This window comes from Calliphora vicina, chromosome 4 (genome assembly GCF_958450345.1).
Source record: "Calliphora vicina chromosome 4, idCalVici1.1, whole genome shotgun sequence".
Taxonomy (NCBI): Eukaryota; Metazoa; Arthropoda; class Insecta; order Diptera; family Calliphoridae; genus Calliphora; species Calliphora vicina.
The window spans coordinates 19,329,098-19,905,813 of record NC_088783.1 but is presented as its reverse complement, the minus strand read 5'-3'; the positions used below and the strand labels follow the sequence as shown (position 1 = coordinate 19,905,813).

General features: G+C 31.0%; 3 protein-coding genes across 6 annotated transcripts; all 3 read right to left on the bottom strand.

Annotated features, from left to right (window-relative positions):
• Positions 1–144,928: 144,928 nt before the first annotated feature.
• On the bottom strand, positions 144,929–153,069 carry Ocrl (Oculocerebrorenal syndrome of Lowe). Its single transcript, XM_065508230.1, has 10 exons — positions 152,250–153,069; positions 151,984–152,170; positions 149,030–149,306; positions 148,802–148,975; positions 148,397–148,735; positions 146,377–147,017; positions 146,065–146,318; positions 145,682–145,874; positions 145,394–145,618; positions 144,929–145,326 (listed from the first exon to the last, which is right to left on the bottom strand). Exons 1-10 carry the CDS (start codon positions 152,436–152,438, stop codon positions 145,061–145,063), a joined length of 2,745 nt encoding a protein of 914 aa, XP_065364302.1. The 5' UTR covers positions 152,439–153,069; the 3' UTR covers positions 144,929–145,060.
• A 264,980-nt stretch (positions 153,070–418,049) lies between these two features.
• On the bottom strand, positions 418,050–421,029 carry run (segmentation protein runt). Of its 2 annotated transcripts, none has more exons than XM_065509140.1 (2): positions 420,078–421,029; positions 418,050–419,872 (listed from the first exon to the last, which is right to left on the bottom strand). In XM_065509140.1, exons 1-2 carry the CDS (start codon positions 420,628–420,630, stop codon positions 418,923–418,925), a joined length of 1,503 nt encoding a protein of 500 aa, XP_065365212.1. In that variant the 5' UTR covers positions 420,631–421,029; the 3' UTR covers positions 418,050–418,922. The 2 variants fall into 2 exon arrangements, with proteins under 2 accessions (XP_065365212.1, XP_065365211.1); XM_065509139.1 differs by having other exon boundaries at positions 418,055–419,872; positions 420,069–421,026.
• A 106,429-nt stretch (positions 421,030–527,458) lies between these two features.
• On the bottom strand, positions 527,459–532,673 carry LOC135956547 (probable cytochrome P450 6v1). 3 transcript variants are annotated; one of them, XM_065507080.1, is made up of 4 exons: positions 532,526–532,673; positions 531,811–532,363; positions 528,034–528,852; positions 527,459–527,924 (listed from the first exon to the last, which is right to left on the bottom strand). In XM_065507080.1, exons 2-4 carry the CDS (start codon positions 532,276–532,278, stop codon positions 527,649–527,651), a joined length of 1,563 nt encoding a protein of 520 aa, XP_065363152.1. In that variant the 5' UTR covers positions 532,279–532,363; positions 532,526–532,673; the 3' UTR covers positions 527,459–527,648. The 3 variants fall into 3 exon arrangements, with proteins under 3 accessions (XP_065363152.1, XP_065363153.1, XP_065363151.1); XM_065507081.1 differs by lacking the exon at positions 532,526–532,673 and having other exon boundaries at positions 527,459–527,585; positions 527,704–527,924; positions 531,811–532,402; XM_065507079.1 differs by lacking the exon at positions 532,526–532,673 and having other exon boundaries at positions 531,811–532,402.
• Positions 532,674–576,716: the final 44,043 nt, after the last annotated feature.

Sequence of the window (576,716 nt, the reverse complement as noted above, 5' to 3'; positions counted from 1 at the left end):
TTGAGTAGTTAGAGTTTTTCTCGCGATTGATTGAATTTTGAAAATATTTTTCCCATGCTATGTGCAAATTTTCACTTATATATTGCGTTTCAATCATCTCAGTTGTTTCGGAGTTATAATAACATATTGAAGCAAAAAATATAATTTTTAGGTGGAAATAGCAAATATTTTTGTTTTAAAAAAATCATGAAAAATTGAAAACGGCAGAAATTTTTCATATTTATTGCTATATCGCAGTGCCACATATAATAGCAACAAAATGAGATCTCGATCATGAAAATCGATTGATTTTTTTTCGAATTTATTCACAATTAATTGAATTCGCTCATTTTCACAAAATTTAAAATTTTAACCATATTTGTATTACTGGAACCACAATACATAAAAATTGTGTAATGGTTTAAAAAGCCTCTAAAATTTTTTCGATTTTGTTGCCCTGTGTAGTCTTTACAACTTGGCATCTATAGGCTGAAGCAATTACATTTTTTTAAGTCATGGCTTATGTTTTTTTGAAACACATTGCCGGGTGCTCTGGTTCTCTAAGAGACATTCAGTAAAAAATGCACAGACTGTTTATTTTTCATCGAATGCAGTGTTACTTTGGTTTTTGGTTTATTTGTTCAGAAAATTTTGTCAAAATTATTGGATTTCCCAAAAAAAAATTATACGCTACAAAAATTGATATTAAATTGATATTAAAACTTTGTTTAATAAACTAACCATGGTGCGGTTTTTTATGTTTTGATTTAATTTATCTTATTTTTTATAATAAATTAACCTTGATTAAAGTAAAAATGCAATTGTTTTGATTTTAAACTTAAACACAAAAAACCGTGACTGAAAGAGTTAAACGCATTAACTTCGTGATGTCTCAAAAGAAGACATAGCTATTATGGGAAAAATTTAGATATATTGCAAAGAGTTTCAAACAAATATTAATCCAATTTTGTGACCCGAACAAGTTCGTCTGGCTTAACTCCATAAACTGTCGAAAAGTTTCATCGTCTTAGGTACAGATCTCTTTCATATAAAGTGTTAGAACTAGAACCTGATCCCTACCCCAAGGAACGAATCACGAGTCAAGTTATGTGCTGGTTTCCGTTCTCACTATTCTCAGAACTAATTTCTGAAAGTATTTTACAATAAATTTGTGTTATGAAATCACGAAGAAATCATATATATGTATATTAAAATAAATGGCTGTTTTAAATATTTCCAAATATTTATTTCAAACTCCTATCGAAAATTCTTTTTTATTTCTTTCAACGACCTCATACGATGTGAAGGATTCCATCTCAATTAAAATTAATGTTTACATGTGGTATATGACCGTTTGTACCAGTATATGTGTATGAATGAGTATTAGGTATGTGTATGAATGAGTAATTGCACTTTTTGCGAACTTTTGTTGGGATTACCGCATAATCAACATATTTATGACTCCTCAAATAGTATTGCGGGCAACATTTGTATGGGGGCTAGGGGAAATAATGGTCCGATATTGCTAATTTTCAATACCAAACAAACCTCATCCGCAGAGAGTATTTCCGGACCCTATCTTGTTTTCAACAGACAGACAAACGAACGGGCGGGCATAGCTAGATCGTCTTAGAATCTTATGAGGACCCTGGATATATATATTTGTTGTTCAACGACCAATATTTCGATTGACTAAAACCATATTTTTGATGATGTTTATAAAAATTGCAAAAGTAAGTCCCATCCTAATGTGTATACGTGCATGCGAGGTGATAACTTAAATGAATGCATTGTGGTTTTTGCATGTCGACTTACGTTGCGTGTTTCTATTAAAAAATGACACCAAACCGTAACGTTTAATATTCCATACAAAAACACACAGTCAGAGACAGGCAGACTTTGGGTGCATGATAACATTACAGCTGAAAAAAAACTAGCAAATGTACAGACATCAAGAACACGCAACACCAAAAAAAAAGACCTCAAATGTAAATGTATTTTAGTGTTAGTAAACTAAATGAAATAACAGATATTTACATACCTAGTAAACATTTTGTCATGATCGGATATCGGTCAGTAGAAAGTCTGCAAAATTATCCTTTCTCCTAGCCCACATAGATTTTCTAGATTTTGAAAGTCTGACGTTGAGCATTATCAATTGTCATTGCAAATGCTAAGCAAATAGGAAACTGCAATCGCTTAAAATCAAATGGCATTTCCATGGATTTTAAGACGATCTAGATATGTTCGTCCATCAGTCTGTCTGTTGAAAACACGATAGGGGGCAAACAAAAGTAGCTGGCTACCATGCCTAGAAAATTCGAAACCATAGCTGACAACTAAATAGGTAAATGGGTGTCGCAAACCGAATTTATGATATCATACCAGCTAGTATGACATTCCTATAAACTTTATGATCACAACAAGAAATCTTCCTATAATCGATACCGTAATTATTATAAGATGTAATGTTCTTGGGCTGTGAAATTTAAATTTCTGAACAATAGAGTCAGAATCATCAAAACCTTTACAATGTAAATTGTTAAACTTTACCAACGCTTCAACGGATGTTTATGGACCAAACCTGGACACGAAATGTTTCCTAAACGAAAGTTCAACAACAGCAACAGAGAATCAATGGAACAGTGGATAGAAAAAGCGGTAGCGCAACATATTCTCCTAAACTGGAGGATTGGGCAGGAGTCTAATTAATATCAACATCTAAATATCAAAAGAGGTTTAGAGTACCCATCTGTGATTATCAAAAAACAAATGCATCCTCAACGTATCATTGATTGGTGAAAATCTGGAGGCATCATTAAAACATACTTATTCGAAAAAAATTAAGCAGTAAATGTTACTGGTGCTACTAGATATTACGACATTTCTGCCTAAATTTAATGCTATTGAAGTGGACGATATGTGGTTTTACAACCCGTTAACAAATTTAGTTACTTTATGAGCAACTGTTCGTGTACTTTGTCGTTTCGGTAATCAGAATTGGCACAGAAGATCATGTGTTATTTAAAATCAGAGTTATATGCCAACAAGCGCACAAACAGTTGTGCCAGCCATTTTATGTGTTTCATCTAGCTTAAGCTGTTTCGCTTAGCTATCCCTATAGTAGTGAAATAAAAAAAATTTAAAGGATTTTATAAAAAAAAAATAAATGAATGGAACTATGTAATTCAATACCGGCCATTTGACCAAGTGAAGAATCTTGCAATTATAGTTCTCAAGATATTTAGAAATAACTATTTTCTTTGTATGGTAGGCGACTCACCCCCTTTTCCAACCCTTCAAATTTATGCTTAATTAAACCTTATGCTGTGATAAGAAATTGAATCGTGTTAAGTTTAAAGACTTGCACAATTATAATTCTCAAGATAATCGAAATTAACTATTTACTTTGTATGTAAGGTGCCACACCCACTAATCCAATCCAGACCATTTTCAGGAAAACTATGTAAAATGATAAGAGTCACAGACAAACAAATAAATAAACAAAGTATAGTCGGACAAGTCCGACCATATAATACCCTACTCTGAGAATATGAGTGTTTACGCCAAAAACAACACTTAGCGATTTTCCTAATTTCCCTGCAATTCCTATTTTCCTCAATATATACTAATGTGTTGTTACTATGTGTTGCTGTATAATTCCACTTGTCATTACGTACTAAATTAAACGTCAAGGGTCATAAATACATCTTTTTGCGAGAGATACAAATCTAACTCTGAACTGTGCACTTCGCTAATCCTATTGTTCCTTATTGGTAAGAATCCATATTCCAAATAATTGAATAAATAATTAGAAAAAATCCTAATTATTTTGTTTTATTTCTTTCATTCCTTTTTTCATATTTATTTGTCCAATTATTCTGAGTACAAAATCTAAACGATTTTGTTTCGGCTCAGAGAGTTTGAACAACTTCCAATTCATTCAGCCCTTTCCCCCTTCACCCAGCTTCTCAACTCAACAATGAGCAAATCATTATTCTATAAAAAATTTTAATAATTTTTTGTTCGTGAGTGATTTTCGAAAGTAAGCCTTATATAAGAGCTATGACCAATTATGTATCGATCGCCCTACAATTTCGGAAATGGGCCTTAAATGGGAACTATGGCCAATTATGAATCGATGGTCATCAAATTAGGTCGTGTGATTTATATATATTGAAACTTATTTCTATTGAATTTTATATGGATACCTTCATTTTAAAGAGGTTTATGCTAGTTGAAGTGATTTTTGAAACTGGGCCTTATACGGGAGATTTGGATTTCCTATTATAATAAACTTATTTGTGGAAGAGTTTGTGCGGATACCTAAAATTAGACATTTATAATAAAGAAGTCTAATTTGTATGTGGTTTATGTGACCGAATTGGACCGATATCTGCCATTTCAATGGGCTTGGTCTCTGGGTCCAAAAAGATATATGGCAAAATTTTGCACACAAGGTTTACATTTACAGCCAGCCAGACGGATGAACATAGTTTAATCGACTCAAAAAAACAGTCTGAGATGATCGGGTGATGGACTAAAGTGGGTGGTGGACTAATATTTGTAGGGCATAAAAATAACAATATAAAAAAATTTTGTATTTCATATGGGAGCTATGATTAATTCAAATCTTCCGTTAATTTTTGGACACGCTTTATTTTTATAGAATGTGTGGGATAAAATCAACATTCCGAAGCAAATTTGGCCTAGTTTATAATAATAAATTTTCCCAATTTTTTTTTTAAAACATTATTTTAAACATATATTTTTTTTTAAATTTGTTATAAGTCGTTAGAAAAGTCTTCGAAACAACTTTAGTTTAACTCTTTCAGCCACGCTTTTTTGTGTATAAGTCATAAATATAAATAAGTCTAAATCAAAACAATTGCATTTTTAATTTAATCAAGGTTAGTTTATTATAAAAAGTAAGAAAAAATTAATCAAAATATGAAAAAACCACCCATTTCAAGGTTTTTTGTGGAGTGAAGTGGTTAGTTTACTAACCACCATGGCGGTTGGCATTAAAAATAACTATGATAAAATTTAACACCCACCCTAAAGTATACCGATCGACTTAGAATCACTTTCTGAGTCGATTTTACCTAGCCCCCATACAAATGTCCTCCAGAAATTGGACTTTATCGCTCGTAAATGGTTAATTTATATAGGTATCTACACAAATTCCGCTCTAAATAAGTTTTATATTTACAAAATTCATGTCACCTAATTTTATTACGATCGGTCCATAATTAGTCATAGCTCCCATATAGACCAGCTTCCGAAAATCACTTTAACGTGCATAAATCGCTTAAAAATGTTGGTATACTCACAAAATTCAACATAGTTAACTTTAATATAGACATAAATCACACGACCTAATTTATGGTGATCGGTCCATAATTGATCATAGCTCCCATATAAGGCCCACTTCCAAAAATCACTCAAAAATATAAATTATTGATATTTTAAAAGAAAAATGTTTTTGCTCTTTTACTTAGTGTAGGGTATTATATGGTCGGGCTTGACCGACCATACTTTCTTACTTGTTTTTATTGAATGCATGAAAGTCTCTTGAAAAAACAGATTTTTACAATATTTTCAAATTAATATATTTATCTAACCAGAGCATCCTGACGGCAAAGTTTTGCAAAAAAATCATAAACGATGACTTCAAAAAATATAATTGTTTTTGCAAATTAGATGCCAATAAACTATGTTTTAAAGACTATATATAATGTGGTTAGTAAACTATTATTCCGAAAACGAGAAACAAATATTTCTAAATTTAATGACACGAACGTAGACCTTGCTGATAAATTTTATTGCCATTATCGCAAAATTATATAATGAAAATTTTTACCGTTTGGAAGAGATAGCTAGAATATTTGGGTCTTCGGAAAACTAATTTTCTAAAGCCAGACCATATTTTTTTAGTTATTACGCAAATGAGCGATATATTTTATGGGGTAGCAAATGAAAATTGTAGAAATTACAAGCTACTGTTCTATTCTGTTGAATACCTGAAATATCTATAGAAAAGATGAAAGGCTTCTGCCGCAAAACTTATGAAATCTATACTATTAACCTCATATATTCTAAGATAGACCCAAACATATTTCCAAATTAAAAGCCACGCCCACTCGAAAGTGGGCTATAAATGGTTTTATACTCAGAATTACATATAAATATTTAAGCTAATAAAGATAAAAGTAAAATTTTAAACTTATCCTCCTCAAACTAACCCACAAAATCTAAGACAGGTATTTGGTAAAGGAGGCATGTTGCATGAAATTGCTCCCTGGGTACTTACATAATCATATGTGCTTGTGTATGTAAGTAAAATTTATATAACACAAATACTATTCCATAGATAAAAGTAGAGGAAAAAAACTTGCTCAGAAAGCACACCCAGTAACACACAAATATTTACTAGTATTTACTTTTTAGCCTTCGCTTGTGTTTGGTAATTGTCAATTTCATATGTGTGTGTGTATGTGGAGTAGGTGTGTGTGATGTACATGTGTTTGTGAGTGTATTTTTGACTCTGTCATGGCAACAAATTAAGATGAATCCTTAATAAATTGCCAACGTTGACAACTCACCTCATCTCATGTCTGTCAATTTGCTTGGAGTTGTAATTTTTGTTTAGACATGTATGTATGTAGTATGTTGTCGTATTGCTGTAGTAGCAGCAGTAGTAATATTAGTCAAAATTGTAGTTGTAGTTGTTGCAGGCGTAGGAGTACAAAGTCAGTAGTGCGTTTACTTACTCATATATCATCACAAACTGTTGTTGCCACATAAAACTTGCAGGAAAATAGTTGTTTTCTGTTTGGTACATAGAATGTTCTATTTTTATGGCGCCCCATTCATTTAATGGAAATGAAGGTCTAATTAATTGTAGTATTTTTAAAAGAAATGAATTATGGTGTATTATAAATTTCATATAGTCTTTGGTAAACAAAATGGAAAATTTTTTTAGAACTTACTTAGAAAGTCACTGCAGCAGGAAATAATATTGCATTTAATGGTAGAGTGTAGTAAGCAAAAACATGATAAGCCACAGATTTTATGTGTTCATACCAAAGTTGGCTACCAATTCAAAATGGTAAAAAGGTAAGGGTAACGGTAACGGTAACGGTAACGCAGTTATTTCGGTAATGGTAGTTTAGCGGTAACGGTAGCCAACCTTGGCTAATTCTATTATTTTATTTTAAAATTTATTTAAAAAACTGGAAACAAAGTTTCTATATGAAAGAAGAACCTGTATAGTTATTAAATCTGATCACTATACATTGCAGGTGCAATTTCTAGTTTTTCTTATAGTTTTTACTAAAAACGAACTTTATTTTTTAAAAACACCCAAAAACCCTTGACTGTTTATATAAATATAGTATTCCAAAATAAAAGTAGTAATAAAAACTTTTTAAGTTAAAGCTCCCACGATTTGCTTACAGAAATTTTCTTTTCTATTTTCCTTTTTTTATTTTTTTGTTAAAACAACACCAACGCTGCAGAAAAATGTGCTGCCATTACAGTAAATCCCTTGCCATAAATTTGTTAAACCCTTTCATTTTTTTTGATTTTTCATTTTTACGCCCCATAGTTTATTCATTGGTTCTATAATGGCTGCTCTGCTTTTTTTTCTATTTATTTTATTGTTGCGTTTGTCTTCCTCTGCAATTTGGTGTGTATGTGAAATTTACGAAAATTGTCTTTGCAATAAAATAAAATCATAAATTTTCTATTCGCTAAAAAAAACTTCCACACAAGATTTTAAGGAAGAAGAGAACATAACGCACAGAATTTACAATATAGTACACACTATTAAAGGAAGAACACGAAAATATGTTAAAATTTGTGGCATATTATAGAGTCTGGTATATAGATTTCAAAGTCCCATTAAATTCTACAATCCAGAAGTTAACTAACAGTTAAGGTTGTATGACTTAAAAATTCGGGATTTTCAATAGATGGCGGATCTTTTTTGTTTTTAATAACTTATATGTCATTTTGAAGAGTACATATTTGGCATTTATTCTCTCTTAGTTATTGAATATTTTAGTATAAACAACAACGCTTTTTTCTGCTTCGAAAATGTCGAATTTTGTACGAATATTCGGCTGCGCCGAATCTACCATTCACCAGATTTATTGTAAAAAAAATAATATTTTTAGGTGAACAAAATTTAATTTATTAAATTATTATTAATTTAAAAAAAAAACTCTTTTTCGAAAAAATTTTAAAACCAATTTTTTTTTTTTTTTTTTGAAAAAAAAAATTTGGGATAAAAAATATTTTTTCCGATTTCGACCCATTATTTTTTTTTCATCATTTATTTATTGTATCTTCATTATTAACAACAAGTGGTTCAAATCTTATATCTAATTATTATTTAATTAGTCCAGCCAGTGCCGGACGAACAAATTTTGTATTCATGGTTGTTTTGGTTAAATTGGCATTCTTCCTTCTAGATTAGGTCTGCTGTGTCTAGTGTTTATAAACCGGTTAACCGAAAAACCGGTTTTTCTTCGAAATCTCGGTTTTTTGCGAACCGGTTAATTTAAAATGTTGATTTTCGGTTAACCGGTTTATCCGGTTTTTATCACTCGGTTAACCGGTTTTTAAAATTTGGGACTAAAATTAGTAAATCTCATGTTTTTGTGAATTTTTTATATTCATTTTGTTGTCATTATTGGTCTGATTTGAAACCTAAACTGCTGATTAACAATACAAACCTCTTTATATTGATATCTTTAAGAATTGGAATGATTCGAAATAGTAGAGGACGATGAGTTTACTTAAAAACTTGCACATAATGAAACTATTAAAAATTATAATTAAATTCCGCATAATTCTATAAGTTTAGGCTAAATAAAATACTAATGATTCATTAAAAATTTAATGATGATTTTACCAAACGTTAAATTGAATTCGATGTACATACCTTCTTTCAATAAATTTGACTTCATTAGTGTGTTTTGTTCTTAAAATTTTAATTTATTAATCATTTCGTTAGCTTTTCAGAAATATTACAGGAGATACAAAAACCTTTCTAAAATCCATGATTTGAAATATTTATACCCTACACCACCATAGTGGGGAGGGTATAATTTTGAAATCTGATAATGGAGTTTTATTAATTGTTTGGTATGATTTATAATGAAAATAATCACAGCTAAGAAGAAGTGCATTTGCATTTTATAGGTCCTTTTTTGGGACTTGTAACATTTTCTGTTTCATATCAGAAAGTCGAGGTGATAATAAATTTCTAAATTATCAAATATTTAATTATAAAATTGATTTACATTTTCGGTTCAAATTTAATGAATAAACCAATAATTAAAACAAGTATTATATATTTAGTAACATATTTATACTCAATTCCATTTGAATGAGACAATAAATATAAAATTTTTACAAAATAAAATGGACTTAGCACTTTTGTATATTTATAGTTATTTAATATTAACCATTTCTGACTACTAAAAACTACAAATTTTAAAGCTGTATATACTTTATTGGACATTTTATGTATTCTAAACATATATGACGGTTAACCGGTTTAACCGGTTTTTTCGAAGTTGGTTAACCGAAAAACCGGTTTTTTAAAAAAGGCCAATTTTCGATTAACCGACAAACCGGTTTTTTAAAAAGTCGGTTTTCTATAAACACTAGCTGTGTCCCTCCTTCTTAATAGAGTGTGGCCACGGTTATCTAATATGTTGCCGGCCAGCGGGTTTGGGTGAACTTCAAGTTTTTTTTTTAAATATTTTTGTATATTTTTCGAGATTTCAGTTTTTACAATGGGCACGTTTAGATCTTTGTGTATATTCGTGTTTTTGATATACCAGGGGCAACTGTGATCATTCTTAGAAACTTGTTTTGGCGTCTTTGGATCTTTTCTACATTTGGAGCTAAGGTCGTGCCCCATAACTGTATGCCATAACACCATATCGGTTTTATGATCATGTTATAAAGTAGAAGTTTACAATCTAAACTAAGCGTGGAGTTTCTGCCAATAAGCCAATTAATTTGAATTAATTTCAATTTCATTTGAGTCAACTTTGCATCTATATGACTTTTCCATGTAAGGCGACGATCGAGATGTATTCCGAGGTATTTCACTTCCGATTGTTGAATTATTGTATGGTTATTGATATGAATAGGGGGCATGATTCTCTACGCAATGTAAATGTTATGTGTGTACATTTTTGCTCGTTGACTTTAATTTTCCATTGTTTTAACCATTTTTCTAATTCAAATATGTGATTTTGTAAGTAACGAGACGCTTCTTGAGGGTTTTCATGAATGCTTAGAATACAATTCTAGGTCCGATATTACGCCGTTGCAAATGTCTTTAAAATATCTATTATTGGATATCCATATTGTCTATATTGTTACGTTTTAACCTTTTCAAAACGCTGGTTTATTTCCTTTAAATAAACCGGATACTTTTGATTGCAAATAAAAGCCGTTTAGTAGTTTGAAAATTGTAACAACTCTTTATTTATTTAAAATGTACAACAACCACAGAATTAAATAGTCACTCAATGTTTTTTTTTTATACACGTTTATAAATTCTCAGAAATACAGACACTTTATAATGTACACGAATTCACTTGAAAAATACAGCACACATTAAGGCACTCAGTTGATTCGAATAGCGCCTCTGATAAAACTGACTAACGACTGCAACCTCTGCCACTATTTATAACACTGCCATCTGTTCTCTAGATTGCTCTTTAACTGTCTAGAGCTTTCTAATACATACGCCATCTGTGGTGTACTTTCTACAATGTTCTTTAACTGAATATTCGAATATACGGTCGCAGCAAACAGCGTTGCCAACTTACTATCAATGGTCAACTGAAAGCTTTTATTCAATGTTAATAATGCCCACAGATATGTTACAGTTTGCTATTACAGCACTGCTATTTGAAAGCATTATGCTATTTTTAAATCAGCCGTGTTAAAATCGTTATGTCAGTATGATTTTATGTCAGTATGTAGTTCGACCCCAATAAGCATTTTTACTGGAATTCAAGTTGAATACAAGTGTAATTCAAGCCTTGAATTATAGTCAAGCAATTGAATTACAGTTGCATTACACTTTATTTCAATAGTATTCTCCAGTAAAAAGGAAACATAAATTCATATGGCTTGAATTTATGTTTTTTATTTTTTTATTTGAAAACTATTTAATTTTTCAAGTTTAAAACATAATTACACAATTTTGCATTCAATTCAATTTCCAACAAAATTTTCAAGGGCTTCAATTTTTGGTGCTTTGGTGCTTATTGGTACTGAACAAATTCATCCCCATTGTATCAACCCTCTATAGATCCGTTAGGACGTCCAGAAATTGAATGGCAACGACGGATAATGTGTTCCAACGTTACTCCTCGTCTTTATCTTGAAAACATTAGATGGAAGATCCTCATATGTCCAACTTTAACACAGTGTGCTGTCAATACTGCTACCAAAACTGGTAGCCGAATTCGACTTATGGCCGCCATATAGGAGCCATGATTGCTTTGGTGTATGGCAGATCTCCTGGTCTGAGCAGAGCGATATAGTCCCCGCTGTTTCAATATGCGAGAGATTTTTTGTGGTGATTTTGATACGGAAGACAAAAATCGTCCAGGCCAAAAAAGTTTGAAGACCAATAATTGGAGTCTCAATATGAGTTTGCAAAATAATTGCTAAGCGAAGCGTAAGAGATCGTGAAGCCCGGCCAACCAGCCGAATAGACACCAAAATCAAATATCCATGGTGCTACACAGAAAAAACTATTTCTTAAACCGTTTCAATTCAAATATTTGTCATATATTAAACTGGTTTCAATTATTTCATAATTAAATCATGTATTCATTTGCTCAAAAACAAAATTTCTTGATATTTTCTATTGAATTTTGAGTTTTGAATTTGATTATTTTGACAATTGAATATACAATTTTCGTTATTGGTTGAATTTCAAATACAAAAATTATTGAATAGATAATTTTCGTAATTGAAAACACATTTTTGTCATTTACGAAAATTATCTATTCAATAATTTTTGTATTTGAAATTCAACCAGTAACGAAAATTGTATATTCAATTGTCAAAATAATCAAATTCTAAACTCAAAATTCAATAGAAAATATCAAGAAATTTTGTTTTTGATTTAATTATGAAATAATTGAAACCAGTTCAATATGGTATAAATGTTTGAATTGAAATATAATTTTTTCTGTGTAAGGTAATTCTCTGTATTTGGTAGGACCAAAACGTCTTATCTATTATGAGCCGCTGAAATCTGGCCAGGCCATCATAGGGAACCTTTACCGAACACAACTGATTCATTTGAATAGAGCATTTTCCGAAAAACGTCCAGAATATTCGGCCAGACATGAAACTGTAATATTCCATAATGACAATGCTCGGCCACATGTTGCAATACCTGTTAAAAAGTATTTAGAATGAAGTGGTAAGGAAGTTTAGCCTCACCCGCCTTATAGCCCAGACCTTGCCCCGTCCAAATACTATTTGTTTCTCTCTTTGATACGCTTCACTTTGAGCAGAGTATCCGATATTGGCTTAATTCGTTGTTGGCTTCAAGAGATGAGTAGTTTTTTGGCTCGGAATCCATATTTTTCCAGAAAGATGGGAAAAGCTCAGTTGCCAATACTTTCAACGAATTTTATGAGGAGCAATATGGAAATTACAAATAGAATGCCTGACTTATATATACCCTTACCACTGATGGTGAAGAATATAAAAATAGTGTTTGAATGTTACTTCACATTTCTGTGAATATTTTCCGTGTACTCCCTTTACGCCGACCTAAAAATATATGTTTCTCTAGAGTGAACAATAAACAGCAAAACATTTAAAACATTCTAAACTTTGAGGTTTGATAATGAAAACTTAGAATCTAGGAAAAATGTTGAAAAGATTTAAAATAAACAAACACACTCGCACACATTAGAAGTTGCTACGAAAAAACTCTAACTTTAAGAATTGGGTTTTTGAAAATTTCCTTCTTTCTACTTCTTTTTTCACCATTTTGCACATTAGTATGTTAGTGAAGCATAAAACAACGCGTTGAAAATTTCAAGTGATTTTTCTTTAGTAGGGTTAGAAATACAATATTTACCCCAACCTCTCATCTTTAACACACACTCTAAACGCCCCAAACAAAAAGATGCTGTTTCAACTAGAGCATCAACAAAAAATTGTGCGTTTGAGAATTTTTTTTTATAAAGAATAGAAGATTTGTGTTTATATGTGTAATTTTGTGTATGTGTGTGTGAATTTTATTGATACAGCCTTTTCTTTGTTAGAGGTCGTTTGTTGGGTGTCTTTGGAGAATTTAAAACAATTTTGTGGGAATTTTCTGCTTGACTTAGAATTTTTCTTTTCTGGTTTGAAATAATTTTTCGTATTTGTTTTGAGATTTATTTTATTTCTCCTTTATATTTTTGCAAATAATGTAGGAATTCCTTTTTTTTTGGTTAACTATATACATTGTTAAAACAAATTAATGATTAGTCAACAAAATATTTGAATATTTGTGGTATAAATTAGAATTAATCAAATGACTTGGCATAATGTGTATAAGGGATAAAAAGGAGTTTATTTTCTATTTTTAAATAGGAGATTTAAGAAAAGGGAATATTTAAGCATTGGAAATTTCTTTTATTCTTAAAAAGCAATTTTAATATATAACAACTAAAGGTTTTAAAATGAAGAATTAAAGTATGTACTAGGGTATTCAAATTATTAGATTTTTCTCTTGTTCGAAATAAACGTATAATTCGAATAAGAGATTATAACTTGTTCGAATAATTGTTTGTTTAAAATTATTTAGAAATATTCGAATAATTTAATTTTTTTTTAAACAAGTATAGAATGAAGTTTTGATGTAGGTTTTTTAATATTTTATTTTTAAAGGAAAACAAAAAATAACATTAAAGTTAAAAATTCAAGTATTGATAATGTTAAAAAATATTGGAAAACAATTTGAAGTACAATATGAACTTATCAAGAACTTTTTATGCTTTTTTTATACTAAATAACAAATATTTTATTTTGTTTTCATTGGTTCAAGTCCTAAATTAAACATTCTGAAAGACTTGTTTTTAGAATTGTAACTTCTTGCAGTAATATTTATATATCTATAGAAGAAGCTATCGGACCACTCATCTACAGTGATGGAAATACTCCCTTTATCTTTAGTTATTTGTCGAATTTCAGAAACAATACAATTTTTATACCCTCCACCACCATTAGTGGTGAATGAAGGTATATATAAGTTCGTCATTTCGTGTGTAACATTGAGAAATATTCATCTGAGACCCAACAAAATATATATTTTCTTGATCCTTATTAAATTCTAAGTCGATTGAGCCATGTCCGTCTGTCTGTCCGTCTGTGTGTCTGTGTATGTCGATTATTCTACATAAAATTGTTCGAATTATTCGTTATTCGAAAATGGTAATTTTTAAATTGTTCGAATAATTATTCATAAGAAATTATTCGATTAATTGAACGATCATTACTCGAATGAATACCCTAGTATGTACATTAAGTTGACTCTTATTTTACACTTCTTGAATTTCGCAAATTTGAGCAAAATCGGACAACGTTTAAGTTATTATTATACAAATTAATCGAATAATCAAGGAACAAAATTAATTTGTAAATGACTAAAATTTTTCAGTTTATAATAAAAAACAAGTAATAAAGTATGGTCGGTCAAGCCCAACCATATAATATCCTACACAAAAGAGCAAAAACATTTTTCTTTTAAAATTTCAATAATTTATATTTTTGAGTGATTTTCGGAAGTGGGGTTATATGGGAGCTATGACCAATTATGGACCGATCACCATGAAATTAGGTCGTGTAATTTGTGTCTATATGAAAGTTAATTATGTTGAATTTTGTGTGTATACCAACATTTTTAAGCGATTTATTCACGTTAAAGTTATTTTCGGAAGCGGGTCTCTATGGGAGCTATGACTAATTATGGACCGATCGTAATAAAATTTTGTGACATGAATTTATAAAACTTATTTATGACCGATAAAGTCCAATTTCGGGAGGACATTTGTATGGGGGCTAGGAGAAATAATGCACCGATTTCAGCCAGTTTCAATAGGCTTGGTCCTTGAGCCGAAAAAATAATATGTACCAAATTTCATCGAAATATCTTCAAAATTGCGACCTGTACTCTGCGCACAAGGTTTACATGGGCGGCCAGCCAGCCAGCCGACCATACGGACGGACGGACATCGTTTAATCGACTCAGGTGGGTGTTAGACTAATATTTTTGGGCGTTACAAACATCTGCACAAACGCATTATACTCTCCCCACTATGGTGGTGTAGAGTATAAAAACTCTAATATTGGGTGTATGACTTAAAAATGCGAGATTTTTTTAAATGTTTAGCTATTATTTTCAAACATTTGTACAATATAAATCTATTCAAGGAATTGGCCATTGTTATCTATGATATTTTCCCATGTTTCTGGCAATATATCGATTCCAAGCCAAAATAACTGCTCATCTTTTGAGGTCAAGAACGAATAAAGCCAATATCGATCGGATACTCTGTGAAACGTACAATATGAAACGTATCCCAGCGAGAGCATCCTGCATCGATCAAAAACATAGTATTCGGACGGGGCACGGTCTGGACTAAAAATCGGGTGAAGCAAAGCTTCCCAACAACTTGTTTCTAAATAGTGAAAAGGCATTGCAATATAAGTACATATGCCCGAGCGTTGCCATGATGGAATATTACGGCCATGCATGACCGCATATTCTAGTCGTTTTTAGGCCAATGCACGCTTTAAACGAATCAGTTGGGTATGGTAAATGTTGCCTATGATTGTCTGGCCAGATTTCTGCAGCTCATAGCATCCAATCACCTTTTGGATGAAGCCTGCTGCTTGCAGACATTTTAACATTGCTGATATAGCGACTTCCAATGATTTTGCAAGCTCTTATTAGGTTTGACAACAATCTTTATGGAGTAGTGCCTCCATTTCATGATATTCAAACTTATTTGGCGCGCCTTGGCGATCTTTGACTTCTGTGTCCAAATCACTACTTCTGTTGAAATGGAGCTTTGTTGAGCAATCGGTGTGCTTCAGCAACACTTTTTTCAAATTAAAAAAGTAAAGCAAAACTTCCCGCATATGATACCTTGTTGGTACAAAATTCGACATTTCCGAAGCAAAAAAAATGTTGTTCAATAACTAAGTGAGAATATATGACTTAGTGTTTATAAAAAACCGGTTTGTCGGTTAACCGAAAATTGGCCTTTAACCGACATCGAAAAAACCGGTTAAACAGGTTAACCGTCATATATGTAATAATAAAATAAAATTTTAAGAACAAAACAATGAAGTCAAATATATTGTACATCAAATTCAATTTAACGTTTAAAATAAGGACAAAAAAGACCCATGCCTTGAGGAGTTATAGGGTTAACATATTCTACAAAAATGTTCAACGTAACATTTTGCATAAATTTGCTGAACACATTTTATACCTAAAATGTTCTTTAAAATAAAATTCTTAATAAATGCGAAATTAACCCTCGGGTCTCTTTCGTTATGTCTAATTTCTGACTTTCTGGTTGAATTTTCCGTTTTGGTGTATTTTGGGACTTATAGTAAAATTTTACGGATAATATTTTTGCGGAACATTTTAACCCCTAAATCCCTGTTGTAATGGTGTTTTTTGCTCATTTTTAAAAGAAGGACAAAAAACCCATGCCTTGAGGATTTAGAGGGTTAAAACATTCTACAAAAATGTTCTCCGTAACATTTTACATAACTTTGCTGAACACATTTTATACCTAAAATGTAAGGATCGCATGGTTTCTTATTACGATTAACAATAACAATGTGCCAGAGTTGGGAAACTGTAACCCCCCCTTAAATGAAATTCAGATGTAAACTTTCAAAACGCCGATACACGTGTCTTCTTTTTTTGTCTCCTCTATCAAAATTTATTGGTCGGACCTCGTAATTTTTTTGGTGTTGTATAGTGTAATCTTACTTTAATTTTTTTTATTTGTTTGTTTTGTTTTCGGGCAAAATTTGAAGAATTTTACTTATTATTCTACATAGTTTGTTAATTTATCACTGTACGCAGTTTGGCTGATTGGAGTATTGTATTAGTGGGCATGGTATCATAGAAGGCAAATAGTTATTTTCGAAAATCTGGAGTACTATAATTGTGAATATATGAATCAATTTCATATCACGGCATGATGTTTAACCAAAAATGGGAAGGATTGGAACAGGGGATGTAAATTGATTCTTCAAACTTTGTCCGAATAGTTTATCATTTTACATAGTTTGGCTGAAAATGAGCCAAAGTAAATTATTATTTTCGAATGTACATATGTAGTACTATAATTGTGAAAGTTTTCAAACTTTACACTATTCAATGACTTATCACTGAATGAGGTTTAACAAAAAATTGGAGGGTTCGGAACAGGGGGTGAGTCACATACCATACAAGAAAAGTACTTATTTCTATATATCTTTAGATCAACAATTGCAGGACTATTCAAACAATTAAAAACTAATAAAAAATCCGGTATTAAATATATTAATTTCAATTTTTATCCTCTCTAATTTTTTTATTTTACTACGATAATGGTAGCAAAAAGCAACGGGTTAAGCTGGTAGGAAATAAAAATGTCCAAGGTCTCTAATTTATGTTGAATTGAATCTGTAAGTTAAAAACTGTCAGTTAAATATGAAATTAAGGAAAAATCTGTAGTCAAATTATTTTTGAATTTTTGACTTTTAAAAAATTGTTTAGTAACTTAAAAATTTCGCACCCATAGGTTTTATTGGTATGGTCTACCGATATATGTATGACACTAATGATTTTGAATTTGAAACACTAATGAAATTCAAGTCATCTGAATTCAGTTTCAACGATTCTCTCAAATTTTTGTTTTTTCTAATATGTATCTCTAATGAAAGTTGTTAAATCAAGTTTCAAAATACATAAAGCGTATTTAGAATTCCGAATTGAAATAGTTTAATTGCCTTCTAAAATTCCATACAACATCTATTTATCTTTTTCAAAATGAAAAAATAAATATTTCTTTATTCAAACTACCACAAGAGAAATGCCCAAAAAAATATTTCCCTTTTATGTTTTTTATAAGCCCATATTATGGTTATAAAAAATTGTTTTAACCTTAACAACTACAACAGCAGCAAAAAAAAAGTTAATTCAAAAACTTTTAAACAAAGAACAATAAGAAACATTCAACAAATTGATCCTCATTATCTGACAAATAAGAAATTCCTACTTTTACTTCTTAAATAAATTACAAACAACTTATTAATAAAAAAAAAGGGCAGAAGAAGAAAAATACCACTTCTACAAAGTAAATAATTTTCTCTAACAAGATTACAACAATGTTAACAATTTCCTTTAAAAAACCAACAACAACAACAACTTTAACAATCAAGGGCACATGCTACACTCTCAAGAAGAATGTGAATGTGCCACAATTTCCACTTACTCATCTCCTATAATAAAGAAAAAAAAACATGAAAACAACAACACTACAACATCAAATTATTCAATAACTGAAGCCAAAGGAAGTCCTTACAAATAAATACACACATACAATTATGCATCAATAAACACTAGGGTGGCGCTTATTTTAAACTTTTTGGATTTTAAATGCTAGTAAGGTCGATGTAGCCAAGTCCGTCTATCTGTTGAAATTCGCACAATTTGAACTTTTTGAGCATTGGACACCGAGTACTATATGCGTTTCATATCGAAACAATCATTTGAATTGAAAGAAGAACATTAACTCTACTCAATTTTATATATATATAAAATTGAGTAGAGTTAATGTTCTTCTTATATATCAAAGAAAAAACTAAAATTTTGTGAAAATGAGCGAATTCACTTAATTGTGAATAAATTCGAAAATAATCAATCGATTTTCATGATCGATATACCATTTCGTTTCTATTAATTTGCCGTTTTCGATTTTTTATGATTTTTTTAAAACAACAAAAAATTGCTATTTTCATATAAAAAATATATTTTGGCTTCAATTTGTTATTATAACTCCGAAAGTACTGAACCGATTGAAACGCAATATATATATGAAAATTTGTTCATAGCATGGGGAAAATGTTTTCAAAATTCAATCAATCGAAAGAAGTACACTAACTACTCAATTTTATATATATCAAACAAAAGACTAAAATTTTGTGAAAATGAGAAAATTCACTTAATTGAGGAGAAATTCAAAAAAGATCAATTGATTTTTATGATCGATATATCTGTTTGTTTCTATTACACGTGGCTTTGCGATATAGTAATAAATCTAAACAATTTTTTCCGTTTTCGATTTTTCATGATTTTTTTAAAACAAACAAATTTGCTATTTTCACTTAAAGAATATATTTTTTGCTTCAATTTGTTAATATAACTCCGAAACTACGAAACCGATTGATACGCAACATATGTAAGGATTAAAGGCTATGTAAATTTCAATTCTTCAAAGTTTATTTTAATAATATTGCATTAATCCTTCTTGAGTTGTCATTAATTATGTGGAGAAACTTCTAACAAAAATTATAATTTTACTTAAAAATCTTTTAAAAAAATCTCTTCCTGGAATTGAAATATTTGACCATTTTTGTACATGATGCATCAAATCTATGTATGTAGTGGTTAGTTATTCAAGCCTTTTATTATATTATTTTTTTTGTTGACTTGTGTTATTAATATATCTGCTATAGTCCAACTTAGATTTCTATTTAAAATCGAGAAAAGAAATTTCTTAATTGACATTTTTTTCAAGCTTTAAGCTTTTTTGAAATTATTGTTACCAACCTAATACCCACACTCACAACCACAATAGATTGTTATATTCTCATTGTTAGAATGTAAGAATGACTGTGAATGAGTGCCTTTGTATGAGTATGGTTTTCTATCCCTATTTTTTAAAACTTTGTATCAGCAAAAAAAAATTTCTTAGTTGTTTGTTCTATTTTTGTTTTTCTTTCTTTTTCTAATAAAACTATAAAATATAACATAACACTCATATATACCAACTTATGATTACATCCCAAATACTTTTCACCCACTCAACTGAACAAGTTTTGAATTGTATAGAATTTATATGATGATTTTAGTATCACTTTAAAAATCATTTCATTCATTTTTTTTTTTTTTTGAAAATTCTCGATTATGTGGAAAAATATTTAACAACTATATGACTCTTTCGAAGATAGTCAGTCTGCCAGTTGGTTGGTTAGCTATTTGTTTGGTCCATCTTTTCTTTCACTTTCAATGTATTTTTCGATTTAACCTCAATGAACCCTGTTTGAAATGGAATTATAAATAAGAAAAAGGAAAACTTCAAAAAAAGCTTTAAACTTACAAATACTTGGACTAATAGATACTTGTAAATTAAACCGGCTCAATCTTCATACAAAATATAAAAAAAACACAGCCCCTGAAAATTAAATATGGGGTATAAGATGTATCAGGAAATTAAAAATGAGCAAAATCACCAACATGTTTGAATTTTATAGGAGACACATCTTCGAAACTAATGAGTGATTTTACATTTCTCATATAAAATTCAATATTTGCCTTCTTATTACTGATCTAGGAGTTATTGTAGATTTTCCATATAAAAATAGATACTTTGTGGGAAATATAAGTGATCACAGATTATTTTACTTTTGCTTCTAAGACCTCTTATTAACGATCTGTGACTGATTTTGGATTTTTTATATAAAAATCAATATTTGGAAGGAAATACGAGTGATAACAGATTATTGTCGTTTTTCTTCTAGGACCTCTTATTAAGAATCTATGAGAGATTTTAGATTTTTCATATAAAAATCGATATTTGTTGGGAAATACGAGTGATCACAGATTTTTGCTCTAGGACTTCTTATTAAGGATCTATGAGAGATTTTCGATTTTCATATAAAAGTCGATATTTGGTGGGAAATACGAGTGATCACAGATTATTGTCGTTTTTCCTCTAGGACCTCTTATTATGGATGTATGAGTGATTTTAGATTTTTCATATAAAAATCGATATTTGGTGGAAAATAAGAGTGATCACAGATTTTTGCTCTTTTTGCTCTAGGACCTCTTATTATGGATCTACGAGAGATTTTAGATTTTTCATATAAAAATCGATATTTGGTGGGAAATATGAGTGATCACAGATCATTGTCCTTTTTCTCTAGGACCACTTATTACTGATCTAGGAGTGATTATAGATTTTCCATATAAAAATATATATTTGGTGGGAAATATAAGTGATTACGGATTAATTTACTTTTGCTTCTAAGACCTCTTATTAACGATCTGTGACTGATTTTCGATTTTTTTATATAAAAACCAAAATTTGGAAGGAAATACGAGTGATCACAGATTATTGTACTTTTTCCTCTAGGACCTCTTATTAATGACCTACGAGTGATTTTTAGATTTTTCATATAAAAATCGATATTTGGTGAGAAATATGAGTGATCACAGATTATTGTACTTTTTCCTCTAGGACTTCTTATTAACGATCTACGAGGGATTTTAGATTTTTCATAAAAAAATCGATATTTGGTGGGAAATACGAGTGATCACAGATTATTGTCGTTTTTGCTCTAGGACCTCTTATTAAGGATATATGAGTGATTTTAGATTTTTCATATAAAAATCGATATTCGGTGGGAAATATGGGTCATCACTGGTTATTGTACTTTTTCCTCTAGGACCTCTTATTAAGGATCTATGAGAGATTTTGGATTTTTCAGATAAAAATCGATATTTAGTGGGAAATATGAGTGATTATTGTCGTTTTTCTCTAGGACCTCTTATTACTGATCTAGGAGTGATTGTAGATTTTCCATATAAAAATATATATTTGGTGGGAAATATAAGTGATTACAGATTAATTTACTTTTGCTTCAATATTTTAAAGGAAATACGAGTGATCACAGATTATTGTCGTTTTTCCTCTAGGACTTCTTATTAACGATCTATGAGTGATTTTAGAATTTTCATATAAAATTCGATATTTGGTGGGAAATAGGAGTGATCACAGATTATTGTCGTTTTTCCTCTAGGACCTCTTATTAAGGATCTATGAGTGATTTTAGATTTTTCATATAAAAATCGATATTTGGTGGGAAATATGAGTGATCACAGATTATTGTACTTTTTCCTCTAGGACCTCTTATTATTGACCTACGCGTGATTTTAAATTTTTCATATAAAAATCGATATTTGGTGAGAAATATGAGTGATCGCAGATTGTTGTCGTTTTTGCTCTAGGACCTCTTATTAATGATCTACCAGTGATTTTAGATTTTTCATAAAAAAATCGATATTTGGTGGGAAATATGAGTGATCACCAATAATTGTTGTTTTTCCTCTAGGACCTCTTATTAATAACCTACGAGTGATTTTAGATTTTTCATATAAAAATCGATATTTGGTGAGAAATATGAGTGATCACAGATTTTTGTCGTTTTTCCTCTAAGACCTCTTATTAAAGTTCTATGAGAGATTTTAGAGTTTTCATATAAAAATCAATATTTGGTGGAAAATACGAGTGATCACAGATTATTGTCGTTTTTGCTCTAGGTCCTCTTATTAACGATCTACCAGTGATTTTAGATTTTTCATAAAAAAATCGATATTTGGTGGGAAATATGAGTGATCACAGATTATTGTCGTTTTTCCTCTAGGACCTCTTATTAAGAATCTATGAGCGATTTTAAATTTTTCATATAAAAATCGATATTTGGTGGAAAATACGAGTGATCACAGATTATTGTCGTTTTTGCTCTAGGACCACTTATTAATGATCTATGAGTGATTTTAGATTTTTCATATAAAAATCGATATTTGGTGGAAATACGAGTGATCACAGATTATTGTTGTTTTGCCTCAAGGTCCTCTTATTAATGATCACGACTGATTTTAGATATTTCATATAAAAATCGATATTTCGTGGGAAATATGAGTGATAACAAATTATTGTTGTTTTGCCTCTAGGCCTCTTATTAAATATCTATATGCGATTCTAGATTTTTATTAATAAATATTTCAAAAGTTTGACATCCTGCATTAACAGTACAAGATATGAATATGTGACCTTCTATAAATCTAAATATAAAATCTAAGTATAATTATTTTTTTTAAAATGTGCTACTTTAAAATTTTGAAGCAAATTTGCTTCATTCAATCTCTATTTTCAAACTTATATCATCTGGTTCGTGTCTAATTTTGAGTGTTGGACGGTGTTATCATACACAGTTATTAAAAAATGTAAAAAAAAAACAAAATAAATATTGGTAGTCTTTATTCTGCAATATATAAATAATTCTTGTAATTTAAAATAATTACACTCCCTATTTTGCTAAATTTTTTTAGCAACTGTAACTAAATAGGAAAACTTTTTTAACTTAACACTCACTAAGAGTGTAATTTAATTATAATTAAGTAGCTTTGCAGTTTTCCTTTATTTCTCTATAAAAATAATAATAAAAAACTATTATAAAAAAACAAAAGACTTTAAACACTCTTACACTTTTACACAGAATATAGTATCAGTTTGTATGTATTACAAACACAATTCCTATGTAAACTTACCAGCAACATTTTAAAAAGCAGCATCATTATTATCATCATCAGCACAGTCATCAACCTCATTGTTGCCACCACCATCATCATCATCATCTTCATCGTCACAGCCATCATCATCGTCATTATTGTAATGGTGATATTGTGGCATTGTATGGCTGGTGGTAGTCATTGTCTCCTGGAAATAGTAAAAGTGTACGAGTGAGTGTATCATTGTTGTAGCTGTAGTTTATTGTAACCGCCATTGTAATATTTAAATGGTGTGTAAATTGTTAAGTATTTTAGTATTGCACAGTTTAATAACAATGAAATAGTTTGGCTTTGAAATGAAATGAGAAAAAAATTACTTAATATTTAAAGGCAAAAGTTTTAATTTATACTCTCACTCGCTCTCTCTTTCATTTTAAAGACAGAGGAAAGTTTATAAATAATGTCAGCAGAGCATCACTTTAGAACAGTGGCCGGCATAAAGAGAACGTTGAAAAGGTGTTACATTTGCAAATTGTGCACTTTCATTCTCTGTTGATGTCTTATCAGCTAATTAGGGAGATTTTTATTTTTTATTTGATATTTTGTGGTGTCTATGAGTGCCGACCACTGCTTTAGAGGTAGCCAGAAACAATAGAAGTAGTTGTTGTGGTGAAGGTAGGGAGGAAAGAATTTTTGTTGTTATTAATCAGTGGTTTTTTTCTGATTGTTTGTCTATTTATATTCATTGATAAATAATCGTGGTTAAAGTTTTGTTGTATGACACTATTATTGCAAGTGAAAGTTATTGGAAAACTTAAGTTAATGTATTAGTTGAAGGTCAAGGGCAGTAGTTGATTAATTATGCACAAAGTCCATTTTGTGGCACGCAAACTTGCTAAATAAATCATTCAAATGGAATTTGGTATAACTCCGTTATTAAATATAAAATAGTGCCAAACTTGTTTTAATTACATTCTCCAACAGCATTTTTGGAACACAATAGCGACTCTATAATTTTGAAAGGACATGTTGAGTAGATCAATTTTGTTGAATAAACTTATAGTTCACCTGGTCTGAGGTTTTTGTTACAGTGGGTTTTAATTGTTTGATCGTAGGCAGCATTATACTAAATGACAAAAAATATTGTAAGTTAATGTCTGAGAGAATTCTTATTGTCAGAGTTATATTGTGGAATTATATGGGGATCATTTTGGTGGAAGATTTTAACCCTATAGCTTCTCTCTTTAGAAGTCAATTTGACCATATTTTTCGAGAAAATCATAAAAAGAAAATAAAGCTCTTTACGCTTAATTAGCAAAATTAGGGAGGATAGAGGGAGTAGTGTTTGTGGACATTTGATTTGAATTTTCCTATATTGAAAGTGACAGGAAAGACTTCAGGAGGATGCTTATTTCACATATGGACAATACGCTTAAAGAACGAATTTTCCATGTAATGTGTGTGCGATCCACTGCCCAGTCAACAACGAATTGCTGAGCCCATGACGAAGAACGTGTGTTGCCTAAAAAGCTACGGATTTTTTGAACAAGTTCCATAATTTCAACACATCCCATACTGCGACGATGTTCCAGAGAGTCAGTAGAACTACCGATAAGCATATTCGCCCTCTCCTGTACGCTGTCGAGTAACTCCAAAATAGATTTCGAAGAACCGGCCGGAAGTGGTGTAAATAGTAAGGAGATCACATGGGATGAATGCTTTTTTAGACAGTTGAAAAATGTGTTTTGTCCAGCGGTCATCGCAATGAATACTCATGCTTAGAACAAACGCTTCTGATTCCTTAATAAAAAACAGATGGAGTAACATGATATGTTGTGCGTTTGTGTATTAACATACAACATTGAGTCTTCCGTGCATTAAAATCGACTATATTCTCACAATCCCATTCAGAGATTTTCACAAGATCTTGGTTAAGCGTAACATTCATGTTTTGCCTCATTACCGCAATCTCCTACAGGCTTGATCTATAATTGAATGAATATGAATTGCAAATGTAGCTGTCATCTGCCAAACAGTAGATAGGGATCGAAGTTTCATGTAGAAGGTCGTTTAGAAAGATAATAAATAGAGTAGGATAGAGCACGAAGCCTTGCGATATCACAGGATTGATCTTGAACTTTGATGAGATCCCATCTAAAAGCAATAAGATTTGATAAAAGCGCACCATGCTACACTCTATCGAACGCCTTAGAGATATCGTCAAAACGTTGAATAGAACGACACAATTTTTCTGAAAGGAAGGCTAGCAAATCTCCCGTAGAGCATCCTCTACGAAAGCCATTCTGCCGGTCGCTGAATAAATTGTTAGACTCTAATTATTTAACCAGATGGTAGTTAACCATACTCTCCATAACTTTGGAAAGTGGGTAACAAATCGCTATTGGGAGATTATTCTCAGGGTTGTTAGCTTCTCCCTTTTTCGGAATTGGCGTTACATAACAGTTTCAGCATTTTTGCTACAAAAAAGTATATATAGAAAGGAAAGCGAATCCTTTCCGAGGTAACCTAAGTCAACTTAGGTCTCCTCTTTCTAAAACTCGCAAAAAAAGCTAATAATAAGGGTCTGAAAATACTGTAACTTTCACTAGTCAGCTAACTAACCTCGGAACTAATGTAGAAACCTTCAAAAAGAAAGGTAATCAGATCTTGCAGGATTCAAATTTATTAAAATTGCTCACTTCTATATTAAAAAGGATTACTACCAATGACGGATAAACAAAAATTATGCAAAAATAACATAATTATCCGATAACTGGATACCATACGCATGACTAAGAAAATCACACTTCAATATCATTGGAAGGACATGAGAAGAAGCATAGCTAAATATGCAAAAAGCTGAACATCAGAAAGAAGAATAAAACTGTTGTCATCAAAGGAAAAGAACCTTCTGTTATACACCTAACTCGAAATTGTCATAATCGACACCATCTGACCGCTATCAAGATCTCCCGGGGGAGTTTTTTCCCTTTTCTCATTTTTCCTATTCAATGGGAAAAATCTCCCTGGGAACAAACTCCCAGGGAATTTTTTATTCATAATGGGGCTGAATACGAATTGATGATAATTTGCTATTAAACTAAATATTTAGTTACTATTTTTGTACAAAACAAGTCAGCCAAAATTGTAGCGAAAGCTATTTTGGAAGATTTCATTCTGAAATAGGATCATGACCAAAATAGTCACTCACATGAATCAAACATTACAATAATTATGCTCACTTAGAATTAACAAAGCTGCACAGTGGAGCAGAATCGAATTTTTTTGGAAATAAATCTGGCATTTCTAAACGACTAGTCCCATTGAGATAAAATTTCGATTTTAAAGTATTAAAATGGGCCATACAAATAATCCAGGGGCGGCGCTATGGGGGCTCAATAAATTTTCTTAATATTTTATTCAACACAAGTCATTGGTTCTGACTCAGTCACATTAAGAAAATTTATACAAATTTTTTAGTATGAAAAAGTGCAATATTTTTGAAGGACGGAGTTTTAAAGTGGCATATTTTTTAATCTAATTGAGATATTACCTTGAAATTTTGTTTGTAAGACAAAAATTAACTTATCTAAACAAAAAAATATAGCTCGGAATGAAAGTGGATCAAATTGTTCCTAATATTTGCAATCCTATTAAAATTTTGATATAAATTTTAGTTTTAGAAATCCAAAGAATATGTAATATGTATTAAAATCTTTATTTATTAACGAAACTCAATAAAATTTTTAAAGTTTTTTAAGTTTGTCATTCTAAATAATAAGGTGTAAAAGAACTTATCAAAAGGTCAAAGGCAATCCCGCAATTCCTAAAAATTGCAGCGAAAATAACAAAAATGGTATTTTTACAATTTTGCCTATAGGGTCCAGATTTCCTTCGGGGCTAGGAAAATACTTTGTCGATAAATAGGGAACACATCAAGGTTTCCAAAGCTGCTTTTTGCTTTCTAATCCCAGCTTTGAGATTTTTAGAACATGTGCCCCAAAGTTGAATTTTTGATAAAAAAAAATAGGTCAAATTCCGAAGGGCGTAGAGGCGACATCTTCGAAGAATAGGACATGTTTTTTGTATTAAAATGTTCTCTGTAAAGATATCTTTCAGATAAATATAAAATTGTTATATGTTCTTAAAGAAAGTTTTTTTTTAATTAAAAAAGAGTTAAGTCACCTTTTCGCCCAAAAAACAGCAAAAATCAACTATTTTTTGAATATTTAAATTGAAAATCGTTTATTTTTGGATCCATAATAGATATTGACCTCAAATCTTTGTATATTATTGCTAATTTAGTTGTCTAATTAATAAAAAAATTCGAGTCCAATCGATCCAAAATTACGCCCTATATTTTTAAAATAGCGGGGCAAGGTATGTCCAAAGTTTAAAATTTCAATTTTTAAATGCCTATAACTCATGTATGTTTTTGAAGACCTAGCCGAGCGCTTTGCAAACATATTAAAATCTTTGAAATCGGATGGGAAACAAAAAAAATGGCACGTGTTTAAATTTAATTTTACATGCCCCCATATCGACGTCCCTGGAGAATCTGTATAGCCCATTTTAATAACTTAAACTCAAATCCTCTTTGGCTATGCCCACGGACCAGGCGTTTAGAAATGCCCGATTTATTTCCAAAAAATTTCGATTCTGCCCCACTGTGAGCTGCAAGGACAATGAGAGGGCAAATCCACAAACTATATCCCTCAATGATCTCGTTCTAGTCCTCAATGAAGCGTTGTGTATTATTACAACTTAAGCTTCCACACTTGTACTTTTAAGTTTAATTATTACTGTTTAAGTTCTACTTTAAGAAACAGTATTCATACAGTTCTTAATAATAAACAAGAAATACAAGTGATTTTAAACATTACATTTCTATTATTTTTCAGCTTATTTTGTAGGTAAAGTTTTTGCTGGTTATGTAACTAATTGTTTTCTTTTCGAAACAAATACAAGCTATCTGCACTCAGTTTTAACGATTCACCAACAATTTTTATTTTCCTACCTACTTTGTATTTTAATTCCTTATTTTATCAATTCTCTCAAAAAAGCAATCAATATTTCAATGCCAATCCGTGAAATTTATTTGAAAGTGATTAATAACAGATTTTAATCATTATCAATCATAAGCACCAAAAACAACTTGATTATATCTGCTATGCTTTCACTATGTAATTCAAAAAAACAATCTAAAATTTTATTTTCATCATTATAAACACACACAGATAGATATAGCTTTACAATATTCCCATTCAGTATGTTTTTTAATCTCATCTTTTTTTATTAAAAATAAAAAAAAACAAACGCCATAATAAATGAAAAAGGGCAACGAAGCGCATAACAAAATTTTTTAGCTTTGTAAAGAAAACACACAAAAAACAAACGTTTTACACTTGATTGAGCTGGTAAATCGGAAAAATTTTCTTTAAACATTATAAAGTACCTACGACTACTTTTACCATTCTTTCTTGATGTTAAATACAACATTCAAACACAATTGAAAGCTGGAAAAAAAACAAATGAATAAGACATTTAGTTTTAAAATATTCCATAATTTTTATTCAAAAAAAAAATTAAAATGAAACGATTCCTATAAAAATGGAGTGTTTATATTCTAACAAAAGACTATTTGTCATAAATTTAACCCGGGGGGAGTTGAAAAGTTAAAATGGCAAAAAAATATTGCCAGCAATTTGTTGCTGCTTATGGCAGGGGCTGGGATAAATAAATGGATGACTGAATGAAGCAGAAAGTATAAAAATAAAATAATGAATGAAGTTTAAATTAATGAAAATGTCTACAAAGTTTAAATAAAAATGATTAAAAATGAATTTGTTAACCAAAAGTGAAAGTTCATAAAAACACAGAGAGAGGACAAAACAAAGAGGATTTGTAAAATAAAAATTGCTAAGTGGGAATGATTTATTCAGATATAACGAATTTTAAATACCCTGCACCTAAAGAATGACTGAAAATTAAACATGATTTGAATTAAATAGTAAACACAGCTTTGTTCCTTTAAATTCATATTTTCTTATTGAACCATGAAGTCCTCAGAAAAGAGTTATATATGGAATATCACATCACTCATTTGGTATCCACGGTTTTGCAGACACCTACAAATTTACATGACCAATTTTGCATAAATGTGACCGAATTTCATTGACACAATTTTTAATTTCCTCCTTCAATTTGCGGTTGGTTGTGAACATATTGGCATTAACCTTTCGCTTTGTTAAATCACACAATCTAGGGGACCAATTCTGATCAAGGAAACCAAACAGTAAAAAACCAATATGGTCCAATTATGTTCCCAGCCAGGAATATGCCCTAAACAGTTAAACGATGTGCATGCATTTGTCTTCTGGGATTTCTGAACCATTTTTAAAAATGAACACACTTCATTTTTAATAACACTAAACTGTTAGCTGTCAAACTGTTTTTAATTTTGAATTATCGCTATATATATGTAAATTTATATGTAAATATCTGTCATTTACCCCCTGTCTATACCTGATAAATTTGTATCATGATAAACGTCAAAATGGTTGTCAAGATAAAAAATTATCAGGTATAGTCTCAATTAGTATTGCTTCGTTATGACATTGTTAGTGCTTTTGCTTAGAAAACTTTGTCTTGACAACAAACGTCATTTATTGTTATGATAAATATTTGTCAAGTATAGACACTTAGTTATTGAACATGATATTGTAAACAAAATAAATTAGTTTTTAGCTTCGAAAATGGAAGTTGGAAGTTTTGCTTTGCTTCTTTAATTTGAAAAAAGTGCCGCTGAAGCACACCGATTGCTCGCCAAAGCTTATGGTGAATGTGTTCCATCAGTTTCAGCGTGCGAGAGATAGTTTGATAGTGATGATTTTGACACGGAAGACAAGAACTGAAGACCCAGAATTGGAGGCATTACTCATTGACGATTGTTGTAAAACTCAACAAGAGCTTGTATAATCTTTGGGAGCTACTCAAGCAGCAATTTCAAAACGTTTGCGAATAGCTGGGTTTATCAAAAAGTAGAGAAATTTGGTACCGTCTTTCAGCCGAGAGACGTTTTAAGGCGATTTCGCATGTCCGACATTATGCTTTTACGCTATAAAAGAAAATCATTTCTGCGCCGAAGTATTACTTACGATTAAAAATGGATCCATTACAATAACCGGAAGCGTAAGGGCACTGCTACACATTCAATATATATTGACCGCGATCCAATATCGCGATATTTATTGAACGTGTAGCATACAGTATTGATGGATCGCGATCCAAATCACAGAATAACCTAATTTTGAGTGGTCCATTACAATGGATCGCGATCCAAATATCACAATATATACTGAACGTGTAGCAGTGCCCTAAGAGATCGTATGTGAAGCCGGCCAACCAGCTCAATCGACATCAAAGTCAAATATCCAGGGCGCTAAGGTAAGTTTCTGTATTTGGTAAAAGCAAATGCAGAAGTCTGACCAGGCCATCACAGAAAACCTCTACCAAACGCAACTGATTCGTTTAAAGCAAGCATTGAAACCGTAATACTCCATCATGGCAAAGTTCAGCCACATGTTGCAATACCTGTTAAAAAGTATTTAGAATGAAGTGGTTGGGAAGTTTGGACTCACCGTTTTATAGTCCAGACCATGCCCCGTCCGACCATTATTTGTTTCGATCGATGAAGAACGCTCTCTCTGGGATACGCTTCACTTTGGAACAGAGTATTCGATATTGTCTTGATTCGTTCTTGGCCTCAAAAGATGAGCAGTTCTTTTGGATCGGAATCTATATGTTGCTAGAAAGCTCATAGCTAGCAATAGTCAATACTTTGAATAAATTTATATTGTACAAATGTTTCAAAATAAAAGCTACAAATTAGATAATTGTATGACATCTCGGGCATGTGGCCACCACAGCTAGCGCATACATAGGGCAACCTGGAAGTCTAATTTTCACACACCCATCACAGTAAATCATGCTGTATTTCGGCAATAATGCATCGAATATTCACTTACAAGTGCTCGATTGTTTCTGGTTTATCTACATAGAAAATAATCTAATGACGTATGAACGTAGTGGCCAGTTAACAGGTTAATTTCCTAAATAATTCGTTCGCCAAATGTTTCTCTCAGAAAATGACTTTCAAAATAAACGCTGCTCTAGCATGAGTCTATTCATATTAAATTGACAAACCGAACTATCCTAAAAACAACCGAGCACTTTCAAATCAGGTACCACAGAAAACAGTGCAGCCAATTTAATGTTATTCTTCTCTCAAAAAACACACTTGTTATGAATTTTTGCTACCTTTCTACTCAACCGATTTAGCTGATTTTCAATATCAAATCACCTATAAGAATGACAAACATTGTGATGAAATCTCGTATATTTCAATATTTAACTATCGCCGTGATTGTGTTTTCAACACAAAAATACTAAATTAAATTAAGTTAAATTGATTTAGGATTTTAATAACATTTAACACAACTGCTGATAAAAGGTATAAAAATCATTAAAAGATAACTTCGATATTTGCTATAGTAAGTATAGCCTTTGTTGGTTGCAATCGTGGGAACAATCATACGCAAAGAAAACTGATTCATATTAGCAACCGAATTTGTAGCAAATATAATTATTCTAGTTTAGTGGCCGAATTCGACATTTGTATCTTCGAAATTTGGTTGCTTCAAGCGAAATTCTTCTTTATCAACTAACGTTTTTTTGACAGAACCGAAAAACTCTTTGTGCGCAACCAAACCATTCGATTGGCAACAAATTCGGTTACTACTACGAATCTATGTGTACACAAATTGTTATAAATATGTGACTTTTAAAAAGATAAACAATATAAATAAATGCTTTTTCGATTTTGTCTTGCATTTAGGATTGTTTATGTGTTTCTAATCAACCAATTTTGATAATTTTCAATACCAATTTACCTATACGAACCATAGAGAATAGTGTGATTATTTTGAGTAATTTTTTTGTTTAAGTTTTTTTCTAGTTTCCGCTCTATGTTTCTCTATGATACGAACGACAAATATAGCCCCGGCTTCTCCCGGTAGCATTTACTAATGTTAGTTCTTCAAGTTTCTCCAACCCACAGAAACCTGCCTGTTCTTATTTATTTGCAAATAAAATATATAAATTTCTACTGCATACTTTATGGAGCTATATTTATTAAAAAATATATTCAAAAAAAAAATTTCCGAGTTTTACCCGGAATTTTTGATTTTTTTTTTTTACAAACCATCTCCTGAAAATTTCGAATCGAATAAAAAAAATCAGCCAAATTGCTCCAACCGCTCTCACGTGATGACATTACATACATGGACCATTTCATTTTTATATATATAGATCAGTCATGGGCAAACACATACCACCATGTGTATATTTGTGTGCGTTAAGCAGCAGAGAGATGACTGCACGTTATAACAAAATGGTGGTACACTGAGAAAAGTTTTGAAATTTGTTTTCTATTGCAAATACTTTTTACGACGAGAAAAACTCATGAACTTTTGGGCATTTTAAACAAAAATGGAATAAAGGGAAAAAGTTTTTCATTTAAGAAAAGTAGTAGTATTTTTAAAAAGTAGTATTAAATAAAACTACTGAAATATCATTAAGAAAATCACGACTTTCTATTCGATTTCGAACTTTTAAGGGATATTACCGAGATATTAACTGAACTTAATTTAAAGTTCAACTAATCTATCCAAATCAATGTTTCCTTTATATTCCTTAATACGCAATAAGTCACCAATGTGTTGATCGGTTAACCTATTCCGCAATTTACTTAAAATCAGTTTCATACTTGAGAATGCCACCTCACAGTTATATGTGGTGCCAAACATGGAATATAGCTTATATATTTCGTTTTTTAAATTGAAATATTTTGTATCATCTATCTTTTGCCAAAATTTTTCCCCAGATTCCATAGGAACTTCAAAATCATTACGTATTTTATGCAATTCTTCGTGAAGAAAAGCATCTTGCTCTTCTATTTCATATCTAAGGGGATTATCATGTATTTCTATTGTTTTTTTATAAATTTTAAGTCTTGAAATCTGTCATTGTAATTCTTTTTTATGGACTCAACTATTTTGGCGTATTTCTGAATACAATCAAACGTATTAAAATTAAATTCTATGAATATTGATGAAGTTTTCTTAAGATTTGATATACTATTACTTTTTAATTGATTTATTAAGAGATCTAATTTTGTACTAAATTGGTGAATAATTCTATTCAAATGAAATATTTTTATATTTTTACCTTGCAGGCATAAATTAAGGTCATTTAATATCTCGGTAATATCACATAAAAATGCGAAATCTAATAGAAAGTCGGGATTTTCAAGACAATTAGTAAGGTGTTTTGTATCTTTATTGGATAAAGTTTTTAAAAATTCGAGTACTTCTTTTCTTAAATGGAAAAGTCTTTCCAAACTTTTGCCTCGACTTAGCCAACGGACTTCGGTATATAAAAGTAAATCTCCATAATCCGAATTAAGGTTTTCTAGAAAATCTTTAAATTATCTGTGTGTCAGAGAATTGTGCCCCCCTCTTATTATATTTATTATTTTTACAACAACATCCATTGTATTTTTCATACCCAACTCTTTGGAGAAAAGAGCTTGTTGGTGTATGACACAATGGAATGCTGGGCAATTTATTCCATTTTTGTTTAAAATGCCCAAAAGTCCTTTATTTTTGCCTCTCATTACCTTTGCTCCATCCGAACATATTGAGGCTAATTTATTTTTGTCAGCAAATGCAAAAACATTAACATCTAATGCATCATACAGAACTTGTCCTGTTACATGACCATGAAGTGAAACCACTTCAAACATTTCTTCGAAGCACTCTAAATTTGCATTAACTGTTTTAATACAAATAATTAACTGGCAAATATTATTGATATCCGTACTCTCATCTAGAGAAATCGAAAAATATTTGCAATTAATTAATCTTTCTTTTGCTGACATTTTAATAAATTTGCTTATATCTTCCGTTCTTCTTGTTATAGTACGACGAGATAATGGTATATCCTGGCAGAGTTTCATAGTTTCATGGCATTTTTCTCCAAAACAACTCAAAATATCTGTAGTTAAATTTAAGAAAAAAATGCCATCCTCAAATGGGCGACATTGTTTTGCTAACGATAAAGCAACTACATAAGATGCCTTTTTATGAGGCAATGATTTTTTTTGGCTATTTAAAGGAAGATTGTTGCAATTATTTGCTGTTGTTTCATTAATTATAAATTTTAAGAAAAACTCTGCTTTTAATTGCAACAACTTTACTTTTCTGTCATGTCCCCTAAGGTCATTTAAGGGTCCATGGCAAGTTTCATAATGCCTTTTCAAAAAAAATAAAGCTTTTCTACATATAATTTTATAACATACGACGCATTGTGCCTCACCGTCCATGTTTTCTATAAAAAAGAAATCATTTTCCCAATTTATATCAAACATTTTGCTAGGTGTAATAAAAGAGAAAAAATCATAAGCATAAAAAAATCCGCAACGTGATCTTGCTTCTACAAAAGCTGAACAGCAACTGATTTGATTTTGATCTCTGAGATCGTAACAAAGCAACAAACAAGTGGTCATTTTAGTAAAACACAGACACACTAATACACACAAGCTTATAGTGTAGGTGTGTAAACAAAGCGTCAGCAGAATTTCTTGGCCTATGCACGCGTGCATTAGAATTTCAGTTTTGCTCGTGACTGATATAGATAGATAAATCTTGTATATTTTAATAAAGTACGTTTACCATGAGCACGTTTTCAACACACACACGGACGTAGATAAATTGGTTTAGGAGTTTAATAAGATTCCAGAATATATAAACTTTTTGGGATACAAGATGACAATTTATAAACGTTACACATAGAATGATAAACTAAGCTTTACCACAAGTGCTGATGAAGGGTATAAATACATTAAAAAGCAACTTTATTTATGTGATAAGGCGTATGATTAATATTTTGTATTTTTCATAGTAAGTATACGCTTTGGTGGTTAATTAATATGTGTATTGTTGAAGGACATACAATTTTAATAAATATGCATACTCTTAAGATTAATTAATTTTAAAGGACTCTAATAGAATCCAGGGAGAACAACACGAGTATAAAAAGATGAAAAAAGTCTTATCTGTGAAAAAAAATAAAAAAAAATATTTTTGTTTTCTCTCACCTTCCATTCCAAATACAAATACATTTATTATTACATTATTTCCCTCTACAAAATATTTGTCACATTTATAAATTATTATCTGCCATAGCTATTCTCATCAATTTTATACATTTTATTTTGTTTAAAACCAAAAACTATGCAACTAAAACCAACAAAATTTACAACAAAACCTACACACAACAATACATACCAAAAAAACCATAAAATATTTTAATTATTTACTCTTCATTGTTGTGTGAAAATAGGGAAAATGAATCTAAACAACAATAATAACAACAAATTTAAAAATGTGGTAGAGTAAAACTTTATTCAATAAATCAATAATGGCTGCAGTTACAGCAACATGTGAACAATTAGACCAGCTAGATCTTCAAATAAAATAGAATAATTTTTTCTGGCACCTCGTCAAAATGAAAATTGCATAATTTCAATTTTATTTTAAAAATATGTAACAGATTTTTAATTCAAGGTATATCTTTAGAGTTTTTTATTTAATTTTTAAAATTTGTATAAAGTTTTTATAAAATTTGTATAAAAGAGTTTTTAAAAATATCTCCTAATAAACCAAACTATATTTTTAGGGGATGATGTTGGTATTTTTCTATACACATAATGTTCTCATGTATGATTACTTTTTTCTGTGTCAGTGTACATTTATACCAGAGTTTGAGTTTGAATGTATAGAAAATGCATTTAAATAATTTCCAATTAAATACACACCAATGAATATTTGAAAATTATAACAGCATTACAAATATTTGCAACTAAAATAAAAACAAATAAATGAAATATTAAAATAAATATGAAATTCAATAATATGGACTGAAGTTTATAAGTATGTTAGGTATTAGTAAATACTACTAAATATTAAGTAAAAATCATCACAATATTTTATTTAAAATCTAAAACAAAATACACTTAGAGAAATATAGAAAAGTTTAAAATATACTACTAATTAATTGCGGATAAGCATGATAAATATTTTGAACTAAGTTTTATTTGACTGTCCATGATTTATACGAGCTGATTAGTAAAAGTCATTCAAGGGATGCTCAAAACTTTACGTAAGATTTAATTAAATAGAAACACAGTTTGGTATATTGGGTTAGTTTGTTCAAAAATATTGTCCCAACACACACCTTAAAGTATACCAATCTGCTTTCTGAGTCGATAAGCCATGTCCTTGTAATCAAAATTTGGTACAAGCCCATGGACAACACTTATTGAATTTGGGTAGAAATGGTAAACTATTTCTCCTAGATCCTAAACGATTGCCCTATCTAAATTTAGTTTTTCTTAAATATAAAGTAAAGTTATATACATATCCAAACAGAATTAAGCAAAAATTAATTTTATATAAGCCGAACTCGCACCACCAAATTCTGATGATCGGTCCATAATTAGTATGGTATTCAATTAATCTGGTTTCTGGTTTAATCGGTTAAGCGAGCAAATAATTAATCGGTTTTTTAATCGGTTTAATTTTAAATTAAAAATACAATAACGAATTTTGTGTACAAAAACATAAAAAACAGCAAATAAGGTATTTGAGATAATTTTTGTAAACATATCGCCTATTTGCTGCAACAACGTCATAAATCAAAATCCATATTTTTTGAACTGAGTAACATAACCTTTAATATAGTTTTATTAGTTTTTAAAAAAGTCAATTATTTTTTGTGTGAGAGTGTTTTTTTGTTGTCAACATCAAAACTAAAATTCATGTTTTCTCGTATATTTGATAAGTAAAAATTTGGGTTAAATACAGATTAGAAAGATATTAACATCTACTATTTATATTTCTGAAATCGCATGATTTCTTGAAAGTTTATTTAAGAAATAGTAAAATGTCATAAAACATTCAAAGACGTTTTTCTCGAAACGACTTTTTTTGAATTATGACGCAAATGAGCAAATGAGTTGTTTAGGTTTTTAGTGAGATCTTCTGAAATAATTTTTTCATAAAAAGAATATAATTTAAACGATTTTTTTCTTTAGATTTAATAAAACTTTTCTTGGAAAAAACTCTTTCGCTGATTGTATATGTTGGAGAAATCAAAAGCATGATAAAGAATATTCCCTTTTGGATTGTTTTAGATATTGATTAATTTATGAATTAATTTAGATATGATAAAAGACTCGTTTCAAAAAAAAAGTTTCGTCTATACATATAAATACAAACAAAGTTTCAAAGACGTAAATTAAATGTGTCAGTTGTTATATCAAAATTAATAGGTTAACCGATTAACGGTTAATCGATTGAATACCTTAATAATTAATCATTACTCCCATATAAGGCCCACTCCGAAAATCACTTTAAGTAGTACAAATTTCTTAAAAATGTTAGTATTCAAATAAGTTTCATATATACAGAAGTCATGCCACCTAATTTAATGGTGATCGGTCCATAATTAGTCATAGCTTCCATATAAGACCAACTTCCGAAAATAAATGATTGAAATTAAAAAAATAAGTTTTTGAACATTTATTCAGTGTAGGGTATGGTCGGTCAAGCCCGACTTAAGTGAATTCGCTCATTTTCAGAAAATTGTATGTGCTTACAAGCGTGTACTTTGAGTGGAAATTTTACATGTGATTGGTTTTAGTTATAATAACAAAATAAGCACATAAAATTTTGTGAAAATGAGCGAATTCACTTAATTGTGAACAAATACGAAACGAATCCATCGATTTTTGTGATCGATTATTCATTTTGTTCCTATTTCATGTGGCTTCCGATAAAGCAATAAATCTGAACAATTTTTGTCGTTTTCGATTTTTCATGATTTTCTTAAAACAAAAATATTTGCTATTTTCATATAAAAAATATATTTTTTGCTTAAATTATTTATTATAACTCCGAAAATACTGAGCCAATTGAAACGCAATATATATATGAAAATATGTACATGGGGAAAATGTTTACAAAATTCAATCAATCGAAAGAATAACAATAACTCTTCAATTTTATGTATGTATATCAAACAAAAAACCAAAATTTTGTGAAAGTCCGCAAATTCACTTAATTGTGGATAAATTCGAAAAAAAATCAACAGATTTTTACGATCCATATATATTTTGTGATAACGTAATAAATTTGAACATATTCCGTTCTTATCGATTTTTCATTATATTTTTAAAACAAAAAAATAGCTATTTTCCGTTAAAAATATATTTTTTGCTTCAATTGCTTATATGTAATTCCGAAACAACTGAACCGAAAGAAACGCAATATATATTTGAAAATTTCTTCATAACATGAGGAAAATGTTTTCATAACATGAGCAATTTTAGCCGTTTTAAATTTTTCATGATTTTTTTAAAACAAAAAAATTAGTTTTTTTCACATAAAAAAAATAATTTTTTGCTTCAATTTGTTATTATAACTCCGAAACACTTAGCCGATTGAATCGCAACATATATGTGAAAATTTATACATAGCATTGGGAAAATGTTTTCAAAATTCAATCATTCGAAAGAAGAATTTATGTACATATATCAATTTTATGTATATCAAATAAAAAACTAAAATTTTTTGAAAATAAACGAATTCACTTAATTGTGAATAAATTCGAAAAGAATCTATGGATTTTTATGATCGATATTTCACTTTGTTGCCATTATGTGGCTTTGCGATAAAGCAATACACCTGATCAATTTCTGCCGTTTTTGATTTTTCATGATTTTTTTAAAACAAAAAATTAGATATTTTCACTCAAAATAATATATTTTTTGCTTCAATTTGTTATTATAACTCCAAAACTACTGAGCAGATTAAAGCGTAATATATATAAAGGTTATATAAAAATTTTCAATTTTTCTAAGTTTACTTTTATAATATCGAACTAACCGTTTTTGAGTAATCATTAATTATGTGGAGAGACGTCTAAAAAAATTCACCATTTTACTTAAAAAACTCTCCATAGAATTTAAAATTTGGTCCATATTTGTACTACTGGAACCACAAAAGCCTCTAAAATATTTTCGATTTAAAATTAAAATTAGTTGATTTGAACTCAAAGTCTTTAACCCTCCGTTAGTCGCAATCATTTTCAATCGAGACTAGTCACAATGTATCAAATTGATATCAATAAAAAGGCGCTTTTGAAAATAATCTCTTCACTTTTTATTTCGAAAACATAAAAACAATATTAAATACAATTAGACTCGCAAACTTGAATTTATTGTGCATTTGATGAATCAGCTGCTTTTGTTTACTTTTATTTATAAGAAATAAAAATCAAATAAAATATAAAAATTTTGTGCATGTTAAAATTGTGTAACTTTGGAACAGAATGATTGTATTAAATGACATTGTGTATGAAAACATTAACCAACAGCTAGAACATAAACAAAGTCCTCCAAACTATGTATACCACCGTTTGTTCCAAAGATTTAACTTTCATTCAACATTTTAAAATTAAAATTTATACAATTTGAAAAAAAATTATTAAAGCTTTTGTTGAATTTATGTATTTTTATTTGACAAATATAAATTTTCTGTATAAACTTGCACAAAATTGAAAAGGTGGGTTCATGAAACATGTCGCGCAAATTTGCCCATTTGCACAAATTGGAAACTTAAGCGTTTAAATGAGTACCCTTAATGTATTTAAAACAGTAATACAAAAAAAATTGCAGTAAAAATATAATTTTATCAAAAAATAGCTTAAAATTTAGGGTGATTAAAAAAATTTACAATAAAAAAATGTTTGCCTGTATCAACCAGATCAGTTGCGAGTAACGAAGGGTTAATAACTCTAATATAAGATCTAGTGAACCCAGCAACCCAAGTTTCCAACGAATGTGAGTTTAAAAGGTTGTTCTATTTATTGAATTAAAAAACCCATTCTTAGTATAATTAAAAAAGAAGTGTCATACTATTTATAAATGGTCATCACTCTTGCTGGATTAAATACTGTTGGGTAAATGCAAATTTAATCGTAACCTCTATGTATGCATTTTGTACAAGTATTATTTAACTACAATGGGTCAATGTGAAAATGTTCATACTCAATACACTCAAGTTAACACTGATGACCATCTGCACATATTATCAGTAAATGTTATAGTTGTTTTTAACTTAAACCACAGAACGAATTAACTTGTTCCCAAAACCAGGTAGAACAAAGCCCTTTGTTTGTTATTCAATCTTCTCTTATGGTTCTCAAAAAATGACATCAGTTTCTATAATTTTATATTGAAAAATTAAAATTTGAAATAAATTTTGAATATTCTTCAAAAAAATCTCTTTCGTTATTATGAAAGAGTGCCATTATATTTGTTTTTGCTTTGGTTTGCTTTGCTTTAAAATATGTATGTTAACCATAGTGCTTATAAGCATTTATGCATTTTAAATAACCAAGAAATTTTGTAATACAATTTTTTGAAATAAAAAAATATCCATATTTTTATTGTAACATCCCAATATAAAAATATTTATATTAGAAATATATCAGTTTTATTTGCAACCTTATTTTTGTTCGTCAATAGACCTACTAAATGAATGTATCGACTGTTATCTTAGCATGTAGCTATGTATGTACATTAGGGAGGCTTCAATAAAAAGTTTCTAATTTAAATGAAAGTAAACATTCTAAGATACAATTTCTCAAAATTGTTGTTCAATAATAGGAAGGAAAACAAGCTTTTTAGGAACATCATTAAAATATCTATGCACCATACAAATGGTGGCACCCTAATTTATAGGTATCCATTCAGCTATCCCTCTTTATATCTGTGTGTAAATAAATGAAATCAAAATATTTGAAATAAAAATCAAATCAAGCGATACCAATGTAAGCAATTAAATATAGTTTTTTTTTGTTCTCTCTTCCTGACCACCTCTCTATATAGTTGCATATTCATCAGGCGACCAGGTACTAAATGAATTCCATACACTATGTTCGATTTTATTTATGGCGCAAATGAAAAAAAATCTATAAAATTCTCACTCACTCATCTCTTTGCCTCCATGACTTAGTGATTAGATTGGAAATATGTGTGTGTTTTGTGGAAATATCATAAAATGTGTTAGGTTTTTAAAAGCAGTTAGCAAAACAATATAAATAAAATTCATATTTGCATAGTATTGCAAAAAAAAAAAACAAGATTTATCTGTTGTCAGTAACGGAAAAGAATAATGCATTTGTTATTTCATTATTTTATTATGAAATATTGAAAGGTTTTTGTAAGAGAAAACTTTAGTCGAAGGTTGAAAAAAAGCTTGATTGCATTTTTAAATATTCATAAATATTTGTTTAGTATGAGAGTTCAGAGAAGTGAATTTGTGAAATTTATTGCAGAATTAGCATTTAATAGAGAAAGTATTTGTACAAGGTTTTAGTTCTAGCAATGGAATCAATATATTTTTTTAACATTGATGGCCATTCTTAGAACCACCCATTCACAGTATATTGTTGTTGTTGTTGTTTTATACTTTCTTCGAAGAAATAAATACAAAATTAAACTTATTTACACATTACAATAACAATCAGAACATCGCTATCAATATTGAAAATAATTTTGATAAATTATCAAAATTTCTAAAGGTTGTCTTATATTTTGGTTTATAAAAATTATTCTACTAAGTGAATTCTGCTGGGGAGATATCCTATCTCCTCAATGTAGTTCCACTAAGAAGGGATTTTAGAAAATTCCAATGTTTCGGGGGGAACTTTTTATCTAAACTAATACAAATACAAACAAAATTTGAAATGCATTTTCCTCAACATAAAAAAATGTGGTGAGGTACTTTTTTGAAATACGAATACGGGTAAAAACTATATTTTGGTACTTTTTTGTAACCATATATACCTTTAGAACCAATAAACATAGAAATTAATCGAATCGTATACATACTTTATCTCTCAAAAGATACTAAATGAATTTGGTACTTTTTGGAAATTCGAACTCTTAAGGGGTAAAAATTTTAATTAATTTTTGGTACTGTTTTTTGGGCCGAAAAAATAATATGTACCAAATTCGATCGAAATATCTTAAAAATTTCAACCTGTGCTCTGTGCACAAGGTTTACATGGACAGCCAGTCAGACGGACAGACCGACAGACCGACGGACGGACGGACATCGTTTAATCGACTCAGAAAGTGATTCTAAGTCGATCGGTATACTTTAAGGTGGGTGTTATACTAATATTTTTGGGCATTACACACATCTGCACAAACGTATTATACCCTCCCACTATGGTGGTGTAGGGTATAATAAATGACAGATATGTACCCTTCAAAATGACCTAATGGACACTTTTCTAACCGAGAAACATGAAATTTTGTGTATATGAATCGGGAACTTTTTCTTACACCTAATGGAACTTTTTGAATTTTCTATTCTATAAATTTATGAATTAGTGGTACTTTTAGTTTATTCTAATATGTAATACTTTTTTAATTCTGTACCACTATTATCCAACCCATAGCCACGTTTATGTTTCAATTAATTATACCCTACACCACCATAGTGGGGAGGGTATAATGTATTTGTGCAGATGTGTGTAACGCCCAAAAATATTGGTCTAACACCCTTAAAGTATACCGATCGACTTAGAATCACTTTCTGAGTCTATTAAACGATGTCCGCCTGGCTGGCTGGCTGTCCATGTAAACCTTGTGCGCAGAGTACAGGTCGCAATTTTGAAGATATTTCGATAAAATTTTGTACATATAATTTTTTCGGCCCAAGGACGAAGCCTGTTGAAACTGGCTGAAATCGGTCCATTATTTCACCTAGCCCCCATATAAATGTCCTCTCGAAATTGGACTTTATGGGTCATAAATGTTTAATTTATATATGTATCTACACAAATTTCGCTCCAAATAAGTTTTATATATACAAAATACATGTCACCAAATTTTGTTACGATCGGTTCATAATTAGTCATAGCTCCCATATAGACCCTCTTCCGAAAATCACTTTAAAAATGTTGGTATATACAGAAAATTCAACATAAATAACTTTCATACAGACATAAATCACTCGACCTAATTTCATGGTGATCGGTCCATAATTGGTCATAGCTCCCATATAAGGTCCACTTCAGAAAATCACTCACGAATATAAATTATTGATATTTTAAAGGAAAAATATTTTTACTCATTTACTTGGTGTAGGGTATTATATGGTCGGGCTTGACCTACCATACTTTCTTACTTGTTTTAATTTTCTATATGAATTGTCCTGGAAACATGAAGTTAAGCATATCTGGTACTTGTAATTTATAATAATGGTAATTTTTGAATAATTTATTAAGTCATAATCCAAGTTTTAATAATGCGGATTTTTTTAAATTTTTAGCTGTTATTTTGAAAAATTTGTAAAATATGAATTTATTCAAAGTACTGGTCATTGTTAACTATGATCTTTTCCAATCTTTCAGGTAGCATAAGTATTCCGAACCAAAAGAACAGCTCATCTTTTGAGGCCAAGATCGAACCAAGCCAATTCCGGATACTCTGTTCTCAAGTGAAGCGTATCCCAGAGAGAGCGTTCTGCATCGATCGACTGGACTATAAAGCAAAACTTCCCATCCACTTCATTTTAACTTTTTAACTGGTATTGCAAAATGTGGGCGAGCGTTGTCATGCTGGAATATTACGGTTTCATGTCTGGCCACCTATTCTAGGCAATTTTCATCCAATGCTTGGTTCAAACGAATCAATTGTATTCGGTACAGGTTCCCTGTCTGGTCAGATTTCAGCAGCTCATAATAGATAGGAACCTTTTGCTCCCACCAAATACAAAACATTACCTTACCGCCATCGTATTTGGCTGTGCTGTCGATTCGGCTGGTTGGCCGAGTAATCACTTATTTTCTTTTATAGCGTTGAAGCATCATTTCGAACATGCAAAATCGTCTTTAAAGGTCTCTCGTCTTCAATTCGTATGGTACCCAATTTCCCTGCTTTTGAATTAATCCTGCTGCTCGCAAATGTTTTGAAATTGCTGCTTGAGTAGCTCCCAATGAATTTGCAAGTTCTTGCTGAGTTTTACAACAATATTCATGGTCATCCATTCTGGGTCAACAAACTTTTTTGGCTGGCTTGGGCGATCTTTGTCTTCCGTGTCAAAATCACAATTCCTGCACATTGAATACGATGAAACACATTCACCATAGGCTTCGGTGAGCAATCAATATTTTCAAATTAAAGAACTAAAGCAAAACTTCCCGCATATGATGCTTTGTTGGTACAAAAGTCGACATTTTCGAAGCAAAAAAAACTTTGTTGTTTGCACTATAATGTTCTATAATTAAGAGAAAATATATGACTGATATGTACCCTTCAAAATGACCTTATGGACACTTTTCTAACCGAGAAACATCAAATTTTATGCATATGAATCGGGAATTTTTTGAATTTTCTATTCTATAAATTTATGAATTAGTGGTACTTTTACTTTATTCTAATATGTACTACTTTTTTAATTCTGTATATTCACAAAATCATTATTTTTCCATTTGTACCACTATTATCCGACCCATAGCCACGTTTATGTTTCAATTAATTTTAATATGAAAATAAATGTTTGGTTGAAAATAAAGTGATCACGGATTATAATTCTTTTTCCATTTGGACCTCCATTTACCAAATTATAGATACGTTTGTGTTTCATTTGATTTTCGTATAAAAAATCGATGTTTGGTTGAAAATAAAGTGATCATAGATTATTGTCCTTCTTTCATTTGGATCACTATTTAACGCCTTAGAAGTTTATGTTTGAGTTCACTTTAATATTACCACGATTGGGCGGCAAAAATTACCGGGAAAGCTAGTATTTAATAAGGACATTAGTAAAATTATTTTTTGTGACTGAGTTAATGAAACCGGAACATAAAAGTATATATGACATAAACTACCAAGTTAATGTTGCAAATAAATACATTTATTTATTAAAAACTGTTGCCTTTTTGAACTCTCTCCCCTTTCAAATCATTAAACACTACATTTCAATAAATATTCTTTTAATAATTCTTTTCATCTTTTGTTTGAAAAGCAAAAAACGAAGGACGAAATCCCCCTCATTGTAATGTATTTTTATGTGCTCAACAAATCCTTCAAGGGTCAGAAGTCAAAAACAGGAACCATGTAGTCAACATGCAACCAACTCACATGCACATACACAACGTTCAACAGTGTTGAGTCGGCTGCAACAACAGCACTGTTTGAATGCAGCCAGAGTTCAAAATCCTATTAGTTTTACATACTTTATGGTTTTTAATATTTATGTGGTGGTTTTACTTACAACAAATGTTTTACAAGACCTCAGCAAAAAAAAATCTATGGAAATTGCAAATATGGGTGGGTGGTATGAGTTTCCAGAATGGCTCTTATTGTGCATCTTTGTATGGAATGTGTGTTGGCACATGAGTTTTACAAATTTATTTAAATACTAGCATGTAAGTATATTTTTTATTATTTGCTTATGGGAAAAATATTATAGGATTTGTTTAAAAAAAAAAAACAGGGATAAAAAATAATAGAAAGATTTATTGTATGGCCTAACCAAGGATGTTGAAAAGTAATGCGGTAAATTAAAATATCGAATTTATTTTAATTAAATTTAGTTCAGCTATAAAAAATAGTTAAAGCTAAATATTATAATGCCTTCAATACTAAAAGAAAAATAAGTGGTAGGTATTTTTTTAAGAATATTTTGAAAAGTGCAGATACAAATTAGTATGACACTTGATATAGAATCAAGCTCTTTAAATTTGAGTCATAGATAATGGCTTTGGAGTTTGAAATTAAAAAAAGGCTAAAAAAAGCCACGAAGCTAAAACCAAAATTTCGAGGCTGAAGGGTAAATAGAAGGGCAAAATTTAGCCTTAACAAGGCTAAACTGCCAACACTGCTTATTACCTATTGTTCTTAGCAAAATGTGTCCCAAATAGTTTAGATAGCTATTTAATCAATCTTTAAAAAAAAAATTAATTTTTTTCCAAAATCAAAATTTTATTTGACTTTTTTTCAAAATGGGCTCTTTTTTCTCAAAAGAAAGCTCAAATATTTTCCTTGAAGTCCTACTTGGCTTACTGGGATACAATTTGGATATCTATCAAAATAAATGTTTGGAAACTAAAAATTTTTTTACATTTTTTGCAAAATCAAAAACTTTGTTGACTTTTTTTAAAAAAAAGGACCCATTTTTTAATTTATTTTTTTACTCGTGGGTTAGTGGGATGCGAGTGTGATATCTATCAAAATAAATGTTTTGTAACTCAAGAAATACTCAAAATCGAAAATTGGACCTTTTTATACCCTTCACATTCGTGAGAAGGGTCTGTCTGTCCGTCTGTAAATCAATTTTCTGAAGGCCCCAGATATGTCCGGGATCCAAATCTTCAACAATTCTGTCAGACATACTTTCGAGAATTTTGCTATTTAAAATCAGAAAAATCCGTCCATAAATAACGGAGATATGAGCAAAAATCCGAGACTACCTCTGAAAATGCTTTGACAAAAAAGCAACAAAACGTATGTTTGGATGTGCATGCTTTGCGTATTTTGTTTCTTTTGGCGTTGTTGTTGTTTTTTATACAATTAAACGTATGTTTGGATGTGTGTTGGTTTCATTGCCTTGCGTATTTTGTTTTTTCTTTTGGTGTTTTTTTTCGTATGGCGTTGTTGTTGTTTTTTGGTGGTTGGTTTCGTTTGTAACTCTACAATTTTTAAAAGTGTTCTTCGTAAATTTAGAATGCTGTACGCTGCAAGTGGGCAATGTACATACATACATATATACTAATTATAAAAAATAATAATGCATCCACAACAAAGGTGAAGGGTATACATATAAGATTCGGCATAGCCCAATATATATCTAGAGTTTGACCTTGAGTTTAACCTTGAGTTTAACCTTGAGTTTGACCTTGAGTTTGACCTTGAGTTTGACCTTGAGTTTGCTCTTGAGTTTGCTCTTGAGTTTAACCTTGAGTTTAACCTTGAGTTTGACCTTGAGTTTGACCTTGAGTTTGACCTTGAGTTTGACCTTGAGTTTGACCTTGATTTTGACCTTGAGTTTGACCTTGAGTTTGAACTTGAGTTTGACCTTGAGTTTGACCTTGAGTTTGACCTTGAATTTGAGCTTGAGTTTGACCTTGAGTTTGACCTTGAGTTTGACCTTGAGTTTGACCTTGAGTTTGACCTTGCGTTTGACCTTGAGTTCGACCTTGAGTTTGACCTTGAGTTTGCCCTTGAGTTTGACCTTGAGTTTAACCTTGAGTTTAACCTTGAGTTTGACCTTGAGTTTGACCTTGAGTTTGACCTTGAGTTTGACCTTGAGTTTGACCTTGAGTTTGACCTTGAGTTTGACCTTGAGTTTGACCTTGAGTTTGACCTTGAGTTTGACCTTGAGTTTAACCTTGAGTTTGACCTTGAGTTTAACCTTGAGATTGACCTTGAGTTTGACCTTGAGTTTGACCATGAGTTTGACCTTGAGTTTGACCTTGAGTTTGACCTTGAGTTTGACCTTGAGTTTGACCTTGAGTTTGACCTTGAGTTCGACCTTGAGTTTGACCTTGAGTTTGACCTTGAGTTTGACCTTGAGTTTAACCTTGAGTTTGACCTTGAGTTTGACCTTGCGTTTGACCTTGCGTTTGACCTTGAGTTTGACCTTGAGTTTGCCCTTGAGTTTGCCCTTGAGTTTGACCTTGAGTTTGACCTTGAGTTTGACCTTGAGTTTGACCTTGAGTTTGACATTGAGTTCGACCTTGAGTTTGACCTTGAGTTTGACCTTGAGTTTGACCTTGAGTTTGACCTTGAGTTTAACCTTGAGTTTGACATTGAGTTCGACCTTGAGTTCGACCTTGAGTTTGACCTTGAGTTTGACCTTGAGTTTGACCTTGAGTTTGACCTTGAGTTTAACCTTGAGTTCGACCTTGAGTTTGACCTTGAGTTTAACCTTGAGTTTGATATGCTTCTGAGTAAAGAAAGAATCAAGGATAGATGGCTTAATGATATTGAGGTAACAAAAACTATTAGTTTCGAATGATCCAGAATCCACATTTCAATGAACCAATAAACAAGAATCTAGAGACATGTTATCCTGAATTAGTATTAATTCAGAAAGGGAGACTTAATAGTACTACTTCTTCATTCTAATTGGGGTAGCAAAGCGCATCGGGTCAGCATATACTTTTATCGGATATTTGAAAATAACTAAAGGTCTTAATCATAAACAATTTTAAAATTTATCAAAGGTTTATAAATCAAATTTTGTATTAAAAAGAATGAATATTTTTACAACGATTTGTTTTTAGAGACTTTTGCCCAATTCACAATTGGTGTCGTAGCGTTGTATCGATGTATGTCGTAATTTTTTTTTATTAATCTTTTGTTTTTGTTTCGAAAAATTTGTTTGAAAAATATTTATGACATACAATGCTACAACACTACGACATCTATTGTGAATTGGGCAATTGGATGAACAAGTTTGTTTTTCATTTCTAAATTTTGAATTTTTCAAATGAAAATAGATTTCAAGTTAAAACCGAAGAATAATTGTCGTTTTCGGTTTAAGATCTTGAAAAACAGCGGTTTCAGTTTTTGTTAAAACCGCACAGTCATGGTTGTAATTTTCGTGGAATTGCCCATACACTATGTGTAATTCAGCATATTTATTATCACTCATTTTTAAAAGCATTTTTTCGAAAAAGTTGTTATCTCTTTAATATTTTCTTAGTAATCATTGTTATTAAAGCTACTTTTTAAAACCAAAAAAAAGTCACTCTTTCTGCTGATGGTTACCACAAATTTAAATTTAGCCACTGTGCCCCTTAAGTCTCAACATACATTGTTGTTCATTATTATTTTAATAGCTATTTTTTTTTGAACTCAACCATACAATGATATCCCTGAGTCCTGTAATTTACATTTTTCTCTATTCATGTTTTTTTTTTCTTCTATTTTGGGATGTTGTTAATGCGTTGTTTTGTTCTTTATTTGTTGTAGTTGTATCTGATGTCATTTGCTAAAGTTTTTTTCCACAATACATTTTTGAAATAGACAAGATTTATAATGGTTGGTTTTTTTTTTGTTTATTTGCTGATTTTTATTTTTTTGGTATAATAGTAACTAACACATTTATACAAGCACATAAACCACTCACGGATATAGAACATACATAGATACATAAATACATGCATGTTTTATGTTTGTATATGTTGACATTTGTTGTTACAGCTGCTATTGTTTGCTGATTGTTATTGTTATTATTGTTGTCGCTGTTGTGCTTATATATATAAATTTATATGCAAGTGTTTGCATGATGTTTGTTTGCTTGTATGCTTTCAGTGGATATGTTAAGGTGCCAGTCAAAATTATAAGGTCACATAATTTTACCCTTCACCTTCGTGAGAAGGGTATATATAAGTTTGTCATTCCGTTCGTAATTTCCACAACATAATTTTCCGACTCTATAAAGTATATATACTCTGGATCCGTCTGTCTGTCTGTTGAAAACAACTTTCCGAAGCCCCCAAATAACTTACATACACGATTCATAAATCAATATCTCCGGAATTCAATCGGTCCACAAATAGCTGAGACATAAGGAAAACACCAGGACAACCTCGATTTTTGACCTACAGTGACGGACAATACAATAAAATCGCTACATATGAATTCGATTAAAGCGGTAAAACTACAAAATTTGATTTCAAAATTTAAAATTTGTTCATTATATATTAATGCTCATAACGTAAACAATAAATAGAAAAAAATAAAAGAAAAAAATAACACATTCTTATGTTAAAAACGATGTCAAATCTAAAAGACTAAATAAAATATGCGACATTCAAATAGAATCAATCAGTCTTAAAATGATTAAAAATAAAAAATCATCATAAGAATTCGCTGTTTTCTTAATATTTTGTTGCATATCAATTATTTCTAATAACAGCATCAAATCTTTTGGGTATTGAATTTAACAAACTTTCACATGTAGATCGGGAAATTGCATACCATATTTCCTGAATTTTCTGCCAAAGTTCTTCCTTGTTTTTCAATTTTTCAGGTCCGAGTTTGTCTTTTACTATTTTCCATAGGATTTAAGTCTGGTTATTGAGACGGCCATTCCATAACATGAATTTTGTTATATAAAAACCATTTTTTGGCAAGACCTGACGTGTGCTTTGGGTCATTATCTTGCTGGAAGAGCCATTTTAAGGGCATATTCCATTCTGCATGTGGCTTTATAACATTCTCCAAAATATTTACATACAAGTGCTTATCCATATTTTCTTTAATCCAATAAATTGGACCAATGCAATACCAAGAAAAGCATCCCCATATAATAATATTTCCCCAACCATGTTTAATCGTTTTTGGTTTTTGTCATTTTTTGGACGTCTAACCCATGTCTTATCATTACTACCAATTAAATTAATGGTCGTTTCTTCCGTCCACTACACATTTTGCCACTTTTTTGTATTTTCTGGCACACACCAATCCTTATGATTGCTCCTGGTTTTAAATGAAATATTGGTAGTGATTCTATTGTAATGTCCGTCACTGTATATCAGGATTACTAAGTCATTAATATAGACAATATGGATATCTAATGATAGATATTTCAAAGACCTTTGCAACGACGTATATAAGACCATAGTAAGTCGGACCTACAGTGGAACAATATCGGTGTTTAGGTTGCATCCTACTATTTTTAACAACGTTAGAATCTATTGTTGCTTCCATTTTTATGCAACTTTGCTGGAAGTATTTTACTAGATTCTAGCGAGTAAACCGTTAACGGGTTCTTAAATATTGTTTGCCACCAAGTTATGCTTGTTATTTTATCATTAAAAAGCACTTGTCAAATTGTCTTCGACATAAGCACTACGTGCATTTTACTAAAAAAAGCTAAATATTCCTTCTACGAGGTAATATTTATTTACAATAAAAAGAGATCTTCGTCTCTAATTTAAACATGAAATTTGTTTGTTTTATTTTTATAACAATTTTGGAAAACTTGGATTGATGCCAAACAATCGGAAATATTATTTTTTAACCCGAATTTTTGTTCGCTAAATATTAAAATACAAAAAAATAAGTTAAAATTTAAAAAAATAATTTTAAATTTAAAAAAACAAATTCTTTTTTCAGAAAGGAAAAAAAACTAAAAAAATAAATTTTGTTTACCTAAAAATATTTAAAATTTGTATTTTAAAGTATAATTTGGTGAAGGGTATATAAGAATGGGTACAGCCGAATATAGCTATCTTACTTGTTTTTGTTCCGTTTATCCAAAAATACAAATATTATTGATTGGTACTACATATTGGATAAAATGCAAGCTAAACCGCTACCGAAATTTCTCTACTGACCTTATAATTTTTACGCACCCTTTTTTGATATTACAGTTAATAAATATAACTAACAATCAACAGAGATCCCAGATATACTGGACGATAGAGTGCCAGAAACACTGGGAGTTTCAGCAGACAAGCAAAATGCTTCGCAGTTTTTGTTTGTTTAAACAACAATTATTCTTATTCTATCTAAGTTTGTGCTCCAAGTGTTTTAGCTTATATTACAGTAAATTCTATTTGTATTTTAGAATAACCAGAAGGAAAAGTATGTAACCATATCATTTCGCCGGGCATATTATGTATCTAGTATGTGATTTGTTTGTCTGTGTGGTAAGAAGAGCAATTACAAAAATTCATTCGGTTTTATAAATGCAACTGTTAGTTTTTATGACGTGTTGCAATTTATTTTGATTACAATACTTGAGATAAAATTTTAATTTATGATGATACAAATAAAAAAAAAAAAAAAATTTATATTTTACGTGTGTGTGTAATTGTATTTATTTAAATTTATGTGAGAAAATGTGTATATGTATGTATGTGTCTAACTAAATAAATTAATTTATATTCATAAAATATAACTACTTTTCCTGTACTAAGTATTATTTATTTTAGTGTGGGTAGTGTTTCCTTTGATAATTATGGTCTTTTGTGGTTTAAGATAATTTTAGGTTTTCAAGTTTGCAAAGCACATGATAGTTTTCGTTGAATATTAACTACGAGGATTGTTTAATAACACAGTACAACACTTTTCAGTCCATTGTTTTGGGACTCAATTCTGACAATTGCACGTGAAAGTAGCCCCAAAAATAAGAACTTCTGTATCATTAGTTTTGTCAAGTTGGCTGCCATAATAATTTAATGGCCATACGAACTTTTTTCCTCAAGGTGGATTTTTATCACTTTTTCTATATTTTAGCACGGTTATATCTCGTATACCGTACGGAATCTCTTTTGTGGCTGAAGAAAAGTTGTAGATATTGAATAGTAGAAGAAAAGTACGGAACATACCCACCCGAAAAAGTTGCATCCAGTGCCTTAAAAATCGCAAAAATGCCAATTTTTTTTAAAATTTTTTACCAATTTTTCACCTTTTTTGCTCAATAACTAGATTACAAATCCAATTATGGACCGAACACCATGAAATTAGGTCGTGTGATTTGTGTTTATATGAAAGTTATTTATCATGAATTTTGCTTGTATACCATCATTTTTAACAGATTTATTCACTTTAAGGTGATTTTCGGAAGCGGGTCTTATATGGGAGCTATGTATAATTATGGACCGATTATAAAAAAATTTGGTACATATAATTTGCTCGGCACAAGGACGAAGCCTGTTGAAATTGGCTGAAATCGGTTCATTATTTCACATAGCCCACATACAAATGTCCTCCCGAAATTGGACTTTATCGGTCATAAATGTTTAATTTATATATGTATCTACATAAATTTCGCTTCAAATAAGTTTTATAAGGAGTGAGATCGAAAAATTCTTAACATACATATATGTTTATAAAAAAGAAACCACTAAACTTACAGCTTTAATTTTTTTTTTATTTGATTGAAATTATTATTACAATTTACAAAAAAAATTATTTTTATAGTTTTAATCACTAGTGATGAAATTTTGAACCTTTTTCGGAAACCCTTCCATTAACGTTTTTATAGTGCTTTCTGTCACTTTGCTCGAACATGTAGTCCATCTCCGTTTAAAATCTACCACACTTTTGGACACCTTTTTTGTACTCTTCAATTCTCTTTTAACAAGAGCCCAATATCTCTCCACTGGCCTTAGCTCCGGGCAGTTTGGAGGATTTGCCTCTCTTGGTACAAATACCACATTATTGTTCTTGTACCACTCAAGGGCTTGTTTGCCATAGTGACAGGATGCCAAGTCAGGCCAAAAATAAGTGGACACATTATGAAGTCTTATGAATGGAAGCAGCCTTTTTTGTAAACATTCCTTGATGTAAATTTCGGTATTTATAGAGCCCGTTGTAACAAATGAGTGGCTTCTTTTGCCGCAACTGCATATTGCTTGCCATACCAAGAACTTTCTGGGAAATTTTGTCTGCTTTTGGGTCCTAAACTTTTCTTCAACATTCCCTCGAGCATCAGCAACATAAAATTTTTGACCTGGAAGTTGCGAAAAATCTGCCAGAACATACGTTTCGTCATCCATTATGCAGCAAGAATATTTTTTTATAAAACTTGACTTCAATTTCCGTGCTCTGTTTTTGGCCTCTAAATTTTTAGTAGCGTTCCTGTCACGAACTTTTTGAGCCTTGTATGTTTTTAAACCTGCATTAGCTTTAACTTTTCGTACCAAATAGTCCGAGCACTGAGCTAACCGGGCTGCTTTCCTACCGGATGTGTTGGGAGCTCTTTTGAAAATGCGTTCTATTTTTTTGGCTTTAGAAACATCATGTGGACCATTCCTTCTACCTGAACCAGGTTTTCTATCAACTGACAAGTTCTCCCGGTACTGTTTAATAACATTGGAAACAGTTTGACGGCAGACCTTTGTATGCTTGGCCAACTTTTTGTAAGACCAAGTTGGGTTTTGTTGAAAATATTTAATAATTTCAGTACGCACTTTTTTCTGGTCACTCATTTTAATCAGATTAACAAAAAAATTAATATAATTGACATTACACATAATAACTGACATGTTTTTCAAAGGTAACTTGATCAAAAAAAAATTCAAATAATACTTGGGTTAAAAAATGTAATGAAAAACGTGTGTTAAGAATTTTTCGATCTCACTCCTTATATACAAAATTCATAATTATTCATAGCTCCCATATAAGACCCGCATCCGAAAATCACTGTAAAGTGAATAAATCTGTTAAAAATGATGGTATAATTCATATAATTCATGATAAATAACTTTCATATAAACACAAATCACACGACCTAATTTCAAATCCATAATTGGATTTGTAATCTAGTTATTGAGCAAAAAGGTGAAAAATTGGTAAAAAAAATTAAAAAAATGTGCATTTTTGCGATTTTTAAGGCACTGGATGCAACTTTTTCGGGTGGGTATGTTCCGTACTTTTCATCTACTATTCAATATCTACAACTTTTCTTCAGCCACAAAAGAGATATTCCGTGCTAAAATATAGAAAAGTGATAAAAATCCATCTTGAGGAAAAAAAATTCGTATGGCCATTAAATTATTACGGCAGCCAAATTGACAAAACTAATGATGCATAAGTTCTTATTTTTGGGGCTACTTTCACGTGCAATTGTTAGAATTGAGTCCCAAAATCATGTGTTGTACTGTGTAATTTGAAATAATAAAAAATATATATTTATTAAAAAAAACAAGTAAGAAAGCATGATCGCTCAAGAACGACCATATAATAAACCTCACTGATCAAAGACAATGCAATAATTTATTTTCATGAACGATTTTAGGAAGTTGGCCTTTATTGGAGCTATGACTAAGTATAGACCGATCGCCTGTATTGTACGATTTTATCAAATTTGAAATATAAAATAATTTTTCAGCAAAAATAGACCTTTTCTCTAAAACCTACATTTGTTTTGTTTTCTGCAGAGGTAAATCTATTCAAAAAACATTACCAAACTTTATTTTACTCAAGAATATTTTCATGTATTAACATATATTTTAAGATGCATTTATTAAACATTTAGATATTGTTAAAATTTATATATTAGATTTAGTATTTTTATATTAAAATTTCTTTAAATGATATTTGTTACATTTTTTTTGCTTAAGTATATACATTATTTACATTGTTTACGTTTTAATAATTGCATGGTGTAAACGTTAGTCGATGATAGCCATATAGGGTAACACTACAACAAAGCAACTCGAATATCGACTAATCGAGTATTAGTAATCGATTGAATATAATTACCCATACAATCAACGTTTGGTTTTTTTCCACTCATGATTACTGCGTTCTTTTTACTTTGAGATTTTGAACAAGAAACACCACTTACAGTAAAGTATCAAAAAACTAAATTATAAAATATAAATTTCTAAAGTGAGTTTGTGAAACAATATTATAGTGCAACGTGAAACATAAATTGCTTAAAGTGCTATATTGTTTTAAGAATAGTTTAAACTACCAACTTTAGATTTCCGATAAAGGTAAATTTTTCAATTAGTTCTATTTGAAGAATTTGAGTATAATAAAATATAAATCCATATAGGAAATTCTCCATTCTTCGAACTCACGTGGTAGCCATTTTGTTTTTAATATATATCGCGCGATTTCCATAACCTCACTTTGGATTCACTAATTTGCTCACACCAAATCCCTTCATACACATTCTGGGAATATATTTCTAAATTCCGTTTGTGGTTGGAGAAGCTGATTCTTGAAATCAGGAGAAGATACCCAAAGAATCCCTGGCTAGAAATCTGCACAAACTATTTCCAGAACGAGTCTTTATTTTGATCACCACTGTGTCTAAGAAAAATCTCAAACGTTTACAAAAGGGCACCGAAAAGAAGATTGAATAAATTGCAATTGACTGGGAATCTTCCATTCAGTTTGTGACGTCATGTTTGTTATACATTGTTCGTAAACAACCCATAGAAGCAACAAAGAACTTAATTAGTATCAACAGTGATAGACAAATTCAACCAAATCAGCATTCTCTACCTGAACAATTAAACATCGGGTAGACATGGACATGTATTAATCACCTACCCACTTTGTCCGAACAACCTCACCACCGATGATGAAACGTAGTGTTGTCTAAATAAATCCGAACATCATGCAATTACAATCTAAGTATAAACTGATTAAATTAAAAATATTATATTCATGCTAACCTATGTCTAAAAGAATTTTCTATATTATTCTATATTTTAAATAACCTTTTCATTTTTCATAAGAATTACATAAAATAACTAATTTGATGAATTCCAATTACAACAATTATAAATATGTTCTAAAACTAACATAAAACTATTTATAAATCTTTAATTTAACTTATCAAATGTATAACTATTAAAATTCGAATTTAACCTAATTCTAAACATGTATAAGTAAGGTCTGTATGTTAAATATTCTCATTAGTATTAGTTTTAATAACCTATAAATTTACCTTGTCTAGAAAATATGCAACAACAAATTTAACATCCCTAATAACGTCGTTTAGTATGCCGAATGTTCGAAGAGGCCTCCGAGACATCATACTCAACATTTAACATCATGGTAATCAATTAAGTTTGGTGAGTGATCAAACATTTTTTTTATTTTCTATCTTGTTTGCATATTTTTTACAAATAAATAACAGAAGCAACAACAACCTTAATGAAAAGATCATAAAGAGAATTAATTGTCTCTTAAATGTGTAGCAACATTTTGTGTATTGTTTTTGCTTCTTATTATTCTACTTTGTTATAGATTGTTGAATGATTATATTGTTATTTATTTAAATGGGAAGTAGTCCCAATCAAAACAAGTCAGGTTAATATCTTTTAATAATTTTTGATATCATTTTCAAATAAAATTAATAATCTGATTTTGTCAGTAATTACCATAGACTAGTTCTAAGCTATAATTTGAATAATTCTTGTATTTCGGTTTTATTAAAACCAAAATGAATATTTTGAAATGAATAAATTTTGTAATATTATAATGGAAATGTAAAGTTTAAACTTTTTCTTACGGATGTAATATGAAGTAGGATGAAATCATTTGTGGGTTTCAGCAAAATATGCGCCGCTGAAACATTAGGTAGGGAGGGTTAAGAGGCGTTGGCCCCAAAATCCATCTTGGGTGCCCTATAATCAGCAATTTTGATGTGACAATAGAAATTACTTTTTTTTCCTATTTCGATTAGTTTCAGATTTGTACATCAGTTTAATTTATATTAGTTTTGACTTGCATAATATTAAATTTGATGTTTTTTATAATTATGCTTTTGTTTTGATTGTGATTTTATTTTTCTTGATTAGATTATTTCTGATTTAGTTTTTTTTATTCTGATTTAGTTTGTATTGATCATTTAGTTTTGATTTTTATTTAGTTTTTCCCCTATAACAGAGGCAAGGGAGTTTTAAATTATTGTGTATACAAGTACAAGTAAGGTTATATGCGATAAAATGGTATTAGCAGACAAGAACTCACCATAAGCAGACTGTTAGCTAGCAGATCAATAACTCCCAATCGTCTTAGCTACATATCTCTTGAAAATCTTTTATTTTTATTAGAAAACTTGTGCATATATTCTTCCACCAAAAGTCAAGTTTACTCCTGACTTTAAGCAATGCTCTAGAAGTAGAAATGTTTGTCCACTTGTACATTACACGCCATGAAATTTTCTCGTGTGATTCAAGTCTATATGAAACTTGTTTCTGTAGAATTTGAACCGATCATCATCAAATTAAGTTAAGTTATAACGTCCGCATTAGAGTGTCCAAAAAACCGGCAAATTTAAAAAACCGGTTTCCGCTTTAATCGAAAAAGTTTGCTTTTGAAAAAACCAGTTAAGCCGTTTCGGTTTTTGTCGTCAAAAATACTGATTAACCGATTTATATTAAATTTTGTATTTAATGGAAATTTAGCATTTTTGAATTCTTTATGCAATTATTTTATATCTTTCACGAAATGTTGTCAAATGCTAAAATTTTCTATAAAATAAATCAATATTTTTAAAAATGGTATCAAAGTTTTTCATAAATATGTTTGAAAGAGCTTTAGAAAATATATTTCATTAAAACCGGCTAACCGTCTTACAAAAACTAGTTTGTCAAAACACCGAAAAGTTAAAAAAACGGAAACCCGTTGAGTTTACAAAGATGAAAAAACCGGTTGACCGGTTTTCGGTTACGGTTTTGGATACTCTAGTCCGCATATATGAGCAGTGAGAACGAAAAAACCTTTAAAAAAAAGTTGTCGGATAATTTTTTTTAGGCTAATTATGACCGAATAAACTCATAACAGACATCAAAAACTAATTTGCAAGTTACGTTTAGGAACCAGGTGCAAAAGGATGAAGAGCCCTCAGGGCATTTTCAAAGGGTACTATTTTGAAAATTTTAAAATTTAGGGAAATTGGTTTTTCTATTGAGATTTCAACCCAAATGTTATAAAAATACAAAGAAATCTATTTTTAAAAAAATCGAAAAAGTACCTTTTGTTGGACTCCTCATACCTGCTGCATAATGGATGACCAAACGTATGTTCTGCAACATTTTTTGAAGCTTCGGGTCAATCTTTTTATGTTGCTGATGCTCGAGTGAATGTTGAAAAGTTTAAGACACAAAAGCAGAAAATTTTCCCAAAATCAATATGCAGTTGCGGCAAAAGAAGCCAACGATATATGACAATGGATGCTTCCATTCATAAGACTTTTTAATGTGGCGATTTATGATAAACAAGGTCTTTAGTGATACAAGAACAATAATGTGGTATTTGTATCAAGAGAGGCAAATCCTCCAAACTGTCTGGAGCTAAGGCCAGTTGAGAGATATTGGCACACAAAAGGTGACAGATGCAATATAAAAAACTTAACGGAAGGTTCATAAATTCATCACTATTGATTAGAACTATAAAAATAATATTTTTCGTAAGTTGTAATAATAATTTCAATCAAAGAAAAAAAACAAAACTGTAGGTTTAGTGATTTTTTTTTATTAATGTTAAGATTTTTTCGATCACACTGCTTAAAAATTTGTGTGAAATTTTATCGCATCATCGACTTGTACGTTGTGCACAAGGGTTACATGGACAGCCAGATGGACGTACGGACGGACGGACATCGTTTAATCTAGCCAACATCGAGTACTCTGTTCCAAAGTGAGGCGTATCCTAGAGAGATCGTTCTGAAACAAATAGTAGTCGGACGGGGCAAGGTCTGGACTATAATGCCTCACCCGCATTATAGTCCAGACCTTGCCCGTCCGAATTGCCAACCACTTCATTTTAAAAAGGTTTGAAGAGATATTACAATATGTGGTCGTATATTGTCATGATGGAATATTACAGTTTCATATCAATGCTGGTATCAAACGAATCAGTTGCATTCGGTACAGGTTCCTTGTGATGGTCTACTCATACTTCAGCAGCTCATGATAGATAGGACCCTTTTGATACCACCAATCTTATGCTTCGGGTTATGGATACATTTTTATCTCAAGTAATGATTCGGTGCAAAAATGATTTTCTTTTATAAGGTTGAATCATCATTTCGGACATGCAAAATCATCTTTCAAGGTCTCTCGGCTTCAATTCGTATGATACCCAATTTCTCTGCTTTTGGAGAGTAGCTAGAGTAGCTCCCAATTATTTTGCAAACTCTTGTTGAATTTGACAACAATCTTGATGGAGTAATGCCTCCAATTCTTGATCTTCAAACTTTTTTGGCTGGTCAGGGCGATATTAGTCTTCCATCTCAAAATCACCACTTCTGAACTAGCACGTTGAATCTAATGGAACACATTCACCATACGCATTCGTGAGCGGCACTTTTTTTTCAAATTAAAGAAATAAAGCAAAACTTCCCGCACATGACGGTTTGTTGGCACAAAATTCGACATTTTCGAAGCAAAAAAAAACTTTGTTGTTTACACAACAATGTTTAATATCTAAGTGAGAATAAATGACAATTATTTAATTAAAACTGCGTTCAAAAGGTACGCTATCTATAGTAAATCCCGCATTTTTAAAAAATTTAAATTTTTCAAAACTTTATTATTTTCACACCCCTAATATTTTAAATTGCAAATGATTTCTATAAAACACTGCCTTACTTTTAAATGGAAAACATTCAAATCAAATTTCCCTCAAATTTCATACTTTTATTATCAAATTATGTTTTTAAATCAAAAACATCTAAAACTATAAATTACTGTTTTTCCAAGAGAGCTCATCATTGCGTATGATTTATTTAAATTAGCCCTGCAAAAAAAAAACTGAACCAAACATATCACTCATACGGCTGGTAGACTCTTGCTAAAATCAAAATTGTGTGATTTAAATGCAAAGAGCATGGTGCTAATAATAAAAATAAATAATAACAATAAATACTAAAAATAATAATAATAATAACATTTGTTTATTAATTGAAAATGAAATATTAAAATAACAACAGTTAGAGAGAGCAGTTGGAAAAATCAGAAATCCGTAAAATTATTTATTTAAACAAAATAAATTATCTATCTAAATAGATTTCTACTGCGTGTGTTGAATGGAATTGTTATTTTAAAATAATCTCTAAAACTAACAACAATTCCAGCAGCTGCAATGTCACCACCCACAACTACAATAAAAACATAAAATTTTAAAATAAATATTTGCATTTCAAATGTAATTTACGTTAAATAAATTCAACAATCAAACATACAACAACACATACATACATAACGAACAACTAAACAAACATTTGGTAAATAAATGATTTACACAAAACAGTAACAAAAACCTAAATGTTAAACAATAACACAAATATGAAATGAAAAAAAATACAGAAATTTTGTAAAAATAGGACAACAATATACAGAAAAAAGCCTATGCATGCATGCACAGGCATGCTGCATGCATGACTGCACAAAATTTACACTAAACAATCAGAAACTCTTGCATGTATTCACACACTTAAACATTTGTTGTGTATATAATCGGAAGACATACAATATACAGAGATGGATCTGAGAGTAAACATGATTATTTAAATATACTTGGTCAAGAATGATCATGAGATGATATTGAAGATCGTTGTGTATAGCCCTGAATTGTTAGAGCTTGCGGTATAGACTTTTGACTTCAATCGAAATCGAATCTAGGGGGCAAAATCTGATGACATATATAATAGAGTGCTCGAAATTTCTCATGCAGTAATAGAATACCCAGTACTGCACTATGGTAAATAAACTTGGCACAGTAAACAATATACAATGAAAGTAAAATCCCTTATTACTTACTCACTTACACATAAATGTTTCAAAATACATATTTATTTATATGTATGTGTACAATAGGGTGGACCTCATTCTATACTTTTGTGATTTTCAATGATCCCAAAATTTTTCTCCTTCATCTAAAAATCAAATGCTGAAAATGTTACCAAAATCGAAGTTTCGAATTTTCGTCCAATATTTTCAAAATAATTTCTAAAATTAAATAGTTTTTTCATTTAATTTATTCATTGACGTTTAAATATAAAACAAAAATAACAATAGGCTGGATCTTATGGCAACATCTTACATGTTTGCTTGGACCCGCTACAGCAGACCAATCACCTACTTAGCAGGAACAACAACCGTTTAACGAAACTGATACAAAAATAACAACAGTCTGGTTATAATGGCAACATCGTACATGAAGACGCAGGATACTCCAATAAAAAATAGTGCAATCTTACATGGGAAATATGCGAAAAACAACTGCAAATAAATCGTATAAGATGGAAGATGCTTTGTGGAAGCCAAATGCTCCCAAGAGGAGTAATGGAGAAAAAAAATAACCCATTATAATTTGATACCAAAAAAAATTCAGCAACAAAATCAAATTTTTTCCAAAATTACAAGGTCCAACCAATAAATTTTGATAGAGGAGACGTGAAATTTCACGGATAGTATTTTTGCGGAACATTTCACATTTAATGGTGGTTTTTGAAATTTTTTAAAAGAAGCACAAAAAAGACCCATGCCTTGAGGATTTAGAGGGTTAACATATTGTACAAAAATGTTCTCCGTAACATTTTACATAACTTTACTGAACACATTTTATACCTAAAATGTAAGGATCACATGGTTTCTTGTGCCGATTAACTATAAGAATGTGCCAGAGCACGGTGGTAAATTCAGGCCAAAAAATTTTTGTTTTTGTTTTATTAATTTTTATCAAATTTTGATGGTAAATTTTTCTTCACACTTCAGAATATACAGTATCATCATTATTTTGACTATAAAGTAACTATATGGTTATTTATAGTGCTGTAAAGTCAAAGATTTTTTCTTGTCATTTTAATATTAGAAAAATGTGATTGTTTTACTTTTGAATCGAAGTAGCCTTTGCCTTTTTCTTTAAAGTTTTTTTTTGCAAATTAGCACATGTTTTTAAAAAACAGTTAGCAGTTAACCATTCCACGTAGTTACTAAGGAGTTTTTGCGTGTTCTTTTTATATAAAACTGAAGTGATTAGGAACTAGTTTTAAATCTATTGAAACTAAATTAAAAAAAAGTTTAAAAGGCCAGAACAAATTAAAAGGGGTTAAGTGTAAATTACATCTAATACTGGTTATTGGAATACTGCCATTCCAATAACCAGAACGATTTCAGTGCGTTCATATTTTACACATTTTTTTCGAATTTTTTTGGTCAATTCCAAAAATTATGTAAGTTTGAGAGTTATTTATGTCTATGCTGATTTGGCCAAACCATGTATTTGTATGTCGAAATTTTTTCAATGGATCATTTATGTTATTTCAAATTATAAACCTAATTGAAGCCACTTACAAAAATTACATACTTTTTTCGATACTTTTATAACGTCAATGTTTATTTGGCCAACTCCTGTATGCAATTTCTAATATCGTGTTTTTCTTAAATGTAAACCAAATTTCAGGCACTTACATGAATAACCTAACTTTTCCGATAATTTCAAAACGTCCATTATTGTTGGCCAATTTTGACTATTTTTTCCAATCACTTATGCTATTCTTCATTGTTGGACTAAATTTCTGGAATTTTAGTCCAATTATGAATAACCTAATTTTTTCGATGCTTTTAAAACGTCAATGATTGTTTGGAAAAATCCTGCATATGGGCAAATCCTGCGTGTCGAACGTTTCATTCGTACACGTTTTCATATTTAAATATGAACATTTTTTGGTTTTTCAAATAAGATACTTCCAACGTATACTATACGCTATAGTGAGATTTAAGTGCAATTCCAAATGGCATAAGACATTTCCTTTTAATTGCCATTTCTTGCGAAATAATTGATCGCAAAATTTTGTGACGCACGTTACAAAATATATATATGGGGGATTTCATGTCAAGTGAACCAACTTTTGAAATCGATGTCTTCCGATCGGGATGAAATTTGCACCAAGGTTAGCTCTATTGGATAGTAACTCAGACACAATTTTTCAACAACATCGGTCGAGAACTCTCTGAGTTATAGGGGGTAAAATTTTGACAATTTGGTCAAACAGGGGTTTTTTCTTATCCATGTAACTTATTACCTATTGTTCTTAGCAAAATGTGTTCCAAATAGTATAGATAGCTATTTCTTCGATCTTTCGAAAAAAAATATTTAAAAAAAAAAATAAAAAATTTTTAATATTTTTTTTCCGAAATCAAAAACTTTTTTGACTTTTTTTTAAAATACGCTATTTTTTTTTATTTTTTTTTTTTTCTTAAAATAAAGTTTAGATATTTTCCTTGAACACCTACTTGGTCGCTTAGTGGGATGCGAGTGGGATATCTATCAAAATAAATATTTTGTAACTCAAAACATAAAATTTTTGACTTTTTTTGCAAAATCAAAAACTTTGTTGACTTTTTTTTTTCAAAATGGACCCTTTTTTAATCTTTTTTTTTAGGTCAAACAAAAGCTTAGATATTATCCTTGAAGACCCTTTTGGTCGCTTAGTGGGATGCGAGTGGGATATCTATCAAAATAAATATTTTTTAACTCAAGACTTACAATTTTTGACTTTTTTTTTTGCAAATACGATTTTTTTTCCAAATGGGCCCTTTTTTTAAAATTTTTTTTGTAGTCAAAAGAAAGCTTAGGTCCATTCCTTTAAGATATTTTTAGTCCCTTAGTGGGATGCGAGTAGGATATCTATCAAAATAAATATTTTGTAACGCAAGACATACAATTTTTTAATTTTTTTTTGCAAAATCAAAATTTTTTTCCAATATGGGCCCTTTTTTAATTTTTTTTTTTTGCTCAAAAGAAAGCCTAGGTCTATTCCTTTAAGATATTTTTAGTCCCTTAGTGGGATGCGAGTGGGATATCTATCAAAATAAATATTTTGTAACGCAAGACATACAATTTTTTAATTTTTTTTTGCAAAATCGAAATTTTTTTCCAATATGGGACTTTTTTTTAAAAATTTTTTTTGCTCAAAAGAAAGCTTAGGTCTTTTCCTTTAAGACCTATTTTGTCACTTAGGAAGATGTGAGTAGGATATCTATTAAAATAAAAATGTTGTAACTCAAGACATTCAATTATTGACTTTTTTTTGGCAAATTCGAATTTTTTTTCAAAATGGGCCCTTTTTTAAAAATTTTTTTTTAGTCAAAAGAAAGCTTAGGTCCATTCCTTTAAGATATTTTAGGTCCCTTAGTGGGATACGAGTGGGATATCTATCAAAATAAATATTTTGTAACTCAAGATATACAATTTTTGATTTTTTGGCGAAATCAAAAACTTTTTTGACTTTTTTTTAAAATGGGCCCTTTTTGTAATTTTTTTTTTTTGCTATAAAGAAAGCTTAGGCCTATTCCTTTAAGATGGTTTTGATCGCTTAGTGGGATGCGAGTGGGATATATATCAAAATAAATGTTTTGTAACTCAAGACATACAATTTTTGTGTTAAAACATTTATTTTGATAGATATCCCACTCGCATCCCACTAAGGGACTAAAAATATCTTAAAGGAATGGACCTAGGCTTTCTTTTGAGCAAAAAAAAAAATTAAAAAAGGGCCCATATTGGAAAAAAATTTTGATTTTGCAAAAAAAAATTAAAAAATTGTATGTATTGTGTTACAAAATATTTATTTTGATAGATATCCTACTCGCATCCCACTAAGGGACTAAAAATATCTTAAAGGAATGGACCTAAGCTTTCTTTTGACTACAAAAAAAATTTTAAAAAAAGGGCCCATTTGGAAAAAAAATCGTATTTGCAAAAAAAAAAGTCAAAAATTGTAAGTCTTGAGTTAAAAAATATTTATTTTGATAGATATCCCACTCGCATCCCACTAAGCGACCAAAAGGGTCTTCAAGGATAATATCTAAGCTTTTGTTTGACCTAAAAAAAAAGATTAAAAAAGGGTCCATTTTGAAAAAAAAAAGTCAACAAAGTTTTTGATTTTGCAAAAAAAGTCAAAAATTTTATGTTTTGAGTTACAAAATATTTATTTTGATAGATATCCCACTCGCATCCCACTAAGCGACCAAGTAGGTGTTCAAGGAAAATATCTAAACTTTATTTTAAGAAAAAAAAAAAATAAAAAAAAATAGCGTATTTTAAAAAAAAGTCAAAAAAGTTTTTGATTTCGGGAAAAAAATATTAAAAATTTTTTATTTTTTTTTTTAAATATTTTTTTTCGAAAGATCGAAGAAATAGCTATCTATACTATTTGGAACACATTTTGCTAAGAACAATAGGTAATAAGTTACATGGATAAGAAAAAACCCCTGTTTGACCAAATTGTCAAAATTTTACCCCCTATAACTCAGAGAGTTCTCGACCGATGTTGTTGAAAAATTGTGTCTGAGTTACTATCCAATAGAGCTAACCTTGGTGCAAATTTCATCCCGATCGGAAGACATCGATTTCAAAAGTTGGTTCACTTGACATGAAATCCCCCATATATATAACTTATTTGCATGAAAAAACATTTGCCGTTTTCATAAAAAGCCGAGAACATTTTGTGACGCACGTTACGTGACGATCGTTACAAATTATCCAGATGCTAGAAAATGATCTCCTTTTCCATGAGAAAAATTCCATTCAAAGTGAAATTACTCAAAATTAATTTGTATTTAAATTGAATGGTCAAAAATATAACTGTCAATCGAACCATCTTGTTAACATTTAAGTAATGATAAAAACACATTAAAAAATTTAAATTTTTTAATGTAATATTAAGATATCTGAGCTAGTGTTGGATTTGGTAATCATTTTTATATGAATGACCATCGAAATACATTTTGTATATATATAAAATGTAATCCGAAATTTGAATGACCATTTTTTTTTTCAAAATATGTAAAATTTTATTCTTTATTTTTTTACTAAATTTCAGCAACTTACATGCAATTTTTTTGATACTTTTAGAACGTCCTTGCATTTTTCGATCGGTTGGTTATGTTATTCTTAATACAAATACCAAATTTCAAACATTTGTATGAAGAAATAAAGAAGTTATGGATTGAACACCGTGAAGAGTTGGGAAACTTTAACCCTCCCTCAAATGATATTCAGATGTAAACTTTTAAAACGCTGATACACGTGTCTTTGTATTTTGTCTCCGCTATCAAAATTTATTAATCGGACCTTGTGTTTTGTACAAATCTCAAATTTTACATTTTTTAAAGTTTTTTTCTATTTCAAAAAATAAAACAATTTTTATTGTTTCTACTAAACTCAAATTTTAAAAGTTGAACGAATCCTGGATCATTCTCTGAGTCGATTAATATATGTCCGCCCGTCCGTATATTTAAATACTTTTACGATTAGAGTTCTTCAGATATTCGAAATTAAGGATTTACATTGTGTGGGAGGTGCCACGCCCACTAATACAATACAGTCCTTTTTCAGGCAAACTATGTACAATAATAAGGGAGATATTCGGACAAAATTTTAAGACTTTCACAACTATAGTTCTTCAGTTATTCGAAAATAACTATTTACTTTGTAGGGAAGCTCTACATTCCCTTTTTCCGATTCTTTCCATTTTTAGTAAAACTTCATGCACTGATAAGAAATTGATTCGTATAAACTTTTAAATATTGGTGCCACTCCCATTTTTCCAATTCCGCTCATTTTCGACCAAGAAGCGCACAATTTTCGAAAGTTTTGCGGCTTTCACAATTATATTTCACTAGATCCATCAGATATCCTATAAATACTATTTACTTTTTATGGGAAGTGCCACGCCCAAATGAAAATACAGTTAAAATGTCATGATTGGTCCAGTGGTTTCTAAAAAAATAAATAAACAGACATATATAAATTTATATACAGTGAGCCTCAAAAGTGAGTATACACCAAAAATTATTTGATTTTTTTTAAGATAATGAAAATCCTAAAATTTATCCATCGATTACAATTTTTAAGTTTGGGTTTGTTGGAGATTGGGTTGAATAATATATTCGGTTGTGAAAAAAAAAGATTTAAGTCGGACTAATGATTTTCATGATCTTAAAAAAATCAAAAAATTCCCAGGTGTTTACTCACTTTTGAGGCTGTGTGTATATGGCGGGTTTCATGTCATGTGAACCAAATTTTAAAACCGATGTCTTCCGATGGGGATGAAATTTGCACCAAGGTTAAGCCTATTGCATAATAATTCAGACACAATTTTTCAAACAAGATGGGTCAAGAAGTCTCTGAGTTAGGGGGGTCAAAATGTGACATTTTGGCCAAACATGTGTTTTTTCTCATCAATGTAACTTATTACCAATTGTTCTTAGCAAAATTAAAAAAATTGTGATTTTTTTTCCGAAATCAACAACTTTTTTGACTTTTTTAAAATGGCCCCTTTTTATTCTCAAAAGAAAGTTTAGATATTTTCTTTGAAGACCTATTTGGTCGCTCAGTGGGAGTTCGATATCTATCAAAATAAATGTTTTGTAATTGAAAACAAAAAATTTTTTTGGAAAATCAAAAACATTGTTGACTTTTTTCGCTCAAAATAAAGCTTAGGTCTTTTCCTTGAAGACTCTTTTGATCCACTGCCCACAACTCCGGTCTATGGAAAGGTATTGGGCTCTTGTAAAAAAAGAACGCAGGAAAGGTCCATAAAGCAACTACAAAATCTTTAATGGGAAAATTTCCGGAAAAAGTGGATAAATTTAATATTTTAATGTTTAATGAATTCGTACAATATTTGAATAAATTTATGTATTTTTGAGAACTTTTATATTGAACGGTTTAAGGTTTATTTAACTTTATACAAGTATAAGTTTTTTTTTTGGCTCACTCTTTATATTGATATATTTTATATCAAAACATCTGAATGAAATAAAAAATTGTTTTACAACAGTTAAATATTTTTCAAAATTTAGTATTTTAATTTTGTTTTTAAAATATTGCTGCTATGACCCAAACGTTATTCGATTTTGATCAAATTAACAATATTTAATTTTTAGATGACAAAAAACTATTTTAGGCCTTGGGAGCACCCAAAATCACAAAATTTGCAAAATAAATGCCTCCCTAACGTATATTATGTAACGGTAATAGTGCCTAGTTTTAGTTTATATAAAAACATAAATGCATATTCATCTTTGTTGTTACATTTACTAAAAACTCAAAAGATTCTTTAAAAACAAAAAAATAAAATTGTTTATAAAAAAAAACATATAAAAACAACATGAAAAGTTAAAACTAAAAAGTACATGAGAGCACTTGCATAAATATTTCTAAATGGTTGAATATATTCTATTATAATAAACAAGATAGAAACAACAAAAGAATGTAAATGTTTGTGTATATACGAATTTAGGAAATTTTAATTAAACAGGACAAGGTTCCTATTAAGTCCTACAAGAATACTTGTACTTTTTATATAGAGTTTAAATATTTAAGCAAATATTTATATTGTTTTCAATATTTTTTAGTCATCTAATCTACACCTTATTCATCATTATGAATGAGGTGGTATATATGTAAATATTACCTTATTCATAATAAAATTTATATTTTATCAAAAGTTAATAACAAAAATTGTTTGTACAAATTTTGTTTTATGAACTTCTATTCACATAAATATTTTATTATGAATAAGAACAATAAAACAATACAGGAACATTTATGAGTAAGTCAGATAAAATATAATAAAAATCATTCCAGAATATTTTCAATATTTTTACATAAATTTATTTAGACTGTCAAAGGCTTCAGATAACCTAATGTTGCTAACACCGTCCAACACTCAAAATTAGACACGAACCAGATGATATATGTCTGAAAATAGAGATTGAATGAAGCATAACTGTGTTCACAGTTTTTTTATTTCGTGATCCTGTTTCCTTGTAAAAGGACTTCAAAATTTTAAAGTAGCACATTTTTAAAAAAATGTTTTAAAATACTTCTGCTTACCCTATCATGCCAAGTTTGATGTCAAATGACCAAGAAGAGTTGTAAAATATTTTGTATTATTTTTTATATATTTAGAAATATCTAGTCGACTCTAGAATCTACAAAAAACATGGTAGTACATAATATATGTACTAAATATTTAATTTTTCGATGAAATTTTAAAATAAAATTTAAAAAATAAAAATAATGCAAAATTAAACACTTAACTAGTGAAGCTAGAAGGACGAAATTTCGGTATGTGGTATTTCATAATTGGATCTTTGATGCACTATTTTCTTAAAAAAATAATATTGAAAACCTAAATAGATACTAAAGGATACAAATTTTAAAGGACATTTTTGACATCTTTTTACCCCGACAATATAAAATAAAAATAATACAAAATATTTGAAATCATTTGACATTAAATTTAACATTGTTTGATGTACTTGTTTAAAACTTTGAATTCCTTAAAAAAGGACACAGGATCACGAAATGAAAAACTGAAAACACAACTTTTCTCCATTAAATATATAGTTTCAGACGTATATCATCCGGTTCGTGTCTAAAGAATTTTTTTTCTATTTGTCGGACGGTGTTATAGTTGTCTACCCCTCAAAAAAATGGGGTATAGTGATTTTGTCATTCCGTTTGTAACACCTCAAAGTATTTGTCGCACACCCACAATAGTATATATATTCTGGGTCCTCATAAGATTCTAAGACGATCTATCTGTGTCCATCCGTCTGTATGTTAACTATTTCACAAACGGTTTCAAAAAAACAATTGCATTTTTACTTTAATTATGTTTAATTTATTATGAAAAATAGGAACAAATAAAACTACAGCTAAAGGTTTTTATGGAATATTCATTTGCTCAAAAACAAAATGTCTTGATATTTTCTATTGAATTTTGAGTTTTGAATTTGATTATTTTGACAATTGAATATACAATTTTCGTTATTGGATGAATTTCAAATACAAAAATTATTGAATAGATAATTTTCGTAATTGAAAATACATTTTTGTTATTTTTTGTTTTTTCAATTACAAAAATTATCTCTCCAATAATTTTTGTATTTGAAATTCAACCAATAATGAAAATTGTATATTCAATTGTAAAAATAATCAAATTCAAAACTCAAAATTCAATAGAAAATATCAAGAAATTTTGTTTTTGAGCAAATGAATACTTGATTTAATTATGAAATAATTGAAACCAGTTCAATATGGGATAAATGTTTGAATTGAAATATAATTTTTTCTGTGTACGGGATTTTCAATAGATGGCGTATCTTTTGAATGCGGTTTTTGTTTCCAAAAATGTTTTGGACACCAATAATTGTAGGCATTACTCCATGAAGATTGTTGTAAAACCCAACAAGAGCTTGCAGTAAGAGGTAGCAGTAATTTCAAAGCGTTTGAGAGCAGCAGGATTCATCCGAATGTAAGGAAATTGTGAAACATAGGAATTGATTCCGAGAGACCTAGAAAGACGATCTTGCATGTTCGAAATGATGCTTGAATGCTATAAAACAAAATAATTTTTGAAACGAATCATTATTTGCTAAGAAAAATGGATCCATTACGAGAACCCGAAGCGCAAGAGATCGAATATGAAGCCTGGTCAACCAGCCGAATCTAAGGCACTACTGTAATGCTCTGTATTTGATGGGATACAAAGTCCCCAATCTATTATGAGCTGGCCAGACTATCACAGGGAACCTGTACCGAACGCAACTGATTCGTTCGAATCAGCATTGGCCAAAATACTCCCAGAATATGCGGCCAGACATGAAACCGTAATATTCGATCATAACACCGCTCGGCCATACCTGTTGCCTATTTGTTTCGATCGAATCAGAACGCTCTCCCTAAGCGCTTCACTTTCGAACAGAGTATCCGAAATTGCATTGATTAATTCTTGGCTTCAAAAGATGAGCAGTTCTTTTGGCTCGGAATCCATAGTTTGGCAGAAAGATGGGAAAAGATCATAGTTAACAATGACCAATACTTTGAATAAATTCATATTGTACAAATGTTTCAAAATAAAAGCTAAAAATTTAAAAAAAATCCCGAATTTTTATACAACCAATAATTTTTACTTTTTTACAGATTTAAGACCTTTTTACATCCCATAATAATTACACTCTGCTACAAAATGACACTTTTTGTCAGAACTTGAAAAGCCACCTAGTGGAGGTTGTAGGCCTAGGTGAGGACAACATACTAAAACCGTTTTCAAAGATTTTGAAACACCCTCAAAATTTTTAGTTATTTTGAAAAAACTGTTTTAGGGTAGGTCGTAGTACTTTAGTACTTCTAACTCACACATTTTTAGACCGATTTCAAAATTTTAAACAACTATAGTTAGATAAAGAATTAAGCTTTCATAAAATGTATGTATAAGATCTATATTCCTAGAAATTGTGTAAGATTTTATAAATAGTTTGGCTATTTAAAAACGAGATATTAGTTGTTAAAATCGGTTTATACTTGCAAAAGTTATTAAACTTTTTCGAAAAAAGTTCCACAAAATTTACCTTGTAAATTAAAAATTGTAGAAAAATTTTTTTTTTATACTTTTTTGATTTTTGTTTTTCATTTATTCATATGGGCTGGGGGCGAAAATACTAAAAAAAAGGTGTTAATGAAAAGTTGAATAACTTTTACAATTTTCATCGGATTTGAATTATTAAAACGATGGTTTGTTAAGAACTAAATTTCTTTAATACATTGGTATAAATTTAAATAAGCTTCCATATCAAAATAAGCAATGAAAAGCGATTAAAATCAAAAAAGTTGATAAATTTTGTTTTTCTTTTAGATATTCTTAACAAAAACTATACTTATAAGTAACAAATGTATAAAAAAAATGCACGTCATTTTAAAGCGTAATCAGTTTTCTTTTTAAGCCCGTTAAAAAATTTAAAGTCGGACAGAGACTGACTAAGTTACAGATCGATAAGTTCACGAACATAACTGAAAACGGTTTTTTCAGAATAACTTCTGAAATTTGGAAATTTTTTGACACAATTTCTAATGTAATCAACAAGCCCTATAACCTACGCTAGATCGTTTTTTCCATCATCAAAAGCCAAAAAGTCCTACATAGCTAAATTACAATTTATTAATTGACTTTTTAATTGTTGGGTTGAAATAAATGTGAAAATATTAAAAAACGAAAACTGGGATCCTTTAGTCTAGCTAAAAACATTGTAAATTATATTTTAAAATTAATGTGTTTTTTGTGCAATTTTATTTTTTTTGCCATTTATTCATTTGTATGTAAATTTTTAAACAAATACACATTAGTGTGTCCCAAAAAAAATTTTTTGTAAGCATATTTTGAAAGCTTATGGGGTAAAGTATTTTTGAGATTTTTTTCAGATTTTTTGGAAAATTGTTGTCTCTAAATTATTAGGAATTAATTGATCTTTCAAACTGCATTGTTAGTATTTTTCTTTTTCATAAAAGTTTTAAAAGTTATAAAGCGTTATTTACAAAATGTATGGAAAAATTACGAAAAATTGTAATGTGGGGCACCTTAGTGAGGCAATTCATTGCAAAAACTAATAGTTTTTGCACACAAAAATAAAGCTTGGACATTCTTCTTTTAAAACGCTTCCTCAAAAGTAAAGAAAATAGTGGTTTTTGACAAAGTTATGAAGAAAAATAAAAAAAAATGCCGACAAACCCGATTTTTGGAAAAAACTTGACTTTACCCTATAAGCTATTAAATTATGTTTGAGCACCCATGAAAATAAAAAAAAACTAATACACATGCCTTCACTTAATATTAAATATGTATCAAAACATGTAGTTGTTCAGTCAATTAGCTACACAACTCATTACTACATTTTGTACATTAATGTAAATTAGCTAATAACTATACGCAAGTAGGTTTTAGTACATTTTCTATATTTTTTTTCAAAATATTACATCTAAAATATGCCATTATATTATTTATTTATTTGTGTGTAAATGTAGGTATTTTTCTACCCCTACTCACAAAACCCATACTATTTGTTCCAGCACGCACCACAACACTTAACATTAACACTTGTTTTAATAAACATTTTCACACCTTTTTAGTAAACTGAAATAAAAAATAATAATAATAGTAATAGTAACGACTCTCATATACAAACTAATACATTTGAAATTTATAACACACACCTCCACAGGCAAACCTATAAATGTATCACACATATACATACATTAATAAAACTTTACATTAGGGTGACGTTTATTTTCCACATGCTCCATACTACCAAGTTTTAAAAATTAAGGTATAGTAAATAATCATGCTCAAGAAACAATCTGAAATTAAATATTAGAAAATAATGTGTGTGAAGATAAATTTAAATATTTGATCCTAATCTTAAGATCGGTTCAAATATCCCTATATTATTTAAAGTAAAAAATATTTTTAATTTTTAGTTTATTACAATGGAAGTAATCTTTAAAGTAATCTTTACATAAACAGTGATCTGTTAACTGCAAAATGGGCTGTGCTAAAAAATATGGTTTTTGTCCGTGCTACATAAATTTATTTTCACACACATTAGAAAATGTTTTAAGAAATAATTTTGTCAAATTTGTGACCAAAATCTGAATTTCCAATTTGAAATCGGTCTCCACGATAAATTTGGTTTTTATATAACGGAGAACAATTTAACAGCTTGGGAGTATCGCAAATCCAAAAAGTGCAAAGTATACATTAGGGTGGGCCGATTTGTAAGGACAAAAATTTGTCAATATTGTAACATCGATTTTTCGATAGCATTTGGAATGAGAAAGAATATCAAAAAAATAATTTTTTGTCTTTTTCTTAACATGTATTTTTAAACGATGGATAGAAAAAGGTGTGAAATAAATCTATAACTTCTAAACCCTTAGTCCGATTTGAATGACTAAGAAGTATTGCTAAGTTTATGTAGCTATCAATTACCTCTTATAACTTAGGAGATATTCGCATATGAAAATGAAATTTTCAACATTTTTACACACTGTTTTGAACCGCTGTTGTCAAAAATGTGGAGAAGGACATTTTAGACAACAGCGGTTCCAAATATTACTTTTTCTTTATATGTAAGTTACCTATTTCTAAATTTCTAAGAAGATGTATTAGGACTTTATATTTTTTGATAAGCTAGCTTTATACTAAATATTTTAAATGAATACAATTTTAAAACTTATTGATACCGAAATTCAAATTTAGGGCAAAAATTTTCAATTCGCATAGTCGATATTAAAATATAGTAACCTATTTTAGATGGCCTAATATGTTCTTAATTATTTTGTAAAGGATTCCAATAACTCCGCCTCTAGCATGGATATTAGAACCAAAAAATCCCATTTTTGGGATTTTTCAACACTTTTTTCGGAATTGTGAGATTCCTGATGAAAAATTTAATAATTGATTAATATGATTAAAAATGAAAAGCATTTTTTGTCATATTTTTCAAAAAAGAATTCATGTTAATTTTAATTGTCAAAAGTTGCGAATTTTAGTTCAGTGGGGCAGAATCAAAATTTTTTGGAAATAAATCTGGCATTTCTAAACGGCTGGTACGATCGGTATAAAATTTGACGTGGGCATAGCCAAGGATTATTATTCGAGTTTAAGATATTAAAATGGGAACTTCGACATGCAAAATTTTTAAAAACGTGCAATTTTTTTGATTCCTATCCGATTTCAAATATTTTTATATTTTTGGAAAGCGATTGGCTAGGTCTTGAAAAAACATGCTTGCGTGTGCTATTTATCTCTTATACTTTTCGAGTTATAGGCATTTCAAAATTTCAATGGATCCAAAAATAAACGATTTTCAAATTAAATATTCAAAAAATAGTTGATTTTTGATGTTTTTTGGGCGAAAAGGTGACTACTTAACACTTTTTTAATTAAAAAAAAACTTTTGTTAAGAACATATAACAATTTAACGTTTTTCTGAAAGATATCTATACGGAGAAGATTCTGATATAAAATCCATGTCCTATTCTTAGAATATGTCGCCCCTATGCCGTTCGGAATTTGACCTATTCTTTATCAAAAATTCAACTTTGGGTCACATGTTCTAAAATAACAAAGCTCGGATCAGAAAACAAAAAGCAGCATTGGAAACCTTGATGTGTTCCCTATTTATGGACAAAGTATTTTCCTAGGCAAAATTGTAAAAAAAAATTGGCATTTTCGCTTCAATTTTTAGGAATTGCGGGATTGTCTTTGACAAGTTTTTTTACACCTTGTTATTTAGAATGACAAACATAAAAAACGTTAAAAATTTAATTGAGTTTCGTTAATAAATAAAGATTTTATTACATATTCATTGAGTTTCTAAAACTAAAATTTATATCAAAATTTTAATAGGATTGCAAATATTAGGAACAAAACAATATATGTCGGAAAAAATGTGGATCAAACATTTATTCCGAGCTATATTGTTTTGTTTAGATAAGTTAATTTTTGGTCTTACAATTACAAATTTCAAGTCAATATCTCAATTAGATTCAAAAATATGCCACTTTAAAACTCCGTCCATCAAAAATATTGCACTTTTTCATAAGCTTGTTTTCCAAAGTGCTAGCCGCTTTCCAAAAATATAAAAATCTTTGAAATCGGATGGGAAACAAAAAAATGGCACGTGTTTAAAAATATTACATGTCGAAGGTACCCTACTTTGAGCCCCCATATCGACGCCCCTGGGGCATTTGTATGGCCCATTTTAATAACTTAAACTCGAATGCTCCTTGGATAAGCCCACGTAAAATTTAGAAATGCCAAATTTATTTCCAAAAAATTTCGATTCTGGCCCACTGTGTAATGGAGAAAATACATAAAAATAACAAAAAAGAGTAAAAAAGAGTAAAAAATAAAACAAAAAAGTTTTTTCGAAAAAAATATTTCGCCATCGTTTTAAGCGTACAATTTTACTTTGGAAAGTAATATTTTATAAAAAATTTAATTAGCCGATATTTTGTATTATGTACCTACTAAAAACCTTAAAAATTAAAGTAATTTTTTTACTTTTTCTGATAATTAGGTGCCTCGATATGTCGCACAAAGGGATTTTGATGTCAAAAAGTCAATTTTTCAAACACTCAATTTTAATAAAATGAAAGGTGGGAGTGTCTTGTTTCGATTAAAAAAAATAGTTTTCGGAACAGGATGAAAACTTAAAATTTTTTGTGGAATAATAAACGAAATATCAAAAAATTCTTATCTATGTATGGGTTTTGTGGGCGGTGGGCGTGACTGATTTTATTGAAACTCGGCATGCGTTCTTATTTTGTTTCAGAAAATATATGTACCAAATTTCTGGACTTTTACTTGGATAGGAAAAATTGTATGCGAAAAAATCTATTTGGATTGTATGGGCAGTGGGCGTTGGGTATGGTCGATTTTGATAAAATTAAATTTTTTTCTTAATTTAGTCCATTCTCGGTGCCAAATTTCAATGCTCTACGACCACTCCTTATAATTTTTGCACAAAAATGTATTGCATTTGGATTACATGGGCGGTTGCGATGGGCGGTTGCGGTGGACATGGCCGAAAATATATGTGCCAAATTTCTAGACTTTTACTTGGATAGGAAAAAATTCATGCGAAAAAATCTATTTGGATTGTATGGGCAGTGGCTGATTTTGATAAAATTTTATTTTTTTCTTAGTTTGGTCCATAAATTCTAGTTGCCAAATTACAGCGTTCTACGACCACCCCTTATCATTTTTCTTTGTGTGTCGTAGTGGAAATTTTGTTTCCTCATTGCAAAAGCTATCCAAAAATCGATTGCACAATATCGAAAAATGTTTGTCCATACAAATCGGTCCACCCTATTGTATATACCTGCAAATGTACGTATGTATGGTAAATTTTAACGTACTGCAGATATGACTTGTATTTATTTATTTTTTTTCCTCTGCGGTCATTCATTTGTTGAGTGTTAAAAACTAATTAGAGTTTTTAAAATTTTTTGCAAATTTTGTTTTTAGACTGATAAAAACCACACGACAACTGTCAATAAATATTGTTGGTGTAAAATAATAAACAAAAACAATATACAGCAGCAGCTTGCATAAAATATATTGACTTGCAATATTAAATTAAAATATAATTTTTATAGTATGTACATTTATATTTTATTTTAGAAAATTTGTTTTTATTTATTATTTAATTAAATTTGTTTTAAAATTCAATAACTTTTTGAAATGAAACTTAATTGATTTTTAATAAACATTTATAAATAAATTTTTAAGTGTGTGATATGATATGTGAGCATAATAAATCAAATATTTTCAATGAAATTTGTGGTTATATTGATTGTATATACTTTGTATGTCTCAAAAAGTAGTACATATTATAAAAACTAAAAAGTACCAATAGGTCAGGCCCCAATTCTACCTTTATACTTTTAGGCTGTACGATATCTCTGTCAGAATTTTCATATTTGAATAGCTTTTAAATATATCACTTAAAGTATATTCATGCATTTTAATAACTTTCAAACCATTAAATTTATTTTTCATTTAATTTGTATTTATTTCTTTTACTCCCGCACAATAAATAAATATTTACCAATAACTCTAGACAAAGTATACAACCACTTAAATAATTTCCTTATCCTTCTTTTCTATGGTAATAAATAAGAGATGAAAAACAAACTACAAATCCAAGATAACACTTTGCCATTTCCTCAACAGCGTAACCAACGAAATTCAATATGTTTTTCTCAACTCAACTCATCTTATTTTTGTGCTTTTTTTGCCAAAATGAAAAAAAAATCCTCTTGAAAAACAAACAGAATATACTTTTGTACTCTCTAATGCCAACACACACCAACAAATTTTTAGGCTACACAGATACTTACTAACACACTTTTAATATAAAATGTCTTTTAAAATTTTCAAGTGTTCGAAAATGATTTCCAAACACTGTTTAGACATTTATTTATATATGAGAAAATCAAAAAAAATAATAATAAGAAAAAAAATGTAAAAGAAACAACAAATAAAATAACAAAAAGAGGGAGAGAGAGAGAGAAAAGCGTAAAGTAGAAAAGAACACCATGACAGCACATTGAGAAAGTACAATGATGAGGATGATGAAATACAACCAGTATGAGATGTTTTGGGTATAAAGTGTCTTAACATGAACAGGCTCTTAAAAAAATACTTATATATATTAGATGCTCATATATGACTGGTGAGACAGTAGTAAAGAGGAATAAATTCTTAATTTCTAAAGGATATTTTGTTCATTCCTGCAAGCAGAAAAAAACACGTTTGAGATAAACATTTTCTGATCATTATTAGTACCATAAAATATCATTTTATGACCAAATATAGTCATAGTGTCATGATCATAATATGTTCAGAAGTAATCATATTATGATCCAATCATATTATCATTAAAAGTAATTTTTGAGAATAAAAAACTTAATTTTAATATGTCTGGCATAACCCAATTTATGAGTACATTCCTTTAAAATTCCTGAATTTCTCAAATCATATACACACTTGTATCTGTTCGATTTATGTAGTTGTTAAGTGAACAAATAATGCATAGTATATGTATTACTATACTATAGATACATATGCCTAAAGCCAGAGAAATCTAATTTCCACCAAGTAGATCCTTTAAGTATAAATTTTTGAAAATTTGTCTCTCTTCAGGGATAAAAGCAGATAAACTGACATCCTTGGTATTTTCAAAAGAACAAAATATTAAGACAGATTTTTAAACATAGTTATTATAGGCAGCAAATATTTTGTAAAGTATAAAATGTTGTTCAAACTTTCTTTTGTCTTTAAAACTAACAACATCACTGTATAATTTTAATCAAAAATAAACTGATAGCAATGATGGATTGCCACATATATTTAATTACTACAACCATATATATGATTCCAGTGGTCATTTGGATGGTTACAGGTAACATAACATTGCAGTGGCCATAATGTTATTGAAAATCTTGTGATCATGTTATATGAAGCCTCTCATCATATATTGGTGATCCATATATTGGACTTTTTCGATATACAAAATTATTCTGTGTTATCTAAAAACCAAATGACACAAAATTTAGCAAAATCCGATATCGTTTAGAGGTGGCACATTTTTTTGAAGTTTCTAGTTTTGGCTTAAAGTAGCAATATTTTCAAAAATTTAAAATGTTGAAAAAAAAATAATTCAATTAAAATTAATAATTTATATTTAACTAGTTGACCTTCAACCGGTAGAATTTACTAATGTTAGTTCGTCAAGATTCTCCAGCCCTGCCTGTTGTTTTAAATAAAATATGCAAATAAAATATCTAAATTTGTACTGCATACTTTAGGGACAATTTTTTTTCTTTACAAACCACCTCCTGAAAATTTCGAATCGAATAAAAAAAAAAATCAGCCAAATCGGCCCAGCCGTTCTCACGTGATGACATTACATACATGGACCATTTCATTTTTATATATACCCAGCGGCGAAAAGAAGTAGTAAGCAGGCCTTCTGGAAGGCCTTATTTATCAGACACAAGGGCCCCATTCCATACTCATGCATTTTTTACACACGATGTCCTAGCCAGCCAAGACCTTCTGATTTACCTTCTTCAACAGGCCTGTTGTTGGAATATTGTTAAATAAATTTTGTCTTTGATTAAGCCTAAACTATGTTTAAAATTTAATAAGTTACCCTCCCTAAGCGATCATCTATTTATTTTAATTTTTTTATAATAAAAACATGAATAATTTAAAAAATTTACACAACGCACAGTGGTATGAGAATAAAAAAAGATGGAAATAAATCTGTAACTTCTAAACCCTTACGCCGATTTGAATGAAATTTCACATGCGCAAAGAGGTAGTGTAGTCGAATTTAAGTTTTGAATTTGGACCTCATGAGGCCACCAGGGGTTCCCAAAGTAGGACACCTCGGGTATGTTCAATTTTTAAAATGATCCTATTTCTTCGTTTGTGTTCACATTTAGAATCTCCTCGTCGAGCACTACATAAAACCTCGCCGTAGCTATCAATTATCTCATATAGCTTAGGAGATATTCGCATTTGAAAATTTAATTTTCAACATTTTTACCCACCCTACTCCAGTTTTTGGTGACCGCGGTTCCAAATATTCCCCGATTTTATCCATTTTTCTTTTATAGAATTAACAATAGATCTATATATCAAATAAAGAAAGAAGTGTTTAAAAATCATAGCTGAGTCCAAAGTTATATTCATTTGAATTTAAAAAAAATTAAAAAAGGCGATTTTTCGCAATTTTTTTTTTTTGGGAAAAAAGTACTTTTATTCTTTTTAAGGTATCTAAAAAATTTCTAAGAGGATGTATAACGAATTTGTACTTTTTGAAAAGCTAAATTTACGCCAAATATTTTAAATGTAAAAAACATTTATAATTTTTGATACCGACGGGATCAGGTCCATTCAAGAAATGCCTATTTTTTATGTAAAATTCAACATTAGGGCAAAAATTCTCAAATCGCATACTCGATATAAAAATATAGTAACCTATTTTAGATGGCCCAATAAGTTCTTAATTATTTTGTAAAGGGTTCCGATAACCCCGTCCCTGGTATGGATATGGTAGCCAAAAAACGAAAAAATCCCATTTTTGGGATTTTTCAAGATTTTTTGGGGAATTGCGGAATACTTGATAACAAATTTCAAAATTTGTTTTTATTTTTCCATTTTGAATAGAAAAATCTACATAACTGTGAAATTTCATTAAAAAATATTCATAAATAAAAATTTTATTTCAATTTGAAAAATTTGTATCTATGCAAAATTCAATAAAAAGCATTTTTTGCCATATTTTTCAAAAAAAGTATTCCATGAATTTTTTAATTGTCAAAAGTTATATACATTTTTGAAAAATAGACAAAATCCTCTATCCATTGGTATATAACATGTCTACCTTATGTTTTTTACGTGTCAAATAAATTAGGGAAAACTAAACAACTCGCTGAGAATTTACCTAGCACTGTTATTTACATTCATAAAAATGTTAGGCAACATGCTTTTTTATGAATTTCTATGCTCTAAAAAGAAGAAAATAAACTTTAAATTAAATTAAAATATTTGGTGTATGACTTAAAAATAAAGGATTTGCAATAGATGACATATCTTTTGAACTCGGTTTTTGAAACTTTGCAGTTTCACAGCAAAGTTTTTTTGCTTCGAAAATGTCGAATCTTGTAGCAACAAAGCGTCATAAGCGGGAAGTTTTGCTTTACTTCTTTAATTTGAAAAAAAACTACCGCTGAAGCACACCGATTGCTCACCAAAGCTTATGGTGAATGTGTTCCATCGGTTTCAATGTGCGAGAGATGCTTTGTGCGGTTCAGAAGTGGTGATTTTGACACCGAAGACAAAGATTGCCTAGGCCAGCCATAAAGAGCAACAAGAGCTTGCAAAATCATTTGGAGCAGGTAAAGCAGGGAAATTAGGTACCATATGAATTGAAGCCGAGAGACCTTGAAAGACGATTTTGCACGTTTTCTAAACGCTGTTGAAGAAAATAATTTTTGTATCGACAGCAGAACCAAATATCTGACCAGACTATCACATGGAACCTGTACCGAACGCAACAGAACCGTTTGAAGCGATCAGAAGTCTAAAACCCCCAGAATATTCGGCCAGACATGAAACCGTAATATTCCATCATAACAACGCTCGGTCACATGTTGCAATACCTGTTAAAAAGTGTTTAGAATGAAGTGTTTGGGAAGTTTTGCATCACCCGCCTTATAGACCTCAAATTGCCCCGTCCGACTACTATTTGTTTCGATCGATGTAGAACGCTCTCTCTAGGATACGCTTTACTTTGGAGCAGAATATCCGATATTCGCATGATTTGTGTATGGCCTCAAAAGAAGACCAGTTCTCTTGGCTTGGAATCCATATGTTGCCAGAAAGATGGGGAAAAGTTCATAGCTAACAATGGCCAATACTTTGAACAAATTTTAAGTCATACACCCAATATTTATTACATTACACAATTTGTATGAGATAAAAGCTTGTCGTGAAAGGCCCATCATACTACAATCATAACCATAATAGGGATAATATAAAAATTGTCGGACCTTACAAGTTCCTTATGGCCATAAACGAAATATAGAATATTCACAAAAAATGTTAATATAATTTTTTAAATACGAGTATATTACTAAATATTAATTATCTCAAGAGTCCTCATTGTTTGGAGGATTTTTATTTTGTGACTTTAATCGAGCAATGTTCATAGTTGAGAAAAATCTTTGGGAAATGGAAGATATCATATTTGACATATCCTTTGATTTTCTATGATATATTTTGTGTTGATGACCATCGAATTTCTAGAAAAAATCTTTAAAATCTACTATTTAAATATTAAATTTAATATGAGATCAAAAATTATAAAACCTGAACCATATAAAAACCAAACTAAAACGAATTTTGAAATTCTGGAGAACATTCAATTTTGTATGCCAATGGAAACGTAAAGTTCAAAAATTAATTTTTTTATCGAAATTTTTCCTTTAGTCCCAATATTATGTTAGTTTTCATCATGGATATTACTACCACAAGTGTTTACTTGATTGATACAAACATATATTGAAACATGAATGAGTCATAATATTTTTGAATAACTTGTAATCATTGTAAGTCATTTAAGGTTATCAGAAATTAATCGCTATATAGAATTCTGTACAGTTTGGACCATAAACTATATTAATGAAGGGCTATATAAGATTCGGCACAGTCGAATTTGTTGGCAAATATTAGTCATTATGTGAGATTTTAGGAGACATGTTACAGTCCAACTATAATTTATTCTAACTCCTTTTTCTACATTTCACAATTCCAAGTTCTGATGCTGTTCTGTTTTAAGCTCACTATAGCTACTCATCCAGTCGGTCTTTACCAAACATTTGCTGCTACCGTAAAAAACAAAAATTATTTTCTTCATACTTGTTCACTTATGTTCAAGTACAGTACATATGAGTCTCAAATATTGCATTCTTATTAGGAGTGACATTTCCCTGTTGTTGTGCTGTTTCTTTTCCCCAAAAACTAAAAGGAATTATATTAAATATTATTTGTTTGTACTTATGTTGTTGAGTGTTTAGGTGTACGAACACACTTATATTTAAGTGTTTTAGACATATCTCATGTGTAAATAATGCCGTTTTTGGCTTTTCCTAAAATATAATGTTAAATGGCACTATACAAAAGAGCACTACACAAAAAACACTTTAAACTGACAACCCAAATTATGTTTGTTAACAAAACAAGAATATGTTTGAAATAAATACAATTATCTTTGTAGGATGTTAAATGTCATTGGATTAAATGTTTGAATCATAGAAAAACATAGAGCGGAAACATGAAAAAACTCAAGCAAAAAAATTACTCAAACTAATCACACATACGAGTGTTGTTTTTGTTTTCACATTGTTTTTTCTACTAAAACATTCTCAGCATTTAGATTCTGACAACTGAGTTAGGTCTTTGACAGAAGAGTTTCCGCTCTATGTCTATTATTTATGGTTTGAATGTTTCAATATTTGTATAGCCTTCTTCATGATAATAAGTTCGTAACTCATCTTATACGATCCACAGCAATCCACTTTCTGATGATAAGTATTTGAAGACCTCGGTTATCGTTAGTGTAGTATATAAAACTTGTTATTTATTATCATCATGATTTTTTGTATTTAAAGCATTTAAATGAATATAATATATATTAATTTATCTGTGCATCCGCTTGACTAGTCATAAAGACAAATCAAATTTAATGTATAAGAATTAATACCTACATAAATATAATAAATAAATAAATAATCATAAATAAATCAATTTTCATTGAACAGAAATCTCAACATACGAAAAGGGAGACAAAATCACATGTCTTTCAAATTCCATCAAATATTTTAGTTCTAAAACTTCTTTAGTTTTCAAATAAATTTTTATTTATTTAAATGAAATCAAACTATTTTCCAAGAATTTGTCATAAAATGATGCCTATAAATTCTTAATATTTGTCTTATTGAAATATTTATCGAAGATTTGTTTTCTTCTACTTTTCAAAGTATTACAAACAGTTTAATGTCATGTCAGAAACAAGAACCTTTTACACAAAACTATAATCAATAGGCTTATGACAGTTGAAGCTCCTTGATAGATACAGCACAGCAATAACAACAGCACTAGCAAAGAGAAAACTAGAAAAGTATAAACTGACAATAAATGTCATATGACAAAAAAAAAATATATTTTAAAATAAAAAAAAACTCAGTATAGAAACAAGAGAAGACATAGACGAATTAAAAATATCATACAAATTTAGCTAAATACAAAAATGACAAAACCGAAGTATGCTGTCAAAAACCTAATTCAGGAGAAAGTTTTTCTCTCTCCTTCCATTATATGTATTTGTTCTATGATACGTAGATTAATACACCATTGTACTAAACTCAAACTTGAAAACCAAACAACACGAAAAAATATAACCATATACGGACACCACTACGTGATAAAAGATCAAAAAAAGACCCGTGTCTCCCAGTTTTGCCCCCAAAGATTTGGGGCCTCATTTAATTTTTTCCAAAAAAAATGATAATTTTCTTAGGCTCATATCATGCAAAGTTGCAGCCCTTGTCATAAAGAACAAAAATTGTCAACATATGAAATCAAGAAAACTTCATCTTCAAGATCAATTAAATTTTACTATTTCCAACTTAAAGGCAAGTTGTAATGATGTCCCTTACCCCCAGTAACACGAAGTCTGGTTATGTTTTAACTAATAGTTATACTGACAGTTTTCATACAAAAATAATTTTAACCGACAGTATAACTATTAGTTAAGGCATAACCAGACTTCGTGTTAATGGGGGTTAGAAATAAATTTTTTTAAGCTGCCTAAAAGTATGCTTTAGTTTATAATAATTTAATAGTTTATGGCCCAATTCCTTTAGTTTTTTCTTACTTACTTATACTAGGAAGTTCATATGTTCTAAAAAAAATGTTTATTGAGATCTTAGGAACAATTTTGTAGTTGATTGTTTCCTTGAAGTATGAACGTTTTGCTACCTATGGATATGAACAGGGGAAAAATATAGAATTTTTTAAAGTTTTTTGCGATTTTGTTCTTGAAGATGAAGTTTTTTTTAATTTTATATGTTCACAATTTTTGTTCTTTATGACAAGGGCTACAACTTAGCATCAGAGAGTAAATCAAAATTCCGAAATGTTTGCAAAATATGAGTTTGAGAAATTTCTCACTTTTTTGCAAAAATGATACCGGGGCCCATAAAAAAAAATGCATAACTTTGGACAAAACTGGGAGACACAGATCTTTTTTTTTGTTCTTTTATCACGTACTGGTGTCCGTATATGGTTATATTTCATTAACTTAAAAAATTACACACAGTGTAACCTAACTACTGATGGAGTTATTTCAGGAATAATATAGGTGGTCTAACGAAAACAGTTGCTAGATTTAGCTAAATTCAGCCGAGCCAAAATTACCTTTGCATTACCAGCATCAACAAATACATATTGGGGTTAAATTAATGTTTTCATTCCATTTGTAACACATCAGAATATTTGTCGCAGAACCACATTAAATTGTATATATATTCTGGGCTAATATAAGATTCTAACACGATCCAGCTATCTCCGTCCGTCTGTCTGTCTGTTGAAAACACGATAAGGCCCAAACGAAAGCAGCTAGCTGGCTGAACTTTTCTACAAATACTGTCAGTTGATAAGGATAGCAGGCAACATTTGTCCCTGGTACCCACACAAGGTCTGCCTTAAAAAATGACCCGAACATTCATAATTGAATTGTTTATTTCAAAAACCAGTCAAGTAACAAAAAATCCAAAATTGTGTTATTGGGCCATTACTGTTTTCTATAGGTAAATGCATCATTTAATGCAAAAAAAAGTAAATACTGCTCCCTATTATGGTGAGGCAATGCTCAGAAATCCGTGGTTAGTGCAGAAAGTAGACAAGTGACAGCGCTTAACTGGTTTTATACTATGTAATACTAGGCCCTCATCTACTTTGTTCATATACATATGTTGTAGGTGTGATAAATAAAAGATGAATGTGAAAAAATAACAGATTTACAAGCTCTAAAACTCCATTTGGTTGGAAATGAAGATTTTTATGGGATTATTTGTCAATGGCCTACCACGCAAGCGGAATGTACTATATAGGAAACGTGTGATGACGAATAGTTATTTAAGAACGATTAGATAACTTTCATAGGAAACAAATTAAATTTTGTAAAGTATTTTTTAGGTTTCTACTCAATTACTTAATTTCAGTAATTTGTTGCTTGACTGGTTTTTGAAATAAATAATGCAATTGTTTTATATCGTAATGAAATTGGACATAAACAATTTGAAAAATAATTCATAATAATAATTGTAGCCCCCATATAACCGCTATATCACAAACATATTTTATTTTCACATATTGATGAAATTTTTAACACCCCCTGAATACCTAAAAATCGTTAAGTGTAGGGTATAATTAGTTTTGTAAGTGAAACGGCATAAAAGTCTACCCATAAAATGAAAATCAAACTTTGTTACCTCAGTAAAATACACACATAAGAATAACTATATATCCGTATAATAACTTTTGACAAGTTTTTTATTTGAACCGAAAAATCTCCAAGAAGAAATTACTACACCTGCATGAACACACATAGAAACAGCTACATATACATATATGTTTGTTAGATTGTATATATTTGTGTAGATATTTTGTAAAAAAGTTAGTCAGTCTGATATACAACACACTATTCTTCGTATTCGTATATTTTATAAGTTAAATGTAGTATAAAAACATATAACCTACAAAGGCAGACAATTCAAGCGTAAAGAAAAATGCCATAACTATAGACATAAAATAAATATAAATAAATAAACAACCAACAAATATGTATTACAAAAAAATATACCCGATAGTTCGCAGAACTAGTGGTTACACTAAGCACTAGTAGTTAGTTCCTTTTTACAATGCAGAAATTAAAAGGCAGACATTTTTCTCATTCTCTTTTGAACTAACCTAAACCTATGTAATACACACTTTACCTCTTGAACCCCTCGCCCTCAAACTTCGTCTGTCTGCCTTTCAATTTCTACATTGTAAAAGAGGACTTACCCTAGTTGATAGTAATTGATACAATTGAGATGTTTAACTAGTTTTAGCTGTTAGTCAATTCCATAGTCACTAAATTACCATAAAAATTATCCATCCAAAGAAATCTATCAACTTTACGGCCACAATTCCAAATTCAACAGTATGTTAATTCAAATAACTTAATTCAAATATCTTTATATTTTTTTTATTATTAATAAGAGATGAGACATCCCAATCCGGATAGCTGTTGGATTTGTCATCTACGATTTTAACGATATATACTACAGATATTATGTATTAAAAGTGTTTATCAAATCAAGGACATCTTTACTATATGTAATTTCGATCCAAAAATATGACGTCTTGAAAATTAAAAAAAAAATATTAAAATTTTCCAATGAGAAAAATGTACACTATAAGGCTGGTGAGGCAAAACTTCCCAACCATTTAATTCTATTAGAAGTTCCAAGCAAATTAGAAAATTATTGCTTTTGTTTCCCTAACAAGAATACGAACTGGTTAAAGTATAAAATGTATGTTAGCTCACACTTGCCACAGAACATTTTATTGAAAAATTAATATGAAATACAATCCACTGTCAAGATATTTAAAGATATTTTAACAAACGCTGTTAGAATTTTTTTATTTAAAGATATTTTAACAAACGCTGTTAAAATATCTACGCCCTCAGTCATCTTGGGGAATTACAGACAATCAAAATGCCCTAGATTGAGTCTTTTGTCAAAGAAAAGAGAACACTCAGATGTCAATGGCAACAATCGTTAAATATGAACCCAACATAAAATTAAAGTCAGTTCAATTGCGCTGGCTAATTGGCCCAAGGTCCTAGAGCAAACCTTGTACAGAATACAAAACAGTTATAAAACCGATATGGCTTTACAGCTTTATTCAGCTGGTTGGCCGGGCTTCACATTAGGGTTCTGTAGCTGAAACAAAAAGTCGACCTTTCGGCTTTTTCGAAAAAAGTCGACTTTTCGAACTATCGACTTTAGTTAATCGACTTTTTCGACTTTTTTCGACTATTTTCAACTTTCCGAATATTTTCGACTTTTTTCAAGTATTTGGCATTTCTTGTAAAAAATACATGGTTTCTACATTTATTGATGCGCCTTTTGTAATGTTTAGAAATAAAAATTAAATTTAACACGGCGATAATAGATAGAAGAATGTTGTAGGAATTTTGTGTAGAAAAAAGCTTTATTTTATAAACATTTATTTATTATTTACATATATTAGCATACACTACAAAAAATGCAAGTGCAATATTTTTTTTAACAATCCAAAAAGTCGACTTTTTTCGACTATTTTCGACTTTTATTGACTATTCGACTTTTGAGATAACATAATCGATTGTTCGACTTTTTTCCGACCAAAAAGTCGATATCGACTTTTCGACTTTTTTTAGGAAAAAGTCGATTGTTCGAACAATCGAACAATCGATTTGATCCACTTCAATCGGCTTATTGAAGTGGATCCAATTTTTATCGCAAGTAATGATTCGGTGCAAAAACTATATTCCTTTATATCGCTGAAGCAGCATTTCAGACATAGAAACACATATTTCAAGGTTTCTCTGCTTCAATTCGTATGGTATCCAACATCCCTGCTTTTGGAAGAATCCTGCTGCTTGCAGATTGTGTAGCTTTCAATGATTTTTCAACTCTTGTTGAGTTTGAAAACAATCTTCATGGAGTAATGCCTCCAATTCTGAATCTTCAAACATTTTTGGGTGGTCCTAGCAAAATATTTTTTAAAAATATAAATTTTTTTGGATGTTGTCTCACATTTTGCTCCATAACTCTGACTCTGCCTGATCGATTTTGCCCATTTTAAACCCTGAACCTTTTTGACCAACAAAGAATATTTTAAAGAAATTTGATCCCCCTATGTACTTCCCCGTAGGCCCTATCGTGCCTTCAACATAGAGACAACGACCCAGAATATGTTACAAACCACTTTTTGGTGGAGGGTAAAAAATAATATGTTATTGACTAAATCTACTTGTACATTTGTAAATATTTTTAAAGTGGGCACTTTTTTACAAATCTTCAAACATTTTTTTAACTTACGCGATAATTTTAGACACGTTCTTGAAAGCAGCTTTGAAACACCTTTCACATGATACCAATATTCTTGCGAGAAATATCATTTTCGATAAATAGAAAAGAGAGACGGTATCTTAGAAAGAATTAAACTTACATTTTAGTTGGGAACACTAAAAAGTTTTTTTGGGGCCTCCATAGTATAAAGTACTAAAAAGGGGTTATTGCCACATACAGAACTAGCGGGTACAATTACTACATACATGTGCGAGTATTCTCTTACACCGAACCAGAAGAAGAGTAGCAGTGAAGTGTTACAAAACGTGAGAATGAAAGCTAGTGTTCTGTGCTTACTATCTTAGTTGTAAGTTTTCCCTAAATATCGCCTGTTTATTAAAGTATTTACTGTTATTTTTTATAAAGTTTTTTTAAAGAGTGAGTAAGAGGGGGAGGGCGCAGAGTATATAAATATGAAAAAGATTTATAGAAGATTGTCATATAGAAAAAAAACAACATATCCTTACATATACACATATGTACCTACATCTGCACAGATATTTTGTAAACAAACAAACAAATAACTTTTAACTAGATTAAGTTTATGTATCTATGTATGTCTGCTATTTGTTAGTGCTTGTACACCTTCTTTTCAATAGGTCTTTTGGTACTCTCCCCCCACCCCATATTTTTCCATATGGAAGGAGTCCTACATAGTTTTCAAGATGCTGGTATTTTTATATTTATTTACTTAATGTTAGCATGAATGTTTAGGAATGTTTGTTCCTGTTTGTGTGTATTTATTTATCAGTATTTTGTTGTTATTCATTACTTTGGCTTGTTAGTTTTGATTGTTGTAGTTGATGGTTGCTTGGGTTGGTTGTAGTAAATATAGTTCCTTGTGCTGGTTGTAACTTGCCAGTCACCATGAGTGGTAAGGGTGAGTAAGTTCAATTGCGTCCATGTAGCTAAGTCCGTCTGTATGTTGAAATCAATTTTCCGAGGGCCCCAAATATCATACGTACATGATTCATACATCAATATATCCGTTATAGTACCGGTTTGATTACTATTTAAATACCAGAAAATCGGACAACAAATGTCTGAGATATAAACAAAAAACCACCACTACCTCAGAAAAAATTTATATGGTAAAACATTTTTTTACCGAAAAATATTTTCAATCGTTATTGTAAAGTATACTTTGGTGAAGGGTATATTACATTCGGTACAGCCGAATATATCATGTTTATAGACTAGTTTTTGTTTTGTTTTATATGTATTTATTATTCTATTGTATTCTTCACTGAACTTTGATTGTTGTGAAATATTTAGATAAATATTTAGCAACAATTTTATGTTTATGACATCACATTAGATGTTTGAAGAATAAGAACAAATTTGTAGATTAAAATATAAAACAAAAACTTGTACTAAATATTGAATAATTATACCTATAAATATGAGGAATATCAAAAATGTTGAAGAATCGTTGAAACTGAATTCAGTTGTTTTGTATTTCTTATGTGTTTCAAAATAAAAACAAGTAAGAGAGCTATATTCGTCTGTGCTGAATCTTATATACCCTTCGCCAAATTATACTTTAAAATAAAATTTTCAAAATATTTTTAGGTAAACAAAAATTTTTTTTTTTTTTCAAAAAAGTTTTTAAAATTTTTTTTTTATTTTCGAAACTGCTTTTTTAATTAGTTTTAAAAAAGTTGTTTCCAAATATTTTTAAAATTTTTTTTTTAAATTTATTGAAAAAAAATTTATTACAAACTAAATTTTTTGGTGAAAAAATAAAAATTCTGGTTAAAAAATATTTTTCCCGATTTTGATCCATTGTAGGTCCAACTTACTTATAGCCTTATATACATCGTAGCAATGGACTTTGAAATATCTGTCATTGGTCATCCATATTGTCTATATTAATGAATTAGTAATCCAGATATAGAGCAAAAATAGGCCAAAAATTGAAGTTATCCCGGTGTTTTCCTTATATCTCAGCCATTTAGGGACCGATTTTATCGATTTTAAATAGTAACCGAGTCGGAAGAATTCCCGATATATTGATGTATAAGTAATGTATATAAGTTATTTGAGGTCTACGGAAAGTTGATTTCAACGATCCAGAATATATATACTTTGTGGGGTCGCAAATGAAAAATGTTGAAATTACAAACTATATATACCCTTGCCACTGATGTTGAAGCGTATACAAATCAGTGACGTACGGGGCAGTTCATGACACGAGTCACAACCTCGACTGAATAATATTTTTCTCCTGTGTAGATAACCAGCTTGCCACTAAAAAATATTTTATACACTCTAGAAAAAGTGGTTAGAAAAGTGACCACTAAACTGAAAAGAGTTAAAAATTTTTCAAAATTATAAAATTTGTTTAACAATTTTTTTAATTCAAATAAGTAAGAGAGCTATATTTGGCTGTGCCGAATTTTATAAAATAAAATTTTTAAATATTTTTAGGTAAAAAAAAAATGCGTATTAAATTTTTTATTGAGTTTTTGCAAAGATATAAATTTTTCAAATTGAAATTAAATTTTCATTTATGATTATTTTTTAATGAAATTTTATATTTTATTATATAGATTTGTCTATTGATCAGGAATCCCGCAATTCCCAAAAAAGTGTTGAAAAACCCAAAAAAAGGATTTTTTAGATTTTTGGCTATACTATCCATACCAGGGGCGAGGTTATCGGAACCCTTTACAAAATAATTAAGAACATATTTGGCCATCTAAAATGGATTACTATATTTTGATATCGACTATGCGATGAGAATTTTTGCTCTAAAATTGAATTTTACATAAAAAATATACGTTTTTTAGATGGACCCGGTCTCCTGGGTAACAAAAATTTTCAATTTTGTTTGCATTTAAAATATTTTATGTAAAGTTAGCTTTTTAGAAAGTATAAATTCCTTATACATCTTCTTAGAAATTTGTTAGATAATTTAATATGAAGAAAAGTATCCTTTTTCCAAGAAAACTAGGGAAAAATCGAATTTTTTAAATTTTTTAAATTAAAATGCATATTACTTTGAAGTCGGTTTTGATTATTAAACAATTCTTTTTTTGTCTGACATATACATTTGTTGTTAGTCTCAAAAAGGAAAAATGGAAAAAATCGAGAAATATTTGGAAATAGTAGGGTGGGTAAATATGCTGAAAATTTAATTATACCCTACACCAACATAGTGGGGAGGGTATTATGCGTTTGTGCAGATGTTTGTAATGCCCAAAAATATTAGTCTAACACCCACCTTAATGTATACCAATCGACTTAGAATCACTTTCTGAGTCGATTAAGCGATGTCCGTCCGTCTGGTCGGCTGGCTGGCTGTCCATGTAAACCTTGTGCGCAGAGTACAGGACGCAATTTTGAAGATATTTCGATCAAATTTGGTACATATTATTTTTTCGGCCCAAGGACCAAGCCTATTGAAACTGGCTGAAATCAGTCCATTATTTCACCTAGCCCCCATACAAAGTCCTTCCGAAATTGGACTTTATCGGTCATAAATGTTAAATTTATATATGTATCTCCACAAATTCCGCTCCAAATATGTTTTATATATACAAAATTCATGTCACCAAATTTTGTTACGATCGGTCCATAATTAGTCATAGCTCCCATATAGACCCGCTTCCGAAAATCACTTTAACGTGCATAAATCGCTTAAAAATATTGGTATACGCACAAAATTCAACATAGTTTCCTTTAATATAGATATAAATCACACGACCTAATTTCATGTTGATCGGTCCATAATTGGTCATAGCTCCCATATTAGGCCCACTTCCGAAAATCACTCAAAAATATATATTATTGAAATTTTAAAAGAAAAATGTTTTTGCTCTTTTACTTAGTGTAGGGTATTATATGGTCGGGCTTGACCGACCATACTTTCTTACTTGTTTTAAAATGTGAATATCTCCTAAGTTATCAATGACGAGGTTTTCTATAGTGCTCGACAAGGAGAATTTTTATATGTAATTTTTTTTGAAATCGGAACCCAAACAAAGAAATATGATCTTTTTAAAAATGTAATATAAACGAGATGTCCTAATTTGTGGACCCCTGGCCACATAGCTGGTGGGCCCATGAGGTACAAACCCAAAATTTAAACTTGACAGCACTTCCTCTTTTCGAATGTCAAATTTCTGATTTATTTCCCTCTATTTTTTTATACCACTGTGTGACGTTTGTGTCATTCTCAAAATCTTCAAAAAATTTAATTTTCCTCATATGCATTTAAGCAAAGTTGATTATTGCATAATAAACATGTTGAATTGAACATTATGTTTATTGTATAATTTGCATAATGTTTTGAAATAGTCTTAAGAGAATATGGAATAAATAAAAATGCTTCCAAGACATTTTACAAAAATGTTTGGTAATTCAGCTAGAATTTAATTAAACTAAAAACAATAACATTTGGAAGTTTGAAATAAAAAAATCTGTTTCATAAATAAAATTATAAACTAGACCTAAGATACAAATTGTGTAATGAACCAAACTCCGTAGCAGCGTGAGTCTGTCTGGAGTAATATTTGTTTCTATAACAAGGCCTAAATTGAAATTTACAATGGTTTTATAATACTTAAATCACACAGCTAAATTAACATAACAAACTTCTGATAAAGATTTTGAAACCAATTCCTATTTAAAATTTAACTAAAACTGATTTTGAATTTCCATTTTGTAGATAGTTATTCGATATTACTAGTTTCTTTTTTTTTTTTGTTCCTATCTACATATTTCTGCCATCAACAACAATGTACCATATTTATTACACAAAATTCAAGTGAATACCAGAGAAAACTCGAAATGCAAAAAACCAAACAACAATGTTCAAAGAAGAAAAAAATGCCAAACATAAAAGTAAAAATCACACAAATCGTGGATAATTTTTGAAAGAGCAACCAATGACCCAATTCCTTACTGACAGTTTTGTTGGCTACCAATATCAATAAAAAAAACACACACATACCCATATATTCACTCTCTAAAAGACTTTTTGTAGTTTTGCCAGAAATAACAAAAATAAAAATAAAATAGAAAATAAATGAGAGAGAAAACAGTTGTTGGTAGCAACCAGTACACTACGACTTCAGCATCCAATAAAAAAACAACTTTATTGAAAATTTCTTTATCCAATTTTTGGCAATAAGCCACCTGCAATTTTCTATTAATACTCACTCGTTCCAATTCGTACATTTTCACATGTTTTTTTTTCATATTTCGAAGACTTAACAATTTGGCTATTTCATTTAAATGGAATTTAATTTATTGTAGTCAAATCACAAAAATATTTAAGTTTTTACTTTTTTCTCTCACAATGTGTAACATTTTATGAAAATTGCCAGTAATTTATTTGTTTTTATTGCTGACATTTTCGATCTACTTCTTTATCTATTAAACTCTAGAGATTTAAATAAAATTAATTCAGTAAATTAAATGGCACTTTAACACACAAAAAAAACATAAATTAAATTAATTAATAACGAAATTAACAAGTACTTAAATTGCATTCATAAAAAACACCATCACACATATATAAATATATGTATCTGAACATATGTGTGAAATTATATGCATTAATATGAGTGAATAATTTGCATTTGTATGCCAGCAGTGGGTGTGTTTGTGTGCTTATGAAAAACAATAATAAAAAAATTTAAATCAACATGAAATCATTTTAATTTGGTTTATTATAAACAAATTTGTTACACATCCTGAAAATTAATTTGTTTTCGCTGTTGATGATTTGTATGGCAAATTTGAGAGAGAGAGAGAATTGAAAAGTGAGTGAAATTAAGAAATTTAATATTTATGACACTACACAAGTAGTAATCATTACAAAGTATTCCAATGCAAAAATGTCTCCCATGATCAGTCACTGAAGCAAGAACTGAACTAGAACTGAACTAGAACTGAACTAGAACTGAACTAGAACTGAACTAGAACTAGAACTGAACTAGAACTGAACTAGAACTGAACTAGAACTGAACTAGAACTGAACTAGAACTGAACTAGAACTGAACTAGAACTGAACTAGAACTGAACTAGAACTGAACTAGAACTGAACTAGAACTGAACTAGAACTGAACTAGAACTGAACTAGAACTGAACTAGAACTGAACTAGAACTGAACTAGAACTGAACTAGAACTGAACTAGAACTGAACTAGAACTGAACTAGAACTGAACTAGAACTGAACTAGAACTGAACTAGAACTGAATTCCTTAACAAATTATTGGATGTAGTTTTAAATATCCAAGACATTTTTTGCAAAAATATTTAATTCATTCGTAATAATTTAGTTTACTGAGTTTTATGTATTTTATGGAGGCGGTATATTCGAAAAACAAATAGTTAAAAAGAATAATAAACATATATTTATATAGGGTGTATGACTAAAAAGGATTTACAATAGATGGCCTATATTTTAAATTCTGTTTTAAATAACTTATATGTAATTTTGAAGGGTACATATCTGTCATTTATTTTCACTTAGTTTTTGAATTCATAGTGTAAACAACTAAGTTTTTTTCGGCGAGCATTGTCCAAAAAACGACCAGAATATGCGGCCAGATATGAAACCGTAATATTCCATGATGACAATGCTAGGCCACATGTTGTAGTACCTGTTAAAAACTATTTCAGAAGAAGTGGTTGGTAAATTTTGCCTCATCCGCCTTATAGACCAGAAATCGTCCCATCCGACAAATATTTGTTTCGATCGATGCAGAAGATTTCATTTCTGGACTTGCTTTCGGACTTTTTCTGTTTTTTCATAGGCAATGCTCATACATACATTTCTATCAAACAAATAAAACTGTTATATAACTAAAAAGAAGTGATCAAGAAAAACTATTAGTATTTCTCTATGGACTTTCGTAAATATCACAGAAAATTCACAATACTTCTAGGCAAACATGAGGAGCCGCGGAACAAAAGGTACTTTTTCGAATTTTTTTACAAATTGATTTTTTGCTATTTTTTATTTATTTGGGTTGAAATCTTTTAGAAAAAATCAATTTCTTCAATTTTTAAATTTTCAAAAAAGTACCTTTTGTTCTGCGGCTCCTCTCAATGAAAAATTCCAAATATTGAAAAATTTGACCTTTGACCTTCACGATTTAAGGGTTAACATTTTCCGATTTTAGTAAAAGTTTCAGAGTATATTTAGAATTATCTGGACTATAATATTCTGTATAAGTTTTGCTTAAAATTCATAAGGGTAAGGAAATAGAGCTCATTCGCCAAAAAATTGCAAAATAATTGGTTTTTCTCGAAAATTTCAAAATTTAAATAGCAGGTACGGAAAAACTGCAAGAGATATTTTCATAATTTTTCACATTTTTATTTCCTATTTTATTCTTAATAAATCCCAATGAGATGATCAAAAATATCTGAAAATTTTTTAACAAAATTTTTAAAAATTTGAAAATGGAGTTTTGAAACTGCCGTTAAAAATTTTTTATTTTTTTGTTCATACCTAAGAATAGGTTAACGGTATCCTACGAAGACAAAAACTCATACTCAAGTAAATATTGACATATTGTAAGTAAAAATGAGCTTTTATTTTAATATTTATCAAAATATGTTTATTTTGTTTCTACCTTTCTTGTTCTAGTTGCCTGAGACATGTTAATGGCCTGGCGAAATTTTTAAAAACTTTAACATTTTTTGACCAATTTCTATTTTTTATGTCTCATTAGAACGACAATTACGTACACATTTCGATTCTTTTAAATTAAATTACAAAGGTAATTTTTTAATGGCAAAATTTTTACAAAAACTAAAAAAAATGCATTTTTTCCCCTTGTAAATGCATCTCAAAACTTCAGAGGGCTTGCGGCACGTCTTAACCCCAACTGATTTACCTAAAAAATTTTCAGGATGATTTTTTTACTAATGTTCACCAAACTGGGGGGTGAGAATGGCCAAAATCCAACTTTCGTTTATTAAGGGCCACCCTAGTATACATAATAATTGGTATGTTCAATAACACAAAACTATTACGAATTATTGCAAATTTTCACACAAAAATTTTAAATTTGTATTGAAAAGCTAGAAAATTTATAAACAACTTGTGATATTTCGTAATAGTTTTTTGTTATTGAACAGGCCAAATATGTGTAATAAATAATTTAGCTTTTATATAGGTTATAGGTCATTCTGAGAACATTACAAATTGTGTCTAAAAATTTCAGAAACACACCCAAATTCAGAAGTTATTCTAAAAAAAACCGTTTTCAGTGATGTTCGTCAACTTATCGACCTGTAACTCAGTCAGTTTTTGACCCAATTTAAATGCTTTAACTAGTTTGGAAAGAAAACTGATTACGCTTTAAAATGACGTGCATTTTTTGATATTGATGTTCTTGTTAAGAATATCTAAAAGAAAAACAAAATTTATAAACTTTTTTGATTTTAGTGAAAAGTTGAAAAGTTCATCCGATTTGAAAAATTTGAAATGAGCTTTTCATTGCTTATTTTGATATGAAAGCTTATAAAAATTTATACCAATAATTTTTCAAATCGGATGAAAATTGTAAAACTTATTCAACTTTTCATTAACACCTTTTTTAGTATTTTCTCACTCAGCGCATATAAATAAAAAAAAAACTATACAAGAAAAAATTTTTTTACAATTTTGAATTTCCAAGGAAAACTTGTTATTAAACTTTTTCGAAAAAGTTTAATAACTTTTGCAAAAATGAACCGATTTCAAAAGGTAATATTTAATTTTTGTCTATATAATATTTTCTTTAAAACACTGTGCAAAAATTAATAGGTTTTCATAGAAATAAATTAAAATAACTATTGTTGAATTTGAAAAATTACGAAAAAAAATAAAAAGTAAAGCGAAACTTTTTATAAAAACATACACAACTTTTTGGAGTATACATTTTATGCATACATTTTATGTAATCTTAATTCCTTGCCTTTCCATAAGTGTTTAAAATTTTGAAATCCGTATAAAAATATATGAGTTAGAGATAATAAAGTACTACGACCTACCCTAAAACTGTTTTTTCAAAATAACTCAAAATTTTGAGGGTGTTTCAAAATCTTGAAAACGGTTTTAGTATGTGCTCACCTACCTCTGCAAGTTCTGACAAAAAGTGTTATTTTGTAGCAGAGTGCAATTAATCTGTACTTATATCAAGGATTATTTTGTATACCCTACACCACCATAGTGGGGAGATTTTTAACCCGAATTTTTTTTTTTACCAAAAAAAAATTAAATAAATAAAATAAAAAAAAATAAATTAAATTAAAAAAAAAATTAGCATACAATTTTTTCGCTAAAAAATAAAAAAAAATATATTATTTTGAAATGAAAATTAAAAAAGAAAATTTTAAAAAAATTGTTTTCTTTTTCCAGCTGACTCATATTTGAAATAGCACACTATCTTATGAGGGTTACTCACAACAGTCATATTTTTTTGTGTTATTATTTTATGACATACAACTTTATGACTATCTTGTGAATACCCTAATTGTATATAAAAACTTGTTGTATTTCCATTTTTTATGCGCATTAATTAACAGTTAAATTCTACCAATATTGTTTTTATATTTTATTAATATTATGTAATTATTATTTTTTTTTATAGTTGTTATTTTTTTAAATAAATATTTATAAAATTTTTTAAAAAACAGATAATAAAGTCTCGTAATAAGCGCATTATATAGCAGTTTATGTTTTTATCAAAGTGCATTGTCATTTAAAAGTAGGAGTGCAATTTAATTTTAATTAGGTACTTTATTGCTTAAAACACTGATAGTATTATTATTGTATTATATTATTTTTGTTTTGTAATGTTAGTATGTAGTAGGGAATAAAACATAGAAATCGTAAAATATATTATAAAATTTATAACGATGTTAAAAACACGTTTATATTTAATTACATTTTTATTCCACAATAAAAGTAACAAATAGATATTTTATAATGCATTAAACATGTTTCCAAAAAAAAAGCAAACTAATCTTTCACTTTGTGTTAATATTTCTAACAATGAGACATATGAGTAATATAATTGAATTGAATATTTCTCATACGCTTTACATATTTATTTGTGTTATTTGTAGCAATAATAAGCAATATATAAATATTTTAAATCCTTTCAATTAAATATTCTCTTTCAATTTCCCTTTTAAAATAATTATTTTGTGTTTGCACTTTAATGCTATTGTTGTTGCCTCTTTACACAAAAAAATATAAATGAAAAAATAATAACACTTCATCCTTAATTAACCCATTTAGTCTTTATCTCAATATTTAACTTAAAATTTTATGTTTAAAAACATTTTCATAACGATTTTCTCATTACACAGTACAACACATGATTTTGGGACTCAATTCTGACAATTGCACGTGAAAGTAGCCCCAAAAATAAGAACTTCTGCATCATTAGTTTTGTCAAGTTGGCTGCCGTAATAATTTAATGACCATACGAATTTTTTTTCCTCAAGGTGGATTTTTATCACTTTTTCTATATTTTAGCACGGTTATATCTCGTATACCGTACGGAATATCTCTTTTGTGGCTGAAGCAAAGTTGTAGATATTGAATAGTAGGAAAAAAGTACGGAACATACCTACCCGAAAAAGGTGCACCCAGTGCCTTAAAAATCGCAAAAATGCCCATTTTTTAACCAATTTTCCACCTTTTTTGCTCAATAACTGGATTACAAATCCAATTATGGACCGATCACCATGAAATTAGGTCATGTGATTTGTAACTATATGAAAGTTATTAATCATGAATTTTGTATGTATACCATCATTTTTAACAGATTTATTCACTTTAAAGTGATTTTCGGAAGCGGGTCTTATATGGGAGCTATGAATAATTATTGACCGATCATAATAAAATTTTTTGACATGAATTTTATATATATAAAACGTATTTTGAGCGAAATTTGTGTAGATACATATATAAATTAAACATTTATGACCGATAAAGTCCAATTTCGGGAGGGCATTTGTATGGGGGCTAAGTGAAATAATGAACCGATTTCAGCCAATTTCAACAGGCTTCATCCTTGTGCCGAACAAATTATATGTACCAAATTCTTTTATGATCGGTCCATAATTTGTCATAGCTCCCATATAAGACCCGCTTCCGAAAATCACTTTAAAGTGAATAAATCTGTTAAAAATGATGGTATACATACAAAATTCATGATTAATAACTTTCATATAGTTACAAATCACATGACCTAATTTCATGGTGATCGGTCCATAATTGGATTTGTAATCCAGTTATTGAGCAAAAAAGGTGAAAAATTGGTTAAAAAATGGGCATTTTTGCGATTTTTAAGGCACTGGGTGCACCTTTTTTGGGTCGGTATGTTCCGTACTTTTTTTCTACTATTCAATATCTACAACTTTGCTTCAGCCACAAAAGAGATATTCCGTACGGTATACGAGATATAACCGTGCTAAAATATAGAAAAAGTGATAAAAATCCACCTTGAGGAAAAAAAATTCGTATGGTCATTAAATTATTATGGCAGCCAACTTGACAAAACTAATGACGCAGAAGTTCTTATTCTTGGGGCTACTTTCACGTGCAATTGTCAGAATTGAGTCCCAAAGCAATGAACTGAAAAATGTTGTACTGTGTTATTTTTTATTATTTTTTTTTTTAATTTTTGTTTACAACAATTATCATCTTGATGTAGAAATTTTGTGTCAACTTCATCAAGTTTATTAAAAATTAATTTTGTAATTTCCTGCCTTAACGCTTTTAGCAGCAGAGTTATACAAAAAAATTAAATAAACATTAAGGGCATTATATAAAAGCACATAAACTTATACTCGTGTATAGAAACACGGGCTGGTTTAAGTTTGCATTTGTTTGAATATGTATGTGTATTAGGATAGCGCTTATTTTGCAGTTTATGCATTTTTCAAAATGACATATTTGTTATTCAAGACAAAAACTTCGTTCAAAAGCTACGCCATTTGTTAAACACCCAACCAAATTTCAGATATCCTGGACATTTTGCAATTTGTATGGTAACCAATTTCAGAAAATTTACATATTTACATCTTTAAAAAAACTATTTTTAAATTGTAATTTTTTCAAAATGCTGCACCTTGGGATCGCCGAAAATTTTAAAAATTTCAATATAAATGCCACCCTAATATATATAAATGCACTCATACCAACAACAGCCAACAATTTAAAGGAGGAATATCAAGCATCGACTCTCTCATACTTGCACTATTATAACTGAAACTGAACTAAAGAACAAACAAACAAACATACTTATAGTTTCGTGTTTACTACACCAACAACTGACTATAGATGTCTTCATTTATTAAAGATGCTTCATTAGGTATATTTAGTTTTGTTGTGGACTTGTAACACAAAAATCTTTAAAGGGCTTCAAATTGGAACCAATAGAATATCTAATAAACGGACTCAAATCAGAGGAATGTAAAAATAAGAACGATTTATTTTATATCAGATGATTAGGAAATTGTGAATATTTTTCAAAAATTTATAAAAAATTATGGGTTTGAGATCTGTATACAGAGAAAAAATATAATTGGGCATGGTTACTGTAACCATTTAAATAGTGTTACAAGATTTTTAACAATATTATAGTCACAGTAACCGTTTACATGATTGTGGTAACCATAATATGGTTAATTTACGATTCACATGATTGTATCAACCATATATATGGTTACTGTAAACATGTATATGTTTGTGACAACATGATGATTAATTTTATCATAATATGTTGTTCTCAGATTATGATAAGCCTTAAGCCGAGAGCACCATAATATGATAAGTTCTTCATCATATGAATGGTTGTCACAAACATATATTTGTTTACTGTAACCATATATATGGTTACCACAATCATGTAAATGGTTACTGTGACTATAATATAGTTAAAAAACTTGTAACAATGTTGAAATGGTTACAGTAACCATGCCCAACTATATTTTTTCTCTACGTGTGGCAATTCAAAACATGTATCTCATTGAATTTTTACCGATCGGTTAGAATTCTAGAGGGGTGATTGGTGTCATTGTCGTGCTGGAATCTCCAAACAAGAGGCATATTTTCCTCAGCGTATGGATTCATAACTGTAATGGATCTTAGAGTCATAGTTTTTTTTTGGATCCGGATTGGACCCATCCTTGCTCTGTCTTATTTGTGTACTTGGGGTCAAGTATCTTTCCATTCGGACGATTTACAAATGTACTTAAATTGTACTTCGATACATTCGAAAACGGTTTTCAAAAAGTGCGGTTTTTTAGAAATAAGAGGGATTTTCGAGGGGCGATAGTAACCATGACCAGCCCCATACGTAGTGTGGCTATTTTTGAAAGTTTCTTAAATTCTCAAGCTATTAAATTATCTTGTATTTGAGGTATTTCTCCCAAATATTAAGTTTTTACAGAAACTGTCTCACGAAATTTTTTATAATTACACTATACAGTAAAATCAAATTTTTTCCAAAATTACAAGGTCAGACCAATAAATTTTGATAGAGATGAAACGTTGTGAAAGTTTACATCTAAATTTCATTTGAGGGGGGGTTAAAGTTTCCCAACTCTGGCACATTCTTAATGTTAATCGGCATAAGAAACCATGTGATCCTTACATTTTAGGTATAAAATGTGTTCAGCAAATTTATGTAAAATGTACAAACTTTTTAGTATAAAAAAGTGCAATATTTTTGAAGGACGGAGTTTTAAAGTGGCATATTTTTGAATCTAATTGATATATTGACTTGAAATTTTTAAGTAAGACCAAAAATTAACTTATCTAAACAAAATACTATAGGTTCCATGGGCTGCTGCTCCTCAAGCAGCTCACTTGGGTCCATTCAAATATGATCCCATTGTGATATAAAAATACTATAGCTCGGAATAAATGTGGATCAAATGGTTCCTAATATTTGCAATCCTATTAAAATTTTGATATAAATTTTAGTTTTAGAAACTCAATGAATATTTAATAAAATCTTTATTTATTAACGAAACTCAATGACATTTTCAACGTTTTTTAAGTCTGTCATTCTAAATAATAAGGTGTAAGAGAACTTGTCAAAAGGTCAAATTGGAGCAAAAATCCCAAAAATGCTATTTTTAAAATTTTTCCTATAGGGTTCAATTTCCTTCGGGGCTGGGAAAATATTTTGGCGGTAAATAGGGAACACATCAAGGTTTCTAAAGCCGCTTTTTGTTTTTGATCCCAGCTTTGGGATTTTAGAACATGTGGCCCAAATACTAATTTTTGATAAAAAAAAAATAGGTCAAATTCGAGAATAGGGCATGTCTTTTATATCAAAATGTTCTCCGTAAAGATATCTTTCAGATAATCATAAAATTGTTATATGTCCTTAAAGAAAGGTTTTTTTTAATTAAACAAGAGTCACCTTTTCGCCGAAAAAAAAAGCAAAAATCAACTACTTTTTGAATATTTAAATTGAAAATCGTTTATTTTTGGATCCATGATTGATATTGCTCTGAAATCTTCTGTATATTATTTGTAATTTATTTGTCTAACTAAAAAAAAATTCGAGTCTATTCGGTCCAAAAAATCGACCCATATTTTTGAAAAAGTGGACCAAGGTGTGGAAAAATTTTAAAATTTCAATTTTGAAATGCCTATAACTCGGAAAGTATAAGAGATAAATAGCATACGCAAGCATGTTTTTTGAAGACCTAGCCGAGCGCTTTTTAAAAGTATAATCTAAAAAGTAAAAAGTAAAATCTTTGAAATCGGGTGGGAAACAAAAAAATTGCACGTGTTTAAATATTTTACATGTCGAATGTACCCTAATTTGAGCCCCCATAGCGCCGCCCCTGCATCATTTGTATGGCCCATTTTAATATATTAAACTCGAATGCTACTTGGCTACGACCACGTCAAATTTTATCCCGATCGTACTAGCCGTTTAGAAATGCCAGATTTATTTCCAAAAAATTTTGATTCTGCCAGACTGTGTATTGGTAAAATTTATTAAAAATTATCATGGTATAATGAAAAAGTTGAGTGCAAGACTAGAAGCTACTATTTTTAGACTTTTATTATGCAAACGTTGAAGAGATTTGAGTTCACTAGACTTTTTATAGCATTCTTGCATTGTCCTGCTGAAAAATAACTTTTTTCTTGCCCAAATGCGGTTGTTTTTCTTTTCAAATCCCCATTAAATCTACACTATAAGTTGACATGATATTCACCATTGATTTTTTTACCCTTTTGATGATGACAAACCCACCTTGGCCTTCTTTGGAGCCGATACACTCCGAGAAACCCACTATTTTTACTGCTGTTTGATCTCTGCTGCATTGCGAAGGATCCACGTTTACGAAACGGTTCAAAAACTCCTGCGAAGTTGCCACACTATTGCGTTTGTGGTTGATTGTGAGCAAACGCGGCACCCATCTTACGGAAAGCTTTCTCATTCAAAATTGAAACCACTGAGCCATGTGAGATGCCTATGGCTTCCACAATCTCTCGGACTTTCAATCTCCGATTGGCCAACACCATATTGTGATTTTTTTCAATTGTTTCGGGTGTAGAGACCTTAATTGGGCATCCAGGATGTTCGGAAACTTCCTTGCTTATACAACGAAATTCAGTGAACCACTTTTTTACCATTGAAATTGATGGTGCAGAGTTCCCAAAGTATTTACCAAGCTTAGCCTTGATTTGAGGGATGGTTTTTCAGAAAAAAATAATGCTTAAAGATCACACGAAATTCACTTTCGAGGTAGTCTGCTATCAATGACTGTCAAACATGCACTAAATGACGCAGCTTATTAAAACTTTGACAGGAGTCATTCTGATCAACCCTGTACAAATGTATTTTGTTAAACTTGAATTCTTAAAAATGCTGAGATTTACTATATTTTAATATGTAGAAGACCTAATAAATTTGAATTTACCTAACAAAATTTCATTTATATTATTATAAGGTCATGTTTTATACAACTGTAATTAGACCCCTTTCACACTAGACAAATTAGTTGCGCAAGTCTCTTGCCCAACAACAAAACAGCATGCAAAATTTTCGTCTCCTTAACCCGACATTACCTCTGGCATCAACAAACACAAGAGACTTGCGCAACTAAATTGCCTAGTGTGAAAGGGGTCTTACGGAATATAGTTTTCAATAAAAGTTGTCACTCACTGTCATGTTATAGACAATTATAAGATACATTTATTTCTAAAAAAACAGGATATTTTAAATTAGGACTTAAAAAAGTCGTCAACTATTTCCTTTATTATTTTTCATTAAAGACCGAACAACAACTATAACTACGAAGGAGGCAGTTACTGGTAGTGATTTTTTTGTTGTGTACTAAATTGCGTTGATTACAACAACAACAAACAAAAGAGGAAGTAGCAACAACATGTACACCAGTCTAGTACAGCTACTTGGGGCAACTTATATGCAAGTATGAGCAGCTACTAGTAGCTACTACAACTTTTACTACCAAATACTACTAAAACAACTACTTTGACTTGAACTACTATTACTACAACTACAACAACATACCAAAATGAATTTAAATGAGTCTTGCAACTGGAAAAAAAATATCAGAAACTCGGTTATGTCAACATGATAAAAATAACTGAAAATAGAAAACAAAAACGCAGCAGAAATGAAGAGGAAAAAATGTATAGAAAAAATAGCAGTCTTTAAACAAAAATATCACAATGAAGAATAAAAAAATAAATAAAAACTAGCGCCCTGAAACTTTTGTTGGCTTCATATTTATTTGTTGGTCTTTAATGAAAGTTTGAGTAGGAAAAATGTTGTTGCATATTTTACTGCACTTCCACATATTTTTTTAGCGCGTTCTGGTAACATTATTTCTTGGCTTTAGTTTTAGAGAATGTGAGGAGAGAGGTTAAGGCGATGTTTAAAAATATATAGGATAAAGTATTTGCGTTTTCTGTGGAGCAACAAAAAAAAATTAACTCAAAGAATTTTTTTATGTTTTTTTCTTTTCACACTAGCAAACTTGTTGGCTGAAAAAACATACTGTTAAGAAGATTTATGAAGGAACAGTGGTTAAAGAGAAAAGGCTATGCAATTAGATAGCAATTTTTGTAGTATATTAATATGTATTAAGAAAAAAGACAATCGCAAATAAGATCAATGATCATGATCACAATATGATCACTCATTCTTTATGCCAAAAATTTTTTTTAGTATTAAAAACTCAAATCGTAAATATTGCGACTTTAGGGAAAATAAGCTCACTCTTATTTTATACCAAAAACCGTAAATACTTAGATTTTAAGGAAAATAAGCTGAATATGTGATCACTCATATTTTATAAAAAAAAAATTTAATATAAAGTATGGTCGGTCAAGACCAACCATATAATACCCTACACTAAGTAAAAGAGCAAAAACATTTTTCTTTTAAAATTTCAATAATTTATATTCGTGAGAGATTTTCGGAAGTGGACCTTATATGGGGGCTATGACCAATTATGGACCGATCACCATGAAATTAGGTCTTGTGATTTACGTCTATATTAAAGTTAACTATGTTGAATTTTGTGTGTATACCAAAATTTTTAAGCGATTTATGCACGTTAAAGTGATTTTCGGAAGCGGGTCTATATGGGAGCTATGACTAATTATGGACCGATCGTAACAAAATTTGGTGACATGAATTTTGTATATATAAAACTTATTTGGAGCGGAATTTGTGGAGATACATTTATAAATTAAACCTTTATGACCGATTAAGTCCAATTTTGGAAGGACATTTGTATGGGGGCTAGGTGAAACAATGAACCGATTTCAGCCAGTTGCAATAGGCTTGGTCCTTGGGCCGAACAAATAATATGTACCAAATTTTATCGAAATATCTTCAACATTGCGACCTGTACTCTGCGCACAACGTTTACATGGACAGCCAGCCAGCCAGCCAACCAGACGGTCGGACATAGTTTAATCGACTCAGAAAGTGATTCCAGGTCGATCGGTATACTTTAAGCTGGGTGTTAGACTAATATTTTTGGGCGTTACAAACATCTGCACAAACGCATAATACCCTCCCTATGGTGGTGTAGGGTATAAATACTCAAATATCTTGAATCGTTAATAACTTCCTAAATACTGCGATTTTATTTAAAATAAGCGCAATCTGTGATCACTCATATTTGGTACAAAAAATTGATTTTTAGTATAAACAACTCAACTTTCCAAAAACTGCATATATAAAGAACACTTATATTTTATACCAAAAATCGATTTTTAGTATAAAAAAACTTTAATATATTGAATCGTTAATAACTTGGCAAATATTGCGATTATAGAAAAAATAAGCTTAATCGGTGATCACTCATATTTTATACCAAAACTCGGTTTTTAATATAAAAAAACTTAAATATTTTAAATCGTTAATAACTTCGATTTTAAAGAAAATAAGCTCAATCTGTTATCACTCATATTTTATATCAAAATTCGTAAAAGTAAATACAGCGATTTTAGTGAAAATAAGTTCAATCTATGACCACATACATTGTATATCAAAAATCGATTTTTAGTATAAAACCACTCAAATATCTTGAATCGTTAATAACTTTGCAAATTCTGCGAATTTAAAAAAAAACAAGTTCAATATGTCTTGTGATGTGATCATATGTGATCACTTCAATTTTATACCAAAAATCGATTTTTTAGTATAAAAAATCGAAAATATCTTAAATTGTTAATAACTTCGTAAATACTGCGATTTTATAGAAAATAAGCTCAATCTGTGATGACTTAAATTTTATGCCAAAAATCGATTTTTTTTTGTACCGCAGAGACATCACACATACAGACGGCGAATTGAAGCATATGCCGCTCATAAAATTCCATTTGGATATTGCTACCGAGCTTTTGAACGCAATTCAAACTACAGTTGTCGCAAACAAGAAAGGTCGTCCATTATCACTCCTTTTGACAATGATTTCAGGAACTTCAGCACCTTCTCCATCGACTCCGTCATAACCAGCTCTATCATCACCAACTCCTTCTACGGGTTCTGAATCAAACCCATATAAAAGAGCATATTGTTACGTTTTAACCTTTTCAAAACGTTGGTTTATTTCCTTTAAATAAACCGGATACTTTTGATTGCAAATAAAAGCCGTTTAGTAGTTTAAAAATTGTTACAACTCTTTATTTATTTAAAATGTACAACAACCACAGAATTAAAAAGCCACTCAATGTTTTTTATACACGTTTATAAATTTATATTATACAGACACAATTTATAATGTACACGAATTTACTTGAAAAACACAACACACTTTAAGGCACTCAGTTGATGTTTATTCGAAAAGCGTCTCTGATAAACTGACTAACGACTGCAACCTCTGCATCTATTTATAACACTGCCATCTGCACTCTAGATTGCTCTTTAACTGTCAAAGTTCAAATATTCTAGATCTTACTAATACATACGCCATCTGTGGTGTACTTTCTACAATGTTCCTTAACTGAATATTCGAATTCAAACAGCGTTGCCAACTTACGATCAATGGTCAACTGAAAGCTTTTATTTAATAATGCCCACAGATATGTTACAGTTTGCTATTACAACACTGTTATTTGATAATGCTTTCACTGTTATTTGATAATGCTACTTTTAAATCAGCCCTTAAAATCGTTATATTTGAATTCAAGTACAATTTCGTAACCAGGACTCCTAGGACATTGAACTTTTTCAGTTGATATTGAGGTTAAAAAATTTTAGCCCCGCCCATTTCAATTCGGACAAGAGAGGGTTAAAAATCCATTTTTTGAACGAAATTTTTTTGTTTTTCTTGCTTAAAATATTTCAATCTTAGAACCTTTAATCTTAAATTGTAAATTAATCAATTTACTTATGTCTATTAACCTCTAATATCCTTTCAAAACCCCACTGTCTTTCCTTGCAACTAGTTTATTCACATGTCATTCAGACTCGCTGCAGACTGTTGTTGTTTGTGGGTGTGGTATGTTTGAAATGCTTGACATGAATATAAATATAGAGTTTTTTTTAAATTTTTTGCTTTAAATTATTTATCAGACACATGCAATTAAAGTATATTTTTTGCCATCAACTTTTGCAAAAAAAAAGTTTTAAAGCGTTTGTTGTAGTTTTGTGATGCAATTGTATTTGCATAATAAGTTAATTTTCTACAATTTTTTCTCCACTCAACTTTCATAACAAATTATATTACAGAGCTTTATGTTTTTAAGCAGTAATTTAAATTATTCACATTACTAGGATAAAGCAAACAAATAAAAACTAATAGTTGAATGACTTCATTAAAAAAAGAAATATTTTATTTAAAGTAACAATAAAGTTGGCAATATACCCTATATACAGATACAGAATAGAGCACGAACATAAATCGGTTATAGTAGAGGATTCTGAGGGGAAGAAACTTGGCTTTAAAGTTGAATGAATGATGAATTTATTAAATTAAGCTGCTAGAGATGTTGTTGATTTTGAAATTTATGTTTGTAAATGCAAGTAATTTACATATATAAGCCCTTCATTAACATGATTTCTTCATACAGAAATGTTAACCCCTACTCCTTGATAAGACTAGGAAATTAATTTTATATACATTTCATTATAACTCATGGTATTACCACATAATTTTTGAAGACCTGTGTAGAAACAGATGTAAACTAGTTTAAAATAAAAATCACTCTTCATCTCTGCCCAAATTATGATTTTCATATTCTGCTTTACATTTAAAAGTTTCCACAATTTCTTCTGTTGCATTTTGATTGCAACAATGGCAAAAGTTCTGATGCAAACAAAAAAACTATAATAATAAAGTTAATATTGTCATATCATGCAAAAAATAACAACTCGAAAGGGCGTTATAGCAAATTTGAAATTACTTTTTTGTTACAGGAAAGCAAATAAAACAAAAGATAATCTTCAAATAATGCATGACAATAAAAAAAAACAGTATTAACAAATCTGTTTTATTAGGAAATTAAAATAGCATGCTGTGATGCAATTCAATACTTTTGAATTGAGTTCAATATTTTAGCGAGTTTAGACCAAATAGAGTTCTTAAATTAATCAAATTTTCCAGATGTTGACGATTTATGTGATTTTCAATACCAAACTGCTTCAGACCAAATAGCTTCATGCATTCTGGATGTAAGTATTTTCCTTAGATAGCAGGCTATAATACATCTTATACTTTACAGGGTCTTAGGTTGGGACAGGTAGAGTACAAGAAGTACACTTCTACTCGTAGAATCTAAAGATCCATTTCGATTCTCTTAAGAAGTGATAAACGAAAAGATAATCGAATTTATGGGAGTATTGGCCATTGTTAGCTATGACATTTTCCCATCTTTCTGACACCATATGGATTCAGCGCCAAAAGAACTGTCCATCTTCTGAGGCCAAGAACGAATCAAGCCAATTCTCGATACCCTATTTTGAAGTGAAGCATATCCCAGTTACAGCGTTCTGCATCGATCGAAGCAAATAGTAGTCGGATGGAGCACAGGTTGGACAAGACTGGTGAGGCAAAATTTCCCAACCACTTCGTTCTAAATACTTTTTAACTGGTACTGCATCATGTGCCGAGCGTTGTCATGATGTAATATTACGGTTTTATATCTGGCCGCATATTCCGGCCGTTTTTCGGCCAATGCTCGTTTCAAACGAATCAGTTTATTTCGGTATGGGATCTCTGTGTTGGTCTGGCCAGATTTCAACAGCTAATATTAGATAGGACCCTTTTGTCCCCAACAAATACAGAGAATTACCTTAGCGCCATGGATATTTGGACTTCACATTTCTCGTCGCAAGTAATCATTTGGTGCAAAAACTATTTTCTTTTATAGCTTTTTTTACGTCTTTCAAGGTCTCTCAGCTTCATTTCGTACGGTACTCAATTTCTCTAAATTTTGGATGAATCCTGCTTGTTGCAAATGTTTTGCTGCGAAATTGCTGTTTGAGTAGCTCAATGATTTTGCAAACTCTTGTTGAGTTTGACAACAATCTTCATGGAGTAATGCCTACAATTCTTGGACTTCAAGCGTTTTTGGCTGGCCTGGGCGATCTTTGTCTTTCTTGTCAAAATTATCACTTCTGAACCGCACAAACAATCTCTCCCATGTTGAAACCGATGAAACTCGCGGGTGTCTCATTTGGTGATCATTAATCATATCAAAAAATGAATTGTGATCAAAGACTGCTCCTGTCCAACCAACCCGAGTAACAGTTTCATTTCTGCCTTGTGTTGATTGTAATGCTCCTGATTTTCTAGGCAATTATTATCTAAGATTCGCTCACTTAGTACCCTATAGTATTAACTGTTCGTTGATTTCACTCCTTCTGGACCGCCTGAATCACAGCCTGGAAGACACTGCATTAGCCGATATATCTGTATGATATCCCATTGTCAGGCCGTTCTATTAAGACAACAGCTTCCATGTATATCTACACCTTCATACAGCCTATCGGATATATGACAGTTATGGCTACTTGTCGCCGCTCAACTCCCAAGTCCCCAAATTGGGCTACCTCGTATATATAAATTATAAAAATCGGACTATCCATTAAGAAGTTATAGATTTATTTCCATTTTTTTATTAGTTCCCCACTGTTCATTGCTATCTGCTTACTTTCTTCTGACCTATTGCTTCAAGCTTATTTATGATACCGTTGATCGATAACAGACTCAGTAAACATAGTGATAAAACTCCACCTTATACATTTCTCCGCTACGCTCGACTTGATAATTCTGTCACTAATCACGCTAAGTATCAAAACTTGAATCATCAGTTCCGCCAATGAAGCCCTGATTGCCTATATCTTAATATCCAAACCTCTTTTGAGAGTTCCATCAGGGATATTCCATAGCATTGTCGGGAAAACACCATCCAGACTCGGTTATTCATATATGACTCGAGATCGTTGTCAAAGTACCAAGTCCCCTGCAATTTTGCCAGTCTCTCTACATACACAGAAAAAATTATATTTCAATTCAAACATTTATCCCATATTGAACTGGTTTCAATTATTTCATAATTAAATTAAGTATTCATTTGCTCAAAAACAAAATTTCTTGATATTTTCTATTGAATTTTGAGTTTTGAATTTGATTATTTTGACAATTGAATATACAATTTTCGTTATTGGTTGAATTTCAAATACAAAAATGATTGAATAGATAATTCCCGTAATTGAAAACACATTTTTTTTATTTTTTGTGTTTCAATTACGAAAATTATAATTTTATTATTGAATAGATAATTAATGAAAATCGTATATTCAATTGTCAAAATAATCAAATTCAAAACTCAAAATTCAATAGAAAATATCAAGAAATTTAGTTTTTGAGCAAATGAATACTTGATTTAATTATGAAATAATTGAAACCAATTCAATATGTGACAAATATTTGAATTGAAACGGTTTAAGAAATAGTTTTTTCTGTGTACCAACAATTATATTTCCACGGTCTTAGATGAATATTTAAACAATATTCATTTAAAGTACTCAATATTAAAATACCAGTTTGAATTTATAAAATTCAAAGAAAATTAATTTTAACTCGTATTCTTTGAATGCAAAAAAGGAATATTAAATACGCATTATAATCACAAAAGCGTTGCTAATTATATTCTTTCATATATGTATGTTATTAATAACTAAATGTGAACTAAATCAACAATATATAACAATTTATTTTTCATTTTACTATTTTAATATCCATTTCCTAAATAATTACAGTAATAACTCGAATAATAACAATTATATATATAAAATGAGCAAAATATAGACATTGTAATATTTCATCACAAATAGTTGCTAATGAATAGTTAAAAGAAAAACTAATTTGTTCTTCCCTTCATTTAAAGTAATTTTCCAGTATTGTGTATGTGATGTGGTAATATATAGTATATTTTTTTTTTGTTTGTCGATGTTTCCTAGTGTGAACAAAAATATGAATATTCATTTAAAATAAGCTACACATAGATACATGAACATAAACTCATATTTGTAGAAGAAAAAAAGTACGCATACATGAACATTAGGAGGAGACTGTTTGTGGGGGAGTTAAAAATATAGTAAAACCAAAAATAGGATAACTGTAAAACTAGGTGTTATACTAATGAAGGTTGTTTGACTTTCTTTTCAGTATACTTTGGAAAATCACCTTCAAAATATATACACCAGAACAACGTCTACGAATCGTGGATTTTTATTTTCAAAATTTGCGCTCTATTCACCAAACTTATAGAGCACTTCGTCAAATCATCTTCAGCGATTAGGATCATTTCTGGCTCAACGGGTATTTTAACAAGCAGAACTATAGTTTACCATCCCGAAAAAATCACCTTTTTGTTCGGTTTACATGCCGAAGGCGTTATCGGCCCATTTGTCTTTAAATCCTAAACCGTTGTCAACATTACCGTGAATGGCGAACGCTACATGCAACAGGAGAAATGGTTCCAACAAGACGGCGCAGTATCACGTTAGGCTCAAACGAAAAATACGACAAAAATTTATTTTTATTGATTTTTTGCAAAGATTCAAATCTTTCAAATTTAAATTTTTATTTATGTATATTTTTTAATAAAATTTTACAGTTATATAGATTTTGCTATTGAAAATAGAAAACTTGAAACAAATTTTGAAATTTGTAATCAGGAATCCTGCAATTCCTAAAAAAATTTTGAAAAATCCCAACATTTTTTTTTAGCATTTTGCCAATAATATCCATACCAAAGGTGGGGTTATCGGAACCCTTTACAAAACAATTAAGAACTTATTGGGCCATCTAAAATGGGTTACTAAACTTCTAAGTTATAAGAGAGTTATCTGAACACAGATAAAGAATGGGATCGTTTTAAAAATTGAACATACCCGAGGTGTCCTACTTTGGGGAACCCTGGCCGCTCCCCCTGTGAGCCCATGGGTTCAAAATTCAAAACTTAAATTCGACAACACTTTTTCTTTGCGCAAATTTCATTCAAATCGGACTAAGGGTTTAGAAGTTACAGATTTATTTCCCTCTTTTTTTGGTGACCGAATTATATCAAGAAATTAATCTTTGAATTGGCCACCTCGTTCGTGTGATTTCACAACTTTGGACTACTACTTTTTGTGTGGGTACGTTAAATCTCTGTTCTATATTGATAAACCATCAACGATGGGTACCGGGTATGCTCGAAAAAGTGGTGCAAAATTGGCGTTCGTAATGCGCAGATGCGGAGGCCATATGCCAGAAATAATTTTTAAACATTAAGTACCATGAAATTTGTGAGCTATAAAGCCAAAATTTTGGTCATTCTATTTGTTGTGTTTCCCATTTTCTGCCCTCTTCTTCCGAAAAGGATTATAATAGGCAAAGTAATGGTCGTTTATTATTTATCCTCTAACGTATGAAGTTAAAGGTTATTGCGTAAATCTATCACAATAATTAGAGAAAATGAAGAAACTGTTTCAAAATATCACTGAAAATTCATACATTCAAAGTATTCATACTCTATTGGAAAGGTCCTTTAAATGCTTGTAATTTGGTACCAAATTCTATTTATTACAATAGAAAAATTACGATTTTACGAACATGGGACCGAAAAAGGTATAATTTATTTATTTGCTTTTATATTGTTCCTTTTGATCAAATAGCAGCAAATATTTACCAATTTTATCTTAAAACAAAGTCAAAATTAGCTTTAGCTGGGAACATCAAGAACTTTTTAAGAGGGGCCATCCTAATATTCTTGAATGCAGAAAAAGATTGAAAGAGAGAAAAAAAATATATACCACATAAATATGACAACATCCTGCTGTTAAAAATTGTATTCCATATTCAAATACATCCTGGCTTTAGCATGCAGATACACACCAAAATACACATACAGTGTCTCACATAAATATTTCATTTTCTCCATTTAGATACCGAAATTCCAAAAACTACGCTCTGAATATGTAAATTTCCATTAATGATTTAAGAGTTACTTAATTATGTTAAAAATAAAATGTTTCTAAACCACTGTTACACATAACAATGTAGGAATTTGTTTTGGAAAAGTACATATAATTTCCATGCATATAATAGGGCCAAAACTTATTTTCTATTGATTCGATTTGGCTCATTTTCAACACCGAACTGCTTAGGACAATGATAAATTTTATTGGATGAATCTCATTAACTCAGGCTATGTATTTGAGACGTGAACGTGTTTTACACAGACATATCGAGCCCTTAGCTTCAAATTATCGTAAGCGACATTTTTAAAATTTTTGTTTTATTGTAGAAATTAAAATTTTATGGACCGACTGATGTTTTAGCGTTCTCAGAATATCAAAATTGTTAATAACATCAAAAATATAGGGGGTAAGATGTTATCGTAAACAAATTTTATCGTAAGCGACACACAGTGGTATAGAAAAAAAAGAGGGAAATAAATCTGTAACTTCTAAATGGTTAGATTGGTTTGAAAGAAATTTCACATGCGCAAAGAAGAAGTGCTGTCGAACGTGGACCTCATGGGCCCACCAGGGGCGCGACCAATGGCCCTCAAATTATGACACCTCGGGTATGTTACATTTTTAAAGCAATATTATTTCTTGGTTTGAAATCCGATTTCAATTATACATATAGAATCTTCTCATCGAGCACTACAAAAAACATCGTCGTAGCTATTAATTATCTATTATAGCTTAGGAGACATATATATATATATGTTTACTGTAACCATATACATGGTTGATACAATCATGTGAATCATAAATTAACCATATTATGGTTACCACAATCCTGTAAATGGTTACTGTGACTATAATATAGTTAAAAATCTTGTAACACTATTCAAATGGTTACAGTAACCATGCCCAATTATATTTTTTCTCTGCGTGTAGTGATTCTACCTTCTACAATTATTGTATCATTGCCTGAACGAAATTATATTATATCGCATCATAACATTTTTAATTCTATGTATAAATTTCAAAATAATCAAAAAAACCTTCTCCTGTAAAATAAAAAACACATATTTTACAGGAGAAGGTTTTTTTTATTATTACGATAATTTGGCGCTAAGGGCTCGATATAGATAAATCAACTTAAAATTTCATTTTGTTGCTTATATATTTACGTTGATGGGTTTTAAATGAATATTTCAAAGAAAAATTTTAAATCCTGATTCATCAAGTAGTAGTGGTGAAGGGTACCTTGTCAGGAAATTGCAGTTTAATATGTATTTTTCCCTATATTGTCCTCTACCAATGTATCACATTTGTTTTTCACTGTATAGATTTTCATATTTAATACATTCGACATGTTTTTCTATTGCCAATGAATGTCGCTGTTGTAGTTGCTGTTTTTGGGTTGAAATTGGTAGTGTTTGAATTTTTAATTTTTATGCAGCGACAAGCAACAGTACCCAGCAGCAGTTGTACAAATTTCATATCAAGCTAAATAACAAACGAAGGCAAACGTCAGTAGCAACAAAAATAATAACAAAAGGCAGCAACATCAGCAACAGCTACAAAAACAGGAAACTGGATAGTAACCCAACTGTTTGTTGTTGCTGCTGTTAGTTATTTTCTATTTTGTTCTGTTTTATTAACAGCAGGTGAATTTCAAAATAAGTTTTTCGCCTCAATCTGAATGAATGAATGTATTTTGTAGTATTTTTATTTTATTTTTCATTTTTATTTTCGTTTTCATTTCGTAACTATTAAAGGAAACTCTATATGATTTTGAATGTAGTATGTTTGTTAGTTGTTTGTTGTAGTACAAGAATGTGGCATATCACTATATCGATGTTTGTATGTACGAGTACATAGGAATATCAGCATGTGTGCCTGTTAGCTTGTAACGGAAATGTTGTAATATATCCGGTATACATATGTATGTATGTGTTAGTGACATAACTACATAACGAAACTAGAGTAATTTTACAACTATATACAACTGCCACAACACTGCAACTTGTACAACAGGCAGGCATCCGTTACAATTTTATCTTTTATATAATTTTTGCGTACATATCTGTGTTTATATATCCATATACTATTTAATATTCCTCGAAATTGCTATTTAGAATTGTTGGTGGGGCGAAAAAATTAATTCTGGTGCAAAAAATACCTAATAAGATTAATGATTAAACAACATGGCTACAACAACAAACTAATAGAACTGATAAACATAGGATTTGTATACTATACTAGCAGTTCTAGTGTCTGTCTGTCTGTCTGTATTTTTTTAAACGGGTTTTGTTTTTACTGTTTAAGTAAATGAAATAAATGTATTTTTGTTGATTTTTTTATGCGATTTTGCTTTGGTATTTTAATTAAAATTTGAATTTATGCGGTTTTTCATAATTTTTTGAACGAATCATTAGTTTTTATATGAAGCTAGAGTATTGTTTTATGCGAATTCAATTTATGCGATTTTTTCTGGACCGCATCTATAGCATAAAACGAGACCTGAGTGTATAAGGAAAAAACCTCGATTTGTAGCCTATTTTTGATCTATTACTAAGTCATTAATTGGACCTACAATGGGTCAAAATCGGGAAAAAAAATGTTAACCTTAATTTTCTTTTGTCATAAATACTTTTTCCAAAAAATTTAAAAAAAAAATTAGTTCAAAAAAATTTGGAAAAAAAAATTTTTTTAAAAAAATTAAAAAAATATTTTAAAAAAAAAAAATTAAAAAATAAATAAATTTTGTTTAAATAAAAATATTTTTAAGTATAATTTGGTGAAGGGTATATAAGATTCGGCACAGCCGAATATATGTAGCTCTTTTAATTGTTTTTTTTATTCAATTTGATTTCAATTTCCGTGCTCTGTCTTTGGCTTTTAAATTTTTAGCAGAGTTCCTGCCAGGAACTTTTTGAGCCTTTTATGTTTTTAAACCAGCATTGGCTTAAACTTTTCGTACCAAATAGTCCGAGTACTCAAATGAGTTTTTTTATGACGGCTAATAAAACTCTCTTTTTAACAGTTTCATCTCAACATTAATTTTTATGTTCAAAAATATCTGTTAACTGTGGAGTTGAGATCGTTTTCTCGTTTCACCGTTGACTCTAACATGCAGAGTTTTTGAGTTAAAATTTTCTGGTTAAGTGCAGAATAAAATAAACTTTCAAAGTTACTACACTCTATGTTACTTAAAGTTACTAAAGTGACAATTGGCTATACGCAAGGTTCCATAGGATGTCAGTATATTAACCAAAAATAAAATAAACTTTATGAGAATTATGTCAACCTAATTTGTATTACGAATTACTGCAGTACAAAAAACGTTTACAGTGACATTTATCTTCACTCTGGATTGCCTTTGATGTATAAAGAAACCAATTGACTTTTCTCAGTTCTACAAATGGAACATACGTATCAAATGACCCAAAATATATAAATTGGAGTCAGCTAAGTGATCAAACAATAGTGAGAATTACTATCTATAAGGGATACATTGACAACTTGCTTAACTGCTGGGTATCTACACGAACTTATTCACACACAAAGGTGTCGTTCCACATCTTTCTCAATTGAGGATATTCAGTTTATTAAGGGTCTTAATTGAGATCAAATAACCAAGGCTAAGTCTGATAGATATAATGGAAGGACCTTAGATGAATATTTTTTAGCATTACACCAGGAAAGGCAAATTGGTGTTATCAGAGTTTTTCCCTAGATTTCCCCAAATTATTGACAATTAAAGAATTTCTTTAGAATTTTAATTTTTAGTCAGAAATATAATTGTTAACAGCTTAACACCCTATTCTCGTTTTAACACTTATTCCGGTAACAATATAACGAAATTACTTTCCACCCATAACCTCTAATTATTTTTGCTGTATACTCACTCACTCGTTCGAATTTCTACACAGTATGTAAAGTAAAGCTTGTGATTCTGTATTTATACTTATATTTTCTGTGAATTTAACTTCTACATTTATATAATATTGCATATTTAACTAGATTGTTGCACCACATTAGACAAACTTCTAAACATCCATGTATGTATAGTTATGGGTGTGTATTTTGGAAACAACCATGCTGTATAATCTAACATGTGTAATATTAAAATCTCTTGTGGTACGTTTTTAAAAATGGTTACCAGCTGAAAAGAGAAATATCAAAAATAACCAAATAACAACTATTCTATTTAATGCGCTACACCATAGAAAAGGTACGTATAAACATGGCATTCTATATATAACATTAAGATACCACATGCTAAATACAAAACAGAAGTTAATGAGATTCTTCTAAAATGTTTATCATTGTCTTGAGACGATTGCTATTGAAACTAGGCAAATTGGATTTAGTAGAAAAAAAGTTATGGATCGAAATGAAAAACAATCTAGAAGAACAAATTCATCAATGCTGAGATGATTGCCAGCAGTTATGCAATTAGTCAATGTATCCTTTGTAGGCAGTAATTGTCACTAATGTCTGATAATGTTCTTATGTGTTCTTTGTAGTGCGAAAATAAGTCAATTTGTTACTTTATGCATTCCATATAATCTAGAGTGGAGACACTTGCCACTTAAGTGTCCCTTAGTAATCTAGAGTGTATCTTGTGTCACTTTAAATGTTTATGTTGTATTGCACTTTTTTTGAGAGTAATTTCCACAATCTGGTTTCATATAAATTGTGTTGATATAATTCTCATACAGTTTATTGGCTTTTTGTTTGAGTTTACTGACTTCCCATATAATCAAGCGTGAAGTCAATTGTCACTTTAGTGTCTCTAGGAAACCTAGAGTGTAGTCACTTTAACGTTTATTTTGTAATGAACTTAAGAAAGCAGTTATCTTACTCACAAAAAGTTATCAATTGGAGAGTTATCGGAGAAATGTTTGTTATCGGTTACTGTACTGTCTGTATGATGTCAATTCCCACACGTACCTGTTAAAATAACTAGTTATGAAGCTGATCAAGTAACCAGTTAGGTAGCTACTAGGGTATTCATTCGACTAATGATGGTTCGATTAATCGAATAATTTCTTACGAATAATTTTTCGAACAATTTAAAAATAGCCATTTTCGAATAACGAATAATTCGAACAATTTTATGTAGAATAATCGAATAAAACGAATAAATGTTCATATATAAAATTGCTAAAAAATGTTCAAATTTTAATAAGTAATAATGACTCACAAAAATTGTATTGTTTCTGAAATTCGATAAATAAGTAAAGACAAAGGGACTTTCGATCACAGTAGATGAGTGTTCCGATAGCTCCTTCTATAAGTATATAAATATTACTGCAAGAAGTTACAATTCTAAAAGCAAGTCTTTCAAAATTTTTAACTTAGGACTTGAACCAATGAAAATAAAAGGTACGGAATAAAATATTTGTTATTTAGCTGGCAAAATATTGGAAGAATCGCAATTAATAATTAAAATATTAGCTTAGATTAAAGTGGAGTTGAATGTGATGGAGAATGTGATTTTGAAACGGTCGTCGAAAGTGATATTGAGGATGACATTTATAATGATTACATTGAAATAGATGAAGGCCATGATCTTAAAATATATGTATATAAGTGATGTTATTAACCGCATACGTAAGTGTTGCAAAATATTTAATAAATCGGATGATAAACACAAATATTGCAAACTAACGTTTTGTTGCAAGAAAAACATGGAGTTCGTCTTATACATGATTTTGAACATCGTTGAACATCTTTGTCTAACATGGTAATAAACTTTTTGCGTATTTGTAAATGCGTCAATCATGAACTGCCTGACTTCAAATTAGCCACCTCCACTGACAATGATATCAAAATTTGGACAGATTCCCTTTACTGTGTAATTCCCCAATACCACTTTATTAAGCAAAGATTAGGCAACCTTGATAGAGCTTGATGTATAATAAAATTTGTTATAAATAATTTAGAAATAGTGAATAATTAATTTACTAAAGAATTAGTTACTCAATTTAAACCCCGAATTAATGAACGACATAAAAAAGTTCTTAATACGTTTATATTGTATTTGAATTTAGGATCTACTAGCTCAAAATTTTTAAAGCTTAGCTCCAAAACGGAAACTAAAGGGTTCGCTAGTCAATTGTTTTGTAGATTGTTTGGGAGTTAATCTGATCAGAATATTTCTGTTGAAAATTTAATAATGGACTTCGTTTTCGAATGTTTTTTAACATTATCAATACTTGAATTGTTAACTTTAACGTTATTTTTTTGTTTCCTTTAACAATAAAATTATAATAAAAAACCAACATCAAAACTTCATTCTTTACTTTTTAAAAAAAAAATAAATTATTCAAATAATTCGATTAATTTTAAACGTATGATCGAATTATTCGAACAAGTTAAAATCTCTTATTCGAATTATTAGTTTTATTCGAACAAGAGAAAAATCGAATAATTCGAATACCCTAGTAGCTACTGATTCTATGATGGTATGTGAAACCAATGCGTTGACTACTTTGGACCAGCTATCGGACTGCCGCATTGTAATCTAAAAGTGTAAATTTAACCCCTGTTTAGGACGTAGCAAGTTATATAACTAGTTATCACCCTAACTGATAGGTAAAATCACTAGTTCGCGACTGCCTCCTAAAACGGCTGGGGAATGTATTTCATTATGCTAAATACATATGTATATACAATCATAGTTTTAAGTGGTGGGTATTTAAGATTCGATGCAGCCGAATATAGCATTCAGACATGTTTTTGGTAAAAAACCCAGCAAAATTATAAACTTTAATCTTTGTTAGCTTTAAAACTATTTCAACAATTAAAATACATTTCCTCATCTTATGTCAATAAATAGATTTTAAATATTTCAGAAGTTTTGTGAAAATTTTATTAAATTTTTAAATTGACCAACTAAATTTTTCAACGCCCGAATATAATAAATGCGGAAAAAAAATGCAACAAAACAGAAAACTAACGCTAAACCATAAAAATGTCTGGCTTTTGGATACAAAATTATATTATTTTTCAATATAGTCTTCTTTGAGCTCTATAAACTTTGTCTAATGTTTCTCCAATTTGTCTAACCCTTAAACAAAATAAGTTTTGTCGAGATCATCAAACAGGTATTTGTTTGAGATTTCATCGTCAAATCTCTTTCTGCCCAGCCATTTCATCAATTATGGAAACAAGAAATAGTCACTCGGGGCTAGATCAAGTGAATTGGGCGTATGACGGAGCAATGATAAAATCCTGAGATGCCTATGGCTTCTACAATCTTTCGCACTGTCAATTTCCGATCGGCCAACACCATATTATGAATTTGTTCAATTGTTTCGGCTGTAGAAATCTGAACTTGGCGTCCACAAAGTTTGGCCAGAATTGGTATGATTAACACCATTCGATTTATTTTCATAAGCCTATTTTAAGACAAAGGTATATGACAACAAACCCACAACCTGCATTTAAGGTGGAAATTCAACGTTACAACAAATTAACGTAAATTTGTTCAAAGTATTGGCCATTGTTAGCTATGACCTAGCCAAATGAACTGCTAATTTTTTGAGACCAATAATGAATCAAACCAATATCGGATACTTTGTTCCAAAATGAAGCGTATCCAAGAGACAGCGTTCTGCATCGATCGAAACTAATAGTAGTCGGACTCGGCATGGTCTAGGTCATAGCAAAGAGAGGCATTCAATTTGTGTGCATGTATGGGTAAACAATAAAATATTCGCAACAACATCAAACAACTGATTAAAGTATTTGTATTTTTACTCTCTATTGTTTACATTCGGGTTGTGTACGTGTAAGTTGATGCAAATCTTCATATTCTGGACAATACTATCGAGGAACTATGGTCTAGGTAAAGCAAAACTTCCCAACCACTTCATTCTAAATACATACAATCAGGTATTGCAACATGTAGCCAAGCATTGTCATGATGAAGTATTACGGTTTCATGTCTGGCCACATATTCTCTGCGTTTTTCGGCCAATGAGCGATCTAAACGAATCAATTGCCTTTTGGTCCCACCAAATACAGAGAATTGCGTTAGCACCATGGATATTTGGCTTTGGTGTCGATTAGGCGGGGTGGCCGGTCTTCACATACGATCTCTTACGCTTCGGGTTATCGTAATGGATCCATTTTTCATCGCAAGTAATGATTCTTTTAAAACATTATTTCCTTTTATAGCGTGAAGCAGCATTTCAGACATTCAGCTTTAATTCAAATGCTACCCAATTTCCCTGCTTTTGGATGAATCCGGATGCTATCAAATGTTTTGAAATTGATGATTGAATAGCTCTCAATGATTTTGCAAACTCTTGTTGAGTTTGACAACAATCTTCATTTAATACCTCCAATTCTTGTTCTTCAAACATTTTTGGCTGCTCCGTGTCTACGTCAACTTCTGAATCGGATAAACCATCCCTCTTACGTTGAAACCGATGGAACAGATTCACCATAAGCTTTGATTCCATCTCAATCATAATATAATTATTATTAAACCTATTCGATGACATGATCATATTATTAGGTAATGGTAATCATGTCATGATTATAAATATATTCTAGAATATACACAATTATAAAATGTTAACCAAAACATAATTGATAAAATAATGTTATTAGTGAAATAATATGTATTTAAGAATATAATAATCTGACGAAAACCATATTGTAACCATGTCTTTTCTCTCTGTGTATGTTTTCTATTTAATTAAAATCTTGCGAAAATTTTGTGTCTTCCTTTAAGTACTTGAAAAACACTTTATATTTATAATAAAACTATTTGTCCTTCATCCTTAAAGTTAAAATCTCTTTCTTTTAGAAAAGTTTACTCATAGTTTATAGCTTAAACAAAAACTGAAGCTTATATCCACTACTATAAAAGTCTTTATCAATCATAAATGGCTTCTTCATAAATCAATCAAAATCGTCTGCAATTGTCCAAAACATAAAGCCAATTCCCAAAAATCAATGACATACAAAAAAGCCACAAATTGTGCAATAGTTTTGCTGGGAATTGAAGGCAAAGAAGTACGATAAATGCAGTTTTAGTCAAAAAATAAAAGTAGAAATTTTAGAAATCATAGAACTGGAAAATATGTGTATTAAAGCTACATAAATACATACGTTTGTACATACGAATCTGCAATAAATGTTGCAAAATTGCAAAGCAAAGGTTAAGGTAACTACGTCAGCATTTTATGTAATCAAAAATAAATATGAAAAAATACAAATAGCTTTTTTTTCTATTAAAATAATAATTAACCAAATTTCCTTAATATTAACTTGCAGCCAGTTATTTATCCTTGCAGATTAAATTAAATACTTAATACGAAAATATACACCCAGATACTTTTAATTTATTTCCATCTTTTGTAGGAATTTTCAAATTAATCTTGTACTCATCCTGGTTCAGCATTTACTTACTCTTCGTTACACAATTTTCAAACGACTGCAATAATACCGGATGTTTCCTGTACATTTTCTTCCTTTTTTTAAGTTTTTGTTGATTTTTTTTTCTTATTTTTTTTTTTGGTATTTGCTTATATTAACAACTCTGACAAGTCGTTACTTTTGCCAACTTGCTGCAAAAATACTGACATGCATACTTTAAGCAATGTTGGCAACATCTACAGCCCATCTTCATTCAATCCTACCCGTATATGTGCATGTTGAAGTATAATTATGCAACGCGCCTGTGGTGTAATTATGTGACAGAAACTTGCCAATTTTCAACCTCAAGGCAACAAAAATGTATATATATGTTTGTATATATAACAAATTTTGTACGTTGTTGATATCATCATGTTCGGTGTTTATTTAATGTAACAACAGGTTTATATAACTTATTACCAAGCCAAGGAAATCTATATCATTAAAAGAGGAAAACAAAAAAAAGTTTTACTACACATTTTCTTTAAACTATTTGTTTGTTATTTTGGGCTATGAAAATGGGGTGTCGAGAAGAACAGTGGTTTAAAGTGATAGAGATTTGGCAAATTATGACAGAATGCTTCCAGCATCTTCTGCACATAGGCAGCTTAATTTAAAAATATGGCTCTACGAAAAGATATTTCATACTAATGAAAAACTTACTTTGCAGAGATTCAGAAATTTAATCTTTCCAGTTGTTTTTTTATCTTCTTGGACCAGCACTTAGGGGATCACACCTACTCACGCAAAGCGTTGTGTTGGAACTAGGAAAATAGGTTATGGGAGGGAGGAAAGAGGGAGTAGTGTTTGTGGATATTCGATTTGAACTTTCCTATATTGAAAATTACATGAAAAACTTCAACGGGAAGTTTGTTCCACATATGGACAGTACGACTAAAGAATGTATTTTCCACTGGCCAATCGACCACAAAAGGATGTTTTCTTGATGAAAAAGATGTATTACGTCAAAATCTGCGGCTTTCAGGAACAAGTTCCCCAATTTCATCAGAACATATTACATTGTAGTACCGATAGAACAGTGAAACCGATCCAACATTGCGTCGGTGCTCCAGCGAATCAATAGAGTTGGATACCCTACTGTCACCAATAATAACCTTCGCTCGCCCTCTCTTGTACGCGGTCGAGATGTCCCAAAATAGTCTTTGAAAACCCGGGAGTTGTATTCCATTTTCTGTCTGATATACGCTGGTGTAAATAATGTGGAGATGGACCTAAGAGAAGGAGGGTGAAGTAATTCCTACACTGTTTTAGAAAACCGAGAAACTTGAGTGCTTCTTTCGACACGTGAAAAATGTGTTTGGACCAGCTGACATCACATTGTATTTTCATGCCCATAATATCAAGAGCGTCTGATTCCACAAATATTTACACCACCCATAAATACAAATGAAGCGATTAAATGGTTATCTCAATGAAATCCACAATTTCTTCACTGCACGTAACCTGCAGTTATCACCAACGAAGTCATCGACAATACTCTTCATCACCTGGAAGAAGAAGGTAAAACTCAATTTAGGCATCAGTGTCGGCAGTGTACCACCCGAAAATCTTTGGTGTCACTTTTGATAGCCTTTTTACCTGCTCAGCACACGCCAATGCAATCACGCATAACTGCGAAAGGTCCTCAAAGCAATAGACAGTACTTGGGGTATGGACAATGAAACCTTTCTAGTTACCTACAAGACAATTGGTCGGTCAGTGGTCAAATATGCTGTTCCAGTGTGATCGCCTTCGCTGAGTGATACTCAGTGGAGAAATATTCAAAGCTGTCAAAACGCAGTCTTAACGATCGTCACAGGCTGCCTTCAAAGTACCTCCGAACACCACCTTCACGAGGAAACGAAAGTTGTATCGGTCAAGGAACACAGCGTCATGTTGACGCAACAATTCCTTCTGGGATATCACCGAATGAGTCATCCAAACTTCAGGAGAGCATGACAGTTTTGAACGACATTCACAGAAACGCCATCAATTCCGCGGTAATAGGATACCGAATGAATGTCGTACTTTGAGGTCACCCACCGCCGATAGCAGACGCCTAGAAGATTCTGCCACGTAAAACAAGAGTCGTTCTGGCACAACTTAGATCAGGATGGAGCAACAGGCTTAGTGCCTTTTGGTCCCGCATAAACCGTGCCGTCCTCAACTTATGCCCAGCATGTGGTCAGGGTCCTCATAATACCCTCCAAATACTCTACTGTTCAGCCAACCCTACTGCACTACGTCCTATGGATTTATGGACTCACCATATTGAAGTAGCACAATTTATTGAACTTGAACAACATGCAGAACCCCCATAACACCCTGATTGAATATTGTAAAATTGTTGTTGCTACAACAACAACAGCAGATGAAGCGACATGGTGTGTCCTTCGTTTATGTATCAACATGCAACACTAAGTCTTGCGATCCCATTCAGAAATTGGCAGAAGGTCCCGATTAAGGGAGTCATTCATGTTTTGCCTCCAACAGGCTTGGTGAGTAACTGAATGAATATGAATGGCAAACGTTCATCTGCAAAAGAATAGATAGGATTGTAAGTTTGACGTAGAAGGTTGTAAAATAAAAAATAGAATAGGAGAAAAGACAAGATCTACAGAAACTGGTATAGTACGATTTCTGAGAAAGCTCCATATAAATCAAAAGTTTTGAAAATATCTAGAGCCATCACTCTACTTTCACCAAAACGGTGAATGGAACAACACCATTTTTCCGATAGGAAGTCTAGTAAGTTTCCCTTAGAGTGTTCTCTACTCCATACTGGCGTTTTTGAACTCCAAATATTTAACCAGATGGTAGTTTACCATACTTTCCATAACTTTGTAAACTGCAGACCAACTTGTTATTGGACGGTAATTTTCAGAGGCTCATAACTCTTCCTTTTTAGGAATAAGCTACCTTCTATAGCTTTTTCTGCATTACTCCATAAGTTTCTTTGGCAACTGTATCAAACTGGAACTTGAAAACATTAAATGGTGTGCTGCCATTAAAACTAAGAGCCTTTATTCTACTAGATGCTTCTGGAATAATTCGCACCGGTCCATCTTGGCATTGAAGATTATTTAATTGTATTTCTAGATCATGTAGTTTTCTATCGATACCAATTTCTAAATCGGACAGTTTTGTGTCGACTTGTATATCTATACCTTTCGCTAATTCAAATGGTTTTTTTTTATTGATGTCATTGGCTTGTATTTCTAGGCAGCTCTCTAAATCGTAAATCGGAAGTGCTGAAAAGGTTAACTAATAGACGAGCTAATGTCGAAGAGCACTACTTCAAAACCAGCGTTGGTATGCCATCTCATCCAGGAGTCTTATTTATGTTTAGATCCGATAAAACTCTTTTTACAGCACGATCTGGAAAGAATGTAATTGGCTAGTCACTAATACTCCTTAGAGTTCGGGCAGTGAATTCAATGATGTTCAAAATTCTAATTACTTATTTTTAAAAACCTCATCAACACTGCCTTGCATCAACCACTGTCTCTTTAGTAGACGAGTTAAGGAAATACGAATAGGATGTTTGCAAATAAAGTGTAAATTCTACCTAACGAAAATAAATATGAATGAAAACAACAAAAAAACATTGAGGAAACGAAAGAACGCAGTAAAGTTATATTAAAAAACCTAAAGGAATATTATAACGTTGACGTTCGTTCTACTTATTCATATAGCTTATGCATACACACACATCCAGAGATTTGAACAATCCTGTGCACTACCCAGCAGTTCTGCATTAACTACTTTAGTTCCTATTAGGCAGCAATTTTCACTATCGCCTAATTACTATATAGTTTATAAATACATAACTGCTGTTTGTAATGCAAAAAGGAGTCAATTAGTTACTATATACATCCCAGGTAAACTACCATGAAGTTAATTGCCACTTTAGTGTCTCTTAGTAATCTAGTGAGTAGACACTTGAATTTTTTGTGTCTCTAGCTCTTTCGAATATAGTTTTTTTACCAACCAAATCTAATCTTTTGGATGGTCTATTGTCACAAAATGTCCTTTTGTAATCCGGAATTTAGTCTTTGTAATCTATGTAGGCTTAACTGACTTCATCATAGGACACGAACTTGCTTAAATAACTGTAGGTAAAATCACTTCTTCGGGACACTTTCTCGGAAATGCTGGGATACAGGATTTCAACAATCCTGTGCACTACACACAGCTACTCTGACATTAAGTTGTGGAATGTACATATGTATGTATAGTGGAGTATAGTAGAGTAGAGTAACAAGTTACAATTTTCTTATGCCTTGTACTTTGGCAATTCATACAGGAAAGTAGCAAAAACAACTACAACAACAACAGAAACGACAAAGAAAAATAAAACTCAATCTTGAATCCTTAACAATATTTGCATAGCACACGTACACCGTCAGTAAGATGAAGGTAAATAATACGTTTCAAGAGTATGTTTGCGTGTGTTGGTGTTAGAGCAATAAATGTACTAGTTCAGGCTGAAAAGTAGTTTTCTAATAGTTGAATAAAGTTTCGAACAAAATCATCCTAAGAAATGAAACACATTTTCAGAGAACCCTCAAATGATTGTCGAAAATTAAAGTCATCCTCAATGTGTCCTGTTTGGTGCTTCTTCGAAAATGAGACTGATCAAACTATTAGCAGTGATCGATATTTAGACATGATAACACAGTTCTTTATTCCTAAATTAGATGATATTGATATATACGATATGTATTTTCAACAAGACGTTGCCACATGCAATTAGATTTCCACGTGTTGATTACATTTTAGTAACACTGTATTATATGAAAAGGTGCCTAACCAAATATATTTTCATTTTGGAATCCTTGTCCCATCCAATAGAGTTTTTCACTGCGCACACATGCAGTAACGTATCATCTACATTTTTTTTAACGAAAGTATTGGGTGTATGATTTCAATCTGTGAGATTTACAATTTATAGCGTAGCTTTTGAAAGTGGTTTTTGTTTTTAATAACTTATATGTCAATTTGAAGGGTACATATCTGTCATTTATTCTCAGTTAGTTATTGAACATTATAGTGTAAACAGCAACGTTTGAAAGACGATTTTTCATGTCTGAAATGACGATGTTTGAACGCTATAAAAGAAAATCTTTTTTGCACCGAATCATTACTTTCGATGAAAAATGGATCCATTACGATAACCCGAAGCATAATAGATCGTACGTGCAACCAGCCGAATTGACACCAAAGCCAAAAATCCACGGCGCTAAGGTAATGCTCTGAATTTGGTGAGAACAAAAGGGTCCTATTTATTATGAGCTGCTGAAATCTGGCCAGATCATCCCATGGAATCTGTACCGAACGCAACGGATTCGTTTGAAGCAAGCATTTGTCGAAAATGCCCAGAATATACTGCAAAACATGAAACCGTAAAATTTCATCAAGACAACACTCGGCCACATGTTACAATACCTGTTAAAAACTATTTAGAAAGAAGTGGTTGGGAAGTTTTGCCTACCCGCCTTATAGTCCAGACTTTGCCCCGTCCGACTACTATTTGATTAGATCGATGCAGAACGGTCTCTCTGCACTCATAGAAAAATTCATCTTCATATTGATGATGCCCTATCACCAGAATTTTGACATCAATATTATGACAAATGGCATCAATGAAACGAAAAGAGACATCAATACAATGACGAACGTCATCATTGAATTTTGTCAAATTTTGCGTGTCATCTATGCAATGATTTCAGTGACATCAAATGGCCAATACTTTGATTAAATGTATGTATGTACAAATGTTTCAAAATAAAAGCTTACAATTTAAAAAATCCCGCATTTATAAGTCATACATCCAATAGCATAGGGTAACATAGAGACCAGACGTAATTGTCTAAAACCTAAGTCTGTTGTCAAAAACCTATATCTCGCAACAACAATATACATGCTATTCAATGTATTTTGTTGTTGTATCAAACATATTTTTTGTTGTATTTTTGTTTGACAAATAATAGTGTCTCGTCTCTATGTATAATTCTCTATGTCCAATAACATAATCTGGCTTTATGTTGATATTTAATTTACATTCGTTTTTTACAACCTTTAGTGTGATTTAACACGTGACATATTTTCCCGTCACGTTTGTAATAATTATTATTTCAAGTAATTTCGAAAAAATCTTAGCTCTGTAGTACTTTTTCTGCCTTCTTTACGGTTTTATCCAAATTTTCCTTTTCAGGTATATAAGGCTCAAACTTTTTCTTTTTGCAATATTCTTTATACTTTAGTGGATCTCTTGTAATTTTCCCTAAATAAGCATTTTAAAATAATAAAAACATTTGCTTTTGAAAAATGATACTCTTACGATAGCGAACGTGACACTCTTTCAAAATCAAAATAAAATGTTTAGTGTGATTATTATATTCAGTAACTGTTGAATCTAAATTAAAATGTTCAGGCACTTGATTATAACGATCGCGAAATACTGATAACAAATGATAATTTAGGGACTAAAACGTGACATTGGAACATTGATAGACAGCTTTCATGCAATCATGATATACTTAAAGCCCTATATTTAAGATATTGAAAGTACTTCTCAGATTATCTATGAATATAAATACAGGAGTATAATATTTGTTAACGAGTATGTGTATGTCTTTACTTATTCTATGTATATTTTCACATAAATATATAAGTGAATGTGCAACAAGAGTGTATATATTGTTGCTAGTATATAAATATATTTTTGCAAGTCTTCATCGTCATCGTTCTTGTCGCCTTTAGCTTGAATTATATGTATATTGTGCGAGTCGAAGAACTCGTACTTACAATGTTTGTATCAGGTAAACGAATTTGTTGAAAATTAAGTCTATTTTTGTAAAGAGTTCTGCTGATGAAAAACTTTAAATTAACTTTAAGAAACAAAATAAATAAAACGAAACAACATCAACAGCAACAACGGCAGCAACAGCAGCAACGAAAAACAAAATGATAAAGTTTTACCTCAAGATTTCGCTTTGTAGTATACGTTTTTAAGTGATATGATTTCTTTACACCTATTAAAGGAGTTATAAAACAAAAGTGTTCACCGAGAGTTGAGTAGAGTAATAAATCAAAATGATATATGAAGTTGCATTTAATGTTTTATAGTGTTGAAAATAGAGCAATACAAATTTAATAAACACATATGTATGTATATATTTTAAAGTTAATACTTAAGTAGAGAATTTAATTTGTGGTTTGTTTAAAAAGTTTAAGTTTAAAGGAATTTATAATTTGTAATCATATTAAGTGATGATGTAAAGGATTAGAAAAATTCACAAAAAAGAACTTTAAAAATTATTTGGAATCCAAAAAGTATTGCAGTGCGTGCAACTATTAAAATCAAGCATGATGCATATCAAATATGTATAGAGCAATACAAATAAGACTCTGTGCTTTAGGGATTAGCGCATTTGACTATAAAACGAGAGGTTATGAGTTCAACTCCGCTCTCTGACAAATTTATTATTACTCACTAGTAGTAGTTGTTAGTGGCTTACTAATTCGTCGTGGCGGAACTAGTTCATTATTATTAGCACCTCTGGCTAATAATAATGATCGTTCAAAATCGTTTGCGGTATTTCCAAAGACAAGACTTGTCAGCACCGAACAGATAAACCATTTATTGCCAAGTCTTCACAGAATTATGGTAAAGAAATAAATCTGTAACTTCTAAACGAATAGACCGAAATCATTTTTAGTTTTTGATATACCCGAGGTGCCCCACTTTGGGGCATTGTGGCTCGGCGCCCCTAAGTGTTATAAGCCCCAATTCAAAACTTAAACTTATCAACACCTCCTCTATAGGCATGAGAATTTTTATTAAAATCGGTCTATTCGTTTAGATTTATTTCCACTTTTATCTCAGATCCCCCACTGTGCGTCAATCGTTATTTTCGTATTTTCGGTTGTAGCAACAGAAAGTCAACTGACAGATGAATTTCGATTAATTGTGTCATCTCATCTAAAAATTTGCAACCAATTTAATAATAAATTGCACCAAAATCACAGACGCACTGTGGAACCGATCGCAAAAAATTGGTATTTAATTTGTATGTACAAGGTGGCGCAAAAGTAAACTTCCGATGTTTTTTGGCTGTAATTAAAAAAAAATTAAAAACTATGATTCTTCTTGTGGATTATTTTTATTTGGTCTTTTAATTTTTTTTACATCAAGTCGAGAATATGATGTCATGTAAATGGCCGCCGCCACAGTTGATTTTCATTTGAGCCCTTTTTAAGGCATTTTCCATCACTTTGGCCAAAACTTCCGGCGATAGGTCCTCACATTCTTGACGGATATTGTCTTTAAGAGCTGCAAGAGTCTGAGTCTTGTTGACATAAACCCGCGACTTCAAAAAGCCCCACAAAAAGAAGCGGAGCGGTCAAATCTGGCGATCTTGCTGGCCAGTGCAAATCGCCAAAACGGGAAATTAGGCGCCCGGGAAATGCATCCTTCAGCATATCGGTAGTGGCACGTACAGTGTGTGCCGTTGCACCGTCCTGTTGAAACCACATGTTTTCACAATCCGAATTCATCAAGTTGCGGCAAAAATAACTCGTTGATCATTGCTCTGTAGCGCTCACCATTTTGGCCCGCGACGTCTTCGAAGAAAAAAGGTCCGATGTGACTTTGAGCGGGTGTAATGGCTCTTCGTGGGTTACACGCGGATTTTCAGTGCCCCAGAAGCGTAAATTTTGCATATTTACGTACCCGCTAAGATGGAAATGGGAACATCAGTCATGATTATTTTTGATGAAAAATCATCTTATTATTGGTCAAATAAATAGTCAGCAATATTCCGCGTTCTGGAGCAGTATAGCGTAACATTGTTTATTAACGTGTATTTCGCATGTGTTTACTACACAAATGTCAAAACAGAACTGACATTAGGGGCCAATCGCAAAATTTATAGCATTTTCTGATAGGAGGATTACTTTTGCGCCACCTTGTATATTCTAAAATGTAGGTTTAATTGCAAAATTGTGTACCAAAGAATGCTGGAGGAGGACATAAGCTTTCAAAGAATTTAAATTGTGATCAACCTGTTAGAATACAAGGTGAGATACAGGGTGTCAACGTCGACACCTCTTGTTTGCAAAACCTTATGGAGTTCGTTACTTGTACAAATACCAATATGGGCAGATTTCAATGAATTTTACTTTGCAAATAGGAAAATAAAGAAAATCCAGTTTATTGCTCAATTTTGAAATTCTTATTTTGAACTTTGATGCTGAACTGTCAAATTCTACTTTTTGTTTTTGATAAATATGGAATCAACTTGCTATTATATATTGAGTGAATTATTTTTTTCCACAAACATTTAGCTAAGACACAATAAACATGTAAGCGAAGACACAATACAGTGTTGCATACACAATTTTCATCCTGATATGCAATGCAAGTCGTTTAACCCTCCGTTAGTCGCAATCATTTTCAATCGAGACTAGTCGCAATGTATTAAATTGATATCAATAAAAACAAGTAAGAGAGCTATATTCGGCTGTACCGAATCTTATATACCCTTCATCAAATTATACATCAAAATAAAAATTTTAAATATTTTTAGGTGAACAAAATTTATTTTTTTTTGCATTTTTTGGAAAAAAAATTTTCGAATTGAATTTTTAAAATTTTTTTGTTTTTTAATTTTTTTTTTTGTGAAAAATAAAATTCGGTTTAAAAAATATCTTTCCCGATTTTGACCCATTGTAGGTCCGACTTACTATGGTCTTATATACGTCGTTGCAAAGTCTTTGGAATATCTATCATTAGATATCCATATTGTCCATATTAATGACTGAGTAATACAGATATAGGTCAAAAATCTACGTTGTCCTGGTTTTTTCCTCATATCTCATCCATTTGTGGACCGATTTTGCTGATTTTAAATAGCAAACTTCTCGAAAGCATGTCTGACAGAATTATTGAATTATCCCGAAGATATCAGGGGTCTTCAGAATATTGATTTCAACAAACAGACAGACAGACGAACATAATAGCTGAATCGACTCCGCGATCTATAAGGATCCAGAATATATATAGGGTCGGAAATGAAAAATGTAGAAATTACAAACGGAATGACAAACTTATATATACCCTTCTCACGGCGCGTTTGAAAATAAACTCTTTACTTTTTATTTCGAAACCATAAAAACAATATTAAATTGAATGTATTTAAAAGAGTAATAAAAATAAAATTGAAGTAAAAATATATTTTTATCAAAAAATTGCTTAAAATTTAGGGTGCTTAGAAAAATTTACAATAAAATTTTGTTTGCCTGTATCAACCAGATCAGTTGCGACTAACGGACGGTTAAAGTTTTATGATCGTGTGTATGAACAATGATGAACCTAATCACAAGATTTGAGCAATTAAAGTTTTCGATTCAAATCATGTAAGTGGAAACTACCAAATGTTTCGGCATGATTTCCCTAAAGGAACTAAGTAAGTTTTCAAATTTATAAGATATTCACAATACGATTTTTTTAGAATACAAATTCGCACAATATTCCTTTCGAAACTCCCGATTCAGAACAATATTTAAATAATATTTAGAAAATTAAAAAAATTCTTATAAACTTAGCAATTTAAATTCCAATATTTTTAGTTAAACTCAGACTTGAACATCCCTGAAATGATGAATGAATATGTTTATGATTTATTTTAAAGAAATTCTCTTAGTCTCAACTAAATTCTTATAAATTTAATTTTAATATTTATTTAATGAGCTTATACTTTATAAGTCCTAAGACTTATTGAATTATTATCGTTTATTAATCACTTTAAATTATTATAACTAACTACATAAATCCTATTTAATAAAACCTTAACAAATAAAGATTATTTAAATGATAAGATTACTTAAACAAAATACCAAAATTGTATTAAATTAATACTTTCATTAAATAAAAACTCAAATGTTTAGACTTCATTAGCATGCAAGTACATAGTAATTAGCGTTCTTCTTTGTAATTTATCATTAATTTTCATTTTAACATTGAGTTATTAAAAATTCTCTGATTATTAAAATTTAACATGTTAATAATGCGTTAAATCTAAAATTTAAAATTAAACATTTTAATTTTCAATGTACGAACTCAAACGAATGGATGGATGAATAGATGTTGTTTGTACTTGAGCTTATGAAAACTGTGCAAATAAATACATCCTCATACTCATAAACAGTGCTGGCTAAGAGAAATATAACATATTATAATATCAATAATAAAAACTAAATTTATTAATTCTTTTTTGGGGAAATAAAAACTCATTATAAAACCAAAAATGTAAAAAAAATTTAATTGCTTAATTTAATAAATCATCTTGACAGTTTTAAAACAGTTTCTAGTTGTAACTATTTTACCTCTCACTGTATGTACACAACTTGGCAAAAGTCCCTAAAGTGTTAATATGCTTCTTGAGTTTTGTTGCTACCCTTGTTACTTCTTTTGTAACAAGAAGAAGAATAAGAAACTCTGCTGGAAAATGATGCAGTAAAGAGGCCTTCCTAAGGGCCTTGTTATGCATGCACAAGGACGCACAGAAAAATTTTGGTTTCAAAAAGTCTATTTTTCAAACACTCAATTTCAAAAATCCATAAATAAAAAAAAATTATGAAGATATCATAAACCGTTAAGAAGATATGCCCAAATCTATAAGTCCCTAAAAATTATTTTATTTTTGATTTTCCATGGAAAAAAAAATGTAGCCCCACTTTCCCCCAAGCTGTTTCTTTAATAAAATGAAAGTTGGGAGTGTCTTGTTTCGATTTAAAAAAAATAGTTTTCGGAACAGGATGAAAACTTAACATTTTTTGTCGAATAATAAACGAAATATCAAAAAAAATTCTTATCTATGTATGGGTTTCGTGGGCGGTGGGCGTGACCGATTTTATTGAAACTCGGCATGCGTTCTTCTTTTGTTTCAAAAAACATATATGTACCAAATTTCTAGACTATTACTTGCATAAGAAACATTTTATGCGAAAAAACCTATTTGGATTGTATGGGCAGTGGGCGTGGTCGATTTTGATAAAAATTTATTTTTTTCTTAGTTTGGTCCAATTAATTCTCGGTGCCAAATTTCAATGCTCTAAGACCACTCCTTATAAATTTTGCACACAAATGTATTGCATTTGGATTGCATGGGCGGTATGTGGAAGGCATGGCCGATTTTATTGAAACTCGGAATACGTTCTTCTTTTGTTTCAGAAAATAAATGTACCAAATCTCTAGACTTTTACTTGGATAGGAAAAATTTTATGCGAAAAAATCTATTTGGATTGTATGGGCAGTGGGCGTTGGGCGTGGTCGATTTTGATAAAATTTTATTTTTTTCTTAGTTTGGTCAATATTATGATCACTCCTTATAATTTTTGCCAAAAAATGTATGAAGCCATCCATCCCTCTGTGGGACGCCCAGCCTAAATAATTTCGACCTAACAAATAAAGCCTATTTGAAGGTCTGCTGAAGCAGGGAATATATTCAGCATAAAACATAAAGAATTTACTTTACGTGTGTAGTTTTATATATAAAACACTAGCTTTGTCCGTCCATCTGTTGAAGACAAGATATGGACCAGAAAAGCTTGGTATTGAAAATGTGCAAAATCTGTCAAGTGGAAACTTAAAATTTATTGCAAATAATATATTGAAATTTTGCACATGATATTCCTATGATGAAAGAACAATGTCTAATGTCGAAATATGCCTTTTAGAAGGCCTAAAAAGCAAAGACCTAGCAATTTTCCGCGCTGATAAGGTCTACTAAATATGTCTGAATGAATATTTTTGCATTTGTTTGAGTGTGAATGTGCTACAGTTTGGAAAAGTGAAAATTAGCTAAATGATTTGATGAAAATTAAAGCCAAGTGTTTCCTACGTATGTATAAGTGTGTTGTATGTGTGGAGACGGATAAATCTCTAAAGAATATATGGAGCATAAAATAAGAAACAGCAGAAAGACCTTGAAGATTTTCTATGCATGTAATGAACAAATAAGAAATTAAAAATTAAATTTAAATTTTAGCATAAAGAAATAAAAAGAAAATTGCTGTAAACATGTTAGGACTGTAATTAAGACTGTAACATGGAGTACTATTTAAAAATGCTTGCTTTATATTATTTATAATTATAATAACATGTCTTACATATTAAGATTTGTTTAAAAAACATTTTCTTTAAAAATCACTTTATTAAGACAAAACTACCAAAATAACTACATAAATATATAAAACAGTTTTGAAAATGCCTGGCCGGATATTAAACTCAATAGATTATTGAATACCATTAATAAAATGTTACTAAATCACAATAGAGTGCAATTGCTTATTTGATTTATTCACAATAATGTTAAAGTTGCAATGGAAAGTAAATAAGAAATACGTTAAAATGTAGTTTCGAAGCAATATTAAGTTTTATAATAGACATATATTTCTGTTCGTGTGGATAATTTAAATGGAAATTTGTACAATAGAAACTCTATTTGCCATGAAATCTTGAGAGCCAATTTAATTGTAGCCCAAAAAGATTTATTGAAGTGCTGTAAATGGATGATTCATATTTGATTTTTAATTTACCATGAGTTAAAAAATAATTTGAATCATCATGAATTAAAATTATTGAACACATACTGTTACGTTTTAACCTTTTCAAAACGTTTGGTTTATTTCCTTTAAATAAACCGGATACTTTTGATTGCAAATAAAAGCCGTTCAGTAGTTTGAAAATTGTAACAACTCTTTATTTATTCAAAATGTACAACAACCACAGAATTAAATAGCCACTCAATGTTGTACACGAATTTACTTGAAAAACACAACACACTTTAAGGCACTAAGTTGATGTTTATTCGAAAAGCGTCTCTGATAAACTCACTAACGACTGCAACCTCTGCCCAAAGTATATTAATAAAGTAGCGACAGTACTACAACAAATTCAACATTTACAAAAACAACAAACAATTTTGTTTTTGGTTTAAGGTCTGAGCTGTCAAAGTTGCCTGTTGTTGGTTTTGCTTTTGGGCTTGTTGTATTTTTCGCCACAACAACCACAAGTGAATTGACAGTTCAGACCAAAGTAAAAAAAATAGTCAGCTGTTCTACTGAGTCTACTTTATTAATTTGCTTTGCCTCTGCCACTATTTATAACACTGCCATCTGCACTCTAGATTGCTCTTTAACTGTTAAAGTTCGAATATTCTAGATCATTCGCCATCTGTGGTGTACTTTCCACAATGTTCTTTAACTGAATATTCGAATTCAAACAGCGTTGCCAACTTACGATTAATGGTCAACTGAAAGCTTTTATTTAATAATACCCACAGATATGTTACAGTTTGCTATTACAGCAATGTTATTTGAAAGCATTATGCTACTTTTAAATCAGCCCTTAAAATCGTTATATTTGAATTCAAGTACAATTTCGTAACAATACGTTTCATCAAAAAAAAAAATTGAATTAAAATTTGAAAGAATTCATCCACGATTAAAAGGAATTTTAATTCACTCCATTGAATATTTTAATTATAATAAATATGACAAGAAAAAATCTTTTTTTTCGACAAACCCTTTTGAGATTTAAATATAGCTTGATTACGAAATAGCTTAGAATAGCGATGAAACCCATTTTATTAAAGAAACAAAGTTTATTTTTTGTCATTTTTATCTGAACTGAAAAGAGAATTAAAAAATGATTTAGAATGAAAGTGAATAGCTAATGAATTCATTTAAATTTTAATTCAGTCCTATTTTTGGATGAAATAATTTTAATACATTCAATAATTTTAATTCATGATGAATTCATTAACATTAAGTTACGACTTAAAAAAAAAAAAATTTTAAAAATACTTTCGACTTTTTTAAATGTTTGAATAGTCGACTCTTGGTAATTTATGAAAAGTCGATTTTTCGACTTTTTTTCAACTTTTTACCATGGTTTTACATGGTTTCTAAAATTATTGATGCCCATTTTTCAATATTTAGCAATAAAAATTAAATGTATCATAACATTATCACTTTTGTTTCTAATATTTAGATTTAAATTTATAAAATTGTAGACAAATTTACATTACTAATATGACATGTTTATTATCACGCACTTTTCTAAAAGTTTGTTATTGTGTGTACATTAGTTTTAGTATACTGTTGCAATAAAATATTTTTTTAACAATCTAAAAAAAGACGACTTTTTTCTACTACATATTAAATTTTTTTAGTTAATCGACTTTTTTGGGACCAAGCATTCGATTTTTAGTCAAATTCTTCAACAAAGAATATTAACAAGAAGTGATACGCTGTCAAAAAAAACCTAAGTCGGTTGTCATAAAAAACCTAACTCTTTGAATGTATTGGTAACATTTTGTTTAAATGTATTTGTTGTTGTAGAAAAATTGAGAGGCTTCCCTTGTTATTCTTTGTTCTTCAAAATATATTTTCAAACGGCTTGCAAACATTTGTTTGTTATTGAAAATTTTCAGAATTTTTAATAGATTGAACACATAAACAATGGAGGAAATGATAATTTTACTAAATAATTCGTTATTTTAAAAAAAAAAAGTTCCAAAAACTGATAAAGACAAACTTACCGTTTTAAAGCTGCTAAATGTTTATTTTCGTATTTAATTATTTGATTTGTATATTATTTTATATTTGATTTTATTTCTTATTTAAGAATTCAATAATTATTTTATTCATATTGTATTAAATGACAATACATAACATTAAAAATGCTATTTTAAAAGTTCTGTTTATTATTTCAATTATTTGCCCACTGTTGGCCATAACTTTCAAACAACAACATCAATTTGTTTACATTTTCCTTTCGTAGAGATTTATTAGCCACTTGCACTTGTTGCTTTTGTTTATTTATTCTTCCACACACACCAACCCACACACGCACTTGAATTTTGTTCGTTACTAACTTCGCGGTTATTTCGCGACAGCCGGCTTCAAAGCATTGCAATTTGCTAATTGTTTACATTACACGACGAATTTCACTGATTTATTTAATACTTAGCATTTTTATTTCTATTGCTTTTTATTCAATACATATTGATTTATATTTTTATGCCTTTTTATTAAATTAAACACAATTATTTCCTCTTTTATTCACATTTTTATCACCCATACCAAATTTTCAATGCAGTTGTAGAGTAAAAGATCACGATTAACTAAATGAAATACTTATTGGGATGATTCACAATAGTGTAGGATGAGAAATGTCAGATGAAGGAAATTCAATTATGCTAAATGGAATGAAGGGGGATATTAAAATAAAGGAAATTAAAGGAAAATTAAAATTTATAATACATCCAAAAAAATCTTGGGATGTAACTTTAAATATTTGTATCTTTTTCGTATCGGATTTAATTGATTTAAGATGCGTTGAAAAGATAATTATGTGATATATGTATGTATCATAGTTGGGGGTAGTGCACTAAATGTTGATTGAAATCAGCATTGCACTATCACTCACTAAAATTGCAAAAAATTTAGTTTGCACTATTTTTTATCAGCTTTAGTGATAATGCTTATTTCTTAACTAGCACTAAAAAAAATAGTGATAGTGATCATTTTTTAACTATCACTAAACGAAGATTTAGTGCACTACAATTAATTAGTGCAAAATTTTAACCTGCAATCAAAAAAAGGCTGCATTGAACATGCTATCACTAAATTTTCAAAAATGAGTAGTCATGAAATTGTTGAAACCAAATTCGAAAAACAAAAATTTTAAATATTTTTTGTTATTTTTAATGAAATATTAGTCTTAAGTTTTAAATTAGTGTACAGGAATAAACTTCAACCATTTTGAACTTAAAAATTTAGTGCACAATTTGAAGTTGCAATCAAATTAGTGTATACAAAAAAGTTGCAATAAACTGATGATTGCATTTTTTTAAATCAACTAATTTAATTTTGAGTGCAAAATTTTTTAACTCACTATCACTAATGTATAGTGAGACTGCTAATTTTCAACTCAGCACTAAATATGAACAAAATGATTGCACTAATTTTGCACTATCATTATTAGTGCAAACTGCTAAATTAGTGCACTACCCGCATCTATGGTATGTATGTATATAAATTTTATATACATACATACATTATATTATAAAATATACAGGCCTGTCACACATTTTGTTAGGAATGGTTTAAGTTCCGTAGTTTTTATATCGATCGATTTCGTTTTAAGTCCTTCAGATTCCGTGTAACTTGTTAATTCAAAATATATTTAATAATTCTATATTTCTAATTTTAATTTGACAACGTTTTTAATATTTAAACAAAAGTGAAGTTTTGTGTGAAAGAAATTGACTAAAATTTTTAGAAAAACAAATAAATACAAGGAAATATCAATTTCACTTTGAAAACTGAAAGTGGTTTCATTCCGAAACAAATTTTCTTTTTACTTTTTCTGAAGAAGCAAAATGCGGAATTAATTTCACTTTCTATCGGAATGGAATTCTGTGACAGGCCTGATAATTTAAAAATATTTGTTAAAAAGTGATAAATTACTTTGGTTTTTTATATAAAGAGAACAAACTATTTTTTATGTTTGTCTTTTAACACCTTCAAAACCCTTTTTTTAAAAAAAAAAAATCAAACAATTTCCATTTCAAGATTATTTTAAATAATTTTATTTATTTTATTAAATTATGAAAGCAATTTATGATGTTTTAACATCTTATTTTAATTCTAGAAAACTTATGGTTAATTTTTCTTTTTTTACAGCAAAACAATTATTATGAATTTGTTAACAAATATAACTTATAGGTAAATACATATAAATAAATACAACGTCAGAGGCACCTCACAGAACACAAACCGACAACAATTTTTAGAACCACCTATAACATAAGTAAATATGTATCATTATTTGTTTGATATATATTTTTTTAATACAAACACTAAAAGCAGAACTAATGTGAAAAATAAAGCAAATAATTGAACTTAATTATAAAATTATAAAGAAAACTACTCGTTGTTATGGAAATAATAAGATAAATTAATGGAAAATCATGTTATTTTTTTTGATCATTCAAATAATAAAGTTTACCATTTTTATAAATATTACATTATTTAGAAAAATAGTAAATATTTAAACGAGCAATTAGTTGATGTAAAACGATGCGTAAATATAAATTATATGCAATTAAATTGTACTAACGATGTATAAACATGATTTCACAATTTTCAGTTTAACAGAAAAACCGAACTCAATTTGTTGTATAAAATAATTAAATTTTGAATAAAACTGGTATTCAAAACGAATTGATTGAACTATAAATTAACTAGAACCCAACTAGAACTGAATTAAAACTGGGGGGTTATTATATAATTCGTTTCGAAACGCTTTCGAAATACATTATATAAAGCATACAAATTCGAACGAATTTCTTTTCGAAAGTATTTACATAATAACTGAACTAGAACTGAACTAGAACTGAACTAGAACTGAACTAGAACTGAACTAGAACTGAACTAGAACTGAACTAGAACTGAACTAGAACTGAACTAGAACTGAACTAGAACTGAACTAGAACTGAACTAGAACTGAACTAGAACTGAACTAGAACTGAACTAGAACTGAACTAGAACTGAACTAGAACTGAACTAGAACTGAACTAGAACTGAACTAGAACTGAACTAGAACTGAACTAGAACTGAACTAGAACTGAACTAGAACTGAACTAGAACTGAACTAGAACTGAACTAGAACTGAACTAGAACTGAACTAGAACTGAACTAGAACTGAACTAGAACTGAACTAGAACTGAACTAGAACTGAACTAGAACTGAACTAGAACTGAACTAGAACTGAACTAGAACTGAACTAGAACTGAACTAGAACTGAACTAGAACTGAACTAGAACTGAACTAGAACTGAACTAGAACTGAACTAGAACTGAACTAGAACTGAACTAGAACTGAACTAGAACTGAACTAGAACTGAACTAGAACTGAACTAGAACTGAACTAGAACTGAACTAGAACTGAACTAGAACTGAACTAGAACTGAACTAGAACTGAACTAGAACTGAACTAGAACTGAACTAGAACTGAACTAGAATGTGTTAAACCCAAAACTGTTAGGAAATCTCTTTAAAAATGCTACTATCCGATGAAAAAAAAACCAATAACTTAAACATAAAATATTGCTTTTGAAAGAAAAAAGTGAACGAACAAAATAATAAATATTAAATATTTCTTAAAGAAAACAAAACTTAAACTTAAGAAAAACCTTAGAAAAACAATAAAAAATTAAGTCATTTCCACTATATTGCTCTTTGAAGCAGATGCCGTATTAGAATGCGATGAGGCAGCAGGAGTTGTAGGCGTTTTTGCAAGGCCACCAGCAGCTGCAGTTGATGATGATGTGGACGAATTGGAGGAGGTGGATGAGGACAATGTACCCATTTCACTGCCAGTTGTAACAAAACGTTGCATAAATTCACGACAACGTGTATCACGATAATAATCTACCGATTTGGTAGTGCTACGCAATAAAACGCGACCAAATATGGTGGCTTTATATGGGAAAGAAATAGCGTCAGTTTATTTTTAATAAAATTAAATGTAAATGTGTGTACTTACCCACATGCATGGGATTGTAGTATTTGCGTTCAATGCCCTCTCTCAAAAACATACATAAATGTACAAACACATTACGTTTGGGTGAACTCAGTTGGGCTACCAATTCCATGGCCTCGGCGGTGGTATTGGTTTTTATGAGATCATCTACATAGGGATCAAGTAAAGGCTTCTCGGGTAAGTTTAGTAGCATAAGTAAAGCTTCTGCCGCAGCATGGGGTGTATTAGCTAATAATTAAATAAAATAAATATTAAAAGTACTAGTTTTTTAGTTGTATTTAACAAACTTACGGAATTCATTACTGGACCAAGAGTCCAACCAATCCCTGATGCAATTAAATTTAACATCCTTGGCATGTTTAAACTCCAAAGAACTTAATGAAAAAGCTCCCTCAACTTTGGGACCTTGTTTATGCAAATAATCGATTAATAAAAAGAATTCTCTGGGCATGGTGACACGAAATTCTGGAGAATCATCATTCATCTTAATAAAAAATATACAAATTTAATTTAAAAAAGACTACTTAAAAGAATATCAGCCCAATTATGAATAAAAAATTCCGCGGGAGTTTGTTCCCCGGGAGTTTTTTCTCATTGAAATTGAATAGGAAAAATGAGAAAAGGGAAAAAACTCCCGCGGATTTTTTATTCATAATTGGGCTGTATATATTTACCAATTCTTTAATTTGCTGCTGATTATATTCACACAAGGGACGATCTGTACGACATAAAGTTTCCATAGATAAACCAAAGCAACTAGGCTTATATTCGCCTGTTACAGTTATAAAAATGTGAGGGCCATTTTTCACTTGCAGTATCAAGATATCAAAATCAAATTTCCAATTGCCAGTAGTGCGTAATTTATGCAGCAAGCCCGTAATAGAATCAGCATTTGCCATTAATTTAACACGTATACTTTTGGTGGAATCTGTATTTAAGCTATTAATAAAACAAATCGAAATATTTCTAAAGAACAACAAACTTGCCAATCATTAACATTTCTGCTCTGGGCTCCACCCTTAACCATTTCTCACAAATATCATTCAAAGGGGCGTCTTTACGTTTAAATTCAAAATCAACGGGAATGGGACAAGCATTCGAAACCGTAAAATCACTAACCGCCTGCTCATTAAATCTCACCATACCAAAATCGATTATAGTCTTCTCTACCGTAATCTGAGGTTGACTCTCATTCTCTCGCTTATCCAGCAACTTTAATACCTCTTCGTGTACCCTCTTGTACAGGTGGTCGTCACGTGTCTTTATATTGACACGAAATACCGCATAGACTGGTTTATGATCACTTTGCCTTATGTCCATAACACTGTCATAAGCCAATTGCTGTATACGTGACCCCTTCCACAATATGCGATCACAATAGGCCGGCGCTCTTTGCTTTTCACTGCTATCGAAGTTATCAGTACCGGGATCATATTTGTAGGTCGGACGGAATTTTATGGGGCCCTCAGTATAGCCCTCGAAACAGTTGCCTTTACGCATCTCTTGACGCAGTTGGTCGTAGGGTAAAAGCATTTCGGCAGCATTGACAGCCGAACGAGACATGGGTAATTGTAGGCCGGGTGGCTCTTCAATGCGATAGTTTAAGTCACCAATCCAGAAAATGTGGCTGAGTGGAGGGATGATGATATACATTGTAAGTTTTTATATTAAAAATATTCAAATTTTTATTTTCAATTTCAAATAGAAATTATCAATTTATAATTTGTAAATTTCGAGTAGAAATTCGAATAATATTTACAATTTCGAATAGAAATTTAAAAATCGAATAGAAATTTTCGATTTCGACATTTTCATTTCGGAAAGAAATTTTCAATTTCGAATAAAAATCTATAATTTTTAAACTTCGAGTAGAAATTTGAATAGAAATTTACAACTTCCAATAAAACGTATCAATTTCGAATAAAAATTTTAAATTTCGATTAGAAGTTTTCAATTTCGAATAGAAATTTACAATTTCGAATAGAAATTTAAAATATTGAATAAAAATTTTAATTTCGAATCGAAATTTTAATTTTCGAATTTATAATTTTGAATAAAAATCTATAATTTTTAAACTTCGAGTAGAAATTCGAATAGGAATTTTCAACTTCGAATAAAAAGTTTCAATTTCGAATAAAAATTTTAAATTTCGAATAGAAGTTTTCAATTTCGAATAGAAATTTACAATTTCGAATATAAATTTATAATTTCAAATAAAAATTTTAATTTCAAATAGAAATTTTAATTTTCGAATTTATAATTTCGAATAAAAATCTATAATTTTTAACTTCGAGTAAAAAATTTTCAACTTGAAATAACAATTTTCAATTTCGAATAAAAATTTTCAATTTCGAATAGAAGTTTTCAATTTCGAATAAAAATTTTCAATTTCGAATAAAAATTTACAATTTCGAATAGAAATTATCAATTTCCAAAAGAAATATTCATTTTCGAATAAAATTTTTCAATTTCGAATAAAAAATAACAATTTCGAATAAAAATTTTCAATTTCGAAAATAAATTTTTTATTTCGAATAGAAATTTACAATTTCGAATAGAAAGTTACAAATTTGAATAGAAATTTTCAGTTTCGAAAAGAAATTTTTAATTTGAATAGAATTTTCAATTTGGATTAGAAATTTTCAATTTCGAATACAAATTTTCAATTTCGAATAGAAGTTTTCAATTTCGAATACAAATTTTCAATTTCGAATAGAAATTTACATTTTCGAATAGAAATTTCAATTTCGAAATGTATTATTCAATACAAAATTGATACGAATCTGAGAAATACAATAAGGAATAAAGATTTTCTTGAAATTGAAAACTAACATTGAAATTTCTGTACGAATATTGAATTTTAAAATTGTATATTTTCAAAACTAAATTGAGAATTATTAAAAAATTTGTATTCCAAATTGAAAATGTTATTTAAATTTTTTAAAGAAATTTCGAAATTTTTTTTTCAAAATTTGGAAATTTATTAATTTACATTCCCACACTTACTCATGATCATTAATAGTCCGCCGCAGTTCATCGTCAAACACCAAACCCTTTACAATGCCAGCATAATCCTCATTGCGTGCTTCAACAAAACCCATATGAGCAGCCAAATGTGAATTAACAAAACACAAATTGGCCTCATTCAGCTGCAAACTAACGGCCACGCCACCCTTATTGCCCAAAGCATTTAGAATGCCACGAGCTATAGACTTGACGTTGTAGCGAGTAATAGAAGAACGTATCTGGCGTTTAACAATAACGGTCAACATCATGCCAACCAAACGCACCGAGGTAAGTTCTTCATATTCGCCCTTGTCATGGACACTTTCCAGCATTTTGTTGCTAGAAATTAAAAATAATTAATGTAAAATGATAAATATTTCATATTGTTTATAATTTAGTATTTACATCCAAAAAGCATCCGGACGATTTTCACTAAATGTTATAGCCTTAGCTGAAGTATCCAATTCCTGCAAAGCAATAGCATAAATGTCTGGTGGCTGTTCACTGGCTGCCAGCCATAAGTGTAAAGGTGAATCACAATATGATTTATTATTTACATTGTAAGTGGCACAGTAGATTCTAAAAAAAGAAGATTATTTTTACGATTTTTTTTAATAATATATGAAGACTTACGTAAAATCTTTATATTTAATATATTCATTTTCTCTACGCTTCATTTCCTGTTTAACCTCGCCTATCTGGCGATAGTCATTAATCCATGAAAAACTCAGCGCATTCATTTCGTTCGTTGTATGCAACATGGACATTTTAGCTGAGATTACTTGCGCTTGAAATGTATTGAAATCCGAAGAATCTTCATCGGTTATAATGGGATAGTAATAGTATTTTGAGGGTGTTTCATCGGCATTTCTTAAGGTAAATGACAATTGGGAAATGGCACCCTTTTTTTCTGAGAAAAAAATTAAATAACAATTGAATATATGAAATAGTGTAATAAGATAAAATAAAACAAGACTATTTTGAAAATATTCTTTGTAAAGACAAGAAACTAGTTAATATAAAAAACATTCGTGCTCGTAGTAGCTGGCTGATATTGCGCCAGTTCATATTTCGTTCAATTATCTATACAATTCTTATTTAATAGAATTTTATAGACATTTTCTTTGTTTTTTGCTGATAAGAGTCTAAAATACCTGTGACTATTGCTATGAAAATTTTTTTTTCTATTTTTATAAAATTTGTATTTTTAAATGTACATATATAAATTTTATATTTCTTTCTAAAGCTTATTTTGCATATTTTTGAGAAAATAAATAAATGATCAAATTGATAATTAGATGACAGGCAACATATTTTAGCTTTAGGCAAATTACCTCATCAAATTAAAAAAAAAAATGCACAAAATTGTGTGCGTGCAAGTGGAATTAGAAAATAAGTAAAAGTAGAAAACATTCTGCTACACAGAAAACTATAGATTTTTTAATTATTATTTACCAAGATGAAAATTAATCTAACAACAATTCCCAAGTAAAACCTTTGTTTTCGTAATAAATAAATAAATTAAGGAATTACGAATAAAAATTGGGACTTGGAATTGAAAGAATAAAAATTTGTAAGTTTCAATATTTTTATTTTGAAATATCGAACTAATATTGAAAAAATCTTATTTTTTAAGCAATTTCCAAATGCTTGTAACTTAAATACGAAAAATAAGTTTTGAATCTCAAACAAAAATTCTAAATTTCGAAAAAAATAAATCCAAAAAATTATCCGAAGAGAAATTTTTAATAGAAATTTTCGAATAAAAATTTTAGTTTTAAAATACAAAATTTTTCAATTTCAAGGAAAATATTTGGTTTCAATTTAATACCGAATAATAATTATTAGTAAAAGTTTCTCAATTTAGAATAAAATGGTCATTTTGAAATCAAATATTAAGTTACAATTTTTTATTTTCAAATGAAAATTATTGTTGTCAATTTGCGATTTTAAACAGAAATTTTCAATTTTGAATAGAAATTTTCAATTTCAAATAGAAATGTCTATTTTCGAATAAAAATTTTAGATTTCAAATAAATATTTTCGATCAGTAAATAGAAATTTTAAATTTTTAATATAAATTTCATATATCGAAAATAAATTTTGAACTTCAAAAAATAAATTTTGAATTTCGAAAATAAATTTTCCATTTTGATTAAACATTTTCATTTTTTGATAGACATTTTTCAAATTCAGAAATTTCTAAAAATTTTAGAATGGAAATTTGAATATCGAATATTTACATTTTCGAATAGAAATTTACAATTTCGAATAGAAATTTTCATTTTCGAATAGAAATTTTCATTTTCGAATAGAAATTTACAATTTCGAATAGAAATTTACAATTTCGAATAGAAATTTACAATTTCGAATAGAAATTTACAATTTCGAACAGAAATTTACAATTTCGAATAGAAATACACAATTTCGAATGGAAATTTTGCAATTTCGAATAAAAATATTCAATTTTGAATACAATTTTTCAATATCTAATATAAATTACCAATTTCGAATAAAAATTTTCCATTTTAAATATAAATTTTGCATCAGCGAATAAAAATAAAATTTTGAAAGAAATTTTCAATTCGAAATTTTATTTTCGAATAGAAATTTTAAGTATGGAATAGAAATTATTTATTTGGAATAAAAATTTTTAATTTTAAAAATATTTCTTCAATCAGCGAATAAATAATAATAAATTTCGAATAGACATTTTAAATTTTGGATAATAATTTTCCATTTCAGAAATAAATTTTGAAATAAAAAATGTCAATTTCGAATAAAACATACCAATTTTAAATAAAATTTTGAAAACAAATATTTAAGTTGCAAGAGTTTTTTTGTTCAATATTGAATGAACTTTTTTGTAATTCTTAGTAAATTATAGTTTAAGAAATTGTAATTTGTTCAAAATACATATTTATTTCTCATTTTGAATAATAATCGAATAAAAATTTTCAAATTTCTAATAGAATATAGAAATAATAAAAAGATTATTTTAATTTTGTATTAGATTATGTAAATTTCCAATTAAATTTAAATTATTTTACAGTTTCACGGACTTTTTCGAAATAAAACAAACGTTTTCACTTGAATAAAAGTGATCAAAATCGGAATTAAAAATTAAAATGTCAACCAATCAATCTTTTTTTATAAACACGTTTAATTTAGAATTTAAATGAAAATATTTGATGTTAATTATCGATTTTGAATTGAAGTTTTTGATTTCGTATAGAAATATTTTAAGATGTGCCAATTTTTTAATAAAAATTTTCAAATCGAAAGCGAAATTTTAAATTTCGAATAAAACAAATTATTTCCAAAAGAAAAACTTTCTAATCGTGATATTAAAATTTTTTATTAATAATTTTTAATAAAAATTTCAACTTTTGATTAGAGATTTTCGGTCATCAATAGAAATTCACTAACAACGCTTTAAAAATATTAGTTAAAGCGATTTATTCAGGCGCTTAATTCCATAATCTTTAAACAATACTGCATTAATCTTGTCTGAACAAATAAACTCTCCTACATAGGTATACCCTATATTCTAACTAAAAATATATTTATTACAACATTCATCTTACCATAACCAATTTGAAAAGTTTCATTTAAAGGAAAAACTTTGTCAATGGTGAGATCGCTACTGTTCCTAGGCGGCAAACGGGTAGCAGTCATAGAAAAGACCGCATATGTGCCACCCGCAACGGATACCACCAAACTCAATACACGACTAGTATGTTGTTGGCCTACAATTTGATATGCTTCAAAGATCTACAACAAAGCCAACAAATGTATTATATTAGAATAATCAATAAAACCACATATAAATAAAATATTTTAATAACATTACCGATAACACATTTTCGTTCTCTTTTAGTTTTTGCTGTATAAAATCTTTTGTTGACATATGTTGTTGTTGCTTTTCATTGTTAGAATTTAACGCATCATTAGAATTGTTTCGTGATGACTTTGATGATAAGCTGGTTGTGGAAACAGCAGCTGATATGGTGGGTATGGTTGCTCCCCCTAAAGACGTCATAGTTTCGCTGTTTTTTTTTATATTATGTATTTAGCTTTATATATTATTTATTTCAAAAGTATATATTTTTGCTGTTGTTATTTGCTAACTTAACAACAACAAAATTATAAAAACCATTTACTATTTATGTGAATTTCTTTCTGCCTCAAACACTTGAGTAATCACTTTCTATTGTTTAAAAAAAGTCAATGTTTGTTATTGTTGTTGTTGTGCTTCTTATAAATGTTGCTTTCTTTTGATACTTAGTATTCACCATATAACAATTATTCTTCACAATATCTGAGTTGTTTATCTATTTTTAGTAGATGGATGTACTGCTTTTAACTATTATTAAAAATTGTTGTTATTGTTTTATTATTTTCCCGTAGTTGTGTTGTTTATTTTTTCACTTCTCTCTTGTTCCAAACGATTATTAATAGAGAGTGGGTGTAGTTTTCATATTTCATTGCCAATGTTATACGACACTTGAAAATTTAACTTTTAAGGTTTCTTTATAATTTAATTGCTTTTCAGATACTGTTTATTTAATTATACAAATTTTATTTGCTCATTTTGCAGTTTATTCGCTTGAAATTTCTTAATTATTTACTTAAAATGTGTGAATAATTAAACATTTTGCAATAAGAGTGCTACTTATTTTTTCACTTGCTGTCACTTGTCTGTGGCTGTCAATCGCTTTATTTGTATTTGACAGCTATTTATTCACAATGGCCACAATTGGCTTTTTCTTCTTTTCGTAGAAGCTATTCACTGAGAAATGATGACATGGTATTTAGGGGATGAATGAAAAATACGTTGTTTTATTTGAATTAAATGAAATGGTTAATTAATTGGAAATAGCCAAAGGAAGTAAAATAAATATAGATTTTAATTTTAAATTATAGAATGTCAAATAAATTTTGTTTCGTATGCTATGTTCAGATAGACGTGTTTTTTTTAAACACAATTTTATGAATTTAAATTTTTATAAAAAAACTTCTTAATTTGAGGTATTTAATAATTAAATACTTTAACATTAAATGTTTTTGTTTAAACATGGATGATTTTATATACTTTTCTTTAATGAACACAACCATGAACGAACAGCAATTTAAACATTATAAAAAACATAACAAATCTTGTAAATTATTATTTCATTTACATTAAATTTCTAATAAATATATTAATTTTTTTAAAAACAATGTTTAAAAAGGTCGCGCCAGTATTTATTTTTAATTTTAGGGAACTCTCAATTTATTAATTGTTAATATTTTTCAAAGTCATCAGCTAAGTAGAAAATAATTCCAAAGAATTTTTTTGGGACTGAAAAAAGTGTCCGTTTATGGGAGGTGTCCGCTTTAGAGAGGTGTCCGCAAAGAGATAGTACACTGTACACATTTTTCACAGGGTTCAACCCTTATTTTTTCTTGGTGACAAACTTATTTTATATTATTGAAAGGATTTTATAAAAATACAAGTAAGAGACCTATATTCGGCAGTGCCGAATCTTATATACCCTTCACCAAATTATACTTCAAAATAAAAATTTTAAATATTTTTTTTCCAAAGTTTTTATTTTCGAATTGTTTTTTTTAGATTTTTTAAATTTTAAATTAATTTTTTTAATATTTAGGGAAAAAAAACTTTTGATTGAAAAATATTTTTTCTGATTTTGAGTCATTGTAGGTCCAACTTACTATGGTCTCTTATTCATCGTTGCAAAGGTTTTTCAAAGGTGAAAATATCTATCATTAGATATCCATATTATCTATATTAATGACTTAGTAATCCAGATATAGGTAAAAAATCGAGATTGTCCTGGTTTTTTCCTTATATCTCAGTCATTTGTGGGCCGATTTTCTCGATTTTAAATAGTAACCTAGCCGGAAGAATTCCGGAGATATTGATGTATGTAAGTTATTTGGGGGCTTCGGAAAGTTAATTTCAAGAGACAGGCGGACATGGCTTAATCGACTCCGTTATCTACAAGGATTCAGAATATATGTATATACTTAATAGGGTCGGTAAACAGAATGACAAACTTATATATAGCAGTGTTGTTAGCTCTTCAAGTTTTTCCAAAAAATGTCTCGTATTAAGAAAAATGAGAAGTGAAAAGGAGACAATAACATTTAGTGCTTTGAATTTTCCAAACAAAATCAGATCTCTAAAGTATTTTCATACAGACCCCCATTTTCTCAATCTCTGGTTATTTTTTATCGTGACGATATACTGACACATCTCATACAAAAAATATGTTAATTGGAAGTACATATATCGTTATGAAAAACGATAACCAGATATTGAGAAAATTGGAGAGCGACTTTAATAATTATATTCAAATTTACATTTTTACAAAGTTTTAAAAATTGTAATTGTTTTCCTGCTTCCAGCAGGTCATTAATATTTTTTTTATAGCAAATTTCTTTATATTTCATAAAAGAAGAACCTCAATAAATATTTTATGTAATGGAACTTTTATAAAAAAATATATAATTACATGTCCATATCCATTTTAGGTGATATACGTATGTTCACTATTGAAGAATTATTATTTCACAAAATGGTTGGCGTATGTGTTTTACGACTACGACAGTTTCGTACTAGATTAAAGATAAAATGTAACCTGTTTCTTTAATCTAGTACGAAACTGTCACAGGCGTAAAACACATACGCTAACCACGATGAGGGTGATTATTAAAATAAAAATGGAACTTAAGTCAGACTAAAGGTACCTCATATAATTTATAAAATTAATCAGTTCGAAGAAAATTTGAAATATGAATTATGAAAAATCTTAAAGGTTTTATGTGAATCAGGGAGTTCAATGACTCTGAAATATAAAAAAACATTCATGTTGTCGGAAAAATACAGAATTATGCTGAAAATAAAATTTATTAAGCGTTAAATAATTTAGCTAAAAATACTGTGTACTTTTCAAATTCAATTTAAATATTCTTAATCCATTCGCTTTGTCAAGAAATCTGTTTTGAAAAATACGTTTCTTGTTTTACACGGTAGTATGTACTAGTATAACACTTTTTGAAACATTAGTTTTAATTAATACGAGTATCATTTAAACAATTATTTATTGGGAACATAATTTCTTTATTATTTCTTTTATAAATATGTACTTAAATTATATTTACTCTATTCAATTATTATTTTTTATATCAGCTTTAATTATTTTCGTTACTAATTTTTAAACTAATAAAATAGTTACATTCTCTATTTGAGCAACACTTCCCTTCTACTATTGTGAATTAATCTAATTAGAATGACAATTCACTGTGAATAACACAACCAACAGACATTTAGTCTATCGTGATCAATTTGTCCAACTGCTTGCAAATACATTGATTTTTTATTAATTAAATAATTAAGTAAATAATAGTGTTTCAATAAATAAAAGTTGATAATAATATAGTTAAACGTGTAGTTAATATAAGTAAATAGAAATAAAAGTGTAATCTATGAAATTAATATGAAAAATCGTGCTCGAAAAATATAGTTGCAATGCAGGTCTTGTTTAAGCGGGAATGTGTCGTTAGTATTTCGTTAGTTAGTATAGGTATATTAGTGTGTGATAAATTGGAACAATTGAAGTTAACAAAGTGTAGTTACAATAATTAGAGGAAATGAAATGTAAATAATGATTGTGAATCGTAGAATTTGAATTATGTATTTAGTTAAATAGAAGTGGCATTATAAAGTTGTATATTGGAAATATGTATGTAAAAGTTAAAATGTGTTTTTGTAATAGCAAGATGTTTTCAAAAAGATTATTAAAATAAAAAAAAAAGTTGAAGTAAAACAAAAATTATGTAAGTGAAAATAATAATATATCAAAAGTAATGAAATTTATTAAACAAAAATATAAATTAAAAAAAAAGTTATTAATAAATAAAATAATTTTTTTAATGTTAAACCACTTGGTAAAAGAAGTGGTCATCAAATTTTGGTAAGTTCCTAAATCAGATGTTTATTTATTATTTTAATATAGACTAGTCAGAAATTTGTTCACACAGCGAACAATTTCTTGTCTGCACATGAAGGAACAAATCAAGATCCCCGCAACAGTTTATATTTTTATAATTTTTTTTTGTTAATATTCATATTTTCCGTATTGCCGGCCTTCGGCCGGGCGAAGGGACTTTAAACTCTGGGGTGTATCGATCACCGGCTTCGCTAAAATCACTTTTTCTGTATATCAAAATTTTCTGAAGTACTGTCATAAAAATTCAAAAAGTAATTTTTGGTTCAAAATATTAATAAACAGTTCCATATTATATATCATATTAAAGGTATTTTGAAGCACTATTCAATGATAGCCATTATGATCAGATTATATTCCAAATACATGAGAAATTTACTATTATATATGTATATTGACTTTAAATGCATATAACTATTAAACTAATAGAGAGCAGACAAAAATTTTAACATTTTTGTGCTTATCAGTATGAGAGCTATAAACACCAAAAAAATTATTCAAATGCAAGCTGTTTCGATGATCTTGATTTATGCCCACATGAATTTGTCTCGTGAAGACAACTCTTATCGATGTTCGTGTTCGAACAACATTGTCAGAACAATCGTTCTCACAAAGAAAAGGCACAGAAAAACATGGACAAATTTGTGTTTTTAATTATGTTTCTATAATTTAGATTTCATGGGTAGGAGTAGAGTTGTCAAATATTCGACATATTCTAAAAACCGGTTTTCGAATAATTCGAAAAAGCGTAATTTTTAAAAACAGGTTTTCGGTTTTTTCTATCAAAAACCGGTTCGAATAACCGAGTTTTAGCCTTTGTTGTCGAATAATTCGAAAACCGGTTTGACAACACTAGGTAGGTGTAACGTTTAGATAAATCCACTAAATAATTAGAACTGCACTATCATAAGTAGATAGTAGTGTTTATAACATCATTGCCAAATCAACATTGTTTTCTGAAGTTTAATGGTGTGTGGCTTTGCTATACTAGATAACTGTGACTTCGCTAAAATTTATGGGTCTGGTAATTCTTTGCTTAAGATTGGTAACGCGTAAACAGTGTGTAAATTTACCGCTAATAATGATGGCGCTGTTACCAACTTTAGAAGCTAAAAAGTTTTTTGTTTGTTTTGTTAGTAATTTTTAAGTAATGTTTATTTAACTAGTTAAAAGGTCATTTTATAATCGAAAAATTAAATGTTTAATTATTATCAAGATTTCAAATAGTTAAAACATTAACACTATTTTTCACTGAAAATAAAAATAATTAAATTACGGAAATGTTTTCAGTGCAAAAATGCGGCCAGACATGATATTCCATCATGAAAACGCTCGGCCACATGTTGCAATACCTGATAAAAAGTATTTAGAATGGAGTGGTTGGGAAGTTTTGGCCCACAATTTTAATACTCTAGACGTGCCCCTTCCGTCTTCTGCTTGTTTCGGATGCATAACACTCTCTCTGCCTCAGAATTTTTAAAAACATAATTAAGATTTAATTGACACAAAAATCCACACATGTATTTTTCTTCATGAAATTAAAAAAAAAAAAAAAATGTCTTATACTTAAAAAATGTCTTTTTCATTATAATCATGTTTCTTCATGAAATAAAAAAAAAAAAACAATAAAAAAGTTTCTTATACTTAAAAAATGTCTCTTTCATTATAATCATGTTTCCTGCTTCAACCATTGAAATGCAAATTTTGGCCACAATGTGGCTCACCATGTACGTTCATACAAGTTTTTCATTGAATTTTGTAACACTAAATCAAAATCTCTAGTAATGAGCGTGCATAATTTTTATGAATTCAGCTGAATGGCAAAAGCAAAAGTAAAAAAAAGTCACAGCGGTTGTTAATCACAAAAATAAACGATTTCAAAGGCGTTATACGCCTCACTCACTCTCTCTCTGTGACACAGTATGATCATTATATGACCAGTTGCCTTTTGTTAAGCACATGAAAACCTAAAAGTAACAACTTTATTAAATGAATAAATTCTATTTAGGGTGCTGACATTGCAACACAATGGGTGATTTATAAAGGTGTATTGAGACAGTTTTTTTTATAGAGATAAAAGTAGGCTTTTAGTTCTCTATAAAGTAGTTTTGAAAACATTTATTTTCGTAACTTATAAAACTAATCCGTTGCCTATTAAAAGCAAGCACGTTGCAGATCAATTTGGTCAGTTTTGCTATATAGGTTAGAATAAGAAAATCAGGCTTGTTATACAATATATTGAGAGAACACCCATTAAGGATACACTCCTTTTTAATAATTTAACTAACGTTTGACCATTGTTGATTGCAGGGTAGTAGTTTTACACTCATTATTGGTCATCTCGGTTTTTTCATAGCAGAATGCACTCCCTGTATTCTTGTGTTAAATTTTCATACTGACCATGACCAATGCCGCTATTGTTTTGTTAGACTCCAAGTGTTTTTTGTTCTTTTGATAAAAGAATCGTTAATTTCATACTAGAGTTGTTGATTTTTGTTTTTGCACATTGTTATCTTTTATTAGGTGCGCGTGTTGTATAATGATCTCTTTAAGATTGATATTGTTGCAGTTGCAAAATTGCAGAACGTTTGTGTTACGGAAATTAGTTAGTTCAGTGTTTTGCAGGTGGTGTTAAGTTGTCAAAACTACCGACTTTGAGTTTCGGGGTTTTCCTTACAGTTTAAAATTGGATAGAGAATCTTTTTTTTGGGAAACAGCTTGAGATCTGTAAAGAAAAATATTAAAGAAATCAGTTTTTGAAACAGTCTTCCTTGAATAGGTGTTAAATATGAGTAAATAGTTAATTTAAGGTTTGTCAATGTGAAAATTAAATGTTATTTAGTCACAAATTTTGAAAATGTTTCTGCTAAAAAATTAATATAAATTTTCATATTTTGTTTGGATTGGAAAACTCATACCCGTTTAAGATATTAAAATTCGATCGTAATACAATTTAGAACAACTTTCCGTAGCCCCCAAATAACTTACATATTTATATGATTCATACATCAATATATCCGCCATAGTCCCGGTCCGGTTACTATTTAAAATCGAAAATTCAGCTGTTCTGAATTTTTTTTTTACAGTGGGTCAAAGTTTTCATTTTTTGATCGAAGGGAGCAGTATAATAACTGCAAAAAAATGTAAGTTAACGTCTAAGAGAATTCTTATTGTTAGAGTTATATTGTTGAATTTTATGGGGATCATTTTTGTGGAAGATCTTAACCCTATAGCTCCTCTCCTTAGGGTTCAATTTGACCCTTTTTCGAGAAAATGAAAAAAGTTCTTTCAAAAAGGACATTTAAGGATTAAAATATTCGACGAAAATTTTTGCCGGAAAATTTCAGTGGGGGTCACCAAAGATACCAAAGATGTAGATAAAGCACTTTACGCTTAATTAGCAAAGTTGCACGCCACCTTGGGTATCACATTTTTTTTTAAAAAATCGCCAAAAATCTATTTATAATCCGAATGAGCTGATAGTTAAAATATAAATAGCCCTAGAGAAGATCTACATAAATATATTCACACCCTGTTATTATCTTGTATTCTAACAGAATTTCATTTACATACATCATTTTGCAATCGGAACAGTAGTGAAATCTAGATTTGGATGTGTCAAAAGCTAAAAGGCCTAACTCCACTTTTCGAAAATTTCTCAATTTTGTTATATTATTATCTAATTAGTTGTGAACTCTTTGAAAATTATTTTGTTCTTCTATTATTTAATTTAATTTATGAGGAGTAACCATTTGCTCCGTTTTATCATTTTCATAAATTTTCTAATTTTTATTTTGTGAAGTTAGGCGTTTTAGCTTCTGACGCATCCATTTGTTACCACTATTTCCATTGACTCCACTAAGGGTTTATTTAAAAAACTTTTCAATTCTAGATTAAAGACATACCTTATAGGTTATAGACACTCAATTTGACCACGACGTTTGGAAGGAATAAACAATGTTTCCTAACACGTTTACTAAAAAATAAAGATAGAAAAAATATTAACACATGTTTTCCCTTAACTTCATTAGGAGCACAATACCTCTATAAGCATTTTTTTCAGGATTATCTATCGTTAACAATTACGTTTATCTCACTCTAGTTTTTTTTTGGAATCATTTTCTATTGCTACCTTGACAATTCCAGTCTAAGATTTGGCACCAAATTTCTTCGGGGTCTTTTCTTATCGTATGACCGATCCATTTATTGGGTGAATGAGTTAAAAATGCGGTATTTTTTCAAATTTTGGCCATTGTTAACCTTGACCTTTCAATCTTTCTGGCAACATATGAATTTCTAACCAAATAATTGGTCTTCTTTTGAGGTCATACACGAATCAAGCCAATTTCGGATACTCTGTTCTGAATTGAAGCGTATTCCAGAGAGAGCGTTCTGCACTTCATTCTAAATACTTTTTAACAGGTATTGTACATGATGGTCTGATGGAATATTACGGTGATGATCTGGCCAGATTTCAAAACCTTTTGCACCCACCAAATACAGAGCATTACCTTAGCGCCATGGATATTTGACTTTGGTGTCGATTCGGCTGGTTGGCCGGTCTTCACATACGATCTCTTATGTTTCGGGGTTCCAGCTTGCATCGCTAGTAATGATTCGGTCCGAAAATTATTTTCTTTTATAACATCCAAGCATCATTTCGGGCATGCAGAATCGTCTTTCAAGGTATCTCGGCTTCCATTCGAATGATATCCTGCTGCTTTTTTAGCTGGGCGATATTTCCAATGTTTCTGGAAACTTATGAATTCCGAGCCAAAAGAACTGGTCATCTTTTGAGACCATGAACGAATCATGCCAATATCGGAAACTCTAGTTTGAAATGTAGCGTATCCCAGAGAGAGCGTTCTGTATCGATCGAAACAAATAGTAGTCGGATGGGCCACGGTCTGGACTATAAATCGGGTGAGGCAAAACTTCCCAACCACTTCATTTTAAATACTTTTTAACAGACGAAAATGATTTTCTTTTATAGCGTTCAAACATCATTTCGGACATGCAAAATCGTCTCTCAAGGTCTCTCACCTTCAATTTGTATGGTAGCCAATATTCCTGATTTTGGTTGAATCCTGCTTCTCGAAAACATTTTAAAATTGCTGCTTGATTAGCTCCCAATTATTTTCGTAAGCTCTTGTTGAGTTTGACAACAATCTTCATGCAATAATGCCTTCACTTCCTGGTCTTCAAACTTTTTTTTGGCTGGCCTGTGCAATCTTTATCTTCCGTGTCAAAATCATCACTTCTGAACTGCACAAACCATCTCTCTCACGTTAAAATGGAACACATTCACCATAAGCTTTGGTGAGGAATCGGTGAGATTCAGCGGCACTTGTTTTACAAATTAAAGAAGTAAAACAAAACTTCCCGCATATAACGCTTTGCTGGAACAAAATTCAACATTTTCGAGGCAAAAAAAACTTTGTTGGTTACATTAATGTTCAATAACTAAGTGAGAATAAATGACAGATATGCCATCTACTGTAAATCCCGGATTTTTAAGTCATACAGCCAATACATTTTCTTCTCTTTATGGAGTTTGTGATGGCATGAATAAGAACAAGGATACTGATATCGGGATTTTAAATAGATTGGGTTGGTTCAATTTGCAGTTGTGGCAATAGAAGCCAACTGAATTTAGCAATATATTAAGAAATATCGAAGTGAATCGGTGACAATACTTTACTTTTTGGAAGATTCCGTAAGGTTAAAGAAATCTCTTAATTTAAAGTCTTTAACTTATTAAAACTTAAAAACGAATAGTTTTACTATGTATATGTCATCCTGACTGGTCAATACAATTATTATACATATAATAAAAAAGAATAAAATAAAATTCATATAAATATTCTCACAACAATAAAAAATATCTGCTAACTCCTTCCACGAATGGTGTTAAATTGTTAAGATGAAAAACTCTACCGGCGCCAGTAGCCACTTAAACATGACCAAATTGTCTCCCAAAGTGAATGAACAACAAACTTTTGATGATTTATGTCAAGTAACTAAATATGAGGTCACTATTATGGATAAAAACAGCAGTTGTTCAATCTTACACAACAATTCAAAAGAACAAGTATATAAGTAGTTAAACAGAAACTAAGTCAGAAACTCTTCTTAAATAAGATGTCACATTACAAATTCCAAACTATTTTTTTTCTCACTTGCGAAAGTACTCAAAATGTTGAAGCCACATTTCAAGTGTTACTGCTAGGTACTTGTAAGATTTAATAAATATTCCTATGTACAGAACAGAGCACTATCAGATTTTTACATAATCCCAATTTCTTATTAACTACATAACAATAAGAAATTTGATAATGTTTAGCAATAGATCCTTGTTACTGGGAAACAAAAAAAAAACCCAAATCCTTTACTCATTTTTCTTGTTGTTGAAAATTATTTTACTTATTGAATAAATGTTTGCATCATGTTTTGACACTGGGCGTAAGCACCTACGCCATCCTGACAAACCCCTTAAAAAAAAAAACACACAAACACAAACCAGCAGTTGCAGTCTGCTACTTAATGAATTCATAAAAATTACTACTGAATTGTTGCCTGGTAGAATTTACACCTTATAATTATCCAGTGTAATTGGATCTAGATTTTTTAGTTCAATTTCACTATTTTGTTTTCCTACTGTTCAAGAATTAGTTATAATTTTGTCTGCTGTTGCAGTTTGGTGTTAAGAAAAAATATAATTTGAATTATTTTTCTTCTTCAACACTGAGATGTTTATCGTCGCGCCAAGTGTGTTGATCCTTAAAATAAGGGATCATGTTGCTTTCTTTGTGCTCTCTAATTTAAATGTTGTTTACACAAAATAAGGTTTCAGTTTTTCATTGTTGCTCATTGTGTATGAATAATTTATAATATTCGGATCAATTGTTGTGCTCATTAATAATGCACATGGAATTGATTTTGTTTTTGTAGATAGTTTGGAATTAGTTTTGTAAAAGAGTTTGGATGTGGGGTAATACTCTTGTGGAAATAATGTCAATTTATAATACCTTATTTTGTTCAGAAGCTATACCAATGTTCATCAAATTCCCAAAAAGGATACACAGAGAAAACAGATTCGTAATAGCAACCGAATTTGTTGCCACTCGAATGATTCGGTAGCACACACAGAATAATTTCGCTTGAAGCAACAAAATTTTTGTTACCATATCTATAATTTCGTAACCATAACCGTAAAATTCGGTGACAAAGGCAGAATCATTCGATTGGCAACAAATTCGGTTACTACTACGAATCTGTTTTACCTGTGTAGCAATATTCCGAAATGTTGGAAATTATGTTGAACTGTATTGAATCAAGTAGATTATTTGAAGGTAAACAGTATGGAGTTCGCAGTATTTATATCGCTGACACAATCCCTGGATGAGAGATAGGTAGTTGGTTTGGGTATTTCTAGGGCGATTAACTTACATATAATTTAATGCTAATCTTGCATCTTTTTTTATGCGGTTGATCGCAAAATTCATCACCAGTACTATTTTTACGGCATACGAAGGTAGACTTTTGAGAATGAATATGAAGGAATCACTAGATTGTGCAATCTTAACGATATGCATGATATGATGATTTTAAGACCAAGAATTGGAGGCATCACTCCATGAAAATTGTTGTCAAACTCAACAAAAATATGCAAAATCATTGGGATCTACTCAAGCAGCAATTTCAAAACATTTGCGAGCAGCAGGATTCAGGGAAATTGGGTATCATACGAATTGAAGCTGAGAGACCTTGAAAGATGATTTTGCATATCTGAAGTGATTCATGAACTCTCTTAAAGAAAATTATTTTTGCACCGAATCATTAATTGCGATGAAAAATTGATCCATTAAGATAACCCGAAGCGTAAGAGATCGTATGTGAAGGCCGACCAACCAGCCGAATCGACACCAAAGCCAAATATCCATGGCGCTAATGTAATGCTCTGTATTTGGTGGGAGCAAAATGGTCTTATCTATTATCAGCTACTGAAATCTGACCAGACCATTACAGGGAACCTATACCGAAAGCAACTGATTCGTTTGAAGAGAGTATTGGCCGACAACCGTAAAGAATATGCGGCCAGAAATGAAACCGTAATATTCCATCATGACAACGCAAAGCCACATGTTGCAAACCTGTCAAAAAGTATTCAGAATTTTTGCTTTATAGTCTAGGCCATGCCCTGTCCGACTACTACACTGTACGACACTCAATATTAGACACGAACCAGATGATATACGTCTGAAACTATAAATTGAATGGAGAAAAACTCAATAACAGGCTGTAAGTCATTTACTTCCCATCTGACCTACTTCATATAAACAATACCGATATTCAACACAAAGGATCTCATAGCGGATTAAGTTAATTTCGGGTCTACTGATTCATTGTTTTCTTGTTTTTATACCCTTCACCTTTCGTGAGAAGGGTGTATATTAGTTTGTCATTCCGTTTGTAATTTTCACAATATGATTTTCCGACCCTATAAAGTATATATATTCTGGATCCTTATAGAGTCGATTAAGCCATGTCCGTCTGTCTGTCTGTTTGTCTGTTTGTCTGTCTGTTGAAATAAATTTTCTGAAGACCCCAGATATCTTCGGGATCCAAATCTTCAATAATTCTGTCAGACATGCTTTCGAAAAGTTTGCTATTTAAAATCAGCAAAATCGGTCCACAAATGGCTGAGATATGAGGAAAAAACCAGGATAATCTCGATTTTTGACCTACATATATCTGGATTACTAAGTCATTAATATAGACAATATGGATATCTAACGATAGATATTTCAAAGAACTTTGCAACGACATATATAAGACCATAGTAAGTTGGACCTACAATGGGTCAAAATCGGAAAAAATATTTTTTAACCCGAATTTTTTTTCACGAAAAAAATTTAAAAAAAATTTCAAAATTTAAGAAAAATAATTTAAAAAAAAAAAATTTTAAAATAACAATTTGTTTTCCAAAAAATGAAAAAACTACTTTGGAAAAAAAAAATAACATTTGTTTACCTAAAAATATTTAAAATTTGTATTTTGAAGTATAATTTGGTGAAGGGTATATAAGATTCGGCACAGCCGAATATAGCTCTCTTACTTGATCTTTCTTCGGACTATTGTTTTAGATTTAGGGCACATCTGTAAAATATGTCACTGATGCCAAAATTAATATGACAAATAATTTGTTTATCTCAACATTTTAAAGCAAAATTTAGAGCAAAGTTCGAAAAAGTGGGTACAGACAACATCTTTTCCTTTCATCAAGACTACGATCCCAAGCTCACATCAGGTGGTGCAAATCTTTGGTTGATCCATAACTGTCCCAAACTTATAGAAACTCCTGCGCAGATCCCAGACTTTAATGCAATTGAGCATCTTTGGGAATAAAAATAAATAAAATTTAACACGTTAGTTTAGATAAAAGAGTCCTTACTGGAAGCATGGACTTCAAGAGAGCCAAAAGTATGCCAAAACTTGGTAAAATCGATTCAAAAGCGATTACAGGTCATTCGAGACAACAAAGGATATGCAACTAAATATTTATCGCCCACTTTTGAATACCTATTTTACTCTGTCCGATTTTGTGTTTCATTCAAAAAATTGAGTTATTTTGGTTTTTATGCAAAAGTTTACAGTTTCAGTTATGCAAATTTTAGTTTTTGTTATTTTTTAGAGATATAGGTATGTGGAGTGTAAATAGAAGCGAAAAAAACTATTTTTTTGGTACATCCTTTTATGTTTTAAGCACTTTTATATCAGACAAACTCTTGTCCGATTTTGCGTTTGAGTCACTGTGTAGAGGTATCCCCTGACAGTTTTTTAAAGAAGAAAATTAATAATTATCAGGGTAAGAACTGGAAATGTAAAAGCATGTAAATGATTCTTAATAAGTGTTATATTTTCAAAAATCTTCTATCGACTGCCTCTGAGTGAAATGGCAGGATGTTTAACGGCCTCCCTTATAGCAGTTCGCAGACAATACGTTCTAAATTGGATCTTCGATACCGAACTGTCCTAGTTACACTCGGGTAAAGATTTTCATCTGAACGATGGATCTATCAATATGAATTTTGTTTCTTAGTGAAGAATTTTCGCTAACAGGAGTCCTGTTATAAAAAGAAACTGTTGAATTAGTGGCCATGTGCATATTCTTGCTGATGATACAATAACGATGAAGAGTAGGATACTACGAAATTCGGTTGGGGAGTTTTCTTACAGGATTTTTAACTACACGATTTCTCTATGAACTGAGAATATGAGTGTAATTCAATAAGATTTGAACTGACTGTTCCAAACTTTTACAAGAAGTCTGAAATAAATATGTACTACAAAATATCTCTAAGGCGTCTTGGTATTACAAATACACCTTCACTTTTTTCTTTCCGCCAATTTTTAATTCAAAATATTTAAATAAAGACCTTATAAACATAGTAGCCAAGATTTATGGCAACATTTTTTTAAACTTGAAACAAAATTAGATCAGAGATAATAACAGTTTTTCATAAGGCCAGCTGTTATACAAACAAACAGCAAAATGTATCCTGTTGAGCACGAGACTATCCTTCATTGACACATTGATATCAGTTACTGTTTATATGTAACTATTAAATGGAAATTAAAATTAAAAAAAAAGACTACTTACATATGTTGTTATAAACAAACCTAAAACTAAACTCAACAAATTAAAACAATTTCATTTAGAAATTCCAACATCTTACTCCATATACATAAAATGTTTAAAGTTGGCAAAATTTGTTTCATCTATTGCTAAACCATACAAAGAGCAACCGCTGGAACCATAATTATCTTTAGTCCTGTCAGTCAGTAGTTAAGATATTCCTTTTAACTACATTTCATCACGTCTGCTACTTTCTTATCACGTTTTCAAAAATATTTTTTCCATTGTATGAATTTCAAAATGAAACGGATTTCATAAGGTCCTATAACTCAATAACAGCATCACGGCACCTCGTGCCGTTTTTGTAGTTTTATCTTAAATGTTATACGATTTGACATTAGACAATAAATACCGACAAATGTTACTCTAATTGCCACACTTAGCAGGACATTTTACGTTAATGTTCATTTTCTATTTAGTCTATAATATTTGCTGTGCCATCTATTTCCTTGTTTCTTTTTTTGGCTCGTTGTAAAAATAATATTGTTGTTATCAATTGTTAAAAGTGTCCTGTTGATTTAAAACCTTATTGTGTTATAATAGATTTTGCATCTGCTTAAATTTGTTACTTTATCTAATAGTGTTTTTTTGTTTTACCGATATGGTTTCTCTTTCTCTGTCTCGGTTGGTGAAAACTTGAAAAGGGATTTTTCTGTCTATTTTGCAAAATAAACAGCTTTTTCTGGCCAACAATTAAAGGTTAGGAAATTGAAAACATTTCATAGGGTTTTTGTTTGGGAAGCCATTATTCATTATTAGTTTGGTGAAATTGGTTTAGGATAGTAGAGTAAATTGAAAAGGTTGGTGAAGTGATAATTTAATTTATTTTAATTATAATTTCGATAGTTTAACACATAGATGTTTTAAATTTGTGTCATTAACATATGTGTTAAAATTCGTCTATAACTGTTAAAGAATATTTGTGTGAAATATGAGAAAAAATCATTAAATCCTAAATATTAGACTAGCTTGGAATATAAATGCATTAGACAGTTTTTAAGCGACCCAAAAAGTTCGCATTGAAATATTTTCACATCTAGCTTGCATGTAAATTCCTGGTGGTATGTACGCTAAGCAGATCAATGATACTGTGAAAATTTCGTTGGATTCAATATATTTCCGATGCCGTGAAATAGTCTTTAAGTGGTTGGATTTCTAAAGAATTCCATCTTAAATGGAATGTTGGTGATATCTCCAAGTCAATATATTATTAGCATGATCGTGGGAACGTGGCTTGTTTATCCGTGTTTTATATGTATTTTCATGCGATATGTTCAACAGAGATATGTGTCCTTAAACTTAGTTCGTGTTTGAAACCATCCTGACGAATTTAATTATATCCATCAGCAACACACCCCTAAGACAGTCCATGATATCTTAGTCTGCGCTCATGAAGGAAGGTGTTGCACCCGATTCTTCCTCCTTTTCATTGAAACAGATTCTGCAGTAGTTATCACGTGAGTAACCCATATTTTTCCACATAAGTTCAATCATATATTGCCCAGTAAGAATTCCTGGAGCCTTAAGATGGTATCTCAAAGTTTATTTATTATTAGGAAAATCGTGGGAACATGACCTATTTATCGTTGTTTTACTATTTTCATATGTTCAATGTGGCATTAAACCTATTACATGTGTGTAACCATCCGGTGCTCCTGACTAATTTGATTATATCCATCAGCGACACATGCCTTAGACAGTACTTGATATCTTAGTCTGCCAAGATATTTCAGCCTGCGCTCATGAAGGAAGCTGTTCCAACGATTATTTCTCCTTTCGATTGAAACAGATTCTGCAGTAGTTATCAGTTGTGTAAGTCGACATAAGATCAATCATATATTGCTCAATAAGAAGTCTAATTGAATCCCTGCTAGTAGCCAAAAGAGTATTGAACCAAAAATTTTCTCATGGATGTTTTCATGTCCCGGAACCCATCTTACCTCAACATGATGTTGTCTACCCCTCGACAGGACAGAGTTTGCAGTTAATTCCTGGCTTTAAATGCTTTATAAGAAATCCATTTGCCTGACCTTTCGAGTCTTTGATCAGAAGTGTATCCGATGAAAATTTCAAGGACGAAGTATGTCTAGCATCTGTATTAATTGATCATTCAGCGATCATGTTCAATATCGCTAACAAAGAATCCTGGTTTTTTTGCACATTCGCAAGAATTTTCATTCCCATGGATGTTTTCATGTTCAATTTGGGTTAGGGAATGTATAAAATCCAACTGACATTTCGACTTCAAAACATTCGAACTGAGAGCATAACCCTGAAATTGAGGTCGCAGAACTCGGAAGGACAGAGTTTGCAGCTAATGATACCTGGCATCAAATGTTTTATAAGAAATCCATCCGTCTGAAATTTCGAGTCTTAGAACAGAAGTGTTTCTGATGAAAATTTCAAGGTGAACTGTGTCTAGCATCCTCTCTAGGCAGGCTTGAGGAGTAATGTACTGCACAGAGAACACAGATTGGTAATAACAACCGAATTTGTTGTTAATCGAATGATTCTGCCTTGGTGACCGAATTTTACAGTTTTGGCTACAAAATTTTATAAGAGATAACCAAAATTTGGTTGCTTCAACCGAAATTCTTCCCTAGTAACTGATTTTCTGTTGCTAGAACCGACAAATTCTATGTGTGCAACCGAATCATTCGATTGGCTACAAGTTCGGTTGCCACTACGAATCTGTTTTCTCTGTGTGGTATTGAGAGTTCATCGTATCCAAAGGTCTTCTTATTAATGTAAAAGGAACAAAGGGCATTCCAAATATTGTTATTTTGTACTACGTATTCACGAAAGTTTTGAATTTAAAACTGCACCAAGATCCTTGACTGCCTTTCAGAATTCCAGAGAAAGGAGACCTAAAAGATTGAATTTTATATTTCCTGTTAAAAATTGCCAGTTCAATCTTCCTCAGATTAACGTTCATATTAGCCATCTATGAAATAATCTCTTTATTGAAGCAAAAATTTGTAAGCAGCATCATTTCTCGTAATTTCGAAATCAATTGCTCTTCAAGATCCTATTATTTAACAACTTTGAACTTCTCCCTTTGGAGTTATCATAAGGATAAGATATGTGATCATACAAATTTAAATGCTTTTGATGAGATATTTGAGAGATCAGTGCAGTAAAGTTTTGACGAACGTTTGGAGGAGTGACTCGGAAACCAATTTCTGTTAAAAAGTTCCACTTCAATCTTCGTCAGATTGACGTTTATATCAATTGATAACTTCAAAATCAATTGCTCTCCAAAATCGTATTATTTAACGACTTTGGACTTCTTCATTTGGAGTTATCATAAGAACAAGATCTGTGACAATACAAATAAAAATGCTTAAGAATGAGATATTTGAGAGATCAGTGCAGTAATGTTTTGACAAACATTTGGAGGAGTGACTCGGTAACCAATTCATGTTACAAAGTACCAGTTCAATATTTCATCATCCTTCCACGAAATTATCTTTTGGATAAAAAATTTGCGGAAATCAATTGTTCTCCAAGACTTTTGACATCCTCCTTTGGAGTTATTATAAGGATAAGGACAAATGCTTAGGGAGGAGATATTTGAGACATATTTGAAAGATCTGTGCAGTAAAGTTTTGACGAACATTTGGAGGAGTGACTCGGAAACTAATGGGAGTATTTTAGTTAAATCTTCGTCAAATTGACGTTCATATCATCCATCCATGAAGTAGTCTTTTTATTGAATGAAACATTTGCAGACAGCATCATATCTCGCAACTGCGAAATCAATTGCTCTCCAAGATCCTGTTATTTAACTACTTTGGACTTCTTCCTTTGTAGTTATCCTAAGATCTGTGGCAATACAAATGTAAATGCTTAAGGATGAGATATTAGAGAAATATTTGAGAGATCAGTGCTGTAAAGTTTTGACGAACGTTTGGAGGAGTGACTCTTTTATACAGAATTAATATGGTCAGAATATCAAAATATCCTTTCGATGTAAAAACAAAATGTACTTACAACTAAATGTCTTTAGTTTCTGCTGAAGTATGTTTTACTTTCTTATAAATTCTTACATATTCGTTTTGAAAACACTTCAAGTTTTCCCAACTCTTATGCCACAAGTTCACATTCGATGGCCATTTTAACACTTCACTTATTTCACTGGAAGTGGCTACATACCGTGCCAATTCCAAAACACTTATAGTTTCTAAAAGATTTCAGTTGAAAACAATTTATTTCTAAGTAAAGACATGAATTGTAAGAGTTACAAAAAAACTGAAAGGATATCTTATCCTTAATGGCTTTTTGATTAACACGTGGAGTATAAACAAACTGAATTAAAAAAATCAACAGTTGCTCAACAAAGGTGTTGAGTTAAAGAACTATAATAATACTATAAATTAGAACAGCTGTTAGGTTATTATAGTAAATAAGCTGAAGATGTTGTTATTTAAAGATGTTTTGATATCTTGAAAACAAAATAAAATTATGAAATTGCTAAGCTGACGTGATGTTTATATGATTTTGCTTTTTTTAACGGATGTAAATAAAAAGGATTTATAGCTTCTTAAGTTAATAAAATTACAAATATAAAAACTTAAAAAATAACTAGTTAGTCTTTCTTTAGAAAGTAAACGTTTGCCGTAAAACTCGTAACTCTCGCGCTGTCATAGTTTGACACTTTAATTAAAGCAATGCATGTGCGTCCGTTACTCTCTTATTTCTTATTGTCAACGGATTATCCGTTGGATTTGTTGCTATTAGAAGAGAATTAAAATAAAATATACTCATTTTACCTTTACAGTTTTTAAGGTTAACAGGCAGGACCTTTTTTAAATGTGCAGTATTCATATTAAAGGGCTGTTAGCGAAGCGTAAAATGTTTTGATACAATTCCATTTACTACAACCTTTTAAAAAGAAACACCAGCCGTGTTTGCCAGTATAGAGTCAATGAGTTTGTATGTCTCTACAGGGTATGATGGTGTCATTTATTCAATCAACCAAACATGCGTAACATAATTTTATTTGAATTAATTTATATTTCTTTACATTTTTGTTTTCACTTTTGTATTTTTGCAACTATTAAAATTGCAAACACTCGTCGTTCAACACTCTTTTTTTATTATTATGTAGTATTTCCACTGCACACATCATGAGGCAAGGTATTGTTGTATCGAATTCATATAAGAGTTATCAAGTGTCCTTTGTTTTTGTGTTGTAGTTGTTGTTATATTTGTAGTATTTCGGGGTTGCTTTTGGTAGCCCAATATTGCGGCCGGGGTCACAAGCCCACAATGACGCGGCTGCTTTGGTTTCCTTTTTATTTTGTAGCATGTAGTACAAGCAGTTTTTGCTAAAGACTTTATGCAGCTGAGGAAAAAGGAGGTATATTAAGTTGTGCTTCTGATTTGAGTTTAATGAAAATTAAATTAGATACTATTGCTTAAAGTGTGATCTTTTTGAACATTATCTTCAAGCTACTACGATCTGTCCAAAAAGATTTTAATCGAATCTTAGTTATAACAGGCAGCTAGCGATAATAATACTAAGGAGTCATGCCTGATTATCACGAAGGATAATTTTTTGTTTGATAAATGGCCTCTCATATGTAAGCCTCCATTAAGAAACTCAAGTGAAGGTTGGTTAAGAAATTATGCTGAAAATGAGAATATGTTTGTTAATTTTTTGGAAAATGTATTTACCTCGAACACATCAATTGAACAAATTGCGTTGTGACCTATTGCACCTATAACTGTAGCCACATTTCATTGAGAAGCATTGATTTTAATACTAGGCTAGGTTCTTCCTATCTTTAACATCCATTTTGGTTCAAATGTCTTCCCATTTTTGGTTCGGAGTCAAACTTTTGTTAAATTTATTTTGATAAAACAAATGTGATAGTTCTTCTTCAAATCTTCGTTTCAACGGTGCGATCTTTTGGTAAATACTAAAAGGGCCAAAAAGTCCATTAATTTTTGAATGAAACACAGGTTTTTGGATAAAATAATCATTTGAATTTTCAATACAGTCTCCTTTGAGCTTTTAACACTTTGTACAACGTTTCTCCAATTTTGTTATCCCTTCCAAAAAAGTAAGATTTGTCGATGTCATCAAAATAGGTATTTGTCTGTGAGATGATTTCATCGTTGAAATCAAATCTGTTTCCGTCGAGCCATTTCTTCAAGTTTGGAAACAAGAAATAGTCACTCAGGGCTAAATCCAAAGAATAGGGCGGAAGAGGGAACACTTCGTAGCCTAATTCATGGATTTTTTCCATGTAAACTAACATGTGTGTACCGTTGTATTGTCCTGAAAGAACTTGTTCTTGGCCAAATACGGTCGCTTTTTTCAAATTCTCGTTAAATCGACGCAATAAGTTGGCATAATATTCGCCATTGATTGTTTTATCCTTTTGAAGGTATTCAAAGTACATTCCAAAAACGGTCGCCTTGACAAACCCATCTTGGCCTTCTTTGGCGCCGAATCACCCAGGGAAGTTAAATGTTTTGACTGCTGTTTGGTCTTTGGTGTGTTGTGGTGGATCACGTTTCGTCCACGGTTATGAAATGGCGCAAAAATGCATCCATATTGCTGTTGAACAGCGTCAAACACTCCTGCGAAGTTGTCACACGATTGCGTTTGTGATCGATTGTGAGCAAACTTTCTCATACCCAAGTAATCACTCAAAATTTAAACCACCGAGCCATGTGAGATCTCAATCTCAATCAATCTCCGATCGGTTGTTTCGGGTGTAGAGACCTCAACTGGGCGGTCAGAACGTTCGGCATCTTCCGTGCTTGTACGAACACAACGAAATTCAGTGAACCGCTTTTTTATCATTGAAATTGATTGTGCAGAGTTCCTATTTATTTGAGTGATGGTTTTTTCCTTCACAAGTCACTAGGTAGTCTGCTATCAATGGCTGTCAAACACAAACTAAATGACGCAGCTTGTTCAAATTTTGACAGGAGTCAACTGACAGATACCTTTTGACAGGAGCAGTCTTGCACTTTCAGTTAAGAGGCAGGATATTCAAAAAGTTACCGACTTATTGACCCGCCCTCATATAATTACATCTTTGATTAATTGAGAGGACTGAGAGTGATTCGCAAGACTCGCAATGATTGCAAAAGTCAAACTTTCTCAAAACTTTTTCATATAATAAAACACCATATCTTCGACTCATTAAACGATTGCTCTCTGTTCATTTCCGACTCAACTATTATTTATGGAGGAGCTAATAGACGGTAAGACTGATTCTATATGAATGCTTTTGTGTAGAAGAAAGATACGTTTTTTCGGTCTGGAACTTCTGAGTTCAGATGATATTTAGCGGGCTTTTCTAACGTCTGTACTACCCTTTATAAAGAACACTGCAGTATCAGTTGTTGTACTAGACCCTTTTGGATATTTTCTATATAATATAGGTATTTCTTAAAGAAAAAATTACCGTATTTTGATGCAACGGTTAAACACATAAAGATTTTTGTTCTATAAGGAAAATGACAACATTTATTTTAAGAATAAAGTTCATTATTGTTCATGGGTGTTCAGAGTTGAGCATACAGGGTAACTGAACTGATCATCTTTAACTTGGAAAAGTCCACAACCAATTCTTGTCCTTGTAACCAACTAAGAAGACTCAGGGCAGGTGGACACCGGGCAATGATATTATAACACCCGTTATGATATTAGATAGTGTGAGCAACGTTATATCTGTTTGAGCCAACCTCACTTATTCGGGAAATAGGATCAATCAGATTATAGCGCTATTATGGCAGGATAGTGCAAAAGAGATGGTAGCGGATGAACCTTTAAACGGTAGCGCCCATAAGCTTCCAGGATGCCTACGCCTGTGCTTAGTCAAACAAGGAGTGTTAGGCTCCACTAAGGTCTTCTTTTTCCTTACAAGCATTGAAGGAATCCTGACAAATCAGTCAAACAAATGACAAGAATAAAACGTCAATACAGAAGATAAGTCTTCCAGGAGGGAGCAATTCATGACAGCACTTTAGAAATCTCTACATTGAACAGGTCCTATGCTCCACAGGGAGTTAAGCGGACAGAAGAATAAAAAGATTTGCAAGAATGTTTTCTTAATAAAATTATAAAATTTAAATTTGACTCTCCAATTGAGCAGGGTATTTACAATTCGTCTATATTTCCACTTCATCGAATATAAAATTATCCAAAATGAATTCATAATTTCTTCAAGCAACTGAAAACAAATGAAATAAAAAATTACTTTTATTGAATATTCAACAAAAGGATAACACGCTGTGCTCCTTCGGCACAACAATTTGAAATTGTAAAAATTTAATTGAATCGTATGTTACTTTTTTACTTCAATAATTTTGTTTTCTATTTTAAAAAACTTGCTGTGATTATTTAGTCCTTAAAGCCCTTTCCACCAAAAGCAAAAAAACAAAATCTGAAACGATGTCGTTTTGATTTGTGTTTTGTCAACATTTTATATTGACACAGCATGTATTCATTAGCATTGAGTGTAAAAAAAAATCACAAAAAACGCGAGTTTCGATGTGTGAAAAGTTTAAATAATATAAAAATAAATATAATTTTAAGACCTTGTTAGGTAATATACTTGTGCTGAGTAAATATATGTATTTCTGATACATCCCTAATAATAAGGGTTAAATGTCAACTGTATAGGTTTTAAAGAGTCCTTTAGAGTTTGTAGTTGTGTGTGTTAGAATATGTTGACATTTGATTGTTGTTTAAAATAATATTGATTATTTTTTTGCCTTCGTTATTGTTGTACTGTGTAAATAATGACCTTTTGTTTGTTAATTATATGTAATTACAAACTAAGAGTTAGGGCCAAGTCAGTTGTTGTGGAGTCTACTACATTTTTATTTTTACTTTTTTTTTGGTAGTAACAATTAGCCTTTCAATTGAAACCCTTTTTTTGGGCTTTTGCATAAACATGAACCTTATTTGTGAACAATGACATTTATGTACTGTCAATTTAGTTATACGAGGCGCGTTTGTCTTCATAATAACTCAAGCTGAAAGTTCTGGAATTAGCGCTCAATCTAAATATATCTAAATCCATGAACTGGTACTATTCACTAAGTGATAAAAGATCCCAAAGTTAAATGGAATAACCTTCGCGCCATTCGATCATGTTCTATCAACTGTATTATTGGGGATATGACTTAAAAATGTTTTTGTTTTTAATATCTTATATGTCATTTTGAAGGGTACATATCTGTCATTTATTCTCACTTAGTTATTGAACAGTGTAAACAACGAAGTTTCGTTTTTGTTTCGAAAATGTCTAATTTTGTACCAACGTATCGTCATATGAGGGAAGTTTTGCTTTACTTCTTTAATTTGGAAAAAAGTGCCGCAGAAGCACACCGATTGCTCACCAAAGCTTATGGTGAATGTGTTCCATTGGTTGCAACGTGCGAGAGATGGCATGGAAGATGAAGGAGGAATTACTCCATGAAGATTGTTGTAAAACTCAACAAGAGCTTGTAAAATCATTGGCAGCTACTCAATCAGCAATTTCAAAATGTTTGCGAGCTGCAGGATTTATCCAAAAGCGGAGAAATTGGGTACCATACGAATTGAAGCTGAGAGACCTTGAAAGAAGATTTTGCATTGCCGAAATGATGCTTGAACGCTATAAAATAAAATCAATTTTGCACCGAATCATTACTTGAGTTAAGCCCGTCCAACCAGCTGAATCGGCTCCAGAGCCAAATATCCATGACGCTAAGTTAATTCTCTGTATTTGTTGGGAGTAGAATGTTCCTATCAATTATGAGCTGCTAAAATCTGACCAGACCATCACAGGGAAGCTGTACCGAACGCAAGTGATTTGTTTAAGGCGACCATTGGCCGTAATAAGCTAGGAATATGCGACCGTACATGAAACCGTAATATTCCATCATGACAACTCTCGACCACAAGTTGCAATACCTGTTAAAAACTATTTAGAATTTAGTGGTTGGTAAGTTTTGTCTCATCCGCCTTATACTCCAAACATTGCCCCGTCAGACTACCATTTGTTTTGATCGCTGTAGAACGCTTGCTCTTGAAAATGGCTCAATTCGTTCTTGGCCTCATAAGATGAGCTGTTCTTTTGGCGCGGAATCCATATGTTGCCAGAATGATGGGAAGATTGCCTAAAAACTCTCACGAGAATGATGGCGATTATGAAATGGGATACCTAAGGACATGATGTCACTGTTTTCAGCAATCCACTAGATTATTGAAACTCAGGTATTTTGGACATGTTCAAACTGAATAGATCGGAGTAGACTAATGGCAAACACATTACGGTGAATGTCATCCAAATGTTTACCGACATCTCTAGATCACAGGGTAGAATTAGACGTTGGATTTACTCAGGATAACTGTAGTATACACGCCAAAATAAGGTTAGTAGTTCCACATGCTCAGTATCAAGGGATATTCCCATATTTGCACATTGTAAGAAAGCCATTAGATTCCAAGATCTCACTCAGACCATTTTTATATTACCATCCGTAGAAAAGCAAACTCTACTGCAAGCTGTTTCAACATTGCGTGAAAACACGTCTGCAAGTTTCAATTTGAATGGAAACGTTTCAGCAAATACTTGCATAAGTTATTCCCCAAGTGACTTGCTAGTGGACACACGGCTTAAGATTATATCAACTCCTTACCTCTTGCATTACTTAGTAAGCATAATCCCCAATGGCTCTTTTTTTTTAAACCCTTCGCCGTGAGTGGCAAGGGTATATAAGTTTGTAATTTCTACATTTTTCATTTGCGACCCCACAAAGTATTTATATTCTGGATCGTTATAGATAGCGAAGTCGATATAGCCATGTCCGTCTGTCCGCCTGTATATTGAAATCAAATTTCCGTAGCCCCCATACATCAGTATATCGGAAATTGTTCCGGCTCGGTTGCTTAAAATCGGCCCACAAATGGCTGAGATATAAGGAAATAACCGTGACAACCTCGGTTTTTTGCCTATTTTTTATCTATATCTGGATAACTAAGTCATTAATATAGACAATATGGATATCTAATGATAGATATTTCAAAGTCCATTGCAACGATGTATATTAGGCTATAGTAAGTTGGACCTACAATGGGTCAAAATAAGGAAAAATATTTTTCCAAAAAAAAAAAAAAATTTAAAATTCCAAAACAAATTGGAAAAAACTTTTTAAAAAAAATTTGGAAAAAACTTTTTTAAAAAAATTTAAAAAAAAAACTTTTTTAAACAAATTGAAAAAAAAATAATTTTGTTTAAATGAAAATATTAAAAAAAAAATATTTTTAAGTATAATTTGGTGAAGGGTATATAAGTGTTAAAATGTTTGCAAATGGAAATAATTTAATAATGCCTTAGCAAAACTTCTCCAACATACCTCGTTCTAGCTAATTTGTATACAAATTTTACATTTCAATAATTTTTTGCGTATTATTTAAGGTGTTACACGATATTGTTAAACAAATAACAATTTCAACAACCTACAAATGACAATAAACACAAAATACTCCCCAAAAATACCGTTTCAATGAAATTGAATAATAAAACAGCAATAAAGCATTTGTTCAGTGTGTGTGCTCAATGTTTACTTGACTTTTACATCGTTTTTAACAGAACAGAAATTAGCCCTTTCTTGACATTTGTAGACTTGTAATTTTACAATTGATTACAACATGAAAAATAATACCAGTAAATACACTTTCACTTATAGACATAGTTTTTTGTTTGCAAATTCAGCTGTATATGTATAACGGACTAATTTAGGACTAGAGGGGTCAAGGAAACCTTTTAAGGAATATGGTTTATGGGGCTTCCTCTCGGTAACTAACACAACTTTAAATGTTTCTACGAGTATTTAAAAAATTGTAAAAAAGTGTAATTTGTGTTGTTTTATTGTGCCTAGATTATCTAACTTCCTGTCACAAATCCCAAATAGAAAACACACCAATGACATTAACACAACACAGCTCTAAGGATTTAAATTTGTTTGAGTTGTACGAGTATTTAATGTTTGTTTTTTAAACGTCTAGCATTACTGTGTTATCTGATTTGCACTGTTTCAAACAAAAACTGCTATTTTCTGTCAAATATATAGGGTGTTATACTTTTTTAACTGCATAAAGTAGAGAAAGATCCTATTTAATATCATTATCGCAATACATCTACAAAATGTACAAATAAAACAAGCCAGTACAATTTTGAAGCTCTTCCTCCTCTCTGCGCTCATTTCCCTCACTCACTCACTCACCTATTAAATACAGTGTGAATTTTGTAAACATCATTCATTTGTGTGTTATCTTAAAATTCGGATCTTTTGGTGATTTTTGCTTTCTGTCACATGATATCCTTGCACAGTATTATGTGCATCATAGCCTTGTGTGTGTTGTAAAGGATACTCACACAATACATTGAGAAACCTTTGACATTTATTTAATCAAACTAATTATTGCACATGTAAATCGTATCAAGATTTTACAAAAATGATTTGTTTGTTCCTGTAGAGATGGCGATATTAAACAAAGTATTGGTAACAGGATGTTCTAATCGTTTTGTTTTTGCTGCTCTGCTGCCAGTATCTATCTACATGTAGTAACAATTGCAACATTATTTTTCTTTGAAATAATACGTTCTCTTTAAATATTAGTATTGGATTTCAGCTTTTATTTGTGACACTTTGTACTTTAAGATGTGTAAATGATCTTAATTTGTTATTAGTATTTTGGAGTTTCTCAAAGGATCATCATCTTGATTAAGGTGATGATAGCCTTTTTTGATTTCTCTTTTAAATTCACTTGATAAAAATTTAGTTGTTTCATAACTTTGAGTTCTTAGGCAGAGTATAGCAAGTATTTCCGGTATTTGAAATTTCATAAATTTTATAAGGATTACGAACATAATATCACTTGTCGTTATATTTAGGAAAAGTACCAAATTTCTTAATTTTATAGAAAACAGCGTCAAACTCAAAGGAGTTCAACTCAGAATTATGTGGGAAAAAAGGTTGGCTACCGACTCAAAACGTTTAAGATAATTTGGGATTCGATTATACAATAATAAAATTAAGTACTTTACCTCAAATGTCTACACATAGATAGTTAAAGTTACGACAATAATAACTCATTTATTGTAAGGATTTACAGGAAGTTTTGACACCTTCTGAAAGGAGTTGTTGCGACATACTGACATTCAGGAACGATCCCTATCACCAGAAACCTATGAAGGGACCAGTTATATATCGGTTCTCTCCTTTATATTATTTATTCCGAAAATTCCATCAGGATCTTAAGCTGTGACTTGAAATTTCCAGGTTCTAAGTTTGATAAACGAGTCTTTGGTCTTCCTCGAGCATTGAGGGTTTCAGGGAAAATTTCGTGTGGTTTCCTTAATGTGTGTCCCATCCATTTAAGAAGATAATATCACTTGATATTGCTATATGTTTACCGTTTAAAAACGGTAGATTATTTCCTTTAAATAAACCGGATACTTTTGATTGCAAACAAAAGCAGTTTAGTGGTTTGAAATTGTAACAACTGTTTATTTATTCAAATTTACACAACAACATACTTAAATTACACTTTATAATGTACAATAATGCAGTTGATTTTAAATCTAACACCGCCTATAATAAACTGAATAACGACTTCCACTATACACAGCGCCATTTTCTTTCGAGTATCATCATGATTGTTCTTAACGGACAAAACTAGAATATTCGAATTCTAGAGCTTTCAATGTTAATAACTGCATGCTATCAACATTGTTGATAAGTAGAAGCTTCTACTGATGGACATGTTTATAAACATGATGAATGTTGCATGTAGTCGTTACAGACCGTTAAATTCAAATCGCTAATGCAAATTCGTATCAATATTATCTTTATTCGCAATTTGAGGAAGCTTTTTATTGCTGAATAATCTAGGCTATCATATTTTTAATCTGTTGGTAAATTAATGAAGTTTGATCATAGTTTTGGAAGCATAAAGCAGAATGCTAGATTTTGATTTGGAACCACAGTGCATTTTTTAAACTTTGTACTATGAATTTCATATTTTATTTTGATCGATAGCATCATGATAGATAGAATGATTTTTCGAAATCGACAAATATATGATAAAGTGTTGAGTTGTATTCATTACATTGTTCAGTTACAAGGCGAATGCTGTTTATTCTAGGCATAAGCGGTTGGTCCTTTTTGTAATTGTTCATCTAGGAAGTAGAGTATTTGGCTAAGTATTCTCTTTTTTAAAATTGTACACACGGCGGGAGTGAGGCCGATATCTCCCCAGTAACTACAAAGTTTTAGGTCCCAGTTTAAAGAATTTTTATTATAAGGCTCTCCTTCCTTTATTTTATTTGCAATCGTTTCCTTGGTCTACATTTGCTCAAAAAGTGGTTGAAGTACGGTTGCAGATATTTGCCAACCACATAAATAATTCAGCTTATAGATTATCGACACCAGGAGCTTTGTTGTTTTTGAGTTGACTAATAGCGATTATAATTTCGACGAAGTCTGGAAATTCGATGTTAATTGAATTTATTGGGCTATTCAATTATACTGGTTAGTCTGTAGCTGGTGCATTTCCCGACCATTGTGATTGAGAAGTTCTTGAAAGTGTTCTCTCCACCTATTTAGCTGATCCTCTACGATGTTATGTAAAGGGTCTTTCATTTAGCGTTTCTTATCTTTAAATTTAAACAAAGTGTGTGTAAGATATTATCGAAATTTTGTATACGTTTGAAAGGGATTTTATACGATGCTGTTTTGCTGGTTGGCGTGCATACGAAATGTCCCATTTTCCATGAATCTTTCATATAAATCAGGGTGAATTTGACCGTAGCATGGATTACGTTGGCTTTGAGGATAGACCTGTGACTTAAGAAAATCCTACAAGAAAAAGTCTAACGGGGTCAAATCGCACGATCTCGGAGGCTAGAACACATGACCATGAGCGCCGTTCTGTTTAAACCACATGTGGTTTGTGTCTATATCATCCAATTCAGGCTAAAACAAGTTAGTAATAATTATTGTATTCAATTAATCGGGTTTCAGGTTTAATCGATTAATCGAGCAAATAATTAATCGGGGTTTAGATTTATTCGGTTAATAATCGGTTAATTTAAAATTATTCGATTAACCGAATAATTTCTATTTTAATTTGTGTACAAAAACATAAAAATAAACAAAAAATAACAATTCAACCAAAAAACAAGTAAGAGAGCTATATTCGGCTATGCCGAATCTTATATACCCTTCACCAAATTATAATTTAAAATAAAATTTTTAAGTAAACAAAGTTAAAATTTGTTTCGGTTAATAATCGGTTAATTTAAAATTATTTTTTAATTTGTTCGGAACAATTTTTTTCGAATTGTTTTTTTAAAATTTGAATTTTTTTTTTTTAAATTTAAAAATTTTTTTTTAGTTTTTTAATTTTTTTTTAATATTTAGCGAAAAAAACTTTTGGTGAAAAAAATGTTGACCCATTGTAGGTCCAACTTACTATAGTCTTATATACGTCATTGCAAAGGTCTTTGAAATATCTATCATTAGATATCCATATTGTCTATATTAATGACAGTAATCCAGATATTGGTAAAAAATAGGTCAAAAAAGAAGAAGAATTACGGAGATATTGATGTATTAATAGTGTATGTAAGTTATTCGGGGGTTTCGGAAAGTTGATTTCAACAGCCAGACAGACATGGCTTAATCGCTATATATAAGGATCCAGAATATATATACTTTATAGGGTCGGAAATGAAAAATGTAGAAATTACAAACGGAATGACAAACTTATATATACAGGTGAAGGGTACAAAAACAATGGTTAAAAATAAACATAAGTTTCCATTGTTTTGTATAATACCATAATAATCGGAAAAAATATAATATAATAAATAATAATAACCCGATTTTTTTTCACCAAAAGGTTTTTTTCGCTAAATATTAAAAAACAAAAAAAAAGTTTTTAAATTTAAAAAAAAATTTTATTTTATTTGATTTGACCTTAAAAATTTTAAATTTAAATTTAACAAGTAAGAGAGCTATATTCGGCTGTGCCGAATCTTATATACCCTTCACCAAATTATACTTAAAAATATTTTTATTTAAACAAAATCAAAATTTTTTTTTCCAAATTGTGTTTTAATTTTTTTTAAGAAAAGTTTTTTCAATTTTTTTTTTTTAAATTTCTTTAATTATTTTTTTTGGAAAAAGAATTTATGACAAAAAAAAATTTTTTGATGAAAAAAAAATTAGGGTTAAAAAATATTGTCCAACTTACTATGGTCTTATATACGTCGTTGCAAAGGTCTTTGAAATATCTATCATTAGATATCCATATTGTCTATATTAATGACTTAGTAATCCAGATATAGGTCAAAAATAGATAAAACATCGAGGTTGTCCTAGTTTTTCCTTATATCTCAGCCATTTGTCGACCGAGCCGGAAGAATTTCGGAGATATTGATGTATGAATCTTGTATTTAAGTTATTTGGGGGCTTCGGAAAGTTGATTTCAATACACAGACGGACATGGCTATATCGATTTCGCTATCTATAACGATCCAGAATATATATACTTTATGGGGTCGCAAATGAAAAATGTGGAAATTACAAACGAAATGACAAACTTATATATACCCTTGCCACTCATGGTGAAGGGTATAATAATAGCAAATATGGTATTTGAGATCCTTTTTGTATACACATGTGAGTTATTTTAGGGAGTTCATGAGGTCTTCTGATGTACTCTTTTAAAAAAAATATAATTTAAATGTTTTCCTTTTAATCGAAAAAACTTTCTCGCTGATTGTAGATATTGAAGAAATAGAAATCATTAGAAAGAATATCCAATATCTCATTTCATTTTTTAGTTTTTTCTAAGCATATAAAATCCTTTGTATACCATTGGAGTCCTTTTACTTTTAATAGTTTCGTTAAGTTCTGATAAAAGACTCGTTTCAAAAAAAGTTTCGTCTATACATGTAAATACAAACAAAGTTTCAAATGCATGTAAATTAAATATAATAAAATTATAGCGTTCAAACATCATTTCGGACATGAAAAATCATTCTTCAAGGTCTCTCGGCTTCAATTCGTATGGTACCCAATTTCCCTGCTTTGAGATTAATCCTGCTGCTTGCACAGGATTTGAAATTGCTGCTAGATTAGCTCCAAATGATTTTGTAAGCTCTTGTTGAGTTTGACAACAATCATAATGATAGTCAGTTGTTATACTCACTAATCATGATTCCTGGATGTTCAAAAAAATATGTAATTTTTTTAATTTGTATTTGAATTGTAATTGAAAAACAAAAAATATGTTAAAGTGCAAAAAAAAGGAATTTCGGTTAATCGTTTAATCGACACCAATTATTCGGTTTATTTGTTATTTGAAAATCGGCAATATTAAATTATTCGAACAGTTAACCGTCCAAAATTAATCGGTTAACCGATTAAAAGTTAATCGATTGAATACCCTAGTAATAATCGAACTATAGCGGTTGCCGTGATGGCCTGGCCAACGTCCACACCAGACAGTGACTTTTTCGGGATGAATTGGAATATATTGGATCTAATGTGGATTTATATTGTTTCAATTTAGACAATTTTGATTGATGACGTACCCATTCATCTAGGAATGGGCTTAATCGCTGAAGATAATTTTTTTATGAAAAGCGCTCTGTATATTGTCCGAACTGAACACTCATTATGAACAAATGACAGCCCATTCGACATATGAGCTTCAAAAATATGACTGCTATCAATTGACAAGTCCTTATTGGAAGACCTTTTATAATCTGTTCATTCAAATTTGTTAACAAAGTCTATCTACGGGGATGTATTAGGTAGTTTAAATTAAAGATATTTTCTTCTCATTAGCCTAATTAAAAAGATTTCTTAATAATTTCCATTTAAGAATAAATTGCTTCTTACAAGTAATTTTTAAAGGACATTCATTCCAATTTATTGTGTCTTCATATCATTGATGAAACAGATTCAATAAGAACTCTTCATGCTAAAACACTTCAACAGTGGCGCCGCAATTCGTGGGAATTTGTTGTAGCAATTATAAAAGAATTTACATCATATTTATGTTTTTCTGTTTATTCTTAACAGCAAAAAGAAAGAAAAAAACGTCATGTTTATATACAAGTGTCAAAATTAACGCAACACTCATTAAATACTTGTTAACAATAAGAGTTGCTGCTACATGCGAGTGTTAACTAACTACAGGCATTCAAACACACTCAGAACCGAGTGTGTTTGAATTTTTTTATGAAAATTAAAATTTGTTCTCATTTATTTGTAAAACGTTTTGGCTTAAGTGGTGCAGCAGTCATCATGTAAAACTTTATTTTTTTCCAAATTGTCGCTAATTACTTTTGCTGCATGTTATGTGGGCATACGTATGCACGTTTTGTAAACTAATGTAAGACCATGTGTGTAACATGAAACCACAATTATCACCAGTAGAAGGGAAACTAACTAGAGGGAGAATGATTGCTAAAGTAAGGGTAGTTAGATTACAAATAAGTTTAAGTAGTTAATTGAAATAAATAGCCTAGTGATAACGAAAAATGTTGTTATTTTCATAAAATTTTTAAATGAAATGGTAGATGATTGGTTTAACAAATTTCTATTGATTGATTTAATATTCTCCTTCAAACTGCTAACAAATTCGTTACACTTTCTTCAATAAATCCCTCAAAATTTATACGCTTGTCAGCCACCCATCAGCCAGAGAGTATTAAATGTTTTGTTTAAATTTGTGTTATTTCGTCTTTATTTTATTTGTGCAAAATTATGTATAAAATTTGTTGTTTTATACCTTAAAAATTGTGTATTAAAAGAGACAATCTCATACATAATTGATCGATTAGTTGTGTAGTGTTAAGAAGCACCCTACTGTCAATTGTGTGTTTGTATATGAATGTGGTAGACCTTATAAACCAGTGGTGGAACAAATTGATTTTTTACATTCGAGTAGTTGCAACAAAAAATTGGTCAATTTGTAGGCACATGATGTTGGAATTTTTGGCGCAAACTATTTATTGTCATGGTGCAAATTTGTGTTTCAATTTTAGGACAATAACGATGTAATAATGTTCAATAATTTAGCTTGAAATTATAATTTCACACTTAGCAACACATGCCAAAGTGATAAAGTTCTTCTCTTTTTTTGGGACAAATTTAACACAGATTTTACAAAAAATTGTAGAGTTTTTTGTTCTTTTTTTGTTGGTTGGTTGGTTGATAATAATGTCATCGTTTTAACGCTTATTTGAATTGAAAACCGTAGAAAATTTTAAAATTCTTTTGAAGTATTCATGATTGTTGTTTTTAAATTGCAAGAAAGAAAATATATTGGATGTATGACTTAAAAATGCGGGATTTTTTCAAATTTTTAACTTTTATTTTGTAATATTTGTACAATAAAAATTTATTCAAAGTATTGGGCATTGTTAGCTATGAACTGCACATATTTTGAGGCCAAGAACGAATCAAGACAATTTCGGATACTCTGTTCTGAAGTGAAGCGTATCCCATCGTGAATATGTTCGCCACTTTAGCCAGCATATGCAGAGAGTGTTCTGTATCGATCGAAACAAATAGTAGTCGGACGGGGCAAGATTTGGACTATAAGGCGATTGAGGCTAAACTTCCCAAATACTTATTTCTAAATAGTTTTTAACAGGTATTGCCACATGTGGTCGAGCGGTCTCATGTTGGAATATTACTGTTTCATGTCTGGCCGCTGTTGGATCGGCCATACTATCAGAAAGAATCCTGGCAGTATAACAAGGATGGCGCTAGAACCCTTAAGGTTCAAGAAACCGTGGTCGGCCAAAGAATACATGGAGACGCACGATACTCCAAGATCTATGACAGTGCAATCTTATATGGGAAGATGCGAAAACAACTGCAACAAATCGTGTAAGATGGAGATGCTTTGTGGAAGCCATATCATCCCAAAAGAAGTAATGGAGAAAAAAAGGAATGTCTGGCCGCATATTGTGGGTTTTTTCGGCAAATGCTCACTTGAAACGAATCAGTAGCTTTTTTTACAGGTTCTCTGTGATGGTCTGGTCGGATTTCAGCAGCTGATAGTAGAAAGGATATTTTTGATCCCACCAAATACAGAGCATTACCTTAGCGCCATGGATATTTAGTTTTGGTGTCGATTCGGCTGGTTGGCTCGGCTACACGTACGATCTCTTACGCTTCGGGTTATCGTAATGGATTAATTTTTCATCGCAAGTAATGATACGCTTCAAAAATGATTTTCTTTTATAGAATTAAACCATAATTCGTACGTGAAAAATCGTCTTTCAATGTCAATCGGCTCAATTTCTATAGTATCCAATTTCAATTTCAATTCAATTTATTTATTGATAATCTGTAAGCCAAGAATGGCCAAATTGATTACAAAGTGATTATATATGGCACTTATATTTTACATTATTATTTATATTAATTTATTATTAAATAATTTGTATATTATATATTTTTAACTTAAATCTAAATAAAAATATCATGGACGTGAATAGTTTTCTCTAAAAAAAAAAATCATAAAAAGCAAAGAAATTAAAAATAATATCATATTACCACCTTCACCAAAAAGATTCAAAATATTAAAGATTTGACTTAATCTTGCTTTTAAATTCGGAAATAGAGTGACCGAAGTGCCTGTCACTGTATGGTAAAACAGAATTCCAGATACGACAAACTCTTACTACAAACGAACGTTGCATTATCAATGAGGAAAAACGAGGACAAATTAAGGTATGTGATCTGGAAGAATTTCCAAATTCAAAACGAGATAAAATATAATTTGGTGTATCATTTTTAAAAACCTTATAGAATAACGTCATTAATTTTACCTTCAAAAAGTCCTTAAATGTGCAACCTAAAAAGTCTATTACATGAGAGGATACGTGATCCCCTGACCGAAGCCTATATACATATCTTATAATTCTATTAAAATATTTTTTCAGCCGGCATAAGTTATTATCCGTAGTTCCAGAATATATTTCCAGGCCATATAGTAGTATTGGCATTAATGTAGCATGGGCCACTAGTTTCCGAACATGCAATGGTAATGAACAATTAATACTATATAGTTTACGTAATGCAAAAGATAATCTCGAAAATACATAGTTTAAATGATAATCAAAACTGAGTTTGTGATCTATATAAATTCCCAGAGTTTTCAAATAGTGTACATATTCCATTTCCTCGTTGTTAATATAGATTCGTGGCATATTAATTCCCTCAGCATTGAAAGCAATAGCTCTGGATTTTGCCAAATTAAGGACAATAAAATTTGCATTACACCATTCCTCAATTCTTTTCAAATTACTTCCAATATTAGACATTAGCAAATTAACATTATTTTCTTTTGTTGAGAAAAGCAATTGAAGGTCATCTGCATATAGGTGATTAACAATATTAGATAAATTATTAAAAATGTCATTGATGTATATTATAAAAAACAATGGTCCTAATATTGATCCCTGTGGGACACCACGAATTACGTCTTTCGTTATAGAAATACGCCCCTTATGTTGAACAAACTGAGTGCGCCCAAATAAAAACGATTCAATTAATAAGCATGCTGTCCTAGAAAATGAAAAAAATGAAAATAGTTTATTAAGTAAAACTTCATGACAGATCGACTCAAAAGCTCTACTTAGATCTAAGCTAACTAAGACCGAAATATTTGTACTGTCAATCTTGGATCGAATTTCATCCACCAAATTTGTTACCAGTGTTGTAGTATTGTGATGTTTTCTAAATCCAGATTGAAAGTCAGAAATACGAGATGAAAAATTCAAACTTTCTGTGATTTGATCACTAAATAAAATTTCTAATAACTTTGAGCAAATCGACAAGATGCTGATAGGTCTAAAATCTGCAAGATGTTTTGCATTCTTCACCTTTGGTATCGGAACCACTCTTGCTATCTTCCAACAATCAGGATATCTCGATGACGTTATAATGTTATTGTAAATATATACTAAATGTCTAGAGACTAAAGGGAAAATTAACTTCAAGAATTTTAAAGATACCCCATCTGGACCAATAGCGCCCGATCGAATCCTCTGTATCGCATTCCATATTTCAAGTTCATCTACTGTACGAAAAGAAAATCCTTCTAAATTTCCCTGCTTTGGAGTTGCTCCCAATGATTTTGCAAGCTCTTGTTGAGTTTCACAACAATCTTCATGGAGTAATTCTTGGTCCTCAAAATCGTTTGGCTAGCCGGGACGATTTTTGTCTTGCGTGTCAAAATCACCACTTCTGAACCGCACAAACCATCTCTCACACATTGAAACATATGGATTCTTGGACTCAAAAGAACTGCTCATCTTTTGAGTCCAAGAACGAATCAAGTCAATTTCGGATACTCTGTTCCCAACCGAAGCGTATCCCAGAGAGAGTTTTCTGCATCGATCGAAAGAAATGGAAGTCGGACGGGCAGGGTCTAGACTATAAGAATGGTGAGGCAAAACTTTCCAACTACTTTTTTCTAAATACTTTTTGGCAGGTATTGCAACATGTTGTCATGATGGAATATAATTCGGTTTCATGTCTGGAAGTTTTTCGGCCAATGCTCGCTTCAAACGAATCACTTGCATTCGGTACAGGTTCCCTGTGATGGTCTGGCCAGATTTCAGCAGCTCATAGTAGATATGACCCTTTTGGTCCCACCAAATACAGAGAATTACCTTAGCGCCATGGATATTTGGCTTTGGTGTCGATTTGCCTTGTTGACCAGGCTTCACGTACGATCTCGGGTTATCGTAATGGATCCAATTTTTATCGCAAATAATGATTCGCTGCGAAAATGAGTTTCTTTTATACCGTTGAAACAGCATTTTGGTCATGCAAAATCGTCTTTCAAGGTCTCTCGGCTGCAATTCGTATGGTACGTAATTTTCCTGCTTTTGAATACCGCTGCTTGCAAACGTTTTGAAATTGCTGCTTGAGTAGCTCCCACTGATTTTGCAAGCTCTTGTTGAGTTTGGTCTTCAAACTCTTTTGGGTGGCCTGGCCGATCTTTTTCTCCCTTGACAATATCACCACTTCTGAACCGCACAAACCATCTCTCGCACGTTGAAACTTATGAAACACATTCACCATAAACTTCGATGAGCAGTCGGTGTGCTTCAGCGGCACTTGTTTTCACATATGACGCTTTGTTGGCACAAAATTCGTCATTTTTGAAGCAAAAAACAAATAGTTTTTTACAAAATGATCAATGATTAATTGAGAATAAATTACAGTTATGTATGTACCCTTCAAAATGACATATAAGTTTTTAAAAACAAAAACCGCATTAAAAAGATACGTAATCTATTGTAAATCCCCACTATGCTATATTTTAGTTAAAATGTTCCTTTGCTTTTGGAAAATTAGCAAAACAAAATCTTTTAAAAATCCTGTTTGATTTAAAAAATAAATAAATTCTATTAAACTTATACACTATCCTTGTCATAAAGCCATCTCCTAACATGTATTGACATATTGGGAATCTTATTAATAGATATGTTTAAATCTAAACCCCTTTCCTAAGTAAAGCCATAAACTAGCAGCAAATAAAACAGTTTACAAGGCCTCCTTAAATACAGCTGTGCTTGTCTTTTTCTGTTATTGTCAAATAGCCAGCAAGAAATTGTACTTGATAACAAACTACTAACGATGAAAAAAATGAAACGTCCACACATTGAAAAGGGTCTATTATAAGATACAATTGGTTACACATTTAACCAGCTTCCTTTAGCTTTTCCTAACCCCCAAAAACACTACACAAATATTTACAATGTGGCTTATTTACACCATAGCATGGGTTTCCAAAAAAAAAAAATAAACCTAAGATAAAATGGAAGTTAATTTGAAAGAGAAAATGAAAAAAAAAGAAATATATAAATTGACCAAGTAGTCAACCATAATCAACCTCAGTGGCCAGAAATCACATTTGACCAAGTCAATAAGTTTAAAAGCAAATATTTTATATATAAACGAGTATGTAAAGAAATTCACGTATGTGCACATATTTGATTGTAAAACCCAAGGAAATGGACAAAGATGGAGGAGAAGAATTTAACAAAAAAGGATTTCCTTTAATCATATATGATGAGGAGATATGGTAACCCAAACGAACTGAAATATGTTTACAAAAGGTGGCAAAATTTTTGTGATTTTTAATGTAACATATGCTAGACTAAAGGTTACTTCCGGTCAATTTGTTACAATTGTTACGGGAAAATGAAATACATTCTATATATGTATGAATGTGTTTCTATTGTATATAATAAATTTAAAGAAATATTTTATAAAAATTCTGCACGTTTCAAAATAATTTAGTTTTGAAATAAATTGTCTTGTATTAAATAAATGTGATATAATAGGAGAGAAGGAAAGAATTGTTTCTTTATTAAATTTAGTTGTTTTGTAAATTAAATAATATTATTTAAATTATCGCAAATTGTTGCAATACTCTTGAATTGATATTAGTAAAATCGCTTTATACTTGTGTGTTAGAAAAATAGGTTGATATGGTTTCATTTCACCCTCTCTCAGAATCTATAAATGAATGTTGATACAATAGTTGCAGATTTTTTTCCGAATTTTTCTTCTGCGATCTTATAAAGTATATATTCTGGATCATTATATTTAGCGGAGTCGATGTCCGTCTGTATGTTGAATAACTTATAAACTTGACTCCTAATAACTAACACGGCATTACTCTGCTATGCGTAATTAATAAGGCAATTGCCAAAAAATTGCCGACTGTGTAACTTCAATTTTAAGGCAGGAACAAGCTGGAACAAGCCCATAAGTCCCATACGAACAGCCTACGTGTTATTGTGGAACAATCTGTAGAGTGTTGCTCACCACTGTGTCTATGTTTCATAGGCTTCGAGAAGCCATTCGATAAACTAAACCACCAAGTGATTTGGAGTTCATTTGCATGTAGGAGAATACCTCTCAAACTCATAGGCCTTATAAAAAGCCTATACCGTAATGACTCTTGTAGGATAAAACAGGGTAAATTGCTGAGTGAAACGGTGAGAGTTGGCATTTGTGTCCGACAGGGATGTGTCCTATCACCACATTTGGACACGATCCTTGGAAGAGCCTTTGATTACGGCAAGGGGATAGTGTGGGGATTGCAGAGTCCCCTCAACGATCTTGATTATGCACACGATATTTGTCTACTGGTTATATTATTGTCTGCTTCTCAGATATCGCGGCGAAGTTACGAAGCCTAACGCTGGCAGTGGAATCAGCAGGTTTGAAAATAAATGTCATGAAGACAAAATCTTTACTTATTAATGCAACCACCCGTGATTTATTTGCAATTGATGCAAGCGAAAGAGAAGAGAAGTCAACCAAGTCTATCTTGGGAGCATTATATCTACGCACGTCAAATATATGACAACCTAAAACCTATTTGGAAATCACCCTCTTTATCTCTGCGTACAAAAATTGCAATCTTCAATGCCAATGTAAAACTTTCCTCTTCTGTACGGCTGCGAAACTAGGAACGCTTCCACTCGTGATATACGAAAAATACAAGTATTCGCGAACCGCAATCTTCGCAAGATCCTGTATTATGGCCGAGAACCATACCTAATCATACGCTCTGGGAAAGAGCAAGTCAACAAATCCTGTCCATTGAAAATATCGTTGGATCGGTCACAGAAGGCAGATTAACGACATCACTGGAACTGCCATAGACTGGAAACTGCAAGGAAACAAAAGAAGGTGATGCCCAGCTCATACATGTCAGAGATTGTTCTTTTGGGTTATAATAAAGATTTCGACATCCAATTCTATTTTAAGCTTTTTATTTAAAATTTAAAGAAACGCCCCTAAGATCTCAGAGCCTACACCGCACAGTGGGGGATCTGAAAAAAAGTGGAAATAAATCTGTAACTTCTAAACGAATTGCCCGATTGCCCCGTGGCTATAGAGGAGGTGTTGATAAATTTAAGTTTTGAATTTGGGCTTATAACACCAAATTTTTGTTTGCGATCCGATTTGAAAGATTTTTATATATATGGAATCTACTAGACGAGATCTACAAAAATTGCTTTAGCCATATATTATCTCTTATAGTTTACGAGTTCGCATTTGAAAGTAAAATTTTATTTTATTTACCTACCTTGGTCTGGTTTTTTGCTAATAACGGATCCAATTCTTTCCCGATTTTCTTGAAATATAATTTTTTGAATTAACAAGACATGTATTAATAATAGTACGAAAAAAGTACTTACATTAATTTTAAATTATACAGAAAATAAGAAAAAGATAAATAGTGTATTTATATTTTTCTGAAAGACAACATTTCATGAAAGATTATAAAAGCAAAATAATATCAAAATTCGTATTATTACGTGGTCCAGAGCCTTCCGAAGTAGACCTATTTTTTATATAAATTTCAACTTTAGACAACATTTTCTCAAATCACATAGCCGCTTTCAAAAAATTTAGACCTGTTTTGTGTGTCCCAATATGTTGTTCAATATTGTGCAAAGGGATTTCATAGCCCCGAGCTTGGTGCCTTCAATAAATCAAAAAATCTAAAAAATCCCAATTTTGGGATTTTTAGAAAGTTTTTTGGGAATTGTGGGATTGTCATTAACAATTCACAAATATCTTTTTCACTTTTGGATTTGGATAGAAAGTTTCTGTATAAGTGTAAAATTTCATTAAAAACGATTCATAAACAAAACTTTTATTGCATTTTAAAAATAAAATTTTTTGAAAAAAGTCTTCTATAATTTTTTTAATTCTTTAAATTCTTATCTTTTCTTTTCCCGTAGCATAATTAATGGCTTTCAAATCAACAAACTGCCGTTTTCGATTTTTCATGAGTTTTTTAAAATACAAAAATGTTCACGTAAAAAATATATTTTTTCTTCAATTTGTTATTATAACTCCGAAACTACAGAGCCGATTAAAACGCAATATATAAACAGATTAAAGGTTATGTAAATTGGAACTTTTTAAGTTTACTTCAATAATATCGGACAACCCTTTTTATACCCTTCACCTTCGTGAGAAGGGTATATATAAGTTTGTCATTCCGTTTGTAATTTCTACATTTTTCATTTCCGACCCTATAAAGTATATATATTCTGGATCCTTATAGATAGCGGAGTCGATTAAGCCATGTCCGTCTGTATGTCCGTCTGTCTGTTGAAATCAATTTTCTGAAGACCTCAGATATCTTCGGGATCCAAATCTTCAATAATTCTGTCAGACATGCTTTCGAGAAGTTTTCCATTTAAAATCAGCAAAATCGGCGCACAAATGGCTGAGATATGAGGAAAAACACAGACCAACCTCTATTTTTTACCTATATCTGGATTACTAAGACATTAACATAGACAATATGGATATCTAATGATAGATATTTCGAAGACATTTGCAAATTTCATCAAATTTGTTAAATTTCATCAAAATCGGTCCAAAAATATACAACATTTCGAAATCTTTCCAAGAGAAATTCCAAATATTGAAAAATTTGACATTTGACCTTCACGATTTAAGGGTTAACGTTTTCCGATTTTAGTAAAAGTTTCAGAGTATATTTAGAATTATCTGGACTATAATATTCTCAATAGGTTTTACTTAAAATTCATAAGAGTAAGGAAATAAAAATTGCCAAATAATTGGTTTTTCTCGAAAATTTCAAAATTTAAATCGCAGGTACGGAAAAACTATAAGAGATATTTTCATAATTTTTTCACATTTTTATACCCTATTATATTCTCAATAAATCTCAATGAGATGATCAACAAATTCTGAAATTTGTTTAACAAAATTTTTAAAAATTTGAAAATGGAGTTTTGAAACTGCCGTTAAAAAAATTTTATTTTGTTGGTCATACCTGCGAATAGGTTAACGGTATCCTACGAAGACAAAAACTCATATATCAGTAAATATGGATATATTATAAGTAAAAATGAGCTTTTATTTTAATATTTATCAAAATATGTTAATTTTGTTCCTACATTTCTTGTTCTATTTGCCTGAGACATATTAATGGCCTGGCGAATTTTTAATAACTTTAAAATTTTTTGACCAATTTCTGTTTTTTATGTCTCATTAGAACGACAATTACGTACACATTTCGATTCTTTCAAATTAAATTGCAAAAGTAATTTTTTAATGGCAAAATTTTTACAAAAACTGAAAAAATGCATTTTTTCCTCTTGTAAATGCATCTCAAAACTTCAGAGGGCTTGCGGCACGTCTTAACCCCAACCGATTTACCTAAAATTTTTTCAGGATGATTTTTTTACTAATGTTCACCAAACTGGGGATGAGAATGGCCAAAATCCAACTTTCGTTTATTATATAAAATCTATATTCTTCTGTAATATTACAGGCAAGTATGTACGCAATATGGTAACAGTTAGGCCTTTCATACCATTTTAAAACATTTCACTATATAAATTATATGTCACATTTCTACATTTTCCTGTCTTTTTTTTGTTAGTTTTACAAAATTTCAGAATTTATAGTTAATTTTCTTTAAAAAACCAAATCCATGTGGCCAAAAGGTTTTTTGTTTGTGTTGCAAACTTTTAAAATTCCCCCAAAAAAAAAACAGAATGAAAATGTATCCCCAATATAAATTGTCCGCGAAAATTGTTAAAAACATTTTTCACTTTTTTCCAAACATAAATTTACGTTAACAATTTCAGTTTAAAATGCCAGAACAACAGCAACAACTTCAGATTTGTTGCTGCTACTGCTCTTGTTGTAGTTGTTAGTTTTCACAAGTTTATCGATGAAATTTATTACATTGTTAGACGAGAGTTATATGGAATCATACTCCGTAACTATTTTTTTTGTTGTTTTACAAATCTAAACACAATGGTCGGGGTGGCTAACGGGAGATATTGAGGGAAACACTCGTTATACGACTCATATGTCAAGTATTTCTAAACTTTTCTGTTTTTGTTAATTTTTTGTTTTTATTTTATACTGACTGAACAGTTGTAGTTTTTTAAGCAAAAAATCATTATTGTGATGTTGTTTCTGCTGTAGTTTTAGTGCCATTGTCGTTGAAGTTTTAGTAGTTGGTCTCTACATTTTATGTTAGTTTTTGTTGTCACTGTCAGTCACTTTTACCTCTAACATGTATAGTACTTTGTTTTTACATGGCCTCACACTCGGAAGCTCAACAGTGGCATCATCCTTCACATGCTCCGCATCACTTTCAACCCATCAACATATCCAGTGGTGTGCTCATCACTTTATATGTGACATGTTAGTCTATCTCCTCCTCCTTTTCCTATCCATGCAGGCTCTATAGTTTGTTGCAGCTACTTTTTTAATTGTTACAACTCTTTTTTCCAAAAGTTTTTTAACTCTCCTCTTGAAATTTTATTTTCGTTTGTTTTTTAGTTTTACATTAAACTGATTGCATGACATTGTTTAGCCGAGCAAGTGGTTTAGAAGTGATGGTTAAAGTTTAGTTTTATTTTTTCTATATTTCTCTATATTTTTGTGTTGTTGTTTTTCTTGTTGCATAGTTATATAGTCGTATGTTGGTGTCATTTATTTACTATGTTTCCGCTAAAGTGGTTCCACTTTGTGCTATTTAATCCTTCTCACAACAAAATGGAAAATAGCAAAAAAAAACCTTCAACTGGCAAATATTTTTAGTTAGATATTTTTGCTATATTGATTTTATGTTTTTTTTGTAAAATGTTTAGCTTTTTTGTCAAGGTTTTTAAATCTGTATGGAATTTAAGTAGAAAATTGTAAATTTGATAGAAAAATCAGCGAAATAGTGATTTGTATAAGCAGCCTACCAAGTTATTAACAAGTTGCTCGTACCGAAAGTGTTTCTCTGGCTAATGAGACTCTTGAAACTTTTTGGAACTTCCTAGCAACTTAAAACTATATTAGGGCCTAGTATTGCATAGGCAGAAAACACTGAAGCGCTATCACTTGACTTCTTTCTGCACTAAACACGGATTTCTCGGCTTTGCTTACTACAATAGGTGACAGAATTTAATTTTTGTTTTCATTAAACGATGCATTTACCATTACAAAACTGTAATCTCCCAATAATTCAATTTTGAATTTTTTGTCGCTTGACTGGTTTTTGAAATAAATGATTTATTTAATATGACGTCGACTTAACGTGATTTCACAATGTCCATAAACGCTATGGCACTTTGGAACTAGTTACATATCCATGATTATTGGGAAACTTTCAACAAAGATTAATATTATATTTTATACGATTTTCAGGTTCTAACCATGGTTTTAGATGAATTTCGTCTTTGTATAAAATAGTACCTTGCATAGCCGGACTTCATTAGAACTTGACGGTTTAAATTTTTGGTGTGTTATAATGTCGTTGGTCTTCAGGATACTGCCGTGAGGGACTTCAATGGGTTTCAGGGGACTAAAAAAGTTCGACCATAACTTCCAATAGCTTATGTGTGTTTGGGGGTAAATTTTGACTCAATTTGTCATTTCGTATAAAATATATTTTTGTGGAACTTTCGGTAATAACTTTCGATTTATTTCGATCTCTAGAAAGTCTGATAAGCTAACCGCGTATAGCAGTATGCATCAAATACATAGGAAAATTGTCCACTGTCCGGATGAGGATACGCTTTAGGAATTCCAAATTTTGGTGACGAGTAGTGCATACTAATCATAGATGAAAGGTGCATTCTAGAACCACTTCTGATGCTTATCAAGATGACATAGCGTAGATTCTGTCATTTTGTTTGTTGAAAGTCTCCTCCAGTAGGAAAATGTTCTTATTTGAAACTAATAATAAATGTTTTGTAAAGAATCATATATAAAAACAGTTCACAAATTTGACAGATTCTGCGCATGGACAAGCATTGCCATACAATAATGAACTTGCGACATTGCCACAACAAAATCTATTGCGTTTATGAACACTATGCATTGCTGTGTTGCTTTGCAAAATGCGTTTATGAAGTCAGCCTATCTCTTAGGTATAGACCGGTTTTTAAAGGTCTATCTTGAAACTTCTCCACCGAGTGCTGGAAAGGGCAAAAGTTCTTATCGATTTTACATTGAATCATCGTCTTATTATGAGTTGTATTGCTCTTCTATCGATACTAAAATTTAATGTTTTATAATGAAATTGAGGAACTTAATTCCGACAAATGGTCATCCTTTTGAGGCTGAATGGCTAGTGATTCGCAATGAAATTCGTTCTTTAGATGATGCCGATATCTTTGCTCTCATTTACGATATAGGAACAACAAAATTCAATGCCTATCTTCACTATCCTCAACTTATTTTACCAAATTAATGGACTGCATTAATGGTCCACTATTAAAGATGACATTTTGGTAAGATCCAAATGCAAGGAAATTCATTTGAAGAAGATACCTCTGAAACAAAGTCTGCCGATATGCAAAGGCTATACTCTAATAGAATGAAGCCTACAGCTTAATGTCAAGATAATTTTCGTTAGAAGATAGATTGAAATTGCTAAATCAATGAAGTACCTTCTTGTAAAGAACACAAATAAGCAAGAAGTGACAGAGCAAATATTAAGATTTAAATGATATTATTTTTAAGTTGTTGGATTTATACAAGACAACAATTTTAAACTTTGCCAAAATCCGGTAGTATTTTCGACCAAGCTATTGCAAATTAAAATCCACAAATGTAAACGAGATTCTTCAGTAATAAGAAGCTTAACAGAATTTATAACTTAACAAAGTTTTTATTTGCTTCGAAAATGTCGAATTTTGTACCAACAAAGCGTCATATGCGGGAAGCTTGGCTTTACTTCTTTAATTGAAAAAAGTGCCGCTGAAGCACACTGAAGCTTATGGTGAATGTGTTCCATCGATGTTAATGTGCGAGATATGGTTTATGCGGTTCAGAAGTGGTGATTTTGACACCGAAGACTACGATCGCCCAAGCCACCCAATAAAGTTTGTAGAAAACTCAACAAGAGTGTGCAAAATCATTGGGAGCTACTCAAGAAGAAATTTCAAAACTTTAACAGGATTCATCCAAAGCAGGGAAATGATGCTTGAACGCTATAAAGGAAAATCATTTTTCGAATCATTACTTGCGATGAAAAATGGATCCGTAACGATAACCTGGTGCATAAGAGATCGTAAATATCCATGGCGCTAAGGTAATTATCTGTATTTGGTGGGAGCAAGAGGGTCCTATATATTATAAGCTGCTGAAATCTGACCAGACCATTACAGAGAACCTGTACCGAACACAACTGATTATTTTGAAGCCGAATAATGCCCGGAATATGTGGCTAGGCATTAAACCGTAATATTCCATCAGGACAACACATGTTGCAATACCCGGTAAAAAGAATTTAGAATGAAATGGTTGCGAAGTTTTGCCTCTCCTGCTTTATAGTTCAGACCATTCCCCGTTCGACTACAATTTGTTTCGATCGTTGTAAAACGCTCCCTCTGGGATACGCTTCACTTCAGAACAGAGTATCAGATATTGGCTTGATTCGTTCTTGGCCTCAAAAGATAAGCAATTATTTTGGCTCGGAATCCATATGTGGCCAGAAATGTGGAAAAAGCATAGCTAACAATGGCCAATACTTTGACTAAATTTATTTGTACAAATGTTTCAAAATTAAAGCTAAAAATTTTAAAATAATCCCACATTTTTAAGTTATACACCCAATAGTTTACATATATTGTAGTTACCTGATTGAGACAATTTCTTTCTTCTGATTGCAGGCTTAGTTAATATGCCCTCAAAAAAATCCATTGATCTCAAGGGATTGTGTTAATTAGCAATAAACCGTAGTAATCAATTGAGAGCCGCAAAATATTTCATCGGATTAAATCTGCAAGTCGTTAGTCAACCGATAGCCGGTTTTTTAATCTTTGCATATTAACCGTAGTTTTCCGATTGAGAGTTAATAGTCTCCGTAGCATAGCCCTAGTAATATGTTTGATAAAAGCCCAATTGTATCCTGAAGATACAAGGCAGATTTGTGGTAAGGTAGATTTACATACCTTTGAAGAACCTGACGGACTAAGTTTACCCCGGAAGGAAACAAAAAGTATTTCACAATTATTCTAATTAAAAAAATGGCTTATCTATCTGGTGATTTTGATAGTTATATGTAATTGTAAAAAGCAATATTCATTCCAGTGTATTAAAAAGTGTTATTTAACAAATACATGTGTTCTACACTTCTTAAACATTTGGAATTTTTTAATATTTAATCTTGTTTATTTAAAAAATTTATATTTACGATTTTCTAACTACATTATGGACAACGTCCACACATCAAACTAATAACTATGTACATATGCATAAAATCAAATGATGTTGAATAAATATTTCTCTCATTTTTATTTGAATATTTTAGTAAAACTACAATTTAACACCCTTTGTGAGTGTGTAAATGTATTGATATTTTACAATTTTTACAAAACATGTAAAATATTTTTCTTTTTTTTAAATTTTTTTTAAAATATTTTATTTATTTTTCTTCTATTTTACTAAACAACAACATGCAATCTGAGCTCCAAAATAGTTTTCTGTTTTCTAATCAGTACAGCTTCCGGTAATCACTCCATGTTACATGAATTTTCATCAAATATATGAGAGAATGAGAGTAAGTGTTTGTAGGGATTTGTCAACTAGCGGATGTATAAATATTCATAGAGATAGACGGACGTAAAGGACAGACATATAAGTATAAATATTTGATAAATTTATGGGGGCACAAGTAGAGCAGTAGGAGCATGAGTGTTGTCATGTCCAGAATGTTATTCATATTTGTTGTAGTGTGTTGTTGTTTGTATTATGTTGCAGGTTCCTACAACAATTTTACACTTGCATCACAATTATCTGTATGACATAAAATCCAGTTGCCAATACAAATAGAGAGTTAGAGGAAAGTAACATGATATTGAACTAGATGCTTAGTCTTTATATACATACATATGTATGTATGTTTGAGTATTTGTTTTTTATGTTTTGAGTATTTGTTTAGATTTTGTCTAAATGATAGTACATAATATACTAAATACTTTGTTGTTATTCTTTTTATGTGTTTTCCGTTTTAGTTTTTTTCAAAAGATAGAGATAAAATTGTTGAAATATTTTTAAAGGGATTTGCAGGTGTAATGATAGATAACACTTTAGCATTTTATTTTATGACATAAAAACTAGCATAAAAATTAAAATATTTTTCATAGAATGTTCAACTTATTTGTAATTTATTTTCATATCCATATAATATATGGAATTTTGACAAAACAACTTAAGTGGAATTTTCAAATTATTCAGGAGATCGTAAAAACTGTTGAATTGACCGATCATTATTTTACTATTTGTCTTTAAAGAATTTCGAAAGCTTTGTATTATTCTTTGAGACAAATAATAAAGTTCTTTCAAGGCAAATAATAAAATAATTATCGATCAATTCAACAGTTTTTACGCTCTCCTGAAAAATTTGAAAATTCCACTTAAGTTCTTTTGTCAAAAGTCCACAGATCTATATTGGATATTAAAAATAAATGTCTTTGTAAGTTTGTTCGTCTATCAGAACGTAACTGCTGAACTGATTTGATTAAAATTTCTAACACAAATAGTGAGTCAAAAAAAAAAACTTATATACACTATTCCAGCCAAAACTTATCCTTGGTCGAACAAATTATTATTTTTTTAAATACTTTAGCTTTTAAAAATATGTCAAATTGTCTTTCTTAAATCGTTAGTTTTCAACTGTTATTTTACCCAAAAACAGTACGTGAAAAATAATTAAAACTTTTCAAAAAAAAACAATATGGGCTTTCCAAAAAGTAGAAACAATTTTAGGGTTCATCGTCACACTGTTTCAAAAGATTAAATAAAATAAGGAAGATTTGAAGATTCTGGATCAGGAAGAAAAAGGTCTAACAGATATTGGTGAGGCCAAAGAAGTCGAACAACTCTTTCGAAAGGCACCTATCAGAAAAGCAGCTCGTAAAGTTAAATGCCCTGATTGTTTTGGGCACAGAGCCAAAGCTGATACTGGGTTCAAGACGTATAAAGTTCAGAAAGTTTCAGATCCCAATTCGGTAACAAACAGAGAAGCAAAATAACGAGTGAAAAAAATGAAGTAAAATTCTACCAAAAAAATATACCTGTTGTGTGATGGATGATGAAACTTATGGACTGGCAGACTTTTAACAAGTTCCTGGTCAATGGATGCTCAAGAACAATACCGAACAAAAAACAAACAAAATTCTCCAAGAAGTTTCTTGGGCGGAAAGCCATTTTCAGTTTTGGCAAATGAAGAAAATCCAATTATTTGTGACATCAGGCACAATAAACACAAAAATATATATTAAGGAGTCTCTGCAAAAACGCATTTTACATTTCTTAAACCAGGACAGAGTGCCTTCATATTTCTGCCACGATTTGGCATCATGTCACTATGGAAAAAAGGCTCTTGAGTGGTACTCCAACAATAACACGGGAGGCTAATCTATCCAACTGTCTAGAACTTCGGTCCGAGTAAAGTTATTGGGCTTTTGTAAAAAAAGAATTAAAGAACACAGAAAAGGTATTCCAGGATATGTCCGATTTTAAGCGTAAGTGGACCACCTCGATTAAAAATGTAACGGAAGTCACAATAAAATCTTTAATGGGAGGATTTTTGGAAAAAGTTGATAAATTTATAAATACCAAGTAATATGCCAATATTTTTGATTTAACTTAATAAAATATAAAATTTTTTGGGTCAATTTTTAGGTAAATTACTATTGTGTATGGCTTAAAAATGCGGGATTTTTCTAACTTTTAGCTTTTTTTTTAAAACATTTATTCAAATTATTAGCCATTGTTACACAGAGAAAACAGATTCATGATAGCAACCGAATATGTTGCCAATCGATTGATTCGGTTGCACACATATAATTTTTCGATTCTATCAACAGAAAGTTAGTTGATAAAGAAGAATTTCGGTTGAAGCAACCAAACTCTACTATCACTTCTAAAATTCTGTAACCACAACTGTAAAATTCGGTTACTAAGGTAAAATCATTCGATTTGGTTGATATCACGAATCTGTTTTCTCTGTGTAGCTGTAAACTTTTCCAACCTTTCTGGCAACATATGGATTCCGAACCAAAATAACTGATCATATTTTGAGCCAAAGAACGAATCAAGCCAAAATCGGATATGCTTTTCCAGAGAGAGCGTTCTGCATCCATCGAAACATTTAGTAGTCGGAAGGGGCAGGGTATGGTCTTTAAAGTGGGTGAGGCAAAACTTCCCAACCAATTAGGATAGGTTATCAGGCAGCCGCATAGAGGAGACAGGAAAGATAGCAGCTCACTTGGGTCCAGGAATTAGGTCCCTTTGTGTTACCTGAAAATAAACATAGAAAAGAGGGACAAATGGAAATGAAAAGAGAAGGGGACAGTCAGATGTAATGAAGAAGTAGAAGAGGAAGGAGTCCCAAAAAAGTGAGGAGAGGAGAATATTATTAAGCACCAATCAATTGACGGATATCAGGACTCTCCGTGGAGATTCCTGTGACTGTCCTGATTACCCAATTGCTATTCCTGATAAACCAATTGCTGCACACTAGCTTTATGCGCGAAAGCTCAGAAAGTCTTTTAAGGACTGATCTAATGATGGAAAATGACAAAGATGATAAAAAATGGTCTCACCAACTCTCTTCATTTTGAAAACTTCTACATAAATCGTTATAGATCAGGCTAAGTCTCCTCGCATGGTTGCCAAATGTGTAGTGTCCGGTTATCATTGTCAAACCACTTCATTCTAAATACTTTTCAACTGGTATTTCAACATGTGGCCGAGCGTTGTCATGTCTGACAGCATATTCTGTGCGTTTTTCGGCCAATGTTCGTTTGAAACGAATCAGTTGCATTCAGTATAGGTTCCCTGTGATGGTCTGGTCAGATTTCATCAACTTATAATAGAAAGGACCCGTTTGCTCCCACCAAATACAGAGAATTACCCTAGCGCCATGGATATTTGGATTTGGTGTCCATTCGTCTCTCTGGCCGGAGTTCACATAGAGATCGTACACTTCGGATTACTGTAATGGTTCCATTTTTCATCTTAAGTAATGATTTCTTTTTATAGCCTTCAACCACCATTTCAGAAATGCAAAATCATTTTTCAATTCGGCTTGAATTCGTATGGTACACAATTTCTCTGTTTTGGATGAATGCTGCTGCTCGAAAATGTTTTGAAATTGCTGCTTGTGTAGCTCCTAATGATTTTGCAAGCTTTTGTTTAGTTTTCTTACAATCTTCATGGAGTAATGCCTCCATTCTAGGTCTTCAAACTTTTTTGGCTAGCCTGGGCGATTTTTGTCTTCCGTGTCAAAATCAACACTTCTGAACCGAACAAACCATCTCTCGCACGTTGAAACTGATGGAACATATTCACCATAAGCTTTGATGAGCAATCGATGTGCTTCAGCGGAATTTTTTTCAGAAGCAAAACTTCCCGCATATGACGATTTTCGAAGCAAAAAAAAAAATTTGTTGTTCACACTATAATGTTCAATAACCAAGTGAGAATAAATGACAGATATGTTGCAAGTTAAAAAGATACGCCATCTATTGTGAATCCAGTCATACGCCCAATAATTGAAAATCGTCAGAAGGCTCTATTTTTATACCCTTCATATGTATGTATATGTATGTTTGACATTCCATTTGTAATTTCTACATTTTTCATTTGCGACCTCACAAAGTATAGCGGAGTCGATCTAGCCAAGTCCGTCTTTATGTTGAAATCAACTTTCCGTAGCCCCAAATAACTTACTAACATGATTGATATATCAATATATCGGGAATTCAATCGGCCCACAAATAGCTGAGATATAAGATTTTTATCTATTTTTGATATTTGGTGGGCCAAATCAGCCATCAGGGGACAAAATCAGCCATCAGGGGACGAACTTAATCGGTTATTTAACTGTAAACATCATAATAGACAATTAACAACTAGAAAATATTTTTTTTTTATCAATTTGAACCAGAAAGTGTTAAAAAGCACGTGTTGTTGAACTCTACATCCGACCAAGATGATTTGGCAAAACAAACATATGTACCTGCCAATTGACATATGTATCTTCAGCAATATGGCCACTAACAGCTGTCAAAGTTCGGAAGTCCTTATTGAAAGGCGTTTTACAACACGTTCGGGAAATTTAAGAATAAAGCAGTTAAAATTAATAAAAACTAATAGTTTCAATACTTTTTTATAACACTTGTTATATGAAACTATCGGTGCAAAAGTGGTGTAACCCCAAACTATTTATTTAGTGGTATATTCAACTTACACCACTTTATTATAATATGCTCTGTGCAAACACGATTTTTTTCAGCTCCATATGTATTGATATTGTTAATGTAACACCAGAACAGCAACCAAAAAAAAATTGTGCGTTACACTACTTTTGCGCTGATGGCATCATATAGCTTTGTAAAATCGCAAATATATTTATAATTTATTTAAAAGAAATTATTTTTATATTTTAAGACAATTAATGGTACCCGTGCAAAGCCGGGTACAAAAATCTGGTTATGTAATAAAAACTAACAGTTTCTATTTGATGGATTTGCATCATGTTTGTTTAATATTTTTTTTTTAATTTCTGCAATCGATAAACTTTTATTGTGTATAATAAAATATTAAAAGTTCAATGTTATTACTTGTTACAATACTAAGTATATATTAGATAAGTGAAGAAGATGTTTCATATTGGTAAATCCTGCCATTAAATTGGTAACAATCGTTTATATTTGTGTCCTATTTCAATTACTTTTCTCTCCCATCAACATTTCTGTATTTATATTTACAATAATTCCATAAAGGACAACAATTTGCCTTCTGTATTTTCATTGGACCACGATAAAAGTTTCGTTGCTTTTGTTGGCCTTGTTGTTGCTGGTTTTATTAAAGAAAACATGAAAATCAATGGCATGTGGCAAATAAACAAGAGAACAATTATAAAAATATGTCCACAGGCCATTGAGTTGATAACGCAAATGAGGCCGCAATAAAATAAATAAATGAAGAGGAACCAAAATGAAACAAGAAATGTTCATGTCCACAACAAAAGCTTGTGGAGGACACCCTCCATAAAAATACAAAAGTTTTTTGTTTTCATATAACATTTTGTAATAATAAAAATAACAACACAAAAGAAAATCACAAAATTTTTTGTTGATTTTCATCATAAAACAAATGTAGCGTAACCAAATGCGTTCTGGTTGTTGATTTGCGTTTATCGTGGTCGCCATGTTGTTTTCTATTGTAACGTTTTACCGTTTATTTTTTAAAAAAACCTTAAACATGCCACCATATTGTTAGTTAGTAATTTTCATTTTCCTCCTCATTTTACATTTGATTAATAAAAATTGTAGCTACAAGAAAAAAAAAAAGAAGAAAAAATTCTTGTGTTCATCTCTGCAGAAGCTAACAAAATTAAAAATCATACTGGTGTAAATTTGTTCAAGGAGATTTTAAGAATTTGTGAAAGTCTGGGGAGGTAGTTTTAGTTTGTCAATCATTTTGATGTATGTTCAAGTAGTAGTAGTTTTTTTTCTTAAAAAATTTAAAGTAAAATTATAAATTTTTTTAGACGTTCCTCCACATAATTCATGATAACTCAAAAAGGTTTAGTCCAAAATTATTAAAATAAACTTAGAAAATTTGAGATTTACATAATCTTTAATCAGTTTATATATTGCGTTTCAATAAACTCAGTAGTTTTGGAGTTATAATAACAAATTGAAACAAAAAATATATTTTTTTCGTGAAAATAGCAAATTTTGTTTTAAAAAAATCATGAAAATTCGAAAACGGCTGAAATTGTTCAAATTTATTACCCTATCGCAAAACCACATGTAGTGGGAACAAAATGAGATATCAATCATTAAAATCGATGTATTCTTTACGAATTTATTCACAATTACGTGAATTCGCCCATTTTCACAACATTTTAGTTTTTTGTTTGATATGCATAAAATTGAGTAGTTTATGTTCTTGTTTTGAATGATCGAATTTTGAAAACGTTTTGCCCATGCTATGTACAAATTTTCTCGTATATATTGCATTTCAATCGTCTTAGCAGTTTCGGATTTATAATAACAAATTGAAGCAAAAATTCTGTTTTATGTGAAAATTTCTTACTTTTTTTGTTTTAAAAAATCATGAAATTGTTCAGTTTTGTTGATTTATAGCAAAGCCATATGCAATAGGAATAACATGAGGTATCGATCACAGAAATCTATGGATTCCTTTCGAATTTATTCACAATTACGTGAATTCGCCCATTTTCACAAAATTTTTGTTTTTTGTTTGATATACATAAAATTGAATAGATAGTGTTCTTCATTCGATTGATTGAATATTGAAAACATTTTCCCCATGCTATGTACAAATTTTCATATATATATTGCGTTTCAATCGGCTCAGTAGTTTCGGAGTTATAATAACAAATTGAAGCAAAAAATATATTTTTTACTTGAAAATATAATTTTTTTTTGTTTTAAAAAAATCATGAAAAATCGAAAACGGCAAATATTGTTCAGATTTATTGCTTTATTGCAAAGCCACATGTAATAGCAACAAAATGAGATATCGATGATAAAAATCAATTGATTCTTTCCGAATTTATTCACAATTAAGTGAATTTGCTCAATTTAAAAATAATTTTGGTTTTTATTTGATATGCATAAAATTGATAGTTTATGTTCTTGTTTTGAATGATCGAATTTTGAAAACGTTTTTCCCATGTTATATACAAATTTTCTCGTATATATTGCATTTCAATTGTCTTGGCAGTTTCGGATTTATAATAACAAATTGAAGCAAAAAATATATTTTTTATTTGAAAATATAAAATTTTTTGGTTTTTAAAAAATCATAAAAAATCGAAAGTAGCAGAAATTGTTCAGATTTATAGCTTTTTCGAAAAGCCACATGTAATATAAAAAAAATGAGATATCGTCCATAAAAATCAATGGAGTCTTTTCGAATTTATTCACAATGAATTCGCTCATTTTCACAAAATGTTTTTTGTTTGATATACAAAAAATTGAGTAGTTAATGTTGAAAACAACTATTTTCTTGCTATGAAGGGCACTCCAAAATTCGTTGTCCTCTCCCTACACTACACTTTCTTGTCATTTAATTTTTGGTTTATTGTAACAACATTTTGTGCAGTCAGTCCTGCTTCTTGAAGTCTATAAACTTTACTAACACTACAAAAACACTTACACAAATACCTACATACAAGCAAAGCTGCTAAAGTGGCAGTTAAGTTTAAAGGACATTTTATTATTTAAAAAACTAGAACGAAAAGGAAAAAAATATAAAGAAAAAAATGAAACAAAATTAAACACTTGTTTTCCCAGTTAGGATAAATTTGTGACGCCGCCTTGTGCTATTATTCCGTGACATTTGACATTGATGAGTGCTCTAAAGCTTAAACAGTGATATTTGTAGTAGATTTCTTTCTTTTTTGTTGTTGTTGTTGTTCTTGTTGTTGACGACTAGTGTTTTGTTATGTCATGACACTTATTTGGAAAGATTTAACGTATCAGTACAACTCTTAGTACGTACCATGTTCTGGCTCATTGGCATTGTCATTGTCATTTGAGAAATGTTTTGGAATGTTAAATTGGTGTTGATTCTTATGATGATGTACTTAATTGAAAAGAGAATAGCAATACAGAAAAATGAATAAGAGACAATTTTAAACAATGGAAAAAATTAAAAGCATAATGACATTTAAAATTAAGGACACGTGATATTTGTTAATAAGAGAACATGTGATTTATAAGTGGATTTTTTTTAGATTTTCTTTTGTTATGTATATTTGCATTGATTTTTTTAAAGAAATAAATACTAATTTAAGGAATATTTAATTAATTTTAGGACAAAAATAGGATGTTATGATACATCAAAATTTTTTTTATGCCCTTTTTTATACATTTTTCATTTGTAATCTATCAATGTATCCGCTGTATACCCCGTTCGGTTGCTATTTAAAATCGAGACAAATGGCTGAGATACAAGAAAAAAATAAGGACAACTTCGATTTTTTGCCTATTTTTGATTACTAAGTCATTAATATAGAGAATATGGATATTTAATGATAGGTTTTTATAAAGACATTTGCAACTAGAGTTGCTAATCGGTACTGATTTTTAAAAATCTCGGGGTTCGGGATTTGGTAAAGAATCCCGAAATCCCGACCCGGGATTAATATAGACAATATGGATATGTACATATATAAGACCATAGTAAGTTGGACCTACAATGGGTCAAAATCGATAAAAATATTTTTTAACCCGAATTTTTTTTTCACCAAAATTTTTTTTCACTAAATATTAAAAAAAAAATTTAAAAACTAAAAAATTTTTTTTTTAAATTAAAAAAAAAATTATTAAATTTTAAAAAACAATTGGAAAAAAAATTAAATTTTGTTTACCTAAAAATATTTAAAATTTCTATTTTAAAGTATATTTTGGTGAAGGGTATATAAAATTCGGCACAGCCGAATATAGATCTCTTACTTGTTTTTTTAATAGTTTTTTTTTATTGGATAAAAGTCGAAATGCGAAAAATAAGATTTGATTTTAGACCTATGGTTTCTTGGGGAAAATTTCTTAGAATTTTCCGTAGAATGCGTTTCTGCTAATGTACATACTGATAAAAAACAGTACCTTAGTAAAAAAATAGTGTTTATTTTAAATAGCTTCTTAAGAATACTATAGCATCTATGGTTTCATTTGCCATTCTGGAACGAATTTTGTTTCCGACATATGCTGCTGCCAAAAAACATCTTTCACATTCCATCTTTCTCATTGGCAAACCCGTTTGCAAATACTTGTAACAAATCTGCAAGTATTTCCCTCATGTTCCTTCAGAAATAAAATGATCTATATCTTTTGCAAGTTGCAAATCTACATTATAATTTGGTTTCGTTATTGTTATTTGGGTTTTTTACATTTATTAATAATATCTTTTAGCCTTTTAGCAATCGAAATATTTTCATTTTGTTCGAGCTCCTCTTCTGAGATACAATCAATTTCATTTGAAGAGGATTTAAATTGAGTTTTGTTAGATAACTTACAAAAAAAGAGTGGATTTTATAGAGCCCCACTCAACGAAAAACCAAAAATACCGATTTCCTTTATTAACTATATTGTAGCAGGACTTGAGCTTAACAACTTTGCTGAACATCACTTTGCGATATTCGGGCATGTAGAATGTCAAAATGAATGAAAAAGGCAAACAAAAATTACAATTTCCCCTATTTATTATATAAAAACCCGAAAACCCCGGGATTTAAAATTAAAAAATCAAAAATCCCGGGCTTCGGGATTTAGGAATTCCTGGAAACCCCGGGATTTTCGGGAACGGTATTCCACGTTTGGCATCTCTATTTGCAACGACGTATATAAGACCATAGCAAGTTGGACGTACAATGGGTCAAAATCAAAAAAAAATATTTTTTAACTAGAGTTTTGATCAACAAATTAATTTTTTTCTATAAAATTTGTTTCACTAAAAAATTTAAGAAACAATATTTTTATACCCCATTCCTTTTGTAACATATAGAAATATTAGTTGAAGAACTAAAAAGATATCATGGAATTTTTCACACTTGTTTGTTTTGATAAAAAGACAAGCAATGACAATAATCGGTTTATGAATGCTCCCAGTCCTCATACAAATTTCTTCTCTGAATATAGTAGTATCTATACAAATGGGGTCTTTCGTAGAGGTGGAAAGCTCTCTGATTGCTATCCACTTGGCGATAGCCAGAAGTGATACCTTTACTGAATTTCCCAAGCAGCTTACTAATTCCTGTCATTGCTTAAATTTTCGCTGGTAATGTCACCCAGGTTACCCAATCTCACGACAGCTAGAGTGAGAAGGCGTTCGATTTATTGAGTAACCTGAATGGCACGTCGCAAGAGTTAGATTTTTGAAAATTATGTCTCGTCTCCATGTTAGCTATTGTTAGCTATGATCTTTTCCCATCTTTCTGTCAACATATAGATGACGAGCCAAAAGAACTTTTGAGGCCAAGAACGAATCAAACCAATATCGGATACTCTGTTCCAAAGTGAAGCGTATCCGAGAGAGCATTCTGCATCGATAGAAACATATAGTAGTTGGAGGCAAAACTCTACAACCACTTCATTCCAAATACTTATTAACAGGTATTGCAACATGTGGCCGAGCGTTGTCATTATGAATTAAGTACTACGGTTTCATGTCTGGCCACATAATCTTGTCGTTTTTCGGCCACTGCTCGCTTCAAACGAATCAGTTGCATTCGGTACAGGTTATTTGTGAAGGTTTGTTCAGATTTCAGCACCTCACCTTAGTGCTATAGATATTTGGCTTTGGTATCGATTCGTCTGGTTGGCTGGACTTCACATACGATCTCTTACGCTTCGGTTATTATAATGGATCTATTTTTCATAGCAAGTAATGATTCGATGCAAAAATTATTTTATTTTAAAGGTCTCTCGGCTTCAATTCGTATGGTTCCAAATTTCCTTGCCTTTGGATGAATCCTTCATATCGCTAACATTTTGAAACTGATGCTAGAGTACAATGATTTAGCAATCACTTGTTGAGTTGGACAACAATCTTCATAGAGTAATGCCTCCAATTCTTGGTCTTCAAACGTGTTTGGCTGGTCTGGGCTATCTTTGTCTTCCGTGTCAAAATTATCACTTATGAACTACACGTTGAAACCGATGAAACTCATTCACCATAAGCTTTGGTCAGCAGTCGGTGTGCTTCAGCGACACTTTTTTTTACAAATTAAAGAAGTAAAGAAAAACTTCCCGCAAGCTTTGATATTTTTACAATTATCACATATTGCTGGTGGATATAGATACAAGATTCGTCATAGCTGAATATAATTTTTAAATATTTTCCCCATATTCAGTTGTATTTTAAACCATATTAAAATAAGTTTGTCTTAACCTCATCTCCCAAAAGACCAGTAGTAAGTAATCTTTCTTAAGTTTCAAATTCCATTTTAAGAAACCTTAAGCTGGCGCTTTGGAACATTGTTCAGCAATTTAGTAGAACAATATCAACCACTTGAAATATACAATAAAAGCCATATTACTATTGTGTAACCATTATTTAGTTTTAGTTTAAAACAAATACTCTATTCTTTAAATAAATTGAAACAAAGAACATACAATGGAAACCCAATTTCTTTATACTCCCACAATAAAAGAAACTTTATTTATTTTTTCAAAAGGATTTTCTGTAAATAAAACCAACATTTTTAAAGATGTTCTTCTTTAGTTTCAGTTAGACTTTAAGTCTTCTGCTAAAGTAAACCAAAGACAAAGAGCCGCCTAAAACAACCAACCTGTTCTGGTGTTTAGAACAAAACAAAAGACCAACTGCTTTAAGCAGCAGGATAAATTGTAGGAATGTAATGTGAATCTATCGGATTATCCTTTAGCTCGAACAAGTGTTTACTGCTTTAAGCCGGTCCTAGTTTAAAAATATGCAAATATTTGCAAGTAAAAAAGTATTGTGTAATTTCTTTATTTTTAATTTCTATTGAAGAAATTTTTGCTAGAACATGTGTAGTTGCAAGCAGGGTTTACACTTGCTGTAATCTTAGGGCCTGGCGCTTAAGACCAACGGATTAATGCCACAGATATAAATTGTGTGCATATGTGTAGTTTGTTTTGAAATATAAGCTACAACTTAGCAGTACTTATGTTTATTTTGGTTTATTTTTATATTTTTTTTGTGGATTCCTTGTTTATTTAGCAAATTTTCTTTGCTAAATTGATCTACTCAAGATAAATTAGCATACAATTTATGTATTTACCTACTCTTAAGATATTCCTTTGTAAAACCACTTACTGTTAAACACAAAGAATCTATTGTGGCAGACACAATGTCTTCCGGTATTTAAAACTAAACAAGATCTTGTTTAACAAAATCTGCTCTACATTAAAAACTCTGAAAAAAACATACAAAAACCTACTAAAGAAAACAATACTCCCTCACTCCTTCTGGTAAAATTATATCTAGTTAAAAATCCAATAAGTTTTTCCTAAAAAAATACTGTGTAAGAGAATCATACTAAGAAGTAAGAACTTTGTACTTTGCTTTTATATTGCCAAAGGTATTCCTATCTTAATGCTCCATAAACACTTTGTGTACAGATTTACCAAACGATACTTTTCTCCTTTCGCAAGTTGTAAAACTTTTTTTTTTGCTATTGTATGCAAATCGGCCTGCAATGCAATAAAAAGTGGGCTTACAAAAAACGTATAAACGAAATGGTGGCAATCAACAATTGACAGTTACAAATACGTTGCAAATTAAAAGTAGAAAAAATATGGCATAAATGAAAATGGTTCCATGAAAGAAGGGGCTACAAAAAAGTAAAGTAAAACCAGCTGATGTTTTAAACAAAAAAAAAAAATAACATTACAAGTACTTCACAACAACAAACACGACAATGACGTTTGGTAAAAACGTAAAAGAATGCCAAAGAAACGGATACGAAATCGCATAAAGTACTGGCTTTAGGGAGTTTATAAGCAGGGGACTGTTGGTTGAATGTTGGGATACCCTTCATTAGATGTTATGTTGTTTGGTAGGGTAAATTTAGAATGTTTTCTTTGCTTTGAAGTAAATTTACCATATTTATTTTATAATAAAAGATGGATGAAATCCGACAACTACAATTCAAGGAGATAAATGCTTCGGCTTTTAGATGGCTAATTATTGGTCTCGGTTAAGGTAAAAATTTTGTCTTAGTCGGGTTTTGCTTTGTTTTCAGGTTTTTCAATTCTTGCTTCTTCTAAACATCTCATCTTGATTTCTTTTACTTAAATGTATATAAACTAATTGAGAATTATAACGAATTCAAATAGTTGACGCTAATATTGCTCAAATGTTCTTCACTACTTTGACGACACAACCCAAAGCAATAGTCAAATACTTGATTTCCAATCAGCATTATTGCTCCTCGATCTCGGCATTATACCTTACTATTTCATACAACCGAATTTGTTGCTAATCGAATGATTCGGTTGCACACATCGAATTTTTCGATTCTATTAACAGAAAGTCAGTTGATAAAAAAGAATTTCGGTTGGAGTAATCAAACTTTTGTTACCCCTTAACAAATTTTGTAGCCACAACTGTAAAATTCGGTCACTAAGGTAGAATCATTCGATAGGCAACGAATTCGGTTGCTATCACGAATCTGTTTTCTCTGTGTACTTCTCGAATTAAGTTGTTGTTGGTCTAAAACAGGGAAAGGCAACCTATACTATTGCATTTTACGATTGTATTAGTTATACACTCTCTCCGCTCTCACCACTAATCGGTGTTGCCAGTAAACTTTCGTCGCTTTTCCCCAATTAAAAATGTAAAATCTCATATTGTTCATCATACATCTTTAAATGTTGGGACATATTTTTTTTCCCTGGCAACGCTGATTCTTAAATTGTGCGATAAAAAACGATACACAACCTGCTTATTTGAGTTCTCAAGCTAGACTGATTAAAAGTTGTTTATTTCTCTACAATGCGTGTGCACACGTACGTAAGAGAAGAGTAAATGAAAAAAGCGGCGCCCATGTTTTGCCTTTCCCTGGTCTAAAAGCACCTAACCTAAAAGCAAAGGCCCAAAGCCGTAAGATCACATACAACATTTTGGTGGGAAATTGACTTTGCATTTTCTAAAGAATGTCCCAAAATTTACTTAAGCTTTCAATTAAATATAAGGAGTGAGATCGAAAAATTCTTAACACACGTTTTTCATTACATTTTTTAACCCAAGTATTATTTGAATTTTTTTTTGATCAAGTTACCTTTGAAAAACATGTCAGTTATTATGTGTAATGTCAATTATATTAATTTTTTTGTTAATCTGATTAAAATGAGTGACCAGAAAAAAGTGCGTACTGAAATTATTAAATATTTTCAACAAAACCCAACTTGGTCTTACAAAAAGTTGGCCAAGCATACAAAGGTCTGCCGTCAAACTGTTTCCAATGTTATTAAACAGTACCGGGAGAACTTGTCAGTTGATAGAAAACCTGGTTCAGGTAGAAGGAATGGTCCACATGATGTTTCTAAAGCCAAAAAAATAGAACGCATTTTCAAAAGAGCTCCCAACACATCCGGTAGGAAAGCAGCCCGGTTAGCTCAGTGCTCGGACTATTTGGTACGAAAAGTTAAAGCTAATGCAGGTTTAAAAACATACAAGGCTCAAAAAGTTCCTGACAGGAACGCTACTAAAAATTTAGAGGCCAAAAACAGAGCACGGAAATTGAAGTCAAGTTTTATAAAAAAATATTCTTGCTGCATAATGGATGACGAAACGTATGTTCTGGCAGATTTTTCGCAACTTCCAGGTCAAAAATTTTATGTTGCTGATGCTCGAGGGAATGTTGAAGAAAAGTTTAGGACCCAAAAGCAGACAAAATTTCCCAGAAAGTTCTTGGTATGGCAAGCAATATGCAGTTGCGGCAAAAGAAGCCACTCATTTGTTACAACGGGCTCTATAAATACCGAAATTTACATCAAGGAATGTTTACAAAAAAGGCTGCTTCCATTCATAAGACTTCATAATGTGTCCACTTATTTTTGGCCTGACTTGGCATCCTGTCACTATGGCAAACAAGCCCTTGAGTGGTACAAGAACAATAATGTGGTATTTGTACCAAGAGAGGCAAATCCTCCAAACTGCCCGGAGCTAAGGCCAGTGGAGAGATATTGGGCTCTTGTTAAAAGAGAATTGAAGAGTACAAAAAAGGTGTCCAAAAGTGTGGTAGATTTTAAACGGAGATGGACTACATGTTCGAGCAAAGTGACAGAAAGCACTATAAAAACGTTAATGGAAGGGTTTCCGAAAAAGGTTCAAAATTTCATCACTAGTGATTAAAACTATAAAAATAATTTTTTTTGTAAATTGTAATAATAATTTCAATCAAATAAAAAAAAAATTAAAGCTGTAAGTTTAGTGGTTTCTTTTTTATAAACATATATGTATGTTAAGAATTTTTCGATCTCACTCCTTAATACACAGTTTTTTGTTTGAATTGCTATTTTGCAATGAATCGTGAATATAACAGGATAGACTTATGTACACTCTTTCGTCTGGGCCTAATGTCTTCTATCGTATACCAACTTTCAATATTTACTCAATATTTGTATATGACACCAGGACATAAACAGACAGTTCTAAAATGAGCTGTGGTGTTGGTTCTGGTGTTTTCTGTAACGAACTTGGGATAGGCATCTCATACCGTCTTCCGAATGAATGTAGTGTTCTTCAGGCTGAAATTTTTGCGATTATGATAGCTTGCGAAAATATTGCTATTTTAGTTGACAGTCAGAATGTCTATACAACTTCATTTTCATTAGTCAGGCAATGTAAGAATATTCTGTCAAGGCTAGGTCATCTATCTGATATTAATTTAGTCAGAATGGCATCTACTTTGGATATCTCCAATGCGGTTTCAGTAGCAATTCCACTGGGGACTATCAAAAGTATCATCTTCAGACACTTTCTTATAAAGGCTCAATTTAGATACATATAGGGCCTTTTTTAAAGAAAAACAATCTGTGCAACTGATAAACCGTAATACTTAGATGGGATATTAATGTGGTGATGTAGCTGGGTCTAAACTTAATGAACTACTGAGATAACTCAGGCTACTGGTTGGGACTAATAACATTGGCATTTTAATATATTTTTCATAAACATTTTGCATCAATGTGGCTGTATTTTTTCCTTAAATGCATTGATGGTTTTGGGCTTGTTGGCACAGACTTTAGACACGAAATATCCCTAGACTATATGGGAGGCCAATTCTGTTCAGAGAAACGAGAGAGTAAACGATCAGGAAATTTCTTATGAAGTAATTGAACTGTTTCACGGACTGTAATGATAGGTTCTATAAGATGTGGAAAGTAGTACAGGCACGACACTTGCTGATACTAAGGAGTGAGATCGAAAAAACCTTAACACACGTTTTTCCTTAAAACTTTTAACCCAAGAATTATTTTAATTTTTTTTTATGTTTAATCTCTATTATGTTAATTTGTTGTTAATCTGATTAAAATGAGTGTCGAGTAAAAGTGCGTAATAAGTTGGCCAAACAATCAAAGGTCTACCATCAAACTGATTCCAATGTTATTAAACAGTATCGGGAGAAATTGTCCGTTGATAGAAAACCTGGTCCAGGTATAAGGAATGGGCCACATGATGTTTCTAAAGCCAATAAATAAAAAGTATTTTCATAAGAGCTCCCAAAACATCCGGTAGGAAAGCCGTCCGGTTAGCTCAGAACTCGGACTATTTCGTATGAAAAGTTAAAGCCAATGGTGGTTTAAAAGCATACAAGGCTCAAAAAGTTTCTGACAGGAACTCTGAAAAAAATTTAGAGGCCATAGACAGAGAACAAAAATTTAAGTCAAATTTTATTCTGGAAAATTTTTTTGTTCTGAAAATTTTTTCCCAGGGATTGTTTTAGAAAAGTTTAAGACCCAAAAGCAGAAAATTTTCCCAAAAAGTTCTTTGTGTGGCAAGCAATATGCAGTTGCGGCAAAATAAGCAAAACATTTGTTACAAATGGCTCTATAAATATCGAAATTTACATCAAGGAATGTTTAGATGATTCTTCCATTCAGTGGACACTTAATGTGTCCACTTATTTTTGGCCTGATTTGGCATCCCGTCACTATGGCAAGCAAGGTATTGAGGGGTACAAGAACAATAATGTGGTATTTGTATCAAGAGAGGCAAATCCTCAAAGAAAAACACAAAAACGGTGTCCAAAAGTGTGATAGATTTTAAACGAAGATGGACAATCTGTTCGAACAAAGTGACAGATAGCACTATAAAAACCTTAATGGAAGGGTTTCCGGAAAAAGATCATAAATTCATCACTATTGATTAGAACTATAAAAATAATATTTTTTGTAAATTGTAATAATCGTCTTCACAAGATCAATTATCTTTGAACAACTGTCTGACGTAAGGGACACTAAATTGAATCATATTTACAGCATCATAATGAGTTTGAATCGTATTTTAGCCTTGACTTCGACAACCACTCTTCGTATCCAATTCCTACTAAATCACTAGATTGCTATTAACTGTTAGAATAGTTAAAGTTTCTAACCAGAGTAAACACTAATATTAAAATCAATATGTTTGGATATCTTATATTTTAATGGGAGTATCTGAGCTATAGTGCAGCTGCCTCAAATAACTTTAAAAACTTTATACACCTATTCTACTTACATACAGCTAAACGGGGTAAAATGAAAAAGAAACCTGCTCACAGAAAAAAATAAAAATATAAGCAAAGAACAAACGAACAAAACAAAAGCATAACAACATTTGCAAACGATATCGTAAAACTGTAAAGCTTAAAACTTAAAACGCAATGCAATAACATACAATTCCTTTGGCTACAAATGCAAAAGGGCACGGAAATCCCAATGCATAAAAACATAAACATGCACTCCCATTCTCACACACTCCTACACAAAAGCACCCATACTCAGACACTTTCATGTTCATACATATGTTTGTGTTTGTGTATTTGTATCATTCCTTCATTTTCTTTATGGAGTAGTGCAGTATCATCGTCATCATCATCATCGTAGTCGGTAACGTCGTCATGTTCGAGTATTGCTAGAAATCAATATAACACGCAAACCCATGTAAAGAACCATGAATACACAAACACAACGGGTAAACCGAGTTAGTGCGGATACGTATTCTACCAATAATAAACAGGAAACGATAAAGGTTTAAGCGGGTGGCATCAACAATATCTCCACCATCATCACCATCATCATCGTCATCTTCACAAACATTCTAGTTACGAACTATGCAATACAAAAGATACCAGAGGAAAGTAAAGTTGTTTAAAGAATGCTGCTGGTATTAGGGGAACTTCTAGGAACCCTATGTTATGGAATTCTGTAATTTTTATATCATAAAGTTCTTTCCAAATACAATATAGTGATGTGATCTCATCACGTCGACAAAATATCCGCTGGTGTACCCTAAGAAAAGTGTTATGATACCTCATTGACTGACAAATCCATCGACAGTATCCGAACAACCCCAATCTCATATCACAAAGTTTTAACTTCAAATAATTGAACAATTCAGGAAAATTGGATTAATTGATGATGTTAAGCACACTGGTCCTCCAAAAGCAAGTGATTTAAATATGAATATCGAAGCAGAGCTTGAAAGGGTTGGTGAAAGTCCAGGAACTTTAATTCGTCCTGAAAAAGAGAAGGTGTCTACAAAGTATACCCACTGAAGATCTAGATGCTGATCATGCTTTCAAAGTTCAGTTGACGCAGGAGCTGAAGCCTAATGATCTTGTACAGCGAAGAGAGTTCGATGAATGGATTATATTGATATTGATTTGGACGGTATGTTGTTTCCACAAGACGGTGCCAAATCCCATACAACCTTTTCGGGTTAAGGTATTCAATTACTGCATAAGACATTTCCTGGTCGTTTATTCTATCATTTTGGGTCAATATTGTGATTTAGCACTATTGGATTTTTTGTTTAAGGTTATTTAAAGTCAAAGCAGTATGCCAACAATCCCGTAATTACCCGGGTATTTAAGGGCGAAGTTCAAAGCTCATGTTAACTTCAACTGTGAGGATAGTAATTGAAAAATTTGGTGATGCTAAACGCACTAGTCGCCCAAAAATAAACGGTTAAAATTACAATATCGAAGCAGTGTGTGAGAATACTAGTGAAATTCAAGGAAAATTAATTCGTCCTGGAAAAGAATTGAACATTTCAAGAAGCTCTCTTTATTAATATCTGGGTTCTTAAATTCCCGGGTATTTAAGTAGAAACTTCAGTAAGCAGGTTCATCATTCATTCATTTAACTGTGAGGATAACAATTGAAAAAATCAGGAAAATTAGATAAATTGGTGATGCTAAACGCACTGATCGTTCCAAAATAAGCTGCTAAAATTACATTATCAAAGCAGTGCATGAGAATGCTGGTGAGAGATCAGGAACATCAATTTGTCGATGAAAAGAATTGCAAACTTCAAGGAGCTCTCTATAAAGTATGCCCACTGAAAAACTTCGTCTCCGTCTATACAAAGTTCTATTGACAAAATAATTGAAGCCTATTGTAGAAAAACAAATGCATCCGGATGGTGAGAATTTTGTGTTGGACTATACAACTTCATAAATGAGGCAGGTCAATCATTGCTAGTTACTGCTGCTCAATATTGCAACATGATACCTGTGTTTTTTCTGTCTATACTGTTGTGGACGGTGCTACATACCATGTTGTTTTTTCTTGGGAGCATACAGCTTCCGCAAAGCATATCCATCTTACTCTGTTTGCTGCTGTTGTTTACGCGTCATTTAAGATTGAATTGTCATAGTTCTTAGAGTATCTTGCATTTCCAGGTGTTCTTGGGTCGACTACGGCTTTTTGAGCCTTGAGGATTCCTCACAAGGGCCGTCCTTGTAATACTATCGGGCATCATACTATCATGTGATGCTTAACATAATGGTCGTCCAAAAATAAGCAGTTAAATTTACAATATCGAAGCAGTGCGTGGGAATGCTGGTGAAATACCAGGAATATCAGTTCGTCCTGGAAAAGAATTGAAAATTTAAGAAGCTCTCCATAAAATATGCCAACTGATGCATATTGACAGTGCGGATTGATGCCAAATTTGGTAATTGTCGAATAACAAATGCATCAGGATGGTGAGAATTTTATGTTTGAAGAATCATTGAACCATACAACTTCATAAATGAGAAAATATCATTATTGCAACAGGATAACAGAGTTTTTTCTATCTATATTTTATAATACTGTTGCGGATGACACCTAGTTTCTGTAAGTCGGTGCTACATACCATGTTTGTTTCTCCATTACCCCTCTTGGGAGCATACAGCTTCCACAAAGCATATCCATCTTACTCTGTTTGCTGCTGTTGTATTTTCCAGGTGTTCTTGGGTCCACCACGGCTTTTTGAGCCTTGAGGATTCCTCACAAGGGCCGTCCTTGTAATACTATCGGGCATCATACTATCATGTGATGCTTAACATTACAATATTGAAGCAGTGCATGGGAAGTCCAGGAATATCAATTCGTCCTGGAAAAGAATTGAAAATTTAAGAAGCTCTCCATAAAATATGCCCACTGAAAACCTTCGTCGGTGCTACATACCATGTTTTTTTCTCCATTACCCCTCTTGGGAGCATATGGCTTCCACAAAGCATCTCCATCTTACTCAATTTGCTGCTGTTGTCTTCCCGCCTTCCCACTTAAGACAGCATTATCTTAGTTCTTGGAGTATTTTGCATTCTCAAGTGTTCTTGGGTCAACCACGGATTTTTTAGCATTGAGCCTTTTTGATTCCTCTCTAGCGCCATCCTTGTAATACTATCGCGCATTTTCCTGAGAGTATGGTGATACTAAACGCACTGGACGTTCCAAAATAAGCAGTTAAGTTCACAATATCGAAGCAGTGCGTGAATGTTAGTGAAAGTCCAGGAATATCAATTCGTTCTGGAAAAGACTTGCAAATTTCAGGAAGGTCTCTATAATGTATGTATACTGAAAAACTTCGTAACCATGCATACAAATTCAATTGACAAAAGAACTTAAGCTTAGTGACAGTGCAGAGGGATGTCGCATTTGGTAATTGTCGATAAAGAAAAGCATACGGATGGTGCGAATTTTGTGTTGGAAGCATCATTGGACCCTACTACTTCATAAGTGAGGCAGTTCAATCATTGAGTTACTGCTTCTCAATATCGCGACATAATAACGGAGTTTTTTCTGTCCCCTCTTTGGAGCATATGGCTTCCACAAAGCATCTCCATCTTACTTGGTTTGCTGCTGTTGTTTTCGCGCCTTTCTATGTAAGATTACATTGTGTTAGTTCTTGTAGTATCTTGCATTTTCAGATGGTCGACCATGGCTTCTTAAACGCCATTATTGTAATACTATCGGTCACTTTTCTGATAGTATGGCCGATCCACCTCCATTTTCTGCTTTTGATTTATTTCAGTATGGGTTCCTCATTATTTAAGTTCCAGACATACGCTGATGGTGTTGGGCCAGAATATCCTGCATATGATTCTGAGCAACAGACCATACAAGCCGTGAAACTATTCTTACTGCTTGCGATATTTCTTGGTCGTATATTCTTTGATTTCAGTGATAAGACTTGGCCCTAAGATCGTGTGATTTTCCTTCAAAGGATTTTATTTTCGGTCAAACGTCTATGCCATCAATCCCATAACCGCCCGAGCACTGAAGACTATGCAAAATTTTGACAAGCAAAGTCGTGGTGGCCATTTTCTGATGTGATATTCCAAATATAACATTATCCTGTGTATTCTAAGATTTAATAAACAAATAATTATCCAAAAAAAGCTGTATATTCTATTCAATTTAAAACTATCCTTAATTTCCTTTACATTTTGGAAATACTTTCGAATACTATTGAAGTTTGTTTAAAAATGTTTATCTCTTTTTCGATCAGGTGTAGGGTACTCATACACTCGTTTGTTATATGAACGAGTACAGAAGTATGTTTGCAACTAGAAAATACCTTTGCATCGTAGCTTGTATTGGAACTAGATCAACATCAATATTAAAAACTGAAATCGTGTTTTTTCTCCATTTTTTACGCATAGTTCTTTTTTGATTTAGCAGTTTATTTAGTTTCGAAAATTTTTTCCTCTTCCTGTTCTAATGATAAAAAATATAGTACAAGACTGCTTTAAACGGGTGTTCGTTCTATACTCCGGGTTTTCTTTTCCCTTTGTATCTGTGTATTGGAACATTTTACATGTTTACCAGTGTCAATATCAAATCACTTCATATCCTAAAGAAAACAACACAAGTGCGAAAAAAATGGAAACATTTTCATGGGAGTGTAAGGATTTATATAGATATATGGGTGTATGGATGGATGTGAAAAGTAAAGTAAAGTACAAGGATTGTGTACTTATTGCATATTGGTATGGCTTTGATGTATGATATCCAGTGATTTCTTTGAGTGAGTGAATCTATCATCGTTATGCTTGATTTAAACACAAGTGGGATTTTAGTAGTAGGAATTGTTATATTTTTCTTGGTTGTTTTTGGTTGTACTTCTTATGCATCTATGTAAAGTAGATGGTATTTTGGAATGTTTTAAATGTAAAAGAGTTAAAATGGAGAGTTTTTTAAAGCTTGAAAGTAAAATTTTTAATTAAATTATAAAAATGTAATAGAAAAATATTTAATATTTTAATTAAAGAAATACCCCTCTTTTCTCAAGAGTTTTAAGTTGAACTTTTTTTTTTAAACAAACACAAACTGCTAAGTGTTTTGCTTGTCTGCAGATACATCCAGAGTCTTTGGCGGGAATCGAACCCCCAACCCTCTGATTGATAGTCCAGTACCCTATCGTCTAGCATATCAGGTCACCCTAACTGAACTGAAATTAAGCCATAAAATTTGTCCATATTATATAATTATCGCAGGTTATTTGTAAATATTAAATCATCCTAAATAACTACTTTGAAATTCTGCCATAAATTATACTCCAACATTCCCAACTACACAAACTAAGCTTCAAAACTTCCTCTTAAATCATGTACATCTACAACTGCCTCTCTACTCCTAGCATTTCAACCATGTTCATGTTCTTGCAAATGTTCAACTTTTATACGAACATGCATAATTAAATTTCTTACAACAATAAACCAATATTAATTATTTAATGTCTGTCACCCAGTGGCTAACACCATAAAATGAAAATGTAAAATTGGTATTGTCACTCTGACAAGATGTGATTAATAAACAGCAGAATCTGAAGCAGCATCACAGAGCCAGCAGCAGCCAGGAATTGTTCATAGTACTTGAATATAGTATTATTCAAACTCTTTCTTTTTTTTTTTTGTTAAACCAAGAACAAACAACTTGTTAGCCAGTTGAATACGACTATAATATTTTTCTCTTCCATTTTTTTTTGTAATTTTTGCTGTGTTCAGTTCAGTTGTTTTTCGAACTACAACATGGCATGAATTAACTCGTCAAAATTGTAAATTATAAAGATGGCTGTTGGCAACTGTAACAGATAGAGAGGCTGCCGAGGAGCAGCAAGAAACATTAAAGTGCTAAAATAAAAATACGTTTCACGCCAGTAGAGACAACAACAGCAGTAATATGGTATATGTATAATGCCACGAGTTATAATGCCATGAAGAACAAAATTTAAAATAAAAAAAAATAAAAAAACTCTAAAAATTGTCACATAGAAAATGTGTTATATAGTGAGCGGCAAAAAATAAGTACCTATAAATTAGAGTCTTGGTTTTTGTTAGATTTACGATTTAGATCATATTCACTGCATATTTCCAAATTTAGTGAAGAAAATGTCACTACTAGTCCTACATTAGTTCTCTTTCCTATACCATTCCAGTTTTTTAACTAATGATGACCAAAACTATTGCACAAAATCGTTCGAGTTTCTTTGGTTCATCTTGGAATAGTTTGTTTTACTCCACTTGTAAACATTGCTACTTTTTGGTAATTTAGAAATATTCTTATTTACAAATATTTGTCTTTTATTCGACGACAGACCATGTCGCTTCATCTGTATTTATGGGTGGAGTAAATTAGACGCTCTTGATGTTCTGGGCATGATAATACAATGTGATGTCCGCTGGTCATCCCAGTGTCGAAAATGGTATTTTGGAGCTTCTCGATCGTGTACAGGAGAGGGTGAAAGTGATTATTGGTGACAATAGGGTATCCAACTCTGTTGATTAGTTAGAGCAATGTACTATTATACAATGGAATGTGTTCTTATGAAATTCGGGAACTTGTTGCTGATACCCGCAGATTTTTACGTAATACACATTTTTAATCAATAACGCATCCCTTGTATTTCTTTTATTTTAAAACATTTGTACAATTTATTTATTCAAAGTATTGGCTATTGGTAGCTATGAACTTTTCCTATCTTTCTGGCAACATATGGATTCCGAGCAAAAAGAATTGATAATCTATTGAGGCCTAGAACGAATCAAGCCAATATCGGATAGTCTTTTCCAAAGTGAAGCATATCCCATAGAGAGCGTTTTGCATCGATAGTTAGACGGGGCACGGTCTGCACTATAATGCGGAAGAGGAAAAACTTCCCAACCACTGCATTCTAAATATTTTTTAATAGGTATTGCAACATGTGGCCGAGCTTTGTCATGATGAAATATTACGGTTTCATGTCTGGCTGCATATTCTGGAGTTTTTCGGCCAATGCTCACTTCAAAGGAATCAGTTGCATTCCGTACAGGTTCCCTGTTATGGTCTGGTCAGATTTCTGCAGCTCATATGTCTGGCTGCATACTCTGGGAGATTTTCGGTAAATGCTCGCTTCAAATGAATCATTCGGTACAGGTTTCCTGGTCAGATTTCAGCAGATAGGACTCTTTTGCTCCCATTAAATCCCAGAGAATTCCTTAGCGCCATGGATATTTGGCTTTGGTATCGATTCGGCTGGTTGGCCGGTCTTCAAATTCGATATCTTACGCTTCGGGTTATCGTAATGGATTAATTTTTCATCGCAAGGAATGAATCGGTGCAAAAATGATTTTTTTTTTATAACGTTCAAGCAGCATTTCGAACATGCAAGATCGTCTTTCAAGGTCTCTCCAATTTCCTTGCTTTTGAATGAATCATGCTGCTTGCATACTTTTTGAAATTGCTGCTTGAGGAGCTCCCAATTATTTTACAAGCTCTTGTCCTCCAATTTTTGGTCTACAAACTTTTTTTGTTTGGTCTTTGCGAACCAAACAAACCATCTCTCGGACGTTGAAACCGATGGACGTTGAAACCGATGGAACACATTCACCATAAGCTTTGGTGAGCAATCGATGTGCTTTAGCGGTACTTTTTTTTCAAATTAATGAAGTAAAGCAAAACTTCCCGCATATGACGCTATGGTGTTACAAAATTAGACATTTTCAATGTTCAACAACTAAGTAAAAATAAATGACAAATATGTACCCTTAAAAATGACATATAAGTTATTAAAAACAAAAGCCGCGTTCAAAAGATACGCCATCTATTGTAAATCCCACATTTTTAAGTCATGCACCCAATATATTTATTGAGCTTGTATAGTATTAAATCAGAAGAGGTCACCTGAATAAAGTTATTGGAAATTTAATGGATAATATATTAGTGAATTTGCGAGAGGTCCAAGAAAGATTATTACACCCAGCGAAAAAATGAACACATCCGTGTACGGTTTGACACCATTCGGTGTCAATAGTGTATCAACCCCGTATGTGTACAAGTTGTACACGAACGGTGACAATTTAACAACGAATAAATGACACCATTCCGTTGCTGAATTGACACCATCCGTTGTCGATTTGATACCGTTCGTGTACGATTTGGTAATTAAAATAAATAATAATTTCTTTATTTTTTGCATTTATTTTTAAATACAATAAGAATAAATACTTAAATATAAAATACATATCGTCGCCTTAATTAAACAATAGTGTATAATATATTTGCCATTTCGAAATAATTGAGTTTAAATTTTTTTGTATTAGTAGACATCTAGTACATAAGTAATATTTCAATTGATATTTTGACTCACTTTGTGGAAGTAGAATTTCACCAAATTTTGACCACATATAGAATCAGTTATGTAGATTCTTATTATGATATATATGCTTATACACTATTGTTTTATTGAGGGGACGATATGTACATATAACAGATTCCATGTTTAAATGTGGCAAAACACTGGGGTCAATTGTCGGAGTTCCTGTATGTGAAATTTTAAATAGCGTCCCTAATGGTGGCACCGCTTCCCTTATGTCCTCTTTCTAAAAAATAAAACAAGTTCTTATTATATTCTACATCGCTGTTAATTATCATTATATATATAATTCTTCTGTACGTGTGTTAGTAACTGTACTCCTCCTTAACGGCTGGGCCGATTTCGTTGGGTCTCTGGATAGTTTAGATTCACAATTGACCTATATAGGTACAATGAGCATGGCACCTCCTATACAAAGTAAAAATGTATTATTGCATATATGTAGTACTGTTATAGTGGGAGTCTTCAAACTGCGTGAGATATGGCAGAACAACGTTTGTCGGGACAGCTAGTATATGTATATATAGCTCTACATACCTTTTAAATGTACAAAAACTGAAGGCATGTTTATTGTTTCCAGGAATTTTTGGAGTTGTATGTCGGTGTTAAAATGAAACAAACCGTTGTCGATTTTGCAACGTCGTCTTTCCCTCAGTGTAGTCTGTTTTTTAGTAGGTCAAAGATATTTTTGTATTTCGAATCATATATTGACTTTAAACTACTCAGCCATTTCCATCGCATAATATTCTATCAGACTAGTGATATGGTTACGACTTTTTAACTTTCTTGGTGGAGTTTATATGGCAGGAACTTTGAGTTCAATTGTTGCTGACTTCCACCTTTAACTAACATAACCAATTGTGAGAAGGTATTATTACTGAAAAAAAGGCTGTGTCAATATTAGAAATACAAAGAATCTTAGTTTTTTTAAGTTTCGAATTTCGACAAAAATAAGAAATTCAGCTTTTGACAAAGAAGAGGGAGCAGTTTTCGTTTACCTCATAGTAATAAACATTACTACACTTGTGTGTAAACAAGAAAGCACCTAATTTTTTGTCACCAGCTGTACAAGGAACGAACATACCGTATTAAAGTCGTTGTTATATATCTTTGATGATGACCACACCCACTCATCTTTGTCTACATATACGGCTGCAGTATGTGAAACTTTGTTTTAGTTGTTGGCTTAGTTCATTGTTTGTTGTTGTACCTCTCTCATATCTAATGCTGACCTTATACTCACTTGTATGCACACACATACATAAATAGTATATCCTCCCAAACAACTGACCGACCATGTATGGGGTCCTTAAAAGCAGCCATATGCATACGTGCATATCACTACGTTCAACAAAGGAGATGGAACAGAAAACAAAACTGGGGAAAAAAAATTAGCAAACAAGTCCTTGTGTCCCTATGCATATGGATATGTAGTGAATGTATGTATGAACTTATTCTATGAATTCTATGAAAACAGCATAAAAAATCTTTCATACTTTATGTGATGCTAGTGTTTTGTTGATACTTATCCTGAGAAAAAATGTTACACAAATAAACACAAACTTGCATATTGTGCATAGAGGATACTTTTACTGTGTCTGTGTGTGTTTGGCAGAGAAGAGTCACTTGGAAGGATTTAGTTTATCCTATGATTGCACGGTTGGGTGGTTTAGCTCGGTTGGTTTAGTCAGACTAACTAAGTAACTGTCGTTTGTTTGTTGTCGATGTTGGCATACTATCTGGGGTTTGTATCAAGCATCCCACATAAGCAAGGCCACAATGGCAATAGCACTGAGGACAACCAGGCATTGTGCTGGAAAAAAAAAACTAAAAAAAAATTTAGAAAAATATAAAACACAAAAAAAATTCTACTTGATACCTAGAATTCTCTACAATATTTAGTATGTATATATTGCAGTTAAGCTTCACAGAGTTAGAAAGCAGAAAAGAACTGAGGAAAAAAGAAGCCAACAAGAGGGAAATTGTACCGATGATACTTGTGATGAAAAAGTATAACACAACTTGGAAATGAGATATTTAGTAGCAGCAGCAGCTGTAGTACGAGTTAGCAGGCTGACTGAATAATGTTACTGGAGTAACATAATAAAATGCCAGTATTTTGAAATCCATTTTAAAGCCTGATATACCCTGAAGGCTTTATTATGGCCAGCCAGTGCTACTACTGCTGCTTTAGCTTTTATGAGTCGACCCAACCATGTTGTTAAATCTCATAAATATAAAGTAAATAAAATTTTTAGAGTTTATGAAAAAAAAAGCAAAAGATGCTCTGAAAAATGTATATAAATTCTAAAGTTAAATTTGTAAAAGGATTTACATATTGTGGTAAATTGTTATATTATTAACATAAATTCTAAAGTACTAGGCACTTGTTGAATACAATGAAGTATAAATTAAGAGACAATTATTTTTAGTTAAATCAAATGATATATTTAAATTAAAGGAGACTTGTGTTTGCATAATGAGCTTAAAGATTTGAGAGAAGGATAAATGCTGAATATAAATAAGGTTATTTTGGGCTTATTAGAGTAAGTTCGGGGAAAATGGTATAGGCGGGTAATGTGGTATAGCTACTTTTCTCTAAAACTAAGAGCATAGGGGTAAAGGTACCAAGCTTAAGGGTTTCATGATCTCAGAAAATTAACAATGTGTAAGTGTACTTCATTTTTACAGGTCATGAAAATAGTCAGTTGTAAAAAATTTTTTGAATTTTTTTGTGATCTGTTAAAAATTAATTTTTTTCTAAAATCACGTGTTTTAAACAATATAGCATATTTAGTGTATATGTTTAATTTTATAATAATTTCAATAAACCACGTGGTCGGCTAATGTGGTATAGCTAAAGAATTTCAAACAAATAATATTCCAAAGAAAGGTGCAGTAATGAAATGGGCAGTTGAATAAATCTATCTGAGCTGTTAGAACAATGAGATGGATATTATTTTCGCATCAGTCATTCAATGTCTCCTACGAAGCGAAGAATGTATTGAGGAGCTTCTGGTAAGCTCTCCAACTTTAACCGCATCCATTGAAAATGGTTTAAATAAAACGCAACTCATTTATAAAATAAATTCTATGCATCATTTATGTGGTTTAGTATACAATATTAAAAGAATATGGTACCATATTACCCGCAAATTTTTTCAATGGCTTGTTTATGGGTTTTTCCCAAATTTCTCTGAAACTTGAACTTAAAAGACTTTTTTACTTTCATGGATGTAAACCTAATACTTGTAGTAGAACACCAGCTGAGAACTGTTCCAATCGAATTAAGATTCTAAAAATTATAGTCCAATAAAAACTAGGTATACCACATTACCCGAACTTACTCTACCTTACAACACTATGATATCTTTTTATAATCATTATTTTAAATATTGTGGATCATGGGAAATAGTATTTCTAATGTGCTTATAGGTATGAATGAGGAGAATATCGATAACATTTTCTTGGATCGTTATTATTAAAGGATCTGTTTAATTTATCTAATGCATATATTGAAAATATTAGAAAATTTATTAGAATCTTAGGCTATCTATCTCCCATGATATCATAATGAGTCATTGAATTGTATATCTAAAAAGATGTGCATATTGAGTGTATTTATGGACTTCTTAAGAGTCAGGAAAAAAAAATTCGTTGGAGAATTGGCGAGAGTTCCAAGGAAGACTACGTTGTAGTTATATGTTAGGTTTTCGTATTTAAAATCATATTAGTGAGTATCGATTTTGCAATCATAACAAGCTGGCATATACTGTGATATCTTCTTATAATTTTGTCAAAAACTAATGGGGGAAAATCGTCTGGAGGTCAACCTGGAAAAATACCAAATTATACAAACTCCCGGAATTTCGATCAACTCATTGGGATGGTAGCATTCTGGAATTATCGTCAGAACCCTGGACTCTAAGCTTTAGTAAAAACGTAATGTAGTTGCTCTTGTCTGGTGGGGAGCGGTGGATACTAAAACATATATCTACGTTCTCTACAAGGTAGAGAGACTAACCAGTTCATGAGTTCCTTTTCTCAGACCGGTCTGGAGATTATGCTGGACATACCTCTCTCTGTATGTCTACATTAAACACATCTCTGCAAAGTCGGCTCTGAGTCAGGGTACCATTCGAAATAAAGTAGGCAGGCCTATGGCGGCGCATACATAGTTCCTATACTAAGCATTGACGAGTTCTCAATCTGCACTGACGGCTCAAAGTTGGAAACGGGCACTGACTCTGGAATTTTTTCTGATAAACTTTGGCTCTTGTTTTCCAGGCGGAAATTTACTCCATCGATAAAACAACGTGAAGAATTCAAGAAATATATATCGAGATGTCGACCATTGATACCTATGTAGAGACGCTTAACAATTGTGGGCTTCCGGAGAAATGAAATTGCTGACGAACTTGCCACAAATTGTTCGTTGAAAGAGATGGAACTCAGGTGTTCTACTATTACCACTTGTATAATAACCAGAATAGGCTGCATGTGAACCTACATAGCTTTCTATTTAAGGTCCAAACCATCTCGGAATCATAAAGAACGAAAGCAATGCTAAACCCTTCCTGAAGTTCAAAAACGAACACATTCAATGAAGACATAATGAGCATATCAGACAAATCCATGCCATTTAAGTATATGGCATCCATAATTTGGGTAGACCAGTATTGAGAATAATTATCAGAGTCCTTATTATTCATACTGAATTCACACCCGGTTTTTGGATCGTTTAGTCTGCTTGGCATGAGGGGAGAATGATGAAACTTTAGAACAATACTGCTTGAACGCTATAAAAGAAAATCATTTTTGCACCGAATCATTATTTGTGAAAAATGGATGCATTACGATAAGCGTAAGAGATCGTATCTGAAGCCCGACAAACCAGTGAATCGACACCAAAGCCAAATACTCATGGCACTAAGATAATTCTCTGTATTTGGTGGGAGCGAAAGGGTCATATCTATTATGAGCTTCTGAAATCTGACCAGACCATCACATGGAATCTGGACCAAACGCAACTGATTCGTTTGAAGCGAACATTGCACGAAAAAAGCCCATAATATAGTCCAGACCGTGCCCCGTTCGAATACTGTTTGTTTCGATCGATGCAGAAGATTTTTATAAAAGTTCATAAAAATAACTTCTTAAAAAAGACAAATAAGGACCAAGTGAAATAAAATTCAAGGCAATTAAACACTTCTTAGTTAAAACCAAATTTCACAGAACTGCAAAGTAATTAAAAACCATAACGACCAAGAGAAAGTTGAAAACAACATGTTTTGAGAAAACATCACATTATAACGATTTACATCTCAGATTCAGCCACTTAATTTTTGGTTTAAATTTCTTTCAACAAAAGTGTTGTAGTTCTCAACAAACCCATAAACATAAATTTCACAGATTAGCACAGACTCTCGTGTTGCTCCTAAGAAAAAAATCAAAAAACTGAAATTGTTACACTAAACCCTAAAACAAAAAAACCTTTAAGTATTAAAACCACAATAACCGCCCGAAAACTATCTGTGTCTACTGATAACAGCAGTAAAACGACATTTATTTGTAGCTTCTAAAATGGAAATTATTACAAATCAAAACAGCAGACACCTTTGGATGTGGACAAATAAGCCGACAAATTCTGAGAATTTTAATTGAGCCATCATTTCATTTCGAAAGTGTATCCTTTTTTGTATAATATTCCCTATCTGGCAGACATGTCATCATGTGTCACCTGAAGATATTATTTGGGTAACACAAATAAATTTCAACAAAAAATAAAAATAATGCGTGATCTTAGGCAAATCTTCAATATAAACTCGACAGAATAAAAAAACCTTTAAATTAAAAGAGAAAAAACCGACAACAAAAATTTAGTTGTTGTCGTTTATTAGAAATTAATACAACAAGTTCAAAACACACAAACAACAGCAAAAAGGCCAACAATACTTATTAGGAGCAACAAGAACAAATGTCATGCAGACTTTAGATTTCCATAAAAATAAGAGAAGAAAAACATAAAATGAAAGTAGAGAGCAGACTTGACATTAATGTCCTGTTGTGTTTTGGACGCTTCAAATGTAAGATCATTTAACTGGCATTTAAACTCTTAAAAAATATTATTTTTTTTTGGAAGAAAAACTGTTGTGTGTTGTGATAAATTTAATTTTGTTTTTGCTGTTACACAAACTGTTTTTGGAATGTCCTGGCAAATGTCTCAATTATTTTGTAACTCTGGTGATAATGCACAATTTAATTACCATAGAGTTTTTGTTTTATTGGTTTTTCAATTGTCAGACAATGTACAACATTTACACAATAGGGAGTCAACTAGTAAAATACTTAAAATGTTTTACATTTTTTTAAGGAATCCTAGAATCCTTTGGCATATATTTATTTTTAATTTTGAAGAAATTTGTTTAAGTAACAATTTTGTAGTTAGTGAGACATCCAGCCGAGTTTTGGTTTTGCAATTATAACCATCTTTTTGCAATTGTTTAACAGGAATTTTTAGAATAAATATTTAAATAAAGTGTAGTTCTTTGGAATAGTTATACTTTATATATATATTTTTGTTCCTGTTGGGCATAGGGACACAACTGCCCAGCAAGAACTTTAATTTATATGTAACTATTGGGTGTATGACTTAAAAATTCGTGATTTTTTTTAAAAATTTTATCTTTTATTTTGAAACATTTGTACAATATAAATTTATTCAAAGTATTGACCACCATTAGCTATGAGCTTTTCCCATCATTCTGGCAACATATGGATGCTGAGTTGATAGAATTGCTCATCTTTTGAGGACAAGAACGAATCAAGCCAATATCAGATACTCTGTTCCAAAGAGAAGCGTATCCCAGAGAGAGTGTTCTGTATCGATCGAAACAAGTAATGGTCCGACGGAGCAAGGTCTGGACTGTTAGGCGGGTGAGGTAAAACTTCCCAACCACTTCATTCTAAATAGTTTTTAAGAGATATTGCATATTGTGGACGAGCGTTGTCATGATGGAATGTTACGGCTTCATTACGGTGGCCCTTAATAAACGAAAGTTGGATTTTGGCCATTCTCACCCTCCAGTTTGGTGAACATTAGTAAAAAAATCATCAACATTTTAGGTAAATAGGTTGTGGATAAGACGTGCCGCAAGCCCTCTGAAGTTTTGAGATGCATTTACAAGGGGAAAAAATGCATTTTTTCAGTTTTTGTAAAAATTTTGCCATTAAAAAATTACTTTTGCAATTTAATTTAAAAGAATCGAAATGTGTACGTAATTGTCGTCCTAATGAGACTTAAAAAAAACAGAAATTGGTCAAAAAATTTAAAAGTTATTAAAAATTCGCCAGGCCATTAACGTGTCTCAGGCAACTAGAACAAGAAAGTTAGGAACAAAATTAACATATTTTGATAAATATTAAAAAAAGCTCATTTTAACTTAAAATATGTCCATATTTACTTGTATATGAGTTTTTGTCTTCGTAGGTATGACCAAAAAAATAAAATTTTTTTAACGGCTGTTTCAAATCTCCATTTTCAAATTTTTAAAAATTTTGTTAAACAAATTTCAAAATTTTTTTGATCATCTAATTTGGATTTATTAAGAATATAATAGGGAATAAAAATGTGAAAAAATTTTGAAAATATCTCTTATGGTTTTTCCGTACCTGCGATTTAAATTTTGAAATTTTCGAGAAAAACCAATTATTTGGCAATTTTTTGGCGAATGAGCTCTATTTCCTTAAATTTTGAAATTTTCTGGCGAATGAGCTCTATTTCCTTTTACGAATTTTAAGCAAAACTTATTCAGGATATTATAGTCCAGATAATTCTAAATATAGTCTGAAACTTTTACTAAAATCGGAAAACGTTAAGCCTTAAATCGTGAAGGTCAAAGGTAAAATTTTTCAATATTTGGAATTTTTCATAGAACGACAATTGCGTACACATTTCTAATCTTTTAAATTAAATTGTAAAAGTAATTTTTTAATGGCAAAATTTTTACAAAAACTGAAAAAAATTAATTTTTTCCTCTTGTAGATGCATCTCAAAATTTCAAAGGGTTTGCGGCACGTCTCATAGTGGTTCAGAAACGTAGTTTTTTGGCAATAATTCGGTATCTCGGGAACTATTAGAGATATTATTACGAAATTTCACATGATTGGAGCTGAGGTGTTTTCGAGTTGATTTGCAGTTGTTCAGCTTCCTAGGGGTTATGAGGGCCAGTACGTGGCCCCTCAAATTTGGTCACCTCGGGTCTTAAATTTTTAAAAAATCGCCAAAAATCCATTTATGATCCGAATGAGCTGAAATTTAAAATATAAATAGTCCTTGAGAAGATCTACTAAAAATACGCTTACATATGTAGGTTATCTCTACTAGTTGAAGAGATATTTAGGTTGATTGATTTATTTATTTTATTTTGCTCGATCTTTTTTTGGTTTTTTAGATATGGCGGGCCAACGGAGGTTCTAAATTTTTTTTTACAAAATCAGCTATATTGGCGATAAAATTTTAAATAAAATACAAACAACTTGCTAAGAGTCATGTCGTCCCTATAAAAACTTACACTCATCCAAATTTGGAACATGTAAAAATTCCGTATTTTTTACGTTTTTTTACCAAAAAAGTGCCTATATTTTTTCTTTTGTAGAAAAAAATTTTCTTCGGAACTATATACAATTTTTATATGATTCGGAAAGATAACTTAGTAGAAAAGCGTGTAAACTAAAATTTGGCTCACTTAAGCGGACATAACACTCCCTAGAACTATCCAAACTTGGCCAATTTAAAAAAAAAAAAAATTTGGTTTGAGTAAAAAAATTTAAAAAGGCAAAGCATCGATCCTCGAAATAGCCCCCTATTTGTATAGCCCTATATGTTTCTTAAATACTTGCAAAGTTTTTTTTACTATCACATGGTAAATAACGTCACAGTAGGCAGTTTTCTAAAAAAAACTGACTTTTTTGGAACACATTTTCCACGTTTCAGGAATTTCGGTATTTGAAAATAAAAAAATGTCAAAAATTATAATGCCATTGATTTAAGGACATTTGAGTCTATATCAGTTCCAAATTTTGTTATGATATCTTTAACCGTTTAAATTTTACATTAATTCAAATTTTATATTTTTCTTCATGGAAAATCACCATATTATAATTTTTTTTTTAGTTTTTACATTTTCTAACTTTGGATGCATGTAACTTTTTATAGGGATGACATAACTGTCTCCAATTTGTTTCTATTTTATTTAGAATTTTATCGCCAATATGGCTGACGCTGTTAAAAAAAATTTCGACCCTCCGTTGGCCCGCCATATCTAAAAAACCAAAACAAGATCGAGCAAAATTAAAAAAATAAATCAATAAACCTAAATATCTCTTCAACTAATATAGATAACCTACAAGTCTAAGCGTATTTTTAGTAGATCTTCTCAAGTACTATTTATATTTTAAATTTCAGCTTATTCGGATCATAAATGGATTTTTGGCGATTTTTTAAAAAAATTTGAAACCCGAGGTGACCAAATTTGAGGGGCCACGTACTGGCCCCCATTACCCGTAGGAAGCTGAACAACTACGAATCGACTCGAAAACACCTCAGCTCCAACCATGTGAAATTAATATCTCCAATAATTCCCGAGATACCGAATTATTTTTTAAAAAAAAAGCTGTTATTGCATGCGCAATAACATGCTTGTGAAGCAAATTTTTCCTACCTTTTTTTGTTTTTTGTACCGGAATTGCTTAGGGGCAAAAACGGGCAGCTAAATTTTTAATAAATCGTTAGCTGAGACTTCAGGCTTTAATTCGATATAAGTCTCGGGCTAGAGGTCGTTGGAGATCAATAGGTACAATCCATAGAATTTGGAGAAAATAAATATTTTTGGACAATTTATAGTAGTCAATTTTTTTTTTTTTAATTTTCAAAAATTTTTTTATTTGCATATATATCATTTATAACATCCAATTCTTTAAAAAAAAATCATTATAGTTTCATTACAAGAATATTTTAACAGCATGAAGCGATAAAAGGTAGCATATATAATACGGTCATTTCTAACGCATTCACTTAGGTCACCTTTGAATGTATGTGGACAAAAAAGTAATAAAGATATAAGCCTAATATTTTTGGTACATAATAATTAGATTGTTTATTACAAACTGTGAAAAAATCAGGAAGATCAGAAGACATGAAAAAAATTAATTAATGCCGCCCTTGAACCAGTGTGCGTCTTAACCCCAACCGATTTACCTAAAATTTTTTCAGGATGATTTTTTTACTATTGTTCACCAAACTGGGGGGTGAGATTGGCCAAAATCCAACTTTCGTTTATTAAGGGCCACCCTAAGCTTCATGTCTGGGCGCATATTCTGAGCATTTTTCAAATGTTGCATGTGATGGTCTAGCCAGATTTCAGCTCATAATAGATAGGACCATTTTGGTCCCACCAAATGCATGGATATTTGGCTTTGGTGTTGATTCGGCTGATTATTCGGGCTTCACGTATGCTCTCTTACGCTTCAGGTTATCGCAAGTAATTATTTTGTGCAGAAATTATTATCTTTTATAGCGTTCAAACATCATTACGTCCTTACAAAGTCATCTTTCAAGGTCTCTCGGCTTCAGTTCGAATGTTACCCAATTTCGATCAATCCTAATGCTTGCAAACGTTTCGAAATCGCTGATTGAGTAGTAGCTTTCAATGATTTTGCAAGCTCTTGTTGATTATTACAACAATATTCATAGAATAATGCCTCCAATTCTTGGTCTTCAAACTGGGCGATCTTTGTCTTCCGTGTCAAAATCACCACTTCTAAACCTCACACATCATCTCTCACACGCTGAAAACGATGGAACACATTCCCCATAAGCTTTGGTGAGCTATCGGTGTGCTTCAGCGGCACTTTTTTTTAAATTGTCGAAGTAAAGCAAAACTTCCCGCATATGACGTTTTGTTGGTACAAAATTCGATATTTTCGAAGCAACAAAAACTTGGTTATTTACAGTATTGAAAATCCCGTATTTTTAAGTCATACACCCAACAAACTTTGCGGTTTGGTGGTTAGTTTACTAACCACATTTAATATAGTCTTTAAAACATAGTTTATTGGCATATATTGCCATTTTGCTTAACAATTATATTTCAATAAAATTTCAATAAAAAAAGCACAGAATGTTTATTGTCCATCGAATTCAGTGTTACTTTGATATTTCGGTTGTTTGTTCAGAAATTTTGTCAAAAATATTCGATTTTAAAAAATGTATACGAAACAAAAATTTTTATCATAGTTATTTTTAATGCCAATGGTGGTTAGTAAACTAACCTCTTCACTCCACAAAAAACCTTGGAATGGGATGTTTTTTCATGCTTTGATTAATTTTTTCTTACTTTTTATAATAAACTAACCTTGATTAAAGTAAACATCCAATTGTTTTGACTTTAAACTTATACACAAAAATGCGTGAGTGAAAGAGTTAATTGAGAAATGAGTGAGAAGATTTTAAGTTTTTGTGAACCAACTATTTTAGAGCAATTTGTTTCACTGATGACATAATTTAAATAACTTGTTTCTAAATCTAAGATTTATTTAAGCAAAAATCTAATAAAATACCCCAAACTCTGCTACTCACATTCTACTTAGCTACAATGTCCCAAAAGTGTGCTCAAATATTCCTTAACAACCCTTTTTATATATGGCCCATAAAAATATTTCCAACAATTGACCAAAACGATAAAAAAAAATAGCAGAGAGCATAAGAAAAAAAAACTGAAATTCATATAATTTCTTTGATGAAAACATAAAAATAAATGCGCAACAATAAAAATAACGATGAAATCGTATAGAAAATCATTTAAAGCAAAACAAAAATCGTTATCGAAATCATATATGAAAAGAAACGTTTGAATGTGCGTACAACTGTATAAACGAATTGGCTTTGGTAGGTCAGTCATTTAGCCTGTGATTTCAGTTTAAATGTTTATTTTATTGTCAAGAAAATGACGCCAAAGTGGCCGAAAATAAAAGAAACAACAACAACAATACAAATGCCAGCTAAAGTACCTTTTCACAAAACAATTTGGCCAATGGTCAGTTGGTTGGGGTGAGAGAAAAAGTATTATTACTCAAAGTTGTAATTCCACATTTATGTTTCTCATATGGGAAATAACACAACAAAACTTTTAATAGCTTAAGGACATCATATATTCAATTCATACTTAGAAGTAGAAATCAGTAAAAGAATTGTAGCAGACATAAATACGTAATAAAATTCAAATGTATTTTGTGATAAAAATCAAATGTTGGCAAAAAATAAGAATGACGCAAAAAATCTAAAAGAAAATCAAAATAAAATTAGATGTTAAATAAACTTTAGTTTGTTTCGTAATTTCTTTGTTTGGTTATAAAAAAAAAACTTTTTGAAGCAGTGCTCGGAAATGGGGACAAAAAGCACTTGTAGTTAAATCTTGAGTAGATGTTTGAAAATATATACAAAACTTTGACTAACGTTTTCCTGTAAATGTGGCTTTCAACACAAATACACCCTTGTGGCCGGCCATTATGGTTAAATAAGGCAGGGGACTCAAAAATATAAATAAAAATAAAAAGGAATGTATGAAAATAAAAAGGGGTTTTGCGAACTTTATTTACATTTCATTGGAAAATTTGCACAAATTTGAATTTTATTTAAATCGATTGAAGGATTTTGATGAAATCTGTGTTAGTAGTAAATGGATGAAGACATATTATAAGAAGAAATAATGTAACTTTCATATAAATTTTTTTTTTTAGAATTTAGAAACACAAAATAATTACAATTGGGGGATTCAAACGGTCTGCTATTAATTTATATTGTCATAATATCCTAATATATTATGATAGTTAAAACAAATTACTATTGTGCTTCAAACTAAAAAGTGCTAAATTAATAAGACTTTTTGAACTATGTATGTTTATTAATTTATTATAAAAACTACAATTTGTGACAATATGACTTTTTTGCTATAAAGTTTGAATCCCCCAATTGTAATTATTTTGTGTTTCTAAATCGCAGTATTTATAAAGTAACTAACATTTAAAGTTCTATAACTTTATCATGCAAAAAAATAAATTTTTAACAGAATTTAGATTTATCAATATTTGAAAATTTTATCATTTACTGACTTTGAAATGAAAATAAAAATTATATGATAGAATTTCGAAGTGATCAAGGAATGTGCTTATTATCACTAAAATCGCAGTATTTACAGAAGTTTTATAACTTGAATGGCTTTGTCATGCATAAAGTAAATTTTTTATGGATTATGCATTTTTTACAAAATAAAGCAGAATTCACAGATTTACATATTTTAAATTGTATTGACTTTTTCATGCAAAAAATTAACTTTTGATAGAAAGTCATGGTGGTCATGGATTGAGCGTATTATTTCTAAAAACTCTGTATTTACACAAAATTGGTGAAAAGAAATATTTTTTGTGAAAAAATCGGGTTAAAATTATTTATCTTGATTTTTATCCATTCTCGATCATTAACTATTGTTAATGACTTAGCAATGCTGACATAATCAAAAATATATATAAAAAATCGGGGTAGTCTTGGTTTGTTTTTAGAATTTAAATAGCAACCGGACCAGGACTATAGCGGATATAAAAAGTGAGATCGAAAAAACCTTAACACACGTTTTTCCTTAAACTTATTGTGAACAACAAGAACGTCTACTTGTCTTTTGTATGTTTTCAATCCAAAGTATTTTTTTTTCAAACAATGGTATATTTTTTTTAGCTCAAAATAAAATTGGCCGGATAGAGGGTTAAAACTTTTAACCCAAGTATTATTTGATTTTTTTTTTTGATAAAGTTACCTTTGAAAAATATGTCAGTTATTATGTTTAATGTCAATTTGTTGTTAATATGATTAAAATGAGTGTTAAAGGTTGTTAATATGAAAAAAAGTACTATTAAATATTTTCAACAAAACCCAATTTGATCCTACATAAAGTTGGTTCCAATATTATTAAACAGTATCGGGAGAACTTGTCCGTTGATAGAGAACCTAGTTTAGGTAGAAGGAATGGTCCACATGATGCTTCTAAAGCCAATAAATAGAAAGCTTTTTCAAAAGAGCTCCCAACAGATTCGGTAGGAAAGCAGACCGGTTAGCACAGTGCTCGGACTATTTGGTACGAAAAGTTAAAGCCAATGCAGGTTTAAAAATATACAAGTATCAAAAACTTCCTGACAGGAACTCTGCTAAATATTTACTGCTTTTTAATATTTACCCTACACTAATGTGCTGTTTTTCTATAGCGAATGAGCGTTTTGAGTGGACGTTTTACATGTATTTTGTTTTTGTTACAATAACAAAACACATGTTAAATTTACACTCAAAGTACTCGTTCGCTATAGAAAAACAGCACATAAGTAAATGAGCAAAACCATTTTTCTTTTAAAATTTCAATTATTTATATTCGTGAGTGATATCCGAAATCGGTCGTATATGGGAGCTATGACCAATTATGGACCGATCACCATGAAATGAGGTCGTGTGATTTATGTCCATATGAAAGTTATTTATGTTGAATTTTATGTGTATACCAACATTTTTAGGAAATTGATGCATGTTAAAGTGATTTTCGGAAGTGGGTTTTATATGGGAGCTATGACCAATTATGGACCGATCACAATAAAATTTGGTGTCATGAATTTTGTATATATAAAACTTATTTGCAGCTAAATTTGTATAGATACCTATATAAATTAAGCATTTATGACCGATAAAGTTCAATTTAGGGAGTACATTTGTATGTGGGCTGAAATGGGGGTGAAATAATGGACCGATTACAGCCATTTTCAATATATATATAAAAAATTATATGTACCAAATTTTATCGAAATATATTCAAAATGGCGACCTGTACTCTCGCACAAGTTTTACATGGACAGCCAGACGGACGGACATCGTTTAATCGACGCAGAAAGTGATTCAAAGTCGATCGGTATACTTTAAGCTGAAACTAATATTTTTGGGCGTTACAAACATCTGCACAAACGCATAATACCCTCCACACTATGGTGGTGTAGGGAATAAAAATATACATGCTGCAAATGGATGACGGGGGCTGATGCTCGAGGGAATGTTGTAGAAAAGTTTAGGACCCAAAAACAGAAAATTTCCCAAAAAGTTCTTGGTATGGCAAGCAATATGCAGTTGCGCCAAAAAAAAGCCAAACATTTATTACAAATGGCTCTATAAATACCGAAATATACATCAAGGAATGTTTACAAAAGAGGATGCTTCCATTCATAAGACTTCATAATGTGTCCACTTATTTTTGGACTGATTTTTCATGCTGTCGCTATGGTAATCAAGGTCTTAAGTGGCACAAGAACAATAATGTGGTATTTTTTCCAAGAGAGGTAAATCCTCCAAACTGCCTGGAGCTAAGGCCAGTGGAGAGATATTAGGATCTTGTTAAAAGAGAATTGAAGAGCAAGTTCATATATTCATCACTATTAGGGTTTTTATCCCGGGAATTCCCGGTACAAATTTCCCTGGAATTTTGCCAATCTTTCACTACCCGATTCCCGGGATTTTTAGTCGGGAATCCCGGAAATTAAAAACTGACGAAAATACATAGAAAACAAGTTAGAGCTGTATTTTTTTTCCCCAAAAAACAGTGAAAAGTTTTTTACAGTTTTTTCTTATATCTTGGCAATAATAGACCGGGATTTTTCGTATGAAAATTTAAAAAGAGAATTATTATTTATAGAATTTGTTTCTTATTGAATCATTCTAATTTCTTTAAATTTCTTCTTCAAATCCATAACAAAATAGCTTCAAAAATTTATTAAATAATTAAATTTTTCTTCAATTAAAATCTAGTACAAAAAAGTTTAAGACAATGTTTTCAATGAATTTTGTAAATGATTTGATTTAACAAAAATTTAATTATTCATAGTTTGAATAAATTCTTTTATTAATTAACTTTAAAATTGATTCAGTTTAAACAAAGACTTTGGAATGAATCTAAAAAATTAAATATTATGAAGGGATTTATGGAATGAAAGGCTGACATTTTTTAATTAGGGATTAAGATTTTAGTGAATTAAGTTAAAATTTTATTAATTAATTCGAAGCTCTGATATTTAATAATTATAACACTATAATTATAACATATGAAATTTGGCTATAATATTCCTAATTTACAGTATCATTATATATTTCGGGAACACCCGGGTACCCGGGAATGTAGAAAAAATTTCCCGATTCCCGGGAATCAAAAAAGGTCGGGAAATTAAAAACCCTAATCACTATTGATTAGAACTATAAAAATATTTTTTGAAAGTTGTAATAATAATTTCAATCAAATAAAAAAATTATTAAAACTGTAAGTTTAGTGGTTTCATTTTTATTAACACATAGTATGTATGTTAAGATTTTCTTTATTTCACTTTTATTGATATACCAATGATGTATGTAAGTTAACTTTCAAATAACTTTCATAAATGATTGAATTATAAATATATAGCTGATTGGGTTGCTATTAAAAATCCAGAAAATCGGCCCACAAATAGTTGAGATATAAGCAAATATTTTCACCAAAAATTTTTTCTCTAAACATTTTTTAGAAACGATTTTCTTAGTTCGAGACGTTTTTCTTCGTTCCAGATTTTGACAGAATTGAGCTAATTTTCTCTAAGTTTGATTGTGATATTCATGCGAAAAATCAGTTTTAGATTGAATTTCCAGGTGTATATTACATATAAAATCACGAAGTGATTATGGAATATGCTTAGTTTTCTTAAAATCACAATATTTACAGAGTTACGAGGATGGGTCCTTGCATTTTTTGAATGAAACTCGGGTTTTTGGATTAAAAATTATTTTATTTTCCAACATAGTCTCCTTTGAGCTCTATGCATTTTGTCCAAAGTTTTTTTAAATTTTTGTATCCCTTCCAAAAATTAAGATTTGTCGAGGTCTTCAAAATATGTACTTTTTGTGAGATGATATCGCCGTTGGAGTTAAATCTCTTTTCGCAGAGACATTTCTTCATGTTTGGAAACAAGAAATAGTCACTCGGGGCTATATCCTAAATCACTTTTTTACCATTTAAATTGATGGTGCAGATTTCCATAGTATTTATCAAACTTAAACTTGGTTTGTGTGATGGGTTTTTCCGCAAAAAATAATGCTTAGTGAGCAGGCGAAATTCACCATTTTCTCCACTAGTCACGAGGTCATCTGCTATCAATTGATGTCAAACACAAACTAAATGACTTAGCTTGATCAACTTTTGACAGGAGTCAACTGACAGATTGCTGTTGACAGGAGCAGTGTTGCGGACTTGTTTAGTTGTGAAAGAAGATTAAGTGAAAACTAATACAGTTTTAAAATGTATCTAGTTAATAACATCGATTCCAAACAGGAAAAGGAAATTACACATTAGAACATATGCCCCTCATCCTAATAATTATTGTGTTCTCTCGGAAAAATCTCATTCTCTTTAACCAATAAAATGTTATTCTACATTAAATGCAATGACATCATCATTACCCAGCCGGGGCAGTTGTAAAGTGGAGACAATGATTGTCATTGTTGAAGTTAAAAAGAAGGCCACACATTGAAAGGAATACTAAAGGAAGTTGCAGCCAGCTACTTGGGTAGTTAGTTGGCTAAAAAGAGTTTTTTCTAACAAGCAGCCAACCACACACATACAACATAATACAATTGTTGCTTAAATGGGTTGTTCGTATTGGTTCTTCTTTCGTTGTATGGCAGCCAACACAATGTGGCAATTTATTTTTTTTTGGCCAAAAAAAAAAAAAAAACACAGCACAGACATAGAATCCTTAAGACAATGACAGTGACAATAAAATTTACTTTTTGGTTTTATTGTCTAAAACTTTGCTTTGTTTTTGGTTTTAGTTTAAGCGAATCTTTTCATTGCTAGAGTTCTTGCGAGAACTAGATTACTATTGCTATGACTACTTATAAGGAATGAATTATGACGGTCATTTATAGTGACTGTGACAACAATTACGAAAGGAAAACATAATTCTAAATGTTCTTTTATACTTTATTTACTATAAGAATTTTATTATTTTCTATTTATTTTTGTTTTCTTTATTTATTTATAATAATGATGATGTTGATGACGATATAAATATTTGCCACTATTTAAGTAGCATTTGTTTAGTTTAAGTAGCAGTTTTGTTGAGTGTTTGTGTGTGGCAGACATATGAATGAAATGAGTTGCAACACGCAGTTTTATTTAGTAATAATATTTTTGTTTGATTTATATTGCGGATATGGATGGCAGTTTTGTTAAAAACACTATAAAATATTTTTATTGTAAGATAAATTTTCTTTAAAATAGTGTGATTATTTTATATAGAACCCATTTTGATATACATATGATAAATATTGTCAGGGACAGATGAAGTTAAAGATTAATCGTTGGAATTGCTAAGATGATACTCTTTGCTAAAAACTATTTAAAGTAAAAAATTATATAATACAATTTTAGAGGCTTTTTAAGCCACTACACAATTTTGTGATATTGTGGTTCAAGTAGCACAATTATGGTCAAAATTTTAAATTCTATGGAGAAGTCTTTTTTTAATTTTTAAGTAAAATTGTGAATATTTTAGATATTTATCTACATAATTAATGATTAACGGTTTGGTGGTTAGTTTACTAACCACATTTTCTATAGTCTTTAAAACCTAGTTTATTGGCATCTATTGCCATTTTGCTAAACAATTATATTTTTTAAAGTCATCATTTATCATTTTTTGCCAACCGCCACGGTGGTTAGTAAACTAACCACTTCACTCCACAAAAAACCTTGGAATGGGGTGGTTTTTTCAAGTTTTGATACATTTTTTCTTACTTTTTATAATAAACTAACCTTCATTAAAGTAAAAATGCAATTGTTTTGATTTTAAACTTATACACAAAAAGCGTGGCTGAAAGAGTTAATTCGTTTATATATTTTGTGAAAATGAGCGAATACACTTAATTGTGAATAAATTCAAAAAGAATATTTAGATTTTTATGTTCGATATCTCATTTTGTTCCTATTACATGTGGCTTTGCGATAAAATAATAAATCTGAACAATTTCTGCCGTTTTCGATTTTTCATGATTTTTTTTTAAAACAAAAAAATTTGATATTTTCACCTAAAATATATATTTTTTGCTTCAATTTGTTATTATGACTCCGAAACTACTGAGCCGAAAAAATAACATTAGCTACTCAATTTTATGCATATCAAACAAAAAACTAAAATTTTGCAAAAATAAGTGAATTCACTTAATTGTGAATAAATTCGGAAAGAACAAATCGATTTTTATGATCGATATCTCATTTTGTTGCTATTATATTTGCTTTGCGATAAAGCAATAAATCTATACAATTTCCTCCTTTTAAAATTTTTCATGACTTTTTTAAAACAAAAAAATTTGATATTTTCACCTAAAAAATATACTTTTTGCTTCAATTTGTTATTATAACTCCGAAACTACTGAGCCGATTAAAATATTGGCAATATATAGACAGATAAAAAATTATGTAAATTTAAACTTTTTTAAGTTTATTTTAATAACATCAGACTAACTCCTTTTGAGTGGTGAAACGTCTAACAAAATTTATAATTTTACTTAATTTTTTTTTAAATCTCTCTATAGAGTTGAAAAATTTTACCATTTTTATACTTTTTTTTCCCGTTGACCTGAGTTATTTATTTATCGCCTTATTTCTATCTTTATAAAATTTATTTGTGTTAAATTTTATTTTGATACCGAAATTTTTGTTCTTTAAAGTAATTTTCGGAAGTGGGCCTTATATGGGAGCTATGAACAATTATAGGTTGATCTTCACAAAATTTAAATCTACTTTTTGGGTAGAAAAGTCAAGAAACTATAAATTCTAATTTTTTTTCGATGTTGATCGATTGTGTTTCTTTTCAATACCAAACATACTAGTACAAGGATAATTAATCTAGGTCAATCTTATCAACCTTGATTTTGTATTTTGAGCGTAATCGTGTTTTACACACACTAAATTGACTAATTTTGTAAGGATCTAGATGTAAAATATATAAACAAGCAATCTTAGATTAATATTTTTGAAATGTGTGTTAACATTATTATCGAAAAACTCCTTATATCTGGCAACTATTTGATGAAAATATGTTCAAAATTGAGACTTGTAATTATATACCAAGACAAATTACACGGTGCTACGATGGAAAAAAACTTGGAAAACGACCTAACGTGGGTTATAGGTCTTGCACATTACAAATTGTGCCGAAAAATTTCAGAAACACCATCAAATTCAGAAGTTATTGTAAAAAAACCGTTTTCAGTGATGTTCGTCAACTTATCGACCTATAACTCAGTCAGTTTTTGTCCGATTTTAAATTTTGTAACTTTGTTGTAAAGAAAACTGATTACGCTTAAAAACTACACGCATTAATTATAGTTATATACGTTATAGGTATTGTTTTTGTTAAAAATATCTGAAAACAAAATAAAATTTATCAACTTTTTTAATTTTAGTCGCTTTTCAATGATGATTTTGATATGAAAGCTTATAAAAATGTATATCAGTGTATTTTGTTCTTAACAAGACATGGTTTTAATTTTTCAAATCGCATGAAAACTGTAAAAGTTATTCAACTTTTCATTAATACGTTTTTTAGTATTTTCTCCCCCAGCGCATATGAATAAAAAAACAAGTAAGGAAGTATGATCGGTCAAGCCCGACCATATAATACCCTACACTAAGTAAAAGAGCAAAAACATTTTTCTTTTAAAATTTCAATAATTTATATTTTTGAGTGATTTTCGGAAGTGGGCCTTATATGGGGGCTATGACCAATTATGGACCGATCACCATGAAATTAGGTGGTGTGATTTATGTCTATATATTACTATGTTGAATTTTGTGAGTATACCAAATTTTTTCAGCGATTTATGCACGTTAAAGTGATTTTAGGAAGCGGGTCTATATGGGAGCTATGACTAATTATGGACCCATCGTAACAAAATTTGGTGACATGAATTTTGTATATATAAAACTTATTTGGAGCGCAATTTGTGAAGATACATTTATAAATTAAACATTTATGACCGATAAAGTCCAATTTCGGAAGGACATTTGTATTGGGGCTAGGTGAAATAATGGACCGATTTCAGCCAGTTTCAATAGGCTTTGTCCTTGGGCCGAAAGAATAATATGTACCGAATTTGATCGAAATATCTTCAAAATTGCGACCTGTACTCTGCCAACCAGACGGACGCACTGTGGGAGAAATCAACAATTTAGTGGCGCAAAATAAAAAAAAAAAACATTCGCATATTTGATTTATTGTTATGTAGTTTCAATCTATAGTTGTTGCTGTACTTAAAAATATTAAACATTTATTAATAACTTCAGTGGTTTGGTATTGACAAATATTTAAATGTAAAAAATTTTTTAGAAATTTTTTTTATGAAGAATTGTTTTCAAAGTTGTTATTAAGCAGGATTGTACAAGGTTTTCTTTAAGTTGTATTTTTACTTTTTTTTGTAGATGGAATATGAGGCTTGGTAAATCAGAAAAATTAAAATATATTTTCCGATATTTGTGATAACCAATGGCCATATTCTTATAGATTTTTTTTTTTTACTTTTTGAGTTTTCGGAAGGTTGCCAGTTACTAATGCTGTGAGATGCAGTCCTAATTTTTTTACCAATATCAATGATATATTATAGACTACATATGGTGAAAAATTTGGCCCACAGCATTTCATTTTCTGGGGAGAGTAAGTTATTCTACGCATTCAAAACTGCAGAAGTAACAGCATTCCAAGCATTATTAATTGACAACAGTGCTTTCTTGATGTTGAACGCTTTCTTAAATTCTTATCTATTGATTGACATGAATAGTTTTTGCACTATAGTTTTCCGATAATGACATTTAAAGCTCCATATTGCACCCTGAGTTTTTCTATTCTATTGATATGAATTGTGGCAGCTATATAATCAGCTGAAGATTTTTGTCCTAAGTTTGTGAATTCCATGTCGCTTTTTTGTTTAATTTTGAGTGGAATATTTTAGCCTTTTCATTCACTATTAATCCAGAACTTTTGGTTCTTCAGCAGTCTTTAAATATTTTCAGTTTCGAATGGGGAATTCCTCTTTTTCGTTTTATTCACATCGTGTTTGTTGTTCAAAAATAATTGAAAAATTGCTTATAATCCCGGATAATTGAGGTAATACGGTTAATCGATGCAAAAAAAGTTGATATCGATCCAAAATTTGTTTCTTTTTCTTTCACGGATAATTGATGTTGCCGGATAATCGAATCACGGATAATCGAGTCCTCACTGTACTTACAAGTTGCTAAAAACAAATGCCCATATACTAAATTTGACATCAAATTATGAGTCCTTTTAAATATGGTAGTGCTTTATTTAGATTAAAAATATAACATTTGCAAAGCCTTTTATGTCAATATTAATATATTTGTTTTAACGCTGTGTTATATCCACATTGTCCAGAACTTCATCTGCAAGCTATAAAAAAGTGGAACCGTTATCGAAAGATGTTAGGCAACTTTTGTTGGATTTATTACTTCCTCGTGATTCATCAGACTCTGAAGACGACTAATTTAAATAAACTTTAAAAATCTCATAACAAAAATTCACAAAATTGTAACAAGTGTTAGTTAGCTTAATTACTCTTTATTTCATTGTTTAATTATAACTCATTTCATAACTAATAATTGTTATTCGTTTTTAAAAATAAACTTATTAATAAAACTAAAAAAAGTTTAATTTTATATGAATATTTCTACCTATTCCGGCAATAGGGTAAATGTCCAAAATCTATAGATTTAAATAGTTACTTGCTATAAATAAAATTACTTATAAAATTTAAATTTTTTGAAAGATATATTAAAATAATTTCTTACAATTGAAAATGGTATAGAATTTCTTCCAAGGTAGTGTAGTTTAGCAGCCTCTCCCGCTTATTCTACTGAAGTAGCAGTACACATTTTGCATTACTTTATTAGCTTACCTCCTTGCCTGCAATATTTCCATATAAATGAAATTAATTTGGCCAAGCGTTTAGACGATACGAATTAAATTCCACTAAATTAGGGTTTTCTCCCACTGTGGGACGGACAGAAGTGATTCTAAGTCGATCGGTATACTTTAAGGTGGGTGTCAGACTAATATTTTTGGGCGTTACAAACATCTGCACAAACGCATAATACCCTCCCCACTATGGTGGTATAGGGTATAATATTATTTGTAAAATTTTTAATTTACAAGGAACATTTTTTGAACATTTTTCGAAAAAGTTTAATAACTTTTGCAAATATAAACCGATTTTAATAAGTAATGTCACGTTTTTGTGTAAATAAAATTGTCTAAAAACGATATGCAAAAAAAATTTAGTTTTCATAGAAAAAATTTAAAATAACTATTGCTGAATTTGAATAATTACAAAAAAATAAAAAAAAAAATTAACTTTTTATAAAAACTGAAACAATTTCTTGGAATATACATTTTATGCCCAAATCTTTGTCTGTCCATAGTTGTTTAAAATTTTTAAATCGGTCTAAAAATGTGTGAGTTAGAGGTACTAAAGTACTACGACCTACCCTAAAACAGTTTTTTCAAAATAACTCAACATTTTGAGGGTGTTTCAAAATCTTGGAAAACGGTTTTATTATGTCCTCACTTAGGCCTATAACCCCCATTAGGTCACTTTTCAAGTTCTGACAAAAAGTGTCATTTTGTAGCAGAGTGTTATTAAGAAAAATTGTGTTACCATTTTTATCGACTTACTCCTTACATGATGCAAAACAAGCTAATTAATGGATTACAATTTCTTTAAAATTGAGACCAGTAATTTGACCACTAGGTTGAAATTGACTGATGATATGTTTTATACTTGTGCCAAAGCCAAATTAATCAATTAAACTGTACTATTTGAAATTTCATTACAGATTGAAAACCAACATCAACCATTTTTCATATTCCAACAACTAAGGTAAGTCTGAAAACATAACTAAAATCTGTATAATATATTTGATTTACACAATAAAGATTTCTAAACAATTTCTCATAAAAAAAGTTGACTTTTAACCAGACACATACATTTTTTTGCAAAATCCATTGTTAAATTTTATCCTTTTTTTGCAAAACAAAAGTCAAGGTTATCAGTAATAGTTTTTTTTACACGCTAATTAAGAAGTCAAAAAGGCGTAAATTTAAGTAATAAAGGATTACAGCAAAATACGTAAAACATTACTTTTTTATTGCGAAATTTCCAAGATTTTCCACTAAAAAAATGCAAGAGTTTTTAAGGGTTACACAATGCAGTTACTGGGAAAATTGCATAGTTTTAGCTAAAATATTATTTCTATTTGATAATGTATAGATAGATGCCTTTTTTCGTGTAGGGTTAAGTTAAAGGATAAATAAGGGTTTTTTTTTGTCGGTTTATCTAATGTATGTAATGGGTTGTTGTTACCTGCTAATTATGTCATTTGTTAATATTAATATGTCTGTTTTTTTGAGGAAAAAAAAACTAGCTACTAAAAAAGTAAAAGTTAATGGTTTTTTCTATTGTTTATGTTTATTTTAGAGGGTTGTTTGGTGGCTTTGAAGTCAAGGTTTGGTTGACAAAATTATTAGCAATTTTTCTTAAGATATTTTGAGGCTAAATTTGTTGGTTTTATTATAAAATCGTTAATATTTTTTCTATTAATATAAAAAATTTCACACCCTGTGTAACACCCCTTTTTGGTGGCTCTGCTTTTCGTTTTGTATATTAAACCCTTTTTGAGTTTTTATGATTTTTTTTTGTTCGCTTTGTTACCCTTTTTTGTGGGAGTTGTAAAAAATAAATGCTTTTCTTTTTGTAGGCTGCGGCACAATATTGATATGACATGTGAAAAATATATGAAATTGTATAAAATATAATATTTAATTTATTGTTTATGGTGTGTAAAGGAGCTACTAAAAAGTGGAGAATGTGTTGAGTTGGTTAGAATTGTTGTAACGTTCTTTTATTACAGGGACTCTTTAAAATCATTTGTTCTAAAGTTGTTTGTATCAAAAAACATTGGTCCTACATAAACAGTTTTAAATAATTTGAAATTGGTAAAAAGAGGTCTATGAATTCACATAGTCCCCCAAACATGTCCTTTCAAAAAAGGGTTTTGTACTCCAAATAAGTTTAATGTAACTAGAATTCGTACAAATTGTCGGAGTAGTTTCTATCTGTTTATCCCTATTAGATTCTATCTGTTTAAGGTTTTGAAAAAATCACTGTTACAAAATGTTCAAACAGCTATATAAACCAACATTGCCGATTGTACCAAAATTTGAAAATCTACTCCTTTTCCTCTAGAGACTCCTTTTTACAAATAAATTATTGTTCTCAATATGTGTCTCTGATTTTGCCATACTTGTTACGGTTATTTGCGATTTGTGCAATTTTTTAGCATTGCTTTACAACCTCCAAAATTGTTGGTCCTTCGGCTTTCTTTATATTTGTTAATGGGGTGGTGGTGGTGGTCATAAAAATCCTTTTTGTTTCACTGTTTTGTTTTTTTTTACTACCCATGATTGTGGTGCATTGTTTGTGAGCCCATCATAGAAAAAAGGGTTTAAAACACAACTTTTTGTTTTTATTAATAGTCTGATTTGCTGCCGACTCATATGGCTTTCAGTGCGTATGTGTCGTCATGCTGCTGCTTTCCTTTTTGCCAGACTAATTTTTATAAAATAAAAATTTTGATTTATAAATTTTATGTTTTTTTATATATTTTATTTATTCGTAATACAAAAAAAAATCAATTTCATTTAACTTTATTCCTAAACTCAAATACAATATTTTGACAAGTGTGTTTTAAACCTATTGTGCAAATGTGTAGTGTGTGCTTTGGGTATAATTTTCAAATCCATAAAAAAATAAATTTTATAAAATTGATTTTAAATTTAGAGGGTGTTGCGAGTTAAACATTTTCAGTTTAATACATTATTTTTATTGTTTTGCTAAATTTAAATTTAATTTGATGGGAATTTTGAAGTGATCGTCATAAAGTTTGATGTATTTATTGGCAGACGTGAGCAGATTTTTCATTATGCGAAGCTATTTAGGATTTTACAGACTAGAAAAATATATCACAAACATGATCTATGACGTGTACCAACATAACAAAAAAGTGAAAAATTCATCTTAAGCAAACATTTTTTAAGTATTTTAATAAGAACTTTTCAGATTTTATTGGATTTTCGATGTGAAATAATTCAAAAAATGTGCGATTTTCCAAATTCTGAACTGATCGTATATTATGATCATCACTTTCATTAATATTGCTAATTATGTTCCTGATTACGTTTTCAAAAAAAATAAATATTAATTTTCTAAAAAAAAACTTCAAACATTAATTCTAAGAATTATTCTCCCTACGAAATTAATCTCTCTAGCTATGACCATTTCTCATCTTTCTGGCATTATATGGATTCCGAGACAAGAGAACTGCACATATTTTGACGGCAAGAACGAATCAAGCGTATCCCATAGAGAGCGTTCTGCATCGATCGAAATAAATAGTAGTCGAACAAGGCAAAGTCTGGGCAATAATGAGGCATAACTTCCCAATACTGGTTTGGTCAGATTTCAGTAGCTCATGAGAACTCTTTTGATCCCACCAAATACAGAGCACTACATTAGCGTCATGGATATTTGGAGTTGGTGTTGATTCGACTGGTTGGTCGTGTTTCACGTACAATCTCTTACGCTTCGAGTTATCGTAACGGATCCTACAGTTAGTTTGGAAGAATGCAAAACCATTTGATTGTCTGGAATTTTTGTAGAAATAAGGATAAGCAAGTGCTAATTTCGTATCATTCTCCGAAATATCCTAGCTGTCATAACTCGCCGGAAACAGTAGTCATAGTTCGTCACTTAAAGATGTAAAGTTCATCATGGTTTAATTGATTTGTTGACTATATGGTAATTGATTATTTGGTATTGCCCAAATTACGTATGTCACTGCAACACTGTATTGTGTCTTCGCTAACTTACTAGTGTGTCATGGCTAAATCTTTTTGAAAATATAATGGTATTCAACAAGTTGCTATCACTAGTACTTTACAAGAATTCAGGTATAAAAAAGCAACATGCTGAATTTGACAGTTAAGTGTCAGTTTAAGAAACTAAATATTAGATAAGCATTTAACTGTATGAGTTCGAACCATAAAGAAATAAACACAGATGGCGACATGGCTCTCTTAAAAAATTCTCTTAAGCTCAGTGACGTCAACAGTGCCCTAAACTGATTGTAATATATGAAAATTGTATGTGATTTAGAATGGAAAAGTCAATAATTATGTTTAAAAGTTATTTATGTTTAATAAAATAAAATGTATTTTAGGTTTTATGTTATTAGACATATTTTACTTTATTAATTTGCAATATTTTTGCTATATTTTAGTTCACGATTTTGATTTTTTATTATTATCTTATATATAAATAGGCCACACGTTTTTTTGTGGTACACTTTTAAGTATGTTATTGTCCACCAATATTAATGAAACATATATGGTTTAAAAGGTTATTTTCATTTTTTTAAAAAATTATTTTCATAAAACTGGTAAAAAGGGCGATCCTAGTTATAATTATTATTGCAATTTTTTATTTATTTTTCACTATTTGTTTTGAAATTTCATATAAAAAGTAAGTATTTTACATTCAAAACATAAGAAAGGGGGCACTGTTGACCTCACGAAAAAGGTCGATGGCTCAATCTTGTTTATTTCATTCCTGAGTTCGAACAGCCAAATTCGATTCAAAGTTAATGCTCAGATGGTAGGTCGTATTCATAGTGTCATAGTACCCAAAGTATTTAACTTTGGGGCGTCCCACATTCAGATGCTGGAAGAAACAAGAGCCAAAACAATTAAGTCTAGTTAATGATTGTGTAAGGTATTGGAAGAAAATGTAGTTGGTATCCACCACTTGCTCGACATATAATTTACGAATATAATCTATAAAAGGTTGTAATTTATTTATGATCTAACTTTAATTAAGTATATTGAATGTTATCAGTTTATACTTTTGTTTGGATACATTAACATAGGGTCTCGAGATACATAATCAAGGCCTGGTTATATATTTTCATATGCTTAAGTATATGCATTGAGAACCCTAAGCTCTTTTTGACCACATAATTCCATAATATACTCCAATGCCTCTTTGCTAAACTTCAATTCCATCTTGTTACCTTTTTTAACATTTTTGTTTGGACAAGGAGATTAGTCCCAATTAATTTGCCCAGTCATATATTCGGTTCTAATGTTTGTGCCTAATATAATGTAGCATTGAGTGACCAGTACATCTACTGCTGAGTCGATAAATTTTTTTAAACTAAATTATCTTCTTAGAGCCTCTAACAATTCGATTTCCGTTCAGCTTAAGCTATTCCAACTCTATCATTCAGATTAGAAATCCGATTACAATCAGATATTATGTCCAGAAAATTGATTGATCATTAGGGCTATAACCAAATTTTGGGACTAGCACCATTTTAGTATAAAATGACGATTTTTAATTCGTTTCGTTTATTGAGTTTCGTTAAAAAATAAAGATTTTATTACATATTTATTGAGTGTCAAAAACTAAAATTTATATCAACATTTTAATAGGATTGCAAATATTAGGAACAATTAGATCCACATTTATTCCGAGCTATATTTTTTTGTTTAGATAAGTTAAACAAAACAAAAAAAATTCAAGTCAATATATCAATTAGAGTCAAAAGTATGCCACTTTTAAAGCTCCAAAAATGTTGCACTTTTTCATACTAAAAAATTTGTATAAATTTTCTTAATGTGAATGAGTCAGAACCAATGACTTGTGTTGAATAAAATATTAAGAAAATATATACAAATTTTTTAAATTGGATTGGAAATAAAATAATGGCACATGTTTAAAAATTTTACATGTCGAAGGTACCCTACTTTGAGCACCCATATCGACGCCCCTTTATCATTTGTATGGCTCATTTTAATAACTTAAACTCGTATGCTCCTTGGCTACGCCCACGTAATTTTATCCTGCTCGATCCAGGCATTTAGAAATGCCAGATTTATTTCCAACAAATTTCGATTCTGCCCCACTGTGCTATGCTAGGGCCATTTTGATGTTTGTAATAAATACAAAAAACTTATAGAGCTATTGATCATATTTACCTTTCACTTCTAATACTACATCAAGAGCATATACTACTCCAATTGCAAACCTCTTGAGTTCTAAAATATTTTCATTTAGTACTAGGGTCAAGAATGTTGGTGAAAATACGTCTTCTTGAGAATGGCTCATTACTGAAACAGCATTGTATTTGCTTTTGAGTATGTATCTTTATGAATCATGCATTCACAAATTGAGAATTGCCGGGTGTGCTTAGATTTCTTCCAGTTGTATCGGACTTAATGTCGTTAAAAGAGTACAATGAGTAGAGCCTTGGTACATGAATAGCTCTAAATTTTTCGTCATATCATGCATTACTGTTTCTACCAATGGACGTTAAATGATCAGATCGTTGATCAGAACCTCAATGTATCTGCAGATCATTTTGAAATTGGAGGGAATTTGTTGTAACAAAAAAATAAGTCAGAAGAATCAATTTGTAGTCTTTTGCCTCCGAGAGAAATTTGTGTCGCTCATTTCGAACTAAAATTTTCTTTGATTTAATGTAAAGGATGCCAATTTAGCTCATCTATGTCGTTCCTATGTAGAAGTAGAAGCGGTCGTTTTGCTTTTCACTAGAGATATTCTACCAACCTTTGGTATAAATAACAATTTGACTTTAACTTCTGTATTCTAAACTTTGAGACAGTGACAAAATTGCATATCAGATTTAGTATTTTAACTCATTACTGGGTAATGAACATTTCTGCTAAGACGTTGAATATTATTTATTGAAATTATTTGTCAATTTACTCATCACTATTAAAATAAGTGTGCAAGGATTGTTAAAAGAACATTACTACAAGCTACCTGCTTCACAAGGTTACCTATACTCAAGAATATTACAAGAGAGGCAACAACAAAACTGCAAGATAAACATTTGTTGCAACAATTTATGCAACCAAAAATACTCAAAGACTTGCAGAATTTTATGCAATAGACATATTGCAGGGCTCAAGGTTTTTCGTGGGTTGCCTGTTTATTGAGGATGAGGCCGCAGTTTTAAGGGCAATAAAATCAAAACACAAAAACCCTAAAAGGGATACACTAAACAGAGAGAGTTAGTTAAAGTGAAAGAGCTAGAGGAAAAGGACAAATGATGACAAGCCAGGAACAAATATGTTTTAAATATGAAAGTACAGAGAGCGGGTATTTGGTTAGAGGTATTGAAAATTATTAAATGCTAAACTGATTACAAGAAAGTCTACATATATTAGAAGTATATACGTTTTTCCTTAGCTTGTAATGAGGAATACAACATTTAAAAATGTTGTAATGCTAGACAGACGTTTCTATTTATTGCCCCACTAACTCAGCGGTTGGTCAGTGGCTTTGTGTAAAAATTCCACAAAAAATATTTATGATGAAGTTTTTCCTCTTCATCCTTTAACAATTCAGGGACATGTTCATGTAACACTTTAAAGATGTTAAAGAAGAGTTGTTAATGAAAGATTGAAATTATTTCACCTTGGTTGGTTGGTCAAGCAAGCGGTTGAGCCAAAAACTAACAAACAACCGAATTTACTCTTTACTTTTCTTTTTCCAGCCAGTAAGTTGCGATTTTTTTATTCTTTTTTATGACAGAATACCTCACGTTCTGTCATAAAAATACCAAAGAAAGAAAACAAAACTAAAAAGAATTTCTTTGTAAAAATGGCAAGATGCGTGTGTCCTTTTTCTCCCTTTTTTGTTTGTTAACGGGTTGGCGAAAGAGTAAGAGAGTGTTGGTTGTTTTTATCCTTTTTTACGGTGTTCCTTGCTAATGGTGTGAGTTTATAATTTTTGACATTTTCACAGGAATTTGTTGTGTGTTTGTGTTTTTTTTATTTTGTTAAAGTTGTATTTTTTTAGCGTGATTGTTGTAAAATAAACACTGTTTTTTTGTTTGTTTATTTTGAGTTGTATGACGAGAAGATGTTGCTGTTTAAAGGAAGGAAAGGATTTTATTATTCGGGGTTTTGTGTTGGGTGAGTGTGCAACTCTGTCTATATTTGATTTTGTTAGTTTATTTGTATGTACGAGTATTTTGTTATGAAAGGAGTGATTTACACGTTGTTTTTTCGTGTGATATTTTGTTTTGTATGCTAGTCGTGTGGGAGAAGGTAAGGAATAAAGTTATTTCGTTATAAATGGCTTTAATTATTGGGTATAACTTAAAAATGTGGGAAGTTTTGTTTTACTTCTTTAATTTTAATAAAAGTGCCTCAGAAAGCAAACCAATTGCTCACCAAAGTTTATGGTGAATGTGTTCCATCAATTTCAACGCGCGAGAGATGGATTGTTCGGTTCAAAAGTAGTGATTTTGACACGAAAGACAAAGATCGGCCAGGATGAAGACCAAGAATTGGAAGCATTACTCCATGAATATTGGTTTCAAACATAAGAAGAGCTTGCAAAATCATTGAGAGCTACTCAAGCAGTAATTTCAAAATGTTTGCGAGCAGCAGGATTTAACCAAAACCAGGAAATTTGGGTACCATACGAAGTGAAGCCGAGAGAACTTGAAAGACGATTTTGCTTGCCCGAAATGATACTTGAACGCTATAAAAGAAATTCATTTTTACTCGAATCATTATTAACCGACCAAAATGAATCGGTTAATCGATTGACGGTTAATCGATTAAATACCTAGTACGTACAAAATTAAGTGTTTTGAACCTAACACTGCTGAATTACCATCGACGATCTTTCTACGATCATATTCTAATTAAAATGGAATCTTGAAATGGTCTTTTAAAAATAGCAAATTTCATTGAAACTAATAGAATTCAATTGTGTCTTAATCCTTTTTATAGTTAGTCTACCTCAAGCAAAAATCCAATATTCGTAGCTGTCGAATGACTTATTCCTTCACCTAATATACAAATACTTGCTTTTAAGTATATCTGCCTGCTTGTATTTATAAGTAAATAGGCAAAATTCTTGTGTGTTTGACTATTTTTTTTTAATTTTTGTTATTTTCTCTGTTTTTATTCGTTAACATTTATTTATATTTGTTGAACAAAAAAAAAACACACAAAAAATTCTCAAAATTTACCTCTTTTTTTCCTGTCGACGTCATTCGTTGTCGCTGTAAATATGGTTGATTGTTGTTGTCAGTTGACAAATATTTAGTCAACAATTTAACAACAAAAATAGAAGAAAAAAAAAGAGAAACATTCGTTAGTTGCCAACGTTTTCTTTGGGTGGAAGGAATCATCTGCACTTGTTGGGAGAGGTAATTTGCCAGTTTGATTATTTGACATTTCGCTGATTTTTTCCATCTATGCTTTTATTAAATTCATTTAGCATGGTTTTTCAGGTGTAATTGACTTTATTTAAGGAGTTAAACTCGTTTGAAACACTAAATGTTAATTTTATTTGTTAAAAAGTTGAAGATTTTCATTTGATCATAAGCAGGCAAGACAATAATCTATAATATTATAATAATAATTCCTCATAGATCTTTAATAAGAGGTCCTAGAGAAAAACGTCAATAATCTGTGATCACTCATATTTTCAACCAAATATCCATTTTTATATGAAAAATCTAAATCACTCATAGATCGTTAATAAGAGGTCCTAGAGGAAAATCGGCAATAATCGGTGATCACTAATTTTTCCCACCAAATATAGATTTTTATATGAAAAATCTAAAATCGCTCATAGATCGTTAATAAGAGGTCCTAGAGGAAAATGGGCAAAAATCTGTGATCACTCATATTTCCCACCAAATATCGATTTTTATATGAAAAATCTAAAATCACTCATAGATCCTTAATAAGAGGTCCTAGAGGAAAATCGACAATAATCTGTGATCACCCTTATTTCCCACCAAATATCGATTTTTGAATGAAAAATCTAAAATCACTCATAGATCGTTAATAAGAGGTCCTAGAGCAAAAACGACAATAATCTGTGATCACTAATATTTCCCAACAAATATCGATTTTTATATGATAAATCTAAAATCGCCCATAGATCTTTAAGAAGAGGTCCTAGAGGAAAAACAACAAAAATCTGTGATCACTTATATTTCCAAACAAATATCGAGTTTTTTATTTGAAAAATCTAAAATCACTCATAGATCATTAATAAGAGGTCCTAGAGGAAAATGGACAATAATCTGTGATCACTCGTATTTCCCACAAATGTCGATTTTTATATGAAAAACCTAAAATCACTCATAGATCTTTAAGAAGAGGTCCTAGTGGAAAAACAACAAAAATCTGTGATCACTCATATTTTCAACCAAATATCGATTTTTATATGATAAATTTAAAATCACTCATAGATCGTTAATAAGAGGTCCTAGAGGAAAAACGACAATAATCTGTGATCACACATATTTCTCACCAAATATCGATTTTTATATTCAAAATCTAAAATCACTCATAGATCGTTAACAAAAGGTCCTAGAGGAAAAACGACAATAATCTGTGATCACACATATTTCCAAACAAATATCGATTTTTATATGAAAAATCTAAAATCACTCATAGATCCTTAATAAGATGTCCTAGAGGAAAAACAATAAAAATCTGTTATCACTCGTATTTCCCACCAAATATCGATTTTTATATGATAAATCTAAAATCACTCATAGATCGTTAATAAGAGGTCCTAGAGGAAAAACGACAATAATCTGTGATCACTCATATTTCCCACCAAATATCGATTTTTATATGAAAAATCTAAAATCACTCATAGATCGTTAATAATAGGTCCTAGAGGAAAAACGACAATAATCTGTGATCACTCATATTTCCCACCAAATATCGATTTTTGTATGCAAAATCTAAAATCTCTCATAGATCGTTAATAAGAGGTCCTAGAGGAAAATGGACAATAATCTGTGATCACTCATATTTCCCACCAAATATCGATTTTTATATGAAAAATCTAAAATCACTCATAGGTCGTTAATAAGAGGTCCTAGAGGAAAAACGACAATAATCTGTGATCACTTATATTTTCAAACAAATATCGATTTTTATATGAAAAATCTAAAATCACTCATAGATCGTTAATAAGAGGTCCTAGAGGAAAAAGGACAATAATCTGTGATCACTCATATTTCCCACCAAATATCGATTTTTATATGAAAAATCTAAAATCACTCATAGATCGTTAATAAGAGGTCCTATAGGAAAAACGACAATAATCTGTGATCCCTCATATTTCCAACCAAATATCGATTTTTATATGCAAAATCTAAAATCACTCATAGATCGTTAATAAGAGGTCCTAGATGAATAACGACAATAATGTGTAATCCCTTATATTCCCAACCAAATATCGATTTTTATATTCAAAATCTAAAATCACTGATAGATTCTTAATTAGAGGTCCTAGAGGAAAATGGACAATAATCTGTGATCACACATATTTCCCACCAAATATCGATTTTTATATGGAAAATCTAAAATCACTCATAGATCCTTAATAAGAGGTCCTAGAGGAAAAACGAAAATAATCTGTGATCACTCATATTTCCCACCAAATATCGATTTTTATATGAAAAATCTAAAATCACTCATAGATCGTTAATAAGAGGTCCTAGAGGAAAAAAGACAATAATCTGTGATCCCTCATATTTCCCACCAAATATCGATTTTTATATGAAAAATCTAAAATCACTCATAGATCCTTAATAAGAGGTCCTAGAGGAAAATGGGCAATAATCTGTGATCCCTCATATTTCGAACCAATTATCGATTTTTATATGAAAAATCTAAAATCAGTCATAGATCGTTAATAAGAGGTCCTAGAGGAAAATGGGCAATCTCTAATTTTTCCCACCAAATATAGATTTTTATACGAAAAATATAAAATCACTCATAGATCCTTAATAAGAGGTCCTAGAATATAATGGGCAATAATCTGTGATCACTTATATTTCCCAAGAAATATCGACTTTTATATGAAAAATCTAAAATCACTCATAGATCGTTAATAAGAAATATGGAAAATCATAAATCACTTACAGATCGTTAACAAGAGGTCCTAGAGGAAAATGGACAATAATCTGTGATCACTCATATTTCCCAAGAAATATCGACTTTTATATGAAAAATCTAAAATCACTCATAGATCGTTAATAAGAGGTCCTAGAGGGAAAACGACAATAATCTGTGATCACTCATATTTCCAACCAAATATCGATTTTTATATGAAAAATCTAAAATCACTCATAGATCGTTAATAAGAGGTCCTAGCGGAAAAACGACAATAATCTGTGATCACTCATATTTCCAACCAAATATCGATTTTTATATGAAAAATTTAAAATCCCTCATGATCGTTAATATGAGGTCCTAGCGGAAAAACGACAATAATCTGTGATCACTCATATTTCCCACGAAATATCGATTTTTATATGAAAAATCTAAAATCACTCATAGATCGTTAATAAGAGGTCCTAGAGGGAAATGGGCAATAATCTGTGATCACTCATATTTCCCACCAAATATCGATTTTTATATGAAAAATCTAAAATCACTCATAGATCCGTAATAAGAGGTCCTAGAGGAAAATGCGCAATAATCTGTGATCACTCGTATTTCCAACCGAATATCGATTTTTATATGAAAAATCTAAAATCACTCATAGATCCGTAATAAGAGGTCCTAGAGGAAAAACAACAAAAATCTGTGATCACTGATATTTCCCATCAAATATCGAGTTTTATATGAAAAATCTAAAATCACTCATAGATCCTCAATAAGAGGTCCTAGAGGAAAAACGACAATAATCCGTGATCAGTCATATTTCCAACCAAATATCGATTTTTGAATGAAAAATCTAAAATCACTCATAGATCGTTAATAAGATTTCCTAGAGGAAAAACGACAATAATATGTGATCACTCATATTTTCAACCAAATATCGATTTTTATATGAAAAATCTAAAATCACTCATAGATTATTAAAAAGACTTCAACTAGCATAAAACTCTTAAAAATGGAGTAGAAACAGGTAGCAACACAAGTATTTAATTATATTTCTTAAATTATCTTAAAATCTACTGTATTTTGTCGAAACAAATTGTCAATACAATTTAATTTTTTTAACAAAGCATTGCAATAATTTCTTTTAGTTCCAATCTAAATTTCTCAAAATCAATAATTTGGCAATCACTCCTTTTAACCAAACAATTGCAACTTCGAAACTTCATAAGAATTTAAAAACTGTTGCAGAGATTCTACAATTCTTATTAAATCTAACAAATTAATAGAATCACCTTATAAATATTGAAAAACAGGAGTAGCCTGCAGTAATTCCAACTAAAATGTCTTTCAAATTAGCTTCTGAATAACTCAGCTATTCTAACGTTCACACTAACTATGAATTTGGCTAATTGAATTGCAACACAAAAATATATTTGGTTTTATTTATATTTTTGCACAATGAATGGAACTGAAAAGACAAACAAAAAATAACACCTTTTTTGCACAGCAACCACAACACAAAAATTGGCAAAATACTTGGAAAGTGAAATGAAAACAAAATGACTTTTAGAAATTGGAACAAAAAATTCAACAATAGAAGAGGTGGGACAAAGGATTTTTAAAACAATTACTAAATAATTTGTAAAGACCAATAGGACAACTAAATTAGAAAACAAAAAACGAAGTGAAAGAAATTTTAGAATTAAATTTCAAAGTTAAACTGAAAATTTAGTGAACAATTCAGAGAGCGTGGGAGAATCACAACTCATTTCAAATCAGTAGTAAAATTAGATTTCTAGAATTGGAAAATCAATTTTTAATATTGACGTTGTCAGTATACTCAATATACTTATCAACAAAAAGTTAATAATAAAGAAGTTATCACAATACTCCTTAACAAAATAAAAACATTTAAATTAAACCTTTAATCCCAATAATAAAAAATACGATAAATGTAGCATTTTCTTCCCTTTAATAAAAAAGAAAAGAAAAAATCCGGGTTCGTTTTGAAAACCTCAGCGGAAACCACAATATTTTTGAACAATTAAGGCCACCAATAAACCTTGGCATCCCTTTATATCATTTACTAAATACAACATTTATTTATAATGATTTAATTTACTTACATGTCTTCTTAAACTCGCGGGTGTTCCTAGAATTCCCTTAAGAAAGGCTTTGTTTGAACAATCTTTTAACCAGGTTGTAGCTTTATGGTTTATTTGAAACTACATTTTTCATTCATTTATATGATTTTTCCTTTTGTTTATGTAATTTTTTTAATTCCCCTCAGAAACCTTCATATATATTTTTTTATGGCCTTACTACTATTTACAAAACTATAAATGACTTTTTTAACTTCATACCAAAATATGGACAAGATTGAAAAATAAATAAAAATGAAAAACAAAACACACAGGACAATAGAAATACCATCTAAACACCACATGTGTTTGTTTTTTTATTTAAAATTTTTTGGTAGTTTTTATTGCAGCAGTTGATTTTATAGATCACAACTCTATCACTATTTGAGTACGCTACATTACATGCTACTAGTGATAAGTGTGTCGATCATGTAGCATAAAGTAGTTAAGAGATTTGGTTCCATGATTGACTTACTCAGACAATTATCATGACATGAAATTAAGTCTATTTGATTAACTTACAACAGACAATTCGAAAACTAACTCTACACAGAGAAAACAGATTCGTGATATCAACCGAATTTGTTGCCAATCGAATGATTCGGTTACCCACATAGAATTTTTCAGTTCTATTAACAGAAAGTAAGTTCATAAAGAAGAATTTCGGTTGAGGCAACCAAACTTTAGTTGCCCCTTCCAAAATTTTATAGCCACAACTGTAAAATTCGGTCACTAAGATAGAATCATTCGATTGGCAACAAATTTGGTTGCTATCACGAATCTGTTTTCTTTGTGTAGGTTTTATTTCCCTGAATTCTTTGGATACTTTGAAAAGTGGAGTCACTTCTCATTTATTAGTTTAGGTTATGTGGGTTGCTCTCAAGTTAGCGAGTTAGCGAGTGGCCCATTGTGGTGCCCTTACTATTCCCTTATGGTGAGAATTCGTACATAAAGGGAGAATAGTTTCCCTCCCTAATTTCGTTGACTATGTGATTCCTGTGGCCCCGTGAGAATCAGCCGGTACTTCTAATAAATCTAATCATATTTACTAGTGACACATCTCTGTGTCAGTCCAAATCATGGAAAAGAACTCTACCAAGATATAGTAGTCTATGCTATTGTTGTTGTTGTAGCAGCATAAACAATTTTACAATTATCAATCTGGGTGTTCTGGGGTTCTGCATTTTGTTCAAGTCTTAGAAATTGTGCTACTTCAACAGGATGAGTCCATAAATCCATAGGACGTATGGTTGGCTGAACAGTTAAATATGTGGAGGGTGTCATGAGGACCCTGACCACAAGCTGGGCATAAGTTTAGGACGGCACGGTCTATGCGGGACCAAAAGGCAGTAAGTCTGTTGATCCATCCTGATCTAAGTTGTGCCAGAACAACTATTATTTTACGCGGCAGAATCTTCTCAGCGTCTGCTGTCGGTGGTGGGCGACCTCCAAGTACGACATTCATACGGTATCCTGCTACCGCGGAATTGATGGCGTCTCTATGAATGTCGTTCAAAGCAGTCATATACGAGCGGCGATCAAATGGATCCTGCACATACCTCTGTATGTTCTCCTCGTATTTCCGTAGGTCCTGTCTGACATGCCTCGGGGGAGACTCCAACTGTGTGATGTTGAAGTTTGGATGACTCCTGCGGTGACATCCCAGAAGGAACTGCGTCAACATGACGTTGTGTTCCCTGACCGGTAGAACCTTGGTTTCCTCCTGTAGGTGGTGTTCTGAAGTTATTTGAAGGCAGCCTGTGATGGTCCTTAAGTCTGCATTTTGACAGCTTTGAATATTTTTCCACTGGGTATCACTCAACGAAGGCTATGTTATTGTAAGGTTGGGCAGTGACATAGAAGGTGTTGTTCTGATTCCTCCTCATCCAAACAACTTCTACAATAGCTATAACGTGGGTAATCCAAACGTTCCGACATGAAAGAAGCCTAATCGAATTCCTACTAAAAGACAAAAGAGTCCTGGTCCTATCCTCTGTCAGAGTGGGCCAGCGCAATCTGGATATTCTACAAGTGATGATATTTGAGCACCTGAGTTCCGTCTCACTCAAAGACCATTCATCTATAAATTTGGTACGGTCACCAAGGATGTGCAAGAGTTACGACCCGTTGGTTGCGCATTTTGAGTAGACATTTCGACTTAAGAACGTTGCAGTTAAGAGCCTTGATTGATGCAAGGCTGTCCAAGTATATATGTAGGCGCGGATCCAGGTCAACCATTTGGGGGGGAACAAATTAAAATTTGTTCTACATTTTTCTTTCTATTCCTTTTTTTATATGAAAACTTTTCGGTTTTGGGGGGGGGGTATTTCCTACTTTATCCCCTCTTGATCCGCGCCTGATATATATATAGTCGAATTTTCGAAATTCAGTTCCCGGATTCTTCTAGCGGCTGTATGGATGACATATATCTGCCTGGAAATCGAAGAGACCGCAAATGGTCCAGTTCATCGGAGTTATTCCCTAGCCCGTGCCTTTTTCTGTCTTTGAGCCATCAGTGTAGATTGCGATCAAGTCCTAATCATCCCTTATCGGTATTCTGTTCCTAAAAGTCCTATCTCGCCGCATGATTGGCCTGCCTATCTTTTGTAGGATGGTGCCGTGACCAATACGAACAGTCCGCTCGACTGTTTAAGTCTTAGAGCAGACTTAGCAGAAATGCATTCGATATATATGTCAAGGAAAGTTATATTTAGCATTGTCTCAAGACTGGCCTGAGGGGTGGAATTCATAAAGCTAGTAATTGCAAGACATGCTAGTCTTTGTACCTTGTTTAGAATAGAAAGGTGAGTCTTGATGTCCACCGCACTCCTCCATAAGTCAAAATAGGTCTTATGACCGCTGTATACATCCAGTGTACAATATATGGTTTAAGACCCCATCTCTTCCCAAAGGTTGTCTTACATATATCGAAGGCAGATACTGCCGATTCTCTGGAATCAGACGCATACAATGGTGCCGCTCAATGTGAGTCAGATGCATCTTGGATTATCGCATTATCGGATTTTTTTACCAAAAACATTCGGACTGACAGATTGTACTTTTCAGCCGCCCTTAACATAGGGAGCAGACGCTAGAAGGTACTAATATGCTGCCTAGGTAACCCAAACCACAGTCTCGGACCAACATCAAAAAATGAAGAGAGAGAGAGGGATTTGGTAGCCGCCCTAACTAAGGGACAGACACTATCAAGTCGTGATCGCTAGGCGATCGAAGATGGTCATTTACCCCACAGCAGCTCTTAATATATTGAACAGACGCTGTGAGATATGGGGGAGGGTAGTTCTTAGTTTACATCCTTATAATGCTTAAGCCCTGCACCGTGCCCGAAAATTCAACGTGACTACCCGCAGAAGGGAAAGAAACTTAACATGTAGGGTATCAACAAGTTCCTCGAGACCGTATATAACTACATATAAAACCTATGACTTGTTTTCTTATACAGACTTACATGTATCTATTTTCCACATGTTTGTATTGATTTTTGAAAAGCCACAATTACAAAAATTCAACAATCAAAATTGGTTGAGAATTTTTTATTGTAAATGTATTTCCAATGAAATTCAACATCATAAATCATGTGTCATGGCATTGTATTACCAAACAAATAAAGTAAGTTATAAAAAAATAAACAAAATATTTTTACAAAAATACCAATAACAACAACAACAACAATCTAACTTGCCACAATATCAATTGATGCTGGCTGACTGTTTTTTTTTTTTTTTGGTAGCCAAGATCAACGTCAGTATGTCTGGCTTGTTTTTCTATTCTTTGGTTAGAAAACACCCAAAAGTAAAAACCATATCCCAAAAATAAACTAAAAACTCAATAAAAAGTGAAAATTCTATACAATTTGAAAGCATCCACAAAACAATTATAAAACCAAATAAAAGAAATTGAGAAGTTATAAAAAAATAGTAGACAAAACACTTGTTCGTTAATAAAGAGTTTGTTTTTTTGTTGGCAGAGTTTAGATTTAACAACCATAATTTTTGGTTAATAATAGTTTCATTCATAAATTCTAGAGCAGGAATATGGGGGGATCATTTAATGATTTTATTATGTGATTTGAGTTTAGGTACCAGTATTTTTTTTATTGACTATTTGGAAATTGTCTTTATTTGTCGAAGGGGTTTTTTGATTAATGATTTATTTTTGTTTATTTTTTTTGTGTACAACATGTTTAAATTAGTTTATTAGATGTGTGTGTCAGATATAATTAAAACATTTGAAAACTGCTTGCTGTAACAAAATGAAAACCGGTTAGTATATCAGATCCTTGTTAACAAAATAACCGACAATTTGATTATTTAAAAGAATATATTTGGTTTGTGTAAGATTTGAATAATAGTGAGATGTAATTAATCAAGAAGTTTACAACTGGTTTTATTTTGTGTAACTGAAACCATTAGTTTCTAGTGACTTCCCTTTGGAACATGAAATACTGCTAGTTAAATCATGGTAGCATCAAGCTTTAACAGATTTATATACTTCGTTATGACTACTACATACCCTTTGGATTACTTAGAAATAGTTTAGAAATGGGTCTCTTTTAATAATGACAGACGGACATGGCTATGTCGTCTCCGCTATCTATAACAATCCAGAATATACTTTATGGGATCGGAAACCAACTAGAGCTTTTTCACAAACTAAACTTTATACACATAGGTTTCCGGTAGCCGGTACTTGACAAACACAATGCCCTCTTAACCTCTCACAAATCATTAAAAAATCTATAAAACAAAATAAATTGATCTGCAAAAAAAGCAATACAACCATCACAAGTTATAAAACAAAAACAGATGCAAAAATTATTAAGTTTTAATGAAAAGGCTGCAACAAAAACAAAGCAAAGGAACAATATAGCAACTAACTAAAGGCAACGAAAACACCCTCAACAGCGAAGGCTTTCAATAATGATGATGATGACGAGACGATGAAAAAAAGAAAAATGAAAACAAATGAAAATATAAATGAGGCACAAATGTTGGCAACATCTAAACAATAACACCACCCCATCCTTCGCAGCTTACAACGACTTGACGCGCGGCTCACATACAGTGAGGGAACGCAAGGAGATTTGTTAACAAGGGTCAAATGGATTCAACACCCCTCTGTTCTAATTCAATGTGTGTGTTTGTGTGTAGAGGAAATAAGGACAAAATTGTTGAAATATTTTCGCTGCTGCTTTTATTATTGTTGTTGTTGCTCTTGTTGTACTTGAATAATTGGAACACATTGATTAGCTGTAAATCAACGTATAAAATGTCTATCAATACTCGCACAACATCAACAACAGCAGACATCATTTCAAAATATTGATGAATAAAAATGATGCTTGTTGCTGAAATGGTAGTTTTGTTACAAGGAGGCTGTTGTAATATTGTTTAGAAGGACTTTGTAGTTGATATTGCCGGGATTCGGCTCGTCCTAGTTGGCGTAGTCTTTATTGTTGCGTTCTTGCTGTTAAGCCAAAGTCATTGACGGTCTTGTCTTCTTAATGTCATGTCAATAAGGAGTGTAATGAACAACAACAACTACAACAAAAAAATCCAACAAAACAAGTGGTGGTTTGAATTGTTTTGGGTTCAGTTCGGTTGGGTGCCCTGTAATTTAAGTTGAATATTTCGCTGCTTTTGTTTGTTTTTATTAAAAACTCCGGGCTTTTGTTCGTCACTCATTGCAGTCAGTTGTGCCGGAAGTGGCCATTTTTGCGTTTTAAATTAAATTTTTTTTATTATTTTTTTTTCGCGAGTTGATGTTTTTTATTTTAATTTTGTTTAACATTTTTATATATATTTTCTATTCGGTGGCGTTACTAATCAGCGGAAATTTGTGTAATTTTTTTGGTTGCAAGTTTATGGCTGTTTAACAAAAAGGAAGAATAAAAATCCTGTTTTTTATAAAAACATTTTTACATGATTTCGTTAAAAAAAACACTTGTTCTGTTGCTGTTGTAGTTATTTTTAATATTATTAAGGCCACCCTTTTATGAGTTGTACGCTTTTGAGGTTATGTTTTCTCTAGCGTTTGGCTTTTGTTAATGAAAAGAATGCAGTTAAGTGGAAATTAGAAATTTAATTAAAATTATAAAAACCTTTAGAGTGCTTACAGAAAAAAAAACCTCGAGGATGTTAATAAAGGCAAAACAATTATGCATCATATAAAATTATTAGCTTAGTCAGGTTGCACAAACTAGATAAGGGCATTTTTTTTAGTTGAAAAGCTCATCTGCGGCAAACATGTATTTGAACATCAAAAATATTCGTATCCTTGTAGCAATTTTACCTATTATTTTATTACTGATAATATCATTGGAAGTAACTACTTAACATGCATAATAGATGAAATGTTGTCGGGTCATTAAAGTGCGTATAACCGACAGTTATGGGTATAACATTGGTCCTTCAGGGGTCAATTACGCTGCTCAAGTGTAATAACCAGCGTTGAGTGGTACCCAGTTGTCAGTCGAATAAAAATTATTCGAACAATCGAATAACCGAATAAATTAATTTTCAAGTTTAAATTTAAAAAAAAATGTTTTATAATAACAAATTCTTGGATAAAAATATGCCAATGAAACAAGATCAATAGTTAGATTAACACACTCAGTTCAGAACATTATGAAACATAACTTTAAAATGAAAACTTTGTGAACATTAAAAAACTAGGAAAGATTAGAGTAACTGTATCAATAGAGTAAAAATGATTTAATAAATAATATATGCAGATACAATTACACAAGTCTACATTTGACATCCTGACTTAACCTGATTTTTCAATGCCACGTTTAGATTTTAAGAAAGTGCAGAGGTAAAAAAGATAAAGATACATTATTTTACAGGTTAGAAGCTTCTCTTTTAAATTTGATATTATAGAGGTTCTTAAAACACTCCCCTGGGATACTGCAACAGTATATGTTCATTCCAGCGACCTCCATCACTTTCAAATCTTTATGGAAATGTTCTCCTTGATCTTCGTTCGATTTTATTAACTTGTCTAAATGACTATGCAGATAGTATAATAAGAGGGTAGGTCTCAAAGTCCGTGCCTTTTCGAATGCAACACAGGTTTTTGGATACAAAATTATTTTATTTTTCAACATAGTCGCCTTTGAACTCTATGCACTTTATCCAACGTTTCTCCAATTTGTTTATCCCTTCCAAAAAATAATATCAAAATAAGTATTTTTTGTGAGAAAATTTGGAAACAAGTAAAAGTCACTCGGAGTTAAATCCGGAGAATAGTATGGAAGAGGGAGCATTTCGTATCCTAATTCATGGATTTTTGTCGTGGCAACTGTACATTAGACATGCCCTTAAAAAATAGATTTGCTTTGGATGGGTCTTATTTTGTTCGTTATTAGCTAAAACTAACTACTGCAAAATTTAAGTGAAAACGGATAACTAGAACACGTGCCGGAAATCGATTGAAAGTTGTAAAATTGGGTAAATAATGGTACTTTTTCCGATATCTTAAAAAAATTCCATATTTGAATACGCTTTTTAAACATTTGCAATAAACCTAAGCTTCTAGAGAAAATTATCTTTCTAAAATTTGACTAAAATATAGAACCTGAGAAAAAAATGTAAAACACAGCAGGTATAAACGGTACAGTGACACATTATACCAGTTCTTAAAGACTATTATCCTACCAACATAACAAACAAAAATCATCCAATTATCGATAATAGTTTGTGAATAATTTACAAAAATCACTTTTTTTATAAAATAACATAAAATATTTGACTTCAACAGCATTCCACGCCCACAATTGCCCATATTATTATCTAATTTTTTGGCTGCCTTAGTTTAAATTTTTTTACCATTGAAATTGATGGTGCAGAATTTCCAATCTTACCCCCATTTTCTCAATATCTGGTTATCGTTTTCGTAACGATAATCCTCCAATTAACATTTTTTTGTATGAGAACTGTCAGTATATCGTCACGATAAAAAATAAACAGAGATTGAGAAAATGGGGGTTAATCTTTATTTAATTGATGTCTTCTTTCCTCAAAAAAGAATGCTTAATGAGCAGACTAAATTAACTTTTCTCCAATTTCTCCCCAAGTCACTAGGTAGCCTACTATCAATGGCTGTCAAACACAAACTAAATAGCGCAGCTTGCTCAAATTTTGGCAGAAGTCAACTGATTTAAGAGGCGGTAAAATCAAAAAGTCGCGGACTTTTTAACCCACCTTCGTATATTCGGCTGTGTCGAATCTTATATACACTTCACCAAAGTATAATTTTTAATATATTTATTTTTGGTGAAAAAAATTTGTGTGAAAAACGTTCAACATTCAAATGCCGCCAAACTTCTCCTATCGAAATTTCCTTGAAGTATCGGAAATCACTTCATAAAGACAGATAATCTAATGCTAGGTCATTCTCAAAATGCCGACCTCCTCCTCTACCAGGATATGTTAGGGACGAGTAAAAAAACATCTGGGGTTAAATGAGTCGATCCCAAGGAATACGATAACACGAGTGTGCCAACCAAGCTTTGCCAATGATATTCTTCCAAGGCTTCTACCAAGATATTTTGGGGAAGAAGGTGCTTAACAGTATTCAGGGCTAATGTAGGATAGGTATTCATGGTCCCAGTAACATAAACAAAAATTATATACTTTATGAAGCAAAGAAGAATGGAATAGGTAAATTTGGTAAGATTACGGTGGTAAAAGTCAACCTGTACTTTTTCCCAAATTGCAACTATTTGGTATAAATTGAACCAATAGAGTTATTGGCAGCATAGGACATATTATTGTCGAGAAAAACAGTTGACTCGTCGGTACAATAATCATTTTATTATGATTCATTCGTCGTTTCCTCGCTGGATTCGTAGATTAGATCCAAAGCTTGCTGCATTCTTGTGCATATCGTCACAACTTCTTATGCAGTTATATTTGACCAGATCGTGCATGTAACCGTATGAGCGGATGTCTCACTTCCTTTACTGTTGTGTCGTTATGTTAATGTTTTGCATTACAATGGAAGTGCTGGCGTTATTTATATTGCTTCCTCATTAGTTTTTTTGAAGCTGATATGCAGTTTATAAACCCCACTATTTCGCCACTATAAAAGAAAATTTCTCATACGACTATATTCAAGAGAAATGCCCATAGAGTACGAAACATTAATATAGATTGTAACATGTATAGATGACTGAGTATCTGTAAATGTTGCAGAACTGGTTTCAATAGTTCAAATATTACGCTGTAAGTATAACAAAGCTTATTTTATGTCAAAACTCTACAACTCAGGGAACTACTTCAGTTTTGTATATTTTTCAGCTCTGAAAGCCACCACTAGTGACCCACCAACCTACTTACAAGTGTTCTGACAAGTGAACTTGATATGTTCGTTCGATGGTTCAACTGACATCCTCAGCATAACCATTTACAGAGCGGTTGGTGGAGCATAAATATCTGTTTAGAATTAATGTTTCTTAAATGTTTTGTATTAACTTTTTAATTGAATATTCTTTTCCTACTAAGAATTCTAAGAATGAATAAGAAATAACGAATTTTATATAGTTCAACTAATATATTGCTACCTAGAATATTATGTCATTTGGTTCGAACTAACGAATTTATTGGTGAATGGTAATGCAAAGGTAACCAATTGACAATGTTTATAATAATACTGGATAACAGATAAAAGTAATATTAAATAACATAGTAATTTTTATGAAAAAGACTCAAGTCCTGAATAAAAAAACAAGTAATAAAATATGGTTGGTCAAGCCCGACCATATAATACCCTACACTAAGTAAAACAGCAAATACATTTTTCTTTTAAAATTTCAATAATTTATATTTTTAGTGATTTTCAGAAGTGTGTCTTATATGGGGGCTATGACCAATTATGGACCGATCACTATGAAATTAGGTCGTATGAGTTATGTCTATATGAAAGTTTACTATGTTGAATTTTGTGAGTATACCAAAATTTTTAAGAGATTTATGCACGTTAAAGTGATTTTCGGAAGCGGGTCTATATGGGAGCTATGACTAATTATGGACCGATCGTGAAAAAATTTGGTGACACGAATTTTGTATATATAAAACTTATTTGGAGCAGAATTTGTGGACATACATATGTAAATTAAACATTTATGACCGATAAAGTCCAATTTCGGAAGGATATTGGTATGGGGGCTAGGTGAAATAATGAACGGATTTCAGCCAGTTTCAATAGGCTTGGTCCTTGGGCCGAAAAAATAATATGTACCAAATTTTATCGAAATATCTTAAAAATTGTGACCTGTACTCTGCGCACAAGGTTTAAATGGACAGCCAGCCAGACGGACGGACATCGTTTAGTCGACTCAGAAAGTGATTCTAAGTCGATCGGTATACTTTAAGGTGGGACTAGTATTTTTGGGCGTTACAAACATCTGCACAAACGCATTATACCCTCCCCACTATGTTGGTGTAAGGTATAAATAGTGTAAGTGAAAATATCAGTGACAGTGTTTTAAACTGGAGAATGCTAAACAACACATTATTAAAAAGTGAACCTTGAAATATCCAGGAAAACTCCGGCCCCAACAAAGGACTTTGCGACATTTAAATAATAAAGTGAAAATTAATTTGGAAGACAATTTGATTCAATTATTTAATGATGTCCAGTTGTTGTTTAAACGTTTAACCATTATATTGTTACATCTTAACAAAACTGTGGGAATATTATAAAATCTATTGAATGTTCAAAAGTCAGTTTAAAATCATGTGTGAGAAAATAATTCTCAACTTTTGAATGCATATTTAGATAAATAGGAAGATTTCCTAATATTATTATTGTATAAACAAAGTGGGCGTAATATTATACTCCACATTAAACAACCTCTACTTCCGTTTTATTTATTATTCTTTAGCAAAAACTGTATTATTAATTAACAAAACCAATAGAATAGCATTTGTTGGAAACCATCCATCATTAGCCATTTAGCAAATAATATTTAACTAAAAATATTATTAAGAAATCATATACACAAACAATCATTCTAAACTACATACTTGGAAAACAGGTAATGAAAACCACCTCCTTTTTTTGGGAATTAAATCATCAAAAAAATATATTTCTTTAATTTGGTCAATTAGACAATAAAACCAGGGACAACAATCGAGGTTTGTTGGAAAGAAACCAGAAAACAAATGATTTTCTATGACCAATATAAAGGATTTTTCTTTACAAATTTATAAGCCATTGAATGGCCATATTAAGAAATTAAACCAAACAGGGGTTAAGAATCTCAATAGAAATTTCACTTGTTTTAGAGTGAAGTAAAAAAGAATTAAACAAATAAATTTGTTGTATAAATAAAACGAATGGTGCACATAAAATCAATCAATACAAAACAATAAAGGATGATATGGATATGGTTAGTACACTTAAAGAAAAAGTTATAAAGAAACTATAGGAGTCAAAATCAAATGTATAGAATGTTCAGTTATTTCTTAGTCACGACAGTCACTCGAAAATATCCAAAACCAAATCAAATTAGTCACAATTTAAAAAAATTTTGGATTCTGAAAATATTTCTGTTCATTACTGATTTGAAAATAACCACTGAATACTTAATAAAGGGTCGTTCATTAAGCGCTTTCTGTCTTTAAATTTAAATAAAACAAAGAAACCAAAGTAGCTGCGCTGCTCTGTTTTAATGATGTTCCTTCCACAAACCTCAGTGCTATTGTGATGACGTCGAACCGACAGTCTGTCATCTAACAACAAGATGTCTACGGAATTGAAAGACCTTTCGATGCCATTATGTATGGAATACAACAGCCGACGCTGCTTCGCTGAGTTGCGCTTCTCCGAAATGTCCAAATTTTGGATACCCCGATAGACTATCGGATGATAGTGTGGTGCACTATCAATCCAAGGGTTGCGGGTTCAATTCCTGCCAGTATCTAAGATACTGTTTCTCCCAGTGTAAACTACACATCATCTGTTTTGTAATAACAACAAAAAATAATCTCATTTTTTTTAATATTGTTTAATTTCCCTTTTTTTCGATGCTATTTTAGTTTTGAACTCAATGTTTGATTTCATTTCAAAAACAATTACAAAAGATTTGAACAACAACAAAATACTTTGGATTCTTACTTTCAGTTTTCACATGTTTTTTTTTCCAAAACAATTGTTCTTTTTTTTTGTAGTGAGTCTTTGAATGTATGAATTGTTTGCATCCAATAAAGAATGAATAAAGAATATATTGGACTTCTTCATGAGTATGATGAGTACAAACGTTTTCAGTATAATTCCTTTCAGTTGTTCGATGCTGTTTGAAAAGAAATCCTTTCATTAATTTGATGTTTTAGTTTGGTTTGTTTTTCCTTCCATACCAAAAAAAAAAAAAAACTCTTAATTTTGTCTGCTGTTAAGGGGTGTGTAATGAAAAAATATTTGGAATCTTACAAATTCAAACTACTAGAATTACTCGTACGACTGACTGTTTGGCTATGTGACGTTGATAAAGTGTGACATTATTGTCTAAATGTGTGAAATTGTGACCAATTGTTTGATTTTTGTCTATTTAGTTTTTTTATTTGGTCAAATATTTAGTAGAAATTTACAGGTGATTTATCAATTTGCATTGTTAGTTACTTGATTTTTCTGATTCCTCCTCTATAGAGTTTTATTCTTGTGATTTGTTTGTTTGTTTGTTTTAATTTTGTGGAGCTAAAGCCACATGACAGAATTGTTCGAATTTGTTTAAGAGGAAAAGGTCACACTTTTTGGTTTGTATTATACGAATTTATTTGTAATTTGTTACAATTTCTTGGTAATTGTATTAATCAAGTGTGTGAAATTATTTTTTGATATTAAAATAGAACAAACATTAGCTGGCATTTTGTGTTGAATGGTAGAGAATTCTATGAAATGGGAGAATTTTAATAATGGTTTTGTAATGTGGCATAAAGGGCTGTAAATATAAACAAGTTTTGAATATACATTATTCAAAACTAATGTTCTATTTTAACGTAACTTAAATTATTGAAGGGAATATTGGACACAATATCTTATTCAAATATGCACAACTTCCATTATTGGGATCTCGGAGCTACAGTTTGATGAATGCCAATGATCTAAGTAGAATTCTTAAACATTTTTCATAAAAAATAAACGCTAAATGCGAATATTTTTGTTTGTCTGCAGATACAGTGGGGCAGAATCAAAATTTTTTGGAAATAAATCTGGCATTTCTAAACGGCCACTTTAAAACTCCGTCCTTCAAAAATATTGCATTTTTCATATTTTAGTATAAAATATCATATTTTAGTATAAAAATATTAAGAAAATTTATAAAATTTTTTAATTTAGTATGAAAAAGTGCAATATTTTTGAAGGACGGAGTTTGAAAGTGACATATTTTTGAACCTAATTGAGATATTGACTCGAAATTTTTTTCTAAGACCAAAAATTAACTTATCTAAACAAAAAAAAAAACATGTAAGAGAGCTATATTCGGCTGTGCCGAATCTTATATACCCTTCACCAAATTATACTTAAAAATATTTTTATTTAAACAAAATCAAAATTTTTTTTTAATGTTTTAAAATTTTTTTTTTCAAAATGTTTAATTTTTTTAAAAAAAATTTTTTAAAAATTTTTTTTTTAAATTTCTTTAATTATTTTTTTTGGAAAAAGAATTTATGACAAAAAAAAATTTTTTTGATGAAAAAAAAATTCGGGTTAAAAAATATTTTTTTTCCAATTTTGACTCATTGTATGTCCAACTTACTATGGTCTTATATACGTCGTTGCAAAGGTCTTTGAAATATCTATCATTAGATATCCATATTGTCTATATTAATGACTTAGTAATCCAGATATAGGTCAAAAATCGAGGTTGTCCTAGTTTTTTCCTTATATCTCAGCCATTTGTGGACCGATTTTAAATAGCGACCGAGCCGGAAGAATTTCGGAGATATTGATGTATGAATCGTGTATGTAAGTTATTTGGGGGCTTCGGAAAGTTGATTTCAACACATAGACGGAAATCCTGAATATATATATATATTCTGTTTATATACTTTATGGGGTCGCAAATGAAAAATGTGGAATTACAAACGGATATACCATATACCCATGGTGAATGGTATAATAAAATTAGTTCGGAATAAATGTGGATCAAATTGTTTCTAATATTTGCAATCCTATTAAAATTTTGATACAAATTTTATTTTTAGAAACTCAATAAATATGTAATAAAATCTTTATTTATTAAAAAAACTCAATGCAAACATTTGTCAAAATATCAAAGGTAATCCCGCAGTTCCCAAAAATTGGAGCGAAAATCCCAAAAATTTAATTTTTTACAATTTTGCCCATACGGTCCACATTTTTTTTTTGTTCTGGGAAAATACTTTGAGTATAAATAGGAAACACATCAGGTTACCAAATCTACTTTCCGTTTTTTCATCCCAGCTTTGGGATTTTAGAACATGTGGCCCAAAATTGATATTTCTATAAAAAATTGGACAAATTCCAAAGGGCGTAGGGGCAACACATTCGAAAAATAGGACATGTTTTTCAAACCAAAATGTTCTTCGTAAAGATACCTTACAGAAAATATAAAAAATAAGAGTTAAGTCACCTTTTCGCCCCAACAGCAAAAATCTACTATTTTTATACCCTACACCACCATAGTGGGGAGAGTATTATGCGTTTGTGCAGATGTTTGTAATGCCCAAAAAAATTAGTCTAACACCCACCTTAAAGTATACCGATCGACTTAGAATCACTTTCTGAGTCGATTAAACGTCTGGTTGGCTGGCTTGTGCGCAGAGCACAGGTCGCAATTTTGAAGATATTTCGATCAAATTTGGTACATATTATTTTTTCGGCCCAAGGACCTAGCCTATCTATCCATAATTTCACCTAGCCCCCATACAAACGTCCTTCCGAAATTGGACTTTATCAGTCATAAATGTTTAATTTATATATGTATCTCCACAAATTGCGCTCCAAATAAGTTATATATATACAGAATACATGTCACCAAATTTTATTACTATCGGTCCATAATTAGTCATAGCTCCCATATAGACCAGCTTCCGAAAATCACTTTAACGTGCATAAATCGCTTAAAAATTTTGGTATACTCACAAAATTCTACATAGTTAACTTTAATATAGACATAAATCACACGACCTAATTTCATGGTGATCGGTCCATAATTGGTCATAGACCCCATATAAGGCCCACTTCCGAAAATCACTCAAAAATTTAAATTATTGAAATTTTAAAAGAAAAATGTTTTTGCTCTTTTACTTAGAAGTATGGTCGGGCTTGACCGACCATACTTCCTTACTTGTTTTTTTATGAATCCAGGAAGCAATGTTAAAAAAATTATCAAAATCGGCTTAATAATTTGCAATAAAATGTATTTTCCCGATTTTATCCCCTTTTTGGTACCTTTTTTATCCCCAATGCGGTGGTAAAATATTATTAAAATAATTGTCTGTATCGTGGTGGGAGCTCATAGTAAAATATTCAAATGTCTATGTCAAATTATAGAAAAACATATTTTATGAAAAAGTACCAAAAATAAACACAATTTTTATCCCTTAAGGGTTCGAATTTCCAAAAAGTACCAAACTTGTATATTTTATTTTTTGATAAGTAAAGAATACGATTTAAATTTTGTTTCTATGTTTATTGGTTTAAAAGGTACATAGGTTGCCAAAAAAGTACCAAAATACAGTTTTTACCCGTTTTCTCCCCTAAAAGCTTCGAATTTCGAAAAAGTACGAAACACCTGTCAGCTTATTTTTTAAATAGAGTAAAATGCAATTTCAAGTTTTTTTGTATCTTTATTAGTTTTGAAGATATAAGATTACCGGATTTACCCGTTTTTACCCTTTTTTACCCCCTAAACGTTCGAATTTCCAAAAATCCCTTCTTAGTGGATCGTTTTGGGGAGGGAGTAACCCACAGTTAAAATTTCATGATTCTAGCTTCAGTCGTTTGGGCTGTGGGATGATGAATCAGTCAGTCTGTCAGTCATTCAGTCAGTCAGTCAGTCAGTCAGTCAGTCAGTCAGTAACGTTACTCTTTTATATATATAGATTGAAATTTTAAAACAAAAATGTTTTTGCTCTTTTACTTAGTGTAGGGATTTCAATAGTAAGCTGTACTGTTCCTATAGAAACCTGATAAATCCAGGCAGATTATTCAAAAGTTGATTATTGTGTTATTCCGCATCCTCAAAGAAACAACTACCATTACTAGTAGGACCGCCTTTCCATAGAGCTATAAATTTACACTCAAAATGTTCAATGTCCTTTGTCATATTGTGAATTGGCTGCTTGGATCCATTTTTGACCTTATTATAAAACTAAGGACCTTCAAAATATCTTCCTTACAAAGCTGCTTCCGTGTAAGCAGTATTATTATCTTAGTAGTAATAGTAACTTAAATATAACAATTTGATCTTGTTGATGAGATTATGCAAAAATCTTGTAATCTGACAGTTATGGAAATTTATACAAGATTTTCTTAATATTAACCGAAAATAAAGAGATCATATTGCAATGATTCAATTCACATATCCTTGTAACAAAATACTCATATATAAATGTACTCATGCATGCAAAAGATCACAATTATGTGAGTGAAATGTCCGAATTGTCTTGTATTCGACAACATTGTTTTATGTCATTTTGGGGGTAACCTAATCCCTTGTGATCCTATTAGCAAAAAATTTAATGCAATTTTCTCACATATGAAGAATAAATTTTACAGTAGCTGCAAAAATTATTATTAAAACTAGATGGTGACATGACAATGAAGATGTATGACAAAGGATTAAAACTATTTACCTGAAGGATTATATATTTACACTGGTTACACACAACAGTGACACAAAAAAGGACATCATGACAAATATTAAAAAAATTCTCAATATATATTTCACACCTTTTGTTTTGTATGAATGAGAAAAAATACACACTCAATTCATATGCGGAAATTTCATTGAGAATTTTTCATTTCATCATAAAGGATTCCTTGCCATATGTAGAACCTTTTAGTTTAATGTTTGTTTTTGTGACTTTTTAATGCCATTATATGGGGTGGTAGCCAGTGATATGTATTGATTTATAATCTCTTGGCTCATTTATGCAATAATCATACAATATTTCAAAGATTTAATATCCCCGAAACAATGAAATCTTTAAGAATTTATATTCTTACTCTATATATTTGAACTGAAATCTAAAGCAGAAAATAAAATCCTTTTTCCCTACTGTTTTCTTACAATAGTTCAGTTTTTTTATCTTTCTTAAAATAATTTAATTTAATGCAAAAAAAGTACAGCGCATTTCTTTTCCGCTTTTGATCTTATTTATTTTTTCCTTCCGTTTGGCATTAGTTTGTCCTTTTGTCTGACTCTGTACTTGTATCTACTCGCCTTTGCCAGTGTGTTGGCGTTAAGCTTGTCATACAATTTTATTTATTTTATTTATAAATTCGTTTATTTTTTGTCCTTTTAAAATAAAAAACCAAAGAAATGTAATTTTCTGGTTTAACACAAAAATATACAAATATTCTTTGATGAGATTTTTTCCCTTTTTTTGCGTCATGTTATCCACACCGAAATGTAAATTACACAGGAAATCTTGTTAAGTATTTTTTTGTATTTTCCTTTGTATATGCTTAGATTTTTTCTTTTAAAAAAGGCTAAAAAAGTTTAAATTTTCTTGCCAATAAATAAATATTGGTGTGAAAATTTTGTTGAAGAAATTGATTTAAATTTTCTTAAACATTTCCTTTTAAAGCCGGAAGTTGTAGTGGAAGTAAAATTTAATAGTAATTGTAACATGATTTTGAAGTGTAGGGGTTTTTGTTTAAAGGATTCAACATGTTCGAAAGTGAACGATATTTTTGAGCAAGTAAGAAATTTAATTAATAATTTGTTAGTTGTTTTGTCTTCCTCTAGACCAATAGTAATTCATTCTATTCAATTCATTTCTATTAATCGAAAAAATGGTAATAAATCTGGATCTTCTAAACTACTGGTGCGATTGCAAAATGATGAATTAACGAATCGTAGAGGAGGATATAGGCTTTAAGCTAATTAAATTTGTGACCACCCTGTTGGAAGACAAGTTGAGATTAATTGTGTCAAAAGACCACCTCGGGTTAGGAAAACTTTTAGCAGTTTCCAACTTGTACAAATATGGACAGTTTTCAATGATTGAAAATTTATATTTCAAAATAATAGTAGAAATACAACTTTATTAAAAAAGTAGTTAATTGTCAAATCAATTTACTTGATTTTAGATAAATTTATGATTTTTGAGAGAATATTTTTCAAATAAAAATTTATTTAAAAGGTATTAGGAATACTACTATTTTACGAGTGCACAGTGGGGCAGAATCGAAATTTTTTGGAAATAAATCTGGCATTTCTAAACGGCTGGTCCGATCGGGATAAAATTTGAATTGGGCGTAGCCAAGGAGTGGATCAAATTGTTCCTAATATTTGCAATCCTATTAAAAATGAAATTTCGATAAAAAATAGCTCAATTTTCAAAGGGCGTAGGGCCGACATGTTCGAAAAATAGGACATGTTGTTTATACCAAAATGTTTTCCGTAAAGAAACTTTATAGAAAAACATAAAATTCTTATATGTTCTTAAAGAAAGTTGTTTTTTAATAAAAAAAGAGTTAAGTCACCTTTTTGTCCAAAAAACAGCAAAAATATACTATTTTTTGAATTTTTAAATTGAAAATCGGCTATTTTTGGATTCGTAATCGATATTGCTCTGAAATCTTTTGTATGTTGTTGATAATTTAGTTGTCTAACTAACAAAAAAAATTCGAGTCCATTCGGTCCTAAAGTGCGGCCTATATTTTTAAAAAAGCGGACCATGGTATGGCAAAATTTTAAAATTTCAATTTTGAAATGCCTATAACTAGGAAATTATAAGAGATAAATAGTAAGATCTAGCAGAACGCTTTCCAAAAATATAAAATTCTTTGAAATCGGATGGGAAACAAAAAAATGGCACGTGTTTAAAAATTTTACATGTCAAAGGTACCCTACTTTGAGCCCCCATACCGCCCCATGAGCATTTGTAGGGCCCATTTTAATAACTTAAACTCGAATGCTCCTTGGCTACGCCCAGTTCAAATTTTATCCCGATCGGACCAGCCGTTTAGAAATGTCAGATTTATTTCCAAAAAATTTCGATTCTGCCCCACCGTGGAGTGTTGTGGTCTCATCAGAACGGGGTCGCTTCGACTCTACTTGATTGTTCGCACGTAGTGAACTACCACGTAAACCAACCAACCAACTACTATTTTAAAAAGTAGTAAATTAGGCTAAAATTATGAATTAAACAAATTATGAATTAAACTTATGTGATTTGTTTAAAAAGTTTTAAAATTTCTTCAAATCCTTCATATTTTAAAAACGTAGTAAAAATACTACAATTTTCAAATGTTGTAAATTTGGCTAAAATTATTTAATACTAATTAATCATAAATTTCGATGATTTGAGATAATATACATAAAATTGCTCCAAATTTGTAATTTTTTAAAAATGTAGTAGAAATACTACTATTTTAAAAAGTAGTAAATTAGGCTAAAATTATGAATTAAATAAATTTTGAGATAAAGTTACATAATTTATAAAAAAAATATGTAAAATTTCTTCTAATCCTTTATATTTTAAAAAAGTAGTAGAAATACTATAATTTTCAAATGTTGTAAATTTGGTTAAAATTATTTATTAAAACAATTAGGGTACAAAATTGTCTTTATTTAATATAAAAAAGTAGTAGAAATACTACTTTATTAAAAAAGTAGTAAATTGAATGAAAATTATTTGTATAACCAATTCAAATCATAATTTTCTTGAGTTTTGCTAAATTTATGATTTTAATTAGATTTTTTTTAAATTAAAAATTTTTTAAAGAATACTATTTTTAAAAAATTTAATATAGATAAAATTATGTTTAAAACCAATTAAAAGCTAAATTTTCATGATTTGAGATAATATTATGTAACATTGCTTTAAATTTGTAATTGTTTTAAAATGTAGTAGAAATACTACTATTGAAAAATGTAGTAAATTATCCTAAAATTATGAAATTAACAAATTAAGATTTCAATTTACGTGACTTATAAAAAAATATGTAAAATTTCTTCAAATCCTTCATATTTGAAAAAAGTAGTAGAAATACTACAATTTTGAAATGTAGTAAATTTGTCTAAAATTATTTATTAAACCAATTAGGCTACAAAATTGTCTTTATTTATTTATTATAAAATACCTCATTTAAAAAAAGTAGTGGAAATATCACTTTATTTAAAATGTAGTAAATTGAATTAAATTGTTTTTTATAACCAATTTAAAGCATAATTTTCTTGATTTTAGCAAAATTTATGATTTAAAATAGATTTTTTTTAAATAAATTTTTTTAAAAGGGAATAGGAAAACTACTTTTTTTAAAAATTTGTAAATCTAGGTAAAATTATGTTCAAAACCAATTAAAAGCTAAATTTTTATAATTTGAGATAATATTTTTAAAATGTAGTAGAAATACTACTATTGAAAAATGTAGTAAATTATCCTAAAATTATGAATTAAACAAATTAAAAGCTAAAGTTACGTAATTTGTAAAAAAATTATGTAAAATTTCTTCCAATCCTTCATATTTTAAAAAAAGTAGTAAAAATACTACAATTTTCAAATGTTGTACATTTGACTAAAATTATTTAATAAACTAATTAATCATAAATTTCCATGATTTCAGACATAAAATTGCTCCAATTTTGTAATTGTTTAAAAATGTAGTAGAAATTTAAAAATGTAGTAAATTATCATTATCAGATTATCAGATTTCAATTTACTTGATTTATAACAAAATATGTAAAATTTTTTAAAATCCTTCATATTTTAAAAAATTAGTAGAAATACTACAATTTTCAAATGTTGTAAATTTGGTTAAAATTATTTATTAAAACAATTAGGGTACAAAATTGTCTTTATTTAATATAAAATACTTCATTTAAAAAAAGTAGTAGAAATACCACTTTATTTAAAATGTAGTAAATTGAATTAAATTGTTTTTTATTACCAATTTAAAGCATAATTTTCTTGATTTGAGCAAAATGTATGATTTCAAATAGTTTTTTTTAAAAGAGAATAGGAAATAGTACTTTTTTAAAAATTTGTAAATCTAGATAAAATTATGTTCAAAACCAATTAAAAGCTAAATTTTTAAAATGTAGTAGAAATACTACTATTTTAAAAAGTAGTAAACTAGGCTAATATTATGAATTAAACAAATTAAAAGAAAAATTTCTTTAAATCTTCATATTTTAACACATTGACTGCCAAGGCACTTTCACCAAATAAGATGCTGGGGGCCACAGCATTTTCTTTGAGTAATCTCTTCGAAAACGTCAATATTGGAATTTAGGCTACTGTCAGTAATATTTACTGCTTAGAAACCGATTTTTTTTTATAAATAAGAGGGTCTTACGAAATGGCGAAAAGGATTTTTTTATGGGATACTGAGTTAGAAAAAATACTCAGTACAAGTTCAGAAAGTGATGAAGAATGTGAAGATTACAGTTTTGATGAGGAACTTCCAGACAACATCGAAAAATCCTTAAAATCCAGCACTATTGTCTGACATGGCTAGAGAGAATAAAAGTCGTGTCAGACATATGTGTCCGACGTGGCAGTCAGTGTGTTAAAAAAGTAGTAGAAATACTACAATTTTCAAATGATGTAAATTCGGCTAAAATTATTTAATGCTAATTTTTCATGATTTGAGATAATATTATGTAAAATTGCTTTAAATTTGTAATTGTTTGAAAATGTAATAGAAATACTACTATTTAAAAAAGTAGTAAATTAGGCTAACATTATGAATTAAACAAATTAAGAATTAAGGTTACGTGATTTATAAAAAAATGTGTAAAATTTCTTAAAATCCTTCATATTTTAAAAAAGTAGTAGAAATACTACAATTTTCAAATGTTGTAAATTTGGTTAAAATTATTTATTAAATCAATTAGGGTACAAAATTGTCTTTATTTAATATAAAATTCTTTATTTAAAAAAAGTAGTAGAAATACTGCCTTATGAAAAAAGTAGAAAATTGAATTAAATTTTTTTATAATCAATTAAAACATAATTTTCCTGATTTTAGCTAAATTTATGATTTAAGATAGAATTTTTTTTTAAAGGGAATCCTACTGTTTTAAAAATTTTTCAATCTAGATAAAATTACGTTTAAAACCAAGTAAAAGCTTAATTTTCATGATTTGAGATAATATTATGTAAAATGGTTTTAAATTTGTAATTGCTTTAAAATGTAGTAGAAATACTACTATTTTGAAAAGAAGTAAATAGGGATAGAATTATCAATTAAACAAATTAGGAGCTAAGTTTACGTTATTTACAAAAAAATATATGTAAAATTTCTTCAAATCCTTCATATTTTAAAAAACATAGTAAAAATACTACAATTTTCAAATGTTTTAAATTTGACTAAAATTATTTATTAAACCAATTAAAAGCTAAATTTTCTTAAAATTACGTGATTTTTACAAAAATATATAAAATTTTTCTTCAAATCCTTCACATTTTAAAAAAGTAGTAGAAATACTACAATTTTCAAATGTTATAAAAAGCTAAATTTTCATGATTTGAGATATTATTATATAAAATTGTTCGAATTTGTAATTGTTTTAAAATGTAGTAGTACTTTTTTAAAAAGTTCTAAATTATCGTAAAATTTTGAATTAAAAAATTAAGATTTAAATTTACGTGATTTATAAAAAAATGTGTAAAATTTCTTGAAATCATATATATATATACACTTCTGCACGTTACAAACTTGTTGGTCTTTTCATTGAATATTTCTAAGTCAAATAACCCTTTAACTGCTCTACTGCTTATACGCAAAGTATACTTTGAACTAAATATGCTAGTTTTTTCTGCTAAACAAAAAAATGCAAGCAGGTGTTAACTTTATTTAGAAACTGTGTTTGTATTCCAAATGCTAAAGGATCATTAATCAAATTAAAATTACTTAACAATACGATAAACATGAGATTTGAAATTGTATACATGTATTACGAATAGGAATATTGTGAAATGTCATTATGGATTAAAAAAAGACTTTGACATTTCAACGATACGAGTATTTGACAGTTAAATAAAAAGTTGAATTAAAATTTCAAAATTGGAATGAAATTTAAAAAAAACCCTTTTTGTTGTACATATGTACTATATAAATGTATAAGTTATTTGTTTATATAATTAAAGGACATACATATGTAGTATGTGATTTCAATTACAATGTCTACTTGATATTTAAATGCTGTACACAATAAACGTGTTGGGTATTAACTATCATAACTTTTATTTAAATGATATTTGGAAAAATTTAAAAATTTGAAAGAGTCTGTATTAAGAAGGGTGGTGGTTGCATTTTAAAGTTTTCGTCGTCAGTATTAGCAATAAGGGAAATTATTTCACAAATATTTCTGGAATTTTTATAATATTTCTTTTGTTTGCTTATTTTTATATTGAAATTTTAAAATTAACCAAAATACAACTGTGGTATTTGGTTAATAACTACCGTTGTGGTAGTTGTTTACAAAACATTCAGTTTTTTTTTTTCGTATAGAAAACCATAAACTTGAGTTCAATTAAAATCCACATCAAACAATAAGTGGGCACGTAGACAGGGCGCGTTATTTGTGCTACAAACAAAAAGTGATGTGTTCATGTTTCTAACAATTGTTGAAAGAATTCCTTGCTCTTCACAATGAGTTTATTTGAATAACATGTGGGTGTATAATGAGGAGATTTCTTTGGAGTCGGCTGCATAATTGTATGATATGAAATATATGTATGAGTGCGTTTGGAAATACATTTAAATCCTTGCACGTGTTTTGGTTTTGCCAGGTTTATCCCGGAGTAATAAGAAAAATATTTGAAATATTTTTAAATATTGTTTTTTTTTGTGTTGGACTTTTTTAATTCAATGCGAAGGGTTACAGCTGTCGAGGCATAATTTTGTGCCAAGTGGCTCGTTAAACTATAAAAGTGTCATGTAAATAATGAGTTTGAAGGGAGTTGAATATGATTTTGAATGTTGTGCTTATGAATCCATAAATCTCATGCGCTAAATTTGATGAAATGAACTTAGAAATTACGAACTGTACATAGAACACAAGGTATAAATTTAAAGACAAACGATGGGTGGACATCATGAAATTGACTAAGAGTTATTGAGTCAGAATTTTCATTAAAATACTGAATAGGAATAATACTTTAAAAAAAAAAAATTAGGTGAATTCATGTTTAAAACCAATTGAAAGCTAAAATTTCCTCATTTGAGATAATATTATGTAAAACTGCTCCAAATTTGTAATTGTTTTAAAATGTAGTAGAAAATACTACTATTTTAAAAAGTAGTAAATTAGGCTAAAATTATAAATTAAACAAATTAAGAGCTACATTTTAGCACTCTTACATATATTTCATTTTACAGATATGTAAAATTTCTTCAAATCCTTCATATTTTGAAAAGGTAGTAGAAATACTGCCATATTATAAAGTACTAAGTCTTTATAAAATAATATACAAATCCCATATAAAGCTAAATTTTCTTGATTTAATATAAAATATATCCTTTTTTAAAAGAGTAGTATTTCTACTACTCTTTTAAAAACGGATGTATTATTAAAAAAGTAGTATAATTATTTATAAATCCAATTAAAGCACAATTTTCTTGATTTTACAAAAATTTATGATTTTAGATAGAATTTTTTTCAAATTAAAATTTTTTTAAAAGGGAATAAAAATAAATCTTACTTTTTGAAAAATATGTAAATCTAGATAAAATTATGCTTAAAACCAACTGAAAGCTAAACTTTCATGATTTGCGATAATTTTATGTAAAATAGCTCCAAATTTGTAATTGTTTAAAAATGTAGTAGAAATACTACTATTTTAAAAAGTAGTAAATTAGCTTTAAATTATGAATTAAACAATTTTGGAGCTAAACTTAAGTGATATATAAAAAATATGTAATATTTCTTAAAATCCATCATATTTTAAAAAAGTAGTAGAAATACTACAATTTTCAAATATTGTCAATTTGGCTAAAATAAACCAATTAAAAGTTAAATTTTCATGATTTCGGATAGTATTATGTAAAATAACTCCAAATTTGTTATTGTTTAAAAATGTAGTAGAAATACTACTATTTTAAAACGTAGTAAATTAGACAAAAATTTTGAATTAAACAAATTATTAACTCCTAATATACGTGATTTATATAGGAAAAAAATATGTAAAATTTCTTCTAAATATTTTAAAAAAAGTAGTAAAAATATGTACTACAATTTTCAAATGTTGTAAATTTGGCTAAAATTATTTACTAAACTAATTAATCCTAAATTTCCATGATTTGAGATATTATACATACGTAAAATTGCTCCAAATATGTAATTGTTTAAAAATGTGGTAGAAATACTACTATTTTAAAAAGTAATAAATTAGGCTAAAATTATGAATTAAACCAATTTAGATCTAAGTTTACGTGATTTATAAAAAAATATGTAAAATTTCTTCAAATCTTTCATATTTTAAAAAAGTAGTAAAAATACTAAAATTTTCAAATGTTGTAAATTTGTCTAAAATTATTTACTAAACCAATTAAGAGTAATATTTTAATGATTTGAGATAATATTATGTAAAATTGCTCTAAATTTGTAATTGTTTTAAAATGTAGTAAAAACACTACTATTTTAAAATGTAGTAAGTTAGGCTTAAATTATGAAGTAATCCAATTAAGAGATAAATTTACGTGATTTATTAAAAAAATATGAAAATTTCTTCAAATCCTTCATATTTTAAAAAAGTAGTTAAAATACATACTTCAAATGTTTTAAAGTTGGCTAAAATTATTTACTAAACCAATTAAAAGCTAAATTTTCCTGATTTCAGATAATATTATGTAAAATTTCACCAAATGTTTAATTATTTTAAAATGTAGTATTTCTACTACTATTTTAAAAAGTAATAAATAAACCTAAAATTGTGAATTAAACAAATTGAAGCTAAATTTATTTGATTTATAAAAAAATATGTAAAATTTCTTTAAATCTTACATATTTTAAAAACGTAGTAGAAATACTACAATTTTCAAATGTTTTAAATTTGACTAAAATTATTTATTAAATCAAATTTTTATGATTTGAGATTATATTATGTAAATTTTCTATAAATTTGTAATTGTTTAAAAATGTAGTAGAAATACTACTATTTTAAAAAGTAGTAAATTGGGCTATAATTATAAATTTAACCAGTTAAGTGCTAAATTGAAAAGATTTATAAAAATAATATTTAAAATTTCTTCACATCCTTCATATTTTAAAAAAGTAGTAGAAATACTACAATTTTCAAATACTGTCAATTTGGCTAAAATAAACCAATTAAAACTTTAATTTTCATGATTTCGGATATTATGTAAAATTGCTCCAAATTTATAATTGCTTTAAAATCTAGTAGAAATACTACTATTTTAAAAAGTAGTAAATTAGACTAAAATTATGAAGTAAACAAATTAGGAGTTAAATTTACGTGATTTATAAAAAATATGTAAAATTTCTTAAAATCCTTCATATTTTAAAAAAGTAGTAGAAATACTACAATTTTCAAATGTTGTAAATTTGACTAAAATTATTTACTAAATCAAATTTTTATGATTTGAGATTATATTATGTAAATTTTCTATAAATTTGTAATTGTTTAAAAATGTAGTAGAAATACTACTATTTTAAAAAAGTAGTAATTTAGGCTAAAATTATAAATTAAACAAACTGGGAGCTAAGTTTACGTTATTTATAAACAATATATGTAAAATTTCTTAAAATCCAGCATATCTTAAAAAAGTAGTAGAAATACTACAATTTTCAAATGTTTTAAATTTGACTAAAATTATTTATTAAACCAATTAAAAGCTAAATTTTCTTGACTTGACATATTATTATGTAAAATTGCTGCAAATTTGTAATAGGTTGAAAATGTAGTAGAAATACTACTATTTTAAAAAAGTAATAATTTAGGCTAAAATTATTTATTAAACCAATTAAAATCTAAATTGTTTTGATTTAATGCTATTTTTAAATTGAATATTCTTGAGAGTGGGTGAAATCACTTTAAAATACAACAAAATATACACCTAATTCTTCTTTTGAAGTGATGTAAATGTGGTTCTGTAGGAAGTACTTTTGTTTTTCCTTGGCAAACCATATACATTTTAATAAAATAAAATTAAATTCAAATTTGTTGCGCCTTGACTTAACTTTAACAATCATCAAGTAACTAGGAAACAATGTAACCAATTTCTCACTTCTTGTTACCCAGCCAATATCATTATGGCCAAATTATAGAGTAACCAAAAAAAAAAAACTGTAAATGAAATTACCCAACAAAAGTCTACAAACCATTTCGCACAAAAAAAAGGGAAGCTGTAATGGCTGCCCAAAATTCAAAGTGTAAAGAAAATAGGGTTGAGCAACCGCAGTCAGTTTGGTAGTAAACAAAAAGAACCAAAAAACACTTGGTCTCCCCTCCCCCACCCAAAAAAAAATAAAGCCAAAAATAATGGAAGCTTAAGTTAAAAACCACGACGACGAAATAAATATAGACCATAACACATACATGGAAACACACACATACCAAATCATAAATATTCATACACTTACAAAAGAAACTCTCTATAAAAGTAACTTTTATAAAAATGTATTTGTATTTGTAATACTCTGACATTTTACAACAACCCACCACCCACCTGCAAAACATTCATCCAATATTCGTATATTGTTACAAAGCATGGAACTACCAACATCGTCGAGGAAACACAAAACAAGAAACAAAAAAATTCCAACCAAAAACCACCAGCTGTGACCTTTGTGTTAATGACGCACAAGTGTGTGACACAACTTTGCTTTTTCGGGTTCAATTGCGTCGCATCCAGCCAGTAGCATGAAATTAGTGTTACACTCATTATTTGCAGAAAATTTGGAAAATTAAACAAAACAAAAAAAAAAACTGCGTAACAAAATGTAAAAAAAAGAAAAACGTTATCCTTATTTTCACGGATTCTTCTTTAAAAGGCGCAACGAAATTAAGATTTCGCTTTTTCTGTATGATGAGTATTTTATTTATTGCTATTGCTTGGCAACAAAATGCTTTGAAATCGTGTATTGGGTAGTATTTAATTGAAAAATTATCACAACACGGTTGTCACACAATTTTTTGGTTGCATTAATGGTGTCTGGCTGAAGTGATTCCATCACAGCAAAGATGGGAGTGAAAGAGATAGAGATAAGACAAATGAACGAATATATATTAAGCCAGTTAAAGGCTGTTACAGTTGTTTTGAGTGTCAATATTAAGGCAAGAGAAATTTGTCTCCAAGCAATTTATTTTTTCAAAAATAAATAAATTTTTAAAAATTATATCGAGGTTTTTATTTCAATAATTCTAGATATTGAAAAGCAAAGTATCAAACAATCTTGAATGTACTATTGTCTAAAACATTAATCAAAAATATTTTCCAACCACTTTCAATATTACTAGCGAGTACTTTGAGTGAACAAAATATGAGTAAATGTTCGCCTGGGTTATAGAAACAGCATCTTTTGAAAATCCTTCAAGGTAATGTAATTAACATGTGAAAGGAAAATTTGAATTGGAGAAGAAAATCAACATTGGTAAATCAGCTAGATATGTAAGCTCACCTGTAAAGTGCTCACAGTATTACTCAATGCGATCTTGTCTCTAAGAGTTTTTCCGAATGATTCGAAATTCTCCCAAATTATATAGATACCAAAGCCAGGAAAGGATTTGACATTGGTATCATCCTACAGACCTTGTTTGTCTAAACTATTTAAGAAAATAATCTAAAGAAACATCTTAACATTCTTAAATAGTCAAAACATTATCCCAGATCATCAATTCGGATTCCATGAGCATCACATCATATTGTTCAATAGAGCAAGTTCAGCGCCTAACTGGAAGTAAAGTGCGGTGATTATCTCAGGGAAGTGTTATAGGACCAACCTTGTACTTATTACATACATCTGATTTGCCCTAGTCCGAAGAATTAACAATTTTCACCTTTGTAGATGACACTGAAACTCTTAGTTCTCATATGGACTCAAATATAGCATCTAGAAACCTAGAATATTATCTCCGACGCATGGAAAATACTTGTAAATGAAATCAAAAGTAAGCACATAACGTTTTAACGTAGATACGGAATTCAATTATGGGAAACAGCAAGCAATGCCAGCATATATCTCATACAGAGCGCACAATCCAAAATTCTTAGAACCATGACGGGAACTCTATTTTACATAAGAAATGAGATCATCCAATCGTGCTGTGAAGCTTATTTGGATATTTCAGAGTCCAAAATAATGGAATTTTACGGTTTTCTTTCTGGCCGCATACTCTGGCCGTTTTTTGGCCAATGTTCGCTTCAAACGAATCAGTTGAGTTTGGAACAGGTTCCGTGTGATGGTATATTCAGAATTCTCACTTATTTATTGAACATTATAGTGTAAGCAACAAGTTTGTTTTTGCTCCGAAAATGTCGAATTTTCTACCAACAAAGCGTTATATGCGGGAAGTTTTTCTTTATTATTTAATTTTAAAAAAGGGCCGCTGAAGCACAGTGATTGCTCACCAAATCTTTCAGCGTGCGAGAGGTTGTTTGTCCGGTTCAGAAGAGGTGATATTGATAAGGAAGACAAAGATCACCCAGACCAGTTAAAACAGTTTGAATTCCAAGAATTGGAGGCATTACTCCACGAACATTGTTGTCAAACTCAACAAGAGCTTGGAAACCCATTGAGAGCTACTCAAGCAGAAATTTCAAAACATCTGCGATTACCAGAATTCATCGAAAATCAGGGAAATTTGATACCATACGAATTGAAGACGAAAGACCTTGAAAATCGATTTTGCATGTCCGAAATGATGCTCGAATGCTAAAAAAGAAAATAGTTTTTGAACCGAATCATTACTTGCGATAAAAAGTGGATCCATTACGATAACCCAAAGCGTAAGAAATCGTATGTGAACCCCGGTCAACCAGCCGAATCGACACCAAAGCCAAATCTCCATTGCGCTAAGGTAATACTTTGTATTTGGTGGGAGCAAAAGGGTCCTATCTATTATGAGCTGCTGACCATAAAACATATACCGAATGCAACGTATTCATTTGAAGCAATCATAGGCCATTTGTTGGCCAGAATATGAGGCCTGACATGGGACTGTAGTATTCCATCATGAGAGAAGTGCTTGGATGTTTTGCCTTATCCCATTATAGTCCAAACCGTGCCCCGTCCTACTACTATTTGCTTCGATCGATGCAGAGCGCTCTCTCTCTCTGGTATACGCTTTACTTTGAAATAGAGTATCCGATATTGTCCTGATTCGTTCTTGGCCTCAAAATATGAGCAGTTCTTTTGCCACGGAATCCATACTTTGCTCTAACTTCCGAAATTATTTAACTACAGAGCAAGATTAAGTCACCAAAATTTCTAAGGAACCATGTGTCTCCATTTATTGAATTTTTAACCATTTGTATTTTATATTTCTTATTTAATTTCCCTTCAATATTCAAAATACCAATAAAACCAAATACGCAGTTTGGGGTGAAACCCAACAAACCAAAATCAAGACCGCCAACATTACCGCCACCAAAAACAACACATTCTTACGTATCAAACCCAACCAAAAACCTTTAAAAACAAGCTTAACTACCAACAACAACAAGAACATCCCATACAGAAGTACATACTGCCGCATGATTACGTTGAAAAAAAGTTTTCTTGGCCACATGCTTATTGCGTCACATTGTCATTTTTTTTTTTTGCTGAGCGACGAACATTTGCTAAAGTTCTCAGGATGACATTAAAAGCTGGCATGAGTGTGTGTATAAAGGGTGTAAACGAAACGATTTCGTAGAAATTAAAACATTTTTGAAATTGTTTTGGTTATTTTTAATAGATAGCCATGTCCGTCTGTATGTTGAAATCAACTTTTCGAAGCCCCCAAATAACTTACAAACATGATTGATACATCTATATATCCCTCATAGTTCAACTTAGATTTATTTTTTTAAATCGAGATAATCGGCTTACAAATGGCTAATATATAAGCAAAAATCAGCGACAACCTCTATTTGTTGTTCTATTTTTCATCAAAACTTGTTTTCACCATTTTTTCAGGTATCTTTCGATGTCCGCTTTATTAATAATTCTTCAGGACTTAAACGAAACGAGTAAATGGAATGAAATGTGGTATAAATATACTCTATTGCTCATACTAAAATAAGGCAAAATTGAATTGAATATAGAACTTTTCAGTTATTAGCACTGTCCCATATATTTCCTGTACACCCTATATCCCTTAAACATTACATCCACATCATTTCATTCACTTGTGAGCCACACAAGAGGACATTGAGTGCAATTAATGTTAAATGTTGATAGAAATACTAGAATTAGAAAACAATATTTATGACGCACCCCTTCATTGTCAAATATCTGATATTTGCATACCGCAGAACACCAAAAAAAAGGGGTCCCTTTTCAATGTAAAACCACCACCACCCTCTGGTACATGACATCAAAAAAGATTTATTTGCTTTTAAGATTTTCAAATGAGGCACAAGTCTTCTGTTGGCAAATATCAAAAGAATGAAATAATAGAATAGAAACCTGTCACTTGTATTAACCAAAGATGTCACTCGTAAAATATTCAAATAATTTTTGTGAATTTTTGTTAGAAAATCAAGATAATGTTTAGTGAAACAAACACATTACCAAGGTAACAAAGGAGAGCACAATTGATTTCATTCCTAAAATCTTGTTATCACCACCATCAAAAGCATCATAATCATCAGGGGTCATACACTGCTTTGATAGTAAAGTTCTATTAAATTAGAAACTTATGTTTCTTGCCAGATTAAAATTATTTTTATACAATTTTATTTCACTTGCAAATCATCCACAAAAAAACCTAACATTGACTCAATCATGGCAGATACAGCTGAGTTCTACACGTCCTTTTTTCAAGTGGCTGCATCCTTTGAATCGCAAACTAAAGTCGTAAATATTTGTTGTTTCTATGTGTAACTGATTTAATGCATCACTGGCTTAAATAAAACTTTCAAATGAACAGCTAAATACGCGCTAATAGGGGTTCACATTTCATACAAATCCATGCACACAAAACAATTGTTAAACATCCTGGCCAAGGACTACCACTGCTGCTACTACTGCCTCTGCTTCGCTTTATTCCAAATATAAAGTATTGTTGTCCAAAGCATTTGTGTCAGTGTGGATTGATTGTGACATTAAGTAGGATTTATTTTTTTATTTTTATTTACAATTTCTACGTTTACTTTTTCATTTTGGGTTTGTTATTTTTTGTCACTTTAACGCGTGTTTTAAGGTTTTGTTTTCCACTCTCTTTTATAACCCTTACAATACAATACATCACTCGTATACAGTTTTACATGCGACATGCAAATTTTCTTAAGCCTAAAAGTGTTACAATTTTTAATTAGAACAAACCCATATGGGTTTTCAGGATTTTGAATTTTCTTTTCGTGGTAGTTGTTGTTGTTTTCGCTTGTTCTTTTTTTTATTTTCAAAGTGCGAAAATCTTGTTTATTTTAAAGCTTAAAATCAATATTTTTCCTTGTTTGTTTAGCGTTGAAAATAGAAAAGCAAATGGTATTTAGTTTTTGATTTATCAAATGTAAATATGTAGCTTAGAGAAAATGTTTTCTTGCAAGGGTTTTAAAGGGTTGATCTTTACAAAATTAAATATTGCGTTTTAGACAATTTCAAGGTTAATTGATTGAAAGTTTCAATGTTGTTATTTATAATTGAATTTATTGTGGGATTTTTTCATATGTTTAGCTTTTATTTTAAAACATTTGTACATTATGAATCTATTCAAATTATTGGGCATTGTTATATATGACCTTTTCCCATCGTCCTGGCAACATATGGATTGCGCGCTAAAATAGCAGCTCATCCTTTAAGGCCATGTACGAATCAAGCCAATTTCAGATACTCTGTTCTGAAGTGAAACGTATACCAGAGAGAGCGTTCTGCAAAGATCGAAACAAATAGTAGTCGGGCGGGGCAACTTCCGGACTATAAGGTGGATGAGCCAAAACTTCACAACCACTTCATTCTGAATACTTTTTAACAGGTATTGCAACATGTGGCCAAGTGTTGTCATGATGGATTACTACAGCTTCATGTCTAGCCGCATATTCTGGGAGTTTTTCGGCTAATGCTCGATTCAAAGGAATCAATTGCGTTTTTTTCAGGTTGCCTGTGATGGTCTGTTCAGAGCAGCTCATAATATATAAGACCCTTTTGATCCCATAAAATACAGATAGTTACCTTAGCGCCATGTATATTTGCCTATTTTGCTTGGTTGGCCGGGCTTCATATACGATCTCCTACGCTTCGGGTTATCGTAATGTATTAATTTTTCATTGCAAGTAATGATTCGTTGCAAACGTAATTTTCTTCATCTTTCAAGGTATCTCAGCTTCAATTCGTATGACACCCAATTTCCCTGCTTTTGGATGAATCCTGGTGCTTGCAGACGTTTCGAAATTGCTGCTTGAATAGCTCGCAATGATTTTGAAAGCTCTTGTTGAGTCTTGAATCTTCATGGAGTAATGCCTCCAATTCTAGGTCTTTAAACTTTTTTGGCTGTCATGGGCGGTCTTTGTCTTCCGTGTCAAAATCACTTATGAACCGCACAATCCGCATTTTTTATCCATACATCCAATAAAAAGAAAACTTATTGTTACAAGGAATAAATGATTCCTTAAGTTAATATAGAGGAATTTATGAGGAACGAGTTGAGTTCGATAGAATTCACGAGAAATACATCCTCAAACTATAATGTCATTCTAACCGGCTGTCATGACGGATATAGCGCTCGACAGCACGTGAAAATGATAAAATTTTTGTTATCAATTTTGGTGTTCTATTTGTGAAACTTTCCGAGAGCTTGGCCGATGTTACGGTCGTCATAATCGATCTACCGATAGGATTATTCAGTTAACAATGAACTAATACACACGATCACAGACTACAACTTGGAGAATTTTGTTTCGTGACTTGGGCCTGCACCCGTACACACAGAATACAGTTTGGTTGGAAAACGGTTGGAATTATTAATATTTAATTAACTAAACTGAAAATTTATTATAACTATGGAAAATGTATTAATTCAACCGATTTTCCATATTTACAGCTAAAACTATACATTTGTAATTATATTACGATTACAACAATTGTTAAATTGGTTCATGTAATCAATTTGTGCCAGATTAAAATTAGTTTATGTGATTCGGTAACTTCAACAGATGTAAATTCAAGTTTGAATAGTAAATATGGTGGTTACAATCAATATATTGGTTGTATTATAATAATCTCTCCTAAAATTATGCTTCTAGTTAAAGTAACAAATAATTGTTCAAACCAATTTCCAAAATTCGATGTTCACAACTGAAAAAATAAGTATATAATCCAATCGAACTATTTGTTGATTTATTTGACAACAAAAAATTTTCTAATAAAATAAACCAGAAAATAAAATTAAAAAAAATATTCATAATAAAATATTAACACCAAAAGCATAATCAAAATATTCCATAGACCGTTGCGGTTACAAATCTCTAGAATGGTAAGTTTACATAATGTTTCTTTTATTAGAAATATCCATTTTAAGGAATATTCTTGATAATTTAAGTTAAACTCTGATTTAATAGGTATACGAACGAGGTGTTACTTTTGGCGAAATATTTCGAATCTCTTTGTTTTTCCAGTTGATGTCGCATTGAAATATTAAAAGTTTGGTGATGCTGTTATGTCTGCTGCAACCGTTTCAAACGAAATACTAAGAACTGAAAACAGATAATTTTAACTGCAATGCAGATGTAACAAAAAACGGTAAAAATAAAAGTTCTACCATTGCTGTTCCCACCGCCAATTTTAAAGATCAATCTTTGTATTACTTGTTTTTTGGAAAATAAAATAAATAAAAACCATTTTTTAGTCATTTATATAGGAACATAAAGTCAGTACTTGCAATCGATTTATGGATTGGTTGGTAACCGATTGAATTTGAAAAAATTAGGCTGTCATAACAAATTTATTTTCTCTGTATACCAATAAAGTGTCATTAGGACCTCAAAAATTCGGTAATTGCAACTGATTTATTTGATAGTAGATGTAACCGACTAAATTCGATTGGCGACAAATTCGGTTGCCATAACGAATCTTTTTTCTCTGTGTACCTAAGAGCTGAAGGTAAACGAACGCACACGGCGACATGTGTTGGTTAAATGGGTCTTAGAGCAGTTGGAAGCTGATCATAATTTTCATCAAAAAATCATCATTAGCAATAAGGCTAATTTCTGGATGAATGGATATGTCTACAAACATAATTGTTGAATTTCGGACACTATCCATCCACATGAGAACCAAGAGATTTCAGTTCACACAGTTCATGCCACATTGGGCATTCTGCACAAGCGATTTGACGTCATGGTCGTATTTCGTGAAGGTGATGTGAACTGACCACAGAGATTGTGAGATTTGTGCCGTTAGATATGTCACGCTCTAGATTCATGGACAATTTGAAGCCGCCTCGGACATTTGCACAATGTTATATTTCATATATAATGACATCCATAGACCATTCAAGCAAATACACAAATTCGATGATATCTCACACACACCACAGTGGGGCAGAATCAAAATAGTTTGGAAATAAATCTGGCATTTCTAAACGACTGGTCCGATCGGGATAAAATTTGACGTGGGCGTAGCCAAGGAGTATTCGAGTTTATGATATTAAAATGATCCAGGGGCGGCGCTATGGGGTCTGTTACTTTCGACATGTAAAATTTTTAAACACGTGCTTTTTTTTGATTCCTATCCGATTTCAAAGATTTTTATATTTTTGAAAGAGCTCGGCTAGGTCTTGAAAAAACTTGCGTGCGTGTGCTATTTATCTCTTATAATTTCCGAGTTAAAGGCATTTCAAAATTGAAATTTTAAAATTTTGCCATACCTTGGTCCGCTTTTTTAAAAATATGGGTCGTACTTTTGGACCGAATGGACTCGAATTTTTTTTATTAGTTAGGCAACTAAATTACGAATAACATACAAAATATTTCAGAGCAACATCGATTATGGATCCAAAAATAAACGATTTTCAATTTATATATTAAAAAAATAGTTGATTTTTGCTGTTTTTTGGGCGAAAAGGTGACTTACCTCTTTTTTAATTAAAAAAAACTTTCTTTAAGAACATATAACAATTTTATGTTTGTCTGAAAGATTTCTTTACGAAGAACATTTTGATATAACAAACATGTCCTATTCTTCGAATATATCGCCCCTACGCCCTTCGGAATTTGACCTATTTTTTATCAAAAATTCAACTTTGGGCCACATGTTCTAAAATCCCAAAGCTGGGATCAGAAAACAAAAAGCAGCTTTGGAAACCTTGATGTTTTCCTTATTTATCGCCAAAGTATTTTCCCAGCCCCGAAGGAAATGTGGACCCTATAGGCAAAATTGTAAAAAATACCATTTTTGGGATTTTCGCAATTTTTAGGAATTGTGGTATTCTCTTTGACCATTTGACAAGTTTTTTTGCACTTTGTTATTTAGAATGACAAACATAAAAAACGTTAAAAATTTCATTCCATGCAGACGAACAGACATCGATAAAACAACACAGAATGTACATATATATAGTTTACAACATACAAGAATTGTCAAAATCATATTGAAATCGTGAAAATTTCAACATTAACCTTCCTTTAGATCGGGGCCAGACACTCACACAATTTTATTTTGAAAGAAACGTTGCACATATAGAAACTTTATTATTAATTAAAATTGTCTTACAGTGCAAAAACAAAGGCCTTCTAAGGAGACTTAATCCATACGTGAGTGTACGAAAATAGGCTGCTCTGGATAAACACTACGTTTTAAGATCATTTGTGGAAAGAATGTCAATACACAGAACAATGTATTTTACCAAACTAAGCAACAATATCAAAATGTTGAATATCTAAAAATGTTTGTTAATTGACTTGTCAAGACATGATTATTTACGCCCCAGCTCCTACCAAATAATACACTACAAAAGAAAACTAAAAGTGCTTAAGTTTAACTCCCTCTTGTGATCTTTCAAATAAAGTATTTGTTACGGCCAGTGCTTTACGTGTGCCATGACATTCGATACGCTGCCTCCGTTTAAATGCTAAATTGCACACTTTTGCAGTTTTTAGCTGTAAACAGGACAGCAACTTTAACAAATATTTTGTTAATGACATATTTGTTACTTTTAGACTCGTGCAGAGATACGACCTCGTTTTAACTGCCAGCTAAAAAACAAATACAAATACTTAGATGTAGGATCAGCAATTTGTCTGCAGCACCCAATGGTGTTTTGGGCATTTCTCTAAGGCGTACCTCAATCGAAACAAATGTTTCCATTGAGTCGTGCTCATCATACCTTAGAATTGTTGTTTTACATTAAAGCGTTAAATTTGCGCGTGCTTTGGCAACAAATGCCCTCAAATATGACATCTAAATATTTTGGAAAATGCTACTTTACTTTCAATATTTGGCATGTATGCCGACAATATTCCCTCGAATCTTTGTTAGATTCGCTGTGGCACAGCAAGATATTTGAGATAGAGAAGAAAGGAAAAAAAATAACGTTAAAAACAACCCGCTGTGGCGGTCATGCGCATCTCCAATTTCTTTTACTCATTTGCTTACGTTCGTTTAATTTTTGTAGCTGGATGCAATTTTCATTGTCTTGGTGGAAAAACGGCAGCTAAAATTTTCTGATTCAAACTCCTGTAGAGTGCGAGTGTGTTTAGACGAGTGATCTTACAGGGATCCTGTTGTGTGTTGTTTTCAAAATCAATAAGCTGTGAGAGTAACATGAATGTAAGAAAGAGTGAGGAGTAGTTATGAGTGCCGCAAGAGCGAGCGAGTGAGGAATATGGTTTAAGAACACGCGAATTTTCCCTACACACTTTTGCGTTTGTTACAGCGAGAATTTCTGTGACCTGTTCGCGTTCTTTCGTGTGTTTGTAGTTTGATTTGGCTCCCGTGGATTTTATGATTCACCGGAAAATTCAATTTTCAAATATTTAAAATGTTTGTCTCGCTGTGTTTTGGGTGTTGGCTTGTTAAGGTGTCGCGTGTTTTTAAAATGCGATACATTTTCTATTAGTCATGGTACATGTATCAACATTTGTTGATTTTTTGATAAACATTTTGTAGGAAAAATTTAAAAATTTGATTGTCACATGGAAATATCATTAGACAGACCTATTAGGGAATTTGCCTTCAACAATTGTTATGACTCTGGATATAATCGGTTCATTTTCTTAATTTTGATAAAAATTGGATGAATATTCCTGAGGACGACGTTACGTATCACACAGATCATGCCACATTGGACAATATGCACGATCGATTTGAGAGATTGTTGATCTTACGTGTAGGTGATGCGAACTGGTCACCCAGATTGTGCAATTTGACCCCGTTTGACTTTTTCCTGTGCGGTTTTCTTAAGTGGAAAATTTTATATTTCGGATGCGCTAAACCCAGTGATGTTGTGTTCCATACAATAGGCCTTCAAATGAATAAAAAATGTCGATGATATCTCACCCACATTTTGCTTTATTTAAATTTAAAGAAAACCCCTCCATTTTCTTTTACCATTATGTTTGAAGATTAACATATTTTCTGTGGGCTAATTTCTCTTTAACACTTTATATACTTTATTATACTTTTCTAATTAATACCACAAGTCAATATCAATTATGATATTATTTTCCTTTAATTATTTTCCCAAAATACAAATTCAATGCAATTCCCTCATCTATTGATTTCTAACAATATAAAAGGATTAAAAGTAGTAATTGTTAACATATCCTTTGCAAAAACTAAACCCTAAAATCATGTGAAAAACATATAAAATATCCACCAGAAATATATAAAAAATCCTTTTACAATTATAACAAATCACTAAATAAGCCGATTAATCCCTTGACACCTAGGCCACCACCAACGCCAACTTTAACAACATTTCTAAATGAAATACTTGGTAGCTACGTACGACTGGGTATGAGATTAAATGTATTAGAATGTATGTTAAGTATTGATTTGATTATGATTTGAAACAGATTTTAATAAATGAATAAAATACACAATGTGAAAAATATATAGAAAATAAAAACACATTCGTATGTATCGACAAAGAATAAACAATTTAGATAATTGGTTTATACATATTGCAAATAAATGGAATACCATAGAGAATAACGGAAATGCAACTTGAATTTTAGTTTTTGGCAAAAAATAAAAACAAAATAACTGTGCTAAACGGAAGTTGGTGCTAGGAAATAGTTTTTAGAAAATTGTGTTAAAAAGTATTTATATGACACAATTGAAATCGTATATAACGAATAAATGCCTGCTATTCTGAAAGCCAAAACTATAGTAATTCCCCGGACTTACAATAGACAATTGGCAATTCAAGCACCTTGGTTAAGAGCTTGGGGTATCTAATCCTTGTCATACATCAATCAACAATGTCTAGTACAATTCCCTAAACATCATAGTCCGACATTGTTAATCAATTCGATAATGTGCGGTTCTCACGATCTACACACAATTGACGAACTTCCAATAACAGCGGAACTGTTACAATAATCACGAACACCATTCCAATACATTACCTAAGCACTGAGTGAACTGCATTTCGCTATTAATTAATGGCTCTGTTTAAGTGTTCAGGGTCAACCCAGTCAAGTCGGGAGATAAAATATTCTTAATACTAATCGATACCTGAACTAACGCTAACTATTTGTATCCACGAAAATGGTAACTAGTATAGCAATATGTCGGCTCCTTTGCAAGCTGCAACTCAGGAAAGTAGTATGATGTATTGGGTGTATGATTTAAACATTCCTACACAGAAAAAAATGGTAACAGTTATTAAGTAATTGAAAAAAATTGTTTGAAATATGATTTAAATTTTCAATAATTTTTTAATTGAATATGTTATTCTAATACTCATATCAACAATTACTTTTAGATATTTATTAACAATTTCAGTTGTTAAAATTCAAATTCAATATATATAGATGAAAAATGTTTGTATGAGAAAATTCGAAAATCTTCTTTACGAAAGCACCGAATGGACCTAATGTATTATTTTAAGTGTATAAAACCATATTCAGAAAATTTCCTTTCCAATGTTACCAGTTTGGAGCTAAAGGTATTTATAGACGGCAATACTGAGTATTAATATTTGTCAAAAACTCAAGTATCATAATACAATTTCATCGTCTAAACAAAATTTGTATTAGATTTTAAAAAAATACAAATGATTTTTTTGATTTACGGTCGGTATTGAAAATTTGTTTAAAACAATTCAAAAACTTTTTATTTTCATATGTAACGGGTATGTATTTTTAAATATAAATAAGGCAAACAAAAATGTAAAATAAAAATAAAGTTTTCAGAAAATTAGCAGAAAAATATCAATGAACAAAGAAATAAAATATTTGTAATACTATCGTGTAAACAAGAAATATATTTTTCGAAACGATTTCTTGACATACCGAAAGATTTCAATAATATTTTAAATTTGAAAAGTGTTAATACTCAGTATTGCCGTCTATAAATACCTTAATCGATTGGATGGTCTCAGAATCTATAACGGACATAGGTAGAAACATTTTTTGTATTTTATATATATAGATAGAAGAAGAATATATATAGATTGGTGTATTCCAGATAGTAAGTTGAATCTGTAACTATAATACAGCAATAGGCAAAAAATCGACATCGATTTTATTTAAAAAACTTTTTTTCAACAGGATTTTAGTGGACTCTTATCATCATCAAATGCTCGGTTCAAACGAATCAGTTGCGTTCGATAAAGGTTACATGTAATGGTCTGATCAGATTTCAGCAGCTCATAGTAGGTAAGACCTTTTTGCTCCCAGAGCATTACCTTTGCTCCATGGATATTTGGCGTTGCTGTCGATTCGCCTGCTTCGGGTTAATGGATCCATTTTTGATCGCAAGTAATGATTCGGTCAAAAAATGATTTCGGATATGCAACATCTTCTTTCAAAGTCTCTTGGTTTCAATTTGCATGCTACCCAATTTCCCTGCTTTTATATTTATCTCACCGTTGGAAAACGTTTTGAAATTGCTTATTGAGTAGCTCCCAATGATTTTGCAATGCCTTCAATTCTTGCTTGCCTGTGCGATCTTTGACTTTCGTGTCAAAATCACCACTTCTGACCCGAACAAACCATCTCTCGCACGTTCAAACTGTTGGAATATATACACCGCAAGCTTTGCTGAGCAATCGGTATGCTTCATTGGTACTTTTTTTAAATTAAAGAAGTAAAGCAAAACTTCCCGCATATGACACTTTGTTGACACAAAATATATAAAAAAAATTTGTTGTTTACACCATAGTGTTCAATAACTAAGTGAGAATAAATTACAGATATGTACCAAAATTAGAGTAGAGTTTTTTTTCCGCACATTTTAATTTCCCGGGAAATCGGGATTAGTTTTGAAATTTCCCGGGATGCCGGGTATTCCCGCATATAACAAATTATTGAATTTTAAGAATGTAGGCTTCGTTAAAAATTTGAAACAAAATTCAATTTAACCGAAGATAGTTTTATTCCATTATTATTTATTTTATTATTTTACTCTTTGTGAAAAAGCTAAATACTAAAATAATTCCATTTTCGATTGGAATAGAATTGTTCGACAGCCCTGGACATTCACGACTTTTTGGAATAATTTGAATGATGAACTTGTTATTGGTCTATTTGGCGCTAGATAAAATTTCCAAAATTCTGAAAAACAGCATAAATTCAGATTTTAATTAAAAAATAAGAACAAAATCGCATAAAAAAATCAACAAAAATACATTTATTTCATTTACTTAAACTGTAAAAACAAAACCCATTTAAACAAAAATAAACAAAAATAATATTAATTCATTAATTACAGAAAAAACAGAAAATTATCCAAAAAATAAGCTAAAACATTTTTAAGGAAATTCTGTAAATATTTATGATTAATCTGAATCACTGAATAATTGTCTGCATCGTTTTGGAATTGGTTCAACGTCGCTTTCATCACTAGATGATATAATCATATGGTAAAATATTATTTACTATAATTTAAAAAAAAAACATCTAAAATTTTAAAATCTGTAAAAATTCTAAAAAAAATCGTTAATTTAAAAATCGCATAAATTTGAATCCGCATAAAACGAGACCTGAGTGTATATTGGGACTACATTCATAAATCCTATTATAATATGTTGCACAACCATGTTTTTTCTCTGCTGGTGGCAAGGCCTTTATTCTGAAAAGTATTTAAAAGGAACCCACACAGTCACTGTTGTACGAAAGGGATTTTGATATATTCTCGTATTGGGTCAAATTTCCCCAACTGCTTGGTTGTTTTGTAGAAAGCCTAGGTCTTTCTTGTTTCCAAAACGGTGATGGTGCCAATTGAAATGAGCTTAACGTATGACTAGAGAATATAAACTTTAATATCGAAGTTGAGAGTTAAAGATCGATTTATTTATTCCATGTGTTATATCTCCTTTTGAATCTCCAAATGTTTCCTATTTTAAAACAGAAATAACTTTAACTCCCAACCAAAACTAAAACGCGGTATATCAAGCTAAACAAAATCTAATTTAAAATTTACAATTGTTAGATAAAAATAACAGCAGCATCAGCAACAACGACAACAACAACAGCATCCAACAAATAAACAATATAAATCTTTTAAATGTTTTACAATAACAACAGCAGCAACAACAAAAGAATAATACTCGTTAACAACCCCAGCTTTATGTTGTTGCTTTTATGCATTTTCCTTCTTTTTTTTTAAACAATAATATTTTTATTCCTGCATGTTGTTGATGCTCCCAGAACAGGCGACAGCGTATGCAATTTGTTTCCGGTTTCCTGTTATGCAAATACTTGTTGTTGTTGCGTTTGTTGCTGTTGTATTTTTAGTGTTTTAATTGTGTTGCAAACGTTGTACGTACGTACATGTGTCTGTTTATTTGTTTGTTTGCTTGTGTAGGTGAAATAAAAAATCTCATATTAAATATTCTAATAAAACCTAAATTTATACTGAAAGCATTTTAAGCCTTTTATTTGCAAAACTTTTTCCATATTCATTAGAATCTGTTTTTTTGCTGCTAAATCAAACTGAATCAAATTTGGCAATTCCCTTTTGTTTTGCAACATTGAGTTGTGTGTGTGTGTTGATTTTTTGTGATGCTTTTTTAAATCATAAAATTTGACAATGAATTTTAAAACACAAATTCAACCACCCGTATAACTTTATTACTTAATCAACACCCTGGTTTTTTCCACAATTCGATTGTTGACAGTTTAACAAAAAAAAAAAAAACGAAAAATTTACAATGCAACACTGTTGTTAAAGTAGTTGAGGACAATGACATTCTAGTTTTTTTGTATTTTTTTGGATAATCAACCAACAAAATTATAAAATTTAAATGAGTTCATCATATTTATTGGGTGAGGAGAAAAAGTAAAAGGTTTTTAAAAGAGAACTAGATCTCCTTCATGATTATCTGTATTCTTCAATCACCATTACAAATCAGCAGCTTGTCTACGGTTGGTACTCAAATTACTCTGTTCTAGAAAACTGCCAATTTAGTTCTTACAGTTTTAGATCTTGAAAAAATCTCATAAATACTAAATGAGAAATACTGGAGGATCATTGCAGTTTTTATTTCAGTTGAGAATTTAATGGGGAACTGTCCTTTTTAACCACCCAATAAAATCAGCAAACAATTTGCTACATGCCACAAAAGAATACTTCATATGAAACTCCTCTATCTAAAGTATTGTCAACGATGTATCTAGTTTTTTTTATCATCGCTTCTCGGTCTATAATTTAATAACTTTGTTTCGTTCAATCTTTATTAACCCCTTTTTTATGAAATTTATTAAAGTTAATCATTTGTCGAACATGCTGATAAACACTTTCCCAAAACAAAAAAAGGGGTGAGTTAGTGCGTGAGGTGAAGTGAAACTGTTGTTGTTATTGTTGCTGCCACTGATGCATCACATTTATACAATACGTATGAACCGAATAAATGAATCAAACCGACCCGGTAGCAGTTGTCTGCAACCTGGTGTGTTAATAATACAATAGACAAAATAATATTAAAGAAAGAAAAAAAAAACAAAATAATAAAATTTATTATAAATTGTTTACAGTGTTTAACCGTTTAATGTTCTCTGAAAGGGTGTGAAAATGTATGTTTTTTGTGTGTGCTGTGCGAGAGTTTAGCGTTGTAATAAAAGTTATAAATCATGCAACATATTGCATAATAATTATTGTTTAGTTTTTGGCTTTTTGAAAAATGTTTCTTTTTTTTTGTTAGTCGTTTATGGCTTCTTTGAAATGTGTAAACAAATTGTCGGTTGGATTCATATTTACGAAGTGAAATGTTTGAGGTTAGTTTCTTAATAAAGCGTTGATCAGTAATATAGATCGGAGAGATCGATCTCATCGTAAGGTAGTTATATTATTAGGGTTGTTAGCCCTTGTCATTCTAGCGTCGCCAACTTTAAGTCCTCCGTGATGTTATAAAAATAAAAGAAACCCATTAACATCTTTCCTGACCAAAATGCAGCAATCATAATCCAACCCACGAGGGCAAAGTAAGAATCGAGGGTTGACGAAAGCAGCAAATTGTTTCATGACCGGATGCATTGAACTTTATTGTATTGAAGAAGACCCACGGGGGCAAATTAAAAAACTTAGTCTTTGAGGGTTGGAGGAAGCAGCATATACACGTCAGGGTTCTTGAATTAAGGTCACATGAAGAACTTCCTTCTCGATGAAACTCTGATCAATTGATTTATTTTATGACGATTTGTGAGGATTGCTGAATTCGGAGGTATTTGAAGCAATTTTGATCCAGTGATCTTTAGTTTCTTCCTTGTCCCTCGTGTTGTCTCGTTCAATCCAGTTCAGTCTTCTGTGTCAAGTCTTTTATTCTCGGCGTGATTCTGATCCAATTTTAATCCAGAGATCCTTACCTTCTCCCTTGTTCCTCGTGCGTTGTTTAGTAATTTATATTCTTGCATTTGGCCAGAGTTTGCATCTTCTTGGATGCAGTTTCGTTTCCACATCCGCTGATCTTGCCATCCTTTAAACATTTGGTGAAGTCGAACGCAATATAGGAAAAATCCTGACTGTGGAAGAGTTCATAAGCATTCATATTCATTTTACCCTCATGTTAGCTACGATTTATTATGGCTTGTTGTAGCTCAAGTCCTATCTATTATGTCAAGCTATTTGATGGTTTGATGACCATTAGTGCTTAATATAATAGCTGCTTGATGGAACTTTTGCAACGTTTGCGGAGGTTGCAGATAACCTGTCGTTTTGCTAACAGACTTCGCCCAGCCACATAAAACAACTTATGAGAACCAAGAGCATAGCGTCGTTTTTATTTTATACTTTTCATAGAGAGACGGGATCAGACGCAAACCCAGAAACCACTCAAAATGAGTCAGTTGCATCCCAGATTTAGAGATTACAACCATCATTCGGACCAGCTGGCAACATTCAGCCACACTTATATAGATAACAGACGCTAAAGGGTGCGGAGGATACCACAGTCCCGAACCGACATGAATGTCCAGTTAGAGCCCTTAACAGAGGAGGCAGACGCAACTGAGACGGGGTCATATCCGCTCTTAATATATACAAATTCAGATCATTTCCTTAAATAGAACTATTGGGTGTATGTTGTATGACATCTATTTCATTGTGAAGGGTACTTATCTGTCATTTATTCTCACTTAGTTACATTATAGTGTAAGCAATAAAGTTTTTTTTTCTTCGAAATTGCCGAATTTTTTATTTGAAAAAAAGTGCCACTAAATCACACCGATTGCTCGCCAGAACTTATATTGAATGTGTTCCAACGGTTTCAACGTGCGAGAGATGTTTTGTGCGGATCAGAAGTGGTGATTTTGATACGGAAGACCAAGATCGCCCAGTCCATCCGATAAGGATTGACCAAGAATTGGAGGCATTACTTCATGAAGATTGTTGTCAAACTAAACAAGAGCTTGCCTAATCATTTGCCGAAAAACGCCCAGAATATGCGTCCAGACATGAAACCATAATATTCCATCAAAATAACGCTCGGCCACATTTTGTAATACCTATTAAAAACTATTTAGAAAGAAGTGGTTGGGAAGATTTTCTTCACCTGCTTTATACACTGGTGCATATTCCTATAAACGCACTTAATTTTTTTCTGTATTTTTGTTATATCTTTGTTGTTCTCATCCAAAAGCAAAATTTAACTTTTTTAATGAGAGACAAATTAACTGTACTTTTTGAAAGTAAACAAGTTTTTTTTCTTATTCTTGTTGTTTGCCTTAATCATGCCATCAAATGTTCTTGGTGCTATTTTAAGTGGAAGATTCGTATAAACGCTGACGTGAAATTTGTTTTTAAAAAAGTTACCAAAAATAAAATATTATCAATTTTAGTTTTTTTTCAATCAAAGGTACGTTTCTAATAACATCTCAATTTACTGGAACTTTTTCTATTTGAATCAATAAATTTCATCACTTTTAAAGATGCCCAAGGGAACTTTTTTGTCCGATCAAGAAAAGATTCAAATTAAATTTTTTCACGACCAAGGATGTTCCAATAGAGAAATAGGACGTAAAATCGATCGTTTGGAAAGTGTGGTGCGAAATTCCTTGAAGAAAGGTCAAAATTATGGAGTTCGCAAACCTACAAAGGGAAATACAAAACTAACAAGAAGACAACTAAATCTAATAAAACAAGAAGCAACCCGCAACAAATTGAATTCCACACAAATAAAGAATAAATTGAATCTTCCAAATACGTTGCACACATTTTACGAAACGATGAAAACATAAAATGGAAAAAGCCGAAATGTAAACCAATGCTAAAAAAGCACCATAAAGAAAATCGCAAGAAAATATTTGAAATGAACAGATGAGTGGAAAAAAGTAATTTTCTCTGACGAAAAAAAATTAAATTTAGAAGGTCCTGACTCATACTCATGCTATTGGCACGATTTGAGATCAAACGATGTTCGGATGTCAAAACGTAATTTCGGTGGTGGCAGTGTTATGGTTTGGGCAGCGTTTTCTGCAGTTGGCAAGTCGAAAATATGTTTTGTTCCGACAAAAATGAATAGTGCGATTTATAACGAACTGTTGGAAGATGCTCTTCTCTCATTTATGGATGAAAAAATATATGAAGATTGCATATTCCAACAAGATAATGCTGCAATCCATGTTTCTAAGCAATCGAAATCTTGGTTTAATGAATATTGCATTCCTCTGTTGGACTGGTCGGCTTGTAGTCCGCACTAAAAACCGATGGAGAACTTGTGGGGATACATGGCCCGTAAAGTTTATGCAAATAATGCCCAGAATGAAAGCATAATGACTATGATAGAGCTGAAACTAAGAACTAAACAAGTCGGGGAGGAAATTGATTCCAATCTGCTTAAAAACTTAGTGGAATCAATGCCAGACCGTATTTTTTAAAAAATCCATAACATTATTAATAATGCTACAGTGACCCATAAATTAAAGTGCGTTTATAGGAAAATACCATTAAAAATGGCTGTTAATCTCGAAAATTAAGTAAAAAAAATAAATAAAGTACAAATGATTTTTTTTTTTTAAACAATATTTTAAGTGAAGTCTTAACTAATTTAATAAACAAATTTGTAGCCCCCTAGATATGTTCATATTTAATTTTGCAATCTTTTTTAAAAAAAGTAGTGTGCGTTTATATGAATATGCACCAGTGTAGTCCAGACCGTGCCTTTCAGACTACTATTAGTTTCGATCGATGCGGAACTCTTTCTCTGAGATACGCTTCACTTTGGAATAGAGTATCCCATATTTTATGGATTCGTAGTTGTTCTCAAAAGATGAGCAGTTCTTTTGGCTCGGAGTACATATGTTGCCTGAAAGATGGGAAAAAGCCATAAGTAACAATGGCCAATACTTTGAATAAATTTATATTTTATAAATATTTTAAAATAAAAGCTAAAAATTTGAAAAGAAATTTTGCATTTTTAAATCATACACCCAATATATTCACAGTTTTTATGGACGATTTAAGATTTTTGATGAGAAATGTTAAAGAATTAAATTTTCGGTCAGAAATCTGACAGAAATGATCACAGATTGATCAGGCTTTCTTAATTTAGCGTATATTTATTTTTAAATTTCTTATAAAAAATCGATTTTTGGTCAGAGCTTATTTTCTTAATTAGACGAATGTTTATAAGATTTATGAGATTTTGGTTTTGTGATGTGATGTTTGGTCAGAAAAATGTGTGACTACTGATTAGCTTATTTTCTTTATTAGGCTCATATTTTGAGATTTTCATAAAAAAGTAGTTTTTGGTCCGAAATATGACGTATTGCAGATTGAGTTTATTTCGTTAATTAGACGAATATTTACAAAGTTATTAGCAATTTACCATCTTTGATCAAAGCAATCACAAAATTGATTTTGGGTCAGAAATATGATCAATGACAGATTGATCTTATTTCGTCGATAAAGCGTAATTTCAAAATTATTTTCGATTTTAGATTTTTGCAAAAAAATAGAGACTTTGACAAAACGGGATCCTTTCGACTCTAGTTGACTGTTTTCGCACAGTCGATAACCATCGCCTTTTAGTCGGAAGTATGAGTGATCTCATACTACATTAACAAATTCATGTACGATTTAAGATATTTGCAGATTTTTTTAAAAAATTAAATTTTTGTTCAGAAATATGATTGATCGCATAACGATTTTTAGTAAAAAATGTGGGTGATTACGGATTGAGATTTTTTCTTAATTAGATGCATTTTTTACAAAGTTATAGATAATTCGGGTGCCCCGATAGACTAGTCGATAGTGTGCTGGACTATTAATCTGAGGGCTGCGGGTTCGATTCTCGCCAGAGACTCAGGGTGTATCTGCAGACAAGCAAAACGCTTCGCAGTTTGTGATTGTTGAAAAAAAAAAAAAAAAATTTATGATATTTTAAAGTTTTTGGATAGAAATATCACAGGTCTCAGGTTGTGCTTCTGTTATTAATTAAGTACCAAAGTATTTACAAATTTTTAGAAAATTTAAGATCTTTTTGCATACATCTGTTGGAAGACAATGGTTCAAAAATGTTTGTTCAAAAAACGTTTCAACTTTTTATCTTATTTACATTTGTCATTTAAAACCTAAACAGGCGATTATAATTTTTTGGCAATATTTTATATTATCAGCAAATATTTGTTTAAAACTATTAAATGGAACCCACCTAAATGAAAAGAACAAATACAAAACGTGTGTTATGCACATTTAAATTTATTTCCATACAACTATTGTACCAAACGCATTATAATGTAACACAGCTCATATATTCTAATCTCTCAATTTATCCACGAGAATACAGAAAAAAAAAGAGTTGCAAATTAATTTCCATAAACATTTAACGCTTTAACTGCCAAACGACGTTCTTACCTTGGGTTGTAAAACAAATAAAAGTGGTGAAAAAGAAGGGGCCATAAAGTTGTATTTAAAAAAACTAAATATGTTTACATAATTAATTAAATAAAATGTTCAATGCAAATGACAAAGTCGTAGTAGCATTTAATATTAAATGTAGACTGAGAAATAAGAGAATAGAATCACAAACAAACAGGAAACCCAAAAAGGACACGTGAGGCCTAGCTAAAGCAGCATCATGAGGAAGAGAAGGGATGATATTAAAGGAATACTAGACTATACATATCATTTTTACAAATCATCATTATTTAACAAGGATGCTTAGAGAAAGGATGAAAAGGGTTTTTTTATTCTGTTACAGAGAAACGTTACGGTGGTAATAAACTTATAATCAAACATTTAACAATGCAATATTTTGAAAATATCTGTGTGACTGGGTTTCACTTTACAATGCATTGCCTTTAACAGGCATCAAAATATTGCACAAATCACTTGCTAATGACAATTATTTTTTTTTGTTTTTTTTTTTTGGTTACACTACCATTTCAAGACCGTAAAAAATGTACATTTTTTAATAGTTTTGTAATCCTTTGGTGTTTTACACACTCGCCTTCACTTCACATCCTTCAACCCTTTTTTTCTTTTTAGTGTAAAAGTGATTTGTTTTTTATTTTGTGCTGTTTTGAGTTTATTAGTTTGTTAAATGAATTATGAAAATTGTGACAGTGCAACTTACAACACATTTGTTCCACAATTGTGTCATAGAACTGGACTGGGCGTGGATTTGAAAACATTTGTCTTTTATGACCATTTTCGGTTTGATTTAATGTGGGGCGTTAACCCGACCGCTACACAAACAGGTTTCCATGTGTAACAATTGTTTTTAATGTTTAAACAATTGTTTAATAAAAAAAATAAAACGAGAAAAATGTAGGAAATCATTTATTATTAAGTCAGTAACAGGCTTTGTGCGATTTTCATTAAAAAAACGGGTTGTACATCTAAAAATCCATGACAAAATCGGTGACATATCATTAGACTTACAGCATTACAGTTATTTGGTCAGAAATATTAAAAATTGATTTTTGGTTAGATATTGCATGAGTGAAATTAGATGCAAAGTTATGGACGATTTAAGATATTTTGAAATTCTCAAAATATCTTAAATCTTTTGATTACAATTACAAGTGATCTCAGATTGAACATATTTCCTTAAACAGACACATATTAACACTATTTATGGATGAATCTTTGGTCAGAAATATCAAAAATCCTTTTTGATCACAATTATAAGTGATCGCAGATTGAGCATATTTCCTTAAATAGACAAATTTGTTTTTGTTTTGAATATAAAAGAACAGATGAAGATTATTTTCATAATTAGCGGTATATTTATAAAGTTTTGAACGAATTGTGCTACTTTGAGATTTTCATTTAAAAAATCGATTTTGATCAGAATTATAGGTGATCGCAGATTCAGTTTATTTCCACATTTAAACGCATATTTACAAAGTTATGAACAATTAAACATACTTTGAGATTTTCATAGAAAAAAATCAAGTTTTGGGCAGAATTATAACTGATTGCAGGTTGAGCTTATTTCGCTAAATCCACGGTCCTACGATGGAAAAAAAACTTGGGAAACGGCCTAGTGTGGGTTATAGGTCTTGCTGAGTACACTACAAATTGTATCTAAAAATTTCAGAAACACTCAAATTCAGAAGTTATTCTGAAAAAACCGTTTTCAGTGATGTTCGTCGACTTATCGACCTGTAGCTTAGTCAATTTTTGTCCGACTTTAAATTTGTTAACGGGTTTGGAAAGAAAACTGAACTGACGCCTTAGAATGACATGCACTTTTTGATACATTTTTAAGTCATAAGTATTGTTTTTGTTAAGAATATCTAAAAGAAAAAAAAAATTATCAACTTTTTTGATTTAGTCGCTTTTCATTGCTTATTTTAATATAAAAGTTTATAAAAATGTATACCAAAATATATAGAAAACTTAGTTCTTAACAAAACATGGTTTTAATTATTCAAATCGGATGAAAATTGTAAAAGTTATTCAACTTTTAATTAACACCATTTTTAGTATTTTCTTCCCCAGCGCATATGAATAAAAAAAAAAAAAAAACTGTAGAAAAAACAAGTAAGAGAGCTATATTCGGCTGTGCCGAATTTTATATACCCTTCACCAAAATATACTTTAAAATAAAAAGTTTAAATATTTTTAGGTAAACAAAATTTATTTTTTTTTCAAGTTGTTTTTCGAAATTGTTTTTTAAAATTTTTTTTTAATTTTTTTTTTAATTTTAAAAAATTTTTTGTTTTATTATTTAGTGAAAAAAATTTTTGGTGAAAAAAAAAATTCGGGTTAAAAAATATTTTAAAAATATTTTTTTGACCCATTGTAAGTCCAACTTACTATGGCCTTATATACGTCGTTGCACAGGTCTTTGAAATATCTATCATTAGATATCCATATTGTCTATATTAATGATTTAGTAATATAGATGTGGGTCAAAAATAGGTTCAAAATCGAGGTTGTCCTGATTTTTTCCTTATATCTCAGCCATTTGTGGACCGATTTTCTCGATTTTAAATTTTGATGTACCATTCGTGTATGTAAGTTATTTGGGGGCTTCAGAAAGTTGATTTCAACACACAGACGGACAGACGGACATGGCTATATCGACTCCGCTATCTATAACGATTCAGAATATATATACTTTGTGGGGTCGCAAATGAAAAACGTAGAAATTACAAACGGAATGACAAACTTATATATACCCTTGCCACTCATGGTGAAGGGTATAAAAAAATTTGTAAAATTTTGCATTTACAAGGTAAATTTTCTCGAACTTTTTTCAAAAAAGTTTAATAACTTTTGCAAATATAAACCGATTTTAACAAGTAATATCTCATTTTTTCCCATATAAAGCTGTCTTTAAAACACTGTGCAAAAAAGAATAGGTTTTCATAGAAAAAAATTAAATTAACTATTGTTGAATATGAAAAATTACGAAAAAAATAAAAAATAAAGCGAAACTTTTTATAAAAACTTACGCAATTTTTCTTAATATACATTTTGTGCATACATTTTATTAATTCTTTGTCTATCCATAATTGCTTAAAATTGTGAAATCGGTCTAAAAATGTGTGAGTTAGAGGTACTAAAATACTACGACCTACCCTAAAACAGTTTTTTTTAAAATACAGGCAAATCCCGGTATAACGAACGATATGTTGTCAGGCCCATTCGTTAAATTGAAAAATTCGTTATATCGAGATGTTTTTTTTTAATTTTGGACAACTATTTCTATATTGGAATTTAACTAAACGTATGGCGTTTTGATCTCTAGATTGGATGAGCGGTGTGACATTAGGAGGCATGAATATCGTCCAAATTTGTATATCTTTAGTAGTTTTTAGTTTTTTCTAAGCGAAAGAAAGCTGATTTTGGATTCCCTAACTTCATTTTTATGTGAACGAATCAGTTTTCTATCGCTTAGAATGTGAACGAAATTTTTTATTCGATATTGTGAAAACAAGTAATTAAAACCACTATATACAAAATGACAGCAGCTATTATTAATAAAGAGAGTTACCATTGAAAACGGTACTGTAACGACTTATTTTCTTGTTTTTACATTCTTTACTATTTTTTGTTTGTTTGTTCTTCCTCATCATTCGTTATATCGAGCGTACAATTTTTGAAACGTTCGTTATATAAGGTAGTCAATGTTACGAATTTGACCGTGCGTCAAATCGGATTTTCGTTAAAGTGAGATTCGTTATACCGGGATTTGCCTGTATCTCAAAATTTTGAGGGTGTTTTAAAATCTTTGAAAACGGTTTTAGTATGTCCTCACCTAGGCCTACAACCCCCATTAGGTCGCTTTCAAGTTCTGACAAAAAGTGTCATTTTGTAGCAGAGTGATATTCACATTTGCGCACTATTTATTGATAACACAATAGCCAAAAACTAAAATTTTGTGAAAATGAGCGAAATCACTTAATTGTGATTAAATTCAAAAATAATCCATTGCTTTTTATGATCAATATCTCATTTTGTTTCTATTACATGTGGCTTTACGATAAAGCAATAAATCTGAACAATTTCTGCCATTTTCGATTTTTCATGATTTTTTAAAACAAATATATATTTTTTTGCTTCAATTTCTTAATATAACTCCGAAACTACTGAGCCGATTAAAAAACAATATATATGTGAAAATTTGTACATAATATATAGTTTTAAAAATTCAATCAATCGAAAGAAGAATATTAACTACTAATTTTATGTATATCACACAAAAACTAAAATTTTGTGAAAAGGAGCGAATTCGCTTAATTTTCAATAAATTAGAAAGGAATCTATCGAATTTTACGACAGGTATCTCATTTTGATCCTATTATACGTGGCTTTACGATAAAGCAATAAATCTGAACAATTTATACCGCTTTCGATTTTTCATAATTTTTTTAAAACATATAAAAAATATATTTTTTATCTTAAATTTGTTAATATAACTCCGAAATTACTGAACCCATTAAAACGTAATATATACGTAAAATTTTGTACATAGCACCGGAAAAATGTTTTCAAAATTCAATCTATCGAAATAACAACATTAACTTCTCAATTTTAAGTATATCAAACGAAAAACTAAAATTTTGTGAAAATGAGCGAATTCACTTAATTGTGAATAAATTTGGCAAGAATCAATCGATATTTATGGTCGATATCTCATTTTGTTGTTATTATATGTGGCTTTGGGATAAAGAAATAAATTTAAGACATTTTCGATTTTTCATGATTTTTTTAAAACAAAAAAATTTGCTATTTTCACGTAAAAAATATATTTTTTTTCTTAAATTTGTTTTTATAACTCCGAAAGTACTGAGCTGATTGAAACGCAATATATATGAGAAAAGTTGTACATATTATGGGGAAATCATTCATAAATTTGTACGATTAATATCTCATTTAGTTCCTATTACATATGACCTTGCGACAAAGTAAAAAATCTGAACAATTTTAGCCCCTTTCGAGTTTTCATGATTTTTTAAAACAAACAAATTTTCTATTTTCACATAAAAAATATATTTTTTTTCTTAAATTTGTTATTATAACTCAGAAACTACTGCGCCGATGGAAACGCCATGTACATGTGAAATTTTGTACATAGCATGGAGAAAATGTTTTCAAAATTCAATCAATAGAAATAAGAACATTACCTGCTCAATTTTATGTATATCAAACCAAAAACTAAAATTTTGTGAAAATGAGCGAATTCTCTTAATTGTGAATAAATTCGAAAATAATCCATTGCTTTTTATGATCGATATCTCATTTTGTTCATATTACACGTGAGATTGCCATCAAGTAATAAATATCAACAATTTCAGCCATTTTCGATTTTTCATGATTTTTGTAAAACAAAAAAATTTGCTGTTTCCACGTAAAAAATATATTTTTAGCTTCAATTTGTTATTATAACTTCGAAACTGCTGAGCCGATTGAAACGCAATATATAAGCGTATTAAAGGTTATGTAAATATCAGCCTTTCTAAATTTAATATGATCGAACTAACTCTCTTTGAGTTATCATTAATTATGTGGAGAAACGTCTAAACAAATTTATGAATTTACTTAAATATATTTTTTTTTTAAGGAAACCTCTTCATAGAATATAAAATTTGGACCATATTTGTACTACTGAAACCACAATACATCAAAATGTTGTAGTGGTTTAAAAAGCCTTTAAGATTTTTATCGATTTTGGTGCCTTGTGTAATTTAAAATTTTTGATCTGAAACATGAATAAAAATATTTTTTTCAGGAACATGGGTGATCACATATTGAGATTATTTTCATAATTAGGCACATATTGACAAGGTGACGACTTAAGATATTTTGAGACTCTAGTTTATAAAAATCGATTTTTAGTCTGAATTACAAGTGATCGAAGATCTAGCTTATTTCGTTGAATGGACACAAGTCATATTATTTATGGATGATTGAAAATTGTTGGTCAGATATATATGAAAAATACTGTAATTTTTAAGATTTTCGTATAAAAAATCGATTTTTGTTTAGAAATAAGTGATCATATGTTCAAATTTCTTTCTTAATTACATATTATAGTACAACAGATCTGAATTGAGCGATAGTCTTTCTGTTTGGAAAACCTTTCGAATAAAAGTAGTTTGGTTTCACAATTTTTGACTTGGTGTGACTGGACAGTTCTGAAAAAAATATTCAATTGCTGTTATTTTTTAAAAAAAAAGTAATAGGCCTTTAAAGAGTATCTCCCACTATATCATGGAATTCTCCTTTCACTATTGTCTTAAATCCAAAAAAGCATGCAGATATATAAATTCCATTTATATTACAAGTAACTATGCAAAAGGCCACTTAAAAATTCTCTTAGTTCTTTGCGTCACAAGTTTTTCTTTTAAATCCTGCATTTATTTGCACAATAAACCGGCAAAAACCTTAAAGTTTTTTAAGTCCACTTTAGCAATTACTCAAAAAGGAAATTCACATACAAACTCACATGCTCACAGACAAAAGCTAAAAAAAGAGAAATGTTTTATATATTGTAAAAAAAAAAATGGAATAAAATAAAACAAAACAAAAAAAGGAACAGAACGAAAATAAAACCATTTGACAATTCATTAAATTACGGAAGTTAAACTCAAAACTGCAATTTCCCCTAGAACCAATTATAGAAAAATTTAAATACAACGATTTCAACAAAATCTCTTACACCTCAACCCCTTACAGCCTTAACATTTGCAAATAGTATATGAAAACACAAACAAACATATGTCCGTATATATGAATACGCTGCCATTCATTTGCCCCAGAAAAACGACAGGACTAAAAAACATTAACCAAAAAATATCAGAGGTAAAATAAAATAACCATAGATCCCAGCCCACTGGGGCTGGGATCTATGTGATGGAAATCATGTGATGGAAAGTGTAGCTTGGCATACCAAGAGTAGTAACAAATATGACCGGCCAAAGGACATAGGACGACATTACCCAAAAGACTATGGGTTCATAAATTGAAATCAGAGCAGCAGCAGTACAACTAAAAATGAACAAGAAAAGTATTTTATTTATATGTAAATGTACATTTCGTACTGACATACAAACTAAAGAATAATTGAGTAATTCTACAAGTTATGGTAGAAGTAAGCAGTTTGTAAGTATATTTTGAAGGTGGGTTTCATTGGAAGCATGGCATGGTTTTCCCGGTTAGCTGTTGAACAAGATTTAATCCTTTTTAACTTGTTAAACTACTTGCTTTTACTGGCAATTACTAACCAATCTACATACATACTTGCATTTGACTATGTGTGTGCAAGTGTAACATGTAAAATGTATGTTAAAATAATACCTCTACAACTTAAATATTTTCACTACTTCCTTTGCTCTAACTATAAGCTATTTTCACCCTACACTATAATATAAAATTTAAGCTAATGCTCAGAATGTATTTGCATCATTTGTTGTTAGGTAGAGTGCTCTGTAGCATTATCGACTGACAAAGTTACAGTGTTTACTGCTAGATGTCGCTGTGCATTTAATATCCTTGAAATCTGTTAGAATAAAATTGTTCAGTATGACGAATCTATTTCAAAACAATTATTGACTATTAATATGAATACAAAATGCGATGCGGATCTATTTCTTCGATACGGATATATTCCCATACAATTAACTGATCTAGAGCTGTTTAAAATATGAATTTCATTTATGTTGGAACCTAGGACATGTGGTTTCCAATTCATAAATTTGAGGTTATTAACAACCAGTTGATTATGGCTCTGCATCGGCTGATCGTCGTTGACGGATCTTCAGTCACATAACCCATGTTCTCATTAGAGCGAATACTACAAAACCTTCTACGTATTGTTTTATGATCTTCTATAAGATAGGTAATTGCCTTAGTGTTTGAAATCGTTTGCATTTTGACTGGAGATTCTCTCGATTTAGCAAACCTGGTTCTTGTGGTCCCGTCCATATTCCATTTAAATTATGAAGGAGATTGCTTGGGAATAAGATTAACCTACATCGTTGAAAGTAATAAAAATATTTTAATACATGAATGATATGTCATCAGATTCCCAGTATAAAGAAAATTGCGGAAGACATTCTGTACTTAAATGGTCAACAGTTTCTTTACATTGAGCATTATATGGGCCGGAGAGGAAGCCGGAGAGGTATTTAAAGAATTATTTAGATGTTAGTAGCCTTTTAAGAAGAAGACATAAAGGTAGAAAATTCTCCGAAAATGCAATGAATTCATCGACGTATTTAGATTATTTTCGGTCAGAATTCTGAAGCATTGCCATTTAAAGTGCAATTGTAACATGATGTTTTACCATTTAATAGTTATTTAAGAAAAATATAGAATTTTGAATGCGACATCCGGTTTCTAGGATCCTTCCCTTAGAACTAATTTTAATTAGAACTATGGACAAGGATCCGTGTTATTGAGTCACATCTACAATTTTATGTGGGATTAAAAAATAGCCAAAAATAGAAATGTAACTTTTGTCGGTCATAACTGTTTAATTTATATAGGTATCTACATACATTTTGCTACTAATAAGTTTTATATATACGGAAGTCATGTCATGAAATGATCGGACTAACTTCCGAAAATCATTTAATTTTCAATAAATTTTCAATTAATTTAATCAATTACCAAATTCATTTAATTTTTTTACGTTTTTTCGGCCATTTTGAATTTGCTAATTCTGATATCGAATTCGTAATCAGCGACCCCAAAAACCCCCATATGCCAATTTTTGTGTAATTTTCAGCATTTTTCAACTTTTGGACGCACTTTGTGCCATGACTAATAGCACGATCGGATTTAAGCCTAGGCGGGGGTCAAATTTTTGTCGATCGTCCGTAATATCATTGTACATCCCCTTTTATAAAGGTTGTTTTTTAAGCCCGATATGATTAACGAAAGAGTTAAATGTCAAACGAACTGTCAAACTGCACACACTTTATGACATTTATTATTAGTATACTATGGTATCATGAATAGATTGACGCCTGAACAATGTAACCAAATTACCCAAATTTTCTATGCGAATCTGTCATCGACTTTCGCAATTTATAGCCGACTGTTATATCGCAAAATTTACTCCATTACATTCAGAAAAATACACCGTTTGGTGCGGTATACACACTGGTGGCATGATCGGACCTTATTTCTTCAAAAATGAAAATATTGATGACATTGATCCGGACAAGATGTGGTTTCCACAGAATGACGCTACGTGCCAAGCGGCGACCGCAACCATGGACAAAATTGGATGTCCAGATGCCTTAGGCCCGAAATCATTTTCAAATGTTTTTATATTATTTTTTAAAAATTTTAAGTTCTATTTGGCTTAAAAAAACCCCTTTATAATAGCCCGCGATACTTTAGTACAGAATATAAAATATCGACTGATGGTTCGACGAAACATTAAATGTAAAATAAAAAAAATAAAGATTTTGTTGTGATGATTGATTGGGCTTGTGATTTTTGATAATATAGTATTATATAGAAGTCAAACTAAGGTCGACAATATGGAACTTTAATGTTTGTTATCATTCGTTCTGACATTTTCATATTTGTTGCCTAACTTTAGGTGTGGTTTAGAAACGTTTTTTTTTGGAAATAAGTCAGTATCTCGGGAACTATTGGAAATATCTTAACGAAATTTCACAATTTTGAAGCTGAGTTGTTTTCGAGTCGATTTACAGTTGTATAACTTTCTACGCACCCAAAGTCTCACATTTTTTAAAAAAATCGCCAAAACTTTATTTATTCAAATGTAAATAGTCCTTGAGAAGGTCTATAAAAAATATTCTCCTATCTGTACGTCAAGGTTTATTTTTTTTTCAATTTCACTCAATCTTTTTTGGTTTTTTAGATATGGCGGGCCTGCAGAGGGTCGACAATTTTTTTTTGAAATATCAGTTAGATTTGCGATAAAATTCAGAATAAAATAAAAACAACTAGGTAACAGTTGTCTCGTCCCTATAATAGGTCACACGCATTCAAAATTGGAATATGTAAAAATGGTAGTCCCTAAAATATATATTTTTATATAGAAACAATTTTCTTCGGCACTATATACAATTTTTATATGACCCAAAAAGACAACTTAATACATAAGCAAGTAAAATAATATTTAGCTCATTTAAGCCCTCCAGCCCTAACCAAACTTGCCCAATTTTGAAAAAAAAATTAGTAAAAATGCAAAGCACTGATCCTAGAAAAGGCTCATATTTGTATAGCACAATATGTTACTTAAATGTATACAAAGTTTTTTTATTATCTTGCGGTAAATAATGTCACAGTGGGCACTTTAAAAATAAACTGGGTCTTTGGAACACATTTTTCCAATTTTAGGAATTTCGGTATTTGAAAATATAAAATGGCAAAAATTATAATGCCATATTGATTTAAGGACATTTGAGGAGACGCAGAACAAAAAGTACTTTATCGCTCATTTAAAATTGAACTGTATGAACCTGGAAATGGCAACAAGTTTCTTACTTATCAATAGATACATACATCTAACTGACATAAGTCTCCACATTAAAGGAGATGTTAAGGATGTTTAATATAAAATCATTTTAATATCGGAAAAAGAACCTTTTCGAAAAAGTACGTTTTGTTAAAAACAAAATTAAAACATATGTTTTTTATGCGTTTTTTTAACGATAATATTTTAAATGAATTCTGATCTACTAATATATAACGATGGCTTAATATAAAAAAGGCGTAACTAATTTTTTATTTTCAAAAATTTCAATGAAACAAGAATTATATTAAACAACTTCATTAAAATAAAAAAAAAATAAATAAGAAATAAAATGTGATGTCTCTTCTTATTAAAAATTGCATTTAAACTTTTTTTGTGTCTAAAATTTGATGGATTTTATTAATTTTTTTTCCTTATCCTGTAAAGTAACAAAAAATCGAGTTACGCCTATTTTATTTTAATAATTTAATAATTTTTTTTTCGTTTTATACTGGTGTTGTACGTTTTGTTAAGCACAAATTTTTTTAAAACCCATTTACTTAGTTAAAAAAATTAAAAAATTTGCTAACTTGATTGTTTCTAGAAGATTTTAACCCAAATATTATAAAGATACCAAAAACAAATTTTTGAAAAATTGCGAAAAAGTACCTTTTGTTCAGTGGCTCCTCATTTGCATCTGTATTAGTTCCAAATTTTGTTTGATATCTGTAACGTTAAAATTTTATATTTTTCTTCATGGAAAATCTGCATATTATAATTTTTAAGTTTTTAAGGTATGTAACGTTTGAAAAATGTATAAATTTGTTTAACTTTACTAATATATCAATCTTCAAGTCCTAAGGTTTTCACCAATACCAAATACTTACATAAAAAGCTTATATTTACTCTTCAGAAGCAACACAAACCTTGCCCCTTTCAAAAAATTTAAAGTTAAAGTGCAAATTCACGATATTTTATAAAAAAAAATAATTTTGAACTTGTCATACAATTATATCTGTCATATGCTAACTTCTCTTTTCTTTTTATTCATTCATTTGGACCTCATATTTCGGGATATACCTTTAATTGACTTTGAGTAATGTAGAGCTCCTACAAAGTCGGCTTAAACTTTCGCCACATATATTTTTATTTGTCATACATAGGTTGTTTATGAAAAAATGGCGTCTGATGTATTATATGGCCATATTGTAATAGTAGTTGTAGATGAGTTTTTTTTTGCACAAAAGTTTTATATATGTTTGTAGTAGAGTAGCAGCAGTAGTACTAGTAGTAGTTGAAGCCTGAAGCCTGCATATAAATAACGCCTGTGGCCATAAAAAAGCCCAACATGTTTGGTAACTACAGTGGACAACCAACCATCATATGTAACAATTTTGTATGTGTAAAATGGGAGAGGTAATAAAACACATACTTTAGTTAAGATTTGCAACAATTTTTTTTTATTGTGTTTTTGTAGTAATTTTTCCCATCTGTATCTGTGAGATGGAAAATATAAAGTGTCTATAATTTTGATTGTATGTTAGTGGGAGTGGAGTAGTGGGATAGTGGTGTTTAAGGAGTAGGATGAAATGCAGTGGGAGAATAGTGGTGGATAGTAGGGCATTGTAATCGTTGTAAGAATGTTCTTAAATTACAGAAATATTTATTGGCAGAGAAACGAAGAAAAATGTTTTACATAAAAGTGAGAAATTGTGATAAATTTGTTGTTGTTGCTGTTGGCTCGTAGAAGGATACTTGTAACAACATGAGTAAGTTGGGAAAGACATAAAAAAAGTATTTTTTTCTGTTTTTGCTTGAGATCCCAATGAAGTGAAGTTTTTATTTTAAACTATAGCTTTTGCTTTGTTTAAGTTTCACAAGGTTTATGAAACATTTCACCTCCAAATCAACTACTTAAAGCGCCATAGTATACCTCAAAACCCTTAAATCAAGGACATTACCCATTTAATGACACTTTTAAGTAAATATTTACTTAGACATAGAAAAGAAAGAACAGCACACAAGCTATTATATAAATTCCCCTGAAAATTGCCTTTATTACCTCATGCTAAACCAAAGGATCTACAACAACAGTGATCTCCACAGTAGAGATCATTAAACAAACATTCACATTAACACAAAGCATCAGCAATTTGTTGTTTCAACTTTAACAATTAAAAACCTTCAATGTCATTTTCATTACAGCCAAAAATGAAGCAGGGTTTTCTCAGTTTTTCAATTTAGTTGAAAATGAAAAATCAATATGCAAATTATTAGAACAAAATATTGAAGAAAGTGCGAAATAATCTGGAGGAAAACGCAAAACAAACATGCGCAACCTTACACAACAATGGATGAAACAAATCCTTCAATAAATAAACAAACAAAACACCAACGTACCAGGAAGTCCATCCGTTTATTCCGTTAAAGACAATGAATCTGTGTACAAACTCGTCCGGCTTTAATCCTTGCAAATGCTCTGATTTAAATTGCATCATAAAATGTAAACACAGGAATAACAATGAAAAAGGACATTTTGTGTTGAAATATATAGAGCAGCAGCAACAGCGAAATATACCGCTGAGTAGTGGATCGTGCTCGCTCTAGAATTTAGTCCTTTCTTGCGGCACTTTGTGTTCACTTCATTGTTGTTTAGTATTGAGTTAAAAACAAACAAGCCCAGTCTTACTCACTTACATCCTTAAGGCTTAAATAAGGATAACTGAGCAGCACAGCGAAAAGTCTTAGTGGCCTTCACTAAAACAAATAAGTTGTAGCTATTTAGGTCAATTTAGCTCATTTTTATGATACTTAACTAAATTTTGTGTGTGTTTGAGACAATAACTGGCAAAAAAAAGGATGCAGGGACTGTCTCACACACACCATTACTCAGATTTTATTGCTCTCATTTAAATGACCGCTAATAAAACTGCTGTCGTTGTCGTTGCTCTAATTTTTCTCCTTTCTCTATTGTGTGTGTGCGATTTGTTTGTTCAGTTACACGGGTTTCCGTTAAATTGAAATATTTATTTGTCAAAATTGTCTCAGCATTTAGCGTAATGTTATGAGTTTGGGAAAATTACATTTGAGAACTAAAGATAAAGGCTCGAAAAAGGATTTCTTTGGCCAATTGTTACGTTACATTGTTGCAATATTTACATAAATGCGGTTCGTAGAAAGGTTTCACAATGTCACAATGCAATACCTCGCCTGGGAGAGTGTTAAATTTTAATCAGTTTTAGCCTTCTGGGAATTTTTATTAATAGAAATTTTGAACTAATTTTTCTTTTATTTCTATTATGTATTATTATTTGAATTTATTACTATAACTGTTCCATAGGTTTTGTTTCGAAGGAAGTAGAGGAGACATTTTATTTGTGTGGATTTGTGGCAAACAGGTAGAGGACGCAATGCGCAATTGTTTGTAATATGATACAATTTATATATTTCATAACCTTGATGACAAGTTGTGTGAATAAATTAAAGGTTTAGGTAACTCGTCAAGGCAATGAGTTACAGGCTTTATTGAAATTTAATGTTTAGAATTACTCAAGTAATTTTTAGATACTAGGGTTTTGAAATAAACTGTCATGGTCAGTAGTATTTGTATATTTTGTCCTTAAAATAGCAAGGGCTTAAGCTAATTTATGTGATTCTGATGTGTATTTTGCTAGTGACTGATGCATCCATATTGCAGAATGTAGGACAGCTATTAATTTTGGAAAACCTCAATCTTTATGAATGTTTTTATTAAAAGGCTTACAAAAGTGATGAATTGATATAGTCATGAACGATTTTCATGTCCAGCCAACGCAATGGTTACAACATGGCTGTAATAAATGGTTAAATACATTTTATTTCAATAATAAGTTGGTTTCACCAACAATATTTTGGTTTATATTTTATAATTACAAGATTGTCGCTATATGGTTGGCATTATGATTGATTTTGTACAATGTTTTGTTTGTAAGAAGTTTAACTACAACTAAATTGTGATAACTATGAAAAAATATACAATACAAATACTCAATAATATAGAACATATGTGGCTACAACCATAATATGGTCATGTCATTTAAAAATAATCATATTATGATTGAGCTGGAATTATAATATGATGGGGCTCAACCATAATATGAATGAGCTACTATGGGCATATTTTAACATAACCTTATTATGGTGAAGTTTGAATCAAAATATGGTTGGACACTATCAAATTAAGTTTATGCTAGTATTATATTATGATCGATGAAACATGATATGAGTAACAAGAGATTAAATTATGGTTAAGTATGAACATACTGTGATATTTTATAATGCTGCAAAGTTGCCATTGGGAGGATCCATGTGAATGCGGACAGCAGTCGGATTTACCATCTCCGAGTTTAATGAAATTTACCACATACATAATATATCCAATATATTCCTCATATCAGTGACTTTTTCAATGAAAGCTTATTCCGATGTAAAAATATCTCGATTTGAAAATTGAAAATTTTTTGGAAATTGTCTAAAATGATATACACATAAATGCCCATAACTTTGAAACTACTCAAAGACCAGAATAATGTTTGACTCCATTTGAAAGCCAAAGATATGTCCTTAAAATGGTGTGAATGAAATTGTTTACTTCGAAAAAGTTAAAGATCAATTTTCGATGTATATATTTCAATGTAAAAACTATCAAAGATCGCGGTGTTAAAAATTCAAAAAGAACATGGTATGAGGATACTCTCCACTATATTCGTCCAAAATAATTTTGATGGAGACTAAAAATACGTTTTTTCATATAAATTCATATAAAAGGGTTAAGGACAATGTCTTTGCCTTTAAGATGGAATCAAAAATTATGTTGGACTTTCAGTAGTTTCAATGTTATGGGCAATTATGTGTATATAATTTTAGACAATTTTAACAAATTGTTCAGTTTTCAAATCGCTATATTTTTGAAATGAAATGGATTTCCGATGAAAAAGCTATTTGAAGAACCCTTTGGAATCGTAATATGTGTGGTAAGTTTCACTAAAAGCGAAGATGTCAAATCCGAAAATAACAGTTTTCTGTCCGTGATATTGTTAATCACATGAGCATATCGGTTGTTGTTTGGGAGCTGATAAGATAACATTTTGCCATAGAATCTTCCCAAAGTTGTAATTGTTGTTGTTTATATGTTATAGATTCTCTATCGTCGGTCTTGAATGATTTCCCTGAGGGTTTTCTACTTCCGGTTAATTTCTATGCCGCCCAAGAGAGATCTCGCACCCGGTACGTTTCGGCAGCAGCTTGGGCTTTTTTAGCGATATTGTTAATCCAATTTTGTTCAGATTTCGCGCCATGTACGTTTCAGCAGCAGTATGAGGTTGTTTAGCGATGCTGTTCATCCAATTTTGTTTATCACTCCGAGCACTTCGTTTGATTTCAAGATTGAGGCGACTTTGCAACTGCTGTTGCAATGTTGTGGTCGAGAGCATTCTGTTAGAGTTGATTTCAGCCTTAGCTTCCTTTCTCTATAATGCCAGTCTCCAAATTTCATCGCTATTCAACTTTTTATAAGAATTGTTCCTATATCCTAAGTGATTGTCTACTTGAGTGAAGAATTTTTTCGTTTCTTCCCAAATTGGGTCTGAATTATTGACACCGAGTTACAGAAATGATTTCAATGAACTCTTAAAGGAGGTTGCAACTGTTGGCTCTTTGAGTTTTTCAACATCATAACTTCTTGGCGAAACTTGGTTATTGTTGTCAATAGTAGCAATTTTCAAGCGGATTGTTGCGAGTACCAGATGATGATCACTTGCGATATCGGATGCTCTTTTGTTTCGCACATCAAAAACTCTTGGATGGGGAAACAGCCTGCCACCAATAACGAGATTGTTACAATTCAATTTGGCACCGATAATTATATGGACTAAATTAAGAAAAAAGTAAAATTTTATCAAAATCGACCACGCCCAACGCCCACTGCCCAAACAATCCAAAACGATTTTTTCGCATAAATTTTTTCCTATCCAAGTAAAAGTCTAGAAATTTGGTACATATATTTGTTGAAACAAAAGTGGGCGGTCACGCCCACCGCCCACGAAACCCATACATAGATAAGAATTTTTTTGATATTTCGTTTATTATTCAACAAAATATTTTAAGTTTTCATCCTGTTCCGAAAACTATTTTTTTTTAATCGAAACAAGACACTCCCAACTCTCATTTTATTAAAAAAACAGCTTGGGGGAAAGTGGGGCTACATTTTTTATCCATGGAAAATCAAAAATAAAATAATTTTTAGAGACTTATAGATTTCGGCATATCTTCTTAACGGTTTATGATATCCCTCTAATTTTTTTTTTATTTATGGAGAAATGTTATATTTTTCAAATATGTTAAAGGTAAATGGTATTATTAGGAAACCTTGCATGGACTTTACTTACATTTTTTAAAAATAAAATAAAATTTTTCTTAAAACTATAAGTGTACATTTCATTTTTAAACATTTCTCTACAAAACTGCATCATTTGATTTTTGAAATTGAGTGTTTGAAAAATTGACTTTTTGACACCAAAATCCCTCTGTGCGTAGCATTGTGTACATGTCTTACAGTTATAATTCTGTCAGAATATTGCTTCCACACCACTGGCTCGGGGTTCATTACTTGATTACCCTGAACAGAGTAGGGTAAGACCATCAGCAGCCGTAAATTCTACAGAATCATACCAGCGTATTTCGCTTTCATGCTAAAAGTTGTCATCTTTAAATCGGGTACGATACAAGGATCGCTGCCAAACTCGGGATTTAGTGGGAGCTCGAAATAACCTCCGAGACTCTCCTCTTGTAACTGCTGAGTTTTCGATAGCTATTCCGCATATCTACGGATCGAAACACTATCCGCAATAAGTGACAGCTTTGAACGACACTAATAAATACCGCGGAAGCAGATTTGATGGCGTATAGTATAGTTTTGAATAATCATGATGGCACGACATTCTTTAAATATTCTTCAGCATCCCAATAGATTTACAGTAGTTTCACAAACTATACAGATGATGCCAAACCATTAAATATTCTCTAAGTTTGATTATAACTTTGGCATACGTTTTACAGTGAATTCTTTATATCAATTCAACTTGAATAATCAGAGTGCTCCATCAACTTGTTGCAACATCATATTTCTACACATACCTTTCAGTCACGTCCTTTTATATTAATACAAATATATACAAAATAACCTTAAAAAACCTACATATATGAACATAAATTCATTATCGGGCAGGATATTAACATGACTAACAAACATGTGAAATTAATTGATTTAACAGAGTTGAGTAGAATTGAAAACACAAAATAACAAAATAGAGAGACCAGTAATTGCAAGTGCTTTCTGTGTACAACAAAACCAAAATAGATTAAGGGCGTTAGAAATGACCAGCGGCTAAATTCCATAAAAATCTATATAAATTTTATGACAAAATATACGAAAACATATTCCAGCTAAGAGAAAAATAGAAAACTGTCTGCAGCAACAACCTTTTGTCATTAACATTAAAACTCAATTAGATTCGTTACACGCCCAATTATGTTCCACACTTATAGACACTCCAAACAAGCTAAAGGACATACAACACACATCCAACAAAAAAAAAAAGGAAAATAGAACAAGAGCAGCAAAATGGACCGTTCGTTGTTTGTAGAAATAGAAAAAAGGCACCTTGTTAACTTGTTTGTTTCCTGTTAGATAATGAATTTCATATAAATTAATAGAAAATGTACTTAAAACAGTCAAACAATTCATGCAACCCACACAAAAATACACTCACCTCCAAACACATTGGATTTAGTCAGATGCTGTTTGTAGTTTGGATGAGGGGATTTATTATAGAAAAAAACTCTGCTGTTGCAAAGTAAAAGTATTTGCTGTAAATGCCAATAATTATGTTGTTTAAGTTGCCAACAAAATATGGCCACACTTACACCCTCGTAATTTTGGCCAACAAAAATTGGCTTGTTAGTAAAACAGCAAGAAAAAATAAATAAATAAATTTCATATAAAATATCAAAAGTTCTGGAAAGTTTTGTGTAAGCTATAAATAAGTTTGAAAAAGAGAAAGGTGTTCTTTTTCAAATTTAAGACATACATTTTTTTGTAGACTGTGTTAAACATGTTGTTACATATTTTATCTTATTTATAGCATCAGCATTTGGGTTGGATAAAGTTTATATTTGGAATAATGTGTTACTTTTGAAAATATGTTTGAAATATTATTAAAAATAAGGAAACTGACACAGAACTAAAAACAATAGACTCTTCAGTTATAGGAGCCAGTTATAGTTTTATAATTTGTTGGTCAATTCATAAGGTCATAATGTCCTAACATTTCACAATGGTTTGAACATGTTGTTATTGCCTTTCATGCAAAAAATTTCCTAAAATAATACCAACCAGCAGTGACCTGCGCCGAACCCTTAAGTGTCTATTATGCTGAGCCGCCGAGTCGTGAAATATTAGGACATTATGACATGATGGGAGACCTTGTGAATTGACTATATATGAAAGTGATCTAGACAGTATCACACTTCCAATTTGAGTATCCTCGTGACATTCTCCATTCTCCTCCTCCTGTACTCCTTGGTTACTCAACTTCGTATCAACCCCGGTTATAAGTGACTACGATACGAGGTAACTGATGACTTTCGCACATCCCCATTCTTTAGAATAATTCTTGAATAAGCTGATTACGATATCATGAAAATCGTTTTCCAACCCAAGGTATAGAGATCTGCTTCCCTTGAAATATAACTCGTACTATAGACCCAAACTTTTATTAACGATACTTAAATCAACGAAGTTATTCAGTAACTCAGAATTCGTCAAAAGAATGAAAATCATTTTTTTTTCTTGGACCAGCACTCAGGGGATGACCCCTACTCATGCAAAGCATTGTGTTGGAACTAGGAAAACAGGTTATGGGAAGGAGGATAGAGGGAGTAGTGTTTGTGGACATTAGATTTGAATTTTCCTATATTGAAAGTGATAGGAAAGACTTCGGGAGGAAGATTATTTCACATACGGACAGTACGGCTAAAGAACGAATTTTCTCTGTAATGTGTTGTGCGATCCACTGTCCAGTCGACAACGAATTGGTGAGCCCTTGCCGAAGAACGTGTGTTGCGTAAAAAACTACGGGTTTCGGGAACAAGTTCCTTAATTTCTGCAGAGCACATACCATTGTAGTATCGGTAGAATAGTGAAACACAACCCACATTGCGACGATGTTCCTGTGAGTCCATAGAGCTGGATACCCTACTGTTACCGGTAAGCACCTTCGCCCTCTCCTGTACGTGGTCGAGTAACTCCAAAATAGACTTCGAAGCACCGGCCCACACATGAGAGTTGTATTCCATTTTAGGTCTGATATAAGTGGTGTAAATAGTAAGGAGATCAGATGGAGTGAAGTAATTCTTACACCGTTTTAGAAAACCAAGGAACTTGAATACTTCTTTCGCACTGAATACTCATGCCTACAACATCAAGAGCTTCTGATTCCTTAATATTTACACCACCCATGAAAACAGATGGAGTAACATGATCTGAACATACAACATTGAGTCTTGCGTGCGTTGAAATCGACTCTATTCGCACAACCCCATTCAGAGATGGTCACAAGATCTTGGTTAAGCGTATCATTCATGTTTTGCCTCATTGCCCCAATCTCCGACAGGCTTGGTCTATAATTGAATGCATATGAATGGCAAATGTTGCTGTCATCTGCAAAAGAGTAGATAGGGTTGGAAGTTTGACGTAGAAGGTCGTTTATAAAGATAAGAAATAGAATAGAAGAAAGATGATAATAACAGTGTTTCTCTATATGCTGGAAGAAAGAATCTGTTAACTTCTGTATTATATTGATTCCTTGTAAGGATTTGTTCTAGCTTTGAGTGAAAAAAGCTAGTTCGCCAATTCCAATAATTGATTCATTAGAATAATTCTATCAAATTGTCGTATGTATGGTTCGCTTTCGAATGGTGGTCACAATATAACGTCACTTAGAGTATTCGGAGACATTTTTTGATAGTCCACGGGATAATACTTGATTTGACCGTCTAGTTGGGATTATATATCCTTTTGCAAAACTTATGGGTTCAACAGACTTTTATAAGCTGCGGAGAAGATAAATCCAACCAAGTGAATCTGGTTGGAGTTCGTTGCTTTGTTCTTAGCTCGATCCTAGTTCGTTCTGTGTTCCAATCATACGAGTTTGGCCAGCTGAAGTTAAAGATGTTCGATTATTGGGATATTGTGCTGCCAATATAATTTTGTAAGCTACGGAGAAGATAAATCGAACGAATTTAATCTGGGTAGAATTCGTTGCTTTGTTTATGGCTCTAACCAAATTCGTTGGTGGTTGTGTGCATTTGAATTGTTGCTCGATCGTTTCCCTTTCGGTAATAGGGATATTGTGCTAACGATATAGTTCAGAAAGGAGGAGATAAATCCAACAATGTGAATCTCGAAGGATTCCGTTTCACAGTTCTTGGCCCGATCCGAGTTAGCCGAACAGATTTGGAATTTCATTTGATACAATATGGCACTATTAGCTGAACTCGGCTGGATTCACAGTCCTCTTTTATATCACAAATGGATCGGAACATCCTCATTTTAAGGCTCTTGACTATTTGTGGATTAGTCGCGTATCATCGATATTTAACGAGGGCTTTTCCTTGGCCTGGATTCGCAGTCCTACCTCCTCGCAACCCTATAATCCAAAACCTTGTTGATTCTTTCTGGCGGATCTCGCGGAATGAACATCTTTGCCTAATGGCCTAACCCCATAATTCAACACCAATCTCATGATTTCTTGAGGATCTTGTGGAATGAATTCTATACATCTTTGCCTAATGTATCGTGATCATTTCTGCATCATTCGTATATCATTGATTTTTAAGGGAAGCTTCGGGTAGGTTTGAATGTGTCAGCGCTGTATCGCACTTTTGGATACAGCAGTGACGATGACAGGGATTGTGTATATCAAGTCAAGTCAAAAATTTTGCACAAACATTTGTGGAGATGTATGTTTTTTCTTTTCTCATCTATCTCACGAATGGATCAGAAAATATTTGATTTAAGAGTCTTAAGGATCCTCTATGGATTATGTGGATATCATCAATCTTAAGTGAAATCTTCGGTGAGTTCGATATTTCATTTCAATGTTCCTGGATTAATTCGCAGGTTTCCATAGAATTGACGACTGGAACTAAATTTAAGCACAAACTGCATATTTTATGAAGATTTGTGTTTGTCCATTCGGAACACTTTCGCATTCAAGGTCTTGATCTTCTGTGGATTATTCGCATTTCATTGATATTTAACGAAATGGATTGAATAGCACACTCTTGACCTCAGCAATGACGATGACATATCCACTCTCATGACAATTTCGCGTAATTTTTACACAAACCGCTCGAGCGATGCTTCAGAGAATTGAACTATAGCAATCAATTTCGGAACAGGATTGCAATATTTCCCAAAGTTATTAAGTTTTTTTCCCGGAAATATAAAACTGATTTTAATCACTACTCTGTATTCCAGACTTTTAGAAATTTAAAGTTTAATCAACAAATGGTACATAGTGCCGTGACACTAGCACTTAAACTTAAACTCTTTAAGCAATCAAATTTTATTTATAGTAGCTGCATTTAGCATCTGCTGCTATTAATAAACAAATCTTAATGTCTGCTCAACTCTTACTAAACATTATATGGATCAAAAGTTAAATTTCGTATTTAAAAACAAATCTCTTTTATTAAAATCCACTTTAATCCCTTTAAATATCACTATATAAATAAATAAACAACTTTAAACTTGCTAACAAGAGTTTAAATTTTATCTTCTTTAAAGACACACAATCTTTCAACTTCCAGTAATCCCCTCTCTAATGCATGGCATAACAAACAATTTGTTTTCATTGTCAATGACCCGCAGCAAAAAACTGAAATTAAACGTAAAATTGTTAATTGTTAAACAAACCCCTCCAGCTAAAAATTTTCAAAAATTAAGTCATTAAAGCATTAATAACCTATAAATAATAATAACACCAACACCTCCTACTTATTCCTGTGCAACTGAGTAAATTAGTTTCAAAAGAAGAAGGCTGCTTGCTAAATTGTGTGTGTTTAGTTTGCTCGTGACTAGTGTTAAATAGATGAAAATTGTTCATCAAATTTCCCCCTAAATAGAAGACAAGAGATGTCTTATTTAAGCGCTGGGGATTATCAAAAATTAAAGATGAAAAAAAGTCAAGAAATTGTAAGAAAACGAGGAAGTGACACCGAGTTATGTATAAAGTGACATAAATGTGCCACCCGCACTTAGAACAATAGCACACATCGATATCCAGATACCCAGGCAGAGACAGACAGACATAAGTGTGTCACATTCAACACTATACTTGTCATGTACGTATGTGTGTGTCTGTTTGTTTGTTGCTCCATGAAACATAAAATGATTTCTGTAACACACGACACAACAATGTCTTGTGTAGTTCATGCGTGTAGTAAAAATGATGCCATCAAACAGCAAAAAAAAAAGAAACAACTTGTAGGTGGTTGTTAAGGTTGCTTGAAGATTCTTAGGAGGAGGAAGAGTTGGGGGAGGGGAGTTTGTACCTTCCCTTCAAAATATTTGTAAATAAACATACTCATACTTCTGCGTATGCCACACATATGCACAACATATAAAGTTACCATATGTTTACCTAATTGTGTGAGTGTTTAAAATATTTTAAAGTAATATGAGGATTTTACGCCCTACTTATGGAATATTATCGGTTTTGTTGGGTATGTAACATCAGGGAAATGTGAAAAAGGATAATTATGTGTCTAAGCGGATATATTTGTTTTTGGCATGATCCAGAATTAGTTTACAGATCCTTGCTGTTCCGCTGATCGTTATAATGTTTCGTGATTTCTTACAACTCGGTAAAATGGTAACGACTATCATTGGTAACTATAGGTTTGATGCCTCGGACTTCGTTTCAACGATATATGCCTGTTGAGAGTTGTATTCCATTTTCGGGCGGATATAGGAGGTGTAAGTAGTAAGAAGATCATATGGAGTGAAGGATTTGCTAAACCTTTTTCAGAAAGCCGAGGTACTCGAATGCTTCCTCCAGACATCACAATGTATTTTTATACCCAATGGAACTCCATTGAGAGCAAATAGGTTTTAGATTTAAGTTTTCCATACTGATTCCATAAATAAATCGTATTAAAACTGTTGGTTTATCAATTCAGTGCCATGTTGTTGTACTGAAATACCTACGATGGAAGCTAAAGTTGTTGTACTAAAAGACCTAAGATTAAGCTAAAGTTGTTGTACTAAAAGACCTACGATTAAGCTAAAGTTATTGTACTAAAACACCTACGATTAAGCTAAAGTTGGTGTACTAAAATATCTACAATTGAAGCTAGAGTTTTTGTACTAAAATATCTACGAGTGAAGCTAAAATTGGTGTACTAAAAGACCTACGATGGAAGCTATAATTGGTATACTAAAAGACCTACGATTAAGCTACATTTGGTGTACTAAAATATCTACAATTGAAGCTAGAGTTTGTGTACTAAAAGACTTACGATTAAGCTAGAGTTGCTGTACTAAAAGAACTGCGATTGAAGCTACAGTTGGAATACTAAAATACCTACGATTGAAGCTAGAGTTTTTGTACTAAAAGATCTATGATTGAAGCTAAAGTTGGTGTACTAAAATATCTACAATTGCAGCTACACCAACTCGTGCTAAAAGACATTCGATTGACGCTAATTTTGGTATACTAAAAGTATTTTAGTTGACGTTCTAAAAGACCTAAGATTGATGCTATAGTTGGTACACAATAGTGTAACCATTGTAGCTAAAGTTGGTCATGTAAAATATTTTTGTAGTATTTTATTTGTATACTTTTATTAACTTAATTTAACAAAAAACAAAGGACATAATTAATTAAATTCTAAAAATGAGAAAACAAAATTAAAAGATTTCTTTATTACGGCATTGACAAAACAATGGAAACTTAGGTATTATTATAACAAATATGGTCTAAACTTTGCAATAACTCAATATTTTGTTGGGTATCCCTTATTTTTTATAACTGCTACACATCGACGATGCATTGAACCAATTAAAGAGTCAATGGTCTCCTTTGAAATATTTTGCCATTCCATTATAACCGCCTTCGATAAATCTTCCTTCCGGGTGTAATTTTGGGTCTTTATTTTACGATCTAAAATTTCCCATAGATTTTCTATGGGATTGAGATCTGGCGATTGGGCAGGCCACTTCAAAACACGTACCTCCTTGGATTGTAACCACTCGGTTACAACCTTAGAGGTGTGTTTCGGGTCGTTGTCGTGTTGGAATCTCCAAACTAGGGGTATATTTTCCTCAGTGTATGGATACATAACATCGTTTAATATGGTTCTGTATCCTATACCTGTCTCTGTATCTTTTATTATATGAATTAGGCCCATACCTTGCCCTGAAAAACATCCCCATACCATAATATTGCCACCGCCAAACTTTACAGTCTTATTTGTGTACTTTGGATCTAATCTGTTTCCCTTTGGTCGTCTTACAAATGTTCTCCCATCACTGCCTCTTAAATTGTATTTGGATTCGTCCGAAAAGAGGACAGTATTCCATTTCTGTATCGACCAGTTTAAATGCTCCCAGTTTAAATGATCCCTGGCAGAACGGTTCTTTTTAGAAATGAGTGGTTTTTCTGTTCGGGTACTTATTTGTAATTTTAGGCTATTAACAACCTCTCGAGGAGTTATTTTTGGGAATTTCTTGAACTCTCTCGCTATTACATTATCTTGCCTAGGAGTAGTTTTAAGAGGACCTCCACCTAAATGTTGAGTTTTTACAGAACCGGTCTCACGAAATTTCTTTATAATTTTTGAAACTGCTGATTTATTTATTGATTATTTGTCACAGATACTTTTTTTAAAAAATCGTTAATTAGTATAAACAAATCTTAACTCTAGCCAATTTCGTTAACTTTGAAAAAAGCAATTATGCGAAAAACTTAGAAAAAGAAATTGTGAAAAATTATCAGAATTTCAAAATAAAATAACTGTAAACAGGATGCCTTCTACATAGTGCTTTTAAATATTATTTTCGTTTTACACTTCTTTCTTGCAGAAGTTTAAAAATTTCCATTATTTTGTCAGTAGCGAAATAGTGAATATTTTTAATTTTGTTCCCTTTTTTCAGAATATAATTAATTATGTTGTTTGTTTTTCAGTTATAAATAAAACTATACAAGTAAAATACTAAAAAAATGTGATTTTAAAAAAATATTTTAAAGTTTGGGCTACATATGGAATATTTGGAAAAGTTTCCATTGTTTTGTCAACCACTGTATATTATTGGAAAGGACACCAAAAGAAAGAACTTTCTGTCATGATAGAAAAGTTCTGAGATCACCCTAGTTTGTGTGAAATATGAACATTTGATTAATATAGCATGTCTAACAAATCGACTTCACCCAACCGCTCACCCTTGCCAACTTGGCATTGTATTAAATTGCTTCATTTTATCATGTTTTTATCAAATATTTAAACATATCAAACTATCTATCTGTGTCTGTGTTTAACTTTGAGTATCTGTCGGATGTTGTCTTCTCTGTTTGACTGTATGTATGCTTAGATCTTGTTTGATTATGTTGTCGCACGCGCTATTTAATAATAATTTTGTATCTTTTTTTTCATTCCTCCTCACCAAACGTGGCTATGAGTATGTGTATTGTTGATATTATTAAATTTTTATATAAAAAAAAAAAAAATACTCTAAACATTTTACACGTTCTTTATTCTACTACTTTGGCTATACACGCACGTGTGTATTTATCTGCTTTAAGGGGTTAATTGAAAATATTTTCAAGTGCTGACAGTTGCTATGGATTAGTTACACTTTCAAAATTTAATGAATTTTAATCAAATACAAACATACATATTCAAAACTCTGCATAGAAAAACTAAACTATTGCCGAATGAACATATAATTTAGACATTTATATTCATAGTGTTTCTTAGAGGAGACAATTTGTGGCATTATTAAGTGGAAACATGAAAATTCATATTTTATGGGTATTAAAACACTAATATTGTGTTGTGTTGTGTATGTATGTGAGTGTTTTTATTATTTTAACAAATTGTATGGTTGTTAAAAAAGGGGGTTTGTTTGATGGTGTGTCAAACAATAACTAACGCTTCTTTATCTCATGAAATCTAAATAGTTAAATTATATAAAGAAAAGGGCATGGCTTTTAATGCATAATAAATGTAGGCAAGATCAGGCAGCTTCCATTCATTATTTATTTAAATCTTCAAGACTTTAACTTGGTAAAGGAAACATAAACCAAAGTCAATGGTAAGAATCGAACCTATAACTGCGGCCAATATAAACTAATACCAATTTTAATAAGGTGCCTCGGCCTCCTTTAATTTATCATAAATTTTTTTTATGTATTTATGACACTTCAGATTGGAGTAAATTTTAAAGCTTAAGCTTTCCATAAATATTTCATATTGCAAGATTTTATGAAATTGAGTCTATAAATTCCTTTATTAACTCCTTTTTTCCATTGATTACTTTCTCCTTGTTTTATTTATTTTAGTTTAAACTCCACCTCTCTTTGATTTTCACATGCATACGAATATCCTTCATAAATCCTTTAATTTAAAACTCTTGTCAATTAATCTACTTTATTACTTTTTTCTCTGCCTTGTACTTCACATGCATGCAAATATATTTCATGTCTGCATACCTCTACATCAATTGCAATTGATGTAGTGCTTGTAGCGATTCCTATAAAAGGAAACAAAACAACACAAAAAACTATTAAAAATTTGTTTAGAATATGGGGGAATAAAACTAAACAAATTGTTTTAAAATAGGCTTTAACGAATATTACAAACACTACTTTTGAATTATTTAGGATGCACTGAATATTTATCTTTATATTTATATAGCCTTGTAGGTACTACACGTCTAAATATATCATTCGTATAGCTTGACTAATGCACCTACTCACCACCAGAGGCGCTGCAACATGTAATAACAACAAACATAAAGCACAACTGCAGAGTTGTCAAATAAAAAAGCTTTTCTCCCCCTTTCATCACCTTTCCTTCTCCAATCAATCTCCTTTCCAAAGAAAGTAACACAATTAATACAAAGGCATTAATCGCCTGAGTGTTGTTTCTCTTTTTTTTTTAAAAAAGTTGTAGACGTAGATTATTTGAGATCAGTCCCTTCCAACGACCATTCACCGATCATATTTGATTTCGCAACCAAAAATATATGCATACACATCGACGACTTAAGCTGGGCCCGAGATTGAATGTAATTGTTAAGATATTTAGACTTTTCTGCATTGGAGTTGAGAGCTTTGATTGATACCACATGCTGGACGTCACGATATTTAATTTTCGTGGTGATTCCGACTGAAGAACTGTATAGTGAGTCAGAGAAAACACCCTAGCCAGTGTCCGTTGCCGTCTTTGAACTATCAGTAAAGGCTATGATTATTTCATCCCAGATGATAGATTTTAAAAAAGACCAACAACGTTTTCTCAGTTCGAGTTGAAAAAGAACACAGAAAAAATTATATTTCAATTCGAACATTTATCCCATATTGAACTGGTTTCAATTATTTCATAATTGATTCAATAGAAAATATCAAGAAATTTTTTTTTGAGCAAATGAATACTTGATTTAATTATGAAATAATTGAAACCAGTTCAATATGTGACAAATATTTGAATTGAAACGGTTTAAGAAATAGTATATTCCGCACTGCTTTCTTAATGTTTTGCCGCAATTAACCATATTGACGTTCCAGTCCAATTATTTCACTGTTACTTAGTCTCCAGTTCCGAAATGGAGCTAGGTTTCATTAACAATTACCAAACACTCTTCAAAATGGTAAAATGTTAAAAGATAATTAATGACTGTAAACAAATCCGGCACTCATATGCATATACATCAAAACACTAATTGCATGAATAAGAACTTTCCATGTGAAATCTATTAAAAATGTTCCTTCAAATTTATCTGGAAATTAAGCTACAGAAGCCGAAAGCTATCAACGAACATGCGTGTGCATTTGTTGCAATAACCTTCTGACATTCTCAAAACAATTGTTGGACATCGGAAATGGAAAAATTCCAATTGATCACGCCACAAATGAGATTTCGTTCCCGAACTTCTGCCAAATGCAAATGAATATTCAAGCCGTTGTCGACAAGGTATTCCCAAGTCTTACAAACAACAACAAAAAATCGGATTGGCTGTGGGAACGTGCAATTTTGGCACCAACAAATTATGATGTTAACAAGCTCTATGAGCAAATACAATTGCAACTGCCTGGCTAAACAATAAAATACAAATCGATTGACACAGTAATGAACGAAGAACAAGCCGTTCTTTTTAACAGGTATTGCAACATGTGGCCGAGTGTTGTCATGTTAGAATATTACGGTTTCATGTCTGGCAGCATATTCTGGGCGTTTTTCGGCCAATGCTCGCTTCAAACGAATCAGTTGCATTCGGTACAGATCCCTAAGATGGTCAGATTTCAGCAGCTCGTAATAGTAAGGACCCTTTTACTTCCACCAAATACAGAGAATTACTTTAGCGCCATGGGAAATAGGACGTTGGTGTCGATTCAGCAGGTTGACCGGGCTTCACATACGATCGTACTGTATCCATTTTTCATCGCAAATAATGATTTGGTTCAAACATTGTTTTGGACATACAAAATCGCCTTTCCAGGTCTCTCAGCTTCAATTCGTATGGTACCCTATTTCAATTCTTTTGGATATCGTGCTACTAGCAAATGTTTTGAAATTGCTGCTTGAGTAGCTTCCAATGATTTTTCAAGCTCTTGTTGAGTTTTAAAACAATATTCATGGGTTAATGCCTCCAATTCTTGGTCTTCAAACTTTCCTGGCTGTCGCCAATCTTTGTCTTCCGTGTCAATATTACTACTTCTGAACCCCACAATCCATCTCTCGCTCATTGAAACCGATGGAACACATTCACCATAAGCTTGGGTGAGCAATGGGTAGGCTTCAGCGGCACTTTTTTCATATTAAAGAAGTTGAGCAAAACTTCCCGCATATGACGATTCGTTGGTACAAAATTTTACATTTTCGAAGCAAAAAAACTTTGTTGTTTACACTATACCCAGCAGTTAAGCAAGTACTTAGCCAATGTATCTCTTATAGACAGTAATTGTCACTATTGTCCTATCACTGACTCCAATTTCTATATTTTGGGTCAATTGGCATGTATGTATGTGCTCTTTGTAGTGCAGAGAGAGGACAATTGTAATCTAGAGAGAACGTTTTGTGAGTAATTCGTACAAACTGGTTTTATACCAATTGTGTTGATATAATTCTCATACAGTTTAGTTTGTTTGCTTAAGTATACTGATATCGCATATACGATAGCGTGAAGTGAATAGTCACTTTAGTGCCGCTTAGTAAACTATAGTGTAGTCACTTTCAACGTTTATGTTGCAGTGCACATGAGAAAGTAGTTATTTTACCCACCAGAAGTAATCTATTGGAGAGTTGTCGAAGGAATGTTTACAAGCAATCGTTTATTGGAATGTCTATAATAACTATTTTTAGCTGACTATTTGTGGTCAATTAGCACCCGTACATGTTAAAATAACTAGTTATGTAGCTGATCAAAGAACCAGTTAGATAGCTATTAAGGTAACTGATGCTATGTAACCAGTATCTGAATCTAATGCGTTGACTACTTTGGACCAGCTATAAGTCTCATTGTATTCAAAAAGGGTCAATTGACCTCCTCCTTAGCACAATTTTCATAGCTAGTTATGTAACTAGTTGTCACCCTAGAACTGCTATGTAATGTTCAATAATTAAGTGAGAATAAATGACATATAAGTTTTTAAAATCAAAAAACGCGTTCAGAAAGATACGCCATCTATTTTAAATACCGCATTTTCAAGTCATATATATAAATTAAAATACTACAATAACTATTCCGAGTTTTTGGTGGTTCACAGTATAAGGCTACGCCTTGAAATACTGCTACAATTTCCTCGACAAACGAACTAATAAACTAAATTGTCTCACCTTCGTTGAACGTTATGGTAAACCAATGAAATTTGCTAGCAATATTGCAACAGCAGCAAGCAACACCAACCAGTAGTTGTAGTAGTAGTAGTGGCAGTTTATCTACAAAACAACACAGCAATATTCGTTTTTCTATAAATGAATTTATAAAACAACAACTACATACTACAAAAATAGATTCAGTTTATGTCCTCGACCCCTTGTTTTAACTAGAATATTTTTGGTGAAATTTTATTATTTTTTATTGCCTGCACTTTGTGCAATTTTTTTTATTTCCCCCCGTTTTTTATTCATTCGTAACGAGTGCAACACACACTGCTGCTGCCACACACTACATGTATTGAAATTTGTTGTTTAAATGTGGGTGGGTGTAGGCAGCGTGGGTGTGTTTGTGAGAGAGTGATTGAGTGAGTGAGTGACTGAGTGTGTGTGTGTTGGTTGTTGAAGCATTTTTTGTGGGTATCCAATATAGTTGGGTCAGCGCTTGTGGCCAGAATGGTTCTGGTTGTAACGCTGGACAAGTTGTGTTACTATTGCTGCCATTCATATCCATTGATGGTCATGCTGATGATGACCCTGATGCCATTTCCATTTGCATGGGCTGGGGTGTGCAACATTTAATATTGCCGTAGATGTCGATGTCTGGTGATGCAGTGTAGGAGGTCTTGTGGTATTTTGTAGCCTGCTGCTTGTTGTTATTGAGTGCAAATAGCAATTTTGAATTTTTGTAAAGTCCGTTTTTTAACAAAAAACTTGAATTTTTTTTGTTCATTGATATTGCAAGCTTTTACTGGTTGCAGAAATTGTCTTGTTTTTATATAGTTTTTTTTTTTGTTGGGGTGGGGGGGCTTTAGAATTTTTGTGTTGAATACTATTTTGTATAGTTAATGCAACTTGTGCCAATAAGGAACAAAACAACAATAAAAAACAAAATATTGGTGGCCAGAGGCTTGTTCAGTTGATGGCAACCAATTTTTTATTGCATGTTTCTTAACATCCTGCAACAAATATAAACACGCGCACATACTCCTACATTTGCATACATGACAAGTCCTTTTTACATGTTTGGGCTGTCAATGTTGTAGTTGTTGTTGTTGTTGCTGTTATTGTTGTCATACAACACCAACACTATGATTTTTATTGCAACATTCTTTTGTTTTTGTGTGTGTGTTTTTTTTTGTTTCTGTGAACAATTTTGAATTTTCAAATCGTGTTTCATAAAAATGCTTTTGTTGGTTACACATTTTTTGTTGTTGTTGTTTTCTTCCTTTGATTGCTGTGCATTTGTTTGTTATTTGTGGCAGCTTCATAAGGCAAGGGAGGGGGAGCCCACAGAGAGAGTTTTATGGAATTTTAGAAATTTGTAACTAGATTATTTCGACTGTTTATGTTGTGTGTCTGAAAGTGCAACTGTAGGTTTTCAGCTAAAATTGAATTGAAATAGTGTTGTATTTTAGCTTTTGTGGGGTCAGTCACGTTTATTTGTTTGTCTGTCTGTTTATTTGCTTGAGTTGTAGTGATTTTTTTATAAAGTTTATTTTTTGCATTGTTTCTGTGTATTGGCCGCCGCATTCGTTGGGTTTCCATTGTTAATTTTGAGTAGTTGCCGGATGTTGGTATTTTATCATTGGCATTTTTGCTGCTTCTGCATTCTGTTGCTCTCTTACTAACTTTATTTGTTGTTTCCTTACTGCAAATTGTTTGTTGTTTTTTTTATTAAGCCAGTTGTTTTTTCCTTCTTCTAGTTTTTGTATTTGTTTGTCTCTCTAATGCAATTTTTGTAACTACTAGTAAACCATGCCTCATGTTTAAACATGGTCAGAATTTGTCGTTTCCTTTTCGCATTTTTTTTTTGTTTCGCAAGTGTATGCGTTTTTTTGTATGCAACTTCGTTAACCACCATATGTGGAGTTTTTTATTGTGGCCATGTTTTGTTCACTTGTCATGTGATTCATTTAAATCCGATTTTCAATTATTGGAGTTTGTTTTCAAGTTTTATTCAATTGTTTTCTGTTATTTTGTTTTTATATTTTTATTACTTTCACACCTACTTGCATTGGCATGGCATTATGATTTCTTTCGGTGTAAAACAAGTGGTATTTATGTATGTGCTTTAAGAGTTTAAGAAAGTTGTGTAAAATTTGCTAGACTATATCTTTTCAGGGAGATTATTGGGTATTTAAAACACAAACAGATTTTTTCGGTAGGGGAGAATACATGCATCATTGTTTTAATAGTGTAAATTTTGATAAATATTGCTCAGAGGATTCACCTATTAAAATAATATTTTTTTCCCTTTATATATATGTATATGTATGTATATATATGTATGTATGTACTCAGGGACCGTAACAATTATGACATTTATAATAAAAATCACAACATAATTGTTATTTTCTGATTTTTATTTTTTTGTCAAAAATAATTGTTATTTTTGATTTTTATTATTTTTATTGTCAGAAATATTTGTCAGTTTTTGATTTTTATTTTTTTTGTCAAGAATATTTGTCGGACTTTGATTTTTATTTATTTTTTTGTCAGAAATAATTGTTTTTTTTTTGTCAGACATATTTGCCACACTATGATTTTTATTTTTTTGGCAGATATAAAAATTAATTTTTGAGTTTTATTGAGTTATATGTAAATAAAACTCAAAAATTAATTTGTTTATCTGCCAAAAAAAATAATCATAGTCTGACAAATATGTCTGACAAAAATTAACAATTATTTCTGAGAAAAAAATAAAAATAAAAATCAAGAATTTAAAAATCATGTTATTGACTTGACTGTCCAACATTTTCTTGTGATGGCTTTTTTCCTTTGAAATTTCAAGAATAATTATTATTTTCGGTCCCTGTACGTACTTTCATTCAGCATCGAAATTCCGGAATAAGAATTAAAATTTAAATTGTTTGTTATACCCTTCACCATGAGTGGTAGGGGTATAATAAGTTTATCATTCCGTTTGTAATTTCTACATTTTTCAAATGCGACACCAGATAAAGGAGGCGATATAGCCATGTTCGTCTGTATGTTGAAATCAACTTTCCGTAGCCCCCAAATATCCTACATACATGATTCATACATCAGTATATCCGGTATAGACCCGGTTCAGTTGCTATTTAAAATCGGCCCACAAATAGCTGATCTATATCTAGATTTCTAAGTCATTAATAATTATAGACAATATATGTATATCAAAATCTTAATCTTAGTAAGTTGGACCTAAAATGGGTGAAAACTTTTTTATAAATTTTTTCACTAAAAAATTTAAAAAAAACAATTTTGAAAAATATTTTATTTTTAATTTTGTATCTAAAAATATTAAAATTTTTTATTTTAAATTCTAATTTGGTGAAGGGCATATAGCTCGAATATAGCTCTCTTGAACAATACGATAAAATTGATTTAATATTATGGATATGAAATTGGAAATTATTTTGAGTACTTGCAGGCGCTACAAGCGCCTAGTATAGTTTAGTGTTAGTTGAGTTTAAAAAGTTGATCTATATCAGACTTTCCTTTTGGAAGCCTTGTTAATCGTTTCATCGAAAAACATCATGGAGCATGTCTTTACAAACAAAAAAATTATCCGACAATAAAAACAATATCGCAATCAGAAGCATAAAATCGTTGTCACAGTGGTATTGTAGTTTGGTATCCCTTTGCCTATCCAGGATTGATTAGACCTTTAAAAGTTAATTTCGAATATAATCCATTGGTAATGACAGAGTGCTGGTTTCACAAATACTGCCCTCACTTCCAAAGATAACCTCGAACCATGCCACACAAGTTCGATCATAATGGTACCGGTGATCGTTTCAAATTCTCTCAAAACTTTACATAGATATTAAGAAAAACCCAAAAATATTCCTGTCCACTAACACTATCATTGTTATGTACAGTTCGGTCTCTCCCATCCCCACAAAGGGGTGTCCCGATTCACTAGACGATAGTGTTCTGGTTCGATTCCAACCAGGTACTGCATACAAAACAAAAACGCTTCGCAGTTTGTGTTCGTTTAAAAAAAAGTTTTTAAAAAGCTGTATTCAGCTATGCCGAATCTTATACCACAATTTTAAATATTTTTAGGAAAACAAAATTTAATTTTTTTTTTTAATTTTTATTTCCAAATGGAAAAAAAATGTTGTAATTTATTTAGTAAAAATATTTTATGCCTAAAAATTTTTTTTCAGAAAAAAAATTCGGTTTGAAAAATATTTTTCCCGAAATATCTATCATTAGATATATATTGATGTATGAAGCATGTATGTAAGTTATTTGGGGGCTAGATATACTTTGTGAAAAATGTAGAATTTACAAACGGAATGACAAACTTATATATACCCTTGCACTCATGGTGAAGGATATAAAATATACTCATGATAGGATCGCGGTTAAGTTTGCTGGCTTTATCATGATTGAGCCTTAATAGATCGCAACTCTTTCAACCAGATTTAAATCGAACATTCAAAAATAAATCAAAAGTCGAATGAAAGTCTCGTTCGCAAACTTCACAACCTCCTACTTAAGGACTCAATGCAGTTTTTTTAAACCGTTTAAAGTTAAAGTCATTTTCATTAACTTATCGAACTAGGAGTAGATTATCTGAACAGCTCTCAAAATCTGGCAAAGAAAATTCAATCTTTCTAATGTCAGCAGCCCAACCTAGCCGCATAAATTTGCACAGATCATAAAAATGCAGATCTTCATGCGGTCATGAGGAAGTCCTCTGAATCATAGAGCTATGCTGAACATTTCTAGGACATATGTCAGTCATTTAATTGTTCTCACTACTGCTTAACAATATCTTCACTGCATTCAACATGCACTTGTCATGGAGTCTTTCAGAGATTTGTTACCTTCAAAGACCCAATCATCTGTAAATATTGAATTTAATATTTTACACTTTATATTACAAGTACTAAACACATCCTCTAGCTTTCTGTATGATTTTCATCGAGTAACCCAAATAATTTCTGCCTTCTATGTGTACTCGTCATTTAACCTTCGTAGAAGAAATTAAGTTTTAGAGGGTGTCCTACAAAATGACTGTGTGTGGTCAATAAAGTAGCAGTTCATGAATTGATCTTTCCACAATTTACCATAGTTATCAGATAAGACACATTCCCGAAAATAAATTGAACTCGTATTAATATATTATACATTTTGGTATTGGAATATAAATTTGCACAAATTTAGTGGGAACAGGTTCATAATTTAACATAGATATCATATAATGCCCACTCCCAAATACATCCTTAGCTATCATAATTCAGTAATAAATGTTGTTAATAAATGTTAAATAATGTTGTTATTAAATACAGTTTTTTCAATTTACTCCAAAATAAACATCACTGAAGTCTCAAATGAAGTACGTCAAGATCATTCTTAATTGATTGCAATGAATTACTTTCAGTTTAAATGATCGGCCATTTTAATGATAAGTGAGCCTCTATTCCCCCTCAAAATACCGCTTGAATTTTTCATTTACTTCCTAGACTTTCAATTTTTATTCCCTGAATTCACAAGTTCAACAATTGAACAATAAAACTGTCGGTATTTCTGAAGAAATTTTTCTGCAATTCTTAAATAAATAAATGTCTAATTCATTTAAAGAATTCTTAACCATGTTGCCATAAAAGTAGTTGATGTTGCCCAAAAAGGATTACAACTACTCACTCCTTTTGTTTTCTGGCAGTCAACAACAAATATTGAAATATCTAATTTAGGTGTGATATGTAAATTTCAATCACTCTCTAGCACTCTTTCCATATGTGTGTTCCCTGGCACTGTGTGTGTTTAATCCTTTCAATATTAAGACTTAAAACTGGGTTTAACTTAATTGCCTAAATGACATTGAACTACAAATGTACGACTACAATACGATTTTTAACAAATTCATATTAAGACAAATAGTTAAACCCTTCCCTTCAAATATATCCTAAACGCAAAGCAGGACAAATAGCCAAAAGAAAGAACAATATCGAACGGTTAGTAAGTAATATCAAGACAAAAATACCTCAGAACTATTGTTTGTTTAAATAAAGGAGACAAAAGGCTAAATGGAATACTAAACTGAAACTAACTAAATAGAACAATGGCTTGGCCAAAGGATTGTAAAACGAAAGGAGTAAACACACTGCTATGCTAGACGCTACCTGCTTCTATATCTTTACAGTTACTCCTTTATTTATGCCACGTTAAAACTCATTAGTTGTTAACTATGAATGTGTGTGTAGCTGAATGTGTTCGTGAGTCTGGGCAAAAAGAGTTGAAAGGGTTTTCCTTTACTTCTCTTGCAAATACTCGTAGTTAAATTTAAATAACAATAGAGTCCTTTTGTTTTGTCTTGCAGCTAGGATAGTTATTGTTTGCTTGAGAAACTCGTATTCGTTGATGAGAAAGAGTAATTTAGTGCAAGGTCGTTAACGAGTTGACACACAGCTGGCGGTACTAATTTTGCGTGCAATTAAGATAATATTAGTAGGCGTGCTTCGAGGATCACCAACATCGCGTGTATGGGTTTGTGTGTATTTTGGCTAGTCTGAGACTGATATTTGATGAAATATGTATCCTTTCGTTTGTGCCTCCTCATTTTAGGGAATGTTTATTTGTTTGTTGTGTTTCAAAATTTCGCCTACACGATTTTCTTAATGGATTTAACTCGTTTAGTAAGTAGAACCCATTGAGGTTGAGGGCGGGCGGAAGCAGGATTAATGAGATTAACAAAACTCTGCCTGTTAAGCGTCTTAAGCTAAAAGTATTTCCACACTATTTACTAGCGAAAGGATTAAATGTGAAAAGTCAATTTTTGAAATTTGTTAATTCCACTTCGTAACGCCTAAAGTTCTGGGAAGTTTTTGCTAGAGGCGTATAACTAGTGCAAATGCCTAGAGATTTGCAACAATTTCGAAATTAGTTACAGTTTTAAGCAAATTTCAACTAAAACATGACGCCTATAACACTCAAAACATAAATTTTGTTTTCATTTTAAATTGACTTTTAACTAAAAATCCAAGAGTTTAAACATAGTTCCTAAAAGAGATTGACTTTTAAAGATTTTTAATTATAATTAACCCTTTTTACCTACCCTTTCCTTGTATACTTTCCTTAACGGATTTTCATTTTAATCCTTTGACAACTTCCTACATTTCTTGCTTGTTCCTGTTTAGCATTAAAGAGAGTGTTTAAAAGAAAAAGGGTTGTGTGTTTAGTACATAAATATTTGACAATATAATTAGCCAATATTTGGGATTAGCTGGATTTTAGAGTCTCTTAAGCTTGTTAATTTGTATACAAACTCATATGAGTGCGGGCGTTATTATATGGAGATGTGGGTTTTTTGTTAAGCTTTTGTGTGTTTGGACATTTTTTAGTTTGATGTTCTTAATTAAAAATTCATTTCATTGAGATGTGGTGAGATTGCGAACATATGTGGGAGATTTTTATCATAACATGGAGTGCAGCTTTAAATTTAATTAAGGTGATATCATACCGTCATGAGCTAATGTAAGTGAAATTGAAAGGAAGAACAATATTTTGTGGGAAAAGATTAATTTTTGATCTATTTCATGACCAGGGCTTAATATAAGAAATGACAAATGTGGCTGGCGCATCTTCTTACTCTAGTTCTCCAAGTTAATGATACGTTAGTCGCATTATGGAACTGTATGGTTATAGACTTATCAATGATCGTTAGTATTTTTTTTTCGAAGCTTATGGCTTCCATAAAGCATCTCCAGCTTCCATAAAGCATCTCCATCACGTCACGTCTTCCCATGTAAGATTGCACGTTTCTAGTTCTTGGAGTATCGTTCGTTTCCATGTATTCTTTGGCCGAGGATTCCTCTCCAGCACCTCCATTTCCTATGTTTTATTTGTGTTAGTATGGGTTCCTCGATGGTAAGGTTCCAGAGATCCATGTTGCTAATGTTGTTAGGCCGGAATATTCTGCATTTGATTCTGAGACACTTGTTGATGAATACCTGTAGCTTCTGCGTGATGTTGTTCGGTAGTAACCAGTATTCACTTCCGAACAACAGAGTAGACATTACCAATACGTTGAATATTCCAAGCTTGGTTCGTCTGGATATTTGTGAGCTTCTCTATACTGGTTGCAGTTTTCCGAATGCCGCTCTCGCTTTATTGAGCCTGTTATTTAAGTATGTTTTAGCGCCGCCATTCGTTGACATAGTAGTGCCTAGATGGCAGAAGCTTCCTACGTAATCAACTCGTTGGCCTTGTAGCATGATATTATCGGTGATAACGTTGTTAATGCTCATAGCACTGTTTTTCTTTATATTTATCTCAAGTCCAACATTGCATGCTAATCTTTTCAAATCTTCTACTTTTGTTTGCATGTTGGATATCTTAATCGTAATCCAAATCCTTGAGAGACTCCCTCTGATCCACTCTCAAAAGACTTCGTAGGTGATGTCATCCAGCACTATAGTGAATAGCAGGAGTGATTGGCGGTATCCTTGTTTTACTCCAGCGTTTGTGTGAAATAGTTGACTTATAATCCCGTTGTGAGAGTTCTGCATCCTTGTACAGAGCTCTGATGTACTCTGACAGTTCTTTTGATGGTATCGAAGGCTTTCTTGAAATCTGCGAATAGTAGGTACAAGGAGTACTCCATTCTAGGGATTGTTGATCATATCACCCCACTGAAAAGTTCAGCCATGTTAAATCTAAACTCTGAGGTCGCCAACTAACATAGACAACAAAATTAATGAAATAAATGAAAATTTTTTTGATGGACTATGGGCTCTGAGGTGTTCAATTTTCATCCATCTTGGTGAAACCAAAAATGTTTCAAGTTGATTTCTTCAAATTTTGACTGTAAAAAATCTAAATATAAGAAAGCACAAATATTCCCATTATTTATGGAAGAAGATTTCATTTATGTGGCTGACGCATCCTATCAACTTAGCCCTCCAAGATCTTGTGGCTGATATTTAGCTCCACTCCTCGAATGATTCACACGATAATCACGTTAAGGAAGACGATCGTTTTTGGATTATATACTTCTCATCCATTATTTATATCTCCCCAAAGTTCAACGATGTCAAATCTCAACTAGCCAGATTACCAAAATAAATGAATTTGTTCGATGGACTTTGAGACTCTTAGGTGGCTAATTGGTGATCCATCTTGATTCATTCTATTTTAGCCTACAAAAAGTCGTCAATCATGGCACAATTATATGAAATGTTGTTTTGGGCACTTTAAGATACAGATGATTAGCCATAATATCGTCGTTATGTGCAATATGACGGTATGCATCCCATGTTTTGTCCACAGGCAGATCATATTTTTGCCATCCTCAATTTTTGAAGGCTCTTAATGAAACTATATAAAACTACAGCATTTGATCCTTGGATATTCCCATTTGGAAGCGATGCGGCAGTCTAAGATAATTTATATCGAGTGTTTTTTAAGCCCGATGGAACTTGAAGATCAATACATGGCATTAACATTTGAAAATGATTTCGGGCATATGTCCAACGCGGCTGTTCTTGGCGAAGCGCATTCTGGATGTACAGTTTTGGAGAACTAAGGTCCGATGATGCCACCAGCATGTAAATCGAGCCAAACGGTGCATTTTTCTGGATGTTACGAAGTCTGTAGTGTGTTTTATTAGGTTTGTGTTTATTAACAAGCCCGTTTCGCGAATCGATGACCGGATTTCAAAGTAAATTTGGATAATTTGGTAGCGTTGTTCAATCGTCAATGTATTCATATTGATTTTCCAGAGTATACTGATCATAAATGTCAATAGCAGAATTACAGTTCGTTCACAGTTAATCCAGTCAAAAAGTAATTAAAATTCTTAAATTAATTTGGGAGCTGTCTAGTTGCAATGTTTGCTATAGCAGCAACATTATTTTAGTTACATACATATGTAAGTAAATTGCCAAAGATAAGAAACCCCCTAGTATTTGACTATCATTAGCTCCTCCATTTATTTACATTACTTGGCACCCTCCCAACTAAAACACACCACCTTTTCATGATAAAACCCCCTATAATTCTTAGAATTCATTATAATTCCTCAAATTGTTTTTCTGTTAATCAAAATGACAGTTGTTATTTATTTTCCAATTTTCATGCAATTATGTACCTTTCAACCATCTCAAATGCAAAAAAAAGAGGTTAAAACAATGTTAAAACAAAAGAAATTTACCAAAAAAATATTTGAAATTCACTGGCAAAACTTTCAAGGCTAATTTTTGGCGTTGTTTATTTCAAGTTGTCAGTGGTTTGTGGAATACTTCAACTGACAAACAAATTTTGTGAGTTGCAAACAAAAAAATAAAAGAAATAAACATGGAAAACAACACAAACGTCATGGGTTTTAAATTATACTTCAATCATTTGTAAGTAAAATGAAAACAAAAAAGTAGTTAGAAACTCAAATATTAAGTTCAGATGTTTTTTTTATAATTTTATTGCACATGTTTGACACTAGGGTGAAGGTATCGATAAATCAGTAAAAATAATCATTAAATGCATGTCAAGATTGTGAAATTGCAGAGGGTAGAAAGCAATGGAACGTTATTGTCTAAAGTTTTTGTCAAAATAATGAAATTTAATACAAAATAGAAGCCAGAACCATAGAGAAATATACATAGAGCGGAAACTAGAAAAAAAACTCTAACAATAAAATTACTCAAAATAATCACACATACGAGTGTTGTTTTTGTTTTCACATAGTACATTCTCACCACTTAGTTGTTTGAGTTAGGTCTTTGACAGGATAGTTTCCGATCTACATATGTGTATTTATCTATGGCCAGAACCACGTACCATAGTAAATTTTAAAATATTTGCTCCATGATATCTACAGTTCAGACAATAATTGTAATGTAAAATCGTATTGAATTTGTATACAATTTTAGAATCTTTGACAAAATATTATACGAATGACAGAAATTTAGTTTATAAAGACTTTTTCAAATGATGGAATAGTAATACAAGAGTTTCTATGGTTGGTTCATACTTGTGGGATTCTATGACTCACAAAAACTTGATGTATTATTACCAAGTATCTTTCACATGCGATGTAGAACAAGTCCATCAAAAAATTCTGGTTCTTCAAGTATAATTGCAGGTTCACTGCAAATGATTTCATATATTTTTACTTTTATAGAGGTTCTTTTCTAACTAACACAGACGAATCAACTGGGGAAATATAATCTTTCCAGGTGGATCCTTATTATTCCTTCATTGATGACTCAAAGTCTGGAGAAACAATGGTTAGTGACTTCTATATTGCACGGTCTGGGACTAGTGTTTTTATTACTCTATCGGATTAGTGGTATGTGGTATTCAGGCTCAGATCTCCATAAAAAGCGCAGTTAACTTATTTACGTTTTAAGGATATTCGCATTTTTAGCAACAGTAAGCCTCCAGTGCGTTAATAAGGCATCAGATCCAGAAATATCGGAATCATTCAACAAGATGCAGATACATATAATTGAAATGCTGAAACCCTAGTAACCATGATGTATTGACTCAGTCGTTGATGCTGAGATCGGCAAGCTGTTCGTTTATGCGCTCTCTTAGTGCGAATCGAGATTCCAAAGGATGGGTCGATATCGTGGTAGCTTTATAATCGATATTACTTTGCCGTGCAACTGAATAAGGTGTATGAACTAGATCAATATTATTTACTATCTTACCAGATCCAACCTATTCCCTTCAAATATCTAATACGGTCTCACAATCTGGTTTCCGATACCTCAAGGAGACATTCACAGAGATGGCGAACTATTTATTTCTGAAGATATTATCTGAAGTCCCAAGTGGTATTGTCAGCTATAAAGACTACTCATTACCGCACTAGTCTCTGTGCCTAGAGCCAGTCAACACTGTCTGACCAAGTTAAAATACGTGATATAGAATTTGAGTGCCAAAAGTGCCTCCTAACTGTTGTGATTACACGAATAGTGTTTACAAGTAAAACTTTTCATGTCTCCCTGACCGCCAATATTTCACCCAGCTTCATATAGAGGATTTGTTGAGCACTTTTATACTAGTTCATTGCAGATTCTATGCCACATTCATCTTAGAACAATCAGTGTATATATTTTGTTATACATTCCTGCCATGAAGAAATACGAACTTTTAACATCCTATCAAACTCCATAAAAGGAGTTATAGTATTGGGAATTTCGATTTAGTATCAGCAAAAGCATATACAAGCGTATTCATGCATTCTATACCTCTAATATCCAGAGGCAGATAGTCTCAGTGCACTATACAGGCGTCATGATATTGAGAATTTCAGTTTAGTAGCAAGAGAAGCATACAAGCGTATTCACTTATATTAAGCAACCGTTTCCTTGATAATTTAGATTTTTCGTGATGGTCTGTTTCGTATTGCTCAGGTTAACTCTCTGTGGCCCTCTGAGCATTATCTAGGTACTGGTCATGATGTCGCTAGTCATATCCAGAAACTGTCAATATCACATCGTCTGTATAGAACCGAGTGTACAACTACCCACCTCACTATGTTTCACGACTAACTTATTTGTTCTTATAGAAGTGATCGATTTCATGATAGTTCACTATACATCTTCCAATGTAAATCACACACGTCATCTGCATCTAGGAATTCTTTCGTCGGTTGGAAGTGGATTGTTGGAAGCTCATGCAATGAGGCTAGTTGATTTCTTTATTACAGGATATATTGCGGAGGAGACTGTGTCTCACCTTTTTCTGCCATTGTCCGGATCTGACAAACCTGAGGGAACGCAGTGAGCTACCTACCAAAGTGAGCTGCTTGACGAATTGCTGCCCATGGAACTTAACCTAACCTAACCATGCGCTGATCTTATATTTTGATCTGAAGATTTTTTTGTAACGAGAAAGAAGAGCAAATGGAAAAACACGTTTTAACTGATCTGATCTTAAATCTCGCTCTGAAGAATTTTTCGTAACGAGAAATAAAGCAAATGGCAAGACCTTTTCTGTCATTGTCCGGCTCTGACAAACCTGAGGGAACGCATCCTCGGAACCCTATTCCTACCAAAGTGAGCTGGTTGACGAGTGGCTGCCCATGAAACTTAACCTAACCATGCAATGATCTTAAATCTTTCTCTGACGAATTTTTTGTAACGGGAAAGAAGAGCAAATTGCAAAACACATTTTAACTGATCTTAAATCTCGCTCCGAAGTATTTTTCGGCAAGAACCTATTTTCAGGGTGTCAGGGAAAATAGCTTGGGTAGAACTTTGCTGCGCGATCTATAACGTATGGATGTCAAATGGTTTAATTCTTTTATTTATGAAGTTGTGGGTTCAAGGCGAAATAATGGTGCATTGTTTTTCCTTCGGTCATGTTGACAGTTATTGCAACAGGATCGATAATGAAGTTCTTATTCGAAATATGTGTTAACTTGAATTTATTTTATAATATTACCAAGAGACTTTAAATTTTGATTAACTTAGTATTTCTCACAACATCCTGGAAGCGAAATATATGAAATAAAATATTGGTCAGTTGCCTGTTGTTTATTAACACTAGTAGTATAAATAAACAAATGGTTGTTTTTTAAGAAATTTATTAAATTCTATTACAACCCCATTAAAAAGGATTTACTTTGTTAACACTCAAATTACAAAGTCACCCGTTTTTTCTACTTTTTTTAATACCTGCTGTTATGTTAAAACCCTTAAAATATACTCCATTGCCAAGTAGATTTTTTCCACTTTTTTTTCATCTATATGATATGGTCATCTTGGGTCAGGTTTTTTATTTGCAGTTCATTCTATAAATTTTAATTTATTTTATTAAAAAAAAAAACATTTCTTGTAGTGGTGTACATAAACATGTAGTCAAGAGCTGTTGGACTTCATGTAATACATCCACTTTATTTTCTATTCCATAGCTGCACTACTTCACACATACATATAATGGAGTACTTTGTCCTGTTTGGGTTTCGTTTTTCCAAGTGGTTGGAGTTAAAAAACACCTAAAAACTCCTTGTGTTTTTATTTCACAGATAGATATAAGTAATATAATATAAATAAATATGCTGGTTTCTTGCCAACATGGTGGACGGTTGGGTTGATTCAAAATACAAGTTTTTAAAAGCCAATTACATGCGTTTTGAGTGTGTAAAATTGTTGTAATGTGATTTTGGAAAAAAAATCCTTTCATTAATATTTATTTTATTTCTCTATCTCTCTCTGTCCTGGAAACTACTTTGATATCTCAGTGTTTGGTTTCTAAAAGTGTTAGTTGATGTCAATGAAGCTGCAGTTTGTCCAAGGTATCTTGGCTAGTGCTGTGTATGAAATTTTATATATTTTTTAGTATATTTGGTTGCCAAGTTACAATGAATATCTTGATTATTTTTTTGTTTTTACGGAAAATGTCAGCTGCTTTAAAGGGTTAAATAAATGTTGGTTTAAATTCCATCAAAATCTATCATCAACAATTTCGCCGTAATTTCAAAAATAGTACCAAATATTTAAAAACACACCTCTGATCTCTGAATTAAAACATAAATATTGCCGGATTTTGATAAAATATTTCCAAAAATTTGTAGTATTCCCTTGAATTTAATCGTATTAACCTATTTTCTTTATTTGTTTTAGGTAATTCAGAAACTATAATTTAACCTTGATTTGGACATGGTATGTAAAATGCACTTTTAACCCTTAAAAGAGAGACTTATTTACAAAAATATTTGAGTTAGTTCGGACTACTTCCATTAGATGGCGCTTTGCCTATTAAAATTCAAAATTACTTGTTTACTTAACTAATCGCACACTCAATATTATTGAAATGAAGTAGAAATTAATTTTTGTAAGAAGATTTCTGTTCTAAGCATTTAAGCAGATTCTCTTCAGTATAAACAAGTAGTAATAATAACAATTCAATGCTAAATCGTATTATTTGGTAACTTTTCATTGTAACATTATAAAACCCTGCCTGGGGGCTTCTCTAACGTAATGCGAAAAATCAAACATTGAACATGCTTAGTACAAATAAACAGGATTTCTAAATAATTTTTTTCTACCCATTTACTCGTATCAATATTCATAGATCATTTGGTGGAAAAATCAAAAAATTTCTATTACATTGCAATGTTGTTGCTGAGTTGTTGTTCATAATATGACGATTATTTTTGGGGGATGTAAATGTCAGGGCGTTTGTGTTGGAAACTTATTTTTTTTTTGTTTTTAGATTTTTGTTGTGTGTTACAAAACACATGCATTATGATAAAACAGCCTTTGGGCTAAACATCATTATATGCGAAAATCTCTTTAGTGGAAAAAAAAGAACAGAAAAAACGTACTACTTCAATAAAGTGCGCATTACACACATGTGAACACATTAGGGTTTTAAGAAATTGAAAAGGAGTGCATTCATATATGGGGCATTTCAGGTTTGTTCTATTGGATAGTAATTCATCCCACTCGCATCCCACTAAGCGACCAAAAATATCTTAAAGGAATGACCCAAGCTTTCTTTTGAGAAAATTTATTTTTTAAAAAATGGCCCATTTTGAAAAAAAGTTAGATTTTGCAAAAAAAAAAGTCGAAAATTGTATGTCTTGAGTTACAAAATACTTATTTTGATAGATATCCCACTCGCATCCCACTAAGCGACCAAAAGGATCTTCAACGAAAATAATCTAAGCTTTTGTTTGAGCTAAAAAAAAGAAATTAAAAAATGAAATGCCCCATATACATATATTGACATGAAATGCTCCATATATATGTATAAGTTCCCGTAGTTCCTATTAGGAGAATTTATTCCATTCTGTCCGATGTAAGTGTTTTTATCTCGTTTCAGCCCTTGTGTTGGTTGGCCGCTTCAATTTCGATTTGGCAATGCAAGGTGTGTTATGAGTTTTCTACTGTTCCATTCGATAGCTGGTCGTGTAACATCGTCAACGGGCTTTCGTGGAGTATGCCCTAGCCAGCGCCATTTTCGGACCTCGGCATGTACGGGAGTTTGGACTCATAGCCTTTCATTTGATATCGTAACTGGCCGGAATATTTTTAAAAATGTCCGTAGGCAGCGATTTTTAAAGACCTGTGACAAGTTAACATCCTTTTACGCTATATTCCACGATTCACATCTATAGAGAAGAGATAATTTTATGCAGGAATTAAATATTTATTTTCGAATTTTTTACAGATCACCAATATGGGGTTTAAGACGTTTACCCACTTTTATTCGGTTTCTTACTCCGCCTGCAGAACCACCTGTTATAGTCAGAAGTCTTCCGAGATATCAGAATGTTGAAACGTTTTCAAGATTCTTCTCGTCTATTGTGAATGCTCCGTTGTTAGAAGCATTAATTTTTATTGCTTTAGTTTTGTCAATATTTATATTTAGACCAGCCTTAGCTGCTTCAGTTTGTACTGCATAGATATTAGCCTGTACATCATTGAAGTTGTGGGATAGTAGACATATGTCGTCGGCATAGTCGAGGCCTTCAGCTTTCTGTTAAATCCCCAAGTTATTCCCTTCTATTCACACGAGGCTCTTCTCATTATGTTGTCCAGGACGATATTAAAAAGTTGGAGCGACAGACCATATCCTTGTCATAATCCAGTTTCGAAATGCCTCTTGTCACATATAGTCCTGTAAGTATATATATTAAACGTCAAGTTGGATTCCTAAGTATCAGGAGACTTCCGTTTTATTCAGGAATCAATTGGGACTAGAGCAGTTTGGATAATCTTCAAGTGACTATAGCAGACAACATGTGTTCCATTTCACTGAACTCACAACATTGAACTCACAATTGGATATTAATGTTAATTGGTATAATGGGCACATTCGTCATCCCGACAGGATCCTACCTAATCCTAGTATCTGCTTAACCAGCTACAAATATTCATCTTCTATAGATAAAATGCATGAAATCGCTTAGCAATTTTATCAATAGCGTAGGAATCAATCTGTAAGAGTTCGAGAGACAGAATACTGTATTCTGACAAATATCGGTCATGCTTTGGTTCGCCTGATTTATGCCAAGGTTAGGTTATGAAGGCAGTCTATCTGTGATAGTCAGCTCACATGGGTCCATCAAGTATTGTATCAATATCATAGGAATCAGCCTGTAGAACTTCTAGGGTATTGTGTACTCTGAAAGACATTGGAAATGCTTCGGTTCGCCTAACTTAGAGATTCCAAAATGCCAAGCTTAGGTTATGAAGGTAGCCTGTCTGTGTCTTGGTCCATAATCTAGTTTCATTGTGATATTTGAAAAGGATAATGTTTCTGTCCCCCAATCAGAACTTTGGCATGTACGTATGTGGTTTGAACCAACCAATTAAATGTCTGAATGAATAAATCCAGTTTTCGAATATCTAGCAACAATAGATCCATCAGGTCATGCAGAAAACGACAGTACAATGTCACAATCCATATCCACGAGATGGAAGTGTAAATATAGAGAAGATATGGAGGAAATGCAAGATAGGCGATTCAATATCCTCTCGTGCGCACCTATCGCATGATGTCCTTATTCAGTTCGTCCGTAATGTTATTGACAGGTGTGACAGCATGTGATAGCACCATGTTAGAATGTATCGCGATCTCATTAAGATACAGCCGGTATTCAAGAAGTAATCTCGATATCTTATAGACTGTTTTCGGTCAGTTTATATACTTATATTTATGGAGAAGATTTTAGTCTGTATAACGCGTCATTGATCAGTCTGGTTGAAATGTATCCTCTTATGAAAGCGGAGAATTTATAAGCCAGCCTTACTAGAGGACTTGAATCCTTCTGTATAAATCTCGAACGTTTCATCCCAAAATGGTCACATGGCTAGTATTTCCAGATATGCATGATTTCAGAGCCAAATAAAAAAAAGTAATTTGTAACGAAATTTTTTTTTTTTAATTTAAAAAAAAATTTATTTATTGCTGAAAAAATTGAATAACAAAAATTTTTTCGGTGAAAAAAAAATCGGGTTGAAAACTATTTTTCCCGATTTTGACCCAATGTAGGTCCGACTTACTTTGGCCTTATATACGCCATTGCAAAACCGTAATCAAGATATAGATAAAAAATCGAAGTTGTCTCGGTTTTTTCCTTATATCTCAGCCATTTGTGAGCCGATTGTCTCGATTTGAAATAGCAACCGAGCCGGGTGAATTTCCGATATATTGAGTTTTTTGGGGGGACTAACGGTCTACAGAGGATATAATGATGTATGACTTATGTATGTAAGTTATTTGGGGGATACGGAAAGTTGATTTCAACATACATACGGACATGGCTATATCGACTTCGCTATCTATAACGATCCAGAATATATATACTTTGTAGAGTCGAAAATGAAAAATGTAGAAATTACAAACGGAATGACTAAACAAGGGTATATATCCCGAAAAAATTAATAATTTTAAATCAAAAAACATGTGGCTTGAGAATTTTATATAAATAAAGTGTAAAGCAACTATAATTCAAGTGTTTGACATTGGACTCAAAGCTGGAATTCCACTTGCTTTCAATTTGAAATCTTGGTAAATTATCATTTTGATAATCTTATAGTAGATTATCGTATTAAGTGACATCCATCGATTGTCATGTCGAATAGCCATTTTCCGTTCCTTGGATAAATACCTCAAGTCCTTTCTATTATCCTTTTACATGTGTAAATAGCAATAGCTGCTAAAAGCCAAGGTCATCAGATATATATTGAAACAATTTCAAATCAGTCCGCCTGATTTCTTGCGAAGAGAATTTCATAACGAAATCTTCCCAAATTGGCTTGACGAGTGGAAGTCATCGCTCCAGGTTTTCTAGATTCCGGAATTGTATATCTTGTGGTAAAAAGTATCAATTTGGTCTTTAACGGATTGCCTCCTAGAAGGGTCCTTTGTACTATGATATTAGTATAATTCCATCAAAAATCATTTCATTCCTTTACATTGCTGCATATCGTGATTGTTTGCAGTTGTCTTTGTTGCTGCTATGTTGTATGTTAAATGAATATGAGTAAATAAACACTTTTTAACGAGCAAACCATGTACATAAAGGACAAAGGTTTTCCATTGCGAGATAGAATAGAATACAAATGTATATTTTTACAATTGTTTTAGAAATGCTTTTAGGTCTACTTACACGAGCTACATACATATATGGTCCGAAAAGCTCAAGGCTATAAATGATTTTGCTAATACTCTATATTGTCTAATACAAAATAATTCTGTTTCTATTTTTTTTTTTTAGCTCCCCTGGTGGTATGCTACATATGTAGTATGTATGCCATCAAAAAAGCTGAAAAAGAACCCTTAACTTTTTGTGTGCATCATAACAATAATCCTTGAAAAACCTCCATTCGATATCCGTTTTAACAGGAATTACATGATTTTTAAGGATTTCATTTACTTTGTTTTTATTTCAGCTATATAAACTTCTTATTTTGTTTTTTTGTTTTTATTTTTGTTTGGTAAGCTCTCGGAAGCTTATGCGGTATGGCCTTAAGGAAGCCACTACAGAAACACAAAGTTCCATATCCAGAACTTTAATGTTGCTGTAACTTATATACAAATGTATTTATAAGATTGAGTGTGAGTGTGTGCGTATTTATGTCCTGTAAGGCCTGCAGTTATAAATTTTTGTTTCATTAATGCCGTCTTACTTGTTAATACTTGATATTATGGTGAATGTGTCAGTCACTTCACTTGCTCACTGTTCACTCATACAGTGAATGAGTGTTTGTGTATACTTTTACACATACAAGCAATTAAAAATACGTTAATTTGCAACACATGTCGTCAACACTTCATCGCCAACAAATACCAAGAACAATAATAACAACAATGCTTCTTTTTTTAAGTGAAAATATGAATTTTTATGTTTGTATGTAGGTGTGTGTATGTGTTTAATGTGCCATTGACACCATCAAGCGCAATGTTACATCATCATTAAGATTGAGAAAAGCATACATTACAGCAGCATACTTCAAGGCTAAAATGGAAAGCTTTAATACACTGTACAAAATAAATGTGCAACACATTATTTTAGTATTAAACATTAAAGTTAAATGTAAACTAAATAACCTGATATAAGTTATCGCGTTGATCTATGCTATCGCCTGAATGGTTATCTCGGAGTATTACACAACTACTTCACTGCGTGTAATGTTTAACTATCACCAACGAAGTCATCAGCAACACTCTTCACAATCTGGTCGGAGGTGGTAATGCTCAACCTTGACGTCGTAATCGAAGGGCCCAAGTACTGACAGTGAACCATCTAAAAATGTTTTGGTTCATCTCGGACTGCCGCTTTACCTCCTCACCTCAGGGCTCCTCAATCACGCATAAATTGTGAAGTAAAAACAAGGTTCTCAAAGCGCTAGTCGGATAACCTTGTTGGCTTATCGCAAGACAATTGGTCGGGCTATTATTAAATTACGTTGCTCTAGTGTGGTCAGCTTCCTTGAGTTATACCCAGTGGCTAAATGTTCAAAGTTGGATCTATATGAGGAAGGAACTGTCTAAACAGTTCCTTCAACATCATATAACCAGAGACTCCGAAGTATTTATGGAAGGACTGAGGAAAACATTCAAAGCTATGTGCAGGAGAAAATACAGAAGTATATAAAGGATTCATAGGTTCGTAACTCCTCTACGGTAGCATTGAACGATATTCATAGAGACGCCATCAATGGCGCGTTTGCAGGATACCACATGAATGTTGTACTTGGAGGTCGACCATAGCAGACTCCGACTCGGATAAAAACCTGCTGCGGAAAACAAACTGGCTTAAAGCCTATACCGTTTGATCCCAAATGTATTCCCATGACCACTAGCCGTTACAATGACAACTGTCTCGTGTTGGCTGAGGTGATGAATGCTCTGGAATGTTTACTAGAATTACTCAAGGCTTGTTACATTTAGACCAGTTGTCCAGTTTTACAACTTAGTCAACAAATGTGTATAAGGAATGTAATGCAGAAGGTTGTGTTCTTCCAATCCTAGTTTTAAATATTACTCTGGACAATGTAAGGGAGGATGCGATGTGAAGTTGCACGTATTTTACCGTTGGACTTTCAGTCTGAATATGCCCTCTCGCGTGCTGACATACCGATATCTACAGCAAGACCAAGTCTATCTGTATAAACTCGAATAATAGAACATCTTTTCAAATCAATAGCTTTCTATAGGAAATCATCAACTCTTTCTTATGCGGTGACACAACGATGGAGGAGCTCTCCATCTAAAATTTCCAAAACTTTCGCCTCGCTTTTTTTGGATATCAGCTCATGAAATTGCTTACCATCCTTATGCCACCGCGTGAAACAAATAATTTTTAACACCAACGTCAAAACAACTATTTAATATGGATGTGAATGAAGTTATTACGCCACAAGATGAGTAATTCCAAGAATTTTTACCGAGGAAACCATATCTCAAAAATTAATTTTAAGTTCCCGGATTTTCAAAATAGATATTTTTCCAAAATATTCATGAATAGAGACAAACGAGAATTTTATTTCCTAAAACCAAATTTGTATATTGGGGTTTTATTTTTGAGTACGGACAGATGGCGCTTTCTTATATTTTTCAGTCTGATTTTACCCAAAATCCACATAGTGCAGATCTTGCTCAAAATTTTGTATATTTTTATAAAATAAAATTGTATCAGTGTTTTATGAAATTGTTTACAGACTGCTCCGTATGTGTGATAATTTCCACACACAAACCTCTTTTAATACAAGCTCACAGCACCAGCACATAAATGGCTTTTAAAAAAGAATTGTTTATTAGGCTTTTTAACATAAAATTAAAACAACAACAACAACATCTACATTAACAAAAAATAAAATTCAACTTAAGCTAATTGTTAAAACAGCAAAAATTACACACACACACAAAAATTTAAATAAAAAGATGACTGAGTGTTCAAATGCTTAAAATTTTTCAAGAAATACTCCCACACCCATTTGGGTTTAATTTCCGACAAATACCTACATAGGCACACACACATAAGACAATAGCAACTGTCGTTAAGTATGTGTATGTGTCTGCACTTATGTGTTGTTGTCTTTATGAATATGACAACATTTAATTTTCCACATCGTTTCTTGGTTTTAATGAGCCACAAAAATGTGTTGTTACCGTTCTTGTCGCCAGTGTCACAATTCAAGTTGTGAAATTTAATTTGAAGAGATTAAAATTAAAAATAATTTGTTTTAATAAATAACTAGGAGCATATTTGTTTTGTTTCCGTGCAGGTGTTAAGACTATACCTTTACATATTTCTCAGGGGCAGAAAGTGAAATAAATCTTGAAATTGTAATGGAAAGGTTTAGCTTTTGGAATTGAACTTGAAAAAATATTATGCCAGCATTACTGTAACTACTTATACTATACTATAATTTTCAATGTAACATAAATAGCAAAGTCTAGAAATGACTCTCTGATGATGATTTCGAATACTACAGAACTTTGTGAAGTAGGGTTGACTGGACAGCTGAAAATGTGGATGGGATATTTAGAACTCCGAATACTTGATGATCTTGCGTTAGAGAAGTATCCTGGTTGAAAGCTCTCATATGCAAGCTGTGATCCTGCAAATTCCACTCCTCGAATATAGAAAGTCCTTCTAACATATTTCGAGTGATCCTGCCGTTTAAAGTATTGCATGAAGAATTTATCTTGGGTATAATAATTGGCCAATTATTGACTACCAATGGTTTTATATGAAGCCGATTTGTGCAAATCTCAAGGACTGTCAGATGCAACAATTAAATCCTTGCCTGGATATATACGAGAAATTTATATATGTACTCAGAAAAGCGATGCGACTTGCTACTCTCAATATTTTAAGAGTGATGTGGAATACTTGTGGTCTTTGATGCTATTAGTAAGACCATTTGTTTTACATTGTGTTGGAACTAGGAAAATCGGTTATGGGAGGGAGGAGAGTGGGAGTAGTGTTTGTGGACATTTGATTATAATTTTCTTCTATTGATAGTGACAGGAAAAACTTTAGCAGGAAGCTTATTCCACATATGGACTCTATAGCTGAAAATAACTAATTTTCCCTGTAATGTGTTGTGCGATCCACTGTCCAGTCGACCACTAATTAATGCAGAAGATTGTGAAGCTTCGCCACTGTCAAACTTTTCGGAAAGAGGCTGTATATTCTGTGTGTGGCAAAGCGAAACCTTGTGCGTAATTTCTGATTGTCCAACTGTTGGAATCATGTAAAACAATGTTTCTTTGGATGTTTTTTATCTTTCACGATCCAGGATTTCAATGTTCATTCGTGAAGTGAACTTGATGTTGGGAACTAAAGGTCTGTACAAGAGATTATTTGGGATGCAGAGCATCGAGCTTCCTAGCCTGCATTAACATGCTGATAGTATATCTCACTTTGGCATTCATAAGGTCTTCTAGTCCCATGAATTTCACTACACAGAGAAAACAGATTCGTGATAGCAACCGAATTTGTTCCCAATCGAATGATTCTACCTTAGTAACCGAATTTTACAGTTGTAGCTACAATATTTTAGAAGCGGTAACAAAATGTTGGTTGCTTCGACTGAAATTCTTCTTTATCAACTGACTTTCTGTTGATGGAACCGAAAAATTCTATGTGTGCAACCAAATTATTCGATTGGCAACAAATTCGGTTGCTATCACGAATCTGTTTTCTCTGTGTAGGAAATGTAATCTCTTTTGCTCTGGTTATAGTAAGATAAGAGATGTTAAAATCGCAAGTTCTAGTTGATTGCACCAGGATTCCCGATTATAATATAAGGAAAACCTGCTCAGTTATACATCAACCGTCTAAGATCATCGTCATTCACAGTGCTGAAAGTTTCGATCAATTGATTCGTTCTACAAACTACGCATATTCGACTCTCAGGTGGAGTTCATCATTTGGCCACTCCTTTATCTTCATAAAGAGACATATTTTCGTCTCCAGAAATACTTTAACTGTGTTAGCTGGTCGTGTCGTATTTCACAGAACCATTTTTTCGACTCCGATGTGGGCAGTAGTATTTTTTTGGGAGCATATGGCTTCCATAAAGCATCTCCATCTTACACGATTTGTTGCAGTTGTTTTTGCGTCTTCCCATGTAAGATTGCACTGTAATAGTTCTTGGAGTATCGTGCGTTCTTTGGCTGACCACGGCTTCTTGACCCTTGAGGGTTCCACTCTAGCACCACCCTTGTTATACTGGCAAGATCCTTTCTGATAGTATGGCGGATTCACCTCCATTTCCTACCTTTTATTTGTGTTACTATGTAACTGATGTTGTTAGGCCAACATCCAAAGATCCGAGGTACTTGTTGATGAGTACCTGTAGCTTTTGCGTAATGGTGTTCGATTGTAACTAGATTTCACTTCTGTACAACAGAGTAGACTTTACGTTGAATATTCTAAGCTTGATTCGTCTGGATATTTGTGAGTTTCTCCATACTGGTTGTAGTCTTCCTAATGCCGCTCTCGCTTTATTGAACCTGTATTAACGTCTGTTTCAGAGCCGCAATTCTTTGATACTGTACTACCTAAATAGCAGAAGCTTTCTACGTATTCAACTATCATAGCTTTGGTTTTCATGATATTTATCTCATGTCCAACATTGCGTGCTAATCTCTCCTATTCGTTTACGCCATTCTAGAGATTGTTCTACTGTAATTCGTAGATCCTGTTTGATCAGAAACTTGCCTGTTCATCACGTAGAAGATTCTTCATTTTAATTAGATTCTTCATATGGTGTTAAGCAGAATAATTCCTCTACAGTTTTTTTAATCTTTCAAGACGTCACTTTAGGTGACTTCCAAGTTGGAGGTAGCATTTCCTCCTCCCAGACTGATGTGATTTGAGGTCGTAGAAGATGATGCCATTCTTCCAGCAATGGTTTCGATGTCAACCCGAAGAATCTTCGCCTGCTGCCCTGTTAGTTTTTAACTTTAACTTACACTGGGGGCTGGTCAAAATTCTTAGGATATTTTCTGCAGGCTCGTTGTTTTCAATTTCGTTGTCATTAGTAGTTGTACCCGAGGAGACGTTACAAATTTCTTCGAAATATTCTCTTTAGAAATGTAGTATGCAGAAAAATGTCACAAAAATTGCAGTTTTCCAGAGAAAAAGGTTATACGACTTCTTGGCTAAAAAAAGTAAATATTAAATTGCGAAAGAGTGGTCGCCCATTGCAAAAAATATTTGTATCAAAAAGTGGAAACACACTAAGAAAATCAATTAAAATATTGTCAGAAATTTTATGCAGAACTTAAAGATAAAAGTTTGGACCAACTTATTCCTCCATCAATCAGATATTGTTTGGCATCATTTTATTTGATCATGGAAACAAATAAATCTTTAGTTTCTTACTAAGCCTTTAAATAATTCGATTTATATATTTAACACATTCTCCTATCGATATGAAGACAACATCCCCCTATTACACAAATTAAATGGGGTTGTTTTTAAACCATGGACCGCTCCTGTCCCCTTTACTTCAATCAAAGTACTTTATATTCCACATGGTCATTGTTGGAGTATTAAATTTTTTAAACCGCAACGGAATATGCATAGAAAACCGGCAAAAAACGACCAAATAAACTGCAACCAAAAGAACAAGAATAACAATGACAATAACCATCAATGTTTGTAGAGTCTACTTCCGTTTTGATAGATGACGTATGTCTGCATACATACATAACGTACACACTACGAATGTAACGTATGTGTGTGTCTGTGTATTTATTAATGGTGGCTAAATGTTGGCCTGAACTACAGGACAAGCGGTCAGTAGGAGGTTAGTAAAGAAGGGCAAAAATGATGGTCAAGCTTTTGTTCTACAAATAATACTCGTCAAACAGAAAACAGACCAAAAAAAAAAAGCGATATGAAAATAACCGTCTCTGATGACCAACAATAAATGACGCTGTCTATATTTGCAGTGATATAAAAATGATGCCCCACGAAAAATTGTTGGTGTAAACGTCTAGCATTTCATTCGACATATATATGTGTGAATGTGGGTGAGTTTGTGCATGATGATGATGATGGTCTATGATAAAATGAACTCTGATGAATTCAAAACCAAACAACAAACCATTGAATAAGACCATCATCATCATACACTTTGTAGGTTTTTTTTGTTGCCCAGAAAAAAAATCTACAACTTTTTGTTGCACTTAAAGTGCAACTTTATTTTAACGTGTGTGTGTGTGTTTAATACATATTTTACTTTTTTGTGTTACCAACATTGTTATGATATTTTTTATGGTTTAAATATGTAAATGTGTATAGTTAAAGGGTTTTACAATAGGGACTTTCGAACTTTGACAGTTGATAGTTGCCATATTGTTGAAGCTACATCTGTAGAGTTAATTGTTAATTATTAAGTTTGTTTTGCCAAATCATCATGGACGGATATATCGTTTAGCAAAACGTGCAATCCACAATCCACGTTTAACAACACGTACCAATCCAAATGAGATCCAAGAGTGTCCAATGCATCCTGATAAAGTTACTGTTGGGTGTGGAATTTGGGCTGGCGGCCCAAAGAACGACACTCAGTGGCGCCATTTGATTAACCTATGATATGAGTGTTTGAAAAGGGTTCTACTCCTTTTAGGTGACTATGGGTTAGCAAAGTTGAAATTTATGAGAAAAAAATAAAATAATTTTTTAAAATTTTTGATTTTTATGTTTCTTTTTATGATTTAAAATTATTCCAGAAAAGATTTAAATTTTGTTTTTTAAAAAAATTTTAAAATTTTTTTTTTGAGCCAGAGTCATGGAAAATTTGACATTTCGAATGCGCGTCTAATATTTGCACGATATTGTATTCCATATATAATGGCATCGAAATGCGTTTCAAACTTGTTTTCACTTTAATTTAAAGATAGGAAGCTCCTAATGAAACACCCTTTGTGAATGTATGTATGCGTTTGATGTATATTTTTGTAGTTTTGTTAACTCTGTGGTGGACTTTTTATCTTTTGTAAATGAATATGTGTATATTTGTTTATATGGTTTTCAGTGTGAGTGCTTGTATAAATGTATGTATGTGTGTGTGTGTGTTTGTATGCGTATGTATATTTTATGCTATAAGCAAATTTGCAACTTGTTAGAGCCAACAAATGGACTTGCAATCAAAAATGGAAAGTAATGCATTTTTTTCTATTTGGTTGATTTTTAAGTATATTTCTTTTATTTGTTCTGTTTATTTTTTTGGTGTTTGTAAGTGTGTTGGTGTATTGTTTTACTATTGGGTTTTTATGATGTGTGTAAATGTATGTATATGTTGTTGTTTTAGTAAAACAACAAATTTTTTTGGCGAAATTCTTTACAGTGGCGATTTCGAATCAAAGAAGAGGTTTCTCCTGGAGCCGATATGGAACCACTGAGAAACATTGTTATACATGATCCCAACTGGGGACAATTACAAAGTAAATGCTTCGAGGATTCGACCTGTAATATCATGCAGTCTCGTCGCAGTATTGCCCATAGCGTACTGACATTATCTAAGACTACAATATCCTCAATATACCCAAAGCGTATTTTGTGCAGCCCAGTCATAATCATCTTCTTGGGCCATAATAGCTCTATCGAGCCACTTCACTCTGCATCCCACTATAGGTCATATCACAAACATATGTGGCCAAGCAGAAGAGCTTGTACAATATCTTATAGAATATTGAATTTCCCCTATTACATTGAATTTTTACCCTTCTGATACTACACAGAGAATACAGATTCGTAATAGCAACCGAATTTGTTGTGAATCGAATGATTTTACCTGAATGGCCGAATTTTTGTTGATACCATGCAACCGAATCATTTGAGTGGCAACATATTCGGTTGCTACTACGAATCTGTTTTCTCTGTGTAGTGCCCATTTAGGAGTATTAGGTTTTATCGAAGATGACCCATCTGACTTTGATGTTTTTGGGTCTGTCATTTGCACTTTTGGCATACTACTTGTAAACGATATTGACGGATGTGGAGGGTTGATGGTTAGCCGTTGAAATAGATACCTCAGTGGATTCGGGACAAGACAGAGACAAGACAGAGATTCATTTGCATATCCCCAGTGATGGGTATGCAAATGAGGGACAAAGTTTATCCATTAAAGACCAGAACAGTGACTTGCTCCAATGGCGAAGGCCGTAGGATAATATTGGATTTATAATTATATTAAATTAGCTGACCCGTTGCGCTTCGCCACCCCAATTAGAAGTAAGAAATAGTACTATTAAGTCTCCCACTCAATCCGGTCCATATAATCTTTATTTCATGTTTCTAAATTCATTGGTGAAGAAATTACTAAAAGTACCATTCGAATAAAGAAATAGTACGAAAAAGTCTACCCTTAGAATCCGACCTCACTTAGGACCATATATGCTTAATTTCATGATTCTAAGTCCATTGTTATAGAAATTTCAAAAAAGTACCATTAATTTAATGAAAAAGTATCATGAAGTTCATGTTTCCTACCTCACTTAGGACCATATATGCTTAATTTCATGATTCTAAGTCCATTGTTATAGAAATTTCAAAAAAGTACCATTAGATTAATGAAAAAGTATCATGAAGTTCATGTTTCCTACCTCACTTAGGACCATATATGCTTAATTTCATGATTCTAAGTCCATTGTAATAGAAAATTCAAAAAGTACCATTAGAAGAATGAAAAAGTACCTATAGTTCAGTTCTCACATTTTGATACCTAAATATAATCCCTTATTTCTAACACTAACTTCACTCAGATACATATCAGCTAACTTTAATGTCTATAAGTGAAATAATTTAAAATATTAAAAAGGTACCATTAGGAGAAAAATACCAAACTGTTTTCCCGGATTTGACCTAAAATACACCATGTCACTCGAGTTCCAAATAACAACCTGTTAGTTAATTTTTGTATGAATCCAGGAACCAATGTTAAAAAAATTATCAAAATCGGCTTAGTAATTTGCAATAAAATGAATTTTCCCGATTTTATCCCCTTTTTGGTACATTTTTTATCCCCATTGCGGTGGTAAAATATTATTAAAATAATTTTCTGGATCGTAAAATATTCGAATGTCTATGTCAAATTATAGAAAAACATATTTTATGAAAAAGTACCAAAAATAAACACAATTTTTATCCCTTAAGGATACGAATTTGCAAAAAGTACCAAACTTGTATTTTTTATTTTTTGATAAGTAAAGAATACGATTTAAATTTTGTTTCTATGTTTATTGGTTTAAAAGATACATAGGGTGCCAAAAAAGTACCAAAATACAGTTTTTACCCGTTTTCTCCCTTAAAAGGTTCGAATTTTGAAAAAATACGAAACACCTGTCAGCTTATTTTTTAAATGGAGTAACATGCAATTTCAAGTTTTTTTGTATCTTTATTAGTTTTAAAGATATAAGATTACCGGATTTACCCGTTTTAACCCTTTTTTACCCCCTAAACGTTCGAATTTCCAAAAATCCCTTCTTAATGGATCGTTTTGGGGAGGGAGGAACCCACAGTTAAAATTTCATGATTCTAGCTTCAGTCGTTTGGGATGTGGGATGATGAATCAGTCAGTCAGTCATTTAGTCAGTCAGTCAGTAACGTTACTCCTTTTATAATTATATTAAACTAGTTGACCTCCCCGGCTTAGGCCGAGAATAAATTGAATAAGTATCAATATACTGAAAAATCCTTTCTCTTATCTTTCCGTCATTAAACCCGGTAATGAATATAGTTCTTGCAGAAGGTTATCGCAAACCAAAGCCTACAGTAGGAGCGATAATACACCGTCTTGTGAAAGGCTGTGGTTGCCAATATGGTTATCTATTCTCTCTCAAGCATCCAGATCACAGAGCCTTTTTAATCAACGTGGTAATATGATAAATATCTGTCAACTTTGATTGGAGACTGGTGTGCAAATTAGAAACGTTGTATTGAATTCATCAATTATAGGTGACAAATTTAGATAGCTCATAAAACGCATTCCTTCCTGAAGATCCTGTCAGCAAACTGCTATTTCTATTGGGCATCTAAGGTACCTCACCATGAAGAGAGTGGAGCTATTTTCATAGATAATGAAGTGAATATCCAAGATAAGTTCGTTTGGAACAAGGATTTCCCCTTAAGAGTTTATTTTCTTTTAAATATATTTCTGTATTGCTTCACTGTGCCTATATTGTTGACTCACATGTTGTATATGTATTGTATCCATGTTTTTTATGCAAAATTCAGCAAATCTTTTTATATTATTTTGTCCAAGTTTTTTCCCAATGTGACTGTGTGTAATTTTTATTGAAATGCTTTTTGCCGTTACTAAAAATTCAATTGCATTTGGTATGTGTTTGAAACATGTCCTTTGTGCATACATTTGGGGCCTCAACATTATATTTTTGAGTGTGTGTTAATTTTATATGTTCACGTTAAAAGTTCAGTTTGCTTTTTTTTTCCTCCATCATCATCATCAGCAGCAACATGCAGTTTTTTCATCTTGTTTTTACAACCAGAAAAAAAAGAACTGCTCAAAAAAAATTAACAAAAATTGAGGAAGTGTTGTTAAGAGCATGCATTATGGACACGTTGTGCTGGTTTGTCCTAATAATTGCGGCCAGACCAAAAAACAACAACGCAAATGTTTGGCCAGTGTACACATATGTGAGTGCATCTGAAAAATAAAATGTATTTTATCCAAAAAAAAAATATAATAAAAAAAACAACTCTATCCTAGTTAATGAATTTTTTACACTTTACATGCATAAATTTCTATGAATTTTTATTAACACATTATTATTTTAAAATATTGTTGTTGTTTTTTTTCAAGTTTAATTTTTACTTTTACATTAGATGCAAATGCATTTTTACAAAGTAATTGTTATTAAATTTTAATAAATTTTATTATTGTTGTTTCATGTTTTTTTTTTTGTTTAGTTTGGTTGGTGTTGGCTTTGAGGTGAAATTAAAAGTTGTAAAAAGTTTAAATTTAGTTACACCCTTTTTTAGTTGTAGTTTAAAAACAACTAGCTAAAACCCGGTGTGCTTCGCTACCCGTACCGTAAAGATTTACAATATATTTAGTCTATCTAAAATTAGTTTCTGTTCATGTGGAAAACATGGATTTTCTAGATTTAGTCCGCAAACTTGCTAAGACTGACGTTGAGCTTTATCAATTATCATTGCAAATACTAAGCAAATAGGAAAATGCAATCGAATAAAATCAAATGGCATTTCCGAATTTATAAAGGTCGCTCCGATTAGATTGTTCATTAATTGCCTTACTGTAAGTCGAGTGCCATTACAAATACGCAAACAATCATACAAACAAACAAACACACATTGACTTTTATATATAAGGGATTGAAATATATACAAATTTTAACATTTACTTAATATTGTTGGTAATCAGCGCATTTCTGTCCTAAATATTAATATTGATAGCTGATATAGCTTTCCCTATTTATAATTTGTCATCATATGTATGGGAGGTGCCACGCCCACTATTGATAGTCCGCCCATTCCTGTCCTAAATATTAATATTGATGGTAGAATAACCGTACCATATATCTTATTGTTTCCCATATATACATTTTTTTAATTATCATCATATGGGAGGTGCCACGCCCTCTGTGGCTACTACTCCCATTTTTGCCGCAAATATTTAAACAAACAGTGGAATTGCTCATGCAAAATTTGAGGACTATAGCTATTATAGTTTCCTAAATATTTGATTTTTAAAATTAACTTTGTATGGGAGGTACCACGCCCACTTATAATTTCAAAACAAAAAGTAGTCTATAGCTCCTTCCAAACATACATAAATATACTGTAAAAATTTCAAGGAAACCGGTTCAGCCGTTTAGCCGTCTATAGATCCCAAACTAATAATAATAAACATATAGATAGATATACATAAAGTATTGCTGCATATTAAAAAATGATTGTAAAAATTACAAAAGTTTGGAGTTAATAAAAATGTAAAATTACACGAGAGAAATATAGTTTTTCTTGTTAAAAATTATTTAAAAAATAATAACAATTTTGTACAATATATGGTCAGAATATTGATTTAACTTCGTTAACTGTGAATAATGTAATTGTAAATTATAAGAAAAATTGCATCAACTGGTGTAACTAAACACACTGGTCGTCCGAAATCAAGTCGATCGAATGTCGAAGCAGTACCTCACGGAGTGTTAGTGAGAATCTAGTCCCCATCGCGGACTAGAATTGCAAAATTTCAAGGAGCTCTTTGTAGCATATTCTTGCGTACATCCTTGCAAAGTTAAATGGCCACAAGAAGAGAAACCTTTTATTGACCATCGTCAAGTGGATGCTAATTTTTCAAGCAAAATTATCCTAAGCGATGAAGCAAATTTTCTTATTCGTCAAAAATTCTCAGATCCTACATATCGGAAACATATGCATTCGCAACACGTCATTATTTCGTTAGGATATTGGACTGGAGCAATCGTTGGACCATACATCTTCCAACATATGGCTGGTCAAGCCATGGCTGTTACTGATGGTCGATATTGCGACATGATAGCACTGTTCTTTCCGGAGAGAATTTTGATTTAAATTCTTCAAGTGTGAAGAGTGTAATTGAAAAATTAAGGTAGATTGGCTTTGTTAAACGTTGAAATTTGGTGCATTTGAAGTTCAGAAAACCCGAATTTTTTAAGACTATAGGAATATTGAACACTGGTTTATAAAAATCAAAGTGCTCCGCATATAGCCAACCAAGTTCACCTGCGCCATAGCTGTGAAACATGCGAAATCCTAAGATGTGTAATAAAGTTTCTACCACAAAGCGCAGGTGATTCCTATAAATCAATCGAGTTTGATAGAAATATGGTCTTCTAAAGTGATGGCTTCCTGGCTAGATCCCCGTCCTCTACTATACAAACAGTTGTTAAGTGCTTCTAAGATTTAGATTAAGAATGTTTTTCCTTGATTTTGGTCAAGTCAATGATCCTTGTACCTCCTTTCCTAATAGATCTCACAAATTGTATGAGGAAACTGTAAGTGAGACATTCCAGATCCAGAGTGGGTCACATTCCTTAAAGATGAGGGCCTAACAATGAAACCATAGATCTCTTAGAAATAATCGTTGATATTTTAACGATTCGCACTAACACTGATATGTAGATATCGCTGCATACATCAGTCTCATCTAAAGCGGACCCTTCCAATTAGTCATGACTCAGTACATCAACCTTGCTCAATCTTAGGACCAACTTAGCAGTTAGTGTGTCTGTCCTCAGCAGGAATTGGAATATAAGTTACTCTCTGTGATCTGTACATCATGATACCCATCCTCCCTGCTATCCTAAGATTTAGATTTGGCAACATTTTCCTGGTTATCCTACAATAATTTCCGGTAACTGCTCAATTGGTCTATTTGACCAATTTACAGTCGAAGTTTGTGTTGCCAACAAGGTAACGATGCTTCATACAAAGTAGGAATTAAGTCTTTTGTGACTACCAAACTAGTTCAGGTATCTGGGCAAAGTCATGATCATGGGACATTTCGATCGTTAGTGTTTAATAATCCAGTTCGTCAAATAGATTATTAAACATCAACAAGCGAATGCTGATTATTGGAGTAAAATAAAGCCTATTTTGCGCTGGAGGCTTGATATATTTTTGATGTAAAGACCATATGGTTTCAACGAGACGTTGAACAAACATGACAATTTCTATATAAGACATTTCTTGACTGTGTACTCTCTCGGTGATCAGATCTTGAGATTAAGCAATATTGGATTTCTTTTAATGGGGTTATTTGAAACCAAAACTCTAAGGCAATAAGCCCAGAATTACCCGTGCATTGAAGGATGAAATTTAACGCTCCATCTACGAAATTCAGCAACATTTATGAAAAATGATCGTGGATAATTTTGTTCGTTGATGATCAATAATCCAGTCCGTTGAATAAATTATTGAATATCAACGTGAATGTTTATTTTCCGAGCACAATCATCCTAAACGATGAAGCATATTTTCGCCTTGATGTCTTTGCCAAACATCAAAATATGACGCATTTGAAGTTCTAAGTAGCCGAAAACATCCACAAAGGATCAATTTTTGCAGCGGACTTTCTATAGTAACCCACAAAAGTTACCTCACAATATTCTTTACATTTTAAACAACCTCCTTAACAACCCCCACATAGTAAAAAGTTACTCAAACACACTCCTCCATAAAACTTACAAAATCACAACCATTACAATGGTTACTTATGACAACATGAAACCATCATTATCATTTGCATCCATCCGCAAAACTATCCCCCAAAATGGCAAAAAAGGGAAAAAACAACCAAAACATGCAATTGTTTGCTAATGTCTGGGAAAATATGCTGGTAATATGGCTGACCAAAAAATACAATAACAAATTTTAGCTTTTTCAAATACTAACAGACAACGCATGTGTCCACCATAAATGGTGTGGCGAGTAACATGATTGCATCTAAGGGGGTGTAAAACAAAAACCTCTAACTACAAATATAAATATAACCTTAAAGTGTTTACACTGAAAAGTCAAGAACAAAACATTAGCATAGACATGATAAAGCATATATTTTCACAGTGTGGCAAACAAATAAACTAACAAAACTTTATAATGACACACTTGTCATTAATAAAAAGTGGTGTCATATTAAAAAAAAAAATAAACAAATTTTGCATTTCAAATAAAACAAACTAATTCCTTGAATTTTTTCCTCTGTGCAGTGTCAATCAAAAAGTAGAAAATTTGCAAAAGCAGCCACGTTAATGTTGCACCAGCATTCAGCAACAACAGGAAAATAAAGAAAAACCTTTATTACCAAAAAAACAAACAAAAATTGAAAATATAAACAATCTGTAAAGCATTTAAATGTTGTTGCGAACATCAAGCGACATGTGCATTTTATGGTGGCATAAAACATGAATTCCATACCCCTTTATAAAAATATATTACCCCCCCCCCTTCCCCTAAAACTATGCCCTGGAAAACATAAAAGAGGGGAGGTGTTTTTTGTTTAAGCTGAACAACACTTGCAATTGCAAGTGATTTCAGTTCACTTGACACTTTTGTGCAATATTGCATGAAGAGTAAAGCCCGTCAATAACACAACTTGGCCAATACAGACGAATACAAGCAACCAGCAAAAAATACACACACACACACATTCCCAAACCGTCATGTGTCATCTGGACATTTGTGTTTGCGCCATAGTTATTATGCCTGATATGTTTTTTGTTTTGGCCAACGAAATCCATAAAATAAATCTGTCCAAAATTGTTTGCTAGTAACGTGATTAACTTTTTTATAATTCCACTTTGTTTGTTTTTCTTCTTGGAAAAACCAAAAATACTTAGACCCTGGCAAACATTTCTATTACAAGAATATTTAACCAACTGTTAAGTGTTGCATCTAAGTCAAATGTCCATTAAATAAATGTTGCATTCAGTTTTGCAGGTTTTAATTGTTGCTAGACTTTTTTTGTTTTATGTGCTCGTTTTTATTGTTCTTGACACTAATTATTGGCTTAAACCTGGCAACTAACCGAATTTGAAAGTGTTTCGTTTTTTGTTGTTTGTAACTGCCCGTCGTAGTTGTCATTCAACTGCAGCTATACAATGGAATACAGTGAATGTTGTTTGTAAGGGACGACATCTCAGCATAAAGCTTTTTGGTAGTAGTAAGCTTTAATAAATATTAATGTATTCTACACCATTTCCAATTATATTTAAGAAAATTCAATTATTTTTCAGAAATATTTTAGAGTGGTCGGAAGGGAAATTAGCTTTCTTTTTTAAAATATATAATGATAGTACCTACTTAGACCTCTTAATGCTCTCATAAATCTGTTTGATAAATCAAACTGCTTATTCCAAATCGTCCAGTCGTCTTCTCGATAATCCTTGAATGTACAGAGTAAGTGTAAGATGTTTTCATCTCAATCCTCATTCTTATAGTTTCTACAAAAATTGTTGTAGTCAACAGTCCAACAGTCCATATCGCATTCATTTGTGGCTAAATTGGGGGCTTCGGAAAGTTGATTTCAACAGACATCCGGACATGCATAGCTGTATCGACTACGCTATCTATAAGCAAGCGGAAATTAAAAATGTAGTAATTACAAACTCATGGTGTAGGGCATACAAATATAGAAATCTTCCATCCTTGACGAGATAATTGTATTGAAGTCGTCATACATCCACTCAATTTTATCAGCGACATCTTTGTGAACATTTCAGATCCAGAGAAATGCAATAACGGTTGTACTAAATGTTGAGAATGTCAGCGCACATGACACCACATAAGTATAAGATAGATATCTATGAAGTGGAGATTGTCAATCGTTGCTGTTTTAAGTTCCCACCAATTGCTATTGTTCATTCCATAACCCTTAATATTATGGAGTATATATTGCAGGATAAGTCTCATCTAAATCGAAGTCATCCACATTCCTGAATCTTAAGACTTAACCATGTTAGTCTCTGTGATCCTCATAAGATTTTTATTTGACAATATTTTCCAGGTTACGGTTACTGTGCTCCAATTAATCAACGACTCTGTTTTACATCGAAGTTTGAGTTGACAACAGAGTAGGGTTGCATCATACAAAGCAAGAAGAAATATTCGCAGTCTTCTACCGGACAAGACCGGAGGTATTATCCCATTATTAATAAAGAAATATGACACAATGTATACGCATACAGTTCCAAGATCAACTGTGGTGTAGACTCTGACGTCTTCTGTGACCACCAATCCAGTCCAATAGTCCAGATTAAGTACTCTATTTATCTTTAAGATAAAGCTAGTGTATTTCCAGCTAAGATATTGTCAATCTGGATGGTATGTAAAGCACTACACGACTGGTAAATTCATGGGAGCATAATCATCTTGTTGAGTGACAGAGGTAGGTACTTCTATCACTCAAAACCTTAGTCTATTTCATCCTTTTTAGTCAGCCAGTATAAGGAGGAGTTATCCAGGCTAGGCCGTTTATTTGAAATTGTAATTTTTTTTCTCCCCAACTTTTGTTCATGGCAGCAGCTTCGATGCCAATTTGTCGCCTCCATGTGTGTGCTGGTCTTCCAATTCTACGGTTACTCTGAGGCTTCTAGTCGATGACGTTTCGGGATATATCGTTAGCTATTCTACGTAGAATGTGGACGATCTACTTCCATTTGCGTTTCTTTATTTCTGTTGCAAGTGGCAGTTGATTATTTTCGGTCCACAATCTGACATTCCTGATTACATTGGAAAAGAAGATACGTAAAATTCTACTGAGGCATTGGTTCACAAACACATGCAGCTTTTGGATATCTCTCGGTACAGCATTCCATATTTCTAAGCCATATAGTTGGATTGACTTCAGTTTTGTGTTGAGTATTTTAAGCTTCACTCGACGAGAAAGAGTTCGAGAGCTCCAGACGGATTTCAGCATACCAAAGTATTGTCTGGCTTCTTGGTATAATGCTACCCAGGTAGCTGAAGGAGTCAATATCTAGTTCAAGGTTGCAGAATTCTTCATGCCTTGTTTTATTAACGCGTAATGTTTTCGTTTGGCTAATATTTATCCTTAGTCCTATATAAAGTAAGGAAATGTTTGATAATGTTCACCACCCTTCACTAAACAAGTGCTGATTTAGCGATTTTAATATAATGATTTCACCGAAAATTCCTGCTGGCAAATCTGTATGGTCCTACGACGAAGTATAAGTTGACAGTAGAGTAATGGTATACAAATCCAATGAAATTTGCAAGGTAGTGGTAAATTTATCAATCCACAGTGAATTAATAAAGTCTGACTGACATCATTAACAGTGTTTTATATCGGGTAATATTGAATTTGAACCAATAATTGCGAAACTCAATTAAACTTACGTGAAATTCGGGCCAGATTATGATATGACATGAAAGAGGTAGAACATATTTTTTACAGAAAATTAGATACACATGAACGAGGTGATAGAAAACTAAGAACAGAATTAAAATGTAAACAAAATGTAGGGAAGAACAGAGGATTTTAAGTACATATCAAAATAGCAAGATAAACTTGGTCCCACTGATCAAGAGCTTTCTGTTCCCCTACTATTTCCCCAATACATACGAGTATTTCTGTAACATTTTAGATGTTTACTTTACTATATGCATTTGTGGTTGTCATGGTATTTTCGTTTATATTTTTTTTACCCCCACTTTTTGTTTGGATTGTGGTTGATTATGCGATTCTTGTTGCACTCATCTCGTTGACAGTTGGTAAATTGCTGCAATTAGTTGAAAATTTCCAAAGTGTTGAAAACATTGCCATACATGTACAAAAATTCTCACATACAAATAGAAACAAAAAAAAAAACAACTGAAAGCAAAAACTTTTTTGATATATTCTAAATTTGATTTTAATTGATTGAGTAAAGTAAGAGTGATGGTTAAAACATAAACAAAAATTTTAAATATTTTTAGGAAAATTAATGAAATTTTTTTTTTTAAAATTTATGAAAAAATTAAGTTTAAAAGGGAACAATATTACTTGTATTATTCAGAGTCTGGCCAAATAATGTAACCACAATTTACGTACAACATTGTCACTCACATTAACTCAATGGCCAGAGCAAACATTTTTTTTTAATGTTTTCTCTTTTTACTAAGGATTTTTATTTTGTTGCTGCAACTGTTGCTGGTAAACATGCAGAATCAAAGAGAACTCATTAATCATTTTCATAAATCCTTAATAATTCCCAACTTCATATCAATCCAGATGTTGACATATTCAAAAACAAAAAAAAGAGAAATAAAACAAGTACGAACAAAAAACATAACCCGCCATGCAATTCAACCAAATAAAATGTAGTTGTCATAATGGTTGCACCATAAACCTGCAACACAAGACGACACAGCAGCAGCAACAACAACTACGAGTATAAATGAAATCTGGACCAATATGAAAACATAAATGCATATGTATGTAGTATATGCAAGTATAATACCAAAAAATCCATACACTTTATCATGGTGATTATCATCAATAAATGGACAGGCATCTACAACAACCATGTTAAGAATATTTATCCCCAAACCTACATATGTACCTTCTTCGCCCCTCTAGCGACAACATGGAATATTACTTTTTGTCCCCACAAAAACAAAATATGAAACAAAAAAATCCTTCCACAATAATCGTTTGACCAGTTCAATACTTCACATACAATCAACCCATAAGTTCATGGGGCAAAGAATAAAAAATACAAAAAATCCACAGAAAATTGTGTGTATGTCTCTATGTGATTGTACAATAACTGCATAATACTCAATTCTGAATTGCAACATGACGAAAATACGAAATCGCCAAAAAAAAACACACATACAGAACGAAAAAAAAAATAAATCGAAAAAATGAATTGCAATATGGCGACCGCAATACATACGCACCAAAGTCCCAAACAGTGCAAAAAAAAACAACAACTGAAAAGAAAATAAAAAAACCGCGAGACATTGTACAAACACATCCATTGATTCATTGGTTAAAAAATTAAAAGAAAACATTGAAGAGCTTTATAAATTGGATGGTTTGGTTAAGTTTAAAAAAAGTATTATTTCAGAATTTTTCTCCAATATTTGTTGAAGGAAAAAAGGAATTTTGGCTTTAAGAATATTGTGTGTAGTTATGGATTTATATGAGAAATAAGGAGAAAAAATTTAATTCACAAAAACGTCAGTAATGAACCATATCCTAGACAAAGCCTTCAAAGTCAAGTTTGACTTGAATTGGCAAATATTATATTCTGCTGGAAAAACATACTCATCACCCAAATTTGGAATCCCTGAAGAGTGTCCTTATTCAGGCAATGCACTATGTGCCCATATCCAATTTTTGCGCAAAAATTCAAATGTTCAACGTTCACTTTTTGAAAACAACTTCGACGATATAAATGCCAAAAATTTATACAAATTGGCCACTCAGTTTATATATGAACAGCTTTGAAAGTTTACATTTTTTAAATAAAGTTTTCAAGCTGAAAAAGCTAAACAAAATTGCATTAAGGAAAAAGTGAATTTTTTTAAAAAGTATTTATAACTAATAGGGCCCATACACAACACCATCATTATTGAACAATGAAGTGATTGTGCAATTAAGCTTGAAGCACACATTACTCCAGCATGCTGGTACAAAATTAATTTTTTGCCAAAAATTGTGTGGAAAAGTTTGTAATGAATAATGATAAACAAAAACGAAAAATGATAAAAAAACGTGTTTGCATGAAGAAATTGCTGAAAACAAAGGAGAACTAGGACACACTAAACTTCTAAAAGAAGATGGTAAATTTTTCTTCTCTGGAACATTCCTGATCTTCCAAAAATAGAGTTTATCGTAATACCACAACGAAGACTCCAAAACATCATCTGTTCCTGCAGTATTCGAAAAACGTTGATTTTTTTTACCATTCTTGCTTTGGCCCACCTCATTCAATTGTTCTACCATTTCATTGTAGCATTGGTTTTTTAATTCATAGGCAAGGCATTGTTTTATAAACTTCGAAAAATTCTCCCCAAAATATTTTTTTCTTTGGCATTCATATTTATTTTTTTTTATTTGTTGATGTTTATGTATTGACGATTTAAATTTTATGGTCTAATTTTACAACACATGATTCAATCATGCTGGTTCAATCAAAAACAAACTATTTTTGATAAAGCACCAGCAGATGGTACAATCACACCACAAGCTCATACACGATCAATCAGCTGGCACAGTCACTTGATTGCACAATCATGATGGTGTTGTGTATGGGCCCTATAAGATTTTACCATAATGGAATAAAATACCGGAGGTGTGTACTTAAAAAAAACTTAAAATGTTTTACTAAATGTTTATATTATGTGTAAAATTTCGTGTTTTTAGTAGTAATGTTTTTTGTGAAGTTACGAAAAAGTTCTTTGTCTTCTGTAGTATAGAACTTATGTTGCCTGCATTTACTCAAGGCATGAAACATATGGGCAATTCCATATCATCGTACGTGACATTTGTACGCCTATAGAGTGGAATAGATTTTGCAAAAATAAGAGTATCTGAAAAATAATTTAGTCTTTATGTTCCATTCAGAGTGTACTATATTTTAAAATAATAAAGAGTTCTTTCGAAATATTGTTGTCCAAAATATTGAGCGAAAACGAAACTCATTTTGAGGTACATGTAGAAATATGCGAAAATATTCGAATCGTGAGAGGCGCTATGATTTCTTTTAATTTCTTACACTAAAGGAAATATTTTTCCTTTACAATCCGTCATATTTAAATAAAAACAATCTTTGGATGATTTTGTAATAAATAAAATTTAATATAGTACGTGACATACCGTAAGTGACAGATTTGCAGATGGCAACTTTTTTTAAATGGTATATGTGGAAAGTGCTATGAGAATATAGATTGAAATCTTTTTTGAAAATGTTGGGTGAGTTGGTGGGGGGTGCGGTTATCAGAAAAGAGCTTATTTTAGCAACAGGGGTCTCTACACAAAGTTTTATGATGCTAGATCCATTGGAAATAATTTTTGACGCAATTTTTGCTTTTGGACACATAATGCAATGGACAATTTAGCTTTGGATTTGGTTCGAACTGCGATAGTTTGGTAGCTTTTCAGACTTTAAATTAGCTTTCTTGTATTCTCAAATAAACAATAATTACAAAAGGTATTTTAAAAAATCTTTATAGTTACGATTTTGTCACGAAAAAATCGTGTACCAGAATTTGTAAAAGTTCTAGGATAAGTATTTCCGGCAAAGTCTAAAGAAACCCAAACACGTAAATTTTATTGCAACCCGGAGTTCTAAGTGTGTTAGAATTAACCCAGGTCATGATTTAGCGAACCCTCCATATGTATTCTTAAGAATCTAATCTCAAAAAGAGCTCTCTTCAGCAAATAAGATCAGTTTCGCAAGTAGTAGATCATGCCACATCCGGTCAAATATTTTAGAAATGTCCAAAGCTACTACCTTACTCCTCTCGTGGGATGTATTGATCGGTGCAACTATTCTGAGAGAAAAACCATTAGGTGTACCAGGCGCGGATCCAGGTGAACCATTTTTTTCTTTTAATTTGAATTTTGGTCAAAAATTCAGACATGCGCAGCCACTGAAGAACGTTATAAATTCAAAAGCATTCATTCGCTGATCGCTGAAACGTGCTGGACATTGTATGGTAGTAAAGTGGAAATGCCTAGAGCTAAAAAATATAATTAATGAATACTTCCTATCCAATATCGCACGTTAAATAATAGAGATGTTAGTGATATTTCACTGTTAATATTTTTGCGGAACATTTTAAACCCTTAAATCCCTGTTTTAATGGTGATTTTGGTATTTTTTCAAAGAAGGATTTTTTGTCCCATGCCTTGATGATTTAGAGGATTAACATATTCTACAAAAATGTTCTCCGTAACATTTTACATAAAATTCTTATGCCGATTAACACTAAGAATGTGTCAGAGTTGGGAAAGTTTAACCCCCCACCCCTCAAATGAAATTTAGATGTAAACTTTCATAACGCCGATACACTTGTCATTTTTTTGTCTCCTCTATCAAAATTTATTGGTAGGGCCTTGTAATTTTGGAAAAAAATTGATTTTGTTGTATAGTGTAATTTATCAAGTTTAGCATTTATTTGGGTTAGCAGATAAAATTCACTTTTTTCCAATTTCTCGTCAAGTCACTATAAATGTCACTGTTCAAATTTTGACAGGAGTCAACTGAACGATGACTGTTGACAGGAGCGGTGGTGCCATTTCAGTTAAGAGCAAGGAAATTTAAAAAGTCACAGACTTATTGACCCACATTCGCATCAATAGAGGAAGTTTGCTGTATATTTATCGAGATTTATTATTATGAAGGTATTGTCACAAAATTGTGTGCTACACTTTCCTTACCCTATCCTTTCCTACAAAGTCCACACAGAGAAACCAGATTCGTGATAACAACCGAATTTGTTTCAAATCGAATGATTCTACCTATGTGACCGAATTTCACAGTTGCGGCTACAAATTTTTAGAAGGAGTAACAAAATTTTGGTTGCTTCAACCGCAATTCTTGTGTTGATAGAACTGAGAAATTCTATGTGTACAACCGAATCATTCGATTGGCAACAAATTCGGTTGCTACTACGAATCTGTTTTCTCTGTGCACTGCCAGTAGTAGCATATAAATCCAGCGTATTCGTTGGTGTAGTGCGGAGAGTTTGGGAGATCGAACTCAGCCTTTTATAGCTTCATGATAGATCTTTTTGCAGAAAATATTATGAAGTTATGAAGCAACGGACAAATTTTGTAAATGATCCTACACAGAGAAATCTGTTTTGGTTGTGCTAAACGAATCATTCAGTCTTAATGACCGATTTAAGTTACTGACAAATTTAAGTTGGGGCGATAAAAATTCGGATATTTCAATCGTATTTTTTCATTTTCAACTGACTTTCTTTTCCTACAACCGAACAAATCTGTGAATATAATCGAATCATTCAATTGACTACAAATTTGATCATCACAATGAATATGTTTTCTCTATGTTTTTTTTTGCAGTACCCTTAATATTAGACCCACTGATCATTAGGTTATTCAAAACGAAGTCAGATTTTATAGTGATTATGAAGATTTGGTAGCGGAAAAAAAGTTTAAACCTTTTATAACATTATAGCTTTAAAACTCCATTGATTTCATTGTGATACCTGAATTTATAATTTATTGGCAATTGCCAATACTGCCGTACAGAACCTCTATCCAATAAATTGTTGTTGCTGTCAAAAATAATCAGTTTACTCAGGGTTCTGACACAATCTAAAACTGAAGTGATCCCAAATATTTATGAATATCCTGATGGACAAAACATCCTTAACTAGCTAATGCAGAGACCAGTGAACCCTAAATGGATCATCAGCTTTGAATTCGAAAGCAATACGAATTTTTCAATTTTAAATGACTTTTTTTGTTATATCTGTTTCCTGTTGAAACTAGTATTTACGTTTAATTTAAAAAGCCACTATATTTGAACATCATTAATACAGAAAACAGTAAGAAATTGAACAATAACTTCTAAATAACAAAAAACAGCGAACAAACATTTCCGTTCATTGTTAAAATATATCAGTATTGCATTTTTCAATAGTAAAACAAACTACAGATTTTTGTTTAAATTTTAAATACAATAATTGTTATAGATTTATGGAAGCTTTCTGCTGTTGCTGCTGCAGCTTCTACTCTGATGTTGTTGTGTTGTGTGTAATGATGATGACGATGGTAAAAAATTAACTTAAAATAAAGAGTAAAACCGCATTGAGTGTGGTTATTGTGGTTAACAAAAAGGATTAAAAATGACAATATGAGCAGCAGCATAAAATAGCGACAGCAGCAGCTACAACTACAACAATGACAACAACAACAACAGAAACAACTATAATAACTGAAAGAGAGAAACAAAAAATCGCGCAAAGGACCAAACAACCAACAACAACAACTACACAACAGTTATAATAATAATAAAAGGTTTGTGCATTGACAACTTTTTAATCACTTAATCAATATAATCAAATTGAATGTGGTCAAAAGGATTTATAAACCATACAGTGTAAAGTGTCATTAAACACAACATGGCATGTAGACGTATGGCAACGAATTGAATGGAATTGAATGGAATCAATGAATGAATGACTGACTGAGTGAATCAATGAATGACTGAATGTATAAATGTATGTATAAATGACATTCAATACAAGTATTGGAACAAAAAGTTAACAAGGATTTATATTAAACAAATTAAATAATACACAAAATACAATACTACACACAACAAGAATACCATTAAATGAACTCTATTCATTAATAAACATTATGTGAAGATTAAATGAGTTAATTGTGAACAACTTGCAAAAAAACGAAATGGATAAGGGAAAGTAATTAAATCTAATAGCAGTCTACCTGTCAATTTTCAAAATTTTCAAATCTAATATTGATTAAGAACATGACAAAAAGTTTATAAAAAGTGAAAAGAATGATTGAAAATTCATTAGAGTTTTACAAACGCTTTGATTAATTTGTATGCAGTTACCTCGTATGAAATTCTACACCACCGAAAGAATGTTGTTGTTATACAAGTTCAACTGTTTCCAAGAGTTCTTTCCTGTGAGATTCGGAACGTTCCGGAACGTAGATCTAATCATTGTGGAAATACGGTTGTAATAAAAGTTCAACTGTTGTTGAGAGTTATTTCCTGGGAAATGCTATATTGATAAAATTATTCCTGGTTTATTTGATGGCGCTACAATGAGCTCTGAACTCTATGGTGAGGCTTAATGTTGAAAGCTCTTGATGTGAAAATGACTATTGGCATACCGAGACCTTTTGCAGATATGAAATTTTCAACACTGATTCCCAATAGGGCTAATTGCTCTTAAAGGAGAAATAGGTTTTGTGGTGGCTTTTTCTTTATTGAAGGATATGATAAAATCCTCATTCCGGATACCTGACTTTTGTCAGGAAAAAATTTCTACTATCCAACGTACACCTAACTGTCTTATATATTATAAAATATCTCCTGACATTTGTATTCGGATGTGGAATAAACCACATGCGCTACTGGGATGTCTAGTTGGCCTTCCTGTTGTTAGGAAATAAAGATATGATATGGAGGAAAGAAGGACTAGTGTTTATGGACGTTTGACTTGAATAAATAAGTATTATATTCCGCCGGGAATACGTTGACGTACATATGGTTCGACAAGAAAAAGAAATTCCTTTATAATGTGGCGTTCGGTCGATACTCAAATTTATAGCAAATAGGTGCGATCTTCGTGATGTGTTCCGAATGAAAACTCTTGTATTAGATATAAGACTACTTTTATATGCTGAACAATACCCGTGATAATATCTGTAAATTTAGGATAAGCTGCCCACATGCTGACGATGCTCTAAAGTATCAATAAACCCGGTAACAGTTTCATCCCCTAAAATATCAACCGCCCTCCTTTGAACCCGGTCCAGCAGCTCGCAACTTCACCTTGCAGCTCTGGCCCATATGTGGAAGTAGCTAGTGTATACACGAAGTATGTCGGAAGGGGAGAAATATATCGGACAACGTCTCAACAAACCCAAGCACCTAAAAGTTTCCTTCGCGACATCAAATATATGGTGATTCCAACGAATGTCGCACTGTTTCCCACATCTAGAATCAAAAGGTTATCTGAAACTCTAACAGTTTCATTACCCATACGAAGAATTATTTGTGGTGTAATCTCAAGACATTTGTGTATCAATAGGCAATACTGAGTTTTGAGTGCGTTGAAATTAACTCAGTTCAATTCATGCCATCTGGAGATTGTTGTAAGGTCACGATTTATTTAGTCATCTATATTCATTATTGAGAGTTTAATCTCAGAAAGAGTTGGTCTATGGTCAAACGAATATGAGTGACATCCACGAAAAAATAAATAGAATTTGAAGTGATTGTTAATAAATCATTAATTAAAAAAGGAAGGAGAAAGAACAGAGTCCTGGAGGACTTCAGAGGTCAATATTAAGTTATCGGAACAAACCCCATGTATTACTACCTCTAAACTTCTAAAGCGAACGATATAAATTTCGAAACTAGTCCACTATGCCATACCCAATAACGAAAATTTGTATATTCAATTGTCAAAATTATCAAATTCAAAACTCAAAATTCAATAGAAAATATCAGAAAATTTACTTGATGTTATTATGAAATAATTGAAACCAGTTCAATATGTGATAAATATTTGAATTGAAACGGTTTAAGATATAGTTTTTTCTGTGCAGTTGAACGACAATTGCATACTATTGGAATACTGTTGGCGATATGGCGGTTTGTTTCTTTTCCTGGCATTACTATTGCAGACTGTAAATCACTAGTACAATTGCTTTGCTTGCTCCGATTACACGCAGAGAAAAAATATAATTGGGCATGGTTACTGTAACCATTTATATAGTGTTACAAGATTTTTAACAATATTATAGTCACAGTAACTATTTACATGATTGTGGTAACCATAATATGGTTAATTTACGATTCACATGATTGTATCAACCGTATATATGGTTACAGTAAACAAATATATGTTTGTGGCAACCATATTTATGATGAATAATTTTATCATAATATGTTGTTCTCAGATTATGATAATCCTTAAGCCGAGAGCACCATAATATGATAAGTCCTTCATCATATAAATGGTTGTCACAAACATATATATGTTTACTGTAACCATATATATGGTTGAGACAATCATGTGAATCGTAAGTTAACCATATTATGGTTACCACAATCATGTAAATGGTTACTGTGACTATAATATAGTTAAAAAACTTGTAACAATATTGAAATGGTTACAATAACCATGCCCAACTATATTTTTTATCTGCGTGTAGGTTACTGGATTCCGTCAAGAGTTGATAAAAATTCCAGTTTTCTTCGAATTACTGCAGAATTTTAAATAATGAGGAAGGAGTTGAGGTGTTTTAAACGCGTTTAAGCAAAATGTTGATTAAGTTAATCAAAACCGTTCACATTACATTTGAGATGATTAAGTTGACAGTAAAGTGATTAAGTTGACAAATAAAAAAACAACAAACAAATTTATATTTCTTTAAAGCATTAAAAATGGAAACAAATACTTTAATAAAGTTATCAGCTGATTATTTAAACTTATTAATGATGTAATTGTGAACATTGATGGATTATTTATTTATCGGTAGTACATCTGAAAGGTTTGTTCATTGTGGCCGATGCTACATCATCATCAGTTTGAGGTATGTTCAGTGATTAATGAAATTATTAAGATTTAATCATGTCAATTTCAAGTGATTAACAAATCATTTAAATGTATGGATAATCATCTCGATTTTGATATGATTAGAGCTTAATCACATTTGAGATGATTAACTCTGTAAATGTGAACATAGTATAAGACATGAAGGGTGACGTTTTCAAGTTAAAAAGTTGGAAATAAGCTTCTCTCGTTTACAAAGTATACCATAAATTGCCTGAGTTTAATAACTTTACTTGCTATGTAATATACATATTCTGTTGCTATATTAACTCCTCAATTAACCCACGTTAATATACATAGTTAAATAAATCAATATTAGCAGCTATCAATATATTTACAACACAACTTGTAGATTATAAACAAAACTCTTTGTGTGTAAAAATTCATCATAAAATCTCTCTCTGTCAAATTAAACAGTTCCACTCCAATCCCTTTCTCTAGCTTTTCTATATGACAAGTAGTACATACTTTAGGCAAGTGCCTGCCATATTTTGTATATAAAACAAAACTGATTCAGTTTTTATGAATTTAAGCTTTTGTTTGAAATTTTATACGATTCGTTTAATTCTGTTGATACTGTAAATTAAAAATTTTATGCTTAAACATTTGTTTCCACTCTACAACACTGCTGTCGGCAATCAGTACAATAGTTAACCAAATCAACCGACTTCAACATCAAACTCCTACTGCTTGGTAACATTTTATCTAGCCAGTCATTCATTCATTTATGCATCTATCTATCTACAATATTTATTCATTTATCTTAACTGGAACAAAAAAAAAAAATACAAAAAAGCAAAGTGTTATGTTGACTTTCATTTAAGCACCAACCAGAATTATTATCTTCATTGGAAAATTTTGCATGATCCCAGAGAACTGAAGTGAACAGATTCATGTGATATGATGTTGCTAGCTAACTGCTGGTGCTCAATGTTTCTGAATGTGTGTGATAACGAATTGTGTATCAACGTTTAGTTAATAATTGTTTGAATATTTACTTCCTTGTAATACTCCTGCCAACAACACTGCAGCCACTCATGTTTCTAATGAACACTCCAGGAATATTTGCTACAATATGCACACACTCATATCATACCCACTACATCCATACATTCATATGAATATTGTCATTTTGGCTTGTTAACACATCATATGTCTCCGGTTTTGAGTTGTAGTTGTTATATTTTTTTGGAAAAAAAAATTAAATATTTTCCTTTTTTTTTGGGTTTTGCAAGTTTATGCAGTCGGATTTGCAATAGTAGTACTTACTTGATACGAGAATAGTACTTACACAATCAGTTAACTACATATTCGTTTACTTGTTTATTTGTATGTGAGTTTTGCATTGTTAGTTCATTTTAATTGCTAATTGGCATGTCAAACATTGACTTGCCAATGACTGTCGAAGAATTTAAGGAATTGGCCAATATTTTCACAAACATTTTTGTATGAAATTTAATAATAACTCAAAAAATCTTAGGGGATAACATATGTTGTTAAGTAGTCTTGTTAGCATCTAACCTCATTTAGATTTATAATTGCATTATCTTCTAGAATTTGTTTAGTTTTTTGGAAGAAGAAAACAGTGCTCACTCTCTCTCTATTGTCATGCCTCAAGGAAAATTGACTGCCTTTACTTTCCTCTTGCAGAATGCAAATCGCCAGTCCAGCGAAATCAATTTCAGCTTGCTCAAATTGATTGATCAATAAACCACATGCTGGGTGTCTCTGAATGAAAAACCGAGACATTCAATAGTAACGATTGATGGAGGCGATCGTTGATCGTTAGTTTAGTGGAAGCTGTGCATTCTTGCTGAGATTAAGATGTTAAATAAACCACATGTCGGGTATCTCTGAATAAGTAAATAAGACATTCCAGGCTAACCGATGAATTTGGCAGACAGGAAGCGATGAGACGATTGACTTGTTTGGTGGAGTTCGTCTTGCAGACTACACATTGCTATATCTTCCGGAAATTTTGGGGTTTGCTCAGATTAGGTTGTACAATAAACCATATCCGGGTGTCTCTGCATGAGAAACACTAATATTGATGCTCTGCCATGATAACTGATGAATTAGATTGATAGGTGAGATCGGACGATTGACTTCTATGTTGATATTTGCCTTGCAGGTTGTAAATCGCTAGTCTAGTGGAAACTGTTTAGGCTTCCTAATGTTAGGTTGTTTAATAAACCACTTGCGCTATTGAGAGATCAACATATATGCTTGTTCTTTTCAACATCTAGATCAACCGAAGGATACCGGGTTTCCTGAATGAAAAAGCGAGACATTCTTGGATAATGCTAATATAGAACGTTTGCAAAGATAACTGACGAATTGGAAAATGGGGGCCGATGAGATGATTGACTCCTTTGCTGGCAACCGTCTTGCGGACTATAAGTTGCAAGTCTTCTGGAAACTGCTCAGAAGAGGTTATTCAATAAACCACTTGGAAGGTGTTAAAAGCCAAAGCGAAAATGAAACATTAAAGGATAACGCTAATATGGATCATTTGCATTGGTAACTGATGAATTGGACAGACCGGGAACGATGAAACAATTGATCCTTTTGCTGGTATTCGTTTTAGTCATCCAACAAACCACATACGTTATTGCGAGATCAATTAGGCAAGTAAATCTGTAAAACATGTCAAAGTCCAATAATGGGTTGTTCACGTATCCCTTATTGGAGCGTTATTATTGGCATAACTTGAACAAACCCTAACAAAAAAGGCTTGGAAAGTGCAGAAATTGATGGCGTTTGCTAGAGTATACAGCATCATAAATATCATGTATTGATATTAAAACATTGCATATTTATCTTGAAAAATCAGTGGAGTTTAGGTCATCGCACCATCTTTTAAATGGTCCCTGAGACACAATTTGATGCCATCAACATAACTTCCTCGTGGAACATACTGAATGATGTAGAGTCCCACTTTAAATTGCGCAATCTTACAAGAGAACTATTTAATAATGCTGAATGCTTTAAACAGAAGGTAAAAATATATTCAGTGTTCAGTCTCGGCTCCGTATTTTTTCGATATTGAAGATCATGGAAAATCCAGGCACAGAAATAAAGAAAAAATTATATTTCAATTCAAATATTTGTCACATATTGAACTGGTTTCAATTATTTCATAATTAAATCAAGTATTCATTTGCTCAAAAACAAAATTTCTTGATATTTTCTATTGAATTTTGAGTTTTGAATTTGATTATTTTGACAATTGAATATACAATTTTCTTTATTTTGAATTTCAAATACAAAAATTATTGAATAGATAATTTTTCAATTACGAAATTAAATAACAAAAATGTGTTTTCAATTACGAAAATTATCTATTCAATAATTTTTGTATTTGAAATTCAACCAATAACGAAAATTGTATATTCAATTGTCAAAATAATCAAATTCAAAACTCAAAATTGATTTAATTATGAAATAATGGAAATCTGTTCAATATGTGACATATATTTGAATTGAAACGGTTTAAGAAATAGTTTTTTTCTGTGAAGCAATACGTCGAATGCAATTCAAAGAGTATCAAGTGTCTCCGACAGTAAATCAATTGTGAGAACATTCAATCGAAAAATCAGGCCAAATTAGGTGATTGTTATTATATAAATTGTCTCTACGAAGCGCAATTTCTCCCACTTTAATGATCTTAAAAGTGTCGTGTTCGGATGATGTTAATTCCTGTTGTTCCTATAAGAAGCATAGGGCCGTATGTTTTATGATGCACATCTGTTTATTTGTACTTCTTTAATTTGAAAAAAGTGCCACTGAAGCACACTGATTACTCACCAAAGCTTATGGTGAATGGCTTCCATCGATTTCGGTTTCAATGAGAGAGATGGTTTGTGCGGTTCAGAGGTGATTTTGACGTGGAAGACAAAGATAGCCCAGGTCAGTCAAACAAGTTTGAAGACCAAGAATTGGAGGCATTACTGCACGATGATTGTTGTAAAACTCAACAAGAGCTTCATTGGGAGCTACTCATTCAGGAATTTCAAAACATTTGCAAGTAGCAGGATTCATTCAGAAGCCGGGAAATTGGGTACGATCCTAATTGAAGCCGAAAGATCTTGAAAGACGATTCTACATGTCCGAAATGATAGAAGAAAGTAATTTTCGAATCGTTACTTGCGATGAAAATTGGATCATCTTCGATAAGCCGATAAGGATATCGTACGTGAAGCCTGGCCAACCAGCCGGATATATACCACAGCAAAATATCCAAGGCGCTAAGGTAATGCTCTGTATTTGGTGGGAGTAAAACGGTCCTGTCTGACTGAACTGATTCATTTGAAACGAGCATTGGCCAAAAAATGCCCAGAATATGCGGCCATACATTAAACCATAATACTCCATCATGAAAACGCTGGGCCACATATTGCAACATCTTTTAAAAAGTATTTAGAATGGAGTGGTTGGGATGTTTTGCCTCATCCGTTTTATAGGCCAGACAACTATTTTCTAATACTTAGTACGAGTATAAAATGATGGAATGTTTCCAAAAACTATTGAATAAGTGGACCTAAGAAGATTACAACGCTGAAAACATTTTAAAATTGCTAAAGTGTACTATCCACCGATGGTGGATTATATCACTAAAAAAATCTGTGAACTCTCTGAGAAATCAGCATAAGTTTCGAGGTCCATAGTCGATTAACTGTGTGATGAACCTTCAATTATATATTTTTCATAAAAACATTATTTTTGAAACCCAAAATAAACAGCTAGTAAAGCTGTGTTATTATTTTCGTGATAAATTTCATGTGGATTTCTTGAGAATGGTTAAAGGTGTTAGTTTTTTACGGAAATTCGAAGAGTATCAGGTAAGTTTTGATATTTAATCGCATTGAGAACATTAAAATCCCTCCTCATTACATTCAAGTTAATTTCTTATATTTATTTAAAACATTTCGATACCTCACATTTTAAAGTATCCAAAAAATCCTCCACTCATGCTCACACTAACAAAATACTCGAATAAGTCAATCAATCCCAAAAATACACATGCAACAAAGACGCGGCAAATAAATATTGATGTAAACATATCAGTTTTTTTGTATTTTTTTTGGAGGGTGGTGGTTGTTGGATTCGTAGCAAACAATATTTACGCAATTTACTCCATGAGCGTGATAAACTTGCAAAAAAATCCTATATGGGGATGAGAAGATTGAGGCTGTTCAATTTGTTGAAGGAAGAATGTGTGGTATGTATGTACTTGTGCTTGTGCTGCAACATAAAGGTGTTCATGTACCTTTATTTGTGCCAAAAAACAAAGATATCCTTACCATTGCACTCCATATCTATGTATGTACATAAGTATATGAGGTGTATCCAAGCGTGTGTACGTACACTCGAATGTATTGTTTTGTTCTTATTATGGTGGTCATCGTTTCGTTATTCATACTCTTTGGATTTTTGCCATGTTGCTGTTGTTGTTATTGTTGGTGTTTTTATTATTGCGTTGCATTCGTTCTCTTGTATTTTTTTTGGGAGCTATTTTTGTTGAATAGTGCTCCAATTACTTTTATTTTGAAATTTGTGCGTTTTCTGTGGTGCCACTATGATGTTGTTGTTTAAGTTTTTGCTTGTTTTATGCCTCCATTTCCATCATTTAATTGCAAAGTGCATTGTATTCCATTGCATTGCATTGAATTTCATTTTGTACATTCGTAGTCATAGCTAGAAATATATATTTGAAATCGATTTTATTTGGCAAGCAATACTTTGTTGTCTCTGTTGTTTTGGTAACCATACATACCGGTGATTTTTTTTCTTCTTTTTGTTGCTTCTATTCTTTTTTTTAATGGACTCTTTAATGGTGCCCATATAGAGTGAGTATTGGGCTATTTATGTCTGTTAATCAGTTGGTAACATTAGTGTTAAAAAGGAAGTAGTAAAATAGACTAATGATGAATAATTTCATATAATAATTATTAGGTGTATGTCTTAAAAATGCGAGATTTTTTAAATTTCAAAGCTTTTATTTTTTAACATTTGTACAATATTTTATTTGGTCATTTTTAGCTATGGCTTTTTCCCATCTTTCTGACATCGTATGGATTCCAAACTACACGAAATGCTCATATTTTAAGGGCAAGAACGAATCAAGCCATTATAGGATACTCTGTTCCAAAGTGAAGCGTATCCCATAGGGTATCGTTCGAAATAAATAGTTGTTGGACGGGGCACGGTCTGGACTACAAAGCGGGTGAGGAAAAACTTCCCAACCATTTATTTTATATTACTTTTTAATGTCTCCGACTTGGACTTCGAACTTTTATGGCGGGCATGGGGTTCAGCAGATACTGAGAAGTATAAACGGGATTATCTGGGTCCTAAAACAGTTAAAAATCATGAGAAATTAAAGATCCGACGCAAGTTATCTAAAGAAATACACCAAAGACATGTCAGATTTTTAACAAGGCAAATACAAGCTGATGTAAAATAAGGGAAATATAGAACTTAAAATTCCGAAAAAATTAAAAAGCCCGTTTTGGAATCCCTGATAACTTATACGGAAACATGTTCTACGTATGAATATCATACGATCTCGAACAAATCAGAGGAATTAAAAGGGATTATGGAAATTTTAGAGAATAGACGGGAACTTAACATGAAGAAGGATAGTGTGTTCTTTCTACCATGTTAGGCTGGATCCCGGATATAACAATGAAAGAACAAAATAGCCTACTTGTGTAGTTCTTATTGGGTACGATACGTAATTGTATGATCTGTCCAATCTACTGAAAGTAGCCTCCTGTCCTCAAAAAATAAGTTCAAAGAGAAAATCCAAACTGAAATCCTGAAAATGAATAGATCCAACGTTTAGAAAATGCTAATAACTCATAAAAAACTAAGACCACATATGGACCGTCTGTTAATGTCTGATAACGTATTCAGCTTAATCAAGGGAGAAGAAAGCAAGAAGCCCATATTAATGTTGTATTTCCTATCAAGTAAAGAGGAAACATTATTGCGAGAGCATACGATCTTGAACAAATTAGATACACTAAAAGGGATTCTGGAAATTTTATAGAAGAGTCGGGGTTATTAACCAAAAAAAGTTTAGTTCGAAAATCCAAACAGAAGTAAAATAAATAAATTCTGCTTAAATCAAAAAGGCTAATAAGTCACAATGTACAGATCTTTATGAAATTACAATGATTCAACGGGAAATTCGAAACTTGACTAAAAGAAGGGATGACCCCTACTCATGCAAAGCATTGTGTTGGAACTAGGAAAATAAGTTATGGGAGGGTGTAGTGTTTGTGGACATTTGATTTGAACTTTCCTACATTGAAAATGATAGAAATCACTTCAGCGGGAAGTTTGTTGCACATACGTACAGTATGGCTAAAGAACGAATTTTCCCTGTAGTGTGTTGTGCGATCCACTGGCCAATCGACCACAATGGGATGTGTTCTTGATGGAAAACATGTATTAAAAATTTGCTGGTATCAGGAACAAGTTCCCTACTTAGACTTTGCGACCCATACATGGGAGTTGTATTCCATTTTCGGTAGGATTTAGGTGGTGTAAATAGTGAGGAGATCAGATGGAGTGAAGTAATTCCTACACCGTTTCAGAAATCCGAGACACTTAAACGCTTCTTTCGACACTTGAAAAATATGTTTAGACCAGCGGACATTACATTGTATTCTGATTCCCAGAACATCAAGAGTGTCTGATTCCACAATATTTACAACACCCATAAATAGAGATGAAGCGACATGGTCAGTCGTTGGTTTATCTGTCAACATGCAACACTGAGTCTTGCGAGCGTTGAAAGCGACCATATTCGCACGACCTCATTCAAAGATTGTCAGAAGGTCCCGATATTTTGCCTCATAGCCCCGACAGGATTGGTATGTACTTAAATGAATATGAATGGCAAATGTTGGTGTCATCTGCAAAAGAGTAGAAGTTTGACGTGGAAGGTCATTTAGAAAAATAAAAAATTGTGTAGAAGAATGAACGGAGGCTTTTAGACTTTCACTTTTCTCGTAGATCCTCCTCAAAGTTAATTAGTCTCTCCTAAAGCCAAGCATTACAGATTGTCATACTTTAATACCACTGCTAAATCCAACAGCTTTTAATTGCTTGGATAAAGACTTGACTTTCAAACGTTTCCTTAAACTTGTGTTTCCTTTTAGATCCTCTTCAGATTACAGATTGTCATACTTTGAATTTATATGGCAAGACTATCAGACGTGTTCCTAAACTCTCGTTTTCTTTTTTTCCTTGCAAACTCTAGTATTAAATATTTCCATAGATAAATCAGCCACTAGAGTTGAATAGACACTCAGAGTGAAGGAACTCATGTGGTCTACGACTAAAACTTGTAGAAAATCCTGAAATCGTTGGACCTCTTTGGCATTGAAAAGTACAAAGGTTCTTTCGGCTATTGGAATGAACGTGATAAGGCTTCTTATATGTATACTAACTAGACACTGTATGATAGGACGTATGTTTACTGCAGGAGCTGTTTGGTCGAAGAGAGAGGAAGAATCGATTCTATGTCAATGACCCGATCTGCAAGAGCTTAGACTAAAATAGCTTGTCAAATGAGGATTTCGTGATAGATCTCTCTGTCTCTCAGTGATGTTTATATAATCAAATGCATCGTATTTAAGAGTATTCAAAGGCTTTCATAGGCACGTAACCTTTACCTATGATTTTTTGGAGGAATTTTAGTTTCGTGTTTGGTCTAAAGGATCCCGTTTCGGTCAGACGAAATATAATATGATGTCAACTAAGATATTCTTACATATTCCGCTGTATAGCTCATGCCACCATTCACATATGCCAAATTCTTTGGCTGCTACTTGTTTAACTTTTAACGCATTGAATATGCATCATGTATTCATTATGTATTACATTTTTTAAATCATTTGTATATAAAAATGTACACACCCGTACCCCATCATCAACAATTCGTTATTTTTTTTTTATTTCTACTTTTTCGCTGTATAAAGGAAAGTAACACAAAACTGCGTTTTCAAAATTTTGGCGTTTCTATGGAACACGTTGCATTGCGTTCATTGTGGTCGCGGTTTTTGTGTAACATGCAACGACTGACTGACTACATTCAGGAGTACGACTTTGGCGTTGCTGATATTGTTGTTGATGATGGTGATGATGATGCATTTTATATTGTACAACAGTAGAAAAAGCAAAATCAAAAATAAAAAAAGTTTTATTCACTTTGTAGAATTTTGGGCAAATGCATTTCGTTTTAACCAATTGATGGATGGATGGATTTATTTGAATATACGCGTCTACTATACACTCGGTAAACTGGTGCACTTTAGTTTGTTATACAACTTATACAACACTGTCTATCATTTTATTTAAATGAATTTAAATAAGATTCTCGTCGGTTTTTTATAATTTAAGCTTTTGTGTTTTTCTTCATTTAATAAACAATTAAATTTGTTGCTGTGTTGCTTGACGTTTCTTTGGCAAAATTCCCTCTAGACACGCAATGGAAATTAATTGCGTTTAAAAAAGTTTTATTCCATCTATCCGGTAATAATGGGGAAACATTACAATTGCATGTTTGTGGAAAACATTTTCTTTAATTACTTTGTAAGTCCTTGTTGAGCTGACACCAACCACTCTTCTTAGCTCAACTTTCCACCTACTATATGTTTTGGAGACTCATTCAAGGGGTTAGCTTTTCTTTTTTTTTGCAATTCTTGGAGGGATTATTTCATTTTGCGTTTTGTTCTAACCATCATGCGCTGCGGTGGTCGTATGTGGTTACGTATTTTAATACTCTTAAGTTTTAACAGTAAAACATACATGATATCGCCCTTACGTTGTAGTTATGTGCTCATGTTGTGCGTTGTATGTCTAAATGTTTGTGTTATTAAGCTTTTATAGCCGTATTAGACATTAGAAATGTCATAGATGTTACCAATAATCCCTATTAGTTGGGGTTTCGCATTAAATCTGTGTTGTAAACATTTAATTTTTAATTTAATTGTAGCTATACATGTTGTAGGAAATGTTTTATTTAGACTTTATTTTTTTTTTGTTTCTACATTTTTATATCTTTCTTTAATTCGTTTTAGCGATTTGTAGTTTAAAACCTTTGTTGTTATTTCTTTTTCGTTTTAAGCAGAAGGTTAAATCAGAACCTACATATGTTTATTGCTATGTTTGGTAGGGGCTTTTTTATTTGTAATTTTTTTTGTGTTCTAGAGTTCTGCCAACAATTGCATAAATAAGAGCGCCGAGTTAAAAACAACAACTCTCGAAACTTCACTTTAGAAATATCTCAATGACCATAGAAATTTACCAACTGATGTGGAAATTAATGATGGTCATATTTATTGATGCATCATCAACAACTTGATACAATTGTAATAAAACAAAAACTCAGTAACTGTTTCAGGTTTAACCTTTAAATGGTTGGAATAATTTATATAGAAACGGGACTTTAAAAAGACTATTTTATGGTATTAAGGACTCTATATAATTATACCGAACATGATACGATCTTGAGCTATTCATAGCCATTAAAGGAGGTTCATAATCAGAAGGCGATAGACACTCCCAGCAAAAACTTTACTTACAAATAAGCCGAAAAATAAGGGGAATTTGACGATTCGACTACTTATTTTTCTACTGAAAGAAGTCATTATTTTTGTTCGCGATGTCCCAAAAGTAATCCTTTATATTTTGGCCGGAAATAAGTTGTTTTGTTAGTAGAGTTAGTTATAGAATTTTTTATTTGCAAACAAGAAATAAAAAAAAAGTCGCAGCCACGAGTCGAACCACCAACCATCCGTTTGCTAGTCTGTTGTTGTACTCACTACACCACTGCTTAGTTATTTCATTGTGCGTCAAATAATGGTTTTCACACAGTAATGCAATATTCTTTTCTGTTTTTCTAAAAATAAACATACAATAAAAAAAAAATTGGCAAATTGAAACAGTTTTTATGTTTTGTTTATTTATTTTGTTTTTTTAGACTTTACTACTTGAAAAGTAAGTTATTAAAAAAGACATTGTAGCTTTGTAAGCGAAGTTTTTGCTGGGCTGTTTCCATGATCGAAAAATTTAATAAAAATATCCTAAGTTGATTCTTTAATATGGATATGGAACGTCAATCTACCATCCTTCCTTTCAACTTGTTGTAAGGTTGAAGAGAGGAGGTTTCTAACCAGATGGAGACAGACATTATTTCCAGGATCGAACAATAAATGAACAAAATTTCCAAAGTGTGTTCCTCATCATAAATTTGGAACATCATTCTACGATCCATCCTTTCAGCTAGACTACGTTTACGTTTGTTTTGGCTATGATCGTCAATGCGTTTAGCTAATGGTTAAAAAAATGTATTATCTTAATCCGCTTCAGATAAAATGAGACACATTTGAAGTTCGAAATTTTTCATAATTTGAAAATTTGTTTTGTTTTTTTCGGAATTTCGGTATCACAGGTACCTCATTTTGCGGGTCTGTCTTCAAGGAGAAGAGTATTAAAGTTTTTATTTAAATACTTCTCTGATACGCCTAAGTCAAATGTCATGTTATTCGGATAAGCCAGTTAGAAATGCCAGATTTGTTTCCAAAATATTTTGATTCTGCCCCATTATGCAGTTTCATAAGTGTTGGGATGTTCTCGGAAAATGTTTATCAACTGATGTCCAAATAGCAGTGACATCATCAAATACAATCAAAATAATTAGAAACGTATCCATACCTGATTTAAGACATTGAAAGAAATACTCATCAATAAGGTGGAATGTTATCTTTCCTGAATCTGAACGATGCAGTGGACGATTTATGGTCGAAATTTGTTATGATGGTTGATGGACATTTTCATCTGAATAGATACGTAAACAAAATTTCTTGGAGTATTGTGCCTGATTTATGCGAGAGAAGTCATCGAGTCTTATTTTTCAAGGATTCCATGGGTTTATGTTCATTCGACAAATTTCAATTGCACCAAATTTATGAATTCTGACTGGACGACATGTTGTTTCAACTGAATAAGGCGGAGATTTTTAAATGATGCGTTCTAAATTGACTAATGTTTCGTTTTGGGAATTAGGACTCCCAGAAAAATTAAAATTTTTTTACTTATACTGCTTTCCTTGTGGTTTGCCGAATATGGAATATCTCAAAGAGAATTTCCGACCAGAGAGCGAAAACTTATCGCTCGATGCTCTAATGGGAATAATTAAAAATATGATAAAAAGATGCCATATGATTATAGACATTGGAGTCGCCCACTTGACCGATATCTTCTTCAACAAAACTAATAAAAACACTAAAGATCCAAAACGGCGAATATTTTCGGAACCATTCATGAGCTAGACTGAGAAAATATGTGGTCGTGTCAAAAAGTCAATGACTTTTTGAATGAAGCAAAGGCTTTGAATAAAACTTATTTTATTTTTCAACATAATCTCCTTTGAGCTCTTTTCACTTTGTCCAACGTTTCTCCAATTTTTTTATCCCTTCTGTTGGTCGAGGTCATCAATATAGGCATTTGTTTGTGAGATGATTTCATCGTTGTAGTCAAATCTCTACCCATAGTGCCATTTCTTTAGGATTGGAAACAAGAAATAATCAATCTGAGCTAAATCCGGAGAATAGGGTGGATGAGGCAGCAATTCGTAGCCTAATGTATTTTTGCCATGGAAACTGCACATGTATGCACCCTTGCATTATCCTTTTGAAAAATAACTTTTTTCTTGGCCAAAAGCTATTTTTTTTAAATCATCATTAAATCGAAGTACTAAGTTGGCATAATATACGCAATTTATTCTTTTACCCATTTGAATGTAGTCAATGTGGATTATACCGCGAGCATCCCAAAAATTTCATACCTTCTTTGGTGCTGATTCACCCCGAGAACCCCACAGTTTTTGTTGTTGTTTGGTTTCTGGTGTGTTGTGGTGGATCCAAGTTTCGTCGATGGTTACGAAACGGCGCAAAAACTTGTCGGTTGAACAACGCCAAATACTCCTGCGAATTTATTTCGTTTCTGGTTAATAGTTAGCAAAAGCGGAAAGGTTTCTTGTACAAATTTGAACATTCAAAATTGAAACCGATGAGCCATATGAGATGCCTATTGCTTCCACAATCTTTCGCTTATTCAATCTCCGATCGGCTAACACCATATCGTAAATTTTATCAATTGTTTCGGGTGTAGATACTTGTATGGCCACAACGAAATTCAGTAAATAACTTTTTGAAATTGATGGTACAGAATTTCCATAGTATTCATCAATCTTAGCCTTGATTTGAGTGATGGGTTTTCCGCACTTTTTTCCATTTTCTTCTCAAGTGGCTGTCAAACACAAACTAAATGACAGGATTCAACTGACAGATGCCTGTTGACAGGAGCGGGAAATTCAACAAGTCCCAGATTTATTGATGTGTCCTCGTATTAGCTAGGACTTTGTAAATAGCGAGACAGGTTACACTGAAGACAGTTGCATTAATGAAATTGTATTACTTCGTGTTTTTAAAATGGGTTGGTTCCTTTGTAGTGAGAGGATATAACATCATTGCATTGGAGTTACTCTGATATTAATGCCTTGAAGGCGATCACTATATGAAAATTGTGTGTCCTCCAGATCCAGGGTTAATTCACATACCTCCCCTCAACACTGGCATGATTTCGCAAAAATAAAAAACAAATGTAACGAGGCAATCGACAAAAATTCAAAAACTCACTTGTACTTGTAGCAGCAACTATTTTTATTTTGTTAAATAAAACAAAAGTAAACCATACGAATAAAAAACAAAACACTCACACGAAAATTGTATATTTTTGCAATAAACACTGACAATTTACGTTCTAGCACTAGTAAACCTTTTCAAGTGGAACTGGAAACGTAAAATAAACTCTCTGAAATATGTATTTGATGTTGCTATTGCTGTTGTTTAAACATTATTCAGTAACAACAAAAATCAACAATCCTGATGCTGATGCTGCCGCTGCTGTCGATGACGACTAAACATGAAAAAAAATTGGCAAAAAATTAAAACAAATTGTAAAATGCTGCTAGAAATAAAAAATTACTAGAATCAAATTTTTAAATGTAAAACGAAGGGAAAAGAATACATTTACGATTTGGTTAAAACGGAAAATTCTTCAAGTGTTGCCAGTGTTATAGCGGAAATACTCGTGTGTAAGTGAGATTGTCAGGCCTGTCTGTAAGAAGAGGTAGACTTAAATTAACCTTTTAATGTAAAGGTGTGTCAGAAAGTCTAATATCATAGTGTCCGAGGATATTTTGACACATACAAACGGGTTGCAAGGACATTATGTCATACTAAACATTGCCTTATAACCATGAACACCAAGTCCACGAGTACCAATAACTCATTAGCTGCAGAAAAACCCTTGAAACTTAGTAAGGATCGCAGATAAAGTCTCTAAACCTTGAACTTCTAATACTCAATCAAAGGAGAGATATCCAGATCAGAGAAACTAAAAATATCCTTGTCGTAACAGTAACAATGGACTCTCACCAAAAACACTGCAGCAAAAGAGAACTGCAAAGAGAACTATTTAGAGCTTGAACATCAAAACAAATTTCAAGATATTGCAAATAACATAATTAATCTAATATGCTGCCCAAACTTTGACTTGAATTAAAGCCACTTCAACAAAGTAAATGTGAATAAATAAAAAAAATCTGTTGTTAACCATTATGCCAACGATATATGTACATGCAACAATACAGAGAAGGAGACAGAGAGCAGAAAAAAAATCAAAAACCTACAAAGCGTTACATACAGTAGAGAAAAAAAATGAGAAACAGTATATTGGTGGATTTTCATTTTTATAAATTGACAGCCCATATATAGAGCCAATTCTGACCTCAGTATGTTGGCCAAAAAGTTGATGACTATAATGCCTGCTTTTAGTATAGAAAAATCAGCAAAAACAGCAACAAAAACAAAAGAGTGCGAGCAAGAGTGTATATTTGCGGATTCAAAATACAAAAAATCCAAAATAAAACAAAAAACATCCTTTAACAGAAATTTTGTAATGAATCAATCATTGCCTGATTTAAGCCTACCATCAAACGATTTAACGGTTGTTGGTTTACTGAGTTTTGATGCGATTTTTTTTTAGTTTTTGTCGTTTTTTTCCGCTTTTGTTTAACGATTTTCATCAATTCGATTGATGTGCTGCAATAAAGCTACTTTAACTAACATCATAAGGGTCATAAACTCGAGTTGAAATATTTTAAATAAAATAGGAAAGTAGTGTATTTATGCAGCAGAAAAAAAAACCTAAATGATATCAATGATTTAAAGTAAACAGAGCATGATAGAATTTAAGAAGGGTCAGGGTAGTGGTTGAAAATTAACCATATTTTAAAACCAACCATGTATTGTTTTTATTTTATTTTTTTTTTTAATTTAAAATAACCTAAACCTTGATTTTTCATTTTAAATTACTTTTAATGGATATTATATAAAATGACTGACTGCTGCTATTTTTAGTGCAAGTAATAAAAACTTATAAAGAGAACTGTTATTATGTTGGTAACATTCTATTCGTCAGCTTATTTATTAAACTGATTATTAAGAGTGGTAACAAATCTTATATTAATCTTTGTCTCAATAGTTCTTGAACGTACTACTTATGTATATCCGTAGCAAGAGGGCCTACCACTTAAGTTCTCTAGTTGTAGCAAAAAGAAGAAACTTTTTAATAAAATGTGTTTATCAATATTTGGAGGAAACAAAATGTTGTCAAACCGGTTTTCGAATTATTCAAAAAACCGATTTCTTCCAATTTTCCGGTTTTTTAAACTGAAAGCCAATAGGACGGTTTTCGAGTTATTCCACAAAATCGAATATTTTTTGTTTTTGTTTATTTTCATATTTTTTTTCCAAAATTTCTCAATTTAATATTAAAAGAAGTATAAAATCCACACAAAAAAATTAATATTGCAACAGCTAGCGACTTAAGACAAGATTTTGATTATTTAGAAACATATTTTTTGTTGTTTTTTCTTTAAAAAAAATAAATTAGTTTTGTGAGATGATTTCATCGCTGGAGTCAAATCATTCGGTGCTAAATCCGATGAAGAGGGTGTATGAGGGGGCAATTCGTATTTCGTATTAACTAATATTTCATGGATTTTTGCATTTGTGTTCGATTGTGAGCAAACCTGGCACCCATCTTGTGAAAGTGACCATTAAAAATCAAAACAACTGAACCATGTGAGATGCCTTTGGCTTCCACACTCTCTAGCACTTTCAATCTCCTATCGGCCAACAGCATATCGTGAATTTTTTCAATTGTTTCGGTTGTAGAGACATTAACTGGGCGTCCAGAATGTTCAGCATCTCGTGCCACAACGAAATTCAGTGAACAACTTTTTTACCATTGAAATTGATGGTGCAGATTTTCCATAGTATTTATCAAGCTTAGCCTTGGTTTGAGTGATGGTTCTTTTCGCAAAAAATAATGCTTAATGAGAAGATGAAATTTACTTTTTTCCATTATCTCCTAAAGTAACGAGATAGTCAGATATAAACACAAACTAAAGGACACAGCGTTTTCAAATTTTGACAGAATTTAATTGACAGATGCCTCTTGACAAGAACAGTGTTGCCCTTTTAGTTAAGACACAGGAAATTCAAATAAATTAATTATTGGGTGTATGGCTTAAAAATGCGGGATTTACAATAGATGGCGTATATTTTGAACCCGTTTTTTGTTTTTAGTAACTTATATTTAATTGTTAAGGGTCATTTATTCTCACTTAGTTATTGGACATTATATTTAGTGTAAACAATAAAGTTTTTTTTGCTTTGAAAATGTCGAATTTTGTGTCAACAAAGCGTCATATTCGGGAAGTTTAGCTGTACTTCTTTAATTTGAAAAAAGTGCCGCTGAAGCACACTGGTTGCTCAGCAAAGCTTATGGTGAATGTGGTCCATCGGTTCCAGTTTCAATGTGCGAGAGATGGTTTGTGCCGTTCAGAAGTGATGATTTTGACATGGAAGACAAAGATAGTCCAGGCCAGTCAAACCAGTTTGAAGACCAAGAATTGGAGGCATTACTCCACGATGATTGTTGTAAAACTCAACAAGAGCTTCATTCAGCAGTTTCAAAACGTTTGCAAGTAGCTGGATTCATCCAGAAGCATGGAAATTTGGTACAATCCCAATTGAAGCCGAGAGACCTTGAAAGACGATTCTACATGTCCGAAATGATAAAATAAAGTAATTTTCGAATCATTACTTGGGATGAAAACTGGATCAACTACGATAAGCCTGGCCAACCAGCCGGATCTATAGCAAAGCAAAATATCCATGGCGCTAATTTAATGCTCTGTATTTGGTGGGAGCAAAAATATCCTATCTACTATCAGCTGCTGAAATCCGACCAGACCATCACAGAGAACCTGTAAAAAAAGCTACTGATTCGTTTCAAGCGAGCATTATTTATCATTTTATGTTTTTTTTTTGTAAAATATTTAGCTTTTTTGTCAAGGTTTTTAAATCTGTATGGAATTTAAGTAGAAAATTGTAAATTTGAGTGAAAAACATTTTTCGAATCATTACTTGCGATGAAAAATGGATCCGTAACGATAACCTGGTGCATAAGAGATCGTAAATATCCATGGCGCTAAGGTAATTAACTGTATTTGGAGGGAGCAAAAGGGTCCTATCTATTATGAGCTGCTGAAATCTGGTCAGATCATCACAGGGAACCTGTACCGAACACAAATGATTCGTTTGAAGCGAGCATTGGCCGAAAAATGCCCATAATATGCGGCCATACATTAAACCATAATATTCCATCATGACAATGCTCGGCCACATGTTGCAATGCCAGTTAAAAGTTATTTAGTGGTTGGGCAGTTTTGCTTCACCCGCCTTATATTCCAGACCGTGCCTCTTTGTTTGGATCGATGCAGAATGCTCTCTCTGGGATATTTTTCACTTCAGAACAGAGTATCCGAAATTGGTTCTTTTGGCTCGGAATCCATATGTTGCCAGAAAGATTGGAAAATATCGTAGCTAATGATGACCATTACTATGAATAAATTTATATTGTGCAAGTGTTTCAAAATAAGAGTTAAACATTTTTAAAAATTTCGCTTTTTTAAGCCATACATCCAATAAGTTTTATCTTACTTATTTTTCGCTGTTGTTTTACAGGTTTTTACTTCCTTTGTTTAAAATTGAAAAACAGATGGCTATTCTCCAAAAAAAAAATTAAAAAACGATTCGAAAATGTTTTTTCCAAAAAATGAAAAAACTGAAAAAAAAAATTTTCACCTAAAAATATTTAAAATTTTTATTTTGAAGTATAATTTGGTGAAGGGTATATAAGAGTCGGCACAGCCGAATATAGCTCTTTTACATGTGTTAATATAAAATAAGCACTATTTTAATAATAGCACCATCTAAATATCAAATTTTAGTTCTAATTCAAACTTAACCTTATATTATAAGGTCGGACCTACAATGGCTCGACATCGGGAAAAATATTTTTTAAACCGAATTTTTGTCATCAAAGACATTTTTTTCACTAATAAATTTAAAATTTTAATATAAAATTTTTTTTTTTTTTTTGTAATTTAAAAAATATATTTTTTTTAATTTTAATTTTTTTTTGCTTGAAAATGTTTTTCATTAATAAATTATTTTTTTTTTTAATTTTATTTACCTAAAAATATTTAAAATTTTTTACCTATTCGGTACAGCCAATTATAGCTCTCTTACTTGTTTTAAATTCTCTTTGGTTTCCATTTGTCGAGGTTAAAATTATATAAAAGAATGGTGTCAAATCGTTCAATTTCAACTGTGTATAGACAAAACGGTTTAAGTTGGGTTAGAGTTTGAAATCTAACCCAACTTTAACAGTTTTGGTCTCATATTAATGCTTATGTACCCTAGTTTCAACAGTTGCCTTAAAGATTTTCCTCAATTATAAGCCATTGTTATGGTTAACACCACATACAAAATTCAGAGAGGCAATCTCGAGATACTCAAAAAATATACTAACTTTCCTCTAAACTCTCCTTCAAAGGCAGCTGAAATTATTAACAAACTACACTCCAACAGATACTAAATGTTTCCACCTTAACTAACCTGACCATTAAAGGTTGCATTAATCTAGAGAGACCACCAATAGACCACATTATAATGAGCGTGACTAAAAAAATCTCTGCAACAGAATAAATTGAAAACAATTAATAGAGATAATCATCGATTATGGATGTGGAAAGAAAATACTGTATTGTGTTTTTGTTAACGTTTTATATTTAGTTTAGTTGTGTGACAAAACTAATTTGCAATCAAAGCCAAAATCACCTACAGTGACATAATCATAAAAACCAGGGTCACTACCACGTACATACATACACACATATATCTAACACTACACTAACATACTCTTTCTTTCTGATTTACATGGAGAGACAACAGCTAGATAATGAACCATGGACTCAAACCCATAAAAATAGAAAAATAAAAATAGAAAATGTGACAATATGTGGATGACAGTGATGGTTAAAACCAATAATGAACCAAAAAAAAAGAGAAAAAATTAAAGAAAAAAAAACATATCACAGCAGTATGTAATTAGTTAAACAATGACAACTATTAATTAGTATAACGACCTCAATTAACGATGGTAATAATCGACATTCATGCTTACACACATTCATCCTAGTTAAAGGCCACCAAACTAGGGAGAGAGAGTTAGTAACTGACTGAGTGAAAGTCCTTTTGTTAAACTAAACATTTTAAAACATGACTTTACAAATTAAGTTGTTGCATTAAACCGAAACGTAATAAACCACACAACATGACACATTACAAACAGTGTTACACTACACTAAGAAATACTTATTTGCCTTTGCTCAAAAAGTGATTGACCTTGACTGTTGTTGCTTTTCAATTACTATCAGCTGTTAAACTGTCGAATCTTAAGATGGTTCGTTTTTAATATCCCTGTAGTTAAACGTTGCTAAGTTGTAAAGACATAAAAAGACCAAAAATATATTTTAAAAACATATCTTGTGGTTCACCCCAACTAAGAAAAACGATTTTTAAGTTGGAAAATTTAACCTTCATGCTTTTTTTCTAGCATAAACCGAAGGATTCTTTAATGCGTCATGTGTTGTTTGGAATAGTATTGCTTTGATGAATTAATTTATTTATTTATTTTAGTTATTGATTTTTTAAGAGTTTTTGTATTGCAATCTTGTTGATTTTTTTCAATGAGTGTCAACTTTGAGGTTTAATTATATATAATTTCCTATACTTATTTAGAAAGTTGTGAAATTATAGTGAGGAAGTATCATAATTTATTTGTAAGTGGACAAATATTCCTCTTTAGAATTTATGCACAAAAAATTTAGACACTGACTAATAAAGCCTAAATGATTCGATTCACATGTTTAACTAAAACGGATAGTAATTAATTTGTCTAAACTCTGGTGTTTATTTAGCATGTTTGGCTGCCGTAACCGACTAAGCTACCTTTTTATTTAGCCATTTTTTAATTCTACCTTTAAGAAAACTGATTTCTTTGAGAAAGACATTGGCCAGATAATTCTAAATATACTCTGAAAGTTTTACTAAAAGCGGACAATGTTAACCCTTAAATCGTGGAGGTCGAAGGTAAAATTTAGCAATATTTGGAATTTCTAGATGAATGATACTGAAATATTATATATTTTTGTTATTGTTTAATTTCAAAGTTTTATTAAAAAAATAAATAAAATATTTACCTTATAAATAAATTAAAATTGGTTATTGTAGGAACTACATGAAAATAGTTTCATTTTATTATATTTAGGACTGATATCGAAAAATTCTTACATACTTAACATATATGTTAATAAAAATAAAACCACTAGAATTTATAAAAAAAAAATGTTTATAGTTCTAATCACTAGTAATGAAATTTTGAAACTTTTTCGCATACCCTTCCATTATGGTTTTTATAGTGCTTTTTGCCACTTTGTTCGAACAGCTTGTCCATCTCCGTTTAAAATCGACCACACTTTTGGACACCCTTTTTGTGCTCTTAAATTCCCTTTTACCATGAGCCGAATATCTGTCCACTGGTTTTATCTCCACACGCAGAGAAAAAATATAGTTGGGCATGGTTACTGTAACCATTTCAATATTGTTATAAGTTTTTTAACTATATTATAGTCACAGTAACCATTTACATGATTGTGGTAACCATAATATGGTTAACTTACGATTCACATGATTGTCTCAACCATATATATGGTTACAGTAAACATATATATGTTTGTGACAACCATTTATATGATGAAGGACTTATCATATTATGTTGCTCTCGGCTTAAGGCTTATCATAATCTGAGAATAACATATTATGATAAAATTATTCATCATAAATATGGTTGTCACAAACATATATTTGTTTACTGTAACCATATATATGGTTGATACAATCATGTGAATTATAAATTAACCATATTATGGTTACCACAATCATGTAAATAGTTATTGTAACTATAATATTGTTAAAAATCTTGTAACACTATTAAAATCGTTACAGTAACCATTCCCAATTATATTTTTTCTCTGCGTGCAGGGAGGAATTGCCTCTTTTGGTACAAATATAACATTATTGTTCTATTACCACTCAAAACCTTTCTTACCATAGTGACAGGATGCCAAATCAGGCCAAAAATAAGTGGACACATTAAGAAGTCTTATGAATGGAAGCATAGTTTTTTGTAAACATTCCTTGATTTAAATTGATGCCCTGTGTAACAAATGTTTGGCATTTTGGCCGCAACCAAGAACTTTTTGGGAAATTTTTTCTGCTTTTGGATCCTAAACTTTTCTTCAACATTCCCTCAAGTATCAGCAACTTAAAAATATTGACTCGGAAGCTGCGAAAAATGTTTGTATATTTTTTGTATAAAATTTGCTCTGTCTTTGGCCTCTAAATTCTTAGCAGAGTTCCTGTCAGGAACTTTTTGAGCCTTGTATGCTTTTGAACCTGCATTGGCTTTAACTTTTCATACCAAGTAGTCCAAATACTGACCTAACAGGGCTGCTTTCCTAACGGATGTGTTGGAAGATCTTTTGAAAATGCTTTCTTTTTTTGGCTTTAGAAACATCATGTTGACCATTCCTTCCACCTGAACCAGGTTTTCTATCAACGGACAAGTTCTCCCGGTACTGTTTAATAACAATGGAATCAGTTTGACGGCAGACCTTTGATTGTTTAGCCAACTTTTTGTAGGACCAGTTGGGTTTTGTTGAAAATATTTAAAAATTTTAGTACTCACTTTTTTCTGGTCACTCATTTTAATCAGATTAACAACAAATTTGACATTAAATATAATAAATGACAGGCTTTACAAAGGTAACTTAATAAAAAAAAATTAAATAATACTTGTGTTAAAAGTTTTAATGAAAAACGTGTGTTAAGAATTTGTCGATCTCAGTCTTTAGCAATAAATAAGGTTGATACAGCCTAACCACAAAAGCTTGAAATTCGATTTAAACACTTAAAGTCGACTATTATTTTAAATTTCGTACCTAAAACAAAAATGAAACAGAATTTAAATTTTTTAGTTTTGAAATTGTATGTACTTTTTGTTTTTTTTAAATTTTATTTATGTATTACATTCATTCAAAAATATTTTCAATTATTTGAATGTATTTATGTGTTGAAAAAAGCTTTGAAAGTTTTCCTATAAATATGTCTTACGGTACGAGAAAAACAAAACTTCTATTCTAAAATTTGTTTTGTGGTTAGGCTGTATGTGTTTACTTAAGTTTTCCAAATTTTTAAAGTAAGATTCCGTCTAGTTTTTTAGACAATGTTGTACCTATTTCCTCTCTCTATTGTTTATATAATCAGTAGATAGAGGATGTTCCGGATAAATTTCTCCATATGTTTCTTTTTTATATAGATCTTTAAAACCCACTAACTATTTTATCAGTTGAATAATGTTTAAAAAACTTTATGAGCGTGTCATTTTTTGTTAAAAATTGCAATGGATATTGGAGCAATATCATGTATGCAGATTAACATCTAAATAAAATCATCGACATTTTTTTGTGATGTATTCAAAATTTGGTTAAAGTGTAAAATTTTGTTTTTCTACATACATATTTTTAATGTTTGTTACAGTTTTATATTTGAGCGTGTGTATTTTTTTAATTTAAATCAAATATATGGAAACTAACCTCCCTTAAGTCAACGAAAAATCAATGAAGGTAAGTCCATCATGGGTGCTTTCTTTTTTTCTTTGAGTATTATTAATGTACCTTAACAAAATCGTAAATTATAGAAATGAAAAATTACAATGCAAACAATAAAATTATTTTAAAGAACACAAAATAATGACAAAAAAATATGCAAGACAATTATGCAGTTATGAGATGAGTATGCAAAAATAAGCTATAAAAAGCAAAAAATCCTAAAGTATGCTTTAAAGCGCAAAATTTGCACTATTATTACATAAAAATCAGAGACCAAAAATAACTGTTATTAAATTTTTTTAGACTGAAAAAGTTAGGCATAAATCAATGAATAATTTTTACGTTTTCAAATAAGAGTTATTCATAATAAATATTTTTTTTCGTTACTCATAACTTTTATTTTCGATTTATATTTTTTTACGTTGCCTAATAAGAGTTATTCTAAAGAATATATTTTTTTCGTTGCTCATAACTCAAAAGAAGTTTCTTTCGCCACCTTGATTGCATTTTATTAGTACATACATTGAATTTAACCTTTAAAGTCGCAAAAAATAAGGTTGGTATGAGATTGATGTTTTTTATTGTGTGTTTTTTAATTATGAAGAATTTTGTTTCACAATCAATGTTTTAGCAAACGCATTGTCCGCCAAGTTGCTCCTTTTCTTAGTGAATATAGTCAGTGCATAGACAATATGAACCAATTTATTTAAAAATTGCAAAAGTATTCTTTTTCTCTTCCTAATATTGCAACAAATCGGCTTCTACGTCCAGTCTCATAGGTTTAAAGCTCTCTAATTCAGCTATAGCTGCTAATAACTCTCGCGATGTATTGCCTTTGTCAACTTCTGAAGATAAATCCACTTCAAGTTCTCTAATTGATGTTCCGATTAACCATGACGTATTTAGATTCGTCAATCAGAAAATCGGATATTGGTTGAAGTGGAGATACTTCAAGTTAAATCGAAAATAAAAGTTATGAGTAACGAAAAAAAATATTTTTTATAAATAACTCTTATAAGGCAACGTAAAAAAATATAAATCGAAAATAAAAGTTATGAGTAACGTAAAAAAATATTTATTATGAATAACACTTATTGAAAAGCAAAACTTATTTTCATTGAGAATAACTATTATTTAAAGAAACAAAAATTTATTTCTACAATATAACAGTTATGACTAAATTTTTTTAGGTATTTCTTATAACAGTTATGTTTCTGATAAAAATACTTACACGTTTTTATAAAAAAAAAAACTATTTGAAAAGTTTGCATTAGGGGTATTATGCCCTTTTCAAAATAACCGGTTCAACTAAACATAAATAATATATTTCGGTATTTATGTAGTGCAGTGGTCGCAGATATAATTGTTGCTCGATTTTAATCAGATCTGAAAATAACTATTTCCTTAATATCTATAAATTTATATATAAATCTACTAAATAAAAATGTTTTTTTTTTGTGAATTCACCGCCATTTTAAATTATGTATATTGCAAAACGCTTGCTCTATAAATGTACATCTTTACACGGTGCATCCTTAGATTTCATATCATTTGTAATTTCTATCTTTCCCAAGCTTTCAAAACCCTTAGATCATGAAATTTGATATCATAAATTTTCAAACTAACAATGACGCCATTTTGAATATTATACTCTTTGATATAGCAAAAAATAAACCGGTAATAAATATAAACAAACGTGTGCATCACATTCGGTTGCTGTCATTTTGAATGGCTTTAAATGTCATCCCTTTGTAACACAGCACGGAGCAGCAGCATCAAAAACAACAATAACACAAGAGCAACAAAGATTACAATCGGTTGTTTTGTTGCTGCTATATATTTATATTTTTTTTGTTGTAACTTATTCGAGTGTGCTGCGAAAATACATTAAAGGGCCCCATGATGTACTTACGCGTTACAATTTATCAAGGGTTGTTTAATAAAAATCATTTAAAAATGATTTAAATGAAAATGTTTTTTTTTCGCTGAATAAAAAAAAACTTGCAAGTTGTAAAATGTAAAATTATGAGATTTTTAATAGTTGCTTTAAAAATTATGCTTACAATTGATGGAATAACAATTTGAGTTTAATTTAAAAATTTTCAGCAGTCTTTAGAGAATTTCCATTATTTTCTTTTAATTTTTGTATGAAAAATTATTCAACAAGTAAATATTTCTTTTATTTATTATTGGAAATCTAAAAATTATTCAAATTTTTTTTTTCCAAAAGCATTAATAGTTTTTGCCTATTTATATTTAAATTTGAAATGAAAAGTCTTTAGTATTTATTTTTTTTTTTGTAAAAATATATTTTATTTAATAGATTGTTTTTCTTTTCGTGTAATTGTCAACTATTTGTCGTAATTTGTTTTAAACTTAACTGCTAATAATAATAATAATAAGATAGAGTATTTACAAAATTATAATAATAAAATAAAAGGAAACTTCCCTTGTTTGAGCAAATACATTAAACAATTTTTTAACTAAATAAAATCGTCAAATTGCATCTTACATTTGAAAAAATAATAAAATTTGAGTTGGTTTTTGTTACTTTCTAATACTAATCAACGAGGAAATGATAATTTGTTTGATGGAAATCGTAGGACTATTGCATCGACAATGAAAACGAACTCTGCGTACGATTTTATGAGTCGAGCATAAAAATTCGCCGGAATCCTTAAGTTGGGGAGAATTTTTTTTTGTTATTTGATTTGTAGAAAAAGACCATAGCAATAATCCTGGGGGTCTGTTGAGAGCCGGGCGGGCGGTTAATTAATTTTTAAACTTATCACTATATCACAAGCATTTTTTTGGTGTGGCGGGGGGTTTTAGTTGTTGTAGGAGGAAGAGCTGCTACTCCTTTGGTTGTTTTATCACATTTTTTGAAGAGGTTTTTTTGTTGGTTTGAAATCCTCTTGTTTTAGGCGGTAATATTTTGTTTCAGTGCAAAAGGAAAAATATTTGTGCTGCTGTTGTTTTGCCGTCGGCTTTTATGTTTTCAACAAACATACAAGCACAAATAATTTCGTTGTTTGCTACATACAATATACCTCGATTGCTGTGCCAGCGCTTTCGGGAAAACTGAATCCATCAGTTAGATAGCTGTTGTTTAGAGACCGTTAGCGCTGTCGCTTTCGTTGGCCATTAGAATACGTTTCCATGCCAATTCCTTGGCAAGCCATAAGAGAAGATAAGCAATGACGACATCTTGCGCCTGATTAACTTCTCAGTATGGGCGCCACACGGTTTTCTGGCTGTTGGTGGCACTCTTTAGTTTGGTAGCAGCTGGCAGGGTGGTTTCGGGTGAGGAGTGGCGTGAATGTTGTGATGTTGTTTCATGGAAATAGGGCTTCAGGGAGGAGGGAGCCTTAAGGTCGCATCTGTTGCGAGCAGGCAATGCCATATTGTGGATGGGTGAGGAGCGTGTTGAATCGATGGATTTATCCAGATCCTCGAGGGAGCCATTAAGGCTGGGTATTTGAGGACGCAATATGGGTACAAAGGCGGACTTGACCACATCGATTTGCTCATCATCCGAGTCAGCATCTGAAGCAGATTGTTCATGTAGAGAGCTGGTTTCTACGGAGGTGTTGAACTTGTTGTTTAAAGCAGCATGAGTGGGTGAGGATGACGAAGGTCTGGAGGAAGCAGGGCTAATGTGAGCAGGGCTGATGTGTTCGGTGGATGAGTGGGAGCCCAAAGAGGTGTTGTGCATGTGATTGGGGCGAGCTCTTAAACCGGCCAAGTTGTAGGGATGGAAGGCATGAGGATGAGCAGCCTTTTGATGAGGATGCAACAAATCAGGATGAGCCTGGGCAGCAGCAGCGGCGGCGGCAGCAGCCACAGGATTGAATGGGAACTGTGGCATGCTGTAGTTGGAACCAGGAGGCGATGGAATCATACTGGCTGCTGATACGGCAGGAGCACCAGCTGGTGGTGGTGTAATTTGACTGGGATGATGATAATCATTGGGTGAGGCAGCAGCAGATGTTGGTGGCACTACAGTTTGGCCATTTGGCAAAGGTGAAGTCTTGGCCAAAGCAGGATGATGGACAGCTGCGGCAGTAGCTTGATGGCGGAAGTAATCAGCATAACCGTAGGTCATGTAGGCAGCATCTAACCAAGCAGGATTTAACATGAATGGATTGAATGCTCCTGGATGTGGATAACCATAGCCTAAAAGGAAACAAGAAAAAACAAATCATAAGTATAACAATTCACTTAAATAAAATTAGGAGAGTAACTAAAGATTTTTTGTTTGTATAAATGAAGGAAAATTAAAAGTTTAACTTTGAAAACTATTCTCACAAATAGTTTTCAATAGTTATTTTTTTTTAAAGAACAAAAAATTTAAAACAAACTAAAAACTTACTTTGCTTACTTCTTGGCTCCCGAGGACCATCAACGGTCACTTTAATAGCTTTGCTGTAGGATGCAATCTGCACTGGATAGGTGGCAATGGTAATGGTCAGGGTGAAGGATTTGCCACGACCCGAACGGCCCACAAAACGTAAATCATTGAATTTGGCCACTTGATTCTTCATGATGGCGGTGCTGTTGCGCAATTCTCCGCAGTAGTTTTCATCATTGCCGCACTTGATGGTGACCAAAGTGCCATCGGGCACATCATCCAAAGCAATGACTTTGAAGGCGCCGGGCAATGATTTGTTGGAACGCCAGTGATTGGGCAGAGCACTGCACAAGATGGAGGGTGAGCCAGTTTGGGCCAATTCACCGTGATATTCTTGCAACATTTCGTGGAGACTGGCAAACATGTCGGTCATGGAGTTGGGCATTTTGGCGGCATTCGAAGTGTTGTCAGGGGTAGAGGAACCAGTCGAGCTGGCGGAGTTTGTGTTGTTATTATTGTTGTTGTTGGTAGGCATGGCTTGGGCGGGAGTAGCAACCATGGTGGGACCAGCAGGCAAATGCATATTTAAATTCGTTGTGTTTTAGGTAATTTAAATAAATTGTAATCCAAGTGTTTGTTGAAATTATAATCCTTGAGTTTGTGATGTTTTGCTTTTTTTTTTTGGTTTAAATTTGTTTCGTTTAATACGATCTTTACACTTTAACTGTTTTAGCAAGACTGTTGTTATATTTTCAAACACTTTTTCTTTTAACTCTCTTTTGAGTTATTTTCTTTCAATTCTTGTTTACACTGTTTTTCTTATTTTTTCGGTTTCTTTAATTATCCGTGTGTTACGTTTAATTTTTTTCTTTCGTTATCTGTGCGTCGTTAAAATTTTCTTTTCGTTACGTTTTTCTTTTTTTTCAAAAATTGTTGTTTGTATTTTTTTTAAAGGAAAAGGAAACGTTTTTAATGTTTTTCTGTTCTGTATGTGTTCTTAACACGTTCAAGTCGCTGAGTGAACTGACTCTCTGCAACGATCATCAGCAGTATTTGAAGTAAAAATGTGAATCGCTTTATGGGTCGTACGGTTGTTGGTTGGTTAAGAGTATTTATTGTACGACCCCTTACACAAACGCACACAGCTACACACGCACACACAAATTAAGGGTGCAGGCAGGCAGACACACACTCGCTCATACAATACAGACAGGCCAGACCAAAAAGCAAGCAAGCAGGTATCAAGCAACCACCATTGCCACAACAACAACCACACAAAAAAATTTCCCATTTTTCCATTGTGGTATATATACGACACCAACAACTACTGCAACAAAAATACAACAACAACACTCGCACACAGCAAGGGAAAATATGTATAAATTTTTTTCCGTTCAACTCAACATTCAGCTACAACACAAACTTGCCACAATCAACAGCAACATCATATTGTATGGAGGAAAATACTATATTGTAAAAAAATAAAATAAAGAAGTATAAAAATTGAATGTTTACCAAAAGGAACAACAACAGCGGCGGCAGAAAAAAAAACTGAATTGTTGGAAATAATTTTTTTTTTAATAAAAATTCTCCCATGCTGTAAGAGAGCAGAAGAGCGTGAAATAAAAATTGTACTGCTCAAAAAAAAACACAACACAAACAGCTCAACATGGGGTTGGGTTCATGCAAGAAATTTCATTTGGATGATGGTTTTCAGCGCGTTTTTCTTTCACCAAAAAAATATAGGAAAAAAAATTATAAGAACAATTTTCAAAGAGCAGGTCATAAACATAAAATTGCTGCTGGCAAATGTTTTCCAATTCATATTGAGCATAATATTCTTACTCAGCAGTAGGCCTAGAGCTGGTAAAATTTGATGATATTTAAGCTAAAAAAATTTAGGAAAACAGTGGCACCTTACACAGCATTATCTTAGATTTTTGCTGGCCAAAGGATAAGACAAAACTTTAGGTGAACAATAAGCGGGAGTAGTTCGTGTGGCATGTCACAAATCATATCCTCAATAACAGGTATCAGTTGTGTTGCCTTGACACTGGCTGCTTGGAATTTAGTTTTGATGATTATGTTTCATAATTATCCACTAATGCTCCCAGAGGAATAAAAAGTAGGCACATCTGCGTAATAATTACTTGTTTGGTGTTAGGGAGTGTGGCTACTTTTGGCAACATCTACATCCGTTTCATATCTATTTTAAATCTCCATATTTATGATTTATCTAAGTAGCAGTATTTTCTATTAAGTGATAAACTGAAATCTTAGATTCCTCATAAAACTGTAAACATTACTATTAAATAATAATCCAACAATTCATTATTCTTTTGCGAGAACTAAAATAGAGATTTCCTTTAATCTGGTGCAAAATTATAATCACCGCGATTAAATTAATCCTTTAAATCGCTTAGATTAGCCTAGGATCAATTGTGGTTAAGGGCGCTAAATCAGGTTAGCAAACTATGTGTTACGAAATTCATTCATAATTTCACTTATTTGCCAAAGGAAGCTACTTATACACATCTACTTTTTAATCACTGTGATTATTGTATTCTAAATCCGTGGGGATTATTATCTCACAATCCAACCATTTTGTGGTCGAAAGTAGCCAAGAAATTATGGAAATTAGTTATAGTTTAAATGCTGTGATCATTGCGATGAGAATCTAAAAAAATGCATTTAAATATAATGATCATAATCATTTACTAAGGAAATCTATTTATATTCCACCAAACAATAGAATAATTTGTTGTCAATTATCACTGTGATAAAAAAAATGTATGAAAAACACTCAGTTTTTAAAATTCTTTCGCGTAGTTTTTATACAAATTTGTTGGAATAATTTTTCTTTCGGCATCGTGAAACAGGCCTTTAATTTAACACGTTTATTTTTCTAATCAAAGTGATATTTTAAAGAGTATCATACTTTTAAACATAATAAATCACAATTATTTAAATTTGTTTTAAAAAATATTTAATTTCGCTTATTGGACTACACTGAGCTTATCACAAGATCAGTGGTCGAGTTAAAAATATGGCTGGTTTGAAAATGTTTGTATTCTAAAGTCAATCAATAATCATTTAGGAGAGTGTGATAGATTAAACATGATCCCATAATCTCTGGGGTTATAATTATACCTAGGAGATCACAGTTTAATCATATCTGTAATCTTAGTTCAAAAAAACTGATCCGTCTAAATCCACTACGCTGATCTTTTAACTAACTTATGGATCATTCATAAAGAATAATTGTATCCCAAATAAGCACTATAAAGATTTAAATCGAAATACAATCATAAACGTAATCAAATGCATGGTAAAATTAATTTTTAAATGAAGAGAGCATGCACTGATCTACCATGATCATGTTAAACTTCAAATACAGTGAAATATGCTTTCACAAACGTCCCGAATCATAGACTTATTATAATAGGAGGACTAATAATTGAGCCAACATGTTCATAGCTTAATCCATGCTCAAATTTATTTTTAAAAGAACCGATCTTGCAGAATTTTCACACTGATCTACCATAGATACAGTGAAATGTTCATTCACATCGCAATATTTCAGCCTAAAATCGTAAAAATGTTAGTCCACAGGATTAACGAGGATTTAAGCTAAGTCAGTGGTAAACTCTATCATCAGATTTATTTCAATAAAAAATTAATTTTAGCTGATTACATTACACTGATGTCGTGTTAACTGAAAATCCAGCGCGCTAAGTGGTAGTTTAAAAATGTAAGTGAAAATTTTCACTTACAAATGTGAATTGAATTTTAAGAGAAAAAATTTTAACTCTGAACAAAAAATCTGTGGATAAACTGAAGGATCGTGTACACTACACTGATCCTCGAACACACACCTAAATATATGAAATTTGAAAATTAAATAAAATATAATATCTGATATATCAACATCTTTGTAATAAATAAGAGTATTTTTGCAAGCATAAGATGAATAATACAGTAAACGGGATTACAGCTAAATCAACACTCTTAAATGTATAAATTATGTTACGTGAATAAAGCTTCAATTTGAATCGATTTATAATATGATGGCAAAATTGGAATATTATAATTTTGGATGAAGAGTTTCGGATATTTTTATTTCTACAACCGTAGGATTAGAATATACGATCAAAATAAGTGAAAAAGTTCATTGTATGCCATGTGAGGAGTTAAAGCAAATAGAAATAGAGGTTACAAATTTTGAATTTTGGGTCCTCAAAAATCCATTGTTTGATACGATCTAAATCAAAGTCGTAACCCATTCCAATTACTTTAATTCATTAAGAGTAAATGATCCTGCAGCGAATAATAGATTTATCAAGTATTTAAATGCTCAAAAAGTCAGTTTGTTGATACGATCTGTTTGAAGATTGCGAAAACTAGCGGCAAATAAATGGTTGAGTACAATTCCTAATTGATCAATCATCATTGATCGTTTTTCCAAGAAACATACATCAAATAGCTTATTGTTTAAATGTACTGCATATTTGCAAAAATGTTTTTGAACCACTTTTCTACCACTTTATAAAAAGTTGGAAATAAATCCTTCAGAAGACACCCAAGTGGGTGTATGTTACCCGGTATCTTTTTATAAATGTGTCTCTGAAACAAAAAATAATTGTCTTAGAATTATGAAAATTTATTAAATTGTTCATCTTTTTTGAGAACGCCTGCCTTAACTGTGGCCTAAAGTTATGCGAACATTCAGAAATAATTACGAATATCAAATATAATGGATGAAGTCCTTAGAGTTTAACTGATAACTGAAATAAACATGAATGAATTTTAAACCCTTCTACATAAATCTAAAAGATCAATGATTAGTGTTAGTAAATCCCTATAATCTTCCAAAATCTCTTTCAAATAACACCATGAGTTGCTTAATAAATCTTGGCTTTAATCCAAGCTCAAGTGGATTAAAATTTCTTAATCTCAAACGCGAAAACTGCCTGCCCACTGTTAAAAATATAAAGGCTTAAATAAAAGTCAATGTATACTTCCGCTAACAGATGATTAGATAACAGGATTAAATGAGGATCATTTAAGTATTTCATTAGCTAACGGAAGAGATCTATTTATTTCTAAAATATCGCAAATGCAGACTTTGGCCTAAAAAACAATTTTTTTTAATTGTAAACCATTTTTCTTTTACTTTCGCAAACTAATGTAGTAAATCCACTTTATTTCAATTTGTTATAAAGGCTACTAAACTTTTTATTGAGCATCACACTGGACACTACCACTAAAAAATTCTCCCAGAAATCCCAGTCATATGGAAAGCCAACATTTGCCGGCATCATCCAGCGTACGCCGTTTATAACCCTCCATACAGCAGCTGTAGTTTCCCTAAAGAAACCCTAACAATATTTTTGTTCAAGTAGGACGTGCCCTCGCATTACATGACATCCAACGAAGAATAAAAAGTATCTCCCTTTTTCGACAGTCGCGAGCAATGTCGCGTGACGTTCTAAACGCACAGTAGGATATCAAACGAAAATATTTTCGTATTTAAAGGCCACCAAACTTATATCAAACTGTGTTTTGTCAAATGATTTTTGAAAGCAACAAGAAACAAAATATGAAATCATTTAGACAATTTTTGACACTCAGCAGTCTTTACTAAATGTCTCTATTAAATTCTGCAACTAAACTGCTCTAACACTCGCAGTTAAGCCAGAATATAAGAGTGTGTTCTTTTCTGCTGCATCTTATAGATGAGCTACTACTACTTGGGCATTTAAGGAGCTAAATTTTCTAAGAAAATATGCTATTGTTTTTTGAAAAATTCTGCTTCATTCTTTATAAATTCTATATATTGTCTTGTACTTGCTGTAGTCTTTGCTGTGTATTGTTTCCGGAAACTGTAGAAATCTTTGATTTTTGTTGTTGTCTTTCATATCTTTTGCTTTTTTCGGGAGCAATTTTCACGCTTCATCTTCATTTTCATTCATCGCCTGCTGATCTCTTGCTCACAAATTCTTTTTTTTTTTTTTTGCGTGTGTTGTGCAGTCATGTTGAGTTTCAGCTCTCAGTTACCGCTGAGCGTTTGTAGTGTGAGGATATGGCTAGAGTTCGGCCATGCGACTTCACTGATGAGCAACCTCACTCGGTTTCGAGTGATTGGCCAAAGTGAAAATGTATGAAAACTGAGTTCATGTGGATCTCGTAGCTATTTGTAATTATCAGCTAGTTAAATGCTAAAACGAGCGTGTAATAGTTTGTTAACAGAGGACGAGTTTGCTTAGTTTTTATTTTCTGTTGGAAGGATGTGTGTCGTTTTTGTGTTTATAGAATTTAGGACAAAATGTGGGAAGATTGATTTAAATATTATTTTTGAAAAATCTAAGTGTAAATTAAAATTAATATATTTTGGATTTGTTATGTTTTAAAATTTTGTAGTTGATCATAGGAAAATTATTTTAGATCATGGAAAAAATTTTATGTGTTTTGATAAACTGAATTGATTTTTAATAGAATCAATTTCACAAATCTAAGTGTATTAATTTGTTTTATTAAGCTGAATATCGTTTTTCTTCAGCAAATATTCTAAATGTTGAATGTGAAAATCAATGTGAAATAAATAGATTTAACACGATCACTGCCAAATCCAACAGATTTAAGAAAAAGGCAAAAGTAAATCATGATGACTTAAATTTTCGCCGAAAGTTGAAGTATTTCCTCTATATAAGTTGATAAAAACTATTATCGCTGTTTCTTAATATTGTTTTATATCACTAAAAAGATGGCAAAATTGAAACATCAATATCTGATCGCAAAATCTGATTGCAGACTAAAATTTTTGTAAAACAAATATTTAGTATTTTTCCTTAATAGTGACTCAAATAGAATAACAAATATGACGGCATGAAGTTTTTAAATTTCAATTGCGAATGAAAATCAACATGAATGAATTTTAAACCCTTCTGCTTAAATCTAACTAATCCATGTTTAGTGTTATTAAATCTGTTTAATCTTCCAAAACCGTCTCCAAACAAAACGAAGAGTTGATTTTATAAATCTTGGCTTTAATCCTAGATTAGAGGGATTCAGATTTCTTAATCCCAACGCGAAAAATGCCTGTTCACTTGTAAGAATTTAAAGCCCTTCCGTATGAAATAACTTGGATTAAATTAAATAAACCAAATATGGCGTATAATTCTGACATGTTTTCAAAAAGAAAAATAGTTATAACAAACTTGAAAATTTACGAAATTAATCTTTAGTTAGTGATCGCAAAATCTGATTTTCAAAATCGAACATATCACTGCTAATTCCCAATCAAATTAACATACAAATAAAATGATCTTGTTAGCGATCTGTTCAGTGATTTCATTTTCTTTTTTATAACAAACGTTTAATCTCTCTGATCTTAGTTAGGGATTTATTAAATTAGTATGGATTACAGAAGATTTAGTAATATTAATCCCTAGTCTAACAGATTTAAGAAAAAGGGATTTAAAGTCATTCATGTTGACTTCAATTATTTAAGGAATTTGAAAATAAATTGCGCTAGAAATTTTAATATAGATTGTAGAAGATGTTTCTTGATATTTCATTTCAAATGCACTGTCACATTGAGGCCTGAGAAGGTGATCGCACTAGCTGATCATCAAATCTAACCAAATGCTCTAAAGAAATATGTAATTTAAAAGCTATCATTCACGACATATTATTGATATTATTATAATTTAAGATCTAATTGCTAAATTAGAGATATAAATCTCAATAAAATTCACATACAAATAAATGATCTTTTGACGATCATGATATTATTTTCAAAAAACTTTTTGCAAAAATGTTTTATCTAACTGATCTTAATTAGAGATTTATTAAATCAATATGGATTAGAGAAGATTTAATAATATTAATCCCTAATCTATCAGATTTAAAGTCATTCATGTTGACATCAAGGAATATCAAAATAAATTTTGCTATATAAGTTAATATAAGTAGATTTTGTGGGATGCTCCTTGAAACCTTGTTTCAATTTCGGTCACTACAATGATGCCCAAATTCAAGCAGGGAAAATGCACTGACAAATTGAGGCTTGAGAATGTGATCGCACAAGCTGATCATCAAAGATAACCAAATGCTCTAAAGAAATATGTAATTTAAATGCCATATTATTAATATTGATATTATTATAATTTATGATCAAATTGTTAAATTAGAGATCTAAATCCCAATCAAATTCACATACAAATGAAATGATCTTGTTGGCGATCATGATTTTATTTCATTCAAATTTTCATAAAAACTTTTAGCAGAATTGTTTAAACTTACTGATCTTAGTTTGAGATTTATTAAATCTGTATGGATTAGAGAAGATTAATAATATTAATTTCAAATCCTGCAGATTTAAGAAAAAGAATTTAAAGTCATTCATGTTGACTTCAAGGAAATTCAAAATAAATTTCGCTAGATAAGTTAATATAAATTGTGGAGCATATTTCTTTATATTTCAATTTAATTTGAGTTCCTACAATGATGATCATTTCCAAGCGAGCGAAAGGGGCCGACAAATTGAAGCTTGAGAAAGTGATCCCAACATGTTATCATGAAAATTATTGATAATTTATGATAAAAAAACCTTGTTTAATCAGAGATCTTAATCGATCATGTCTAAAACTGATTTTGCCGCTTTCTCAATTTAAATTTTAAATGCTCTAAAAGCCATTTGATACACAGAGAAAACAGATTCGTGATAGCAACCGAATTTGTTGACAATCGAATGATTCGGTTGCACACATAGAATTTTTCAGTTCTAACAACAGTAAGTCAGTTCATAAAGAAGAATTTCAGTTGAGGCAACCAAACTTTAGTTACCCCTTCCAAAATATTGTAGACACAACTGTAAAATTCGATAACTAAGATAGAATCATTCGATTGGCAACAAATTCGGTTGCTATCACGAATCGGTTTTCTCTGTGTACAATCCGTTTGGCAATTATTTTTCATTAATGCTTTCAAAAACTTTTTGCCAAAATTTTTAAATCTCACTGATCTTAGTTAGAGATTAATTAAATCAGTGTGGATTAAAGAAGATTAATAATATTAATCCTAAATCCTGTAGATTTAAGAAAAAGGATTTAAGGTCATTCAATTCCCAAAGGAATTCCCAAAAAATTAAGACAAGCAATTGCGCTGACGATTTGCAGTTTGAGAAAGTGATCGCATAAATATAAATAGATCAGATCAATAAATCAGACTACGTACGTTAATAAAATAGATCGCATATTAATGGCCATCAAATTTATATACAAAAGAACTGATTTTGCTAGTTTTACTCAACGGCGAATAACACATCAATGTAAATGCTAAAGTTAAAAGTTATTTATTTGTATTTCTTTAATATTTTCGAAGACTGATCTTAGTCAGTATTGCTCAGAGAATAATTTTGATGATCTTGGTCATGAACAGGGCAGAAAATGCGAACCTATCTGTCTCAATTACTTTTTCAATGCAAATACTCTTTGATTATTATAAATGAATTAACTTGAGCTAGAAAATCTTAACATTTGAGGTCTATGAAGGCATGACCATTTGAAAGGAGGTCGAGTGTTAGTCGTTATTTAAAGTAATTCATTATTTGAGGTTCGAAAACTGTTTTGAATAAGTATCATTGCAAAGATCATTTTTCGTATTACAAGGATAATTTTTCGTTCCTAAATAAAAATGAAATGTTATTGGAATGTCTTGTAAACTAAGTATAAACTTTTTAAGAACTAGACCTTCCTTCACAAGAAAAATATTTGTTAAAATTCTTAACAATCTTACGAAATCAGCCAATGATATACAAAAATATATAACTGATCTCAATTCATATAACAGTAGTACTGAAATACTAAGAAAATGTTATTCTTTTCAAATACAATTGCTTCTACTAGTAGTATAAAACAGCTACTAAACTGTAACATTTGTTTTTATTTTCACCATATGCTTAAATAATTCACTAATTTAACCCTTTAGCAAATTTCTAGGAATCTACTAAAAATTTCCCCTCAAACCCTTTTTATGAGACTCTCAATAAAATTTATACAAATGTCTACCACAAAAATATTGCTCTAATAAAAAATATAATCATAGCTATGCAAAAAAAAGCGACTACCTGTTTCAATTAAACCCGCTAAAAACAAGCTGAAACAGGTAGCCAGTGAAGTGCCTCGCTGTAAAACACATTTAATCCTTTACTTATAAAAGTCAATCCCTAGGACTAACTGGTAAAATCTTTGTAGGCTTTGGGTTAACTTTTTTAGGAATTTACCTAAGCCTTTGGCTTAAGACCTAGTCGTCTGCTGTAAACCCAATTTGTATCATAAAATGTTTGAAAACATTTTTTGACCACGTCGCACAATGCATTCGTGCACCTTAATCGCCCGCTATAAAATGCATGTATTTGATAAAAGAATCGCGGTTTTTTGTACGCCTTACCTGCTTGGTCAATCGATCGAAAGAGAAAGAGAGAGTGTTTTGTGTGTGTGCGATCATAAAAATTGGTTCATTTTATTAGAAACCTGCGTTTTGTCTGATGGCTTAAGTTCAAGGCTTAAGATGGATTTATAATATTAAGCCTAGGATTTCAAGGATTTTTGTGCGATTTACATTTTTTGTTCAGTTTGTTGTGGATTTGAAAGGGTTTAGCCTAGATTAAACCAAGATGATCTTATTATTTTCTAAATTAATATACCAACTTAAGCCACAGTTTAAAGACAACAAAAAACCTAAGTAACAATTTTGAATATTACAAAAAAAGAAACGTTTTTTCCCCGTGGAATGCACATGCCGTCGCTATTTAGTATTTTGATGCATTATCAGCGATCGTTTATTATGTATATAAATATATATATATAGAAATTGGGGTTGTTTTTTCATACTCATTCTCTTGCAGATCTTTTATGTGCTGCATGGCTGGCTGTGTGTTTTCTTTTGTTTAAGTTGGGCGTTTTATTAGCTGTGGAATTATTTGTGTTCATGTTGTTTATTTTGCTAGACTCCGCCTCATTTGGAAACACAACACATTCTGGCGAAAATTCCCTTATGAGTAAGATCATTAATATAGCACGCTCTATTTTGGTATTGTGCCATATGTCTTGTTGGTTTCTTTATGTTACGTTTTAGGAATTTGTTTGGTATTTTTTTTTTTAATTTGTTAAATTTCAAGATCAATATTTTGAAATTAAGTGAAATTAATATAAACAAACATTGAATTTTAAATTCAAATTTAAGTGAAAATTATCATTCTCTCACAAAAATTGTATGTATATCCTTTTCTACAGAAATATGATTTCAGTACCGGGACTTTAATAGATCAACTTTATCTACAGATAGTTCATAACTAAAGCAAATTAATATTGAGAAAAAACCAAATGGAATTGAGAAATCGAAATTAATATTAAGAAAACACAAATTGAAATTAAGAATGTCATGGATCTCTAGAATGTAAAAATTTGAATAGTATTTTTTAAATATCTTTTCCTTCTGAAATACTTAATTCAAGTATCAATTTGTTTAAAGCTAATAGACATTTATTATTTCTCAATATTAATTTAGTTTTTCCCAACATCAAGTTGTATTTCCGCATTTTAAAATTTCATATTCTTAATTTTAATTTCGATTTCTCAATTGCAGTTAGTTTATTCTCAAAACTATTAATTTCAATTTGTATTTTCTCAATTTCTATTTGTTTTCTCTCAATGTTGATATGCTTTTCAGAATTGAAATATTTTTACTGGGTGTATGACTTAAAAATGCAGAATTTTTTAAAAAAAATGTTTTGAAACATTTGTGCATTATCAATTTATTCAAAGTATTGACCATATGGATTCCGAGCGAGAGAGAGTTCTGAATCGATCAAAACAAATAATAGTCGGACGGGCAAGGTGTGGACTACTTATAAGGCGGGTGAAGCACAACTTACCAACAACATCTTAATTATTAGTTTTTAACAGATATTGCAACATGTTGCCTATCATTGACATGATTGAATATTATGGTTTCATGTCTGGTAGTTTTTCGGCCAATTCTCGCTTCAAACGAATCAGTTGTGACCGGTACAGGTCCCCTGTAATGGTCTGGTCATATTTCAGCAGCTCATAATAACCGATTATAGAGAATTACTTTACGATGAAAAAATGGTTTGCTTTTATAGCGTTGAAGCAGTATTTTCGGCATACAAAACATTTTTTCAAGGTATCTCTGTTTCAATTCGTATGGTACCCAATTTCCCTGCTTTTGGATGAATCCTGATTCTCGCAAACATTTTGAAAATGCTGATTGAGTAGCTCCCAATGATTCTGTAAACTCTTGTTAAGTTTTACAACAATCCTCATTGGATTTTTTGTCTGGCCTGGTCGATCTTTGTCTTCCGTGTCAAAATCACCACTTCTCAACCACTCCTCTCTCGAACGTTTAAATCGATAAAACATATTAAATAAGGTTTCTAGTTTTTTCTCAAAATTAATTTCAATCTATATCTTCTAAATATTAATGTGGATTTCTTAATTTCAATTTGTTTTGTCTCAATATTAACTTTCTTTTCAAAATTGCAATTTTTTATTTTCAATTTCATCTTGATATGATGTAGTGCTCTATTCTCAACATCTGACAAAAATTTAATTAAATATAGTAGTCACTACAACGACCTGTATTGCCGACCATAATTTTATTTAAGAATCTTAGGTTCAAATACTTTCCGCATCCATCACAAATGTTTTTAATTCAACCAAATCGATTTAGTCTGCGAGCTCCTGAAGGTTGTTTACAATAAGATACCGAAAATAACGGGTTCACTTTCATTTCAATGGTAAATTCTCATTCGCAGCCATTTAAAAATATTTTTTTGTGATATATCACTGATAGAGTGATTTATTCGAGAACATTTTATGTTTGGGGTTGAGAGAAACAGAAGAGAAACAACCACAAATAATCTGGATGAGTGATTTATAATTTACTTTTTTCGTAAAGGTCAGCTTGTGACTTTTATTTGCGAACATGAAAAATAAATCGCAAAAATGCATTTGATGCAAACCAACGCTTAAATATATAAAATTTATCAAAAGATTAATAACAATTAAAAAAAATTCATATTTCTGTTACTCAGACTTCATTACTTCATATTTATCATATTATTACCATAATTTGTTAAAAATTACTAATAATATGTTATTGTATGTAAATAAAAGAGAAAGTAACAGTTATTAAGAACAAAAACAAGAATGAATTGTTTATCTCACACCAAACCATTAAAAAACGACAAAAACAAATAAAGTTCAACCAAACCATTTAAATAAAAATCATTTTATAACTGTTATTTTCAGTGATTTATTTTTATCACAAAAATATAAATCACAACTTGGGTTTTTTGGTATATGGACGAGTTATTTTCGATCTCTATTTATAATTGATTCAGTATTAATTTTCTTCGTGTAGTGTAGTGGATGAAATATCAAAATCGGTCCATAAATGACTGAGATATACATTTATTACGAGTAGATCGATTTTTGTCAAACATATTTTTGCCTATGGTTCGGTACGCTGTCAAATATGTCAAAATCCTTACAAAAATACTATCAATGAAATTGCTGTGAAATTTATTTAAAAATTTCATTCGTTTTAGTACTCAGTTTTTCATCATAAAATGTTGCTAGTAATATAGTTTTTTTTCATCTCGTTGTTTAGTTAAAATTCAGTACGTTTAGATTTTAAATAAAAATAAATTAGGGAACTGATATCATCTGTCTTTAATCGAACCAACAAAAATGTGCAAGGCTAGTTTCCAATTAGATTATTTGTAATATCTTCTCTAAGAGAAATGGGTTTATATGCACAGAGAAAAGAGATTCGTAATGGCAACTGATTTTGTTGTCAATCGAATAATTCTACCATAGTGACTGAAATTTATAGTTGTGGCTACTAAACTATAGAAGGGGTAACAAAAGTATTGTTGCTTCACCGAAATTCTTCTTTATCAACTTACTTTCTGTGCAACCGAATCATTTGATTGCCAACAAATTCGGTTGCTATTACGAATCCGTTTTCTCTGTGTGGTGATCGGGAATATGGAAACAGTTCTATGGAAAATATGGTCAAATGTGCACCGATTCTCAAAAAAAGATTTAAATGAAAATTACTAGTACAGACATTTAACTAATTATGGATGATATTTAAAAAAAAAATTCTATCCTTTGTAGGTCCGATATATCTAAAAAAAGATTGAGCAAAATTAAAAAAAAAAAATAAACCTAAATATTTCTTAACCTAAAAGTGATAACCTATATGTATGGCTGTTTTATGTAGATATTCTTAAGGACTATTCATATTTTAAATATCAGCTCATTTGGATCATAAATAGATTTTTGGCGATTTTTTTAAGAAATGTAAGATGTAAAATGCCGTGTAATTTTGCTAATTAAGCGCAAAGAGCATTATTTACAACTTTAGTATCTTTGGTGACTCCCACTAAAATTTTCCTACAAACATTTTCGTGGAATATTTGTAATCTTAATTGTCCTCTTTGAAAGGACTTTTTTTGATTTTCTCGAAAAGGGGGTCAAATTAACCCCTAAAGAAAGCAGCTAGAGGGTTAAGATCTTCCACAAAAATGATCCTCATAAAATTCCACTATATAACTCTGACAATAAGAATTCTCTCAGACATTAACTTACAACATTTTTTTCATTTAGTATCATGCTGCCTCAGCCCAAAAATGAAAACTTTGACCCACTGTAAACAAGTTCAGACCAGCTGGACTATAAGTTTATTCTACAAAAATTATCTACTCAACATGCCCTTTCAGAATTATATGGTTGCTATTCTGTTCCAAAAATGCTGTTGGACCTCTCCAACTACATTAATTGCAGTTAAAACAGCTCATAATGAGCGGAAGTGAAATGCAAAGTAAGCAATTTAAATTTCCAGTGTCCTTTAAAAAAAATAATATTTATGACCAACATCTTATAACATTTTCTACCAGTTTTTTTTTATAGAGTTTATCCCTCACATTTGATATCAAATCTATTTTCTATAAATTCCAATTTAATAATATTCCAAATAATCAAGCACACTGTTTCACTTAAACTCTCTCCAATTCTCTTAACATTTGCTCTACAAAAAAAATCACATTTCTGTGACTACTGGGTTACTGGACCTCAAAACAAAACAAGAAAAAAAGTTGAAATCAAAAAAATTATATGCTCCCAATTCATATAAAAATGCTCGCACATTTCCTTCAACAACGCGTAAAAAATGAAATCCCACTCAATTAATGCAGCCACAATGAATACTCTCCGTTTTAACACACACACACAGCATATTTACACAACTCCCATAGAAAAATAAAAATATTGCAATAACTTGACATTTCCCATCATGTCCTCTGATTGTGCCCCCTTCCGAATCCAACTCCAACTCCTTTACAATGAAAATAAAAATTCCCTGACTCAAATTGTTAAAAATAAAATAAATTTCCTTTTACAAGCAGGGGTAATTCTTTTTATTTTTATTTCCCACATTTTCCCTTGCCTACTGTCAATGCAACAGCATATCTATTTTTTTTGTTCCATTTAACTGTTGTTTTTAATATTTGAGTGAATTGTGGTTTGTTGGTATGGTTTTCTGGCTGCCATAGTAGCCGGGAAACAGCGGCAACAACAACAACTACGAATAAAACCAACCACCATTTATACAACCACAAATGAAAACACTGTGAAGAGGGGAAATCTCTTTTAAAAAATGGGAAAATATAAAAAAATAAGTTTTTTAAAAAATTTCCCACTTTCCAGTGTTTTTGGAATGAGCGCTGATTTTTTCTTGTGGCCTGTGAAAGAAAAAAGTAGAAAATAATTTTACTCATACAAGGGGGTTGATTTTTTAAAAAAAAAACAAAACAAATTCTCCCCTTCTCTTTGTTTACACTCTTGTAAATATTTCCCTGTGTTTGAATGTTTACATGAATGAATAAATTGTGAAGGGATATTTTGTTTTTTTTCTTGTTGTGGGTATTATTTTTTCCCTCAATTTCTTAACGTTTGGTTTTTGAGTGACAACTTTGTCAGTGTGCTTTGTTTTTGTTGGAAAATAGCTAAAGAAGAGTATTGTTGCTATTACTCTTGGATGTTGAGACTATTGCTGTCTTTATTTTGCCTGAGTTTATTTGTATGCAGGCGAATGAGTGTGTCTATGGCTGTGTATGATTCCTTCACTGTGGCCAAAGGTCTTTTGAGACTCCTTCCAAATGTTGTTGCTTTATTTAGTTAGTTGTTGTTGTTGCTGTATCTATGCATTCATAAACATTTGTTAAACCATGTTATAATTGCTCGGTTGTGGATACACACAACAACAACAACAATAACCCAACAAATTTGCTTCTTTTTTATTATTTCCACTCATTTCGGTGTTTGTCAGTGTGGCCACTATGGAAAATTGACGTATAGCAGTGGTTTTGGCACTGTTTTGAGTAAAGTCTATGCAGTATGTAGTATTTTGTGTTTAGATGTGTGGGAGAGTATTTCCTTTTTTCATTTTGCCATCTTCTTATTTAGTGGTATTTTTTGTTGTTGTTTGTAATACTAAACATTTGAGTGTGTTAGTTAGATATTTTGTGTTTTTGGTCTTTTTTGGTGACACCCCCACCTATTTTTTATGATTTTGATAAAAAGCCACAACTCGACAACTGTGTGGAGTTCCGCAAAAGACACACAAATATATAGACTCCATCCATAGACACAGCCATAAAAGATTGACTCATTTAGAACTTGTGTGTGCTTTTGTGTTTTTGTGTGCAAGAAAGTAAATTTATTTATTTACTTTTAGTAAATTTTACATATTACCTTTTCCTTTTGGCATTTTCGGCTTGTGTTTTATGTAGATTGTGGGCTTTAAATTGTTTTGTGGGCTGCTTTATGTGGCCAGCCAAAATTTGGGCACTTTAATTTTGTATTTGGAATCCAACTATGACAGTTTTTGTTTAATATTGAAAGACATTTAATTAGCTTATAAAGGTTGAGGGTGGTAGAGTTTTAGTTTTCGATTCATATGTTATTTTATTTTTACTAATGTTTAAAATCTTGTATCATATCTCCGCAAAACTATATGTTTACTTTTAAGCAATGGAAATTTTTGAAATTTCTGAAGATACTGTTGTGTTTATATTTAATGAAACATAACCGCACTGAATTTTATTTATATAGAAACAGAGGAAAATTGTTAATGGATCGAGTAAAAATGTGATAGGCTATTTAATTATTAGATTATTTGTAATATCTTATAAAGGGTCTTTGGCATTGATAGCGTCCATATTGTTGAAGCTACATCTGTAGAATTGGCTGTCATTTATTCACATTGTTCTGCCAAATTACCATGGAAGGTAATCAACAGCACGTGCAGATGATGCAACTCTTCTATCAGGCAATATCAGTCAACAAACCAAATAGTGGAATTTGGGATGACACCAAACCACAAGAGATCTAAGAGCGTCCAATGCATCATAAAAATGTCAGTATTTGGTGTGGATTTTGGGCTGGCGGCGACATCGGTCCATATTTCCCTGTGAAAGACGTTGGACAGGCCATCACCGTCAACAGCGATTATTATAGGTCGATAATTACGAACTTCTTTTGATCTGAATAGGGTTATAAAGACTACGTTCCACACAGATCATGCCACATGGGACTTTCTGTAACAGCGATTTGTGGGCATGGCCATTTTACTTGGAGGTGATGTGAACTGATAACCGAGATCGTGCGATTTTACCCATTTAGACTGTTTTTTGTGAGGTTTTCATAAGTCGCAGGTGGCTGACATTTGCATGATGTTTTATTCCATACATAATGGCATCGATAGACCTTTCAAACGAATAAAATTTGTCGAGATAGTTACCTTTGCTTTGCTCTAATTAAAACTGTTGCAATATTTTCAAAAACGTTCATACACGGAACAGACAATTTGGTGCCCGAAATTTGAACTACATTTTGTACGAGTTGATGCACCATTATTACTATAACATACTTGTTTTTTTCAGTCATCTCGTGTTTACGAAATATCGCGGTTTTTATATTCCCATTACATACCATATTTATACCCTACACCACCATAGTGTGGAGGGTATTATGTGTTTGTGCAGATGTTTGTAATGCCTAAATATATTGGTCTGACACCCACCTTAAAGTATATCGATCGACTTAGAATCACTTTCTGAGTCGATTAAACGATGTCCGTCCGTCCGTCTGGTTGGCTGGCTGTCCATGTAAACCTTGTGCGCAGAATAAGGTCGCATTTTTGAAGATATTTCTATCAAATTTGGTACATATTATTTTTTCGGCCCAAGGACCAAGCTTATTGAAACTGGCTGAAATCGGTCCATTATTTCACCTAGCCCCCATACAAATGTCCTTCCGAAATTGGACTTTATCAGTCATAAATGTTTAATTTATAAATGTATCTCCACAAGTTGCGCTCCAAATAAGTTTTATATATACAAAATTCATGTCACCAAATTTTTTTACGATCGGTCCATAATTAGTCATAGCTCCCATATAGACCCGCTTCCGAAAATCACTTTAACGTGCATAAATCGCTTAAAAATGTTGGTATACTCACAAAATTCAACATAGTAAACTTTCATATAGACATAAATCACTCGACCTAATTTCATGGTGATCGGTCCATAATTCGTCATAGCCCCCATATAACCCCACTTCCAAAAATCACTCAAAAATATAAATTATTAAAATTTTTAAAGAAAAATGTTTTTGCTCTTTTACTTAGTGTGGGGTATTATATAGACCATACTTTTTTCTGATCTTTGTCTGATCTTTCAAGAATGTTTAAATTATGTAATTTAGCTTTATGCGCAATCATATTTTGTATTAAGGAAATTCTAAATACAAATTTAACACTGCACAAAAGTATATTTAAGTTTGTCATTTCGTTTGTAATTCATACATTTTTTATTTGCGCTCCACAAAGTATATATTTTCTGAATCGTTATAGATAGCCAAGTCGATATAGCCATGTCCGTATGTATGTTGAAATCAACTTTCCGTAGCCCCCAAATAACTTACATATGTATATGATCATACATCAATATATCGAGAATTCTTCCGGCTCGTTTATTATTTAAATCGACAAAATCAGATCAGAAATGGCTGAGATATAAGGGAAAAACCGGGACAACATCTATTTTTGGCCTAGTTTTGATATATATCTGGATTACTAAGTCATTAATATAGACAATATGGATATCTAATGATAAATATTTCAAAGTTCATTGCTATATTAAGTTGGACCTACAGTGGGTCAAAATCGGGAAAAATATTTTTTAAAATTTTTTTTGTTATAAATTATTTTCCAAAATAAAAAAAATAAAAATACAATTTCGAAAAAAAAAAAATTTAAAAAATTTTAAATTTTGTTTACCTAAAAAATATTTATTTTAAAGTATAATTTGGTGAGATTCTGACTTGTTTTTATCTAACCTGATACAAAATTTTACCTTTTGTGGCACTGATCCATTTATCCATTTATAATTTACTAGGAACAATGATATGTAACCAAAGTCATTTACGCTGGAGCTGTTATCGGGTTATATTATATTAATTGTAATACCCTAAATAAATTACCCTCCATTTTCCCTAAAAGGTCTTTGGGTCCTAAAAAAAAATCAACAAAATAATCCAGACAGTCTCTCCATAGGAGTCTAGCTCGACTACTCCTCCTCCTCGTCGTATAATCATCACCGGAGCTATCACTCTACTAGTGACCACTTCTTGAGCATATTTGTTAGCTCTACCGAAGGAATGGGAATGAGTCCTGAGACATATTTGGTAGTCAAACATGAAGTCGTCTAAGGAGAATTGGAGATTAAGTACATGGAGTGGAAATCAAGACTTTTTAATAATAATATTAAAATACGAAGAAAAAAAGATTTGCTGAGGGAAATGAATAAAATAAAGAACCAGTTATATTAAATCATAATGATTTCTATGGACCTAGCTCACTTTATCCAGCATTTTGCCTGAACTCCATTATTATAACATGTATTATTTTTAGTATGCTTGAAAAGTAATATGTCTTCCATGTTTTTCTGATACCCTTCCTCTATTTGCCACATAATTACTACATAGCTAATGGAAACTTACTTTCACATAGAATTGTGGAATAAATTAAATTTCCGCATTTGAAATTTGATATTTAAATGAACACACCCATTTTCTTATCGCTACAAAACTCCATAGAAAATCTATAATGCAACAAAAAAAAATAATAAAAAACATACTTCTAAACAAGTTTGTGGCTGTTGCAGCCTGCTAAAAAGCCCGTTTCAATATGGTTTCAACTCAAAAACCGCCATAGTGGTGGAAAAGCAAGAAAATAATATATAATTTTCATAAAAAAGAACTTATTTTTTAAAATTTCCTAAAAAATTAAATGAATTTATATTGTATATACACACATGCAACAAACGCACATGGACTTGCTTCCTTTTTAAAAAAAAACAATACTTTTTGTTTCACTGACATTAATCCAGGTGTGTTAACAAGCCTCACTTTTGAAGTTGAATTATCAAGACACAGAACTAGTGATGACATGTTTTCTTATGTGAGTTTTCAAATTGAAACAATTAAAAAATCTAACAATAAAGGCCCGAATAAGATTTAAACAAAAATAAACTATAAATAATAAAAAAAAAATGATTTCTAAAGCATTTAAGTGACAAAACAATAATCAGGCCTTTAATTTCACAAAAAGAAATTGAATTGAAACAATCTATTAACAAGAGACAGGATAAACAAGATGTAACAGTTTTTTTTATTATTTATTAAAGAAATCCTGTAAATGTAGAGGTATGTTTAAAAAACAGCTGCTAATAAATAAATATTATTTAGGAGATTATGTAATATATGTAGGGGCATGTGTAACAGCAGCACACTCTAGATTGGGTTTTCTATTAGAAAAGAATTTAGGACACGAGTCTATAGATGATTTTTACAAGGATCACATTTTCTGCAATTGTATATTATACTGATCTTTATATCATAATTTTATGAAAGCGAAATATTTTGGAAGTACAATATTTTTATAAAACTGTTTTTACACCCTTCACTATAAGTGGCAAGGCTATATATAAGTTTGTCATTCTGTTTTTAATTTCTACATTTTTAATTTGGACCCCACAAAGTATATATGTTCTGGATCGTTATAGATAGCGAGCTCGATATAGCTATGTCCGCCTGTATGTTGAAATCAACTTTCCGTAGCCCCTTAATTAACTTACATACATGATTAATACATCAAAATATTTGGAATTATTCTGGCTTGGTTGCTATTTAAAATCGACACAATCGGCCCACAAGTGGCTGAGATATATGGAAAACCCCAGGACAACCTCGATTTTTTACCTATTTTGTATCTATTTATATATGGATTACTATTAGTAATTAATATAGACAATATGGGTATCCAGTTTTTTAGATATAAGACTTAAAATGCGGGATGATTTTAAAATTTTATCTTTTATTTTGAAACATTTATACAATATAAATTTATTCAAAGTATTCGCCATTGTTAGATATGAAATATTCCCATCTTTCTGGAAACTTATGGATTCCAAGCCAAAATAACTGTTCATGAATCAAGCAGATATCGAATAATATGTTCCAAAGTGAAGCATATCCCAGAAAGAACGTTCCGCATCGATCGCATTTAACTTTGGTGTCAATTCGGCTGGTTGCCCCGGCATCACATACGATCTGTTACGCTTTTTTACCATTTTTCATCGTAAGTAATGTTTTGGCAACATTTCGGCCCACTTCTGAAAATCACTTCAATGAATATAAATCTCTTAATAATTGTGGTATCATATAAAATTCAACTGCAATAAGTTTCATATATGTATGTAAATAGTAGTAATTCATACCACCGACATTGATGACGTTGAATTGGGCAGTTCCCATATAAGGTCGACTACCTAAAATCAATTTAACGAGCATAAAAAATGTTGGAATCCAAATAAAATTTAACGAAAATAAGTTTCATGTAGAAGAAATTTCAAGGCAATCGGTTAATAACAAGGTGCTACGATGGAAAAAAGCTTGCTGAGTACATTAGAAATTGTGTCAAAAAATTTCCAAAACACACTCAAATTCAGAAGTTATTCTGAAAAAACCGTTTTCAGTTATGTCCGTGAACTTATCGATCTGTAACTCAGTCAGTCTCTGTCCGACTTTAAATTTTTTAACGGGCTTAAAAAGAAAACTGATTACGTTTTAAAATTACGTGCATTTTTTATACATTTATTAGTTATAAGTATTATTTTTTTGTTAAGAATATCTAAAAGAAAAACAAAATTTATCAACTTTTTTGATTTTAATCACTTTTCATTGCTTATTTTGATATGGAAGCTTATACAAATTTATACCAATGTATTAAGGAAAGTTCTTAACAAACCATCGTTTTAATAATTCAAATCGGATGAAAATTGTAAAAGTTATTCAACTTTTCATTAAAACCTTTTTTAGTATTTTCGCCCCCAGCCCATATGAATAAAAAAACGAAAAACTATACGACAAAAAATTTTTTCTACAATTTTTAATTTACAAAGTAAATTTTGTGGAACTTTTTTCGAAAAAGTTTAATAACATTTGCAAGTATAAACCGATTTTAATAACTAATATCTCGTTTTTGTCTACATAAAATTGTCTATAAATACTGTGCAAAAAAAATAGGGTTTCTAGACAAAATTTAAAATAACTATTGTTGAATTTGAAAAATTAGGAAAAAATAAAAAAGAAAGCCAAACTATTTATAAAAACTTCAACAATTTCTAGGAATATAGATCTTATACATATGTTTTATGAAAGCTTAATTCTTTACCTAACTATAATTGTTTAAAATTTTGAAATCAGTCTAAAAATGTGTGTGTGAGAACTAAACTGAGGGTGTTTCAAAATCTTTGAAAACGGTTTTAGTATGTCCTCACCTAGGCCTACAACCTCCACTAGGTGGCTTTTCAAGTTCTGACAAATAGTGTCATTTTGTAGCAGTGTGTAATTAGTCATTGTTACCATATAAAACCAAAAATCACTCATGAGAAAAAATTAATGAAATTTTAAAAGAACCCCAAGCGCTATTAATGGTTAATTTTAATTTTTCTAATTTTATGGTAAATACTAGACTTCTGTTATATTTTTCTTAAGTTTTTTTTGCTATCTTTCCATTACAAATTCCAAATATTGAAAAATTTGACCTTTGACCAAATTCACGGTTTAAGTATTGGCGTTTTTCGATTTCAGTAAAACATTCAGACTATATTTAAAATTATCTGGACTATAATATTCTGAATAGGTTTCACTTAAAATACATAACGATGAGGAAATTGGGCTCATTCGCCAAAATATGACAAAAAAAACCTGTAAGAGGTATTGTCATATTTTTTTCCAATTTTTATTCTGTATTATATTCTCAATACATTCCAATGTGATAATCAAAATATTATCAAATTTTTTTAACAAAATGTTTTTAAAAATTTTAAAACGGAGTTTTGAAATTGCCGTTATAAAAAATAAAATTTGTTTGGTCATACCTTCGAATAGGTTAACGGTATACTACGAAGGCAAAAAGTCATATACAAGTAAAAATTTGCTGTTATTTTAATGTTGCTCAAAATAGGTTAATTTTTTTCCTACATTTATTTTTCGAGTGACCTAAGACACGTTAATGGCCTCGGGAATTTTTAGTAACTTTAACATTTTCTAACAAATTTTTTTCTTTTACACACAGCATCAAAAGTTAGTAAACACCCGCAATTTTTTTGGATCATGAATATCATTATAGTCCGACTTCAATCTTTTTTTTCACAACGGAATCTATTATTCAACTCAATCTCCAAAAAACCGAAACATTAAAATTTTAATCGATGAATAAATTTCAGGATTTTCATTATCTTAAAAAACATCAAATATTTTTTGGTGTATACTCACTTTTGAGGCTCACTGTATATCTCACCAGATGACCGACCCGACTTCGACAGGTAGCTATTTACTAATGTTAGTTCTTCAAGTTTCTCCGAAAACTTTCTCTTATTAAGAAACGTGAGAAGTGAAAAGAAGGCATTAAAAACTAAAATTTCCGAATTTTTGAATTTTTTTCTTTGCCATCTCCAGAATATTTTGAATCGAATAAAAAAAAATCAGCCAAATCGCACCAGCCGTTCTCACGGATTCCATTACATACATGGACCATTTAATTTGTATATATGTATATAGATTAAAACCATAATTACGTACACATTTCGATTATATTACATTAAATTATAATAGTAATTATTTAATGATCAAATTTTTACAAAATCTGAAAAAAATTAATTTCTTCCCCTTGTAATGTACTTGTAAATGTGCCGCAAAACTGTTGCAAAAATCAAAAATTTCACGTGCCCTTAAAAAATATTGAATAAACCTATTTTACAGGATATTGTCCAACGATTTCAAATACGCTACTCCTATTACCAATTTTATGTAATTTCGTCCGATTTCAGATACAATATCTCGAAAACTAGGTAACTCATTATTTTTGATTCTATTGGTAGATCTATTTCTTAAAAAAAAGAATAAAAAAATTGTAATGTTTGCTATGTATTTGTCCAGGTAAATATACAACTATACAGTTTTTCAATATTTCTCAAATTTGATGAAAAATAAAAAGACTATCAATTTCTATATTTGCAAAAATAAAATATAGTTCTTAGATTATTCCTTTACCTAATTTAAAAATGTCCAGCCCGTCCTTGTCCCATTTTTTGCTAGAGGTAAAATTTTTAAAAAAGACATTGCACTATGGTCCCAAATCGATTTTTTTGGCAAAAATTCAAAAAAATAATTTTAAAAATTGTTAAAAATTAATTTATTTTCCTAAATACAACACTCCAAGCAATCAAGAAAATATATTTAAAAAAAAACAGTTGACAACACTGCTGGTCTGCTAGGCTTTCAAAGTTGAAACTTTAAACACGTATTTTAAATAAGTGTTAAAACAGTGTTACAATTGTATAACGAGCAAACCTTAAAAAATAAAGTTATAAAGTATTTCAATAATGGCAAATGTAGCCCAAGGCAAGTAGTTTCATGGCATATTTTTGAATTTTATTTTTGTTCTGTCCTTGTCGTAATTCTTGATATTGTGATTGTGTAGTTTTATAGTCTCGCCATAACCTATAAGTTCAGTGGACCAAAAGTTGCGTTTGGGCACGAACTTGCATGGAAGTTTAAATGTGGAAGTGTTCACCAAAGTGTGTATTTTGAGTGTATATTCACATCTCGCTAGCATTTTGCAGCAAACTCCCACAATTGTCATTTTATTTTAGCACAATTTTTTATTACCCGTTCCGAAATGCTGTCGGATTGGACATCAAACGGGTGCAAATATGATGTACTAATAGAGTGGGTTCTTTAAAAAAATCAATAAAAATCTGAATATTAACAAAAAAATCAAATAAAACAAAATATATATACTTTTCTTTTACATATAAAAAAACAGTTCAGTTTGGATACCTTCCGATTTAGTGGGCGTAGGGTGTGGGTGTGGTTCAATTGAATATTTTGTGTTTAAATTTATTTATATGCCATTGACATTAAATGTGCTGAAATTAAAAGCCTTGACATGATTATTTTAATTTATGCCATAAAAACTGGATTTGAAACCATAGTGCATTGTTCCAAAAATGTGCATTTTTGGGCAATTTATGACATATAACCTTTAGATATACCTTTTTACGAATTATGAGCAATATTTTACAAAAAACTTAAAAATAAATTAAAACAAAAATTGTCTGTGATACTAGGATTAAGTTTGACTTATAGTATATGTTGTGTTGTAATGATTATTTATTTATTAATTCTGTGTCGTGAAGTCCACTTTTTTTAAATAATAAGTTAATTGACAATGTAACAATAGATTTTCAATTCAACAATAAAATAAAACCCCTTAAGAAGTTTGAAACAAACAAACAGACAAACGTTAAGTAAAAAATAATAATACAAATTAAAATACTTTGAGTTTTATTTATACATTTGGTAACAAATGATTGTCCATAAGCCCGTAAGATTGAAATCTTAAAAAATAAAAAAAAAATATTTTTTAAATATATTACAAAAAATTTAAAAATTATTTTTTTTTTAAAAAAATAAATTTTTAAATCTTTTCTGGAATAATTTTAAATGATAAAAAGAAACATAAAAAATCAAAAATTTTTAAAAAATATTTTATTTTACTTTTTTTCCACAATTTTTTTTCCACAAATTTCAACTTTGCTAACCCATAAGTAGGCAACTGAAAGGAGTAGAACACCTTTAAAACCTAATTTTATAGGTTGATCAATTACCTATCATACGCTTTTTAAATTTTTTGATTATCTCATTTAATTATGATTTTTGCAACGAAAAAACTCAAATAGCGCCTCTGTGCATCATTGCGTACCAGTTAACGCTATCATACCATCCTAGTATTTTACACAACATGTTTCCACAATATATAGAACAATTCTAGGCCTGTAAATTGAAATTTTTTTCGTCCATACAATCAAATTGGAGCACTCTACTGTGCGTGTACTTGTTTCTTGATTCAAACGCGATCATAATACGTTGGTGGTGGTTATATCAGCTATTTTTGTTCCTTCAACATTGTACGTTATTATTTCTCTAAGTGCATTATTAATATTCGTTTTGAAAAACCGCCATATTTATTTCCATTTTCATTGTCCTCAAAATCCTCCTCTAAATTTTATGGAAACGCAATAACAGCAGCAACATCATACGTATATACGTATGTATGTACGAGTACAATCATTAAAATTCATAAATTAAAAATCAAGTTTATCAAAAAATCACACGGGACTAAATTACGCAAAACATACACTTAAACCCTCACTCATACTTATGAATGTACACACATACACTAACATACATACTCATGTATGTATTAATGTTACCATACAAACGCCAAAAATAATAATTTTGAAAGAAATATAACCCTTAACCAAAAACACAACGAACAATATAAAATACGTTATTATGTGGCACAGACACTCTGATGCATACATCCATCCATCCATACGCATAATAATTGAACAAAAAGTCTCTTACCAAACCATGGAACCAAATGAAATTTGTTACTGTGGCAAATGTGTGTTTATTTTTGGCGTTACTCTTTTTTATTATTGTTGTAATGTATTTTTTTTGTTGTACAGAATACAATATGAAGTATTGCTGTCATAAGCACCCTTTGCATTTTTATTTTATTTAGTAGCCACGGAACAGCAACAACAACCCGAAAAAAGGGGTGTAGATTTGTTGGTTGCATGTTTGGCAATGATGACGATGGTGGTGGTGGTGGTTGTAGCTGTGGTTCATATTCAAGAGTGTAAGAGAGTATGAGTCAATCCTGCTATAATCGCATAAGTATTTTTTATATATTTGCTGTGCTGTTGGCCCTAAAGCTTTTTTCTTTTGCTTTTTTTTACATGAATCCGGGAAAAAATCGCATGAAAAATAAACTGCATTGTGTTTGACGCGTGCACATATCTCAGTTTATTTTATGTTAAAGTATGGTGGGTACGTTTTTTTTTCCAAGCTTTACCGCGACCATAGTTACGAGCGGGCATAGTGAAAACGTGTTCCCTTTTCCGGTAACTTTGCTATTTCCTGTTGTTTGTTGTTATGATTGAGTTTTATTTCTGCATAGCAAAAGCAAAAGAAATTACTTAATGTACTGAACGAAATTTTAGTATAAATAAATGTTATACGACAGAATTTATGATTCTACTGAGATTCTCCAACAAAATCGGTACATATTTTGTTACATACTGATCAACAATATTTGTAAATTATCTTTTATGATTATTTATGTAAAAAAAAACAAATGTAAAATATATAAAATCCACCAATTTCATAAAATTTGTGTATTATAATTTTTTTATAACAGAAATCTGACTCACCCCCTATTCCTATCCTTCCCATTTTTAGTAAAACTTCATGCGAAATTGAATTCATATTAAATTGATATGAAATTGATTCATATTAAGTTTGAAGATATTCACAATTATAGTACATACTCCAGATATTCGAAAATACCTATTTACTTTGTAAAATACGTGCCATGCAATCCCACCCCAAATTTAAATTTTTCAACAGGATCGGTCAAGAACTCTCAGATTTAGAGTGGGTCAAAATTTTACATTTTCGCCAAAGAGGTTGAACTTTTTTTTTTGCAAAATCAAAAACTTTTTTTCAAAATGGGCCCTTTTTCTCTCAGAACAAAAGACCTAAAAAATGGACCATTTTGAAAAAAAGTCTTCGATTTTGGAAAAAAATGTTTTTTTTAAACTTTTTTTCCCGAAAAATTGAAGAAACAACTATCTAAACTATTTCGGACACCGTTTGCTAAGAACAATAGTTAATATGTTACATGGATGAGAAAAAACACTTATTTGGCCAAAATATCAAACCTTGACTATTACTGAATTACTATCCAATAGGACTAACCTTGTTGGAAATTTCATCCCAATCGGAAGACATCGATTTCAAAAGTTTTAACATGAAATCCCCCGTACATAGATAGATTCAATTAATAGATTGTTTGTTAACATATTGCAATAACCAAAGTTTGATTTTTAGCATTTAAAATTGTCGTCAGTTTGAAAACCCTAAATTATAAATTTCTGTATAAATAAATTAAATTCGGAATGGCCTTGGGAAAATATAACCGTATCTCTGTAACCGTATCTTTCAGAAAATTAGTTCTTTAAACATTTTTCTACACCATTTCCAATTGTATTTCAGAAATGTCCAATTGAATTTAAGAAATTTCTAATTATACTTCCGAATTTTTTAATTGAATTTCAGAATTTTTCAATTGTATATCAGAAAAATCTAAAAGCAATACCAATGGAAAATTCTGAAATACAAATAGGAATTTCTGAAATACAAGTAGAAAGTTTTTAAGTATCAATTAAAATTTTTGAAATAAAAATGGAAATTTCTGAAATACAATTAGAAAGTTCTGAAATATAAATGGAAACTTCTGAAATATAATTGGAATATTCTAAAATACAATTAAAAAATCTTGAAATTTAATAAGAAATTTCTGAAATTCAATTGGAAATTTCTGAAATACAATTGGAAATGGTGTTGGAAAAAGAGTAATGAATGTTATTTGGAAGAAAAAATACGAATAGTTTTAATTTTTAAAATTTATTTATTTATGCGTTTTTATTGTTAAATCAACAGAAAAATTATAAAAAAATCAATCGTAAAATTTGTCCGCTATTTTGAAAAATGAGGATCAATGAGTGGTAAAATTTTGAAATTTTAATTTTAAAGTATTACAAAAATTGGCTAGCGTTTCAAAGAATTGACATATTTACCTCCAAAATATTTTATTCTTCTCCACTGTGGTTTGATGTAAAAAAGGTTCGATTGGAACAAAGCTAATTGACTTCGTTAAAAACGATTGTGGTTTAAACAAATTGCGATAGTCAACTACATTCGGTTGAATGTTCATTGTCAGAGTCAAATCCAACTCGATTAGAAGTATTGGTCCATTGTGATACCTCGAACTGGCCAAAGACCATAAACCGTCCAATTTAATGTACTAAATGACGTGAATTCGAGAACCGAGGAAATAGTTACTGTTGGGAGAATCGAAATCAAAACGTACAGAAAACTGCTATTTTCGAATTTGACATCTTCGATTTTAATGAAATTAACCACAAATATTACGATTCCAAAGAGTTCCTCAAATCAATGACTTTTTCATAGGAAGACCTATCCATTTCGAAAATATCGCGATTTGAAAATTTGTTAAAATTGTAAAAAATTGTCCAACATAATTTTTGATTCCATTTTAAAGGCAAATGGTGTGAATAAAATTGTTTACTCCCAAAAGGTTAAAGTTCAATTTTCGGAGTATATATTTCAATGTGAAAAGTATCAAAATCGCGGTGTTAAAAATTAAAAAAAAACATGGTATGAGGACAACTAAACTCTCTGCTATATTCGTGAAAAAAATTTCGATGAAGGCTCAATTAGTTCAGGAGTTATAAAGAAAAACGTTATTCAAAGTACGTTTTTTCATATAAATTCATAAAAAAATATATACTCCGACTATTGACCTTTAACCTTTTGGAAGTAAACAATTTTATTCACACCATTTTAAGGAAAATATCTTTGGCTCAAAAATTATGCTGGTCTTTGAGAAGATTCAAAGTTATGGACAATTATGTGTATATAATATTAGACAATTTTAAATTTTTTTTAAAATTTCAAATCGTGATAGTTTTATAGCGGAATGAGTTTCCATTGAAATAGTCATGAAATATGAAAAATATATTGGATATATTATGTGTGTGGTAAATATCATTAAAATCGGATATGGTAAATCCGACTGCTGTCCGCTTGCACATGGATCTTCCCATATATATTCTGTAAATATATGTGTACAAAAACTAAATAGAAAATATATTCAGTTTCAATAAAGGTATTAATAGACTGCAATACTGTGTATTAATATTTGACAAAAACTCAAGTATCATAATAACATATGCGGAATGAAATTGCAACAAAAATTTGACACTGTCCAAAAGAAAAAGTATATAAGCTATTAGTGTTTTAGGGCTTATTTTGAATTACATTATGTTTTGCCTTTATACTTTAAAACCGCATTTGAAAATCTGGCTTTTAGTTATCACAAAATGTTAAGAAAAAACGAACTACTTCAAAAAGCATTTGTAATTTTTTCCATATTTTATCAATTATCATCGGGAACAATTTATTATATTATACATCAAGTGGCAGAGAAAGGCGTAGAAGTGGACTTTTTTTTGGAAGTAAATAGACCTATTACTGATAAAGATGTGCAAAGTAGAACATATTTTTTTTTCTAAAAAAATATATATGGATCTTAATCAATCAGATGTAAATTAGAAGTTTTGACTTTTTTGGAATTTGATTTGACCATCAATTCTAATTAATATATTATGAAATGTGTACACAAAATTAATCATTTCATAAAAAGAAACATCAGAGATTATTTTTTTAAAAAGAAAATTCTTCATAACTGTTCTATCATCCAACTGTCACGCCCAGATGATTATGGTGTTTCCAACAGCCTTGAAATTGCAGACTTTCTAAAGTGAAAAATGTCCATATTTTTTTAAATTAAAAATAATTTGTGAGTTTTTGGACCTTTTTAAGTAGAAGAGATTTTGTCGAGAAAAGTCGAGAAAAATGAGACCATAAAACTCAAATAGGAGCTCAGAGAAGTGCAAACATGGGCATTTCCAACATTTGTATATAAATTTCTTCATAACTGCCACAAAAGTACATGAATATAATAAATTTGTTGCTTACATTAAATTAATACAAATCACGGTGGTCAATTCCGGCCAAAAATCCATAACTTCTTTATTTCTTCATAAAAATGTTTGAAATTTGATATTTGTATTAAGAATAACATAACCAACCGATCGATAAATATTTCGATGTTCAAGTACAGGGTTTGGTCAAAAAAGCATGGACGTTCTAAAAGTATCAAAAAATTGCACGTAAGCGGCTGAAATTTATTCCAAAAATAAAGAATAAAATATGTGATCTAAAAAATATCGGTCATTAAAATTTCGGATTACATATACAGGGTGTATCCAAATAATCATGGACGTTTTAAAAGCATCGAAAAAATAGGTTATTCATATAAATGCCTGAAATTTAGTACAAAAATAAAAAATAGCATAAGTGATTGAAAAAATCTGTCGTACAAATTTCGGAATACATATAAAGGGTTTGGCCAAACAAACGTGGACGTTTTGCAATTATCGAAAAAATTATGTTATTCATGTAAAATTTAAAATTTGGTGTACATTTAAGAAAAAGGAGTTGGCCAAATAAACATTGACGTTATAAAAGTATCGAGAAAAGTTTGTCATTTTTGTAAATGGCTTCAATTAGGTTTATAATTAAAAATAACATAAATTATCCATTGGACAAATTTCGACATACAAATACATGGTTTGGCCAATTCAGCATAGACGTAAATAACTCTAAAACTTACATAATTTTTGAAATGGACCAAAAAAATGTGTAAAATATGTAGGCACTGAAATCGTTCTGGTTATTAGAATGGCAGATAATTGCAGCTGAAATTTATAGTACTTACTCTTGATACTTTACAGTATTAGATGTAATTTACACTTAACCTCTAATAGCCCCATTTAATTTATTCTGGCCTTTCAAACTTTTTTTTTAATTTAGTTTCTATAGATTTTAAACTAGTTCCAAATCATTTCACTTTTATATAAAAATAACACGCAAAAACTCCTTCATAACTACGTAGAATGGTTAACTGCGAACTGTTTTATAAAAGCATGTGCTAATTTGTAAAAAAATCACATAAAAAATCACATTTTTCTAATATTAAAATGACAAGAAAAAACCTTTGACTTTAAAGCTCTATAAATAACCATATAGTTACTTTATAGCCAAAATAATGATGATACTGTATATTCTGAATTGTTAAGAAAAATTTACCATCAAAATTTTATAAATATTAAAATAACAAAAAAAACATTTTTGGCCGGAATTTACCACCGTGCAATGGGCTATTTTATAAAGGTTTTATAAAGTATTTGTTTTAATGTTGGAAACAAATATAGCGTTTTCTGTTTTGTTGCAATTTCATTCCACATACGTTAAAATTTCATCGTCTAAACAAAATTTGTATTAGGTTTTCCAAAAATATGAATGATTTTTTTGATTATTCAAAATTTGTTTAAAACAATTCAAAAACTTTTTACTCGTGGAATTGCCCATGTGTGACCCTAACTATAGTAGTATTACATCGTGGAAATACCTTTTGCTATACATTGTAATATTGCTGCGTTAAGAAAATCTCTTTCATTTATTTCTATTACATAATTTCTCTCAGTGTATGCTTCGTTAACAAGAGTTTCCTTTGGAAAGGGTAACCTTATAACTTGGTTTATTGGGTTAATAACAGGGTTGAATTTGTGTGTGTGCTTAATTCATATTCTTCCTCCTCATCTGCTACCCGAAGAAACAGTGGGAAAAAGTTTGTTGCTTTTTTACCATTTGGAAAAAGGAATTGTACAAAACAGAAGAAGAAAAAAAAATAACTAAATGAAATTATTGTAATGCTTTTGCAATGAGTTTCCAAAGTACTCTCAAGGGATATTTAGCAGGACATGATGTTGAAACAACGCTGATGTTTGAAGTGAAAGAGAGTTATACTCTACAACGCCATTATTACAACACAGAGCAGCAAGCAAATGTCAAAGAGTGTTTTATGTATAGAAAGAAAGAAAGAATATAAAGCGAGAGCGAAAGTGGTTGTTTGATTTTACATTTAACCATATAAAAAGCGCCTGGACAAGATGAGTGAGTGTGTTAAGAGAAATTATTGAATTAATCCTCTAAGGGCACAGGAAACAAAGGAATTGTGTAGCAGTTGTACTTTCGTACATAAAATAAACCGTTATGTGCGGTATTGGTTTATAATGTTTACTCATACACAGAAGTCTAAGTAGTCGTAGTTCTTGAAGTGGGTTTTTGGAGGGGGTTGAAAATTGGTTTGGTTAAATGAGAGTGTGTTTGTGTGTAGATTTGTTATTGTGTTGATGAGCTTGGTTTCACTTACGGTTTGTTTTTGGGTATTTTTATTTGGTTGCTGCTGTAGTTGTTGTTGTTTTTGATTTGGTTAGCCGTTATTATTTAAAGGATACTATAAATTTACTCCTCCTACTCCTGATGCTGACATTTTTTTTTTCAAATTTTACCCTTATTATTTTTAGCAAGAAAAATAAATTTAAATTAAAAATCTGTTTGTAATTCTTGTTATTTTTCTATATTTTATTTAAAATTTAAGTCTCTTTAAACATATTTTATTTTTGCTCTTAAGCTTTTTGTTGGCTTGTTTTAAAAAAGCTTTTTATTCCCCATTTCCTGTTTTTTTCTTGTTTGCCATTGAACAACTGTTACTTGTTTCTATTTTGTTCTCCCCCCGTTTTTTAACTCTTTTTCCTTTTTTGTTACAATTCATTGATGAATTTTTATTTATTGTTGTATTTGTTTTAACTTTTGTATGTGTGTGTGGTATTTTCCTGGAGCAGGGTTTGTGTGGGTGCCCAGTTTAACGATTGTTTGTTTTTGTAGTAGTACAAATTGTTTTTTTTTTGTTGCATGTGATTTTTAGTTTGGGATTTTCCGTGGCATTTTTGTGGCCTTTTCTCTGGTTAACCGTTGTTGGTCATGAAACATATACAATTACGCATACACTCTCACACACGCACTCACACAAACATATTGATATTGACAATACATTTCATATTGTTACAATCAGTTGAAACAAAAAAAAAATAAAAAAAAAATTAAAATAAACTTTGTCAACATTAAACCGCTATAAAAATATTGACCTGACCAATATGCTTGATTAACTGTTGTGTTATTTTTAAAACGCAAAACAGCAAATGGCATTTTTAACACTCATAATAAATAGTTTATTTTGTGATTTCTATTAATTAAAATTTTAATTTTGTGTGTATATAATAAATACATGAAATGAGGGGGTTTAAAGATGGTTAATTACACAGGTCAACAGCAAAAAGATACTTTACTAACCACCATATAGATTTGATGCATCATGGTTACCTAAATACAAAAATGGTAAAATTTTTTAATTCTATGGTTAGATTTTTTTAAAATTTTTTTTTCTAAAATTGAGAATTGTTTTAGATGTTTCTTCATATAATTTATGATTACCCAAAAAGGTTCTTAGTCCGATATTATTGAAGTAAACTCAGAAAAGTTCAAATTTACATAACCATCAATCTGTTTGTATATTGCGTTTTAATCGTTTCAGTACTTTCGGAGTTATAATAACAAATTGAAGCAAAAAATATATTTTTTACGTGAAAATAGAAAATTTTTGTGTTTTAAAAAACTCATGAAAATTCGAAAACGGTAGAACTTGTTCAGGTTTATTATTTTTTCGCAAAGCCGCATATAATAGCAACAAATTGAGATATCGATGATAAAAATCGATTGATTATTTTCGACTTTAATCACAATTAAGTGAATTCGCTCATTTTCACAAAATTTTACTTTTTTGTTTGATATACATAAAATTGAGTACTTAGTGTTGTCTTTCGATTGATAGAATTTTGAAAACATTTTCCCCATGCTATGTAAAAAATTTTACGTATATATTGCTTTTTAATCGGCTCCGTAGTTTCGGAGTTATAATAACAAATTGAAGAAAAAAATATATTTTTTATGTGAAAATATCAAATTTGTTTGTTTTAAGAAAATCATGAAAAATCAAAAACGGCAGAAATTGTTTAGATTTGTTACGTTATCGCAAAGGCACATATAATAGGAACAAAACGAGATATCGATCATAAAAATCGATTTACAATTTTCGAATTTATTCACAATTAAGTGAATTCGCTCATTTTCAGAAAATTGTATGTGCGTACAAACGTGTACTTTGAGTGTAAATTTTACATGTGTTTTGTTATTGTAACAAAAATTTTAACAAAAACGGATCTGATTATGTGGAGAAACATTTAAAAAAATTCACAATTTTAGAAAAAAATTTAAAAAAAAACCTTCTCCATAGAATTTAAAATTTGTACCATATTTGTACTACTGGAACCACAACACATCAAAATTGTGTAGTGGTTTAAAAAGCCTCTAATAATTTGATTTTTATTATTTTGCGAAGCATCTATTGGTCAAACAAATTTGAACCTCATTTAGAGTGTCCAAAAAACCGGCTAATTTGAAAAACCGGTTTCCGGTTTAACCGAAAAAGTGTGTTTTTGAAAAAACCGGTTTTACTTATTGTCTTTTAAAGAATCGGTTAAACGGTTTCGGTTTTTGTCTTCAAAAAAACCGGTTTATATTAAATTTTTATTTAGTATTTTTGAATTTTTAATTACTATCTTTATGCAATTATTTTATATCTTTTACTAAATATTGTCAAATGCTATAATTTTCTATAAAATAAATCAATATTTTTAAAAATTTTATCAAAGTTTTTCATAAATGTGTTTGATTGAGCTTTAGAAAATATATTTCATTAAAACCGTCTTACAAAAATCGGTTTTTCAAAAAACCCAAAAAGTTAAAAAAACCAAAACCGAAGGAGTTTACAAAGATGAAAAATCCGGTTGACCGGTTTTCGGTTTTGGATACTCTAACCTCATTATAATGAACTGATATGGAGAACCGATAATACACTTAGTTACTGGTGGTGTATTAGACCGCCTAAGATCAGCTCTCCCTCACACTATAGTGGCAACCGAATTTGTTGCCAATTGAATGATTCGGATACACACATACAATTTTCAGTTCTAGCAACAGAAAATCAGGTAATAAGGAAGAATTTCGGTTGAAGCAATTAACTTGTGTTACCCCTTCTAAAATTTTGTAGCCTCAGCAGTAAAATTCAGAATCATTCGATTGGCAACAAATTTGTTTGGCAATTCACGACAGTTACAGAAGTAGTATTCAAAGTTCTCATATTCTTTCACCACTGCCTCTAGTCTACTAAGAATTGTGTGCTACCTGTATATGAAATATATCGAAAGGGTTTGAGCTGAAAACTCCTGGCTCTCGCTGTAATCAAGACCCTCAATACCACAATTTAATGAAGACATATCTTCATCAAATACCCGTTTAAGAGTCGAGCATACTATCCTACAGATACTATCCAGTAGATCAATCTAACGTCATGTACAGTAATTTTATAGAACCAACCTGGCTGGGTTACAAATTCTGAAGCTCATGATTAGAGAAGTATACGACGTAGTAGGGTTCCTAACCTGGAAAAATGTCCTCTGAATTTATTTAGAAGTTTCTGTATTTACAGTAGTATTGCGGCGGAGATTAATTGTGATTTGTTGTCAATTGATTATATCCATAAATATAGCATTTTATCCATAGAGTCAAGGCTATCCATTTCTGTGCTCAATTCGACATCATTCTCTCTTGGTTGTTGAATCTAAATGATAAACTTGAATCTAAATTGTCACTTTCAAAGTATTTAAACCAATTTGCGCTAAGACTCTGTTGGTTCTTTAGAGCAATTTGAATCAATCAAACACTAAATGATTTGAATAATTGAATCAAAATTATTCGAATAATTGATTTTTTTATATTATTGTCTTGATCGAAAACCGTTATTAATCGAATTTATTAATAATCTAGCAAATAATAAAGTTAATTAAAATTGTATTTTATTAATCGAACATTAATGATTATGAAATCATTACCATTCTATTAAAATTTTAATATGCGATAAATCAAAAAAAAAATATATTTTTTATTATTCTATTAACCGAATAAAAATTATTCGATTATTCGAATCAAAAATTATATTTATTATTTCATTATTATTCATTTAGTTGAATAAAATGATTCAATTTATAATTTGATTAAACGATTAAATATTTTTATTTTAATCGATTAATCGCACACACGAATAAAAAAATTTATTATTCGAATAAAAAATATTATATGTCTAATCAAAAATATTCGATTAACTAAAAATTATTATTTTATTAATCAATAAATGAAAATTATCGAATAAAATTTATTATACTAATCGAATAATAATAATTATATTAATTGAAAAAGAAATTGTTCAATTAAAAATAATTTAATAAAAAAGATATATTAATCGAATAATCAAATCAAAAATATCCGAATAATTAAAATTATTATATTCTTATTATGTTAATCAAACAAAACTTATTTTATTAATTGAATAAAAACGTTCGATTACTTTAATAAAAATTCTTTGCTTTTTATTTTAGTCGAATAAAATTTTTTTATGTAATTAAATTAGAATTATTCGATTAATTTCAAAAATGATTTCATTAATCGAATACATATGATTCCATTATACAAATAAAAATTATTATATTAATCAATTAATAAAATACAAACTATTATATTAATCGAATAAAAATAATTATTTTTTTCGAACAAACATTTTTAAAAATATTATATGTCTAATCAAAAATTTTCGATTAACTTAAAATTATTATCTTTCTAATCGAATAAAAAATAATCGAATAAACTTTATTATATTAATCGAATAAAATATTTTTCGAACAAAAAAATATTTTTTTATTAATCGAATTAATTATTCGATTAATTAATTATTCTATTAATATGGAATAAAAAATATAATATTAATCGAATAAAATTATTCGAATAAATCAAAAATGTCAGATTAATTAAGATTATTATTTTCTTAATGAAACAAAAATTATTTTATTAATCGAATAAAAAAATTGAATTAATTTAGTACAAATTATTTGATTTTTATTTTCTTGTTAGAATAAAAATTGTTATATTAATAAAAATAAAAACCATTTGATTCGTCAAATAAACAATTTTTTTATTATAAAGCAAATAAAAATTACTAAAATACAATTGTGTCTTAAACTAAAAATAACACCTAATTTCCAGCCAAAAAAATCAACAAATTTTTTAAAACCCACAAAAAAAAATCATAACAAATAAGGCTTTGTTCTTTAAACCCAATTGTTTTTTCACCGACAAAAAACTAACAAACCTGGCGAGTGCACAAAAAAATCTACAAAACCATAAAACACTGATCTAGTTTTTTGACCAATTTTTAGTGCAGTTTTTTGTTCGCTGACCTCGCTTTTATTTTTTTCGCTTTGACACAAAAGCGAATTTCCAGGGAAGTTCAAAATTATGACATCATAAATGACAAAGATGTTATAATTAAGCAGAAATTGTATTACTAACTAAGACATAATAGATTGTATTTTCTTTTTTGTAAAATTTCCAACAGCGTTAAAAATTTATTTTCAAAAAATTAGACCTAAAAATTCACTTGCCTTCGCTAGCACTTGGATTCCAAGAAGCGAAAAAACTCATAAAAATTTACATAAAAACGCGCTCTAAAAATGGCAAATACGCTGTAAAGGAAACAATACGCCAGCTTACCAAAGTCGTGCAAAAAACTAGACTAATTTTTGTCATCATAAAAATTCTGAAGTAAAACGCAGCAGGATGACACAAACAAACACAGTAATAGACAACCAAATGAGACTACGATTTTTTTTTCTGCTAAACATTTTTAGGTAAATCAAAATTTTTCATTCTAACAATACTCTTGTTTATTTGCTGATATTGCGTAACAAAGCGCGTTTTATGCAAAAAAATTGCAAATTATTATGCAACGCTACGCAATTTTATGGCCATAAACATTTTATTGTATCTTACAGCACGCAGACACAAATAAGGACTTCCAACACTCATAAAAAGGCAGGGAAATTCTTAAGAATTGTATTTTTGTGCACAAACAAATTTTTGTTATAATTTTTTGTTACAGTTTTTTGTTCTAGTTTTAATTCTAAGGATATTTTTAGTTCCTTTTTACATTACAGATGCTGGTCTTTGCTAGACTTTTAACAAAAAAAAAAAACAAAATAATTACAGGCGAATTTTTTCGCGTTAAACGATGATGCAAGATGACCTGCATTACATTCACCACATGATTTTTATGATCAGCGTTTAGTTTTTTTTGTTTCCTTTTTGTTGGTCCGGAAAACTGTGTTCCCATAAAAAGAAATGTAAAACAATTTCTTTATAATTATGTCATATTTATGAGTGTCATGTCATTATCAGTGCAGTTCCTTGGAATTCCGCTTTTGTTTGTAAGCAAAAAAATAAATGCAAGGCCGGCGAACAAAAAACTGCACTAAAAATTGGTCAAAAAACTAGATCAGTGTTTTATGGTTTTGTCGAGGTTTTTTGTGTGCTCTGGTTTTGTTAGTTTTTTCGCCGGCGAAATAATTGATTTTTGGAAAGAAATTCGCGTTCATGTTTTTTTATGATGCTTTAGTTGTGGACAAAAAAAATGTGGTATTTAAGAATGTTCATTGATTTGTTTATGAGAATTTTTTGTTACTTAAAGAAAAAACGGAAGTAAGGAAAATGGGAAATTGTGTAATATATTATTAAACAAGCAAAAATAAAAATGATCGCAAAATGTCCCTAGGGGAAAAGGAACTAACACCAAACTTATCACGTGACAGTTCCAAAGTGGAGGGACCGGTTCCAGTTCTAACACTTTATATGAAGTGGACCTGTCACTTTAACATGGGGATGTCCTAGGAAGGGGTTTGACACCTTTTTGACACTTTGTGACAGGTCTCTAAACTTACCTAAATGGACGTATTTAATTTCGGTTAATACAAGACCTGTCTCATATATTGTCCCAGGTGATCAAGTCGCTGAACTAACCTAAGCGCACTTATTCAATGTCGGTTCGACGTATTTTAATAATATTTGGTAAAAAAGTTCAAACTATTTTAATCCTATTTGGTGACCAGTTTCATAATAAACTGAACCGGTTCATTTGCGTTCATTATGTGACCTATCACAATGAGCCGAAAAGATGTGATTTCACCACTTTCTAGACTTTCTAGATATTAAGAGATTGTACATAACACCCACAAAACCCAATTACAGGACTAATTTTGTATCAGTTACCTTTCCTCAATAGTAACAACACTTCAAACACTTTAACACTAGTTAAGTTTTATGTCTTGTTTTCACCTATCATAATTCGTTCCTTTTTGTAATAATTTTGTATTCACTGGTCACAGGACAAGTGCTTTCAGAACAATTGACAAAATTTCCCGCAGGGGTATGATGAATTTAAAATATGTATTTATATATGGGTATTTCCACAGAAAAGTCCACCGTAACCGTATGTAAATAAACAAATGAATTTTTTAACATTCTATTAAAAAAATGTGTACATTTTTAGATGTCCAGGAAACTGAAAATATTGAATATTTTTCTTGCTCTTTGCTAATTTCAATGACATTTTCCCTTTAGTATTTTTCAATGAAATCATGATTACAATTGTGAAATCTTTCTATCATGAAATTAGTACAAACACAAAGCTGGATTGATGGTAAATGTTTAATTTGATTTTTAATGAGCGTTTGTTATCGTTTTAATTCTAATCAAAATTTATTAATTTTAACTAAATAAGTTATTGCAGATAATAATCACACTAAATATTTTATTTTGTCAAGTTTGCTATCGTTGCAAAAGTGCTGAATCGAAGGAAGAAGGGTAACAACAATACTGTTGGGATAAATAAAAAGTTTCCTCTAAAGTGGTACCGCACAGAGAGCTATATTTGGTTTTGCCGAAACATATATATAAAGATTGAAATTAGTAAACAATTTTTTTAATAATTTTGGTGTAAAAATTTTCTTTTTTAGTGAAAAAAATTTAATGGCAAAAAATATTTTTTCAGATTTTTATACCCTGCACCACCATAGTGGGGAGGGTATTATGCGTTTGTGCAGATGTTTGTAACGCCCAAAAATTTTAGTCTAACACCCACCTTAAAGTATGCCGATCGACTTAGAATCACTTTCTGAGTCGATTAAACGATGTCCGTCCGTCCGTCTGGTCGGCTGGCTGTCCATGTAAACCTTGTGCGCAGAGTACAGGTCGCAATTTTGAAGATATTTAGATCAAATTTGGTACACATTATTTTTTCGGCCCAAGGACCAAGCCTATTGAAACTGGCTGAAATCGGTCCATTATTTCACCTAGCCCCCATACAAATGTCCTCTCGAAATTGGACTTTATCGGTCATAAATGTTTAATTTATATATGTATCTACACAAATTTCGCTTCAAATAAGTTTTATATATACACAATTCATGTCACCAAATTTTGTTACGATCGATCCATAATTAGTCATAGCTCCCATATAGACCCGCTTCCGAAAATCACTTTAACATGCATAAATCGCTTAAAAACATTGCTATACTCAGAAAATTCAACATAGTAAACTTTCATATAGACACAAATCACACGACGTAATTTCATGGTGATCGGTCCATAATTGGTCATAGCCCCCATATAAGGCCCACTTCCGAAAATCACTCAAAAATACAAATTATTGAAATTTTAAAAGAAAAATGTTTTTACTATTTTACTTAGTGTAGGGTATTATATGGTCGGGCTTGACCGACCATACTTTCTTACTTGTTTTATTTTTTTTAAAAATTTCATGAGAAACAAATTTTTTTTTGGTTAAGGAAAAATTCGGATTAAATAATATTTTTCCCGATTTTGACCCATTGTAGGGCCGACTTACTACAGCGTTATATACGTTGCAAAGGTCTTTGATATATCTATTTTAACACAGTACAACACATGATAAAGTGAATAAATCATAAACACAAATCACACGACCTAATTTCATGGTGATCGGTCCATAATTGGATATGCAATCCAGCAAAAAAAGGTGAAAAATTGGTAAAAAATGTTTAAAAAATGGGCATTTCTGCGATTTTTAAGGCACTGGATGCACCTTTTTCGGGTAGGTATGTTCCGTACTTTTCTTCTACTATTAAATATCTACAACTTTGCTTCAGCCACAAAAGAGATATTCCGTACAGTATACGAGATATAACCGTGATAAAATATTTTTTATGTTTTTTTCTATACACGCAGAGAAAAAATATAGTTGTCCATGGTTAATGTAACCATTTAAATAGTGTTTTAAGTTTTTTAAAAATATTATAGTCACAGTAACTATTTACATGATTGTGGTAACCATAATATGGTTAATTTACGATTCACATGATTGTGTGTCAACCATATATATGGTTACAGTAAACAAGTATATGTTTGTGACAACCATTGATATGATGAATAATTTTATCATAATATGTTGTTCTCAGATTATGAGCCAAGAGCAACATAATATGATAAGTCTTTCATCATATAAATGGTTGTCACAAACATATACTTGTTTACTGTAACCATATATATGGTTGACACACAATCATGTGAATCGTAAATTAACCATATTATGGTTACCACAATCATGTAAATAGTTACTGTGACTATAATATTTTTAAAAAACTTAAAACACTATTTAAATGGTTACAGTAACCATGGACAACTATATTTTTTCTCTGTGTGTATGTAAGCCATTTGTTGGCCGATTTTATATAGCAACCGAACTGGGTCTATAGGGGATATAATGACGTATTAACCATGTGTGCAAGTTATTTGGGGGCTACAGAAAGTTGATTTCAACATACAGAAGGACATGACTAAATCGACAGTCTAACTAATTTCTCAGTCATGTGTAGGCCATTTTTCTCGGTTTTAAATATCCACCGAACCGGGTCTACAGTGGATATATTGATGTATGAATCATGTGTGTAAGTTATGTGAGAGCAGTATAGGAAGAAAAATTATTGTAAAGAAAATAACAGCTAAGAATGCAGAAATAGATTTGCCAGTGGAATTAGTTTACTATCAACAGATAAGAAATATATTTTTACATTGTTCTAGATGCAGTCGCGTTCTAGTAAAATGTCATTATAAACTGTAACCAAGAAAATAAAATTTATAAGATTTCTTTACGAATGTCGCGTTCTTGACAGTGGAAATGTTCATCCAATTATCTTATAGCCTTATAATTTTGCTATTGAAAATTGGTCTATAAATGACAAAATGGAGTTTTGAGTTAAAATTACTTGAATCAATCATTGTATAAATATAACGGTAAAATATGTCGCGTGCTAAATCATAATAAAAAAAATTAAGGCAAATATTTCAAACGACATTACTTTGCTTTAGTTTTAAAAATCTTATGTTTCAATTCGAAGATTTTGGAATTTTTATTTTAATTTATTGGAAACAACAAAACCTACCTTTTGCACTTAACAAAGTGCTACTAAAATGCTATCGGACGATTATATCTAGAACATTCAAAGGCAGACGAATGTCGAGTTCTTGATCCTGAAAATGCGAATATGGAAATATGCATCTGCCTGTTGTAATCATCTCACAAAAATGAATAATAAATATAAATACTATTACCGTCCATTAGTCCCCACTGCAGCTATAAACCTATATAAAAACGAATCAACTCTGAAACTCCTTAATTCTGACTATGTAAAATTTATTAAGATAACTAAAATTTTTACTTAATTCTTCATTATTGTTTATTTACTACAATCATATATATGATTGCTGCAATCATGTGAATCGTAATTTTAACATATTATGATTGCTGTAACATATAAATAATTACATTGACCATAATATTGTTTACAAAAGTTTGATAAAAAATATCAAACTAATTTTCGTAGATCCTCCAAAAAATAAAAAAAATATATTGTTTGGATACTTTTTGAAATGTACAACTCTTTTTGGTATGACAGTCAGTATATGCTTGCAAATAGAAATATAAATAACTACTGTCCTTAAAATCCTCCAAAAATAAGCAATAAGCAACAAACAATAATACATACCTGCTTAAGTTATTTTAAATTAAATTTTTTATTAAATTTGGAAGTTTCTCAGCCCATCAGCTGAAAAGTATTTCATACATTTTATTCTACCTCTTCTTAAAACAAAAATCATTTGGTAATATTAAGTAATCCTTTAAACTAAAGTCAAGGTAAAAATTGCAATTTATAATTCCTAGAAGCATATTTTGTATGCTTTAACAACAGTTTTCCTTTAGCATAAAAAACAACTCTTTATAACTCTTGCTTTTTCTTCCGTTTTTTTTATTGGAAAATACATAGAAATTGCTTGACTCTTACCCTTTTTCTTGCTAAAAAGAATCCTTTCCTTATGTTTAAAAATGTATTTAAAAAAATCCTTTTACATAAAAAAATTCTGCGAAATTACAAAGCAAACAATTGCTTACTTCCCAGTTCATCATGCAACATTATATGAGTTTCCGCGTTTTTTTTTTTTGTTCAATTCTACTTAAAAATGAGTTGAGTGTCTGTGCAACATCAGCTAAAAAACGTAATCATATATAATGTTGCGTTTTGTTAAACAAACCATAAAATTTTTATAATTTTTTTCTTTTCTTTACTTGTTTTTTTGTTGATGTTGCTGTGTGCAAATTACTTAACTCTACACCTTTTTTTTGCAACAACACTTTGGCACCTTTATGGTTTTAGGTTGTAATGTCCTTGTCGTGCTCATAAAATTACTGCTGCCGCGAAGCTGGCTGGCTGACTGGCAAAAGTTTTAACAACAATAAGGCAACACTTTATACATGAGTGAATCCTTTTATTTACCACTTTCTCTGGGATTTTTCTTTCGCTACTTTTGGTTTGAAAAAAATAAAATAAAAATAAAAATAAAAAACACACAGCAAGCAGCAACATAAAATACATATTTATTATGAGTTATTTTTTTAGTCTTTTGTTGTATTGTTGTCCTTTTTGCCTTCGCGTTGCTTAATGTTAAAAAACACACAAATACACTCCTCACACAATGAAGAAGGAAGGAGTTGTTGCATAAATGCACAGCCATAAAATCCCAGCATAATTTTGTTCATCTTCCTTGTTGTTTTTATTTTTGTTTAAGCGTCAGCGGAATTCGCAATTACTTTGAGTTACAACAAAACAACTCTATTGTTGTGTAATTTTACACAACCCATCACTCGTACGCAACCTGAGAATAATGTAAACAAAGTGACAAGAAAGAGTATGTAAAAGGAGTAGACTTTAGAATTTAAGGAAGGAGTTGATGTTTTCCTTAGAAAGCCTCATGACAGTCGATTATTGTTGTAAGGTTTTTACCATAAACTGAATAAAATATTTAGGAGTTTTTAAAATGGAGGATTTTATTTATAATAAAAAGTAGTATTTTTATGCCTTATTAAAAAGATTTAAATGTTTTTTATTTATTTTTTTGCAGGTAAGATTATGGGAAGAATTTGATGTACATAAAGTTAAGTGACAATAAAAGGTAATTTTCGTAAAATTTTATTTAATGAAGAGTGATTTTTCAAATGTTTATTTTTTATTTGAAAACTCGATATAAAACCAAACATTGAAATGACATCATTAGATTTAAAGAAATTAGTTTAATTACACGGTTCTACGGTGAAAAAACTTGGAAAACGACATAGCGTTCGTAAGAGTTCTTGCTGAGTACATTACAAATTCAGAAGTTTTTCTAAAAAAAAACGTTTTCAGTAATGTTCGTCAACTAATCGACCTGTAACTCAGTCAGTTTTTGTCCGACTTTAAATTTTTTATCGGTTTTTGAAAGAAATCTGATTACATGACGTGCATAAGTAATGTTTTTGTTAAGAATATCTAAAAAAACAATTCATTTTTACATTTGTACAACATAAATTTATTCAAAGAACTGGCCATTTCTAACTATGACTGTTTCCCATCTTTCTGGCAACATATGGATTCCGAACCAAAAGAACTGCTCATCTTTTGAGGCCTAGAACGAATCAAGCCAAAATCGGATACTCTGTTCTGAAATGAAGAGCATCCCAGAGAGAGAGAGAGTTCTGCATCGATGGAAGCAAATAGTTGTCGGATGGGGCATGGTCTGGACTATAAAGCGGATTAGGAAAACTTCCAACCCACTTCATTCTAAATACTTTTTAACAGGTATTGCAACATGTGTCCGAGCTTTGTCGAGATGGAATATTACGATATCTAGCCGCATATTCTGCGTGTTTTTTGGTCAATGCTCCCTTCGGTACAGGCTCCCTGTGAGAGTCTGGTCCGATTTCATCAGCTTACAATAGATAGGGCCCTTTTGCTTTCAACAAATACAGAGAATTACGATACCAAAGCTATGGATATTTGGCTTTGGTGTTGGCCGGGCTTCAGATACAATCCCTTACTCTTGGGGTTATTGTAATGGATACATTTTTCATCGCAAGTAATGATTCGGGCAAAATGATTTTATTTTATTGTGTTCAAGCATCATTTCGAACATGCAAATTCGTCTCTCAATGTCTCAATTCTTGGACTTCAAACGGTTTTTGGTTGGCCTGGGCGATTTTTGTCTTCCGTGTCAAAATCACCATTTCTGAACGGCACAAATCTCTCGCACGTTGAAACCGATGGAGCAAATTCACGATAAGCTTTGGTGAGCAATCAGTGTGCTTCGGCGGCACAAAAATTCGACATTTTCGAAGCAAAAAAACTTACATTACAATGTTCAATAACTAAGTGAGAATTAATGACAGATATGTACCCTTCAAAATGACAGACATGTTATCAAAATCAAAAACCGCGTTCAAAAGATATGCCATCTATTGTAAATCCCGCATTTTTAAGTCATACACACAATAATCTATTTTTACAGATGATTTTATATTGAAGATTTGCTATAGAAATTACAATTATACACAAGATTTTGTATAGAATTTCCATTTTTGTACTGTTATTGTAAATACTAGACATCATTTTATATTTTTCTTAAGTTTCATCAAAATCGGCCCAAAAATATATAATAATTCGCTATCTTTCCATTAGAAATTCCAAATATTGAAAAATTTTAATTTGACCTTCACGATTTAAGGGTTAACGTTTTCCGATTTTAGGAAAACTTTCAGACTATATTTAGAATTACCTGGACTATAATATTCTGAACAGATTTTAATTAAAATTAATAATAGTAAGGAAATTGGGCTCATTCGCCAAAATATGGCCAAAAAATTAGTTTTTCTCGAAAATCCCAAAATTTATATCGCAGGTACGCAAAAACTATAGGAGGTATTGACATATTTTTTCACATTTTTATTTCCTATTATGTTGTAAATAAATCCCCATATGATGATAAAAAAATTCTGAAATTTGTTTAACAAAATTTTTAAAAATTTGAAATTGGAGATTTAAAACTGCCGTTAAAAAAATATTTTTTTTGGTTATACTTCCGAATTGGTTAACTGTATCCTATGAAGATAAAAACTCATTTACAAGTAAATATGGGTATATTTTAAGTAAGAGTAAAATTTTTTTTTTTATTTCTCAAAATATGTTAATTTTGTTCCTACATTTCTTGTCCTGAGTCACGTTAATGGCCTGGCGATTTTTTAATAACTTTAACATTTTTTAACCAATTTTTATCTTTTATATCTTATTAGAACGATAATTACGTACACATTTCGATTCTTCTAAATTAAATTGCAAAAGAATTTATTTAATAGCAAAATTTAAAAAAAAAAAATGAAAAAAATTTTCCCCTTGGAAATGCAACTCAAAACTAGATCGGAAGTCGGCACGGGTTGCCCTTCTTAGAACAAGTTAAAAAATTTTGTTGGTGGTATTTTGGGTCATTGTGAAAGTTTTCAGCGGGTACCGTGTCAACATTTCAAAAAATTTAATTCTAAAGGACACTCTAATACTCACCCACACGCAGAGCCAAAATATAGTTGGGCATGGTTACTGTAACAATTTCAATATTGTTACAAGATTTTTAACAATATTATAGTCACAGTAACCATTTACATGATTGTGTCAACCATATATATGGTTACAGTAAACAAATATATGTTTGTGGCAACCATATTTATTATGAATAATTTGATCATAATATGTTGTTCTCAGATTATGATAAACCTTAAGCCGAGAGCAACATAATATGATAAGTCCTTCATCATATGAATGGTTGTCACAAACATATATTTGTTTACTGTAACCATATATATGTTTGATACAAACATATGAATCATAAATTAACCATATTATGGTTACCACAATCATGTTAATAATTACTGTGACTATAATATAGTTAAAAAAACTTGTAACAATATTGAAATGGTTACAGTAACCATGCCCAACTATATTTTTTCTCTGCGTGCATATAAAATCTTTCATTACAAAATATTGAATAATAATCTGACGCTTCACTACTTACATAACATCAGTTTAAGTTGATTTAGAACTTATCTCAATCGTTTGTTAATAGTTATTACTTTGATATTACTTAGTCCAGTTACAAGTAATGTCTTTAGTAATTTATAGATCTTAAGTACTGAATGAAGCCGTTATCAATATAACCAGAACATGTTCACGCAAATAACTTATAAAAAAGTATTTACAATTTTGCATATTTTTGAATAGATTTAAATAATATTTCAAATGACAAAGGGCTTTATATCTGCCGTATCGAAAATCTATATCGAAAGTTTCTTTAACTCCTATAATTTGAGATATAATTTGATACAAATAAGTTTAACTGTTAGTCTCTGGGGCTCCTCTGGTTGATTTATTTCTTTTTTACATACAAAATATAGTGATCTTCTAGAAGTTTTAAATTTGATCTAGTGTAATGTGCTAAATCATCCCAAAATATTATGAAATGAATTTTGTTACAAGATTTTTTCTAAAACTCCAAGCACTCTCATTACAATGCTCCAAAACTAATATTCATTTTAGGATATATTTTTAATGTTTTTTTGGGAAATTGACACCCATGAATCATGGAACTTGATATCGATTTGCATCCCATATATACCGTCCACTTATTTTCCACAACTTAAAATTTTCGTAATAAATATGTAAAATTTTTATAATTATTTGACAAATATTGAAGGGAAAAATTAGCATCATTTGAAAATTAGCAATTGCTGTTGCCTGTTTCATTTAATTTTTTCCAAATAAATAATTCATATTTCACGCTTTGCAAAAAAAAAGAACAAAAACAATAATTTTTCCTTCCAAAATAATTTGTCATGCTTCGCGTTTTTATGACACAAATATGAAAAATGTCCTCTAGTTTTTTCTGTTACTTTTTGTTCAATGATCTTATCAAAAGAAAAACTAAAACACAGGCTATTTTTTCCTTTGTTGAAAAAAATTAAGCCGGGATAACAGTTTATGACCGTTTATGAGGTCATATAAGTAGGTTGTGTTTATATTTTTTTCTTTATTTTTAAGAGATTTTATGCAGTTTTAGGAAAGTTGCATAATTTTCTTAATATTGCGTAACATTTCGTGGAATTGAAGTCATTGTTGCAACAATGATTTTTGTAAATATTTTTTTAAAGAACAAAAAACTGCCCTAAAAATTGGTCAAAAAACTAGTGCAGTTGTAGTTTTATGGCAGTGATCTTTTTTTATAATGATCTTTTTTAAAAGTTTGTTTTTTGGTTTGCTAAAACAATTGCTTAAGTAAATAAATAATTTACAAAGGTTTTGTAAGATTTTTGTTTAAAAGGAAATGAGAAATTTTTGGAAACATAAATAAACAACGCCCATTTTGACTTTTTGCCTTAATTAAGGTGTCTAAGGAAGGAAGTAAACTAAAAGTGAAACTGTAGATTTAGTTTACTAAATCTCAAAAGTCAAAGGATTATCCTGGCGATTTAGATAAATTGATCCACACTTTGTTAAAATCCAAGTAAAAATGTAAAGGGGTGTCGTTTGTTGTCAAAATAAACAAATTACTTAGACTAAATGTGCGCAAGTAGGAAATACTTAGTTATTTTTGATGCAGAAAAAAAAGGATTTGAAATGCTATGTATAAATATTTTTGTAGGTGTAAGCGCTCAACTTCAACTTTAAACACACAAAAATTTTTATCTGTCAGGCAATTTAGTGTATGAAATTTCTTAGTATTTAAGGGCTAAAGAGACGCCGCTTGATGGTAGTCATGCCTCTGCACACGGTGTTTAATTATAAAAAGTAAGCGTAACATGTTTTAAACGAAAGGATTAAATTCATACACCCACATAGCTTCGCTCCTATACAAAGATACGTACTCACACGTTTGTATTTATAAACATGTTTAGTTGGCACATGCATGAGTATGTATGAGGAGAGCAACTACTGAACGTCCTTGTAATGTTTTGTGATCATTGTTTGTTGTTAATTGTCATTTTATTGATCTGGATTTGTTAAGGACTCACATGACTTCTTAGTACCGAAAGGATTTAACAACAGGTTAGAAATTGTTGGCAAAACAAGTAGAGATTTTTTCGGTTTTATTTGATGTTTGAGATTGAAAATTTTTATTAATTGTTTATTATCTCGAGATCGATCATGGTCCCCTCTCTAAATTTTGTAGGTGTTGTTATAACTGGGGAAAATCTTTAGAAAATGATAGATGGCTTTTTTGAGATATCATTTGTTCAAGTAAAATTTGTTGGTCCATATCCATTGTTGAAAAGAAAAAGATTTTTAGGAAAATATATTTCTGAGCGATTTTACACCATTCTTATTAATTATTATTAATAAGAATTAATAATTAAAAATTATTTATTAATAGAGGGGTTTTATAATAAAAATTTGTCTACCAAAAATATATTTTTGTAGAAAAGTACCAAAAGAGGGATCAATTATAAATTCAAATTTCAAAAAAGCTACAAAATCCATTTGAAATATTTTTAAATTTAATTTCTGGAATATGGGATACAATAAAGTACCAAAACTCAATTTTCGTCTGTTATATTTCATTTAAAAGTACAAAAATCAAAAAGTACCGCACAAATTCATATTAAGATGTTGGTGCTAGCTTTATTAGTTCCGGAGATGTAGAGATTCCGATTTTACCCATTTCTACCTGTTTAGAATTCAAAAAATACCTTCCTAGTGAATTTACACATCGAGACAGATACAGAATGCGTACAAAATTTCAAACATACAAATTTTCAAAAGTTTTTTTTAGGAAAAAAATGTGTATGGGAAGAATTTGCGAAGATCGACTTCATGAATGCACATAATGTAGCGTTTTAGATATTTAAAACCATTTTCGTTTCTAATGTAACCGGTTTGGAGTTAATCGGTTGCATGGTTTCAGAGTCTATAATGGACATAGGTAGAAACATTTTTTGTGAACCAAATTTTGTATAGTTTTTAGTGAGCCCGAAGCATAGCTAACTTGGGTTCAAGCATAGTTCGCGTTATGATATATTCCTTGAACTGCCGTCGTTATTCCCCATTCAACCTGTTGCTTTAATAAACGTGTCGATTTTATCCAAATCACCTCTAGTTAGACAGGTTTTGTCGATAAGTGTTTGTTTCCTTAGAATTCTACTTCTCAGGTTCCAAAAATGCAGGATACTTACAGAGCAGATTTTCAGTACACTCATCCTCGTAGTTACGGCTTCTTCAGAAGTCTGTCATAACCAAAATGTTATATTAAATATGAAACAAGTAAGAAAGTATAGTCGGGCAATACCCTACACCGAGTATATTATTATAAACAGTTTTCTTTTAATATGAAACATATTTGTATTGCTCGATAAAGTGATTTTCGGAAGTGGGCCTTATATCGAAGCTATAACTAATTACACGGTGCTACGATAGAAAAAAACTTGAAAAACAAACTAGCGTGGGTTATTGGTCTTGCTGAGTACATTACAAATTTCAGAAACACCCTCAAATTCAGAAGTTATTCTAAAAAATCCGTTTTCAGTGATGTTTGTCAACTTATTGATGTTTGTCAACTTATTTTTATTTTTTTAACGTGTTGGCTAAGAAAACTGATTACGCTTCAAAATGACGTTCATTTATTGATACATTTGTAAGTTATAAGTATTGTTTTTGTTAAGATAATTTAAAAAAAATTAATTTATTAACTTTTTTGATTTTAGTCGCTTTTCATTGCTTATTTTGATATGAAAGCTTATAAAAATTTATATCATTGTATAAAGAAAATTTAGTTCTTAATAAAACATGGTTTTAATTTTTCAAATCGGATGAAAACTGTAAAAGTTATTCAACTTTTCATTAATACTTTTTTGTGTATTTTCTCCCCCAGCGCAAATGATTAAAAAAATTTGTAAAATTTTTAATTTACAAGGTACATTTTTTCGAACTTTTTTCGAAAGTGTTTAATAACTTTTGCAAATATAAACCGATTTTAATAGGTAATATTTTTGTCTATATAAAATTGTCTGTAAAACACTGTGCAAAAAATATTGGTTTTCAAAGAAAAAAATTAAAATATCTATTGTTGAATTTGAAAAATTACAAAAAAAAAAAAATAAAAAAAATGTTAAACTTTTTATAATAACTTAAACAATTTCTTGGAATATATATTGTATGCGTACATATCATGAAAGCTTAATTTTTTGCCTATCCATATTTGTTTAAAAGTTTGAAATCGGTCTAAAAATGTGTGAGTATCTCAAAATTTTGAGGGTGTTTCAAAATCTTTGAAAACGGTTTTAGTAAGTCCTCACCTAGGCCTATAATCCCCATTAGGTGGCTTTTCAAGTTCTGACAAGAAGTGTCATTTTGTAGTAGACGATCGGTGCGATCGTCATTAAATTTGGTGCGATGATTTCCGCATATATGAAACATATTTGTGTTGAATTTTATTTGGACATTAACATATTTCAGAGATTTATGCACATTAATGCAATTTTCGGGAAACGTGTTTATATGGGACCTATGGAACAATGTGGACCGATTGGTATTACAAGTTGGGCTTATATAAAACCGGTTTGTGCTGAATTTGGTTTAAATATCTTTATAAATAAGATATTTATGAGAGCTTAAGTATATTCAGATATGGCAGTTGTATGGGGGCTAGGAGAAATAATGGATCGGTTCTAACCAAATTCAATAGGCTTAGTCCTATTGAAGTTTGTGCCAAATTTTGTCGAATTATCTTTAATATTGCGACCTGTAGTTTGACTCAAAGGTTTAATCGACTTAGAAAGTGATCCTGATCAGATTGTTATACTTTAACATCAGCACTAACCCAATATACCCTCCTCACTATGGTGGTGTGGTAATCGAAATTTATTCGAATAGAATAAAAAGTTTGATAAGGCTCATTTATGAAATGCGATTAAAGTCTAGAAAATCAGATAAATAATGTTTAATAATAAAAAACATTCCATATTCATACAAAAAAAGTTAAGAGACATTAACCCGTTCTTATAACTCCAGCAACTGAAGCGCGTGTATGTGTAACTAACTACACACAGCAATGCAACAAATCCTTTAGATAAACTTGATAAAAAAAACAACAACCTTACCATACACACATAAAAAGGCTTAATATCCTTTAAACAACACTTTGATAAACTGTGACTGCATGTGTGTGTCTGCAATAGTGTGAATAAAATCTCAATCCTTTCATTATATATTTTGGCAAAATTCTCACAACTAAAAAAAGAGAGCGGAAAAAGAACTTACTTCTAATAAATTACCAAGATTGACGAGCAATATACTCGCCTTTCGTTTTCGTAAAATGTATTAAGAGTTAAATAAACGAAAAGGAATATTGACAAAGCGTTTATGATTAAGCATTTTATGAGGCATTTACCAAATACCGAGCTAAATTTAATGTGGGGAAGGATTTAACCTTGAATTTATATAAATTTAACCCCTTTTGTTTTATCAAGCAAAGAAAAAGTTTTATTCTTGCCAGAAAATACAGCCATAAATATGTAACAAGACAAAGTTTTCTGTTTCTGTTAATTTTTTGGAGGAGTATTTCGAGGAAATGAAATAAGAGTTAATGGAGTACAACACTTTCACTAACAAATTATTTGAAATTCCTGGTTGTGAATTAATTATGAGGTGTCGCTGTGCTAATTTATTATGGAGTGTTGAGTGGTGGTGATGCTGATGGTGGTACTCTGATGGTAGCCCAGCCATATGCTATTATTTGACATTGTGTTTGGAATAATTTATACGATTTAGCAAAAGTGAAAGATATTTATTTAAAGGATTAGAATAATAAAATGAAAAAGTCTTTAAGAAGAGTTGGTGTTTAGTATTTTTGTAGAAGAAAATCAATATTTGTTCTTAAAGATTCGCTGAGTATTTGAAAATTTTGTATTTATGATGCTAAATTAACAGATCAGTGAAACTGCCACTTAAAAATATAAACATTTAAAACTTTTTAAATGACGCATGCTAGTTTTGAAGCCAGTTGATAGAATTTTATTTGTATTTCTTTGGACTATATATTTTTTAGCACGATTATCAAATTATTACCTGTTAAATATGGGTCAGCTTTTATTCTGTGGCATCCAAATCTCCTAGTGCAAATAATTCAATTGGCGTGTATGTTATTACTTGATTCTGGATAGGTGATCAAGTGAGTCAACAAAAATGCTTTACAAGGGCATAACGACTTCGATTAGATTCCGTGTGAGGTGCATATCATTATAACGCAAACGGCTCATTCATCTAGTGTCGATTGTCACTGGACATTGTAGGTTTTGGTTTCCGTTCTCGAGTCCTGGAAGTCAAGCGAGTACTTCCTTAATAAGATTCGTTCTCTAATGATCTTTCAGAACTATCTGTAAATATTCTTCTTGACTACTTCATTTCCTCTTTTAGCCTTTCCTATTTGTCTTATATTTTTCCAAAGGTCCACATCATACTTATCTCTTTTTTTGAAAAATATATTTTGTCAACTTTGGACGATCTTGTTATACCCTTCACCTTCGTGGGAAGGGTATACATAAGTTTGTCATTCCGTTTGTAATTTCCACAATATAATTTGCCGACCCTATAAAGTATATATATTCTTGATCCTTATAGATAGCGGAGTCGATTAAGCCGTGTCCGTCTGTCTGTATGTTGAAACCAACTTTCCGAAGCCCATAAATAACTTACATTCACGATTCATGCATCAATATCTTCGGAATTCTTCCGGCTCGGTTGTATTTAAAATCGAGAAAATCAGTCCACAAATGGCTGAGATATAAGGAAAAAACCAACACAGCCTCGATTTTTGACTTTTTTTTACCTATATCTGGATTACTAAGTCATTAATATAGACAATATGGATAACCTAATGATAGATATTTCGAAGACATTTGCAACGACGTATATCAGACCATAGTAAGTTGGACCTACAATGGGTCAAAATCGGAAAAAAATATTTTTTAACCCGAACTTTTTTTCGCTAAATATATAAAAAAAATATTTTAAATTTAAAAAATTTAAAAAAAAAACAATTCGAAAATTTTTTTTTTCAAAAAACGAATAAAAAATTTTGTTTACCTAAAAATGTTTAAAATTTTTATTTTGAAGTATAATTTGGAGAAGGGTATATACGATTCGGCACAGCCGAATATAGCTCTCTTACTTGTTTTTTTAAGATATTACAAAGGGACCAAGTTGGACTACAGAATAATAATATTGAAATATATATTTTGTCAACTTTGAACGATCTTGTTTTCTTTTTTCATTACATAATGTGTATGAAAATGAGTTTAATAATAATGTTTAAACGAACTGTACAATATAAATTTATTCAAAGTATTGGCCATTGATATCTATGGCCTTTTACCATATTTCTGGCAACATATGGATTCCGAGCCAAAAGAACTGCACATCTTTTGAGGCCAAGACGAATCAATCCAATATCGGAGACTCTGTTCCAAAGTGAAGCATATCTCACAGAGTGCGTTCTGCAAACCAAATATTAGTCGGACGGCGATTGGTCTGTTTTATGAACCGGGTGAGGCAAAACTTCCCAAACACTTCATTGTTGTCATGATGAAATATTACGGTTCCATGTCTGGCCTCATATTCTGGGCGCTTTTCGGCTCGCTTCAAACCGCTCCCACCAAATATAGAGAATTGCCTTAGCGCCATGGATATTTGGCTTTGGTGTCCATTCGGCTAATAGGACGGGCTTCACATCTGATCGTAATGTATTCATTTTCATAGCAAATAATGATTCGGTTAAAGTGATTTTCTTTCATAGCGTTCAAGCAATTTACCTGCTGCTTGAGCAGCTCCCAATGATAATGTAAGCTCTCGTTGAGTTTGACAACAATCTTCATAGAGTAATGCCTCTACTTCTTGGTCCCCAAATTTGTTTGGCTGGCTTGGGCGATTTTTGTGTTCCGTGTCAAAATCATTTCTAATCCGCACAAACCGCATATGACGCTTTGATATGTACCCTTCAAAATGTCATATAAGTTATTAAAAACAAAAACAGCTTTCAAAAGATACGCCATCTATTGTGAGTCCCATTTTTATGTCATAAATTTTATCAACTTTGGTCGATCTTCTTTTGTTTTTTCAGATATTGCAAAGGGGCCAAGTAGGAGTACGGAATACTAATTAGATAACGTATAGGCATCGTTTCGTACGTGGACATCATAGTATGATAGATTTAAGGTCTTAATTCTAAACATGAGTTTGATTTAAAATTTCTAACTTAATAGATAAAAAAAACATTTGCTAATCATATATTTGCCTCCCGAGTGGCTCAGATTATTTGGTTAGTAATATGACAAGTTAGAGTTAAGCTATGACTCGCTATAATTTTTTTTTGGACTGCTGAAATTATTGGATAATGGGGATGTATTGAGTTCAACTAAAGTCCGTCAGATTTCTCCGATTTAATCACATGACAGTGTATAATATTGAATGTTGTTTAATACAAATTCTTCTACGTCCAGATTTTTTCCACTATGAACTACAGCTAAAAATGTTATTAAACTCCCAATTTTCCTAAAATTATATTCCTTAACACTCGTTTATATAAAATAATCCAGCTTGGAAAATTAATTAAATTGTCAACAAAGCATGTTGCACTCATCATTACAACAGTTACTACATTGCAAACGTCAAGATACGAGTGGCACCAGTTAATACCCGCTTAAATCTACCAGAAATTATTGCAACCCTCAAAATATTTACTTTAATAATCGTTTGCCCTCAACACTCCAAGTCATCCGTCATATTGTCCAGTGTATTAGTTTAATTTTATATAAAAGATTTGATTGGATTTCCATCCAAAAAAAACTGAAAATAATACCGAAAATGTGTCTAATATAAAAATGACATGAAAAGGAAGGACCCTTAGTTTTTTTTAATAAACACATGAACAAAAAAAAAAAAACCCCCACAAAAACTCTCATGACAATTGTGTTGTAGATGAAATTTAATTGATGACATTTTTTTTTAAATAATGGTCAATAAGTTAAATTTTAGTTTTTTTGAAAAAAAAATTGGGAATTGTTTTACTTGTATGAGCAGTTACTATTTAATAAAGGGCGTTTTATAATTTGACAGTTTTTATATAATAATTTTAATTGATTGATCTTAACCCAAACAATATTTTTTAAAGAAAGAAAAAACTGTTTTAATTACATGTGTTTATATAAATGAACAAATTTTATTTACAAAACAATTCGCTAGAATTGTTTACATATATCAAAAAGTCTATGTATTTGCGAAATGTTCCTTTCAACTTCTAGGAATTCGATTATAAAGCAATTTTAAAACCAGCAACCAACCAACCTTTCGCCATAAAAACACTTTTTAAATTTCCTTTAATCATAAAGTCATTCTTATGCAATTTCAGGCCCTGGAATTTTTTGGTTTTCGGTTGAGCTATAACCATAAAAAAAACTACACTAAACTAAAAAACTGGAAATCTAAAAAACATTTAGAACAATCAAACTACGAACATTTTACAAATTCCTAGAACATCCTTAAAAATAACACAAGTTTTTTCACTTAGTTTTGCGTAAGTCATAAACTAAGTGAGTGTGCATGATGATGTAAAACAAAGTCACCTTAAAGAGCACGCAACTAGAAGTTCTAGACTGTTGCAGCAGCTATAGACAGCAAGCGAGCGGCCGCGCATCACTATTAAAAAAAACACGCGTCTGCGCAATATTGCGTAAAAAAGATGCAGCTAAACAAAGGCACGCGAAACATGACGTTGAGTCATAAAACTGGCAAAAAAGGTTGCAAGGTTGCTACAGGACACAAGACTTGGAAATTCATTAGAAATTCAAAATTTTAAAAAATGCAATCTTACATAAGAACGACGACCAGTTAACCACACCGTGGCGAAAGAATGAAAAGGATAAACAAAAGGATGTGACGTAAAACGGTTGTAAAAAATTCTATAGACTCAGAAAAAAATACCCAGAATTAAATATAATTTCTCTTTTTTAAATTACACAATATTTTTTGGAAATATTTACCCAAATTTATTGTAGTTTATGATTTTTGTCTAAAAACAGTGGTTAGTCTTTTGCTAGTGTAAAACTCTCAAGGAGATGTCAAAATTATGCAAGTTTTTATGACTTAAATTTGTTATTTTTATGAGTTTCTGGCAAAAAAAAAAAAATAAAACCTTCTAATTTGGTTGTTTTAGTTTTCAGTTTTTTAGTGCATTTTTTTATGTCTCACTTCGGCGAATTCTAAAAATGTTGCGTAAAACCGTATTTCTAATGTTCTAGGAATTTGTTCGGTATTCCTTCCTAACGGAAGTAAAATGTAAAGAATTTCTCTTTGGCTGGTAAGTCATCAATAGTTTTGACAGTTTGTTTGGGTGTTTTGTCCTCTGTTTTTCTATTGACCTTTTGCAGTTTCTATTTCCAAAACTGTCATCATTTAGAGTCACCCTCATCATGTTAGAAATTTTTTGTCCTGTTTTTGTGTTTGAGCGGAAAACGGTAAAAATCATATAACGGTCTTTAAATGTCAGTTTTTGTGTGCTAAACGGCAGCTGATACAAATGTGCAGAAATATTGGAAAATAGAAAATTGGTCAAATTGTTGTATCATCAATGATATTTTGGCATAAACATTTAATCCCCTGTTTTGAGATTTGTGAGTGTTTGTATCATTCATTTGTATAATTTGTTGTGCATAGTTCTTTGATTTTGTTTTCCAATCCAATTTTAACTGCTGATGATGTCAACAAGAGGCACTCGACTTAATGTTCGGATTGTTGTAAATAAGTAGTGTTGGGTGGGGGAAATATTCGATTCATTTATGTGACTTTTACCAAGTATTATTTATTAAATAACACCACGTTGGAAAGATATTCGAATGCTGTACTAAAGATAATACTAATTATAGAAGCTAGTTTCTTCCATTTCAAAACAAACATCACTCATCAGTGATACTCCAAAATTCACTACTCTCTAAATGGAATGAAAAATATATTATTTCGTCGGATTCTAGCAATGAAGAAGAGCAACAGATGAAAAATGTATGTCCACACGGAAGATGAAGATCTTGAATAGTAGAGTGATTATTTAGAGGTTTATTTTATTACCTTTTTCACAGATCACGCGTTACTGGGATCATACTGTCATCTTATTTATGTTCAGTATTGTTTGACAATTTATCATGGAAAGATTCACAGCCATTCTATAATAAATACTTTGAGCAATATATGATTTGCTTCATCGACCTTCCTTGCCCACTATTCTCAATATCATCTACAAATTTGAATACCATTGTGCGTAATTGTATGATACGAAATATAATAGTAAAGATAATACTGCGACTGCAGCTAACATTTACTCGTGCAATTATAGAGATACCGGGAACATGCTGGAAAGAGTAATCGGAGATTGTTCATTCCGGTCATTCCAACATCCAGTTCTATTCTAGTGTTTTAATTATTATTAGGGACCATTTTGCAGGACAAAATAAAGGTCAGGCTTTGCAGAATTAATGTTGGGTTTAAAAACGCGAATTATTGTTTTATTTTATTACCAATTCCAACTCAGGCTTCAGTACACTTTTCAACACATGGACGAAGAGTGAAAAGCTAAACCTTTTGTGTCATAGTACAAACATTTTGAGGTTCACATTTGACAGCCTTTTTACCTTCTCAGCTCATGCCACTGCAATTACCCATAAATTGCGATGTAGAAAAATGTTAAGGAAACGTTGTTGGATACATACAAGATGATTGGATGGTCAGTGGTTAATTACGCTGCTCCAGTGTGATCACCTTCTTTGAGTGATACTCAGTGAATTGTCATATACTGTATGTACATAACGTCGCAACACCATTTACACGAGGAAACGTAGGTTCTTCCAGGAATACGTCATGTTGTTGAAACAGTTCCCCCTGGGATGTCATCGTAGGACCCATTCTAGCTTCAAGATCATACAGCTGAAGCCTCCTCCGAGACATGTCAGGAAGAACCTTCGTGTATACGAGGAGAATATACAAAGGTATATGCTGTATCCATTGGATCGTAATTCGTATACTGGAGTTTTAAACGAAATTCATAAAGATGCCAGCAATACGTATGACTGTTGATTACTGCCGAATTTATTAAGACATTCACTGACCTGATTGTATACCTTCTTATATATTATGAACATGGATTCAGCTGTACTAAACTAACACTTGAGTACATGATTGATTATCAGGATCTATCACTTTGAAAATTGAGAAAGAGTCAGCAGTAATCTGTTGCAAAGAAGGCCTACTATTGGATATGTAGTATGACCTTAGAAGATATATTTATATTGCCTGCTATAGTGATTTATGAACTTCTCCATAATATCCTGTAGAAGAAGTAGGAGGAGGAAGAGAATTGCTCGATCGTGTGAGATACGAGATATATTCCATACACTTCAGTCTTTTTCGGGCATAGATTACGAAAAATAAATTTCGAACAGTCGGAAAAGTATGGAATTCTCATGCCTTAGAACGAAAATAGCACCTATGCACAGAACATAGAGCGTAATGTCATTATGGAAAAGCCTGACTGAAAACTACATAATCTCTTATAAACTTATACTTCGGCGTAGGGCTGAAGTGCAGGAGAGTTGGTTCACTGGTGTCGGGCACAGGCACTGATCCAGCTCAACCATTTGAAGGGAATAAATTCAAATTAGTTTTTCGTTTTTTCCCTTTTATTGGGATAAATTTCCTATTTATCTATCTCACTGGGAAACATTAGCTGCTTGCGGGTGTTAATTACAATGAATTCTTTCGAAGCTGCGGTGATGGAAAAAAAGGAGAAGATATTTTAAGACTACTTATGCAATTGTTCCGTGTTGGCAAAGAAACAAATGATCTGTATAAGATCGCAGACCAAGATGAAGAATGCTTTGTCTCCAAAAAGGCCTATGTGTAATTTTTAAAATATTAAAAATCTATTCAATTACCAATCCATTCTCAAATATCTTTACTGTTAACAAAGCTATCAAAAATTATCATGAGCATTTGTATTTCTTGTATATAAAAATAAACTGTATTTTGACACTCCTAAAAAGTTGTTAAAAACACATGGGTATGTTTCCAGACAAGGCCACGACTTGTTATACTACTGTCTGGCATTGACGAATGATCATCATGGGATCGACTGTTTTAACTATCGGAAATAAAATTGAAACGTAGCAGCATTCTTTATTATAAAAATGGTCAAATATGTATGTCCAAATTAGGGTTCTTAATTTCACGGACTTTTTTCATTCCTTTCCGGGAGGAAATTATAAAAGCGTTTTATTTCCGTGCATTCCCGGGTTTTTTATACCCTACACCACCATAGTGGGGAGGGTATAATGCGTTTGTGCAGATGTTTGTAACGCCCAAATATATAAGTCTAACACACACCTTAAAGTATACCGATCGACTTAGAATCACTTTCTGAGTCGATTAAACGATGTCCGTCCGTCCGTCTGGTCGGCTGGCTGGCTGTCCATGTAAACCTTGTGCGCAGAGTACAGGTCGCAATTTTGAAGATATTTCGATGAAATTTGGTACATATTATTTTTTCGGCTCAAGGACCAGGCCTATTGAAACTGACTGGAATCGGCCCATTATTTCACCTAGCCCCCATACAAATGTCCTCCCGAAATTGGACTTTATCGGTCATAAATGTTTAAGTTATATATGTATCTCCACAAATTCCGCTCCAAATAAGTTTTATATACACAAAATTCATGTCACCAAAATTTGTTACGATCGGTCCATAATTAGTCATAGCTCCCATATAGACCCGCTTCCGAAAATCACTTTAACGTGCATAAATCGCTTAAAAATGTTGGTATACACACAGAATTTAACATAGTTAACTTTAATATAGACATAAATCAGACGACCTAATTTCATGGTGATCGATCCATAATTGGTCATAGCTCCCATATAAGGCCCACTTCCGAAAATCACTCAAAAATATAAATTATTGAAATTTTAAATGAAAAATCTTTTTACTCATTTACTTAGTGTAGGGTATTATATGGTCGGGCTTGACCGATCATACTTCCTTACTTGTTTAATACTAAATTAAACCAAAAATTTGTAAAGTAGTCCTAATAGCCCTTTTAAAGAAGTATAACTACATTTGGTTGTACAATATTTTACCAATTTTTCTAAGGGAGTATTAATTAAAAGTGGCATAAAAGTTGGCACACTCGTAGTTTTAATTATAATAATTTCTATTATTTTATTAAAAAACTTCAGAATTCCGAATATTTTAAATCTGGAAAACAGGCGTTGTTCGTTTCGAATGAGAAATTTTTTCAAAACAGATTGTATATAAACAAGTTTAAATAACTATTAATGTTATTATTTTCTCTAAATATACATATCCTTATAAGTTGTAATGTTATGCACCTTAATATTTCTTTTAAGAACGTACAATTTTGATACCTTTTTAATTATCGAATTTTTCTGATGTGACTGAAAGCTTGTAGTTGAATGATAAAAATTCGGATATTTCAACCGTAATGCTTCTTTGCCAACTGGTTATCTACAGCTAGAACCGAAATAATGAAACAAAATAACGTCTCAAACAGAAATGAAAGTCCCCAAAAACTTATTTACTTATTTAATTTTCTTTTTGGAGCCTTATTCCGTGGTGCTGCCGGATATAATGGATTCATTCGATTAGTAATAAAGTTGGTTATCACAACGAATCTGTGAAATGATAAGTTCCATTATTTTTCCAAGACTTGAGGTCATTGTACTCACTCAAAGGGCGTCTATATATTGAAAACCATTTCAATACATTCCAAAGTTGAAAACCTTTCTTCCCTGAAAACGGCTGGCTTTGCAAAAAAAAAACCTATGCAATAACTCCAATATTAACAAATAAAAATAAATTTGTAGAACTTAAAGAATGTCCCAAATTAAATTTTTGTAATATGTATGAAATTCTTTGGCAGGTGACAATATTGCCCATAACTATTGTACTTACTCCTAATGACATTACACCATTGATTAATAAAGAACAAAAACTAATTTTAATAAAACAATTTCCTCAAACTCATATCGGGTGGCCACAAGTTTGCAAAACAGCAACCTGTTCCAACGAAAACAGCTGCAGTTAGATGAATGAAATATTTAAATAGAAATAGAAGACTCGACATGAAATAATTAAGAGCTCTCGAGATAATTAAAATAATGACAAAAAAAAGAAAATAAGTTTGGTAAAACAAATGAACTGCAAGATACTTGAGAGTTGAGAAGGTGAATGAAATACAAAAAAAACGCCACAGCAAGACCTCTTAAAAACACAAGTACACAACTAAATAATATTGGCTCTCGACAGGATTAAAACTACAATACATTATAATACAAGAAAAACAAAAAATGATTTAGTTTTTTGGAACAAATATTGTATAAATATTATTGGAAATAGGGTTACCACTCACTATTCTTGCTGCTAACCAAACACCACCACCACCACTTCCTGTAAACAGTTCTCAATCACAGATACTCTCATATGTGTTTGTGTGTGTTTAAAGTGTTGGCAACAAAATGTCACAGCTTGACAACTCTTCAGAAATCAGTCAGAAAAACTCACATTTCCAAATGAAAGATAATTAAAATTCAAACTAAGAAGCATTTATTTGACTGCATTCAGCAAACGCTAAAATACAGAGTCAGTTTTTATTCCTATTTCTGTTTTTTTTTCAGTTTGTTGTTGTGCAAAATCATTAGATTGAAAAATATTTTAGCACTCTTCAATTATATAACGAAAAGGTAAATATTTTATGAAAACAACGCAACAGGATGCCAATTGAAAATTATTATGATAATATTCGTACGTACACAAATCCATGCATATGTATGCACACTTTGTCATATTTCGTGCAACATATTCCCAGCAGTTGAGCAAGTAGTCAATGTATCCTTTATAGACAATAAGTGTCACTAATGTCAGATGACTTGTCTGACTCCAATTGATATATTTTGGGTCATTTGACATATATGTGCTCTTTGTAGTGCATTGGTTACTTTATACATCCCTGGTAATCTAGCGTATAGACAATTGTCACTTTAGTGTCTCTAAGTAATCTGGAGTATAGTCACTTTAAACATTTTTTGTGAGTAATTCGTACAAATTGGTTTTGTAGAAATTGTGTTAATATAATGTTCATTTGCTATGTTTATTTTATCTTTACTTAAGTATACTGACATTCTATGTTACCAAGCGTGAAGTCAATTGGCACTTTAGTGTCTCTAAGTAATTTAGAGCGTAGTCACTTTAAACGTTTATTTTGTACCGCACTTTAGAGCCACCAGAAGTAATCTATCGGTTATTAGACTGTCTATTAGATGTATTTTTAGCTGACTGTCTGTTCAAATAACTAGTTATATATAGCTGATCAATGTAACCAGTTAGGTGGCTAGTAAGGTAACCGACTCTATGTAACTGGTATGTGAACCCAATGCGTTGACTACTTTCGGCCAGTTATCAGACAGTCTCATTGTAATCCAAAAGAGTCAATTGACCCCCTGCTTGGGACATGCACGTATTAAAATGGCTTGTCAAGTAACTAGTTGTCACCCTAAATGATAGTTAAAATCACTAGCACGGGTCAGTCTCTTAGAACTGCTGGGCTATTTCATGCAACGTATTTTGACATAAAAGTCACACATACTTTCTATCTTATTCATATACACAAATGTCACTAATACATATTTACTGCATAATGCCATGGATATGTGTTGTAGTTGTGGAAAGCGCGCGCCAACCCCGATATGCCTTTAAGGATACATGTTCTAACAGATGCAGTTGGACTTATGTGCGAGTGCTGTATGATATGTATGTGCATTTGTTAGATTTTATTGAATTGGTTTAGAGTGAAAGTAATTTCCTTTTTGTATTATAATATTGGATTAGTTTAGGAGTTTTCTATTAAAAAAGGACTGTCAGATTGTTTTGTATGATTAAGAACAGTTGATGATAACCTTTAATCAGGAAGGAATTGATAGTGAATGATTTCAGTTTTCAGATTATTACAATAATTCACTTTGCAATTGCATTAAGAAATAAATTTGGATTTCTTCCAAGGATTTACGGGATTTCTTTTCCATTTTGCAAGTTGTTCCTTTGAAGACAATAATTTTTCAAAACCTTGTATATTGTCGATAATTTTGAAGGATCTTTACTTTACACTGCAATTGTTTAGGTCTTCCTTCTCTGCTATTTCCTTTGTCCTTCTCAGCCTATATTGTTTTAACTTTCATGATTAATTCGATCCGTATACATAGCCACCAGGGGCAGAACACGAACGTACACAAATGCTAATTCGTTAATTAGAAGTATTAGCGGAAAAAGGACAATAATCTGTGATCACTCATATTTTCCTCCGAATAGCGATTTTTATATAAAGAATCTAAAATAGATGGTTAGCAGAAAAAGGACACACGATTTTTATATGAAAAATCTAAAATCACTCATAGATGTCCTAGAGGAAAAAGGACAATAATCGAAACTCATTAAGAAAATGCAAACAAATTGCAGATTACACAGGGCAACAATATCGAATAAATTTTAGAGCCTTTTTAAACCACTGCTCAATTTTGATATATAGTGGTTCCAGTAGTACAAATTTGTTATACCCTACACCACTATAGTGGGGAGGGTATAATGCGTTTGTGCAGATGTTTGTAACGCCCAAAAATATTGGCCTAACACCCACCTTAAAGTATACCGACCGTCTTATAATCACTTTCTGAGTCGATTAAACGATGTCCGTCCGTTCGTCTGGCTGGCTGGTCGGCTGGTCGGCTGGCTGGCTGTCCATGTAAACCTTATGCGCAGAGTACAGGTCGAAATTTTGAAGATATTTCGATAAAATTTGGTACACATTATTTTTTCGGCCCAAGGACCAAGCTTATTGAAACTGGCTGAAAGCGGTCCATTATTTCACCTAGCCCCCATACAAATGTCCTTCCGAAATTGGACTTTATCGGTCATAAATGTTAATTTTAAATATGTATCTCCACAAATTCCGCTCCAAATAAGTTTTATATATACAAAATTCAAACTTTAACGTGCATAAATCGCTTAAAAATTTTGATATACACACAAAATTCAACATAGTTAACTTTAATATAGACATAAATCACACGACCTAATTTCATGGTGATCGGTCCATAATTGGTCATAGCTCCCATATAAGGCCCACTTCCGAAAATCACTCAAAAATATAAATTATTGAAATTTTAAAAGAACAATGTTTTTGCTCTTTTACTTAGTGTAGGGTATTATATGGTCGGGATTGACCGACCATATTTTCTTACTTGTTTTTTTTTTGTAAAATTGTGAATATTTTTAGTCTCTACATAATTTATGAAACTCAAAAAGGGATAATTTCGAAACAAACTTTGAAAAGTTTAGATTTACATAGCCTTAATCCGTTTATATATTGTGTGTTAATCGACTCAATAGTTTCGGAGTTATAATAACAAATTGATTCAAAAAATATATTTTTTACGTGAAAATAACAAAAAAAATAAAAAATCGAAAACAGCAGAAATAGTTCAGGTTTATTACTTTATCGCAAACCGACATATAATGGCAACAAAATGAGATATCGATTATAAAGGTCGATTGATTATTTTCGAATTTATTCACAATTAAGTGAATTCGCTAATTTTTACAAAATTTTACTTTTTTGTTTGATTTACATAAAATTGAGTAGTTCATGTTCTTCTTTCGATTGATTGAATTTTTAAAACATTTTCCTCATGCTATGTACAAATTTTCACATATATATTGCTTTTTAATCGGCTCAGTAGTTTCCGAGTTATAATAACAAATTGTTTTAAAAAAATCATGAAAAATCAAAAATGGCAGACATTTTTCAGTTTTATAGCTATATAGCAAAGACACATGTATTAAGCACAAAATGAGATATCGATCATAAAAATCGATGGATTTTTTTCGAATTTAATCAGAATTAAGTGAATTCGCTCTTTATGGGTCGGAATCCATGAATTAATTTGAATTAATTTATATTGTATAAATGTTGTTAAATAAAATCTAAAAATCGGAAAAAATTCAGAATTTTTAAGTCATAAACCAAATAAAGCGTGGAACGCAGCTTGCCTTTAACTAATTAAAACCTGAACATTTTGCCAAAAATCTGAAAAAACTATTAGAACAAAAAAATTTCTTCAATATTTTTTTCAGTTATCATATTCAAAAACTGAAATTAAAACAAGTAAGAAAATATGATCGGTCAAGCCCGACCATATAATACCCTATACCAAGTAAATGAGCAAAACATTTTATTTTTAAATTTCAATAATTTTATTCGTGAGTGATTTTCTGAAGTGAGCCTAATATGGGAGCTATGACCAATTATGGACCGATCACCATCAAATTAGGTCGTGTGATTTATGTCTACATGAAAGTTATTTATGGTGAATTTTGTGTGTAAACCAACATTTTTAAAAGATTTATGTACATTAAAGTGATTTTTGGAAGCGGGTCTATATGGGAGCTATGTCTAATTATGGGCTGATCGTAAAAAAATTTGTTGACATGAATTTTGTATATATAAAACTTATTTGGATCGACATTTGTGGAAATACACATATAAATTTAACATTTATGACCGATAAAGTCCAATTTCGGGAGGACATTTATATGGGAGCTAGGTCAAATAATGGACCGATTACAGCCAGTTTCAATAAGCTTGGTCCTTGGGCCGAAAAACTTATATGTACCAAATTTGATCGAAATATCTTCAAAATTGCGACCTGTACTTTGCGCACAAGGTTTACATGGACAGACAACCAGCCAGCCAGACGGACGGACATAGTTTAGTCGACTCAGAAAGTCGATCGGTATACTTTAATGTGGGTGTTAGATCAAAATTTTTGTACGTTACAAACATCTGCACAAACGCATTGGTAATTTCCAATAGTATGAAAGCATTGACTTTTGATATCCCATATGCCTCATCATTTTACTAGAACTTAGCGGCACACTTCGTTATTCCTGCTTGTGCTGCTTCCATCTCTAGTGACTTTTTTGCTGTTATTTTAAGTTTGATTGCAGAGTATAACGACTCACAATTTGTCAGGTTATCCCAGTCGATGTATATCTTTATATAAGACACTGGAACGTTTAAATCTTGTTATTAAAACCAACAGCCGATTAACTAAACTGAAAATAACGAAACTGATACAAAATAACAATAAAACTGGATCTAACATCGTACTCCAATAACTAGTAGTGCAATTGTACATCGGAATTATGCGGAAAAAAATAACTAATCGTATAAGATGGAGATACTTTATGGAAGCCAAATGCTCCCAAGAGGGCGAGAGTTATTAATCAACCCATGTAAACCTTGTAATCAAACTATAGGTCGCAATTTCAAAGATAATTCGATAAAATTTAGTACCACCTTTTTTAATGCCTCAGGGACGAATCCTATTGAATTTGGTTAGAATCGGTCTATTATTTCTCCTATCCCCCATACGATTGCCCTATCTGAAAATAGTTAAGCTCTCATAAATACCTTAGTTATATAGATATCCAAACCAAATTCTGCAAAAATGAGTTTTATATAAGTCAAACCCGCCTCACCAAATTTTGCAATGATCGGTCCACAATTAGTCATAGCTCCCATATAATGCCCACTTCCGAAAATCACTTTAACTAGCACAAATCTCTTAAAAATATTGGTATCCTAATAACACTCAGCACAAATAATTTATATAAATACAAAAGTCATGTCACTAAATTTTATAACGATCGGTCCATAATTAGTCATAGCTCCCATATAATGCCCACTTCCGAAAATCATTTTAATGAGTCTAGATTTCTTAAAAATGTTGGTATTCAAATAAAATTCAACACATATAGGTTTCATATATGCAGAAGTCATGCCACCTAATTTTATTGCTATTGGTCCATAATTATATTGGTGTAGGATATCTTATGGTCGGGCTTGACCGACTATACTTTCTCACTTGTTTAAGCCAAGTTTTTTTGCAAAATGTAGTGTTTCCAAAAACATTTTTTCCCGTGGTCTTTTATATTATTATTAAATTATTTCTTCTTAGAAAATCCACTCTAAAGAAAGTAACTGTTGCCGAAAAAACTAACAGTAGTTAGAGACATTTTTTTAAATAAAATACTAATTAATGATATTTCTCTTCCCTGAAGTATAAATTTTTGTATTTTGTCAATATCTGACCCAAACTAACGGATTTTTACACGTTTACTAGTTAAAGGAAAAATGCCGCCCATTGTCATTTCAATCATCAAAACAAACCGACAGTTTTATATTAGTTTAACTAAAACAAAACAAAAAAATGTTTTAGTTAAATTCTAATGATGTTTTCACCAAAAATCGGCTAAATATTTATGAAAAAGCCTTTTTGTTTTCTCCAAAAAGAAACACAAGCGACACTAACTCAAATGCAAGTCCTTAGGGAGCAAAACTCTGACAATTATTTAGCAAATGCTTTTAAGGAAAACAAAACGATATCCTGTGCCATCGTGATAAAGCATAAAAATAAATTTTATTTAAAATTTTTCTAAAGTCATTGTAACTCTTTGATGTTTGTTCGCTTGCTTTCTTTAACTGGTAGTAAGTGCTAATGATGTCATTAACAATTTCAGTTTTTTTTTATATTTGGCAAATATATACAACAGAATTTAAGGTATTTATCACTACTAAATGAGTTGTCACATTTTTGCTTATCATTACTTTCTTTTAGAAACCGACAACTTTATTGAGAAATTTTAGAAATTTATACAATAACTAAAGTATCTGTGAGGTCTTTCTTAGTTTTGTCCAAACATTTAGGGGGTTGATTTTAGTGTCCTCTTTTGTTTTGTTGCTTTGTTTTGTTCCTAAACAATTTAATTTTCTGTTTGATTGTCTTGTTCGTACATTGTTACAGAAGCTAAGACTGTGTTATTGCAAAATTGCAATTTCATGCACCCATTTTGTCAATTATTGATAATTTATTAGATGCAGTTTCATTGCCTTTTCAAATTCTTGCTATCATTCTCCCTTATAAATTCGTAAATAAATTTATAAATATCATAAATGTTGAGTTTGTTATTTATGAGTTTTTGTTTTGTGTTGTTTTTGCCATGACTTTTGATTTGTAAATTACTACTAAATATCCTTCAAAATCTACCCTGTTAGTAGGGATTACATTGAAGTGTTCTTGTGTGCAATTGTGCCCAAAAATGTGTGACACTAGATAAATGTTGTGATTTTTTTGTAGAATTTAATATATTGATTTATGGTTTTCTGTTCCAAATCATGAATTTTATAATGTAAAATATTTGTGTAATTACGCTAATTATTATGTTGAATTTAAGGATAAGTAAGGATTTCTTAGGGAGTGACATGAAGTTAATTGTAAAATTTGTATAAGGAACCTAAGAACTTTTTTGTAGTCTGATCTAGCTCGATCACCACTAAAGGTAGAATAAATGGCTAGAAATGATTCTTGACAAAAATGTTGCCGCTTCTCTGCCTTTTTTCAAAAAGTCTCAAGATTTGTGCTGCATCAAATTAAAGGTATTTTAAAAACCTGGCCAATTTTGGATGTACGTCTTTTGAATGGCTTTTATTCATGACATATGTATTTGTATATTTTTAATAATTCACCCTAATTGTCGATTTCCAAACCCAAGTTTATATAAAATTTAAATTATATGACAGTTTTTTACTTTCCAAAATGTAAAATTCTCATAAGGCCCTACAAATATTACACAAAAAATCATTTCAATGTTTAAATAATGCAGAAAACATTAAATTTGATTTTCTAAATCACATCACAAACATATCACATACTCCAGCGGATTTATGGATATTTGTTTAAGTGTGTGAGAGTGCGATTACATTTAAGTGACAAAAATACCTTTATTTTTGAAAATTATAACAAGCATGTCATCTAAATTATACACATACAGTTGTGAACATGATAATAGCAGTACCAGTACTGAATTTTTAAATATTTTAACTGTTTCGTACTGTGTTTGACAAGCAGAAGAGGATGGACCTCAAATACATTGTCTACAGCCTCAAGTTCCATATAAAACAAGACCGTTAGTTTACAAAATATTGCACCATTTATAGATCAGTCGTCATTTTCGAACTCCAAACGAGTATCACTATGTTTTTATTAAGAAGTGGATTTCTTTTGCATTGTCATATCCGTTATGTTCCAAGTTTTTATACTTCTTCTAAAAGTATTTACTCACTAACAATGAATATGCATACCTGTCACATTATAGTGGTACTGCTATTTTCGTGTTTGCAACTGTATATACAGAAACAATAATCAAATTTTATACAGACGAGGGTTACTACTTATGTTTTTGTGTAACCAACATTCAGGAGATGGTCCTACTCATGCAGCGCATTGTGTTGTAAAACTGGTTCTGGAACTGACGATTTGTGAAAATTATATTTGATTTTGTCTTTGTGCGATTCACTTCGATAACAATTGAATGAGTTCCTCTGAAATAACGGTATCATTTTCTCTAATTTTATCGGAAAACAAGTCATCATATTACTTATAACATACCCTTCGGACTGATATGTTCAAGGTTCTTATTCCATGTAGAAAGGAATGTAGTATACACTGATGATTCTATGACGAACTGTGTCTTAGGATCTGATGTCTTATCTGATGATAAAGCTTATGTCGTGTTGGAGATGGAGAACATATGGCAAAGCGGGGATTCAGGGCCTACTGCTTTCGATCGTTCTCCAATCTTCCAAACACAGATTTTTATACTGTTTTCAAGGTCTTAATTCCCTCCTGGAGTGAGTGGGGTGGATATATACAGACAGTTCTATAATGAGCTGTGATGTTGGTTCTGGCGTCTTCTGTGACGAACTTGGGGTAGGAATCTCATATCGTCTTCCGAATGAGTGTAGTGTTTTCCAGACGAAAATTTTTGCAATCATGGTATCTTGTAATATACTACATGATCATAATACTCGCGGCAATATAGATATTTTTGTCGACAGTAAGGCGGCACTTCTCTCACTGAAGGCCCACACAACTTCATCTTCACTAGTCAGGCAATATAAGAATTCTCTGTCAACGCTAGGTCGTCTATCTGACATTTCTTTGGTTTGGGTACCTCCGCACAGAGACCACTATGATAATGAACAGACAGACGAACTAGCCAGAATGGAATCTGTAGCAATTCCACTGGGGACTATTAGAGGTATTATCTTCAGACACTATCTTACAAAGGCTGAGAATAGATGGCGTAATTTAGACACATGTAGGGTAGCCGAGTTGATGTGGCCATCTTTTAACGAAAAATGTACTATGCAACTAACAACCCGGAATAGAAGGGATATATCAAAGCAAGCATGTAAATCGCCTTGGACTTCCTTTTATCGACCATTGTCGTAGCTGTAAGGATAGGGAAAAAGAGAAAACGATTTTCCACCTTCTCTGCGAATGCCAAGCCCAGAGACATAAATTCATGGGCATAAATTCATGGTCAAGAGACATAAATTCATGGGCAACTACATATATTCTGACCGACCTTGGTGAGGTAGCCGGGTCTTAACTCCATGACCTACTGAGATATCTCACAGCTACAGGTTGGGTCTAGCAAACTTGACATTTTGTATACATTTTATATACATTACGATGTAAACGACATTACATCTGACGAGTGGTGTGGTCTTGTCAAAACGGGGTCCCTTCGATTCTACTTGATTGTTCGCACGCATCCACAGCTGCCATTACCACCGATAGTTGAAATCAGTTTGAGTCACTAGATGATCGTTCTTGAACTTCCTACCAATACTCATTGTCACAGTTGCCAGGACCACAAACTGAAGGAAACAGTTTTCATATTTTTTGTAAATGTCCGGCTCTCAATTTTTTAAGGCACATATTTCTCAATAAACATATGTTGGAAGATTTTGCTGATACTTGAATACGATAGGTTATATCTAGAACTAATTTCACTAGCATTTAGTCTTAATATAACTCATCGATGGCATTGAGTGGTGTGGTCTTATCAAAGCGTAATAATTATTATTCCAGTTGATTGATTAAATAATATAGAATAGTGAAACAGAACCCACATTGCTGCGATGCTCCCATGAATCAATATAGATAGATACTTTACTGACACCATTAAACACATTGAAAAGCCGGACAATACATAATAGTTGTACATTCCTTTTTTAGTCAGATATGGGTAATATAAATACTAAGGAGACCAAATGGATTAAATTATCTTCTTAACCGTTTTAAACATATGACTTCTTCTTCTTTTGGCTCTTAGACGAGGTGTTTAGCCGTCTTTAAATTTTAATGGACATAACATCAAGAGCTTATGATCCTTTATATGTTAACCGACCACAAATACATATAAATCAATACGATCCATGTAAATCGATCTTCTTCACAGGACCGATATCGGATACTCTGTTCTAAAGTGAAGCATATCCCAGAGACAGCTTTCTGCATCAATCGAAAGAAATAGTAGTAGTTGCGTTCGGTACGCTGTCTAATCGGATTTCAGCAGCTCATAATAGATAGAACCCTCTTGCTCCCACCAAATACAGAGAATTACCTTAGCACCATGAATATTTGGCTTTGGAGACGGCTGGACGGCCGTAATGGATCCATTTTCCATCGATAGTAATGATACGGTGCAAAAATGATTTTCTTTTATAGCGTTCAAATATCATTTCGGACATGCAAAATCGTCTTTGAAGATCTCTTTCGCTTGAATTCGTATGGTACCCAATTCAGCTTTTAGATGAATCGTGCTGCAAATATTTTAAAATTGCTGCTTAAGTAGCTCCCAATTATTTCGCAAGCTCTGATTTAGTTTTACAACAATGTTAATGGAGTAATGCGTCTCGCACTTTGAAACTTTGAAAGATCTATACAGTTGACTGTTGTTTAGTTTTGTAGTCATATGAAAATATCCATTTTGAATCATTTATCTTAGGCTATCCATTGCTACACCGTAGCCTAGGATAATTTGAATAAATTATTTGAACATCTCTATTCGATATACATTCCAGAGCGACTGTAGTATTTCTTTATTTCGATAACAGATTTCTCATATTCCCATATCTCAAAACACAAGTAGTAGCCCTCGCATAAATAAACTAATTTATTTATATAACAATAAATACAACAACACAACATGTCAACAGTGATACATTTGTTTTGGGATTTTTGTTTTTGTTCTTCATACTCTTTGTAAGTACGTTTATCACAAGGGAGAGGAGAAATAGAGTGACATATACAAACAGAGGCAGTGGGCTAAACACAACCTAACAAACAAACAAACTCACACATTCATTTATTTACAAATGATAATGACAACGATGTCATCAAAAACAACAAAAATGTAGTCACGGTAATGTATTCATATTGAAAAGTGGAGACAGGGAGGAAAAAAACTATGTATTTAATGCAAACTTTTTGGTAGACCAGGGTAAAAACCAACATTCGGTAACACAAATGACCCAAAACAAGCGGCATTAGAATGCACATTTTCAATGGGAATAGGATGTGTCTGTGTGTGTTTTTATACATTACAGACAATAATAACAATTATTACAAAATATTACAATACAAAATGGCGCAAAAATAATGAATAAAATTCAATTCATTTATTGTAGTTTTTCTTTTTTCTTGATAGTAGAACACCCGTGACAAAAACCAAATGAGATGATGGGCAAATTAACATTTTTGTGTTGTTTGTAAATGTTAGAGTGTAGTTTTTTTTTCTAATCTATAGAAAATCGTTACTTTATTTTGGAATGTACAGTATGAAATTGTCATCAAATGTTTCTAATGCAGACAAAAAGTAGACAAGCGTAACGAAATGTTTTGCCATTTGTTAAATGTTTAGCAAATTTAATGAAGTTTGAAGTTAAATGCCTGGAAAATTTGCATATTTCTATGGAGAATTTGCATATTTGTAGATGCACAAACAAAGAAATAGGTGAGATTTTGAAAATATCTCTTTGTTTTCCCCGAGACCCTTTTCTGACTATACAACACACCATATGGACTTGGATAGGACCTTTGATGTTATGTTTCCTACCAGGCGGAAATTACCGAGTTACAGACAGATCTGACGGATCACCAAAGCTTAAGGTGAATGTGTTCCATCGGTTTCAACATGCGAGAGATGGTTTGTGCGGTTCAGAAGCGGTGATTTTGACATGGAAGACAAGAACGTCCAGGCCAGCCAACAAAGTTTGAAGACCAAGAATAGGCGGAATTACTCAATGAACACGAGCTTGGGAAATCATTGGAAGCTACTCAAGCAGCAATTTCCAAACGTTTGGATTCATCCAAAAGTAGGGAAATTGGGTGCAATACGAATTGAAGCCGAGAGTCCTTAAAATACGGTGTTGCATGTCCGAAATAATGCCTGAACGCTATAAAAGGCAATAATTTTTGCACCGAATCATTACTTGCGATGAAAACTCTATCCATTACGATAACTCGAAGCGTAAAAGATTGTATATGAAGAACGGACAACCAGCCGAATCGACACCAAAGCCAAATATCCATGGCTCTAAGGTAATTCTCTGTATTTGGTCGGACCACAAGCGTCCTGTTTATTATGAGCTACGGAAATCTGGTCAGACTATCACAGGGAACCTGTACCGAACGCAACATATTCGTTTGATGCGATCATTGGCCGAAAAACTCTCAGAAAATGAGGCCAGTCATGAAACCATATGTTGCAATACGTGTTAAAATGAATTTAGACTGAAGTGGTTGGGAAGTAGTTGAAGGGAGGAAAACTACGATTGCAGGGTTATTGGAGTAGTGAAGGCTGTGTGTTCATCTCCTCTGATAATGTCCGGATCATTATGTACCCATCAAATAAACTTTCAAAGGTCAAAAATGAAATAATGGCATAGGAAGCAATGAATTGATTTACTTCTTTCTGCTAACAACTATTTTCATACTTGTTGTTTCTTACACAGAGAAAACAGATTCGTGATAGCAACCGAATTTGTTGCCAATCGAATGATTCTGTCTTAGTTGCCGAATTTTACAGTTGTGGCTACAATATTTTGGAAGAGTTAACTAACGTTTGTTTGCCTCAACTGAAATTCTTCTTTAACAACTGACTTTCTGTTATTAGAACTTAAAAATTCAATGTGTGCAACCGAATCATTCGATTGGCAACAAATTCGGTTGCTATCACGAATCTGTTTTCTCTGTGTATTCATCGAACTGATCGGTAGTACATTTTGCAATATATCCATACTTCAATATTATTATATCTCTTTAAATTTAAATACTTAATGATGACTTACTCATGTATTTACCATTCCTAACAAGTGGCTGACTATTTACTCAAGAATATTCTTCCCCCGTTTTCTTCAAAATTGTTTATAAAAAACATTATTTTACGATTGTTTTTCTTAGCAAATGCAAATTTTTTTTTTGCTCCAAAGTATAGAAAGAACCTATGACGGTCTTCTTTGATCTTTATATCTATGCAATCCATATGGATAAAGGAAAATAAAATGAAAGCAAAAACAGCGTAATAATAATTTGTATATTAAAGGCGCCTTTATCTAACCATTAAAACCAACGTAGAGAAAACAAAGAGTGTGGCCCACACTTTGGCAAATTAAACGAGTATATGATTATTTTTCTTTCTTTCTTTCTTTCTTTCTTTTTTTTTAGTTTTATTATTCTGTGTACTACATATGAGTGCTGGTACTACTGTAGTCGTATGATAAATTGCGCCCGTTTAATGGAAAACATACTCATAGTCGTCTACTAAACTTGACATAAACAATCATTAAAATAATGCGCCAAAATATAAATTTTATGAGTCTAATATATCTCAAGGAAATTTATGATTTAATAAAGATGAAAAGACATCCATACGTATATAATTTGTGGAGAGGGCTTGTTGTTTGTGTTTATTTATTTATCTTGGCGGATGCGCTACAGCAAAACTTTAATGAACAGTAAGTTAATTTGAAAGGAAAAATGAACTCTCAATATTTATGGATTATGACTAAAATTATCTTAGCTGTAGGACCTCCTATAAACGATTTATTTGCAATTTTAAATTTCTCATATAAAAATCTATTTTTGGTGGGAAATATGAGTGATCACAGATTACCGTTATTTTACCTGAAGAACTTTTTATTTTCTTAATACAATTTATTTGTAATTTTAAATTTCTCATATAAAAATTGATTTTTGGTTGGAAATATGAGTGATCACAGATTATCGTTATTTTAGCTCTAGGACCTCTTATTAACGATTTATTAGCAATTTTAGATTTCTCATATAAAAATCGATTTTTGGTGGGAAATACGAGTGATCACAGTTTATCGTTATTTTAGCTCTAGGACCTCTTATTAACGATTTATAAGCAATTTTAGATTTCTCATATAAAAATCGATTTTTGGTGGGAAATATGAGTGATCACAGATTATCGTTATTTTAGCTCTAGGGCCTCTTATTAACGATTTATAAGCAATTTTAGATTTCTCATATAAAAATCGATTTTTGGTGGGAAATATGAGTGATCACAGATTATCGTTATTTTAGCTCTAGGACCTCTTATTAACGATTTATAAGCAATTTTAGATTTCTCATATAAAAATCGATTTTTGGTGGGAAATATGAGTGATCACAGATTATCGTTATATTAGCTCTAGGACCTCTTATTAACGATTTATAAGCAATTTTAGATTTCTCATATAAAAATCGATTTTTGGTGGGAAATATGAGTGATTACAGATTATCGTTATTTTAGCTCTAGGACCTCTTATTAACGATTTATAAGCAATTTTAGATTTCTCATATAAAAATCGATTTTTGGTGGGAAATATGAGTGATCACAGATTATCGTTATTTTAGCTCTAGGACCTCTTATTAACGATTTATAAGCAATTTTAGATTTCTCATATAAAAATCGATTTTTGGTGGGAAATATGAGTGATCACAGATTATCGTTATTTTAGCTCTAGGACCTCTTATTAACGATTTATAAGCAATTTTAGATTTCTCATATAAAAATCGATTTTTGGTGGGAAATATGAGTGATCACAGATTATCGTTATTTTAGCTCTAGGACCTCTTATTAACGATTTATATAGCAATTTTAGATTTCTCATATAAAAATCGATTTTTGGTGGGAAATATGAGTGATCACAGATTATCGTTATTTTAGCTCTAGGACCTCTTATTAACGATTTATAAGCAATTTTAGATTTCTCATATAAAAATCGATTTTTGGTGGGAAATATGAGTGATCACAGATTATCGTTATTTTAGCTCTAGGACCTCTTATTAACGATTTATATAGCAATTTTAGATTTCTCATATAAAAATCGATTTTTGGTGGGAAATATGAGTGATCACAGATTATCGTTATTTTAGCTCTAGGACCTCTTATTAACGATTTATAAGCAATTTTAGATTTCTCATATAAAAATCGTTTTTTGGTGGGAAATATGAGTGATCACAGATTATCGTTATTTTAGCTCTAGGACCTCTTATAAACGATTTATTTGCAATTATAGATATCTCATATAAAAATCGATTTTTGGTGGGAAATATGAGTGATTACAGATTATCGTTATTTTAGCTCTAGGACCTCTTATTAACGATTTATAAGCAATTTTAGATTTCTCATATAAAAATCGATTTTTGGTAGGAAATATGAGTGATCACAGATTATCGTTATTTTAGCTCTAGGACCTCTTATTAACGATTTATAAGCAATTTTAGATTTCTCATATAAAAATCGATTTTTGGTGGGAAATATGAGTGATTACAGATTATCGTTATTTTAGCTCTAGGACCTCTTATTAACGATTTATAAGCAATTTTAGATTTCTCATATAAAAATCGATTTTTGGTAGGAAATATGAGTGATCACAGATTATCGTTATTTTAGCTCTAGGACCTCTTATTAACGATTTATAAGCAATTTTAGATTTCTCATATAAAAATCGATTTTTGGTGGGAAATATGAGTGATCACAGATTATCGTTATATTAGCTCTAGGACCTCTTATTTTTGGTGGGAAATATGAGTGATTACAGATTATCGTTATTTTAGCTCTAGGACCTCTTATTAACGATTTATAAGCAATTTTAGATTTCTCATATAAAAATTTTTGGTGGGAAATATGAGTGATCACAGATTATCGTTATTTTAGCTCTAGGACCTCTTATTAACGATTTATATAGCAATTTTAGATTTCTCATATAAAAATCGATTTTTGGTGGGAAATATGAGTGATCACAGATTATCGTTATTTTAGCTCTAGGACCTCTTATTAACGATTTATAAGCAATTTTAGATTTCTCATATAAAAATCGATTTTTGGTGGGAAATATGAGTGATCACAGATTATCGTTATTTTAGCTCTAGGACCTCTTATTAACGATTTATAAGCAATTTTAGATTTCTCATATAAAAATCGATTTTTGGTTGGAAATATGAGTGATCACAGATTATCGTTATTTTAGCTCTAGGACCTCTTATTAACGATTTATTAGCAATTTTAGATTTCTCATATAAAAATCGATTTTTGGTGGGAAATACGAGTGATCACAGTTTATCGTTATTTTAGCTCTAGGGCCTCTTATTAACGATTTATAAGCAATTTTAGATTTCTCATATAAAAATCGATTTTTGGTGGGAAATATGAGTGATCACAGATTATCGTTATTTTAGCTCTAGGACCTCTTATTAACGATTTATAAGCAATTTTAGATTTCTCATATAAAAATCGATTTTTGGTGGGAAATATGAGTGATCACAGATTATCGTTATTTTAGCTCTAGGACCTCTTATTAACGATTTATAAGCAATTTTAGATTTCTCATATAAAAATCGATTTTTGGTAGGAAATATGAGTGATCACAGATTATCGTTATTTTAGCTCTAGGACCTCTTATTAACGATTTATAAGCAATTTTAGATTTCTCATATAAAAATCGATTTTTGGTGGGAAATATGAGTGATTACAGATTATCGTTATTTTAGCTCTAGGACCTCTTATTAACGATTTATAAGCAATTTTAGATTTCTCATATAAAAATCGATTTTTGGTAGGAAATATGAGTGATCACAGATTATCGTTATTTTAGCTCTAGGACCTCTTATTAACGATTTATAAGCAATTTTAGATTTCTCATATAAAAATCGATTTTTGGTAGGAAATATGAGTGATCACAGATTATCGTTATTTTAGCTCTAGGACCTCTTATTAACGATTTATAAGCAATTTTAGATTTCTCATATAAAAATCGATTTTTGGTGGGAAATATGAGTGATTACAGATTATCGTTATTTTAGCTCTAGGACCTCTTATTAACGATTTATAAGCAATTTTAGATTTCTCATATAAAAATCGATTTTTGGTAGGAAATATGAGTGATCACAGATTATCGTTATTTTAGCTCTAGGACCTCTTATTAACGATTTATAAGCAATTTTAGATTTCTCATATAAAAATCGATTTTTGGTGGGAAATATGAGTGATCACAGATTATCGTTATATTAGCTCTAGGACCTCTTATTTTTGGTGGGAAATATGAGTGATTACAGATTATCGTTATTTTAGCTCTAGGACCTCTTATTAACGATTTATAAGCAATTTTAGATTTCTCATATAAAAATTTTTGGTGGGAAATATGAGTGATCACAGATTATCGTTATTTTAGCTCTAGGACCTCTTATTAACGATTTATATAGCAATTTTAGATTTCTCATATAAAAATCGATTTTTGGTGGGAAATATGAGTGATCACAGATTATCGTTATTTTAGCTCTAGGACCTCTTATTAACGATTTATAAGCAATTTTAGATTTCTCATATAAAAATCGATTTTTGGTGGGAAATATGAGTGATCACAGATTATCGTTATTTTAGCTCTAGGACCTCTTATTAACGATTTATAAGCAATTTTAGATTTCTCATATAAAAATCGATTTTTGGTTGGAAATATGAGTGATCACAGATTATCGTTATTTTAGCTCTAGGACCTCTTATTAACGATTTATTAGCAATTTTAGATTTCTCATATAAAAATCGATTTTTGGTGGGAAATACGAGTGATCACAGTTTATCGTTATTTTAGCTCTAGGGCCTCTTATTAACGATTTATAAGCAATTTTAGATTTCTCATATAAAAATCGATTTTTGGTGGGAAATATGAGTGATCACAGATTATCGTTATTTTAGCTCTAGGACCTCTTATTAACGATTTATAAGCAATTTTAGATTTCTCATATAAAAATCGATTTTTGGTGGGAAATATGAGTGATCACAGATTATCGTTATTTTAGCTCTAGGACCTCTTATTAACGATTTATAAGCAATTTTAGATTTCTCATATAAAAATCGATTTTTGGTGGGAAATATGAGTGATTACAGATTATCGTTATTTTAGCTCTAGGACCTCTTATTAACGATTTATAAGCAATTTTAGATTTCTCATATAAAAATCGATTTTTGGTGGGAAATATGAGTGATCACAGATTATCGTTATTTTAGCTCTAGGACCTCTTATTAACGATTTATAAGCAATTTTAGATTTCTCATATAAAAATCGATTTTTGGTGGGAAATATGAGTGATCACAGATTATCGTTATTTTAGCTCTAGGACCTCTTATTAACGATTTATAAGCAATTTTAGATTTCTCATATAAAAATCGATTTTTGGTGGGAAATATGAGTGATCACAGATTATCGTTATTTTAGCTCTAGGACCTCTTATTAACGATTTATATAGCAATTTTAGATTTCTCATATAAAAATCGATTTTTGGTGGGAAATATGAGTGATCACAGATTATCGTTATTTTAGCTCTAGGACCTCTTATTAACGATTTATATAGCAATTTTAGATTTCTCATATAAAAATCGATTTTTGGTGGGAAATATGAGTGATCACAGATTATCGTTATTTTAGCTCTAGGACCTCTTATTAACGATTTATAAGCAATTTTAGATTTCTCATATAAAAATCGATTTTTGGTGGAAATATGAGTGATCACAGATTATCGTTATTTTAGCTCTAGGACCTCTTATTAACGATTTATAAGCAATTTTAGATTTCTCATATAAAAATCGATTTTTGGTGGGAAATATGAGTGATCACAGATTATCGTTATTTTAGCTCTAGGACCTCTTATTAACGATTTATAAGCAATTTTAGATTTCTCATATAAAAATCGATTTTTGGTGGGAAATATGAGTGATCACAGATTATCGTTATTTTAGCTCTAGGACCTCTTATTAACGATTTATAAGCTAATTTAGATTTCGCATATAAAAATCGATTTTTGGTGGGAAATATGAGTGATCACAGATTATCGTTATTTTAGCTCTAGGACCTCTTATTAACGATTTATAAGCAATTTTAGATTTCTCATATAAAAATCGATTTTTGGTGGGAAATATGAGTGATCACAGATTATAGTTATTTTAGCTCTAGGACCTCTTATTAACGATTTATAAGCAATTTTAGATTTCTCATATAAAAATCGATTTTTGGTGGGAAATATGAGTGATCACAGATTATAGTTATTTTAGCTCTAGGACCTCTTATTAACGATTTATAAACTATTTTAAATTTCGCATATAAAAATCGATTTTTGGTGGGAAATATGAGTGATCACAGATTATCGTTATTTTAGCTCTAGGACCTCTTATTAACGATTTATAAGCAATTTTAGATTTCTCATATAAAAATTGATTTTCGGTGATCACAGATTATCGTTATTTTAGCTCTAGGACCTCTTATTAACGATTTATTTGTATATTAAAGCATTTTTAGATTTCTCATATAAAAATCGATTTTTGGTGGGAAATATGAGTGATCACAGATTATCGTTATTTTAGCTCTAGGACCTCTTATTAACGATTTATAAGCTATTTTATATTTCGCATATAAAAATCGATTTTTGGTGGGAAATATGAGTGATCACAGATTATCGTTATTTTAGCTCTAGTACCTCTTATTAACGATTTATAAGCAATTTTTGATTTCTCATATAAAAATCGATTTTTGGTGGGAAATATGAGTGATCACAGATTATCGTTATTTTACCTGAAGGACTTTTTATTTTCTTAATACGATTTATTTGTAATTTTAAATTTCTCATATAAAAATCGATTTTTGGTGGGAAATATGAGTGATCACAGATTATCGACCTCTTAATAACAATTTATACGCAATTTTAAATTTCTCATATAAAAATCGATTTTTGGTGGGAAATATGAGTGATCACAGATTATCGTTATTTTAGCTCTAGGGCCTCTTATTAACGATTTATTAGCAATTTTAGATTTCGCATATAAATATCGATTTTTGGTGGGAAATATGAGTGATCACAGATTATCGTTATTTTAGCTCTAGGACCTCTTAGTAGCGATTTATAAGCTATTTTAGATTTCTCATATAAAAATCGATTTTTGGTGGGAAATATGAGTGATCACAAATTAACGCTTCTAGCTCTATTAACGACTTATTAGCTATTTTAGATTTCTCATATGAAAATCGATTTTTAGTGGGAAATGTGAACAACAGGAAATTATATGTCTTCTTTCATTTTTGGGATAATTGATATTTTTAACAACCAGTAATAAAGGGTGCAAAGAAATTCGTTATTGCTCACAAATTAAAAAAAAGAAAAAACATGAATGAAAAACTTGCAAAAAAAAATGTCACATAAATAAAAACTAAACTAAGTCCATGCTCCCTGAGCATGAATGAACGAACATCTTTTCTTTTTACAAATTTATAATATTACAGATATGTTGGCAAAAAAAAGAAGAGAAAAACTGTATCTGTTTATAAAATAAACAATATTATTTCATGATCTGCTTGTAATTCAAAAGAAAAACAGCTTAAGTCTTTAAAATCCTCTTACACTTCTCACTTCTATTGTAACAAATACCGATTGTATTTGCGAATGATGTTTATCGTAATACTTTTTTTTGTGCCCTTCTTCCTACTGTTTTTGCCAAACAAAATCAACAGAAACAAGGATTGTTTTTGAACAGATAATCATCATAGGAAATTATAATATGATGAAGATCTCAGACTTAAAACAATATGAACAACTTTGTCTTCGATTAGATATTATTACATCAATGAAACTGAAAGAACGACACAAACAAGGAAACAAACTCTAAAATGAACATTTTTTTATTCAAGTTACAATTAGTTTATCATAAATATCAAATCTAGAGCTCTTCCGTAGCCTTTTTCCCTGTACCTGTTTGTTAAAATCAGCATAAATTTAAAATATTCGGTACAATTTTCTTTTTAGATATGTTTTGTTATTTTTCTTTTTGCTACACTAAAAATTCAAGTGTCTTAAGGGAATTACATCATCAGCATCTCATACTTGCTTAATAATCAACGTCATCATCATCATTCTCATTGATTGCAGGGATTGAGTCGATGTATGATGTCTTCATCTGCTTATTTCAGCACCATTACCCTAAACATTGTCTTCTTTTTTTAACTCACCCCTCACTCACTTTTTGTTCCAGATCCCGTCAATACAAATCAGCCAGTCAGTCATCCCCAGTGTATGTTTCACTTTTATGCATTAGAATTTAAATTTATGCTCTCGTAAGGAAGTAGCAATTTGCCTCGTCAATGAACCATAAAGTGGCGGCATTTTTTCATTTTACTCTATTATGTTGTGTGTTTTTTATTTTTTGTATTAAAGACACGAAGAAAGTAGGCTTATAACATCTTGTATCTTGTTTGTATCCTCATCAAATTATTAAGGTCCTTGTTATAGTTTTGATTTGAAAATGTTTTCTGTTGTTTTTTTAATAATAACACTCATTCCCTTGTGATTTTTTATATACGTTTTGTCAAAGGTAAACGTTGCAATAATGACGCTTCCATTTGTATCTGTTACAATTTTATTTTTTTATTTTTCGGAGTTGTAAGTGATTTAACAATTTTATTTTATAGAAATTCGTCTTGGTAGAGCAATTTTCTTTTTCAATTAAGGCAAAAATTCATAATTACATGTCAGCACTTTTGAATGAATTCATAGTGTCATATATACGTTTGAGTCACTATTTAGTAAGATCAAAAGTTGCCGATTTAATTGGTGTAGAAAACAATGATTTCTTCAATATATTTATAAAATGGATATATAAATTTTGTAATTCTTAATATTAATTATACTATTATTATTATTTTATACACCAATTATATCCGCACCTTTGATATTCCCAAGAATCTTGGGATGAATAGTTGTATTCAAATCAATATTAATTTAGAATATGAGCAAAAATAGGCTCAAATTTTTGGGAGGAAGGAATATTTGTTTCCAAAATTTCACTAATAAAATCTCAACTACAAATTGGATCATATAGTTACTACGGAATCTAAACGGGACTGGATTTTTCAATCCTGGTATTCGGAATTTTGAAAATATAAATCCAATATTTTTCGGGATTTTTGTATCAAATCATAAAATCTAACAATGAAAACGATTTATTTCACTTATCTACTAAATGTTTTCTATGGATTGCAAATATATTTCAACTACAAAGAAGTGAAATAATTTTAGATCTAAAATATTATTGGGTGTATTTACAATAGATGGCGTATCTTTTGAACATGGTTTTTTTTTTGTTCATTCACCTCAGTTAATGAACATTATGGTGTAAACAGCAAACTTACCAACGAATCGTCATTTCGTCAATTCATTGAACGCCCCGAGAGAGACAAGGCGAAAAGAAGTATTGTTCGCAAACTACACGATCTTCCAGTCTCGGACACACCACAACTTTACACGCCAACTGAAGTTGCAGAAGCCATCAACACAGCTAAGCCTTCAAAGGCAATTGCACCTGATGGGATATCCATGCTGATGCTAAAACACCTAGGCGAGCGGGGAATCGAGTACCTGACAATGGTTTTTAACCTGTCAGTGAGGAGCTTAACTATACCCGATGTCTGGAAAATGGGTCGAGTGACCCCATTGCTAAAACCTGGGAAAATCGGGACCACCACAGCATTATCCGCCATAGTCAGGGACTATCCTAGTGGCGTTTGACCTGTCGAAAGTATTCGTCAGTCACGCCACACTCTTCCAGGACATCCTGCAGTCCACAATGCCCAACAACACGTAGAGATGGATGGTGAATTATCTGAGTGGCAGGCAGTCGTTCGTGGAGTTTACAGACAAATGCTCAAAACCCCGTGTAGTTAAATAAGGAGTCCCTCAGGGCGGAGTCCTGACGCCACTCCTGTTTAACTTCTACCTCTCTAGAAATCCACAATTTCTTCACTGCACGTAACCTGCAGCTATCATCAACGAAGGCATCGGCACTCTTCACCACCTGGACGAAGGAGGTAAAACTCAAAATGCAGCTTAAAGTACCGTCACAGGCTGCCTCCAAATTACCTCCGAACACCTCCTTCACGAGGAAACTAAGGTTCTACCGGTCAAGGAACATAACTTCATGCTGACGCAGCAAATTTGATCGCTGCTCGTATTTGACAGCTATGAACGACATTCATAGAGACGCCATCAATTCCGCGGTAGCAGGATACCGTATGAATGTCATACTTGGAGGTCGCCCACCACCGATAGCAGACGCCGAAAAAGTTCTACCGCGTAAAACAAGAGTCGTTCTGGCACAACTAAGATCAGGATGGGGCAACAGGCTTAATGCCTTCTGGTCCCTCATAGACCATGTCGTCCTCAACTTATGCCCAGCATGTGGTTCGGGTAACCATGATACCCTCCACATTTTCAACTGTCGAGCCAGCCCTACTTCACTACGTTAAGTAGATTTATGGATCCACCCAGCAGAAGTAGCACAATTCCTTGGACTTGATCTTGCAGAACCCCCAGAATAAATATTGTAAAATTGTTGAAGCTGCTATAACAACAACAGCGAATCGTCATATGTTGGAAGTTTTGCTTTATTTATTTAATTTGAAAAAAATACCACTGAAGCACACCGATTGCTCACCAAAGCTTTTGGGGAATCAGTTCCATTGGCTTCAACATGCTATTTATAAGTGGTAATTATGACACGGAAGACAAAGATCGTATAATCATTTGGAGATACTCAAGCAACAATTTGAAAGCGTTTGCAAGCAGCAGGATTCATCCAAAACCAAGGAGATTGTTTATAATACGAATGACGATTTTGCATGTCCGAAAATAATTTGTTCACCGAATCATTAGTACATTATTATGTCAATCATATATTCAGGATTTTTTGTGTAGAAGAGGTGAACTTATTAATTAAGTGCCAAACAAGATATGCGATTTCATCTTTGAGTTCGAAAATAGTTTTTTTAAACAAATGATCAACACGGCATTCAAATATCGAATACAAAGTATTTGTAGCTAGAATACACTTTTTGTTGTCGCAGCGACAATATTCCATTTTTGATTCCCACTACATATACACTTGTAGTCGCTTCATTTTTACCAACCGATACCTTGGAGTTAAAGCGTACTTCATAGAATGGGTCAAGACAACTAGTTTGTTTGTTTCTCAATTAGTGACTTATCACTTGTTTCGTTTTTCAACTGAGTAGAATTAATTTATTTTTGTTTAGCTTTTTTGTTTATCTATTTTGTTGTTTTCCTACTATTCTTACTTTTACTTTTTTATTTAATCTATTGATAAACATTTTATTCTATTTTTTTTGTTTGACTTGCTTTCTTTTTGTTGCTTCAGCTTGATATCGGATTTTGTTGTGTTATTTATTTTGTTTTAATTTTTAAGGTCAAGGCTAATTGTTAGTTAGTGAATTATAAATAAATTAAAGTAGGATTTTAATTAACAGAATTACTTGGAATAAAACATAGATATTGTATTAGAAAGATCGACCTCTATGTTTATTATTAGATTATAGCGACAAATAAAACAATTGATCGTAGTTTTTGTTAGAGATTTGATTAGAAAATTACATTTATAGAAAAAATTAAACGCTTTACAAACCTTCTTAGTATTTAAGCTATTATTTACTACAATTAAATAAATTTCAAGCTCTTGCAGTGTTTTTATATTAGTTATTTTTTAAAGTATTTCAGTGTTAGAATTCTGTTAGTTTATTTTCAAAGGATTTTGCCTTTTTTGTCGGTAAACATCAAAAACCTCCCGGTAATGTTTATTTTGACATGCCAAATCACCCACACATTAACCCAATACAAAAGATCACTTTTTTACCCATCACCTTTTTATGTTACCGCCTTTTTAGCCTCTACATCATGGCGAATTTGGAGCGCAACCCTTTGAAATACCAAAAATTTCGCACCAAATTCGTAATGGTTAAGATGATGAAAAGGGCCCGCGTAATTTGCCGCTACTATGCTACACGATCAACTAAAACTAGCCGCCCCATAAAGACAAAAAACAATTACAAGGCAGGAATAGTCGTAAATGGCCGCAAGAGTATAGTCTTAAACATCATTAGCATATCGCTACTACATATCCTGGCAACAAAACTATGATTAATTGAATGTGAAAAATAGCAGGATCATAAAGCGAAGGCTCAGCATATAGATAGACTCGCAAACAATCACACCCATGTGAAGCCGATCAATATGAAAATAGTAGTTTGCCTCTAAGAACCTTTTGGAAAAGGTTCAAAGGTACACGCACAATATTACGTCTAAATAAATAACTAAATGGTAATTGTTTTTGTTGTGCAAAAGGAGTAAGTACTCACTCGTACATACAACAAATTACCAGACGACACAATTTTTCTATTTTCTTTAGATTTTCTTAGAATTCTAAGAAACATGGCCTCTATTTGTTTATTAATTTCCATGCTCAACTCTTTCGCTTTATTTTTCCGTAACATTATTGTACATCGTTACTCCTTTTATTTATGAACGTTTTTATTAGAACGTGAAAAACCAACAGAAGCCACAACAGGCCCAACTCTTAGAAAAACATGTGCACTTGCGTTGTGCGTGCTTGTGTGTGGCAAAACATTAGATTCAATAAAACTTGCCACATTCCTGGTTAAATATTGAACCAAAGTTATACATTTTAAATTAAATAAAGAGAAATACACTGGAAAAAATTATAGTTTGGTGGCAGTAAAGTGATCGTACAAAGTACAAAAAGAACTACCAAAGAAGCGAAAAGAAGAAGTGTATGACTACAGTCATACACACAGAAAAAACTATTTCTTAAACCGTTTCAATTCAAATATTTGTCACATATTGAACTGGTTTCAATTATTTCATAATTAAATCAAGTATTCATTTGCTCAAAAACTAAATTTCTTGATATTTTCTATTGAATTTTGAGTTTTGAATTTGATTATTTTGACAATTGAATATACAATGTTCGTTATTGGTTGAATTTCAAATACAAAAAATATTGAATAGATAATTTTCGTAATTGAAAACATATTTTTGTTATTTTTTGTGTTTCAATTACATATTTTTGGTTCAGAAGATATAGCCCTTCAAAGTTGAAAAACAGACATTTTTTAGGTAATTTGATCCGCTTTCATATACAATATATCGGAAACTATGTAACTGATCGTCATTATTTTTGATAGATATATTTATTTAGAAAAGAATAAACAAAAATTGTACTGTTTGCTTTGTATTTGTCCAGGTAAATCGATATTTACCAACTATCCATTTTTTCAATATTTCTCAACCTTGAAGGAAAATAAAAAAAAACTGTCAATTTCTATATTTGCCATATTTTCAAAATAAGTTCTTTGATTATTCCTTTACTTAATGCAAACATTTCCAGCTGTCCGTTCTTGCACCATTTTTTGCTGGAGGTAAAATTTTGAAAAAAGACATGGTTTCAAAAATGACATATTTTTTTTCAAAAACAAATTTTTTTTTTAATCTTTTCTGGAATAATTTTAAATCATAAAGGCCTTTAAAAAGAAACATAAAAATTAAAAAATATTGTATTTTACTTCCCATAAAATTGATTTTTCCACAAATTTCAACTTTGCTAAGCCATAAGTAGGCACCTGAAAGGCGTAGAACACTCATTTCATAGGCTGATCAATTATCTATCATATGCTTTTTAAATTTTATGATTATCTCATTTGGTTCAAAAGTTATGATTTTTGCAACGAAAAAACTCAAATGGCGCCATTGTGCGTCGTTCTCAACGAAATGTGAACCGACGATGCGCAAGCCCAGAATCCACATCAAACAGTGATTTGTTCGTGAAGCATTGGACGATCTTGGATATCATATGGATTGGTATCATTCCAAATTCGAAAATTTTGCTTGTTGAAGTACTCATATGTCCAGAAAGGAACCTCACCGTTGACATTGAGACTGGAGTTGAAAATCTGAAAATCGACACATATGTAAATGGCCGAGATCTATCGATTTTAACCCAAAATTTATACACAAAAATATTGTTGGAAGCTTCTTTTAACAGTCAAAATCAAAAAAATTAAAAGTCTTTTAAAACCACTACACAATTCAGAGCTGTAAATGAATCATTCTTTTTTGATTTTAATTCATTATGAATTAGCTAAATTTTGAATTAATTCATTGAATTGAAAAAATGAATTGAATGAAATTTGAATCAATTCAAACGAATTAGGCAGAAATGAATTTCAATTCATTTCCAATTCAAATGAATTTGTAAAAATGAGTTGCAATTCATTTACAATTCATTTGAATTGAATTGATTTTGAATTAATTCAAATGAATTAGAAAAAAGAATTAGCAATTCAAATGAATGATTCAAAAATGAGTTGCAATCAATCAAATTCAAGAGCAGATCTCTAGGGGGAATGAAAGATTTCTCCTACCAAAATGAAAATATCCAGTACAAAAATTGAAAAGCCTTGTCCTGTATACGCGCCTGATCAATGAAAACATGGTGTTTGGAGTTTATCTTCAAGAAGAACTGATTTTCATTTTGAAATACACTGAACGACAAAACATATTTAATATTCACGAAGCAATTAATAATTTTTGATATTTTTTGACCCACGACCACCCAACAATAAACTTTTTGCTAATATTTATATTATATTTATTTCAAAAAATAAAACTATCTTCCAAAAATAATCAAAAATCAGGAAAAATAACAATGTATGTAGTTCAAAACTCAATTGAGTTTCATAAATAAGGCTAATTAGATTTAACGGCGCATTATATTTAAAGGAAGTCTTTTTAACCGTCGATTAATTATACTGCATACTTAATGACATTGAAGAATCTGCTAAATATGCTGCGAATTTCGCGTCGGAGTTGGAAATGAATTGCTAATTTTTTTTCTAATTCGTTTGAATTAATTCAAAATCAATTCAATTCAAATGAATTGTAAATGAATTGAATTAATTCAAAATCAATTCAATTCATTTGAATTGGAAACGAATTGCAATTCATTTTTACCAAATTCATTTGAATTAATTCAAAATCAATTCAATTCATTTGAATTGGAAACGAATTGCAATTCATTTTTACCAAATTCATTTGAATTGACTCAAATTTCATTCAATTCATTTTTTTGTGTGAATGATTCGCGAATTAATTCAAAAATGAGTGATTCATTTACAGCTCTGACACAATTTTAATGTATTGTGGTTCCAGTAGTACAAATATGGTCCAAATTTTAAATTCTATGAAGAGGTTTTTTTTTAAAAAAAATGTTTAATTAAAATTGTGAATTCTTTTAGACGTTACTCCACATAATTAATGATAACTCAAAAACCGTGGGTCAGATATTATTAAAATAAACTTAGAAAGATACAAATTTACATAAACTTTAATTAGTTTATATATTACGTTTTAATCGGCTCAGTAGTTTTGGAATTATAATATCAAATTGAAGCAAAAAATATATTTTTTACATGAAAATAGCAATTTTTTGTTTTAAAAAAATCACGAAAAATCGAAATCGGCAGAAATTATTCAGGTGTGTTACTTTATCGCAAAGCCACATATAATAACAACAAAATGAGATATCGATAATAAAATCCATTGATTCTTTTCGAATTTATTCACAATTAAGTGAATTCGCTCATTTTCACAAAATGTTAGTTTTATATTTGATATACATAAAATTAAGTAGTGAATATTCTTCTTTCGTTTGATTGTATTTCGAAAACATTTTGCCCATTCAATATACAAATTTTCACATATATATATATCGTTACAATCGGATCAGTGGTTTCGGAGTTATAATAACAAATTACAGCAAAAAATATATTTTTTACATGAAAATAGCAAATTTTTTTGTTTTAAAAAAATCACGAAAAATCGAAAACGGCAGATATCGTTAAAATTTATTACTTTATCACAAAGCCACATATAGTGACAAGAAAATGAGATATAGGTAATAAAAATCCATTGATTCGCTTCGAATTTATTCACATTTAAGTTAATTCGCTCATTTTCACAAAATTTTCATTTTATGTTTGATATACATAACATTGAGTAGTTAATATAAGTTTTTTGATAGATTGAATTTGAAAACATTTTCCACATGCTATGTACAAATTTTCACACATATATTGTGTTTTAATCGGATCAGTAGTTTCGGAGTTATAATAACAAATTGAAGCAAAAAATATATTTTTTATGTGAAAATAGCTAATTTTTTGCTTTTAAAAAAATCTTGAAAAAAAGAAAACGGCAGAAATTGTTCAGATTTATTACTATATCACAAAGCCACATATAATAGAAACATAATGAGATATCGATCATAAAAAGCGATTGATTATTTTCGAATTTATTCACAATTAAGTGAATTCGATCATTTTCACAAAATTTTAGTTTTATGTTTGATATACATAAAATTGAGTAGTTAATCTTCTTCTTTCGATTGATTGAATTTTGAAAACATTTTCCTCATGCTATGTACAAATTTTCACATAAATATTGCGTTTCAATCGGATCAGCAGTTTCGGTGTTATAATAACAAATTGAAGCAAAAAATATATTTTTTTCGTGAAAATAGCAATTTTTTTGATTTAAAAAAATCATGAAAAATCGAAAACGGCAGATTTGTTCAGATTTATTGCTTTATCGCAAATCCACATGTAATAGGAACAAAATGAGATACCGGCCTTAAAAATCTATAAATTGGTTTCGAATTTATGTGAATTCGCTCATTTTCAAAAATTTTGAGTTAGCATTAATTATGTGAATAAAAAAACCTCTCCATAGAATTTAAAATTTGGACCATATTTGTACTTAGGAAGCCATGATCTAATCTATATAGTGGTTATTCAAGCCTTTTTTTGCTGTTGACCTTTGTTATCTGCGTTGAAAATTAATGAAAAATTAAATTTCGAATGCAGCACTCCAACTTGTCTTACATAAATTTCTCCCAGTGTGAACGCAGTCGCCCACATAACCAAAAGAAAGGGTTTATATAACTCGTATGTTTACATTGACGACTGTCTGTGTGTTTTATATGTTCGTACGTCTGTCCATTTGTAAATATTCGTCTTCATCATTTAGCTGGTTGGCTGAACCCAATGGTCAACAACAAATGTTTGGTTTACTATACCTAGATTTTGTTTAATTTCTTTATTTTATTGTGTCAGTTAAGCGTGTGTGTTTTATAAATATTTGTAGCTGTCTCTAAAATTGTATTGTACTTTAGCTTCTTAGAATCATTTGCTTGCTACCGCAAATATTACAAATAAATAAGAAATGTTAAATTAAAAGAACGTAAAAAGGATTCAGCTTGTATCAACATATCAAAACAAAACTAAATTTACATAAATAGTAACAACAATTACATGTACCTACATTCTCTACTAATTTGATTTGATTTTCATTTAAAAATTTCCTGGAATTTTAACATTTATTTAGGTCTAAGGCAGCGGAGTAGGTTTTCTTCGACTTTCACGCTTTTAGCAGGGGCGCGTAATTAGTTTCAAACAAGAATGTTTTCAGTTTTTAGTTAAATATTTTTGTATTTTTAAGTAAATATTTTGCTGTTAATGCCTTAACAAATACAAATTATTTTTCTATTACACTGTGTTGTTAGAATAAGTAAACCCTTTTCTGAATAAATTAAGAGAAATCTGGATTTTGGTTTTAATTTTTAGCAGGTTTATTTAGATTGAAAAAGGTTTCGAAGTAAATATTTAGTTGTAATTGATTTTAATGAAAAAACATCATACCTTTTTAAGAGGATTTAAACCAATTTTTACCAAGTTTACCAAACAGTAATAGAAAATCAGCCTAACTATAAAAGAAATTTCAAAGTAAATTTTTGTTAAATTCGACGTTAATTTAAAATAGAACATTTGTTTTTTTCGTACCATAAGAAATATTTTAAAAAACTTTCAAAACTTTTTCTAACTCATACTTAAATAAATCAAAATATTTTTCAATTAATTTAAAAGTAAATTTTAATTAGGCTTAAGTTCATTTTTATTATAATTTATTTGTAATAATTCAAATAATATCACTGAATATTAAAATTTTAGACAATTGGCAAATTGGAATGCATTTTCTATCCTGCCAAGGCCGTCATCAACAATCTTTATTATCAAGGTCTATTGTGAATTTCATCTATGTGTATTCTTATTTTAAAATAATTAAACAACATTTTAAATTATATTTGAAATTTGTTTTATGCTACGAAATTTAAAATAATAGTCATGGACTTAAAATCGAATTTAAGGCTTTTGTAGTTAGGCTGAATGTATTATATACAGTGACGGACAATACAATAGAATCACTACATATGAATTCGATTAAAGCGGTAAAACTACAAAATTTTATTTCAAAATTTAAAATTTGTTCATTATATATTAATGCTCATAACGTAAACAATAAATAGAAAAAAATAACACATTCTTATGTTAAAAACGATGTCAAATCTAAAAGACTAAATAAAATATGCGACATTCAAATAGAATCAATCAGTCTTAAAATGATTAAAAATAAAAAATCATCACAAGAATTCGTTGTTTTCTTAATATTTTGTTGCATATCAATTATTTCTAATAACAGCATCAAATCTTTTGGGGATTGAATTTAACAAACTTTCGCATGTAGATCGGGAAATTGCATATCATATTTCCTGAATTTTCTGCCAAAGTTCTTCCTTGTTTTTAAATTTTTCAGGTCCGAGTTTGTCTTTTACTATTTTCCATAGGATTTAAGTCTGGTTATTGAGACGGCCATTCCATAACATGAATTTTGTTATATAAAAACCATTTTTTGGCAAGACCTGACGTGTGCTTTGGGTCATTATCTTGCTGGAAGAGCCATTTTAAGGGCATATTCCATTCTGCATGTGGCTTTATAACATTCTCCAAAATATTTACATACAAGTGCTTATATTTTCTTTAATCCAATAAATTGGACCAACGCAATACCAAGAAAAGCACCCCATATAATAATATTTCCCCAACCATGTTTAAACGTTTTTGGTTTTTGCCATTTTTTGGACGTCTAACCCATGTCTTATCATCACTACCAATTAAATTAATGTTCGTTTCGTCCGTCCACTACACATTTAGCCACTTTTTTATATTTTCTGGCCCACACCAATCCTTATGATTGCTCCTGGTTTTAAATGAAATATTGGTAGTGATTCTATTGTAATGTCCGTCACTGTATGTTCTTAATTTTGTCTTTATTTTTAAATTTGAAATACTCTAGATAATCTAGAAATAGCTTCAATGTAAATTAGAAATTTATATGCGCATTTCCACTGTCGAGAACGCGACATTCGTAAGCATTTGAAATCAACAAAAATACGAAAATCTTAACATTTTGTTTGTTTTTATTTTCGATAGAGTTTTTGGTAGTTTGCGTTTTGTTTGTTTTCAATATACATATTACCAATAAATATGGCGTCAAGAACGCTACAAAAAAATATAATTCGTTTTCGACAGCATCTTGAAATATTCTAAAATGACGATTGGAACATAATTTTTTCAGTGTTTTTTTTTTAAACTAAAGTAGAATGTCTTTCGTGGCTTTCGGTTGATAGTTTTCATGTTGAAATATGTTTTAGTATGATTTGTCTTTCTATTGCGCAACATTGTCTGCCTTTTATCGCATTTTTTTTTTCTTTCAGCAGCTTGTCATTTATTTTGTCAATTTCGATTGCTTTCACGTCATCTGCTCAGCTGATTTATCGAAATATTATTTTAATAAATAATCACTTTTGATTTTTTCCAATCTCTCTTATAATAAAAAAATCAAAATGATACACTAACTATAGCGAACGCGACACATTTTAAAAATTATAATAAACTATTTAGTGTGATTGATAATGCTGTACATTTTTTTAATTAAAGCCACTAAATTTTCATTTTCACAATAGATGGAGTATCTTTTGAACGCAGTTTTTGTTTTTAATATCCTATGTAATTCTGAAGGGTATATTTCTGTAATTTAATCTCACTTAGTTATTGAACATTAAACAACAAGATTTTCTTTTGTCTCGAAAATATCGAATTTTATGCCAACAATTTTAAGCCAAAAATTGGGAGCTACTCAATCAGCCATTTCAAAAAGTTAGCAAGTTGCAGAATTCATTCAAAAGCAAGGAAATTGGGTACCATACGAATTGAAGCTGAGAGTCCTTATGTCCGAAATGCGGTTTGAATGCTATAAAAGAAAATAATTTTTGCACCGAATCATTAGTTGCGATGAAAAATGGATTCACTACGATAAGCCAAAGCATATACGCAGAGAAAAAATATAGTCGGGCATGGTTACTGTAACCATTTCAATATTGTTACAAGTTTTTTAACTATATTATAGTCATAGTAACCATTTACATGATTGTGGTAACCATAATATGGTTAATTTATGATTCACATGATCACCAAATACAGAGCATTACCTTAGCGCCATGGATATTTGGCGTTGGTGTCGATTCGTCTGGTTATACCCTATAGGGTATCGTATTTAAAGCCCGCCTTATATTCCAGACTGTTCTCCGTCCGACTACTATTAATTTCGATTGATGCAGAACGCTCTCTCTGAGATACTCTTCTCTTTGGAACAGGGTGTCCGATATTGGTTTGATTCGTTCTTGGCCTCAAAAGGTGAGCAGTTCTTTTGGCTCGGTATGCATATGTTGCCAGAAAGAAGAGAATATGCCATAGCTAATAATAGCCAATGCTTTGAATATATTTATATTGTAAAAATGTTTCAAAATTAAAGCTAAAAATTTTAAAAAATCCCGAATTTCTAAGTCATATTTTACATATTTGAAATTCAACCAATAACGAAAATTGTATATTCAATTGTCAAAATAATCGAATTCAAAACACAAAATTCAATAGAAAATATCAAGAAATTTTGTTTTTGAGCAAATGAATACTTGATTTAATTATGAAATAATTGAAACCAGTTCAATATGGGATAAATGTTTGAATTGAAATATAATTTTTTCTGTGTTATAATGAAAATACCTTAAATAATCTTACATCGGCACAACCGATCATAGCACTCTTACTCTTGTTAAAATATAATGTTATAAAAATTAATTTGTTTAACATAACTTTCATTTTCGGTCTTGGTGGACTTATGGAAATGCCCATATGTGCCGCAAAATGGTTTTTTTGTCAACCTGTGTTATTTTGTAATCAAAATAAATAATTTTAGTTATCTCATCTCATCAATTGTCATCTAATATACATACTATTTTAATAAAAAAAATATTTATTCACAAAATCAAAGTCCACTCAAATACATATAACTTGCATGTCCAAATTGTTTTACTAAGTCATTATTACAAACAAAATAGTAACTAAAATAAATATTATATTATAGTCAATAATATAAATAAATTACATATAATTTACAATACAATTTGTCTAAATATGATTTCTATAAATTTTAATACAATCAATACAAAATTATTGTCATGCTAACATTTTCTATAATTTTGTATTTTATATTTTTTTTAAAATATACTGAGTAAAAGCCCCTCCACAACTGATAAAGACCCAACGTTGGTATTCATTATTTATACATTTTGTTTATAGATATTTTATAATTTTATTAAAATATTTTTATTACCACCTGGTTTCTTACACTTTACACCAGCTGCAGCTAAAGCTTGAGGTATTTTAATCGCTAATAATGATAAATTAAGTGACCACCAGCAAATACCTTTTAATATTGTATATATTCATAAATAAGCTATCAAATTAATAAATATGAGTGCTAAAGTTCATTCCACATAATTAACAATTGATTTTTTTTTTTTGTCAAATCATGCTATAATCTGTTGATAAGTGTTAGAAATATAATAATACTACATAATGTTTAGCGGTTTATAAAACATTTGGGGGCTTTACTTTGCTAATATGAAAATAATTAAAATTTATAATTGCTGATAAAAGAAAAACTGGCGATTGTATAAAATATTAGATTATAGTTAATTTTATTAATTTAAATTAAGTTGTTGAACAGAGCTCCAGTGTCTCAATTGATAAATTCAAACAATTTCCATTACTTTATTTAAAAAGACAAATTTACATATTTCTATAGACTCAGATTAGTTTTTCGTTCGCTATAAGCATGTCCGTGCATGTCGAGTTAATCTTCTCTTAACTTGTTATACCCTACACCACCATAGTGGGGAGGGTATTATGCGTTTGTGCAGATGTTTGTAACGTCCAAAAATATTAGTCTAACATAAAGTATACCGATCGACTTAGAATCACTTTCTGAGTCGATTAAACGATATCCGTCCGTCCGTCCATCTGGTCGGGTGGCTGGCTGGCTGTCCATGTAAACTTTGTGCGCAGAGTACAGGTCGCAATTTTGAAGATATTTCGATGAAATTTGGTACATATTATTTATTCGGCTCAACGACCAAGCCTATTGAAACTGTCTGAAATCGGTCCATTATTTCACCTAGCCCCCATACAAATGTCCCCTCGAAATTGGACTTTATCGGTCATAAATGTTTAATTTATCTATGTATCTCCACAAATTCCGCTCCAAATAAGTTTTATATACACAAAATTCATGTCACCAAATTTGGTTACGATCGGTCCATAATTAGTCATAGCTCCCATATAGACCCGCTTCCGAAAATCACTTTAACGTGCATAAATCGCTTAAAAATGTTGGTATACACACAAAATTCAACATAGTTAACTTTAATATAGACATCAATCACACGATCTAATTTCATGGTGATCGGTCCATAATTGGTCATAGCCCCCATATAAGACCCACTTCCGAAAATCACTCAAAAATATAAATTATTGAAATTTTAAAAGAAAATTTTTTTATGCTCTTTTACTTAGTGTAGGGTATTATATGGTCGGGCTCGACCGACAAACTCAATTAGTGGATTCACAAGGTATCCTATCATGTCATATTGTCATAATGTTGTAATATTTCACGACTCGGGGAATCGGCTTATAAACATAGCATACAGAGTAGTAGTAATTTAGAAAATGTTTAGCTTGAAAGTCAATAACAACATTTTCAAACTATTGTAAAATATTGGAACATTATGACATGATAGGATACTTTGTGAGTCCACTAAATTCGTGAATTATGTTTGGATTTCCAGAAAAGCCAAAATACGTTCTTTAGAAAGGCATTTCTATAAAAATTTGGAGTCTACCAGTACATTCTATGGAAAATTTTCTGTATAACAGATTTTTGTATGGAATATTGCCTAAAGAAAGATTTGTGTATAACAGTTTTCTTGGAAGAATGGTTTTTGATTGATAGTTCTTTCTATAGAAAATTGTTCTTTAGACAATTTACACCACAGAACTACGGTAATATGCAAATAATTAAAAATTTTAATTTTAGTACTCTGCGCGTGAAGAATATACATATTTGAATATTATTTTGATACCGAACAAACATTTTATTTTCCATCCCTGATTTACATATTGAACTTTGTACTGTTATACTCTCTGATTTGTTTACTTTTCTCACTCTCTCTTATACTCTGTCTGTATCATTGTGAATACTCTCTCGGTATGTGTTATTAATAATACTGGATCGAGCACCCTTCTAAATGAATCATGATTAATAACGATGAATCTGATTATTTTATTAAGCACGAGCGCACCTAAAGAATTGACCCATTTTTTTATGAAAACTTACGATTTATTTATACAAAAATAGCAAATAAATAATGCAATAAATTTATGAATTCTTTATTTAAAAGTGAATGAACTAAACCCACAAGCTAACAATAATTGTAGTGACAAAGTGTAGAAAAAGCAAAAACACAAACTATAAAAAAAAATTAATTCTCAGACGTTTTACACCAACAAAACATTCATAATTTGTATGTGTATAACAACAAAATTATTAAATAAATAAAAACTATCGACAACAACAACAAAAAGATAATGAAGTGTATTTATTTTGCTGATACTGTGATGTGTTGGACGGCAGTGGTACTCTTAGATAAAGTACTTAATAGGTACTTTCAGTGCCATCTTTTATATTGTAAGCGAAAGGAAAATCAATTTCAATGATGAAAAACCTGCAAAAGAACATTAATAGTGTTTTCTGTTAGGATGAATCCCCCGCATTTAAAGTGATTGGAAAGAGACTGGACCCCAAGTACCCAAATAAGGAAGTCAACTTTATTGGTGGAAATATGGTGTCGGGCTGTTTTTCAGAACATACACACAGCCTCAAAAGTGAGTAAACACCTGTAAATTTTTTGATTTTTTTAAGATCATGAAAAACATTATAGTCCGACTTTAATCTTTTTTTTCTAAACCGAATCTATTATTAAGCCCAATATCCAATAAACCGATACTTTCAAATTTTAATTGATGGATATATTTTAGGATTTTCATTATCTTAAAAAAAATGATATAATTTTTTGTGTATACTCACTTATGAGGCTCACTGTATATCAGATACTATAACTGGAATTGAACACAGAACCATTTTTAAACCGAATATTTATTAAAATGGAAAATTTTTAAAGTTTTATAATGTATATTTTTGTATTTGTAGCTGAACTTATTATCGTGAGAAAATTGGACTTCAAACTAAAACCATATAGAGACAAACACATGCTTGATTAACGATAAATTTTGTATTAATGTCGCGTTCTTGTTCTTTAATCATCATTTGTTATTAATGTTTCGCTATCGTTCTAATCAAGTTGTTGAAAATTTTAATTAATACAAATTTGGTGGCTTTAACTAAAAAAATGTATTTATAAAATATGTCGCGTTCTCTATCGCAAATGTTTTTTTTTCAAAAACAAATTATCATATTAGTTTATTATGCATATTGCAGATTGGTGAAATCTTTTCGAAAGCAAATGGAAAGGAAAAAGGGTTACTTGGTAGAGATCTATTAAAGAGTAACGAATATTATGCCAGAAACGCAGTTAATATTTATGGAAACTGGGAAAAACAAATTGCAAGGCTACTGTATACATCAAGGAAATTAAAACAGAAAAAGTTGACACAAGAAAAAAAAATAAGATAATGAAAAATTTTTTCCTTCTTTAATAATTGCAAGCAAAAATTGGGAAAATCCAAAAATATGGCAGAAAATTCATTATTAATGAGCTACTGACCTTTGTTAAAGAGTTAAAGTAATTAAAGCTCTATATATAAAATTATGTTAAATCAATAAATAATAAATACGAAGGTTTTGTTAAAATTAATTACACTAATCCTTATAACAAACGTGACGGGTCGTGTTATAAATGTCTCGTGCTAAATCGCACTAAAACTTGTAAAAATATATGTGCAAATATTGCAATATTACAACTATAAACCGAATTATTATTTGACTATTATAATTTATTTATAAAAATAGCTTTAACAAATTATGTTTCAATTCGTAGATTTTAGCATTTTTCACATTTGATAGCGTTTTTAACTCAGAAACGATTATTCTTTATTTTTATCTTCATTTCAAATTCATACGAATGTCGCGTTCTTAACCATGGAAATGGGAATATATTTACCTGTAATAGTCATTGTGAAGGGTATAGGGGTGACTAGTGTCATACTGTATTCTTAGTTTTATTCAGTATTGCATAACTATTCACCATGGAAAGTCTAATAAGCAACAACGTCTTCCACAATGGAATTGCACAAAATATTTTTCGTGAAATTCGAGCAACAATAGGTTTATTGAGAAATTATTTTGGTTAGCAGCTAATATCGCGATCCGGACTTGTTAACTGGCCGTTTAGATGGTGTGATATCACATCTATAGATTTTTTTCTTTGTGGGAACAATACTGGAGATTGGCGTAATTCGCGAGATACCGATAGCAATGCTAAAAAACCGTGATTGAGAAATGGACATTTCGAAGAAAAGTAAATATCAGAGATTGTTCTTCGGGGTTATTAAAGATTCCGTCGTCATTAGTGTGTCCAAAAAACCGGCAAATTTAAAAAACCGGTTTCCGGTTTAACCGAAAAGATGTGTTTTTGAAAAAATCGGTTGTGTTTTTGAAAAAATCGGTTTTGATTTTTATCTTTAAAAAAACCGATTATCCGGATTCGGTTTTTGTCTTCAAAAAAAACCGGTTTATATTAAATTTTTATTCAATTTCTAAAATACGCTAATTTAAAATTTTTGAATTCTTAAGGCAATACTTTTATATATTTCAGAAAATATTGTCAAATGCTAAAATTTTCTATAAAAATTAATCAATATTTTTAAAAATGCTATCATAATTTTTCAAAAATATGTTTAAATGAGCTTTTGAAAATACATTTCATTAAAATTGTTAACCGTCTTACAAAAACCGGGTTTTCAAAAAACCGAAATGGTAAAGAAAACCGAAACCGGTCGAGTTTATAAAGATGAAAAAACCGATTGACCGGTTTTCGGTTTCGGTTTTGGATACTCTAGTCGTCATCCTCATTCATAAACAATTTTTAAATTTTTTATGAATAAACAAGCTTTTAAATGTATCACCCTAGACATTTTTTGAATTATTTTCATTGAAATTAAAAGGTTAATTAAGCACTTTTTCAATGTAGTTTACATATTATTCTATGAGGAAATGTTTTGTTTTTAATTAGCTTAAAGTGCAATTGACACATTAGCACATTTTTTTTTTAATTTTTACATAAAATAAAAAAACGTACTAATTTGTTATTTTTTAAATATAAAAAAGTGCAGTTTTGGAACTATTTTTTATTGAATGTATAAAACATTTTATAGCATTATCAAATTGTCACAATATTGAAATGACTTTTTTATAATCATTCTCCGATTCTTGTTGGCAAGACGTAAGAACTAACCATAATTGTATGACATTTTCACCAATTTCTGAATACTGTGGTAGACCAGGTCTTCAAAGTGTCCGCCATCCACAGAGTTTACCCCTCTCCCTTGCAGAAGACATGTATTGTAGTATAGTTTAGTTACTCTCGGAAGTAGGTTGCGTTTTGCCCCATGTTCCTAGCTCCCTAGGAACATGGGGCATGTTTTAAAACATTGTGTAGACCCCTGTTGCTAAAATAAACTTTTTAAAAAGCAATAACCCCCTCACTTTTCTGATAAACTCACCCAACAACTCACCAGCAACTCACCCAACATTTTAAAATTTCTTAGTTTTTAATATCATCGGAAATGTCATTTAAAATCTTGATTTGAACACAGCTACATATAAGTACCTCCTATAAATCTCTTCTTGGTCCATAAATAAAAAAAATTGCAAGTAGTTCCAACAAATTTTACAAATAACCACAACTTTTGCGCAACACATTTAGTAAATATTTTATTTTTTTTAAGTACACACCTTCGGTATTGTTATCCATTTTGGTAAAATTTTAGTTATAATTAATTTTTTTAAAAAAATCACTTTTTCCTTAATAGAATTTTTCACTTTTGTCAACTTGAAAAGTTCATTTAAAAAACGTAAACATTCACAGCTGTTTATATAAACTGAGTGGCCAACTGGCATACGTTTTTGGCATTTATGTCGTCGAAGTATTAGGAATTGAACCGTTTTTTTTTTCAAAAAGTGAAAGTTGAAAATTTAATTATTGCAGAAAAAATTGTCTTTGAGGGCCGCTGTGTTTTGTGGCTTAATCACATAGAACGGCGACTTCACATGACTTCAACGTGAGATGACCATGTCCTCAAATCGCTCGTGCAGAGTGTCCAATGTGGTATGAGCTGTGTGGTACATAGCGTCTTCTGTTGAACCCTGATGTTGTTTTTGTCTATAGTTCCCATTTCAGGCCAACATAAGTTAGTAATTATCGACTTACTAGCTTATTACCCGCTACTTCGTTAGCATATAATTTGATATTAAAACACAAGTATATCAATGTACAATTAATATTTTATTTATGTAGCATGAAACATCTTAACTTACGAAATTATTTGATTAGCAAATAAAGTTTGTACATAATTTTCAAAATATTTAATCGTCCGATTCCATCTGATTCCTATTTGTTTAAATTTTGCTAGGTCCATTATTACAGACTTTTCAAAAAATACCATTAAAATAAAGAAAAAGTACCAAAAAGCTGCCAAGTGTTCATTCCCCTCGCTCGGTTCAAGTTTCTAGGATAATTGGTGAAAAAATAGAAAAAGTACTATTTCGAAAATTCAATAAAGTCCCCGACTTGAATTCTCACTCACTTAGGATTATATGTACTTAATTTCATATTTCTAGGTCCATTGGTGAAGAAATTACAAAAAGTACCATTAGAATATAGAAAAAGTACCAAAAATTAGCCACTTGTGGATTCCCCACTCACTCGAGTTCATATAAGCTTTATTTCATGTTTCTTGGTACATTAATGAACAAATTACAAAAAGTACCATTCGAATAAAGAAAAAGTACCAAAAAGTCTCCCCTAGAATTCTCACTAAGGACCATATATGCTAAATATCATGTTTCTAAGTCCATTGTTATAGAAAATTCAAAAAGTACCACTAGAAGAACAAAAATGTACCTATAGTTCAGTTCTCACATTTTGGTACCTAAATATTATCCCCTAATCCTAACTTCACTCAAATATAAATCAGCGAACTTTAATGTCGATAAGTGAAATAATTAAAAATTTTTTTTAAAAAAAAGTACCCAATTCTCCTTTCCTATACTCCATTTTGCCTGTGTTAATGTGCCCAAGAAAAAATATATTTTTAAAAAAAAGTACCAAACTGTTTACCCTGATTTGGACCAATTACAACTTGACACTCTAGTTTCAATGTTAAAAAAATGATCAAAATTGGCTTAATAATTTCAAATAAAATGTATTTTCCCGTTTCACCCCCTTTTAGGTACTTTTTTAATCCCCATTGCGGTGATAATATTTTATTCAAATAAATTTAAAAAAAGTACCAAACTGTTTACCCGGATTTGGCCCAATACATTGGCGCTCGAGTTCCAATGTTAAAATAATTATCAAAATTGGCTTAATTATTTCAAATAAAATGTATTTTCCCGTTTTTACCCCCTTCTTATCACCATTGCGGTGGAAAAATTTTATTCAAATTAATTTCTGTATCGTGGTGAAAGCTCATAATAAAATATTCGTATGTCTATGTCGAATTATAGAAAAGCATTTTTTATAAAAAAGTACCAAAAATAAGCACAATTTTTATCCCTTAACTGTTCGAATTTCCAAAAAGCACCAAATTCTTAATTTTTATTTTTCGATAGGAAAATAATGCTATTTAAAATTTGTTTCAATGTTTGTTTATTGGTTTAAAAGATATATGGGGTGCCAAAAAAGTACCAAAATACAGTTTTTACCCGTTTTCTCCTTTAAAAGGTTAGATTTTCGAAAAACTACGAAACACTTATTGTCAGCTTATTTTATAAATGGAGTAATATGCTATTTTATGTTTGTTGTATCTTTATTAGTTTTGAAAACGTTCGAATTTCCAAAAATCCCTTCTTAGTGGATCGTTTTGGAGAAGAAGGAACCCACAGTTATAATTTCATGATTCTAGCTTCAGTCGTTTGGGCTGCGCGATGATGAATCAATCAGTCAGTCAGTAACGTTACACTTTTATACATATAGTATATAGAAGATCAGATACACCCTCCAAAATTTATGTATTGAAAATCAACCAAATCTAACCATAAATGTGTGTAATGTGATCTAAAAACCACGACTACCCCGATTGGAAAATATTCGATATTGTTACAGATTTTTAGTTTTAACGTGAAATATGTATGATCATTGATCATACAAACATATATAGTTCCATTTCTATGACTGAGATGCATGTTTGTTTAACAAAATTTGTTTAAGCTAAAAATGTAAATTTATCTTTTACTTTTGTCCCCACTTTAACTACTTTTTTTCTATTAAAAAAAAGCTCATTTACATATCCCCCGTATCATCACTAATATGAATGACATAAACCAGCCAATACTAAAAATACTCACTCGTGAATATGTATTTTTATTGTTGTTGCTATTTTTTGTTTGTTTTGTTTATTTGTTTACCATTGCGACGATCATGCCACAAGTTCAATATGCCAAACTGATAACTTATCATTCAATTAGGCGCTTTTTTGTGGTCGATTTTGTTTTCGATAAAAAAATAACAACTAATACCATGCTAAAACGTAGGTATTTTAATTCTCCCAATGACGTGTACTAATTTATAACGAGTCATCCAAAAGCATATTGAAAAGAAAAAAATCACTTTATTCACTGCATTCTTCAGTTTATATAAAAAAATATTTCTGTATTTGTTTTGTTTCTTAAAATATATACAATGTATAAAAAAAGTAATAGCATTAATTTATATACATACAATTTACATTAGAAGACTTAAACAGAGGGGGAAAAAAAGAAAACAAATAGAAAAAAAAGAAAAAACTTTTTTTTACAAACTAAATTTCAACAAGTTTTAAGTAAATCCCACCTTCTTGGGTGAGCAGAGCATACCGTTTATCAAACGTAATGCAATCGACAGTCTTATCACAACATTCCACACGATGACGATTCAGAAAATGTATCAGTCCCAATTTCAATTGCAGCTGGGCCAGCACATGGGCTATGCAATGATGGGGACCAGCGCCAAAGGGCAGATATGACAGGGGTGTGTGTAAATGTTTTTGAACCGGTGAAAAGCGTTCCGGATCAAAGTGTTCGGGATTGGGCCAATACTAATAGAAGCAAATAAAAAAGGAAAATTAATTTTTTATTAATAATTACTTTCAGTTAATAAAATTTTTGAATCAAATTCTTTAAAAACTACTTGAAATTAAAACCCACCTGAGGATCATAATGTAAAGCTAAATTAGATATATACACGGGCATTCCCTTTCTGGCCATACACTCAGCATGTGGACGAAATGACACATAACGCTTCTTATTCAACGGTGTACACTCTCTCTCCAAAAATGGCACAACTGGATATTTACGCAACGTCTCCTCCACCACCATACTCAGGTACGGCATCTTCTCTACCTTTTCGAAATTCAACGATGTGGGCGGATCTTCCTCTCCTATAGTCTTTCTTATCTCTAAATGCAAACGTTCTTGTAGCTTGGGCTGACGAGCCAGCTCGTACAGGGCAAACGCCAACGTCGATGCACAGGTTTGTATACCAGCCAATTGAAAGGTGGCTGCCTGTGCGACTAGATAGTCTTGTTGATGGGCGAAATGTGATTTATCCTTATTAAGTTCTGCCTCCATTTTGAATGTCAATAACATTTCAATGAGATCATTACGCAGGCCACCGTTAGTGCGACGATCTTCCAGCATGCTAACAACTAGACTGCGCAAAAAATCCGTATGATCTGCTGTAAATAGTTTGGGACGCAAAAATCTCACCAACTTGGGCATGATAAATATCAAACACAAGTCTATCGCCCTTCGATAAGATATAAAGAACATTTCATGACTATATTGACAAAGTTGAGCTCGATTCGTGTTACGCAAGGAGTAGGTGCGTAAACCAAATGCAATGCTGGCAATCATATCGGTGTTATAGAGATCACAGATATCTTTGATTTGCACTATGGGTCCGTCGCCGGTGTGTTTCATGTCTTTGGTTAGTTTAGCTAAATATGTTTCCAAATCGTAGCCAATCTGCAAAAGAAAGGTGATAAAAGAGAGGAAAATTAGTTAAAATCAAAAGATATACTTTTCAGAGTCCTTCCAACGATGTATAAAATAATTTGGAAATTTGGGTCGACTATGGGGAATTTCGGGAAAAAAATTAAATCAGAATTTTTAAAGAATATCTAACATATCTTATAAAAGTAAATATCTAGCCACAGATATCATACGTGTAAATGGGTATATTATATAAGTTTGTCATTCCGTTTTTAATTTCTACATTTTTCATAGTTATAGATAGCGGAATGAAAAGTTGAAATAGTCCCGGTTGAGTGGCTATTTAAAATCGGCAGAAATGGCTGAGATATAAGCAAAATACTACGACTACCTCGATTTTTTAAAATTTTTTTATCTATATCTGGATTATTTACTAAGTCATTAATATAGACAATATTGATATATAATTATAGATATTTCTAATAGCTTTCCAACGAGATATATAACGCCATAGTAATTCGGACATTCAAAGAGTCAAAATCGGGAACCCGATTTTTTTAACCAAAAAAAGTTTTTAGCATAACATGTTCTTTTCGACATTTTCTGCCATACATTTTTTTCATTAAACCAATTTTTTTAGCAAAAAAAAAAAATGTTTCGCAATTTAAAAAAACAAAAATTTTTGACCAAAATATATTCAATCTTTATATTAAAGTATAGTTCGGCACTGCTGAATATAGCTCTTTTACTTGTTTTCTTTCAAATACATTTTTTTCTATTAGACTAAGGCAATATAAAACACGGAATATCTGAATATAGCCCTTTTAAAGTATAAATGTGTATATTCTGGATCGTTATAGATAGCGGAGCCGAATTCATTTAAGAATTGCGCGACTAACTTAAGAACATGATTGATACATTAATATATCGAGTTTAGAGTTTAGTTTCGGTTAATATTTAAAAGCGGCAAAATCGACTCCAAAAAAGTCGAAAAAAACCAAGACTACCTCAATTTTTCATTTATATATATTACTAGTTGATCGCCCGGCTTCGCCCGGTAGCATTTACTAATGTTGTTCTTCAAGTATCTTCAACCCACTCACACCAGCCTGTTCTTATTTATTTGCAAATAAAATATCTAAATTTGTACTGCATACTTTAGGGAGCTTTTTTATTACAGTTGACTGGACTCACAAAAAAAAAGAATTTCCGAGTTTTACCCGGAATTTTTTAATTTTTTTTCTTTACAAACCATCTCCTGAAAATTTCGAATCGAATAAAAAAAAATCAGCCAAATCGCTCCAGCCGTTCTCACGTGATGACATTACATACATGGACCATTTCATTTTATATATAGATTAAGGACGGGGTTTTGACTTGAAAAATTGGAGAATAAATGTTGTTTTTCGGCCGTCGATTATTTTGTTTTATTTGCTAGTTGATGAGTTAAAAATCGTTAAAAAAATTTGTGTAGGAAGATTAACCCCTTGTGGACCAAGACTTTAAATCGTTGAAAAAGTTTTATTTTTTTATGAAATATTGAAAATAAGGACTTCAGGAAGTTATTTACAAAATTTTAACTTTGTGGAGGTCCGGCAAGGTACCGAAAGGAACCTGCAAGGATCCGATAGGGACCTGATACCTTTGGGTCAGCATCAGCCAAAAGATTAAAAACTCAAAGATTTTTGTTTAAATTTTATTAATATATTGATTAGTTTTGCAGCTTTTATAACATTTTCTATTACAAGACTAATTTATGGTATTTTACGGAACATTATTTTTTACCATTATAACATAAATAAACACCACGATGAGAACATGAAATAATTCACCGTTATTCTGGCGAGTTTGCCAATAGACAAAATAAATATATTATTCCAAAGATGATAGTGTACTTGAAAGTACTTTTGGGCAAAAATGATCAAAATATGTTTTGTTTTCATTTTGTAAGCTTATTATTGTTATGGTACTTATAAGTACCGTCGGTCGACAAAGGGTTAAAGAGTCTTGAAAATACATTATTTGAACAACTTTTATGTTTTAATTTGATTTTTCTAAATTGTTCCAATTTATTTCTGAACACACACCAGCCCGCAAAACTTTGCGGGATTTACTTTGGTATCGTTGTGCGCAAATTGGCTGAAAATGCACATGATAGGATTAATGGGCGTGGCACCACCCATACAAAGTAACTAGTTATGTTTGAATATCTGCAGAACTATAATTTTGTGTGAATATCACCCTTATTATGCCACATAGTTTGGATGGAAATGAGGGGTATTATATTAATGTGCCATACAATGTTAATTGCTAATTTCGAATATCTAAAGATCTATAATCGTAAAAGTATTTAAATTGTGTATAAATCAATTTCTTATCACTATACGGAATTTGGCTGAAAATGGGCGGGATTTGTTTAGTGGGCATGGCACCTACCATACAAAGTAAATATTTATTTTTGAATATCTGGAGTACTACAATTGTGTTTGTCTTCAAACTTTAAATAAATCAATTTCATACCAAGGCATGAATCTTAACCAAAAATGGCGTAAGTCACCTCCCATACAAACTAAATAGTTATTTTTAAATATCTTGAGAACTATGTATGCTTTAAAATATGAAGAGCTTAGTTCTCTAAGTACACTATGGAAGTAAAAAGTGTTCATATTTTGGGGAGTTCATATTATCGCGAGTGCACTGTAATCTTACTTTTTTGTATTCAACATTTTGTTATTCTTTTAGACGCCTATTTTAGGTTAAAATAAAAAACCTTTTGGCAACACTGACATCAGCATAAAATGAGAACAACAAAAGAACAAAAAACAAACACATTCTGTGAGATTGATATTTTGATAAAGAGGGAGAAGAAAAAACATAAAAAAAACAAGAAAAAAAATATATACAATATCTTTTGAATGCTGCCAGATCATGCAAGTGGTTATTATATTTATATCTACATTATATTATATTTGTTATTGTTGTTATTCGTACCTCTTCCATTAATGAAAACATTTGTTTCATTTTGGCCGTAGTAAATACCGGTGACAGTTTCGTGCGTATATCACGCCACTCTGGATTGCGGGCAAAGAATAAATTCATTGCACCCATTTTATCTTGATGACCATCACATTTTGAAAAGCGATGGGAGAAATTTACAAAATCCTCGATCAACACTTGACGCACGAGTTGAAGATCGCGCAACAGCAAAGCCGGCTGATGGAACAAATAGATGCCCACCAAAGGTTCGCGCGTAAAACGTTCATTGAAATAGTAGTCGCGCAGCTGCAAAGCAAACGAGTTTTGCATTTTCAATACATCCTTAAGGTTGCCCAACAAATGGTTCGGTTGCACAAACTTGACACGTCTGCGTTGCCAATACACATAAGTACGACGCGACCAAACGAACACTCCCGTCAATATGGTTACAACAAATAATAAAATTGAAGTGGCATCCACCATGTCAGTAAAACAACAACACCACGCTCACACACACACAAATGAATCACCAACAACAATAAGATTTTTTTTTTACAAAACAACAAAACTATAATAAGAAATTGTTAAAAACAAAAAAAATTAAAATCAAGTAACTAACTAGCTGACAATTTTAAAAGAATATTCTTTTTATAATATTTGCTTTTAGTTTATTTTGTTTTATAATAATTATTTATTATAATATTTAAAGAAAGAAAATAGATTTACTGACAACAAAAATAGCGTATGGAATGAAAACAACACAGACACCACACGATTTTAGAACCACGAACGCGCAGACTGCCAATTCTCTTCTGATATTTTATTTTAAAACAAACGTCTAGACTCTGCACTACAGAGCGAGCAGACGTAATTATTATTTTATTTTTTGTATTTTAATGAAATTTACGTTGTTTTACGAATCGTTTTGAACGTGCCCGTACATACACCACGTCTGGTTAATGAGTGGGCAGAGTCAGCAGTAAATACAACCACATTCCCCTATGCCAGAGTACAACAACTGAAATGAAACTGAAACGCGACCGCAATAACCGCAAAACCGAATAAATACAACAACGACAATAACAATACAACACAAAATGTTTTGTAAATAGAAAATATTCATTCGTTCGTACGTACGTTGTCTTTATCAATTAATTGCAAGTAATTTTAATTCTCGTCACCAGACAAAACGATAACAGAGAATTGAAGAGAAGATATACGAGAGAATTGTACTTTATACTCATTTTACTCTTTGACAAACATAACAAAAAAATAGAATGAAAATAAAGCCTAAGCAAAGTCTGATTCTGTTCTGGGATAGTATGATGACGACATACAAATACTAACTTAACAACTTGAATAACTACTTGTTACTAGTTTAAACAGAATTAAAGCGACAGACGTGTTATGGAAACCAAAACCTAAAAATAATTAGACTACTTTGAAAATTCTTCCTAAATTATGGTGGAGGATCCAAAAGTACGTTTCATAAAATGAATGTTCGCCCAATAAAAAGAAATGATTCAGAACTAAATAACCTCGAAAGTTTAGTTTTTAAGATGACTTACTTGCTTAGATAATCTTCAGATTCAACAGGAGAGAAATCTGCCAGAATTCTCTCTAAATAGGAAATCAATAGTATGAGGATCAATTGGAAAACAAATTTGAGTAGTCTCAGAACTAAGGAGTGAGATCGAAAAATTCTTAACACACGTTTTTCATTACATTTTTTAACCCAAGTATTATTTGAATTTTTTTTTGATCAAGTTACCTTTGAAAAACATGTCAGTTATTATGTGTAATGTCAATTATATTAATTTTTTTGTTAATCTGATTAAAATGAGTGACCAGAAAAAAGTGCGTACTGAAATTATTAAATATTTTCAACAAAACCCAACTTGGTCTTACAAAAAGTTGGCCAAGCATACAAAGGTCTGCCGTCAAACTGTTTCCAATGTTATTAAACAGTACCGGGAGAACTTGTCAGTTGATAGAAAACCTGGTTCAGGTAGAAGGAATGGTCCACATGATGTTTCTAAAGCCAAAAAAATAGAACGCATTTTCAAAAGAGCTCCCAACACATCCGGTAGGAAAGCAGCCCGGTTAGCTCAGTGCTCGGACTATTTGGTACGAAAAGTTAAAGCTAATGCAGGTTTAAAAACATACAAGGCTCAAAAAGTTCCTGACAGGAACGCTACTAAAAATTTAGAGGCCAAAAACAGAGCACGGAAATTGAAGTCAAGTTTTATAAAAAAATATTCTTGCTGCATAATGGATGACGAAACGTATGTTCTGGCAGATTTTTCGCAACTTCCAGGTCAAAAATTTTATGTTGCTGATGCTCGAGGGAATGTTGAAGAAAAGTTTAGGACCCAAAAGCAGACAAAATTTCCCAGAAAGTTCTTGGTATGGCAAGCAATATGCAGTTGCGGCAAAAGAAGCCACTCATTTGTTACAACGGGCTCTATAAATACCGAAATTTACATCAAGGAATGTTTACAAAAAAGGCTGCTTCCATTCATAAGACTTCATAATGTGTCCACTTATTTTTGGCCTGACTTGGCATCCTGTCACTATGGCAAACAAGCCCTTGAGTGGTACAAGAACAATAATGTGGTATTTGTACCAAGAGAGGCAAATCCTCCAAACTGCCCGGAGCTAAGGCCAGTGGAGAGATATTGGGCTCTTGTTAAAAGAGAATTGAAGAGTACAAAAAAGGTGTCCAAAAGTGTGGTAGATTTTAAACGGAGATGGACTACATGTTCGAGCAAAGTGACAGAAAGCACTATAAAAACGTTAATGGAAGGGTTTCCGAAAAAGGTTCAAAATTTCATCACTAGTGATTAAAACTATAAAAATAATTTTTTTTGTAAATTGTAATAATAATTTCAATCAAATAAAAAAAAAATTAAAGCTGTAAGTTTAGTGGTTTCTTTTTTATAAACATATATGTATGTTAAGAATTTTTCGATCTCACTCCTTATTATTGAATAGAAAGCATTCATCCACTTAATGAGAATAGAGAACTATCAAACTAATAGTAATATTCGAAGAGTTTACCCCTTTGTAATTATTGAACACAATACAAAACCTATAAAAACTTAATAAAATAGGTATTATAATGAACTGATCGCATAACGCATCAATTCTGATTGAACAACACCCAACATTAAATACAAACAAACCATATATGACGTTTCATTTGTTTAAAAACTGGAGAGAGCTCTCTTAAATGTATTGCTCTCCAAACTTTAAGTATTCATTAATATACATTATATGTTAATGAATCAGGGATGTAAAAGTTCATACGATCGTTTTATTTTTTTGTTCATATTATTTCACATTTCGTAGTAGTACTTAAAAATTTACTTTCAACCCTGAAGGAAACCTGGGGACAAGTGTCTCCAAGTCACCAGTTTTGTCGACTATTTTGGTGACTTTTTACCGACATTGTCAACGAAGACGACTCTTCCATCTGTTATGAATTCATACCATTTCGTTTTTTAATTTGTTTAATACAACGTCAAATGTTAACGAAATATGCAGTTTCATTATTTACATCTACTTCAGAAAAGTACCAAAAGTGTAGATTAGAATTACTAAAATGTACTAGTGAATCAGTACCTAGTCAATAGTAATATCGTCAGTAGTAGACTTCCAATGACACGAACATGTTAAATGTCTATAGTAAATAGCATTGTCTGGGGTAAAATAAGTCACTAGTACTGGTGACTGTGTCAATAGAAAATCAGTATAGTTTCACTATTGACACCTCCTACAGGGAAATTATATAAATATTTGGGCTATTCACACTATTTGGCCATATTGTCATACACACAACAACAACTATTATAATATATTATGACAATAAGACTAATAGCAGACCGTGTAGATATCCCAATTTTGTATTATAAATGCGAAACATAGATATATTTTTGGGTTCTCGATCAATAAATACTAGAGGTAGACTGTTTTATAAAGTTCTAGTTTATCATATAAATGGCTTGAATATCGTAACTTCTGGTGAATGTTTTTTATCGGTTGCAACGTGCAAGAAATGGTTTATGCAGTTTAGAATTGGTGATTTTGACACGGAAGACAAAGATCGCCAAGGCCAGCCAAAAAAGTTTGAAGACCAAGAATTGGAGGCATTACTCCATGAAAATTGTTCCCAAACTCAGCTTGCAAAATAATTGGGAGTTACTCACTCAGCAATTTCAAAACGTTTGCAAGCAGCAGGATTCATCCAAATGCAGGGAAATTAGGTATTATACGAATAAAAGCCGAGAGACCTTGAATGACGATTTTGTATGTCTAAAACACTGCTTGAACGTTATAAAAGAAAATCACTTTTGCACCGAATCATTACATGCGATCCATTACCAAAAGGGTTCTATCTATTATGAGCTGCTGAAATCTGAACGGACCATTACAGGGCACCTGCACCGTACGCAACTGAAAAACCCCATAGTATGCGTCCGAAAAATGAAACCATAATATTCCATCTTGTCAACGCTAGGCCACATGTTCCAATACCTTTTAAAAACTATTCAGAAAGAAGTGGTTGGGAAGTTTTACCTCACCCGTCTAGACCTTGTCCCGTTCCACTACTATATGTTTCGATCGATGCAGAACACTCTATCTGGGATACGCTTCAAATTATAGGAAGCAGCTGGTAATACTAATGGGTCTTCCAATACAGACTTCAGAACTTTGATAGTTGATAGCGAATATTGTTGAAGCTACATCTGTCGAATTGACTGTCATTTATTAATTTAGTTTTGTCATATTACCATGGACGGATATAGCGTTCAACAACATGGGAAAACAATTAAATTGTTTTATCAAAATGGGTTGCTCTGTTTCTGGATGAACAGAACAAACAAACAAAATTTTCGAATTTGTTACGATACCAATCCACATGAGATCCAAGACCTTCCAATGCATACCGAAAAGTCACTGTATTGGATTTTGTTCTGGCTGTTGTCCATATGTATTTGAGAACGAGGTTGGCCAGTCCACCAGCGTCAACGGCTAGCATTATATGATTAAATTTTTTTTTGGTCTGAGTTGGATGATATGGATAACAATGTCAGTGGTTTCCATAGGACGCGCTCCATGCCACACACCTCATGGACATAGTCATCTTCCATGGAGGTGATGTGAACTGGCCATCGAGATCGTACGTGTTGATCCCATTATACTTTTTTGTAAGGTTTTCTTAAGTCGCATGCGAGTAACATAACCCATAGCCCTGAGAGCCAACATAACCCATGCCATCTGTTAAATTCAGCCTGACTTATAAGCCAGAGTCATGTTTATTATTATTGATCCAATACGGATCTATGGTTCTTAGGTACATGTAGGGAGTTCCGCGATACATAAGGAATGAGAACATCCACAAAATTTAAAAAAAAAATTCGTAAGAGACTGAATGAAAAAACAGTGTTTTCTATAGAAAATTGTGTATAACAGTGTTTTATATTGAAAATTGTGTATTTTCTATAGAAGATTGTGTGTATAACAGTTTTTTCAATAGAACATTTTGTGTATAACTTTATTAATAGAAAATTTTGCGTACAACAGTGTTTTTATAAAACGATTTTCACCACATAACTTTGTTTTTCAAATATGAATAAAATAATTAAAACTTTAGTACTTAGAGGGTAAAAAAGTAATACCAAAGAATATAAATATACATTATATTCTTTGGTAATACTAATATTTAATAAAATTTAATTTTCCATCTCTGATATACGCACTTTCTCAAACATTCCAAAAACATATGTTCAAACCACATTGGCCGCATAGTACGGACACATGTAAATATTACACTTACTAACTCGAATATAGAAAATATTATTTAGAACGTTACATTCATGAGTACTTGCGACCCTACTTAATTAATCACCTTCGAATAATTATACGAGTGTGCCGGTTTTAATTATATTTCATTATTTAGCATTTTAATAATTGAATGCAAATAATTGTTTATTTATTTTTTAAGTTGAAATTTGCTTTGTTTTTCCATCTCATTGTTTGTATTCATTTCTAGTCCGTCACTACGCAAATCGCCGCTACTTATCAGCACAACTTAATAAGAAAATGAGCGTAAGCATTTGTAAACAAATAAATAGCTTTTGAAAAAAGTTTACTAAATTTTTAAATTTTGTATAAACGAATGTTATTTTTTTTGTAGTTGAGTTATGTTGAGATTAATGATCGAGATGAGTGTGTGGCAAATGTTGTAGTTATTGTACTCTTGGGAAGTGTGGCCAACTTTTGATATTATTTTCTTTTCAAAGAAAATCGCTGAATGTTTTAAAATACAAATGAGAATTCTAAAGAATTCAGCTGAATTCAGAATTAAAAAAAAAAACATTTCATAAAACCATTTCCAAAAAAACGAATCCTATTTCTATTCGAATAGTGAAATGAGTGAATTCAAAAATATTTGAAATAAATATTGTCGGTAGTATAAATACACAGTATTTTCTATAGAAAATATTGTGTATAACAGTATTTTCTATAGAAAATATTGTGTATAACAGTTTTTTCTATAGAAAATATTGTGTATAACAGTTTTTTCTATAGAAAATATTGTGTATAACAGTTTTTTCTATAGAAAATATTGTGTATAACAGTTTTTTCTATAGAAAATATTGTGTATAACAGTTTTTTCTATAGAAAATATTGTGTATAACAGTTTTTTCTATAGAAAATATTGTGTATAACAGTTTTTTCTATAGAAAATATTGTGTATAACAGTTTTTTCTATAGAAAATATTGTGTATAACAGTTTTTTCTATAGAAAATATTGTGTATAACAGTTTTTTCTATAGAAAATATTGTGTATAACAGTTTTTTCTATAGAAAATATTGTGTATAACAGTTTTTTCTATAGAAAATATTGTGTATAACAGTTTTTTCTATAGAAAATATTGTGTATAACAGTTTTTTCTATAGAAAATATTGTGTATAACAGTTTTTTCTATAGAAAATATTGTGTATAACAGTTTTTTCTATAGAAAATATTGTGTATAACAGTTTTTTCTATAGAAAATATTGTGTATAACAGTTTTTTCTATAGAAAATATTATGTATAAGAGTTTTTTCTATAGAAAATATTGTATATAACAGTTTTTTCTATAGAAAATATTGTATATAACAGTTTTTTCTATAGAAAATATTGTATATAACAGTTTTTTCTATAGAAAATATTGTATATAACAGTTTTTTCTATAGAAAATATTGTATATAACAGTTTTTTCTATAGAAAATATTGTGTATAACAGTTTTTTCTATAGAAAATATTGTGTATAACAGTTTTTTCTATAGAAAATATTGTGTATAACAGTTTTTTCTATAGAAAATATTGTATATGATCCAATACATTTTATTAAGCTGATTTGTAAATTGATTTGAAATAAAGAATTATTTTAATGATTCTATGGGGAATTCGATCTACGTTCGTGAAGTAGTATTGAAGGGGGATCAGTCGCCATAGGGGCATATCTGCAAACATCGAATAACTTAAAAACCGAGAAACCGATTTTGTTACATTATCATGTTATGTTTTCATTTATCAATTATTTACCATCCCTGAAAGTTGGAAAGTTTAATTTTACATATGATGTGAGGCAGACGTGATTAATTGTTTTTCAAAAAGCTGTGAAAATATTTCAGGGTGTGAATTTTTTGTGCTAACTTCTTTAGTTTTTGTGATACAAAATAGATAATGGTTGGTGATAGAATATCAATAATAGTGAACAATAAGTGACAATAGTTTTTTAGATCATTTAATTTGAAGTACGAAAAAAAATTATATTGAACCTCAAAACTCCCCCTGGGCACATTCGCCAGATACAAGGAATTACTGTCATGTAGAGCAAAATGTTGATAAAATATGGAAAAAATCAAGACAATTTGTTTAATTTTTTTTTTGCTAAGTTATGTGAAATTAAGGTATAAAACAGTAATATACGTTTATATTATTGGATTTTTTTGTTTTATTTTACAAATGTCAAATCTACCCCATTCTTTGGCGAATTTACCCCATGGGTGGGGTGAATTGGTCAGTCTATAAATGTTAAAAAATATGTATATTAAGATGAGATAGGCAAGATTGAAATTAATAAAACTAAAGCCAACATATCGAAGTATCCGAAACAAGAAGGAATTTAAGAATACGTATTGTGGTTTTGATTTGAGTACGCTTCAAAAAAAAGTGGCGTATGGTCCCCCTTCTACCCTACTAAGAAATCAAGTTTTGATTGCATTAATATAATAATTAAGAGATCAAATCAAATTTGATCTTGAAAATTTAATTGAGAACACAAATTTAAGTTGTTTTAAAAATATGTATTTCGTGTGTGAATCATTTTATTGATTTAAAGCAGCACAAGATAATTTTCTAATCAAATATTAATTTTATTGGAGAACAAAGCAAATACTTTTGAATTAAAAACTAATTTTAAAGTCAATGTATTTGATAAGAAAGTGTGTTATATATTTTAGAAGTTATATGGTCTTATCTATTTTCTATAATATACAAAAAATAAAACATTTTCCAAATGACCTTGTAGCCTCAAGAAATTCTACGTTAGAAGTCAAAAATATTGACTTTCTACCATAATTTTTGGTTATAATGTCACATGCATATTTTTCACATTTTCTCTAAGTTTTACCCAGAAATGTTTAAGAATGCTACTTAATTTCAGCTAAAGGTTAGTTTGACTTTGACAAACCTTAAAAGTCAAAAGTCTAACCAAACATATTGTTTTAGTGGCAATTTACCATGAATTTTTAATGGTTTGTCAAATATTTCCTAGAATTATTTGTTTCAATTTAAACAACAATTAGAGCGTTTTTTTACACTAATTAACGAAAAAAGTCCTTGTCTTGTTTTAAACTAAAACAGCCATAGATCACAATACAATTTGTCACACATACCTGCGCTAGCATAAAAAAGCGATCCAATTTCTTGAAATCTAAAGTAAAAAAGTAAAACATTTTTAACTCTTTCGCGATTTTATGACACCCCTTACCTAGAGAGTAATAAAAAACTGAACTAAAAATCTAAATCTTTTTTGAATTTAAACAAAACCAAAACAGGATGTGCCATTTCAACCCTTAAATTCTTTTTAGCAAAACTGTAACAAATATTTACTAGGAATCTGTTTGTATTTGTGAACAAATGAAATGAAAAAAAGTTAAAAAATAAAATTCTAAATTTTTTAAATGAGTTGCTGATTTTTTTGTTTATGAATGTCATCATAAAATAATTGTCACTTGGAATTCTAAGGAAACACAAAAAATATTTCATAGCCGAAAACATGATTGTTAAAATTTAGACATTCAAGGAAGTACAATGAACTAAGTAAGCAATTCTCTCTCCCTCTCTCTCGCTCAGCAGCAATGCTTTGCTGTTTAACTACACACACAAATACAAAATTTGTTTATGATCCTTTTGTGAGTAAAGGTATACAAACATCATCTGTTTCCAGGATATTTAACCCGTTAATATACAATCGTTTTGAAATTTTCTTGTTCACTTAGTTTCATTTAAAAAAACAATTGCAAATTGTGTTTGTAGGTCACTAAAGAGTCATAAAGTTATCCCTTTTTTGTGAAATCCTTAAAAAGGACTTGTATATGTCAATTAGAAGGGGTTAAAAAATACGCACAGTTTTTTCTAGACTAGCAACATCATAAAACCATAAAATTGTTAAAAAAAAACTACTACAAATATGGTTTAACAAATCTTAAACAATGATTAACTAGAAGAAAACCTTGAATTTCGTTAACTCTAAGTTTTATGGCGGTTTACTTTTTTTCTAAATCATTTCACTGTTTAGGTTTTGCTCTAAAAAATCGCTTTAATCTTTTTTAACTCTTTCCTTTGACCAGGTTTTTTTGGAAAATCAACATGTGTAGGAAATTTCTAAACATATTTTTTTTGTAAATTACTTGGAATGTTGCTTTCCAATTCTTTTGAAACATACATTATAGACCATAAAATGGTCTCAAAGTTAAACCCAAAAGTCAGAGTTTTTGTGGAATTTTTTTTATTGAACTAATTTCTGTTAAAAACTGTGTCAAAAAGGATTTTATTTTTGTGTTGAAATTTATTGGTTTGACTTTTTGACAGTGTAAAAAATTTAATTGAACCAATTTCGAGGTAAATGTAAGTCAATGTCGAAGTCATTAGGAAATGACAAAGGAAGCAGTAGAATTTTCATTGGTTTTCCACTGGTTTGACTTTTGGATGTTTTTCTTTGTAGGTTACTTTTTGATGGACTATGAAAGTCAGCAAACATTTTATTGTAACATTTTAAAGAATATTGTCAATTGACTATTGTTGTTTTATTTACCAGGATGAACAAGTAAGAGTGCAAAATCATTTATATAATTCGGTTACCGATTGCTGTGCATTTTGTATTTTTTATTTATATGATTATAATCATAATTATTACTAGCAAATAAAAATTAGTGGTAAATTTTACTTTACCACTAATTTGTCATGATGGAATATTATGGTTTCATGTCTGGCCGCATATTAATGCTTGAGTCAAACCAATCAGTTGCATTCCGCACAGGTTCCCTGTGACGGTCTGGTCAGATTTCAGCAGGTCGTTATAGATAAAATCCATTTTCTCCCACCAGAACATAACCTTAGCGCCATGGATATTTTTCTTTGGCAGGCGCGGATTCTGGTCAACCATTTTGAGAGGGGGGAAGTTGATCTACTTTTTTTTTCGTAATGGATAAATGTGATTTTATATCATATCATTCAAGCATCATTTCGAACATACAAAATCGTCTTTCAAGGTCTCTCGGCTTCAATTCGTATCCTGCTGTTCGCAAACGTTTTGAGTAGCACCCAATGATTTTGCAAATTCTCGTTGAGTTTTACAACAGTCTTCATGGAATAAGGCCTCCAATTCATGGCCTTCAAACTCTTTTGGCTGACCTGGGCGATCTTTGTCTTCCGTGTCAAAGTAGATTTTCTACTATAACCTTTAAGCACTTTTGTAATACCGTCCCATATCCATATAAATATATAAATGTCTTTGTAAGTTTGTTTGTTGGTTTATTGGTTTGTTTGAGCATCACGCCTAAACGGCTGAACCGATTTCATTTAAATTTGGAACATAGATAGATCCTTACTTGGAAGCATCAATAGGCAATATCTTTTTTTAATGCTTGTACCAGAAATAGATTTAAAGGGGGAAAACCGGTAAAATTGGTACCTTTAGTTCTTAAACAATCAAGAGTAAACGGCTGCGCCGATTTGATGGAACTTTGGAACATAGATATTCCTTTACTTGGAAGCAATAATAGACTATATATTTTTTCTTAACTTGGACCATAAAGGGACAAAAGAGGGCAAAATTTGTACCATCCATACAAAGTAAATAGTTATTTTCGAATAACTGCAGAACTAAAATCGTGACTATCTTCAAACTTTATACGAATCAATTTCGTATCACTGTTTGAAGTTTAACTAAAAATAGGATGGTTCGGAACAGGGGGTGTGACACACAGTGCTTTGTTCAATGGACAAAAATTAAAAACAAGATCATGTCTTTGATGTTAATGAAATTTATATTTTTCAATAGACAACTAAATAACTCATTCGTGTAAAAAAGACTTTTTTATAAATATCTCTTTTTGTCGTCACTAGAGGTCGCTAAAGTTAGTACATTTTCAACATAAATTTTATGGAGAAAAATATATTTTTTTTAAGGTTAACTAAAATCATTGTTAAAAGTTCGTTTTAAAAGATATAAACTCGCGATTAGCTGCAAATGAAAGAATATGACTGTGGAATTATGGAAAATTACTGTTTTTGTCAAAAAGGTTTTAACAGTTTAATCTGCGCAATTTTTAATAATTAACATTTTTTTTATTGTAAGCCTGAAATTCTAAAACTTTGTTGGAATATTAGTAAAATACGTGTTAATCTATTTTGATTATGTTTTACTATAGAATAGCCATAAGTATTATCTATAAGAAAATGTAATCATTAGTTGTCCTTTCGTATGAAAACTATTAAAATTTTGTTTTTGTTTAAATGTATAAATTACCATTTCGTAAATTTTCAATTTGATGCTTTGGGGAAAGAGCTCCAGATTTTTGGTTTTTTATAAAATAATACCGTTTTTTCTTTTAAATAACTAAGAAATATTGCATTATTTAACAAAAGTAGTTTAATGGCATAAAGTGTATTAATAGGTCTTTATTTGGTTCTTGATGTTGTATATTTTTTTGCTGAAATCAAAAAAAATTCCAAGGTTTGATTTAATTTTGAAAAAAAACATGTTAATCAATTTTAATTTTTCTTTAATTTTATCTAATGCCTATCTCTTATTTATTATAATGTGAAATCATTATTTGTCCGTTTTGACTAGAACTTTAAACAAAATTTGTTTTTGATGGCACCCATAAATAATACATTTTTACCGTAAATGTAAGTAACTCAATAATTGAATATAACCTACATATCCTTAGATTAAGATATTATTATGAGCTTCTGCTGATATTATGAACACTTAAAGTATAATCCAACATCCAGATTCTAATATTACAGCTGAACCATAAGGCTATCAACATTTGAAAATGTCCGTCCATCCATCCTTCCGAATTTAGAAAATATATACAATATTTCAGTATTTTTTTTAAAAAAGGATATATGGCAGTTATGTAAATCCTTGCTAGAATTGAAATGTTAATAACTAAATTAATCTGATATTATAAGAGAACAATGATTTCTGAAAATGAATAATTTTATTCAGGTTTATAGGTTTTTTAAGGAAAAGGATGTATGGCAGCCACCCGAATCCTTGCTGCGATTGTAATAAAAATTTTCACAAACAACAATAACTTTATTAAAATGATTATAACCAAATTGGTTCCAAAATAAGAAACGATTTTTACGAGTTTTTTTTTTAAAAAATTAGATGTTATACAGGATATTGAAATCTTGATGTCTTGGAATTATGAATATCCTTCCGATAAAATTTTCATAATTTCGCATCTAATATTATAAGAGAACAATAATTTTTGAAAATGAATAATTTTATTCAGGTTTATAGGTTTTTTAAGGAAAAGGATGTATGGCAGCCACCCGAATGCGTGCTGCGATTGTAATAAAAATTTTCACAAACAACAATAACTTTATTAAAATGATTATAACCAAATTTTAAAATGTTAGGAGTATAACTTCGAATTTTATTCAAAATTATATGTTCAGGATATATGGGAGGTACCCGTGTCCTTTCACGGATTTTTTCAAGAATTATATTTTTTCTTAATCTTACCAAAAGGTAATATTCCACTAATTTTTATTCGTCTGCAATAACTCCCTCTATTTTTGTCCATTGCCTATATGAAAACAAAGCACTGTGTGACACCTCCCATACAAAGTAAATAGTTATTTTTAAATATGTGGTGAACTATAATTGTGGAAGTCTTGAAATTTAGTCCGAATAGCACCCTTATCATTTTGCATGGTTTGGCTGAAAATGGGCGGTATTAAATTAGTGGGCGTGGCACCTACCATACAAAGTAAATAGTTATTTTCGAATATCTGTTAATAAGTTAATTTCTTATCAGTGCAAGAAGTTAATAAAAAAATGGGAAGGATCGGAACTCGGGGTGAGTCGCCTCCCATACGAAGTAATTAGTTATTTCTTAATATCTTGAGATCTATAATAACTAGATTCTTCCAACTTTGTCCGAATAGCGCTCTTATCATTTTACATAGAATAGCTGAAAATGGGCGGGAGTGGATAAGTGGGCGTGGAACTTCCCATGCAAAGTATATAGTGTTTTCGAATATCTGCAGAATTATTATTGCGACAGCCTTCAATCTTTATACGAATCAATTTCTTATCAGTACATGAAGTTTATCCAAAAATGGTCGGGCGGCAACAAGGGGTGTGGCACCTCCCATACAAAGTTTATACATAGTTGTTTTCAAATATATCGGATTTTGATAACTATAATTACGAGATTCTTCAAACTGTATCCGAATGGCTTTATTATCAGTTTACATAGTTTTACAGAAAATTTTCGGTATTAGAAAACGGGCGGGTTATTAATAGTGGACACTTTTGAACTGTATTAGAGAAAATCATAAAACTTTTATGGATTTATTACGTTACCATAGTACGTAGTTGGCTGAAAATGTGCTGGATTGTATTAGTTATTTTCGAATATCTGGAGAACAATAATTGTTAAAGTCTCTAAGATTAGTACCACTGTACGAAGTTTAGCAAAAAATGGACCTACATTACAAAGAAAATTGTAATTTCTTATATTTTTAAGATGTTTGGCTGAAATTGGGCGGGATCGGCTTAGTGGGAATGACCCCTTACATATCAAGAAAATAGTTATAATTGAATAATATTCGAATATCAAGTGAATGTAAGTGTAAGAGTCTTTAAACTTTGTGTAAATTACGTTGATGCCAGTGTCCTGTTATGCCAGAAATTAAAAAGGGACGTGCCCCCTCCAATACAAAGTAAATGTTTATTTTCGAATATCTGAAAAACAATTCTCAATACATTTCCGGCGAATTGAAAATTGATATCTAAACAACTGTTATAGCTAGAGTCTTCTAACTTTTTATAAATAGCTTTCATATCGTTGTAAGGAGTCTGACTAAAAATAGGAGAAAGTCTTAAAAAAGCTTCAAGATTTTTAAAAATCACAGAATATTTTTTATACCTTCAACGGTATAGTATGCAATTAATCACAAACAAGAAATTCCGGTATTAATTATATTCATTTATTTGCTTATAAAATCTTTTAACATTTTTTTATTTTACTTCGACAGGGGTAGCGAAGCGAACCGGGTCAAGCTAGTATATACATAAGATTTGTATTTATTTGTTGATCGGTGTTGATGATGTTAATATAAAGTATATCAGATGGAGTGTAGTTTCTCTTTCGTATCTCTTCACTGTCTCCAGAACGAATTAATCTTAGAATGGTATCATGGATCAGTATTTAATTTATATCCTTAAGTTAAATATCAGTTACTAAATTCCATTTATTAAATAATTAAAAATTTCATCGTTCTCTAAACATTTATGCAAAATGAAATTCTGTTCAATTGTCTAATTTCTACCACAAACAAGAATAAATGTCAAAAAATAATAAAAAAAAAATTATTTCTGGATTTTTGCAAAATTTAAGGTTTTCCAAAAAAATTTAAAATAATTTACTATAGTGAACGAAAAAAGCTTTCATGCTTTAATAAATCGAAAATTGTATGTTAAAATCTGGTATCTTTTGTTTTGTTAATATCTCTCACAAGGGTATTCAATTGACACCGTATCTATATAGTTCTGTGAGAGAGTAATATTGAAAAATAAAGAGTTGGACTACTTATTATACTTTGTTTCAAAACTTGTATTTTTTCATAATCAAATTATAATTACAAAGAGTTTTGTTTAAATATTTAAAATACTAAACTCAAATGCATAATAGTATATAAAAAAAAGATTCCCATTTAAATTCTTAATAATGGTCTCAATTAGTTCTCATCATAACATCTTTATTAAAATCTATTCCATAATTGCTAAACATCTTTCGTCTCAACTTGATTTTCATTATGTAATAACTGTCAAAATAAGTCAAAATTTTGTTACACCTTCCTTTGGTTTTATCTTAAAAACTCTTTATCTACTTCAAACGATCTATGCGTCTTTTGTTTAAAATCTCACCACAGGTTGATCATATTTTGGTGGTTAATATTTTTATAGCCAGTGTTTATTACCAATAAAATTAGCCATACCTTTTGATTTTTTTTGTATCTGATCACTTTGTTTTAACCGCTTATGAGTATTTTCCAAAGATATTCATTTAATTAAATTATAAATATTTAAAGTTCTGGTCGTCATAGTCTTTTTGTCTTATTATTTCAATTTACCATACCAAATTAGTTGTATAAATGTAAAATATATTTTTGATTCTTTATATTTGAGGTTACCACCCATGGTTTGTAAATGTTCTCTACATCTACAATATATTTTCTTATGATAATTTTATTTAAGTTATTTTTGGAGTTTTTCCCACAAGTTTGGCTTTAGAAATACAACAGTTTATATGCATGCTATCCTTTAACAATGATGTGCTGTTGTTGTAATTTTAACTCAAATAGAGCAAACAAAAATTTAGCTCCCAAAGAAGCATGCAAAATTTGGAGTCATATACCGGAGTGAGTCTTTCCGTGATGATTTCTCAAACAATACTGAATAAAAATAAGATGATAGTATGAGAAATCCTCTAAATGAATCACCTTTTATTTATTATTTTCCTAAATGTATATATTTGCAGATAACAGTAACATTTATAATTGGTAATCTTTCTATTATAGGCCAAGTTTGGCAACATGACCATATCATAAAAATGATACGTTTAAAGAAAATCTTGCAACTATTTAAATGGAGTTGCAAATATAAAATTTGATCTTCCTAATCCGGACAAATTTGTAAATCTTGTGGTCCCTGTGAGAACGAACCGATGTTTCTAAACATATCTTTCAGATCATGAAAGAGGACTTTACCAATAGATCTTAGAGTCTAATCGAGTTCTTACCTAGATCCAAAATAGTGCTGGTGCTTTTCGATTCTGAATTTAATTAAGTCGATTGTTATGATTGTGCCTTGACCAATATAGTAAACCTCTGGAAGGCAACTTATGATGAGATTCTTAAAATAGAGATGCCGGACGACAATTTCGTGTACGATATAGCGGCGTTCATCAAAGCGAGGAATATAGAGCAAGCCCAACGAAGATTGCAACAAGTTATGATCCGAACTAAGAGAAGCAGGAGAAAACTACTTATGGAGGCCAGTAATATTATATTACTATATGGATCTGAAATCTGGGCCTCCACTTTGGCGACTCAAGCTAGAGCGAGAAAACTACTTTCTGTGCAGAGAACAGCAGCTCTACGGTTGACGTCAGTGTACCGTACAGTATCTACACAAGCTGTCTTAACAATAGCTGGAATGATATCCATACACCTTCAGGCTATAGAGCGCCACATGATTTTCAACGCCAAGCAAGACACGGCCCAAGTACAAAATATTGCGAACAATGCCTGGATATTTTACAAAAGTGGCAACTCCGATGGAGAAAGTGGTAGCGGGGAACAGGGCAGGTGGACGTATCGACTGATTACTGATCTGAACACGTGGCTCAACAGGAGAAGCGGTGAAGTAAATTACTACATGACCCAGATGTTATCCGGCCATGGTTACTTCCGAAAGTACCTCTACCGTATGAAGAAATGTAGTTCACCCTTACGCTTTTAGGAAGATGTTGTAGATGACGCCGAACACACTTTTTTATGTGTACCCACTGGACGGAGCGCTGTAGAAGGCTCGATGGAGTGACCGGTAACATATCAGGCATCGTACAAAATATATTAAACGATGAAAGTTCCTGGAATACAGTAAGTAGTTTTGTAGAACATGTCCTTCGTGAAAAGAAACTGGTCATAGACGCAGTGGAGTGAAAAGGTACAAAGTGTTGAATTGGTTAAATACCATATAGGGGGCCACGTCGAAGTAATGTTGAAACGGTTCCGAGGTGAGACAATTCCCCGAAGATGGCATTATGTGGGTTTTTAACCGATAGTAAGGGAGTCCGGCATCTCGTTAGATGCGTAATGCATTTTCCCCGTCTTGAACCGCAACAAAAAAAAAGATATGGTAAACTTTCAGACCACTTAACTTTTTAAGTCATAGAGACTGATGGTATGTCCAGATCGGCCTGAGGAACTTTATGGAGCCACTGATACATCCAGTATACAATAATACGTTTGAGATCCCACCTCTTCCCAAAGGCTTACTATGAAATATAAAATAAACAGACTGCTTTTTGCATTTGACTCTCAGCATTTAAGTTCAAAATTAAACCAAGTTATTCTTCAAGGCTTCTATCGAAAATTGTAGGAGAATGGTATCATGAAATCGCCGGATCATTTTTATTAGCCCATGATTGTAGTATCTTTATTTGGGAGAACAACGTCATAACTACGTATTCTACCATTTTTGAACCCGTTCCATTCTGCCTGAATAGTATTTTTTTATGAAAAGGTACCAAACAAGTGGAGATATTACTCCTCCAAACTGTGTGCCTTTAAACACAAAGTAGTGGCCCTATTTCCAATATATTTCGTTATTCTTTCGTCTATATTCACTTTGCTGAAAGCACCCTCTATATCCAGAAAAGATGTCATTACATATTCTTTATTTTCAAGTGTTTCCTGGAAAAATTCATGCATGGCTGTTATCACTGACTTTCTGACATGGACATTAACTAGTTTTTGCAGTGTTTTCAATAAAAATAATGACAGGCTGAGTCCTTTGAGTAATTGACAGCCGGACAGTGTCCAACTTGCATTGGACAAGCACTTGTTAAAATAACTAGTCACGTATTTAGTTATGTAACTAGTTGTCACCTTAAATGATAAGTAAAATCACTAGTCTGGGGCAGTCTCCTAGAACTGTTGGGATACTTTTTTACTAACAAATATATAGAGTTAGGTACTGTTGTCATAGAGTTGGAAATCTTTAAAAATGACTTTGTTCCAGTACGAATATTTTTAAATTTCGTTACGAAAAGTAAGCAAGTTTAAACAATTTACTGAATAGTAAAGGTCAAATGGTTGCAAATACTTTTGAACATTATTTTACATATTTTTTGTTCCTTTGAAAGTAATTATTTTCCACTAGTACGAAACCTACTTAAATCCAACCGGATGTTTACCAAAATGATATTTATTACCAACTAAATATGAAATTTTTGAACAAATTTTCATTTTACACCTGATCTAGTCATGCCACCATATGTTGCATTACAGCTATTTTTGGGAAAATTAAAAAAAAACTATAAAAACAATATTTATTGTTAATAATTTCCGAAAAACATAAAAAATTGAAAGCATATCAATAACTAGACATAAATATTTGAATACAGACATTTAGTATTAATTAACCCATCACAGTGATAAACTCCAACATAAAAAAACTGGAAAAAAAGGTTTGTTCACATGTTAGCCAAAGACAAAGTCACTCTTTAATAGAAAAATAAAATTGAATTGAAAAATACAACACATGTTACTATAAGCCAAACTATTTTCTTTTGTTTTAAACCAAAAACAGCGGTCAATGCTTATGGCCAGTTAAGTTACATGAAGTTAACAAAACGATATAAAACCACCACTAAATGTTTGTAGGTCTGCTGCTCCGTCTGTCCATCTATCTGTCTAAATGGCTCAATTGTAAAACATAGAATGTTTGAAAATAAAACTAAAACATTACAACCTGACACCAACTTATCAAAGACATAAAAAACAGAAAAACATGGTTAAAATGGTAACGTGGATGATGGGGAACAAGTTCATGTTTAAATAACAATTAAACTAAATTGGCTTGTAATTTTGTTTTTGGCCTAAACTAAAAACAGAACTCAACAACCGCTGATGTTATTTATTTGTTTGTATCGTTGGCGGAACACTTTTAATGAGCTGTAATTGCTTTGAACTTGCTTCATTTTGAAACAAACCAAGTGCCATGTGAGCGCCGAATGTCATTGATACCGGATATTGTTGTTACAAGTTGTACGAAATGGGAATTTGTTTGTTCAATAAGTAGGAGTAATATATATAATTTGTTGGATAGTTTTTCGTTACGCTTATAAATTACAAACAACAGTTTTGGACACACATACAAAAGTGACAAGGAAACATTTAAAGTGTTTTGGGTTAATCACTATGAAAAGGAGTTAAAGGACTTGTTCATTTGTTAGCAGGGTTTTGTAGATGTTAAATTGTAAGTTGTACTACAAAATGTTTGGAGAAAGAGGCAATTTTTAGCTATTTAATAAAGGGAATTTAGCAACTGAGAATTAAATTATTGATATATGTAAATTAAATGCTGATTGAAGAGTATTAAAAGCAAGTCAATCAAAATAAGTATGAGAGCTATATTCGGTAGTCCCTAATCTTATATAACCTTCACCAATGTATACTTTAAGATAAAGAATGGAAATACTTTTTGTAAGGTAAACAAAAAATTATTAGTGAAAAATATGGTCGAAGCAAAGTTTTATGGTAAAACACGTATGTTAAAAAAATAGTTTTGGTGAAAAAAACTCGGTTTAAAAAACACTTTTCCTGATTTTGAATCATTGCACGGTGGTCAATTCCGGCCAAAAATTCATTACTTCTTTATTTCTTCATAAAAAAGTTTGAAATTTGGTATTTGTATTAAGAATAACATAACAAACCGATTGATAAATATTTCGATGTTCAAGTACGGGTTTGGTCAAAACAGCATGGACGTTCTAAAGGTATAAAAAATTACATGTAAGCGGTTGAAATTTATTCCAAAAATAAAGAATAAAATATGTGATCGAAAAAAAAAATCGGCCATTCAAATTTCGGATTACATATACAGGGTTTGTCCAAACAATCATGGACGTTTTAAAATCATCGAAAAAATAGGTTATTCATGTAAATGCCTGAAATTTAGTCCAAAAATGAAGAATAGCATAAGTGATTGAAAAAAATGGTCGTACAAATTTCGGAATACATATACAGGGTTTGCCCAAACTATCATGGACGTTTTGAATTTATGGGAAAAATTAGGTTATTCATGGTAAATTTGAAATTTGGTGTACATTTAAGAAAAACACACTTGATCCATCGCAAAAGATATTATAAATTGCATATAGGAGTTGGCCAAATAAACATTGACGTTATAAAAGTATCGAGAAAAGTTTGTCATTTTTGTAAATGGCTTCAATTAGGTTTATAATTAAAAATAACATAAATTATCCATTGAAAAAATTTCGACATACCATGTATTTGTTTTGGCCAATTCAGCATAGACGTAAGTAACTTTCAAACTTACATAATTTTTGAAATTGACCAAAAAAATACAAAAAAAAGTGTTAAGAAAAATTTACCATCAAAATTTTAAAAAAATTTAAAAAAAAAAACAAAAAACAAACATTTTTGGCCGGAATTTACCACCGTGCATTGTAGGACCGAAAAAAATTAAGAACTTAGTAATCCAGATATAGATACAAAATAGAGGTAGTCATGGTTTTTTGCTTATATCTCAACCATTTGTGGGCCGAACTGTAGCAGATGTATTGATGTATGAATAATATATGTGAGCTATTTATAGGCTACGGAAAGTGGATTTCAACATACAGACGGATAGACGGACATGGCTATATCTGACTCCTTTTTACAGTCATGTTTTTTTATGTTTACATTTGTTCACAAAATGTTGGCTCCCTATAATTTACACAATTCCCCTTTTTTGCTTATAAATTACCTTAATTTAACTTAAAGTGTTAACAAATTTACTCCCAAATATGTGAAAATAATATCTTCTCATTATTGGGCTCCCCAACTAATGGTCCTCTAAACATACTAAAACGAAAAATAAAAACAACATGAAACAAACTCATTTGTTCCTTAATCATGTTTCCTACAAACAGCAACAACATGTAGACAATACACTAACATTTCCGTTAGACAAAACATACATTCCCCCCCACACATATACAGTTGGTCAGAAATTTAACTTTAAACATGGTCTCCGATTGACTCTTATATTTGGTTTGCCAAAAACAAAAAAAAACAGTTTTAGCCACTTGTGTTTTACTACCAACATGTCCAACTTTTCAAAATTCTGTTACAGTTTGTTGGTTTTTCATTTGGGGGGTATTAGAGGGCCACAGCATTTGTGTAATAACAAAATGGGGTAGTTAATGGGGGTTAATTTTCAATAGTATAGTAAATTATGTGTGTTACAATATCAGAAGGAGTATTTTTTTTGTAAAATACTCACATGAGTTGTTGTTTCAAGTGTAATAGAGTGTTTGCTTTATTGAATTGTGTTAATGATTGACTTGTTCTAGGGAGTTTCCAGAGGTTTATTATTTATTCGACACATCTCCAAAATAAAATCTTAAAGTTTTTTGAAAGGCAGATCAAGGTATTAACTGAATCTCAGAAAATGGACGATACATTTCATCATCATATGATAGTGTTGTGTCACAAAAAGTTCTCCCTGTGTTTTAATTGTTGAACAATATTTAAAAAATAACGAATATTTAGAAATTTTGGGAAATTTCGTCCAAAATATGGTCGGAATATTGATCTAGTTCCATCAACTGAGAAACATTCAGATAAATTAGATCAATTGCAGATACTAACCGTACTGATCGTCCCAAAACAAGCCGTTCAAATATCAATATCAAAAAAACTTGATTTATAGAGGAAAAACAGGGTACCACAAATGTATCTTAACTGTTAGTAGCCATTAATTTCGGAATACAAAAAATACATTTATCCAACTGGTGATTGTATTTGTTAAGCTTAATGGTGACTTTATACCAATAGTACCAAACTTAGATCGAAGCTCAAATATTAATCGGTATTTTCAACAACTACAAGAACTGTTGATCTGTTTTTTCTATAAATCCGTTTCTCATCGAAACAGGATATAGAATAGAAAATCGCCCTTGAACTAAGGCTGTCTTTCATTTTCCAAAGTTTTTCCTTAAATATGAGCCTTTGCATGATTGAAAACATACATATATAAAATTCATAATGGGACCATGCGATCTTCTCGAGATAATTGATATGTATGGATACATTTGAGAAAATGTATTTACGTTTTTGTGCAAAGAATATTTGAGAAAAATTTCATTCCCCTAACTCTAAGCTCAGAACCAAATGATACAAATATTCTTAACAAGAAAATGAGTCTTTTGAAAATTTGTTTCTGAAACGCTATCATCCTGATGATAAGGCACACGGTGGTACTATCATTTTGATTAGGAATAGGATAAAACATTAACCCTAGAAAGATTCTCTAAAGACTATTTGCAAGCAACATCCATTCACTTAGAATGCGTAGTTGGAGATTTAACTCCAAAATATTGCCCCCACCATTTTTTGTTACTAAGGAACATTTAGAAGAATTTTTTAATACACTACGAGATCGTTTCCTGGCTCCAGATTAATAAATCCCAAAGGCAGACAGCCATACAGGACTCTTGCTTAGATTTTATATCACCTGATTAGCCTGCTTATTGGCCTTCTGATCATAGAAAAACTCCTTATCTAATAGATTCTGCAATATCAAGGAATTTAAAAATAAATTCTATTATTGCGAAATTCATACGAAATATAGTGTAAGAAGGATATCAACAATTGTACGAGAGAATGTATATTTCTAATACAGAAATTAATAGACTTCTCCTCGAAAAGAGGAGATTTAGAAGAGATTAGAAACAACAAATCTTCTGCTACTAAGCATGTATGAAACTAAAAAAAAACACTTCATTCGGAAAAGAATCTCTGAAATAGAAACTATATTGAAAGTTCTACAAATTCTAATCACACGAACTTCTCCCTTTGGAAGGCAACTAAGAACATTAAGCCACCGCGGTACATCGGTAGAGTGTCAAAGTCCGATCTGTTGGTATTTGTGAACGTAGTGCAAAGGATAAATCCATGGTGAACATTTAAGTAATGTATTCTAACCAAACCCCCCAACAAAATCATAAAGGACAATCTTAAACTAAAAAATATCCAGGTTATAATTTGATTACACCTTCCATCATTGGAAACCTACCAGATGTGGCAATTATTGTGCTCACAGTATTAGTCAAAGCGACCTTGTCACTAGGAGTTTTTCCGAATGAGTGGAAAATCTCCCAAATTATAATGACCCTGGAAAGGATTTGACATTGGCATCAACAGAGCGATTAGCTTATTGCCTTTTTTGTCTAAACTATTTGAGAAAGTAGTCCAAAAGAAAATTTCAACATTCTTAAAGAGTGAAAACATTATACCAGATCATCAATTCGGATTCCGTGAGCATCACGGAACAATTGAGCAAATTAACCGCCTAATTGAAGAGATACGAAAATTTTTCGAACTAAAAAAGTGCTGTTCGACAATATTTCTAAATGCTGCCCAGGCTTTCGACAAGGTTTGGCATAAAGGTCTAATTGTTACAGAAGATTAAAAACAAAATACTAAAGTCTTACCTATCGGATCGCATGTTTAGGATAAAACGCGGCGATTATGTGACAAGCGACTCTGTATCAATGCTGGTGTACCTCAGGGAAGTGTTCTAGGACCAACCCTGTACATATTGTACACCTCTGATTTGCCCGAGTCCGAAGAATTAACCATTTTCACCTTTGCAGATGTCACTGCAATTCTTAGTTCTCATGTGGACTTAAATGTAGTATCTAGAACCTAGATAATTATCTCAGACACTTGGAGACGTGGTTAAAAAGTTGTCCACCAGTGACACTAAACAGTCTGATCACGTTACATTCCTTCGTATTCATTTGGATAGACGACTTACTTCAATCGAATTTAAGTCTTAACTGCAAAATCATCATGTATAAGACAGTCTTAAAACCAATTTATACATACGGAATCCAATTATGGGGAACAATACCAGTATAGATCTCATACAGAGCGCACAATCCAAAATTCTTAGAATCAAGATGGGAGCTCCATGGTACATAAGAAACGAGAACATCCACAGAGACTTGGATGTACATTTGGTCTTACATGAAGCTTATTTTTTAAAATTACATCATCATTCGAACCCGCTTGCAAGGCGGGAGTTACTTACAGTAACTCCCTGTCTGTAACTCCAGACAGATCAAGGCTGCGTAATTGTGTTTAATTTAAAAACCATGTGATCTTAAATGGCTAATTTTAGTTGTTATTTTATAATTTTCTGATTTTTGAAAAGATTATTCTTGCTGGCTTTAAAAATTAACCAATATCAAGCCCTATTCACATTTTAAACAAGTATTTTTGTAGTAATAAATTTTGCTAAAAACTGCTTTGAATTCTCTCCCAAAAACTTGAAACAATTGCCTTAAATCAAAGTAATCAACTCCTTTAAACTGACTATGTTCCTATATTTGTGGCCTAAAACATTATAAGAGTTAGTATGTAGCTGTGCATATGTGTTGTACAAAACCAAATGAATTATCACAATCAATCCAAGATACTTTCATTTTATAGCCACAAATTTTGCCTCAAAAGTGTTGTCATTGTCGGCTTACATTTGGTTTTTGTGTCCTAAATCAAATATCAAACAATTTCCTTTACCAAAACCAACAACTAGGAAAAAAAATGTAACAACAAACCAAGTTAAAAACACCTAAAATACTCGTATAACAAAAAAAGAATTGGAACTTATCAAGCAGCAAACACAAGTTAGTTAGAAATAAACTTGAAAAATGCATTAAAGTGCATTTTGGTCTAACAAAAGAAACAAGGGCAGCAAAAACCGTAAAATACATTTATCTTTTACACAACTACCACACAGCTCTTTAGATTGTATGGAAATTCCTTATACTAACTACACTGACTAGAGAAACTATTTTTTTTTTTGTGTAAAATTGAGTTTCTATTCATACCGAGAAAATTGCATGTTTTTAAACATAAAACAAATGCTTTTTGACTGCAAAACCAAACCAAACTATATGGACAGCAACATTATCTTCATTATCTACAATGTTGTGTGAGTGTTCCAGTATTCAGATGTCCAAACGCACTTTGGAAAACCTTTTTAGGCTAAAGACTTTTGCCTACAACATGCAGAGTGGAGTGCTGGGTATGTTCATAGAATTCACATGTTTCATTTTTCTGGTATTTTTCTATTTTTTTTCTTTCGAAAGTTTTTTTTTGGGGGGAGCCTACAAAAGCCTAGAAAAGTCTAAACAAACTTAAAGGCCAACCATAATGTGGTGGTTGTACATCTACACACATGCACTTGGTTTTACTAATGTGACCAAATGAGAGTAAAAGAAAAAAGTCTATGGATAAATTTTCCTCAAGCCTCAAGTTTGTTTGTGGTAAATGCATACAAACAACAGCAACAACAACATAAACAACAAACTATGAGACAACAACATCATCAACAAGCCTATCATAAAAAATTGTGTGCTTGCAGTTGTGTGCAAGTGCATGCAGGAGCATGTACGAGGCTCGTTTGGGATTTGTGCGTAAGCAATTAAAAGCTTTTCTCCTCCTTTCACCACCTTTTCCTCTACACTCTATCCCCTTTCCCATCCGATTTCAAAGATTTTTTTTTCAAGATATTTTTGTATAGCGCTTGTCTAGATATTGAAAAAGCATGCTTGTGCTATTTAACTCTAATAATTTCCGAGCTATAGGCATTTCAAAATTGAAATTTTAAAATTTGGACATACCTTGGTCTACTTTTTTATAAATATAGGGCGCAGTTTTGGACCGAATGACATAGACAACTAAATTATTTATAATATACAAAAGATTTCAGCGTAATATCAATTTGGATCCAAAAATAAACGATTTTCAATTAAAAAAATAGTAGATTTTTTCTGTTTTTTGGGCGAAAATGTGATTTAACTCCTTTTTTTATTAAAAAAAACATTCTTTAAGTACATATAACCATTTTATGTTTTTCTGTAAGGTATTTTTACGGAGAACATTTTGGTATAAGAAACATGTCGTATTTTTTGAATATGTCGCCCCTACGTTCTTTGGAAATTGACCTATTTTTTATTTTAACTTTGGGCCACATGTTCTAAAATCCCAAAGCTGGGCTTAGAAAACGGAAAGCAGCTTTGAAAATCTTGATGTGTTCTCTATTTAACCCCAAAGTATTTTCTCAGCCCCGAAGGATATGTGGACCCTATGGGCAAAATTTAAAAAAATTTCGCTCCAAGGTTTTTTTTACAATTTTTTATTTAGAATGACAAATTTAAAAAACGTTGAAAATTTCATTGAGTTTTGTTAATAAATAAAGATATTATTACATATTACATATTTTTGAGTTTCTAAACCTAAAATAAGTATCAAAATTGTAATAGAATTGCAAATGTTAGCAGCAATTTGATCCATATTTATTCCGAACTAATTTTTTTTTTGTTTAGATAAGCAAATTTTTGGTCTAACAAAAAAAATTCATATCAATATCTCAATTAGATTCCAAAATATGCAACTTTAAAAAAATTAATAATACTAATGTTCTGTGTAAATGTTTAGATACGTTACCTTAATCCAAAAAGAATTAAAAATTGTTATCAATTTTTGGTAAATTTTGATGAGGCAGTTTTCTTTTCTCGTCGCTAAAAATGAGAAGAAAGGCTTCTCATTTACGGAAGCCGATAAAAATTTAATTTCAGAAAAATTGCCGCAGATGAATATCTCTCGATATTTAATAAAAAATATATAATCCATGTGCTTGGGAATTCACATAAATCAGCATGTCCTACTTTATTTCAACCTAAATGTATGATCGACCATCATACATGTTCGATGCTCTCTTATTCTTTAGAAATGTTTTGTGTGTGAGTTAAAGTTTTTTTTTTCGGTTTAAAATTTGTTTTTGTTGCTTCTTGTTTATTGCTGCAGTGTTGTTGTGGAAAATCAGTTAAAATTTTCTAAGGGGTATCAATTGAGTTTTCATTTTGTGTGCACATGTTGGCCACTGCAATTTGCATACAAACACACACTTACACACACACACATGTATACATACTGTACAAATAAAAAAAAAAATATTGCAGAAAGAAATTTAGACATAAAGTCTTTCTTAATTTTAGGCTTTTATTATGTTGTTGATGCACTTGTTCCCCAAAATGAAAGTGTGTAACAATCTTGTTTCCTGGCTTCTGGTATTTCTTCTTCTACTTCATCTACATCTAGGTCTATTTGGAGTATTTTTGTATGCATTTTGCGGATGTGTTTTTGTGGCCAATATTTGGCATTTTAGGCTTGCCAAAGGATCGGTTAGTTGTAGTTTGATGGCTTGTTGGGTTTATTTTTTCATCTCTCCTAGAAAGTGTTTTTAATTTTTGTTTTTTTTTTTTGCTACTTTTAAAACCACATACAAATTGTAAATGAATTGTTTTAAGTTTAACACATGATTTGTTGTTTAACACTTAACACAGGATGTTTGCTATAATTTAACTAGGATGTTGGTTATGTCTTTTTTTTCTGTGCTAGGGCTTTAATGCCAAAAGATTTATTTGATAGGACACTCAGAGAAATTGCTATGGTAAATTGACAGTTAAACTATAATAAAAATTCCAAAATATTCAAAATCATTTGGCACAAACTTTCCTTATTAAATAATAAAATGTAATGTTGAATACAGTTTTTAAACAAAGTGTAAAAATGAGTTCCTAGATTTAATCTTTGGTAACTTTTATGAGGTCTCAGATTGGAAAGTGTGAAGGGAGTTGTTCTCATCTTTTTCGTTAATTCGAGAAAAGGGGCTTTATCTGTGATCATTTCCATTTCTGATAAATCTTAAATTGTTAATAATTTGGTTAATAAGTGTTTAATAGAGAAAGCCTACATAACCAACATGTTAGAATTTCTAGCACCCAACATAGGGCAAGAGCAAGCAGGATTTAGAGCTAGAAGTTCGTGCATTGTTCACTGGAACACTCTGCGCATTATCGTTGTGTAATCACTGGAATGGAGGACTCCTTTATACTTGTTCTTCATTGATTTCGAAAAATTAAACCATTCGATACATTAAACCATAGAGCGATATGTGGTGCTCTGTACAATGGAGCTAGTTGTCGGATCATTCACGAGAACCAATTAAGCACCAATATAAATATCCAGACTGTTGTCCGTCTGTTATATGTTCTCTCGCCTTTACTGTTCAACATAACACTTGACTTGAGCTAGAGTGCAGCTAAATCAGGTCTTAGGATAAACATTGCAAAAACCAAGATAATGAGAGTTAATACCGATAATATCCGACGCTTACTTCTAGATCTTCTAGATAGGAAAGTGGTAGAAGTTGTTGCCTCTTTCAGATACTTGGGAAGTATTATTTTCAGCAATGGTGGAGCAAGTGATGATATAAGATCCCGCATTACAAAAAGGTAGAGCATCGTTTGGAATCTATATAAATATATAATTGCTTTGTAAGTTTGTTGGTTTGTTTATTTGTTTGAGCATCACACCTAAACTGCTGAACCGATTTTATTGAAATTTGGAACGTAGATAGATCCTTACTGGGAAGCGTCAATAGGCTAGCGAAGCGCACCGGGTCAAGCTAGTGAAGAATAAAGTTTGCTGGTTTGACTCTAGTTTAAAATCCGTTGTTCTGTATGGGTGCTAAACATGCCAAGCTGTCACTAAGGAAATAAATGCACTGGTTGCAGTTTTCATAAACCGGTGTCTGAGGCAAATCTTACGCATATTCCTTTATCTAATACCACATTATGGGCAACAACAGATCCAATGCCAATAAAAACCAAAATTCGAGGAAGCCCCCAGACAATATCATTCGAACGGTGCTGGATTGGTACCCGCAGGATAGCCGAGGAAAATTAAGACCTGCTAATAATAAATCAGTATACTTAAGCAAACAGAAAATAAACTGTATTCTCATCATCAACTTAATTTGTATGAGAATTATATCAAAGTGACTACACTCTAGATTACTTAGAGACACTTAAGTGACAAATGACTTCAAGTTCGATTTCCTGGGATGCATAAAGTGACCACTTAATTTATCACTGCAATACAAAGAGCACATGCGTGTCAAATGACCCAGAATATATAAATTGGAATCAGCCAAGTGAACACACATTAGAGACAATTATTGTCTCTATATTGGCTATTGTCTCTATATTGCTGGATAGTTTAGTTAGCGTCTAATGGAAATTAAGCATGTCCGAAATTATGCTTCAACGATATAAAAGATAATCAATATTACACCGAATCATTACTTGAGATCAAAAATGAATCCACTACAATAACCCTAAGCGTAAGAGATAGTATGTGAAGCCCGGCCAACCAGCCGAATCGACAAAAAAGCCAAATATCCATGGCGCTATGGTAATTCTCTGTATAAGCTGCTCAAATCTGACCAGAAAATCACAGGGAACCTGTACCGGACGCAACTGATTCCTTTGAAACGTGCATTGGCCAAAAAATGCTCAGCATATGAGGCTGACATGAAACAGTAATATTCCATCATGACAGCATATGTTGCAATACCTGTTAAAAAGTGGTTGGGATTGGGATGAAGACCGTTTCGATCGATGCAGAATTCTCTCTCTGGGTTACATTTCACTTTGGACCAGAGTATCCGATATTGGCTTGATTTGTTCTTGACCTCAAAATATTAGCACTACTTCTTTTGGCGTGGAATCCATATGTTTACAGAAAATAGTAAAATATCATAGCTAACAATGGCCAATACTTATATTGTACAATTGTTTTAAAGCTAAACATTTTAAAAAATCTACCATTTTTAAGTCATACACCAAATACTTCGGACTAAAAATAAATAAACATTTAATCGAGAAAATTACCTTGATCTGTAAAAAAACGTTTAAAAGAGAAATTAAAGAAATTGATCACTTATATTTCTGAGTTGTATATTACAAGCTTAATAAATCCTCAATAATCAGTTTTTGATATTTCTGATAAAATTTCGGAATAATATGTATTAAAATGTCAGTGCTGCAGAAAGCATTATATACTAGTACGCGTTCAAATTATAATTTTGAATCACATTTACTCATACATTGCTTTCGTGCCACAATATTACGTCAGTCATCCATTAAAGTGGGTTGTTACTCGCAGCCAAATATTAAATGTGTAGACATTTTAAAATAATTATTAAAATAAAACGCATTCATACTCATCCGGTAAGTAGAAACAACAGCAACATTTATGGTTATGAACAACAGCAAAAATCAGGCAACTATTTATGGTATGTTGGTAGATGTTAAACATTGTAAGTACCCTGAAGTTTTAAAAGCTAAAATTTGCAACTTTTCAAAATGTTAAACCCCATATTCATATAAAAATTTTAAATTTAAACAATGCATTGCAATGTATTAAAACAAAATTTGATTTTAAGACGATGTTTAAATTTAATAATGGTTTATTAAGTATAAAAGACACTAGCTACTTCTGTGTATACTGGTAATCTTTAAGGTAGTGATTTAAATGTATTGTAGAATTTACCAAGATACATTTTCTAATCCAAAATAACACTCGCTGAGAAAACCGTCAATAAGATATCTTCATAAAATAGTCAATCGAAAACGCAAATACAATTCTGAGTGGCGAAAGAGTTATCCAAAATGTAGCTAGCTCCATGTACTGCAGGGATTTTAAGTAACTCTGAGGCATATCCTTAATTAAACACAACACATTGCGTATATGTATGTGCAGAATACTATTTGGGGAGAAAGTGTGAATAAGGTATTAATATGTTGCACCATATATTAAATATGCATGCAACAAAAAAATATGTGTACATTTTTCGTTGCACTTATTGTATAAAATTATTTTTGGCATTTATTATATGGAAGGTTGGTACACATGAGAGATGCAATTAATGTCCTTAATGTAATGCAAGGTATTATTTTAAGTATATCTTAATTAATTATTATACAAATTGGAAAGATTAAATATGTAAAAGTAATTAAAAATATTTATACATTTATATCAGTTTTTTTAATAAAATTTAATCTATTTTTATTCATTTATTTTTCAGGTATAACCTCCGCTATATTTTGTCATAGTAAGTTTTTAAACTCGGTTTACATTAGTTGTAGGAACTAAATAATATCGCGCCATCTAACTGTAATACATATATATTTTTATTTAGTTGACATAGCACCTTATGCGGCAAATGTTTGTATCTACAACAAAATTATAATATTTTCTTGTTAAAAGGTTTCGCTAATTGTTTTAATACACGAATATGATACTTATAATGTAGGTAGACTAGTGGCAGGCACTCACAACCATCAGCGGACGAACATGATTGGTTATTTACCTGCAAAAAAAACGAGTGTCAAAGAAGTTCATACAAATTATCCACTGCTGCAGACAAACTTTTAAACTAAAATAAGTAAATAATCAGAAAAATAACATCGATCCGGTATCACGAACATTTCTCAACAAAAATCAATTTTAGTAAATAAAAAATCCAGATTTTTTTTCATAAATCATTTCCTTAATAAGCGTTTAATCAAGAAAAAGAGTTTAATGTGTGAAAAACATTTATCTTGGAAAAGACCTCGATATGTGGTCACTCATATTTCTAACCATAAATAAATTCTACAATATTAAAATCGTCAATAATTTTGTAATAAAAATACTCGATAACGCTTGATAGAAAAAATGAGGATGATTTGTGACAAAAACTCAACAAATCTTAAATCACCAATAAAATTGTTAAAGCATTCTAAACATAAATCGACTTTTTATATGAAAAACTTTTGGGAGAGCAGAAAACGATCACAGATATTTAATATCGATTTTTTATAAGAAAATTGAACAGACTAACGGCCATTTTCACAATGTACGATTATTTCATTTTAACCGGAAAATTAACTAACTGTCGGTTTGTTTAACGGGGACCATTTAACCAACTGTTACCGATTTACGTTTCACCATCATTTGATTACTTAACCAAAGCATTCAGTAGAAAGTATGGCAATAATGCATACATTTGTTTACGAAAAATAGTGTAATGAAAGATTGAAATATAAAAAATTGTCTAAAAGACGGCATAAAAAATAATAATTTGTGTTTTCTTAGTGGTATAATAAAAACACGTATAAAACTCAAAAATATTAAGGTACCTAACTGTAAAATTTACAGAACAAACTGAACAACAATTACTGAAAACCAACAAGGAAAAGTGCACATTTGTTGTTTGGTTTGTAAGTGCAATATCCGGGTGCTATATGGATCACCCCGTGCAAAATTTACTTTTCTTCGCTTTATACTTTTAAAAATTATAAATATTACAAAAATATAAATGTTTTTCCATGTTATTTTATTATATTTCTTACAATTAAGATGCTAACCGGCGAAATTTATTCGGTTATATTTACCAGCAACTTCGTTGTTAAATAGTGTCAGTTAAGAATTAATCGTACATTGTGAAATTCATATTAGCCTAACTTGCGGTTAAAGTTCACGTTAACTTTTAATCGTACATTGTGAAAATGGCCGTAAATAGCTTTAAAAAGTATTCAAACGAAAAATGGCGGATTACTTAAAACAAACATTTTGACGTTCATAAGAAATGCTCAAAAAATCTTAAAAGGTCAAAAACTTTATAAATAAGATTTTAATATAGAAAAGAAGCTTGATATGTGATCACTCATATTCGAGAAAAGAAGACTAGTCTGTGATCACCAGACCAAAAAATGAATAAGTCGTTACATAAGTGTAAAGGGTATTCCAAAAGGAACTTCCGAGCATTGACACTTGATAGCGGAAATACTCTTGAAGCTACTTGTATCATTTATACAGTTTGTTTTTTCAAATCACCATGGACGAATACAGAGTTTAACAACACGTGCACATGATCAAATTGTTTTATTAAAATAGGTGTTCTGTTAGGACGATACCAATCCACATGAGATCCAAGATTTGAGGGCATGGTCGTCTCACGTGGAACTGGCCAGCGAGATAGTGCGATTTAATCCCATTAGACTTTTTGGTTGACATTTATGCGCCGAAGTAATGGAAAATTAGACATTTCGGATGTGCACCACTCAGTGAAACCACGGCAGACATTTGCACGATTTTATATGCTACTAGCATAACCCGGTGCACTTCGCTACCCCTACCCTAGTAAAATTAAAAAAATATGAATGGAAATACGAAAATAAAACATACAAAATTTGAGAATCTCTCAATTACAGTTCACTTGATATTCGAAAATGACTAACTAATTTTGTATCGGAGATACCACTCCACTGCTCTGATACCACCCATTTTTAAACCTTTTATGTAACCCCCATATGCATAAACAGTTTATAAATTTATCAAAGGTTTATGAAACCGATTTTGTATGGAAATGTTGTTTTATAAACCTTTGATAAATTTATAAACTGTTTATGCATATGGGGGTAACTATCAAGCTTTACTTTAACATTCCTTAATAAGGGAGGGGTCATTGCTACTAAGCCTATCATGCTTTGTTTTTAGCTAACCTCCGTGGAATGGTAATAAATTGATTGGTACAGAGTTTAAATTCTTTAAGAATTATAGTTCTCCAGATATTCAAAATTAATCATTTACTTTGTGCCACAACCACTAATGCAATCCCGATAATTTTCAGCCAATCTGTGTAAAATGGTAAGAGAGCTATGCGGACGAAGTTTGAAGAACCTTGCAATTACTACTTTGCATGGGAGGTGGCTCACCTCCTTTTCCGATATCTCCCATTTTGGGAGCTATGCCCTCTTATCTAATTCCGTCTATATTCAGCTAAACTCCGCACAGTAATAAGAAATTAATTCGCTAAAAGTTTAAACACTTTTACAATTATAGTTCTACAGATATTCGAAATTATTTATATACTTTGTATAGGTTGTGCCATGCCCACTATTCTAATCCCGAACATTTTCAGCGAAACTATGCAAAATTATAAAAGAGCCATTTATACTAAGTTTGAAGAATCTTGCAATTATAGTTCACAAAATATTGAGAAATAACTATTTACTTTGTATGGGTGGCGACTTACCATTTTTTCCGACCCGTCCCACTTTTGATTAAACTTCATGCAGTGATAAGTAATTTATTCGTATGAAGTTTGAAACCCGTCACAATTATATTTATGCACATATTAAAAAAATAACTATTTACTCATGTACAATTAGAAAATAAAAAAAAACACCTTCAAAATATATTTTTGTGACTTTAAAATTTAAAGTTTAAATTACTAAAGTTTTCTTCTAGGTTTTCTAAAACAACTCTCACTTAAAACAGAGCGAAATCAATACTGTTGAATTGTTTCTCTTATTTACAACAACAAATTGGACAAGCATGCATTGCTTTGTTTACTTTTTAGCTTAAGGTTCACATGTACACGTTTTTGCATATGTGTTAGTAACATATTTAAATGCTTATAAGTCCGATTTCAATAAAATATATATTTTGCACTTCTGTGAAGAAATCCCTTTAAAAAGGTATATTTCTTGCCCAAATTGAATGTATAATGTGAGCGTAAAAGGGGTCTAAAGAAATCGACTTGCCTATTAATATTATGATATATAATGACAGCGATAGGACTTTCAAACGAATAAAAAATTTCGATGACATCACACACACTTTGTTTGATAAGAAATGAGATTGATCACAGATCGAACAAGAGTAGAAGTAATAATATGTGAGACAGAGTTCTGATATTGAGAGAGATACAAGAAATGAGGTTAATTCTTTATAGTTGGTTTTTAGCCAGAGGTATGAGTAATTACAGATCGAGCTCCTTTTCTTGATTTATCGTGTATTAAAAAAGTTATTGGAAATTTATATGAATTCGAATAATTTCATATAAAGAATCCGCTTTTGGTGAACAATTTGAATGATCACTGAGTGATTCCTATCTTTAAATTTAATTTATTTAAATTTAATTTATTTAAATTTAAAGATAGGAATCACTCAGTGATCATTCAAATTTTTCACCAAAAGCGGATTCTTTATATGAAATTATTCGAATTCATATAAATTTCCAATAACTTTTTTAATACACGATAAATCAAGAAAAGGAGCTCGATCTGTAATTACTCATACCTCTGGCTAAAAACCAACTATAAAGAATTAACCTCATTTCTTGTATCTCTCTCAATATCAGAACTCTGTCTCACATATTATTACTTCTACTCTTGTTCGATCTGTGATCAATCTCATTTCTTATCAAACCTCTTTTTTTTGTATGAGAAACTTGTGATATTTTAAACTGTCTATAGCTTTGTAAATAGTCGAGAAAAGGAGTTCCAGTGTGATCACTTGAGTCAAAACTATTTGTTTATGCAAAAAACTTAAAAAAATCATAAATCAATAATTTTGTAAAGAAGCGTTTAATCGAAAAATGGATTATATCTAGAGTTGTCAAATATTCGACATATTCTAAAAACCGGTTTTCGAATAATTCGAAAAAGCATAATTTTTAAAAACCGGTTCGAATAACCGGTTTTTAGCCTTTTTTGTCAATTGGTTTGTAATTTCTACATTTTTCATTTGCGACCCCACAAAGTATATATATTCTGGATCGTTATAGACAGCGAAGTCGATATTGCCATGTCCGTCTGTCCGCCACTATGTTGAAATCAACTTTCCGTTGCCCCCAAATAATTTGGTATACAAATGGCTGAGTTATAAGGAAAAAACCAGGACAACCTCGTTTTTGACCTATTTTTGACCCATATCTGTATTACTAAATCATTAATATAGACAATAGATATCTAATGATAGATATCTCAAAGACCTGTGCAACGACATGTATGTATAAGGCCAAAGTAAGTTGGACCCTACAAGGGGTCAAAATCGGAAAAATATTTTTTTTAATTTTTTTGTCAGAAATTATTTGTCCCCAAAAAAGATTTTTTAAAAATTAAAAAAAAATAAAATAAAAAAAAACTTTTTTTAAAAAAAATAAAACAACTATTTTTAAGTATAATTTGGTGAAGGTATACAAGATTCGGCACAGCCGAATATAGCTCTCTTACTTGTTTTATTAAAATTATTAAAAATAATCGCATAAAATCTTAAAATAAATTTTAAAAAATATTCGATTTTGTCGAATAATTCGAGACAAAAAAACCGGTTTGTCGAATAACTCAAAAACCGTCCTTTTGTAAAAACCGGAAAATTGGAAAAAACCCGGTTTTTCGAATAATTCGAAAACCGGTTTGACAACTCTAATTATATCTGACCAAACATCGTTTTTATGTAAAAAGTCAAAAAGTCTTTCACACTTTCAAGCAGCTGTATTTCTTTCTTGGGTTTTCAAGGATGTTTCTTTAATTTTTTTCCAGGATTTGTTGGGACAATTTTACAGCAAAATCCTTTATAACAACCATGTTATTATATATAAAGGATTTTGCTGGGAATTCTTAAGCTTTAAAGCAGCCGCTCATAGTCTGTGGGCAGTAAAGACGTCCTCACCACCACTTGCAACAGCACCAATACCGACAACTATAAACAGACCATTAAAGTGTTGCTTTGTCTTTTATTTTAATCGTTTCTGTTTGTTTTTTTTGACGTTTTCTATATTTTTTTTTTGCTACAAATAAACACGATTTTGGCATTACCACATTGCGTGCTTTTAATTCCTTATAACGATTTAAACACACACACACATTTATATTTGTATGCAGACATACAAATAAATATATATTTATGTGTGGATGTGTGTATCTGTGTGGATTTGTTTATTTATTTGTTTGTTTGTAGACATCATGCAACATGTTTACACTATTTGTGTGTTGACTCACTTGTCCCATGTCATATTCGAGGTCTTGTGGTTCTGTAGTCACAGAAGACATTGACTATACACTAGTTGACAGTGGGACTGAAGGAAATATAAATGGTAAACTGAAATACTGTTCCATACAATAATACTTAATAGGGTTCTATAGATGAAACAAAAATTCACCTTTTTGGAAATTTTATTCTTAAATTCATTGATGGAAAACCGGATTTTTAAAGACATTTTAAAACAAAAATGAATGCTATCGACTACTCGACTTTTTTCAATTAATCAATTGTTTTGGTGCCGCCAAAACTAGAGCTGATTTTAAGTTTATTCGATACTCTAAGGGCCACTACAACTTACCTTTAAGTATTTAATATTATAAGTTAACTTTAAGGCTACCTTTTTATATTGCTTAATGTTGATCTTGTTGAAAATTTGTGTCTGAATTACTATCCAAAAGGTCTAATCTGGGCGCAAATTTCATACCGATCGGAAGACATCGATTTGAAAAGTTGGTTCACTTGACATGAAATCCCTCATATATAAGATTAAGTAACGGGCAAGGGAATTTACTTATGACAGCCAATATTGAAAAATGAAGATACACGTAGGAACCATTCTTTTAAAACATTTTTGGTGTTTCCAATGCACACCTAATACAAACTTTTTTCGCTTCATCTGTTGAGCTGTGTTATTTATTTTCTAATATACCCCACCGTATCTAGTACTCATTAGAGTATCCACAACCGAAAACCGGTCAACCGGTTTTTCATCTTTGTAAACTCCTCCGGTTTCGGTTTTTTTAACTTTTCGGTTTTTTGACAAACCGGTTTTTGTAAGACGGATAAACGGTTTTAATGAAATATATTTTCTAAAGGTCATTCAAACATATTTATGAAAAACTTTGATAATATTTTTAAAAATATTGATTTCTTTTATAGAAAATTGTAGCATTTGACAACATTTCCTAAAAGATATAAAATTGTTGCATAAGGAATTCAAAAATGCTAAATTTCCATTAAATAAAAATTTAATATAAACCGGTTTATTTGAAAGCAAAAACAAAAACCGATTAACCGGTTTTTTTAAAAGACAATAATCGAAACCGGTTTTTTCAAAAACACACTTTTTCGGTTAAACCGGAAACCGGTTTTTTAAATTTTCCGGTTTTTTGGACACTCTAGTACTCATCCACGACGTCAAAGTGGTGAATGGGTGGGGTAAAAGAGCTGGATTTATTGAATGTTTTGATTTAATTTTCAGCGGTAAACATGCCATTATTGTGTTTACTCGCTCAATCATTCAGTTCCTTTGAATTTGTTATAGGGTTTGTATGTGTTTTTATAAGTGCGTTCATCACTGTTTTTAATACAGTTTTAATTGTTAGTAAATAATCTTATTTTCCTGTTTGTTTTTGTCGTTTTTTTTCACAACAACAGGATTATCATAGATAATGATGACATAAGTTTCGTGTTTATAAGTGAGTTTATTGTGTGAGTTTGTGTTTGTAAGAGTGGTTTCTTGTATGTGTGGGAGTTTAAGCAGGTGCTTTTGTGGTGGGTGGTGAGTTAAAGCGAGCAGCGATTTGAAACAAGTTGTAACGCTTTTAAATTAAGCTTTTTGGTAAACACAAGTGTTATTGAAAAAATCACAGATTTTGTTTAATAAGATAGAGCAACTGAAACGTACTTGCATTTTATTGTAATCACAGAAAAGTGTTGTTCTTTTAAATCAAACATTTTGTTAATTTGCTTGTCAAATTAAATGAATAAATAACACAGTGCAAAACACACGGTCATGACAGTATTCGTTCGATTTTACTACCAAAGGGTAGTGAAACTATACTCAGTTTGGCGATTTTGGAGAACAATTTTTTATGGGCCTCTGAATGGGGATCAGGATGGCCCCTAAAAGACTCTAAGTTTTTTTTAAAAAAATCGCAAAAATCCATTTATGATCAGAATGAGCTGAAATTTAAAATATAGAGTCCTTGAGAAGGTCTATAAAAATATCTGCATATTATCTCTTTTAGTTCAAGAGATATTTAGGTTTAATTTTTTATACCCTACACCACCATAGTGGGGAGGGTATAATGCGTTTGTGCAGATGTTTGTAACGCCCAAAATATAAGTCTAACACCCACCTTAAAGTATACCGATCGACTTAGAATCACTTTCTGAGTCGATGTAAACCTTGTGCGCAGCGTACAGGTCGCAATTTTGAAGATATGTCGATAAAATTTAGTACATATACTTTTTTCGGCCAAAGAATCTTGTCTATTGAAACTGGCTGAAATCGATTCATTATTTCACCTAGCTCCCATACAAATGTCCTCTCGAAATTGGACTTTATCGGTCATAAATGTTTAATTTATATATGTATCTACACAAATTTCGTTCCAAATAAATTTTATATACACAAAATTCATGTCACCAAATTTTGTTACGATCGGTCTATAATTAGTCATAGCTCCCATATAGACCCGCTTCCGAAAATCACTTTAACGTGCATAAATCTCTTAAAAATGTCGGTATATACACCAAATTCAACATAAATAACTTTCATACAGACATAAATCATACGACCTAATTTCACTGTGATCGGTCCATAATTGGACATAGCTCCCATATAAGGTCCACTTCCGAAAATCACTCAAAAATATAAATTATTGAAATTTTAAAAGAAAAGTGTTTTTGCTCTTTTACTTAGTGTAGGGTATTATATGGTCGGGCTTGACCGATTTTTTATCATTTAAAAAAAAATATATTTTTTGGCAAAAAATGTAAACAGAATTTGTTTGGTAGACTCTTAGCTATATTATTGCCATATATAGTTAAGCAGTATTAACAAGTCTGAATTAGCTATTGGCTAAAAACTGATGACACCTTTTTATGAGGGAATACTGATTTTTGGAATCTTTGGAGGCCCATAAAATCAAATTGGTAACCAAAATTGGTAATTATCCTTTAATAGTTGGATCGAATCTATACTATCATGACCATGTGTTTTTCCAAAAGTCTTCATTTGTTGCACAGTGTAATAGGCTGTTTCTTTGTCCTCAGAAAAAATCGTATGTAAATTTGTATGTACCTATATTTACATTTTTACCAACATGTCTGATCATTTGCTCAATATGCTAGTTTTTTGCAGCACACATGATTAGTTCTTAATTACAATACAAAACAAAAGCAGTTTAAAAATTTAATTTGAACTAAACAATAAAATAATGTTATCAAATATCACATCAACAAAATATAATGATAATCTATTAACATAACTAGGTTTAATAAACAAACAATTGCAAATCTCTCACAACAAAAGCGGCTAGAAATAAACAAAGCAAACAAACATCATACATGCCGTGACACAACAAGGTGCAATGAAAACATACGTAATTTGGCGTTAATGTTACGCTAATAATAAGCTGTCAGTTTCAATTAGAAATGCAATTCAAAATCTTGGATTTTGCTAGTAAATCCCAAGATTTTTGTATAAAGATAGCCCAAGATTGTGCAGATATTTGAAAGATTTTATAAACTTGATAAAAATTTATTTTTCATTTGTTAGAATAAATCAAGATCATGTATGAATAGTATTTAGTTAATCTAATGTGGTCATTTAATAAGACAAAGAGGGTTGTTTAACAAACACTCATATTCATACATTTAAACACTCACATCAGTTTCCACATGTTGTTGAGGGCATTTTTGATCTATAAGTAGAAAAAAACCAACAACCCCAGTAGGACTCTTAAGTCTTTTGTTTTCAGTAAGGCTTAGAAATGAAAGAAATACACATGTGTCGATCTAAATTTTTTGATAAAATGTTACATATGTATGTAAGATTTATTCGTAGGTATGGATATGTTATGTCTTTAAAGTAAATCCCGGTAATTGCCATTGTTTTAAACATTAAATTTAAGAATTGTTTTTCTTGTAGGCTGGCCATTTTTTGGGTTTTAATCGGAAGCCTGTTTTATTGTTTTGCTAAAAAACAAACAAACCAGCTCTTAGCTTAATAATGTAAAAATCTAAAATGTTTATTAAGGCACTTCAGTGTAGATGAAAGCAAATTATGCCGCCTAGAAATTGCAAACAATATTTTTCTCAAGCAGCAAATAATTTAAAATTTTCCTCACTACTCCAAACTCTACACAAAAACTTTAATAAAAAGAGCATTCCTTATTTAATTTTATTTTTTATCACATTTTACCGCCTTTTCAATGAATTTCCCTAAGTGTATGTGCAAATAAATTCTCCTTTTTGTTTATTATCCTTTCGCTTCATTGAAATACAGTGCCAACGAAAAGCGTTAAGCCGTGCATTTAAATATTTTAAATAAACAAATGTCAATGTTACAATTGTTTGACATTTGTTGACAATCTCTTTCTTGGGTTAAAGGTGGTTGTTATTTGTTAAGGGTATGTCTGGTTTTAGTTTTGAAATTGTCATCGCTGTTGTTGTGTTTGTTTGCCCTAAAAGGGATTGTAGAGTTAGAAATGTAATGAAATAGAAAATTTTAAAGTAAATAGAAAACAGAATACTAGAAAATTCTGAAGGTAGGCAAAGCTAACAACATAAAATCCTTAAATTTTCAAATTTCAAGAAGCTCTTTACAATGGTTTAACCAAAGGTACTTTATTTTTAACGAAATAGTACTTTTTTATTAAAACGGAATTTTTTTTATTAAAAATGGAAATGGATGACATTCCATATTTCAGCAAGAAAGTTCTGAAATTCACATTTCCAAATAATCCAAATCCCACTTCCAAATAAGTTTTGGAACAACTTTAAATCCGAAAAAAATCTTCAAATTTAAATGAAATTTTTGTTTTTGGTAGTATTTTAAAGATTATACCAAATCCTACTACAAATCTTGCTATAAAATTAATCCCGAAATTCATGCAATATTTCTTGCCAGTCAAAAAAAGACAGTTTGACAGCTGACAGTTTAGAGTTTATATTTGAAGTTTAGAAATTTCAGACAAATTATTTTTGGAATATTGTACTGTGCCAACTAAATCGTTAACTTTTGTGAAAGAAATTTTAAAAAGAGAGTCTTGATAACAATTAATTAACATCAATTCAGCGTCGAGACGCATCGAGGACAATAATTTCAAATTTCAGGAAGCTCTTTCCAGTGGTTTAACCAAGGGTACCAAGGGTTATTCGTACGTTTTTATAAAAAGGTACAATTTTATTAAAAAGGGTATTTTTTCCTTTTAATAAAAAAAAGTTATTTTTTATAAAAAGATACGTTTTTATAAAAAATGGACATTTTTGTTAAAAGGGACTTTTTTATGAAAAAGTTATTTTTTTGGGTAAAAAATATGTTTTTTATTAAAAACGTTGTTTTCAGAAGTGGGATTGCAAAATAAGAAGCAAAGTGGCAAGCTGGTAACAAAGCAGAATTTCAAGAGAGCCAGCGGCGTGATTTTGACATTGGAACTTTCAGTATAAAGAAGAAGTGGAAGTCTGAACCTGTTCAACAAAAAACAGCATGGACAATTTGAAGAAGTTCAAGAAAATTTAGAGAAGTTAAAGAAATTTCTAAAGTCAACAACCAGAAACTCCTTTCTGAAATTAAAGAAGAAAATAAAATAATGGAAATGAAATTTAAAGAAAATGCTTGAACGAGAAATTGTTAGCTGAAGTTCAAGTCAATAGATCCTACTTTTTTAATGTGTTCAAGTTCCAGATTGATACAGTTGCCAAGAGAAACTTATGGAACAATTGATGAGAAAGAAATTCTGGAATTCTTACCAATGAGCTGCTGGAATAATTATGAAGGCGTAATGGCTGCTCTGCAACGTAAATATGGTAGCGAACACATGAAAGTAATATACCGAATGAAATTACATGTCAGAGTGCAGAAAGCCAATGAGACGCTGCAGGACTTTGCGATGGATATTGAACGTTTAGTACACCTCTCTTATCCAGGCATGGATCGATTGAAGATTGTAGCATTTGTGATCGTTTGCTGAAACCGTCTCATTCGCATTGGCACAAGCAACAGCCGTGATAATCTCTACACAGCAACGATGTGAGGTGCCAAAGTTGCTGCTGAGAAGAGAAATATGGTGAACGCTGTAAAAGAGGCAGTTATGAAGGTAATAGATGATAAGCATTACAGGGCTAGAATCAAATGTTATAACTGCGGTAAATACGGTTACATTCAGCGTAACTGCAAAGCTCCAATTAAAGCGAAAATGGTAAGCAAGAGATGATGAAAAACAAGGTAATGTGGACACGTTCTCAAAACAACCTTGCACCCAAGAGGACACACAGAGTACAAAGGTCGAAGAAAAGGAATGCGTCATTAACGTTCAAATGATGCGTACAGATTCCAGTGGATTGTGCCAAAAATAATACCTGCTAATGAACAAGACAGAAGGCCTTGCTCCAATGAAAACTCAGATGAAAGTTCATCGATAAAATCATATTGGGCCTTGTGAAATAGTCTCCAGTTGATAAAGGGCTGTCTATACCGTATATGGGTAAGTGCTGACGGCAAATCGGTGAGAATCTAATTGTGGAGCTGTTTTCTAAAATCAAAAAAGTAATGAAGGAGTTCCAAGGGACCCAGTGGTGGTCATCTCGGTGCGATAAAAACTCTAGAAAAGATAAAACAAGGTCTCTATTGGGTCGGATGACAGCAAACTGTTGCCGATTGGGTAACAATTGTCCACAATTAATAGCAGCCAAAAGTCGTGCACAACAGTACAACTCGAGTGCCCTATTTGAGTGATGAATATGAGCGCGAAAATATCCAACAACAAAACGATAGCTGAGCTGTGAAGTCTGAAGGATTTTACGAAGGCCAGCTTGTACTATTGTATAACCCACAACGAAAGAAAGGATTGTCTCCGGCAGTGCCATTCTAGAAGATGACACTGTGTATATAAATGGGAACAGCAAGAGATTTAGGCTTGTTAAAATGATTTTCGGAAGTTGGCGTTATATGGAAGCTATGACTAATCTTAGGCTGATCGTCATACAATTTGGTGCCATGATTTGCGAATTTATGAAACTTATTATGACATTTGCTTTCGGAATTTGAAATTTAAAAATGAAAATTAATTACAAATTGCTCTCGCTTAGAAAACGCACAAAATTTTGACTGTAGTAAGTAGATATTTTAGTTACTCCATCCACACTTTCAATTTACTATTGTTCAAATCTTTACATAATACTTTTATAGTAAATCACATCTTATATGTTACAAAAAGATCCAAAAAATATTTGGAGGCTTTAGAACTGATGGATTTAGACCAACATGCAGACCGATATCCTTAAAACGACTGCCTTAGCTACATACATTTTAAATTACTGCATTCTCTGCTTCTATTCCAACAACATAAATTAGTTAAAAAACACCCTTTTGAATATTTACAAAATGTGAAGGAAAGCAAAAAGCTTTCTTTAGACTACAATCCAATAATGTATAAACGCAAAATAGTCAAAAGGATCATGGGGTTTTTTTATTTTTTTTTTATTTTTTATTAAAAATACGCCACACGACAACCCACACGCGGCTCACTAACATACAACTTATATAGATGAACCACTTTTTTTTGCAAAAACTTAA

Excerpts from the sequence above, each read along its gene's own strand:
- run (XM_065509139.1), bottom strand. The coding sequence starts at position 420,630 with ATGCATTTGCCTGCTGGTCCCACCATGGTTGCTACTCCCGCCCAAGCC. Across the intron at positions 419,873-420,068 it reads GGAGCCAAGAAGTAAGCAAA|GCTATGGTTATCCACATCCA; the intron begins GTAAGTTTTTAG and ends GTTTCCTTTTAG.
- LOC135956547 (XM_065507080.1), bottom strand. The coding sequence starts at position 532,278 with ATGGTGGATGCCACTTCAATTTTATTATTTGTTGTAACCATATTGACG. Across the intron at positions 528,853-531,810 it reads TGTTTTCATTAATGGAAGAG|ATTGGCTACGATTTGGAAAC; the intron begins GTACGAATAACA and ends TTTCTTTTGCAG. Across the intron at positions 527,925-528,033 it reads CTTTACATTATGATCCTCAG|TATTGGCCCAATCCCGAACA; the intron begins GTGGGTTTTAAT and ends TGCTTCTATTAG.
- Ocrl (XM_065508230.1), bottom strand. The coding sequence starts at position 152,438 with ATGACGTCTTTAGGGGGAGCAACCATACCCACCATATCAGCTGCTGTT. Across the intron at positions 148,976-149,029 it reads ATTAAATATAAAGATTTTAC|AATCTACTGTGCCACTTACA; the intron begins GTAAGTCTTCAT and ends TTCTTTTTTTAG. Across the intron at positions 148,736-148,801 it reads CGTCCGGATGCTTTTTGGAT|CAACAAAATGCTGGAAAGTG; the intron begins GTAAATACTAAA and ends TTTAATTTCTAG.